Source organism: Ammospiza nelsoni, chromosome 10, assembly GCF_027579445.1.
Source record: "Ammospiza nelsoni isolate bAmmNel1 chromosome 10, bAmmNel1.pri, whole genome shotgun sequence".
In the NCBI taxonomy this organism is placed as follows: Eukaryota; Metazoa; Chordata; class Aves; order Passeriformes; family Passerellidae; genus Ammospiza; species Ammospiza nelsoni.
In genome coordinates this window covers 15490883-16067598 of record NC_080642.1, presented here as the reverse complement: position 1 = coordinate 16067598, position 576716 = coordinate 15490883, and the positions used below count along the sequence as shown (strand labels likewise).

At 40.2% G+C, this 576716-nt stretch overlaps 12 protein-coding genes across 28 annotated transcripts; 7 read left to right on the top strand and 5 right to left on the bottom strand.

Moving 5' to 3' along the window:
• Positions 1–71245: 71245 nt before the first annotated feature.
• IRS1 (insulin receptor substrate 1) lies at positions 71246–119726 on the bottom strand. Its single transcript, XM_059479614.1, has 2 exons — positions 115228–119726; positions 71246–72308 (listed from the first exon to the last, which is right to left on the bottom strand). Exon 1 carries the CDS (start codon positions 118782–118784, stop codon positions 115251–115253), a length of 3534 nt encoding a protein of 1177 aa, XP_059335597.1. The 5' UTR covers positions 118785–119726; the 3' UTR covers positions 71246–72308; positions 115228–115250.
• A 24003-nt stretch (positions 119727–143729) lies between these two features.
• RHBDD1 (rhomboid domain containing 1) lies at positions 143730–169160 on the top strand. 2 transcript variants are annotated; one of them, XM_059479558.1, is made up of 8 exons: positions 143793–143810; positions 148487–148558; positions 149449–149968; positions 151232–151364; positions 154557–154645; positions 156541–156591; positions 161049–161171; positions 166953–169160. In XM_059479558.1, the coding sequence occupies exons 3-8, from the start codon at positions 149536–149538 to the stop codon at positions 167063–167065; spliced, it is 942 nt and encodes a 313-aa protein (XP_059335541.1). In that variant the 5' UTR covers positions 143793–143810; positions 148487–148558; positions 149449–149535; the 3' UTR covers positions 167066–169160. The 2 variants fall into 2 exon arrangements, with proteins under 2 accessions (XP_059335542.1, XP_059335541.1); XM_059479559.1 differs by lacking the exon at positions 148487–148558 and having other exon boundaries at positions 143730–143810.
• A 7091-nt stretch (positions 169161–176251) lies between these two features.
• Positions 176252–242999, bottom strand: COL4A4 (collagen type IV alpha 4 chain). The gene is made up of 47 exons (XM_059479652.1): positions 242904–242999; positions 237786–237974; positions 236895–236934; positions 234978–235055; positions 225354–225488; positions 224437–224481; positions 222688–222804; positions 220248–220316; positions 219989–220024; positions 219194–219256; positions 218729–218764; positions 218520–218561; positions 217528–217608; positions 216103–216156; positions 214905–214964; positions 214247–214291; positions 213173–213226; positions 209148–209217; positions 207578–207682; positions 206845–207009; positions 206185–206277; positions 205688–205851; positions 203498–203570; positions 202089–202195; positions 201554–201737; positions 200915–200983; positions 199805–199909; positions 199185–199403; positions 198450–198611; positions 197634–197804; positions 196326–196469; positions 195832–195939; positions 195406–195584; positions 194275–194338; positions 193690–193764; positions 193452–193559; positions 193032–193139; positions 189083–189154; positions 188171–188299; positions 186268–186375; positions 185612–185767; positions 184886–184984; positions 182993–183124; positions 180866–180982; positions 179964–180152; positions 177899–178185; positions 176252–177298 (listed from the first exon to the last, which is right to left on the bottom strand). Exons 2-47 carry the CDS (start codon positions 237839–237841, stop codon positions 177035–177037), a joined length of 5037 nt encoding a protein of 1678 aa, XP_059335635.1. The 5' UTR covers positions 237842–237974; positions 242904–242999; the 3' UTR covers positions 176252–177034.
• Positions 243000–243819: 820 nt separating this feature from the next.
• On the top strand, positions 243820–297521 carry COL4A3 (collagen type IV alpha 3 chain). The gene is made up of 52 exons (XM_059478874.1): positions 243820–243843; positions 254074–254130; positions 257106–257195; positions 257818–257862; positions 258346–258390; positions 258685–258747; positions 259453–259506; positions 260314–260340; positions 260554–260631; positions 261511–261573; positions 262057–262092; positions 262194–262235; positions 263621–263698; positions 264909–264971; positions 265226–265282; positions 266156–266200; positions 267566–267619; positions 267993–268034; positions 268743–268830; positions 269188–269223; positions 269532–269696; positions 269899–269991; positions 270705–270800; positions 271135–271205; positions 271787–271975; positions 272841–273009; positions 274169–274261; positions 274730–274834; positions 275660–275757; positions 277177–277327; positions 277449–277562; positions 278334–278501; positions 279562–279651; positions 280251–280385; positions 281098–281196; positions 282331–282420; positions 282785–282924; positions 283905–284031; positions 284300–284380; positions 284979–285077; positions 286055–286105; positions 287036–287221; positions 287910–288040; positions 288486–288558; positions 289837–289908; positions 290030–290149; positions 290301–290399; positions 290990–291202; positions 291909–292086; positions 293118–293232; positions 294508–294680; positions 294927–297521. Exons 1-52 carry the CDS (start codon positions 243820–243822, stop codon positions 295009–295011), a joined length of 4956 nt encoding a protein of 1651 aa, XP_059334857.1. The 3' UTR covers positions 295012–297521.
• Positions 297522–299919: 2398 nt separating this feature from the next.
• On the top strand, positions 299920–321892 carry MFF (mitochondrial fission factor). Of its 7 annotated transcripts, XM_059479122.1 has the most exons (9): positions 299920–300054; positions 304386–304603; positions 305512–305684; positions 306660–306748; positions 310131–310205; positions 313322–313480; positions 318595–318657; positions 320605–320689; positions 321050–321892. In XM_059479122.1, the coding sequence occupies exons 2-9, from the start codon at positions 304387–304389 to the stop codon at positions 321179–321181; spliced, it is 993 nt and encodes a 330-aa protein (XP_059335105.1). In that variant the 5' UTR covers positions 299920–300054; position 304386; the 3' UTR covers positions 321182–321892. The 7 variants fall into 7 exon arrangements, with proteins under 7 accessions (XP_059335105.1, XP_059335107.1, XP_059335109.1 ...); XM_059479124.1 differs by lacking the exon at positions 310131–310205; XM_059479126.1 differs by lacking the exon at positions 313322–313480.
• Positions 321893–323342: 1450 nt separating this feature from the next.
• Positions 323343–326858, top strand: MRPL44 (mitochondrial ribosomal protein L44). Its single transcript, XM_059479662.1, has 4 exons — positions 323343–323523; positions 323830–324298; positions 325181–325359; positions 326516–326858. The coding sequence occupies exons 1-4, from the start codon at positions 323360–323362 to the stop codon at positions 326703–326705; spliced, it is 1002 nt and encodes a 333-aa protein (XP_059335645.1). The 5' UTR covers positions 323343–323359; the 3' UTR covers positions 326706–326858.
• Positions 326859–340847: 13989 nt separating this feature from the next.
• AGFG1 (ArfGAP with FG repeats 1) lies at positions 340848–376564 on the top strand. Of its 9 annotated transcripts, none has more exons than XM_059478991.1 (15): positions 340849–341305; positions 350078–350171; positions 360697–360812; positions 361333–361495; positions 362491–362647; positions 368070–368189; positions 368813–368884; positions 369844–370053; positions 370880–371060; positions 371717–371796; positions 372081–372173; positions 373525–373572; positions 374953–375108; positions 375725–375816; positions 376191–376564. In XM_059478991.1, exons 1-15 carry the CDS (start codon positions 341139–341141, stop codon positions 376248–376250), a joined length of 1809 nt encoding a protein of 602 aa, XP_059334974.1. In that variant the 5' UTR covers positions 340849–341138; the 3' UTR covers positions 376251–376564. The 9 variants fall into 9 exon arrangements, with proteins under 9 accessions (XP_059334982.1, XP_059334974.1, XP_059334973.1 ...); XM_059478990.1 differs by having other exon boundaries at positions 374950–375108; XM_059478993.1 differs by lacking the exon at positions 373525–373572 and having other exon boundaries at positions 340851–341305.
• Positions 376565–378506: 1942 nt separating this feature from the next.
• Positions 378507–388727, bottom strand: LOC132077368 (thiamine transporter 2-like). The gene is made up of 6 exons (XM_059479000.1): positions 387902–388727; positions 385939–386095; positions 383225–384041; positions 381034–381226; positions 380390–380531; positions 378507–379625 (listed from the first exon to the last, which is right to left on the bottom strand). Exons 2-6 carry the CDS (start codon positions 386086–386088, stop codon positions 379503–379505), a joined length of 1425 nt encoding a protein of 474 aa, XP_059334983.1. The 5' UTR covers positions 386089–386095; positions 387902–388727; the 3' UTR covers positions 378507–379502.
• An 884-nt stretch (positions 388728–389611) lies between these two features.
• LOC132077533 (thiamine transporter 2-like) lies at positions 389612–399287 on the bottom strand. The gene is made up of 6 exons (XM_059479306.1): positions 399231–399287; positions 396549–396714; positions 395401–396217; positions 393725–393917; positions 392092–392233; positions 389612–391551 (listed from the first exon to the last, which is right to left on the bottom strand). Exons 2-6 carry the CDS (start codon positions 396696–396698, stop codon positions 391372–391374), a joined length of 1482 nt encoding a protein of 493 aa, XP_059335289.1. The 5' UTR covers positions 396699–396714; positions 399231–399287; the 3' UTR covers positions 389612–391371.
• Positions 399288–410681: 11394 nt separating this feature from the next.
• CCL20 (C-C motif chemokine ligand 20) lies at positions 410682–412736 on the top strand. The gene is made up of 4 exons (XM_059479305.1): positions 410682–410909; positions 411138–411252; positions 411971–412048; positions 412222–412736. The coding sequence occupies exons 1-4, from the start codon at positions 410828–410830 to the stop codon at positions 412247–412249; spliced, it is 303 nt and encodes a 100-aa protein (XP_059335288.1). The 5' UTR covers positions 410682–410827; the 3' UTR covers positions 412250–412736.
• A 10826-nt stretch (positions 412737–423562) lies between these two features.
• On the top strand, positions 423563–441861 carry DAW1 (dynein assembly factor with WD repeats 1). Its single transcript, XM_059478873.1, has 13 exons — positions 423563–423572; positions 424459–424531; positions 425742–425886; positions 429088–429146; positions 429814–429936; positions 431503–431602; positions 433339–433446; positions 434141–434247; positions 437144–437246; positions 437626–437740; positions 439658–439734; positions 440459–440621; positions 441170–441861. Exons 1-13 carry the CDS (start codon positions 423563–423565, stop codon positions 441202–441204), a joined length of 1218 nt encoding a protein of 405 aa, XP_059334856.1. The 3' UTR covers positions 441205–441861.
• A 3922-nt stretch (positions 441862–445783) lies between these two features.
• On the bottom strand, positions 445784–509219 carry SPHKAP (SPHK1 interactor, AKAP domain containing). Of its 2 annotated transcripts, none has more exons than XM_059479516.1 (12): positions 509130–509219; positions 491731–491833; positions 485842–485952; positions 466305–466364; positions 463271–463405; positions 460679–460934; positions 456682–460405; positions 453252–453431; positions 451281–451367; positions 450222–450274; positions 449953–450137; positions 445784–447957 (listed from the first exon to the last, which is right to left on the bottom strand). In XM_059479516.1, the coding sequence occupies exons 1-12, from the start codon at positions 509159–509161 to the stop codon at positions 447814–447816; spliced, it is 5070 nt and encodes a 1689-aa protein (XP_059335499.1). In that variant the 5' UTR covers positions 509162–509219; the 3' UTR covers positions 445784–447813. The 2 variants fall into 2 exon arrangements, with proteins under 2 accessions (XP_059335499.1, XP_059335500.1); XM_059479517.1 differs by having other exon boundaries at positions 453252–453428.
• Between the last annotated feature and the right edge of the window lie 67497 nt (positions 509220–576716).

Below are 576716 nucleotides of genomic sequence, written 5' to 3'. Positions count from 1 at the left end.
GAATACTTTATAATGCTACTTGTGCTATAAATCCTTTTAATGCCCCTCATGACATGTGTTACCTCATCTATATTGTTATACCAGCAGAGACACATCCATAGCTTACAATAATCCCTGCACACCTTAGAACTGGATGTGTTCAAGTAAACAGCTCTTCATGGTTTAAATATATACACAGAAAACAATCTCAAAACTCCTTCTTAATTCTGTATTAGTTCTTTCTCTTTAATTCATTCAGACATCCAAGAATAGCATGTGAGATAAAGAGATTCAAATGTATGCAAATGTATTTATACATATTTACACAAATACAGCTGAGGTTGAATAGATGTGATCCAGCAGAATGGATAGGAAACAAAATATAGTTGCCAGCTTCCCCTACAGTAACAGTTCCCCATAGCAAAGGAAAAACATGAACTAGTGCCATCATCTCCTAACTGTGAGCATTGTTTCTGGTGATATGACCCCGAAAACTCTTTTTTCAGTGCCAGGAAAATCACTGCACTGATATCAGTATCAAGCTTTATGTTTTTTAAGGAATTTCTTGTCTTTTAGAAGAAAAATGAAATATTAATTTTTTGAAGTGGTGTGGTTTTACACACACCACTTCAAAATGAGTGTTGCTCATTAAGTTCATTCTTTTTGTTGCCAGGGGGACAAGATACACCAGCTAAGAGCACAAGAATTACCAAGACTTGATCATGGTTTACATGATGTCCTGCTAGCAGAGGAAAGATGCAGTTCAGAAATTGTCTAATACTTAGGGGAAGACACCACTGCTCTCACTCTGTGAAAATCCCACACACATCTGACACAGGCTAATTTGCTGGCACTCCTCACAACACCAACAGCTTTTGGTTTTTTCTTCTGCATCTCATCCCTTTATTGCTGCTTTTCAGATGGGCCATCCAAGGGGATCCCTTTTTTACCACTCTTATGCTTCTAAAGCCATTCTGAAATCAGTCATTCTGGACTCAAAATGATTCAGATACAGTCTTATTTTATTATTATTTCTAAGCTGGTGACCTAAACAGCAGACATAAGCAATTGCCTCTAAGATCCCTTGCTCTTTGGAGTACATCATGCAGTATAGCTCATCCCAGATACTTATGAGAGATCTTCTCACAGGATTGGTCCATGGCTGTTGAGACTCATGTACTAATAAGCAAAATAAAGGAAATGCCAAACTACTTGCTGCTTAGTAATTTTGAAATGAAAAGCCATGATTGAAATGAGGGTAAATATTTGCATCCTTGGTTCTCACCATTCCCCTGCTTACCTTCTCCCAAACCTCAGCAAATTTTTCACAAGCAGAAACAGCAGTGACGCTAATTCTGTGAGCGTGAACACACTGAGTCAGCAAAACGCGGCACAAAACCTCTTTTTTCTCCATGTTGTTTAGAATCAAACAAAGGAGGCACGTGTCCTTTCCAAAGGACACCTTCTGTTAGCAGTAAACAATGCTCTTAATATTAAACAAAGCTACTGAAGAGCAAAAAGAAGTAACTCTTTACATACCTCTCAGCAAAGAGGTAGAACCATGAGGCAAAAAGATGCCATTCCCCCTTTCCCAGAAAGAGATCCTGCTCCTCCTGCCCTTTGCTAGCCAAGTCCACAGGTCTCTGCTGTATGGCAGATGAAAAGAGGTCACTGCATGTGACTTTCCAGGACACTGAAGGACTGCTCTGCCCCAAAGGAGTCTGTCCACAGTGCCAGAACTGACTAATGGGGCTCAGCTTTGCCTGAAGCCCTTGAACAACACAACCCTTTGGCCATCTCAGCCTGCTGCTCACAACCCCACAGACTCTGGGAGCAATGAGGCAATGGTGCCGCTCAGAAGGGCAGCAGCAACACCCTCTCATTTTCTTGGCTTTACAAAGTGTCATTTTGTGTTACAAAAGGGCATTAGAGTGGGTAGACTGCCTGGGCACATGGTGAACTCTAGAACCCATGCTTGCTGTCAGAAAGCACAGGGTCATCAGTTAACACACACAAAATACAGGAAATTTGAGGAAAAGGACATTTCAAGACTGTGTGCTGAAACTGGAAGAGTTGCAAATTCATTCCTTAAACTGCTTTTTCCAAGGAAGCCAACAAAGATCTTTGCTCTGTCCTCAACACAACTTCTAATGGGCCTGCTCATTGGCAAAAAGAGGCTGATTTTAAACACGTGACTCCAGAGCTTTGCTGCCCCGTGAGAAACACTAAATGACTTTCAAACCTGTGAAAGAAAATTGATGCAGGAGTCACCTTCCCCCAGAAGTCCCACCACAAATTCTAGCAAGTGGGAAACTAAATAAAGCACTAAGCAAATTAAATTATATTGAAAAGTTTAAATTTTAAAAAAAATTGAAGTGACCATTAAGTGGTGGAATTCAAGATCCCTGGGGAATTGAGGAGGGCATACAACAAGCTCCCTGTCCTGGACTTCAGGACAGCAGACTTTGCACTCTTCAGGGATCTGAAGAGTGCCATGAAAAAAAGCTCTGAAGGGAAAAGAGGCCCAAGAAAGTTGGTTAATATTCAAGAATCACCTCTTCCAAACCCAGGAGGGAGGTATCCCAACAAAGAGGAAGTCATCCCAACAAAGAAAAAGTCAGGTTAAAATTCTAGGTCAGTGTGGATGAAAAAGGAGCTCCTGGACAAACACAAACACTCAACTCAAAGTCAAACACTCAAACACAAAAAGGAACCCTACAGAGGGTGGAAACAAAGACAGGTGACCTGGTAGGAATACAAAGAAGTTGTCCAAGAAGCCAGGGACTTTTAAAAAATACTCCTCTCAATAAGTACTTCTTGTGAGCTCCAAAGCACCAGAGAGCCATCATCAAGATTCTGCCAGAAATGCAGTTTAGAATCACACGGAAGATTAATATTTATTATGAATCCTGTTTTGACAAAAACATCTTTCCATGTTCTCTAATCCTTTTTACAGTCCCCTAGCACACATCCTGACAACCTCTGGGGCACACTAGAGCACAAGCATTTACCACTGTTACCACTTTACAGCTCCCTGTTTAGACTGCAAATACAATTTTGTTGATGCTGCATGAGCTGCATTTTAAGGCTACAGCTTTCTGGGTACTGGCACATACTTAATCACATGTTTGATCAGACAGTTACATGCTCCCATCTGTGCCACAGAAGATTCTAATCTTTCTTGGATAGGTAACAGTTTTATCTGACAAATATTTTCAGAACACAGCAGCTGAGCTACCATTTATTACCATTTCCCAAGAGGGATTTGACCTCAGGACCTCCTGACATTCTGCAGCAGGTACTATTTCCACACATCCCGCTTCAGTCGTGAACAGTGTTACAGAACTGACTTTTCTAAGAGAAATTTACCTTGTGATGTTTACAAAATCATAGAAATGCTACTGGAAGATATAACTGACAGATTTAAATCAGCGCATTTAAGATGCCAGTTATGGTTATTATAGTACTATGTGTTTTCATTTAGTTCAAAGCCCAAGCATATGCAATAATTTTCAAGGAATAGAAAAGCATCCAAGGAATCAAAAAAGCACATATTAAAGTCAAGTATACTACTGCTGGAGTGAGAGGAGTGGGAATCAAGAACACATCAGCCTTGATTTTTAGTGGGGTTTTTATCACTGCAGCATCAATGACCTTGATGACAGAGAAGAGCAGTTCTGGGGCATTATTACAGACACAAAAATCCCAGGCTAGACTTTTTGTGGGACAGAGGTTACTTACATGGAAAATTCAACATTTAATCTCTCTCCCTCACTTTCCTCAGATGTGAAGTTGGTAAAATAGGTATTTAATTTATTATCTAGCTCCAGAATGTGTTCAGTAATGCTAAAAAAAGGGAAATGTCATGAGTCTTAGCAAAGAAAAATCATTTAATTCCTCTCTCCCTGAAAAACAACTCTACCCAGTTCTGACTCTCACACTTCTGTCTCCTTACTCATTCACCGAAATCCCACCAGATTACATTTTAGAATAGTTTGGATTTCAACTGGACATTATGAACATTTTATTATTGTCACCCAGCGACAATAATCTCTTGTTCTGGAGTTCTAGTGTCTGTGTGACATTTTCTAAAATAATATAAAACTTCTTTTCAGACATAAACTGTTTACCTCCTGCTCTTTTGAGACCAGAACTTGTAGTTTCCTGGGCAGAACTCCCACTGGAAGATTTTGCATTTCCAGTGTACATCAGTTGGTTGATACCAGCTCCCATGTTGGGAATTAATAGTGCACTAAGTCTGCTGGGCCTAAACTCTTCACTAAGCAATCTAAGGCTTGATTGGGTATGACAGCAGGTTCATTCTATATTTCCTATATTTCCTGGGTGCATCTGGGCCACAATGATATCATGAACTATCTCTTTTCTAGTTTGAGTTTGTCTTGGGGGGTTCTTTAACACCTAGAGTTACAGCCTTAGTAAGTACAGGTTAGTGCAGATAATCAAGTCAGTGAAAATATCAATAAAAATATAACTCAAACATTAGTGCTTCTTTTACTTTTTGTAAAAAAAAAAAATCTTCAGCCAGAGATGGGCAGTTAGATCCTTATTAACTAATATCAGCTAGTCCAACCACTTCTTGTTTGTGCTCTATTTGTTTTTGAGGGAGAGACAACAGGGTATTATTTTTACATTTCATATAAGTGTTCCCTGAACAAGGGTGGAAGCTTTCAGTCACTTTTCATTCCTGATAAATTCAAAAGGCAGCACAGCATCTGACTGACTAGCTCAACAAGCCTGTTTTCCAGAGATACAATTAAATGGTGTTGAAAAATCACATCAGTAGGAATTACTGGGTACTTTGGAGTTCTTGAGTTTGATCCAAAGACTGTCCTTGACTTCCATAACATTTACACTGGATTCCTCATGAACAAGGATTCAGGAACCCAAATTTAAACATGTCTGCTCTTTAAAGTCTTGGGCTACATCTTTCCCTTAATCCATTTCTCTTTGCTTACAGAGCTGGTGTGAAAACCTTATGCTATGTCTACACTATACAATGCAGAAATCCCTGCACCAGCTGGTGGGAGTGCCCAGCATAGTACCATGCTGAGCCATTAGCCTGGGTCCTGGGAGCAGTAGAGATATATTAGCATGGCATTACGCCCAGGCTAATGAGCTCAGGCTAGCTCTGCATTATACTGCTTTGATCCAGAACGAGCTCCTCTGCAGCTCAGGCAGCCCCTCACTGCACAGAGCTCGCTTGTCTCTGCACTGCTGAATGTTATCTGTTCCACACATCACAGGCCTGTTCCTGCAGACCCACTGCTGTCTGAGTGCCATGGCTGTCTGAATTCTAAACACTCCAGTATGCAAAAATGTCTGTTCCTAAACTGAAACTTATTTATCTATCCACACATTGCAATCTACAAATAAACAGAGCACCTGCATCTTGCCACATTTCCTATTCAACACTGACTACATCACGTGCTTATATTGTGACTGAAACATGGAGTTTTAAATGAATCCCAGCAATCATCTGTTAGCTCTTTTGCCTTTTGTGGAGGGGGAAGAATTCTGCATTTTAGTCTCATCACCCAGGTCTAAACGTTGCTTCTTAAAGCAAAACTTACATTTTCTCTCTGTTGGCAGAAGCCCGTCTCTTGAATAGAAGAGTGAAGATCATTGAAATAGAAAAAATCATGATTGGTAAGACAGGCTGACTGACAGACATCGCAATTACCTAAAAGATTTCAACTGCAATGTATTTCTGTGTCATGGGCAACAGTAACGATTAGCAGGATGACACATATATGTATGTAACTGTATTTGTTACTTAGCAGTTATACCATGTCGTCACTCTTAAGAGATTTCTTTCTTCCTGCTTACCTATTCCAAACGACCAAACATATGTCTTTGATCTGCCTGAAAGGATAAGTATCTTACCAAGGGTATGAGCACATGAATAGCTAAGTAAAGCTCCTGACACAGCAGAATGCATTTGCACACACCTACGACAAAGGCTAAATGCTGAAATGGAACAATCAGAATAAAAAAAAAACACTGAAAGAAGCAAACTTGTAATTACCAACACAAGCAACATCCTTTCCTCATCAATCCTCAGGCATACTTATATTAAGCCATAAAGGGTCAGACAATTCTGGAGGGATAGCCTTTCAGGGTTTTTTTGTTTAATGCTTGGGAGCTAAATCATGCTTTCCTTTCCCAGAGGTGCACAAGACAAAGAGGAGGCCAGATGGAGCCCTCTTCCCCTCCCCAGCACACCTGGGCAGGGGCCAGCCTCAGCGCAGAGCCCAGGGGAGTGCCTGGAGCTCTGGCAGCCCGGGCAGCCGCTCCAGCCGCGCCAGGGTCCCGTGTTCGCTCTCCCTCGCCCGGGGGATGGCAGCGGGGACAATGGCACCCTACGGCACGGCCCTGCGGCAGGGCACCTCCAGCCACCCTGCAGCGCTTAGCACATGGGCCGCAGTCCATCCCTCGGAAGCACTGCCATCCCTGCACGCTGCAGGCGGCCGGCTCCATCTCCAGAGGCAGTCCCGCCTGCAGGCACAGACAGCGAGCCACGGCAGAGCCAGACGGGCTGTGCCAAGCGAGGACAATGAGCCGGGCTCCCGAAGCAGCAGCGGCTGCTGCCCGCCGTGCCGCCCGGGGATGGACTGCAGGTTCCCAGCAGGACCCTTCAGAGGTGCAGCCAGCAGCTGGAAGCACTTCAGAGGCAAACCCTGCGAGACAGGGACGGCACTTGCAAGGGAAGCACACGAGACGAGCTTCCAGGGCTGCAGAACGGCTCCCTGGAGCCCTCATAAACAAACCAATTTAGGTTTATTCTGCTCCACGGCGCAGCTGCAGAAGCGGCAGCACACTGCAGGGCTGACAGCAGCCAAAGGGGCTCGGCGCCGGGGGACACCCCCCTGTCACCACAGCTTGGCTGCAGCGACAAAGGTGCTCTGCAAAGCTCCCAGACCAGCCCTGCGCTCGTAATCATGATGGAGCACACGTGAGGGATCATGTATGGAAGCAAACGACACGGGTAACAGGGTGAATCCATGTTAATGAGGAGACCACCCTGCAGCACAGCCACAAGGCCTGCCCTTGGCAGGGGCACACAGAACATGGCACTGCCCAGAGCCACTACATCCCCTGGCACTGCAGGGTGACACACCTGCTCCCCAGGCAGAGCAGCCAGTGCCTGCTGCCTCCTGAGGCCCTTCAGGACCACCAGGAGCACTCTGGTCAAAATACAAATGTGATCAGCACTGAAGAGGAGAAAGATAGAAAGATTTCTTACACCAATCAGCTCCAACCTGACTTAGAAAGAAACCAAAATATGGAGAAAAATAAAGGAGAAGGTAGAAAGGGCTACAGTATTTTATGTCATTGATTGTATTTTCTCATTTTATTTTGTTTTCTTGCACATACTACTTTAAGCCTAGAAGAGAATCTTAGAGTCAGTGCTGACAGTACAAGAATAAGGACACCCTGTACCTCTGCCCTCATTTAAACACTGATTTCAATAACCACATTATTCTCAGCACCATAAATTGGCTGAGGCCAAGTTACTTGGTGCAACCAGTCTCTTTTGCAGAAGAGGCTTCAGCTACTTTCCAGATCCTTTCTCTTTCTCATAGGAATACTTCAGGAACATTATATTTTGCATCTAAAGCAGAGCAGGGCTGGCATACACCTTTCCTTGGGAGAAAAAGTCCTGTAGCAGTCACTGCAGTGTGTACCAGCAGAAACCAGCACCTCACACCACAGCTATAAAATGCCCACCAGTTCCTCCTGCACTGCAGCACTGGCAGAGCCTGGAGGGCAGCCACCTCAGGGCTTTCATAAAAACCCTCTTCCACTGTTCATTCCTCTAGAGAGGATGGGAATCTTCCATAGGAAATTTCAAAGACAACTAAGCCTAAAGTACAAAACACATCACAGGAGAGCCTGGGAGGAAGCAATAATCTCCAGCTTGACACAAGTTGGAAAGTTTCCATCTGCATGGCAAATTGCTCAGTCCTCTTCAGTTGTATTCACATATTTTCTTCATACTGCCACAGCAGGAATTTCACCTTTATGGAGCTCATTACAAGTTTTGCATGGGCATACTTAATCTCCCTCTTTCCACTCCAAAAACCTTCCCACCTTTAACAAAAGTTTAGCATCTGCATAGCCTTTATATTCTGTGCAGACATTAATGACAGGTGCCCAGCACACTGCACTGCAGCTCTCAGGGGTGTCACCCACACAACAACCACACTGCCCACATCCCTACATCCCTCCAAGGCTGCAGCCCTGCTGAAGGTGAGCAAATCCCACTGCTGTCAGCCATAGCTTCTCATGCTCAGCCAACCCATCAGCATTTCTAAAGGCTGCCCCCAGCCAGTGGCTGAACCAGGCCCCATGAACAGAGCTGCTGATGCGCAATTTGCAGAGGAGGAAACAATCTCACAAACAGTGTCTTGTGGGACAGACCTTTGCCCCCTCTACCAAATCACATGACACCTTCACATGCACAATACAAGAGCACATTTGACTGTTAAGAGGTTTTTGGGGAAGGAGACTAACATATAAAGACAATAAAATTCTGCCCACCCAGTGTTCACTGAGAAGGGCTTTGCCCATTGCTTAGATTATTTATCAAAATTCGAAATAAATCTGTTTTCTCAGTGGTAACAGCATCATAATCATTTCCTATCCCCCTTCCCAAAAACCCTTAACAGCAAAGGTATTTTACAGGCAAACATTTCTTTTTTAAAAGGCAGAGCTCATCTTATTTTAGAATCCAGCATCTATGCCAAGACTTCACACTGTGCTGAATGCATTACAACATCTACCAAAAGTGCAAAATACATTTTAAAAATGGCCAGGCAATACACTGAATAGTTGTGGTTTCTGAACACTTGCCAGTTTTAGTTAGAGGAGGTTTTTTACCCTGTGTAACTTATGGGCACATTGAGAAAGATATGTGTAAAGCATTCCTGTAATCTACTATATCACAGCAAGGAGATTTGCAAATGCTTTTGTTCATTGAAGCACAACACACCCAGAATTACCCCTGTACTTCCCTTCCCCATCATGTGGTGTTATTCCTCTTCAACATGAAATACTGTATAAAGAAATTACCTTTGGCAGCTACAAACACCAAAGTCTAGAATACATTCTGGTTATTTGTGGGAGTAGGATGCTGTGACAACCAGGGCAAAATTTACTAATTTTTTATGGAGTTTAAAACCAAGATAAGTTAGCCCCTCAAAAATAAAGAGTAGTAGGAATCACAAGGTGCAAAATCTTAGCCTATGATGACTCAGATTAATGAATGTCTTGCTTGCTAGAACTGCTTGTGAGTACAGTACTGCAAGAACCAACCAGACAGAGGATGCAGGATTTAGGACTCATATCCAGATCTCACATGAAAACATGATCTGAACCTTTGCCAAATATCAGCATAATCCTAATTTGAGTTTGCAAATAGGTTGGGATGATTCTTTTCCCATTACATTTTAGTTATGGACACTTCTGGAGGGGGAAAGGGCATAGGGAAAAGCCAGCAAACCAGCAGGCAGTCTTTGTAAAAGAGACTAAAACAGGATCAGGGTTCTCCCTAAGGAGAGGAAAATAGCTGCAGATGAGTGGAGTAAGAGAGAAATGTAGACAAAAGCAGAAGGCAGCTTAAAAGATTTTTAAAAGCCCAGCAGCAAGAACTACTGGAACCCTGACTTCATTAAGCAGGTCAGATCAGAGGGTGTGAAACCAGAGCATGTTGGTCATTTTCTAAGATGTTTTTCAAAAGAAAATGTCAATTACTTGAAACCAAAGCTTTTGGCAGGAATATACACACTAAGTTTGTCTGGAACATTTTCTTGGGTACAAGATGGCACTTCTGATCAGAGAAATCACATCCCTAGAGCAGCCAACAGCCCTGTCACCAGGCCAGTGCCCTGGAATAGCACTGCAATCCCTGCACCAAAGGTGAGGGAATCCCAGGCTGACTGATCCTGGGCAGTGAGGCTGCCTGACCTCACACAGCAGCCTGTGCATGCCCCAGCCCAGAGAGCTTCGTTCTGCACCCAAATTAATGCCCTCACCTGCTCTTCTGATGGAGCTGGATCACTTTCATAAAAAAGACTCTCACCAACCCTGTCTGGTGTCTCTGCACCTTCCAGGAGGAACTACCTTGAGTGTGTCTGTACCCACTGCCATTGTCATGGGTAATCTATAGGTCCAAAAAAATCCACACATCTTAATATCACTAACAGTTTTGTTCACTTCATTTTGAGATGTAACTAAAATGCAAATTATATTCATATATTCCCTTATCCACAAAAATTTCATTAAATTCCACATAAACAAAAATTATAAAGCTGAAGAAAACATTTTCTCATGACTAAAAAGAAAACCAAGATGAGGTTTTACTTCATTTCCTCATTCAACATTTTGTTCAAACCCATATATTCATGTGAATGCTTTGCAGGCACTGATTATACTAATTCTCTGTTCTCCAGTGGAAAGATGCTCCATCTGAGCTGTACAAGTTAAAATGTAGTCTGTGGCCATGCCACAGATATGTTTTTATCTTCTCTGCATATTTTTACTTTCTCTATGTTTTTCAATTTTTATTTTATGTTTCCTTCCTGTTGTCCAGGGAGTTCTACTAACAAACCTTATGAAATTCCTGTGCACAGGAGACAAACACAGTTCATAGGAAAGAGGAGACTGCATGTTAGTTCAGTTCCAAAAATGGCTCCAGGTGCATGCAAACACCTCGGGAAACATTTGGTGTATATATAGAGAACAAACACCTGCAGATTTCTACCTTAGTTACTCAAAAGTACCTGGCTCCCATGATTCTCCAACAGGTCAAATTTGTGAAGATTCCTGTGCCCTGAGCTGATTTCAGGTCTTGGAACAATGACTGCATCAGCCACTTTCTTATGTATGGAAACAAAAAGACCTACTAATTTTGAGAACACTATTACTCACTCCTGAAACTGAGCATGCTAGTTATTTACAGCACAATTTACAGCTTGACCATTAGTCAGCTGTTAAATTATGCCTTGTGATAAAAGAAGGTTTAGATTTGCTTCCTGAGCAAATATGATCAAGCTTGCAAAAAGTGAAAGCAGATGGGAAGTTCTATTGCAAAATTACTGCAGAAACAAAAAAGGAAAAAAGTCAATGGTGAAATATTGATGAAAATAAAATTCAGATGGAATGAGATAATGTGCAAATCACTTGGTGAAAAATACATCTCCAAATATGATTTAAGAGACATTTCAGTTCCATGGTTACACATTTAATTTTCCAAACCATGAAATGTTCCATTATTGTAATAGCTTTGATTGGCTGTGATTCTGCCAGCAAAACTACTACAGTATTGTTATAATGATAAATTTTGCTGCAAGAAAGGGCTATTATATAAGAATGACTCTTTCAGATATTTATAGAAAGAGTTTTTATTTATTTATTTTAAGAGTCTATAATGAGAGAGGCTGGATTGAAAACAAAGAAAGAAAGGAAATCAGGGCCAATCAATACAATGTTCTCAGTCTAAGTTTTTCATATTTTAAATTGTTTCAAGGCCTCAGAAAAACACAGAAGGAATCTACAGCTTTTACTGATTTTTTTAATATGTGTGTTTTCACCTCTCTGTTATGACTATTCACTGATTCCTTCCTTCCTTCCTTTCTGCCTCCTGTCCCCACTTTTCACCCACTTGGAATTGAAAATATATTTTCCTGTTAGCTTTCTTTCTATTTTTTTTCATGACTAGTATTCAGATAGGACAACAATTGTCCAGAAACAAACTATAAATATATTAATATTTAGCTAACTAGCTACCCATCCATATATACAGATAAACATTAAATAAATGTGTAAATCTGAGGCAAAATTAATGACAAAAGTCAAGAAATACCATACAGCTCCACCATAATAAGCGTGAGAAAGAGTATCCAATTATTGTAATAATACATTTGAAGTATAATAAAAATTTAATATAGGGACTCATTTTCATTTAAATTTCACAAGTGTTGTGGGAAACACCTTTCATCACCACTCCTGAAACCTGAGAGCAAAACCACCACTTAGTGCTAGGAAGTTCAAGTGTAAATTTGTAAAATAAATCTTTTGTCCTTTGGGAGTAAACTAGATTAGCAGACAAAAGCAGGAGAAGTAAAAATACAGCTACAAGTACATTCAGCAACAAATAAAGGCAACAAACAGGAAGGTGCTTGTATGTCGCAAGCAAAAGTCTGGTAAAATTACGGTTTTTTTTTTATACTATAAGCAAAAAGTTCAGAATTAAAATGCACTAGGGAATAAGTTAATGGATTTGTGACAATCCCAGAGAACAGGCTTCATTGTGTTAAGCTCTCTACCAATCTGCTTCTGCTGGTATTGTCTCTTCTTGAAGAATGTGCCTACCTTCAATATCCAAAGGGAGATTCTACCTGGCCCAGTGCAGCCCCAATACAGAGACAGAAGTCATGCACTAATCCAGCAACTCTTAGTGCTCTCCCTTAAGAGGCCAGGAAAAGAGAAAGGAAACCCACTCTCACAGCTTTTACTGTTTTCTCCTCATTGCAAGGCATGTCTTGAGACACAGCTGAACATACAAAGCACAGTGTAATTGGTGAAAGTCATAACCTTGCTCTACAGACCTGTATCTAAATAAGTTTCCTTCTGCAACTTCCCTGTTGTGGAGGGGCATGTTAAGGTGGCAGCTGGTAAAAGGCACTGCCAGAGCAGCAATCCAAGAGGTCCTCAGGTCACAGGACTCTGTGCCTCAGTGACAGACTGCCAGACGTACAAACACCCAGCACAGGCCTGCAGGTTAGAGAGTCCTGGGGAAGTCCTACTGCTCCTGCTTTTTCCAAGCTGCTGAACCAGGAAATTGTCACCAAATGGTTGGAGGCACAAGCCTTTGTGTCACAGCTCTGCCACTTTTCACAGGATACTCGCTTCCAGACTATGACAAGCTCCCATTTGTGTCACTGTGGGGATGTCCACACCTCCAGTACCAAACTTGCTGGACTGAGTCCATCTGTTGTTGCCTCCTTCATTTTGTGGCTGTTGGGAGCCTGGACAGACAACTTGCAGTGCCTCTCAAAACACTGTGTGGGCAACACCATGGTCTGCAGGGCCAGGACCAGATTTCTAGCACCATCACCATATGTCTCCTGTCAGAACACATAGCATGGATGTCAAGTCCAAGGAAGAGCTCTCTCGTTAGACATTTTCAGGCTCCTCTTAGGCCATTTGGACATGCTCTTATGGTTCCCACCAAGTATCCTGCAGAGCCAGGCTCTTGGCAACAAAGCCCTTGCATTCACAAGTGAATGAGCATGGAAATTGTTTCATTAAAAGCTCTGCACAGACACACCTCAATACAATACCTCAATAACAATATACTACCAGTTTTTCATCTCACAGAGGGCTTGAATAAATGAATATGCATCCCACCTCTGTATTGTAGTCACAATCTATTTGGCTGAAGAAGTTACCTAAACTCCTCACTGAACATCTTTTACTACAACTGCACACAGAGCTGACTCAACATCACTCTCAATTCCACACTCAGCAGAGGTGCCATGGGACCTTGGAGGATGATGGTGTTCTGCACTGGAGGCTTTGAGAGTAAAATGATTCAGAATGAGCGATTCTAAAAGAGCCTCTAGATTCATTCCCATCTGCCCTACTCCCACACCACACTCAATGTGTTTCTTCCCACTCACTAATAACAGCTCTTGCCTCCTACATGCTATCAACACCTGACTGTCTTTTCTCACTGCAAGAGAGTAAGCGCTTGTAATGCATTCAAAGCACAATTTTGTCTGACACATTTGTTTTAGCTAATTCTCTTAAGGGGTTTTTTTTCCCTGCTAGAGCTGTTTCATTTGTAGGAGCAAATAAGCCTGAATATCTCCTGCCACATCTGCTATCATCTCCTTATTCAATAGGCTGCTAAAGGTTACACTTCACACAACAGGATTGCCTTTTCTCACACACCCTGAACCTGATGAGAAAATCATGACCAGATAGGTCCCTCTCCATTCATCCCTTCTGTACTTATCTGATATGCTGTGGCAAGCAAAAAGCTGGGAGTTGATTCCTATGTGGGCAGTTCTGCCTTTTCCAGCCTTGCAAAGAAAATCCATTGATCTCAGGCAATGCTCCACCTTTAAATACTTCCATGTCTCTCTCTTATGTTTAAGTCTTTATAGATCTTATAGCCACCTTATAATCCAACAGACTGGGTCTAAGTGAAATAAGATTGAGAAAACACAGTTAACACTCTCCCTGACTATGCTTAACAGGACACAGCCCTGCTCCCAGATGTAGAGCATGTTTTCTTTCTCAAGTAAGATCATCCTGGTGATTGGGACTCCTGGCAGGCCACAAGGGAATCTATCTAGCCAGAAGGCTTTAATGTTGGTTTAGCACCATAATGAATCAAAACGTTCTGCCAACATTGAGTTTTTTTACAAAAGACAACAAATAAATCTAGCCAGCAACATTTCTACACTGGCTCCTCTATTTTTAAAGAGGTCACTTTCCCACCTAATGATTAAACTCAGCAAGGAAAAATGAGGGAAAGATAGAGAATCTAAGTTCAAAAACTTTCAGCTTATGGAATAAAAAGTTTCCAAAAGCTCAGGCTGACTAACACCGTCATGCTAGAAAAATTGAGAGAGAAATACAGGCCAGCATGAACTCTAACCTTAATATTACTGCAACTTTATCCACATATTTTACCATGGTTTCCTAAAAAATGAGGCTCACACAGTCACATAAAGCCAGCTTGTCTGTGTCTGATTATAAATTCCCTCTCCTCCAGTAACTTCTGAAGCCATTGGCCAATTTTAACCAACTTTGCCAGAAAAGCAGAGGTCTGAAAAATAACCTCCTATTTCTAACATGGAGACAAGAGACATCCTCTGAAGAGCAGGGCCTTACTTTGCACTTCCACATGTTCTGGAAATGTGGGAGCAGTTTTGTGTTATCTGTTTCACATAATTCTGATGGGTGGACACAATGTTGGCATAAACAGTGGCTGCAATGGGCACTCACATCACAGACAGGGACCTTGGCTATCTCTCCTCATTTACAGGGAGAGCAAAGTGAGGGATAGGAGCAAGAAAGACATCCAGTCTGGCAAGGTCAGCAAAAAACTGCCAATGATTTCATCATGTTGGGCACAATGGGCCCTCAGCAATACAGTGAACAACTCCATCCACTTTCCAACGCATGTCAGAGCTGCAGGGAGACACTCTTGCATCAAGCTTCTCAAAAGCTGCCTTCATTTGGTTCCATGCTGTTCTGCAGCACAAAGTCAGCAAGTGCACTTTCTGAGCAGGACATCTGTGCTTGTAGGAGAGGGAAGACAGCACCTCCATATACACAGGTGTTCATGTTGTAAAGCATGTGTCCAGAAAGCTGAGTGCACAAAAAGAGAAGTGCCCTTTGTGCACGCTTTTGGGAGCTGGGAGCCACATTAACAGCTGCACAATGGGAGGAGAGAAAGCAAGATCAGATAGGTCTGATTGACCTGCACAAGTAAATAGGAAATCTCAGGTATAAATTTCCTATAGAGCCTAGGTTCTGCAGGAGCACAAGAATTCACCAGTCTCACTATTTATTTAGAATTATGCAGGTTTTCCACAACCAAGGTTTTCCAGCTCTCCTATAAGCAGTGTACTGTGCACCCTTATGAGCAGTTGTTTCCTGCTTGGTTAAGTAAGCCCAGTACTTACTGTAAATTCCACATGTTTGCAACTACAATCAGCTGATCTCATCCCTGCAGAGTTTTATCAGGTGTAAGAATGAACAGACTACACTCACACAAGGGAGAGGGAATACCGAGATGAGCACCTTCCATGTCCACCTTCCCACCACATTCCACACACTCACACACCTGTGCCAGACTGCACAGGGCATCCCAGCCTCTTGCATGGCCAGCAGAGCCCTGGCAGGTGGGGGCAGGGCAGAGAGGGCTGGCCAGGGTGCTGACCTGCACCAGCCATGCCAGGGAACCACGGAGGATGGCAACACAAGTATTCCCCAGCATGACTTCATTTTCTCCAGGTTTGTAATTCCCTACTGCCACTGCAGAGTTTCCCAAAGACTCTTTCTATACTTGAGCCTTCTCAGAGGTGGCAGGGGAAGGAAGGGAGTATTTCACCTTCTCCTGCTGCCCAAACAGAGCACATATCAACCACCAACCACAGTTATTCAACAAGCAGCAACTGGTGGTCTTGAAAGTCAGCCTGAATATTAAGCTACGAATCATCATGTTTTTTTTAAACTGATGCAAAGGCTCTTGATGCTAGACATTGTACCAAAACCCAGAATGAGGATGTCCCTGCTTAGGACTCAGGGTTGCCATAATATATTAATGTAGGCCAAGAAGGTTCCTTGAAATCTGTTCAACTCCATAGACAATTTTGGAAATCTTACCCCTCTGCTCCTCAACTTCCTCAGTCTTACTGCCAAAGCAGGTCCTCATTCCCTTGCATAGAATCTGGCTCTGCACAAAGTACTCCACTCAAGACACTTCTGCAAAACCATGACTGTTAGGCAGTTAAAGACAACCACCCAGTTTAGTTGGCTGCCCACAGCACCACAAAATCTTATACCAAGGCTACAAAAAACTAAAAATCTGCCTGCTAAATAAATTGAACTGGATTAATCTTCAAACTCCTGTGGAAAGATTCCACAGGACTCAAGACTCCAGGACTTGAGTAAGATAGCATTTAGGAAGCTCAAATAGTTCCATAGCATTCTGCAGTCACATCTGTAATTTCTCCCTTGCTTGCAAGAAAAAATTTGCAGAACAGGCCAGCAATCAGACCACAAACAGTTGTTAATTCAGAGAAACAAAGCTGAAACATTGAAAATATGTGCTGAAGTCGTAACCAACACAAACCCTTGTGCATGCACCTCTTCCTCATTCTATTGTGATTGCCTTCTCCATCCATTTCTATGCCTCTCCTAAGCCCTCCCACACTTGATACTTCCAGAATCCCTCACTTACCAACTTGCACCTTCCTTAACCCCCACCCCAGCTTCTGTCCCTCCCTGCCCCTCCATCCAGAAGTGTCCCTCCTCCCTGGAACACAGAATTGTTCCTGTTGTATTCCAGGGTACCCAAGCCCTGGTTTCCCTGTCCCTCTAAGAACACCACACAGAGGAATTCCCCTTTCAGACTATGTACCTTTTGACTTTTGCTACCATATGAAGGAAAACATTTCTCCATTCACATTTCTATGTAAAACAGCCCTGTGTTAATCTGGGCACAACTTTGTTCACTTGGGACACTGCCTAACCTCTCACTGGGCTGTCATATGACTGACAAGCTTTCAGCCTCACTTTCCCTGAAAACCAAAGAGGCAGATGGGGTCAGATTTAGGACATTTAGGACACTAGAAAGAGAGCCTTTGCTAACTGTGATTCTGCCCTAATGTCCTCTCAGTCAAGAGGCCTCCTCAGATCATAGTGGCCATTTATAAACAGGATTTTACTTCCATTAAAAATATGCAAATCAGTCAAGTTTTGCAAAAAAAGTCAAAAAAATCACCAACACTTTGGCAGAGTTTCCAGTGAAAAGGCACAATGTTGTTGCAGCTTGAGAACAGTGAGAAAAGCTCCTGATGTCAGCACTACAGAGGTGGGGAAGAGCATCCCCCCAGGCAAAGGCCTCCACACCTCTGGCATACTTCCTCCATGAATTTGTGCTGTAAGCTGCAGTTTCAGAACTGACACATCCCAGCCTTTGTGACCCTTCTCTGTTTTGCTGGCTACCTCACTGCAGTCTCAGAGCAGCTGCGTGCCAGCAAGTGGGGTGGAAAGCACCTCTGGCCACTGAGAACTGCACACCAACAGAGACCTTGGCAAAAGCTGCTGCTGCAAACTGAGGATGGCACCTCCACAGACAATAGCACAGAAGGGCCTCAGGAAGACCAGAGTGCAACTTCTGTTTTGGTAATGAATCACAGAATCATTTTAGGTTGGAAAAGACCCTTAAGAACAAGTTTGATTAGGTGTTTTTTGAAGATATTTGCAGTGTATTCTGCACGTTTTCCTACCCTTTAAGCAAACAGACTCCATGGCCATAGAGGAAAACCCCTGAAAACTGCTAGCCATGATCTCACACCCTAACAAAATAACAACATATCAGAGTATTCCACAGTTTCTATACTTGAATAAATACATAACATAAATAAAGTTGTATAGCTGATTTACAAAATTTCAAATTAAGCTCCATTGGGATTTCTTTGTTTTAAATGACAGCATTTCCTTTGCAAGCAACTCCACAATAATCAGGCTTCCAGGCTTCCAGAGCTTAGAAATCACATTTTTCTGCCAGTTTTTTCACTCTCCAAGACAGTTTCTCTTCATATCATCATGAGCACTGTTGCTCATTCCTGGACAATGTTATCTTTTGGGACACTGACCCATTTTGGGCCTCTGAGTAAGGCTGAATCTTCTATGGGATAAGAAACTATCCAAACCCCTTCTGAATATGTTGCAAGGCAGACAGGTATTTCTCCTTTGACCTTCATTTCTCTATGAGAAAATACAAGGCATTTTGTAACAGTTTCAGTGGGCATAAGGCAGGGATTGCAAACAAAAAATCTGGCCTTGTAGTAAACCTTCTTAGGAAACACTGGCCCTTTTTCCCAGAAGAGCATCATCATAGTTTAGTCTCTAGTTTTCTAAAGTTCTGTTTTCCAAAGCTAAAGCAAGACCATCCATGAGGATCAGGTGCTAAAAAAAAATAGTAAATATTTTAAGAACTGATGTTTGGTTGAAAAAACAACTTTGATAGAAAGTACTTCATCCACTCAGTCACACTCGAAGTCATGCAAAACCAAGGAGAAGTTGAACTAATTACACTCAGTGGAAATGCTCAGTGAGAGTCCCAAATCCTGCAGTGCCTAAAAGTGCTGTACATGCAGTATGAATTAAAACCAGATTTATTTGCTTTTCTAAAGTTGAGGTTACATACACACCTTTCCCATGTGAGAGGATCAGCTGAACTGGAGTAAAGATGCATCCATTCCAGGAAGATGGACTGGACAGTTGAGCCTTGAAAACATGTGAGCCTGAAGCACAGTAATGTGAAAAAAGTGCTCTCCTGTCAGTGATTTTTTTTTTTCTTAAAAATGTTCAATAAAAATGTTGATAGCACCACCTACATCCCCAAAAAGCTCATTCAGAACTGCTGGAATGGCTGTCCATAAAACAGTACAAAATCATCCCCAGCAGAAGCAGATGGAACTTAAATGAAATGGTGGCAAGTGCATCTCACACAGCTCTTACGGCACGTTTTGCCTCTGGGTTTATACATTTGCTTACACAAATCCTACCATAAACATTTGAATGGGTTGTAAAGATCCAAGGTGAACCAGATAATTTCATTTCAATCATGCCAATCTTCCTCTGCTTAATTTTGCCTCCTTTCTCTCCAATTTGTCAAGTTTAGGCATTTTTAATATCTGTAGAATATAAACAGACGTTTTTGGTAAGAAGTATGTTCTTCAAATCCAAATCTCAGAATTTCAAACTATACAATCCTAAGGGCTTGACACTACTAAGGACTCCATGCTATATGCTTCAAGAATTCTACTGATTCTTAAGGAGTCCTTAAAAATGTTTTCACTGTTTAAAATATGTTTCCTCAAATCCCACTTCTTTATCATGCTACTGCTCCCTCTACATTCTGGTAGAAAACTGCTCTCTCTACTCCTCTGCCAATGGTGTGGAACCTGCAGCAATTAGCAGTTTCTGCTTCTCTCTGCTCATTGTTTATCCCCCCTGCCAGTTGCTGCTTATAAAGTAGATACCTGTCCAATGATTAAAACAGTTACTCAAAAACAATTAAGTGCTATTTTTTAATGGGCATTCATTTGAGGGGGAAAAATCATTGCACGCTAACATGTTTCATTTGATGCAAAGCAAGAGCATTTTAATAAATAATTCATATCAACAGAACACAAAATTTGTTGGCCTAATACTTTTAGAACCTCAAATACAATGAAGTAAGTTGTACATACACACACGTACTCAGCTGTATTGTATTTTCAGATTCCCATTATTACAATAGTCCTTATCATCTCTGATACATGAAAGTTCCTGTCTGCACCAGAGTGGAAGACAGATTTCTTGCTAATGCATCTCTCAGTAGATTAGATAAGGAAAGCAAAAGAGAACATAACATTTAGCCCTCACTCTGTAACTTGATCAGTTATGCAAATACAAATAACACCAAAAAGTAAAGACTTTGGAAGAATTATTATCAGCAGGTCTCTTTCTTTTTAATTTAGGCTGAAAAAATCAGGATTAATGAAGACAGATCTGCAGGGGTCAGTCTATATTTGTATATATAAGTCCTGCAAGTTTTCTATATGGCTACAGTTCCCACACACTATCCAAGATAAAATGTTGAAATAGAAGCAGTTCACAAATGTTCCTAGCACAAGCAAGGATCCTTGCAACCCACAAAATGCAGAAGCATGTTGTAGCATTTAGAAATCATAGAGATAAAATGCTTTATTTGTGGAAGCATAAGTTAGTCCATGGGTACCACTTGAATTCTGATGTTGAGCAGTAAGATAAGCAGGGTCCACAGACGAAATAAGCATGCAGAGAAGAGCAACAGTGAACATGGGCCTGGGAACAGGCTCTGCACACTGAGCGTAGTGCTTTGAAATCCTCAAATTCTGCTGAGGCATGAAGAACATGCACTCTACTCCCCACCCCCAAAACAGACCCATTCCTTGTATTCATTTGGCCAATGACCTCAGTGAGAAGAGTGTTAAGTCCCTGTTGAAAATGCAGATTTGCTACAGAAACTCTATAAAAAAAAATCTCTAAAAAGCAAGTGTTTCTTTCATCTGTTCCTGACTTCCTTATTATTTCAGTGTTGGATGTAGAAGAGTAAATAAATCTCATTTTATATCTGTGACACAATTCCCAGCTGTGGTTTCCTCAAGTCCTTCCAAAGCAGCTTTTTGGCAAGTTAAAATGATTTGGCACAATCACAGTCACAGAAAATATATTTTATTCCTAAAAAGATTATTCAAAGTTTAACAGCCTGTAAGAGCATCACATCCACTGAAACACTCAGAAACCAGAGAGAACTGATTCTCTACTGCCTGGTGTACACCCCTCACACCTTATGAAAATTTCCTCCCATATCCTCTCCTTGGAAACTGCCAGCTTTATTTCAAAAACCAAAGATACAGCAATAGGTATTGTGGCAATGTTCATGGCCGGGACACTAGTTCATGGGAACCCCTCTAATATTCTTTTTTTAAGTCTCACTTAGGCTCAACACCCATAATTCAGCTCTGACTTTGGACCCTCCTGTGCTGAACCCAAACCACTCCTATGGGGTGAAATCCATTAAAATCCTCCAACAGCTTTCCCACTGGGACTGTGACACAAAAGTGTTTCCATTTCAGTATATCCTGAATAAGAATAATTTATTTTTACAGCGCGCCTCCAGCATTTCCCACACACTTACCAGCTGAAGAGAAAAATCCTCAACCCCATTCTGAATTTATCATCACAACACCTGCTCTCTGTCAAAGCTCACTGAGGACCCCAAACAAACCATCCTCAATGGGCTTCCAATCACTTTGCAATTTTGTGTTGCTTTTCAGCATGCCAGGCATATCCCAAACAGCCTAACCCACAACCAGATGGTCAATACACAGGGGAAGACACCCACAGACTTTAAAAACAAACAAACAAATAAATCAGAATAACCAGCATTTAGTGTCTGTTTGTGTTGCAGCATTTAGGCCAGGACTTTAAAAAGTGCCTGAGAGCACATTCACAATGTAGGAACCCACTCCCAACCTAGACTTTATTTCTGCCAACAGGTTGAGTGGGGAGCAGAGAGGGGGAATAAATCTAAAAAGCACTTCCTCTCCCCCCTGCTCCACAAATGCATTATTCATAAAAGCCAGGGATTTTTTTTATTACCTGGGGATTTCACTTTTATTATGTTCAAAGGACTGTTTCAGAGAGTACTCACTCCCCTGCAGGCAAATATGCAGGGTTTTTTTACACGGCAGTATAAATTACAGTGAATATCTAAATAATACCGCCAAAACCTCAACAAAATCAAATAGCCAAAAACATTAGGGACAAATTGCCCTTGCACAATTTATTCCATTGTTTGGTGGAACTCCACAGAGAGTCTGAGGCCCCTAGTATACTGGATCTAAATTGATTTATTCTTACTATCACAGGGGAAGTCAATAAACCACTCCTTAGCTTAAGTTATACCGACATTAAAAAAAAAATTCTAAAAGACTACAAAAATGGCTGTTTTTCCTGAAATCCTGAGCTTCTACAAAGAGCTGAGCAACATAAAGATATATGTTGTTATTCTCATAAACCTGATTAGTGAAGACAAGGCATAACCACAGCTTAAAACAGAAAGAGAGAGAAAAGACAATGCTTTTTTTACTCTCAACTGAACATATTTCAGATGCTACCTCTGCCTGTTGTAATCACATTTCCAGTCTGAATCACAAATACTCCAGAAATCTATCTTGCTCTGAAGAGCCAAAATATTTATTTTTATATGACCTCCTAGTAGGTGCATTCATGGGAAAACAAATGGATTCTACTTGGGGCATGTCCATTTGTGCCTGTATCCCAGAAACCTGAAACCAGGCCAGCATTCTTATGATTGAATAAAGCTGAGTTGTCTGGGTTAAATCTGTTGTCAATATGCCTCGCTTATACAGTGAAATAGTTTCTTGTTAAGCAAGACAGAGATTTACTGTAGGCAAGATCCAGACTTCAAATGCAGCAGCATGGAAGGGTGGGATAGGAATGTATTAATTCTTCAAGAAACACCAGATAAATGTACCTTAGTAGGAAGCTCTCTTGGATAATCATGGTCTTGAGTCAACAGACTTTGCCTACTTAAGCTATCTCTTGCATCAGAATCCAATTATAGCAAAGCCTACAGAAAACAGGTTTGGCACACTTTAATATTTTGGTATTGATCTAATTTAGCTCTGGTTTCAATTACAACAGAGAGCATTTTATCAGGAGATAGATTTTGTTTGTGGGACTCTAAATAGCTTTCTCTGATCTTACTATCTGGGTACCTTTTCCATGCTTATTGCTTCAGTTTTAGTGGTTTCACCCATTTTAATATGAACTTTTTTACAGGAAAGAAATGAAATCCAGCTCTTCTAAGTAATAAGGAGTGAACTCAATACATTTAAAAACTGGGCTGGGGTTTCTGTAGCAACCATTCCACAGTGATGCAACTGAATTTGACATCAAAGAACAAATGTATCAAGTCATCCTGACAACTGAAACACTTGCTTTAAGAAGAATGCCTACATATATCTGGAACAAAGAGGGATTATCCTAAGTAAAATGAGTATTTTATTTAGTAATATATGTGTACCGTATCATCCTACTTGAGGCATCTTTTCTCCCATCAATGTGCATAACTGCCACAAAAATTTGCTGAATTCTCCTCCACAGAAACGGAGGAGAATAGACCGTTTTATTTAGTTTTCAGATGTATGGGAGAATTATCTCATTTTCCATTTAATGACATACAGAAGATATATGGAAGTAATTTTCTTTCTTCCTGCTGAATTTGGCTTTAAACTCTGCAGCTTTATTTCTTACATTCATTGAAGGGAATGTCATCTCTACAACCCAAAATACTTACACATATTTATAAACTCCATCTAAGAAATTACCACTGGTTAACCATGTGTACACTTCGGCTACAAAGCCCCAGCCCTGACAACAGGAAAATTTTTCTGCACTATGCTCTCCCAAAATACAAATGGCATATGTTGATAATCTGGAATGTTTGCTGAATTAAAGGATTATGAAATCATATCAGTGATTAGAATCATACTCTGCTGAAGGCAGATAGCTGGAGTGTTGAAATTTCTAAAAAGGAAGCTGTCAAATAGAAGGAAGCAATTTGCAATGATCCATAGCTTTGTGAATGAAATCACAAACCTAGTGCTCTGTTAAGCTCCAAGAAGTGATAAAATTTGAATTCAGAGTTTATAATTCCAAAATGAAGTCCATTTCATGGGCTGCCACAATTTCTAGAAAAATGTAAGACTTCACAGAGATAAAGGGATGTTACAAACTCACTGGAACTGAGACAGTTCCTAGTGTTTCTTCAAGCATGAAAAGGCATGACACTCAGGGTAGACTGCTTTTTAAAACTCCCTGTTGGTATTACTGGATGTGAGGTACAACTGTTCAGCCCTAAAGAGGAACATGCAGTGCATCCCTCTCCAGCTGAACAGCAACAAGAACTGTGCAATGTTTTAGCTCAAGGTAGCTTCTACCTGCAACTCCCTTCTGATGCGGAAGAAGAGTGCAGCTGAAAATTGCAGCTTGTGCTTTTGAGACTATTTTAGAAAGAAACCCATTTAAAAACAATTCAGGTGCTTTGCAAATGTCATTAAAATAAAAAATTGTTTAGGCTGTAATATGTCAAAGGCTTTCACATCTACAGTGGAAAAATGGATGCGCTCCTGTATAACCAGTGCACCTGCCCTTAAGGCTATAGATCTTCCAAAACAGGTATCTGTAGTCAGATGTCAGGGCATCATTACTTGAAAAGAAAAAGCTTATTCTAGTAACAATGGTCATTTGTGTACAGGTTTCTGATGAGACACACCACTTAAAGATTCAACATTAGTTTTAGTATTCCTGCCTCCCGAACAAGGAAACACCTTTAAATTTGACCCCCAAACTTAAGAACTCAAGCTACAGTATTGAAAGTGCCTCATCTGCACATAAAAGGCTTCACCCAACAAGCAGGTCTTTCCAGAGAGCAGCACAGCAGGTACAAGCTGTGGTGTGGGGAAGTAGCAAGAAGCCAGCAAACACTCTGGAGCCGAGTTTCTGACTTTGTTTTTACTATTATACACCAGCTCTGGCAGCTGCTTCTTTCTCAGCTCCCCAGCTTCTCTGGGCTGTAGTGACTCAAGGTGTGCACCTCTCCTCAGTGCCATTAGCGAGGGCTGTGAACTCTGCAGTCTGTCCTGCTCACACGGAATTACCCCGGCATCAGGAACATGTCACTGCCTGTTTGCGCCCGGTTCTGCCCGCAGGCTCTGATCTGCAAGGGAAATCAGGACCCTGCAAGGTTTCAGGCAGTCCCAGAGCTGTGAAGGGGCATTCCCAGCACCTGGTTGGCTCCATTACAATTGCTGGTTGTATCTGTATAAGGAGGGACTTGCCAGGTTTCCTTGTGTTCACGTTTATTGCTGCCGTGCCCCAGGTAATGCAAACGGCAGGTAATTCGAGCATTTCTGTCCTTCTTCGTTTGTGTTCTATAGGATTTCCTAGGCACAGCTGACATACCGAGCAGCCTGCGGCCTGCTTCATGCACAGACTTTATACCCATCGCTTTTATACCAGGGCTTCTTTATCTCAAACTAATCCCCCGAACACCGCCCGTCCCGCAGCCCCAGCGCGGAGGTGCTGGTGGCAGGTCCTGGGGCCGGGCTGCGCTGGCCGGCGCGGCCGGAACGGGAAAGCCCTCATCGCTGCCGATTGTTTTCCTGAATGCCTCTGCGAACAAGGGCGAGAGGAAACATCAGGAGCTGGCCGGCGGCCAGAGGCCCGCTGGCGGCGGCGGCAGAAGCAAACACGCTCCGCCTGCGCCGCCGCAGCCGCGGGGTCCCGGCCCGGGGGGACGCGGCCCTGCTGCGCCGAGCGCGGCCGGCTCCTCACGGCCCTGCGGCCCAGCCCGGGCAGGGCCAGCCGCGGGGAACTCCTCGCCCCTCAGAGCGTTGTTCCGCTTGGAACAAAACCTGCCCGCAGTGTCGGAGTAGAAAAATAAAAGCGCTTTCCTCTCGCACAGGTGTGGTGGGGCCGTGCGGGGAGCACCCCACAACACACCGGGCCACGCCAGGGGAGCCACCATGAGCCCTATTGCCCAGCTCCATCAGGATCAGTTCCTGGCAAAGCCTCCCACAGCAGCCACTGGCTCTGACAGGGTGGGGAGAGGAGGATGAGGGACAGCCAGAGGTGCCGCTGTCACAGCTGCCCTTGCCCACACCCCCTCTGCCATGCACAGGCAGTTAAAGGCTGCAGCGTGCCCCATCCAGCCTCCCAAAGAGCCGTGTCCTGGTCAGCGTCCAGCTGCCCATGGGGCAAAGCCAGGCTAGGATTTCACCTTTTGAGATGGGCACGTTGGGAGCACATGTGAAAGCAGTTAACTGTGCAGTTATTTGGTCACAGGAATTTACATGCTCAGCTGCCGAAGCAGGAGGCTGGATGGTTAACTGGAGATGTTTAATAGATTTGTAGTAATGGGTGGTGGGGCTTTTAGGTCTGGCAATCTCTTCAGCTCCAGACAAAGAAACAGACAGCAAGTTCGTACCTCTAACCCCATTCCCTTCAGAGCAGAGGGGTGAAATCCAACACAGGGCAGAGACAGGACCAGCCATGCTTTACTCTCAAATCCACTCATCTGTGGGATAAGAACAGCACGTGGGACCACAGCTTACGTGCTGCCAGGAGATCACTTCCTCCCACTACCATTTTCCAAAGTTTGGGAATCATCATTTTACAAGCATCAGTAACTTGCAAGAAATTTTCCAAGCATTACCAACAACATGTTTTGAGTTTGCAAGAAGTTCCATTACAGAGAGAGCTCTTTAAAAAGTAAAAATTAGTGAGATCAAGATAATTGAATAAATACTGCTGACCTGACATTCCTTTGCCAGGGTGAAACACAAGGCAAATCGGGCATTTCCTACAGCTCTTTGCAAACATTGCTTCTTTGGAAGTGGGATGGATGGAGCAGTGGTCTAGGGCTCAGGACACCTGGACTTCATTTCCAGCTGTGTCACTTTTCTGCTGAGTGACCTTGGGATATTACTGTAAAATGACACTCAAAGAATCTATGAATGAGAAGTGCTGCACAGGAACTAGGCTCTTCTGCCATCTTCCCACAGCACTGACACACAATCCTATGTCACAGCTGGCATTTCTGTCACAGCTTGCTTACAGTCCTAATCTTACAAAGAGTTCTCTGTGGAAGGGACTTTACTAATAGAACAGTTCTGTTTGCAAGAAATAAGTCCAAAAGAGATGTGTGAAGCCAGAAGGACACTTCTACCTGGATTTTTAATAGAGTTAAGATCCACATTACAAATTAAAATCCACAGGACCAAGAGAGCATTTCAATTTCAGGCATATACTCTGTGACATTGACATTATTGCCTGTATTTTCAAGTCCCATTCACAACTGCAGCAATAGAAAAAAAAAACCAATAATGGTAGGTGATCACTAGGTCTGTTCAGTCACACGAAAGTACCAGTCAGGTCCCATTTCTGTATACTACTGGGATTTTATGCCATTGAGAACAGTATCCATATGGCTGTAACACCAGTTTTCCGTACTCTCTGGTAAAAGCTTCCCAGAAACCAAAATAAGGTGGAGTCTGTTTTAATCCTGCCCTGTTTACACACTCTAGGACACCTGTTTTCGAGTAAATCCTTAGCAGAAGCCAGTGAATCAATGTGCCTTATCCTGTAGGACTGAGGTCTCCATTTTAAAATCTTTAAGGGATACTTAACTGAGCTGTATCATCAGGAGAGGATCCGTTTAACATCTGAGTCTCCCAGGAGCCATATACATGATTTATCTGTCTGAAGGGTTAGAATCCCATCCAGCCTAGGAAACAGAACCTTGGGCAGGCCACCAGACATTTTTTTTACCTTAAGGTTTGCTAAATACCTACTGCCAAGCTCTCTGAATATTGAGCTTCAAAAAGATTAGTCAGAAAAACCTAAGAATCACACTTATCTGATCCAGCAATATCAAATCCTTCATGATGTCTACCAGAGTGAAATAAACAAACTCTTTTGTAATGAAACCTTTTTTTCTCTTCTGAAACAAATTCAAGTTTTTCATAGGTTTAGAAAGTGTGGTTCTGGCCAAGGCAGATAAGCGACCAAAACAGCAATGAGGGGCTAAATATACAAATATATTGCTTTGTAGATAATTTTATCTATTTGCACTCAGTTATTTATTAGCTGAACATCACTGGCATGTACAAATTTGCTCTAACCAAATCATCTAACCTTTTTTTTGTATGTTTGCCATTGTCCACACATTGCAAAATTCTCAGATGCATCATGAAAGACCTTCTAGGCCTACATCTCAAACAGCAAAAAGTCAAAATTATTATGTGCCTTCAGCTGCAATTTCTTCACTGTAAGAGACAATAGGTGCACTCACATTGAGTTGGTAAGTTAAACAAGCCTTTCATTCATTCAAAAGAAAACATTACAACTCATATGGTTCAGAGAACACAAATTCTGAAATTCACTGGTAAAATTCCAGGTCACAATTACTCTTTATATACATGTCTGTCCTGGTGGAATGTGAAGAACCACACACAAAGAAGGTAACACCCTGTAGCCATAGAAACGTGTTCAGTTCCTTATTTAGGACTCTGACAAAGAATATAGTCACACATGAGGCTGAGTATCTGGATTCTGAGATATCTGTCTCCAAAGCTGGAAAGGGCACAAACACAAGGAACCCCTTCCAGAACACATTGCCTGGGTGGGCTGCTCCTCTGTGGAGTTCTCAAAGTCTCCTGAAGCAGGGCAGGCCTATCGGTCAGCCTGAGATCTGAGACTCCAAGAGGCATTGGGATCATGTTCCCAAGGCAGCCATGTGCCAGATGCAAGATTATATTCTCTAGCAAGGCTGCAGCAATTCAGCAAAAATGCATGTAATTCCAAATATTTCAACCTCAACCGATCTATGTTTGCAGACCTTGGCATCACTGGAACGTTTCCAGACAGTTCCACTCCCATCAGCTCCATCTGTCCCGAATCTCTGGATGGTGCTACACCTCTGACACACAGGTACACATGAGATAAAGAGAGCATGTTGGAATGAGGTTACTACCCAAAGCTTCAGGGGCATAAAAAATGGATGTGAATTATTAGATCAGACTTGGATCCACCTATGATGTTCAACAGGTCCTGGCTGAAAGGTTCTGCTGAGAAATGATAATAGACAAAAGCAAAGGGAAGGGAAGGAGCAGAGGTAACTAACAGACTCCTTAGTAAATTCATCCCTGGTGAGGTCATGGAGAAATCACCAAGGCTCTCCCTGTTTGTGGCATATCTAGAGGTAGCTAAAATAACATTATATGGAAAAGGCTAAGATAGAAAGAGTTTATTAGGAGAGGGAGTTATTTATAAAAACAAAATAAACAGGCAAAGGGCCTTGTGGATCTGCCTGTCAAATTAAAAAGGAGCTGTGGGTGTTTCCAGATGAGTTTAAGGAACATCTTTACCTTGAGGCATCAGTGTTTAGCCCCAACAGGGCATTTCAAGTGCCCTTTAATCGCCAGTGTGAAAAGGAAGAGATAATGATGAGAACAGATGGGAGGCTAGTTTCACATCCTATTATGAAGCAAACTATGTAATCCTTACTCAGGTGGGAGCACAGGCTTTAATTCTGTACATCACAGCAGAACGTGCTGCAGTAAAAGAGGACATTTCTGGCATTATTCTGAAATCAGAGTCTGGACCCCATTTGATATAAGAAGAAAAGATTATTAAATAAACAAATTTTAAAAGATTATGAGGTAACTCTACCTCTTGTCTACTAGAAGATTAAAAGGTTGCATGTTACACTGTGAATAGTGCTGCATCTAATAAAAAGCTGGGTTGTTAGCCCACAAATATGGAGAAGCAATTTGTTTTACTTGCCAGAGTAGGTAGCAAGGAACAGAAAGAAGGAGAGCATTCTTAACAACTGTTTGCTTCTGTCATTGCAGGAGAGGAAGAATTGCCCAAGGCAGGGATATTTCCTGGTATGGCACAGGGACTTTGATAGTCAGCTGGTAATACATTTACCAGCTATCTAGTTTTCCCAGAAGTGTCTTGACCTGAGCTGACTCATCTGTGTCCCAGGAGGCTGACTAATCATTCTGATTTATTATCCTGTGGCCTGCTAGCCATTTCAGCTCTGTTTACATTGGTGCCAGTACAAAATTTTATACAGGGCAAACTAGGTTCTATATAGGCATAGTTATTTAAACTAGATTCAAAACCAAGCAGAATTTTTCACCAAGCATCCACAAAATTGAAATAAGTACAAAATGACATTCTGCTGAGCAACATCTGGGAAAAAAGCTGAAAATTTAAAGGGAAGGCAGAGTTACAAGACAAGCTAATAAGCCAATTAAGCCTGAAGTTAATTGGTAAATCTAGGCATCTTCCAATGAAATTACAAAATTCCAAGGACTGCTTGTAGCCTACAAAAAAAACCACATTATCATTTTAACAAGGCAGCAATGGAGTACTGTGTTATGGGAAGCAATCTCAGTCCTATTGAATTAATAGCTCTTGGTGGTGAGCATACACAAACCATGGTGTGGAAACCAGCAAAAAAGCCTCTTGGAAAAGCCAGAGAGTGTGGGCCCATATGCCTTTGTTTGCACCAAAAACTTGTTCTAAATGAAGCTCTACCCCAAAAACATACTTGGGATGGGCATAAGTGTGTCAGCTTTGTGTGATACTGTTATCACCTGCAGACTGCAGTCAAGGAAACTTCCACTCATGAGACCTAAAGTAGACTAAGTAGAAGACTCAACAAAGCATGAAAAAAAAAAAAAAAAAGAGAAGGATAGCACAGCTGACAAAGAGACAAAGAGTATTTTCCAAAAGCAATCTTAAACCCACATGCTCAGATATACAGTAGTACCTCACTAGCTACAGTAGTTTGGCTATTCCCACCAGTATTACATATGAGATTCCACACTGCTTGTATCTTACTGATCTAAAGATAAATTGTCCTCAATTTATTTTATTTTGCTTGCTTTGGAAGCTCAGCTTGGGATCTGAGATTCGCTCTGACAAACTGCTTTCTCCATTTCAACCCACAGGAGCTGTTTGTGGGACAAATAAAGGCTCTGACAGGTTCTCTGCCCAGAATTTTGTAATGGAGAAGTAGTGAACACCCCACTGTTTCTCAAAGCCAGGCTCTGAACACTTCCAATAGAATTAATTAGTAGAAGTGTCACCATCTTGAGTTTCAGCAAATTTACAATAAAAAGATGGAATCCTGGATTATTGAAAAAGGAAGGTGTATGTCCTGTGGAAGCAAGGTCCTATTTTCTTAGCAGATCTCTTTTTTACAAATTAGTGTTTAAAGAGAAAAACAAATCCCTTATTTACAGAAAGTGCCCAAAACTTTTAATCTTACCCTCGTTTCTGAGAGAAGTATATTGCTTACAGTGGCCTTCACTTAAAAAAAAGTACTGATGCCAACAAATCCCTGCCAGCTGTGCATGAGAAACATTCTAAGTTACACTGAACTTTGTAATATTAGTGATGTTTCCAATAGACATCTTTAGCCACTGATAAAAAAAATTTTGTATTTCTTCAACTCACTCACATGAAATGGTTGTTTCAAGTGGATCTGTCATTGTGGTTTCCTGGATTTCTTCAGTCTTGTTGGAAAGCTTGTAAATTCCCATGGCTGATAGCAAGCTAAGGAAGGAAATAAAAAATAGTAAATACCACTTCAGTGGTGTGAGTCCTTTTATGCTCTTTTTTGGCTGAGAGTGCATTTCAGGAGATTATTATCTGCTTTTACACAAACTTCAAAACAGTTCCATCTGGGAATCCATCTGTATGTCCATTTTGCACCCTCAATTGAACTCCCTTCCACCAAATCAGGCTTCACTAAAGATATATACTGGTAGATTAGTGTTTGGCTGAATTAAGTGAGTCTGGGCTGCTAGTTTATTTTACAGGAGCGCTTGACAATATCAATACAATAAATGGATGAAGCAACTGGATGGAAAATTACTCTTTAATATCATATTACTTCCTGCAGCTACAGAGCAAAATATGTGAAAGAAACAGTAATATAAATCAGATTATCTTTTTCCATGTGCAGTGACTGGGTATTTAATATCTGCTGATTTTTAATTATATTTTTGAAAATGAAGATGTTTTAAACTGAAAACAAAATGCATGTAGAATATATTTACTACACAGGGGAATGTCAGCATATCAGCTCTGTGAAGTTATACCTCTTTTTGCACTCAGCTCATGTACTAAAATTGCTTGTGCTGCTTACTGCCTGTATTGCTGCAGATGAGACCAGAATGCAGCCCAGCACAGCTGCAGAGAGCATGAAATGCACAGCAAGGACTATCAGTTACTGACTCCAGTTTACTTTTCAAAAAGCACCTAACTGTCCCATATGCTGTAAACAATCCCATGACTCCTGGAGAACATGAATAATAGTGAAAGAATCACGCCTTCTGAACAGAAGCTTGCAGATTTTGCTGAACTTGTTCCAAGAGAAGAAATAGGAAGAAATTCTGAGTAGCATAATGCTGTTAGAGGAATATTGACACCAAGTTGACCCAGTGACAGCACTCAGAGCTGATGAAGAGATTTAAATGGTGCATTCTGGTGAGGGGTTCAAAAGTCAGAAGTCATAACCTAAAATAATTGTGTATACCGGAAATTCAAACTATTTCACTCAGGGTCAGAATAATGAACTCATGGAATTAGTTGCCAACTAAGAACATGGAAACACTGCAGTCTAAGTGGCTTGGAGACATCTTGGCACTTTTATGGAGAGAGAAGGGATTAAAGGATCTAGTGACAAAACAGAAAAGTGGGGGTTAAGAAAAACTTAAGGGTGGACAAGCCTCTGAGGTCGTGGCATTTTCCTCTCCAAACGTCATTTCCTCTCTTTTATGTCACTCTTCCCAAAGACATCATGTCACAATCACTAAAGCTTAGATGAGGAATGGACTCCTACTGGATTGAAACAGGGATGAAACAGCACTATCTTTTCCTCTGCTCCATAATAGAAGCTGCTAACCAACAAGAACAGACTTCTTTATCTACATACAACGCCATGCATTTGACCCACTCAATCAAATGCAGCACATGAGGTTTCCTCATATCAGCCTCTTTCTGTAACCTTATCTTCCCCAGTCCCATCAGAATACTACAACTGACCAGATAACAGAATTAAACTGAAATAGTGTAATGTCACAACACAACACAAAACAACTGTCAATGTACATTTCATTGGGGACACATTTCTTAATCTGTACCACCCAAAACATTTGCAGTATTAGCATGGGCACACCATTTGCAATTGCAAGAAGTATATGGAGCTACTGGTCAATGTTTTAAGCACTAATTAAGTGACAAAACACTAATAAAGGCACTATTTTAGACATTTATGTCTTTTTAGAAGAAATCCTGTCCTATGAAGAGGTTGCATCAGATATAAAAACATTTCAGTTGGAAAGTACATGCATATAAAAAACATATGTAAAAGAAGGAGCATTTTTAATTTGTCATGTATTAAAGCAAGACTTCATTAGAAGTTCTTACTGTTTGACTCTTCCAGAAATGGTTCCTGCAAGTTAACTTGTATATTGTAGCTGCTTTCCTTTGCCTCTCATGTGAGTTGACAACTACTGCACCAGTTGAGGCATGCAAGGGCTTCTCCAACCAGCTTGGTACTGATCTGTCCCCAGGACAGGTGGGATACTCAGATATTCTGTGCATTGTGCCGTGTCTTACTTTGTTGAGTTAGGCTCCAATCTCTTGGTCTCCAATGTAACCGTAAAAACAAGATCGAAGAAGAAGAGTAGATAGATTATGCCAGGGGTGATGGTCTTTACTGATAAAGAGCATCATCCCTCTGCTCTTTGCTCTGATAAAGCTGTCTTGGAACCTGACTTTTCTCAACATCATAAACCAAATCACGTTTTCCAGAGCCAGGTCCACCTGGATATATATCAGTATAAAATCACCCAGCCGTTTCTTTTCCGAAAGCTGTGAGGGGATCCCTTTGCTGATGTTTTGTGGAACATGCAGTTGTGTCTCAGCAGACTCAGTAATGCTTACCTGGGTTGTGTCCAAATCTTGCTCACTGATGGGCTTCCTCACAGGGAGAGACGTGAACAGATTTTGCACCTTTCTAATCCTGAGGAAAGTCCTTGGCAGCAGCCTGCCAGGCCAGACAGACAGAGATCCTCCAAACACTACAGGAGAGCTTGAGTGGAGCTGACTCAGATCAGCAATGAGCCCAGGCAAGAGAGCATGGGGCAGGCCTGCATTCAGGCAAGAGGATTTGTCCAGAGATAACAAAAAACATTTCAATAGTTTTCTGAATTGCAGGGAGCCTAAATGGAGAAAATGCTGAACTTTTGGAACATTTGCCAGTGGTTCAGTTTACATATGGCAGAAAAAAGCTTGTGTCTTATGCATTTTACATAGAAAACAGCTTTGTCAGCTCACATCCTGGGATGTGGCATTAAAGAACATTCCTCTGATTCTACCCACACAGACAGCTCAATTTCCCCAAATCCCTCAGCTTTCAGTTACCACTAAAAACAGATGTCAAAATCTTTGCAGACTATATTATTAAAACAGGTAAACATTTGTTTGTTTTTTTCACTCTCATCTTCTTAAAAACACTGTAGAATCACACTTTCTTAAAGCATCTCTGAGGTGCCCTAGAATTTCAGCTAACCTACATTTGCTTCTATCCAGTGTCAGTCTGACACTTCTACCTGTCTCTGCAGAATCCCACTGTACTATATAATATGCCTCCAAAACTTATCTAGGTTTCATGTAGTAGAGATATTTTATACTTTGGGACTGATAAAAAGATAATTCAAATTATAATTATAACCATTTGCTCTATGTAACACTTGCTCCTTACAGCATAAAGCCATTTTTTTCAAATGTGAATTTGGTTTTGTCAAACCTAACAAGTTAAACATAAAGACAGTGCAGGAGACAAGTTTCATGTGTGACCTCTCTTCTGCTCTCCAATGACACATCAGTCTCCTTGATCATTCCTACAGATAACAGCAAAACCAACAAATGGCACAAGAGAAAAGGACTTGTCAGGGTAGGTGGTGACCTGAGCCACCAATTTCTCTATTAAAGGGATGGGATTGTTTCTTACTGGCACTTGTTTTCTGCTGGAGACACATCAAGGCTTGAAATTCTTGATCTATTTCTGTTTTCAGTCACTAGATCACTCTTTAAACTTAGATTTCTGTGGGGGGATACAAGATTAAACATAAAATTAATCACTAAAACATTTTTTCCACTTGAAAGAACAAAATTTCCTATTGAATATACAAGATCTTTGATTTACACCTCATGGTCACAAAATGTGTTTTGCACTTGCATCATTTGGATACCTTCAGGCTTTTCCAGGGTCTTTTGTTCCCTGTTCTTTTTTATCCTGTAATTATGCAAGGAGAGCAACTTAACACTGTTGCCATAAAGATGAAAGCCCTAAAAGAGTGGCATGTTTAACACCTTTCAACCAATCAAAAGAGCCTGAGAAGACAAAGAGAGAGAACTCATTATCAATGTTTTTTGTTGGGGAATAAGGAAAGTTACCTAATGACTGTGGACCTTTAGAATTACTTGCTTTGGTTACAGGCTTATGCCACTGCTAAGCCGATGTGGTCTGAATTAAATTCCAGGTAAAACAGTCAGAATCCTTCTGCATCCTTACATGGTCTGACTGTCCCAAAGGGGACAGCCTCTATCTGCTCGCCCAAACACAGATTCCCTGCACTTGGCTCTGTACCCAGAGTCGTAAGAAAGTCATTTTAGGAACAATGTTCTAGATTTCTTAAACACACAATATACATTGGAATAGTTACTGCCAAGGATTAAAATAATGCCTAAGTGATTTTTTCCAGGCACTCCACAATACAGTAATTTTTTCATCCAACAGCCTTTCATGTGACACTTTTATATAAAAATGTTTACAGGAAATAGCAAACTTTCCTTTCGTTCCTCAGGTTACATGTACCCCCATAAAATGCAAATGCTGAGTGAAGTCATTGAACTACCTGACACTTAAAAATGAGCACATCTAAGTATCCTGCTTAAGATCAAATGGTGGCTCCCAGCAGCTAAGCAGATATTTCAAACACTGGATAACTGATTTTTTCCTGGCCTCCAACTGCCACTTTTAATGGGGAGTTACACAGTGAATCTTTATTAGCAAAGACGGTGGGCCTTAGGGGGTCAAGCAAAGGCAGTTTCCATTTGCACTTGCGCAGTGTGATGCTCAAGTCTTTATCATTGTGCAGACTTCTAAAATTTGAAATGAGGACTGGGGACTGTCACAGAGACAAAACATCCAGGAACACACAGTCTCACAGCACACCAGAGTCGATGCACTTTGTAGCAGACCTGTAGGAAAGCTGGCAACAGCTGCTGGGAAATGCCAGCCAAAATTCCAGAATCTGCTTCTGCAAAGACTTTTCCAAAGAAATGGAAATGTTTCAAATCACTAAAAAACTTCCAGGATTCTCTCTCATCAGAATAGTTCAGTAGTAATATTAAAATGTCAGTTGCGTGCAGTTTTCCTTTTCTCCCGTCCTTTCCCCAAAGTTTTAGGAGGGGTGTTATACCACAAAAGTGAAAGCCAAAAAGCCTGAAAACCAATTTGCAATGAATGCCTTTACCAGTAACTGAGCTGCTGGCACAACAAACTTCAAGTTCCCAAAGCTGAACTCAATGGACATGGGCTTGTGACTCCTAAAATTTCTGTGGGAGATGCTTTGGCTATTCCCATGCTGGGCAAAAGACAACACAAGGTCCTCCAACTGAATGGGAGTGACTCATAAGGAAGCAGCAAATCTTTCCTAAGAAGGACCTATCATCACCTTCCTCTTCCATTCTTGCTGGAGAGATGTCAAAACTTTGCTTCTCTTCCCTCTGTCCTTCCTTGCATATTTTTCAATCAAATTATTATGTCAGAGTCTTCTTTCCTCTCAATAAAGAGAAGCATCCAGCCCTTCAGCATTCCAACTGCAATCACCTGCAAAAACAATGAACAAGAGCAGCAGAGCACACTTGCTGCTGCTTGGCCAGCAGGTGGGAAGGGTCCCTTCCCTTGAGCTGCACTGGCTGCCCAAGGTGTGCTGTGAGTGAGACTTTGTGCTTGTGGCTACTCCACAGCAGCTCACCATGCCAGGGACACAGGTGCAGCTGCTTGTGGGGCAGTGTGTCCTGGCTCTGTGACATGCCAGCTCAAAACCCTGTGACAGGAACAATCTGTTGGGGCAGGAATTTCTTACATGTCCTTTCCTAGCTGTAGAAATCAATGACAAAGATACACACTGGGTAAAAAGGAGCTTCAGGCTCTCTTCATGTCTTCTCCCTCACTGCCAGCTTTGGGAAGAGAGCAGTTGCTGCTAAAGAAAAGGAGCTTCATATTTTGCCATGTTCGTTGTCATGGTTTTTTCCCCCTAAGGCCTTATCCCAGTTACTAGAGAAGTAAATTGGCAGACAAGAAATGCTGGCAGTCAGGATCCTATTGCCATAGGGCTGCTTTGTCTCTCAGTGCAAATAGTCAGTGTATTTCTGGTTTATGTTTACCATCAGAGCTGCAGTCAGTCACAGAAGCTGCAGTTCCAGCCTTGCAGCTGCAAGGGGAGATACCACACCCTGCACAGAGGAGACTTTCAGAAGGGGATGCTGAGGTACCTGCTCTTGTGTCTCCATGAGCACACCCAGGGCCAATCTGAGGGGTTTGGGCAACTAGGACAGTCTGGTTCTTCTGCACAACAAATCCAATTGACCAACAGTATAAAGTATTAGGCATTTCAAATAATCAGAATTCATCCAAACAAAATGCTATTCATTTGAAACACCTTGTTCCAAACATTCTGCAAGTCAGAATCTGGATCCAGCCTGGATTACCACTTCAAAGCTGATGATTCTAAAAATTGAAATTCAAAACCAAATTTAAAAATACCATAAATAAAATTATCTACAACTGAGACCCACCTTGGAATGTGTTTCTTTTAATGCAAAAAAGAGAATCTTGGCAAAGATAGCAGAATTTTATCACTTGCTTTTCCCAGAGGATATACTACCTGCATGGGATGAGCATAATGGAACTCATTCTAATGCTCCATCCAGAAGAGAGTCCATGAGAAAATAAGAATATGTCTTTTTAATGAGTGGAACCAACAGAAGGGTGACTGAGACTTGGCCAATTCAACTTTTCTAAAAGCTTATTCCATTGTAGTTATTGTGAACTTCATTTCCTCACACTCAGGACACACACCTGACAATCTGACCACACAACTCCACTGGACTTTGATGTAAGGGTGAGCCTGGCAGGCAGGCAAACAAATTGCTTCAGCTCACATCTCTCTTTCTGGCATTTTTGTCTTTCTTCAAGAATCAACTTGGATAAAAGCAAGTCTCTTGAGAGGAAAAATATGCTTCCATTTAGTGAGGAACCATCCTTTATCCATCCTCAGACTGAGAAAGGAGTATCTTTGGCTCTAGGAAAGAAAAGGAATGCACAAATGCTGAACTAGCTGATGAGCATTTCTATGGGAAGGCAGGAAGAGGAGGGTTTCAAAGAAACATTTGGGTTTCTTTGAAAAGGTGTACACATTTTGGGTGTACAATAGGAAAATTATAACTGCTTTAGAAATGATTTCCAAGAAAACTTACAGCTGTGTACAGGCAAAAGTCTCAGTGAGGGAAGAAGCAGCACCGTGGGCTACAGGAAAGGTTCAGAGAAGGCGGCCAGGCTGCCTGGATTCACAGAGGCACTGTCACATAAAGTCACATATGGACAACTGGCCTCCCAGCCTCCACTCCCAGATAGAAATAGACCTCTGGGGTGTAAGAGGGGAGGGGGCAGACCAAAAAGGCAGAATTACCCTCCCTCTGGCCTGTGCTAGATTTGTCTGCAGGCACAAGCAGTCACGGGGTCTGTGAAGCAATAAGATAACGTGACATGGCAGAGCTTAAAAATAACATTGCTGATTGGAAAACATCAGTGTCCATTACATGGGACAAACTCCTGGGGCTTAATGCAAAAAGGTTTCCAAAGTTCTCTGGGATGGGAGTCCAGATCTTGAAAAGTGGATAACAGCAAATAACTTGTGGGAAAAAGACAACTCCCAGGTTTATTCAGGCATCCATAGGGTACTCTGAAACTGCCTGTTACATCAGGCTCCAAAGCAAGGAAACACTGAGGTCTCTAACATGTGCATTTCTACAGTAATTAGACCTTACTAAAATGCTTCTCTGTATAACAAAGGAGGTCAGGAGAGTCTGGGTGCTTGGAATTGAAAGAGCTTCAGACATGGATATAGCTGAAAGGAAAGCTATAGCTGAAGGAAAATCTGCTTCTACACAATCCAAAATAAGTTGTAATAAAATAGTATAGGATTGCTTTGCATGCACTGAATAACAGGTAATTTCACAACTTCCAATACCCATACTTTAGACAAGATTTTACAAACCAAATTCAATGAGTTCTGTTCAAGGGACTCTTGCAACACTGTGGAGCATGCAATATCCACAGGTATTGCAACATCTAATTGCAAAATAAAGCCTGTTTGCCTCCAAATCTCCTCATGCTCTCCCTCCAGCCAACGGTGACAAGGTTACATGGAGATGATTTTTTTTTGAGTTAGTGAGTTGAATCAACTCAGTAGTCATCTGACAGGCACCCAACACCCAAGTCAAGGAAAGCAGCACAATTGCAAGGCCAGGAGCTAAGTAGGGGAGCAAGACCTCCTCTGTAACACTGGACTATTAGCACAGCTGCTTCTGGCACTGCAGTGCTGCTCACGAGCTGTTCACCTGTGCCCTTGGTTGGAGGCAAGAGTTCTGCAAGTCACTTCTGTGCCCAGGTACTCCAAGGTGGACAGGAAATCAATGCTGCACCCACCCAGGTGTTGTGGCCACTCCTGTAAAGAATCAGGGAGAAGCAAAGTATTTGTGAACATTTATTGGCACAGAAAAAATACCCCAATTATCTTGTGAGTGACAAGCTAACAGGGGGAGTCTTTACACACTCAGATTCAGAAATCAAGCACAGCAGTTCACTACCACTGACCACAGAAAAGTGGGTATCTTGAAACAGCTCAGACAATGTAAGGTTTGCTGGTAGCTCTTTCTTTTCCTTTTTGTTTTTAGCTGAGTCCTATGCTCTGACCAGGTTGCACTTCACACCCCCTGTTTTTTCTCAATATATTCTAGCCAACTTCTGCTTTTCCCTCAAACTTGCAGGCCAGAATTACTGGGAGGGGAGCATCACTGTACCTTCTTATAGAGAGAAAAAACACAGCACTGAACTATTTTATGTGATGAAATGAACACAGCCCCTGGTGATTAAAGGAGAAAACCAGCATCTTCCAGAAAGAGCTCAGAGTGGGACCTAGCTGAAGGTCAGAGGATTCTGGAGGAGCCCTGAGTGCATGGCTCAGTGACACAGCCAGGCTGACCTGCTGGCTGGCAGGTGCAGAGGGAAGACTTCTGTTCTGACATATGTTATTCCTCTGTCCCCTGTCCCCTTACCACTTAATTTTGTTTGTGAAGTCTTACAAATTAAGTAGGTTGAACAAGCCACGGCAGACCACCAGAGCTGCTGTGGGGAAAACAGTGGGGAACAGGAAGGTGGAAGGAGCAGGATTCGTCCCTCTCACCTGAAAAACTGAGAAACATCATCAAACTGTGACTTCTGATGGAGACTATACTGGGTCTCTCTTTGTATCTCTGCATGGTTCTGTCATTGGGCACTCAGGCACTCTCAAGAAAGAGTGAGAGGAAGAGGTTACCTGATCAATCAAGTATTTCCTTCAGCTGCAGCTGTTTTTCCTACAGGAAGTCCTGGCTTGTATAAACCACTCAAGAAGAAAACATCAAAGGGCTCCTCTATCACTTAGTCAGGATAATAGACTGTACTTGAACTCTACTCAGTGAAGTGAAACTTCTTAAACTGAGAGCTGGAGTTTAATTTGTTATTCCTGGCAAACTGCCCAAGAGGAAATGGATCCAGGGCAGAAGTTTGTTTGTTAGATAGCAGTGAGAGATTGACACTTTTATAATAAGCCACAAAAGCAGGGAGAATAGAAAGAAACTACTGATTTTTATAAGATCTGCTCTTAATGCTGCATCAGTTACAAGATCTCTTTTTAGTAATTGTCAAATAATGGAAATAAGAGACCATGAAACATCAGTAAGAAGGATTTTGAGCAGACATTCTGCACATGAGGCTGATTCAAAAGAATAGGAGGAAAAAGCACAAAATCAGCTGCAGCAGGTCCTTTACAGACTGGAATCCTTCCCCAAAGACACAAGGTACTGACTGCCAGTCCTGTCCACACCTTCAGCACATTGCATGTCCATAGCCTGCCCACCAGCATCAAAAATGTAGTGCAAGGAGCTCTTAGTTGTTAGATAAGGTAGGTTACAACCCAGCCAGGATCCCACTCCAGCATGTTGTCCTGTAGCTCTGCTGCCTCTGTGCCTCAAGATATAGAAGCTCACAGACCCTCTGTCCTCCTGTGGCACAGCCTCAGTCACACCAAGCCCCAGAAAGCCAACAGAAAACATGACCTGTGGGGAGTAGAGAGCACAATGTTTTCACTGCACTGAAATTCTTTGCTGTGTTTTTCAAAACAACCAACTGCACCTGACAGACACACCTTAAGCAAAAACATCACATGAACATTACCCAGTGATCTCTCAGGTGAGCTCAATTAAGATATCATCTTCTAAATAAGAAACCCAAAGTTCCTTTTTGACTTCAGGATATATAAGTGGTACCTCTTTATTATTTATTAACAGTAAATGCATTCCACGGTAACACATGCCATTTTGGAATCTCCTTTACTGTCAGTAATTTACAAGCTGCATTAAGACAGACAGTTCAAACTAATGAAAGCTCCTAACAAGAGCAAAGCAGTGCATTTACCATAAATACCAAGAGACTTCATCCCTTCAGGCAATTTTTTAAATATTTTTTTTTACTTCACTATGCCTGGAGCACAGGTTAAAAAGCTGATTAGGTATATACATTTAAGAACAACTACAATTATTAAGAAATGCTACTGGGCACATTTGGTAGTAGCTCTTCTGAAGTTCCTCGCACAGATTTTGCAATGTGGAAGAATTCTAAATATTGTTATACCTCTTTCCTTGATATTTGTTCCTTTGGTAAAGCATTTTATTTGGAAAGGCTTTGTCTAAAGGTTAAACAGTCCCTATGCAATCTCTGAATGAAAGAGAAAAGCATGTTTAGATGTCTGGTCCCACCTGCCAGTGTCCCATGCATGCCAAAACTTCCAGCCTGGCTGGACACTGGCAGCTCCCAGAGTACATTTGCCACCAAGTCCTGTCCTTCCATGTGGACAAGGCAGAAGTGGATCCACCCTCAGACCCTGCAGAGATGCAGCAGGGAGTTTTCAGCTGCTTGGACCATGAATGCTGTTACAGACATTCCTCATCATTCAAAGAATAAATAGCAGCACACATGGAAGCCTCCTGTGGATCAGTCTGAGGCCAGGAGCAGCCGAGCTGACCCACACTGGCTCTGCCATACGCCACAAGAACAGATACCAGGTGAACGTTGTCCAAATCCATTTCCTGTTGTTTCTGCCTGGGTCTTGGTGAGATTGTCTCTTGGGAAGGAAAAATTAATCAATTAACATTCATCCATAATTAAGCAAATAGACTATTGGAAAAATTTAATAGCAAATAGCAAATAATGATTTTCATACCATAAGAAGACAAAAAAGAGAAACAGGAAAGCATGAAATCATAGTCTGGCTTTCTGCACAAGAACCACAGAATAAATCATATGCTGTTGATACATTGCTTTCAGATTCTCACCCAATAGTTATTATGACCAAACCTACAGCACCTCTGTATGTAAAAACAGAGGAATGAGGCTGGTGGAGACTGTTTGGTTCTCAAAGCTAAGATAGCTGTAAACAGGTAACATCTTTACCTTTAAATTAACAGTTTTAGCTAATTGGGCTGTCACTTTTCCATCTGCAAACCACTAAGCATTTGCCTCCTCAGCTCAGGGAAAAGGCCTCCAGAGACTGTGAGTCAGTGAATGAAAACTGTTTTGGGTCCCATGGCAAAGAAAGTACTTTGCTCTCAAAAATAGATACATTTCTTGTGGGAAAAAACAGCCCAGCTCCTTCCTCTCCCATAGATAACAATGTAAAATGTCAGACACCTCCCAGGCTCTGTTCCCAGGAGATCAATAGCATTGCAGTCATTACTTTGGTGGTTTTTTTCCTTAAAGGTTAATTCACATCTAACAAAAAATTGTGACCCAACAGTCCACTGCTTATGGGAGCATGAGGTGTGGAATGTCAGGCTGCCAGTAGTGTCGAACTGCTACAGCTGCAAAAAGCTACAACAGGATTTGGGCACTTGGAGACACAAAACTGGGCTGGGAGGCAGGTAAAGATTGGATGCAGGGAGCAGGCAGGGCCTGTGTTCAGTGCACAACAGTGAGAGGCTCCAAAGCCAGGGGAGGAGGTTGCATGCAGGGAAAACCCACCTGCTTTCTTGTGTTTGCAGCAGAAAGCCCATGGGATGCATTCACTGTGTTGCCAGTATGTCCTGCAGGTTTGGGGCTGCACAGTACAGTAGAGCAACATGGAGTGAAACCCTAAAGATCACATTCAAGGATAAAAGTTGGTCCATGTGCACTCTTTTAATGCAAAGGCTTTCACCCAGAGGGTTTGGTGACTGCAGCACTTGGTACCCTGGCACAGAAAGAGCTCTGCCAGAGCCACCAGGCCAGAGCCCTGTGCAGCTGGCAGCGCAGCAGCCTGGGGGCTGATCTCTGCTGGGAACTGTACAGAGGGTCTGCCAACAGCACTGCCACCCCTCTGTGTCACAGCCCTGCATCTGGCTGCAGCTCCTCAGGAGTCTGCTGACCCTCAGCCCTGCTGGGCCCCTGCACTGCACCTCACACCTGTATTAACTTTGTGCTGAGATTGCAGGCAGCCACCCCTAGAGCAGGGGCAGAAGCAAGGACAGATGTGAGATGCTCCCCAGAGATGATCCTGGTCCATTATTCTCATTTCACAGGATAAATTCAACACCAAATAGCGGGGAAAAAATAAAGAAAAAACAATCCCAGGCAGGCAGTTAAACTGAACCCCAGGCTGTGCAGTACCACAGCAGGCACCACAAAGCTCTTGCAGTCCCAGAGGAGTAAGAAAAGGGGGAGGAAACATCACAAGAGATGACTTTGCTTACTCACATCATTGGTGCAGACACACTTGTTTACATTTGATTGGCCTCATCTAAACTTTGCTGGAGGTTGACCATAATATTTACAAGCTGAAAGAACAATTATGTAGCTGAGAGCAGCTAAATGGAACAAAACAAAACCAGAGACACAGAAATCATGTCATTTGCTAAAGTCAGAAAAACAAACTAAGCCATCAGACCACACATCTGCCTCATGCTATATAAATTTACACTGTGGTACTATTTGTGCAGCTTTACTGCAATATGGATGTTCTTTGAGTTTATAAACACTTACAGTGCTTATGTGCTCCATGTACTTATTTGTACCATAAAAATTTATATGGAGGGATATTTCCTATGCCTCGTCTGTTTGTTTACAGAGTCCACCTTTAAAAGACCAATATTCTTCCCTCTGGGGCCTGTTTACAGCCTGCACCTGTGATGGTTTCTTCAGTTTCAACCTCATGGGCTGTATTTCTTACATAACTGTTTTCCCTCTTTCAGACACCATTAATCATCTTTCTGTCAAGATCTTCTTCCCACACCAGGCTTTACTGTACATTCCTTGCGTTTTTGTACCATGATGTCAGTCCAGAATGGAACAAAGATAAGAATTGCTCAAGATTTTCCTTCAAATGATCCTACTTCTACAAAGCTATATATAAAATAAAACCCTCATATTCACCATGGAATTTGGAAGGGACCAGGCTTGGGGATTTGTGATTTTCTCATATTCTATATCCTTATTTCTTGAGAACTTAATGCAAAATTATTTTGGAAAAATGAGTGCAGAAGTACAGGGACAAAGCAAGCACAACACAGGTTTGTAATCAAGGGTAGAGCAACTAGGCAAGTATGTAAATTACACTGCAAATGTTTTGAAAATAGTTTGTCAACCATGCTTGAAAAATTATTACTTTTTTTCACACTTTTCAATGGAAAAGTGAGATTGTTGCATGCATTTAACACCTTTTTGCCACTGCAAATGATTTAGAATAGCAAGAAGAAGAGAGTGCTGAGATGCTACTTCCATTAATTTGCATGTTTCAGAGATAGGATGGACTCCAAATTTTTAATTATCATTTTCCTTTTATGAAAGAAAGCAAACTCTATTAATCTGTCAAATCCCTAGTCCTGGGCAAGCATTCACCCTACTGTGGTTTTATTGGACTCAAGAGTAGGTAGCTCTAAATAAGTAAAGATCTCTGGCTTATTTTGTTGTAACACTAACACCATAAAGAGTAAAGACTCCACATAATATCACAACAAAGCATCAGAGGAGCAGCATTGTAACATATCTGGCTGTCAAGTATCAGCCTATAAAAATACCCAGGCAGGTCTGTTCTTCTCTTGGAGTGAAGAAGAGAGCTGTTCAGGCAGAACAATATTTGTTTTATTGACAGATTTTACTGTTATCTGTTACCCACCAGTGGGCCCCATTTGCAGTTTTCATCATAGAGTAATTGCTTATTAGAGACATTAGCAGGTTGTTTATTTGAAAACTATTATGCTAATAAGGAACAATCATATTAGCAAGGTGTGCTCTTTACAACTTTATTTGTTTATCCTCAGGGACTAAACTTCTGAAACCTCAAACCTTTTGTTACATACTGAAAGATTTGTAAGTAAAATATCTGAAGTTTTTTTTTCCATGTCTGAGAAATTTGTCCAGTAATAATCAGTAGTTTTATTGCTATCATAAATAGCAGGAGCTGCCTCTGACAGAAAGATGCTCACAGGATTGAAGGCTATTCTGTACAAAACCATTTACTTGCTAAGCAGTCTGGGAAAATTATGTTGCTGCTGTATTTGCATATTTTCTTATTATAAATGTTACCATAGCTATAACATATCAACTTTAGTATATTATTAAGCCCAAAGGGAAGGGAAATACTGATTGTAGCATAACTTCCAAGGCTCTGGGAAAGCACCTGTTTCCCTTATCCTTTGAGCTTTAGGGGTTTTTTAACCTCAGACTCACCAATAAACTCCCTTAACCTAGATGGGATCAGTTATATTTACACATCCCAAGATTTCTAACAAACCAACAAGTACTTACAGCACAATTTCACTCCTGCAAGAAAATGCTTTCACCATTGCCACAGCTGAATTTTTTGCTATGCTGCTGCTGTTCATTATTTTGCTGTGCCAGGGGTATTTGTACTACACACAATCAGGCAAAAATTTAGAAAGCAGTCCTGCAGTGGGTAGTGCCCACAAACAGAGTAGAGTTGCAGATTCCAACCTGACTGCCTAGCAAAGCAACAAGACATTATTATTTCTATTCCAGTAGCACACAGACCCAAATTTGGATCACAGCCCAATGTGATTAGGTGCAATGTAAACACATAAGTAAAGAACATCCCAAACCAAGAGGATCATATATAAAATGATGACCAAAAAACCCCAAAAAAGAAAAAAAAAAAAAAAGCAAAAGGGAAGAGCAAGTAAACCACAAAGCAGGAGAAGTAAAAAAGTAAAAAAGGAAAGAACAACTTGCATGGGGACTGACCAAACAGAGCTCACCTCTTGCCTGTGGCTCACTTTGGCAGCCATGGAGTGGAGGATGTGGCTTTGGATTAAGTAATCAGACAAGTCTGTGTAAAAATGGAAACAGAATAGGCTGGATTTTGTTATGCAAAAATATAGATACTAAGCACTCTAAGTATCCTAGTGTATTTGCCTTCTCCCTGTTTCTGTGTACATACAAACCTGCATGTATGCTCGTGTATGACTCATGCTAAAGTTAATTTAATGCTATTACAGTGTAAGTAAAATGCTGTAAGAGGAGGTAACAATGCAGGGAATCAGACATGTTGTATCAAAATCACATGTGTCTGTGGGCTGGAGTCCAAATTTTGGAAACTTATAACTGTTGAAATTGAGTGAGCACACCCAGATAGTACCTGAACTTACACTTCACTGACTTCATATGAGAAACGAGGGGCAGAAGGAGATGAATTCTTATACCAAAATTAAAACTTCTTGCAGTAGTCTCTACAACTGTGTAGGCAAACTGTAAGAGCAAAGAAAAGAGAAATATATAAAAGGCACAATGTTTTTTTCTGAAGCCTCAGCCACTCTTCTGGAAGGAGACCTATCACTTTACATGATACTTTACAAATCAATGCTTCCTTCAAAACATGGGAGATCTTGCTTCAGTACTGCCTTTGTGCCAGAAAAGTCTCTCTGAGTAAGGGCTGCTTTACTTCATAGTGCAGAGCTCCTAGGGCTGAAAGCTCAGCTCAGTATCTGGGTGCCCTTCCAGCCAAGCCCCTGCTCTGCCTGCACTCAGCCCCCTCAGCAATGCCAGAGGATCCCATCTGTGCCAAAGGACTTCCCTGCATCTGGAGTGGCAGGATAAAAGCCAGCTTTGGACAGCTGAGAGCACATAAGAGCATGTGATGTAGTCCCAAACTTTAAGGGACCATTTCAGCAACTCCTTAAAACAGGCCTGTGCCCAGTAAGGTTTGCCCTTTGAGCCTTCAGTGTAAATTGCAGTGCATTCTACTTGTGTGTGCTTCAGCAGAATGCCAGGCTCACAACACCCAATCCAGCAGAACAGGGGTTGGGCAGTCCCTTCTTATCTTTGCCTGCCCCAGATTTTGCTGGCTGCTTGTTTCACCCTGCCAACACACAAGGTGACAGCTTTCCAACCTCTTCCTCAGCTACTTACATCAGCTGGCAGAAATTCTTCAGAGATGGCAAGAGGGCTGGATATTTACAAGTAGTGTTTATTTTTCCGGAATAGCATATGCAGCCAGCTGCATGTTCTCTTCATCAGAAAGTCTTGTGATCTGAATACCCTTAAGACACTCTCCTGTGTCTCTTGTTCCTCTTGATCAGCTTAAAAAAAAATAAAAAAAGAACACTATGCCACTTCATGGTGTGCTCTTCTTACAAGCACTATGTTGTTAGCACAGAGAGTATGGGATGGCTTTGAGAGTTCTGTTTTCCAGCAGGTTTATATTTGAAGGTGACAGTAATGAATGGGATCAGCCTGTTTCTCACTTGCAGGGGCTGAGCCTCAGGCTGGAACAGGCAGTGCAGAGAGGAGGATTTGTGTCCAGTTGTGCTCCAACACCACCATGGCTTTAGGGCCCTTCTCTCGGACTCACCCTTGCTCCAGGTCACTGGTAGCAGAACTTGCACGTGAGGTTTGTCTTGGTTTCCAGCCTAAATCTACTGGCTGTACTTCTGCTCACAGTCTGAGAGAGGCCTGTGCTGGCTTCACACACAAGTGACTACAAGTGAATAAATATCAGTGATGCCACAGTAGACAGGAACTGATGAGCTGAGGCCTTATCATGCACCCAGAAACACCTGAGGGAAACAAAGCCAGGCTCAGGCAGCTCCAAAGCCCTGCTCTCCACACTTCTGTCACCTCCCCTTGCCACTGCCTGGGCCCTACTGCTTCTGCACAGGGTGTGACAGAGAGGGGACACCCTCCAGCTCACACGGCAGGGTAACAGCACCTCCTCACTCCTCTGCCTCACCCCTGTGCAGTTGCTGGGAATGCAAGGTCCCCAGAGACACTGCCAGTCTGACCAGCAAGTTCCAGGGGTAGAGGGAAATGGGAGCACCACATTTCTGAACAACTACAATGAGCCATCAGGGCTCAAAATTGCCATTTTAATTGTCTCTCAGCAAAGTAAAGCTTGCACAGAATACATTGCTGAAAATAACTTTTTTCCTTCCACTCTTTCCAATATCTTTTTTTCTCTTCCAGTTTTCCTTGGTTTTATTTTTAGCCTGGTTTTAGTGTCCAGCAGGAACACTAGAGGAGCAGAAAAGGTGGGGATTTTTCTTGTTGTTCAATGGGACTGATCAGCTCCAAACCTCTCAGCTCTAGTTTTGCACTACTGCCCTGCCTTCCTCTTGGGGATCAATGCAGCAGCACTGTTTGGGTTATGTGCTGGATATAGACTTAGTTCTCCTCCATTCTGCTGTTCCTGCAACTCCATTAAATTTCCACTGGGTATTTGAAAACAACATTATATATGTATATACACACATACACACAGACACATAAAACAGAGCTCTTAAAAAGAGTTTACATTCTGGGAGGAAGCCAACATTGATTTCTTTAAATTCGGTGTAACTCCTGACTTCTGAAGGAGTTCATGTGTCTGAGAAGCAGCAATGGAAATTTGTCTTTCAGTGTTTCTACTTATCATTCATCAGGGTTCTGGAGTACATTCATATCTTTGTAAGGGCCTGGAGAAGCTTCACTAAAAAGCCTTGTTCCCAACAGCAAACCTGTAAATTTGTCTGAGGGACTGACTGACAGATGTACCACATTCACTGCTCCTTGCTCCCCAGCTCCCCAGCTGCAGCACTCAGCTCCCATACAGCACCACTGCTGCTAAAGCCTCAGCATTTCACCTACCCGTTCACCTGTCACAAGGCAGAATGAGTGTGTGAAGTATTAGTGTAACACAGGAGCTCCCAGGACTAAAGAGGAATCTGGCACAGATGAGACAAGACAGGCTGGGTGATGGCCTGCGTGGGGAGAAGCTCAGGATGCGAACACACTGCAAACCTGCAAATGTGCTGCTCATGTCCAAGGAGAAGAGGCTGCTGCCATAAATCACCTTCTCTGTGAAAATATTCTGAAATGACAGCATCAGCCTCTATATTTGAGAGATAAACTATCCAGTTTCTTTGGCCTCCCTCAAACTTTATCACAGACACAAAGAAAATGAGAGATAACAAAAAGAAATCTATCTGAGAAGCCATTTATTTTTATCAGCCTGGACCTCTAGGACAGAGTTCATGCAATTTCTTTTCTGCACCATTCCCCTTCTTGGAGTCATCACAGTTAGGCAGTAAAATATCTAATTTTAGTCATTGTCAAAAAATTGGCAACTCCTGTGTTTCTGAAAGAGTCGAATAGGGTGTTAGGCTAAGTCACAATCTGGCATCCAGGTCAAGTTGGGGTTTTTTTCAAGGTCAGAATTGCTTAAAGAGAGCCCCTAGAGATGGAGCACAGATACTTGACTTGAACAAACTAATCTGAAAGAAATATATTCAAAATGAATGAGGTTGTTGATAAACTCCCAGGACAAAAATGTCCTTTGCTCTTTGCAATAAGAACAAAAAGGCGTGAACACAACAAGGACATTTATATACAGAGGGTGATGGGACACAAAAACAATTAGAAAGGTTGGATTTACCTTTGCTTGCTTCTACTCCTATAACTGTCAGAGTTTCAGAGGAGGGGAATCCTTGTCCTGTTTTCCCAAATGTCTGGGGCTCACGATTAAGAACTCTGCATGTTGTGCTCGGCAGCAGGGTGGTGTTCCATGCTCCACACTGAAATCTTCCCAGGGCAACCTCTGGCCACCATTTCTGCTTCCACCTGCCAGGAAAGTATTGGCCCTGCAGAAACTTTTGCAAAGAAACCCTCTCAAACAGCAACAGCCACAAGTGAGCATATTATAAAAGGTAAAGGAGCACTGAACAGTTCTTTTCTAACCAGAAAAAGGCTGCTGTCAAGTGATTTAATTTCCCTGCTAAATTGTATAGTAAAAAAGAAATTGCATATAAAGACCATGTGACTGGGAACGAAAAACCTCTCGTTGAAAGCTTTCATTTGCCCTTTATCACACTGTTTTGCTTCATATTCTATAAATAGCTCATGTGCACTGTTTTTCCTTTTGGCCTCATAACTATGAACTGGTTCCTCACTGGCTTTGCAGAGACTGAAGAAAAATCTCTGGAGAATGCTGTAAGCATTTGATAGAAGCTCATAAGTGGATTAATTTCAAAACAGGGCTCAGTTGGCACATTTAAAATATATAATAATAAGAGCTGTTTGTAATAGATTCATCTCCTTCTGTAGCAGAAATCAGGAATCGGAGTAGCTTGGTTTCTGCAATCTGATTTTAGTTACAGTTAGGCTGCAATTTATTTTTAGTAACAAACTGTTTCCCCGAGACAGATTTGGCTGCTCATTAGCATTGGGAGTCTTCTCTACAAAAAAATATATTGTGATATTTCCTTTAAGCTTTGACTAGACCCACCCATTTAAACATAAACTCCACTCTGCAAAGACAGAGAACATTTGATTATCCATCTTGTCATTGACAGATGATAAAGATACTGAAAATCAGTTGTCCCTCTTCCCTAAATGTTTTACTTAGTATCACTACACAGTTTTCCTTTAAAATGGCAGGGGAATCTGTTAATCTGCATTATGAGCTTAATGAAAAGAAACATAATTGAAAAATTGTTGTAATGAAAGAGAGTAAAATACCAGTTGTGTTGGATTTGTGATTTTATACCACTCAACTACTTCATCAAAACATTGGCTGGGGGAATCCTTCACAGTGATTCCTCTAGATGGGTTAATTGGCAGGTTGAGATCCAAATCATTGCCTTCACCAACTGATCTTTCCAAAGAGAGTTTAATCTGTTTTGCTTCCCATTTCATCACTGGTGTCAGCTGCAGTAGCAGCCTGATTTTACTTATAAATCAGTATTTTCCAAACCATTTTTTCTGCTACACCCACCCAGGTAACCTTCAGGCAGGCAGACTCTGATTTCAACATCAGAAGTGCCAGCTTTGGTCAGGCCAAGGGCCCCTCCTGCCTCCCTGCAGCAGGAGGAGAGCTTCTGAGCAGCTGAGGCCGTGGTGTTTCATGGCTTTGAACGCCTGTTCTCCAGATGTGCTTAGCTGGGCTGATTAAGGGTTACCCACAGCAGGCAGATTTACTATGGCTCACCCCTGTGGAGGATGAAAATACCTCCCCTGCAGCACACCACACATCAGGAGATGGTGAACCTGACACAGAACAACCTCTTAGAGCCATGGTCCTGCAAAGGTCAGCTCCCTGCAGCACATCCTGGGGTGAAAGTAAACTTGTTTCTGCAAAATATTTACTTTAGTAAAGATGAACTCTACCAGGTGCTCAAAGGAGCTCATTCCAAAACTGGCAGTGTCAGAGTTCAGATGTGCTATATGGCAGATTTGGAGCACTGTGGGTTTGGGGTTTTTAGTTCTTTAACTCCCTTAGCCACTATTAACAAGGTGTCATGGTTAATTTAAATTATTTTCAAGATAGACAAGCTGTTGGAGTGGACTGCAATCAATGCCTCACTAAAGCTTCAACCACTACGATGTCCTGATGGTTCAAATGTTACACAGAACTGGTAAAATTCAAAGACCACTTCTTTAAACTTCTTTGAATTACCAAAGGATATAGTGCATTTCCATTACAGAAAAAGAAACCTTTTCCCTAAGGACACTGTTTATTTTTGTTATTTCAATTAGTATTTTCATATCTAATAACAAGAAATAAACCCCACTTTAAAAGTATGAATACAATCTTAGCAGTTAATTGTCATGGCATTACAGAAATACCACTGAAATGGATATGAAAATTGCTCAGAGCAATTTGTAGAGCCATTTCATAAACCAGGGAGTGCAACAACTCCTCCAATTCATACATGTTTACACACAGAGCTTTCACATATTTACTTGATTTTGGCAATTATGTCAGCCGGAGAAACATCATTTCCTGATGTAAAGGGCTCAGACTTCATAGATTTTTCCACTGAAATCATTAATATATTTTTCACTGAAATCACAGCAGCTGATTCAAAAATTCTTAACCCCCTTCTTCTAACTAACCTTGACCGTTTGACCCTGAGAGGTTTAACAGCTAATTGCCTCTTTGAGGGAGGGGTCTGAAAATGGATTTCAAAGAAAAACAGAGATCGTTTTATCTCTGCCATTACTGTACAAGCAGGCAGTGGCAACCTCTGCTCTGGGTTTCCCTTGTTTCAGCTGCCTCCATCCCAAGGGCTGTTACTGGAGCAGGAATGCGGGTGCTTAGCTCGCCGGTGATGGTATCTGTGCAGCACCACAAACGGCCCCGCATTCCTGGCATATTTGGTGGCCTGCATCAGCCCCGCTTGGAACAAAAGCTCTTGTTTTCGACACATCACTGCAGACTGTTGCCTGATCCAAACTGTCTGCCTCCTTCTGAACTTCCAACCAGAAATGACCGATCCATTTGTAGATTTTTAACAGATCTAGGCTCAGAAAACCTATCTGACACTGCCTCAATAGGTGCTGCCTTTTGCATCCAGGGTTGTTTTGAACTTACAGCACATTCTCCACCTTAATACCCAAAAGATAAAGATAATTTAGACATAAACTCTAGCTGTGTGAGGATTTTACTTGAAACAAAATTCAAATATGTGCAATGAACACAGGTGTAAGTGCTGTTTGAAGGACCGTAGCAAACACTAATTAGGAAGCTGCATTCAGAACTGCACCCAGCAGCTTCACTGGCATGTTTGACTATTCAGTGTGGCCTCTCTGTGAAGAGCCCTAGCATCTCCTGCAAAGAAGCAGCATCTCTGTGTGCCCATCCCCAGGCTGCAGTGGGGTAAAGGTTAGCTCCCATGGATTCCCTGTCACAGGCAAAAGGGAACAGAAAGGTGAAAACCTCAGGTGCAGGGCTGGCTATTTGCCCTACTTGCTAAGCAGACAGTTTGGGTAGGAATAGAGAGTAGCTATTCTATTTTGAGCAGTAAATGGATAAATTTAATCCCCACCTATCAAGGCAAAGCATTCCTTCTCAGGAGAAAAAAAATCTTTGAAGAAATCAGAGAGGGACATTGAAAGATCTCAAAGTAAGAACAACCATCTCCATGTCCTTTCTCACCTCTGCCCTTTAACATCATCACATGTCATAATCACCCAAGCAATCTTTTCCAGTACTTGCTATCCTTGATTAGGATAGTTGTTGTTTTGGGGGGTTTTTCCCTTTACTTTAATGCTTTCTTTTGATATTTTTTGCTGCAATTTAGTTCACTAATTCCTGTTCCAGCTTCTGCAGGGATTGGACTCTCTCTAAGCATCATACTGCTCTTTACAGCAGCCTTTTCTTTATTTGAAGACTTTTGTAATTTTTCTTCTGGTCTTTGATTCCCTACACAATCCAAGTTGTTTCAGGCTGCCGTCTAGGTTTGTTTCCTGTTTGTTTGATCATTCCCACTTTGGAACCTCTCCAATCAGCCCACATCATTCTCAAATCTACCAATCATCTTGGGATGTCCTCTTGGGACATTATTACCACATATGAAATCACGTTTTCCCAGCCAGGTTTTAAAATGACATCTATTAAGCTGAGGGTTGTGTCTTCAGTGCACAGTTAACTTGAGTTATTTGCACTTGAGTTAATACCTCCCCAGTCAGCCTCACATCAGAGTCCCAGGAACAGGGAACTGAAGGGAATCACAGGAAATCATCTCATCCATATCTCACCTCTGAGGCACCATCAAGTACAAAATATCTACAGTCTTTTTGAAATACTCCAGCAGCAAAGTCATCATGACCTCCCTGGGCCATCTCCACAGGGAAAATTCTAAATCCCAAATACCCATTTACCCACAACTGCCTCAGTCAGTTGTGTGCCCACCTTACCACATAAACCCAGCACAGTTTGCCTTCAAGACTATCATGTGGGATGGTGTCCTAGCTTGTCTTTGCAATAAGGTTCTACCAAATCTACTACACACAAGTACAGAGTGGCATCATGATAATTATTTATCACATTGGTAAGGACAAGAAAGATTTTTAAAGTATCATCTAATGCTTTATGCCATTATCCATTTTTAATACTAAATAAGCATTAAGGTTCTCTGACTTCTCCATGGCTTTCTCCCTCTCAGCTGCCCTTGCATTTTCAAACACACATCATGCATTTGTCTTCTTGACATCATCAGGAGACTCCACATTTCTTACAGAGAAAGAATGGCAGATAAGTAAGCATTTGCAAATTTTTCATATTATAGGATATTGTATCAAGTCCTGCTGACTTGCATAATCATTCTTATCTATCAAATACACCTGACCTGTTCCTTTTTAGTCCTGTTTTTATTAAAATTAACTGATTTAAGCATCTGGTCATAATTCACCTTTTCTGTGGTGGTTGAAAGGAGAAAGACATCAAAGAGATGACCTATTATTTGCTCATTTCCATATTAAGCAATAAACTTCTACTTTCCTCCACTTCTGTTACTTAAATATTTTCTTGCTATTCTTCCTTCAGCAGTTGCAGTTCAGTTTTAGCCCGAGCTTTCCAACTCTCCCGTACACGTCTCTGAAATCTGCCCCAGCAGTCCCCAGAGGAGAAGCACACCTTTGCCATCTTTGCCTGCCCGCTCAGTGCGGTAAAGCCCGCTCGTGTGTCACGCTGTCCCCTCTGTGGCACTGCGAGCCGGGAGCAGCTGTGCCCGGGCACGGCCCCGGGGCTTGTGCTCCTGCCCGGAGCCCGCGCCGGCAGCTGGCAAAGCCGCCCGGGCTGAGCGGGGCCGGCAGCACCAGCCCCGGCTGGAAGGCGGCTGCTTTCCCGACACAACCCACACCCCACGGCTCCTGCAGGGCCGCAGAGCACCGCGAGAGACACACGTGAATGCTTCTCTTCAACCCTGCCAAAATGAAACAAAAGCAACAGGAGACACGGCAGAAACAGAGGCCTCGCTGCCCGCTCGCATTTGAGCTCCACTGAGAACAAAAAGAGTAACAAAGTTTGACTCTTTGAAGATTTGGTTGCTCCTTCCCTGCTTTTACACAAGCTCCTTTGTCACACAGGGTGCACAGGAATGTGCTTTGAGCCCACAGAAAATCTTCAATCCACCTCTTAATGAGACAAAAGGTTTCAGAGAAACCCAGATGAAACACGACAAGGCATAGTAATACAGCCAGAAGGACCCTATTGATCTGCTTTACAAGTGGAAAATACTGAAAAGTTAATGTAAATAGGAACGAGCTGCAAGAAATGTTCAGTAACCTTAAATTAACTACCTAAGAGCATGGCAGGCATCTTGCTGGTAGTTCTGCACTTCACATAGCTCCTACAGTCATACATCCTAGCAGCTTCAGTGGGAAGGAAAATGAAATCCTCCAGTCCTTAGCAAAAGTCACAGTTTATCTCTAGAAAGAATGAAGCTGCAAATCTGAAACGATGCCAAAGTTGACAGTTAACTGTCACATACTACTGAAGTCTTTTTTTGAACCTTCTTCTTAAACTCTTTCTTCCATTCCCAGGCCAGACTCGAGGCTGGAAGTCAGTGAATGAATTCCACAAGTACTACAGTTTGTACTTTCCCCAACAGCTCAAAAGCGGAGGTATCAGGTTTCACAGCCCTGTGAGGAGGCTGGCACGGCTTCAAAGCACTTCTGAAATACCTCTCACTTTATCCTGAGGAGACAATGGCCTCTGTGCAGGGACCTGCAGCAGCCTTCCCTCCCAGAGCCGGCTGTGACACAGCCCCAGCTCCTGCAAAGCACCACCAACATATCGGCAACTTGACGACCTTGTGCCAAGGCAGAACTTACCTGTAAAGTCTCAAATCAGACAGCATTTGCAATCTCAACATTTTAAAGATGCCTTGGACCTGTCATGATTCAAAAGTGGGTTGGATTCAAGTCCCATGTTGGCTTCAGTGTGCTAGTCCTGGTGGAAAGCAAGTACTTTCCACAAGCTCTTTTAGTTACCAAAATAGCTTTGTACTACATTATCGAAACGACACAATCTTTAATTTTTCTCTAGGCTGCAGTTAAATTTTAAAGAGATAAATGGATCAATTCCAGAATTTATAAAGACAGGTCTCATAAAACCTTCCTATTCTGAATTATTTCAGATATAGCCATTTTTGAAAGACATCATTTTCTCTTTTCTCCTTTGATATTAAGAAAACTCAACTTTTCCTAGTTCCCTGCATAGATAGAATATGCAGGATTTTGTATATTTTTGCCAATCCATTTACAGTCAAAAACTTTCACTCCATCTCAGGAATAGTTGCAAACATCACCTCAATAGAGACAAGGGCATGCCAGAGAAATGAATTTTTACTAGGAATAGCAAAATGAAATAAGAAATAGGAACATAAGAAGAAATACAAATAGATACATAAATGGATATAAATATATCAAGATCAGCAAAACTAAGTAAATACTGCACTGAAAATATCCTTCTAAGCTCCAGGTCAATGGAAAATTTTAATTTATAACTGTATCATGTGCAACAGAGCTGCTGCAATTCCAAACATGACAACTGGATGATATATGGCATTTCCCATGTTCTTATATGTCCTAGTATTTCAGTTATTAAATGACAAGCTGAGAAACAGTAACACAGAGACAAGTGACAATAAAGCTGCTGAAAGGATTAGTCGAAATTTGTCAAAGTGGGATGGAAAATATGGGAAGAACAAAACATGAGCTGTATTGGTGCTTGGAAAAAACCAAAACTCCAACCACTTGAGAATTTGAACCAAGGTCAAACTGAAACACTAGACACATTCACAAGGCAAGATGGCACATATTTGGGTGATCCTCGATAGAAAAGTTTTCTAAGGGAAAGGGAAAGGGAAAGGGAAAGGGAAAGGGAAAGGGAAAGGGAAAGGGAAAGGGAAAGGGAAAGGGAAAGGGAAAGGGAAAGTCCAGGTGAAAGCACAGCAGTTGAGTACCCATCATCCCCTCTTCAGAACCTACTGGAGCAAACTCTGTACAGGCAAGAAACAATCTCAGCTTTGCTGCTCAGCCATGGGGCTCCTCGCTAAAGACCAAGGAAAAACAACAGCCAAGTTTCCAAGTTTTCCAGGAAAAAGAATTTACCCTGATTACTTAATCCCCTTTCATCCTGTTAATCTGGTGCTCTGCCCCTGCACTAGTTCAGTCCAGCCCCTGGGTGAGGAACAGTTCACATTTGCTGCTGTACTGACCTCACAGCACTGCCTCACCTGAGTGAGCCATGCACAAAAACCAAGGGAAAAGACTTTCCTACTAAATTTGCAGCTGGCTCCATCAATGTGTGCTGGTTTTTCTCTGTGGGGCTGGCAAGGAATCTATCCTGCTCTGTTGTTCCCAACCACAACTGACGTAACTGTATGACTTCACATAGGTTATGGAATGTTGAAACTGCCTTTCAGAGCCTCGGCCCTGTCAGAGCCATGTCAGAGAAATGAGCCATTCTTAGGTGATGCTACTAAATTTGGGAATCTCCCACCAATTCTGAATGCAAAGCTGGTAAGCCCAACATCCAGTGCATCTCCTTCCACTTCCTTTCCAATAATCTCATCCTGAAACTTTTATGTTTTTCTTCCAATGCTGCAATGATGTTTCAAGCCAAAGCAGCCAAACGCTGTAAAGTCAAGAATCAGCTGTGTGTTCCTTGAGGCAGAACAGTCACAAAATTCAAAAGCAAAATGAAAGAAGAATCTTTGAGGATACAGTTTGCTTTCTCTAATGAGTCCTCAAAAACAGCAATGGGGGAAGCAAGGTTAAAAAAAGGAATTATTTTGAGATAACATTTTAAAAACAAAAAAAGTAGAATTTGAAAACATAGCACATAATACAGATCAGCCACAAGCCATAGTACTGGCTGCAGTTTCAACTTATTTAAACTAAAGTATGCTGTCTCTTTTCCAACACAGGCTCTATGAGCCCATATATTGTTGAGTAAACTTCTTCCCATGAAACCATTCCCACTCCAGTTCAGAGATAGGCATTATGGTCAAGCCATGTTTCTAACAATAATGTTTGGTTTGGCAAGTTGTAGTGTGGTTATCTTGGCAAACAGATGCTTTAGCCTATGCCATTTATTTGATCCCAGCACATTCCAAATTATTTTGATGAAACTTCAAGTGTGATATGAAGGGAAAGTCATAGCTAGTAAATCACCTGGAAAGACCCATAAAAAGGACAGGTCTTGATGGCCTCACCCTGCCAAAGAAACAACACTGGGTTGCTGATCTGCTACAAATTGGAAATGCTTACAGAAAAAGCAGGGGTTCTTTTTATTGCAAGAAGTCAAGGAAATATATACAGCACACAGAATAGTAATATGACCCTCCAGCAATGCTCACCCTAGAACAGAAGGACCATAACTCTGAAGAGCAGTCAGCACTTAGGTTCATGAAGTTACTGAGGCAGTTGTCACAGCATTCCCCCACTCTCTCTGTGTAAATTGTTATTTATGTGCATGCACATGTATGTGCACAGACACCCATTTTTAAATCTGTGGATTATTAACGCAAAGGTGAGAGTTCACATCAAGCAGGAGGAGGAGAGATTTCTTTCTTTATCAGCACTATCTTACTTCAACAGAAAAAACACTGCAAATGGCAATAAAACAAAAAGAAGATATTTAAGTCCTGAAATAATGCATGGTAGTTCATGCAAACAGGCTTTCCTTGTGGATTTCTTGATAGGTTTGCTGCTCCTTAACAGTGCTGTAACAACTGCAATGCTTTTCTTTCAAATACAACTCTTTTTTTCAAATAATTTACAATATTTGCAAATTATATAAATCCCTTTTTATGGACCTGAATACTTTAAGAATGGCTTGGTTCTCAGAAACTTGCCATAACCTCAGAGCCCAATGTAAAAGACAGCATCTGTCAGTGCCTTGCACTTGTGGAAATCAGGGCAAGTCCAAAAGCTGTAAATAAAGTTACTTCCTGTGTCTGTCCCATTAAAGTAATTTCCAATAACTTTATAAAAATCTCACTTGCTTTTAAAACAATAAAGAGAAAAAATTCATAGTGCTTAGCTCTGATTTCTATTCACACAGCTTTTCCCCACAAACGTTCACATTCACCTCTTTAGCTTTAAGCTGTCCTCAATAAGAAACACAGACACTAAATCCCAACTTTCCATATTTCCTCAGCCCAAATGCTGACTGCTCAAGAGTTAAGAATAGCAGCAGCAAGCTGATAGAAAACTGGGAAAAGGAGAGCATTTGAAAATTAATGCTTGGATTCACAGCATTACCAGGACAGGCTGACTGACAGCTAATCTTAGATACATCTACAGGAAATGTCATTATTTAATTTCTTTCACTGCACATGGAACAGGAAGTATTACACAATGACTATAGCTAAATGTAAATACATGGCCTCTAAATTTTATGGATATTCTTCAGATACCATCTAAACAGGTAGGCAGATTTATATGTATTTGTCTTTCCCAGAAGACATCTCTCAAATTAAACAGCAATAGAAAAGGATTATCTAATTTCCTGAGCAGCCTGCTACAGAAGTAAGAATCATGAAGAATCATGCACAGACCTCTCACATGGACAGAGGTCCAGTTGAGCTTTCACCTGCAGGAAATCAACTCCAAAGTTACCTCGGTCCAACAGAAACTGTTGAACTGTAGCCTACCTCACAGGGGTGGGAATTGAGACCTGGGAATATTCAACATCCTCTGAAAACACAAGCAGTTCAACATTTCCTCCAATGGATGAATATCCAGCTTTAAACACATCCCACAGGACATGTGCATCTTAACAGAAATGAAATCATAACTTGAAGTCCACAAAAAACCCATCATGTCATGTAATGCACTAATAAATAAGTACCTAGGAATTACAGATGTTAACACTGTTGTGGGATAAAAATAGAACTGAGTTTTCAAGGGCAACTAGTGACCTTTGGTTAAGCTGCAGTCAGTGCTGTTGGAGCATTTACTGGTTTTACACATATACACATTCTCAGACAGTCAATCTGATGCTTTCCCCATTTCCTTTTTCCTGATCTTCTACAGTTTCACCTAATTCCCTCTTTCCTTCTTTTTCTCTTGAATCCGAACACGTCTATAAAATAGTGTATTTTAAGTCCTTCAAGAAAGAAGAAACAAACACAAATAATTTGCACTACTCTCTGCACAAACACACTGCTATGGACACAGTCTTTTCCTTCCAGCATATCAGTTTCCTTCAACAAGCAAACAACTGGAAAAACACATGTCAAAGACAAATTAATTAGCTTCCTACAAATTAAATTTTTCCTTTCTGTATTCCTAAAGCTTGTATCTACGATTTTCTCTTTTACTCTTAACAATGCAATTGATTAAAGACAAATGACATTTCTGTAGGCATTGATTTGCTAAAGCTTTTGATAGAGCCCATTCCGGATGCATTATCCGATGCGACGGATCCTGCTTGGGAAGCTGCCACGGACTCCAGACAGCGTTTGAAGCGCAGTTATGCAATGGATGCCACAGTGCCCGAGCAGGCAGATGATCGCCTTCCCAAGGAGCCATCCACCCCGCCCCGAGCCGGGCTCTGTGTGCAGGAGCTGCAGCTCCCCGGGCACCCAGCGGCTCAGGGTGTGCTCAGAAGCTGCCGCACAGCGACCACAAAAGTGGTCATTGGGAGTAGTTCAAAACGCTTCACAAGAATGCTTTGATGCTATCCAGAGCCGTGCTACTGGCCGGTAGCTAAACTATAATTATGCTGGCTGGAGCAGAAAGTCAGGGTTGAGTTGCAAGAATTCCCTTCTCGGCCCACCCGTTCCAGACCTTGATCAAGGCCAATGTACTTTTGGGAAAGTTCAGTTCCAGTGAAAATGTGAGCTACAGCTGAAAACCTCGTGGGTTCAGTTTTTGTTTTAAAATATAGGTCAAGCCATTCTCGTAGCAGTGGCAGACTTTCCACGCAGGTGGGGATACTCTGTACACAAGAAGGTACTAACAAAGAAATGTTTACAAAAATCTACTGGTATGTGTTAGGAAAAAACAAATTAGCATCAGTTCATTATAAGCTTTGTCTCTAGCCTGACTTCTACATCTGTGATGGGGATTTTGTTATGCAGTGAAAGAGCAAGACAGAACTTTAAACAATTGCCTCGAGCACACGAGTCCTGTGTTTATTCCTAGGAACATATTCATAAATTATAAAACTGAAGGAGGACCACTTTGACTGTGTGGACTGCAGGAAATTACTTCATCATGACATGTTCTGACTGCTCTGGGACCAGCCCAATTCCCACATTTTTGTTGAGGTCCATGACCACCGTGCACCTGAGCAGTGGCTCTGAACTCGGTGTGTCAGGGATGAGTGATCATCAGCACTGGGATTTCCCACCAGGCTGGGCTGGGTGCAGCCACTGCCAGGGCCGGGCAGGGCTGTGGCATCGCCCTTGTGAACACTCCTGCTCCAGGGGCAGGGCCATGGCAGGGGCAGGACAGCACTGACCCCTGGCTGAGCACTCCTCTGTCTGCTTAGCAGACACCAGGCAAAGCCAGAACCACGTGAGCCAAGTTAAATTCAGTATCCAAGCTCCACCTGGATCATCCCATTTCCCTGGGCAAAGATCACAGTTGTGGACTTTGTTAGGCTTTTCCCAATCCTTGTTGTCTGGTTTTTACCCACTGCATCCCTCCATAAACGCTGTCCAAGCTTGAGCCTAGCACCCAGCTTTCACCTCCTTCAAATTCTGCTTGTGGGAGGAAGGGTGACATCTATTCTCTGCTCTCTAAACTGGATCTAAAACAGGGCATCAACTAAATAATAATTACAACCTCCAATGTGTTTATTTGTGCCTCGGGACATTGGTTTAAGGAAGCCTGTGCACAGCATACCAACCCCATTTTCAGACAAACAACCTGGCAGGGAATCACAAAATTTTTCTCCTCATCCCCAAAGAATCCTTATGATGATGAACTTCCTTTCAGCAGCTTCATTTTAAGTCTCACCATTAAAACAAAACACTGCACAAAACAACGCACTAACATCTTATGGACTGCTTCACATGGTAAAGAATTATCTTGTTAATTCAGCCATCTCTCAGAAATTAATGCTTTTTTTCCTTGTCTTGGGAAGTCAGGGTACCTTATTGTGTTTGTGTATTTCAGTTCACTCTGCCATACATTACCCTGATTAATTCTGGCAGTGACAAAGCTGGAGAAGTAATTTAAACTCATGATCATACAGAGGCATTGCATTTTCCTGCAGCAAAATCAGCACTCCTGTTTAACTCTCCTGACCTTTCATTTTCTGTGAAGGAGCACAGGACGTAAAACCTGTTTCTGCAGGCACTATCTTAGGAGTTCTCAAGTTTGTTTTTGAATTATTTTCCCTCAAATGAATGAAACCTAGAGAGACACAGTACTGCAGTGACACCAAAGAGCTACACTACAGGTGGAATTAGGCTAAAACACCAAGGCTATTCAACCAAGCAAAGTCAATCTAAATTTATATTTGTCAACCTTGAAGAACAGAGAAGAAACCATGGAATGCAAATGTTAGGGATGAGCAATCTGACTCGTTTCCTGGGTAAGGTTTGCTTTGAATAAATATGTGGCAATACTGAAAACAACAAAATATGCAAAGATGACAAAGGGAGAATTTAAGCACATTGGACTTGTAATTTGTTTCCTTCGAGTTTCACTTCTTGTTTCCTTCTAATTATAGCTCCTGAAATATTTTTAGGGAATAATTATAATATAATGACAGTTTTCTATGTCAATTGCAAGTCATAGATGGCTTAACTCCTCTTTTTAAGAATTGGCCTTAACTATTTTCAGACTAAGCACGTACTTCCTGTAACCTCCCAGAACAGCAGTCGGTGATCACTGGAGCTAGAAGAGCTGCTGCCTGCTGCAAAGTGACACTTGCAATGTCTACACAAAGATCAAATATAAATTTATCAGAGAGCACCTATCCAAATGTCTGTTACGACACAATCAATCATTGATTTTTCACTGACAAGCTACTGAAAGTCACTTCTACTCTGCACACGCAAACCTAATAAGCAGTAAAAAAACCTCAAGAAAACAAAGAAAAATACCTCAAAAAGCCATTACATTCTTATAGGTTTGAGCACAACTCTTCTCAAAAAAATCTCACCTATTCAGCATCAATTTATATTACTGTTATATATGCCAAGCATCCTGCTTAAATAAATAGGCTGTTAAGCAAATGGACTGACAAACCCACATCACAGTTATGACATTATTTGCTTGGCAAGTATATGTGATTGTTTTACAGTGATGGAAGTTTCATTAGGAAACACTTCACTGCACTGCCAGACAGCAAGGTGTGCAACACATACTGTGGGAAAGAGACTCCAATCTGCACACCAAGTTCATTTGGGGTCCCATCAAAAAGAAAGTCACATGTGGTCTTCTGGTTTCTTGTTTCTCTTATTCTAAAGCCAGGATAAATTTAATAGGATGCTATCTCATACTGGAAAGTTCTGCCTTTTGAGTAATGCTATTACCTGTGCAACCATGTTCTAAATTGTGTTTATTTAATGATGTTTAAAAAAACCCAAACAAACAGTGAGTTAACTTTTCATTTGAAGTGAAGTTATTCCACATATCTAGTCAGGAACAAAATTACTCAGGCAGGTAAAACCCTCCCAGTATTCCATCAGGCCTTCATTTCTGAAGATACCAGAGAAGACCAAATCTTTTAAAATCAAAATAATTCTGTTATGTGGAAAAACAATATTATTTCCCCCTCCTTTATCCCTCCTCCCCATATTTATGCTGTAAGCCTATTTACTCACAGTAAAACTGAAGAGTCTGTGGTTTCAGGACCCATTGCCTACTATGGCAATTTCAAGTTAAAGATTTCACACTTTTTCCCTGTTCTTGGGTCATTTAAGTCCAAGCCAGTGCTGCTTACAGGATGTCTCCAGAAAGTTCTGCTGGCTGCTGTTTCACTAAGGCAGCACTGTCCCCAGAGTCAGCATATGGCTGTCAAAGAACATTCATGTGCTAAAAGTGCTTCACAGAAAAGAGGAAAGCAAAGGAAAAGTTCAGAAAGGCACCAGGAGCTCACTGGTAAGGTGAAGAGGTGAGGAGCTCAACAATAAGAAGTTCCCTCCTTGAAGCATCCACGGGAAGAGGTATTAGGAGGAAGAAAACTTGCTGACTGTGACCTTAAAAGAGACTTCTGTTTTGACAGTGAGAATCACAGCCATCCTATCTTCAAGGAAGCTTTGAAGATCTGCATTTCATAGAACTCCAGCTCTCACAATAAGACTGCTGGAATAACAAACACAGGCTCCCCAAAGAACTTATGTGCCTGTAGAACCATTCTTAATTTAAGGATACACTTGCTTTAAGCTTCTGTGATTAGTTTACAGGCTTTGTTTAGTAGAAATCACTTTGATGAACCTTTAGTGGGCATTGGTCTTCCTGAATAGCAGCAGCCTCCTGAGTAAGGGAAAAGTGTGACTTCCACAAAGAAACGACAAAAAGGGGGTTGAGAATTGCAGACTGGGCTTGCACTGCTCATCTTCTGGTGAGAGCACCTTGGCTGTGCAACAGTTAAAACAAAACTCAGGAGTGGAAAGGACTAAACACAGAAGGAAACTTTCCAGCAACTGAGTTTTTTGAGTGAGATGGCATTAAACAGAACTGAAGGGGATACTGAAATCTGGAGAGAGAAAAAGGGCTGGACAGTACTACTGTTCTGAAAGGACACAGTTTACATATCTTCCTTACCAGCATTTGTTACCCAACACTGCAGCAGTTATGTACTTCTTACTCCTCACTTCATCCTCCTAACACCTCAATGGAGGTAAAAAAATCAGTTTTGATTTGCATACACAAAATTAGTGCAATAATACCAAAATATTTATTCCCATTCATGTAATGCTTTGAAAGAGACAAAACTAAACAGTTCACTTGTGTCTCATTGTTAGCTCTAATTTTAAAAATAACACAGCAGGCAGAAGTCTCTTGATCTTTCACATCCATGTGTCACGTTCAGGCCCTTGGCCTTATCGTTCACCTCAGATGACAACCCTCAGAACTACCCACATGACTGGAGACTGGTGATGAGCCAACAGATTACCAGGCCACTTCACACAGCCTAACAGGGAAGAAATACAGGCAAATTGCCTCCTGGCAGATTTAGGAAAATGAATTTCAGCTTACCTTTCCGTGCTCCCGCTGAGGCGGCACCGGCGTGTGGCTGAGGGAGACGGACGCTCTCTACCAGCAGGCCGCGTTCCCTTCCACAGCGGCGGCCACGCTGTGAAGAGGCTGAAATGAATGTAAAACATGCCTCTGATAAGGGCAGGCTGTCAGGAGGGGCCACATCACTGCCAGGTGCCTGAGGAAAGCCAGAGCTTGTGGGAAAAGGGCGGCTGCGCAGGGGGTGAGGGCTGAGGAACAGGAGGCCAAGCACCCAGAGGCGGTGCAGGGGCTCTGAGGAACCACGGCGCTGTTTGAAGACACCACTGTCGTGTAAGAACACAACAGTTTTTCTCTGAAGTTAGTCACTTGAAGGACAAAAAATTTTTTTGGCCTTGCATAGGCTCAAATGCATGTTTTGGACTAAGACCACAACCCCACAACCACAAGAACTGGAACTCACCTTATTTTCATCAACCTTTTAAAAACAAAAGCCAACTTGGCCTTGACTTCAAAAGATACAGCCTGAGGAAGAAACAGTGACACGTTTGCCTTGCACCCAGCTCAGCTGACTGCAGAATCAGGATATGCCAGAAATATGGGGTTTGTTTTGCTTTCAGGCTCCTGCCTGATAAAAACCAAATTTTTCCTTAAATCTGCCTTAATCAAATTTCAAACTGGCCAAAGAAAAATGAACGGCTGTTTTAAATTCACAAGCTGAAGGTGAAACAGTAAATTGATAGATAGTTAAAATTATAATTTCTTCTTTCAGTCCATCTTCAAAAAGGTGAGAAAACAAAGCACTACCACTGACTGCAATGAGGAAACTGAGCAGGACAGTAGCCACATCCACAATAACCTGAGGAGAAAGCCCCTGACATTTCAACTTTATTGTACTTTATTGGCAGCAAATAACTCACAACAAAACAGACATTTTATTCAATCTAACTAATCACTGGTTATTACAATAAAAAAAACCAAACACAAGCAAACAAGGGGAGAAAGACTTCTCACTTCTCAGTCTGAGAGATGGACCCTGGGAAAAGCCCCATGAGCAGAGCCATGCACAGCAGGAGGGACTTTCTCCCTGCTGACGTTCCAGGAAGGTTCAGCCATGACATCCAACAGCCAAATGGTGCCAGACTGATTTTGAAGTTAAAAAAGTAAAAAAGAAAGGCACAGATTGTGACAGCCATATACAATGCCACCCACAAGCCTTTGGATGGACAGACAGGAGCAGAGCTCTAAGTCACAACTTTTCCTCTTCAAAAATTACTGGTAAAAGTATCAAAGACATTACCCGGTTGTTTTAATTTTTTATCAATTCTGTAGCAGCATTGCTACTCCAATGTTTTTTTCCTTGCAAGGCTCTATCCTCTACAAACATTGTAGGCAATTTCTCCAGTCAAGGCATTTTTCCTGAAATTAACCAGCACTTCAATTTCTATAGACAGAAGTAGGGTCCAAGAGTGGTTGAAAAAGCAGAACCATTTTACCAAGCCATGACACAGCATAGCTCCACTTCCTGCTGTTCTGATTCAATGCAGTTTATCTGTATACAGACACTGATTTCTCTTAGAGGTACTCAACATCTACAAAAGGCAGACTGGTTTTATTTTATTTTATTGGTGTCCATCTCCAAAAACAATTGTCAAGTGTCTTAATACAACAGAAACAGGAGTTTTGGGGATCCAACCAAGCAGAGCCTTTCCATAGGTTGTGGAGTGTTAGGGAGACTTGCCAGCAGATTCCTTTCCACTCCCCTAACACAAAGTTCCAGTTTCCAAACCATCCACGAGTTCAGATCAGGAATCCAGAATGGCACAGACCCTTTTACCAAAAATGCTGTCCCCAGCAAGCTTCACAAGGCACTGAGTGTTTGAGTTCTCCCTCCGTCCTTCCCTCTTGAGGCCTTGCACCCAGCCCTACTCTGTCTTACAGCAGACGTGCAGAGTCCTTGGGCTGTTTTCTGTGACATCCAAGCCCACTGCAGGCACACATTAACATTCAATTATCCTGTTAATGCTATTCCAAATGTAGAACAAAAGCTTCCAATCTAAAAATATTTAAATACACAAGTCACCACAACACCTGCTTCAAGTAGTCCTTGACTGGCCTCCACCTTCTCCTAGGATGTGTAAATGTTCTTTCGGTAAACATCTGAAAAGCACAGATTCCTCATTTCATCTTTTTTGAGAACAGTGTCACCTTAAAGATGCAAAAACAAAATAAAAGTTTATCTCTAAACTGAAACTCCTGAACTTTTTTCCACTTTCACTTTTTTTTTTTTTTTTTTTTTTTGCAATGGGGATCTGCTAAGTTTACAAACAACTTACTTACAGTATCTTCAAAGTCACATCTCAGTGAAAATACTGATAGGTAGATAAACACAAGGTGAAATGGACAAGGGTGAATACTGTCACTTTACAGTATTTACACTTCCCTGTCACCACTGAACTAGTCTCTAAGTTTGCAGGTTGAAAAAATCAGACAAACAAAAAACCAACCCCAAAAAACTCCCAAAATCATCTGCACCCAAAGATGGCTTGGAGGCCACACAAGAAATGGGAAAAAAATTACCATAACATCTTTATTTTCAGTATTGTTTCTTTAGTCTGAATGAAGTTGCAGAACAAGAGCTGCAGCATGTCCCCAGATGGAGTCCAGGGGCATTGAATGCTGTACTCCAGCTGCTCCCAAGCACCGGGGTCAGCTCAGCCTTGCAGGAGCCCCGTGAGGCTGCTCTGCTCTGCTGTGCTGGTCACACAGCTCCAAGCAGCACAGCTGGGGGCTGATCACACCCTGCTCATCGCCCAGCCCTCAGTGAAACACAGGGCACCAAACAGCTCCAGCTGAAAGTCAGCTGGGAGCAAGATGGACACAGTGCTTGGCTCTTAAATATGCACCAAGTAAGGCTACAGCACCAGAACATGCATATAAACATGGCTTGAGTTCTCTTTTTGCTTTCTGAATTTGTACTTTTACTGAAACAAAACCAAAACAAGACTATGAAGACGTGATATTTTAAATACTAAGTAAAGAGGTTAGTAGCAAATACTAAAAGGACAAAAATTTATTTAGAGTTCCACAACATACACATCAACTCAATCAAACTGAGCTTGAACACAGCAATCTTTGCCAAAACCCAAGTGTGTAAATGCTCCTTGTGCTCCTGGAGACTGCTTCAAATGGTTTTTCCAACCTCTCTCATTTTCAACCAATAGCACTAATAAAATGCATTCAATAGAGAGTTTTTGAACACTGAAGCTGTGCCAGTAACAGAGCCAGAAAGAAATTCAAATAATAACCAGAAACTTCCACTTGAAAAAAATTAAAAACAAAATAAACTTCCAAGCATCTGAGTTTTACCAGCTGATCTAGGACTGATCCCATGTGCTCATTTTCAAACTTAGAGAAATGAAAATCTCTTCTGTGGCAGACAGTGCAAAAGAATTCATAAAAGATAGTATAGCACTGTATTTTTGAGGCATTTATACTTTAATTTAAAAGGGTTTAGTTCATAATCGTCTATTTATTATTCTTTGTAATACATAAGAATAAAAATCTATGCAATAATCAAGAGTTTTAGGTTTGGTTATGAATGCACTTTGTTGCAAAAGTATTTTCAAAACATTTGCTGAACAGGCATCTTGAAATTTACTTAGGAAAAAATAATGATTAACATAAGCCCTATGCACATCAACATCTTTAACAAGCTCCTTCTCTGCCCATGTGCCATCATTAAGATGAATGGAAACCCACCAGATCAGCACCATCCCTCTGCCATCCCTAGTGACCACTGTCAATTCCTACACTTTTGTAGAATTCATTTTGTTTTAGGAACAAAATTTGCTCATGGAGGTATAACTGTGAAGTACTCCTACCAACATTAAATGAACTCACTGGTGCCTTTTAAATCTTAACAGTAGCTTCCAGCACCTCCAAACTTGTGACTTTAGTAATTGCCAGATTCTGCAAATTACCTGGAACAATACAAGCACAATGGACATTACATACTTTTCTATGCAAGGCACTTAAACATCAACACAGGCTAATATTCAGCAACCAAATCAACACAGTGAACATTTAATGTAATTCGCTAAGATGGAGAAGACTGGGCAAAGGAGATGAGGGCAAGTTTTTCTCATGTTTTTACTTCAGAATATATGCAAGCTTTCATTGCAAATAAACCAAATTTTAAAAAAAAAGATAAAAAAAACAAGATAAAATTAAAATGGGTAACTTGCAAATTTCAATACTGGTCCGATGCACGTGGCTTTCTTTTTAAAGCAAGTGCTGCCTTTTTAGTTATTAATGGTTCTTTGGAAAAATCCAGATCACTGCTTATCAAGGCTAAAAGGTGAGCTACTCCAGATCCACTTGCCCCTTTCTACATAAGAAAGCAGCAAAGCCTCTTGTCTGCTACTGCTGGGTATCAGAAGCTTTGGGAGGAGACTGCTCTGTCAGCAAAGGCCAAGATTTCCAACGCAGCACTTGGGCAGGCACAGATCCCTCTCAGGCTGCAGCCTCTCCACACAGCAGCACCCTCACTCTGCCAGCATCACCACTGCTGCAGTTGTTCCCAATCTGGAATGATTTAAGCATTCTTAAACTTCAAGTCCTTTCTTAAGTGAATATTCTGACTTGACAGGGTCAGAGTGGTTTTATATGTGCAGTAATACCAGCAGAGCAAAGGGACTGGTAAGCCTCCTCAAAAGGAGAGGTGAAGAGCAGCTGTGCAATGGCCCCTTCATCTATACTGCAGTCAGAAGAGGACACTGCACTAACCACAGCCTAATCCCAGACATCATAAATATCTCAAGGGGAAGAAATTCCGCTTTGAGGGCTGACAGCCTTCCTACAGGTAGAGCTGCTGCTGTGCCTGCCTGCTTTTTCCTGATAACAAGAATTCTTTTGAATGTGCACTAGCCCATGGAGCTGCTTCATGGAAGCACGAGGGACCAACAGGGACCTGACATGGCTTCAAATTTAATTATCACTTCAACAACATTTTACTTGAAAATCCATTATCTCAGTATTTTTCCAGTCCCCAAAAGAATTAAGACTCTGCACATGCTATGCACAGAAGAATTTTCATCTGCACAGAATCAGTGTAAAGCAAAGGAGAGTCACAGAAGAATTTTTCCTTGTCGTGCCTCTTGCACTGATTTCCAGACAATCATCTGAGTTGTGCTTTTTAAATTTTAGGCTGGAGTTGTGCTATGGCTTCCAAGTGATTTTACATTCTGTGAACCCTTCCCCTTCTGTGGAATGGAGACTGTATCCTGAAAAGTCTCCAGAAAACTGAAACAAGGGCTTCAGTGAGAGAATGCAAGGAAGCATGCTCCTACTCCACCTAATTACACTTCATTTCATTCTTAAGCTACAGTGGTCCACAGCCATTCTCAGTGACAAGCCATGGCAACATCACAGAAACCTGGTGGGACAATTTCAGATATTTGACAGAGCTTACCAAGAAAATAAAAAAGACCCAAAACCCACTACAGCAGATAAAACAGTATCTAGTTTATTACATATAGAAAGAGATTTCCAGAATTTACAAACACCCACATTTTCATTCCAGGGAGTCAATTTAAAAAGTTCACCCTTTTTTTGTTTCCATTTTGCTTTGTGGTTTCCTGTTGGTTGGGGTTTTTTCGTTTGTTTGTTTTTCTTCTTTACAATATATACAATGGAAGACTTTGATTTCTTTTTTCTGATTTGTTGTCAGTTACTGTGCAATTGATGAATTAAAGTTGACGCTTGTAAATACCCATGTACAGTAATGTTTGTCTTCGTTGCAGTTAATACAGACTATTATTTTACAAGGAGTACAAAATTATTTTTCTTTTGGAAAGAATTCAGCTCAACATCAGGGTTATCTTACAACTGATAGTATCAGTAAATATGACTGTACAATCAAGGCCCAGGGGCCAATGACTGGTATTATATTATTTTCTGAATTACAATCTTAAAACAAGAATAGTACCCTACTCTATTCTTAGAAGCCTTGTTTTAAGCAGGTTCCCCACTCTGTTTACAACAGAATATAGTATACCTCAGTTCCACATCAAAAAAGATGTGCTGTAGGAAAAGTTACATTTTAATTAAAAAAGTACATGTATAAATCAAAACCTATGTTAAATATTTAATACTCTTCAACCAACATTATGTCTTGTATGTAATAATTTACAATGATGATTTGTCATACAGGTTTTCAGCAGCAAATGAAGTTGTGTAAATGTGCTAGTAAAATACCCATTCTCACCATGATGTAGTGGTGGGCACATCAGTTCATGTGGCCAGCTAAGTCCTTATGGTAGAGGATGAAGTAAGAGAGACTTGTTGTCCAGGTGTCACAGTGCTTCTGCTTGGCACAACACAGGATGTGCAGCTCAGTCAACAACTCCTGAGGTTTGTGTAAAGTAAACAAACTGAACTGGATGCATCGTACCCATTTACAGAGGAAGAGGAGGAGGAGGTGAGGTCCTAGTTGTGATAGCATGAAACATTTATAGTCCTGATACCCATGAGTTTAAAAGAAGGATTTGTTGAGGTTGTGTAGGTCATCATTCTGAAATTGAAAGAGAAAGAAAATTAACACCACAAGCACTTTAAAACTTTTCTGCAATTATTTCCCCACCCCTCCTTTGTTTTTCTTCTCTTTAAAAGAGTTATCATTCAAACTCAAAGTGTTAGCACCTTGAAAAATTATGGCATACACAGTTGAACTGTACGCAAGCATGTGAATCCCCAAAGCATTTAAAACAGATGTTGGCAATAAAATTCAAAGCAGTCAGAAACACATTTAAAACTTGCAAGAGATTCACCTAAGCAGAAACAATTTAAATGTCCATACTGATTAACTCTGACAAGCTCCTGTAACAAGAGAAAGGAAAGCTCCAAACACCAGCCTGCTGTTGGCATTTTTACCAGCTACAAGAAAGATTCACTGCATGTCAGGCCCTACAAGAGGCCTTCCTGGCCACCTGCAAACACCAGGCTGGCCTGGGAAGGGCGACCAAGAAATGCAGCATTCAGGGTGCAGCATTACCACTCCCTATTTGACATACAAGTCCAAAAAAACATTGTACATAGAAAATCCTGCAAAAGCCCATAAAGTTATCACATTCTGCTTCCCTCTGAGAGAGGGCTGGTGAATAACAAGGTCCTGCCCTGACAATGCACAGCACAGGTTTAGAGGGGAATGAATACCAGAAGCTGCCTCTGACCCTGTCCCCCCGTTCTCCTCATCTGCTGCAGCCCCCCTGACCCAGTGCACAGCGCACCAGTCTGGGTCAGCAAGTCCTCTGGACTCTGTTCTCCCAGGCAGGCTGTCAGCCCCAGCCCTGCTGAGGAGCAAGGCAGTGCCCAGCAGGATGCACTCGGGGCTGATGGCCTCGTGTCCTGCTGGCAGCTGCTCCAGCCCCCATGGGGAGCACGGTCCCTGCTGGGGGACATAGAGCTGAGGTCACACGCTGGGGCACCAGGGCTGCCTCCCACCGCTCCTGAGGCCCTGTGGCACTGGCTGGCCACACACAGAGCCCTGGTGCCCCCACTGCCCAGCACCCCTGGGCCTCCCACACCACAGTCCCAGTTCCTCCCTGCACGCCACTGACACGCAGGCAGACCCACTGGGGACCGAACCACGCAGCACTGAAATGAATACAACTTGTCTTTTAACTGGGGTTAGAGGACTACCAGCATTTACATTTCAATAGTTTTGCTAAAACCTGCTGAAGCAAGACTCATATTTTACATAAAAGTGTGTCTATTTCTTTGTTCAATATTAACTGTGCTCCTGAAAAGACAAGTAAACAGTGCGTTTTCCTCAGTACAAATAAAGGCTTCCCATAGACACATTGAACTGAAAAAACTGAAAAGACCTCCTGTCCTATATTCTTTAATTGCACAAGAAACAAAATTTACTTTGTGTGGTCCTTCAAGTGAAAGGAAAGCCTATCCCTGCAAATGATGTGTGGTATGCTGTGAAAACTCCCTGGAGAATTATCTCACAGATCTCTTATTTACTTTCAACTTTCCTCTGCACTCACATTGCGATCTACTGGAATGTTCCTACCCAAATATCTATACACAGCTTCACATAGCTGTCAGCTTTCAACTACATTTGACCTAAAATTAGCCAGTAATGCCATACTTTATTAATAAAGACAAGCAACAAAAGAGAAATGGCTTGTTGAAATGAAGGGGCAAAGTGTGCATGATGTGCGTGCTGCATATCCAAGGTGGGTGTTCCACATCCAGCTCCCATCCAGCAGGGCCACAGCAACTGCTGGGTGCCCCCAGCAAGGACCAAACCAACAGGGCAAGTGGAAGGACAGCAAGAAACAGCTTTTCTACATGGCCAGACTTGATTCTGCTGAGAGATTTTAAGAACATAAATAATACATGATTTGCAGCATCAGGGCCAAGTTCTACGCCTCTTCACCAGTATTCATCTAAACGAGGTCATCTAAACTCAAATACATCATGTATTGAACAAAACAGCCTGTCCCATCCAACTCCTCACCAATTCCATCAATACAGCCAAGAAGTCATCTCAACCACTACTGGAGGGCATTTATTCCTGGATTCCAAAGTCAGAAGAGCAGAAGAAGAAAGAGGGTAACAAGTCTATGGGAAAAACAAAACAATTCCTGGAAGAATTCACTAAGCAAAGAAAACTGAAGAAACCCACAGGTACAAACACTTGTACGTTATAGTCCTGCACATGTGTAAAAAATGTGAAAAATCACAGAAGCCTGAAATATCCTGGAGACAGGATGAAGAGCCAGAATCATGTAGGACATGACCTGGTACGGGCTGAATTTCATACCAACGTCAGCTGCAGGCATGACAGGACACAGGGGCATGGAGCATTTTCAAGCTTGTACTTACACCTCCAGATCTTCAGCAGCACAACATGAAAATCTGTCACCCTCTCCTAAAGATGCACTGGTAGTTTTTGTTTTCTTCTAATTTTGAGAAGGGAAAAAAAACAAAAAACAACAAAGATCTTTGCTAAGGACCATCTGAAACTATTGATTGCAATTAGTGGCTTTCATACCCAACTCCTCTGACCAATCTCTTTCAACAAACCACAAATTGAGTAACTGAGAATGACAAGCCACACTACTGCTACAGTCCAGTGGTGCTTGTTCTGTCTGAATGCACAAAGATGTGTAGGAAACAGACTATCTGAGAGCAAAGCTGCTCCTCTGAGGTCACTGGAAATACACTCATCCTATAAACCTTGGATCCATTACTTGTGCCTTATGCACAGCCAAAAGCACTATCCTCACTTTTAGGATACAAATGTTCTTTGCTGGACTTCAAAAGACTCCTGAATTTTTGACAAAGCAATCTGAATCTCCTCTCTCCTTAGTGAGCTATTGCAGTGTGCTTTAAGGTGAAAGAACCTTATTTGGAAATGAAGTAATGGGCTGGATACCTCCAGCCATCAGCATTTCCTTAACAACACACAAAACAGTGCAGAAGACAAGTGTTCTAATAGAGAGTGTGAGGACAGCAGCGAGCTGAGGTAAGGATCATTAAAACTACTGACATCACTGCTGGCAACCAGAGAAAAGGGAAAACCTGTGTTTAATCTATTTCCTATTCACCACAAGTTTCAGCTGGAGTCCCCAATAATGCAGTTTGTGGTTGACTTTATGGAAAAAGTTAGCGATGCAAGAAAAATGTACTGAAACAAACAAGCATCTTTAAAAGTTCCTACAAGGTACCTCTGACAAGTAGTCTCTGCTCAACATCTGTTACAACACACATGCAGATAACACTGAGGCACGTTCCAGCTGGCAAAGCTTCCTTCTCAAATCTCTTAGTCCAGGATGGATACAGCACAGCTAGCTGCAGTTCCTATTACAGCTGAAATCCCATTCTTAAATCCAGTAACTAAAAATAAGGTGATATTTCATTTTATTTCCATTATTGGGAAGCTGGAGAAGAAGAGTACCTAAATTTTGAACTAAGAGCAGAGTGTCTAGACAGCTTAATATATCTTTTCTGAAGTTAAACAGAATTTTCATACATAACATAGACGTGTTGCTAAACTACACTTAAAGTGTAATCCTTACTCCTTCCTTACACTCCATTCTCTTTGAAAGTAATCAAGGAGGAAAAAAATAAAACAAAGCAAATATAAGTGAAAACTCAAGCAATGTTCCAGCAAAAGGCTTTCCAGTAGCCAACTTAAACTTCCATTAGGGATTAAGAGCCAATAATGTGTTTTGTCCCTAAAACACCAATAGAATTGCCTTTCCAAAGAGTCATTTAATTTCGAAACAATCCAATACCATGAAGTTGCTGTTGAAGTTCCACCATCATGTCAGCAAATAAATGCAACTACTTTGTCACTGATTAACACAGCAGGGCAAAACACAGCTCCCAAACATCAGGCCTGCTCAGCAACTGTGACCCCTTCCCAGGGTCAGCTGGCATCTGTTTGGGAAACAACTCCACAGGTGACACAGCCAGGTCAATGAAAAGATAGTTCTTGACTGAAGAAAATATCGATTATTTTCTCGATCTACCAAATGAGGATATTTTGAAGCTCTGCCATTAACCTTGTTAATCCAAACACATTTTCCAGAACTGTACCTATCACATCAACACCTCATTTGAAACCATGAGCAAGGACTAGTTGAAGACTCCCTGTCACAGTTACGAGTCATAAACAAAAGGTTTTAGAAGTGCATTTGTTGTTTACTTTAGGATCATACAGATCACCTCATTCTGTGTGTGGCGGCTTCCCACATAATGAACAAATCTAGCTCGTAAAAAATAAAAAGCTCACGAAGAAAAGCTCGGAACAAAAGGAGAGCCATTGAGAACATCCCCGGGAGGACTCACGCAGGATTCCACCAGCCGAGCTCTCCGCGCAGCCCGCCGCACCACTGCCTGGACAGCTATAACGGGGTGTCCTTAGAGATCCCATACACAGTAAACACCTTAAGAAGTCTTGAGGAACTCTTACACAGCTCGTCTTGGTGACACCTGCATGAGCCATCACTAATTCCAAGCACACGCTGCGCACCTACCCCGCACAAACCCAACGCAGCCCCGTGCCGCGCTCCCCACACGGTGAGCACAAGCAGTGCCTGTTTACATTTTCCCCGGCATTACCAACGTGCTCACAGGCACGGGACGCATCTCCTTCGGATAAATTAAAAACATCGACCAAAATTTCAGCTAATTCAAGTAACTCCTTTTCAAAGAGATGCAAATAAGCTGCAGCGCTTCCCCAGTCCCGGACGCCGCAAGAGCCAAGGAATGCGGGCAGGAACAATGGCTGCTCCAGCGCGTTAATTGCAGCCCGGGTCGAACAAAAGCAATTCCAAACAGAACCAAACAAAGTCATTACAACATTGCTATTTAATTTGTCAGGCTGTAATCTACATTTAATAGATAAGCTTTTCTTCCTTGTACCCCAAAATGCCTATTTCAGCTTTCCCGTGCACGTCTTAAATGGGGAATTACTGAAGATTGGGTTTCACCAAGTCCTTTCCTATAAAGCAGAATAAGTGAATTTGGTGCTTCCATCCGGTTTTGTCTTTTATAGAGGTCATTCACTGCTGGAGGAAGGAACCTAAAGACCACTTACAGATGATACTAGCTTTCTGCTATTAGTTCAGACAAAGTTCATGTACAGCCCTGGAAAAAAACCAAAGCCATCCTCACTACAGCAGAAAATATTCTTCTATTCTCCAGAAAGAGAAGGTGGGAAAAAACAACAACAATGAGACTTTAAAAATAAGATGATGAGCCAGAACCAGGTTTTTACATTTCTGAACCCATTTCCTGGGATGTAAGTACAGTGGGAAAGCACAAGCTAAACCACACACATTCTTTGGATGAGCTTCTGCCCGGCAAAGAATTCGTATGTTTGATTTCGGCTTTACAGCATGTCAACCTGATTTAAACTCATTCATGAGAAAACTCAACCCATCACTGAGGTCAGCAAGAAAGGCTGCAGCCACAGACACAAAGCCAAGGCTGCCTGCCCCGAGCACCTGCCACGGGAGAGAGGGAAGCTGCTGCAGGTCACATTTGCCTGGTTCCACCAAAAAGAGGACACCAGCCAGCTCTCTGCACTGGCGTAACACATACTGGAAAAAGGAAATCACAAAGTTTCTATATAGAAAAAATACTGAAGGGATATCCTGCTCTATTACACAAAATCAGTAGCAGTTAGGTGTTTGAACAAGACTGATGACCCAAATACTGAATTTCTGATTAAATATTTCATCTTTTCAATTTTGAAAAAAGAAGTTTCCAAATTTTTGTGGTTTTGGGAGACTAAATAAACAAAATACAATTAAGTTTAGAAAGAAAGAGCTTACTACAACTTTTCTTGTGTTGGCACAGCTAAGCAAGCCATAGAACAAAACAAGTGTCCAGCAGTTGCAAGTAACAAAAATCCAAGATGCAGCCTGTAGGTTAGTGGTTGGTTGATTTCTATGAAATGAAAAACATGGGCAGAGTCTTTCTCATTAAAAGGTGTAGTGCTATAAATGGGATTCTCATGTTTGCGTCTTCAAACTTTGTAAGGACTGAAGGTGTGGATCTTTCCCTTCCTTTACTAATAGTCTGAGTAATCAGCTAAAGGTTGAGTCTGGCTTACAACAGAGAGAAAATCCCTTTGTTTCGGGACTGAAAATAATGATGTTACTACGAAGCCAGGGATCAATACTCCAAGTTCATTCCAAATCTTCTCATAAAACTCCTCTAATACAATTGGCAGCGCCGTTTGTGTTTGATATCCTTCAGCTAAAGCCACTGCTGGCCAAGGTCTCCTCTCCTCCCCAGACTGCAATAATGAAAGCAGTATCAAACCCTAAATGAGCACCACCTCATTAATAGCTTTAGTACTCACAGGACAACACTGCTTGTGTCTTTAAGATTCAAATAGACTTGCAAATTCTACAATTGGGATCATTCCTTATTTTGGAATTCATACTGTTCAGCTCATGAGTCTGCAGAGTCTAACCCTGAAGAATTTGTGGCATTCACACCTCTCATGATGACCCAATAATCCACATCCAGTTCGAGAAAGCTCTGGTGAAGTCACTTTGTATGGCTTTATCCTTCAAGAGAAAACACTGCTCAGTTTCTACCTTTATCAAACATATAACCAAATAGTGACAATATTAATAAGGGGAACCCAGAAACAACATCATTATGCAATTTGTTCTTCAAAGGAGCTTTTTTAGAAACTTTCTTAGGAGTTCAAAATAAATTACTTTAATGGTAGTTTCGAATTCAACAAACTCACCAATGCTGGGAATCATTACAACTGCTCTGACTATAGGGAAGCAGATGACCTGGGTGCCTTTAGATGCACTCACACCCCCTCGGCTTGTCAGCAATTTAAATATACACAAAATAATTTTGATCCAAATTGAGTGCGCTGAAGCTGTGCTCATATTATATCAAGTAAATTACATCAGCAGTAGAGCTTAGCAACACATAACACACAGTGTAGCTACCACATAATCAGAATATATTTCAGCTGCTGAATATCCTTATCTTTCTGTGAATATGTATTTCACATGCCATTCTGGCACTCGGGGCTGGTTCCCCATTCCAGAAGCCAAACCTTACCACCTTCTCTTGTGCTTTTCTGACCCAACTTTAAAATGCTCATTTTCTGATAGATTTACTTTTCTCTGACAACATGTAAAAAACCCTAAATAAATAAGCCTAAAGTGCCTTGAAACTGTTTCCATGATACATGCTAAATTGTGAGAGTTACAATTTAAAGCAAGGAAAGAGTCACACCATTCAACTTTTCTGGAGCCATTTTCCTCCCAATGGACAAATAAAGGGAAAACAGAGAACAAACAGAAGAAAAATAGCATTTAGGAAGGGATACAGAAGCCCCACAGGGGGATAACCTGGCCAGCTGACCTTCAGTTTGAAATTTTGCCAGTGCAAATTAAGCAGCTAGTCTGCAGCACGTCTGGGCAGCAGCGTGGGAAGGAAGTTCTGCAGTGATTTTGGATGAAACACTTCCTCAATTCAAAACAACAGCGCATTAAGTATCAAAAAAGGTTAATAAGGACGTACTGGAAAACACATTGTGAGAAGCATGCCAAGAATACAAAGCAGGGAAGGAACAAGAACAAATGAAATATCATAAAGTTGACAAAACTGTACCAAGAAGTTTGGAAAGCCAAGGTAGAATGAAAGAATCCATTATTTTGAAACTGTCTGCTACTCTGTAGTATAAAAACTACCATACAGCAGAAAGAGCTGGAAAAAAATTAGAGGCTATGCTTTAATAAAGGGAAAGGAGAAGGCCTTTGGTATAAAGCAAAGAGCAACAGCCAAGCTTGTTACATCTTGAAGCTGGACTAGAAAACAATAGTTTAACCACAGATTTAGTTTTTCACTGAGGTACCACTGAGGTATCAGTCTGACATGAAATTAACTACAATTACTGCTTTGACACATTGTTTTCTGCTTTGTAGACCAAGATAAGAAATCCTAGAAAACTACTGACATACAACATCATTTGTTTCTGTATGAATGCATTTTCATGTTTCATCCACATACATTCACAATTTATTTCTAGTAATTTGCACTCATTTGACCTGACCTTTTTACCTTCCTTGTCTGCAATAAACTGCAAAACTTCTCTAAGACTCACATGGCATCTTCTTCTTCCCAGCACTTCAAACCTGGTGCTCAGACTCCTTTGACACTTAGGCTGATAACTGAAATTCAAAGCATCAGCCATACTCAAAAGCTGCCAACAGTGAAGTGCTGTGGTTGGGGCATACAACCTACAGCCAGTTGGAAAAGCACACAGCCACATGCAGAAAGACCTGACATCTAATTCTGCCCTTGGTTTGATTTGCTCTGTAGTTTTACTCAAGTTACTCTGTCTTAGTCTCAAGGAAAAGATAAAACCCCATCTATTTTCTACATGAAATTTTATAGTGAGGAGGAGGAAGTTGTGAAGTCTCAAACATGAACAGTCACTGTAATATCTAGGGCACAGTTTTTCTGCCCTAATCCTCCTGTGTTTCAGCGCCTTGCCTGTGAGCTGAGAACTGCTACCTGCCAGCAGAGTTCAGACTGTGCCAGGGGCACACAGCAGGGTGGTAATGTCTTGACAGTGCCCACATGAAGACAGACGCAGGGCAGCATCTGGACAAGGTGCTATAAATAAACCATTGGGCAGCCACACACTGCTGAGAATAAAAAGAACTGAGAAAATGTCTCATTCCTGGATCACTCCTACAAACTGAAGAATATATTTTTGTGGGAAATGTATGTTTTGTGCTCCATGATCTGAAACTACAACAACCCATATGCACGAGGGTGGGAGGCAAAATTATCAATGCTTACAAAAATAAATAGCATTTGAGTGTGACTACATACAGCCAAGCATTATTCCACATTACAACAGATTTATAAAATTAAGAAAACTCTACATGCAATAGAATTTTTAGCTGGAGAAAAAAACCAAACAAGACAAAAAAATTCCAACATCAGAAAATAATGCTTCATTGGTAAAACAAGAGCTGTACCCTGCTCCTCCTACTGAATTAGCAATCAAAGTACGCTGGACTGCTATGGGATTAACCTCAGTAACAACACTGAGCACTTTAATAAGCTCTGAGATAGTCCATGCTAAACTCTTCATTGCAGTATTTAAACACTGAAAAACTTGTTTGTATATAGATTAGGTTTTCAAAACAACTGTCATCTAATTTATTTCCAGAAACCATAGTAACAAGAAAATAGTAAATATAGGGCACAAAGGAAACACAATCTCATTCAAAACAATGAAGCTATCTCAAGGTTGAAGAGCAGAGGAGGCAGCACCTGGCAGGCACTTGGGCAGGGGGGAGCCCTATTTGGATACAGCTGTGAATTAAATCCAAATGATAAAGACCAATTAGACAAATCAAGTATTTTACTGCTGTTTCTTTTGAGTTTCATTCAGCAAAATCTTAAAAGCCTGAATGACTGCCAATATTATATTCTAAAGTTACTAACAGCCTAAATGGACTAACCTTCACTTGTTCAGTTGCCATGATTTCAAATGGGAAACTAATCAACAGTCACATTAGCTATTTAATTGCAACACCAATCTAGCATTGTGAAACTCTATAATTACACAACAAAAGTCAAGCTAGGTGAAAGTCCTTCTCATCTCAGAATTTTCAGTCAGATATTTTAAACTTAAAAAGAAACCCATGCCACATGAAATCCTTTCCATATAATCAAAGCTGTTCACAAGAGTATCACTAAAATCACACTAGATGATAATAGACACTGTTTTATTGTCACACATAAATCTTCCATGAGTTGTCAAATCCAGCATTAAGGATAACCCTTTAGAAGCTATTAGTATAAGTCAATTGAAAATTAAAAGCATATAGCAGCACAGATTAAAGGCTTAGCATGCACACTAAAGGATCTGCACACAATATCACATATAATTAAGATGTCTTGGTTAATCAGTGACTGAAAACATCCTCTAGAATTAACCTTGACAAAATATATGAAATTCCAGCCTTATCATGCTGTATCACTGCACTTTATAATCTCCTAAAATGGAAAGCTCTCTGTTCTCATAACCTACCATACAAACTTGTACCATTGGCCACCCACTCCTCTCAACCAAGAGAAGAATCTGTACCCAACTTGGCCTGCTGATAGTCTCAGTGATTACAAAAGTACCTGATGATACATTTGAAATTCTCCCCAAAATGAAGAGGAGAGCAGGGTGGTCAGCACCCAGCTCAAGCCGTGCATCCATTCCCTCATCAGCCCAGCACAGTCAGATACTCCAGAGAAGCTGCAGAGGGGAAGGGGCCAGTTAATAAATGAGAAAAACTATAGAAACACAGCTTCATTAGCTCCACTGCTCACACATCAGCTGTTTGTATAAGCAGTTTTGCTTGGAGCAGTGTTTTGTCAGTATTATTACTGTTATGTTATGCAAAGAATGTATTAAATTCTTAAATATTACATGAGATTTAATGGATTGCGTATCACATGTGGGAGGTCAAACAAGGAGGGTAATGTTCCATTCAGCCTTATAGATGTAACTTAAAAAACAGAAGTTTGCATTATACTTCTAGGAGCAAGTACAGATCAAAGATATGCTTGAGATGGATGTAGGCAGCCTGAAACATAGAGGGAAATTATAAAATAAAATTTTAAATATAATTTAAAAAATAATCAGTGGTTGTGACAAGCAGCAGTGCAGTTTTCAAGAAGTTTTACAGCTCAGTCCCTTTTAAAACAATTTCTGTTTTCAGAAGCTATCTATAAATTCTTCCTCAGCTCCCCCCTTATCCAACAGAATATTACATTGGTTTTTTAAGTTTTGTATTCATTTGGAAACTCCCTATACCTCCAGTACTCTGAATGGCCAAGTTATAGTAAAGAGGACATATGAAGAATGACAGAGTATCACAATTTCTACTTTCAATCTGTATCTTCATGCCAGAGCCAAAAATATTCTAATTTAAGCTCCAGTTTTCTTAAATGAAGATTTTAATTAAGATAAAGCTAGTATTTTTGTTATAAAACTTCAATTTTCATCGTCTTTTGCAGTAAAAAAAGTACACAGCACAGCAACTAAAGAGATCTCAGTCAATGTTATTTTGTACATCTGTTTTTCAGCAACAGCAGATTTCTCGTATTATTAAAGCTTTTCTGAAGATATGTTTCATCATTTCAAATCACTTAAGGAACAAAAGAAAACTCTGCAAATATGTTATCATACAAAAATATATATTTTGCAGTTTAGAATTTATCAAGGTATATTGCCCATCACATTGTTCTGTAACATGCATTTTCTACTTCTCACATGTACAAAAGTTTAGAGTGTAACAACACTACCTATGTGTGTATATACAAAAAGGACCTAAAGTAGGCTATAGTAGCATGAAAAAAGTAGTTCAATTGCATTACTGGACAAAAAAGCTCTCCAAAACCACGACAGTTCCCTGCCTCAAAAACAAACACCCTCCCGCCAAATCTCCATATTGTCAGACAAAATGTATGATTCTCAGTTCAAACTCTGAGGACTATCAGAAATAAAGTTATTATAGGAGAAGGGGAAAACTAGCTACAGTTATTTTCTACAGATAAATAGATACTATATTGGTAATCACTGTTTTTCTATTATATGTTCTCCAGTCTCAATAATTAAGTATTCATCTCTCTCCACTTACTAACTATGCATAAGGTTTAATGCAATGTTTAATTTGAATTAAGAATCATGACAACTAGAAGTCAGGAGTTTCTGCAGCATCTGTTGGCATTTTGTTCTACAGAGACAATATGATGAAATACAAACACAGGAACTTTTTCTTTCAGCCAAAGTCCTGGCATTTCAGCAAGAAAAAACTGCCTCTCAAACTTTCATTTTTGTCTGTGATTCCCTCCCAGCTTGCAGTCCTAGTTGCTAAGAGAAAAGTGCCATCAAGGTCTGTGGAAGCTCACACAGTGGGAGCCACAGCTTTTTCAAATAATACCTGAAGGTGTAGCAGGTTTTACTGTAAATGCAACTTGGCATTTCTCAGTTACTCAGAGTATTGACATAACACAGTGTGGCTTTCAGGCAAATACACCCCCTGAAATGGAGCAATTGCTTCCTTCCAAACTTCAAGGTCACTTCAAAATCTGCAAAACACCAGCACTGTCTGAAGCTGTGCTTGGAAGGATGAAAAGGGAATGGTGTTCTCATCTCACTGAAGATGGTTAAATTCTTTCAGCTAAAGCTTTCCAGTGAATTTCAACTGGAGGGAGACTAGTAACAAGCATGGGAAATTTCTACCTTAAGCACTGAAAGTTGTCAAAAATAGGAGCAAATTAGATGTTCTGCTATTTTATCATGAAAAATATAGACAATACAGACATTCATGTGACTTTTTAAGTGAAAAATCTTCTTGTAATATACATTTTCAAAAGAATAAGAAACATAGCTAAAACACCCTGAACTTCTTTATAGGGCAAATGAAACAATTATTTTAAATTTAACTCATCTTAGACCATCAGATTCTTGCATAATTGTAATCACAGATTTTTAATAAAAAGACCCATGAACCTCTCATCTTTTTTTACTTTTTCATTTGTGAGGTTTCTTCTTCTGGGCTTAGGCATGTATCTACTCAGGCTTCCATACTCTTTATTTTCTCTTCTGTGCTCAGATGACTCCTTTACTGCTGCTTGAAGTGTACTGTAAGCTTAGGCATTCAAGGGAGGACTAAATAACCAATTTTTTTTATATTGTTCTTTCAGTCAGAACAATCCTACATCAACACACAGTAATAACACATTCAGATGTGTAAGATTTCAAAGCTGTGGATTTTAAATGCTGAACTGGCCACTACAGTTATGTGATGTATTTGAGATTCAGAAAATAATAACCCAATTCATTCAACAAAGCCACGCTTCATTGAAAATTAATGGAAATGTAAGAAAGGAAAACAGGGCTTTGGAAATATCCCACAGCTGCAATGTGGATGTAGTGATTAAACTGGGGAAGTACACAGACATCTACTGACATTTTGCTTCAAAACACTTAAAGAAGACTTTCTCTTCCACTTAAGGGTTTACAAATCAGATTCAGTTACAGGAAAACAATGCTATAATCTTCATTTACAACAACTCCTAAATTTAGTAAGCAGAAGTCATTAGTAGTACCAAACAGATTTGAGCATAAGGAGAGGCAGTATTTGAGCTATGGGAAAGGCAGTGCAGAAAGCAGAGGCTTTTCATTCCCACCCTTGGATACCAGCTGCTTCTCTGGACTTCCAGGACTGTCTCAGTGCAAGCATTACCATAAGCCACGACTGCTTTTCTTTCTTTTATTTAGGAAACCAATATGCAACTATAAACTATGTTTATAAAATTATAAACTATATTCTGTAATATGTAAACAAGTGCCCATTACTTAGAAGTCACAGATGAGCATAATATTAGATTGTAATAGAAAACAGATGCATTTTCCTTTTCCAGTTGTTTACATTGCCAAAGCATCCAGTCTTTAAGATATTCTCCATACAAATCAAAACATGTTGTGCCTTAATGAAGGACAAAACAGCAGTAGCTTTAAAACACTGCATTCCCTGTAATATTTTGCAAGCTGAAGCCCAAGTAGACAGGGTACTCCAAAGGGTACAGCAGCTCCTGCTGCCAGGTAGCTGGGACAAAAAAGGGACATTTCACTTTACTGCAGACCACCCCTTCCACCAGCCTTGATATTGCAATCATTCAGATGTATTTTCATGTGACCTATTCCACTTTTTGCTTCCATTTGCCACAAATTGGTTTTATCTCCCCTCCCTCCACACACACAGGTACACAGACTGCTACACACAAATATATGCATACATGCACACAGCACATTCAGGCACCCTTAGTTTGTTGATATAGGCAAGCATAAAGCAAGATTTATTTCAGCATTTCCTTCAAATGTCTACAGTATCTGCTATGGTCCAGCTCCAGGTAAAAAATATGTGCAGATTTATCAATTGTTAGAAAACTATGAGCTCAAAACACGACCCAGAAGCTTGCAAAGGTCACATCACTCTTTGTCCTGAAGCTGCCCGCAGGTTCAGCTTTTGACAGGTAACACAGGGACACTGGAGTCACTCAACACTTAAGGGACAGCCTTTGGGTGAGCAACAGCATTTCAGTGCTTTGAGCTGCAAGTATTTAAAGCACCTTTTGCCCTCACCTGCAACAAAGCAGTTCAAATACCTCTGTAACCTGCATTACAGCCATAGCCAAAAGAAGTCAGGCTAGGAAAGGAGCTGAGAGGGGAAAACAGCTTACTGAGAGGCTCAGTGTCTTGTGAGAATATACCTTGACTTTTATTTTCAGTGATTTGAACACTTATCAGAAAAAAGCTTGCAAGAGGCTCTGATATTCACAATACAGAAATCAAACTATTAACAAGCAATATTTAGCTTTGCTATCATTTTAAACCACTCTCTGCACTTGGTGGTGGTTGTTTCAGTGAAGATCAAATAAAGTATTAGCACCCATATATGCCCATATAAAAAAAAATACAAATTAATCTTGTGTCTACACACCTAAATATCCCCCAAAGCTTTAAGCCCCTCCATCTTACAGGCTGTAAAAGCAACAAGAAAGCAGCAGTCATTTATAAATCAGTATATCACTGGTTCTCCAAGAGGGAACTTTTTATTGCTTCGACTTAGAAAATAATTTATCTGTCCTTCAGATTAAGTTACAGCAGCGAGGCCTCCCCCAGCCCCTCTTCACCTGTGGATTTGGCCCCTTTTCAGCTCAGGAAACTAACTGTACTTCTTGCCCCACAACGTGCAGCTCCTTCTGCAGCTGATAGTTCATTTTGAAACCTATCAGCTGGGTGGCAGGAAGGCAAAAGCATAGGAATAGAATATTTAATTTTGAATTATATTATCATTTATGGAAAATACTATCATTTTGAAAAGCCATTACTAAGCACTTTCTATTCACAGTGCAGAGCATCTCTAACAGACCCTGTGTCTCACAGTTTTTTTCTGTCATTTCATACATAACTTTATTTTGGCAAAAGCAGATCCTCAGGTTCAAGCCCCTGGCTACAATACCAAGTTGAAGGGGGTGGGTGTGCCTGGCACAGATTCCAGCAGCTGGGAAACAAACAGACACTCCAACCCCTGCACAGCAGCTGCAGCAGAGTCAATTCCCAAACCCTGCTGCACCTCCTGCATGGTTTGCTAGGCACTAACAAGTATTTCCACACTCCAAATGAACAAGGGAGTGCAGCTAAGCCAGCCAGCTCTTCCAAAGGAAGAATTACATCAATACTAGAAACCCATAGCACTGGGGTTTCTAATACAGTGTATCATGATGAAATGCACGTAGGTTCTTTTAAAAGTGAAGAGATAGTGTTCATTCTGTTTCATGTACAGCAAGATATTCATAGTACTCACATGTAATAAGAACAAGCAAGAGAATCATACATGTCTCTAATATGATCATTATGCTGCAATTTTTCTGGTTACCACAAATATGCAAACATTTGCATGAAGTGCAATCTGAGCTCTGAGTTCCACTAAGAAGAAAATATGTTCACATCACTAAGAAACAAAGCATCAAGTAAGATCCACACCAGGTAAGTACCTGATGCCCAAGTACCTTAACTCTCCTGAGGAGCCCTTCTTCCCAGAATCCTTCTGCATCCATTAATTGTTCCATAATATACCTGCATGTGCCAAAATCCTTGCATAAGTGTGCTTATAACCTGAAAGCAACACTTCAGAGAGAATGCTATAATTACTTCAGATTTCAAAGCATATCTAGCAGCCTGCTGGCTCTTCTGCATGCCCCTGCACATCAGTTGGGAACCATCATTCTAGATAGATTTATTTTTGTAATTTTGGAACAACTCCTACTAACCTTGAAAGAATGCAACTGAACTGCAAATTAATAAAAACCATTTGTTTGGGGGTGAAAAAAAGACAGAAAATTCTGACTTGTATTATATTTTGATTCCACACCATTCACAGAATGTTTTGAAGGAATTCAACTTCACTTTTCTTCCTTTTTCATCCAAGGCATCTAGCAAGGCACTAACAACAACTATCAGTGTAAAACATCACAGCCATACGGACAGATTTTCATTTTACTCAAAAAGTCCAAGGTAAGCAACTATGTCATTACACTGTTTTTTTTCTATAATTAGAAGGTACAATAATGGGGAATAGATGACCCCAAGGCAGGCTGTGGCCACAGCACAGGGATGATGGGTGTGCTCTCCAGCAGAGCTGTGTGGGTCCCTCTCAGCAGAGCTCCCAGGACAGCCACCACCTCCAGGTTTCACTGCTGCCTGGCTGTGTGAAACCAAGAGACAAGCTGAGCACCATCAAGGGTGGGCTGGGGTGTCAAGACAAGTCTGTGGCCAAGTGAGAAGATGCAGAAGAAGCAGCTTCAGATCATTCTCACAGACATAAGGAAATAATGGAAGTAAATTGAAGAGTTATGCCAACAAATCTTACTCTGCAAAGCAGATTCTGAGATGACAAAAAGACAGACACATGTTTTTAAGTAACTTGAAATGCAGGCATGCTTCCTGAGCAGTCAGCTACCCTTCTATAAGCAGCCTCAAAGCCAATTATAGCAGACAATTTGAGCTAAATATAAAACCCCACAAATCTCACAGTTTGAGATAACATCCAAGAAGGTGTTAAAGTTAACTTTGAAACTGTGCAACAAGACTTCAGCCTTCTCATAAGGAACATGGCAACCACGTCCGTCAGAGCACCCCGTGATTTGTGGGAACGGAGAGGCTGAAGAGATTATGTGGATACTTTGCATATTTCTCCAAGAGTAACAGATGGAATTTTTCTGCTCACAGAGCTTCAGAGATGAGAACTTGACTGTGCAAAATATCAATGGCCATACTTTAGTTTGTAGCTACAGTAATCTCCACATGTGATCAGGCTACAGTCACTCCTAACTGCAGCAGCTGGATTAGTGAGGCTGTCATGGGAAAACCAGGGTATTTGACATTCTGCAACAGGGAGAAAACGGATCCAGCCTGTACAAGGACCTGTAGCCTTCAGAACTTCATCTTTTTATTAAAATAATTCCTTCATTCTCACCTCCAATGCACAGGTAGGCTGCCATCCCTGCCCTAGCCAGAACTCAGGACCTGGTTTATTTGACAGCTTATTTGACATGTTTTCTCCCTTCTTCAGGAGGCTGCTCCTCCATTTGATACAACCAAACTGCATCTTTTCTGTTCACAGTAACACAGTGCAGCTGTCCCCTCTTTCCAGCTGATTTGGACCTGAGTGTTTTCCACTGCCTCTCCTCCATCTCTAGCTGTGCAGGAAGCTTCCCCACATGCTGTGATATGGTCAGTTACCTCATCATCAGAGAAGAGTATTTCAGACAGCCTTTGTCAACCTCTAAAAGCTAAATAGCCAAGGAAAGCTTCAAATACAGCTGCCAATAGAAATACATATACATAGGAAGTTGGACTGAATTTCAGCTTCTGCTCTACAAGTATAGTTGTGGGAAAAAAAAAACTTCCATAGAAACAGAGAAACTGAACAAAGCTGTAACAATTTTCTAGGCTGTGGTGCAGCTCTCTTCCTTCAGTAGCCATCAGGCTGTGACATTATCCCTACTCATCCATCTGCAGAACAGCACTATGTATGCTTTAAGGAGCAAGGCCACTTGAATGGACACTGAGAACATCAGATTTCCCACCGCTGGTGTGCAGCTCACAGCTTTACTCAGCCACAGAGGGAACCTCAGCGGCTCACCTCCTGTGCTGCATTTGTTAAATGCTCTCTCAGCAGACTCAGACACACTTATCAAAAGAGATGGAAACATTCATCCCTGGGTTCTTGTACACAAAACAGTGCATCAGGTGGCCCCTGCACACTTCCCTGTGCTAGAGGTGGCTCCACGTGTCCCTCAGAGTTCGGACGGATGGCACCAGAACCCTGTCCCTGCACAGACCACGCTGCAGCAATTTAGTGTTTAAAGCAGTGGAGGACTACCAATGAATCAGCAAAGCAATCTAGGGAGCTTTCTGCACTGTGACTTTTGCATGAAACAACCAAACCAAGGTTTAAGGCAGATATCCTTCCTTCACTCTTAACAGCTCATGATTTACAGGAAGGAAAAGAAATCACCATCCTCCTCCTCCTCCCCTACTATTAGAGCACTGAGATTGTTAGGAAGTGGGAAGATCAATTTCTACAGTGTCCTAGGATGACTATCATCCATGTATCCCAAATAATCTGTTCTGTTCATGGTGGATATTAAGTTTTGCACCTTTAAGACTGGTTCCAAGAGTGAAGGGGAGGAGAAGAATTGCACAGTTTGTTATCAGAACCTGCACTTGCCCCCCCTGTATCCTCACAGACTCTGCTGTCTGCAGCATGGGCAGACAGCAGGAGAAAGCTCTCCTTTGCTTTCAGTTAATTTTTTTAGCTAGCTGAGGCAGAGAAGCTGCCCAGACTGTGGCTTTTATTGTTCTTGGAGCTGACTGGCCCTGTTCTCGAATTAAAACCCAGAAAAACACCAGGAGCACACACCTGTGGCCCATCAGGGCCTGGGCCGTGGCATTTCCAGCACTGATGAGACACTGATAAGAGACTGAGTGAGCGAGGCTACACCCCAATAAAAAGGGCCTTCTGAACTTGCCATCCCTTCAGAACAGCAAGAGGTTCCATTGTTTAATATGATTCATTTTTCCACGTTTGTGAGTACTTTGACTGACATACAGTCACTCAGGCAGGTACAACCTCCAAGGGGACAAAAAGCAAAGGAGGTTTTCTCCATTTGTTTTTCCCTGTTGCACAATGTGACTGGAACCAAACCAAACCAAGTCTCTAATGCTTCTAAGCTCAGGTCTGCAGTGTCAGTGCTCATCATGTAAACAACCACTCTCTCTGTATTCTTATAGTGCTTTTTTTCCACCCACAAAGAATGCCTTTGATACAACCTCACCAAACTCATTTGATGCAAATTAGGAGATTATTTTGATAACTAACTACAATGTTAACATTTAATATTTTCAGTGTATTGAGTAGAAACACTAGGCACTCTGAAAACTGAACAAAAAAGGTACAGAGCTCCTTCAAATAGTAAATATTTAAGACTGTTCATGCAATAGTAAATATTGACACTTTTGATATATTTCATAACAGTGAGAAAGGATTCTCTTGGTCAAAGAAGAAAACGGGAGGTTTTTGGTTGGTTGGTTCTGAGGAAGCTTTACTTTATAAACTTCTTTTCAGTATTTATGAAAAATATACATAAATCCCATTCTTTCCATAAACAGAGACTCCTTCTCTGTATTCTACAAAGTGTATTGCTGAGATTTACAGTCTCTTTCAAGGGAGGACTTCTACAGTTTAGGATTAATTTACACTTTGAGCTATCAAATTTTACTGCAATTGTGGAAAGACAAAGCAGGGCTAAGGAAGAAAGGAGGAAGAAAGCAGGACAAGCTTTCAAAGGGCTCATACTCAGTCTTCTTCCAAGACAGCTGTGCCCCAGCAAGGAAAAGCCAGATGTATATATCCACATGAATAATAACTCCTGCTAGCACAGCCTTCATTGTGAGGGATTCTACAGCAGCCTGACATTAGGCTATGATAAAGCTCAACAGTGTACAGATTTAGACATAACCTAGCCCTTTCCATTAATTAAGTTTTCCTCCAGGATAAAAACAATTGTAGAACCTTACATTAAAAATGGGGCATTTATTTTCCTGTTGTAAGACACTGATGGTAAAAGTAAAACAAAATGTCACCACCTTTGAAAGGAATGCCCTCACTATTTTTCAGCTTTGCAGTCTCTCCTGTCTTAACATTATCCACAAACCTCCAGATTCTCTTTATTAACCTCTTTTATGTTAAGTCTATCCCAATTAAATCTAAAAATATGGATAGTAAGCCTAGGCTCACTGTCTTTCCAGTTACCAATGGTTACCACCCGACAAGGCACTGCTATACTGAAGTTAACTTTGTAAAGGAGGATTAAAAAAAATACTTAAAAATATTGTAATACTCTATCCTACTCTCTAGCAAAAGAATTACTCACATCCTTCAGATTCAATAACTTCTAGCTGTGGGTTTTACTCTTGCTCCTGAGCATTGGTAATTGTCAGAAGAGGCAGAGGCTGAATAACTCCCAATTCTCAGAGTTCACTGGGACATAACCAAATACCAGGGAGTGTGTCCCACTGATGAAGTAATAAAAAGTGTTTGGAGTTTTGTTGCATAAACAACAGTGTAGCTGCTCACCACTACAACTAAAAGCTACATCTAAATAAAATCTTATCACTAGTATCTGAGCACTATCCCAAACCTCTCCTTGGAATCTGAGAGGAAAATTATGACTGTGACCTGGATGAATCACATTCCCAGATGGACTTCCCAGTACTTTTTCCTGGCTACAAAGAAGGAAACTTTTTCCAGCTTATTAAGAAGTAATAGCCATATCATCTTGCAGCACTGATGAATTTCGTAATTATATCCAAGAGTCTCCCTTGGAAGTGCAGCTTACTGAACATACAAAAAAAGAAAAGAGGCTTCCATCTAACCCTGCCACGAACAAGAACATAATTCTAAGTGAATGACAAAAAGATCCCACCAAGCCTGAGAGCTCAGGAATGTAAGCAACACCCAGCTGGGTCAGACTGATGGTTCATCTAGCCCAGAAATCATCTCCAACAAGGCAGAAAAGGAGCTGTTTAGAGAGAACCAATAGCCCATGTCCTGCGGTCCACTCCCCTCTGACCACGAACTCTCCTAACCCTCTTTTGAGCCTGCCTACTCAGCCTGTTTTCAAAACATCCTCTGGCTGCAAGTTGCATAAATTCAGTACCTGATGGGTAAACAAACACTTTCTTCTTTCATCTGTCTTAAACTGATTCCCAACCAGTTTCACCAAGTGTCCTGGTGCTGCAGGGTTTCTGTCAACAAGAGCTGGGAGTTCACCCTTCCACCAGCTCATGATTTTGTAAACCTTGAACCCACTGCCCCTCTCAGTGGCCCACCTTCCAAATCAAACCTTTTAAATTATGCAGCTCCACACAAGGCAGCACTACCACCCCTCTGGACTGAGGGCTGCCCTCCTCTGTATCTTCCCTAAGCTAAAGGCACTAAATCCACCTTCTTTAGATGTGAGCACAAAAGCCAAACCCTGTGCTCAAAATGTGGTGAGCACACCAGTGTTTTAAATACCAACAAAAGGTATTTTCTTGTCCTCAGTACCTTTTCCTGATGATGCAAGAGGCACACACAGCCCAGGTTTTTCTCAGTTTTTTTGGCTGCTGCTACTCCACGTTGCTCACAATAGTCCTGGAAAACTGTCAATGACAACCACAAAGCCTCTTTTCCAAGCTGCAGCCGTCAGTTCTGAGTTCAGCATCGCATGGTTTAGAATAATCTTTTCCTAACTGGAAAAAAAATCTGTTTAAAAACCTATGTTTACCTATGCTGACATTAGTCTGCCACATTCTTGCCCACTGAAGTTATGTGATGGTCTTCTGGAATTCCTCTGCACTTAGACAGCATCTAGCTACCCAAAAGTAACAGTACCACTATTTTTCATCAAAACTGGAATTATTCTGGGGCTGGTGCAAGGTAACAAATCGAGCTGTTGGTCTGAGTGATGTCTAGGAGTCACAGGGAAGGCAAGTGAGATCAATCAAGACCACCAGAGCTAGTTTTATCATTGTGGGAAAATTACCAGATATAGGAGATTTATTAAACAGGACAGAAATTGGGTGCAAAGCAACAAAACTGAAAAAAACCCCAAACCCACACATCACACCTCCACAGCTGATGACAGCAAACAAAACCTGCAATGGATTGTCCATGGAATTGTAGACTATCCATGGATGGAGCTACTTGAACACTACTGTGGAGGAAATTAGATCTTGTAACAGCAACTCTGGTGATACTCCAGCATGACAGACAGACATCAGGCTTCCTAATGTCATTTTGTACCTGTCAGCTATCAGTCTTCACTTTTACCTTACAATGAAAAATGACTGTCAAGAAGAATATTCAAAACTACTTTTTAAAGAGTTAATGTAAAATCCAAGTAAGGTTGGAGGAAAAAAAAATCTAATTAAAAAACATACTAAAGAGTGAAGCAAAATTCTTCTGCTAAAGCATTCTGGTTTTGGGCAAGCTGAATCACCACAGCACCAACAGAAATTTTACAAAAACTTACCCAAATTGGAAGGCTACAGCAGCTTATTGCACAAGAAAATTAACCAGCAACTGTAAACAAATGCCTTAAGAACTTTTCTGATTAATGTAAGTTCTTAAGAAAATAATCATTTTGGCTCTCTGCTGCATCCTGATCAGTGTTAAACCACAATAGAAATCATCATTTATCATGTGCAGAATTGCCAAGGGCTATCCCCTAAAATGTACTGCAGAAACTTCATGTGGTAAAAATATCAGATCTAAAGTTTAAAAAAAACTGATAATTTCCATTTTTGGATATGATTGCAGTTTCCTCTGTGAAAGAAAAGGAAAAAAAGGAAACCCACAATACCTTTATTTAAACTCAACAATTAATTTAAATTAACTATCAAAGCTTCATTCCCTGTTTTGTCAGTCAAAGGAATCAGCATATTCTATTCTGTTTTTGAGCATCAAATAATTTCAGACAAAAAAAAATCCCCAATTTTAAGTATTAGTTTTAGCAGATTCTGTTGTCTAGACAGTAACTTTACAACAGAAAGCTAATTTTTTTAGCCACTAAATCTGGGACTCTGTTGCAGGTTTGTTGACACAGACTGCTTCTTAAAATATGTCACATTCATTTTGTATTTTTCAGCTGCAAAGATGCTTATACGTTGCAAGTAACAATTAGCATATCATTCTTCTTGAAAAAATGCTGTAACTCACTGCCTCCCAAAAAAGAACCCCACTAACTCCCAGATTCCAAAGTGCAAATTAATTCAACATATTTGAGATCTACTTGCACTATCTTCCCCCTTAATGTGTGTCTAGTCAGACTAGTTTCAAATCACAGACCAAACACCAGAATGGAAGGTTTATTTACCCTCAGCTGACCAGTAGTGTTTGTGTTTTCACTTCACACATGCTCTATTCCCTCTGACCAATTATTATTGAGGTTCCCTGGATTGGGACTTTCATCTAATAGATATCCAGTTGAGGAAGATGAAGCACATGATGATGACAGGTTAGTGCATCTTACAATGATTATCTGCTATCTTGCATCCTCCTTGAATTGTTCATGCTTGACTACAAGGTAATGGACACAGTACAGAGGAGTAAACTTAAAAAGAATTTCATTCAAGAATTTTTAGCAAGCCCTAACTCCACCATTCTGTCAATCCTTTTGGAGAGTCTCTTAGGTAATTGATAATGGTTTTACTGGTTGATCAATTCTTTCTGAAATTCTATGCTAATTCTACTCTCTGAACTTCTTCCCCAAGGCAAAGACATGCAGCAAACTTCCACTGGAAAGCTACCCTGTCTCTTCTGCATGGCAGAGCACAGCTGTGGAATAAAAGGGTGTGCTCTCTTTGAAGTCTCATTATTAGCACTTGTATCTGGTAAATATAGCTCTCCCTCCTGCACAGCTCGAGTGATCACTGTGTGTTTCAATGCCTCTTGCTTGTCTGTACTGGTTGTCTGGCTGCTGCTCTCTCATGTGCCCCAAAGAAGGAGCCTCCCAAGCTATCCGGTTTCATCATCCCTGAAGTCACAGAAGATTTAAATTTAGATGACTGTGGTCATAAAATTAAAGAATCAGAAGCTGTTTCTCTCCTCTCCAGAGTGCTCCAGTTCCAAGCTGTTCACAGGGACTGACCCTGTTGGTCTCATCCCTGCTTCACTGCAGCTCACCCCAGGAACACAGAGCCTTCCTCACAAGCTGCCCAACAACTGTGGGCAGGAAAAAAGACAGCTCACCTGTCATTTGTTTTGTAACAAAGTACCACTTGATGCAAAAAAAGGATCCAATTCTTATTAAATCATACAAGATGTGCCTTTTAAGATTGCCATTATTCCTAAAAACCAACCAGCAAGTAGAAACAGCAAGACAGATTACAGAGCAATGAAAGCAATCACACACAAGACTCAACGTTAAAAACAGAGGAAAGGAAGCTGGTGTACACACCAAATTCCTGGTCACAACCTTAATGAGGCAGGCTTGAGAAACATCCTGCTGCACTTCTGGATAAGTTTTGGCATAAACAGCTACCAGGATGGAGGAAGGGGAGAAAGCTCAACAATTGAAGATTTTAGAACAAGGTGAGGACTATTGATTTGGGGTTTATGGAGACTTTGAATGTCATCACACATTCAGCCAGGGCCCAGCCAGTGCTGTAGAGAAGTGCAGGGATAAGGAGTGATAAGGAGTGATAACCAGTGATAATGATCATGGACATTGTTTGCACTGTGACAGCTCAAGGCCTGGCTGCTGCACAAACACAGGAAAATGACAGTGCCTCCCCAGCACACCTACAGGGAAGGAAAAAAGAGACCAGCAGATACATCAGGGCACAAGGAAGTGACATCAGAGTGTTTCTCAGCATGTGAGACTCATGAACAACTCACCAAAGGCCACAGACAGGCCACTTCTCATTAATTAATGAACACATGGCTGCAACTGCACAACTATTCAACATCCTTCCAATGCCCACATCTGAGAACTTCCATCCAAAGACTTCTTACCTTTAGCAGTGCAGGACACTCAACATTAAAAGCGAGAGTGTTTGGAGTTGTGCTTGGATGCTTTCATTCCTGCTGTTCATCTCAAGCTTTAGAAGTACATCCTCACTATTATGACACACTGGATTATCAATTGGATGGTGAGAAGATGAACAGCAGGTTACAGTGCTGTGGCTTCTGTCAATTCCTTCATGGTCAGAGGCCTCAGATTACAAGTTTATTGTTTCCAAACTCAGCCCACTGAGCCCACAGCAAAGGTCACCCATCAGGTATTCCATGCATGAATTTTTAGGTTCCTTCTTTTTAAGTAAAAATTTCATTAATTAATTTTGGTCTTTGGGTTCTGTTTTTAATTTGGCATTTCATGAAAAGATCCAGAAAGTTTTTCTTTGAAGTTCATTATTTTCCCTCTCCCTTATCTTTCTAGTCCTAAAATATGAGGGGAAAAAAATCTTTATTTCTCCTTCTTTGGAAAAATGTCTTAAGCTTTAATCATGTAATCATTGTTGCAAAAAAATTAAGCCTGCATCTGTTCCTAATTTTCAAATACACAGTAAAATGGCAAAGATTTCAAATCAAAATACTCGCCTGCAGATCTGAGGAACAAAACCTAGAATCTACCTCGTGGCACAAAGTGCATCGCCTTCTAGCACCTAACAGCCAGCAAACTACTGATCTCTGCCCTGCACATCCAAATCAAATAGTGGGTAAGGGAAACTATCAGTTCACCTGCTGCTGGTACTCTGACAGGCTACAGCATAAGCCTCAGCCACTGGGCTTTTCTCTGCTACAGAGAGCTCCCAGAGACACATTTCCCAAGGAGCAAGAGCTTGTATGGTTCCATAAGCACAGAGAGCAGACAGACAGCCTTTCAGGAAAGCTATTCAAGAGTAAACAAACCATAACAGCAACAAACCCCTCACCTTACTACACAATTTAGCACAATCACTCCCATTTCTATTAAGAACTGGAAATTTTCTTTTAAAAAACCCATAACACTCTGCATAGCTAAAGGACAGAAAAATTATTGTAGCAATTAACACTCCTAAGAAGCAATTCAGGCTTCTAACCAGAGGTGTTCAGTGCTTTTTGGCATCCCTGACTTAGCAGGTAAGAGACAAGACCATGTAAGGAGATGCAGCCTTCTGGAGCTGGGGCTGAAAGCTAAACAAGAAGCGCAGTAGCTTCTAAAAAACGCATTAGACCAACCATAAAGGATGAGATTTGGCTGCTTAACATCAAACGGGTTTATACAAAAACAAAACAAAAGAACCTTTGTGCATAAGGCTCACTTCCAGCCATTAGAGTTAGAAAGGTTTTATGATCCCAACACAGGAAAAAAACAAGCCCCTTCTGCTTCACACCATCATTACTGCCCTGGCCCAATGAAACAAGCACTTCAGAAGGTGAATGAAAATGTTGCAGGGAGATGATGATCACTGTTTCATGTCTACCTGAAGCCTGTACAAGCCTGTCTTCTTGTTGCTGTAAATGTTCCCACTGCACACAGCATCCCCTCCTTTGCCCTGGCACCAGGGTCTGTAGCAGTGCAATGAAATAAAACTGAATTCTGATTTCTGCCCTCCCTAAGCCAAGGTTACTTTTAGTCTGGATGAGTCCCTGAGGTAGCTGCCTGGCTCAGCTACAGGAATGCAGATATTGAGGCAAAGGAGGTGTCAGCATGGGAACTGGGCTAAGAATCCTTCTCCAAAATGACAGTGTAAAAAGTAGCATTGAGAGCATACCCAAAGCTGCCCTCGTGTACAAGCGCCATTCATGCCCTGAACTGCAGAGCACAAACTCTCCCTTGTCCAGAGGCTGTCCAGAGACAGGGCTGTAACCACACCTGCCCCAGTAACCCCCCCTTCTTCTTCCTGGGAAGGGGAGGCCCAAATCAGACAGCAACTTCAGCTCAGCAGCCTGACAGAACACAGGAATACACTGTCACACACTGTGTGACACCAGGGGCTCAGGGCAAGGGGGAAATCTGCTTTAGTCAATTGGAAGTTGAGCTGATGACTGAACCTTGAATAGCCATGCATACCTGTGGTCCACATGAGCAAACAAAGTCACTGAACTTACCTTGGTTAAAATTACACCTAGCTGTAAAAAAAAAAACCTCAAATAACCCTGATCTGGTATGAAATGTCTCTGTGTCTTCCCCAAAGGGCTAAATGAATCTTTCACTCTGTGCTGTCCCTTTCATTTGCCCAGACAAGCCACTACTATGCATGGTATTGAAACACTTGTATAAAAATGCTATCTTCCTTAATTCACACTTTTTGTTTCTCTGTGTAAGCTTGTGTGTAGGCCAGCCTTTAATATTTTTTTCATGTTTAATCAAAGCCTCGTGTGTGAGGACATTACCACACAGTAACTTGGTACTACTCAGCCAAATCAGAACACCCTATGTTCAGCAAACAGAAGTATATGAAACAGATTTTACAAATCTATGACATACACGTCAGAAGTATTTCACAAGTGATTTTAATTTCAAATTTCTGATTATCCTTTTTCTCTGGAAAACAATGCTCTTGACCAGATTGGCTTCAACAGCCCAGAGCACACAACTCCCTCTAATGCACACATACATTTTGGCAAGCAAAAAGGAATTAGAGCAACTAAGAGTTCAATAGCATTCACTATCAGCTTTTACATACTGATAAAGAACCCTTGAAAAAGAGCATTTTTGCACATACAGCAGCTGCACAGCAGTGCAAACCCTACCTACACCCCCTGTAGTAGTGACTTCACTCCAGTGAAATCAGTGGATGTTTTGTTACCTATTGTTAAATGATAAAATACCTCCAACAGGCACTGTTCTCTTCCATGTTGTTTTTTTTTTAAACACCCAAGATATACCTTTGTATTTGAAAAGAGAGGAAAGAATTAAAGTTCTCTCACTTCCTCACTCAGAAAATACTCACTGCTTGGATTAGCCACTAAATTAACTTCAGCTGTAGAGAAAATGACTCATTAAACAGAACAATCAAAAATTTCACTGGAGAGAAGGGGAGGAGGTAAGGAGAACTTTAACCTTCCTCCTCTCCTGCCAAATAAATGACACAGTAGTTTAAAAAAATAAGCAGAATGCAGTAACACTTGTTAATAAATAAGGCTTAAAACAGAAAGCGCTAGAAAACCAAAGCAAAGGGAAAAACCAAAGCCAGGCTACAGACAACTGTAATAGCTCCTGGAGTACTTTAATGTTCTAACTGTACCCAAATACATCTGGAAACACTGCACAGAGCAGCAGAAAGGCTGAGTCGTCTTTAAGAGGTTACTTCTTAATGTAGATCATAATGTCAGAAGTTCAACAAATAGTTAAAAGAAAGTTTTGTTTGTACAATCACACATGTGCCAGACAACAGACATCCAGTTTTGTAATACACCACTGGGGACAAACATGCAAGAGATTTTTAAATAAAAGAACAAAAGTTTTCTTCCACAGACTTATCTGAATTGCTGTTAGACAATGTTTCCTTCTATCACAGCCAGTTACTTATTGAATACTGGAGTCAGTTTCTGATTGAATCCTCCTACAATCACTAAATATGATGGAGAATTGGGGGCAGAAAGGTGGGAACCCTGCCTGTTTCTCATATGACATCTTGAGTAACTGTACCAGAAGGTCTGTAAGACAGCTGTCTGAAGCCATTACATATATTTTTTCATTTTCACCTGAAAATATTTTCCACATATGACCTTATCTAAACTAGAAAGGCTAATCTGTCAGTGTGGATTTGGGTTTCAGCAGAAAATATTTGGTTGAGAAGATGACTAACACAGACAGCTAAACTAGCATGAATACTAAAGCAGCAAGCACAAGTTTGGCAGTAAAAGATGTCTTCTCTCAGATAGAGACCACCTTAACCAAAACAAGCCATAATTGAGAAGTGGAGTTCTTCTTAACAGCACAAATACACTTACACTGCATTCCTACCTCAAAGCAGCACCTCCAGGGTGAGTGAAGAAGCAAACCCACTTTGATAAACCTTTCAGATTCTCACTCAGCACACCTGCAGAGACTCCCTGGGCTGAGGGACTGGTGCTGCAGCTGGTCAGGATCACAACTCACTAATGGCACAGTTTCACAGCAACCCTGCAGACAACCTCAGACAGCTTCTGCAGAGGCAGAAGCAGCAGCAGTGTATGCCAAGACAAGTGTGGTTTCAAGGGCAGTGTAAGGCACTAATCACATCAGGTATTCTACTGGAAGATTTGCTGCCTGAAAGAATACAGCAGATGGAGTTTCACAGTTGGTTTTAACCAAACTGGGAGCTAGCTGATGTCTAGAGAAATTGTTCTGGATTTTCTCCTAAATACATTCCCAAGTGCTCTCCAGGGGATGCCAAAAAACTCTCCAGAGGAATACATGTTCAAAGGAGATAGAAACAACAGTGTGGCCTTCCACTTCTCTAGGCTGATGGTAAACCTGTGTCCTGCATTCTGCTTCTGAAGTGCAGTGATTGCTTGCACTCACTGCAGCTCTCCCTGACCTTAATTCAGATGTACCTGCATGAACTGAGCCTAAGGAATCAGAACAGAGAAAGTCACAACAATGGTAAAAGCTGCAAGAATCAGGCACAGATATGCAGATAAATCCAGGAAAACAGATTCCAGACAGTGACTTTTATCACTCTTGACTTCATTAAACCAAAGCAAAACCTTTCAAAAAGTTACAGTGAAGAACAATTAGATGCTACTACAAGAGTTCATCAGTTAAAAGCACAAACAGATTGGAAAATCCTACAAATAACAAGAGTCCTGTAAAGGCTACCATTACATGTTCTGTAGTCCTCTTTTCTTCTATGTATAAAGCAATCCTGCTAATAATCTTTAGCTTTTACCTGTTCTTTCAACCCAAATGCAAATGCTGAAATGTGACCCAAATCCATGATTAACATCACAGGAGTTATTTGATAAAGGAATAAAAGCTGACGAGCTACTCTAAGAAACACAGAAGTAAACAGGCTTGAATCAAGACAGATCAAACATCTCACCAATCTTCAGGAGAAGTAGTTTTGGAAAAGATGAAATAACCAAGGTAGAAGATAAACTAGACATTGAATTACAAATGATTGTGTAGCCCTTTAGAGCTAACTCATTACTATAGCTAATTAAAATTAATAGGGACTCAGTATTAATTCGAACAGAACAGTATAGTAACACCTTCCAGAAAAAGAAAGAAAAACTATTAAAGGGACACATTCCAAATTGAGGCATGCTGCCCTAGTCCTCCAACCTCAAGTAAGTATAGCAATTTACATCAATTGGAGATTCCTCTCTTTCCACACCTAGGTGAAAAATAATTCATAGCCCGTTCATGCAGAAGGATCATTCAAACCTTCCTCCAAAATATGCCTACACACAATTTACGAACACATTGTATGTTAGAGGAATTTTCTTCCTCTAACAATTCTTGGCACATCAACACTTTCCACTCCTGCAATCCCACAATGTTATCAGCACAAGGCTTCATTCATACCTATGTTTAAAATTTTATAACAGCCTATCAAACTAAGAGATTATGAATCATTCAAGCCATTAAAGTCCAATTACATCAACTGAAATCTGAGCTTCCCGGCATTATTCCAATTTCTCTTTCTGCTCACTCAGCCCCTGAGCCCCTTCCTACACAACTTTTCCTTCTCTAACCTTGTGAAATTTCTCTTACAGAAGACCCAGGAGCTGGCCAATTTACACAGCATGCCTGTCACTCTTACCCTTCAATACATTTAACCACCACTTTTCTGTACTTGTAGTTTTGCCCTCACCTCTCCCCCACTGAGCTTCCTATCATTTCATGGATTGTCTGCTCCTGCTCCTCTGCATCAGGCAGCACCCTGTATCCAGGTCCTTTCTGTGCCTACCCTTCATTTCTGCATGATTATATCAGTTCAAATACATTTAATGATCATGTACATACTGACACTTAGCTTCACGGTGGATTAATTCAAATTAAAGTAATTAAAATAATCAAATTTAGATTAGCAAATGAGAAAACTTATATTTTATGTCCTTAATGGTCATTCTCAAACACCAATAACCACTAAATCGTGATGATCTGCAATATAACCTTTTAATTTAGCATTTAATATAGTCCCTAGTTAGACAATACTATTAGTGTACATTTATGCAGTCTTGACATGAAATTAATGACCACCACAGGTCACTATTTAGTAGCTGGTTAAATTTTATGACTTTTCAACCTATTTTTGAATGAAAAACAGGATGAAAATGAACAAACTCCCTGAACACCTAATGAAGTTACTTAACAAAATAAATGTTGCATTTAAAGACAAATTTTTTCTTATTTTTAAACCTCATCTCTTGAGTAGGTGAAATTGAGTGAAACTGGCTACTGTGGAATTCAAAATTTCTGATTTTGTAGAGTTCTTTGGGTTCTTTTACTAAAAAACTTGAGAAAATGAAGCTGTTTTCCTGTATTTTCTGTTGATCTCATTCAGTTTTGAATAAACATTAGGTTACTCACACTAAAATGAAAATAAATTTCTCTGGGTATCTACTGAAGCAGCTGCTTTTCTCAGAAGTGAGGCTGTAGCACTTCAAACCCCACTCATGCTCACTACAGCAATGGGTTTATTTCTTCTAAACATTTGATAGTTAAACTGAGTGAAAGTTCTGTCTTAATTGAGGTAGTATTAATATATTGCAGCAAATTTGTCCTGAAGAGAGATTTATTTTTGAGAAAGCATGACAAAAATTACTTCAACCTGAACCACCCTACTTTCTCAACCTCAGCTTGCCTTCTCCAGGGATGTGCTACCACCACCTCAGGGTCAAAACAGAATTTAAAAGAAATGTAAATATTTGCTTTCTTCCTGGGAAAGCACTACATAGGGAAGAGGTGAAAAAGAGGGGATGTGCATATGGGGAATTACATCAGTATAATTAGAGAGTTTTAGCAAGCTGGTAAACCTCTGTGTAGGCAATCCCTTCACTCTAAAGTGTATTTCCTAATTAAAATTTTGCACCCCATTTTTGAGAGCCTTCCTACTGAAGAAACATCTCACCGCTGCCGCCCAATTAGATCAAATTGGGTGGCTGGCTCTTTTTGTTGTGTGCATGATAATACAAAGGCTCTCCAAGTTCCTGCTCAACAAAAGCTTGTGTGAAACAGGCTTTGAAGACACAATAACATTCCTCTTGCGAGTTTCAGGCCCGGAGGCTAAAAACACCAAGTAACTATTCATTCTTCCATCTTGAGACACATTCCTAACCTAGTTCAAAGGCCTGAAAAAACATGCCCTAGCTACATGCCTGCACACCTTCAGCAGGGCTTTCCCCTTCTAGCAGAGCTTGCTAGATAAAGAAGTTTCATACAGAAAAGAATTAATAAATACATTTGAGTTTTGTTTCACTTTTAAGAACTCTTAAATTGTTTAAAGGATTCAAGACTGCCTTGCATATGAATTAATCAGCTGTGTTAATCCATTGAAGAGTAAAGTGCACCATTCACATGTTTAAAGTCCAATGTTCATGCACAGTGCACCGTTCTTTAACTCCTGCTCCCAAGAAGCAGCTGTGGGAGGAGGGAGCGTGCACAGCAGCTGGAAAAGGACAAGAGATGATCTGGAGCTGTTTGGCTTCCATCACTGCTCTTCTATTTAGTTTCATCTGCTTCTGTTTTGATCTCAAACTGGTAAGTTAGATGTAAATCACACATGGCTATCCACCCATATTAAGATATCCAAGGCATTCAAGAACATTATGCATCATGTTCACAAGATGATGATAAAGGCAACAAAATACAAGATTATTTCCAAAGTACTGACACTAGAACAAATATTAACTTTCAACAAGAAAAAAATGTTTACAGTTTTCAACATACAGCCTTCCTAAGCAAACTGAATTCCTCTTTATGCATTTTATTTTGCTCTTTCTCAGAAATCTGAATGCTATTATGTGTAAAATGAGGAAATATAAACAATTACTACAGAACAGGCTAGCCTGACTACAGTTACCATTTCATGGACTGGAACCAGCCCAGGGAAACAGCGGAGCAGGCAGATGGGAGTGAAGGCAGCGCAGGTGAGAGCCTCCTTTGCAGGAAGGCAGGCTGGTTACACCTGCCCAAAGCTCCTGCAGGACCTGGCCCAGGTGTGCCAGCCAGCCTGCTTTTTGGGATTCCTGAACCACACACAGGAGATAGAAAGTTTCCTTTGTTTGCAATAATTTTCAGTACACCTAAACTAAGATTTCCTTACCTGTATTTCATTTTTTATCTGCAATCGAGCAATTAATTATTTAGTACTCCTGAATTTCCCTTTCTTTTAAAGAGAAGCAAATTTTTTTTTCATTTTGTAGTTTAGTTGACAGTGTTAAGAAAAAAAAATCAACTGTGATCTGCAACACAGAAAAGTGGACCAAATGCTAAAAATACTACTTTGTAACATAGCAAAGCATGAAGGGATGGTACAGTGTGCCCATGCTTTGCAAGCGAAGAAGTCAAAAAGAGAAACAGGGTAAACGTAACATGTTAAAGAGAGGCAATTTTTTTCAATTTCAACAATGTTGTTTCCATCTAAAATATATTTTTGTCCTCCTAAAGATTTCAATTAGTCGCTTTCACTTTCCCCAAATGAAAATGGCTCAGTTTGAATTTACCATCACTACAAAAAGCCAAGTGTTGCTCATTTTTCCCTTCATGTAGCCATAGTACAGATCTTCATTCCCATCAAAACAAGGAATACATTACCTTACTGACATCTAAGAGCCATTTTGAATCCTGTGGCATGCTGAGCTGCCCTACCTCTTTCAAGGACTGCACTTTCAAGCTGAGCTACCTACTGCTGGTCATTTCCAGGAAATACAAGTGTACTCTGAAAGGAAAATCTTTGTGGATAAATTCCAAAATAGGGAAAAAAAGTAAGATAACATTGTCTTAGCCTCAACTAAGTAAACAGCTTGTTAGTTTATGTCCTCATTATTATGTAACATTCTGCTCCATAAATGCACCATTTGCTGTTTTGAAGTAACAAGTAATTCAGAAATGGTGATCAAGAATTGCAGGAGAGGAATCACCAATAATGACAGCACAAACTCTTCTGAAGAAAGGAAAATTAATCCCATTTTTCAGAGACCACTCAGCCAACATCACCATCACCTACCCACAGCACCTGTTTGAGTCAGAAATGGAACAGCCACCATCATTTCAGCAAAGTACCCAACCATTATTTCCCTGGGTATCACCACAGAGACCAAGTATCATGAAAAAGCACATTGTACCATGCAGGGAAGGCTGCAGACTTTCCCAGCCCTATGACACAGCAGGTACAGCAAAGGACACTGTTACATCTGTGCCTTCTCCAGGAAAGAGAAGAGCTTCTGTATTTCTCCTATGTTAGTATCTATGTGAAGGCTCGAGCATCACAGCTGCCAGTGACTCCCAAACACCTTGTCAATCACTTGCACAGGAGCCCTCAAACCAGTCTGGAAATTACTGGAACATCACTGTCTCCTTGCTCTAGCAGTTTAAGGTATTTCAGCCAAGTGCCAAAGCATCACTCACTGGGACCCCAGCACTCCCCTGCAGCTCATACAGGAGGCTGCTGGGCTCCCAGTCTGTCTAAAGCCAAAACATCTTCCCTGTCACTCATTTCCTGCTCTCTAGGGGTTAAAATTCTCTTTTCTAACAGAGCAATCTTCTCTTCAAAATGAAGATCAGCTGGCTGAAGATTAATTACCATCCAGTGTTTTAATCTAAAAGATTCCCTCCCTGGCACACATCAGCTGTCACTTGAGGTGTCTTTGCATCTCTCACACAGCACAGGGCACGGGAAGCTCAGGTCAGACCTGAAACAAGTCACAGCTCCAGCCATGGTGCTTTACTGGCTTCCCTTCCATTCCTTTGCAGTCACTTACAAACTGATAAACAGAAGACTACAGCTGAGATGCGCTGTAAGAGGAGAGACAAACTCAATCTTCTACCTCCCATGTACAGTTCTTGAGGTTCTTTTACTCTCTCAGTGAAGACACAGAACTCTCAGCACAGCATTTACATGAATGTTACTGGTGATGTACAGACATGCAGGATCTGGTTAGCAGGATGATGGGAGAGTTTGTTTTGGTTTGGTTTTAATCCCACGGTTCAGTGAAGTAAGGGCAGAAGGAACCCATGTAATCAGACTGGCTTAGTCTCCTCCACTCCAGCTTCAAGCTCTTTATTCCTTCAGGGAACTGTGCCACTGAAAGAAGGCTCCTGTGCACAAACTAGTTAAGTATTTTATTGACTGGCAAATCCAGCTTATGGAGTTCCTACCCTATAGTTATGTCTTAACAAATATTTGTGCACCACACTGAAAGCCAGACTGCTGCAACTACACAGGAAACAAGGCTGCTAGTGAATTCCCATTTTTCCTATTCACACAGATTCTGTATTTCAAAGAAGGCATGTGCAATCCTTAGGTGCCCTAGTGGTTATAAATGTCCAAATCATACACAGGCTGGAGGGGATGGGCTGAGGCAGAAGAAGAAGAAACTCAGTCAATTAAAGCTGTAGATGTTCCCAGACTCTACATTGCTCCCTTACATAACATATCATTAGAGAGTTCAAATGTGCAAGTACACTTCAACAGCTCTGCTAGCTGTAAGGTGCACACCATCCTCCTGAAGCATATCTTATTTGAAAATTTAACAGGTCATTTCTTCCACATTCCCAGCTTCCAAAAAAATAGAATTTTGCAACAGTTGACAAAATGTACACAGGTAAATCTTCTACGATAGCCCATGGAACAGTACATTTCACCTTCCAGCTCAGGTGGCTGAAACCAGGTCTTCCAACTAGACTCCCAAATTATTACAAGCACTTGAACACACACAAACATCCACTGTCTCACCTACCTGACCAAAAATTACTCTGAAGAAAATACACTTCACAATTACCCAAGGTTAAATCTCTAATAATAGTCTTCAGAGAACATGACCTAGATATGTCAAGCATGATCAGAGAGACATATATCAAGACATCCTTTAGTTAGTTAAGAGTGCCAGGCTTATTTAAATCTCCTTTATCTGTTCACACCTTGGCTTTTGTTAAATTTCACATCATTTCTGTAAGCAGAGAGTAAAGCTGTTAAACTTGTGAATCTTTTTTTTTCAAGTTACCAATGTCTCTCCTGTCTCTATTTCATGTAGTCAAAATAATAATCACCACTTATCAAAGCCCCAGAATTATGTAAAAATAGAATAATGCTACTCACTTTTATGAACAGGAACTGTAACACATCAGATCATGTACAGATGACCAAAAGCCAACTTTAACCATTCTGACAAGTTGGGAATTCAGACATATTTGTCAGTATTAATGTATTTGTGTTGCAGCTCTTACCACAAAATGAAAACCGCATCTATTGTAACAAGCCACAACAGCTTTGTCATTTGAAGTTTTCTTTTACAATATATTATTTACATTTTAAAAAGAGAATCTATACTTACTAATTCATAAGACAAAATATTAAACTAATGAACCCAAATCAAATTTATAACTGTCCAAGCAGTAGAGTGTAAAGAAGATAATGCTGCAGTTAAAAAAACCTGTGCAAATATAGTCCTCCTTCTACTGTATATATTTTATAAAATCAAGGAGTTTTAACGTTAAAATTCAGTCATTCTTATTTATCTTGGACTTAGTTCAGATTTGTATCTGTGGTTTACTGTTTTGGTCGTGACAGGGATATTACAAGACAAAGAATTCAGGAAAGGAGAGCTGGAGGTAAATTCTGCTTGCCTTAGTAAGCAAATCATCCTGTTAAGGTCAGCAGAATATCCAAATACTAAAAAAAAAAAATAAAATCCAATAACAAATAAGGACTACATGTGCTTCCTAAGCAGAGTGTTCATCCCTGTAATAAAGAAAAAAAAAAAAAAAAAAAAAAAAACAGAAGGAAAAACACCTTCAGAAAACTGCAGTACCATGCAAAATGAGCACCTCTAAAACAAACTCTTTGTGTATATCCAGGCTCTCCACATTTCTCTATACTCGTCCTCAAACTTTCAAATATCACTTATCCCAGTTCCCCTCAGATCACAAACACCTTGCAATTCTATCTACATCATCCTGCCATAGTTTGTGTGTCTCCCAAGTAATTTCTCTCTCATTTCCACCTCCTTCCCATACCACTTTCTGTAAGTGCCCCCCAGCCTTCACCTCAAGTTCTCCATTATCTCATGCCAGCAGTCTCTCCTGGTCACAGCACAGGCCCCATGAACAGCTTTCCCCTCCTTTTCCTCTTGTCTTTAAGAGTATTTCATAACTTTGTCAATCAAACACAATAATTAGTTTTCATTGAAACTTGGCACAGAAGTTAAACCTAAAGTCAAATTAGTTTTGGAAAATAGTATCTATTTCTCTTCCCTATCACTGGACACCAAAATTATTTTTAAAGCTTATGTGACTTTACTCATGTAATAATCAGTACTGAACAGATTAATTTTCAGAGCTTCAAGAAACTGGAAAAAAAAACCCACTTTCTTTACAAACAAGCTATTATACACTTGTTCAAAAGAATATTCAAGTAAATTTACTTTCAGTACTTGCACTCAAGTATTTAGGAAGTAATGAAAACTGTACAGTCCTAATGAATATAAAATTTTAGCTATCATAAAGTAGTCCTTTAACAATGCACCATACTGAAGACATTGGTCAAATTACATTCCCATTCCACAGCTGCTTGCTGTATTTTATTAACAAGCTGTAATTCTCTATTTACAAGTGTTATCTAGGGAAATTTATGATCTCCCTACAGTTGCTATTAAAAATCAGCATCATCCTCACCCTGCAATGTCCTGTTTAATTTTCAAATTTAAACCACATTCAAAAACCAGCTTAAACATTAACTAACTGTGAAAACCATGTGCTAAAGATGTCCAGGTAATACCTCATAATCATATGAATTTGTTTATAAATAATTCTGTTTCTGTTTTTAAGCCAGGAAAACAAAAGAGAAACACCTAAAGCCATTAATTACAAGCTTGTGGTCTTGTTAAACAGGAGGACTGCAAATATGCAAGTATGTGGAGACACAGGCTCAATTTTGGCAAATAATTAGGTGTGAGGAAAAACTAGTGTGTGTATACAGTAAGAAATGCACTGTTTTGTCTACAGTAATGCCCACAAAGCATGAAAAACTTTCATAACATGCTGGTATTTACCTTGGTGCTAACCCAAAACTTCAGAAACTTCTGTTCTTCAGTTCGGGAAACAACGCGCCCCTAGAAACTTAATTCAAGTGTACAAGTCTTGTTTTGGCACCCTTGTGGGTCTCTTCCAACCCAGGATATCCTATGATTTTATGAACTGCTGTTGCTCCACCTTAAGTTTTAACTTGAGAAAAAGAACACAACTATTGAAAACGATGAAGGAAATAAATTTAAAAAGCAAGCAGTCTCCCAAAAAAAAAAAAAAAACCAAAAGGGCATATAGTACCAGAATGACATGAGCAATTTTCTGTTTACCATCATGTGTATTTTCATGAGAACCACAAAGTTTAGCTCTACCTTTAGAAGTGTTTTGTTTTAACTGGATACAGGCAAAAGGTCTAACAACCCTACAGATGCCCTTGTGCTGAATTTCCATTGTACTGTTTTCCATTTTCTTACATCACCAAAAAACCCCAAACCACCCATGCAGTGGGTGAAACAGTCAGCATCAAAGCTAGAGTGAGCCAAGTTACCACTTGCTTACACTACACATATTCTATTCTGTGTTATTAGCACTTACATTCAGGAGTTCTCAGAGTCATCAACAAAATGGAAATGAAGCTTTGAAGCTTTGGAGATCAAAGCAAGATACCTGAATTCATTCCACTGTCTTGCTACTGCATTTCCTGTTTCTCCAGAGCCAACATCTAATGGTTTCCTTTTTTGGAATATTTTATGACTATATACTCAGAACACAACTTATCAGCAGTTCATCTTCAAAACCCCTGCTCATTTGAGGAGCCTTCTCACAGCAACCCCAGAAGCAGGATCCACAGCATGTCCACAACATCTGCTCACCGCTGTCTTGGGTTTGTGTGCAAGGTTTTGACAGTGGGATCTACAGGGGTGGTTCCTCAGGGAAGCTGCAGGAAGCTGCCCCCATGTGTGACAGAGCCATTGCCAGTCAGCTCCAAGATACACCTGGCCAAGGCCAAGCAGTGCCACTGACAGAGGCACCACCTCCGGGATTGTGTATTTAGGAACAGAAAAAACCGCACAACTGCAGCCAGAGAGAGGAGTGAGGACATCTGAGCCACTGTGGATACAGGAAACTATTCTGCAGAGGAAGTAGCAGCAGGACAACATGCAGTGAACAGGCCAAAATCCCCATTCTCATACCCCTGTGCTGCTGTGGGAAAGAGGTAGAGAAATGGGGAGTGAAGCTCCCTCCAGCTAGGAAGGGAGGGGTGGGGGACAAGTGTTTTAAGATTTAGTTTTTTTATTTCCTATTATCCTACTCTGATTTGATTGGTAAGAAATGAAACCAATTTGCCCAAGTTGAGCCTGTTTTGCCCACGACAGTAATTGATGAACGATCTCTCCCTGCCCTCATCTCAACTCATGAGCCTTTTGTTGTATCTTTTTCTCCCTCATCTAGCTGAGGAGGAGAGTGATAGAGTGGCTCTGGTGGACGCTTGGTGTCTGGCCAGGACCAGCCCACCACATCTGTGCATGCAAAACTCCAAGCAGGAGGAAAACGCCTTCGGGCTACACTGCTCTCTCCCCTCAATTTTTCCATGTCATGGGCTGGTGTTTCCCAGCACAACTTGGCAATTGCAGCAACAGAGCCTTCCAGCTACAGCATAAAAGGCCACTCATCAGAGGATCCAAGAGTCACCAGCCAGGCTAGACACACACAACAGTACCCAGTTCTCTAAAGCAGAGGTAAAGGTTTGGACAGGAGAGCATAGAGAACTGCACTGAAACTACAGCACTTCTAACAGGAAAAAAGAAGAGAGCTAGGGCAGGGCCAGCTGCTGGGAAACAGCCAAGAATATATGACAGGGAAGGCAATGGGATTGGAGAGTGCAGAGGAATTCTGTGGGTGAGAGAGAAATGTTTTTCAATGAAATTCGGGAAACAACATGGTTATTTCAGCCAGGATCCTTAATGTTAGGAGAAAGAGACTAAAAATACTTCAGAATCTCATGTCTGAACAACCTGGAGGCAGCTGGCAGAGAAAGGGAGCAGGGAAAAGGACAGGAGTCAGGTAGTTTGCATCAAAGCAGCAAACAGTCATTTTACTGTTAGGAGATGAACAGCCAACATTTGGGGTCACTGCAGATGTCTTGTAGATGGCAACAACAGAAAATTCCAGAATGGATAAAACAAGCACTATCCAGACAGTTTTGGCCTTTGGGATGGGCTGGAAGATTGTTCTATGGAGGGAAAAAGTAAACCAACATGTACAGTCCCTTTGCCCCTTCTGAAATTAAAAGTGTAAATAATAACCCATGAAAGAGAGGGAGAGTAAAGAGTAAGAGTGCTTAGTGCAGCCTTCCCCAGCCCTTGTTCTGAAGCCTGCAGCTTCACCTTTCCCTTCCCAGCTCCAGATGTTTTCTCCTCTCTACTGTACCTGCGAACACACCAAGCAGCTTTTCCTTCATCTTTCACTTGCTCAGGCACCAACAGGAGAAACCACAACCTCCCCGCTCTCAGCTGCAGCCTGGACAGCCTCAGCTGCCACCAGGAGCACAGGAGAAGCTGGCCAAGGAGGCACAGCCTGCTCTGCTGCTCACTGGGAAAGGCAGGCAAAGCTCTGGGGAACTGTGCAGTTTTCAGGTGAATGGTTTGGCTGAAGGTGTTCAACAACTTTTTCAGGCATGTGCAATCAGTCCCATAAATCATTCAGCTCCAGGCAGGTTTTCTTAGGAATGGCGTAAGGTAAAACTTACACAGAACAAGTCTCCTGCCAAACCAAAGTTTTACCTCCAAAGCAAAAAAGGTACAAGCACATGTCAAAAAATAACTATAAAAATGGTTTAGTATGAACGAAACATTGTTGGGTTTCTTTCCTTAGCACACTCAAGAGATGAGCTGGTCAGGCTGAATTTTACAAGACAAGTTTCAATTGATAGCAAGAAATCTAACCTTGGAAACAAGAGTCCCAACAGTTAAGGTCTGAGAGGGCTACAAGCAACCAACAAAGCTTTACAGTGGGAAGGGAGAAGGAACAGCCATGGCTCAAACTCCCCATATAATTACAACCTGATTCTTCCCTTGCCTCCCAGAAACTGTGCCTCCTCAATCCAATCCAAATTTTGGGAAATAAGAACCAACTTCAAATAACAATTACTCTATTTACACAGTGCTGCCCTTAAAAGCGTCTGCCTAGTATTTTTCCATGAGTTCTTATATCAGGTCTTCCACATCCTAATCTTTCACTGAACAGCATAATCACAGCAGGTATCTACCTAACACCACCATGGAGAGCATTGCCACAGCTTTTATGTTAAAGATGACACATAGTTCAATTAAACAAGTTATCCACAGCAAAAGGAAAGCAGTGCATTTGGAAAAAACTGGGTAAGCAGCTATGACACTACTCCCTGCCAGACCTGCCTTCTCATACCCTTCATATATTCTTTACTTACCCACACACTGACCAAGGATCTTCTCTCACACTAACTCTCCAGCCCCAACACTGCACAGGTGGGAGGGAACAGTGATGCTCCCAGCAAAGTGACTGAACTACAGAACATGTTGCATCCTTTGCCAAAGTCTCCTCCTGAAGAATTCACAACACCAATGCTGTCCTAAGCAGAGCCATCTGCAAAAACAGGGCTCTTGCAAGCACACGCCAGAACTGAGAAAAGGTGTGGCTGTGTAAATTTGTGTACATTTAGTCACAAATAATGTATGGTGACACTCAGCACAGTCCTGTCAGCCACAAAAGTTACCAGTTGCGACTTGAACCAGACTGGCAATATTTGCACTGATCCTAAGTCCCATCTTGAACTTGCAATTAACCTAATATTTGTAGGTCATGTAAGACAAAGACTTAATACTGCTTTGCTCTAATGGGCAACAGCAGCAATGCCAAGCAGCAAATGTGAAGAGACTGTTTTGCCTTTTTTCAGGTTATAAGGATGCAAAACACCTAGATATGAAAAACATATGATCCCAGGCATCACACCGACACCAGCCCTCAGTGTTCCCTTCAGCACAGCCAACAGGTGACACAAATACTGAGATGATGTAAACAGTGGTATGAGTTTCACCCCCTAATGTTCCCCATATATTCATAGTAACTGCTTTAACCATGCTGCTGCTCAGGCATGTAGGAAACTGTTAAAATTGAATGACAAAATTTACTAAATAACTATCTGCCAGTACTCTCCTGCACCAAAACAAAGCACTCTTCACCATTCGTGAAAGGACACAGGCGTGCTGTACTTTATGAGCTCTTAACAAGATACATTGTTCTGTGCTGCATGAAGTTCCCACTCAACAGAAACATCACACTGCTTCCAACAAGGCTCCTGCTCATCTTACATGTCTGTAATCAACGTGCAACGGCCTGGCAGAAGTTCTTCCCGAATTAAAAATTAAAAGCTTCAGGAAGAAGCAGAACACATTAGTCAATGCTAAAACACAGTTCATGGGGCTCACTTCCTGTGCTGTTTGTAACACTGGCAGGTGAGGGACAGCCACACAGACATCAACCGAAACACAAGTGATAGGATACAATGCTCTAAAGGCTTTGAAGTCTGTTTCCAAACTCACAGCTCCTTCCAACAAAACTGAATTAACACTGGTCACAGCCCTGTGAGGTAGATGCCCTTAGCCATGCACGTGTTAGCAGGGTTCACTGCTCTACTCTTGGCCACAATCACTGACCAAACCAGGATTACACTGGGAGTTTCCTGCTTCCAGCCCAATACTAGAAGCGATTCACTTTCACACCCCTCTCCCACACACTTTTGAAGCACTGCTAATTTCGGAAAGTAAAAAAAAGTGGCAACACAATAAGCAGAATATTGTATCCCCGGCTGAACAGGAGCGTCCGAAGCTGCTTTGGAAGCATCCCCGGCCCGTGCAGGTGCGGGCCAGCGGCGGGACACCCGCACGGATGCTGCACTCCGGGATACTTCTGCCACTAAAACACTCTGCAGTGAGGCCAAAAGGCTCAATGAAACCAACCCAACCCGTGGCTGCCCCGGGGGATGATGTCGCCCGCCCCAGCCCGCGGGAAGGCACCGCAACGAGCAGCCCCGACCCCCGCCCCATCTCCGCTGTCGTTTCACTCCCCGAGCAGAGCCGCGCCCCGTCCCGGCTCACCTTCCCCGGCGGGCGTCCGGCTCCTACATCTCCTCCCGTTTCTGGAAGCTGATGCTGGCGTACGCGCTCAGATCCTCGCCACAGTGGCCACTCCCGCGCTGCTGGCCCGGGGGCTTCGGCGGCAGCGGCTGCTTGGCCTCGGCGGGGGCGTGTGGGTGGTGGTGGCGGCGGTGGCCGCAGTCCCTCACCAAGTCCAGGTCGATGTAGTTGAGCCCGTTCTCCAGGGCGGGCACGATCCCCGGGTCCCGGCGGGCGGCGGCCTCCCCCGCGCCGGGACGCAGCCACACGTTCTCGAAGGAGGCCGAGCTGTGCCGCTTCACCTCCTCGGCGCCCCCCGCGCCGCCGCACGGGAAAGGTGCCCCGAGCCCACCCGCCGCTCCGCGGGCCGCGCTCGGCGTGGAGGAGAACGTCTCGGAGCTGTGTCGCCGCCGGCCGCCCTGCGGGTCGGCGCGGATCACCTTGGCGCTCTGGTTGCGGCCGGGGCTGAGGCTGACGCGGGTGAAGGCGCTGCCCGCGCCCAGGCCCCCCAGCAGGGAGGAGGAGCGCGGCGGCGCCGCCGACAGCTCGGCCGGCGGCCGCGGCAGCTCCGGGGACCCAGCGGTGGCGGCCGCCGGCGGGGGCTTTTCGGGGCCGGCGCGGCCCCCCCGCACTTCGGCGTAGCTGATCGGGCGGGCGGGCGAGCCGGGGGACGGGCTGTCCGCGTAGTCCAAACAGGAGCCCCCGCCGGCCGCGGCGCCCCCCCGCTGCATCGCCACGTAGTCCCGGCCGAGCCGGGCCGCCCGCGCGGTGGCGAAGCCGGGCGGGCAGGGGGCCCGCGGCGGGCCCGGCTCCATGTTCATGTACTCCTCGGCCGCCTCGCTGCCCGGCGGCGGCAGGGCCATGCTCAGGGCAGCCGAGGGGAAGGGCGGCTTCTCGCCGGCGATGAACTCGATGTTCACGTACTCGCCGGGGCTCTTGGGCTCCGGGGGCAGCAGCACCGGGGGCTGCTCCCGGGCCCGCGGCAGGGTGCTGGCCTTAGGGCCACCCAGCGACAGCCGCGTGGGTCGCGCCAGGCGGCCCTTGGTCTGCACGGCCGTGTCCACCTTGCGCGGGGGCTGCGCTTGAGGCGGGGGGCCGCCCTCGGGGCCCCCGCCACCGCCCAGGCTGTCGCTGCTGGTGGAGGAGGACGAGTCCTCGGCCGCGTAAAGGAGGCGGCTGGAGCCGAGCGCGATGCGGGGCTGAGGGCTGCCCTCCTCGGCTGTCCCCGCCGGCCTGCTGCCGCCCCGCCGGTGCACGTGCTTGAAGGAGCGCGGCAGCGAGAAGTAGGAGTAGATGGGTTTGTGGTGCGCTACGGTGGCCGCCTCCTCGACCCCCGGCTGCCCCGCAGCCCCGAAGTAGCAGTCGGGCGGAGTGCTGGTGGTGGAGCCGCTGGCTGGGGACATGTTGATATAGTCGCTGCCGCCGCAGGGGAGCTTCCCTTCGTTGCTCTCCACTGAGAGTTTTGGGTGGTGGCCGGCACCATTTGTCCAGATCTTGCCGTAGCCCGCAGAGCTGCTGTCGGGGGAGTAGCTGCCACTGGGGGACATCATCATGTAGCCATTAGAGTCCACTGTGGCTGGAGGGTGGCGGCCACCCCTGCCAGGGTTGATGATCTGTTGCGGGGCCGACACACTCTTGGGACTCATGGGCATATAGTCACCACCCTTGGGGGGCCCCCCACCACTGGGCACAGGGGCTACACCAGGCGACATGGGCATGTAGCCATCATCCGTGTGCGGGGCAGAGTTGGTCCGATGATGGCCACTGTCCATGTGGTGCATATCCAGGCACTCCTCTGGGTAGGAGTGAGTGGGCACAAAGGCTGAGTGGCGGTAGGAGGGCAACCTGCTGCTGCCACAGGGGTAAGAAGGCAGCATCTCCGTGTACTCCTCAATGGAGGCCACTGAAGACTGTGAGGGTGTTTTCTGGTGGGAGATGGTGGGCGAAGTGCCTGCAGAGTGAGTCCGCTTTCTGAATGCCTTCTCCAAGTCGGCAACCTCCTCACTACCACCTCGAGGACAGCAGGGTGTACTAGGATAGCGGGGCTGCTGCTGAGGGTGGCAGGTGCGTGGGATGAAATGGCCATTGGGTGCTGCCAGGCTGCAGCAAGAAGAGGTGGCCTTCCCTCCCATGCAGATGTAGTTGAGGTCTTCATCACCCCGGGCAGGGGGGGTGTGTCCCAACGAATCAGGGGTTACACTGCGAAAAGAGCTGCGAAAGTCACACGGGCTTGAACCATACTCATCAGAGGAAATAAATCCACCATCACTAGGAGAGCCAGAAACTGAAGCACTAGACCTTCGTGGGAACAGGCAGTCTGAGGTGGAGCCGTGGCCACTAGTGCTGCTGGATGACAGGCTGACTGGACTGGTGGCTGAAGGAGAGCAGCGCGAGGAAGGCATTGGGATGGACCGGCTGTGGTTGAGTGGAGGATGGAGCCTGGAGTTGCCACGGTGTCTGTGTGAGTGAGTCCGGTTAGCACTGGGACTAACTGGGCTGCCATCCACAGAGGCAGGTCTTGACATTGTGCCTTCCCCATCACTCGATGCTCGAACCCGGAAAGAGCTGGGTTTGCCGCCTGTACCTCCACCACCGGCAGGAGAAGTGGCCGTGACGCTCTCAGTCCTGGACCGCCGACTGAGCCCCACTTGGCTCGGTGGAGGGTTGTTGACGTGGTGCCTGCGAAGGGGCACAGAGATCGGGTTGGAACAGTTTGAGGAGGACTGGCTCTTGCTACGGGGCCGGAATTCCTCACTCATGGCTCGCATGGCCTCCAGGATAGTTTCATGCATGTTCTGTGCCACCACTGAGTCATCCACTTGCATCCAGAACTCACCAGGTCCAGTGACAGCTGAGCGTCCCACCTCAATGAAGAAGAAGTTCTCAGAGTGACCACAGCGGCGGATGTTGAGCAGCTGCAGCACCACAGCAGCCGCATCTGAATTCAGCTTTACAAAGCTGATGGTCTTGTTAGTCAGGCACAGGCGGTAGATGCCAATCAGGTTCTTTGTCTGGCCTAGGCCCTTAGGCTTCAGAATTACTTGCCAAACTTCCTTAAAAGCTGGACCAGGGGCTACCTCACCATAGCTGTCCTCACCTGCTTCCCCCAGTCCTGTGCTGCTGCCTCCAAAAGTGACATCGCTGTGGTGGTGGTGGTGATGGTGATGGAGGTGATGGTGGCCCTTGGCCCTGTTGTGCAACTGCAGCAGTGCTTGGTACCAGCTCTCCTGCTCAGGTTCACTGTCAGCTGCAATGGCAAAGTGTTCGTCCTTGGTGTAGAGGGCCACCAGGTGCTTGTTCTTGGAGTCAGCCCGTTTGTTGATGTTGAAGCAGCTTTCTAGTGGGATGGAGCGCTTGGGGGCCCCCGACTTGTGTCTCCATTTCTTCTCATTCTCGTAATACTCCAGCCGGGCGGGTCCAGACTCACTGGCTGCCCTCAGCACGAAAAATCGTTTATGCATGCTCTTGGGTTTGCGCAAGTAACCCACCTTTCTGACATCTGAGAAGAAGCCCTCGTTATTATCCGTGGGGCTGGCCATGATGAGAGGTGGTGGAGTTGCTACTGCAGCTCGCAGTCTGCAAGACCCCAAAACAGCCAAGCCAGCCAGGAAAGGCAACCACCTAAAATAAAATTCATGCAACAACAATTAAAAAAAAAAAAAGGGAAATAAAAAAAAAGAAAAAAGGCAAAATAGCTCAAGATCCTCTTTTGAGAACGGGACGGGGGAGGGACAGAAGCAGGGTGAGAGCAGCTGTTCAGTGGCAGAGGCAGCTTCCAGCACCAAATCAGAGTTTGTGTTGCTGTTTATGCCCAAATCGCGCTTAGACGCGTAAGCTCGTCCTTAAAAAGTCCAGTCCCGATCAGTCCAGACGAAAGTCTCGTCCCAAAATGAGCAGCCGGGAATGAAAAACACATCTTCCCTCGCAGGGGTCGGGCTCCGGCGGGGCCGGCAGCGAGGCGCGGGTCCCTTTCCTCCGCTCCCTGCACCCCTTCCCCGGCTCAAGTTTGCCTCCGCGAGCAGCGATCTCTGTTGCAGATTAAATATCCTCTCGGGGGCGGAGATTGTTTTGCAAAGTCCGGGGTTTGCACCCAAAAATACACGCTGCTCTCCCCTCTCTCGCTCTCCTCTCAAAAAAGAGAAAATTAAAAAAAAAAAATACCGCCCACAATACAACCCCCCTTCCCCAAATATCAGCGCCGAGGCTGCTGCTCCCGCTCGTGCGTGCGGAGGAGGCTGGCGACCCCATTCAGTCCCATCTCGTTAGGCAGAGAAAGTGCCATTTCCACACGCGGCGCAGCCCGGCAGCGGCGGGAGGGGAGGCAAGCCCGAGTACCGAAGGAACATCCTCTCTTCCTCCTCCTCTTCATTCCAGGCGGCAGCGCCTCAGCGGCCGGCGGCGCGGCCCCCTCCCGTGCCCCAGCCCGCCGGGGGAGCGGGCACCGCCGCGGCGGCTCCTTCTCCGCCGGCTTCTCCTCGGAGTTTCCCGGCGCCCCGCACCAAAACAGGCGGCGGGGGCCGCGCTCGGCAGTCCAGCCCCCTCCGCCCGCCGCCGCGGCTCAGGCTCACTCCAAGGAGAACAACACGTGACGGCGCCAGTGCGTGGACCATCCCCGGAGCCGCCGCCAGGCTCCCGGCCAGCGCCGCCGCTCCGCCCTCCGCCCTGCCCTCATTCAGCGCGGCCGCGGGGCCGCCGCCGCCGCGCCCCCATTGGTGCCGCCGCCCGTCCGTCACGGCTGCGGCGGCGCCCGGCCGGGCTGGGGCGCGGCGCGTAGTAAAGAGGCGTAGACGCCATTCAGCGCCGTGTTCTTTATACCCGCCGCCGGCGGCCTCTGCAGTGTGGCGGCTCCTGGGCCCGGCCGGGCGGGGAGATGCTCCCGCCTACCCGCAGCCCTTGCCGCCGGCCTCGTGGGGAGGGGAGTGGAGGGGAGCGAAGCGGGGGCGCTGTGCCTGCGGCCGTGGGGCCCCGCCCGCCCCGCCCGGGTCTCGTTCCGCTCCTCGGGCTCAGACGCGGCCCCGGCGCTGCCAGCGCGGCCGGCCCCCAGCAGGGGCCTGGCGGGAGGGAGGGCTCGGCACGGCGCTGCCTCCATGGCGGGCGAGGCCGGGCCCCAGCCGCGCTCCCGCCACCGGCTGTGCAGCGGGTCCCTTGTCTCCCCGCGTCGCTCCGTGCTAGATTAAACCGAGCGTGCAGCGGCCGTGCCGGAGCTGGACGTGCCGCGCCCGCAACTCTGCCCCGGGCCCCGGGAACAAGTGCGGGAGGGAGCGCTGCGGCCGCATCCGCTGCTCAATGCTGCCCTCTGCGGGACAGCGCCCGGCCGGGTGCGGGCTGTGCCGTCGGGGGCGGGCTCGGGGTCTGGGGGGCCTTTGGTGTGCCCTGGTGCCACTTAGGATGGGTCACCCTGGACAGCCTGGCAGGGACGCGGGGCTCTAATCGCCCTGAGCTGGCACTGCCCTGCCCCAGCAGACTGACTGCAGCTGGTCAGAGGTGAAAGCAACACAGCAGTGCTCTCCTCTACTCTTCAGGTTTAAATTAAATAAAAGTATACTCTCGTTTGGATTTGTGTCGGTCCAAATACGGGGTAAATAAGTTGGAGGTTTTTCTAATGCATCTGCACTACAAAGTTTGCTGCTGCGCCGATCGTGGCCATACAATTATTTGAGAGGAGCAGTTGCTTGGTCAAAAGGTGAAAAATTCCCCTGAAAGAGCTGAAACACAAGGAGAACCTAGAAAGGACAGCAGGCAGCAGCACTAACCACCCTTGCATATCATCCTGTAGAAAACACCATAAAGCACAGAATTGTTTAAGGGTGTTTGCCAAACACAAAATGACAATTTCTAATGCACACAAAATGACAATTTCTAATGCAAGAGCAGAGTCTAGCTGGTGAGGAGTGAGAAAAAAAGACAATCCAATCCATGCTGTAACAATAACCTATATCATCACCTCATTCTTTCCTCAATACCATAGCTCATAATGACCAGATATTTGTATTGAAAATAAATCTGTTATACATACCCAGAGATAAAGATTAGCACAAACCAAGTGGATTTCTATCCTCCAACAAGTAGGACAAGAAACTGCTCCTCCAGCCCACACCATGGAGCTGTGGGATAGAATTGCAGCCCCAAGGCAGATTAAGATCAGCTATCGTGGCTGTCATTAATGACAAGGTATGTTTGTGAGAAGAGGGCACCATCCCCATACATCCACAGCTAAAAGGTCCTGTGGCAGGAGGATAGCTCCTAAACCTCCTCTCCCTGTCCCTTCAGAAGCATGGGAATGCATGTTTGTGCACAGAATATATGTGCTACTTTTGTAATTAAACAATTTGCACATAGTAGGTAAGGTTATTAATATTAAATAATAAATTTTATTTGCTCTGCCCCATTCTTTCTCTTGGCAGGTGTTCCACTGATGTGCACACATAAGTGGAATGATCTCTTCCTGGAGAAAAACTACCAGCTGACTTGCATTGTCTCACACCAGGAAAAATGGATTTGAGAGTACAAGTAGGAGACAGTCCTATAATCATAGAATTTCTTGAGTTGGAAGATACTCATACAGATGATCAAGGCCAAGCCCTGCTCCTCACAGGTCTAGCCAAAACTAAAGCATCTGACAAAGGGCATTGTCCAAACTCTCCTTGAACTCTGACAGGCTTGGTGTTCTGACCACTTCCCCGGGGAGCATGTTCCAGCGACTGAGCACCCTGTCAGTGAAGAACCTTTTCCCAATGTCCAATCAACTTCCCCTAACAGTTTCATTTGGTTCATACCATGTTCTAGCCACAGCTTGTGGGCAGACAGTATATTTAAATGTGCTCCATTCATCCTGGGAACATTCTCTTCAATAATAGCTGGTTTTGCAGATAAAATAAAATCTGGTAGTTCTTATCTGGTTATCAAGGGGATTCAGTAAATGTCCCAGAAGCGTTTTCAAACTTTATATATAGATTCATGGCCTTTGCCCAGCAGAAATAACAGGCAATAACATACTTCCAGCACATTCTGAAAACTATTTTTTAAAGTTAGTTTGCACCATGCCAGACCACATGTTGGAATTGTTTTCTTGCTCTTTGAGTTCCAAAACTCTGAAGTACTGTGCTTTTCTGTGAGGTACATAAGTGTCCACACCAGCACACCAAAGAGAAGAATATACCCTTACTGTTTCTATTTAAACACTCCCCCTGCCTTGACCATGAGTACTGAGAACTCAGACTTTGTAACTAGTTGCAAAGGGCTTCAAACCAAGACATTTAATTCTCTTTGTAAATACCTATAGCTATACACCACTGTCTCTCTATACAAGAGATTCAGCTTCAATAAACAAGAACAAAATTGAAGTTACTTTTCTAGCACTCATGTCCAAATCCTAAATTTCATTTCTGCATTCTCCTATTCTGATCATACACCTCAGAATATATATACACACACATATATATTTATACATATATATATATATATATATATCCATATTCATTCTCTTGGAGACAACATGATTATTTGATATAGAGAAGGGAAAAGAGTATAATAGAACAGATAAGGATCAAAATTCCTAACTTTTATCTGCCCTAGTAAGTGGCTGAAAGATTAATTTAGCACAGAGTAATCTCATGAGGCATAAAGTGTTTGAGACAATTAGTTCTCACAGTGTCTCTCCTGAACCTAGCAGAGCAGATCAGTAAGGATTTGGAGAAAATCAAAACTTGTGCTTTGGTAATGCTTTCTTGGTGAAATGTCATCCCAGGAAAGCAACTGCAAGGATCCAAAAGTGACTGAAGAGGTAGTGCTGCCCTAAATTACAGCGAAGACTGGTTTCTCTTGAAGCCACCTTTACCTGTTTACATAAAGATTCTCAGAAAAACCCAGCTCTGTGTCCATCACACCAACACAGGTATGCTCTGGGCCTTGTCCCAGGATTGAGTTGATTGCATTTTATTTTTTTAAATCTCATTTGTAGTATTTACTTTTCATCCAGTAAGGGTGAAATTTGCATAACTCCTCCTTCAAAAATAGTGTGGCCATCTCTAAACTAGTTAAATCATTACTTAAGTAAACAAGATGTTTAATTTCTCTGTTAAAGGAATGGCAGTAATATTATGATTATCGATTTTGTATCACTGATTTCTACCATCATCTCTTTGAAGCAAACCAAGAACATATATGGAATGACAAATTAGAATCTTCAAGTGCCTTCCAAGAATCTAAATTGTTATGCTGCCAGCTGTATCCCACTGCATCACAATAACAAGGACTACAAAAGTTCAAGGCATCTTTTCTATACTTCAGTTATTAGGAATTTTTCTATCATGTCTTCTCCAGTTCATGTGTAAAACACTGTTACTCATAGCAGCATTTAGAGCGCATTATTGATATGAAATATTTATGTTCTAGTGATCAAAATTAATTCATACAGATTATATTTTTTGTACATTAGTACCTCCCTATATAGCTTCATGTGTCTTTGTTTAAAGAAGCCAGAAAAGATAAAACATTATTCCTAGGCTGTCCATTGAGAATACGGATATCCCAACTGAAGTATCACTAAACTAACAGCAAGCTCAGTAAGCTTTTGGATAATTCCCAGGCTACACTGATCAACCTACAGCTCTGCATCTATTATCTTTATATTTCCTTGCTGTAGTAAGTTCAGAAACTGTAGTGATGCTTCACAGATTTTTTTTTGTGCTTTAATTCTGTCTCCTTCACCACAGACAAAATTGCCTGGAGCGTGAATTTCAAAGGGAAAGTTACAGAATCTCTTATCTAATTTATAATAAGTTTTGTCTGTGTATAGCTCAAAGCAATGGTCTCAAGCAGTTTCTGACTGAGCAAGGGAGTTTCATAGGTCCAAAGGGGGTTGGTTTGGGTTTTTTACCACCGTGGCCAAGTCCACAGAGGTATGAAAATCAAAGCCAAATAGAGGGGTTTTTCCTTGGTTACAGCAGCAGTGTCAGTCTTGCTCAGTCAGCTTTATTTCATCTTTGAGGTGTCAGTGTTTAACCCTGAATGCTAGATAAAGCAGAAGGTAATGTGCCTGCTGCTGCCCACAGTGCCATTTAACAGCTACAGAGGGAAAGGAGAAACATGTTCATCCCTGCAGGATCCTACAGGGGAGATCCTTCTGAGGCAATAATCAGCTGCCTTTTCCCTTGCTTTGTTGGAGAGGAGTGAAGGGAGTGGGGCTGTGCCCAGGCCATCGAGGTGGGGTAGCCAGGCTGATCACTGCTGTCACCAGCTGCCTTTGCTGCTGGCCTTGCACTCAGCCTGGCCTCAGGGCTGGTTATTTCTAAGCAGGATGTGCTGCAGTGTTTGGACATGAAAGATTCCTCAGTTGTGTTTGTCAGGAATGGGGAGACTGAAAAATGGGATAACAGAGCAAAAGACTCAGCAATGGTTTCCAGAGAAAAAGGAGATTTACTCTGGTTTTCTTCAAGGCGTTTAGCAGCTGAGCTTATCTAAAGACCTGACTTCTATCCAGTGATAGTGGGCAAAATTTATTGATTTCTATCAACCTGAGAAGACATGGACTCATTTTGCAGGCTCCAGCTGTGATTCAGAACTCCTTGAGCTTTCCCTTGTGTGATATGATCAAGCTTAATCATGACGTGCTGATTGTAAATGGAACATACTTCCTTGGTCTCTGCTCTTTCAAAGAATTACTGAAGGTTCAAAGAGTTACAGAAAAGCCTCCTTGCACTGTGTGATGCTGGGCAATAAACAGTGAGCTTAAACACACGCAGGAAAAAGCCATTCTGACTTTACATATTTAGTGACACGGTCCAAGTTAGTTACAGCTACTTTTGAAGATGGCCTTGGAATTTTAAGAGTTAGCTCTTTAAAAACAGCAGCTCAACACTTTTGCAGTCAAAAAGCAATTAGAAATTATCATGTAAAGGAGAGAAAACAAAATAGAGACTTTTTTTTTACATGCGCAAACTATTGTACATCTTGCCCTTGCCTACTGTGGAAAAATTCTACTTTGTGGACTTGAAAACAATAATGAAGAACTGGGAAAAGATAACAGTACATGATTAAAGATAGTGCAAACTGAGCTAGCAGACTGAGATTTTTCAGACTGGATAAAAAGTGTCTGGAAGAGATGTGACAGATACCTAGAAACATCATTCCTGGCATGGAGAAGGTGGAAAGGATTGATTGTTCCAATACAAAAGATAAAGAACATGGACTAAAACTAGAAGGTTCAAAACAAAGTTACTTCTTTTATGTGAATGAACCTGTGAAATCATTGCCACAGAATGCTGTGACTTGAAAAAGCAGTGGACAGGTATTGGGAAAGTCTGTCCATGCAATAGAAAGACATGAAAGGCAGCTCCAGGACTGCAGGAGATACAGGAGCTGGGAGAATACTTTAAAGGAAGAGCCACTGTTTATGGATCTTACTCCTGTACATGTCTTTGTCACCAAGGAGCACCTAGATGGATGATGCAGCACACATGCTTATGCTTTTAAGTTTAACTTCACTTGGTCCTGTAAGGGTTCTTTGATAGCTGTTCACATTTTCTGTGTTTGAATCCATAACCTGGCTCTTCTATTTAAGAAACACTCAGGGTTTCTTAAATGGTGCTGTTAATTCTGCATTATTTAAACAGGCACCTGCCAAATATCCTATTCAGTTACTGCAGTAAGAATTGCAATGATCTTTTTTAAAAAAGGCTGTTGGACAGAGAATGATTCAATGACTTGCTTAGAATCCCACACCTCTCCTAAACCACAATATCTCAACAGTTTCTGGGACAAGACCCAGAGAACATCATATGCTCATGTGATGCAAGCAGCACTGCGTAGTGATTTCACTATTTATACACTGGTTTTCATTACACCTTTCACACAAAATGCCTTTGCATATTGGCATAAATCTCCCAGAAAAGGTAATTGGGACACCTTCCCTAGCAAAAAGATGGTCTAAACTGGACTCATCTTCAAATCACTTGAACTGGAAATTGTTGTTACCAGTCTTCCTCTGTCATCACTTCCATTTTTCAGATTTCTGCTGAGCATTTTTAACCACTCCCCCCATGAGAAGGTCTTACATCAGGGATGAAGGTGTATGGTAAGTGCTCTGGGGCAGGTTTTAGCCAAAGCCTGTTTTCCCTTGATTTCTACATGCACCTGCAGCTGATTCAAGTGCAGGTCATCACACGGAGGTTTTCAGCAAGCCTCCCTTGAATTTTAAATATAAAAATAGGGCATGAGCACACATATGCATGTCAATTACTGTGCTTTATGTTTAGTGCTCCTCAGTTGCTAGAAGGTTTTATCTGCATTTGGGGAGGATTTGCAGGGTGGATGGCAGGGCAGTATGTATAAAACACTGAAAATATTTATTTTCATATATGCTCACTGATGAGTAAGTATCCCTGCAAGTTCATGCCTTTGGACATGCAAAGGAAGGCACTGAAAGAATTTAAACCCCATTTTCATATTATTCAATTTTCTTCATACTTTCAGGACTCAACATTTTCTTGACTGATGTCAGACAAAAAGCAAATTTAGCAAATCTTAGACAAAATCCTATCAATTGTTTTGAGTTCTGTCTGCATGAAAGAGCAACCCAAACTACATTTCTTTTTTTAACACTATTAAAATTTTTCCTTTTCTAGCCTGTTCTGAATAGTCTAGTCAAAATCCATTAATTTCTCTCAACTTCCACCTCTACTTACTGCAGGTTTGCTATTCAAAATGAAAGGCACCCTATGCATTTAAAATGTTACCACAGTAATTACTACTCAAACAATACATGCCAAATTAGAACAGTCATTTTTAGGGACATTGCTGAAGAAATTGTTTTCAGCCTAATGGAAGTTAATAACTGCTACTTACCTGGAACATCATTACTATTATTGCTTAAATAAGGTGACATTTAATTAGCAAGTCATGAGCAAGAATATTCTTTAAAATGCCTGGTCCTGGCTCCTGCAGATATTCTATAGATTCAGTTGAAGGTGCAAACCAGCAGAAGGAGGGAGGTCCTGCATGGACTGGGGATGCTTCTCACCAGTCCTGTGCAAACCCTTCACCTCAGAGGGCAGCAGCCATCCAGAACTGCTCACCTGCCCCCTAACATTGGAATGTCTTGGTCACTCCAAAGTGCTGGTTAGAAAACTCTGATTTCTCAGATTAGAAATACTAACCTGATTGAAGGAACAGAATAGCTAATTCTGTATTAATGAGGTTTAAGGTTTTGAAGATCAGGAAGGCCAAACAATCTGGATTGTATTTCCATAAACATATGCATCAGTGGGGCTGAAACCAATGGGGATCTGCTCTTTTCAGTGGAGGATTTAGTAATGGTAATAGCAGCTTCAAAGGGCAATAAGGAAGAAAATGCCACATGAAGAAATCTTAAGCTTTTTTTCCCTCTTAAAACATTATTTGTCTATTTTTAATATGTCAGCTTAGAATTGAGCAAGACACTGGTTCCAGAAAGCCAATGGTTTTGCCCTGTAAGAAACAATTTGGTTATGGGGTTTTTAAATTTGTGGGTTTTTTTTTTTCAATTAGTTTCAAATTTTACATAGATTAAATTACTGAAATACTCAGTTTGGTTTATTATATGTCTAACATGTGCCAGGCTCAAAAAAAAAGACTGTGATAAAATAATGGGGTTTGGTTTTCATCTTCTTTCCTCCATCTGATGTGGTTTGAATTAGAAATTACTTTAGGACTGCCATAAAAAGGTCCAATTTTTGTCTTTTAGGAGCAAAGAAAACAACTTGAATGTAAGCAACTAAAAGCTGTTTACCAAACCAGTATGTGTGTTTATCCCTAAATAAATCTGTCACAAGGCTGTTAGATAATTTGTTTCTAGTGAGTACTTTGAAAAATTGCTATTTAACAGATACTGGAACTTCCTTCCAAAAGTTGCCTGTTGAGATTTTTGTGAACTTAGTAGAGAAATATGTATTTGAGAAATGAGGAGATAGGAAACAGTCTGTGATTCCAGTACAATGTTGATCTGGACACAAAACAGTAATTATAAAAAAAAAAAAAACAAACCTAAAATGAGCTGAATATCAGTTAAAACTCTGTTTCATTAGTAAAGTGAGGAGGTCCAAGTTACTGTTACTTCCAGGGCCAAGGTAAACTGTTCCTGTTCACAGTGAAAATATCCACCAGAAAGAAAAGATAATATATAGAAAGAAAAGGAAATGCACATATGTTTCTATAGAAAAGCTGCTTTAGTTGAATTCAGGAAAATCTCATTGAGCAGAATGAGACAAAAGCCACTAACTGAGAATAAACATTACAAATGAAGCATTCACCCAGGAGTTTAATTTTTTTCAATTCTGATAGCTCCTTTAGAAGGCATGGACATGTAATGCCCAATTGACAGGGCCTCTGAAGTTACATAACACAGATCAAGGCTCTGCTCTGTCTGTGGGGGAGTCCTCAGGCTCCTCTGCTCCTCAGCCAGGATCTGTACCCACCCCAAGACCTGCATCTTTATACACCCTACAGCTACAAATTAAAAAAAAAATCCAAATAGCTGTTAGCATTGTCAACTGTAGCCACTTCTCTCTAAAATTAAGCCAAATTATGCAAACTACATGACATCTGGTCTCCTTCATGTGTATGCTAATATTAGAAAAAACTATTTGCTGCTCCAATACTGCACACAGCATGACACAGGTAATAGAAACAAAGCAGGATTTCCACCTCTTTCAGACTGCTCCTATAAATAGAAATTTAAAAAAATGATCTGCCACAATTTCATTGTCTTAAAAGAGCATTTTTTGTCAATTTTGGACATCAAAAGCCTGACTTTAAAAGAACTACAGATACCTAATTCTCTTCAACTTCATAGAGAACAAAGAAAGTTTGTTTCCAGAAAGACTGCCCGTGAAAATGCTAATGTTCATTAATGAAACTATTTTGCTATGTACTTACATGCCAGCACACACAAGTATTAATGATATTCATACTTTTGAATTAAATACAACATATTACTTGAGTTACTGCTATCAAGTGTTTTTCTAGTGCTGACAATTATTTTGTGTCTACTTGGCATGCACAGAGCTACATCAGCTTCAGCCATTTCCCAGTCTCTGCTGACAAACAGGAGGTCTCCACACCTATTATTCACTGCTGCCTTTCCTAACCACTTTAACACATTAATTCTTGAGGATGCTTTAGTTGATTTACATAAATACCTCCTCCCCTCCTACATGCATTAGATTATTTTTTACAAAGCATTACTGGGGATTATTTGCAGCCAGCAGAGTCAGTATGTCCTCACCATACAGTCCAGAAAAAGAGTTGACAACCAGGCTGTTTCCATGGTCTCCCTGACACGCTGGTGTTCACACTCAAAGTACAGCAGGCAGCTGTTCTCACCCAAAACATGAGCCCAGCTGTGCAGAGGAAGGTCTCACAGTGGGTAACATATGCATTTGTTTTTCTAAAATATAAAGGAAGAAAACATTTATCAATTGGTGGATTTAGGTAGACTGAAAAGAGCCAGTAAAGCCCAACTGTAAAATCTGAGAAAATCAGGATGGTTATTAAAGGGGAGAGAGAAAGTGGTAAAATAGATCACTTCTATTTCTTTAAGTTTCAGGGTTTCCCTTCATGTAACCCCAGTGTGATCAGGAGATGTGGTGCTCAGCCCACTGCACACACTGGCAGGGCCACACTCTTCACTTCACTTCCCATCCTGTACTTGCAGAAATCCAGAGCTAAAGGCCCAAAATTCAAGGGCTGAGCCCCAGAACAAAAAGTTTATTTTCACACCCAAGATCTCCCCAGGTTTGCAGCAGTTACATTTATCCAGCTCTCTGAATCACTTCTGTATTTATTGCTTCATGTTACAAGTACAAAACTAGTGTAAATACCATGAAGTAAAAAAATTTACTTTATCTGGTCTGTTTTGCACTCTCTCATTTCCATGTTGTTTCTGTCAGCATACAGGAACTGTTTCCAGACACCCCTTCTGTTCCCATTTGCAATTCCTCAGAGAGCAATCTTTAAGGATCACACAACTTTCCAATTTTAATATTTTCACCAAAAAGAAAATGTGAACATGCTACTAAGCATATTCTGGTTCATACAGATTGCTACAATTGCCTTACTTATCCCCCTTTCATAGGATTAACCTATAAATTGAATGAATGTGAACATAGTTATTAAAATGATTTGTCTGGTTTTTCTGCTATTTCCAAAAATAGCACCCAGGAGATAGGAACAAATGAATTTGGTATTTCATCCAGAGACAGGATACCTCTTGGGCTTTCTAAGCCTTTAAAAATTATTTAGCAGTGATGACAGATGCAAGACTGACATCTCAATACAATGAAAACCTCAATTTATCCATGCTATCAGCAAGGCTCCAGTTATTGAACAATTCTATAGCTATGCAGTTTGTTACTGAATTAAATCCTTCCTATAGGATAGTGATTAATAATCCCTGCTTTTGTTGTTTAAAACAGATGTTTCAGGGCACAGAATGACAAAGATCAACTTAAATACATGAAGAGAGTATAAATGTCTTCCTGAGTCTGCAGAACAACCTGAAAAAATTTGATGGAGAGGTCTGCTTCTCCCTAATCACCTGAAAGGGTTGTCACGTCTGGAATGGAAAGATAAGTTACAGCATTGCCCTCAGTAATTATTTCTAGATGGAGAATTCCAGCAGAAGCATCCAGCTTTTGTTCTTAACCTCCAGTCCAAAGCTGGCCATGCAGTAGGAAAAGTAATAAAAAATAATATCTCAGAGGAATTAATTCTCATTATGAAACAGTTTCATATTTAACTAACTTCAAATGTCTTAACATTAATTAAGCTACTGTAGTTTCTTCTGGTGCATTAGAGTAGCAAATTTGGTTTAAAACACGGGTCCAGTTTGCAAAATGGCATTAACATCCTAAACACACCCTCACTAAGGTCCTGCAGGTGTGTCCTACAGCAGAGCACTGCATCACCAACCAGCACAGTCATGCTCTGGGTTGGGCAGGATTTCCCCTCCCTGCCTTACTTTTAGTGGCACAAGGAAGTTTAAAACCAAGGTGTGAAAAGGTACATCAGGCCCTCCTTCTCAGCTGAGCCTGCTGACTGATCCTGGCATCAGTCACTTCAGAAAGAGAGTAAACCAGCAGTTACTTTTTTGGTGTCTTTTCCATGAGGATTACAGCTGACAGACTGCAATGTCTCCCCCTTCTGTGCAGCTGGAGATTCATGCAGTGCTGCTTGTCCCAGCAGAGCAGTGGCACAACACAGATGCCTTTCCCATGGTTTGTAAATCCTGTATTTTATATCCATGACCTTTGCAAATCAAGCCTCAAAGAGAAAGCATAGCCTATATAAAGTAAGTTTATACTTTGAAGACTTAAGACTTGCAAGTGAAATATATCTGTTTAGAGGCAGAAAGTAGAGGCTTCTCAGGCAACTAGAAGCTCTCTCTGTGAAAGCAGCATTAAAGACCAATTTTCTTTTAATCTGTGATGACAAACTGCCTCAACAGCTGCATTCCTCAGAAATGAAGTGACCAAACTCATGGGTGAAACTCCTGTGAGAAGACAAAATCACCCTACCCTGCTGGCTTAAAACTCCTCATACATTTGAAATAAGGACCACAAATTCAGGTATAAGTGGTAATTGTCTTTTCCCACAGCAACAGTCAATAGGAATAAAGGATAGAATACAAAAATAAGAGTGAAATAGGAGCTAAGAAATTCAGAAAACAACCTAAAAGCAGGCATGGGAAAAGTCTGGCCCATACATGTGCTTCCCCTTGCTTTGTGAACAGGAGACATCAGACCATTGAGTTCTGCAGTTTCAGTATCTGAGAACTGGGATATTATGCTAATAGCTGTGATGATAGCATTTGATGTGGATTTCCAGGTCATTAAGGATGCCATCAGGGTCATCCACTGAAGGAACACACAATTCCCACTGAAGACACCTCACTGGAAGGTCAGATAATTAAATGTAAGCAACAAGCCCTCTCTCCTGCATACTTGCCTGCTTCAGGATGTGAGTTGCACACTGAGGACTACAAAGGTCACAAGCCCACTGGCCAGCTCCTGGCTAAATCCTTTCCCACAGCTGCATGAAAGGTAAGTAGCTTCAGGGGAATCAGCAATGAGTTTACTGGTGCAATATTCAGTAAATGTTGTCTCTAGTGCACAGTGTGAGAGACAGATCTGTAGCCATTGACCTTAATACTACCGATTACCGTGTGGTTTGTTGAGTAAGCACTGTGTAAGTGAGCAAGTCAGAAGCACAGCCTCTGAATAAAGATAACATTACATCAATATTGTGTTATTTTAAGCCTATATTAGCAACCCAAAAGTATTTGTTAAACTAGCAGGAACTGTGCCATGGGAAGCCCCTTTTCACTCCAGTTCTAATGTAGAAATACCCTGCAGAATAATCTCACGAGCTAAGACTTGCAGAACCATATAAAAGCAACAGGGACCAGTTAGGGTTTACATGTACATTTTTAACCTTGTTTTTTCCAGACCTTAATTTTATTTCTTAGTTCTTGACAAATTTCTGACCATGTTTAGTTTTATCCACTAACACCTTTGCAGGAACTACTGTCTCTTAAGAATGCATCCTTTGCAAAGCCAAAAATTTCACACTGGTACAGAAGCAGGGAACTATCACAGGAGTGCTGAATTAAATAGTTTTAAGTAATTTTGCAAGAAATAAAAAAGATGCGGCAGATTACTATTCCCAGTTTTAATTTATATATGCAAAACTAATCATCCAACATGACCTAAATGGGGAGTGCCACTTTCTGTTCAACAAAAATGCAAATGGGTAAGGACCTTGAGAAGTGGTGCTCCTTGCAGAGGTCACCTCACTGGTCTGTTATCAAAGCCTGCATAATGAAGTCGATGACACAGCCATTAACTTGCATATGGGCTTGTATATGTCAAAGCAGACCAGCTTAATCTAAAGGTGAATTCAATAATGTTATGCTGAATTGCAGTACAAAAAAAGCCTGCAAAAGCCTATGATTAAGGGTCAGCACATCTGGCTTCTGATTTGATGTCAGCTGCTAACCCTTCTTTGACCTCATCCCCTGCAGACTGTCTAACTGCCTATTACTAAGGATATTTTACAAAGTCATCTTGCAGACTCTCACTGTGCACTGAGAAATACCATGTATCTTCCCCTTTGCTAAGTTAATTTCCAAACCTCTTCAGTACACACGGAAAACCAACATTTAATTTCCTAAACCTGCAATAAATTGTATCTCACATTGGGAGATAGTGAATGAAAATTGTAGGAAAGCTTATTTTTCCTTCCAAAATAACCATTCTGTCCATTAGCCAGTGTGATCTCTCAAATTTGCATGCTTTTCATAATAGCATTGGTGACAAAAATTTATTCATCCTTAGCGTAGCTGCATGAAACCAAGAGCAGAAAAAACTTGCTTACACTACATGGGAAATCATTCACACCACATGAGATTTCCTACTTTACTGACTCTTATTGTTCTTCCATTTATTCATTTCCCTATATTTGGCAGGTTGGTGTCCCATTTCTGTTGTTGATAGGCTGAGGCTTGTTTATGCTTTTGGGTAGGGCAGTCCAATTCTGCCAAAAATTAAGGACAAAACCTGTTGAGAGGCTGCATCCTTCTGCATAAAAAAGAGAAGAGAAACCTCTCTCAACTCGGCTTTCCATTTGCATCAGAAAACAATCTGTTCATTAGAAACACTTCATAATCTTAAATGTTTTTCTAAGCTCCATACCAACTGATTCTTGTTTCAAAACAAACAAAAATTACAGTTTACAAAAGTGAAAGGTAGATAATTACAGCAGAACACTCAGTTATAAGATCATTTCCAAGTACACAAAAGGAGGGAAATGAACGGTTTGTGAACACCCATATGCAATCGCAGACGTTTCTCAGTGAGAATAAAGGAAAAGTTTTTCAGTACCATGAATGCCCCAAGGCACCACATGAATTTACTTCATAGGTGTAAAAAAAGATACATTAATTTGATACCTAAATATTTTAGGAACACAAATCAGTTAGAACACACCTTGCAATTATTTCAGCTTCATTCTGAGAAGAATGTGCTATAGGCTGACATTAAGGAAAAAAGAATTCCACTATTTCAAATGATACATAAGCATTTTTTCATCTATTCAGGTTTATAAAAGCTTCAAAAAAAGAAGCTATCCAATACTTGAGTTATTACATGCATCAAGACACAACACAAAAGATTTCTTTTAGAATTTTACCAGTGATCAGCATTTCTCACTTATTTTACCCTTTCCACCACATTTAGGGAAAATGAGGCTTAATTATGGAAACCAGCAGCTGTTGTAGCTCCATAATGCATATAAATAAAACACCAAAAGACTGCAGTGCCTTCTTTTGGGGTTACTATTTTAATGAAACAGTATCACAGTTCTAGCTCATTCCACCCTTTCCAGGGTGCATATCAGCAGTAAATCTCATCGACTGCATGCTGCATTGCTGAATTAAAGATAGAACCTACTGGGATGGAGCTGAAACCAATGGGAATTTAGAGCTACACCACACGTAGCAGGGACTGGGCTCGTTGCCCACATCATGGCCTTATCAAAGTATCAAGAAAATAATAAACATAAAATATAAAGTTCAATAACTTTGTTATCAGTATAACTAAACACAGCTTTCATAAACATATCAGGTCTATGCCTGCAAAGCCTTATAGTCACTTTTTCCTTTATTCCTCTCAGCCAAAAAGCAAACCTTCATTATCACTTAGAGTCCACCTGGTTTTCCAAACAGCAATTACACCACCTGCACTGCCATTCCACACTAGAGCAAATTTAGTCCTACTTCACTGCCATTTCTGCTAGGCTCTAGCTGCCACCCAGTCTATCTGCCTCTCATTAGCAAGGCAGACCCTGCTAATAAGCAAAAGGACTCTTCATATGTGCAAAGAGACAGGGAAGACATCTGATGGATGCCATCCTGCCTCTGACTCCTGTGTCCATCTCAGCAATGCAAGCCCTCCATGAGCACCAGTAACTGCGCATGCACTGAATATACATTTCCCCTGCTTCCCGAGCAGGCTGGGGTTGGCACATGCAGCAATCTCATTCTGTTTGTGTGAAAGTTTCATATTTTTCCCCATTATGAGTCCCCACAGCCCAGATTGATAGTAGACCCAGCTGTCCTTTATAATTACATTTTAATGACTTAGGATGGTTGTTTGCATTTTGGCAACTTGTTTAATAGTGATGACATTTAAATTGTCACAACTAGGCTTCAAAGTTATCAATTTATTAGATGATCAGGAAACTTCACACCTACAGTGGTGATGTTTTTTGGCTGCAAAATCAGTAATCCATCGGCACACTGATTTATATAATGAGGGTTATTTCATAGGGATATGCTTTAGTTAATTCAGCCCTGAAAAGGATTCACTTGAACGAATTAAAAAGGTTCTGTTTACTTATTTATTACTTTAGATTGACAGATACTCTAAAAACACACATATTGTGTTTTGCCTTCTGTTGCTTTTTCATTTCAGTACATTGACTTTTTGTGCACATATCCATTTATTTCTTCTCCTTCTTTAAATGAACCTGGGATTTGCAGAATCACATATGATTCCTTCAAAGAAATGCTTCTTTGATACAGCAACAGAAGCACTCAAATATTGCACATTTATATTCTCAGTAGATTTTTTTTTTTGCTAAGTATTTCAGTACCCAAGCCCCAATGGTGCATCCAAACAGTTGTCCAACTCCTTATAGATGTAGAAGTCATGAAGAGCAGAAAAATTAACCCTGATTGCCTGAATGTCAGGTTTAATCATAGTACTGTCAGCTGCCTGGCACATCCCCTACACACTGCTTGTTTACCCCTCAAATTCCCTGCTTCCCACTTTCAGCCCAAGGGTTTCAGTCTCCCTCCCAGCCCTATTTTTGACCTGCTGTTTTGAAAAGAGCCAGTACATGGTAGGGGCAGGTAAAGCCCATCAATTTCCTCACAAACTCACTACACAGGCCCAGCTGAGAATGGGGCACAGCTACAGATGAGCAGTGCTGGCCAGGCCCTTTAGAACAAATTGGCATCCTGCCACGTCTCCAGAACTGGGGCTCAGCCTGGCAAGCACAGCCTGGCCATTGCCATCAGTGGCACAGAGCAGCTGCCCTCCCCAGGCAGGGTGACCACGATGGCAGCTGCAGGAGGTGTGGGGCTGCAGCCCACCAGCAACACATGCTTCTGCCAGAGGAGACTGAAACCGGTCAGGTGATTCTGAAGTTACTGGGAGAGCAGCATGCAGGTAAAATTGTCACATGTTGATTTTTAGGAAATCAACTAAAACTTACTAATACACCTGATTGGTGATTGGTATCAACAGGGATATGCCGGTCATCATGAAGGACAGTAGCTCTGGGAGGGGCAGGAGGGGAATTACTGCTCAGTGCCAAGCCCCTGATGAACAAATGGCACTGCTGACAGGCACCATGCAGATGCAAGCAAACACCCTGTGAGCTCCCACCTACCTCAGGGACTTGGCCCAGCATAGGGTGTGCCATATAATCTGTTTTCCAAGAGAGAACTGGCTGTAATACATAAGTACAAAGAAAAAAAAAATCTAATGAATGTACTTCTCTTGACAATTTTGACTGCGTTTTCCTCCTTATCAGTGGTATTACCTTCATGCAAGCAATCATTAAGTAAACAGATCTCAAAGAAAAGTCATTTCAAGTACAGATTTCTTCCACTAAACTCCCTGGAGTGCCCACTCTGTAGCCCTTGGGCAAAATCCAGCATGAATTTATCTCAATAGGCCAGTGCTCATTAATCAAGCAAAGGCCTGGCTGCAATCCTCGCAGGCGGCTGCGCAGAACGCCAAGTCACCTTGTTGTAACTGATCTAGGTACTCTGCACTGCCAAAAGCCAGAAAGCTGCCAGAGACCATTATATTACAGATGGAAAGCCAGTAAAGAGAACAAGGAAAGTAATTAAAAAATATATTTCTCAAGCTCATTGGACATGGACCAAAATCCAAACACAGAATGTATAATTGAAATAAAAGTGACAGGTAGCAGAAATACACATTAGTGAGCTGCTGAAAGAAAAAGCTTCAAATAGACTCTCACAAGCTTTTAGAAGAGGAGGAAGAGGTCCCCAGGGCAATCCCCATGGGAATTCTTTGACTCTGGGAAGTGGGAGGGTTCATCTAACTAATGGTTGAAAAACTTGCCCTTCTACCTAGAAAGCTGGAAGATCCCCAGAAACCTGAACAAGTCCTAGAAAGTTTGCATGAACACCCCTGCAGATGGCTGAGCACTGTCTTTATGCCCTTGCCGGTGCTCGTTCCTCTCCAATCTAAGCCCTCTGCCCTGACCTCTGCTCGGTTTCCAGGGGTGGCCTTCGAAGTGGGTGATTCCCGCACTGGCGATGGCTCGGGGGACAGGACAGCCCGGGGCTGTGACTTGTTCTAGCGGGGAGCTGTGCTGGCTCCCAGCACATGCAGAGCACGGTGTGAATCCTGCCTGCTCCAGCCACACCCAAGCCCCGGATACAGCCTCAAGCCGATCCCAAGCACCTCGTTGATTTTTTTTTTAAAGAAGATTAGAGAGCAGTATCAGCAGAGGACTGACAGGCAATCATCTTCAGCAGAGTGAAAAATAAACTGGAGCAGTAAGCCAGCAACCTGTTGTAGCTGTTTGCTCAGCGAGCGCACGGCTCAGAGCATTGCTGCGCTGCGTGTCACGACAAGCAGTCACACAAGGACAGCACGGAGCCACCTCCTGCTGCTGCCCCAGGCCTGAAGGAAGGCTCCCACCTGCTTTTATTGGTCTGACAAGAAACAGCACATCTGTCTTTGTCCTTAGGCGATCACTGTGGCCACAGCAGCACTACCACAAAAATGAGGGTGAAAGCTGCTATTTGAAACCAAGGTAAAGACTGAAGCTTATTTTCTCTACATACAAAGCAAAAAGCAGCATCCTCAGCAGGCTCACCAGTTATTTCCCCCAGCTGCTATCAGTAGTCTCCAGTGTGCTAAAGGCAGTCTAAAAAAAATACACATCAATTTTTATTGAGCTTTGAAGACCATAGCTTCTATTTCAGATCTGAATAAAGCATTGTGCTCCTGAAAGCTTGTCTGCTTTTCCCATCTATACTAGCTAACCACATACAGCATATGGCATTTGCCAGAAAATTCTACATTATCAGGTTAGAGTGCAATTTCTCCTGAGCTGAACCTGAGTAACACTCAGGTACTAAATATAAGCTCTCAGGCTTGGTGATAGTCAATAGTTTTATGTGGTTTGATTCTAACTCAAACAATGCTTTCTATGCTAAAAAATATTTAAGTGCTTCAAAACCACAATTTCATCTTCATTTACTTTACTGCTTTCTACAGCAGTCTTGTAATTTCTACTGAATATTGTAAAAACCAATAATGAAAAAGGTGAAAACAATGCTTCAATAGAGCTTACCAGCTTTGAATTGTCACTTTCAGATTCACTGCCTTGAATATTGTACTCACCCCTTCCTTGCTCTGGAACAACCTCTGCGAAGGGGACCCAGCTCCAAGGTACCTGATTAAGGGGCAGGAAAGGTCCAGGGACAGCAGCTGGTTCAGCCAAGAGTCCAAAGCACAAGGTAGCCCATGAGGACAAGGCAGGGCAAAGACAAGGGCAGAAAATCAAAGCAGGCATTGCCCCCGGATGGAGCTGTTTGGAGACAGAACCCTCAAGCAAGGGCCAGGGCAAGGCTGGGGGCAGCTGGAGACCAACCCTGGTCCAGGCCTGCTTAGGGGAGGACTGAGGGTCTCAGGCTGACCTTAAATGGGGCTCTGAGCCCACAAGGAGGGGGTGTGGCTGGGGGACCCAGGTGAGGCTGGCCAGCCACTATTAAGGCCTAATTAAGGCAGACCAATGCACTCTGAGCTGTGACAGATGCCTTCATTAGGCTTGGTTTTGTTAAACAAAAATATGTTAAAGACAGCTTCAGGAAGTTGAAACCAACAAATCAACAAACAAAACCCCCCAAACAAATAATAATGCCCATTTCAATATTATGGATATTATGAATATTATGGCTTACTATGTCTCCTCACACCTTCTGGGATTCAAACTTCCAAGGGAAATAACACTTCCCTCTTTGAATGAAAACAGAAATCAAAGAACCAAATTTTTGAAGTGGTCTTCTGCCGGTATCAGCTCCTCTTCCAAATGCTTCCTCACCCCTGCCCCTGCCTCTCAGTCTCTCTGCAGAGAACAGGAGTCAGGCTAGTGACCATATACAATGTAGGACCAAGGTTAGCATAAAAGACAAAAAAACATGCAGACCATGAATTCTACTCATATATCCAGAGGATAATACAGAGCAAGAAAAGACTTCCAAGAAGAGGTTTAAATGTAATTTCTGGTTAAATTACTGTACTATATTTGACAAATCCTTCTTTACAAGGAGTGCCAGATAAAGCCCTCTGGTATTGCCTTTGGATTAGCCCAACTTTGAGAGCTGGAAACCTGGGAGAACAGCAAATCGACATTTCATCTCCCTTGGGAAGGCAATTGCTTCCACTGTCCTGGCATCCTGCAGGCCAGTGGAGCACAAAAATGTCACCAGAATACTGACACATCCTTGTTATAAAGTAATTCAAATTTCATAAAAAATTGGATCAAAATCCATGTTTCCGTAACAGAAAACATTACATGAATGCTTTATACAAATGGGAAATAATCACAAAAATTTCACAGCTAGAGCATTAAGAAAAATTCCCTGCCAGCAGCAGAATATACTTCAACTTTATGATTTTTATAAACTGTGAATGATGAGATGTAAATTATGCTGCCACTGAAAAAACCCCAAACAACTGTATTCAACAGAATATTTTCTGCCTACAGTATTACTACAAGTAACAACTTCCTGACTATTATTCCTGAGGTCAAGCAAAAGAAAGATAAATGTTTGCATATGCAACTTTTAAAATTGGGTTTAGATGACAGCAGGTTACTCTTTTGTTCCTTATACTCATACCAAATAACTTTTCACATTATAGTTTGTTGTCATCAGTGATGTCACATCCTATTCTATTTGCTTTTGACACCTTTTTTAGAAAGCTCTTCAGTTGCACAGAAGAATTGCCTGGTACCATCTTCTTGGCATAGTTTACACAATTTACTTAACACTACCTGTTGGTCTACTCCCTTCTCTTCTGCTTACGTACAGCAGCTCAGGATTTTGAGCTTTTTCAAAATGCTTTGGCTTAACTGAAGTGTCTCACTGCAGCATGGAAGTATCCAGATAAGCAGGAGATGACTGATCATCTGATCAGGTGCCTTTGGCTGTAAGTGTTGGGAAACCTTTCTGATGTTGGTCCATTTCTTCCAGCCCACATTAATACCAAGACACTCCTTTAGTTTCCAGCTGTTGTTTCATCTATGTCTTCTGGGAGTCTATATGAACAAATCAGGAATCTCCAGCATATATTCTATCTCTGCAAGCTGGAGAGAAAGCATCTCCATTTTTCCCTCCATTTGTCCATATTGTATTATAAAGTTACTGTGTAGTGATGCTGGCAGCTGAACTGGAGAAAGGAACCTGTCAGCAAGGAAGAAGTTAGTAAAGGTGGACTAGGTAGTTAAAGCAGAGTTAATGTCAGATCAAAGACTCTGGAAGAGTAAGCCCTGAATTTATACAAAACATTCACTATCAGATCTTATTTCCATCTGTCTCTCAGAAGGGCTTGTCTCCACAGTTTCCAAGGCATTATGTTGTTTTCAAAACCAGAATAGTAGCAGTGTATATAAACTAATAACATGTTTAAACTGGTCCTTTGATCATCTGTATTTTGTTAATTTTCTGACAGACTCATAATATTCGGTGTATCAAATTCTGGGTTACTGCTTTTCTCTTCTCCTGCTTTTTGTAAACACTGTCACGTACTGACAGTCTGGGAAAGCCACAGTTCCTTTACCATAACTGCACTCCGGCATTCTTCTTACATTTGCAGGCTAGTCCTAACTAGTTCCTTCAAGATTAACATAAACAGTGTTTCAAATGTGCTGCTATCAGATTCCCAGCATTAATTAGAAAAATAACCTTCAGATATGGATTTAATTTGCATCCATGCATTCATAGCAGGATGTTTCTTTGCAATTGTTACATGTTGAAAACCCTCTGTATAACCCTCCAAAAAAGCGAGTATTCTGAGATCTGCTTCACTGCTTCTAAAACATGTTTAAACTTTCTGCTATTAAGCAAAGATCTCAATGTCACTTTTTCATTAGGGGTCAACATATGACTAAGCTGTATGTTTACACTGATAATAGCTGGATGATAAATATTTACATGGATTATATAGTTAGCAGTAAGGCGTAAGCAGTGCTGACCGTATGCGTCACTCCTGTACCAGGAGTATACGCATTAGGAAAATGATGCTTTTGGTTTTTTCTTCTTTATTTTCCTTCCAAGAGTTGAATTCTCTTCCTAATCAGGCCAGACATAACCAGGAAACAGAACCTATACTGTTAATAGTTGTTTAAATGGAAAGGGATATTGTCTTAAATTAATTCAACCAACCTTTTATGTGTAAGCCCTTCAGTTATTCTTACTCAATAACATTATTCATGTTGAGGAAAGCTGAGTTACAGCTTGTATGGCACAAGTATATCAAATGTAGAATTTGTAAAAAAAAAGAAAAGTTGTAAAATGTGAATAGTGTTTCCTATTTCATTCAATTTTATTGGTAAGACAAAATTATCATTCGGCCAAAAATTAAAAGAAATCCATGAGGTGAATAGTGGCGTGAGATTAAAGAAAGAGAGCAGAAGGTGTTTTTTTTTTTCTTCTAACCAGCTATTTATGTAAGTATAAACTAACCCAGAAGATCTGGTGGGATATTAATAAAATTTGTGTGGAACAAGGAAAAAAATGCCAACTTTTAAGATCTTTATGGGTATAAAGTCCCATATGTGGGTAAAGAGTATAAGAACAATGGTGGGGTGTTTTTAAAACCTAGCTACATATGTGGCCCATTAATTATAGCATTAGAACACGTTATTCATTTCCTTAGCCTCCCATTGTTTCTGTGACTTTTGTTATCCCTGCTATATCATTAAGGATCTGAAAAGAGAGAACAGTAATATACAATTGCTCAGATTGACCCACCAAGGGAACTACAATCCTCTAGGTCCCAGAAAGGAACCACAGCCTCAGGACTTGCACATCCAGTAATAAGATCTGGGCCTGTATTGAGGCAAGAAATATGGGATCTTTAAGAATTATGGACTGTAATTATTGTTGCCTGAAAATGAAGTATGCTGTTACAGGAAATGGTGCCAGTTGTAGAAAACTTGGTGTATGATAAAAAAAATCTATCAGTTCAGGCACTTTTAACTCCCACATCCTGTGATTTCTATGAATTATTATGATTAGCATTAATTGAAGTAACAGATCTAAACGTGCCAAAAGTAAGGAGCTTAAGGTAATGTGTCTAAATGGTGGCACACACTGAGCCTTGCCCGCCTCTTTTGGCTTCTGCTTGTTCTTGGAAGCGAGGACTATGCTGAAGTTGCTTGTTTTGGCAAAGCCTGCTCCTTTAACTTGATCTCCACCCTGTTTCTAGGAATTCAGCCCCTTTCATGCCTGCCAGTCTGCTGAGCTGTGTGCTGTTTTTGGAAGGGCAGAATGCAATTTTCTTATAAATTGTATGACATACTTGTATGAGTTGCCAAAATGTTCTATGAAACCTGAGTGCCACATAAATGACAGCAAATCAGGCCGTTTACATGTAGCTTTGGCTATGGGTTTTATATGATTCATTTCTAGTCACATATTTGCACCATCAGCTCACCAACATTTATATGAGAACCTATTATTTCAGACACTTATAATTTGCCCAGTGTATTCCCTACTGAATATTAATAAAAAAGCTCACAGTCTGGATATTTGTGTCAAATCTGGGAAATAATACAGTGACAGCAGTGACTAGTACTCTACAAAAGTGAAACTAATGCAGTCTTTAGCTGCACCAGGGGAGGTTTAGGTTAGACATTAGGATGAAATTCTTCACAGAAAGGGCGATTAGACAGTGGAATGGGCTGCCCAGGTGGAGTCACTGCCTCTGGAAGTGTTCAGGAAAAGACTGGACGTGGCACTGAGTGCCATGGTCTGTTTAACACGGCAGTATTCAGTCGTAGGTTGGATTTAATGATCTCGGAGGTCTTTGCCAAACTTGTTGATTCTGCGATTCTGCAGTGTCTTCATCTAATTGCTTCTAACGCTTGGGGAAAAAAAAAGTCCTCGAACTATTAAACTTACAGAACTAGTTACTGTTTTGCATGTGCAGTAAAACGCTCTCAAAAGGCAAGGCGATTATGTATTTTAATAGTGGGCAGTGCCAGCGGCCAATACCCGCCCCGAGCGGCCGCCTCAGCTCTGCCGCCCCCGCGCTCCGCCCTCAGCCCGCCCGCGCACAGCGCCCCTGGCGGCGGGGCGGTCCCGGCGCATGCGCGGTGCGTTCCCCGGGCGGGGCCGAGGCCGCGCCCCTCGCCGCGGAGTGGCGGCCGCGGGTCACGCGGGGCGGCGCGAGGTTCCGGGTCTGCCGCCGCCGGAGAACGTGAGTGCAGGGGCGGGGGGATGCCGGAGCCGCCGTCGCCGCCTCCTCCTCCTGCCGTGCTCCCTTATTCCGCTCTCCTGCCCTCCTCCTGTCTTGTCTTTGCCGCCGCCTCTCGGCGGAGAGCGGCCCCCCGGCCGTGAGAGGCGCGGCCACACCCGGGGAGCGCCGCCCTGCTGAGGGGGGCCCGGTGCAAGCCCCGACAAGCGGAGCTGGGCTGGGTGCGCTGCCCTCAAGCTGCGCTCTGTAGGAGGTTTCCCTCCGCCGCGCTTCGCTCCTTCCCGCCGCTGCAAGGAGTGGGAATGACGGAGCTGAAGCGGCCTGAGAAGTCGAATCGCCGATATTTCACGGTTTCGCAGCCATTATCTTCATACGCACACCCAGCGTCGTGCCCGTGGACTCGGCTCCCGGGAGCGCTGTGGTGGCGGGAGGAGCCGGGTGTCGGGAGCAGCGGGGCTTATCCGCAGCCGCACATGGTGTGCTCCTCACACCGCCCCAGCGTGGCCTTACTGCTTTCGTTCGCCTCCTTTTCCGCAGTGGTGTTTTTTAAAAATTCTAGAAACAACTTCTTAACAAAATCAATAACTCGCCACAGCTATATCCCTTTCTTTGTTAATACTACAAAACAAAAAAACCTACCTCTACCCCTCAAAACTGCAAATATCTTGGGGCTGTATCGAAGAAGAAGCAAAGGCAAGTGTATCTTGTCTGCATTTGGTAAGCCTCGCAGTTGTTAAACGCCGAGTCTGAGTAATTCAGGTGTCTGTGAAATGTAATTAACAATACCTGAGCTGGTTCGATTTCCTGAAATAGCACAGTGATGTTCTTCCTGGAACTGCTTTTTATTGACATAGATTGGAGGTGTTGACAACAGCAGTATAACACTAATACTAGGAAGCATGTGTTTCTGAATTGTTTATTTCACCAGTATTATTTTAAAGTGGATTTCTTCAGAAAGTTCCTGTTCTTCCTTTCCTTCCTTTCTCTTACACACTGCAGGCAAATTGTCCTTCAAAGCTACCAAGGAATGCCAGAATTGTGAGAGCTGTTGTGCTTCACACTTCTGTAGTGGAGTCAGGCAATCTTTGATGGTTTAATTTTTCATAATATTAAAAAGTTCTTCAGATAAAGGAGGATGCTCTTCTAGTATGATTACTCAGTTTTAACACTGTACACAACTATTGCAATTGAGTGGGGGAAAAAAACCCAACAAACCCCAAATCCCTGGCCCTGAGTTAAATATCTGTGAAGTTAAAACTCAGCTCTGGCCTAATCTGAAGTTCACTGTTGTTTTGATGTATTTTTATTTTAAGCTGTGACATCCTCTTACCTTTATAAGTACAGTGATATTAAATATTGATGGCTATTTCACTTCTCCAACTTCAATTAGTGTAGATGTATCCTGGTGTTTTGAAAGGCAGTTCCTAATTACTGTCTGTTATGAGAGAGATTTGACCTAGTCCCTTGGGTTCTTTCCTGTGAAAGCTGTCTCATTTATTTTGGGATAAGGTGGCTAAAATGATTCTTGGCATGTATTGTTTAACTTGTGTATATTTTATTGTGAACTGTAGTTGTTGCAACCTTCAGAACACAATTTTCAGTTTTAAGGTGAAGTTTTTAGTTAAAAAGCTTATTTTGTTGAGGACTTTCTCCTTTAGTGGTACCTAAGAGGATTAAAAAAGCCATAAAAGATTTTCAATTTTCATGCTGAAGCAGATAGAAGAGGCAGAAGAACTTCTTTATTCTCACAGAAAACTTTGAATGAAATTTAAAATGTTGCACAATAAAAAAAGCTGTGATATAGCCATTTATGAAGTCATTGAAGGCTGATATTTAACATTGAATTGTCTCAGTAAGGGAGTTTAAATTGTTTTAAAACATTTTTATTACAGATGTTTGACTTCTCTTACCAAATTGTGGAGTGCTGTGTCTTTTGAGTTCACCATTCAGTATTCCTTTGTGAAGGAAAGCCCTTTAAAGGCACATCTGATGAATCCAGAAGTTGTTCTTTATGAAGTAATTAATTTTATAATTAAGTCAGGACCTTGTCTATGCTATGAACTGTGTAGGTGACTGGACATTTCAAAGCTGATTGTAGCTGACAGCTTGTGGCTGACCTTCTTGCATACTTATCAGTATAAACAGGATGATTCATTGTGTTTCAATTTTTTAGTTTATTTTTCCTTGCATTGGTTGTTTTTTCTGTTCGGCATTTTCCCCACCTCTCTCCAAATCTGAGGCCACAGTCAGAGTGTTTACAGTTGGCTCCTGCTTCCTTTGCCTCCTCTTTTGCCCTAAAAGCTCTGATTTGATTCTGCTGTACCTGGAGAAGCCTTTGTGTCCTGAGACTGTCTCTTCGCAGACAAGTGCTGTGGGCCTGCTGAGGTTGATCTTCACTGGGGGATGCTTTGTGCTTGGGATCTGACACTCATCCTTCTGTTTCAGGTGGCTTTGACTCTGGTCTAGCTCTAATCTCAACATGTAGGCTGAGTGCACAAGTTTTTTTCCAGAGTGTACTTGGTTTTGCATAAACATAAATCAAAATTTCAGGGTAGTTATGTTTGTTTTAGGAGGATTCTCTTCCTCTAAATTCAAATTACAGCTATAAGAAAATGCGGTAGGACGTTTAATTTTAACTGATATTTACTAAAATATTTACTTTATTTTTTTTTAGTAATGTGAAGTCATAATATTTTATGGTCGCCGAGTGAGGGGGTTTGTCACAGTAAAAATAAGTTTAAATGCTTTTACTTGTTTAGTATGAAACAAACAAATTCCAAGAATATTTAGTTCAGACATTTATCTTGAGTAGGTGACAAAAAATGCAGCCACGTGGCAGCCTGGATGTAAGACAAATGTCTGTTTCAAGTAATTTCTGGAAATTTGTACATTTTGAAGTAGGTGGCATATTTTCAAAAAAAAAAGGAAAAGGAAAAAAGTGCTTCATTGTTTCAAGCCTCATTAGAGTTTTAATGAACAGTAGAGGCTGAGGAGGAATGTTCAAATTTAAGGGAGCTGCATGAAGGAGGCTCTCAGATAACTCCTGTTCTCTTGCTGGGGATCTTTTCCCCTTTGCCTCAAACACAAATGTGTTTTGGCTGACATTTTTGGTTGCTCCCAGTAAGGGGAATGGTTTATGATAACCAGCACTGCTGAAATCATGATGGAGATCATTCCCAGTCCTGTTCCATGATTATTGTCTGGCTATGTGCTCGATGAGGGTTTCTTTTCTTAGGTGCATGGGTGTTGAAAGTACTTAAATTGGGAATTTAAGGGTGTCAGAAGCAGAGATGGGAACTTTGAAACATAAGAATGTTTAACAATTTGAACAATGTGGTGTATGGCAAGATTTTGATGTTTCCTCATAACTTGCATTTAAAGGATGTTCACCTTTAAATTTTAACAGTTTTTGTGTCCACTGTTTTGTGGTGAAAAAGATGTGTGGTACAAGAAAAGCCAGAGGTCTGGGCAGAACATTATTAGAATATTGGGGGGTGTTGGTGTACCTGATGTCAGAGCTAGTGTGGAAAAAGAGAATTACATTGATTAAACTTTGGATTAACTAATTTTTTGGTAATGTTGACTTTAAATCAGAGACTGACCATGTAATTATCTGCAGTGGCCAATTAGCAGTTTAACATTGTTCATTTGAGCTTTGTGGGGGCTACAGCTGTGGTCTCTGCAGTTAAACTGTGATCATTAAACACTGGTTTTAGAAGGCACCAGTGTAGGAGGTTACATGTTCAAGAGGCCTGGTATGTTTCTGTTGTTTTCACTCTGTTTTGGACAAGGTTTAGGCATTATTTACCATTTCCAAAATAATAACGTGGGAAAAATGTAGTCAGTTTCATTGTAACGTAGCAAATACATTTTACATGCATTCTGGTTTACTGCAGTCGTTTTCAGGATAAAAAACCACAGCCAATTTGGTTTTTTCTTCTCTCAAATTGCTATAATAAGCATAAATATGATTGAAACAGAAATACAGAGACAAAAAATACTTAATTATAAGAAGTGGCATTAATTAATTCTGTGTGTGAACTGGCATGGAAGTGTGTGCTTCTCTCACTTCAGGATAAGCAGAGAAGGTGGCCTGGCCCCTAGCAGGCTGTCTTTGATGTTCCACCCTGTGCAGGTCTCCCAGGTCCTTTTGCTGGTACAGGGTAACATCATCCAGAGATGCTTTTCAGTTTCCATCTGCTCACTCACTTTGTGGAATGCAACCCAATCAAATTATTGAGAATACTCTGAATACCTGAATAAACATATGTAGTGAAGTGTTTGCAGGCATGGCAATGGTCTGTAGAAATGTGAAATTAGTAAATCCTAACAGACATAATGGGGAAGGTTAAATTTTGCAACTTGAGCTGTCCTTTATAAATGTGCCATTTTTTCCCCTGTCCTCCAGAAGAATTAGATTATTGCTTGTTTATCTAATGAAAATGTTGAAGAGGAATAATTTTGTATTAATTGGAAAGGCTTTTAAATAAAAAGATTAGTAAATTAACTTCAACTGTGTTTAGTAAAAAAGAAGGTTAATGGGGTGTTGAAATGAGAATTTTGTATATATCTCATTATTTCAGGTGGTTTCATTTGAAAGCTGGTGGCAGAGTTTTGAAGAGGAATTGTGTTTTGCTGGTTCTACATAACTGATACTCACACATGTGTTGTGTCTCCAGTAGCTCTGCAAAGAAGGGACACCCTGGAGGGGAGGAGAGGCTGTGCTGGGGCACCTTGCAGAGTTCTCAGAGGTGAAGCAGGACTGGCCAAGCTGGCTCTGGTTCTGAATCCTGGCTCTCTTCCTGTCTTCCACAGGTGGCTCCATGCTCACAGCCCCTGTTACCCAGTGCAGCTTCCTCCCTCCTCTCTTTCAGTCCCTGTCAGAGTAAATCTGTTTCTAGCCAGATCTGTTTCTGTAGCCCTCTTTAATCTCCTGGTTTTTTTCTGCCATAATTAAGGCAAAGATGAAAATTTTGTTACAACTCTTTAATTTTTTTAATGCTGGGTTTATATATGATTTCCCCCTATAGTTTTCTCCATCACTTACTTCTAAACTAAACTCTTCATTCTCATCCCTAGGAAAGCAGTAACAATTTTCAAATTGCATCTAGGAGTACTTGGCTGTGTCTCTGTTTCTTTTGTCAAAATTGTGACTTTTAATTTTCAAGCTTAGCTTGTTTTGAATATTTGTAAAAGTTAGAAAAATGGTCATTAAAAAAAAATTAAATATGTGGCAAAAATAGGGATCCTGGAAACTGAGACTCTAGAGAAGAATTTTGAACTGCTTTCCTTCCTGTAATCTTAATTATTCTGACTGAATCGGAGTTAATGAAAACATGTCCAGAATACCCAAGCATTTTAATGGATTGAGTACAGCCTGTGGAAGGATGTGAAACAGAGGTTGCAGACTGCTTTTTCTCTCAATGCTTGTCTGGATTGCCTGTATAAATCTCTTTTATTTGTGTTTTGTATCAGTTTACGAATTCTGATTTCTTTTCCTCACTTGAATTTTTGTTCTGATATATCAAAGGTCTCAGCTGATTGCCTTGATGAATTTTTTTATGTTTAAAAACTTACAAAAACAGTGGTGAGCTTCAAAACACTGCAGTATGTGTGTAACAAGTTATCTTTTTTCTTTCAGAATTTCCAAAACTTGTATGGTTTCAAAATTGAACAAAAGACTGGAAATTGAAATAATCTTCACATTTCGTTGAATGAAGAAGTAACCATGGAACGAAGGCAAAGAGGAGTCAGTGCTGGACTGCTTTTGCTGCTTTATCAAATTTCTCAAGTTGGACTCCAGAACATTCCTTCTGTTACCCTTGGGGTACTTGTGCTGAATATTTTTCTCTTTCTGAATCCTTTGAGGCCACTCTCTGAAGTGTGTCTCAGTGTAAATGAAGCTGTCCACAAAAAGAACTGGCAGCGTTTGCTGCTTTCTCCTTTCCACCATGCAGATGATTGGCACTTGTATTATAACATGATTTCCATGCTCTGGAAGGGCATAATGCTGGAAAGAAAGCTGAAGAGTATATGGTTTGCCTACATAATTGCAGTATTTTCAGTACTGATTGGAGTAGTTTACATGGTGCTGGAAGTCCTGCTTGTGATAATTCTGGATGATCCTTCCTATGAAATGAATTGTGGCGTAGGTTTTTCAGGTAAGACACAGAGTTGGTCCAATTTACAAATGTAAAATTAATCTGTATATTTGCTATGTAACAAGAACTGTTAATTGCAGAAAGAGAAGAGGTGTACATCTGTATATATGTATGAGTGTCACATCAGTATCCACATCCAGTTTTTCAATTTAAACATGTACTATGGGCATGAACATAAAGTAATTCAGTTCATGTTCTTGTGACCAGCAGGGACTTTAGATGAGAACATGAAAATATCATCATCCTTGGAGAATTGTGTTTTCTGTTTAATATTGCTGGTTAATTGAAGTCTGAACTCTTAATTTTCAGATGTTGTATAAGCATTTCAAGAATGCTCCTTAGGTGGCTTCTAGAAAAGCCTGTCAGTTTAAAATTACTCATGCCTGTCTTTGGAGAGACTCCCCTAGATCTGCTTCTGCTAGCAGCATCCAGACACCTGATTGTGGTCATCTTCCTTCCAGCAATGGTCTTGTCTCCTGCTTTAGCAGATCATTTTCAAGTCAATAAATTTCTTCTCTTTAAAAAATCTGTAATCAAGTAGAAAAGTAGCCCTGCATTTCTAGATAAGTAGGAGATTTCCTTGCTGTCCTTGGGACCTAACCTTAGAAGGCAAGCCTTCTTTCTCAGCCTTTAAGAAAGTTCCTCAGACCACTGTGAGCTTTCTCTTGAGAGGGACTTTTTCATAAATACTTCCAATAAGTTCTCTGAATTCATTCCATCATATTGACTGGCAGTTGCATGATAAAACAATTGCAGTCAGTTAGAAATTAATACTATTTACTGTGATTAAAGGTGATTTATCTACTTTTTTTTTGCAGAAACAAGTGATTCTGGAGTATGTGTAAGATGATTTTCCATTAATTCAGAATTTGAACCTACTGTTGAGCTTTACACATATTTGTTTGTCTTGTTTTCAGTAGTGGCTTTTCTCAAGTCACAGAACATGTTTTTGAGTTCACTAATTTTGTCAATTATTTCAATAGAACTCCCATTTTAAATGTTTGTATTGTTTTGAATACCTGAATAGCTACAGTGAGCAGGCACATTAAAAACCAGCTTAGATTTGGCTGTTAGACAAATACACAATTTTTCTATCTTTTTTTTAAGTCACTGAAAAGTATCACTGAAAGAACAGAACTGCTCTGGCATGCAGCAATATGCTTCGTGGTGCTTTGAAACTGCATGGTACTTCAAATTGTTTGCATTTCTTTATTATTTGTGCACAAGTATTTCTCTCTTCATGTGATTTCTTCTTGTTTGCAGGAGTCTTGTTTGCTTTGAAAGTTCTGAACAACCATTACAACCCAGGAAGAGTGAGCAGTGTCTTTGGATTGCCCATATCCAGTAAATATGCTTGTTGGGTGGAGCTGCTGGCTATTCATTTCATCTCCCCAGGGTAAGTGTGGCTGATATTTCAAGGAAAGGAGAAGAGATTTGGGCTGTCTGGAGTAGTTTGAGGTGTGAGTAGTGTTAGCTGGTATCCCAGTGCAGTGTTGGGCCTGCAGTATGCTTTTTCCTTAAAGCTCTCTGTTTTGAGTACATCTCAAATTAAAAACCTGAAATACTGTTCCCAGCAGGTGTATTTGAGTATTTGAGGGAAGATAACAAAAGTTGATGGGCAAGGAAAAGGGCTGAGCTTTTTCAACGAGGTACCTAAACTGCTCCACTAGAGTGCCCAGGGCTTCATTAGCTGAGCAGCATTGCACTCTTTGCTTGCCATTGCTGTTCTAGACCCCTCTGGCTTAGTCACTCCTCTGATTTATGATCAGAATATCATCCAGCATTCTGCCAGTTCTGTCACTGTCAGTGTCACTGTCCTGCAGTGCTGCTGGTCATCTCCCTCAGTTTCCCTGGGTGCTCTGTGCCAGCACAGTTCATCTGCCCCTACCTCTGGAAGAACCATGCTTTTCTTTGCAGTTGATTTTTTTAAGTCCTGTTTGCAAGTGAGTAATTTTCCTATGTAGCATTTTGTAACTGTGAATCACATTGCTGAATATATGCAAAGTACAGACACAAAACCTATGAACTATCAAATCATAGTTTATGTACAATTTCCCTTTGTCAGAAAGATTAAAAAAAAAGAGCTCAGCAATACTGAGATAATCCTTGTCAGGTACTATGATACAGCTGATAGAACATTTCCTAGCACAGAAGGAGAATTCAGATATTGCTTAGGTTGAGCACTGGTTTTATGGCTTTATGCCTGGCTGCTCAGTTAACTGCAGTGAGGATTAAAGACAGAAGAGTGCTCTGCCCAAATGCAGATTTGTTTGTGAGCTGCATGGCACGGCTACAAATATAAAAATAAAGCTTTCAGTGCATTAAAAACATTCTTGTGAAATACATAAACCGCTGTTTTAGCTGAACATAGGTTTTATTTGGTGATATGTTTAACAATACTGTTTTTAATTAAAGAATAGTGGAAGGGCATTATGTATGAAGTAAAACCTTATCCTACTGTGTAAGGTAGAGGAAAAACATGATTTCAGACATTGTGTGCTGTTCTTTTTCAGTTGCTTTACTGCAGAAATGTCTTTGGATAGAGAGTGGATAGAAAGTCCAAAGATAATATAAAAAAAAATTCTTAATTTCATGGAAGTTTAGATTGCTGCCTCATCTAAACCTTTACAGTGACCTCTACAGAGGGCAATTTCACAGCACTTAAATGATAATGGGGGCTACAGAAAACAAGTAGTGATCTCCAGAAATTCATGTCCTAGGACATATGTTTGATTAGTAACTGCCCACTGCCTTGCAATGAACAAGAGCAATTGTATCTCTCACAGCATTGCTCTTACATGCTCATCTGTGTGCTCAGGGCACATTATAATATTTGAAGTCTATGTTTAACTGGTTCCTTTTATGAACTAAATTGCATAATTTAATTTTGAATAGATAAGAGGTCAGTAATTGAGGCAGAATTCTGCCCAGTTAGAAAGCTTAGGCAATAAATTTGGACCTGCTTTTGTGTGCTGGGAGAGGGTTTAGAATTTTACTGGCATCTTAATATTTTCTTTCTCATTAATGTTTTTGTTTTGGAAAAAATTTAAAGTGCATTCACTATCCTTCTAATCTTCACCTTCCATAAAGGATATTGAGACGTAGGCTTTTGGGATTATTTGTTTAATGGAAGAAGAGACATGTGAAAAGTTACCTTCTGTTTCATCTGTGCCTCTTCCAGAACTGAGCAGATATCTTAAGTCTTAGGTGAACCAATATAATGTTGGTGATTTCTAATGTTGGTGATGTCTAAGTATTTTTAATTTTCTGAGGTCAGATATTTTCTAGGTCAGGCATGCATTTTTCATAAATTTGGAAAATATGCTCCAGAAAATCTGTTTGGAAAATTAGGTCCTTATAGATACTTTATTTTGGTAACTACGTTTTATCTGTAAGTTTTCACATCAGCATTTATGTGTTACTCTCTGGAGAGTTGTTGGTTTTTAACGAGAGAGAACTGCAGCTCCCCATGGCACTATAGGGTTTGAGGTTGAGTAGGTGGCAAAAGAGTGAATTTAGATGTGATCTTCACCTCCCTCTAGTGACACCTGCATTTTCCTGTCTCCTTTTACCACTGATGCCTGGAAGGTGGCTTGGCTTGAGTGCTTGTGCCATCACCTGTAAAACTCCTGTAGATCACTGACCTGAATGTAAAAATTTATACAAACATTACACTTGGTGCATTAAACAGAGGTTTCATTTCTACTTTATAAAGGAAAAAAAAACCTCATTTTAGCTTGTATAATTTAAATTTTTTGACAATTAGTATAAATGAGTTATTTCTAATTGCACATATGAGGAAATTTTAATGTTTAGTGTATTGGCTCCTGTAACTTGGTAAGAGAGGTGAAAAATTTGCAACTAGTGTTTACACCTGCTTGAATTCAGAAGATTTTCTCTTAATCTATGTCAAAAACTTGAGCAAATCTTGTTTACTGTAAACATGTTCTTCTGGTTTGATTTCTCAAAAGACTCAGAGCCTTTTCCTTCTTTATACAAATGGTAATGATATTTTTAAAAGAAATTGTTGGTATGCATAGAAAAGAATTTGGATCTCAGCAATTTGATTGTTTTAATTTTGAAGAAAGTGTATTACAAAGATTGCAGTGGATCTGCATTCATGCTTCTTTTACACTAATTGTAGGATTGCATGGATAGTGCAGTAGAAAGTATTGTGTTTGTGCTTTCACTCAGAAATGTAGATGGTTTTGGTAAGATCTACCCAGACATTACCATGTAAGTCACTTTTCTAAAGTTTAAAACCAGTTAACTCATTTGGTAAGTCTTTAAATGCTTTTAGGGAATCATATTCTATAGCAGCTAAAATGATCTCTGCAATTAGCTTTCTCAGGATATTTGTTAAATTCTTTTCTGTAACTGTGTAACTCCCAGTTTTAAGGTAGTTACAGAGAAAGAAGACTTGGCATTATAACCTTGCAGGCAAGTGATGTCTCTGTGCTTGGTCTCACTCAGGGACTTTCTCTGGGATGTCTCAGAGACTTTATCTTTACAACCAGTTCTACACTCTCCCTTTTGTATCCCTGCCAAAAAAAGTCTCCACTACTCACAGGATTTTTTTATTTTCTAGGACTTCTTTTGCTGGGCATCTGTCAGGGATTCTTGTTGGATTAATGTATACTATGGGACCTCTGAAAAAGATCATGCGAGCCTGTGCAGGTAAATCATTTTGTTGAATTTACAAAATCTGCATAAGGAACACTTTTATTTTTAAAATTTGGTAAGTCTTGCATAGAAATTCAGCGCATTCCAGCAAGTTTTTAGACAATTCAAGATGTGCTCATTTTATTTAAGTGGGTGCAGAAGAAAAAATCCTTTTTTTTTCTTAAATACGGATAAGAACAATTAAGACTAAATGTGACTTTCAGATATTTTTACTTAGAAGAGTATCTTTTACTCTTCTTTTCAAGTATTTATTTAGAGTATAATCTTTCAATGAAAATGTCACTTCAAGTGTGGTGAAGCCATAAACATATGTCAGAACAAAATGTTTCCATCTTGATTTGTGCTGTCATATTGATTCTAATAGAAGTCTCTGGTTTGATGGTGGTGGGATGCTTAAGAAATGGTTGCTGGATTTCTCAAGCTTTCCAACAATGTTATTACAGCTTTTCATATTGCAATAATAATTATTTTCTAAAAAATATTATAGCTTTAGACATCTTTAGTCTTAAAAATTGTTTTAAATACAGCCCTGCAAACTTTTAAATGAACAGTGCCATAGATGTCAGTGTTTTAATTGGAAGTCTAAGCCCCAACACAGCAGCTGTGCTGGGGTTGGTTGGCAGAATATTTGGCTTTTTTTGTCTGAATGCTTGATAGGTTGAGTACTTTATTCATGAGTGTTCCATCAAATTGAACATGGATATGGTGTTTGTACAATGGGGAATTAATTGTTCAATTGTGTGTGCTCTCACTGGGGCTTTGACCACAGCTTGGGGATATTCTGTAGGTCATGTATGGTCAGCAGCTGGAAGGGAAATGACACCAGAGCATCAGCTTTCCTGCCTTGCTGCAGGAACAGGCATCAGGTGTCCTGTTAGTTAAAGGTTAACCTTGCATGATGCTGTGCCACAGGAACTGCCTGATCACTATGGATCAGGGCAGGGCAGCTTCAGGGGCTCCACCTTGGGCTTGGCAAGATGCAGCCCTGCCTGGGTAACCTCTCTGATCCCCTCACTAACCCTGCTCTGCTTGGAGTTGGACTGGGGCCCTTCTGAGGTCCCTTCCAATCAATTTCTCTGGGATGTTGGGGGGATAGAACATAAGAAAATAAAGATAGTGTAGAAAGTAATCTTACCCCTAAGGAGATGCAGCTGGGCCAATTATCAAAGATTAGGAACAGGCCTGGCTTTAACAGGCCACAGCTGTAACCAATGAGAAGCAGAGTGCTATAAAAGAGTGGGGTGGCCCCTTGAGAAGGGAGCTGGAGTCAGTGGCTGCTTTGTGAAGAAGGAGTCAGTGCTCTGAGGAGCTGCCCAGGAGAAACACCAAGAAGCTATGGAGCTTTTGTGATAAGGAGACAGCAGTATGGAGCCCCTGCAATAAGATGACAACACTGGGATTCAGGGATAACCCCACAGTACTGTCAGTGAACCCTGCCCTGGCTGCTGTGCAGGTTCTGTGTGACTGACAGCTGCAGGAAGCAGTGTTGAGCACACAGGCATTTTTTTTTCTCCTATGTAGCAAAGCAGGAATAATGCAGTGTTGCTCCAGTCCTCAGTTTGCTGTGCATTAAACATTGTTAGTAATGAATACTCTCAGTAAAGAAAGTGTTCATTATGTGTTCTGGGAGAACATAGTAGGTTGCTTTGCTTTTTTTCTAGTCTACATGGATCTGTTGCTTGAACATGGCACTCTACTATAAAATCTGGAACATACAAGATTGCATTAGTATATTCTCTCACTGATGCCAAAACAGATACCCATGACTGATTTCCTGCCTGTATCTTATGAAACAAACTCTTAAAGAAGGGGTACTTTAAATTTGAATTTTGTATTCTATAAAGAAAATATGATTATTCTAACAGTATATGCATTATTCTTTTATTTAGCTGGCATTTCCTTCTTCACTGAGCCTGACAGGCCAAGGGACTACTATTCAGGTAAGTACTCTTGTCCACTTAACCAAAAACTTACTCCAGCTTTAAAAACAGTTTCTGCTAATGATTAGAAAACCTATAGGAGAGCTATGTGAATGGAAACATACAGAGTGTACAAAATATTCTGCACACATATACTTGCTAAACTTATATTACTTCTCTGGACATGTCTCACCTTTCCTCTTCAGGCAAGTGTGTGGATGGATTTTGTACAAGAGGCTTAAGCCTCTAATTAAGGTCATGACTTCCTAAAATGCTCCCTCAGGAAAATATCATCCCTTTTGCACAAGGTGTAGCAGTGGGGAAATTGTGTCTACTGGAAGCAGCCTTTTGGACCTAGGTAAATATGCCCTCATCTGGCAAATTTATATGTTCCATTCTAGGGTGGTTTTTCCCTTCTAACAAGGATCTTCTTCCCTTGAGCCCTCTCTGTAAAAGAAGTAATTTATGTGCAGAAAGCCCCTCCTCAGCAGACTGAATTTAGGCCATCTGCAGTTTCTAGATGGATGGTTGGAATGGTGGCACTGAGTGGAGCTCATTTGATTCACCTCTCCTGCAGAGCACTGAATCATTGCCTGTGGAGTGTACAGGAATAATAGGTGGGGGCCAGGAGAGGCTGGGAGAAGGGCTCTGGGTGTAGGATGTGAGCTAAAGGATGCAAATCCTGGCATCTCTTAGCTCCTGCAGTGATTTATGCTCTTTCCTAGGCATCTGCTGGAAGAGCAGGATAAATGCATAGTGATAACTCTCTCAAATATCTGCCAGTGTGCAGTGGCTTGTGGCTTAAAGATGTTCTCAGCAGAAAGTTTTATGGGAGGATTTTGTCTTTAATAGCCTGTGGTAGATCCTTCTTCCATCAATTTGTCAAAAGCTCTTTGAGTCAACATGAACACTTTTAACACCTACATCATCAGAAAAGACTCACAGTGTGGTTCCTGCTTTAGAATCTGTCACTTTTTAGTTTGGCTTAAACCTGCCAGCTGCTAATTTCATTTTGATGCATGTTAATTCTTCTTTGGGGAGGGAGACTAAACCTTCATTCTTTATGTACTTCTTTCCTTAGTGGTTTTTCAGGCTTCAGTCCTGTACTCACAATGGCTATATCTCCCCTCCTTTCAGAAAGCTGAAGTCTGTCTGGTTGCTTGTAAGGAAACTATTTCACACATTTGATCATTCTTACTGTTCTCTGATGTTTTGTCAGGCAGGGGTTTTTATTTTGTGTAGTCTTTTATAATTGAGATGTGCTTACTTTGAGCCAAGTTTATAGCTACTTTTATTCTCCCTGATGGACTTTGTCTTCCATGATCTATCTCCAGTTTTATTATTACATTAAATAGTTCCCACAAGTAGGATTCTGGGCCCTTAAGTATTTTTGAAACATCTGTTTTGTAATTCCTAAACAAAAGATCTTAGTCTGCTTTCTTCAGCAGCAGCAACAGGGATTGTTCCAACTTTCCAAAGTATATTTACCCAGGGTTTTCATTACTCTCATTTACTGTCAGGTCACAAAACATTTGATCTAAAGGCCAGTAAAGAAATAAAACAATTACTACTGAGAAGTGACATGAGAGGTGAAGGCAGCGTGTGCAGCAAGCACAAGTGACAGCACAAGTGACCTGTTGCCATGGCTGGCAGTCCCAGCCCAGGGGAAGGGGCTCATCCAGGTACAGGAGCTGCTCACAGACACTGAACCTTCCTCCAGTATCCCACAACAGCAGGGTGGGGGGAAACTCAAAAGATTTATATTGGAAAAAACTTTTTAATAGCTAATGAAGATAAGAATTTGTACTTGACATTTAAACTCTGTGATCTGTTACAGCCCCTGTACAAACAGCAGCTGCTGGGAGCTTGGGTGGTTGTATGAGACCACCCTTGTGGAGGAGCAGCAGAGATTCTCAACAGCCCTTTCTGTTTGCTTTTCCAGTTCTTTTCAAGTAGGGAAAATGGAAGAGATTTCATGTAGTAGATCTGCCATGATGGGGAGGGGAAAAAAAAGCTGTGGTATGCTGGCAACAAGGAAGTCTGGGATTTTTTTGTGTGTTTTGAGCAGTCCTCAAATGCTATTACTTTGAGTTCTTTTGGACAAAGGGGAGATGGAGAGAGTTAACCTGAATTATCCTGTCCTCCAAATTTGCCTTTAGATATAACCATTTAATTTTTTTTTTGTACCAAATTCATTTGTCGAAAATGACTTACAACTGCAGTTAAGAAAATATATATTTGTTGTGTTCATTCCCTGTTCACATACTTTGTAATTGTCTTTCATCCTATTTGCAGAAGTCTTAATGGAAGATTTAACCTTTTGCTTGGTGTGTGATATATGGAATAAATTTGGCCATCTGTGAATGAAGAAAACTCTCCCTAGTGTCATAAGCTAATGATGCATATCTTGATTAGTTTTTCACTTTCTGGCATTGCTCATTTATCACTATGTGCCTTTAAATACCAATTTAAGTAGAAAAATAGATGAAGCTATGGTCAGAGTATATTTTATGAAACAGCACAAGGAAACAGCTTTGAAAGAAAAAAGGTTTTAAGTGTAATTTTAGCACATTTAGTATTTAGTAGCTGAATTAGGTTTTCTCTAAGTGCAGTTCATGAATGAAGGATTAGGACATTTATTTTGATTAATAGGAACACCTTGAACATGTCAATGTTAGCAAACTGTGTCTCATCTTAAAATAAAAGATTACAGCTTTCTGAGTACTTACAGCTTGCTGGCAGTGTGAAACATAAACATAGAAAAAACTACAGCACTAGAACAAAGCTAAAATACAGCATCCCCTTGCTTTCATCAGATAATTTAATGCTTTTAGTAGCAGGATTTTTACCCTCTTCATGCATGTAGTTTTGAAGCCTTCAGAAAATAAATTTATAGCTGAGGAAATGTTGATTCAGATTAACATAAAGCAGAGGAGAATGAGGGCAGTGTACAGACATAACAGCTAAATGCTGTCCCTCAGTGAGATTTCACTGCAGGTGTAGGAGAAATCTTCCAATGTCAGTTGTGTTCCAAGACAAGAAAGAATTGGGAAAAGACAGAATGTGTGTGTTTACTGTGTATGTGTACATGTCTGTGCAAAGTCAATGTGGGGATATTTGCAAATACAGACGAATATATATGATTCTATGTACTTTGTGCAGTTACTCTGTTCAGTTTTTCCTGCTTTTTCTGTATAACTTTCAAGACAGAGTATTGCTGGTTTTATTTGACTAAAGATTCTAGAGCTTGGGATATTTTTCTTTAACAAAATAATTTTTAAATATAAATTATTTATCCTCACTTTGTCATCTGTATTTGTTATTAACAGAAACTTCACAAATTTCACCTGGAATTGATAGAACCAATGAAAGATCATAAGACTATCATTGATGCTAATTATCTGAAGAAAAAGGAAATTGCCTGCTGTACTTGTTTAATACAAAAATATTTCCATTTTTCTCATTTTGAAGAACCTTTGTATAGTTTTCTCTCAGCTGGAAGAAACTGGCAACTTTTGTGTACTTTGGTTCTTCAAGATCCCTTGCTCAGCTCTCTGGAAATGAACACATCACAAAAGCTTTGTGTTTTGAAAATACAGAAATGGAATAGAAAAACTGAACTTTCTCCATAGTTTTCCTCAGTTGAAAAGTGTGACTTTTTTCCATAATTTTTCTCAGCTTAGGTTTTCTGTGCTCAGTCAAGATCAGATTGTGTTGTTAGCAGGAAGAGAGTGTTGCTCAATTCTCCAGCCAAGAAATTTTTTCCTTTTGACTCCCATGTGTTTGGGTGGGTGATGGCCTGTGCTTGGTTTTGGCCAGCTGTGCAAAGGCCAGGGAGGTTTGTCAGCAGTGCAGCAGCAGCAGTGAGAGGGACACTGATGGGATCTGTGCTGTGCTGGCTTTTGGCAGGGCAGCTTTAGCTGTGCCAGGGCACAGCAGGAGCTCTGTACAGCACTGCAGGAATTTGCAGGAATCTTTTCGTGTGACTTCTCGGGGTCCAGAGATGACTGGAATTTATGGTGACATTGTTTTATGGGCCCTGGGGGAAAGGGGAAGAGAGGTGGGGAGAAAAAGCCTGAACAGTACCAGGTTTGTGTTCTGGTGATAGCAGTAAGGTCTCCAAATATTGACAACTAAATGTTAAAAAGAGATGAGCAAAACTGTCTTTCAATTTCTGTCTGAAACTTGTTAGTAATAGCAATTCTATGACACTTACTTTAACAGTTATAAGAAATTGAGATGTTTGGTCCATCTTTTTTTCTCTTGTTTTTTTTTTTTTTTTTCTCCTGTTACAATGCTGTGGCTTTGTAAATTAGAAGTTAATTTATGGCATATATTGTATAAGTAATTGAACCCTAATAATTTTTTTCTTTCCCAAATTAAAACAATTTGTGGAAGAAAGATAGCAGGAAGGTAATATCTGATTTCACACTTGCTGAGTAGCAGCAATTGATTTTATTTTTTGATTTGTTTTACAGAGTATTATGGCTATTATCCAGATTATCAATACAGAGCTCCAAGGAGCTACTTTGATTATACAGGTGGGCTCACTGAAGAAGAACAGCTTGAAAGGGCAGTGCTAAACAGTCTTAATGAAAGAGGTAGGAATTTTATTGCATTTTTATCTCTTAAGTTATGATTCATACTGAAAGGGACTTAGGAAATAAGATGTATTCCCCATGACTTATTTTTGGACATGTCATTTTGGGAAGGAATTGATATAAAATGAGCTTTATTGTAAAGGATATTGTCTATTTTACTGTCTTTTTAAGATGATATTTTGCATAAGTTTTAACACTGAGTTTGAGAAAAAAAAATCCTTCCTTTTAATATTAAGCATTTTGAGATGTTACTTGAAAGAATGAGCCGTTTTTGTGGAGTTTTTTGAAACTGTCAAGAAAACTGAATATGAATGAGTGATAAGATTTAAGTAGATAGTATGCACTTTAAAAGCTTACATGTATGACTTTGAAACATCTGCAACTTTCATTTGTAGCCTTAAATAATCTCCAACACTCCAGGTAAGATGTATTTTTTATCCCCTTGTGGTTTTGAACAAAGGTAAGTTTTGTGCTGTCAGAGGGAATGTGTTTTTTTGGGAATGTCCTTTGATGAAACACAAGAATGAATTTCACTAGTACCTCACTAGTAGATTGCTGTGGAACCAAATTTCACTTTAGGCTTCCCTGCCAAAAGCAGCATTTCTTAACACTGCTAGTGCCTGGTTTCAGTGCTGGTTGCAGTTTTTAAGCCTCACAGGCAAGTGAAGCATGAAAAGGTACCATCATATATTGTTTCCAGTGGAATTTGGTGTGATCACATATGTAGGGATCTTGCTTTATTTTGCACTTCTTTCTCCTCCCTGCTGGAACACTTTTTAGTTTGGACAAGCGAGACCTAAGATTTGAGCTCTTAAAATACTTGCTTAAAGAAGCTGTGCAAAGGTTCAGTTTGCCTATAGGCAGATGTCTTGTTTCACAAAGAACATAATCCAGAGCATGTCACTGATCACACCTGTTTCAGGGACACAAAGGAAGAGATGAAATTTACTGCACTAATGGGCAATTAGGATATTCTTCCCTGTCAGTTAGTTTGAAAAATAATTAGCTTCAATGAGCACTATCCTTTGAACATGATGTTTTTCCTAAAGTGTGAACATTCAGGGATTCTTGCAATTACATAGATGATGAAACAGGTACTTAACATGACAAAAAATTACATAAAATAATTTGAAATAGGTTGTATTAGCAGGTACCACAATTAATTTAGGGCTCTCTTATAATATATTTATTTTTCAGAGATTTTTAGGATATTTTAGGGGCTTTTTTTTGCAGGAGTTTTTTAGGAATTCTCTGGGAATGTTTAGGATATCTTTAGGGTTTTTTCAGAGTTTTAAAAGAATTATTTTAGGGTGTTTTAAGGGCTGTCTTACTACTAATTGGAGTTGTTAGGAATGTTTTGGGTATCCTTGGGGCTTTTTTAGGGCTATTTAAAAGTTTTTAGGGCTTTTTGAAGAGTATTGAGGGTCTGTGGAGAACTTTTTAGGACTAGGGTATTTCTAGGGTTTTTGAGGGAATTTTTTAGGCTTTTTTATCAGGGCATTTTAAAGCTTTTTGGGGTATTCTTAAAGGTCTTTTAAGACTATTTAGGGATTTTTAGGGGTGTTAGGGACTTTTTAAAAGAAGGGTATTATTAGTGTATTCTGAGGCTATTTTTAGGTTTTTGTGGGGTGTTTAGGACAATTTGAGAACTAGGGCTTTTTTAGGGAATTGATAGGGTTTTTTTAGGGTCCTTTCAGGGCATGACAGAGGGTGAGGGGCACTGTGGGGGCTTGAGGGTGGCAGAGGCTGGGAGCTGAGGGAGGAGCAGGGAGAGGGGACAGTGGGTGACACACAGAGAAGCTGAGGGTGGCAGGGGCAAATGGAGGGTGACAGCGAGAAGCTGGGGCTGCAAAACTTTTTCCTTGCAAACAGCCTTAGGCCTAGGCAGAATTTAGTGCCTAGGTTAGGGTTAGGGTTACACCTAGGGTTAGGGTATCGAAAATCACAAAGCCCAGAGTTCCAGGCACACTGCAGCTGCTAAAGGCATCCCCAGGGTTTGGGTTAGGTTTAGAGTCAGGATTTAGGGTTAGGGTTCTAAAAATGTTACCAGTGTGCTTTTAACAAATTGTTACTTGAAAAGAGTTTATTTCAAGTATCAATGGATTAAAGATTGTCTTTAGCCATTTCCTCTCCTAACCAAAACAAATTATCAGACTTCTGTAGAGGGAATGGTTTTGTGTATTTCTCAATTTTACCATCTTCTTTTAAAAACAAGAGAGAGACAGACACTGTTCAAGATTGTTCTGGCTTGCTCTTGTAACAATCCAGCTATGTCTGGATTCATTGTATGTTACTTTCCTTCTGAACTCATTACCCTCAGCTACTTCCCTGCTAATCTGATTTTTCATTTGTCAGCTGTTCCAAAGCATAGCACAGAAACAGTAGTTAATTCCATCAGTCTTCTTCACCAGTTTATGTTCAAGTCTGTAGATAAGACATATTGACAGGATGAATGGTGTGCTTCATAGCATGATGAAATTTTCATACATTGACAGAAACTGAAAGGGCTGTGCTAGAAACAATAGCAAAGGCTAATGAATGTGGTCTACTTGAAGCTGAGCAGGAAAAATGAGGCAGTGATAAGTACCAAAAGCCAAAGCTCTCAGACTGTATAGCATGTCTGCATTTTGCAGAGGGAAGGACAGGAAAGAATAAAAGCAGTTTTGCCACTTTATATTTTTTATTCAGTTGTAGTTTCTGTCTGACTTCTAGTGAAACACAAAACAGTGAAAAGGTTGCTATGTTTTGTGTGTCTCAGCTGTTTCTGGAAGCCTCCTAGTCCTGCTAAAGTATGAAAAGAGGAAAAAATGCCTGCCTCTCCTTAAAATTCTCTGTACAACTCAGTAAATTATAAGTGAGTTTGATTAGACCTAAAGACTTGACTATTCATTGGCTGGAAGAGATGAAATGAGTAAAGCAACACTGGGTTTTTGACTCTGGTTTTTTGCTGCCTTCCAGTTTGCTGCTTCTACCTCCAAATGTATCAAAAATACCTTGGAATGAGCTGTGCAGCGAGGTTGTGGAGTCCCTGTCCCTGGAGGTGTTTAAGAAAAGGCTGGATGTGGTGTCAGTGCCAGAGTCTCCCTGACAAAGGGTGTTGGGTCATAGGCTGGACTCCATGAACTCAAAGGTCTTTTCCAACATCATTGCTTCTGTGGAAAAAAAAAAAAAAAAGGATGTTTATAAACTAAGAGACCTCCCATTTTCTTAAATAGAGCACTTTAAACATGGATGTTTTTGCATTAAAAAGCAAGGCAAGTCAGGTGTTCAGTATATTGCACTGTATATCTGTAGCACACCCAAGTGCTGGTTGGTAAGCTTTAATAATATTCTGTGGTTATAACATATTTAGCAGGGCTGTACTATTTATGGAGGAGACAATTTATATAAAACTAGTAAAAATGAAAGCCAAGCAAGTGTTGGAAGTTGTAATGACTTTTGATCAAATATCCAGATCAGAGTTCTCTGTTTTGGTTAACTGTGTGGTCCTTGCTGGGTTCAAAATAAATCACCTCATTATCTTCCAGAGCAAAGCCTCTCCAGAAGTAACAGATTTGTAGAAATGAGAAGTGTCTGTTCTTTGTATGGGTATTTAAGTGTTTGTGTAGTTTGGTTCTTGTATGGATACCACACTCAGTAGTGCCAGGACAGATGGTGATACTGAAAATGGTAAGCTGTTCAACTGAAATATTCTAGATTGTTCTTTAACGCAACTAAAGCTGGCATGACAAAAAATACAGACACACTGCTTTGTGATACCTCTGCTGTTCATTTGCTACACTCCTCTTATCAGACCTAATTGCATATTTCAGTTTGGTAGCTTCATATATTCCTCCTGACTCTTACAGAGACTGTCCTGCAAATCATGTTATCTAGCCTAAAAATAAGGTCATAACTTCAGAGAAGAGGAAAAATCAAGTGAGAATGTTTAATGTAACTCTTCGGTGGGATTGCATTAATACAGGTGTAGTTACATCTGTTGCAATTGCAGCATTTTTCTTCTGCTCCAGAGTGCTTTAATTGTGAACTTAAGTAACAAAAGAAACTCCTACACAGAGTGACAGGGTAGGGATGGAGGTCTCAGTCTTCTGTATTCACAGAACGTGGTTCTAGTTCACAATAGATTTGTAAAATATGCCATGGAAGGGTTAATGTTTTGTTCTAAGTTTGTTGTACTATATCCTTTGGTGTTGTCTATCACCCGGTGTTGTTGCAGTTTTCCATGTCCTTTGAATGCAGGATTCCATTAGTCTTTAATTTGCTTTTGCTGATGTGTTGAAATGCCTGTGTTGGTTTCTTGCACAGATGTCAGGTGGTGTTCAGTAGTAGCAGTGGCCTAATTACCATTTCTGAATACTGTGGCTTATAAATATTTTGATAAGATGAAGGTGTGATTTCATTAATATTTCTGCAGTAATTAAAAGAAAAAAGGTGTCAGGGAACTATTTTAGGTAACAGGATAATTTAAATATCTACATGCAGATACAAATACATTTGTTTAAGACATCCAGACTTTGCTGTTCACCATATTGTTTGATGTAAAAAAAAGATCTTTTCTTCAACCTAAAACTTGTCAAAATGTATTGTGTAGCCTTCTATTTTTGGGTCAATATATAAAATAGCATTTTTCATCTTTTTTATAGCACCTCATTCTATTACTAGTGATTATTAAAGCACATGTATATTTGAAGTGTTGAGCATATTTTATGGGGACTAAGCAAAGAATTGTCTTGACTGTGTGAGTGGTATCTGTTTTCTTAAATAAAAATTAACTCGGGATGCTGTATAGAAAAATAAATGTTTTTATAAGAAACTTTTTTATTTAGTTGACAATTTCACTACTGGAAAGAATTTTTTTAAAAGTGCAAGTAATTTAATTATGATTTAAAAATCAGTTATTAAACTACAGCATTATGATGCAGTTTTAACCCTGTGTGGCCAGGTGAAAGCTCAAGAAATGCTGAGTGTTACAAAGGTTTTATTACCTTTAAAGCAAATGTGCTTGTCCTGGACACTGCCATTGTGCTCAGAAGGCAGGCTGTGGTTGTGTTTCCGGAGCCCCTCAGCTGAGCTGCTGTGTGTAACCAAGCCTTGGTTGTTCCTTGCTGGGTGCCTCCGTGTGAGTTCTGGAGAGCTGCTGGAAGGGCCAGTCCTGGCTCCTCGGGGTGCCAGGCCCAGAGCTGTGGGGCTGGGAGTGCTCCTGCTGCTCAATGATTTTGCTTACACTTGGAAGGGTTGGGCTGCCGCGTGTCCTTCCCTTGTGGAACTGCTGCCAGCTGGGGGTGGGAGCTGTGTGTGCATCTGCTGTGGGGCTGCACATGTTGGACTCAGTACTAAAAGCAAACACAAAAGCTGCTTTTACCAGAAACAACTGCTGAGGACACTGAAATAGTTTAACATTCTGGAGTTTGCTGTGTAAAGGAGGGATCGTGAAAAATGTGAATACTTGTTAATACTTGTTATTATTAACTGGTTAATACTTGTTACATGTTCTTTTTGTTGTGGTTTGTTGTTTGGTTTGGTTTTCTTGTTGGGTTGGGGTGGTTTTTTGGGTGGTGGTAGCTTTATTGATTGGGGGAGTTTTCTGGTTTTGGTTTTTCTTTTAATTTGACTGTTTTTCAGAGCAGTTTCTGGACTTTGTAATTGCCCTGAAACCGTCAGAATTGAAAACATTCAATTCCCTGTCTCCTTTGTGTTGTGACGCTTTGGCTTACAGGATGTATGTGCATTTTTCTCCTATTACAGACCAAAATAACAATTGTTTTTCATTGTGTCTTGTAGATTTTGGTGGAGGAACACACAATCATGAGCAGCGACCTTATGGGTTTTGGTTTCCACCTGAGAACTCAGAAGAGAACATGAGAAGGCGAAGGCTTCGTAGGTTTGACAGATGATGAAGTGGGCAGGTGTTGATGTAAAGTGCTATTCAGGCTTACCAAAATATTTACAGATTTATTTGTAATCTGTAATTTACAGAATAATTTATAATATTTTCCATTATTTTTACTACTTGTTGCAAAACTGCATAGGATTTTGTGAGTTCAGACTCAAAGTTGGAACTTGAATAAAAGCATGTGAGATAGGAATGAATATGTGATCTTTGGCCGTCTCCATCTTAATGCACCTTAAATGGAACAAGACTGATGGTTTTTCCAAACTGTCTTTTTTTCCTTAAATTATTTTGTATAGCTTTAAGAATTCCTCGGCTTCTTGACTGCTGATGTTCTCAGACAACAGGTTTTCTTCATCCATTGCAACGGAAATGTTATGTTTTCTGTGTAACTTTAAAACTATGCAATTTTTCCTCACAAACCTTTCTCAGTTATCTCTGACGACCAGTTCATTTTTTAGGATTACCATCTGAAATGACACTTGAAAAGATTGGTTTGATGACAGTAGCTGGGTTATGTGAATCTAGGCTTAAGCTCTTGAGCAGACAAATAGTTGCAGCTATCCTTCCCCTGCTGTCCTTACCAAGGAATTTTTCAATACAAACTTCAGTGTGGCAGTCTTCCTCACACCATATTATCTAGAACTTGGATGAGATAAAACTGAGTGGTTACTACTTATGTTTTCCTAAAGCCTTTCTTAATATTTATGTTTTAAATCAAAAACTGCTGCTCTTTACAGAGCTGAAATAATTTATTAGGAGTTTTCTGTAAAGGTAGGTGGCTATGCCATACAAAGCATATATTTATTTACTAATATTTTTTAAGTGTCTGTTTCCCTTTCTAAGAAGGCTTGGAAATTTTCTTTTGTATATGCTGTTCATGCAGCTTTAAAAATTCCACTATTTCTCAATATTTATCTTGTTTGAAGACCAATCTCAGAGCTGAGAGTTTGTAGACTTGTGGAGATCACACCTAAACACAGGCTACCTTGAATTCTTCATTTTTGAGAATTTCCTTACCCAGCCAGAGGAGTTGACAGGGGACCTGAGAGCTCAGTGTCCTACTGGGCACACCCTCCACATAAGTCTGTCCTCTCTATGGCACTGCTGCCTCTTAATGTTAACTGATGAACCTTGAGGGCTTTGGTTTCCAGTATCACCATGAAAATCACTCCTTGTCCAGGCATTTTATCCTCAGAATGAAAGAACTTGGGGATGTTCCTGTAAATCTGTTGCAGAGAGGTGTGATTGCAGAAGAATAATTTGGTTATTGGCTTTTCACACAGACCTGTTGGATTTTCCTCATCAGCACTGAAGGAGTGAGGATTAGATAAGCAGTTCAAGGGTTTCACCAACCTGTGTTTTATGAAGTCTACTTTTCTATGAGGTTATTTTTTTAATATAAAAAACAGTGCTGTATATTTCATACAGAAAAATATCCTGAAAGGAATTTTTTTACTGTGTTCTTTAAATAAATAGTACATGCCCTTTCTGTTTGTAGCTAATGTATGTAAGGGAAGCTCTTGTTTGCTGGGAAAAGCACAATATCAGGATGCAGACTTTGGGCTCGAGGTTTTGGGACACAACAGGCACAACTGCAGTGGGAATCCAGGTACAGACAGAATGCTGATTTCTGGTGTGTTCTTGGGCTTGGTTGATTTTGTATATATGCAATAGCCATAGAATAAAACAGCAGACACTTTTATAGAAGGCCAACTTTCTTATGTTCACTGAAAATAAATCTCAAAAACCTGTATACTTTTCTCAGCAGGTAATAATCAGATGTAAATGAGAAGAATGTAGCATTGGTTCCTCAGAAATCCTTTAATGCTCTGGTCAAAAGTTGCAGTGTAACATACTGTGTGTGCTAAACTGATATTTTTCTTTAAAAGCACAGGATGTGCTGCTAGTCAGGTAAAAACAATACTTAAGGAAAATCAAAAACCCGATTAAAATTTATAAGCACTTGGTTTTGTAAAGTGAACTTAGACATACATGCCATTAAATATTCACAAAAAGTTTCAGTACTAATAAATGTTCTGTTGTTTTGACTTTCTTTTGTATACAGAATTGAAATAAATATTTTTTTAACATTTAAAGCTGTTTGGTTTTAATCATAGTAATTAATAAAGTGTATATTTTAAATTACAGAGCTAGTGCTATGTTGTTAGAAATTAAGATTTGTGATACCAAGGGGGTAGATTGATTGTATTGGGACTAACATTGTTTCTTTTTAATTTAGGGAAAGCTTTGGAGTTAGATTACTGAAAAGTTCTGGTATGTACAGTGTTTGGAAGGTTTATTCACACCTGCTCATTGCAGGTGGGTTGGCCTGGATGGCCTTTAAAGGCCCCATCCAACCCAAACTATTGTGTGGGTCCTCAGCAGGATTTTTGCCATGAAAGCCCCCATCAGTCAGTTTCAGAGCAGTGCTGAGGAGAGGTGGCTGATGAATCCCCAGTGTGCTCTGTTGCACTTGGTCTCTTCAGGGACAAAAATTAAGGGCAGTTACCCAGGTAAGTGTTGGACCTTGCTTCTCCTCTGGCCTGGTCACTGCCTGACTGCCTCAAGGGCTCTTGAAGCAAACGTAGCTTTGTGTAAAATATTTCAGCATCTGCAGTTTGATTCCTTTGTTGTAGGAGCTGTGATTTCTTGTGAGTTGTTTGTACTTCCTCTAAACTCTGTGATCAGGTACCATGTAAGAAATTCCGCTCCCTAATTAATCCTAATCAGCAGACTTGTTAATGGGCATATTCTTGAAATTTAATGGTTGAATGACCCAACATATTACTGTTAATGAATAAGGGTTTCTCACAGCCCAGAATTAAGATGTGATGAAAGAGCTGTGTTTATCTTCTAAAATTCTTTTCCCTCTTCCATCTTGTGTTTAAGCACAGGCAAATTCTGTGGTTTTGTGTCAATGTGCTGATTTCCCTGAGAGCACCACTTCTCCTAAAGGGAAAAAATGCCCCTTAAAATACCAGGAAAACAGTATTTGTGTACCCCTGTGTGCCAAGTGTATATATGCTGTTATACAGTAACAGAGAACTGCTTAACCTTTGAAGCTGCTGCTTCTCTCCAGACGTGCAAGGGTGGAGATGGCCCAGCATGGAGGAGGGAGCAGTTTGGATCCAGCTGTCCTCCCTGCTGCTGGGAGGGGCTGGGAGTGGGGATTGCTCTCATTTTCCCCTCTGATTCCATGGCTGGGGAATTGTGCCCCTTTTGGTTCAGCACTGAATGTGAATTGTGCTTCCTCACACAGCTGGTGAGCAGATCCTGGTGTTTGTGCTGTGCCTTCTGAAGTGTGCAGACATGAAGGACAGAGTTATTGCATGGGTTTATTATAAGCTTCCCATTGTTTCCTATATAAAAAAATGCTTATTTCTTACTGGTTACCAGATTTCAGAAGGCAAGAAAATATTAACGTTTCTGAGCTTTCAGTTGTAGGAGCTGCTTCTGAAGGAGTGTCAAGCTTTCTAGAAAGTCTTACAATAAATTCTGATACCCATTTACTCTTTCAGGAGCTGGGAAAACTGGAGAAACTCAGACAGTTTTTCACAAAACTCTAATATGGTTTGGGCGTTTTTGTTTATATGATCTGCTGGGATGAATAAAGCAATTGGGTTAGTGAAAGAGCAGATCAAGGATATGTATGACAGCATTCTTCTGCTACATGAGAACAGCAGTAAGCTCAGCTCTCTTTCTATTTACCAGCAGAAATTGGCCTAATTTGCAGCAAAAGGAGTGCAAGCAAAAGATTTCTAAACATGTAGATGGTGAACTTCCAAATAAGCTAGGGATATTCCAGAATTTCATTCTTCTCTTTGCAGCAGGTTAAACAGGTACTCCTTCAGGGCTGTTGGGCAGGTCAGCAGTAAATGTGCTTGCCTTGGTGCAGAATGTTGGTTTAGGTCTGGTCCTTCACCAAACCATTCTTTCTAGGGATCATTTAAGAGAGATTGGTGTGCAGCTACTGGGTTCTGTGAATCCCTGTTTTCCTTCCTTATGCATGGAACAAGTGAAAGAACAGCCCCTAAATCCATCCAATATTAGTGAGTATGGAATGACCTCTTTGCTGACTTAAAATTATAAAGTACTTACATATGAAGTTCTGCAGCTGAGAAGGCTGTTGTGACATCATCTATGCAGAGATACAACCTGTCTGTAGCCAAAACTTCTGTAACATCTGGTACCATTTATTGCATCTATTTCACTTTCTTACATGCATCTTAAACGTTTAAGCACAATAGAATCACAGCATTCTAAAATAATAATTTGTTTTGTAGTTTTAAAATGCAGATGTGCAGAGTCAAGCAGACTACAGCTACAACTGCCTCAGAGTAGCCATTTTTAATTTTTTTTACTTCCCATCAGAATTTAATTGATTTCTGCCCATGAGAAAGTTTACTCTCCACTTCAATGAAAATACCCCTTTGTAGTGGTGTTTGCCATGTGCATGGAAGACTAAATTCTGGAAAAGTTCTTGTTTTCCTGGGTACTGAAACCTTGTTTTGCTAAGCTGAACCTGATGTCAGTTTGGGATTTGAGTGCTTCATTCCAAATCTTGCTAGAAACCAATCAGGAGTAACACACAGGGACACAGCAGAGACTCTGTAGGGTGGTACCTTACTGTGGGTCTTCCATTAGGACTTGGTTGGGATATTGTCTCACATGTTCTGCATTTCTAATTCAGTGAATCTGTGGAAAACATTTAAATACGTGGAACTTCAAATCCCACAAAGCTCAAGCCTGTCTTTTGTGAAGCAGTGGGGCAGTGTGTGGTCAAGCACAAGGTGAGCTGTGCTGTGAGGTGTGTGAGCTGCCTTACATGGAGGAACTGACTTTGTTGGACAGATTCGCTCCAGAATGATAAATACGGAGTTGTTTTTACTTTGCACTTACAAAATGTCACCTCTAATTGAACTTCCAGTACCTTCTGGAACATCTGGGTGAAGTGACTAGGAAAGGGGAAAGCTGTTAAATATGAATATGGAGCAGCATCTGTTGGAGTGCTGATGGGGATTTTTTCTGCACCTGGCTAGTTTTTCAGATGGTTCAGGTGGGCAGAATTTCAGCAGCTGTTTATGTTGTTTGGTCAGTTTAAAATGCTGATTTCTGAAATCAGATCCAGTCATGAAATAGATCCCCAGTTTGATGCAGCAATTGCTTCACCTGCTGGAAAGTTCTTACCAGAGCTGACTGAATTTTTTTATTGTTTTGAAGACTAATGGGCTCTGTCCTTGCTTGACTGCTGCTTCTCACAGCTGGCTTTGAAGAGATCCTTTTTCTTGCAAACAATTGTTCCCCTTTACAGCTCCTCCCTATGGCCTTGGATGGTTGTTTTCTGTCTTGCTCAGACAGTTCTAATGCAAGTCAAGCCTTAGAACAGAAGTCCTCATCTGTGCAACATCTGTCTGTGGATGGCCACTGAGTGGAGTTACAAGTTACTTAAGGATTGTTTGTAAGGACTGGGAGTCAGTCTGGGACATCAGTGTGAGGTGGCCATGTGGAATAACAGAAACTCCCAGATGGTTGTGGTTTGTGCCCTGAATCTGGATGAAGGTACAGGTTGGAGCATTGCTTGTGGGCTGCTGGTGTGGCCCCACATGCTGTCCTGGAGGGCTGGCACAGTCCCTACAGGCTGGCCCTGTGTGCCCAGAGCAGGTGTGGTGCAGAGCACATTCAGTCTGCTCCAGAGTGTGCTTTAAAGCTTTAGGGGGATCCTTTCCAAACAAGTGAGCTGCCTGGGTTAATGGATAAAAGGTTTGCTTAATTTCCCTTAAATACAGGCAAAAAATGTATGGACTGTATGAATTCTGGGGTTTCACTGTTGTGATACTGCTTTTGTTTTCCTCTGGTGCTCGTGAACAAGCCAAACTCAGAAAAAGGTGAAAGAATCCCTGGATCAGTTTTGCTTAAACTGTTGCACATGATAATGTGATTCTGGGAATGACCTGTGCCAGTGCAGGTACTGCCACAAAAGGGCTGCAGCCTACAGAGGAACAATGTCAGAGCACAGGAGGAGAGTGAGAAGGAAGGTGCAGCACAGAGAAGCCACTTTGTACCTGGAACAACACTTGTCCCAAGAAGCTTCTGGCTGCCCCCTGCCTCACTGAAGGGTCTGATGGCACTTGCTGTGGTAACAAGGGAGCAGAGCAGGGCCTGGACTGAGTTGGCCCTGGGAAACTTGGAGGAAAGGTATATTAGAGTTTGTCAACTTTTCCTCCAAAATAATAAATTGAATTCCCTGAGCTGAGTCTATTTACCCCCCAACAGTGCATGGTAAGTGATTTCCCCATCTATAAACCAATGAGTTTTCTTGCTCTTTCTCCTCCTGGGGGCTGAAGCAGCTGGGCAGGTCTGTGGCTGCCAGCCAGGGCCAGCTGCCCACCCTGACAGCTCTCAGCACATGACAAGCAGGGACCTGGGGCAGCAAGACCTGGCCATGGCCCCTGCACTGCTCCTGTAGGAGGCTCTGTCAGCTCCCAGGCCCCAGCCAAACACCACCTCTGTCTGCAGCTGTCTGCTGTTCTCTCATTCTGTTCTATGCATGTGGATTGTGGACTCTAAAGTTTTGCTTTAGTCTCTCCCTTTTGACATACTCTGTATACACCAAAAGACATTCAAGAGATGTTTTCAGTGTTGGCTTGTGCATCTCCTTCCTTGTAATGAAAAACATCAAATGAAGCAAAAATGGCCACATTTCTTGTGAACAGATCAGGTTTCAGGCCATGCAGTGCTTTCATTCCATTTGTTATCCTCTAGAAATCCTGATGCACAGGGATGTGAGGGACAAGAATCTGCCACCTGCCATGAGGATTTGCCTTGAGTTAGAACCAGAACCTTCCCATGTCCTGGCCATGGTTTGCTAGGGTGATAGGCAAGCAAATTTCATTAGAAATCACTGGATCTGAATTTAATTCCAGGTCAGTTTACCCCAAATGGCTCCAATTTTAGTGACCTCCAAGTGCAGCCAGCATCACTTTCTGTGTTGCTCTTAATATCCTGCCTGCTGCTGAGGATAAAATTCACTTCTTGACTGGGCCTGCACAAGATTCAAGCTCTGAAACGCCACAGTAAGGGTAATTTGGACTTCAAGGACCAGCACAAGGCCATTGCTTTTTGGAGTGTTTTTACTTTTAACAGTTTCAGTTATGCCTTTTCACACTTAATTTCATAAATAGGATCCCTATGAATAATTTACCAATTATTTTTCTGCTTTTAGTCATGGGACAAATGATTGCAGAGTTAAAGCATCTGCTGCTTTATATTTTGATCTGTTTTACTTGCTGTGTAATATTAAGCAATTTATCTGCAATTTAATTTTGAATTAGTACAATATTTCTGATAAATGCCTTATGGAGTTAGCTGAGCACGGAACAGGAATTTGCACACTTATGAAATATCTGACCTATCAGTAGTAGCTTAAAATATATTTCCTAAATATGTTCTTACAGACCATAGTAAAATGGAACTGGCACAGTTGCAAAACCTCTACATAAAAATGATACACAAATGTGGGGGGGTTTGTGTGATATTTTTAAAGCAAACGAAAGAGCAAAATGGTAAAATGCTGTGAAATAGCCTATTTAAATTATTGGTGAGGCTTTTTGCTGATGTCTTAAAGATTTTTTGGTGCCTTTGTTCAAGTTAGGTGAACACAGATGCAATTCTAAAAACCCTTTTTATTCCTTTGTTCTCACCTTGTTCCTATGACCCAGTTTGCAGTAACAAGGTATATAGGATTTTGATTGTTGCTTACTTCAGTGCAGTTTATAGCAAAAGCCCCACTTTGCTTTCCAGGAAAGCCCCAGCCCCTCTCCAGAGTTTGTCACAAGAAAAGAAGCTGCAGGTGAGTGAGAGGAGCACTGCCAGGTGAGGCTCATAAACCGAACCTCAGTGTGGAATCAGCTGAATCCGCTCAGGAAGTGGAGCCATCACCTGAGCCACTGGTGTTTGTTCCTGTGCCTGTGGGCAGCAGCTGCAGCTCCCTGCCCCGTGGGGTTTTACCTGAGGCCTTTTAGGAAGCACAGCTTGCACACCTTGGAGAAGGGGTGGCCTAAGCACTGGTGCTCCTCTCCACTCACTGCTTTCTTCCTGCAGGAAGCTCCTGAGCTGCTCAGCACCTCACAGAGCCACAACTGTGGGGTTTATGTCAGACTGGAGAGCTGCGCTGCCCCGCTTTTGTAGGATGCTGCCTGAATCTGGAAGGGATGGAATTCCTACAGGTCAGCGCCAGGGATTGGCCCCTGCACCAGTGTCAGATCTGCTGGGTGCAGTCGGGATCACCCGGGAGTGACCTGAGGTGTGCCCTGTCCCAGCAGGCACAGGACCAGAGGGAAATGTTCCCTGGCACAGGTGGGAATGGCACATGCCCCAGGAGAGCTCCTGGCCCTTGCCCAGCTGAAAGGGCAGAGTCAGTTGACCACCATGTAAGCACAGCACACGAGAGAGCACATTTGGTTGGTTGTGTCAGGAGGAAGTTGCACAGTCAGATGGATTTACACTCGACTGGACTTATCCTCTGGCTGTTTTGTTTTCCTCTGGCTGAGTTTGGAATGTCTGTCTTTCCTGCTCTTTGAGTTTGTGTACCCAGCTTTTAAATTGGCTGATCAGCCCGTTGTACTCGTGATGGCTTCAGAGGGAGTTTACTTTCAATTAGGACCCTTGGATGAGGATTCAGTTTCCTTGAAAATTCTTTTGCTGGGGGCACCTCAGTGAACACAAATTGAAAAGTGCTGGAAAAAGCATTTCATTCCATTCTATTAAAATGTAGCTTATTTAAGTGGTAAAAGGGGCATTTGTGGCCCTTCTGCACATGATGGATTCTCCACTTGTAATCTGTGTTTTCAGATGTTTCCCCATGATATAGAACCATTGAATAGTTCTGGTTTTACAGATGAATGGAGGAGGTACAAATGTGTTTTCATTTTTTCAAAAGGTGATTAGTGCTTTAGGATATGAATATTTTTACAATCAGTGCTTTAAAAAATAAAAAAAGATCTTCAGAGCTGTCATTCCATAAGGATCTTAATGGTGATGGTTCTTTTTTTCCTGGTGTATTTACAAACAAAGAAGCAAAGAATTAATGCAGTTTATTGTCCTAACACTTCTTATATTCATCACTCAGATAAGTTCACCCATTTTATCCCTATGTCACTGTTTCTTTTCAGTTAATACTAGAAATTGCTTTGTTTCTTCAGAAACTTGGATTAGAGTTTAATAATTTAATGTAACTGCTCTTAGAAATTAATTGTAAATATAAATACAGGTTTTTAAGGATTTGTTATCACAGCTAATTTTATTTTCTTACATAATCTCCTGTTAAATGGATTTGCAGCTTTTTGTTGCTTATGAAAGCCCAATTAACAGTTCTTTCAGTCTGGTTCAGTACTGCAGTGGGAAAAGACTTTGATCTTCATTGTTTTTATTATTAGATTATTTTTTAACAATTACATTTTTCCCTTCCCTCAGAAACAGCAAGTGCAAAGTTTCTTTAGCTTGGGAAATTCAGCTACAGGGCTTTGACATCTATATGTTTGCACATTTCTATTGGCATGGACAAATATTTATAATATGCCACGTAAATGCACATATTCTTCCTGCTGTAAATACCATTTGTGACAGGAAATCCATTCTCTTGCACAACAGGTATGGTGTCCTTGGTCTTCCCAGATTGACTAAATCCTCCAAGCGCACCTTGTTCCCTGTGCTTTACAGCAGTGGACTCCAGTGGGACAGAGTTTTGTCTTTTCTTAATAATTTTACACGAGATTTTACTGCCTGTGGATGTGTGTACATGGGCAGATGAGGCTCAGCACATCCCTCATCTGTGTCTTATTTTTCCATTCCAACAAAGAACAGTGCTCCACACTTTGACACAGATTGAAACATGAGCTGCTGTTTAAACCTTTGCACTTTGCTCATTCTCCCCTAAGCCTCTCTCTGTAGCTGCCTGCTTTTGCTTTGCTTCTTAGCCATGCTTCAGGCATACCTGGCATCTACTGATTTTTTTCCTCTGCTCCTGTCCTTCTTTAAGAGTTCCTGACAGGGGGGCTGATGCAAACTGCAGCTCAGGCATCACGGTGGTGAGCCAGAAACTGTATTCATTAGCGAAGAACTGACAGGTTCCCCGCTGGCCCTGGCACTCGATGAATGGTGCTGATCTGAAGTCTTCCAGGCAGCTTCCAGGGGACATAAGGGACTGTCCACCACCCTGGTCACCAGATCCAGTGTGCTGGAAAGAACAAAGAGACAACTTGGTAACTGTGAATGAAAAATAGGTAAATGACGTTCATCTGTCTTTTTCCCTGCTTGCTTTTAACTGTGTTGGTTTTTTGTAATCTTATATGGGAGTAAGATTCTCTTGCTGGAGGAAATTTTAATTTGGTCTGTAATAAATTAATCTCAAAGTCTAGAGCCAGCTCACTTAACTTTCAGGTATTTATCAAACTGAAGGAAGGAGTAGTCTGGGTTGATTCAGAATGATGCCATTATACAAATGTAACTTGAGGATGGCATTAAAAAGACTGGAGCTCTAATTCTGAAAATTGTGTCTTTGTACATGAAAATCCCACTGTTTATTATTATGCAAGGAGGCAAAACCTTTGTTATTTTAAGAAATGTGTATCTTAAGTCTTTAAGTACAGTATATGTAGCTACAGCCAGGTTCTGCAATTTGGAATGGACCTTTGTCCTGTTTCTTGTGAATTTTCCTCTTTAATGTTTGCTAGACACTGAATAATTTACTTTTCAGAGTTAAAAATCCTTGAACCTTTAGAATACAAAAGCTGGCTGAAAGAACCATATCTATATACTGATGCACCCACTTTCTTACCATCAGAAACGAGTATCCTATCCAAAGGCTCCTCCAGCTGGGTGGGCAGGGGGGAATGGACTGGTCCTGGCTGTGCAGTGCCACGGCCTGTGCAGGGGCCTCGCACACAGCACATCTGCTGATGTAGGGCTGGATCTCCTCCTCGGACAGCGGCGCCGTGGGCAGCGGGGCCGCGCTGGCCAGCCAGTAGGACTTGTCATTGCGGCTGGCATAGTAACACACCTGGTTGATGTTGCAGTAGGCAAAGGGCATGGTACTGAACACAGGCAGGCAGGACCCTGCCAGACCTGGAAATTACAGTGAGGGATGCCAATTATTTCACTTCCTAGGTCAGTTGAAAATTGTATTCTGGCCAATATTGCTACAAAAATATGTATTTTAGCAAGATTTAGGTAATGCACAGATGTTAAACCTCCCAAGCCCTTTACCAAGATGTCTACATGAAAAACAGAGACCTATTACCAGTATGTATCTTCCTTTGACCAGTAATATTTAATTGTGTTGATCTGATATTTAAACATGATGTTGTAGTTTGTCACCATGAGAAACAGTTATGATAACAAATTTCCTAGCTGTGCCAACACTGAAAAATAAATTAGGCAAGAGGTGGTGGCTGGTTTAAAAGGAGATCAGCTATTTACAAACTCATTAGGAGCAGTGAGAAACCAAGTGACAATGCTGATAAATAGAAACATTTTTGTGAAGTATGACAAGCCACTGCTAGCAGTCCATTAAGCTGAAATCCCAGCAACTATCCTACTGCCTTCCAGAAAGGCTTCACAGACTCCCAAAGTGAAATAAAAGGATTGACAGATTTTGCAGGGCAAATCCTGTAAAACTCCCATCAGGCAGATATCAGTGGGAACCAATAAGTGACCAGTGCATACTTCTGTGGTGAACTTCTTCCAGAACTGAATTTAGAAGAGTTTCATGGTAGCCTATTGAGTTAGCAATAATCACTGCACAAAGTTCTGCCTTGAACTTGGTGTGTGAAGTGTTATTTCTGTAATGCCTCCGAACCCAAGCACTTTCATTAAAGGCATGTGACATTTCTGTACAGAAGCCAGTTTTGTTTATCACTGATAATATTACATTCCAGTACTAATGAAGGATCTGGAGCAACCTGAGTAGGAAAAATGCCTGCAAAATCACAGAGGATTTTCTTTGAATCTTATTTTCACTGCTGTTATGAGGCATTCTGTTAGCAAGTGGCTCTCCTGGGAAATGCCAAACACACAATAGTGAAAACATTCTAAAACATCACTGCTATTCTAAAAATAGTTCTTTTTATTGCTCTTTTAAACACTTCTTTTTTGTTCAGCTTATTAGGTCCTTGATCTTTCCTCCTCAGAGAATTCTCTGACTCTTGTATAACAAGTCAACAAGAATTTAGGAAACTTTTCCTGTGCAAATTGCCACCAATCAGTTCCTCAGGCTGCAAGTCAGGCAGCTTATTTATACATCTAATTTTAGTCAGAATTGTATAAGACAGGGAAGAAGTGACCCAAGGCACCAAAAGCAGCTGTCTCTGGAAGGAATTTGACTTTGGCTTTTCCAAAAAATATTAGCTTCTGACTCTGAAAAGCAAAGGATTCTGCTGGGCACATGATGCATAATTTACTTGTAAAGCTTACTTTTACTGCCCAACTGTATTTACCCAACTTAACCAGCTCTTTCCCAAGCTGTGTTTACAGTAAAAAAGGAGCAGATCCTCCAGGGAGTTATTTCAGAGTGGCCAAATAAGATTTCTGACCTAGGAAAATCTCTCCAGTGACTTCAAAGACAGCCTAAAATGAGCTGGGATAAGCGAAATAAACCCCTCATCTCTCCAACTTCAAGTCAAAATTACTTAGAAACACTTTTGCATTCAATTGCAGAGCAGCAGAAAGCCATTTTAAATGGGCGACAATAGGGCAAGATAACCAAATTCATTATAATCAGTATAAATTAGTACAGAAAATAAGTAGCTGACAGTTTTATAGTTTGCTCCATGTGACTTATCTTTCCTTGTGTAGATAACACCGTATTATTCCTTAGCTGGAGAGCAATTATGTACAATACATACCAAGATCTTGATTATGGGCTTTCTCTTGTCCCTCCAGGTACAGCAGACTATAGCCAGTCCATAACTTTGGCATCCCCTGTGGGCAGAGTGGTTCTCTGTCTGACTGACTGTGAAGGACGAGCAAGAATCCACTTGCAGATCTAATCTGGGGGCCTGGTTGTCCTGGGACACCAGTCTGGCCAGGTGGACCTTGGAGAAAGGTAAAAGAAATTTACTTGTATAAAATACAAAGTTGACACCTGCTGTGTGTAAATGTTCAATAAGTTCCCAACTGAATATAATACAACTTCAAGGCTGTCATGGGCAATAAAGATACAAGCAGACTTCTGTAATTCTTTTTCTGGGAGAGAAATTAACTAGATTGCCACTGAATGCTTGGCATTTGGCTTTTCTGTTGTGCCTCTGTCTTGTGTTGTATAGATTAGGAAATGAAGTGGGCAATGATTTCCCAGACTTACTCGCTAGGATGAACAGAAGATTTGGACTGAATTTGAATCTTTGCAGTAACAGTCAATGCCCCTTGCTCACATATGTATTAAACCCTTAATTTATTAGAGAGCAGTCACAGGTAAAATACAACTTTAATTACTGCCAGACAGTTGCCCCATTAGCTCTGGCTCAGAGGTGCATGCCTATTGATATATTCTGTGTGAGCATGGGTGCTTAATTGCCTTTCTGCTTAGCAATGGATGCTGAGATAAATTTTCTTCCAACGGGTCTTGTTATGAAATCATTCACAAGTGTCACTGTCAGTGCTTGAACTGAGAAGGGGCAAGAGGTGTCATGGAATCTCAGGCTAGAGGTGGATGTATCCGTGTGGGAACTGGGGGAGCAGAGAGAAAACTGAGTCCGTGCATCATCTCACCCATCTCCCCCCACACCGAAGTCATGCTCATTCTTACCTTGTGGCCCAGCATATCCTTGCTCTCCTCGGCTCCCTTGGTCACCTGGTGGTCCAGGTGCCCCAGGTAACCCATCTTGACCTGGCAGGCCATATGATCCTTCTTCACCTTTTATGCCTAGATAAACACAAAGTATGTGCTTTTCCTGCATAGGGCTGCATTTAAGGTTCTGCTTGTCCAAACACAAAGGGCCAGTCAGCAAAATGGACACCAGGACAGGGAGGTGCAGAACTGCTTCTGCTGGGAATTCTCTTCACCACTTATTCACCCTGTGACCACAGCAGTAGCTCAGAAGTATGAGTTAGGAACAGCAGCTCCTGATAAGGTTTTCCATCCTCTCCAGAGATCTTGTGTGATTTACAGTAGAAATCAAAGCACTCCCCAACAAACATTATCATACAAGCCTCGTGCAGACCTGCCATGAGGATCTGCACCATGGAATGAGCTGTAACTCCTCCTGAGGCAAGCCAAGCTGTCAGCTTGGAGAACCCCATTCAGCAAAGTCTTAGAACACATAGTAAACTCCCTTTGAAGTAATGGATATATTGGAGTACTTAGAGAACAGAGAGGGACTGCAGAAATGGACATTTTTAGGCTCCTGATGGCCTCTCTTTTTTGTATTTCTCACATGTCCATGCACTTTATACATTGGAGGGAAGGTGTGGTGTGACAGTAAATGATGCATCTCGTGTAGTATGCAGATAATGATGGGCCTGTTCACTGGCTACCCAAAACAATCTGAATTGAACAAAGCAACACCTATTAGGTATTGTTGCCCTTAGAAGTGGTTTTCCCCTTTTGATAAAAAGCAGTTTTCAGATAAGGGTGTTTCTCTAGCACCCACCACAGTTGTTTCTCAGTAATGATGTTTCATTCCTTGCAGACTTTGTTATTTAACCTGCAGCTGAGTAATTCAAGGTTGTCTCAAAGCATTCAAACTTCCCCTTGTTACTTTTTACTAAGAAAGTCTGAACCAATTAAAAAAAAAAAAATTAACAGCTTTTCTAGGTTGGTTGCTGAGTTCTTCTTCCAAAGCTTAAGCCCATTGAGGGATTTTAATAAAATCCATTGCTTTTGCTAGTAAAACTTACAGTTTGCCTTCCAAGCCAGGAAAAAATTGGACTCTCCCATCTTAATGAAGGAAAAAGCATTACTATTTCTTTATTTCTTTCATAAAACCAGTGTAAATATGTGTATCACCGTATCACCTGGTTTTAAAAAACCCTTAATGATGTATATAATGGAAACACAGCTGTGTAACCCCAGAAACTCCTTTTAGCTGACAAATCAACTAAGATACCTAAAACTAGAGAATTAACTGAAAACTGCATTGTTTCCTTTCATGCTGTAGGGAGTCTCCTGGGAGACAATCACAGGGGTTTTTCTCTGGACCCAGAGCAGCCAACACAACAAATTTTGGTTTCCCAAGTAGGAAATACCTAAAACCACACAAGGGATTCCACCATTAAACTGAAGACACTGCAATACAGCCTATGCTGTGTTTCTGTGAAGGTGGCCTCTCTTTTGGGATCACCAGTACCAGCATCACCCTTGTTTTCTTTTCATCTGTCAGAAGAACATTTCAGTCTTTCATCACTTCCTTTTTAAGATCTCTTTGGTCAGTTTCCTTTGGTGGTAACTTTTTCATGTTCTAACAGATAAAGACCTCTATTGTAGCCACTTCTCTGACTTCAGTGTCCTCTTAGGACTTTGGTTAGCAGAGCTTTGGGATTCACTTTTGCTAGATTTTAAAGCAAAAGTACATTTTAAGCATCCTCCAAATAGGTCTAAGACAGAGGGCTGGTTTGAGGTATTGCTTTATAACTTGGTGGGGAAAAAGGAAAAATACTTAAAGAATTTTTTTCTCAACAGTGTCTTATGCTTTTGCCCTGCCTGGCCTAGGAAATGGGAATGTAGTTCAGGCAGGCTCAAACAGCCTGGTTCAGCTACATTTATCCATCATCCTCAGCATTCACCAGCCCATTATGTACTTCTGGAGACTGTCAGTAAGTGTTTAAGGAGAAGAGAGAGGGTAAAACACGGAGAAGTAACTAACATTCTGACCCTTTTCAACTTGTTGTCTAAATGGCTGAGAAGAACATCCAAGCTTTCAAAACATGAGCTTACCTTGGGGTCCAGGGTGGCCTATTGGCCCTGGTAATCCTGGAGAGCCATCCTCTCCTCTTTGCCCTGCTTCCCCAGGAGGCCCTGGGATGGTAGGGCATGAATCATCCACTTTCCCTGGCTCACCAGGGTCACCTGGAATGTGTAATGGGAAAGTGAATTGCCAGACTGGCTAATAGTTCCTGTGCAAAAAGTCAACGTAAATGTTAGCTGATTTGGTTTTTCAAGAGTATGCTTTAAGTATTTTAAAATATTGAATAACTGAGTCCTGCTGTTTTAATTTTGCTCTTAGTCTTTTAGCACAGTATTAACAGTGTGGCAAGCCAGTGTTAGCAAGTGTATGTTAGCTGGTCTGTGATCTTTGCCCAGGTGGGCAAGAAAGTCAGTGGCATTCTGCCCTGTGGCCAACAGGACCAGGCAGTGACTGCTCCCCTGTGCTCAGAACTGGTGAGGCTGCACCTTGAATCTGTATTCAGGTTTTGGCTTCTCACTACAAGAAAAACATTGAGGTGCTGGAGTGTGTTCAGAGAGAGGCAGTGGAGCTGGGAAGGGTCTGGAGCCCAAATCTGGTGAGGAACAGCTGAGGGAACTGGGGGTGTTTAGTCTGGAGGAAGGTCAGGAGAGACCTTACTGCTCTATCACAGTTACTTGAAAGGAGTTTGTAGAGAGTCTCTTCTCCCAAGTAATAGGAGGAAATGGCCTTAAGTTTGATCAAGGGAGACTTATATTGGGTATTAGGAAATATGTCCTCATGGGAAGGGCTGTCAAGCCCTGGAACAGGCTGCCCAGGGAAGTGGTGGTGTCACCAACCCTGGAGGCAATTGAAAAGATGTGTAGATGTGGCACTTGGGGACATGGTGTAGGGGTGGCCTTGGCAATGCTGGGTTAATGGTGGGATTTGATATGTTGAAGGTTTTTTCCAACTTAATTCAATGATTCTACATTTCACATATTTGGTATGAAACTTCTTAATGTGCCCCAAACTGATTTGAGTTAAAGCCTAAAGTCTACCTAACCAGCTTCAGTGCAAACACCTTAGCACATGGAAAATTTTGCAGTATTTTGCCTATTTTGTTTTTGCAAAACTATCAATAGGCAGGCCAAAAAGGCTAGCACATAACAGCCATTTGAAGTGGTTATAATACATAATAATAAAAAAGAATAGTCACATTTTATATATTGAAAGTTACTGGCACCTTTTGCCTGTTTACATTTTGGATCAACATTTAGTCAGATGGAAAGTTCAGTGTTTGTAGTAATCCAGAGTTAGGATTCAAGCTTTTGCTACGATTTTGGTTAGAAAGCATTTTGTGTGAAAACCAAAAGAAAAACCCAAATTAGAACTAGAAACAAATGTTTGACAAGTCTAATTGACATCCTAGCACGAGAGTTCTCAACAGAGCATTCTCATGACGTTGGTGCTGTTTATGTGAAATATGAATTAGAGCTATATTCTGATAGCAGTACCTACTATTCCTAGAAACCACACCAAGGATGCCTTCTAATAAGAGCTGAATGTTTCTATATATAAGGGAGGGAGCTCCCATGAAAAGAACAATAAACAAAAGTCATGAACTTACCTATGAAACCTGAAGGATTTGAAAAATGGAAATCAGATTGTGGCCATTGAGGTGCAGGTGGAAGCAAGTTTCAGGCATGTAAATTAGAGTAAAGAATGGAATGAGAACTGAAATCACTTACGTGAGGTGACATTAGAAACAAATAGTTCAGAAATTTTTAATCAAATGAGAAATCATTTAAGTTGGCAACTGCAGGGGTCTTTTTTTCTGAGATTGTTTAAATTATTTGCATGCAAGTTAACATTAGTATGATTATATATGAATTGAAGGATCACAGTTACAGTTGAATGACACTAAGCAACAGGTTCATAAGTACCTGTGGGACCTCTGGGACCAGGTCTTCCTGGAAAACCTTGGTCTCCTTGTTGTCCTAAAGCACCAGGTGGACCCTGTGGGCCATGGACCCCCATAGGACCTGGAAATAAAACAGACAAAAATATAATGCAGTCTGGATGCTTGGGAATCCTCAACTCTGCTATGGCAAAGAAAAAAAATACATATTTCTTCTTCTTTTTCTGTTCTGGATCTAACTTATGACTTTTCTTTTTGTAGAGATTGGAAGTGATTGGTTTAGATGGGATTTCTCTGCAGGGTGTGAAAGAAGCAGAGTATCTAAGAAGTCATAGTGTAGATTTCTGTTTTCAAACTAAAGAATCTGTTGAAAGCTCCAAGCTATTGCTTTGGGGCAGATGTGAGACTGTTAGTTCAAACTCATCTGCATTTTCCATAGTTTCTCAAGACTGCTGAAGAGGGGATCACGGTTTGCTTTTCTGGCAAACTCAAATGTTTTACTGCCTTATTCTCAGAGTGGCAGAAGTGTCTTCCAACAAGCTGTTGTGAAGCAGTGCATGTGAATTTGTCTCTACTCTCACCTTCTACCCCAACCCCATCGTGTCTGTAGGTAAGCAGGAAGAGCTGTGGAATGTCCAGCCTCCACCCCTTCTGACTGGCTCCATGTCCAGTGGGCACCCCTGGGCACAAGGCTCAGTCACAGGGGCTGGGAATCAGTGCACACACAACTTAAAAACATCTCTGACCATACCCTTTGGGCCTGCTCTTCCTTGGCTCCCTGGAGGGCCTCTGGCTCCCTGCTGTCCTCGTGGCCCAGGATTACCTGGTGCCCCACGAACACCACTGTCACCTGGATCTCCTCGCACAAAGATCGTCTCTCCGGGAGCACCAGGATTCCCAGGATCACCTATGGAAAAGAAATTTATTCTTAATGTATGCACGAAGTACAAACATTTAAAAATAGCCATCTTCTGCTGGTGGGTGTTTTTTTTTTATTTTACTCTAGAGTGTTTTGGTTTTGTTTTTTTTGGAGGGATTTTGTCTAGGATGTAGGACAGCCCTTGCATATTTCTGGAAATACTAGTGTTAGCCTTTGTCCAAGGAAGACAATAACAGGAATAGTTCCCAAAGTTAAATAACTTCCCTGCAAGCAGCAAGTTACTGATACATTCATTGAAACACGGTTTCTCTACATTTATATTTTAAAGCTTTATTACTGTGTTGCTTTATGTGGAGATCTCCATTTTGTCCTTGGTCAGTTACCTACCTAGTGTTCACTGAGGTAGTGATGGGTTTCTTTATTCCCTATGCACTTCTATACATTGTTTCACAGACAGTAACCCTGTTATTCCTAGTATTCACAGGGGGTTTTTACATTATAAAAATTGATATTTTTAGTTTTAGTACCTCTGATGCCATCTAAACCAGGTAATCCTTGATCACCCGGAGGACCAGGGGAGGCACTATCAGGAGATCTTCCCATAGGTCCAGTGGGTCCAACAGGTCCTCTTCTACCTAAGGGATCACATTAAAAAAAAAATAAATCTGATGTTATTCTTTTTAGATTACAGGCAGAAGTTAGTAAGTAAAAGAATGCTGACATGAGAAGTCATGGAGGTAATGTATGGTCACACTTGTATACCAAACATACCGGTCCCCAGGCTAATGAGGCCATCTTGTCAAAGTGAAAATATTAATTATCTTTTTGAATTTTTAATTCTTCCCATAAAATCTGTGTAGCCTGAGGAATACATCATCCCATGTTGGCACATTGCCACAGAGAGCCACATTTTCCTGAACTCCAGCAATGGGAGAAATTATAACAATGTAAGGTGAGTGGGGGCTATGAAATGATTCTGCCTGGGGCAGGAAAAGTATTCACAGATTGTTCCTAGCAAAAGGGAGTTACACTGATTCCTAAAAACCTCAGTGAACAAGATGAATTTACTAGCCTTAAATGCATTCTTTCCCCCAATCTTTAATGTGGATTTTTCCACAATAAAACATTTATGCCCTTACTTGTGACAGGCAGAGTTCTCTGCACAAACTTTTGAACAGTTGCAGCTTGTTAACATGTGGGTTGCATTCTGTTGCCTTCTCTTTTCTACCAAAAAACAAATCTAGTTTCTTCAGTCTTGCTTTTCACCCCATCCTTCCATTTACTTTCTGGTGAGTTTTCTCCTTTTTGTCAAAGCTGGTCACAACTATCGAAGACCTCGCTTATCCCATGTAAGACAGTGTTAATACCTCTCAGAATTAAACCTGCTCTTTTTTCCTCAACAGCACAGTTCTGTTGACTCACCTAGTCCACAAACTAGTAACCAAACTAAGAAAAACGATTGTGTCTTCATTTTAGAATAATTCACCTCACCAGATTTCACCTCCTGCTATTTTTCTTCCATGTGTTATGTGACAAGGTCTGGCAGTGTAAAGCTGATGTCACTTCTAATCACAGAGTTGCTGAGGCTTGAGTGGGTCTCTGGAGACTTCCTAGACCAGCCCTGCCCTCAAAGCAGGATCAGTTAGAGCAGGTTGCCTCAGGTTCTGTCCAGCTGGGGTTTGACTATCTCCAATGACAGACCCTTCATAACTTCTCCAGGCAACTTGCTTCCATGTTCAATTCCCTTCACAGGGAAAATAAAACTTTTCCTTACAGCTGAGTAGGATGTTCTGTATGTTAATTTGTGCCCATTCCCTCTTGTCCTCTCACTGGATATCGCTATGAAGGAACTGTCTCCAGGTCCATCCTTTAGGTATTTACTCACATCAATAAACTCCCCCTGGGCCTTCTGTTCTGGAGACAAAGCAATTCCCCCTCTCCCTCCAGTCTCTTCACTTTCTCAGTGGCCCTTCCTCAAACACTTGCTTTTTCCCATTTCTGTGCAGTTTGTATACCACCAAGCTCTAAAATAACCACTATAATCTTGTGAAGCAGTTCTATCTTGCAATTACATCAGAACAGTTGATAGATTCACTTTAGTTCTGGGACTGCCAGATCTTCTGCACTCCTTTTCTTCAGGAATTTCTTCCCAGGTGGCAACCCTACTAGCAGTTCCCTGAGTATATTCAAGTCCATAATTTTCTATTTTCATTCTTTCCTATAACATAAACCAGAAATTCTCTGGAGACTCTCAGGAGTCTCTGTATCTCTACCAGAAACATCAGCGTGTTACAACAGAAGTGGTTTTAGGGAAAGAATCTTCTGAGTAATGTTCATATTAACCAGAGTAAGTGCCTTTAGAAAAAGAAATTAACTATGAGGTTGATTTCTACACTGCAGAGCAGCACTTTGGAGAAAACCTTTTCTTACCTGGAAATCCTGGGAATCCCCTTTCTCCAGGGGGGCCTGGAATAGAAATACCAGGCCATCCAGGATCACCTCTGTCTCCTTTTGGTCCAATTTCTCCTGAGTATCCTGGGGGCCCTGTCTCACTCTGACCTTTATAAGAAAACAATTATGTACATAAAGCTTACAGCGAGTACAAATACAGATGTGCAGGACAGAAATACCAGTTGCAGATGTTCTTCCTTGCAAGAGTTGCCTAGTGCTGTTTTTCTGGTTCCCTCTTGGAAGCTGGATAGAGTTTTGTTGAATCTGGCCCTAATTCATCACTTTCAAAGAAATTAATCTTTTTGCTTAAATGCTCTTCTTCAGGGGTTATTTTATATGGTGTCATTATGGTAACTTGAAATGTAAATTGATTGCATGGTTCAAAATTTAATTTTCCATCAGCATATATGTGCAATCTTTAGATAGATTATAAGCATTGTTTTTTAACAGTGCTTCAAAAGCACCTTTTGAAAGTTGTGAATACATCAGCATGAGTGAAATCCACATTCCTCTTTAAGTATGAGGCACAACTCCCTTGGACTTTTAATGGAGCTGGGATTTCACAAGTCTCCTTTTCATTTGTTAGTTTTATCTTTTGCATATTTAAGAAAAAGAGACTTGGCTCTCCTTTGAATCATCTGCACTGAGCTTTTTAATTTTATAAACAGCCTTGAAGCATTCCAACAAAACTATGTGAGTAATGGAAGTTTGAAAGTTTTCCCACAAATAACTGCAGGTGTGCCATTAAGCATACTTTAGATTCTGTTTGAAAGTTTGGTCTGAGCCTTAATGATATCTTCTGGGCAAGGCAAACATCAAAATAATATGCATCTTTCCTTGCACATTCAGTCATGTAGAAGATTTTCTGTTCCAGTTATTTCTCATCTTTACCTGGAGCTCCTGCAGAACCTTTTTGACCTTTTAGTCCATCCAAGCCATCCAGTCCAGGCAGTCCAGGAAGACCTGAGAGGTTTTACACAGGTATGACTGACCAAAAATCCATTACAGTCACAATTAAAAATCAAGCCTTTTTTTAATCTGACAACATCAAGGTGGGGTATTTGCTGAATTTGATTGCTGGCAGCTGCAGATGAGATCACATTGCAGTGCAATCTTTTTGGAAAGGCAAATGTGAAAAGTTTAAAAATTGCAGTCAATACAGTTTCACATCAAAGCAATCAGAAAGCACAGCTTTTAATCCTTTAGGTACTTCCATCCTGCAGCTAGCAGATTATGGGCTAATCAATAGAGACCCTTCTGTCTGTGACTGGACTGCCACTGTAACATGTGCTTGCTATTCCAAAGTTCACTGTGCTACCACTTCATGGCCACTGATGGGGTGCAGACACTACCTAAGATAGCTGTAAAGCTGGAACTTCTTTACAGCTTCTGTTCAAAATAGAAGTGCAATTTATCTAGCAGCAAAAAGAGGCTAAATTTCCACCTGGCTTCTTTTCTCTGGTCCTGCAGATTTCACACAGGAAACTATGCTTTTTTGCATCACTCTATTACAAAAGCTCTTTGATCTGAACAGCACAAAATCTTTGAAACAGCAAATCTATAATTGAAACCTCTGGTGTGACACATGGTAGTATATAGAGCAGCTCTGTTACTAGTGATGTTCACTACTAGCACTGGCTGAGTGTTTGTGGTAGTCAGACATAGCTTTTGCTTTATTACTTGTGCTTTTTTGAAAATTGCTAAAAGGTAATAAATGAAACAATAGATGGCACTTTTTAATCCATTTTTAAGAAAGTTGAACTAATCTAAGGTTGTGTTTGTTGTTTGCAGTCAAGGGTATAAAATATCTCCATGGCATCAGTGCTTTTTAGTTCCTTGGTTGTATAGATGAAATGTGAGAACAAACATTTCCTCAGTGCAGACAGCAGTCTGTCACCTGGTGATAGCAACTGGTCTGGCAAAACTGATGGGTCATTTGTGACAGGTTTCAAAGAGGTTTCAGAGACAGGAACAGAATTGGGATGCCTCTTGGTTCAGAGAGGGACGCTGATCATCAAGGAGCTGAATGATACTGTCAGTGCCTGCTCCTGTCCCACTTCTGCTGCTCATCTCTGCCTCCTTTGCTTCCCCATCAATTCCTCTCCCTGCCCTGCAGGATTCCCAGTGCACTTGCAGTGGGTTTCTCCCAGAAGTCTGAATTATCTGTGTGTGTGTGTCTCCTTTCCTCTGGCTCCTTCCTGCCACAGAAGATGTAGGTTCTCTGTTGGGTGCCTGTGCTCATCCCAGCATGTCCTGCAGCTCACCACTCCGCCATGTATCCAGAGCAGGCATCATGGGACAATTTATTGCTCTACTTAAGCACATAAGAATGGATATATTTTTTAAAGTTTGTAAACTGGTCAAATTTGGCAAGGACAAATTGCTGTAGGAACAGCAACACAAATACCTTTCATCAACTGCTTCACCTGCCAAATTTAAGTGTCCCTAGTTCAAAGATGGATTATCTGAGAATGAAAAATAAAAAAGCCCTAGAGTTCTCTAGCAGGCACACCAAAAATTATAATAATATAGCTTTGTTCTCAGAAACTGTAGAATTATTTTAGTTAAAAATTAACAAAGGATGAATTGCAAAAAATAAATCCAGTGTGTAGCAAACACCAGTCTGGAAAAATTTTAAATCCAGAAAAATTTTTGAAAACCTGCAAAACATTGATAATATACTCTCTGTGTAATTCACTTTATAACATGGGATACTAGTAATCTGACCTGTAATATCTTCTATGACCTTAATTAACTGTTCTTTAACTTTTCATGACATTCTAACTTTCATTCCTGCTTTCTGTAGCCTTCCTGTGCTTTGGACATGTTCCCATTTTAAAATTTATGTATGAGTTGCTTTGGGGGAATTTAGCAGGGGTATTTTAAAATTATTAAGAGCTCCTAACTAATTTTGGCCCCCAGGTCACCACTTAAAACTTTTTTTGATCTTTGGCTCATTCTGGCAAGATTGATGGCTTGGTTTTACTTGCTTTCCAGGGAATTTCTGACACATTTGCCAACAATCCATTATAATATCAGCACTTGTACTTCTAGATTTTTGGATTGCTATGGTCCCATATTTCTAGGTATAGCTGAATTGGCTGACCTGAGCATGAACCACTGTTTCTGTGTTGTACAGCCCAATTCAGCTCCTACTCACACAAGTCCTCCTGGTGATGGTCTGAGTATTACTTGCTCCATCAAGGATTACTCACACAAGTAAGGCTTGCCAGGCTTAGCCCTTAACTAGTAAAACAACAGTAATAAAGAAAATGGGGTTATGCTTTAATAGATGATGTTTATTTTTTTTTAAATCTAGAAGTTTTTTAAAATCTGTAAGTTCAGGCACAAGACCTTTAATGAAACTGAGAACCAATGAGACTAACAAGGCCATGTACTTAGCCATGAATTATCCATTTCATTTCTAATGCTTGCACCAGCACTTGTTGAAAACAGCACCAAGATCTATACATCCAGTTGAACTGGAATACAAATACCAGTCAGTTTTCATTACTGGGTGTACTTTCAAAGGTATTAACCTTCTTTTCAGCTATGCTGGCAATACATAGAATCAGCTTAGCAGGCAACTCGCTCTCTAATGAATTGTCATTTGGGACTGAACCTTCCCCTCTGCAGGACATGTGTTAATGTCATGTTCCTGTGCAGGACTTGGGATAACTTCTGCACAATGTAGTAAAAGGTGTCTTATGGCAAGAAGGAAAGAGCCCATCAATTATGAAAAAGTTTGCAGCAGAAGAATGCTTTTTTTTTTCTTTTCTGACCCCTTTCAGACATCCCTGCCACTGCAGATCTCTGCCTTTGTTACAGCAAATATTGCTTGCAACACTGAAATGTTCTCTTGCACATTATGTACCAGCAGGGAATCTGTCATGACAGTTTAAATCAGCACTGCTTATTTACTGCAAACAATCATAAATTGTTTCCATTTTTCATTTGAATTTTCATTAATTTATAAGAAACTTCTCAATTTGGCCTTAAGCTGAATTTGAAAAAGTGGATCTATTGTCCTCTCTAACCATTTTCTGTAGCCCCAAGTGTTACTTTACTGTGGTTTCTGCATATGGGTCACTAATCTTCTTCCTGTTTGGGAACTGGTTACGAGGCACACTATAACAGACACAGGATACAGAGCTGATAACTTTCTTTAGGGAGTATTAATAACTTACAATTACAGTTCTAAGCATAGTAAAAGTTAATAACATTCCCCAACAAAAACAGTTGTATAGATGAACTGACATTCAATCTAAGCACAACAATCATTGCAAGAAGTGTAAATTAGGATTTGGAGGAAACACTTCGATGCTAAATACTCCAAAATCAGACAAGCAACAAGAAAACCAACAATAAAATGCAACTCAAGTTATCACAATTTGTTAAAACAAATTTGAAAAACAAAGCTGTCATAGCAGCCTGCTGGGTTTACAGAGTAACAGTGGCACTCCATGGTGAAAATGTAGAACACAGTATAACTGAAGTGAAAGTGAAACAACTGAATTACTGCAAACACCTTTTTCTTTCCTAAAGTCCTGCTCTTGGTTACAATCAGCTAAGCCAGACTCTGTTTCCACCTTCCCCCTTACTCATTTTAGATTGTAGCCCAATTCTCCAAAGTAGCATTTCTACTTAGTTACTTATCAAAGGTAATGGGAACTGGCCTAAGTCTAAGCAGTTTAAGAGACCGCAGAGTCCAAATCACAGTCACAGTTAGGCCTTTTCCATTTTCACTACTGAAAAAGTATTTATGTCTGGTACTGTCACATTACCAATAGAATGGCACTGTATATTCTTTTTACCTTTTCTTTTATTCTTATATTCTTACCTTTTCTACCTTGGGATCCAGGTAACCCTTGCAATCCTGGAGGTCCCAAAATTCCAGGTTTCCCTTTTTCTCCAGGTTCTCCTGGCAATCCTTGAGGACCTGTAGCTCCTGAGAGTGAAAGAAACCCCTGTGAATATGTAATCCTATTAAACTGTTGATTTTTCCCCCATGCTTTGCAGCACACAGCTGTGTTAACAGCAGTACCTGCACGTGTCTGGGGATGCAGGATGAATTGAAGGGTCTTGCTGTCTGAGAGTGAGCAGACAATTGCTGCTATAGGTACAGAAATAATTTTCAGTGCCCCCTTTTGTATGAGCTCTGATTTCTCCAGCCTCCTCACAGAGATGCCTCAATGCCTTCTTCTGTTCCATATATCTTTTGAGCTATTCCATGGCACTATTTTTTGGACTTTGGCATTACCTGGTAATCCAGGTGGCCCTGGATATCCTGGGTCACCCTTAGATCCTGGTCTTCCAGGCTGCCCTTGGATACCCGGTAAACCCTTTTCCCCTGGAAATCCACGAAGTCCTTAAAGGAAAAAAAAAAAGGCAATTGCTACAGAATGGCTCAAAATGCACAGGGAGCAGAGCTCCCTCTAACACAACTTAGAGAAAATTAATTTTTAAGTCCAATTTTGTCTTCCATCAAACAGAGGTACCTGGCAATCCTGGATCTCCCACAGGCCCTTTCTGACCGTGTGTACCAAGCAGAGGAGTTGGGTCACCTCTCTTGCCTGTTGAGGTACAATGAATTCCATTTTATACAAGCATACTTTCCATCCACAAAACCAAAGCTGGACACTTTTGTAAGATCAGGAAAGTCATTAATAGGTATAAACAGCTACAGAAGGGGCTGAGAGAACACAAAATAAGAATTGCTCTGTCACATGCAAATTATGACAGTTCACTTTGTTTGCATTTTCTCTTATTTGATTTGACAAATTTTCCATATCTGTACGAATGGATTTGTACATGGTTTTGATGGAATTTTAAAGTTCTATGAAATTTGACAGGAATTTATCTTCTAAATTATCAATACCTATTTTAAAGGAACAAGCTGTTGAAGAATATACTGAAATAAACTTTTGCCTTCAGGCAAGTAAGACTTGTTTTTAATTACATCCATATTTTATGGGAAAACAAGACAGAAGTGAAAATAATTTTCTAGTGGGTCTTCCCCATCTATTCCACATATATCCTAACAATATTGCTCCATTCACAGCATGTCTATATAAACTCATTACCTTTACATCCTTTGGAGCCAGTCAGTCCTGGATATCCAGGGTTTCCTGGTAAGCCAACATCACCCTAATTTTTTTTTAAAAACAAAATAAAAATGTTTGACATAGGATATGTGTAGCAGGAATGATCTGCAGGAGCATTTGGTTCTCTTAACAAAACTATATCTTAAGCTCACAAAAAAAAAAATCTCGTCTTTGTTATTTGTCTAACATTGGCCAACAGCAAGGAACTGTAGGTTAGACTTGCTAATAATTTTGAATTTATGCTTTTATAGCTTATTCTCATTCTTGGCTCAAACAGCCTAATTTCCCCACAGATGGCTTGAATAATTTGATTTAAAAGGTACCATAAAATATATATCCAATATTGTTGTATGTTACCCAACATTTACTATAAACATTAACCAGAAATATTGTGATGTCACAATAAAAATGTAAATTTCCCTATTTTTCTTTTTGAATAATGAACTTTATTCAGCAAAGAAATTTAATTAAACAAGCTAAGCAAAAGTATATCTCTTTACCAAGAAAATAACTGTGCCTTTTCCTTTATGTAATTTCACTGTCTACCTACCCAGCATACAAGAAGTGAAGAATTATACCTTCCATGAAATGTTTGTGTGGTTTTGTGTATTTGTTTTTGAGCAACACTGCTTGCCTGGGCTCTGCCTGGGGCAAAGATGACTTGCTTTGTCTTGTCTGTTGCCTTGGTTGCTTCACACAGCAGGATATGAAGAAGCAGCTAGATATTAACTGCATAATGGTGCTGCTGCTATGTTATGATCTCTGTGGTAAGTGGTTTGTCAATCTGTTCTTAAGAATAATGTTAAAAACTTGATTGTGCATCTGTTTTTTGCCCCCCTATTTAGTGTAGTAGAGCCTGGACTTCAACCATGTAGCAAAGCACTACATCAGCCAGGAGAGGTCCTTTCCTAACTCCCACCACAGTTCCTGCTAAAATGTAACCAAAGCACAGAGGTGTTTCATTAGGAATTTACAGCTCCTACTACTCTGGCTGTCTCTTTTCAGAGGAAACATCTAATGGGTGAGTACAGTACAAGCACCCTTCATCATATTTCTTAGAGGCAGGAGATAACTGCAAAGTCCAGGACACTTCACTACCACTCTGTTTACCTGGTCACCTGGTTCTCCTTGAAAACCTGTCATTCCTCGAAGGCCCTTTGGTCCAGGCAAACCCTGTGATCCTGGAAACCCCATCACTCCAGTGTCACCTTGGTCACCTGGTAGTCCTGGAACACCATTCTTTCCTGGAAATCCTCGTGTGCCTCTGAAACCAGTATCGCCTTTTTCACCTGAAGTTGATTGCAGAAAAAGATAATGACCAATCAAGTCAAGCCAGTGTTTGATATTGGTTTTCAATATGGCAATGCTTTCGCTCATGGTGTATTGCCTTAGTGACAACACAAAGAAACTAAACATCCAGTTTAGGAACCTGCAAACATGGCTGGCTGTTACTGCAGCCCTGAGCCCACACTGTGAAAAGCACCAGTGGTTTATGTCAGAGGAATGTGTGTGTATGCAGGGCTTTCATGAACTCACCTGTGTCACCTCTCAGTCCGTGCTCCCCAGGAAACCCTGGGTCCCCCCTCTGGCCCTTCTCCAGGCGGAGGTTAACGCAGCCGCTGTCTCCTGGAGGCCCCCTCTCACCTTGGAAGTAACATTTGCAATGTAAATACATCCCCACAAGTGACATGTCCTGAAAATCACCACCACTGAGTGGTGACTTTCCTAATAGAGAAAGCCTTCAAATACTAATATGGTTCTCGGTTTTCTCAGCAGGCTCACTGCTGACAGAATTTGCAATCCTTCCCTTGATTTTTTGTTTATTCACTCATAACCCAGGTGATATTAAATCAGAAGAATATGGAAAGATTGTGAAATTATGAAAGACAGCAATTTTGAGCTGCCTGTGATTGCATCTTGCAGATGGTTACTCTCTTTCCTATAAAAAATTAAACAGATTTTTAACACAGTAGTAACAAAACTAAACATAGCGACAATATAACTACAGAGTAAAGTGGATTTTTACAAACCTTTCATTCCCATATCTCCACATTCTCCACTAGGCCCAGGTAGACCCATTTTTCCTTCTTCACCTTTTACACCAAAGATTCCCATTGGGCCTTGTATTCCTGGGAGTCCTGGGAATCCCTGGGGTCCTTGAATGCCTTTGCTTCCTGGAAATATGAAATGCTTTATTTACATGTCAAGTCTGCTTATATTGCTACTGTCATATTCTGAGGAATAGTATAAAGCAAAACCAGGATGTTTAGAAGGACTTCTTAGGAAATCAGCAGAACTAGAGAACCATTAGTTGGACCATGTCTTCATGCCAAGGTCAAACTTCTCTTGAAACTCTGATTCTACTGAGGCAAATTGCCTCCTCCTACCTGCAGTCAGCCCCTGAAGATTTAGGCTGACCTTACTCCTAAAGCAGTTATCCCCAACACACCACCAGATCTTGCATGTGGCTGCTGGATTATGGGGGGCTTTGTTCTGCTCCCTGTGGCTGCCCTCCAGTTCTGGAGGCTGGCACCCAGAGAACAGTTGGGCTTGCCATTAAGGACTGAGGCAAAAAAGGCATTAAGTACCTCAGCCTTCTCCTCATCCTTTGTCACTGTTTTGCCCCTCCCATCCATCCAATAAAGGATGGAGATTCTCCTTATTCCTCCTTTTGCTGCTGATGTATTTATAGAAATATTTTTATTGTCTTTTACAGCAATAGCCAGATTGAGTTGTGGTTGCACTTTGGGCCTCTTGATTTTCTCCCCCCATAACCCTGCTACACCCTTATCCTCCTGAGTTGCCTGTCCATTCTTCCAAACTTCAAACATTCTCTTTTTTTCTGAGTTCAGCTAAAGCCTGTTCAGCCCAGCTGCTCATCTTCCTCACTGTCTTGTCTTTCAGCACATGGGATGGCCTGTTCCCATGCCTTAAAAATTTCCTTCTTGAAGAATGTTCAAGCTTCCTGGGCTCATTTGTCCCTCAGGACTGCCACCCAAGGGATTCTGTTAACCCTAAACATATTCCTCTTACTATTGCATATTACAACCTATTACAAATAGTCAGGAAATAATATATAGAAATATGTCAGTGTTGTAAAACAACTGAAGCACCAGGATGCACCAAGATGCATCAAACTATATTCATCCTTTGTTTTTATCATATGAGAAAGAACAAAGGACGTTTCTATGGTTATTGACTCTACCCTGCTGCAGTCTTATCCTTGAAGTTGGAAAGGGAGGTGGGTGCAAAGAACTTGCTAACCTTAACATCATTAAAAAGGGCTCCCTCTACAAGAGAACTTATAGGAGAGGTGGTCTGCAGGATATGTAACATACCTGTTTCTCCTGGGAAGCCAACAGGCCCTCTATTTCCTGGAAGTCCTGGGGTACCTCGTGAGCCAGGAGGACCTGGGAGACCTTGTGAGCCCAGAGAGCCTTTGAGGCCTTTGATTCCATGGGGCCCAGCCAGGCCCCTGTCTCCCCTCTGACCTTTAAAGCCTGGTAAGCCTGAGAAAGAGAACTTTAATCCATGTATGTAAAGGCAGGCAAAAGTTACACAGTTGCATATAAAAAGTAGAAAGTGATAGATTTGGTATAAATTTGAAAATCATCAAACATGGCAAAATAAGTTGAAACCTTTTTTTTACTATGTTGGAGTTCTTGCCCTGCTTATATTTTTCAATTGGAATGTTTGTTTTCTTGTATTTCTTTAGTGACAGTCAATAGAAGAGCACTGTGAAAAATCTCTACTAATATGTAAATACTTTTGATAGATGTCTCTCCTAGCTCTTCATAAATAACACTTCTATTGAAGAATTATGAAGATAAAAGCATCACAGCAGTGACAGGAGCTGAGTTAAGTTACTCAGGACAACAGATATGAGACAACTCTTTGTTTATTACTAATAGTGAACTCGCTGTGATTTGGCCAGTTAAGGAACAGCATGGGAAGGGAAGCTGGGATACACCTGAGATGCACAGTCTACATTCCCTGAGTTTAAAGAGGTGTGCAAAACATAATGTACACCCCCAGTAATGAGCAGCTCCCATGGCAATATTTGTCATGGCAGCCACAAAAATCATGTGATGAAACCTAGCAGAAAATATGTGCAAAGTTTAGGGCTGTGAGGCAGCCTGCTGGCTGTTATGTACCTTGAGGTCCTGGCAGGCCCATGACACCTCTGAGTCCAGGTGGTCCTGGTAAGCCTGGGACACATGGTGAGCCAGGGAAGCCCGGGCAGCCTGGTGCTCCTACATCACCTTCTGGGCCTCTAAAGCCTTTGGCACCTGGAAATCCTGGGGTACCAGGTTGTCCTAGGAAAAAAAAAATTGTTAGTTCCATTACTCACTGTTCCTCAAAATTCCTAGTTTTAATTTTGAAATGTACATGTTAGGTTACTATAGTATCTTATTTATCCTCTAGTTTTTGCACAGTTTGTGAAAAGTGATGCTTTTCTGCAATTTAAAATTGGCTGTTGTGGAGAACTTCTTTCTTTAAGGAACAAATACAAATTCAACCCTCATCTATAGGTATAGAAGAGTGTTTCTGATGTATAGGAGCAGCTCACTGGCCTGCACCAGGCGCACAGCACTGGCTCAGTTCTGTAGGTGCTCCCTGCACTGAAGGATGGGTGTATCTGCTTAGGGCCAGGCAAAAGGAACATCTGTAAAAGGAAACAGCAATATCCTCTATGGGGTGGGAAGGATGTGGTGCTTTGGAGACATCACTGCAGCAAACAGCAAAATGTAAATGTAAAAACAGGGAGTACTGTTAACAGTCACCATTATGGATCTGAGTGAGAGGCAGTTTTCTCTGAACCAGGAGCACCTTTGCTCAGATTTTGTCCTTTGAACATGTAGAAGTGTTTCACAGAAGCTGGCTCATACCTTGAAGTCCAGGAATGCCTGGATTACCCCTTGCTCCCTGTGCACCAGGGTGTCCTGGCAGTCCCCTGGTGCCTGGGATTCCTGGAGGGCCATATGTGGTGTCACCTGGAAGACCTTTCTGACCATCTGGGCCAGGTGGACCTGGAAGGCCATTTCTGCCATCAATTGTAGATCCTCTTTCACCTTCATCACCAGGATCACCAGCTGTGCCTCGAAAGCCTGTCAATAAGATTTTTAAATTCAAATAGAGCTTATATCAAGAGTTGTTCAGGGTTTTTTGTTTTGGTTCCTCACCCCTCCCAAATGTGGAATGTTGTAGTCCAAATTTAGCCAAATTTAAATTGTCACCTTCCAAAGAAAAATAACATTATAAATTAAATTTCATGTTTCTTATTTATAGCTAATGATACACGAGGAATGAAGGAGGTAATTCCTGTGGGAAGTGACAGGGGTTTTCTTTGGGGCAGCATCTGTCTTGAGTACTGTCACTCTTGTGTGGTTCAGTGCTCTCTGGACACTGAACTATTCATTTCAGTTCAATCCTGCTTTACACTACTCTGTCTTTCCTTGCATTAGAACTTGCCCAGCAGCTTTCCCAAATTAGGGAAAGCACAATTCACCTTCTGGCCCAGGGATTCCTGCTCCTGGCCTTCCTCGATTGCCTTTTTGCCCATCAAAGCCATTTGGTCCAGGATGCCCAGGGAGTCCTTTTAAACCTTTTTGTCCTGAAAATCAAAATGAAATACATAAAAAGGCTGTCAGAGCACTAAAATGTGTGATCTAAGGATTTTATCTTTATTCCATGCAAATTCATGTACCTTGAAAACCAGCTGATTTCATCTGCTTCTGCTTCTTTGGACAAGAGCCACTGCCCAAGTCATAAACAAATGCATGGTTGCTGTTTTTCTAAATGAACACGTTCCCTATTCCATTAACAGCAGACTGCAAATCACTAGTGTTAATTAGGAAAAAAATATTTCCTACAAATTTTCATGTGGTCATGAAACAGTATTAACCTAGTGAATAACAGATGTCAGCTCAAGTTCTTCTACTCTTCTGTGCTATGTCCTGCTTCTGGAATGGTGCAGATGAGCTCAGTACACTCATGTCTGTATAAATTTTTGTTCCCACCCACAACACTGATGTCAGGGAGCTGTGTAACACCATATTACACAGCTTGAAAATCCACTCTCTCCATTTCTTCTAATTTGCTTGGATATTTCAAATGTCTCGGAGCCGATCACAAGCAACACCTTGCCAGTTCCTGGGTGAGTTCTTTGAATTTAAATTGAATAAGTTGAAGAAATTATGATAAGTATTGAGATTTTAGGGCTCAATTGCAAGTTGCCATGAGCATTTTTAGAAATTACAGACTTGCAGCATATCTTTGCCTTGCACATCTCTTTCTCCTGGTATGGAGACGTACATACTCTAGGCCTTACCCAACTCCAGCCATATTTTTCAGACTCTCTCATGCATTTTCATTGAGACAGGACAGAGTTTGAAGCTGCCTTGATTTAATTATTTCCATGGAGGCTGCCTGCACTCCTTCTGATGGTGCAAATGGCAGCTGTCTGGCCCTTGATTCTATTAGAGACTACATTCCTGTGTATTTGCAGTTTTACATTTTGAAACACGTATCTTGTTGAAAACCTAGAATAGTGTAGCTCTTTAATTAGCAACTTAAAATTCCATTTCAGTATAAATCAAAAATTATTCAATAAACATACCTTGAACACCTTTAAAACCTGGGGGACCTGGATTTCCAGGATATGGTGATGTAATGCAGACAGTTTCACCTAAAGCAAGAGGGAGAAGAAACTGGCCTATTTGATTTTAGATTAGTTGGAGTCTGAGCACTTACTGCAATATTTCTGGGGAACTACCCAACCACACGTGCAAACGTGCAGTGACTGTTTATGCACATTGTTATTTCCATATTACTGAAGCCTTGATGGGGAATCTTAAAATATATTTTTCTTGATACTTCCTATCAAACATTGGTGATGTTCCAAATTGCTGTAATACAGTTGTATTTTTTAAAGGCAAAGTTTTTTTACATTGTCATGGCAACTTGTTTTACAGTACTCTCTGTTGCAAGAAAGAAATAATATTTTCTTTTAAATTCTATCTACAGCTATCAGTGTAGATTTTTTTTGCTAGGCATTTTTATAACCAAGAAAACCAGGCCAAGATTTAAGTATAAATTGTGTTTTCCTAAACATTAATATTATTATAACATTAATATTATTTTCACTCTAAATTAACAGCACTGTAATATATAATACATATTAAACCATGATGGATGCCACCAAACATTCAAACGCATATTTTGCTATTTCATTCTTAACATAAACATTCAAAATTACCTTTCTGGCCTTTTGGACCAGGTGGCCCAACATTACCCATGTCACCAAAGTCTCCAGGGCTACCTCTGGCTCCTGGAGACCCAGGAAGCCCCAAGCCAGGCAATCCCATCTGGCCTTTTACCCCAGGAGGTCCTGGGAGCCCAGGGAATCCTTTATCACCCGGAATTGCTACTCCAGAATCGCCCTGAAATATAAATTCTCAGTAAGTAATGAGCTAATTTCTCTCCTCTCTTTGATTATGAAAAAGCAGGTTAGAGAATTATCTGCAGAAACACTTTCACAATGGTAAGACTACATGGATGGCATTAGTATTTTTAAATATTCAAAGGCAAAAGGAACAAAAGGGTTTGTGTATTTTTTATTTCCTGACCCTGTAATATTGGCACACAGTATACGCAGAGATTATCATCAGGAATACCAAAATAAACAGTAATACTTACAAGAAATGAATTTTTAAATGCATAAAAACTTTCATAATCTTTCATAAGATAATATGTTAATTGGAATGGAAAAAGTCTGGGGAAGTCAAACATACCTCAGCTCCTTTTTCCCCCGGCAATCCTAGTTCCCCATCTCTGCCATCAAGACCTCTTTGGCCTGGAAATCCTGGAAGCCCAGTAGGTCCTCTTTCACCCTTCAATCCTTAAAATATTTTTTGGGGAAAAAAATATTTGCAGTAATTTTAGGGGGAGGAGGTATTTCTCCTTAAAGAAATGCTTTGTAACTGTTGATCCTATCTCCATGATAATTCCCAGTCCTTGAATTCACATTCCTTAATGAGGCATTTTAGGCTCAGGAAGGCAGTTTGTAGTTGGATACCTGATGGAACAACTTGGTCTCTGTAAAAGAGATGTTCACAGGCACCACAGGAATGTGGCTTTTGTCTGTGCTATACATAGAGTTAAAATATTTCACTATTGAAACATGTCACAGATTTATTCTTGATTTCAGTGAAGTCAGGATATAGCTGTGCCATATGATACAGAATATTTACATCAATATTCCCCAAAGGTTTTTGGTTTTTCCCCCCATGGATTTTCTTGCACCAATACTTATGAGAAAGTAACTTTTGTATCAAGGACAGCAAAACTATTCTAACACAAAGATTCTTTCTGCTGTGTCAAGAAACCTTTAAAATAAAAAAAAAATAAATTTTATTTTGCAAATAAAAGCAAATGTTTTCCCCTATTCCAACATCTGTAAAAAAACCCACAGGCATCCAAAGCTAAGCTAACTTTTTATAAACATTAAAAAGGACAATCTTCTGTGAATAACTATTTTAGCCTTTCTAACTAGGATTTGCCATCAGATTGCCGCAGTTTATTGTTCTCTTTTTCTTTTGCCTTTACAAATCATAACCATAACTGTGGAGAGGTTTTGATCTATTTAATTACAAGAATTCCGGTTGTGCAACTGGTAGCATATTGTTTCTCTTCAATGCCTGGTCAAGAGTAATTTTTAGAAATAAGAGAGAAATCTGAATAGTCATTGAGCCTGAAGTTTTCCCAAGAAAGATGTTGGTGGCCTAATATGAGATAACAGCTATGATATTGGTATATGGCAGTTCAGTAGGTGGCTTCTGTTCAATAATATTTCTTCATTATTTCACAGTATTTGTATTCTGCTTAGTCTTTGCTGTACAGACTTCTGGAAGACCCCAATTATCAAATGAATGACACGAAAAGTCATTTGTTTGCATTCATAACATGCTGTTAAAACTGTTTAATGGCTCAACTATAGAGAAAAACATAAAACACTGTGTTGATCTTGTGTTTAGCAAGAAGAGATGGTACCAAGAGAGCAGTTTGGATATATATGCCCTCTAGGTTTCAGTGACTTACTGAGCTAATGGATTTAGTAAAGAGTAAATTAATGTTTTGCTTACACTATTGCCTAGATATTGTATAGGAAAACAAAAAGGTTAACAGTAAAATGTGTGTTTACCTTTTATTCTAACTCTTCCTGGATCACCCTTCTCTCCTTTTTCCCCAGGCTGTCCAGCAGAACCAGGAGTCCCCTTATTGACAAAGAAAAGAGCTGTCAGTTATCTCCAGCAAGGAATCAAAGTGGGAATTTAAGGGAAAATTAGGTATCTATCTCTTGCATTGTTTCACCAAAAAAGACCAATTAAAGAAACCAAAAGGTTGCACTGGTCTCTTTTGATGGTCAAAAAGAGGAGTGTGAATGGCACATGGTCTTTTCAGGCTGACTCTGCCATGTGCACAAATGCACAACTGTGCTGGTTTTGCATTAATTAATGTTTGGTGAGGAGGGAAGAAGCCACCAACAGAAATGATTTTCTGAGAGGAGCTGCTGAGAGCTTCCTCCATGCCTAATAACACCGATCACTAACTCATTTCGAATATTGACACTTTGCTAAACCACTAGAAAGTTAAACATGCCTCTGTGCACACACATGTTAAAAATGAACAAACCCTGGGAAATCTCAGATTGGCAAACCAAACCCACTACAACAACTGAAAGAAATTGTAATGCCAGAGCACTGGGCCCACAGCTGCACAGATGTGGGACTGCAAATGTAAGAATATCAAGAGACAAATGATTCATTAACTCTTCCCACTGCAGACTTCAACCCACTGAGGAAGGGAATCTCTGGAGGGTGGTGACTGCTGGATGAGGCTGTCCTCCCAGAAGTGAACACAGCAGGAAGTAAGTGATGCTTTTTTTTTGAATGAAAATCCACAAAGCCAACAATAAAAAATTTCATCTAGTTAGGTACATTATATTCTTAGATGAATATATGGCTTGAGAGGTTTAGAGGGCAAAAGAAATACTTTTCTATATTTTTATGCTGATTTTTGTTTTCAGCTGTCCAAGCAGGGTGCACTATTCTTATAATCTTTTTTCAAGGTTTGATCTTGCAACAGTATATGTAGATCAAGACAACCATGTGAAATTTACACAGAAGTAAAAGGCCACTAAGGTACAAAACCGGGGTATTATTTAGGTAGCTTCCTCTGTTACTCAAAATCTTTCCCTTAAAAATAGGTGGTACAAAACCAGTTTACAATGTGATCGACAATTTCAAGTCAGGCAGCAGACTTCTGAAAAATGTGAATCTGAAACTAGAAGTGACTATCTGTTACAATGTCTAGATCTTCAAGTAGGCAGTGATGAGTTATTAGTGTCTGAAAAGAAAAGGAAGGATTTGGGAAGAAAAGAGAGCAGAAAAATGGAGAAAAATGGTCTGTTAGACCAAAGCAGTTCTGTACTGAAGTGAGTTATTTCCTTCCAAAGTGATTACTTTGTCCTTGTTTCTCAATTAAGTAACCTAAGAACAGCAAAATTCAGGACAAGGCTTCAAGCCTTACTTCAGAGCCACAAGGGCTAAAACATACTCTCAAAAGTAACAAAAACAGCAGAATCTCACATATACCACCCAGGTAATAGGGTTTTAAGAAAATAAAGAGGGCAAATGTAAATCTTCTAATGAAATGATTGGAACTTGAATGAGAGCCCTTCCACATCCTTCTCTCACACTCACAGTGGATTTGTTTGCTTTTTTTTCTTTTGAAAGAACATGTTCTGGAAACTTTTAAGCAATTCCTTATGTGAGCAAACAGTTCTGCTATTAAAACAAACCCAAATCTCAAAAAAACAAAACAAAAACCAAGAACAAAAAAATAGGCACAAAACCCCCTCTAAACATGCCCCTCAAAACAGCCCAAAAACCTAACCATAATGGAATGGTTATAAAGCAGGGCATATCTACCTATATTTTCAAAGAAAAGCCTCTCACAAGAAAGTGTATTAAAAGAACCTTCTATTTGACATTATTTTGGCATGCAGCACCCTGGATGTACATTCCATATGTCAGACCAGAAGAAGTAGATCAAAATCCCAGCAAGACCAATAAATTCCCATATACCGTATTCCTAAAGCAGTTAGATTAAGTGGTGTTTTGAATTACTCTCACTCTGGGGACTAAGATAAACTATATGAAGCACATTAAAGAAAGTAAGTCTACTCCAAAATAAAAGCTTGTTTCACTAGACTGTATTAAGCTAAAGTAGATGAAAGTTCCAGGGCACTTCCTCCACCATTCTGCTTAAATGCCTGCTGAGTTGAGAGGTAGCTTGATGTTGTTTAGTGAAGCTCATGAGAAGCACTCACAGGGAGCCCTGGTGATCCCACTGCACCAGATAAGCCTGGGTCGCCCCTTTCTCCGTGTCTTCCAGGGGATCCCATTTGTCCTTTCCTTCCTGGAATACCTGCAGGTCCTTGCACACCACGGGCACCAGGAGGACCAGCACTACATGAGCAGAGGCCTTGACTTCCTGCATGAAAATGTCAAAATTACATTGAAACAGCCGAAAAATTATTACACAAAAAGTAATGCTGTCCTTTTTCTTTTCTGTGTGAGTAGTGCACCACATTTAGACCATTTTATCTCATGTTATCTCGCTAGGAGAGGATTATCAGTCTCCCTTTACAGTGCTGAGTAACTCTGCATTAACAGGACTCTGCTGACTCAGAAGCCCCAATGCCAACAGTAACTCTGTATTTTGATGGGCTAAATCTCCAAGTTACCATGGACTTCTTGCACATTTAGATTTGACACTCCTGGCAAAGGTTTCATGCTCAAATTGTTGTTATCCAGGCCAACTTACCCTTCTCTCCTTTTGCCCCTTTTCTTCCTGGAAGACCAATCTGACCTTTTGGTCCAGGTTCTCCAGGGATCCCTCTGTCAGTACAGATTACACCTTTGAAAAAACAAATTTTCCAGCCACTATAAGTCAGGTTTACTGTTCCTCCAGCTTAGGTTATGTGTCCTCCTCTCCCTTCTCTTGTTACTCTCACATAAAAAGTTAGTGATATTAATTAATGCTTTACAGGTTGTTACTTATAGATTATACTGCAACAGACTGTATGGCTAGAGTTAATGTTGACACATTGCTTCTCATTGGTGCTATTATTTTTTTTCTACTTAAAACTTTACTTTTTTCCAAAGGACACAGATTTGAGTTTCCTCCTCAGTATTAACTTGAACAGTTAAAAAATGGTCTATGAGACCAAAGCATTTTTAAAGTTTAATTTTAATATGTGTGTTACTTTTGTGGGTATAAATCACCCAGAAAACTATGAAAATCTTGAAAATTTCACTGATGAAAAGCTAATAGGAAAAATATGGTTTCAACATCCCATGAAAACTTTGAAATAGCTGTCAAAATGCACTTTTCAATTCTCTGTATTTGTAGCACCAACAAAAGCAGTGGCTATATTAATCTGCAGAATTGTGTTCTTGTTATATGAATTGCTATTGAACCTACTGGGTAGTCCAGGTAAGCCTTGTCTTCCTGGCTGCCCTGGTAGGCCTGGTGGTCCAGGAAATCCCGGTCTTCCTGGGATTAATTCACCTGTTCCAGGCAAACCAGGGTCCCCTTGAAAACCTTGAGGTCCTGGTGCCCCACTTACTCCTGGCAGGCCAGGAAGACCTGAAAAAAAATAAAGGTAAACAGCCCACACAGCATTAATGTGAGATATCAAGGAGGAAACTCCAGACCATTCAGGACTGCCCTGAAGAATAGCTTCTATATAACCAATGTTGAATCCAAATCCTTGGGTTTTTCAGGATCCACAAGAAAAGAGGTTCCTGCTATAGACCTTCAAATGCTTCTATTCCTCCTTCCCTCCATTATCTCTTTTGTAGACATCCCAGTTACTCCAGCTCCTCATACAGAGCAAAGCCATCCTCAGCACATCCCTTTTTATCTTTTTGGGATGGAGAGCAGACATTTTAAGTACAGCACTCCAGACACAGTAATACCATCGATTTACCATGGTAGTATTCTCCTTTGTCTTCTGTTCCTTTTCTAGTCATTCCTAATGTTCTACTTGGATAATTTTGTTTCTTTTTCTGGCTATTAAGTGCTGAGTTAATATTTTTAGTGAACAGTCTTTACAGTTGGTGACTTGCATCAAGCAAGACCAAAGAGCAGTTTTCTTTCAGCAGCTTTCTTTCCTTCTGGTGTTTAGTTCACATTTATCCTCTACTTCTCTTACTTGTTCCATCATATCCTGGTCTTCCTAGAAGGCCTGAAGGACCAATTGGTCCAACTGACCCCATTTCACCAACAGGACCTGGAAATCCAGGATCTCCTCGTGGACCTACAGAGAATTACAGAAACATGTGAGCTGAACACCTTATGGAATTGACAGCTTAAATCTAAATTAAGCTGCAACCAAAATTATAATTTGGAAACTACACAAGAGTAAAATTACTTATGAAACATTTTAAAATGTGTAACAATTTAATTTTAAGGTGGGAGGATTTGGTTACTTTTCTATGGATTCCATCCCATTTCACAAACACATTTTTAACCCTTCATTGCTTTGTAGAAGTATCTTTGTGCTATGTATTACAAAATGCTGAGGGAAATGTTTGGCTAAAATAAACATGTGTAGCATTTAAAATAAATATGGATTTCATGTTAAGTGCTTTGGCAGTACACACAGGGATGTAATTTCAGGATCACCTTAGCTGAAATTATTCAGATTTTTAAAAGTATATTTTCAAAATTGCTACAAATAATAACATTTAAAATTGCAATTACATACTGATAAAGAAAATCTGAATCGGATGTAAACAGCTTCATTAAATTGGAAAAATAAAATATTGACAGTATTTCTGTTCTCTATTGTCCAAAGACCTCTTTCTCTGAAGATTGTATCCACTCACACCATGTACATGACTGAATGTTACTCGAGATATTAAGCATGGGGTTTTTTGTTGTATGGGCTGGAAACCATGGGGGTCTGTGGAAAAAATTTAATTTATTTTAGGATAAGACCCCGATCTAATGGGGAGGTTCTGCTGAACTGGGGTTTTGTTGTAACTTACTTCTGTGATCTGAAGAAATTTCTCGTGTTGTACTAGCAATACAATTTATGATGAGCTCTCTGTTGAAATATTCTCACAAGACAAACTCTTCAAGTATTAGATGCAAAAGTGCAACCTTGCAGGCAGCAGACCTGTCTGTTCCCCACTGCTTCCTGCTATGAAATAAGAATTTCCACACATCTTTTCACCCATTAGATGAGTAAGATGGGGATAAAGGGAGCTGGGACATTAAAACCCAGCCTGTAATAAATTGACAGGTATTCTGTTGGGAATACTAGTCCCAGGATTTTCCCCCTGCAAATAGGAAGCTTGAGTGTAGTCTAAAATCCGTGTGTTGTGGCAATAATGAAAAGAGGAATCCTAAATGACAGTGGGAAGGCAGGTGTTCTTATTTGCTGTCCATTAACCAGGCTTATTTTTCATTGATTTTTTGTAGCTATGCTTACGTCCAAGAACGAGAGTCCTTCAGATCTAGTTGTGACTGTATGCACAAAGATCTTTCACCCAAACAAACATGTAATGTGACACTTGTATGTTTAATGTAGTTCCAGGAAGATCAGCAAGACAAACAAACACAAAATGTGGCTGAACCCACAAACAGGAGTTGGCCTGTGGCCCCTGGGAGTATTTTAGGGTTCTGTCCCCTGCATCCCTAGTACCACTTTCATACACCTTAGCAAAACAGGTCCTGCACTTTATACAGCACAAAGACTAGTCAAAAATAGATATAACCTTTTATAGGAAGCAGTGGAGTTCCAACAGTTCCAGGAGGACCTGGGGGCCCTTTTTCTCCTGGATCCCCCTGTAAGAGTCCAACAATAAATTTTTTTATATACAAACATATGGTGTACTACAATATAACTGAATATTTCAACAGTGGGGAGATAGATAAGGATGTGATACACAGGGCTCAGGAAACTTGATTTTGACACTTTGCAGCATTTAAAACCAAGCAAAAATATTTAAAATAATCATTATCTTTCAGGATACCAGTGGCTGAACAGTAATATAGCCATCACACATCTCTATTTGACTCTTCGGAACATGTGACTGCTGTATTTTATTTCATTCATTTATTGTAAATATGACTCAACTACAGGAAATCAGTATCCATTTAATTGAGAAATTTTGATTTAACAACCAATCTGTAATTAAAAATTACAGAAATGCTATATCAGGATTAGGAAATTACTTCTATGACAAATAAGCATAGAGAAAGTTTCACTGTCTAACAGCTATTATCAATGGTAAGAGGTACTCAAAGCTCTTACAAGAAGTTTAAAACATCTGCATTAGGGAAACATGAAAGTGCTTACTAATGGTGAGGAAAATCACTTCTGCTTGGAGGTTTTCTAAATTAACTTGGATTTTGCTACTTAGAATTGCAAGCAAAGTGGACTTTAGGGAAGTCTTTTATGTGGCAAATTGTATTAGACCTTTTGCTTTGTAGATTAGAAATGAGCTCTCCTTTTTCAGCAAATGGGAACTAAGAAAACAAGAATGTCAATGTGGGAACTGCGGAGTGAAGCTGCATTCCCAGACTGGACTCCAGGGCCTTTCAGGACACAGACGAGGAGAACTGCATACCCATTCTTACACAAGTGAAAACAAGGCCTCTATGCCCTCTATGCCTCTCTCTTGACTTTTTTTTTTAATGATATCTCTGCAGTAGTTAGTTCTGTTACTGACTGCTGCCCTCATGATCTCTGGCCTGTTTCCTTTGACTGTATCTTGCAGAATGAAAAAATATCCTTGTGTCATCTTTGGTTCTTTTAAACAGGAACATAAATTTGTCTTCCCTAATGACACAGAAGAGTCTTCTGTGTGGCAGGAAAGAAAAGGTAAAACTAGTATTTTTCCTCCTCTGATAAATTTAGAAGGGATTTTGAGCTTTAAAATTAATTTAATGACTATTAAATAAAGATTTGTATAATAGATGTATTTGGCCCAAGTCTTATATAATTTTCATGCTGATTTTTAAATTACACAACCAGAACACAAGAAAGAAATGAAGAGTAATGAGCCAATGTCAAACATGTCTGGTTTTGGTATCTCAAGTAATAAATTCCAGTTGTGGTCTCTGAAAATCTGGTTTTAGGCTGTTAGGTCTAATGACCCTCCCTGGCTGGCAGCTGCCTATTTGCTGTGTTTTCACCATTGGTACACTCCCACACAATGGCATAGATCTCTTTAGATTATTTTGTTGACTGATACTGTTTTCTCTTCCCGTGAAAACTTCAGGAAACTCTGCTTGCTGACAGTTTATTTAAAAAAAAATTGTGTTGCCAGCATCCAGGCTTAGGCTTCAAAAGCTATGGCAACAATTCCTCAAAGTCCACTCTTTGCTTTTAGCAACAGTCAGCATTTTTAAAGAAGAAATCTACTTTCAATGCAACTGGGGTTTTTTTCTGAGTTGCATTCACCTTGAACCTGAATGCATCTTAGATTTTCTATGAATATGTTTGTTTCATAAAAATCTATGCAAGGACAGGCTATTCCCAGGAGAAGTTATAATCATATTCTTGTTCCTTCGGTCCATGTGATTTTTAGTGGATCATAAGCAACAGCTGGTCAGGGCAGCTGAACAGTTGATACAGTCTGGATAGGTCTGCTCCTTTCAGGAGTAATCATATTTCTGCAATGGTTTCCCAATCAAAACTACAGCATCTGTGCAATCCCTCAGCATTTTGCCTATCTGTAGTAGTTACTCTTTTTTTATTAAGTTGTGCCTATAATTGATTTGATTTCTTTTGTTCCGGGCACTAGTAATTGTAATTTCATCTTTCTGATTCATTACTACAGGACTTCAACCATTTCCCTGGCATAACCTACCAACAATTAATCATGTTTTTGTTTACTGTTTGTAGTGTTAACTGATGGCTACTCAGGCTGTGGGCTGATCCATGGAGTCTGAGGAATGCAGTATTCTGTCTATAACATAATTTGTCTCAAGCATGTTAATGAGACCCTGAATTAAAACAATACGTACATCAGGGTGAAAACTTTTTAACAACAAAACACTTAAGATTTGATTCTAGATTCTGGGAGTATTGGACTGCAATTAATTTTCTGTTTAAATCTGATATGCAATGTTTCAGTTTAATTAGTATCTAAATTATATCACTGTGTTGTGAAGTTGATAACAACCAAAGGGGATGAAAAGTAACATCTGGGTATGACCACATAATTAAAATCTTGGCTGAAGAAGCTGGTCTAGCATTCTCCTGGCATTCTCCTAACTTTGAAGTAAGTCTGTGAGGAAGCCAAATGTTTTTGTTGTACTTTTACTTATTTACTTTATGTCTTTGTCATTTCTCATTTGTAAACATGCTTTGAAAAGCTGTCTGTTGCTTTATATTTGTGTACTTTCTACTGTGTTTTTAGCTGTATACTACTTATCACAAATTTGCACCAGTCACAGTTCACTTTTTTGTGTCACCACAGATTATGTAGAGCATGTTCCAATCTTAATCTTTAGTTTATAACAGAGGTGATTTTTGTGCAAATCTCTTGAAGAAAATTTACTGGCTTATATGCAGTTTTCAAAAAAAAAATTATTTCAGAGGAAAATAAATACTCCTTGACTTTTGTATTCCAGAATATTTAAGCCAAGTTCATTAGCATCACTCTTTCTGCAGTAATGTTTTTGTCCTCTGTACTGTGATGATAACTTTGATGAGCTTTTTCAACCTTGGTGTCTCTACTGATGATTCTGTCACCCACCTTCTGCATTGCAGCATTTCTCTTCTCCTCTTGCTCATACACTGTTGACCATTTGGACCCTATCCCAGGACTCCTTAGGCCTTCCCCCCTGGCTAGACTCACTGCTGCCTTGCTCCCTCTAGGGTAGCATCCAGAACTCCTTTTTTCTTCTGAGTGTGCTTTGGGAAATATAATAGTTCCTTTCATTCAAGTCTTTGGTGTTGCTCAGAATTACAACATGATCCAGTAATCAGAATTTCCTTTGTTCTGCAGCCTGCAGAAGAAAATTCCATCAAGTTCTGTCCTGAAATGTCACTAGACTGACACGTGAGTCTTCTGAAATTGTTTTAAGCATCTCTTCCACACTTTAAATATTTTCCTGTTTTACTGCTTAGCCCTGGGCTGTGACACCTACACTTCTAATCCCTAGTGGAAAGCAGCAGGTATTGTAAAATAAAAGACAGTTAGTGTCATCTAAGTGAGCCAAAGTAGGAAATGTTTAAACACAGCTGGTGTGAAGGAGTCCACGTCCTTACCATTCTGGTAAACATCTTGGAACAATTGTTTAAGTGAACAGACTGAAAACATGCCAAGAGATTTCGGTAAATCATGCAAACAGGCCTATCTGAATGGAATCCTGCCACCTCATTTGGGGCCAGTTTTCATCCTCATTTATAGGATCATACTATTAATTAAATAAGAGCTTCCTTTACCTCCCATATTTCCCTGGGGAATGCAGCTCAGCTGTGAATACCTTGCAGAGTACTACAATTCATGGATTAGGTAGCTATCCTGGTATACTTACAGGTAACTATTTGGATTAACAATTCCTATGGTATGTAAAATAGAATTTCCACTCTCACCTGTACCAGCTAGGAATGTTTTCTTACATTGCTATTTACTACCATGGTGATGAATAACTACAACTATCATGAGAACAGTAAGCATTTACAGAAATTATGACTGTATAAAGGGAAATGGCCTGATAAGTGGGTACATTTGGGAGGAATACTGGCACAGAGGGGAGTGGGGTGTGAATGTGTCACGTTTTTTACCTGAATGCCTGGATAGCCAGGTTGTCCAGGAAAACCAGCAAATCCTGTTTCACCCTGGAAAGGATCACATAAATACAATTTGATTAATCTGTTAAGACATAATTATTTGAGTAAAACCCAGTAAGGCAGCTGTGCAGTACTGTCATGTTATAATTGTGTCCAGAGAATTCACTGGGTTTGTACAGGAGGTGGTGTTTCACAGACTCTCCTGTGTTGGAAAATTCACAGCCTGTATTGCCAGGTTATTCAGACAGTGCTCAGCAGATTCAGTGAAGCTGGGGCACAGAATTAGCTGGAATACATACCAGCAGTCTCTGATAGACTGTCTGCTTAATACAGTCAGTCTGTATTGAAATTGTTTTACTGCTTGCTGAATGATTCTCTTAAACTACTGCATGGAAAGCAGCTGCACATCAGCTCTCTTCTCGTTTTATGATTTTCTAATATACTCATCCAGGCAGTACTCAAAGTCTTTAGGTAGGTAGGACTAAAAAACAAAGTGAAAAGTATTTTTGCAGATAAAACAGTCACCTGGAACATAACTCTAGAGGCAAATATTTATACATTAATGTGATTTATGAACAGCATGATCACTATCTTAACTAGAGTTGGGCAAGATATAGATCTATATACATACATCTATTGTTCTTTATTCCAGTAAGATGCTGTAAGTTCACAAGTAAAATTTAGCAGACTTAGCATCACTGGAATTTCTGAAGCCAGAAACATGAACAAAACATGCATGCACCACAAAATTACACAATGTCACCATAAAAAACAAAGTTAACATGCTGCATAACTTTTCTATTATGCTGTTTGTGTGTCCCACTGACTTCTCCTCCTCCTTGCAACTTCAGATTCCATTAGCAAATTTCAGCCAAATTTCAGAGTGGCAGAAATTCAAAGACACAGAGTTCATGCAGCCTCTGTGGCAACAGGTAGCAGAACAGAAAAGAAGGAATGCAATCTGCTCTGTGAAGTATGTGGGAATTCCAAATCTGCACAAATCCACAGAAAAAAAAATCTCATTGATCCCACTGTTCAGGGAACTTCTGATACTTTCTGCCTTCATACCTTCATTCCAGGAGAACCTGCAGGTCCATAAGAACCAGGATGACCCTAATAAAAGCAAGTAGACTGTAAGCTAAAATAGTAAAAACTTGTTTAAAATTAAACCTATTCAGAACTGCTGATAGTTAATGTTACATAGCTAAATAATACTTGGGATATCTTCCAAAAAACTTTGAAAAGCTTTTGCAAATAGTTTCTATGAGAAATGGACAAGAATTAGAGCTATAGACCACAGCAAACCAGTCAAGTTTTCACTTAATTTTTTTACCATATTGCATAAAGCACAGTAGTGGAATGCTGCTCCACTTCAGCACTGTTAGGCAAATCCGGCACAAGTAAAGTTGCTGTGAAAAACTGCCATCAACGCGTATGGAGAACATTAAAATTACTGTGTTAGTACTGTGCTGTTCCAGGGCAGATTTGTGCTGCTCTGAATATTTAGAGGATAACCCTACAGATTTACTTTCTTTCCAAGGAAAGTCTGTATGAGCTTATGTTTAAGCTGAGACAGGGTAAATCCCAGGGCAAGTCTCCTAAATATTCTATACAGGAGGCATGACAGATTAGTTCAAAAAATCCTTAAAGTCTTTCCTGAAATTGCAAACTTGAACTGCCTAATTATAGTGAATTTATGATATAATTTATTGTGCAACTTTCTTACCCGCAATCCAGGGAATCCAGGAAGGCCCTTTTCACCTTTTTCTCCTCTCCCAAGTATGCCCTAGAGTAGTCAAAATAGTTTTTTTAACCGAGATGCTCAGTGAAGTGTGCCATGCATTTTAATTTTTGTGCATGTATACATTACATAGATGGATCTTGTTTCACTTGTGAGGCTCAGTCACTGGGGCTGACTTTGCACAGCATCCCCAGCAGTGCCTAAGTAGCTTCAGGTATCTGAGGAACCTGCTCTGGTCTCTTCTCTAAGCTTCATATAATTTCAGCAGTTGAATTTGTATTTGTTTTTCCTAAAGCTTTTGGCATTGTTGAGCTGCTTCAGTTGATTTCTCTGCTCTGCTTATGAATAACAAGTGTACGTATTATCATCTACACAGACAAATAGTACTGGAGTGTGCATATAAAGCCCTTTTTTTTCAATGTAAATATTAAAGAAAAAGATTAGCTTTGTTCTCTTTTCCAGTGCCAAGTAACAGTGGTCTTTTTATGATGGAAAATGAACTTCTGGAAAAGTGCCAAACTTGCACCTCAGAAAGTTGATGTTCATGCTTCTCATTTCTTCTCTTCTACTACAAAGCTAAATAAGTTTTTAACATAAACTAGAGTCATTCTTTTGTCTCCAATTTCCTCTTTATTTTTCTGAGATCTGGCAGCTTCCTGCCTATGGATTTTCCTCTTCTGGCACCTCAATGTTTAAATTGATCGTGTTGACAGAAAGCAAAGAAAATGTAAAACAGACAGTAAAAAGCAACCCTCTCTCCAAACATGTGACTCTGCCTTCTCTACCCTTGGGGTTCTCCACAATGTCAAGTTAAAGTCTTCCCTCAACCTTCTGTGGTAAACATACATCATGCCCCACTAAGAACACATTCAGATCATCTCTGTTTCTCTTCTTGAGGAAATAAAAATAATCTGTACTTGTATTTTCTTCACAGTTCCAATCCATTATGTCAACAGCACAACTGGCAACAACACAGATTTTTTTGCTACCAGGCAACACTGAATAGGTATGTATAAAACAGACTCAGAAAGATTTTCCAAAGGGTTTTAAATATTTTTGCTTTCACACTGATTTAGGCAGTGATTAAATTTCACAGCAAAAAATGCTGTGCTTTAGAAGTTTAACATAATAACCATACAAGGACTTTGCCAGTACCATGGGAAAAAAAAGTCCCATTACTTACTTTGGGTCCACGTGGCCCTCTGTATCCTGTTACCCCAGGTAATCCTTTTTGGCCCTATGTATAAAAGGAAAGGTTTTGTGTATATTAATATGCAGGATATGCCTATGTGCTAACTTTTTTAAAGTCCTATTATGAATTAGAAGTGTTAAATGGTATGTTTTTAAGCACTGGGTGTATTTCTTTATGTGTCCTAGACAAAAGAAAAGGAAGAAAAACATTTATGTACTTATCTTTATTTCTGTTAATGCTGTCAGACCAGCATAATGACTGTGGAGGGAGATGGATATATATTTTAATTTGCTGCTCTTCTTGGTTTGATGCAAGTACTTGATGCAAGTACTCACAAGCATAAATCTTCACTTTTGAGTACAGCCCCAGTCTGAATGGCTGCTTACACAGCCATGATTGTGTTGTGTTGTAGAGCAGCAAATGTCCCACTTCCCAGGAACGTGGGGAGTTTATGGAGGTTCTTTTGGTCCTTTCCCTCTCTTCATACACTTGTATAGCAGCTGTTCGCATGATCAAAGTCAAGGTCTAACATGTGAAATCTACTGGTTCCCTGAGTTGAGGCTGCAAGGAGCTGGCAATGCCAACTTCACCTTTTCATTTGTGTATTTGAGGAAATCTGACTTGAGGATGCAGAGGACTCTGTAACAATATAGGGCTCTGTAACACATTTTTGTTTAAAAAAAACATGGGTTACAAACATTCTAATGTTCCAAGCCACTCAGCTGTGGCTATGGTAGGTGTGATCTTGAAGAAGTACAAGTTGTTCAGGAAAGTTGTGGATGTCCCATTCTTGGAAATGTTCAAGGCCAGTTTGGATGAGGCTTTGAACAACCTGGTCTAGTGGAAGGTGTCCCTGCCCATGGCAGGGGGCTGGGACTAGCTGATCTTTAAGGACTCTTCCAACTCAGATGATTCCATTATTCTGTGATAAAACTTGCAATAAAAATTGACAACAAAATTACACTTAATTTTTATATTAAAAAGGACACCCTAGAAGGGTTAAGGTTGGTTCAAAACTGTAGATTGGAGTACAGTTGCCAGTGATATGCAAAATTTATATTGTATTAAACAAGTAAAGTATTACTGAAGAGCCACAAAGGGATTCAATAGCAAAGTAATCAAATTTGCCAAGATGCCTGAAACATGATTTGCAGTGACAAAAACTGAAGAACACTAAAGCAAGGGCAGTATCTCCTTTCTGCATCAAGACAGTCTTCCCTCCAGAACATGAGCCAAAGTACACATGGGGTGTCCTCTCCTGAAAGCTTGTAGGAAGGGTGCTGAACAGAGGATTCTGCTGCAGTTGGTGGTTTCTTACAGAAAGATAGGTATACCTTATGCCATCCTTGCAAAAATTACATCACAGGATTGTACTTGCTAAGTTGAGCACTGTTAAACGTGATGACAAATTAACACCTTTTGTCCTTTGAACAGCTGAGCTCCAGGAGGTCCAACTAACAGTGGTGACCCAGGGGGCCCAGGCAGTCCAATGTCACCCTGTGGAAGCCAAAACAACAGCAGAGATGTTCCATGCAGCATTTCAGTGACACTCAGCTTGTTTTCCTGTTGTACCATAGCACTACATATTTCTGTACCCACTGAAAATGTACTAATTACCTGCAGATAAAGGTTTGCACTGAGATCTGTAAGCCTCTTTACATCTGCCCAGATGAGTAAAGTTGGCAATCTAATCTCCTCCTGACTCATTAAAAATTATGCTACAGCTAAGGAAATAAATGAGAATGCCTGGCTCCTGCTCCAAATCTGCTGTGGAGATAGCAGATACAGGACTGTCAAATCTCTTATGTGTACATACAGTCTCTCATATTCTAGACCAAAGCCTCTGAGCACAAGACTTTGTGAATGTGAAATGAAATTATTGATTTGTTGTGGAAAGTTGTGTAGGTTAGACACTTGCACAAATTCTAAGAATTGATTGGGCCAATTCATAGAAGAAATTTCAAATATTCCACATTGGTTCTATATATCCTGAATATGCTAATATAGGTGGAGACTGGTAAAGAACTGTTATCATGTGCTTCTTACACCCTTTCCTTGACATCTGTTCTGCACTTAGCAAGAGATGAGATTCAGGGACTGATCTGGTCCAGTCACTAAGTAATCACAAATACTGTTGTGATTACCTAGGCAGTGTCTGTTCAGAATGTATGTAAATGTTAAGTAACACTGATGGTTGTTTTTCAAAATCTTCAGAATGTGCTTGATTCCTGAATGCAGCTCACTGAAGGAATTCCTTCTGCTCAGAATTGATTCAATAACTTCTTCTGTTCTAATGTGATGAGCAGGACACAATGCCACAAATGAACGGGTTCCAGGGAACTCAACAAGACTCTAGTATTCTTCTAACTCTACAGCAATAATAGATTTAATATTATTTGTTTTCTTACCGGCTCCCCCTTTTGTCCATCCACTCCAATTCCTGGATTTCCCTAATTGATAAAGAATGTACACAGTTTCAGCATGATCAGAAAATATTAACATTAGAGTTTAATCAAGAAATTATTTTGAAAAACTTGATAAAAAATAAACAAAAGGAACATTTCAAATACTTGTATAAATTATTATTTTACTAACAGCTTCAGAAGTTATTACCCACCTGTTCACCTGGCAAACCAGGGTAACCTGGAACACCCTTTAAAAGAGAATGAAGACAAATCAATATGTCTGATTTAGAGACAGGTTTTGAAAATTATTTCCTCTTGCTCGTAAGACCTAGAGGCAGAATTTTCTCTTTTACCTATTCCAAAGTGCAATTTACTTCACTTGGTCACTGCTTTGGCTGACCTCTGGTTTCCCCCTTTCCTGTCTCCCACAGGTGGTCTTGGAAAAAGAGAGCACTAGGAGCATTTCTCCATGACCACAGACTGCCAGGATGAAACATGTTCACGCAGACATGGGAAGGAACAGTATATTCCTCAACTTCCAAACTCATAAGGCAAAGCTTATTACCTGCCTCAAAAATTACTTCTAGGCTTTGATTCACATTAAGGCAAGTCTAAAATGGGTAGACAAGAATGAATGCATATCCTAAGGCAAGGCTGTATAACTGTGGGGATCTTACAGGCAAGCCTGGATGGCCTGGGTATCCAGATGGGCCCGTTGTACCTCTTGAGCCCCTAGGTCCCTGGAAAAGATTGAAAAAGGTCTTTTTGTGAACATAGAAAGAACTTGCCCTTTCCTACACAAACCCAGCACCTCTAGACCACCTTGGACTCAGCCTACTGGCCACTGGATTCCACCCACAGCCTAAAGCTGACACCGTGCCTGAAATCTCCCTGTGACGAGAGCAGCCCAGCACCAGCTTCTGGGTAATACTGGACAAGGCACAGTTCTATGTTATTAATGCATGGGGAGTTCTCTTTGTCAGCAATTGTGCTATGGTGTAGGGACTTGATACAATTCATTGGTGACTGCCTTTTTGAAGGGTATAACAAGAGGAACCCAAAGCCACCAAGAATGTGATCCGGCAACAAAATTAAACTCTCTCTTCTTCTTTCATGTTCTTATGGCTGGAATATCATAGAGTGCTACGTATTCTTGGGAGACCCATCAGATACTGTAGGAGAAGATTTCACATCTTGAAGTTCACAGAGAAAATATTCTGTGAATACCAGGGCAACAGCTGCTCCACACACAGCTAATGCAGTGAGGATGGTCTGTTTCTACTCCCTTTCAGCCAACATGAACTAGCCATAGGAACAAACTATACAGACTTGATATTTCTCAGACTTTATTCTAGAATTTCGCTATTTAAGGCAGGCAGAGGGAAACCCCAATATTTCTTACCATACTAAGGAGAAAAAATGGAAGATCTTCAAGACAAAAAGCAGTTCTAGAACCCACTGACTGTACTTACAGGCAGGCCAGGGGGTCCAGGATCACCTCTCTCTCCCTGTAATGACAATCATTTAGCAAATGAATCAGTTCAAGCTTTCTTGTGGGTATTTTCTAACTTTACAGATATTAAGATCATAAACTAGCTGTTAGAGTTGTATATGTGTTTTTAATTTTTTTTTCCCACTAAGTTTTATAGCTAGTGAGGAGTAATGGAACAATTACATTTACCATACATGTTTTCCTAGAAATAGATTTTTTTTTCACAATCAGATACTTACCGGAAGTCCTTTTCCAAAATGTAAAATATACACTGAATTTCCTTTTTCTCCTTTTTGCCCTGGAATTCCCTTTAAAGAAAAAGAGTCTTTTAAAACATGGTCTACTTACTGATATCATACATTTCCATGGAGAATGTATGATAACTTCTCAGACTGTGACTTTCTGGTGCCCCTATATCACAGGGTAATCCACTAGGATCATGAATGATCATTTTATCTAAAAAAGCCTTCTGTACAGTTGAGCAAACCAGGTCCCCACAGCTTCTGGACTCCTGCTCTGTTTAGGTGCTCCTTAGCCTTTGAGTCCTTCAATATTCTACAATCTTCACAAATCTTGCCCTTAGTATCAATATGCTTTCTTTTTCTTTCAGGGAGGCATTGGTTTTAAGTACTAGCCCTCTGCCTTCCATGAAAGTTCATTGTGTGATTCAGAAGAATTCAAAGTGATACTGCATACAGATAAAAAAAAAAAAAAGTATGGACTGTATTAGATGCATGTATTCAATATTTTGAATGTTGAATTGTTATTTCTGAAGTTTTTCCATTTGAAATCCAAGTACAGTGGATATAATTTAACTAAGTTAACCACCTGAATACTGAATTCAATAAAATGGGACACTGTCAACCACTTTAAAACTGTACTGGTACAGTGTTCATGATATCATAAACTGTCTGTCCAAATCCTGCAGTCAGAATGAAACAAGGAAGGTATTTCTCCCTGGAATAGTACAATAAAAGGAAGAATTACAGCTGTCTGCAGGTGGATATAGCTACAGTAGATTGGATACAATTTACAGGTAAACAACAGCTGTTAGGGAGCACAGTAAACAAATCAAAAGTTGTTTTTATCTTTAGTTATTTTACACGTGGTCTCTTTTATAATAAAACATTTTTGTTAGATTAAGTTTATCTTCTATATGACTTAGGTGAGGCCTTACAGATAGAAATTACTTTATTTCCAACAAGGTCAATGAAGTAAAGCCAATTTATTAAAACCATAGGTACATGGTGTTAAATAAAATGGTACAGGACAATGTTATAAATAAGAATTAAATAAAAATGTTGGCTGTAATGTACAGTCAAGTTAGTACCTGGTGCAAGAAATCAATTCAAAAATAGGCAATCTGCATAGAGAGGTTGGAAGAGCATTCTTGCACACAAGCAAATATGGTTACTGTGTGTTGTTTTTCTGGGTAGCCAAATGAATTTGCACTGGAATTTTAGTATGCAATCCAAGGCTACATGCCTATTGTGTCTCCCAGTTCTTGTAGGATGCAAATACTTTTCTAGGCTTTCCAAAGAGCAGACTCCTGAAATTGGTAGGATTTTTGCTGTCCCATGTTCCTTTTTTCCTTTATGCCACTTGTCTAATTACAAAAAAGTAAAACTCTATTTTGAAGACCGTAGTACATAAGAAAATACACGTGAATGTAGAGTTTCAGCAGAAGTAACAAGTTACTTGCAGAGGTATTACAAATGAGGTTATTAGTAAGTTTACAATGTTGTGTCTTTCATAGCACGAAAGTGTATTTTATTCTAATTGTTATAATCTTTGATAACATCATTACACTCTTGCATCCTCTCCACATTTTTCTAATGGCTGAATTCAGCATTTTATTTAGCTCTCACTAACCACATTTGATTTTTCATGTAAAGTGCAGTTGTTTTTATTGTGTTACTTAAAAAATTTCAGGGAAGCTGTTAGATCAACTAATCAGCTGTTATTCATTCAGAACTAAAACTTGTTTTCACAATAAATCAAAGACTGGTGACTAGAACTCTTGAGTAAAATTTCTTTGAAGCTACAGAAATAAACTACTGTAGCTTAATGGCAAGAATCTTTTTATTTTCAGCAGTTGAGTACTGCTAACACAGCTACTTAAACAATTTTAAAGTGCCTTCCATTTTACCAGAAAAAGTAAACAAATATTAAAGTGCTAATTTCAAACTTTTTAACTGTGGAACGATCTCTGCAAATACAGATACACGTCTAAGCAAGACTAGGAGTGCACAGAGCACATATGTGTAAAAAAGTGGTACCAAATCTTAGAGTGAAACAGGATTTAGCCTTGTTGAACCTTCCACTTATTTCTAAGTTACCTCATGTATGTCCCTGCTAGTCATGCTTTTAAGAAATTTCAAGTACTAATGAATGCTAAGGGGGTTTCAAGCTACTCCTTTTCAGCTGGAGTGGCAATTCTGGGGAAACAAGACAATTTAACTCTCAAGGCAGCCACATGTACTTCAAGGATATAGAAGCTTATTTCACTTTCAAGCTTCATCTGTTAGGGCAGCGTTTCACTCCCATTAACGTGAGTAAGAATTCCTGGGAATTCCCTGTGCAGCACTGTAAAGCTGATGCCACAGTCTAAGAGTCCTTTTAAGAGCTGTTAGCTTGGAGGGGAAATGCAGGTGCACAGTGGGAATGCCTCTCACATACATAAGGACCTCTTGGTCCCATATAACCGCTTTCTCCTGGGAATCCTGGGTCTCCCCTCGAGCCATTGCAGCCGTCCAAACCATGCTTGCCTCTGGGTCCTTCCCTTCCTGGGAGGCCCTGAAAGACAGTTCAATCTTGGTGAGAAATGATTAATGGGAAATTACTTTTTAAATTAACAGAACAGTTCAGAAATAAATATATCTCAGATGTGAATGAGATGACCTCTGATGACCTTTATGGTGGTGCTGGTTTCATATTCTTTTGCATTAGAAATGTCTTTGATTCTGAATAGATTTTTTGTAGGGTAGAACAAATGAGGTAAGTCTTTTGTTTATTTTTCTTTTAATTCTGTTCATAAACTTTTCTTTATACCCTTAAAAGTTTTGAGCCTGTTTTGCCCTCCTCCTGATCCATATCTCACAGCAGAAAATGGGTAAAAATTCTACTGGGTGCACTGGCAATTCGGACAGTACTAGACCCACTACAGCTATAAAGCTGAAAAAACCCACAAAAAAAAACCCAAAAAGAAAAAATAATAATTTCAAGAAACTTCATGCTTTTTAATTGTTAGGATAAAACAAGTAAAAAGAGGACATAGCTTGACCCAGGCACACAGAAATTACAGAGATTGTAGTTTTTCTAACCTAGTAATAACTAACCAGTGTCCAAATAAGGATTAGTTCTACTAAAAATTAGGACTTGGGCAATAAAACAATAAGATTTTCTTGGAATTATTATCCTGTTGGAGAAAAAAAAAATGCACAGAATTAAAGATTTTTGTAATGACAAAATATTAATTTTGACACAAAATTTTTTTGGGGGGGAGAAGTGTGAAAAATCATTAAGAGAGTATCCTGGTCATTTACCTGAAACACTTTTGTCAATTCTACCTTCTTCTTGTCTGTAAATTCTTCAGTCTAATTTGTGGACACTGTTTTCAAATGAACATTCTTTGCAAAAAAAATATACATTTCTTGGGAACACTTCCTCTTTTTGTGCCAAATCAAATTTTGGGCTTGTGACCTCTGCACTACTCAGACATTTTGGCAACAGTCCCACTGTCAAATGTGGACAGCTGACAAACAGATGCTACAACACCCACTCAGCTTTTGGTTCTGTTTTTACTTTCAAAACTCAACATTTTAACTCTGTTTGATCCACATGAAACTGGTAGCATCACAAGAATTCAGTTCTAGCACAGTATTTTGAAAAATGCATTATCTAAGATACTATTTCACCAATTTTCACATTGAAAAAGACATTAATAAAAGTACATTATCACATGCTTATAAAGACATATTTAGGACCCAATTTGCTTATTCAGTCCCTATTCAGGTTAAAATTACTGGACTCAGTGGTTGAGTTTCTTCCTGCAACAGGACTACAAGCAAAAATCAGAATGTTTGAACAAAAAACAGTGCATTGTTTGAGATATTCTCAGAGATGTTAAAAATGAACGAAGCAAACTACAAGTAAAGAAGTGTATCATAGAACCTGAGAGAAGAAATACTCTGCTTTTAAGCCTAGTGGCAGTCTCTGCCTTCACTGCCCCACTCCTGCTTGAAAATTCTGTACTTACCTCTTTGGGATTTGGTGGTGCTTGTTATCAATAGGAAACACAGTTGAAGTTAACCTAGTTATTTTACATTTTTTTCAAAACATGTAACTCTCTGAGAGAAATGTTAGAGGACTTGCTATGAATTTATGGGATCTATAATTTTTACAAAGAAATATTTGTTTAATACGTACAGGAACACCATCTAAACCAGGAAATCCTGGGACTCCGGTTGGGCCCTAAAAACAGGTGATATGAAAAAACAAAGTTGATGAGATTATTACTTAAAAAGAATGAAAAAGAAGAATATGTGCTACTATATAGCAAGAAACAAAAAACCAGTCTTGTTTAAAATATGAATCAAAAGCCATAATTTTCAGAAATTAAGTATCTGAAAAAAACTTCTACAGGCCTAGCAGAAGAGTAGTGCCAACAGTTACCCATGTAACAGGTGGTACAAACACCTAATACTCAATAGCTATTCATACTCCAAAGATTATAAATTGACAGAACAGGAAGTTACCTGTAACTTATAAAATATTTCTGTACATAATTTAACAATCCTACACCTGTTTTGATAAAATTTTGGTTACAGCATTTACATTTCAAGTGTGCTAGATACTGACATTAGTGATTTCACTCTGAGATCAGTCAAATTAGACTATTAAAACTAATATGAAGTACCAAGGGCCAGGGATTGTGCAGATATGAAAGACATGAATCTGAACTGCAGATTATACTCTGCAGTTTATACTCTCTAAGTGGTAATAAATCTCTGTTTAGTGCAGCATTTTTACAAGCACTATACTGCTCCCTTCAGCTCCACATTTCTACACATTCTTTGAGATTAAGGAGGATGATGTGGTATGTGACAATCAGAGTCTGTCCACCATCTTTTACATCTTCTGACAATTCTAATTCTGCAATCCACAGCAAAACAAAATCTGAAATATTTTTTCAAGAGTTAATTATCTTTAATTAGCTTCTGTGAGAATTTTGTGTGAGCAATAGTATAGTTTGGCAAATGCTTTTTTCGTCATTCAGTTTCTGTTTCACTTATCAACATTTAACATTGTATAAACCTAAAAGAGCTGTCTGTAGTGTTTCCTACCTTATCACCTTTTTCTCCAGCTGGCCCAGGCTTCCCATTCTCACCTCTCTGTCCTTTCTCCCCTGGCAGACCAGCTGGTCCTGTAGATCCCAAGGACCCAATCGGACCTTGAGCTCCCAGCTCACCAGGCTGACCCTGAAAAGAGTCCAAAGAAGTGAATGAATACTGCTGTAACCCCCACAGCAATTCAGAGATGACCCTGTGCATAAAACAAGGCTAACAATGTATAAATATTCATGATTCAAAACAGTTGCTGGACAGCCTGCAAAACTGTCTCACGGATTAGCTGCTGTAGGACCTTCAAATTTAACAACTTGCTGGAGGTGATAATTTCTTTTCACCTTCATCAGGTCTCCAAGACCACCTCTCTGAGATGCTTGGGATAACCTCCAAGTCTTCCTGGCTCCAGCAATTTAAGTATCACCTTTTGCAAGCCTAGGACTTCAATGAGCATTGTGATTTCCCACCAGAAAAATGAGGAGTCCTTTTAGACAAAGGGACTTTGTACACAATTAGAACAATCTAGCAAGTTCCCTATTTCAAATCATGATATGCCAATTAAGTTTTTCTAGCTCACATTTTTCATAAACACTCTCATATTTTGGTGCCTCATATAAAACTTGTGAAGTTCCTGGAGAAAAAAAAAATAGTTTACATATAGCTATATAATAGTTAACATATTTACAGAAAGTATCAGTTTTAATAGATTGTGTTAGAATGTTTGGCAAGTTGAAGAATGTAATTTATCTATAAATGGCTCTAAATTGAGAATTTGTACCTTCACTACCATACAATCTCCATAGATTTCTATCAACTTTTCCAAGGTACTATACAAAGCAAAATTGCTCACCATGCCAACTGACTTTTCAGTCTATAACACTGGTGTGCAGTTGTTTCAGATGTGTTGCAGTTTTTGTTCTGTGCTGCTCAACAACTGTGCAATCATAGATTCAAAGTGCTGAATGAAGCAAGCTTTCCAATCAGGCTTCACATGTGAACTGTCTACACTTCCACCCTACAAAAATCTATGTATTTGCAGGTCTTTATTTTGCTTACATATCTTTTTCATTTTATATCATTATCCTTGTTTACCTAGTACTTGTTCTGTTTCCAAACTGAAGACTGTTTTGCTTTCAAGATTTCATCCACTAATTATACTAAATTATTAGAACTATAATTAATTCTATTAGTTACACAGTATGTATAATCAATCAATAATTTATTATATTAGAGAATTAATTATTATAATTAATTATAATCCTGTATTTTAAAAGAGAGGAAAAGGGAACCCCACACATTCCTGAGAAAACCATATGGCATTAGGACCACTTGAGGGCAGTAAAAGATATTTCAGTATTCACAGAAGTAACAGGCTATATCTTTACTTTTATGAATGCATTGAAGGAAGAAAAAAAAGAAATGAAAGACGATTGTAAGAAGATATGTAGCTTCAGGAAGCAAAATAACTGAATGCTTTCTTCTCAGTGTAAACATTTCAGCAGGCTGAATCTGTCTGGACAAAATCTTGTGAATTACAGCCAGGGACTTAAGCTTCTTTTCCTTTTTATTTATTTTCTCATTGTCTTTAAAATCAGTGTGATTTGACAGTGAAAAGAAGTGAAAAAATGTATGGTATGCATCATTCAATCAAATCAACAAAACAACAGAGCAGTTGCTTAATACATGTTGGAACAGGAACATATTATAGGTTCCTTCCCCAGTGGAAGTAGGGCTGGATGACCAGTGGCCCTTAAACTATGAACAGGAACTTAGTCCAGAGGCTGGGAAAAGAAGTCCTACACTTAAAAATAAGGACCACCTGAAAAAAAGAATCCTCATATGAGTCATGTTCCATTTATCTTTACTTGCTCCTCTCACTTCAGCATTGATCCTGCTTCCAGAGAAGTCACTGCCAAAAATTCCAGGGCAGACTTAGCATGTTGTCTTTTCTAACAGTTACAATTTTTGAGATACCAGAATTTCAGCAGTGTAAAATATTGTGCAAATTAAGTGCTACTGGTATTGAAAGCTGATGATTCTGCATCCTTGTTAACAGTGAATGGACAGTTGGGATTCTGGGTGCTGACTGTTTGCTTGCATGAGCAGTTGCAGCCTGTCTACTCACAGAGCCTTGCTCATTCTATGTTAGAATTAATTTATTAATTGAAGTACTTCTAAGGTAGCTATTATGCCCTTTAAATATTTGATTGAAAAAGATAATTGGACAAGCATTTTAATTAAAGCATCATTTTGTGTACAAGGAAATGAATCAGACTAATAATAAAATACAACTCTTTGAGCCATTAACTTTACTGGAAGTGGCATGACTTTTTAGTTCTCTAAACTATCTGTTACTTTGCAAAATGCATCATTCATCAACAGGAAAAGAAAAGCATAAGATGTTTTGCACTAATTTTTTAGTGCATTTGTCTTTTTGTGCATTTTGTTGACAACAGGTTTCTGCACCAACTTCAGTATTTTTAATTAATAGTGTATATGCTCTGAATTCAAGAGGTGAAAGAGAAAATTTTCAAACATGTTATATCCTTTGGACAGTTAAGAAACATGATTTTTATTGCACTCAGATAAAAAAAGCTGAGACACTGTAGGCATTCTATGGTAGTTATTCTAATTAAAAAATAAACACTTACAGGACATGTAGTCCTTTAGGTTGGTAAAATGTCTTAATTTGCTGCTACACTGTGAATTTAATTGACTTCATGGTCTTCAGTAGAAGGTAGTGAAGTCATAGAACAGAGTCACTGAATTCAGAATTCACAATGGGTTTGGCAGCTGATACAACTTTAGCATGCCATGTGAAGCTGATGGATTCTCTCTCTTTCTTTCAGCTCAAAGACTGATAATGACTGGAGCTTTGTTAAGACCAAACTGATACCATGCCATAACATCTATTATCACATCTATTATTTGTGCCCATCCAATGTGACTACCACAGCATTACAGTCTCAGGACAGCTGTAAAAATAAAGAGGATGAAGGTAGTCATGCTCATGTGGAAATGACAAATTAGCTCAGATAAAATGAACAGAATATTATGCCCGCTCTGCCATCTGATGCCAATAAATTCCTCTAGGTTTTCAGTGCCTTGTTAATTGTCTAGGTCAGGAGCTACCATGCCAAGACTATAGTCTGTTATTATAGCATATCCTGGGCTTGACCTGCAGTAAGAAATTGACTTTAAGCAAAACAAGGCTATATTTTTTTTTAATTAACTATGCTTCCTAAGACTAAGACTGCAAGTACTTCAGAATCATGCAACAAAACATGTAATGCTGTTTGGAAAAGGCAATGGTCAAGGTTAACTGGAATTTTGTTTTTTTTTTAATGCATGAGACTGAAGAGCATCTGATTTTGAGAATGCCTTGAGCACTTAGCTCTCCCAAGCACAATGTTTTAAAGGAGTCTTAATTGGAAATAAAAAAAAGTCATGCTACTCAAGTGAATTGCCTTGCTTCTCATTATCAAAAAAGTCAAAAGAAGCCCAGTTATCACCTTCAGTGAGGAGAGTACCCTGTGTTACAGGCTATGGAGATGTACCAGTCATTTGTGAAATGCACTTACCTTCTGTTCATTAGAGCAAAAGTGAAAATGCCCAGCAATTCCACACAGATTGTAGGCAAATAGTACAGCAGCCCTTTCCACTGTGCATTGGACTCTGGCTTGTAACCAGTCATTTTCATTTCACAGGAGCAGGACAGAGCAAGAAGGAAAAGAAAGCAGTCTGTGGGCAAGAGAGGAGTGCTCACTAAGGCGTTTGGAGAAATGTTTTATTTTGTAATTTGCTTAGTGAGGTGGGGGCATCTGCTGCTGCTCTAAGCTCCACCCATATCTTCTCCCCTTTTGGAAGAACTGGTCAATTACACCGCAAAGCCACAGCTTCCAGGGTTTGGAGGGGTGTCCATTCTGGGAAGATTCTACTCCTCATTGTGTAAGACTAGAACCAAACTAATTTTCACTGTAAATCAAGGCTCAAAAAAAACCCAGAACAAACCCTCTTCTAAATATAAACCTGATTAAGATGAGATGAATCTGAGAAATCACACAATTTGGAATTAAATCCAGTCTATTGTCCTTAATAGATTCAATTAGATAATTTTTTTCACCGATTTTTAGCCAAGTAAATGCAATAATACTTAGAGCTTGAGAATCATAGAATTTCATAGAATGGTTTGGGATTGAAGGGATCTTAAAGATCAAGTAGTTCCATACCCCCTGTTATGGTTGGGATGACCTTCCACTAGACTAGGTCACTCAAAACCTGGCCTTGAACACTTTCAAGGATAAGGCATCCACAATTTCCCTGGGCAGCCTGTGTCAGGGCCTCACCACCCTCACAGTGAAGAATTTCTTCCTCATATCTAACCTAAATTGTCTTTCACCCTGAAGCTACTACCCCTTGTTCTGTTACTACAGGCCCTTGTAAATACTCTACCTTTCTTGTAAAGAAGATCTTAACCAAGCTCTGAACTATTGGAAAATTTGGCAAATTATATTTGGCAACTTTATTATATTTTTCAATGATATAATATGCTGTAAGAACAAAACCCCTGATGATGCAGTTTAGTATTCACAGTGGTACTTCACAGAAGCATGAGAAATCACAGTGAAGTGCTGAAAACATCATCCACAATGTATACACTAGGTTTGTGTTTTAACCCTGTGGGACTATAAAAAGAAGAACTATCCAATAAGCCAGTGGGTGTCACTATTGTGTTTAACTCAACAAATCATAATTTAGCACTGAAATTCTTAACTACTAATGGCTGAAAGATACAAATAGAGAGCTACAAATAGAGCATAGATAATATAGAAATAGACCACAAATAATTAACATCAGCTTAGCTAAAATTGAGTTTTGCTCTGTAATATTTTATTGAAGTCACTGTTGACAATTTTTGGTTGATTCAAATCTGTAAAAAAGAATAATTTTGTAGAGTTTTATCTTGCTTGATGTAGAAAAGCTTGGCAATCTGCAGCAACTGAGAAAAAATACCATTTTCAGTATGGTAGGACAGGGGAACCAAAAGTATTAAGAAAAAAAAAAAGATGTCCAAGAACAAAAGGAGGTATAATTACTAAGGTCAAAACTTCTGAAAATTTGATAAATGTGTAATATGAAAAATGCTAATTTACAGATGCTGTAGCTGGACATCAATGCATGACAAACAACCTCAAAGAGACCTTGCAGTGATTGGTGTGATTCTCCTTAAAGACTGGGGTGGTTCTGTTCCTATTCCACAATCTGGTAAGCAGGATCCCATTCCCTACCAGTTCAAATCCTAACTTCTGCAGGCAGAGAACTGCCTATTCCTCTGCCCAGTTACAAAAAAAAAAAAAAAAAAAAAAAAAAAAAAAAAAAAAAAAAAAAAGTATGGTCTGCTTCAGATATAGATTTAGGGGTTTCATTTCTTCATTTCTCTGGGTCTGCGTTATAGAAAAACATAATATATTTTCAGTGAATGTAAGTGAAATGTGTAACTGGTCTCAGGAATCTTTTGCTTTAAAACTGCTTTAAAAATCTTTTGCTTTAAAACTGTTTTACAGCTAATGTACTGGGAAAAAATGATCAATGGGAGAAATCTAGATTTCCTCAGATATTAGTGTACATACATCTCTGACAGTGCACTTGAGACCAAGCAGAAGGATTTTACATATTTATTTCCTGAGCATGCAATTTGAAAATTCAAATACAAGTACAGGATATTCCATGTGAATGACAGACTGCCATTGCATGCCAATACCATAGTGTGTTTTAATAAATATCTCTTACTTCCCAAAACAGACAGAATTTGCACCATTTTCTGAGTTAGTGCATTTTAAATATGTTTACACTGTGCTGTAAATTGAACTCCAATAACCCATGGAACCTACTAAGGAAATTTACTCACAAGATCTACTGAGATGTTACAAGAGAAGCAGTGCCAGAATACTGACTTACTCCCAGGTAACTTTGCTCATTCTTACCCCAAGGCAGTGCATTCTTGCCCTGCAGTGACGGATACCAGCTGACTTCCTGACTTACCTGTGACACCCAAGTGACTCAGCACCTCTTGTGAATGCTTACTCCTTACATCTGAAGTGTCAGAAAGTGTAAAACCCTCCTCTTAGATTTCTGTTTGCTGCATTCTCATCTACACTAGGATAAAAAAATCAACCTCTTGCTTCATCTGCAAAAGAACAAGCATTGGTCCTGCTGAGTTCTATCTATTATTCACTTGATCCAGGCATTTCACATGACGCCAGATCAGGTTGGCTCATGAATAGATGCTTGCCTCCCAAATCTACTTAACTAAAAACAAAGCCAAGGGAATTGAATAGGATCAAACTCTGGTTTGATCAGCACAGGGGTCAGCACAGGACAGGTTTACAATCGGTCAGTGCTAACTGCAAACTTTTTTTTAGCTATCTAAATTCTATTACAGCAGCCAGCATTTTTGGAAGCTGGTGATACAACACTGCAGGAGTTTTCCAGGAAACAACTCTCCAATTTAAAAAAAGAGGATGAAATGGTGGAAAGGTTTTACTATGTCTTTAATGAAAATTGAAATCACAGACTTCAGGTGATTCCTTCTACCAAAAAGGAAGAAGGGAAAAAGAATCTAAGAAGTCAGGTAGAACACTTACTGCCATATATATACTTTCACTAATGATGTTTTGCTTCATTTAGCTGTTCTACAGTTCTGAAATGTCCAGGTATAATAGCACACAGTGTGGACAAAGAGACCTAGCAGCACATTTTAATGGATCCTGTGGAAGAGAGACTTGTCCTTTTGAGTTGTGACATAAGATTAAACGATAAACAGTATCATGAGAGACTAACTAATAAGACTGCAGTGCCAAGTGAACAGAAGTAAAAATTTTATTGTGGTGTGAACAATTGTAATGACATACAACTAGCAGTTGTAATTAAAATGTTTTTTAAATTAAAATGTAATTAAAAGCAGTGGTGATTAAAATGGTTTTTTCAGTGATTTCTTGCTAATGAATAGGAGTACAAATCTATTTCTTGCACAAAGTTATGGTTGAGAGAATTAAAAATGACAGGTACACAAGCTCTTCTAAAATCCAATAGAGCAACTGATGCATAGCTATAATGGTTTTATTTAAATGAAAGTTCAGGTATTTGCTTTTACTTTTCTGTCAACTTGCCCACTATCAATACATACAAATATGGCCATGGCAGTTTAATTTTTTTATTCCCATAATCTGCTGTTCTCTAGCTAAACCTTAATTATCATTATCTTGTCCACTTACATAAAGAAGGCTTTTGATATAGGAATTTAAAATATTTTCAAATGTGTGGAGGAATAGAATGCAAGAAAATAGTGGAGAAGGTGGTCTCACACCTGAGGAGTTGCAGCTGTACTAATTACCAAAGATTAGGAACAGGCCTGCCCTTAATAGGCCACAGCTGTGTCCAATAAGAAGATAAGTGCTACAAAAGAGTGGGTGAGCTGGGTGTTGGAGTTTGTTGGTTGTGCTCTGAGCAGAGTTGGAGTTTGTTGGTTGTGCTGTGAAGAAGAAGGAGTTAGTGCTGTGAGGAGCTGCACACGAGAAATCACTTGGAAGGTATGGAACTTTTGAAATAAGTTGGCAACACAAATGGGCAAATAGAAGGCTTGCTAACAAAAGTTCTGAATCTTTAGGCTTGTGTACTGTACAATGCCAGAGGCTTTTAATAACCATTTATTTTTTACAATTTCAAGACAGGATTGAGGAAGATGCAAAACTCTGAGGAACCAGCCCCAGAGTAGGATTCAGACAGAAAAGCAGATAAAGCAGATGTTTTGCATTCTAGAAAGCTAATGATAAGATAAACCAATCTTTTATTTTGTAATGGGTAGTCTCCACAAAAGATTGGAGAGCAAAGTTAGTGTGTCAGAGTGTAAAAGCAGAATACAGCAAAGTTTAAAAACCAGAAGAATTGTAGTATGAAAGAAAATATTAAATAATCCTATAGAAAATTATTAATTACCATACATTAGGATAGAAAATATGTGCAGTAATCTGTGTGAGGCAGTGTTTAGTGAAGCCATGTTTCATGTGGGGTCTGAAGAGTACTTCTGTTTCTAGTATATTGATTAATATAAATGACTGCATGAAATATAGATTAATATTACATTGGAGGTACTTTATCCATTGTCCATCAGGGTACATGTACATGCTTATTTCAGAGTTTTTTCAGAAAATGGTACAATTCTCAGACTTACAGTTGCATAACAACACTGAATTAATTTTGAAATGTTTATTACACTGCTATTTGGCACTTAAGTCTAGTTCCTTGGAATTGTTTAGAAAACTAACTGTAAATGCATTAATTGTAGTACAGTTTACATGTGATGAGGACAGCCTAGGAAAGAGCTAGAACAACTGCAGGAGGTATTTATTATTTATTGACTGATTATGAGCATGTCATTCAGAACTTCCGGGCAACTCTCTTGTTTGAGAGTTAGTTGTTTTTAAATAGCACTTCAGATCAGGTTTTTGGTATCCAAAACAGTCTGTTCAGTAGCACTGAGGGACACTGCAGAGGTACCAGTCAAAATACTTTTCCTGGGATGCCCTTTTGTTAGCACAGTGTTACAGAGATATACGCATCCTAGGCCTCTATTATGAAAATCCTACAGCATGGGGGACTTTCACATAGACATAATCCTGGAGGATTAGGATAGGATCCAAGGACACCGGGGCAGTGATCATGACACAGCAAAGCATGCAGCTAACTGCAGAAGCACAGGAAGAAAAAGGTGTCTTGCTGTTCTGGCAACTCAGGTTGTACACAAAGAAATGGGGCATGTGGCTCTTCCAAAATTGATCCACCATATTCAACCTTCCTAAACTTAAACATAGTACTTTGGTAGAAACAATTTTCATCACTGACAATTTTTTAGTTGACCACTAATCAGTACATATATACACAAAATTTGTACATATGTATGTTTTTTCCTCACACAAAGTTTAAATTATTGGCTATCTCTATATAGAGATGTATTCTGAGAAAGAACTGCCAAGATAAACTAATCATCATGAACGTATTGCAATTAGCAACATGCACAGTTACTAATTCTAGCATGTAATGTGAAAGTGGCTTAGAGCTGTTTTATAATTATTCACAAGACAAAGAAAATTCAAGGTTTTTTTTAAAGTTAGTATCTTAAGTGACTAAGATAAAAAGTCTGCTAATGTTTTTGGAGTCACCCAACCCAAATAAGAAATAACTAAGTTCTTATAAAACTAGAGAATGGCATGGACATTCTCTTTCAACCAGCCTCTTAATCGAAGACAAGTATAGATTTCTATACTTTACTGTTATTAGGAATTACATCTGTCTAATTCCTAGACTGATTTCAAAGAATCCTTAATACAAGAAAGGTACCATGATTAGTACAAACTCAATTAGAAACAGAATTCTTTACAATCTTAGGTGTCTTCAGTGACAGCTGTACTTGACACCAGTGACAGGATTATACAGTTTGTCAGATGTGCTTATGTCTGAATATTGGTTTATTGATTTATCAACCATGTTGATTTTCAGGAACAGCAATGCGCACAAAATGAACAGTATTTGCAACAGTAATTATAATTATCACTAATCACAACTTACCCTTGATCCTTTTTCTGGAAAGCACCGACAAACTGAACAATCCTGTCCCCCACATGGATCAATATATGCATATCCTCCCTAAAAATGGAAAGGTTATGGATTTATCAATGCACAGCAGACAACAATTACATCATCAAGTATTGTCAGCTGGACATATTAGCTAATTAGGTGATTTTCAAGGCAAAAGATCTCTAATCAACATAAACATGCTGGCAAGGTAGAAGCAATAAATTAAAGCTTATTACTTGTTTTAGAAGGTGGAAGACCTTAATTACATGTTATGTTACATAACTAAATATTACAGCCAAATATAACCTAGGAAACCAGCTGCACCTGAAATAGATTTTAACAGAACCAGAATTTAATTGGCAATAATGTACAATTTGTGATCCATCACATTATTTTAGGAGATTGTTCAACTACAATGAAATGATAACAGGCAAAACAAGGTGTAGAAGCAAGACATTCACTCAGAGATAAAACCTTGAATTTAATTCTTGTCTATTAAATGAAACTAAGTATATGCGTGGTGTAATTATGCATTGCCTACTATTAATTTACTGCTTGTATTAAAAATTTGTTATTTTAAGAGCACAGAAATTATTGCTTTTTCATCAAATTGCAATGAGGAAAAAAAAACTATTCAAGGGGAAATGAAAACACAAATTGTAAGTTCAGTAGATCTTGTGTGTTGTAAATGAACATCATATCACTGTGCTTTTCTATTTCTCCAAATGTAATAATAAACATACTTCACATGCACTTATAAACTAAGTTGGAATGTCTACTAAATAGCATTTTTTGAGTAAAATGGTGTAAATTGTCAAAGGTAATTTTAAAAGAATTTTAACAAGGAGGTAAAATATTTAAGTATGATGTAGATAAACAAGTAAATGGTGATAAATATTTCCCCAGTGTGGGTTTTCATTATTATCAAGGTCAAGATTGTTTTGTTACTGGTTTTAATACCTAACAGAACACTATAGGCTCATACTTCAATGTTTCAAGGAGAAAACTCTGACAAATATTAGATAAGGAGGTAAAATTCTGTTCTTTCTATCTATATCATTTTTAGAATATCTGGAATTCCCAAGCCTCAGAACAGGAGGCTATGATGGTCTCTCTCACACACTACTTGTCTTTCACACACTGCATTTCCCATGAAATTACTAATCTACCCTGCACTAGTCTCTCACATAGTTGTTAGAATCTTGCCTCTCCTGGAATGTCAATAGAATACAAGCTCCCAGTAACAGAACTATTATCCTTTCTTCTGATTGAACAGTTATTTTTTAAAAAATATTTCCATCTTCAATAGCTCAAATAAAAAGGGATGAGTTTGGGGACAAAAAAAAAATAAACTTTACAAAAAAAAAACCTTGTAAATATTTGAAAGAATACAATGAGGATGGACTTGAAAGAAGGTAAGGGCATTGCAAACATAAGAGTAATATGAAGGCCAGTACAGACGGAATAATAAAGTAGATATTGAAACTATACTATATGTGAAAATTTGGCTTCAGAGAGATGGGACTGTCCACAGAAGCCAGTTTAAGATCTAGGTTAACATAGAGAGCAGCATGGAAAGCTAGAATTGACATGTGCCATAATGCAGGACCATTAGAGAGACTTTCTGAGGAAGGAGATAGACTCAGTGAACAAGGGAGGGTTTTTTACATCCAACTTTCCAAATGTACCTCAAGAAGCCAGAATTAGAATCTAGGAAAATCCAGAGCATAAAATTGCAAATTATGGAATCTGAGTAGCAGAAAGGAAAGACAGAACCTCAGAAATACAGAAAGGAACATTACAGTTTTCCCACAGAACTATTGGTCATTTTGGTGCATGTGGTGCTACTTGTTCAAACTCTACCATTCTATCCCTCACATGCCTAAAGTAAATATCAATGTCACTTACCCCATCAATTCCTTGAGTTGAAAAAATAATCAGCATCCACCTGATTTAAAAGAAGAAAACTAAATTAAAACTGGCCTCTGACTTCAAACCTTTACAAAAATTTAGCTGGTAGAAAGTGAGAAGTGATCAAATGTACACGTGATTCAATCCTGTTTGGGGTCACTACATAGTGTTCCTATAAGGGGTGCACACCATCAAGAAATGGCCTCCCATGCTGTAAATATTTTGGATTTGTGGGGCTGAGTACAAACAGATAGGCATGAACAAGACTATGTAAAAGTCATAACTCCCTCTTGTAACTTATTTCCAATCCCACAATTACAAAGGGCCAGAGGGGACCCATTCCAGACAGATTTCTCCATGGACACCATGAGGTGAAGACTGAGTAGAGACTGGAATGATCTGCATCCACCTTGAAATCAGTTAGTTGGTGCTGTTTTCTTTTGCTCAGAGGAAGAGGGCAAGAGAGAGTAGAGAGGAAAGCCACATTGAGAATAGCCACATGATTCCAGAGCAGCTGTTAGGGAAGCCCAGCTCCATGCCAACATTTCTAGTGATGGCTTGTAAAGTTTACAAAAAAAAATACTAAAATATAAAGTTAGCCCAAAATTTCTGCAGCAATACAGAAAATAAGCATTCTTTTAAATTATTATTAATGCTAATATTATTTTTACTAAGAACTAAGGTGTCTACTACTTATATGAAAAGATAAATTAGGTACAGCTATAGCATACAGACTTCTGAGTACTATTCTATAGGATACAGTGAAGCCTATTTCAAAATTACTTCAACTTTGTAAATGTCTAGGTATTTCTTATTACTGTTAAATTAATAGCTAAGAATATATCTCAGTGAATCTGCTTAAAAAATGTAGTGATCTGTAAAACTCACCAGGCAGCTGTGATAAGCCACTTAATCCGTTCAAATGAATCCTTTGTTAATGCCATTCCTGCTGATTGAGGATTTGTATATGCAGCACTTCTTTTTTCTTTAAATGGCAGGTCTTCTCTTTCCTTCTGTTTGTGGATGGTCTATAAACACTGTTCCATGCTGGTGTTGTTTTCCCTTCTGAACCTGTTTCTATTAAAATATACATCCAATATACACATGAATAATTACTGGAAAACCAAAAATAAGTCTTAACCATTTGTACATGTTACACTGCACAGCTTTGTGTTGGCACTACATTATATTCTTCCTATTCAGGCCACATTTTATTTTATCAGCAATCCAATTATTTCAAGGGGACTATGATGAAACTGCAGATTCACATAAAAAGGGGTACAAGATTTCAGCCTAGTAAAGATAGTCCTCATTCTGTGTATAAAATAATGAACAAAGAGAATCTTGCATCATTATTTTTTTTAGGTTTTCATAGCCACCATTTCAGTTAAAGTCATTGAGACAAAAGATGAAATACCCATGTACAGTAAAAAAACCTAATGAACTTTAAAAAAAACCTCAAGAAAGTATTTGTTATAGTTTTAAGACCTGACTGAGCAGCAGCATCTTTTGCAAACTGGGCTGGACCAGTCTGTGCTAGCATCTGAGCAAAGGAAGACCACTCTGAATGCAGAATAAAACATATGCATTTGAGCTAAGAGCTCTACCCATATGCATGGATGGATGACAATCACTGGACATCACCTAGAGTTTTTCACTGTATTTTTAGAACATTTTTTCTACAGTTTTTCCAGGATTTAGGAAGCTGGAAACTCTGTGTGCAGGACTGACCAGAGGCCTCCGCAGTCCCACACAGCCAAATTTTGCATGCATAATACGTAATTTACATACATAGTGCATCCCTGACCAATTACTTAGGTCCAACAGTTTTATTTGCTGCTGCAACCTTTTTGGAAACTCGAGCTTCAGAAATCCAGAGATAGGGCCAGGTCATGTGCAAACTCCCTTATGCCCCAAATAAAAAAGAAGCTGCAATCCTTTGTAATAAGGCATGTCTGGCAAATGAGTCACACTGAGGGTTATTTCAAACTGAGGGTTTAAGGGCTGGGCTTCTCCCAGGTTAGCACAGGTTATCACAGGCTTCTGCTTTTCAGCACTCTAGTGATCCAAATGTGGGAAACAATTTTGAGGAAACTGAACACTGACTAGTGTGAATTGACAGGGGTTTGCCTCCTTTGGAGAAGTTTCCTGAGCAGAGAGTAAGGATGTGAAGTGCAGCAAACTGGCTGCTCTCTGATAGCTGTTCAGGCAGCAGCCATGTGTTTGTTAAACACGTGAGGGTAGGGTTCCTGAAACATTACTGTTTTGCTTTCTATTATTTGATAGTGTGGCATCTTTCTAACCAGAACTAATCTCTAAATAATATTGACTCCTGTGTGTGTGCACAGTATATCCAAATCCCACAGTACTAAGGGGAGACACTGGAAGCTGCTGTGCCCTGACTGATGAATAAATAGCCTAAAGGCAGCCAGTCCAAGCTGCAAGATCACTCTTTATATGTATTGTACAGTACTCCATTCATCTGTCAAATTCTTACAGTCTTGCTGTGCCCCAGTTCCCCATCTGTAAGAAAAGAAAAAAATAACATCTCTAATAAAAAAATAATATTCCAACCACATTCCTACCTCACTGATTTTTTACATTAGTAAGATAAACAATATAAGCAAAATTGTGAGGCAATAAAATATTGCAGGGACTGATAGCCTCAAATGGAAAATCCAAGTCATAAAGTGTTGAGACTTTGCAGAAAAGTATTCCTTTTGCCCACTATCCATCTCATTATTTAATTATACAAACAGCTTCTGAAAATTAAGAAGAAAATAAAAAAGAAAATTATATTTGGTACATTTGCTTTGTATTAGCAGCGAAACTTTTATTTTCAAATTAAAATCCATTTTGATCCAACCCATTGACACAGTTTGAAGTAATACTTAATGCATGAGTGGAAGACTTGCAATCCTCTGCTTGTTATTTTGTCATGGCTATCTAAACCCCATCATTTTCCGAACAAGTTGAATTGTTCAGTAGCTAATACAATAACAGAAAGAATACAAGGTTTTGTTTAGATTGATGTGTCAAATTGATCTCATTTTTTATGTTTTTGAAGCAATCACAGCAGTTACCTCAATAAAATATCCTCAGGATAGCACACTCACTGCCACCAAAGGAATAGATTTCACATGACATCACCAAGCCTCACCTCAGAAAAGAGAAGGGGAAAAGCTGGCAGTATAACATAATCTAGATGTTTACTTTCTAGACAGGAATCAAGAAGCATGACAACTTCATTTTCAGTAACTCTGCTAAAGAACAGGGGACATGAGCCATAGTTTGAGGCAGACACACAGCTACAGTTATTGAGGTAAAAAGAATTAGAGCAGTCCTAACTGTATTTTCATTGCATCCAAAGGAAGCAACATCATGTGCAACAATACCATACAAGTTACAAAGTAAGGATTCAGAAGCTGTGAAATAAAAAATGGGGTTGTGTGCTCAGTTTTAATGTGGTTCTTTTATGCATATAATTAGGACAGTCATTTGACGTCTGTGAACATATATGCTGTTTCCCATAGGACTTCTGCCTCATTTGTGATGGACATTTTCAGTACTCTCTCCATCCTTTCCAATAAGTCCTGTTTTTTCATTTACAGTGTTCTATAAAACTTTGCACTTTATACTAAATACAACTTTAATGTTTCCCACAAAAATATTCCCAAAAATAGTATTATCCTTTCTTTACCATAGAGAATCAAAGAAACAAAACCAAAGTTAAAGTAATTAAGTATCAGTTACTGTAGAAAAAGACAAACTTCAATTAGATGCATCTTTCAATTGCTTTCTAGAATTAAGGTTGCTCTCCTGTGTTCATGTACTGGTGCTTTTGTTGGATTTTTGTAAAGTACCTCTACAGGCACCTGCAGGTATATGTTTTGGCACAACTGATAATAAACTGGACAGCTGTTCAGACATACAAGATTGTCTGAGTTTGTAGCTCTTGGATAATTTCATGGATTACAGCAGTATCAGCAACACTGTGCATCAAGGTTCCACAGGCTTTTTGTGGATGGACACTGCCCATGATGGCAGTGCTAAGCAGTGGGAGAACATCAGTGGCTGATCTTACCTGTGCAGCAGCTCAGTGCTCCTTGGAGTCATGGATCTGTCCTAGAGACTCATATAAAGGCCTGTATGCCACTATGTGACAATCTTGGAGTGCAACATTACTTGCTGTTTCTTAACTATAAACAGACAAAACTCCCATTCAGCTGAGCCACTTAGCAGCCAGCTGCTCAAGGTCAGTGAAGGAGGTGGTTCTGCAAGTGAAGAGGATTCTTTTAAAATATTTTGATACAGCCTTATTGATACATCTCCCTTGTTAGCACTTTCACATTTTTGCTTTGAGCTTGCTGACTTCTTTTTTTTTTTTTCATTTCCACACAGGGTTTTCATAATTTGAAAATTGACTTAGTATCTCTTTATTATAGCAGTGTTTCATTCACTCAGTATTCTGCATGAGTTCCTTCCCTGCCCCTAACAGTGGTCTGCCTGCTTTCGTCTGTTTCTTCCAATAACTCACTGGCATAGTATTCAACAGCTCTTCTTTTGAGTACTGTCTTCTTTACAGTGAGATCTGGGGCATTTTGCATTGAAATTGTCATCATTTCAGAGGACTGATCATTCTCTTCCACTGTAGTCTCATTTGTTCTGACTCCATTGTCTCACAGACAGCTTATGCACCTTTTGTTTTCACTTTTGTATAAATAAGTGTCTACTACATTCTCTCTAACTCCAGTACTTCTCATGTTAAATTCCAGCAGTGGATACTATTTCTTCTACATGGTCACCACCAATCTGGCCTGAAACCAGAGGAATTCTTTCCTTTTCTCTCCATACCTTGCTGTCTATACCAGCATGCTCTTACAGATATTGGATATTTTAGAGTCAAGTCGTTTTACCATGTTGCTATGTACAAGATCTTTGGTACTGAAGATGATGCTCACCTCCTCCTGAAGCATGTTCTTACTGGCACTACCAAACTTTTTGGAAAAGTCACTTCTGCTAACCAGCTTTCACAGCAGTTTTCATTAGAGGTTGAGTATGGTCTACTGAGCAGAGATTCAGCTCTACTCTTGCGCCTGTCAGAGAAGCTGTTTTACAAAGCTCTTTGGCTAGCTTTCTGCTCACAAAAGCCTTTACCTTTGTATTTCATTAATACTCCTAAATTAATAGACATCTAATATATAGTTGCTTTTGCTGTATCACTTTTAGTGCAAATAAAAGCTGTAACATGGGATTTCCTGTATTAGCATCCATGAACACTACAGAGAAGATAAGGCTGCTGTGGCTGGCACTGCCAGCATGCTTTCTAAGTTTGCACCTTCTCAAAACAGCACTGTATTTAGTGAAAGGTTACCTTGAGCATGCAGCACTTCTGTCAATAACACAAATGTGACAAACATTACACATTGCCGACACTTTACAAATCACCATTCTGTTCGCAAAATCTTTTTATCATATTAGGTGGAAACCCTGAGGAGAAACATTTCTCGCTGCTTTCCATTTATGAGGTGGGGCAGCATTTTGCTCCCTCTGGGAATTTCCTCTGTCTCATAAAGAAAACACTCGGGGGAGCGGAAAGCGCTGCTGAAGGAGCTCCGGTCCGCGCCCGGGAGCGCCCCGGCAGCGGCGGGATGGCGCTGGGAGCCCCGGCTGCTGCGCTGCTGCCGCTTTCCCGGTACCGCCTCGCTGTCGGCCGCTCTCACCGTGCCCTCCTCCCCGCCGGGACCCAGAGCCGCCCCCGCTCCGGGGAGCGCACCCCGTGCCTCGTTCGGGCAGCGCCCGGGGCTGGCCCCGGCCCCGCTCCCGCCGCCGTTCGGGGCTCCCACCACCTGCGCCCTGACAGCGGCGCGGGCGGGGGACGGAGCCAGCCGGCAACCCGGACACCTCCCGCTGTCCCGGGACGGGCTGCCCCTCAGCGCGCTGCCCAGCCCCGTCCCGAGGAGAGCCAGGTGCCCCCGCCCGGGGCTGCCCGTCCGCGGCGCTCACCTCAGCTCTCAGGCGGGAAAGCCCCCGACACCTCGCTCACTCCATGCCCGCTGAGGACGGACGGACGGACGGGCGGAGGCTGCCAGCGCTGCCCAAGGCACGCGGGGGGAGATGAGGGGGTGGACGAGAGGGGTGGCCGGGGCGGGGCCGCGACCCGGGAGCGCCGAGGCGGTCGCGGAGGAACCCTCAGGCCAAAACCACGGGAGGGCAGGAGGGGGGCAGAGTGGAAGCGCCCCGGGACGCCGCGGAGGCAGCGCCGAGGGGGGATGGCCGGCGGGGGCTGCCCCGGCCGCCTGGCGCCGGTGCTGCTGCTCGCCCTGCTCTGGCCGGGCCGCGCCGCGGCGGAGGTGAGTGAGCGCCGGGACGGGGCGGCGGCGCCGGGGCCCGCGGAGGCTGCGGCGCCCTGGGACACAGCGGGCTCGGCCCCGCGCTCCCCGCTGCCGCCGCGCTGCGTTGGCCGCTGGTGGGGAAGGAAAGGTGAATGCGGGTGTTTCAAGTGATGCACCGCGTGTGCACGGCCGCGCAGGGCGAGGGGAGCCGAGGTGAAGTGAGGTGAGGCGCATGTCGCCAGCTGGGGGGCACCGCTACCGGACCCCTCTCCGGGCGGGGATGAGGGCGGGAGAGAAGGCCGTGTACGGGGCACCGCGTTCCCGCTGGCCTCAGGAGCTCCCCGCCGTTCCAGCTGAGGGGACGGCACGGGGTGGGATGGGGGCTCCGTCCCGTCCCCAGCCCGGGAAGCGGCTCCGGAGGCCCGGCCTGCGGGCACGGGGGATGCCGTGAGGGACTGGACGGCCAGGATGGAGCCCTGAGGGACAGGATGGCCCTGAGCAAACGCCTCCGGATCGGCACTTACTGTCTGGACCACCTGTGCCTCCTTCATGACAAAATCATTTAAGAGACTTGTCTTTCATGCGTAATGACAAGCGTCCATCACCGTTTGGTCAGTAAATTCTCCTAGATCATGTTGTAGTCTTTTCTGTGCCTTTCTCCAGTGTCTGGTTATAACATTTGGATTGCACATTCGCGGCTGGGAGAAGAGCGGGCGGCTGTGAGGGCACACGGCTCGGTGTAGCTCTCAATACTTCTGGCAGTTCCAAACAGAAAACTGCCGGTCTCGGTCAATTTCTAGCAGACATCAAACACATGAAACTGACAGTTTTAAAATTTCTGATAAACCTAAAGCACGTGAAACTGACAGGTTTAGTAAATTTCAAGTTCTTTCTCCCATAATAGTCAACAATCTTAATTTTTCCTTGTAAGTAAAGCTCTAACACCGTACATGAAAATTTTTACTGCCTCTCAAAATATTTTGAAGTTCACCTTTAGAAGGAAAAAATGTGGTCTTGTACTTTGCTGTTGCTAAAGCAGAGCCACATTCTACTACAATTATCTGAAGCAGTCTAATTAGTAAAAATGTTTCTTCTAAACTCCTGCAGCTCTTTCACTCTCCCCTTCTGGGTAGAGTGTCTGGAAACAGCATAAGGTCCTCATCCAATATGTTGGGTTTTTTCATGGCACTGTAACTCCACTGGCAGTCAAGTTCAGTGATTTAACCAAGATTTAATTGTTTTATTTGTAATGGAATTAAAATACCTCTTAGTTCTTATGTAGAACAGAGTTACCAGATCTATTTGCAAAGTATGTGTTTTCTGCAGAGTTCCTTCAGGCTCCATCCAGATCTGGATGTGGAAGATGTGGAAAATTAGCAGTTCACGACCTGTCTCTCTCTTCTGCCCAGTTTGCTGGTTTTTGTTCCTTTCTCCTGTTCCTCTGCTGATACCTGCCATCCATTGCCCTTGTTGCTCTGAAGAGGTGGATATCATCATGTGGGTTTCTGGATGGCTTTTAGCAAGCACAGGCTGTGTTCCAGGAATGCCCCCCCTCTCCCACAACACACACACACACACTTTTTCTAAGCCTCTCTTCTGGCAGTTTTATCTAAACTCCTAATTAAATATTAGTGGCTGCTGTAATTGACATGAGGTAATTGATGAATAAATCATTGCATATTGGCTAAACTGTTCATTGCAAAGAAATAGTATAGTGTTCTAAAATCATGCTACACTTTCGTATGAAAATAAATTGATGTTTGATCAGCAAGGAATACTTCTGCTGTTTACATCAATTTAAAAATGTTTCAACATAAAAAAAAAATTAGGTGTAGTTTATTCCTGAAGACAGGTAATAAAATCAGTCATTTGTGACTGCTGCTGTTTATACAGCAAATTTTAGTCTTTGCAGCTCTTCACAGAGTCCAGACTTCTCTGCCCTTAGGAGGCTGAACTTTCTGGCACCTGCTAGGGAGTATTATTGTCTGCATTCTTGGCCACTGACATGCTCTAATCACATCTTCTGAAAACTCAGCAGAAGTAGCATCTTCCCATGTCAAAGGCCTTTCAGCTTCTTTGATCAGCTTCTTTCTTCTTCCTTGACTTCAAACAGTGGTGTTATAATTATTCTGATTTTTCTGCTGTTCATTTATATATTTTAGAATCATCACTATAATATGTTTTCACAGGACACAAGATTCTTCCTATTCTTCATCTTTTTTTCTTTCAGAACAAAATGGATTTGCTTTTTCATTGCTTCATTTTGTCTAACAGCACCTGGAAGTGATAGTGTCTTGGTGTAAATGTACAACTCAATTAATTCCCTTAAGAGTGTCCTGTCTTTTGATACCATTTATGTACTTCTCTTACATCTTCAAATTAAGTACTAATCTAAAAATATTCCCTGAAATTTTGATGTTTCAAGCGACATGTTTTTCAGTTTTTCCTAATGGGAAAAATACCTTGGTCAAGTTTATTAGTGCTCAATCGATCTTGTGGCATTGATCATTTCTATGATGCCATCATGTTAGTATTTTTCAGAACAAGATAGAGTTTCTACTTCAGCAAGATGACTTGCTTGCAAGTTAGCTGCACCTCATCTTACTACCACTTTTTAATTTGTATTGTAAATACTGTTGCAATGTTTGTTAGCTCACAGGATTAAATTATGTTGTTATGTTTTTGCCTCCATCGTGACATTTGATTTTTCTCATCATGCATTGGAGGCAAAGGAGGGGACATAACAACCTTGGTGACTGTAAGATCTGAGAAATCTGTTTTGCATTCTCTTCCTCACTCATATTGTTTGTGACTAATCCAAGTGTTCATATTTCACAACTAATTTCATTTCTCCCAAATGTTAGAATTTGCATGCAAGTACTTAAAATGAATCTTCTTTGCTTCCTAATAGCAGTATTTTTTCCCCTAATTATATGTAACCTATCCTGCTGTCACAAGTAGATCTTAACACATGGCTCTGGAAGGGAAAAATTATGTTCTACTTCAGCCCATGGCCATCTCCAAGGCTGGTAGGAATGGCATGCAGGCTTTTTTTGACCAGCAATCAGTGTTGGAGGCACCAAGTGTCCTGGTGAGAATGTTCCTTGTCTGACAGCCTTTGGAGGCACCCAGGTTCTTTGTTGCACAAGCAGCTGAGAAGGGAAATGTGCACCTGAATATACAAGAGAGTTCACAGAGCATGTTAGAAAAACAAGTCCTTTGTGAAGTGCCCTCTTTGATTTGGTTAATGTGATCCCAGCTCCAAAGTCAAGGAGGGTGTTACTCTGAGAACTGGGTCCAACTTCTGCTAGACTCTTCTGCTCCTGATTGCCTCTACTTTTTTTGTAATTCAGCCACCACCTCCACAGAGAAACAGCCCAATGTCACAGCACTGCAGAGCAAGGCTTTTTCTACCAGGCCAAGAGAGGCAGCATAGATTGGCAGAGTTACCCAAATGTCTGTGCATCAAAATTGATGGATTTCTGCTCGTTAGCAGCACGTTGCTCTGATGGCCAAGAAATGTGAAGTGTGCCTGTGTGTGTGCTGCATCTTACAACTGAAAGATGAACCTGCTTAGATGCCCTAAGTAAACACCTGTAAAAGTTGAACTGTTGACACTTGCTGCCTTTTCTAGAAAACCTACAAGACAAATACACATTTAAGCAAATGTCTATAATTCAAGTTATTTTGCTGGCTGAATAATACCATTAAAATTCTTAGAGTAGGCAGGTTCTTTCTTCACTGCTTTGCATTACATAGAGATTTCTGTATCTTCTCCATTTTATTTATGATCTGTGCTAGCAGTGTCTCCTGCAATACCTAGAGCTGACTTGACATAACAGATCTTTGAAACAAAATACTTTGCTATTAAGTGTGACCAGTATGGGATGTCCGGTCATCTGTTTTACTGTCACATTCTCACCTTACTGCCTAACAAAGTAACACTAGAAGTATGTTGGCATGGATTACAGGAGCCTAGGAGGAAGGTGAAATCCAAAAAGACTTTTTCCTTAACTATTTGCAGCCTCAGTCTCTCACAGTCACACTGAAAAAGTTCCATTTTGTCACACCTAATATATTTTCAGTTCCATTTTCATTGTCTTACCCATTTTGTGACAGGGTAGGAGTCTCACAGGTTTACAGGTTTTCCATTTTGCCTGGCTTATTGAAGACCTTTTAACTCGGGCTTTGTGCTGCATTTTTCCACAGGCTATTTTGGAGGAAGCTGCAGGAAGAAGTGACCTTTAATTTTTTTAAATCTGTGAAATCACAGAGCCTTTCAAATAAGGAAAAACCAAAGCGTGTGCAATAAGCCTTCTCTGAAAAAGCTACTGTTGCTTTCATTGCTACTTGCATCACTAAACAGAAGATGCACACCAGGAATTTTATGAATATACAAATATACAGGCCTGAGGAGATGAAAATTTTAGTGAATATCATTCCCACACTTAACAGCTGGGAAGAAATACAAAATGTGTGAGTTAATGATAACCATATTGTGGTAGGTAAGCAAAAATTCACTAGTTAAATGGTGTGTATTCTTTGTTATTAGATTGCTCTTTTAAGGTGATTGTTAGGAAGGAAGAACACGGATGAATAAGCTGATTAAACACCCTTAAGAGTTTGCTACACAAAACAAAATTGTGTGGCCTGAATTGCTTAGTCTTTTTTTCCTTGGGGAAAACAAAATATTTATTTCTGTTGTCCCCATGTCCTCTTCAAGGTCAGGAGAAGAAACCAACCCCAGAGATGGAGCTTTTGGCTCCATCTTCATAGATTTTATACATCTGAATATATCAGGAACAGTTTGGTACCATTTCTGATAGTCCTTATCACATCAACTTCAACCCTAGTGTGATGATTTGTAGAGTAAGGTATGGGTCATTATAAACATAAATTTAAATATACTCTATGGTTTAGAAGGACAAGCATCATTCTTTTTGTCTAAGAGAAAGAAATTCTGTATCTTTATAGACCAAAATTTACACACATTATAGACCATAATTTACACACACACATCCTCCCCAAAACAGGAGATTTGAGAGCCTCAACATAGAGCCTTTCAAAACTGCACACAACATACCAGCTCTACTTGTGTAGACACTGACTAATTTTATGCAATGTCTACAATATAGACCTTAGCGGCCATTGCTACAGAGCTCACAAATCATTTGAGTTTGTGAAAACTCAGTGTGTTTGGTTTGTTCTGCATTAAAACATTTTATCTGTTCTATCCTAAGGCAATGATGAAGACATGGGCAAAGTGAAGATTGCTAAGCCCTACTGTTCTCACACTTCCTCACTGATAATGAGCTGGAGAGAAGGGAGAAGCTCAGTAGAATTAATTGTGCTGTATCTGCTTGCAGAAGGGTATGGTTGGCACCATGGCAGTTGCATGTGAAACACACTCCCATTGACACAGTCGTGTGTTTTCCTGGATGAACAATTATGTTACAGTGGTCTCTTGGAACTTTTGTACAAACAGGCTTATTCACAGAACAACAACAAAAAAAAGATAGGCTGTACAGTAAGTACATCAACAAAAAAAGAAGCAAGAGATATTAGAAATTCTCTGAAAATTTTGTTTTCATCTGACTTATGCTATTTAACCTGAGGTTTATGTTAGTGAGTTTTTATTGTGGTAAGTGTGGATACTTATGAGAGGTTCGTCTAACACTACAAAACTCTTGTTATGCAAAGTTCTTAACCAACAGGGTTTTGCTATAAAAAGTAAGAGATTTTTTTCAAAGTTCTTTCCATCTCTGAAGTGAAAAAAGGGGCTCATACACCTGTTCCCCTTGGCATAATGGAAAGTTGTTTAAATGTTCACATACAGAAGCTTCTTCCATTTCTCTCTACGTGTCATTTAGCTTAGTTGGTTTGAAATACCATTATAAATATATCTTTATATTACATGAATGAGCAATCCCTCCTAAAAAGACCTCGTACCAGATTAAAATTAAGGATTTAAAGTAAGGAGATTCTTACCAAGTTCAGATAAAAATGTGTGTTAACATCATGTGACCATGACCGATGTATCTGTAAATTAAACACAAAGTCCTGCTTCTGTGAAGTGTTATATTTTCCTATGACCACAAATGTTTAGGACTTCTCTCCTGCACTTTACACTGAAAGCAGCACATACCCAGTAATACAAGGCCTGTGTCACCAACAAGGCATTTTGATTCAATAGCTATTCCCTGAGCAGGGTTCCCATTACAGGTGCTTATTGGAGCTTATTCAACAGCTGAGCTGCCTGCAGCATAGCAGTTGTCTCCTGCTGTGTCTTTTAGATCCGGGCTCTCTGTGTTGGGTGCTATTAGTTAAGTTACAGGTGTATTTCTTTATAATGGAAAGTCTGATTGAAATAATTTTCATCCTGTGCTGGGTATTCAACTGGTGAGCAAAATGCTGTGAATTGTGATAGCATACATGGCTGTTAACAGGAGTCTTCTAAGGTAGGAATGTCTGGCTGCCTTCCAGTTCACAAGTGACTACACAATGTTTCAGGGTTTGGGAACTGACATATTTTCCTTCATCTCATCATCTCCTATTTCTGCTCTATGTTGTCTATACTTATTGAAGGCTTAATAATTTGGTTTTGTTGTACTGGTCCAGCAATCACTAAAAAAACACAAAGTTCTTCGTGGTCTTTGATAATTTTAATGAATTCATGTTTGATGCTTAGAATGCATGAAAAACTTTTAGTATACAGATTCTAATTGTGAGACTGGTATTCTGTTTTGACAGCAGTGTTTTGGAGTGAGGGGACCTCATTCTCCAGGACCTTGCACGCTCCATGGTGATTTGCAGTTGTGCAACATGAGGAATATGCTGCCAGGGTCATGTATCCACCTTGTCTAGCTAGAATTCCTGACTGTGCTAATCTAGATAAGTGTCTTAATACAGGTGTATCAGAAGAAAAAGATTTTCTTTATACAGCTTTTCTCACAGTGGGAACCTTTTTTCTGTAAAGCTCTGCCCTCAGATCATCTGGTGCAGGTTAGGATAAAAATTCAAAACTGTAATTGTATCCAAGCTAGAAACTCTAGCTACCACCATCATGTTCTACAGAAAGTACAACATTTAACATATGTGCAGCATACCTACCCCAACACAAATCTGCAGTGTGAATAAATGGTAGAGCAAAACTTTCCCCTTCTTGTAATCACAATGTATTACTCCCACCTTTAGTAGATGCAACAGAAAACAGGTAGTAGAGAATGAGTGAAATGGGCCTTTTGAAGATTTAAGCACTGTATTAACATCAACTGTTGGAGCAGGGTTATTCTGTGTGCTCAGTTGTGATTTATAGACACAGCTGGGATGTGTAAAGTGATTGCTCTGCACTGAGACAGCCCAGGAAGAATTCAAAAATCTCCATGTGTCAGCAGCCCTTGAAAATTCACAATCAAGACTTAAAGGAGCTGGCTCACTGATACATAATTTTTAATAAGTATTTAAGAGAAATTACAGAAAACTTGAAATTAGCTGGTAAGTTACTTCCACTTAGGACCACTGTGATGACATGCATGTTTTCAGGCTGCTCAGGATATCATTATTGAGCAGAAAGATGGAAAAGAATTAAAAAGTGGCATCACAGAAAAATAGATATTATCCAGTAAGTCTTGTTCCACATAGTGATAGAGTTCTAATTTAGTGAATCTTTAAGTTAGGAGAAAAAGACCTAATGGCAGAGTAGGTGAAATGCTAATAAGTATCAAGTTTAAATGAAAAATTAGTTTTTTAAAAATAAGTCAGATCAGCAGTTAGAGCAACCAGTGAAGGAAAGCAACAGCTCCATCACCCATTTGAGAGCCACCTGGGCTATTTTTACTGTCCACAGTAATTAATGGATATCACCTGCATTTCTTTTAATTCATTTTAAAATACCTTATGTTGCACAGTCATCTTTCATTTACGTTAACCAGGATTTACTTCGGGCATCAGTGGAGTTCACCCATGAAATTAAACACCAGTCAGGCCAAAAGTGCAAACTTAAGCCCTGCTTCAGCCACTTTACTATATTCCTACACATTAAAATTAATTTCATCTCAAGATCTTTATTACTCATCCTGTGTGCTCTTGGTCTGAAATATACTTAAAGAATATGGTGCTTGTTTCCTGCAGCAACACATTCTGCTGCCTCTCTGTCCTGGATGCAGTATTTTTAATACAAATATGTATTTTGAAATTGTAGCTGAGTTATCCTGATCTTCTCTGGATCTGAAAAAACAAAGACACTGACAGTTCTGTCATTGTACATATCATTCAAAAAAATAGATCAGTGGAGAAATACAAGATCATCCTCACTTTGGCTCTGTTCCTCTGTGCTCCACCTTCCTGCCTTTAAACCATTCCTGGTAGGACTGTGCTGCCCCACCAGTGTGAGTGACAGCACTCAGCCTGTGCTAGGGACAAAGTAGGAAGGCTGCCATTGCTTGCTCCTTACATTAAGACTTTGTCACATCCTTTGGCATATTCATGTTTGATAACATCTCTAAATACACTCTCTGACATTCTGCATGTAACCAGTGCTGCTGGCAAGGTGCTGAGAACTGTGTAAGATTCTCTCCAAATTAAGTTGCCACCACTGCAGTGGCTGGAGTAGCAGTGCCATGCTCAATCTACATTAGCCTTTGCATAGGTGACACTACAATCTGTAGTATGTTATTTCTTTCTTCTTTCTGTGTCACTTCTTAGAGCAATTATGTGAAGGAGAGAACTGGAATACTTTCTAAGCAGTTGGTTAAGTTACTCTCTGAATCAGGAGCAGGAAGAGGTCAGAGCCCCATAGAATCCAGCCCCATAGAGTAGGAAGGGCAATTCAGTGTTACAGATAAGGATGCACCCACTGAACAAAACATTCACCAGTGCAGTAAATGTGCCTCAGCATGTACTACTGGAATCATGTATGTTTATTATAACACTGTAACTATCCCTAAAAACACTTTGGAGAGGAGCTCCTCTGTAAATTACTCCAAGGGCTGTGGGGATTTAATTTTGGTTCATTGGTGAATTGATTTGATTTGGTAATCATATAATGATCTGGCTGTATCCTTTCACCTAGATTTTAGATCAAAAATATTCTTCATCTAAATATTTGAAAGAAATGTAAATTATTACAATGAAAATCACAAAACCAAAAAACATGCAGTAAACCTGTGGCTTTGGTTAATACACTTATTTATATAGATGTTATTGTGAGAATTTTGAATAAACTGTTAATACCTAATATTTAGTTTCCTTATGTTATAACCTGGAAACATCATATTGGGTTTTTATGATCCTTTGATAAAGGAGCTGCAGGCATCTTGGAAGGATGTGAAAGCATCCTGCAGTATAAGTGAGCAATGATTTTTTGGTTCAAAGCTCCTGTGCAGAAGGCGTAATCTTATCTTACATAAAAAATCATATGCCAAAACATTTAGTATTATCCAGCTAACTGACTGTGTAATGTTAAATCATTGGTCTTTTCAGTTTAGTTTAGAGTGATATGTGTACACAAAAAGACTTAAATAGATCTGAAAGCTTACTAATGGCAAATTAAACACACTCTAAGCATTCTGACTTCTTGAAGAGCAAAGGCTCTCTTTCTTTCAATTGTTTATTAACTTAGATTAATTGTATAGTGTCATAATTTTCTACATGTTCATGCATTTCTCTTCACATTGGATCATCTTTGATTATAAGATAAAAGGATTTGTTCTGTATCTGTACACATCAAATCTTCTGCAGATTATACCTGTTATGGGAGAGTAATTTAATTTTTGGATTTCTCTACATGTCCTGAAAACTGTGCTTTGCATACCGATGCTGGAAAGATCTGCTTCTAGTTTGCTTTCACAGGCAGGAATAAGGTACAACTCCATGAAGGTCTGTAGAATTATAATGGTATATATCTGTGTATACATCTTACCTGGAGCAACTGCCCTTTTTGTATTGCTTAGCAGACCTCTACCAATAATCAGTTTTGAAAAGAATGCTTTGGAATGCAAAGTACTGTCATTGAATAAGGAACAAGAAAATCAATTGTCTTATAAACTATCCCAAATTTATTTTGAGATATACATCACTTTATTCTCTTGTATTGATGCTTAAAGGCTTAAAATATCTGTCATATAACTGACTTGATGAATTTAGATTATCCAGTACCAGACAGACTGATCTCACCAAGGGAAAATCAGGGTACTGTTTGTTGTTAATTCTGCGCTAGTTCTTATTCTTGTATCCCTGGTGATATAATCATATTGATTAATATAATAGTAAAGGTAGCATAGTTAGGTGCTTACTGTTTCACATGATACCTTTGTTTTCCAAATTTCTGATGCAGTACCACTTGCATTCTAGCTGTCAGATCACAGTAAGAGTGAGTTTTCTTTAAGTATGACAAAGAATTAACTACTTAATGTTTGCATTTCTTTAGGAATCTAGCTTGAAACATCAAGTAGCTGCCTATTGATCTCTCTATAAATCAGAGGCAGACACAATAATTTCTTGAAGTCCATACAGAGCAGCAGCTACTTGCAGCATCTTTGCTGCATCATAAAAGAAACATAAAAGTTACAAATTTTAAACACTGTGACTGTTGTAATGTGAGAAACTGTAGGGGGGAGTTAATTCTGTCTGCAAGATCTCACTAGTGCTCTTATTTGTCTCAACAGACTGTACAGAGGAATAATGAGCTCCTTGCCACTGTTGTGAATTGCCTCTTCACAAACGTTTTTTATAAGCTGTATTATTTGTGAAATAATTACTAAAACCACTGAGATCTTGCCTCTCTCCAAACAACTCCATGAGAAAAAGAATTGTATTATAATGTTTGTATTTTTGTTTTTCAGAACTGTGTATGCAAAGGTAAAAGTCCCTGCTTTTGTGATAGCCCAAAAGGTAGTAAGGTAAGAACAGATACATTTTCCTTTTTGAATATTAGCTTATATACTTGGAAATTGTTGGTAGATTACTTCATGAGTGAATTTAGTTCATGATGGTATTTGGCCAATAGAGTCTACAGAGAATGATTACCTTACAAAGTTCTGTTAACTTTGGGGAAACTGTTTAACCAAGCCTTTTCAACTGAATTTTTTTTCTACATTATTATGTTTACAGCACTGTGTGATGTTTGGGCAGCAGCAGAACAACTGCCCAAAACCACCAGGTCTCTTTCACTAACCCCTAACAAATACCATTACCTTGGCAGCTGCTCTCCTGTTATAAATTTCATGATGCCATCAGGAATCTCATGCTCAGTGCTTCCCTCTGTCCATCTCTGGACCGTGCCCACCCCCCTTTGCCAGTTCCTGAAGGAAAGTTGCACACACTGGCATCAAACAGATAAACTTCTTGCACATCAAGCAGGGCATGAGTTTCTGGGTCCTAATCACAAACACCTTGCCAGCACTGAAGGAGCAGCAAATCCATCTGCAGTAACAGATCCACAGCTCTGCCTGTTGCCAATAGCAGCTTGGCAGAGGCTCTGAGTGGCTTTTAGAAAAACCTAAATTACACAAATGCCAAAAATTCTTTGGAACTCCTGCTCACAGTTGGAAGAACAACTGATTCACAAATGAAAGGGGCATTATTGAAGAAGTCATGGTTGCAAATTAGGTGAGCCATGAACACAGGAGTTGCCATACTTAACCTTATCAACAGATTTCAGACATCTATAAAGATCTAGGACTATGGTTAGTCCCACTGATTGGTCCCATCTGCTTTTATGAAGTTGGAGAAAATTTATCTGGAAGTAAATATGCTCATTATTAAAATATATATTATAAGTGGGAAAGGAGAATACTAATATTTTTAGTAAAATCTCCCTGTTTATTTTTCATATTACTAGTTGGTCTAACCTGACTTTGTCCTAAACAGTGAAATTGAAACCAGTTGAAAACCTAGAAAAAAATAAGCTGCCCACTAAAAGAGAAATATTAATAAGAATGGACACCCAAAACTTGTCTTTATCACTTCTATGGAAAATAACTGAGAAATTTGTGGCTAAGAGTAAATAATTGTTTAGACTGATGAAGTTTTACATGCAGAAAATCAGGATAATGGCATTAATCAATATGTTTTGGTCATTATTCAGTGTTTAGAATTCTCCAACCTGAAAATCCTCAGATCTTGTTGATCTGCTAAGAAGAAAGTGTAGCTAAAATTGCCTTTTCTGTAGAGAGGGCAGTGAAGCTGTCAGGAGAGCTCTGGATTCCGCAGCTCCGTGTGGCTCTTGGCACGGGCAGGCAGGTGGAGTTTGGTTTTCCTGGGAGCTGGCACCGAACCCCCTCCAGCGGCTCATCCTGGGATAGCAGCCATCCTCCTACCTTGGGATGCTGCTACAGAACAAACAACAGAAATAAACTATTCTTATAAAAAGCTATGCCGATTTATTTTATAGATCTCACACACTCTTTATAATTCAATTCTTATTTTATATGTGTCAAAGTATTATGAGATTACATTCTGTCTTGGGAGATACAAATATATAAAATTACTATTTTAAAAATTTTTATTTCATTCAGAAGCTATTTAAAATCTGGTGAGTTTGTGGAATTTTGAGGAGTGAGAATTGGTGCAGGGAAAAGCCAGAGTATTCTGGCTTCCCAGAGACATCTCTTGGCTCCTGTCTTGTACATCGAATAGAACACTCAACCTTTGTCACAGCAAAATTTCACATGCTTTCTTTGTATAACTTTGTATAAAGCAACAGGAAAATTGGCTCTGAGAGAATTGATAATTCCATTCTGTCTCTCCCATGTCGTGCTGTGATGTTTTGAACCAGCAGCTCTTCACTGATGTAAAAATGAGCATGCTAAATTGCTGCTGTCTGAAGGGCTGAAACACCTTTTCCGTGAGCTTCCAGGCTTGAAACATATAATTTAAACCAAATTAAGACTTGCATCTTCTATATTTAACTAAAAAACTGAAAATGCTCCTTTCACTCTAGCTTGGCCTTCTGTATTCTGTTTCTATACCTTCAATTTTGTTTCCTTTAGTTTATTTATTTGAATTTGGTCTTTAAAAAAAAAAAAAAGTGAAAAAGTAATTTGATTAGATTCAGAAAAATTTAAGATATTTGTCATGTAAAGCAAGGGGGTTTTAGTCTGTCTGAATGGTTTTGTTGCATTTGACTCCCACTGTTTTCTTCCTTGATTTTCATGAAGAGAAATTGAACTGATATGGTTTGAAACTGATCTTGCTGTACAGCAGAAGCTGTAGGCACACAGTTTGTGGTGATTGGGATGGGGCTGGGCTGAGCTGTGAGCAGCACTGACAGCACTGAGCCAGGGAGTGCCCAGGGGCACTGAGCAACCACCAAAGGGAACCGAGGGCACACAGGTGCAGGGCATCAACAGGAGGGGATAAAAGGTTGGGCTAAAGAACAAGAAGGGCTGACTCTTGAAGCCTTCTGAAGTGATGTGGTGTTACTCTGTATGGGTTGAATATTTCTGATATCGTGTGATGATGCTCTGTGTATTGTGGCTGTCTCAACTGCAATGTGTGCTGGCACATGCTGTGACAAGCAGCCATTAAGTCTCTCAATTTTTGTTGCTAAACATAATACAGAAGTATTAATAAGGAATACATATCAGCTGCTTTCTTTCAATTTTCATGCTGTCAGCTAACTTCCATACTCTACAAAATCCTGAGTACTATGTTATGCTCTGATAATTCAGCCATACTTACAGGCATGTGGTGCTGTGAGGCCGAGGCAGCCCAGAGATGGACCACAAAAACAGGTCAGTGTTGGCAAGGGCAGTGGATCTGCCACAGCAGCAGAAAGCCAAGGGGTACTGAAAGTAATGAATGCCTCAGAAATAAGCTATCAAAAGGAGAATTCATGGATATTTGAAGAGTTTAATTATTTTAATGTTTGCAGGGTGAAAAAGGCTTTCCTGGTGTTCCAGGCCCACCTGGTCAAAGAGGCTTTCCTGGTCCAGAAGGGCCTCCAGGGCCACAGGGACCAAAGGTAGGTATGTATGTGAGACAGAGATACACACAGAAACTACGGTGCTTGACAGTCACGTTAGCTACGGCTGTGTAGACTATTCTGTTTTACAAAACCAAACCAAAACCTGTCTCAGAGCTTCCCATTTGGTAGGGATGTTGTTTGGTCATCAGCTGCAAGGGTCATTTTTACTGCATCAGAGTAGAGCTGATATGACCATGGGCTTTGTTGTCAGTTTTCCATTTGCCAGTGCTAAAGCAGCTGGATTAAACTGCCAGAGACAATGAACATAGGTCTAGACAGATTTTTGCAGCATACCTCAGTTTTTGTCTTTGTATCAATTAACATCTTGACATTTGTTGCAGAAAAGAAAGTAAACAAGCTACTAATGAGACAAATACAAATGAGACAAAAAATAGAATTAAGAAAATTTGAAGGGAAACATGTTTTTTAAGGTACATCTTGGCCTGTTTAGGAATTACCTGATTGCTCACAGTATGGAATGGCTTTATTTATTTATACAGCTGACTTTGTGTGCACATATCGGTATTGATATTGAAAATATTGTGTGTATTGTTGACATTTATGTGCTCTTTCCCAATTGAAATGTACTGAAAAACATCACTTTCCATTTTTGATCTAGGGTTCTCCAGGACTTACAGGCTTAGTTGGACCCAAAGGTATCCGAGTAAGTGTTTGTATTTTAAACAAACTTACATGTACTAAATGTCATGCTAATTGCCAACTTGGTTCAATAATTTGTGAAAATAAAAGCAAAACATTATGCCTGATTTCAAAGTATGGTTAAAATTTATGACACAGTGTATGTACTAGTATTATTTATTTTTAGAACTTTTGCCCTTTTTTGCTGCATCTTACATCCAAGGTTGTTGCTGTATGTATTTCATATTTGGCTATGCAGTGAAAAAGTCAAACTAGAATACAACAAAAAGTTGTTTGGGTTTTTCCCCTGTGGGCAAAACCAGTGTGTGTTACCTGTGTGTAACCATTATGCTTGATTCACAGTCAGAAGAGTTAAGGAAGTAATGATTTTTTTTAACAGAATCATACTTGCATTCATAATCTTGATATGATTGTAATCAAAGAAAAATTGCCTAATGAGCTTTTGTTTAATATTCATAATATTATTTCTCTTGTTTAATATCATTAGGGAGTCCCAGGAATACCTGGATTTTCAGGTCCACCAGGCCTTCCAGTAAGTAAAAATGAAACCGATTTAACCATTTCTCTCTTACTTCAGTCTTTAGTGCACAATTATCCTCAGCTCAATGTGCTCACTCTAGTCTCAACATCAGCATTGTCTCTGTCAATTGGCCTAGAGATAAAAATCTTGGCATCAGCAATTCTTACTCATTGTCATGATTTAAGAACCCATTGTAATCTGTCAAGTCTTGTGAAACATTGCTCCAATATAAACTCTTTCAGTGTTTCTGTAAGGCAATATGAATGTACAAAAACAAAGCTTGTGTCAATTTTGTGCTTCTTTTAGGGTGAACCAGGGACTGTTGGTCCTCCTGGGCTCCCAGGTGTTCCAGGATGCAATGGCTCAAAGGTACAAACCAAGCTGAGTCTTCTGGAGATTGCATTTGGCTGTGCATGGGAATGGACAAAAAGTGATCTAAATTTCCCCCAATCTACAACTTTGATTTGTTTTGCTTTGTGACTTTATCAGCTAGAAAAACTTGTGTCATGGGTCCAGAGAAAGGAAAAGTGCTACTTTTTTGTGCAAAATAAATACTTAAATAATACATTCTAATGGCCTTTGCTAAAAGACAAGAATAACATTTGATATTTTGACAGATAATACTTTTTCCATTAAATCCAGGAGACCTAATCAGTTTTGTCCAATGTCTCCTTTTGTTGCAATGGGTTATAAAGAAGATAGTTAATCCATTTTATTTTGACAGTATCTAGCTTGCAGTTGGCAATTCATAAATCCTGAAAGTGAAAAGGCTCAATGTTACGTAACAGATTTACCAGGTTTTCTTTTCTCTATGAGCATTCTGAAAGGAGTCAGAATAATCCCTATTACAGAAAATCATCAATTTCTAGTGAAACTGTGAACTAATCTGAACCGTCTAGGATAGAAGTCAAGCGGCATAAAATGCAAGAAAAATCCTCTTTTAGCAAAATACGGTGGTCATGAACTCACAGTGCACTCAGTGTGATAGCATAGAAAACTTCTGTGATCATTTGACAAAATCAGGCCAAATAATAAACCATAAAATGCATTAACAATCACTGTTACTACTTTCAGGGTGACCAAGGATTTCCAGGTCCTCCAGGTCAAAGAGGTGCTCCAGGCCTTCCAGTAAGTGTGAAATTCATGATTGTGTGCATTCCCACCACACAAAGCCAGTCCCTGAAGGAGAATAAAGCCTCATGTTAGCTCATACTGACAACAGTTGAACTATATAGGTATCCCCATTTTATTGGTATGAAAACCGTGTGATAAAGAGAACAAAGTTAAAAGTAATGCTTTATTGTCTACATGTTGGGCCTCAACTTCTTAGCTAGTGACTGCATGAAATTGACTGGAGTTAGCTCTCATGGGATACTCATGAAAATTTACCCTTAAAAGTGTCCACGATATATTTAATAAATTGCAGTTTCAGTTCATGACTAAGTATCTTTGAGGAAATAATGGCTTAATTAAGTCATTAAGAACCAGGAATTAAACCCAGAACTTCTCACTCTGGGTACACTGCTCTGATCCCAGGATGTGGGATTTTTTCACTGTAGAAATGTGTTTGAAAGAAACTTCTAAAGAAATGGAAAAGGAATGCTGTCTTTTTAAGTTCTAGTGGCTTCAAATCTACTGACTTATAAATATGATCTTTATTTTACCAGCTTTGCTGATTTTGTTTATTCATTTATTAATTTCAGGTTTCAAAGCTGTTCTGCCTTCAATTGCAGAGTTGTACCTGTGAGATAGGGCATATTGTTTAAAAATAGTCATTCTTCTTAAATTGAAGTCTGGCCAGTAAACATGAACCTGGCTATGCACCTTCTTCATGAAAATAAATCACCTGAAGAGCACCAAGCTTAGACACTATTTAGAGTGTGTTATTTCAGCACTTTTATTTTTCTGTTTCAATATAATTGTTCTTCTTCCTAGGGAGTTGCTGGTATCAAAGGAGAGAAGGTCAGTTTTTTGCAAGATATTACATGAAATATTTATTGGTTATCAACAATTTCTGTGTATCTTTTTTAATAGTAGAACTGTCCATAGTAGACAGTTTCCATAATTATGCATTTCTGATATTGCTTATTTCCCTACAAACTGTATTATAAGATTTGTTGCACTACAGAGTTCTGCAGCATAACTTTTCATGTTTCTTTTTATCTATTTGTCCAGGGGTACCCTGCAGAGGGATATAGCCAAGAGTATGGTGCAAAAGGTGATCCTGGATTACCAGGAATGCCTGGTCTCCAGGTAACTCAAAATACTGGGTGCTGAGATAGATATGTATAAAAATACACAGTTATATGTATAAACACTTTCTATATAACATGAGTATATATTAAAATTGTTTGGTATTTTACATTACTTAAGTGTATTATTTACTTAATATAGATACAGCGTTTTCTACAATTGTGTCACTGATTTCTAAACCAAAATCTGTCAGTTGGCAGGCCAGTCAGATTGCAGAAAAACAGTACTTCAGGTAGGGAGAAAAACTGGTCACAGATCTATGAGTTTACCCCTACACATATAGAACAGAATAGTTCAGCTGGAAGGGACCTATAATGGCCATCAAGTCCAACTGCTAAAATTCCCAAAGTTAAGACTGAACTGGATAGACCAGCTCAACTTCTAGAGTACTAACAAAGGAAAGAGTGGTCTATATTTCAAGAATGAACATTTTCAGGGGAAGGCAGGGCTGACATTTCTTCTGACTATTGGAATAAACAAAGATCATTAAATTGAAATAAACATTTTTATTTTCTATTTTCCATTTATTTGAAAAAAACTTTAAAGTATAGGATTTATTGCATAGAATATTTGAAGGATTGAAGGCTTATTAGAGGCATTAAAGCACCATATGGATTATGAGTCCGCATTTCTCGGACTTGCTTGCATCCTCACTTGAGTAGTTTAGTTTTAGAACAGATGTTTCCTCGTGTTTCAAAACATATGCCAAATAATGAAGCAGTGTGGAAGAATTACACTTCTGTGTTTCCCTGAGACAGGAGAAGGAAATTCAGAAGCAGACCTGCTCCTCTGTTTCTCATTCACTTCATTGAATTTGGTGTTGTATTTTACTCATAATCTTGCCAGGAGATTTATTCCTGTTTCTTTTTTAATATGCAGGGTGCCCAGGGTGCTCAAGGATTTCCTGGGGAACTTGGACCACAGGGCCCTCCAGGACCTTTAGTATGAATTTGTTTCACTTGTTACTTTGACCTTTGATTTCCCCTAAACCTGTGGAATTACACAGATACAAATACTTGATTCTCTCAGACTTATTTGAGATCTAGACAGGTGTATGTAAAAAGTGTATTTTTCTGCACACATCTGATTTTTTCAGTTTCTTTTGATTACTTTTATGCATGATAATTCCTATAGTTTCAGAAGTATACCTTGTCCATGTAGGCATAAATTTTCATTTTCAAATAACTGTCTATTAATTCACTTTAAACACTAATATGCATAACATTGAGAGATGCATATGTTTGCAACTATACTGTGTAAACAATCTGTCACCCACTGACAATGGCTTGCAGTTGTAAAGGTGGAGGAAAGTAAAAATGGAATATAAGTTCTGTGGAAGTTGGATACTTCAAAACTCCTATATCAGAGACTTACAAGATTGTAAGTTTTTTAGCTGAGGAATTTTTTTGTGTGTGTGTTTTGTAGGGCATGCCAGGAAAACCAGGACCTCCTGGACCTAAGGTAGTCTCAAATTGGTAAAAAAATGAAAACTTCTGTTATGTGTAACCGATGTTTAAGTGTTTATAAAATTTAAAAAAATAACATTTGGGAATTTTTTTCAGGGTCTTATGGGACTGAAAGTAATAGGAGCCAAAGGAAGGAAGGTAATTTCATAAGAAGCTTAAACATTTTATAAGTTTTGTTTCTGTTTTCTGCATTTTCTGATTTGCTATGGTGAAATGTTTGTGGAAGTAAGTCCTGTAAAATGCAAATTTTCAGTATGCATGTGGGAGTTTTTTGTTGAAAAATGGAAACATGGCCATGTTCTCTAAGGTCAAAATCTTTTCACATAAGAGCCAATGAGATAAACATCTAGACAGAAGATTAGACACTGAAGAGAAGCCAGTAATTAATATTAATTGGCACAGAGCATTAAATAAATATATGTACTTTGTGTAGTGTTCCTAAATGCTTATCTAAGCAGATAAACAGTGGTAAATATGTAGCATTTGTAGTCTCACAACTTCTGTCCAATGTGTTTTCAGTGTCAGCCCTTGTGATACTAGCAAAACCCCCAGGTTTTGAATAAAAATTGGATAACTTGTCTTTCATGTACTTACTTTGTATTCCATGTAATTGACATTAAGCCAGGAATTACTACAAACGCCCACATTGTCTCTCAGCACCCAGCCTGCAGCTGCAGGACTACTGCAGTTAATCTGAATGTTCTTGCAAGAGATTAGGACATCTCACAATTATGCTAACTGACCTGCACAGATTCAGTTTTAACACTGTAATCACCATCAGGAATGTGCTGGGAGATTCCTGGGGAAAAAAAAAAAAGCCTGTAAACCTGGTTATTCATTAGTAGTAGCTGAGGTGGCCATGGAACGTCTTGCTTCATTATGAAGGAGTGACACATTCTTTGCTGTTCTGCTGCAAATTCATGCAAAAGCATTCCTGGCTTAAAATCACTGAAAATTGTGGATGTTGTTTTGATGAGGTCCACAGGAAAGATCACGCTGAGGACTTTCCCAGTTCTCAAAGATTCTTAATTAGAAGGTGCACTTCACTATTTAGGTTTTCAGTGAAGGACACATGAAAGCTTCTTTTGTCTGTTAGCACCATGATTCTGTAATCTCCCTGAAACACCCAGACTGCAGTTTGGGGGATGTCACCAAAGACAGTTCATGTAATTTACTGATTGACATAGAGACAAATATTGTAGTCAAGGAGATATTTTTGCTTGATTCAAAATAGTTTTGTACCAACTGAATAGGATTAAAAATTTAAATTGTTTCCAGAAACTTTAACAGATACCAGCATATTAATTTCTGTATTATGAAAATGTCCTCTAGGGGAAGGTTAAATCTTCCACATGACTTTTTTTATCTGGAATTTAAATGGCAAACAAAGGTAAGTGTTAATTGAATTATTGGCTGAGTGTAATGACAGAAGAATTTTCATTATATCAAAAGTAAGTAGTAGTAATTTGAAATAACAAAAACACACTGCTTGTAATTTGCTCTATTTTTCTTTTTCTTTCAAGGGTGACACTGGGTTAACCGGACCCCCTGGGCCCCCAGGAACTGTTATTGTGACGTTAACTGGACCAGACAACATGACGGTAGTGAATTTGTTAAACATTACATTCAGATAAGCCATCTGACTAGGCTCTACTTTGAGAGGACATTTTCATCTTTGCTGCTCTGATAACATTTCCTTTTACCCATCCTAACATTTTTCAGACTTGTTTAGTTAGATTCTAAGCTCAGAGTGTCTGTGTGGAGCCACATCAGCTGAGCCTGTGTGCTCATGTGCACATCTGCACGTGCCAGTGAAATGCTTCTTGCTTACCAGTACCCCACCTGCTGGGAATCTGAGTACATGAAGAGTAAATCACTTCTGCTTCACCAAATCCACATGGATGTTCTGCATGGCTATCAAAGTCACAGCTGTGTTGATCTCTGGGCCTTGGCACTGAGAATGTCAGGCTCAGAGCTACCAGAGTTTCACAAAAGCTTACAGTGTGTTCATGTACATTTTGTAGTTTTTCTCATTATTTTTACTGCAACCTGACCATGGAAAGTGTTGGAAAGACAATAAATATGGAAGGAAATAGTCTGATTCAGCTTTAAGTATTGCTTTGTGAATTAAAATTTTTGCATTGTAGCCTTATATAGAAATTAAACAACAGTAGCTGACAGAATTGTAGGTATTCACATATTAACAGGACAAGTCTTCTATGTGTTCTTGATTCCATTTTTCTTATGGAATTTGCATCTGATCTATGGAGTCAGCCAAAGTCCCTCTCCATTATATGCTGAAGTAAAAGTGAGTTTTATATTTGGCACATGAGTCTAATGAGGTAATAATTAAACAATGAAATTTGGCTTTACAGTGACTTTAGATGTGGCCCAGTGGTGCTACACTGTAGTATAATCTAATCTTGCACCCACAGAGACAAGGATGCTGTAGGTAGCCACTACAATTGTGTCTGGAAGTAACTCTGGCTCCAGTGAAGCAACCAAGGTTTATTTGGGGTTGTTTCTTGTTGCCATTTGTGGAGATATTTACTGCAGTCCTTTTGCATGCAATCACAGGTAGGTTGTTTTTTCTAGCTCTATTCTGAAATGTGCAGAAACAGTTTCTTTTTCAAATATCACAGACTTAGGAGCACTGATACGAAGTTTCTGCTTATTTTTTGAGTAGAACCATCTCTGCTCAAAGAATCTTGCTGGTGACTAGAAGGATTTCCTATTTGTAGAACCAGACTGAAATGGTAAACATGGAAAAATCCAAGACACCACAGTAAGCTCTTCTTTTCTGTGTAATAGGACTTGAAAGGAGAAAAAGGAGAAAAAGGATCAAGAGGACTCCCAGGACCAATGGGGTTTACAGTAAGTGAACAAAAGTAAATCCCTTAAATCCAGATGTTCAGGCAGCATAACCTAGTAAATGCTACTCTTTACAGCCCAGTATTTACACTAATTATTTCCACCTCTAGTGACAAGAATAGAACTAATGAATAGAATAAAATACCTAATTATAGCGTTACAACTTTTTTTTAAAGATAAAAAATTATGAAACAAATATTTAACTTAGAAAATGTGAATTTCAGAACATGAGTATCCTCAGTGTAGTTTTGTTCCAGGGGCCAGTTGGTGATTCCCAAAGTGAAAAGGGTGACCGAGGAGAACCAGGAGCACAGGTGTGTGCAAACATTGAATACATTTGTGCTAGTCCTTTGTGAAAAACAGTTTTGAACTCCTGTTGCTGTCCAGTTTTTGTCTTGCTGCTACTCAGAGCAAATTTGCTTAGATTCAAAAGCTCTTTCCTGCAGTAAACTAGACAAGAGCTGGAAGTCAAGTGACTGTACTTACATGAGTACTTGGACTGAAGGTCACTTAATTGTGATTATGCTTCTTTTTTTTTTTTTGGTATAAAGGTTCTGCAGTTAAAACTTAGTAAAAGAGTGCTTTGCTAGACATGTAGTGGCTCTGTAATGCAAAGGTTTAAGTAGAAGAGAAAACACCATGTTTACTTAAGGCAGCAGACTTAAACTAGTATGTTCAACCATAAGCTGTGTGGAGATATGAAGGAAGTTGCCCAAGAGTTACTTCATTAACAGCATAGTATATGACAAAACATTTATTTAAAAAATTCATATTAAACACAACTTACCTGATTATGTCTTTTTTTGGAAGATAATTAAAGGAAGGCTATTACCTTAATTCAAATGCGTTTCAAACTTTCAGATAAAATCTGCTCTATTATTTTATCATTTGTCTTGTTTCTGCAAGAACCTGATTTTGCACCAAGCTTTCTGCACTTGCCTGGCACTTTGTACTGCTGGAGTCTGGCACAAGTAATCCTTCACAGGAGAAGCAGTGTCAGTGGAATATCTTACCTGTTTTGTAGAGTTTTATGAACTTTAGTTAAGATCAATGAATACTTTAAAATAACCTTAATGGCTTTTTACAGATTGCACAGTTTACAGTTATGTGCACAGCATTGAGTTGCTATGCACTTTGAATGTAATATCTTCACTTTAAATTGTTTATTTTATATTTTTCCTTTGTAGGGGAAGCCTGGAAAAGAAGGTGCTCCAGGTCCACCTGGCTTACCGGTAATGAAGGAAGTTTTCTAAGTGATGGTCATCTGTTTATGACAATTCTGTCTTCTTGTCACAGCTTTTCTCTCATTGTGGAATGTGTTTCAAAATGTTGATTTGCATACACTGAAACATCTCCTTCATGCAGTTGACCTTGGAGCACACCATGTCCTCACAAATTTATGTGCATGAGAAAGAGGCTCTATTCATAGATGTCATTGCTTCTATGCCAAATAAAAGACCTGTTGCTTGCTGCTGACTGTCTAATGAGTTTGAGACTCCAAGTTAAGCAAAATTCTAATGAGGTTTTTCTGCTTAGTCACATTGAAATTTTTGCAAAAGAGTTATACCTTCCCTTTAACTTAAATTGAGAAGAGAAATGAATAGTTTTTAATCACTAAGATCAAAAACATTGTTTTAAAAAGAAAAGTTATTGTCAGGGTCATGGCTGTCTTGGCCTGGAACAAGATGCCTGATAGCTATTAGACTGTAATTTTGTCAACATATAGTTCTTAAAGTATGCCATTTTAGAAGCAAAATAGTCTAATTTGTGTACTTATTTAAAACTTGGAGTTGTTCAAATGTGTTTGAAATACTGTATTCAATTGGTTAAGTATCAGTTCTTTTTACTTCAGCTCTACTTTCACAACATCATAAGAGTTGCAGTGACCTTAAATATCTTACCAAAATCCTTACTGCCAGAATAGTCCATTGCACATGTATCTTACTATAACATCACCTTTGTCATGCTATAATGACCTTCACAGGCAGTCTAAACACATTCCTGTCTGACAGAGAACACTGGATGACAGACCACAAAGCTCTACTGCCTCAGCTAACAAAAAGTAAATTTTGTCATTGCTCTTTTCCCATTTCAGCTTTACTCACTAGTAGTTCATTCAACTGCATGAGTCTCCAAGGGGTCCCTCTCCCTTGCCTGTATTCATTGCAGAGAGCCTTAGCCTGCACTGTTGTGCCTCCTGGTGCTGCTGATACCTCTTGAGATCAGCACCATCCTGCAGACTGAGTTCTGGGGGAGGGTGTAGAATGGGAGAGTCTTGCATTGTGCTCAGTTTCTCCCCTTCAGAAATAATTTGCACAGGGAGAACAGATCAGAGACTCCTACACTTGTGCCATGCAGAGCACCTCCCTTGAGATTGTTATTAATAAATGCAGGTTTGGATGGGACACTTGCAGCTTTTCCTACAGACATGGAGCTACACCTCAGACTGGGTCTTTCACTGCAGTTTCTTCTCTCGAGCAAGTTGCATCACCATGAAAGATTAAAGCCTTACATTTTAGATCTTACTGTTGTCAGTGCTAAAAGATTATAAAATTATAAGATTATATCCTTATAAAATTGTGTACTATCACCTGCAGGGACAAAAGGGTGAACAGGGCAAGCCAGGACTGGCTGGAAGGCAAGGAGCTAAGGTATTGTCCAATTGTTCTGTTATTGCTTTTGAGGATGAGGTTAAGATATGTTTGGAGATTATTATTTATTGATTATTTATTGCTGTATATATAATATGTCTCACTTGGCCTAAGAGATGACAAATAAGAGTATCATGGAATAGGGAATGGATCAGCTGCAACAAACCATGTGTTTGAACTGGTGTCCATCTATGTCTGCTGATGAGTCCTGTAGGTTTTGGTGTATGCAGCTGAATAGTTTTGTAAGGAACAGACTGGTCAGGAACAGTTGTTTTTCTTGAAAGTTTTGAAAATTGTACTGAAGTAACAGCGGGTAAATGTGATTCCATATATTGTTTTTAATTAAAAAACCTATCTCTGTTCTCTGACAAAGGGGATGAAAGGAAACCCTGGTCCACCTGGAGCTTGTGGTCGAGTAAGTATAAATTACCTTCATATATCATTTTTCTAAACCCTTATAATAAGAAAAATCCAAATTGTTTGCATGAGGCAATAATGGATGTCCTGTGATGCTCTAATCAGGCATGGCCTTCTCAAAGTACTGATATTGCTGTGATTCTCACACAGACGAGATCTTTCCTATGGAGTTGCATACAATGTCTGTGCCTTGTTAGACCTCACCTGAATCCAGCAATTTTGGCAGGAGATTGGACTGTCAAAGAACAGCTACAAAAACTCACAGGAGTTAATATTTAAATCAATTTCTAATCACTTCCAGAACAGGAGGCCTTAATTTTAAAATCCTAAGAACACTTTTTCAAGAAAGCAAGTTGGTATGAGTACTATTTCCTTGTCTAGTCATGCTGTCTCCCTCCTGGCTTTCCTAAAGGCCCCATGTGCACCCAATAGAAACCTTCTGCCTAAATTGTTCAGAAGAAACAGCTTTGTAAAAAGCTTTGTAAAAAGTGTTTGTGATATTGACAGAGTACTAAAAAAACCACTACTGCTAATAACAATTTTGATTTTGTTTCTGGTTGCTTGTAGTTAGTAAGATCTTGTGGTGTCAGAACATCAAAATTACGAATGAGATCAAAACATTGCTTTAATCAAGTGTTCAGTGTGAGATACTGTGCTTCTCTTTAATTCCTGCAACTCTTTCTTTTCTTACCACCTTTCTCCTGAGACGGAGTATTACGATTATGTGGTTGGTGAAAAGGGGGATGAGGGACCCCCTGGACCTCCAGGACCAAAAGGTCAACGTGGCATGCCTGGTGAGTGGGATATCAAAATTACAATCCTCTAGTAAATACAGTCCACTTAAAGAGCTTATTGCAGACTTCATTTTCAGCAACCTTCTGGCTTTACAAGAATATTCCTAGACTCACATGTAATTGCTGAATTGAAATGCATCCTGAGACTGATTTTTAGCATTATTTACCCTTAAAAATAATTGCCAGTATGCAATAGTTGCATGAGTGGTAGATGCCTACTCAGGCAAAACCAGATTCTTATTTTAATTTTTAAGCTTAAAATGTAGAAGATTAAAGTTTGTATTCAATGCTATTGAACAGTGACTTTATAGAGTATAGAGTGGTTTAACTCAAGTTTTTATTACCTTGCTTTTGCAGGGCCACAGGGTCCTCCTGGAGCTGCTGGTAGACCAGGTATTTGCAATAATAAAATACTGTTCTTCCTGTCTGTTACACTGAATCAGCTTTGTCAAATATTAATTTCAGGTGACTTAAAAAATATCTCTAAGTGCTAAAAAATTGTCACTAAAGAGCTTTGGTGGGTCAAGTACTCAGGTAAAGATAATTTTTAAATGTTTGTAGATTCTCACTTTAATATATTTCAAGATAAAAAATATTTGTGAGATGAACTTGGTGTGTTTGTCTGTCATTCTATAGAGTACGTAGCTTTAAAATGCCATTTCTTCTTTAACTCTGCCTTTTTTATTTTTCCCTTTGGTTAGGTGTGTCAAGACCTGGTATGAGAGGTCCCCCAGGATTTCCTGGGCCAAAAGGAACAAAAGGAGAGAGAGGACAAATTGGCTTGTGTATTGTAGGCCCTCCAGGACTGCCTGGTATTACTGGCAGGCCTGGTTCTGTTGGATTGCCAGGTCCTCCAGGAGAACCAGGTACTTCTAGTTGCAGATGGTTTGGATTTTTCCTGGTAGCTCTCTCTTTTAAATGAATTGCTGAATATCTCATGTTGGAAGGGACCCATAGGGATCAGAATACTGTTTCCAGCTCATCCCTGCAACTTTTTTCTCCCTTAACAAGTAGAGAATTGTCTGAATAATCTGTGATGTAATGGTGGAATACTCATTTCATTAACAGGTAGAATAACATTTGGAACTGGCCTGCCAGGACTTCCTGGAGAGCCAGGGTGTACAGGACCTCCAGGACTTCCAGGAGATACTGGCATGAGAGGTCAGTTTCAGATAACTTCACTCAGAAGTAGAAGTAGGTACAATCTAGTGATCCTCATGGATTCTCATTAGATTTTTTAAAATTTAATTTACCTTTTAAAAAATTTGCTGACTTCAGAGTTTTAAGAACATTCATTAGGGTTAGTGAGATGTCTTCCTCCCCTTACATCAACTGAAAGGGCAGTGATGTGCCAGTGCTGCACGGTTGTACAGAACTGTCTTCATTGGAACAAGTAGTTACTACAGACTGGTAGAACTTTGTACTCTGTGATGTTCTTGCTGACATTTCATCTCTGAAAGATGCTGCAGCTTCACCCACTGAGCTGCTGAATCTCTTTGCCCTTTGCTTGTCATGAGAATGACCCTGTGTTGCAGAGCTCTGTTACTTGGAAGCATATGTCCCTTACATACTCTTAGAATCTGGCTTATCAGTAAAGTGACTGTATCCAAATTGTTTGCTAAAACTTGACTTGAAAAAAATCAAGAAATTTAAACCAAATGTTTCTGTCCCTTCAATTAATTGCAGTCAGTTCTGATTGACTTTCCGACCACAGGTAATTTAGTACTATGTTAGAAGTGATCTTCCAACAAAATTAAGGCCATGATTCTACCACTCCTGGCCAAAAAGTGTTAGCTATAACAAAGTAAGTAGCACAGTAGTTAACCTTGAAAATGACTTGCTGTGGAGCAACTAATGATTTATTTTCATTCTAGGTGATGATGCTCGTGTGTGTACTGATTGTAGCTACATTCCGGGAATGCCTGGTCTTCCTGGTTCTGCTGGACCTCGTGGTCAGGATGGCATGCCTGGTAAATTATCTTGTTCCTAACAGGACAGTAGGAGTGCAAATGATTTTGGTTTTAGCATGAGAATCAGGTGTGGGCATGTCTGCAGCCTAGCCCTGAGGTGGTGGTGAGTGTGAGAGCCTGGGGCAGCTCGCTCTGCTGACATCAGCACAAGCCCTGAAAGATTGGAACTCACAGTGCTGATGGGCTTTAGGTGCAGCCTGAAGCTAGCTCAGTCTATGATGAGTAGTCAGTGTAACAACAGGAACATTGAATATTGGGTGCATTTACTGGAGCTTGTCAAAATCCATGTCCTTGTTTTCATTTTTCTTTACAATATATACTGATTCTTTTGCAGGTAGAGAAGGAACAACAGGTCCAAAAGGTTCTCCAGGTTCTCCAGGAACACCAGGGCTTCCAGGGGCTCAAGTAAGACTGGTTGTTCAGATTAACATTCGTTAATATTTGTTGTGGTGGTTGCTGTACAGATGTAGAATGAGTCTGCTAACAGGCTTTGCAGGCTCTTTGAACCCCTCAGAGTTCATGAGCCCAAGATCACTTGAGCCCAGTGTGCTTTCAGCTGGGATAGTGTACCCACTTTGTAACCTGGGGGGTGGAGAAGGAAGAGAGGGAAGTTAACTATGAGCCGGGCCAACTATGGCATTTAGTGTCCCTGGGGAAATATTCCAATGTGGAAGAGAAATCTCTAGTGAGTGCAGCACTAAAGTCCTTCTTTTTGTGCCATGGTTTTACTCATTCAATTATGCTACATTATTCCTGTTTATAGTAGCATAAATGAAATGGTAGTCTTGTCAAAAGAAGTAAAAGCAGGAGAAAAAGAAAAGAAAAAACCCCCCAAAACCCTATTCATTGAAGTATGCTATTACAGAGAATAAAAATTAGAATTGGGAGAACCCCTCTGAGGTATTTAATTCTAAAAAAAAAAAAGAAAACTTGGAAACAAATGTCATACATCTAGCACTGAAATGCTTTTGATAACTCCATCCTAGGGGCCTCCAGGTTTCAGAGGAGATCAAGGCCGTAAAGGATCAAAAGGTGAACCAAGATATGTACATCCAGAAGGGCCAAAAGGTGAGCAAGGAGATCCAGGAGCCAGGGGAGAAAAAGGAAGAAGAGGTTCAAGTGGATTTCTGGGAAGACCTGGCTCTAAAGGATCCAAAGGTTCTAAAGGTGAAGAGGTGGGTATGCACTTTTTGCAATTAATATGGAACTCATGGAAACCTAAGTCTGTATTTTATTTTCTACAACAATCTGTTTAATCCATGCAGATATTCCAGCTGAATATCCCCTACCCGACTGAGGGTACTGTCCTCAACTCTAACAACCAACATGCATGAAAGAATGAGAGGAAATATTCTGATGTAATAGCAGAGAAAGATGAGACCAGTATAAGTACAAATTGCTGAAAAACCTCAGCAGTCTAGTGAGATTTTAGTTTGGATATTGATACTTGAGCATTTTTTTGGATTTCAATGATGGATAAAATCGTTTTAGAAAGCATTTTCCTGACTAATTATAATGCTTAATAATTCAAGTACTTCCTGTTCAGTCTTCATGGATTAATCTTCAGTGAGAACTGACCATAAAACTAGAATTGTTAGGAAAGAGCTCAGCAGAAAAAACCCTAATAATTGTTGTGTTATGTTGGCTGAGAAACTGTTAACATGATTCTGATATAAATGTCTCTAAACATGAATCCACAGAATTCAAGGAGAATCAGAGCTGATGTGGGTTTGGATTTTTGCTAAATGTGTTTTAAAACAGAAGAAAAGTGTACAGTGAAACAACACAGTGATTGGAAAAAAGTCACGCAATTGTATTTATTTGTAGTATTTCACTCTTAATAGCCATCTCTTTGTAACCATTGATATTCAAATTTATATTCATTTAATCACAAGTAAATCAGAGGAAATTTTTTTCTGAAATTATCAGAGTGACACTGTTAGTAAAATAATACAAGATTATAGTCAGAGAAATGGGAATTTTGTTAAGAAAGCTGGTGTGGAGAGCAAGTAATTCTTGGTATACATGTCTAACCATTAGGGATTGGCTGGATCAAAAGGAGATAGAGGACTACCTGGATTGCCTGGTGGAATTGGGCTTCCTGGAGAAATGGGGCTTCCTGGACTGGCAGGTTATGGACCACAAGGAGTTAGAGGTTTTAAAGGCTCTAAAGGAATACCTGGGCCACCTGGATTACCTGGAGAAGCAGGTTAGTAACTTTGCTATTTTACTGCATTTTACCTATGTTAGGGAGTACTAGATTAAAATTGGAGAGATAGATGGATATAAAATAAATAATTTACTAATTTGGGAACACAGCTACAAAAACCCAGAGCTCCAGACACGGCAGCTAAAAAAGACATGCCAAGGGGAGAAAAGACCAGCCACAGCATGGCTCCCTCCCCATTTCAACTCGCCACCAGCCTCACCCCCATATGCCTTTTACTCCCTTTCCTAGGATTATGCCTAGAGTTAGCATTCCCAAAACCACAAAGCCCAGAGCTCCAGGCACACTGCAGCTGTGAAAGGCATCCCAAGGGGAACACAAAACTGCCAAGACATGGCTTGCTCCACAGCTTCTTCCTTGGAAGCAGCCCTCTCTCAAGGCTGCTTTGAATGTGAATTATGGGAAACCACTCCTTGCCATGGGACTTCTAGAACATTGTCCCCACTTCGAGTTCCACCGAAGATCGTAGAAAAGTCTTGGGATGATAAGATAATTTAGGTTTGAAGGACTTTGTGCAGTCTGAACTTCTTCATCTCAGCACAGACACAGCTCTGAGATCAGACCAATTTACTGAAGGAATTATCCAGTTGGTCCTTGAAAACCTCAAAGGGCAGAGACAGCACATTATCTCTAGGCAATGTGTTCTAGGGTTTGGCTGACCTCTCTGTGGAAACAACAACTAATCAAGTACCCAGCCAGTTGTGACCATTAGTGTAATCTAAGTCAGCAGGTTAAATGCAAAGGGCATAATAATTTTTCAGTGCTGCAAACATACCAGTGGAAGAACTCAGCTGAGTGGCTGAGTTTGCTTAAAGATCATGCCCATTGAGCCTTTATGACATGGAATTGAAGATTTAAGTACTTGTCAGTTGTATCATTTTCTTGGTGGCTTTTTGCTTCTTTTTCTGCATCTCCCTTAGACTACAGGAGGGCTGAGTGGAAGACTGCAGGTGTCGATAAAATGATTTTACTTAATGAAGTCAGGATGTGAAGGCTTTTCAAAAATCTGTTGGAGTTTCAGAAATATGGCAACTGTAGATGACTACATTTTTAGCCAAGTAGATGGATCACTCATATTTTTAAATGCTTGGGGCTACCAAACTATATGCATTTGTAATATTTTATAATGTATTTGCTGAAGGTCTGAAAGGAGAGACCAGTAGGGCAACTCCATTACCTGCATTGCCAGGACCTCAGGGACCACATGGTTTACCCGGACCCCCAGGAGTGCCTGGTGAGTGTAGGACAACATCAGTGAAACAGTTAAAATCAGAGATTGGTTAACTGTAAGGCATCTTTGCTTGGGTTTTGTAGAACAATAGTCCTTAAAACTGTCCTGAACAGCACAGGAAGTTTTTTTTACAGTTTTATGGTAGTTTGTTTTTGTACTTGCTTCTGTTTCAAGCTTCACCCCTATAAAGTGTGTTTGGAACCTTTCAAGAAGTGGGAGATTCATGTCTGCATGTAGATGTCTCTAGGAGTCTGGAATTTGGCCAGATTGTGTAAAAACTTACAGACTCATAAATGCTTTGACACTGTGAATGCAATTAGCACTTTAACTGTAAAAACCTGCAGTGTTTAAATTCTAATATAATCTACAGCTGTGTTCCTATTAATAATGGTAAATTATAACACACATAATCTTACAAGTTGATGTTCTGTGGTAAAGATAATTCACAGTTTATTTATTTTCTTTGGGCAGGTAGGGTTGGAGCAAGAGGTCAGCCAGGTGATCCAGGACATTCAGGGCCAACAGGTGACACAGGCTTTCCAGGGCTTGGGTTTCCTGGAAACCCAGGTCCAAAAGGTAAAATACTCTTTTTGATCTTAAAAAAAGGCTAAACAAAAAGTAAAAAATTAAGTACACCTTAAAATAATTAGCAAGTTAAAAAAAGAAAATCAATGAACAAACAGATATGTGTTTTTAGCAGTCTTATGATTTACTGCCTCAAGTCTTAGAAATATTTTGAGGTATTTCAGAGTATGAAGTATCAAAGCTGACAGTAGGGAAATACTTTTAAAGACATTGATGCTTGCTGGAATACTGCCCAAACAGGTGCAGCTATCTTATCTGAGTGCTATACTTAATTCAGATGGATTCTCTTTACCTGGATATGTGTTACAGAGACAGAACTGTATAAGTGTCAAAGTACTTTATTTTTAATAAATTTTCATTATGTACAATGCAATATCTGCCCTAATATGCAGGTAATAGAAAGCATTTTCAGTACTTTAAATTTAGCCATTCCTCATGCAAAGTTATAACTCCCCTTGAACCTGGGGAAATTCTCATAATCCTGTAAGGACATGAGTTAACAAAAAAAGCTCAGATACTGAAACTTGTGCCAAGCTACTTGCTAAAGAGAAAAGCAAGGAACTAACATCAGAATGGCTTTACTTGGAAAAAAAAAATGGTGACATGCTTCAAGTCAGTGAATTAACAAGCAGTGTTTCAGTCAATTTTGAGTGAATATGTAAGGAACAAGATGTCTTGTGTCACATTAGCTCTGAAATCAAGATCCTCCCTTCAGCTCATGTAAGCTGCATTTTTGTCAGAGGCTCATAAATGCACACATGCAAGGATCCTTTTGTAAAATAAAGCATCTGTACTGCCATTTAATTCCTTTTGCAGGAGATAAAGGACTTGCAGGAGGCAGAGGGCCACCAGGTTGTGAAGGAAAGATTGGAGATCCGGGCCGAGCTGGAAACCTAGGACAACCAGGACAAAAGGTTTGGTTAGAAATAAAGAACAAACTTTTCCACAGGCCCCATTCATTCAACTTTTATTTGCTATCAACTATTTTTTAATAGCTATCAACTATTCATTTGCTCATTTACACTGAGCAAATAAATTAGAAATTGTAAGGAATATGGGAATTCCTTCATTTTTTGACTAATCATGCACAAACTATGAAATTAAATTCTTTCTATAAAAAGAGGCTCAAACCAAAATTTTTGATCCAAATACAAGATTTCAGAATTCCAGGTGTTTGGGATGTTTTCCTACTTCAGCTTTCAGACCACAAGGAGGATATTGCATTGCTTAAAGCAAAAAAATTAAGGAGACAGCTGCTGAAAAGAAGCCTGTTCAGAAATCCAATTAAGCATATATTTGATGGAGGTAATTGACAAGCAAGTATGTATCTCATGTAAGCAAGTGCTCTGTTAAATTGAAGCATGGAGAAAGAAGGTTGGAGGTAATACTGCACCCACTCTTGCTGATTAACAGAAGCTAATCTACTGATTCTTGACTAGTCTGTAATCAGGATTCAATTTTTGAACAAAATGTTAACACCTAAATTATTTGAACATATGGCATTTCTTTTTTTGTACCAGTATGTCATTCTTTTGTGTGTTTTTCTGACATGACAAAGGAAGGCAGTTGAGGCTGTGAATTTTTTTTTTATTTTTTAATCTGCACTTGATGCAACAGAAGATCTGGATATGAAGTGACCTCTGTGGTCCAAATATATCATTAGTGATTGGTATAAGCTCAGGTCTACGGATCTGCTTTATGAACATATTGATTTGCTGGTACTCAAAACAACCAGCAGTTCAGTCAGCTAAAAAAACCCTACTAATTCAAAGTTTCCAGTCAGGGAATGCACTTGGGACATTTGGGATAAAAGCAGTCTTCATGGACAACAATGTTAAGAAGAATGATTTGAAAAAACCCCAAAAACGGACTGAGTATCCTGACGCATATCTGGGTGCCGACCTTGATCATTCAAATAAATAATTTGATATATATAATATATAAATTTTATTATATAAAAATAAAGGAAAAGTTATATTTGCACAAACTTCACCCCCACTTTCAGATAGATGTTCAAAGCCATTCACAGCTGCAGAAGGCATCTCAATGCAGTAAAGACTAAATGGAGGGAAGTGTCTTGCATTGCTGAGTAACAACTTTTTAGGGCTAGGAGACAAAGTTTAAAAGCTGTCTAGATTAATTATTCAGCTAGCTAATAAGGAATGTCCAGTGGTTTGCTGAATTGAAGCCGCTAGAAATTATAGTGTGAAAGATCCAAAGGGAATTAAGAGAATTACCCTAATAAAATAAGGTCATTATTACTCCAGTGGAGAAAATATTTTGGCAGATTTGCAAAGCAGAGAGGATTGTTTATATTTCTCTCTGTGTTGCAGGGTGAGCCAGGCATGATTATTCCTGGAGAGCCAGGCAGAATGGGTTCACCAGGAGGTCTCGGCAGTCCTGGCTCAAAAGGTGAAGTTGGACTTCCAGGACTCCCAGGCCTACCAGGGCATCCTGGGCATGATGGTGATGATGGCCTAAGAGGTAATGTTGCCAGAGAAGCTCAGGGAGCACAGCATGTTATTTTAAGAAAAATCAAGTCAAATAAGGTTCACTGAAAGCCTAAAACTTACTTTGGCTGTGAATCCACTCTCGTGTCTTTTAGGAGATCGTGGCTCACCTGGAGCTCCTGGAGACCCAGGTTTTCCAGGGAAACCTGCTGAATGTCTTATTGGCCTGCCAGGTTTGCCAGGTGGCCAGGGAGCTACAGGCCCACCAGGTAGGAATCTCTGATCCAGAAATGCCATTTGACTGGGTGAGTCTGGAGTTTATTTCTGCCTTCCAATGGCCCTAGGGAGCTGAAGTTGTTTCTGGATATTGGTTATGGAATAGTATGCAAGAAAATATGAGTCCATTTAAAAGATGCTCTTTCTGTAGATGGGAGGAAGCACAGGCACTGATGAAGAGGGATTAAGATCCAGATTCCATTGGCCAGTATAAAGAGTAATCACAAACTGACCCAAATTCCCAGGAAAAGGGATAGATATTTCTGACACATCTTCCCTGTGGGACTGAACTAGATCCTTTGGTGCAATGGGATTGATAAAGAAATAAGTGAAAGGAAGAGCTCAGCTAGGTGGGAAAAGAATTTAGGGTGCCAAAAGTACCTGCCTGTACTGCATATGTTTTTCTTTTCAAAAAAACCACACTCAGATATACAACACATCCTTCTCTTATATATGATCTCAAAAGGATTTTTAAAAGTAAAATTTTGTAAGGAATGAATGCAAAATGATGGGGTTTTCATATTTGGGTTTTTCTTTTTCTGGGAAAGAACAGATTTGTCTACTCTCACTTTTTTTTTTCTTCTTTTCAAAAATCCCAACCTACAGCCCTTATGAGATTTTCTGAATGTATTTGTTGCCTTACAGATCTCATGTTTAGCCTCAAACAGATGCTTATGATGTAAAGACAGAGATGAAGGTTTGTTTTTCAGATGAATCTACCGTACTACACTGTCCTTCACTTTTCTGTCCTTCACTTTTCTTAGGAGGAAGAGGTTTACAAGGTTCAAAAGGAAACCTAGGTACTCCTGGTTTGAGTATCCCAGGAACCTATGGAAGGCCTGGGGAGCCTGGATTAATAGGTCTTCAGGGAAAAACAGGATTACCTGGTCCCAAGGGACAACCTGGAAGGCCAGGAATCTCTGGCTTGCCAGGTAAGGTTTCCCCATGTATTTGTTTTGATGTAGAAAGGTGTTTTGCAAAAAGGTCGTGTTTTTCCAAACTGAAGATGCTGAAATATTTCTCCATCAACACCTTTCATTTGTCTTTGAGATTTTTATGAAAAATGAATAAATCATTCTTCCTTAAAAGATGAGCATATCTTGAAGCTCTCTTGACACTGTGGAATCTTCTATAATAGTCTTCTGAGAACAGTGTTTTATCTAGTTTTTGTAAAGGAATGTCCTTGCAGTAGGACATGAAATATTTAATGATAAAAGCAACTCCCCCAGCACAATGGAATTGCAAATTGTTTAGCTCTTACTCAGCATCCTTTTTCAAATAGTTTGTAATGCCAGCTTCTTTTTCTTATAAGCTCAGATCTAGAGTCTCATAGAGTTGAGTCAGATCAAGTTCTGTCACTAACCAGAGCTAACTTTAAGTAAGCTAAGTGGTCCCTGTAGGGTTGGTTTGGTTTGTTCTTTCAGAAATCTGTGGAAATTTGTTTTGAAGAATAAAATATGTCAATCATATAATGTTTCTTATTTCTAACAAAGATTTTCTTTAATATCAAATCATTACACTGTGGGAAGGAGATGGCACATGCCTTTTTATATTAAGAATCTGTAAAGCTTTTGATAAACATGTAGGACTTGACTCAGTTATGCAAACATAGACTTCTGATGGCATTTGAGGGAGTTGTTATTTCCCAGCTAGTCTTTGACTCCTGAGCCTGAAAGGAATGTCATTCCCACACATCTCATGACTGATCTCTCATCCCTGTGTGGATATCTCAGATGCATTATCCTTACTGTTAGTTATTTAATTCATTGATAGGAGCTGTTGCAGCTACTAACTTAGGTAATTTGGGGGTTATAAGTCATGATCCTGTGGTTAAAGATGGGAAAACTGGCTTGGACAGTTACAGAAATGGAGAAAAAATAAAATAAGCAATTAAACACTGAAATGACAGAGGTGTGTGTAGTTTTATGAAGTAATGTTCTATTTAACTGATTTAATGCTAACAAATACGTTCCTATTGCTTCAACTCCACAGGTGCAAGGGGAGATCCAGGTGTAATGGGACTGTTAGGAATTCCTGGACCCCCTGGCATGGTTGGAAGACCAGGCAACCCTGGTATCCAAGGCAAGTGATCACTTTATCTGCTTTCCTTATCACTTGGAATACAGGAATTTCAATGCTCAAGTTACTCTTGTGATCCATTTTTGTGTGTATTAGCACTCCTGAGTACAGATGTTTTACTGGAATTTCTTTGAGTCTTGGTAAATCTATTTTCTGTATATGTGCAGTCTGCAGACTGAATAATATAATATTTTTTATCAGTTTTGACTTGCCACCCTTTCTTTTTTTTTTTTTTTTAAGTGGCTGGTGATTTGCCAGCCACTATAAAGAGCAGAGAGCCTTTTTGCTGGCTTTTTTTTTTCCCCTCCTGTGTGGATACCATTATTATATTTATTTAACAGACACGAGATTTTGTTTTTATTCTCTATAAGAAAAATCTTCCATGTCTTGCTGGAAGGACAAGCATTATTTGCTACAAGTAATCTGTACTTGTAGGTGTTTTATTGATGATTGGAGCAGTTAAGAAGCTAGTTTAGGTTGTTTTGCAATGTATATTTACATAGGTAAATTACAATTGCTCTTGAAGATTGGCATTATCTGCTTTGCTTTATTATATCATCTAGTCAGGTCTCTTCAGAAAATTTCACTCTATTTTCTTGCAGGCTCTCCTGGCTTTCCAGGAATAAAGGGAAGAAAAGGATTTCTTGGAGAAAAAGGTGAACCAGGTGATAAAGGTTTTCCAGGACCATCTGAGACCTTGGTTGGTATTGGGGACAAAGGAGAACGAGGTTTAAAAGGTACACATTCATTGTTCTGTCATTAAAACTAGCCAGGGTTGTCATCTGTTTTGCAGTTCCAGTGGACTCTAAAATATGGAATAAACTGATGCTACTGCTGAGAGTAATCACATTGTTTTGAAATAATTATTGCTAAACACTAGAACTGCCTTCTTTTTTATGGAATAGTTGGATATTACATTGAATATTCAGTTCAATTTTAGTAAGTCCTAAGTCCTTTAAAAAGCTCTCATTTTTATGCTAAATAATATATCAGTAGTACCAGGAGGCTTCTATATATATATACTCTACATTCATGTTTTTACATTTATATTATTCTGTGAGCACAGAAATGGCTGCACTTACCAACCAGAGGCTGGATTGCAAAGACATTAAATCTGCTCAGAAGTACTTGACTGCCAGAAAAACTCCTTTGTTTGCAATATTAATATAGACTCTCTATAAGAGCTGTAGATGGTTAACTAATGCTATCTGGCTTTTTCTATTGGTATTTTCCCATGGAAGCTTTCAGGAACTTCCTATTGCCTCCACATGAAAAATATAGAAGATGTTGGATTTGAGTTTGTGCTTTGCTTACGTGTGTTCACCATGAAAATCCCATGCTCTACTTCTGTTTCATTAGCTTAAAGAGTTATAGAATGTTAAACTTTGTACAAAAGTTATATTCTAGGATGTTGTTTTGTAATATCTTTCAAATGAAATTTCATTTTAGGAGTTCAAGGCCATATGGGTGTGAGGGGAGAAAAAGGAGATGTTGGTGTGCAAGGTCCACCAGGTGTTGATGGGTCTGAAGGAATGCCTGGTGTACCAGGTATGGAATATGTGTATTGGAAATTGCTGTGCCATGTGGGCAGGGAGGTACTGCTGCTCCAGTGCACACCAGCTTGGCTCCAGAAGCAGCACTGCATTCTCTGTTAACTCTCAAGCTTTCCTGAGAATTCTGAAACTGGGCAATTTCAAAAGCTGCAGTTTGAATGTCACAGCAGCTATCACCAAATGATTCTTTCTTTTCTTTCAAGTATAGACCATTGTTTAGGATGACAAATAGAAAAAAAAAATAATATTAAATCCTGAATAACAATAAATCTAAAAGCTGATGAAACCAATGAATAAAAATTAATATTTCTAAAAAGCAAAAAGAAGTTTGAATTTTCAATATTATTTAAAAATTAATTCTAAAGTACTACAGTTTTGCACAAAAATATTTTAGGAATTTTTTTAATTTCAGATGAATTATATTTTCCTTTTCAAAACTTAAATATTTGACTTGTATTTCAAAAGTTAGCAGATTTCCAGTGAAAAGCAGCTTTAGAAATGTCAGGCTTTGGCACACTGGCATTTAGAAAGAATGTTCACGGATCATTCTAGATGTATTTGGATCTTTTAGTGATTAAACTGAGTGCTAATTTAGCTAAATGAATCTCAAGATAAGTGAGTGAGGGGAAAATTGCTTAGGTCACATTCAGCTTTTTACTATATCCTAGTCATGAGAAATCTGTCATAAGTAATAATGTGATTGTTCCATGCATAAAACTAAACTGAACTGGAGTGCAAGTAATGAAAGGAGAGTACAATGCATAAATAAAAATTCATGATCTTGATCAAATTCAGCTAAAATATATTGCAGCGACTGCCACAAAGTGCGTGGTCACAAACCTTAATTTTAATATTGCTACATAAGGTATTTGTTATTTCCTTGGCTTTCTGAAAACAATAATGATAATTTTATCTGTATCTGTATCTATATCTATAGAATTATCTATTATTATAGTAATTATCTATATAATAGGTTATCTATATAATAGTAATATTATATATATATAATCTATATAATAGTAATACACTAAATTATCTATATGATAGTAATACACTAAAAGAAGATGTGTGGTAGAGGATTTTGTATCCATCACAGTTCTAACATGACATTTATTTCTTGATCTTGCAGGAGCCAAGGGATTTATGGGTCTTCCAGGGATTCCTGGAGGACAAGGATTCCCAGGTGCACCTGGAGACCAAGGGGACATGGGAATTCCAGGTCATTTTCTTTGAAGTCATATTACAAATTCATAAAGCTCTCTAGAAGCATTTGCACAGGTCTGAGCTGTTACTGTCAGCACACCACACAATTCTTAGACTGGGATTTACTCTTTAGTATCCATAGACTTATCTTCACCCTAGCATTTGCTTGACTTGCAGAATGCAATTCTCCCTCTCTATCCAAATTCTTTAACTTATATATTTTACATGTAAGAATCTCTTTTTAGAAATCAAATCACAGTTTAAATTACTTTAATGAAGAATTAATATCTCTATATATAAAGCAATAGCTCACAAAACATGGAGTGTGAAAAGCAATTATGATCCTTTTAAGAATGGTATCAGTATTGGTATTTTTCCAGGTCCAAAAGGCCAGAAAGGATCTCCAGGCTTTCCAGGACCATCAGGTGACCCTGGTCCACCAGGCTATGGTGGCTTTCCAGGTGACAAAGGAGATCCTGGGTACCCATCTGCTGGGCCTCCAGGAGAACCTGGCCCAAAGGTATAAAGGCAGTGGAAAAACTTTCCTGTTAGGCAGAGCCTTTGACTATAGAAACAGAACAACACGTAAGCAAGAGCTGCAGAGTTTGCAGAAGTAGTTGATTTATTAGTGGTAAGAAATATGAAAATTCTATTGTGTCATTACTCTGGAGAAGTTTTTTCATTATATTTCACTTCATTTGCGCAAGAATTACTTATTTATAAAGATGAAATATCTTGAAGTAATTTGCTTTCTGTAAAAGTTCTAATTCATTAAGAACAAGAATGTTAAAAAGTTAAAACATCAAAAACTCATCTTAGCAAATGCAAAAGTTTTATAATATAAACTTGCACTGTTTGGTTTTGATAGTCTGGTAATATCCTTGCACAAGATTTTTTTTTTTCATTAGTAATGTGTATTACATCCAGTTTATGCTGTTTGGTCATACATACCTTGCTAAGAAAAAACAGTATTTTTAAGTTAAATCAGTTGGATAGTTTAACTCCACATGTTCTGGTTGTTGAATAACTGGAAGTCTTTTTACCTATGAGATTATCTGAAATGTGTGGCTGAGCCTGTAAATTCCTCTATAAATCCTGTAATTTAAATCATTTGTTTATTTTCAGTATGAGCTGGGTAGCCCCAGTGAGATTACTGTGAAAAACGTCAGTAGGAATTCAAGGAAAAAAATGCAATTCAGTATTTTGAATAGCTGCATATTACCTAAGGAATGAATGTTTGGATCAAAAGAAGAGCGGGTGGAATAAAATTGAAGGGAAATCTGTGCCAGGGAAAAATCTAAAAACTGCTTGGTTTATAAAGGTTAAAAATAGATCTTAACTATTTCTAAAAGATCAGTGGTATTATGAGAAGACTTTGTATTTAGTCTGCTTTGGTTTTTGTCTGAAAATCATAATGAAATGTGATTACATGTAAATTGCATGTGATTTTTCTATTCCACACTGTGATTCTTTACCTGTGTGTGTGCAACTGTTTCTCAGGGAGATCCAGGTCCTCCAGGAGTTTTTGGCAGCAAAGGAGAAAAGGGCTCTGAGGGGCAACCAGGGCTTACAGGAGTACCAGGACCACATGGGATCAGAGGGGAAACTGGAGGTGCAGGAATCCCAGGTATGGGGTGCTTTTGGAGGGCTGGTGAGCTGGTGACACTTGTAGAAGACAATTCCTCAAGTGCACGAGTGCCTGGGGGTGACACAGTGACTTACACTGCCTGCTGCAAACCTCAACAGCTCCTCTGTGGTCACAGCAGCCAGGCCAGCTTGGGTCACCTGGAGAACTTTTGCAGCTGGCCAAAGCAGAAACACCAGCAAAGCTCTAAACTGAGTCTGGATCTAGAGGTGATGCCACTTCCCCTCTGCCACACTCTTTCTTCCCACAGGGCAGTGTGGACCCCCTGGAAATCCTGGTGTTAAAGGATGCCAGGGCCGCCCAGGACAGCAGGGAGTCCCAGGCCCTCCTGGTATGGTATATAGCTTCTCTCCTAAATCACTGCCCTGGATTTGGGATTTCAGTTCAGTCTGGGGCTTTGTTTGCATCCTTTTCACAGCCCATTTTCAATGTTAACTGTTCAGCTGAGGCAAAAAGTTTTAATTTTGCTTCACTACTGGAAAGTGTGAAATTTAAAAATTATGAGTACATATCCAAGGGTCTCAAGATGTGATAGCCACACAATTGTAAGAAAGGCTTAGGTTCTTTAAGTTCTACCTACCTATACTAAGATATAGGTAGATGAAGAGAAGGAAACTAACTGGAGTAACCAAGAGTTGTAGTTGTCTGCTAAAGCAACAGAACTAAACTATACCTCAGGGGCAGTGTGTATATGTAGCAACAGAGAGGCATGCATTGAAGACTTTATTATGTCTGTGAAAATAGAGGGGCTGTTAAATCCACTGAAGTCCAGTGAGCTCTATACAAGCTATATGCTGCTCTAGACCAGCACAGCTACCCCTATCTTTGAAGTAGCTGAGCTAATTAAATTTTAATAAAGGGGAGTCAGATCTTCTCACTGCAAAGTTACAGAAGTAAAAAATGATATTGTGGTCCATTGTAATTCACAGGTGCTGTTGGAGCCCCTGGAAAACCTGGGCTTGTTGGTGAAAGGGGTACTCAAGGTCAGGATGGTATGCCTGGTCCCCCAGGAGTAAAGGGAGAACCAGGTAACAGCAGTGAAGTATTTTCATTCTCTTTGACAATTGGGTTTTTTTCTGTAATTATAGTGACAAGGATGATTTGGGAAGGATTACCAAGGAGCTTCTGTGGAGCCAAAGCTAAGTTTAGAAGTAGAAGGTTATAAGTGGTTTTCTATGTAATTTTTGTACACGCTGTCAACAACCCAAGTGCATTACAAATGCTCTATTCTACACTATTCTACACGTGTTGTAATGTCACCTAAAAATGTTCATGTCTGCAAGAGTCAAAATACTGCTGTTAACAGCTCTTATGGGTTTAATCTCAAAGAGTTTAAACGAACCAAAATCCTTTCAAAGCAATCTTCTGTCTTACATGAATATAAAATAAAAGGAATCACAGTGTTTTCCTGCATAAATAGTGAAAGCTTCCATGACCAACACCTTGGGTTGTGAAAGCTTTCATTTAAAAGTCATTCCTGATGTTAACAGGAATGTTCAGATGGATTTAGTCCTACACTGAATTCTGACAGAATTTTACACTGAAATTTTTTTCTTTGCATCCTAGTATCAAGAAGATACTTAGAAGGCATCCATAGTATTTAGAAAGTATTCTCATGTTGAAGTAATCACTGTTTGAAGTAATCACTGTTAATGTATTTTCTTTTATAGGTTTACATTTGTTTTTCTATTTTTCTTAATAACTAAATTAAGTGTGCAGGGTTTTTTCTTTTTTTTTCTCTGAAAAGAAAGAAATAGCTTCTTCTTGTAGAATGTTCCTCAAATAAGATTGACCAATAAGAGTTCTTCCTATAAATAAAAACATAAAAATTTAATTTGTGGTTTTATATAGAAGAAGTGGATATAATACATTTTACTTTACATACATCTGAACTCTACCTTTTGATTCCATGATCACTGAAAAAATGTCTGAAATATTAGAAAACTGTGATGTTTTCAAAAAATTATTTTGGACTTTGAGTGTAATGTGACCCAATATTTTACAGGACCACCAGGGAGAGGGATCCCTGGTTTTCCAGGTATTCCTGGGCGTAGAGGTGAGTTGCCTTTTTGAAAAGCAGCAGCTTAATTTTTAAATCCCAGAACCATCATCAAGTCCTCTCCTGCTTTCAGGTGCTAGAAATGGCACTAAGTGTCAGAGGAAATCAAGAGTGATTCTGTGCTTTTGATCAATGGTTTGGTCCTATGTAGTAAATGTCAAGAGTTATTGCTTGTAAAGTTTAGATTGTTGTAAAAGGCAAATAAAGGAGCTGACTTCTGTGGTCTTCTGAAGGTGATATACACATTCTAGAGCTTTTGAAATGTTATTGTGATATATAATTGTATTACCAGAGTAGGTTCTTATCAAAACAAGATCTTTCTGAATAATAAGCACATTTTGAGAAAGCTGCACTGGTTGCATTTTAATTTTGTTCGTCTTCCCTTTGATATTAATAAACAGAAGATGGACTCTTCCCATTTTTTAGGTTTTACATTGCTGGTAGGAATCCACTGATTTGCTTTACTTTAAAAAAGTAAAATTAAAAGCACTCTAAGATTGACTTTAAACAATGTCCCTATGGAATAGTGTCTTATTTTGTTGCATTCATATTGATCCAGTTTAAAAGGATTTCTTAGTTCTGAACAAAGAAGCATTTCTTCTACTTATTCATCAATAAATATTCCCTTCTCTGGTCTGTTTATCCTCCTCTCAAGTTTATTCCTTGGGATGAGCAAGCTCTGAAATGGAGTGGGATTTTTTTTATTTGTGGGGTTTTTTAATTTTAAAAAAGTGGTGTGTACCTTGCTGTGAGTCCTGTCTTCTCAGCACTGTTTTGCTTTAGGGTAGCAAACTGGCTTTGGGGACTTCTGTACTAAAGACAAAGGCTGAATTCCACCTTTGCCATATAGGAAATGCATTTTTAGAGTTGTCACATCACCTCACTGTCTTGACAGCCTTCTCCACATGTGATGTCCACACTTTGCAGGAATCAAAGGGGATATGGGACTGCCTGGTTTTCCTGGGCCTCCAGGTGTGAAAGGTCATCAGGGAGATCAAGGACCCATTGGACCTCCTGGCTTAGTGGGGTTACCTGGATTTCAGGGCACCACAGGCGTGGCAATCATTGGCCAGAAAGGGAACAGAGGTGTTCCTGGCACACATGGAAGACCAGGTGTGTTGTTGGAACTCCTTATTTGTCTGAAAGGATATACTGATAATTTAAAGTAGAAGTCAGCCTATCCAGAATTCAAGTTTGAAAGGGGTATTCCCCCAAGAGAGTTTCATAATTAAACAGGTCCTTTAGTAGTTAATGCAACATTACCATTGCAAACAACATGATCTGTGCAGTGACATTTAAATTAAAATAACTAAGCTTTTGAGTTCACCCTATTGCATTATCTTGCTTTCCTCCCATGTGGTTCGTGAGGCAGCTGAGATCCAACTTTAACAAAGTGAGATAGCCTAACACCTAAATCTAAGCCATGTTGTCACTAAACCATGTCCCTAAGTGCCACTCACGATAAGTGACAACATGGCTTAGTGTTAGGTTTTCAATTGGACTTAATGATCTTAAAGGTCTTTTTCAGTGTAAATGATTCTGTGATTCCAGACTTAACTACAACTGGAGGATATGCAAAAGCCTGTAGTGTTAAAGAGTACTGTAAGTTCTGATTTTAGACTAAATTAGCAGGCTAGGAAAATTTTTTTTTTTTTTTAAAGTATGTATATTTCCTTGGAAATCACTGAGGTGATAAACATGAGTTTTGTTATGGAGCCATTGAATGTTGCATTGTGCTGTGTGTAATCTAGGTGAAAAGCTGTTGGCAGCAGTTTTCCCTTACTCTGATATTTCTGTGTAGGTGCTCCTGGTTTTCCAGGCCTTCCTGGTCTTTCCACTCTCAGCGTGAAAGGAAGCAAAGGTGTCCAAGGGGCAGATGGAATTCCAGGGCCAAGGGGCCCAGCTGGTGACATTGGCCCTCCTGGTCCCAAAGTCAGTGAAACGAACAGTGCTTCTTTCTTATTGCATTGATAGTCTGCTCTTACCATGAAAAGATAATAATACCCATTAAAAAACCCTCCAAAATCTCTAAACAAACAACAAACCCAAACAAGTGTCCCCTCCCACCCATTTTCACAAAAATATCTTGTTATGGAGGAAATAAAGTGGATATGAGAAGCCAGTTTTATGGACTTAAGTGGGTCAATAAGAATTGTTTTTCTAATTCCTGGTGTGTAATTTCCTTGGCTGGTCTGCATTACAGGATAATATGAACAATAATATGACAATTTCTAACATGCTTAAAAGTGGAGCAGATAGTTCTAGTTACAGCATATTCTGTGAACATAATGCCTTGAATATTCTGAACAAAAATAGAATGTATTTCATTGTGTGAAGATGCTGCTCCTGTTTATCACTGATGTTCTCTGTTTTGCAGGGAATAGAAGGTCGATCAGGCTATCCTGGTGCAAGAGGGGACCCTGGATTTCTTGGATTCCCAGGTGTAAAAGGTATGAATATATTTATTATGTACACTTCTGTGTGCCAAATACAATCATTTACATGTTGAGTTGTAATTGTATTTGTGTATGACAGGTTCTAGACACACAAAGTTTTGCCACGAAAGCCCGGGTTAAGTCAGGTCTAAATGAAAGCACTGACTGAGAGTTTTCACTGAGGTGCACACTCTGAGTGGGTCCTAACTTAAGCTCAGGTGAGGAAAGGCTGACTAATCCACAACCTCCATTTCAGGCAAATTCAAAACAAGTTTGTCCTGAGTGAGTGATGAGCTCTAAGGACTTTGGCACTGAGTCTGCCAATTGGAAATATCCCACTACTGCTAGAAAATGTGACTTTTTGATAATCTCTTAGCTATGGAACTCAGGAGCATTTAATTATAATTACAGCACTTGGTCTGTTGTTTGCTGTAAGAATAGTTCCAATTAAAAGCTCATTTACAGTTTATCAGCAGATGAACTGTTAAATGTATTAGCTTCATTAATTTCATATTCCTGAGGGTAAGTTGAATCAGTAGTTAGCTAAAAATTCTTTTAATTCAGACAATTTTCTAGTGATTTAAATATGATGTAGGCCTGCATTACTCTAGTATTCTCATTTTTCAATTGCATGACTTACAGTTCCACAGAATTGTCATTACCTGTTTAACCTACCTATTAGTAATCCATGCTAACCATTGTGCATTTTAAATTTATTGTAATTGGCAAAGTACACAGACAGTAATCTTACTTTCTTTAACCAAAAACTCTCATTTCACATTTGTCAAATCTCCCAATGTGGTATTAAAAATACTTTTAATTAATACTTTTGTTTCAAGCAGAACTGTGGAGCGTGGTCTGTAACCTCATGTTGTGCTTAGTGAAAAAAATGACTTATCAAATTTCTCAACAAAAACTCTACACCTCTCTTAAAGCCTTCAGCATAACTGACAGTAGGGTTAAAGGGAGCTGAACTCCACTTGAAGGCTGCAAATCCAGGGACAAAAACATGTAAGATAGAAAGAAAGGATATAGTCTAAAGTTGAGAATTTAAACTAGGTTTATGGAACAACCTTAATATAGATAGGCATCATCTTATAAATTAAATGCACTTGATCTATAAATTATGCAGTTGCAGCAGAGGTGAAGAAACCCACTTTCACATTTCAAACCAGTCTATAGGTTGAATTACCCTTTGCATGGATTATGCAGGACTCTTCAACAAGCCTCTGAAACTTTGATAGTTGTTTTGACATTTTAAACCCGAGAGATATCTTCAGTCTTCTCTTTTAGGAGAAAAGGGTAATCAAGGACCCCCAGGACCACAAGGTGCAGAAGGGCCAAGGGGACCAAAGGGCCAGCAAGGTAATCAACTCTTCTCCTTCCAATACCAGCTGACATAGCTTGGTTTATTTGGTTTGTTTTGTAGTTTGTTTGCTTTCCCTCATTGTAAAGCAATAGATCTTCATTATATTTTTGCTACTAGGCCCACCTGGATTCCCTGGAAAAATATTCTCCATCCCAGGAAGCAAGGGTCCTGCAGGACTGCCAGGAGTCCCAGGAACACCAGGTGATCAAGGAATTCAAGGGATTCCTGGACTACAAGGTGATTTATATTTTTATCTCTATGCATGCGTCTGTGTGTGCTGCTTAGGAGAACATTTTGGTTTGGTGGAAAAAACTTCTGCACAGAAATCTGACCTGTTTTAAATCTTCACCATATGCCTCTGGGGAATTTTTTCTTGATTGCAATTTAGGACCCAAAGGAGTAAAAGGTCTACCAGGCCGTTTTGGTCACCCAGGACATCCAGGATTGCCTGGTCCAAAAGGAGACAGAGGATTTCCAGGACCAAGAGGTACAGGAAAGCAGAAACTCTGTTTGGTACTAACTGAATTTACAGATAAATTGTACTGCTGATTTCTGTCAATCCTTCCTCTTACATGTATTGAGATTCTATCATTTACAGAACATTTACAGTAACTTTAGGGACATATGTAAGTACATTCTTAGCTTTTAACAGATGCTTGTTCACAACTGAAATAATAATTTACAGAAATATGCCTTGACTATGCTCTTCTGTTATTAATTACTTATATTTAGTCACTTGAAACCTGTAGGTACCAGGGTGCCTTTTTATTACATCAAAATAGAACAAAATATTTTTATTTAGGCACCACAAAATGTTTTTACTTTAAGCTTTTTTTGGTTAAAATGGCCATGGTTCTTTAAAATACCTCACTATGCCATAAAGCTATGCAGTGTAAAGCTGCCTGAGCTAAGTCTGAAGGAATTCCTATATCTGGAACATATTCTACGAGTTTTTAAGTTGTATCTTGTTAAGTGGTATTTTTTTTGTTAGTTTTCAAGCAGTTTCACAAATTTAAAAGAAATGAAAATTTAAACAAAATTATAATACTTGCAGACATATTTATTTCTCATCCACAGGACAACCTGGATTGATTGGCTTTCCAGGTCTGCAGGGGTTACCTGGATCACCAGGTACTATCACTGCTGGTCCAACAAGAAAAGGATTTATCTTTACCCGGCATAGTCAGACAACAAAGATTCCTTCGTGCCCACATGGGACATCCCAGATCTATGTTGGCTATTCACTGCTTTTTGTACAAGGAAATGAGCGAGCACATGGACAAGATCTTGGTACTGTATTGGTAAAAAAAATTCAGATTGTTTTCTTAGAGTCCAGTAACGCTAAGTTGTCCTGAAACCAAATTTACAGTAAATGTCTGAGATAAACATTGGTTTCAACCATCTGTCTCCAGAAGGGCCTGGAGTCAATTCAGGAATCATGGTTTAAAAGACACTTTTCTTTCCTGCACTCCTATATTCCCTTGTTGATATCCCTAGAGATTTTTGAGGAAGAATTCAGTTACTTATGGATAGGTGTCTAGTATACATATAACCTCGACATATATAACACATATAACCTATATATAACCTTGACAACATTTGAGCTGACACAGGGCTGACAGTAACATCACAGGATGTGAAGGAGAATCTTGTGGGTTTTGGAGCCTAAGTGGGATACTTTAGGGTGTGAATAATGTCACCAGAAACTGTTGTTTAAGCAGCTGAGTCCCTGCTACTGTGTCAAGGGCTGATACCATTCAAGAAGATTGTATTGTTTTAACAGATTTTGTTCTTAGCCCTGGTTTATTATATAGATATTTTTGTTTAAGCCAGAAGCATTTTGCTTTCAGATAATCTTACTGAACAGATTCTTTTTATAGTTAATAACTGTTTTAGTTCTTCCTATAGTAGATTGGGTGCCATCGTGTGTCTCTTCGGGTCACTGCACTAAATTTAATCTCCTTCTGCCACAAACCTCTCCTCTTTTGTCCTCCAGGAACAGCTGGTAGCTGCTTGCAGAGGTTCAGCACCATGCCATTCTTGTTCTGCAGCCCCAATGATGTTTGTAGCTTTGCTTCTCGCAATGACTACTCCTACTGGCTGTCCACTGCAGTGGTGATGCCACCAGACATGGCACCCATTTCTGGCAGGGCACTCGAGCCCCAGATAAGCAGGTAAAAGGATAAGAATTTTAGCACTTCTGCCCTGGAACTGCAGAGGCATCACAAATTGTTTTAAGTGGCAAATCTTAGGCAAGACCTGTCTGTGTCAGCCAGTACAAGCACTGACTTCATCAGCCTGCTTTTTGATTGCTCACCTAAGTATGTCAAATACTCACTGATACTCTCCAGAAAAGTTGGAATAAAGCTAGGGTCCCACCACAGGGCCTATTGCTGCAGAGCCAGCATAAGAAAGTGGAACACTGTCCTACCGATTGCAGGGATTGTTTTCTTTAGACCCTATCATTATTGATATTAGAGACAGACTAAGATTAAATAAAGACAACTTTGTTATTTAGAATTAAAGCACAAATCAAGTTCTGCTTTCAGTTCTGCATGATGTATTTAGTTAGTGAAGAACATTGTAAACTGAGCTGAAGGTTCTCAGCTATGAAACACTGTTCTGCAAGCACGGCCTTTTCTATTTACTTGGAATAGCTGAGAAGGATGGAGAGCAATGTAAGAGAAAAGTCCTAAAAGCATGAAAGGCCTAGAGCAGCAAAATCCAAGGTGGGAAGGCAGGCTTTGCACTCTTATCTTCTGTCCTGCCCTACCCTGTTGTTGCAATCCAGTAACTCAGCTTCAGTTTCCTCATTTAGGAAATAAAGATTACTTTTTCTAATCTTAGCAAATAAAGGTACAGAAGTACAGAACTTTGAACTAAAACAGAACAATACAAAATAGTGAGCATGTGAAAAAGGTAACATACTGCTTATTACTTTGTTAAAGGCAAAATTAAGAAGCTCAAATGTTCTGGAATTGCTTCCCATCTTAGAACAGTTTTAGTCTGGTGTTACTAGTAGAGATTGCAAAGCAATTGCAAGGTAAGGTATATGGGTTCAATTTACACAAACCTGTGGGAGCAGTAGCATTTATAGTAAAGTGTGCTATGCCATGAGGTAGCTACCATCCTAGAAGGCACAAGTTTGCTCTGCTTTCATGTTTTCCCTCATGTCTGCACTGAATGTATGTGCTTTCCTTCACAGGTGTGTTGTCTGTGAAGGAGCTGCAATGGTAATAGCAGTTCACAGCCAAACAGCTGTAGTTCCTGCATGTCCAGATGGCTGGATGTCTCTCTGGAAGGGTTTTTCTTTTGTTATGGTAAGGATGTAACAACTTGAATTATTAATTTTATGTCCTCTCATTTTCATTGGTGTTTTCAGAGCTCATTTGTTTCTTAATAACTGTTAAATCCTTTTAATTTTTTTTCCTCTGCTGAGAAGTAGAAAATAATTCTATTAATTCTTATTCAATTCCAAAAGCATAGAAACAGCTATTCTGATCTGTTCACAAAAATAGGTGGCAGGAGGAAAAGCAGAAAAGATAAGAGAAGTACTGAATGATTTTAGGCTGGCAAAAATAACTGCATGCATTCACTTTCACATGTTATGCTAAGACCTAGGAAATAGGTTTGGAGAGTAGAGTGGTTAAAATGGTTCTGAACACAAAAACATAGAAATAAGTGACCAAATTCCATGCCAGGAAGTTCTTATAAAAATCAGATTTGGGGTTGAAGTGCACCAAAAGCTAAAATAAAAATAAATGCAGAACCCTGTCTACAACAGACTGCCTCGGCAAGTTTGATGCCATAATTAGATACAAGTGAAGAAAGTTCATAATGGAAATGCACATTGAGAACTGCTTATGGGACTAACAGTATATTTATAATAGGAATGTAGCATTTCATCTGTGTTACCCATGTTTGTGGGATGTCATAGGGATTGAAAAATTAAGGTAGAGGAATTTTAATCCCCTCTTTTTTCCATAGTGTAAAGTCCTTTTAGGTCTAGGATGAGGTTTTTGTTTCTCCTGTGATTTAGCCCCAAGTAGTAATAATAATAAACTTGGGAAAAAAATGAGAGAATCTTTTAGCATTTGGTTAAAACAATTTACTTGTTTCCAATATCAGCAAAGTTAGATGGTATTTTCTAGCCAATTTTACACCATTGTAAATTATTATAGAGCTATTTCTACAAGCATTTACCAACATCAGAGAAGGAAATGCCTTTTCTGCTTTTTGTGTTGGGAGAAGTGATCAGTGCAATAAAAAATATGAAAACACACCCCCACCAATTTGGTTTATTTGTAATGTAGTTACTGTTGTACTCAACTGGACAGAAGCCAGCTTTCTGGCTTTGTGCTGGTTACTGCATTTCATCGACCTGAGAAAGGCCTTTGCAGGGACTTAAGAAATGCCATAGAATTTTCAGAAGGCTTCTGTGCTTCATTTTTATCAAATGAATCTGCATTCATTTTATTTTGTCCAAGATATACCACAGAACATTTGGTATATTTTAGAAAGAGGAGGAATTTTTTGCTGGCAGTTTACGAAAAGCTGATGGACAAGTTCTCATGAAAATGTTTTGGTGGTTGCAGTACACAAGTGCTGGCTCAGAAGCTTCTGGCCAAGCATTGGCATCCCCTGGATCTTGTCTGGAAGAATTTCGGGCCGTCCCATTCATAGAGTGCCATGGCAGGGGGACATGCAACTACTACACAAATTCCTACAGTTTCTGGTTGGCATCATTAAATCCAAGAAGAATGTTCAGGTAAACTGTACTTCCCTGCATCCCAGTGCCCAAGGACACAAATGCCTGCAAAACCTGTGGGAGCTTCCTTTTTAACTCCCTTCAGGTTAGGCACCCCTGTTTGTCAGGTGCAGAGTAATTTTGTAGCACACAGATGTTTGAGCCAAAAATTTCAAGGTTGTTGTCAGTAATTCCATATCCAAAGTCTCATTGTCTCTCCCTATTTTTTAAAGAAAAAAAATTGAATGTTTGGGTTTTTTCTTCTAGGAGACCTGTGCCACAAACTTTGAAAGCAGGACAACTAGAGAATATCATCAGTCGTTGTCAGGTCTGCATGAAGAGACCAATCTAAATGCTGGCCACTCTTCACAGAACATGAAACTGATTTATTACAAAGAATTGCCTGACTCTGAAGAGCTATAATTTATTGAAGTCCTGCTGCATCTGGAAAGAGAATTAAAAATTCCCAGGGCAGCACTGTGGTGAGGTAGGGCAACAGTTTGACTTTTGTCTATGGCAAATGACAAAGCACTTTGTTGGAGGAATCTTATAATGGCATCTGCAGGGACATCTGCTGAACCTTGTCCTTTCTGAGCTGCATCTTCACCATAAAACTACAGCATCACCAGATCCTTAATGAAAGATGTCAATGCTGCCTTGTGTCATGTGCTTTTCAAACAGCAAGACAATCTAAATGCTCCTGTATCAGCTTACATATGTTCAGTGTTTCAGGTGGATATCATTTAAGATGCCAGTCTGGCACTTATGAGAGATAGGGTTCAATAGGAAATATTTTCAGTGCACTTTTAACTATATAATGATTCATTAAGAGTTGTTTTGGTTTGGTTTTCTTGTCTAATAAACAAGTATCTCCCCACGTACCTCACCCTTGCTCTGGCTGGCAAACGGGAATACAAAGGTTTTTGTATCACTGTGATGATGATGGTGCTTGACTGGCCAGAGAGGGAGCGACAGCAGGCACTGGGCAGGCAGGACAGTGGTGACAGCACTGGCTCTGTGCTCCAGAGTGACTGTGGCTAAGGGCTGACTGAAGAAAGTGTTGGGAAGTTTTCTTTAGATTCCATGGCTTTTGACATTGATCATGCAGTCTTTGAGTTCTTCAAATTTGGCAGAAGTTATTATGGTCACATGCTTTTGTCTCTCCTGAAGAAAGAACTATTTACCGTGTAATTTGGGATTTTGTTGGAATTAACAATTACTGTATGGCTCAAGGGCTCCCATGGCATTGTCAGGTTATTACACACCCATCAGGATGTGATTGCTAACAAAATCTATAATACTTCCATTTTACAGTATTTCATATTTAAATATTTATCACGAATTGTAGTCTGTATTTAAATATTTAGCACGCATATATGCAAATGAAACCATTTATTCCATACAGATAAATGTATGCATCCAGAATTTTTAAAAAGACTGATATTTAAATTGTACCATCTAAGCACTGACTTATATACAAGAGAATCCAACTATAAATGAACATAAATACTTGAAAAGCACTTTCATTTTCTCATATAAATTATATTAAATTGTAGCTCTGAGGTTTTTTAATATTTATAACATTGCACTTGCAAGGCTATTTAAAATTGTAATGTTGACATTTAAAATGTTAATATTTTTTAATACTTGCACAATTTATCAGAATTTCAGTATTTAGTGAAGAAGCCTAATTCATCTGAATAGTTCTGTAAATGCACCATTTAAAATGTAGGGTCTAGCAATTCAGTGAAATAACCAGGATTTCTCATTTAGATGTTTTTTTAAGCCAGTGAAATTTTATATTGTTTCTGTTAAAGTACTTGCAACGTGTTTGTCAGACTGTTTGAATTTTCAGTGTTAACCTAACTAAGAAAAGGTTTTGTCTGTGTTCCATGCCTGTTTCTTATGATGGAGCTAAGATGAAGATATCATTTATATGAACTGAATGGATATTTTAAAATTATTGTTTGCTTGAACAGTCATAGTAATTCTGTTTGCAAGGTACAATTGTGAATTTACAGGGTTTAATGAAGAATCTCTTTGCAGATGCACTACTGGTAAGAAGGTATTAATGTCAAGTTAATATTTAGTCTTTCATTTGAATCAAGCCTGGGGCTGAGATTATCTTCCTTAAAACAATCACATACTAGACTTTTCCATAAACTCTGAAGTTTGCTTTAAATACTCAAAGACCACACCTATTGCTTGGTAGGTTGTTGGGGTGCTGGTGGTTTTTTTTTTTTTCATTAATGCTCATTGCAGTCATCCAAACATAGAACTGATGACTCTGGAGACTTCCATAAAACTAGCTGGTAAAATGCAAATGTGAGTACCTGAGGCTGAAGTCTGCTGGAAATGTGTCCAGTAGAGAATAATGTGTAAGGAGAAGGGAATGGATTGTGGCTTTGAAGTACAAAGGTAAGTTACAGAGAATTATGTCTATTAGTATAGCATGTAACTGGAAGTTATGCCTTGTTCCTAGTTTTGGATTCTGCTGCTCACTTTTTTTTGTGGCCTTCAAAAGTTACTGAAGAAAGATGTTGATAAATAGCTCTAGATTTTGAGTGCTCAAAATTACTCTCTCTTTCAAAAGCATGAAATACAACTGCAGGGACACATGTTTGTCAAGCCTGGCATAATACAAGCTAGACACTGGAAATCAAAGAAAAACTTGGGAAAAGTTGATGTTGACTTCTCACTGCAGCTGCAGATCATTTTCCTTCCCTACTGCTAATGGTTGTTGTGAGGATTAGTTACCTGCTGTCTGTAAATGCTTTGGGAGCCTTAACTGGAAAGTGCTGATGAGGTGCAAGCTGTTAATATATTGTACTGAAAGAATGGACACACGAGAAATTGGGAATAACAAGCAAATAATGGGGGCTGTATTCTGCTAAATACAGCCAAATAAAGATATTTTGACTAAATAAAAGATCTATTTCCATGTTGGCTTTTTTTTCCCCCTTTTCTAGTACTAATGCTCTTGTCCACTAACTGGGCATACAAAAAAAAAGGGTTATCTGATTAAAACACATGGGGTGGAGTTTGTCGTAAGAAAGACACTCACTCCCTCTGACCTGGACCACACTCCAAGTTTAGGACTTGAGTGAGAATACTCAAGCTGGGTCTGTGCATACCAGCTTTCTTCCTACATAGGATGCTGTGATGAGCTGGGGTTTTCCTTCTCATCAGCTGGTTCATGGCTGTTTTGGATTCAGTAGCAGAATTTACATTGCTAACTGATAATTTATATTGCCAACACACTGATGGATAGGTTGTTGCTCAGTAGTGTTTACTCTAAGTCAAGGACTTTCAGTGAGGAGAGGCACAGAAATGTGGGAGGAAGCATGGCTGGGACAGGTGTCCTGAACTGGCAATTCCATGCCATAGAACATCATGCCAGTATATGGACTGGGGAAATCACCTGCAAAAGGAGGCTGATGGTGGATCAGGGACCAGCTTGGCATTGGGCACCAATTGTATTGTCATCACTTGTCTTACCTGGGTTTTATCCTCTTCTTTCCTTCTCCTTTTTATTGCATTTAGTAGTAGTATCATTATTATTACTATTTTGTTTCAATTATAAAACCATTGTTACCTCAACGTGAATTCTATTTTATTTTCTTGATTCTCCTCCCATCCCATGGTGGGGTGGGATGTACGGAGTGAGTGGCTGTGTGGTGCTTGGTATGATCAAAGTGTGCAGAAAGAAAAAGGCACAACCTAAAATTAAGAGTTCAGCATGCAAATAAAGAAGACAAACCAGCAGAACTGTGTTGTAAGCAACACGCTTAAGGATGGCCTTTTAAATCACTGATCTGAAAATCAAGAATATCTGCAGCGAACTCTTCAAACTGTCAAAGAAAGTTACTTGTGCAAGCACCTGTACACAATGCAAAAAATGGAAAGAATATCTGAGAGGGGAAGGGATACAGCCTGATCCAATTCTTTTTGAGTTGGGACAGAAGACAAGGGGGCAAGGACAGTCGTGATCCTCTAATGGTAATTTATAATGTGATACTACACTAGAAATCCCCACCAGAGCTTTTCTGGAGGATTTCCTGTCACTCAGAATGACTCAAGTGACTTGTCTGTGACCACTGAATTTATTAACAACAGTCATACATTAGATGGAACAAAAGCAGTCACAAAACTGATCTCAACACACGGGGAATTACAGGAGAGGAGCCATATTTCTAGTGTGCTTGAAGAACAAGTTTTCAGACAATAATTGCTTTGGGGTTTTCTTGTTTGTTTTTATTTTAAAGACTAAATCCTTTTGATAATTTACAAAATGTTAAAGAAGAGGTTAAATTGAGGACTCCACATACAGAATGATGAGGATTGCTGGGTAAGATGTGTTTGGGGCAGCTCATGTTTCAAGGCAGCTAAATATAAGAGTAAATGTAAGATCTTAAGGCAACTACTGTATCATTCTCAATGTTAGACAACATTGGTTTAGTAGGAGATCATATTTCTGACCACTTGCCTATGTAAAACAGTGCTGTTGATATTTGTGAAGAGCTGAATTAGCAAGTTGCAAGCCCTTGATCAATACATGCTTCTGTGGTAGAACTGCTACACTTTCTGACCTCCAAAACATTGTAATCATAAAACCAAGGATAGGGAAAGCTCTGAGCCTGCTTCTTTTTGAAAAGTACCTCAAAGATGCAACAGCATCTTTCATTACATTTTCCTGTGTGGAGTTGGAAAATTGGGTTATGCCATGAAGCAGCAGCTGCTCCCGGGCTCTCTGAGAATCAGGAGGGGCCAGCTAATGGTGCCCTTGGAAGGTTTGAGCTCTGCTGGGCAGAGCTGGCGTGTGCGCTGGGCGTCAGCGGGGCACGAACGGGACGGCTGTCACCCGCCTTTGGTGACAAATGCTCTGTGACAGTAACGGGGCGGTGATGGCTGTGGGCCGGGCAGGGCCGCGGGCGCTCAGAGCCGGCCTCAGGCGGGGCTGCCCCGGAGCAGCGCTCAGGGCCCCGCGCCAGAGCTCAGCGCACACCCGGACACGCACGGGGCACACGGCACCGCTCCGTGTGTGGGCACAGAGCGCGGCTCTCCCGCTGGAACCCAGCCAGGGCAGGGCTGCGCCATCCCCGCCCGCCGGGGCCGCGCCGCGGGTCACCTTGCCGGGCACCCCAACGCGCCCGCGCGGCGCATCCTGCCCTCAGTAAAGATGGCTGCCCCCGCCTCCCTCACACGTGAGGCACCGCCGAGAGCCGCTTCCGCCCGCCTCCAGTCACGTGACGCGCGGCCCTTACGGAGAGCCGATGGGGACACGCAAGCCGCGTTTGGCGGCTGACGCGCGGAGCGCGGTGCGGTGCCGCGGTCCCTGACGCCCTCCCGGCCGGGCCGGGCCGGCAGCGCTACCCGGCCTCCTTCCGCCGTACGGGTGAGTACGGACCGCCGGGGCCTGGCGGCAGCGGCCCCAGTTCCGCTCGGAGGGCTCGGCCTGCCCGCGGGGCCGCAGCCGGCCCTTCGCCGCGCTCGCAGCCCGAGCCCCTTCAGCCCGTGTATTCCCCGCTCCCCGCGGCCGCGCGTCCGCTCAGCCCCGGCCCCCTCAGGGCCCGTCCCGCCCGCCAGCACCGGCTCCGGGCTGCCAGCGCTGCCCCCGGCCCGGCCCGGCCCCTCGGGCTGTGCCCCGCGGCCCGGCCCGGTGCCGGGGTCGCTGCCGGGTCGCCTGGGAGCGTTCGGTAGCCGGACAGGGCACAGCCTGTGCCGGGGCTCCGCCTGCCCGGGACACCGGGGCCGCGAGCTCCCCAATTGCCCCGGACGTTATCGGCTGAGCCGCCCTGACCCCCCATAAAGGGAAGGAAGCACCTGCACCCCCTCTATTTCCGAATGTTTTTAGTGCCGCCACAGCGCAGTGAATAGTTGGGTGTTCCAGAAAAATGGTTGCCAGAGTGATGGTTTTTTTCTAACGTTCTCCGGCATTTTTTTTTTCTCATTAAAAACAAAATTAAAAGTATTTTGTGTTAAAGCATTCTGCTGGAGTAAAACCAACTTGAAAGAACAGAGTCTTTAGAGGTTTGTGATCATATAGCCTTCCCGTGTGTCCCAGGTGCATTTTGTTGATGTCATCCCAGTGCTGAGGAGAGGGGCCCGTGCATTGTTTAAGTTCAGCACCTGTAACTGAGCTCTGCAGAGCGGCTTTCAGCGTTTAGCCTGGCCCTGGTGCTCCTTTCCCTCAGATTGTTCCATTTGTGCTTTTTTAGGTCCCGGTCTCTCTGGTCTGTATTCAGTTACAGCGCCCCAGAATAAGGGCTTTTGGGTCCTTAATTCACATCCTCAACTTTGCTCTGAGTCTTCCTCTTCCCCCTTTTCCTCGTCCAAGGATAACTAGGTGTTTACCAAGGGAACACTTTGTATCTTATGTGCATGTGAACAGAGGATCTGTGAAGTAGCCACATCAGGAACAAACAGTAATGGAGTGGAGAAGCTACAGTCTGGTGTGGGTTGTAAAACCTCTCTGAGCTCCGTGCTGCCAGAGCTATACTGTTACCAGAGCTCATCTTGTATCTGGGGCTCCACACTGTACAGAGCATTCCCAGTTGCAGCACAGATATGGCCAATGCCTGATTATGGCCAGAATGCTGCCAAACAGTCGTCCCTCACATTGGTATGCATTGCTTCAGCCTCATCTCTTCTGTTCTTGTTTAGGAGAAGGAGGTTCTTCTGTGCCTTTCTGAACATGTAGTTCACTATTAATAACCTTTTTTTTTCCTCTCTTGCTTTATCATCCTCTGGATTTCTCCTTGCTTATTTTCTTTCATTAAATGCTGTTGATGCTCATTTGCACATCAGCCATTTTCTATTTATCCTGTATTTGTGATTGGATTTTTATTGTCTTATCATTCTCAGACTTCTATTATCATGCCTTTTTAAGAGGTACTTAGTTCTGTAAATATCAATTTTTAAATCCTCAGTCTCCTGATTTATTATTAATGCTTTCTATAAATGCTTTGTATAACAAGGACATTGCAGAAAACATAACTTTGTTTTGTTCAGCAGCTTTGTTAAGATGTTTTATTTGTTGCTGAGATCTCATTGTTTCTGTTCTGCTGGTCTCCTGTAAAAAGGGGTAAAATTTGAAATCACTTTGACAGCAAATCCAGTTCTCCAGTTCTCTGGCACAAAGTAGATGAGAGTAGGAAGATATTGAGGTTTTGCATCTGTAGGGCCTTGGCAAGCACTGCTAAACCCACACAGTGCTATTTAGTTTATAAATACTTTCTGCTGCTGTCTGGCTTTGTGTAGGTTTTGCCTTGCAGCTGGAAAGCAGTTGTTGTGCAAGCAGACCTGTGTCCAAAAGCCTCACTGAGCTGTGGTGGAAACACTGCTGCAGGGCAGGGATGCTTGATCACTAAACTTGGAGCCAGCCAGGTGTTTCCACATGAGAGTGAAGCAGGGAAACACCTTTGGTCACATGTGAGCAATAAGTGTGCCTAAAGCTGCTGCCAGTTGATACTCTGGGTTCTGTAATTTCTTAAAATTTGGTCTCTCTGTTGACATTATGATTTTTATGAGATTGGGAAATGCTTCACTGATCACAGACAGTGTTTAAAATGAAAAGCACCTTTTGGAATTTAGAAATTTCAGATGGCTGTGTATTTTGTTCATGTCACTAGCTGATCAAGCCAATGTCTTGCAAGAGGTGCAAATCTAGTCTGTAAAATCAAAAGGCAGGGATGAAAAAACTCCATGTGAAAGGGTTAACGTTTTGGAAGTGACAGATGCTTAAGCACCTCTTGAACTGCTATAAAGTGTTTATTCCTAATTAAATGGGTTGTTTCACTTTCTTTCACTTGATAAAAACTGTGATAATTAATACAGGTGGATTAAATGTGCAGGACTTCAAGTATTTCCTTTAAAACCATTTTTTTTAAAGTTTACATAGACCTTTTTTAAGTTTACACAGTGATCTTTAGCCTGCTCCCTGATCACCTGTTCTCCTACTGTGCTACAGTGACACTTGGAGATTATTGAGATGCTTTATTTGATCTGTGATAGGGAGCCTTGCAAGTAAGATGAGACTTGCAAATAATAATGAGACTCGCAGGATGGACTGCCAGGTGATCACAGTGTGTATGCAGTCATGTGTTACACAGTCCAGATCCTTCTCTGTGCTTCTGTCCATGGCCTGGGGGTTCTTCAAGGTTTTACTGGTAAATGTGGAAGAACTGCTGGTGTGGGATGGTGGGGGGGAGGGCTTGGGCTGGCTCACCTGCCTGGGGCTGCTCTGCACTGAGGCCTCTGCCTTCTGCACGTTCAGCTCTGCAGCGCACACACAGCGACAGACGTGGCCTTGAGCCAAAAATAGTAAAGGAATGTAGCTGCAATTTTAGTGGCAAACCCTGCCTTTTTGCCAGGATGGGTTACTTCATTCGGGGACCTACTTAAGCAACACCACTCATAGATTTTGTGCTAGACTTAGCCATGCTTTGCATAGGCAGGTTTGCCAATGTAAGCTATATTTACATGTTGTGTGTGTGTGTGTGTGTGTATATGTCTAGAAACTTTGTTTTCATATTCAAACCCTAAAAAAACATCATTGCAATGTGAGCTGCTGACAAGCTCCCCAGCTGTTGCCTGGATAAAAAGTTTCCCACAATCAGTTCTTGCAGCTCAGTGTTTCCTCTGGGAGCCCCTTTCCAGCCCTCTCCAAATGCAGCTTCAGGGTGTCTGGTAACTAAGCTCACAGCCATTATCTGGGTCTGAGCCATCAGCAAGATGCACTGACCACTGCCCAGGTAATCAGCTCCTCCCAGCTGTCTGAGGTCCCTTTCCAGCCACCCCCAGCTCTAGGATTTCTTTTTCTCTCAACCCTAAATCTAACTTCAGACTCCCAGTTACCTTGGTCTTTGACACAATCCCAGCAATTGCATTGGTAAGTCTCTCGCGGCCCAGTTTCTAGGGAACTCATCCACTGCTTCACTGGAAATTCCACTGCTTTTCTAGGAAAATGTACATACAAAGGATTGGCAAATGCTTTTAAGTTTAAATAAAGTATTGTTCTCTCTCCTCCTCATCTTGTATCAGTTCCACAACAGTAAGATGTTAATTTAGAGAAAAATATAGAAGTGAGAAGTTTAAAGAATTGCTGCACTTGGGAAGGGTTATGAATATTCTCAGTTTTCAAGCTGATTTGGCAGGCTGTTGATAAGGAACTTTGTCCTTGTAAGATCTGGGTGACTGACAGTGAGCAGGAGGCTCCTGCCCAGGCTGAGTCCTTTCTGTCTTCCTTTGCCTCAACAATGCAGTTTTGTGAGACTTCAGCCATTTTCTCAACCACAAGTATGCTGGATTTCTGTAAATGCAAATCAGTAATTTAGATTTCTCACCAATCCTGAATAGATTTCTTACCAATCCTACCGATTCTTTGATGTGTTTGTTTATGTTTCTATTTCTGTCAGCCAGTGCAGGAATAGTACCTTACCTGCAGAATTTCCAGGTTGGTTTGTTTTTGTTTTTTATTGGTCATGGCTCAGTTTGAGAACCCTCAATTTGAGCATTGTCTACAGTATCACTGTGTTCTTCTTTCATTGCCTGCACCTCCCAGCACTTTGTGACTACGCCTCCTATGAATTTCACTGTGCAGTTTGCTCCTTTAAATGAGACTCTTCAGTTATGATCTCCCATTTCCCTGGTGCCCTGAGCACAGCACCTCCTGCCCCCCCTCCTGCTGGGTGCGTGTCCCTGTGTGAGTGCTGGGTTGCCTTGCAGGATGAGCGGGGCGGCGTTCCCGTCGCCGGCTGCCGAGATGGCCGAGATGAACCGGCTGCAGTACGAGATGGAATACACCGAGGGCATCAGCCAGCGCATGAGGGTCCCCGAGAAGCTCAAGGTGGCTCCTCAAAACTCTGACCTGGACAAGAGCAGCCTGGAAGGATTCCCAAATGCCAGTGTAACCATGCAGGTTCCAGAGCGGATTGTAGTGGCAGGTATGTCTGCATCGCACTCAGGTGAAAACTTGAATTAGTTCCCTTGATTTCTGGATGGAAAAAATAAATACTGATATATAAATAATAAATTATATATATATATCATATATATATAAAATATAAATGATATGTCCTTTTTGAAAGAATAACCTGTAAAATGCTTTCTGGTGTTTAAATAGTTAAAGCTCTTTAACTTGGGAAGTTTTTTAAGGTCTGAAAATGTTTCATGAATAGTTTTGGTGTAGCTTATAATGGAGACAGTGATGAATTAATTATGAACAGAAGGTTTAATCGCTGATGTTTCATCTTACTATGCTATTTTTGGAGAAAAAATTACTGTTTATTGATTTACACCCGATTTTTAGTAATTAACTGTAAGCTAAAGTAACTGTAACAAATTTTGGGGATGGACTTTATATTTGTCATGCAAAACATATTTGATTTTAATCAGAGTGCTAATTTTGTTGATAATCTGTCTATTATGAGTGGACTCTATCAATGTTAGCTTAGTATTTGTGGTCATGGGCTTTACAGTGACATATCCAGACCTGATGAAAGTCTAACAAGTTTGCAATATGTGTGACATGCATATATTTTATGCTTTGATGTCCCCAGTCAAAAACACTGATAGGACTGTGTCTTGAGTTCTCTCACTTGCATAACAGTTTATGTGGTTCAGGGTTACTCAAGATCATTGTCCTCAGAGAAGCTGCTCAAATAAGTGTCAATGTGGTCTTTATGAGCACTTCAAGAGTAGTTTTTAACATACAAGAAGGTTAAAGAAGGTTATACTTCATCATTTGGCACAGGTAGGAGAAGTTACTGCTGTGATGTCCTTTTGAACTTTAGGCACAGGCCTTCAGGCCTCAGAACAATTTGCTTTCTGTTGACAATTGATGTTCTTGCAGGTAATAGTGAAGACATTCCATTTTCCAGACCAGCAGACCTTGACATTCTTCAGTCTACTCCATTCAAACCACTGGCATTGAAAACTCCTCCCCGTGTTATTTCTCTTAGTGATCGACCGCTAGATTTTTTGGATCTAGAAAAACCTCCACAGCAGACACCTCAAAGTGAAGAGGCCAGTACTTATTTTGCTTTTTCCTTAGATGAGAAGCATTCTGCTAAAGAAAGTGAAATGACCAATGATTTCTCTACTGTAGTGCAGATCAACCTGCTGCTGACATATGTTGGGAAAATACAAAAATATTTTTATTAGCACTATAGTAGTTCTGTTTAGACTTTGAAGTGGCAGATGGCTGGAATTGCCATGCTCAGCAAGCTTACTCACTACTTACAAAAATAAGATCATAATTAGAACTACTCAAAATAATTCTAACAAAAAAATCCTTATGATGAAGAGAAAGCTGTAAGGTTTTTTTATTTATAAAGTATCAGAAAAATGTAAGATTCTTGTATATAGTTATACATTATAATGTATGTGGTTAATTTCTGGGCTTAGGACTTCATAGCCAGATGATATAACACCACACAGAGTTGCTGAGTTTTAACAAAACTCTAAGAAAACAACTTCAAATAATGGTATAGCATTGGCATCCATGTGAACAATGGGCAACTGACACTTTAAAAACAGAAAATTATTTATGAAGCTGCATATTCTATAGGCTTTTAAAATAGAATAGAAATATATTTATCTCTGGTGGTGGGAAGTAATCCCAGAATGGGTAAGACTGGAAGGGACCACTGGAGTTGATATAGTCCAGCCTCCCTCAGCAGGGTCATCCTAGAGCATGTTACTCAGGATTGTGTCCAGGGGGCTTTGAGTATCTCCAGAGAACATTGGAAATTCTGTTGGTTTGTAACTATGACATCAGGTCACACGGATAGTGCGACCCTGCTGTTACCTAAGTGTGGAGCTTGATTTTACATGTACCAGCATCACATCTGTCATCAGCTGTTTTTCCCCTAATCCCTGTGAAACCCCTGGAAATGTGCCTGTGTGTCTGAGGGCAGATGTGGGTGACAGGCCTGCAGAGCACAGAGCTGTGTCCTGGGACTCTCTGGCTTTGATGTCTCCTTTGCTGCCGTGCTGCAGGTGCGCGCCGTGGGAAGGCTGAAGCGAGAGCGCTCCATGAGCGAGAACGCCGCGCGGCAGAACGGGCAGCTGGCCCGCAACGACTCCATGTGAGTGCAGCCCCTGCAGGGCCTCTGCTGCACCTCTGGGACACCCACCCTCCTTCCTGACCTCCTCCTTACTGCTTCTCCCAACTAATGTTTTCTATGTTGTGGCAAGAACACCATTTTAACTATTAGAACACCAGTCTTTTTCTTTTCCCCCATGGGTTTTGTTTAGGGAGGTGACTTCTTGCAGGGGATGGGTGGAAGTGTTTGTGGCTCACAGTTGGTTTCACCACTTACCAGGAATTGTTATTTCAGGAGATTTTTCAGTTTCTGAGTTGGTACAATATTTTCCCCCCTGAATTTTCAGGAAATGGCATTCTTTGTGCATCAAAATGTTCCCAATTCTCCCACTGTTAATATTATAATGATTTTCATTCATTGGAGAAGAAATATTTTTATTTCCTCATAAATATTAGAATAAGTATTTTTTCTATGGTGTCACTGTACTTCATGTATTGGAATCTGTGAGAATATGCATCTTAATCTTTTCTGACCAAAATGGCAAGGAGCACTTAGAATTGGAAACTTCATCCATTGTTACTATCCAAAGTTTCAGTTCTGAACACATAGATGTCTGTACATTTTTATTAGATATGATAGTCTTGGATTAATCATGCCTTATTCTGAGTGACAGCATCTTTCCACCTGGAAATAACTGGTTTTGCAATATAATACTTAGGAATCTTTTATGTATGAATTTTAATACAGCTGCCATAAGGAATACTTGCCTTAGAAAAGGCTTTAAATTTAAGATTTGAAAGATGGGATTCATCTGTCCCAATGTAGACTGTATAACAATATTGCTAGATCACTATCAAACTTAATTTTCAGTAACTAGAGGGAAATAAGTGCATAGCCTACTTAGGGTCTACCTATTTTTAGTCTGAAGTAGATCAAGTGAAGTATGCCCTAGAAATGCCTCTTCTATTGACATCAGGGGCACTGGGAGGTACTACTGTGTGTACCACATATCTGTCCACCTGTTAATTTGGCTAAAATGAAATGTACTCTGATGCATGTTACACTTCTCCTTCTCTTCCAGATATTTGTGGAAATATTGTTTCATATCTTCCCCTTCTTATTTGATGAGACTTTGGGTTCACACAAGTTTATAGATTGCGTATGTCTAGGTGCTCAGGTCTGCAGAGTCACACACATTTACTGAGCTGGCAAAACTCAGATTCCCATCTTTAAGTGCCTGACCAGCTCAGTCTCTGGGTGTTCTATCATCCTCCTCAGTGTCCAAGCTCCCTGTGGTGTCACTTACCCAGTAATGTCCTACTGGACTGGACACACTATAATGTCACTTCAGAGTGGCTTTCTCTTGCCCATCTGGCAGTTTGGACATGGTACCTGCTGGAGTACCATGGTCTTCATGTGATGGGAGCTTCCTGTGGAAATATTTCTGCCTTTGATGCTGCCAGCTCTGCTTTGCCAGTCTTTGATGTATTGCACTTAAAAGGAAAAAACAGTTGGTAAAGAAATTCTTGCAATCTCTTGAAATTGCTTTACACTTGATCCCTGTGTTAGTTTAGTTTTCCAGAAGTCATGGGCCATGCCAGCCACCTGAGAAAACAGTAAGATCAGCTCTGCCTGTAGTTGCTGTCAGATTTCTCACATATCTGGACTTCTTGAATCTGAAAATCCTAAATCTGTAAAACTTGCTGTCCTGTGCTTTGCTGTCACTCAGTAGTTATATATAGAATTACTGGGTTGACATGGCCTGAATGTTATTTGCTGTCACAGTATTTTAATCTTCTATCAATCCTTCAGAGGCTTAGCCATACAATGAGCACCTGGAATCCTGTAAATTTAAAAAGCCTGTGATGAAGGAACATATGACTGGCAGCTGGCATGACTCAGTTGATCATTTACAAAAGCCAGGAAATTATTACACACCTGGAGATCAGTTTTCCTCTCTTGATACCCACGCTAGTGCTTGGTAAGGTCTGCCATATAAATCATAGCTCCAATGCCAAGCACCTTCTATTGTATCTTTTTGATTGATCCAGGATCTCTTCTCTTGCTTGTAAGATAAATAACAGCTTGATGATATTGAGCCTTCGCATCTGTATTCTCTACTGCCCATGTGGAAGATATCCTTCTTCATTGCAGTATTCTGCACTTCTGACCTGCAGATAATGTATTTTAGTAGGACTTCATTTTTCTCTTGTCCTCCCAGGTGCCTGTTTTCTTATGACAGAAGTTATGTTATGTGTCTAATGCTAGATCATCTGCTTTGAAATCACAGTTTCTTTTTCTGTCACAATTGCTTCTTCTGATTCAATATGATCCAAAGAAAGAAATCACTTTGAACACACTCTGGCATTCTGATTCTGAGTCTGACATTTCTCTCTCATCCAGGTTTTGTCACTCTCCAAGTGGAGAATGTGACTCTGTACCTGGCTACTTCTCAGGAGAATGTTCTAGGAATTCAGATTGTAAAAACACCACAGTCACAGTGGAACCTGTGTGGCTCTCACAAATGCAGGAAGGCCAGGCCTTCTTGCTTGGTGGATTGGTGGAAAGGTAACATCTTGGCTCTTGTTTCCTCACAGTTTAAGCCCTTAGGACATACAGTGTAAACTGCAAAAAAAATTACAAGTTTCACGTACATCTATTCTTTGCACTACAGAAAATGCAGTTGTGCAGCTGCTGCCTCATTTATATCACCTTGGAATTCCTTTACCATCTGAAAATACTAATTTTCCAGTTAATTACAAGAATACAAGAAACTAGCTGCTGCTAAAGTTCTTATATCCAGTGTTGTTGACTGAAAAAAATAGTTTTCTTCTGCACTAACAAATGCTGTGGTGCTCTACCTTGATAAAAATCAGGTCTTTGTTTTTGTGCTTTGGTTTGGTTCACATCTTCAAATAGAAAAGGAAGTCCACGTGGGCTGCTCAGATGCTGTGATGAGGATTGAAGAGGTGCTTGGAGCACTGCCTTTTAAAACCTTTGTTTTCAAAAGATGATTACAGTTCTAGGACACTGTTGTCCTCCTTGGACAAAATATTCAGATGTACTGTGTGAAATTCCAAGGCTTGACTTAGAAAGTGACAAAATCAAACATTCTGGAATAGATGGTGCAAGTGAGAGTTGGCTGGGCTCCCTGTCACAGTGTTCTTGACATACACAAATAGTGGTTTCTCTTCCATTGACTTTCTCTTCTTGTCATCCAGTTGCATGCAGAGACAGTTATGAGGACTTTTTGGCAGCTGGGCTTCATTAAAGTCAGTAATTCTCTAATGCTCTTAGAAATCCTGGGACTAACAAGTACCTGCTGGTACAATAACTGTCTGTGTAGCAATAATGACAACTCTCTAAACTACAATCCCTCTTTTTCTAAGGATGCTTACTTAAGAGATTACAATTGTTATTCAAGGTGGCACAGATCAGATACTGTCCCAAGAAATAAAATGCCACGGTTCCAGTCACCTCTTTCGACTAAGGATTGCACGTAAGCCTGAACCTTCCCTAGTGTATGAAAAGCAAGAGTGTGAATAATTCTGTAGCTCTCTGCAGTACTAATATTCTGACTAAGTACCTCTAGTTTAGAATATAAAATCTGAAACAGCTACACTGAATGTGTTGTTTCTAATTTTGCTTCAGGGTTTCTCAAACTTGGCCAAATTGTTTCCTTCTGTAAAGAGCACAGGGAAAAACACCTGACAGTCAATGAAAGAGAAATAAAATTTCAAATTAACTTGTTTGACACTCTTCTTTGGCTAGTTTTGTATAGCTGGAGAAACAAAGCTTTTTGTTGGTCATTGCCAGCCAATACTGAATGCAAGGATTCCACATCTCTGCTGGAAGTCACGAAACCACCAAGAGTGCATGGAAAACTGGGCAACACTTAATTTTCTTTTTGTTCCAGCCTTTTCCTTTGAATAACACATCTTTCTAGAGAGTTCAATTTCACAGTTTGAGAAATTCTGTTCTTCTTGCAAGTCATGGAAGAAAAGGTGATGGTGTGCACGTCTCTCTATGTGCTTGAATTCAAAGTAACCTTAATTAGTTAAATCTGTTTACCTCTAATTTAATACTACCAGAACTGCAAGTCAGAAAAATACCTGAAATAAAGCCTGAGTACACCACAAATGCTTTGAGGAGGTTTAGGGGAGATTGCTGCTAAGCTAAAACTGCATATAGCAACATGCTACTGTACTCTTTCATAGTAATGTCTGTAATTTCATCCTGTCTGTTTTGGTTCCAAGCTCTGGAATTGACTGGTGTCTGAAACCAGGGAGGTTACAGTGGCTGGAGCTATATATAAGGAATTCTTTTCAGAGATGAGAAACAAAATTATACCTACAACTAGGACCTTTTCACTGAAAATGGAGTGGGGAAGGGGGGATAGCCACAATGTCTAATGATAAGTGCTTACATTACATATTAGAGAATTTCCTTATGGCAGAGATTTTTTTTTCTCTTATGTTATCTGGGCTGATTTGTATCAGGTAATTGCTTCATAATATTTCTTCTCCATGGTCTCTGACATAGTCCAAAGGACTGCCAGATGCTTACAGGACAGCAATTTCAAATCCTGAAAAAGCAAAGTTTTCAGAAGAAATATTTTGCTTCTCTCTCGAACCTCCAGTCATGGCCTTTGTGCCCTTCATAGAACTATTCTTGTTTCTGTTTTTTTCTTTATTATATAACTTTGAATTTAATCAGCACATGTAACTTAATGCTAAAGAATTCTGTACAGTTTTAGTTAAAACTGGGTTTTTTGGGTTTGCTTTTATAATTTATTAGGATCTTTTTAGTATGTACAGCAATCTTTGTATGCAAAAATCATTACTATAGTATTTATACTAATACCATTCTGGACAACAGGAATTCCACAATTTTTTCTGTTTTGCAATATGTTTAAATATTATTTGCTACCTTTTTTTATTAAGTTGTCTTTCACCCTATTCTGCACATCTCTGAAGTGATGTACAGGGAAATTAGTTTTAATGCAAAATATGCTGTGATTTCAAGCCTTAACTCTTCCCTCATTTGCCTGAATCCAGCAAATCCACAAGGAGTAAAAATTCTGATAGATTCATTTTAATGGCAATATTTTGAACTTGCCCCTGCTGCTTGATATTTTTCAGTTGAATATTGGCATTTCTAGTGGAGTTCCATAGTAAAGTGTGTGGGTGTGACCACTACTATTGATTACAAAATAGAAGTCATCATAAATATAGAGAAAGGTGGATTCTACAAGTGTGGGAGAACAATAAAAGCTGTAAGGAAGCAACCAGATATTTACTGCACTGTAGTCTGTGGCAGCCTGAAAAGCTACCTGCCCTTGAGGTAACAATGACCAGTGTCAGCCTAGCCCCAGGTGCTGCAGTCTGTGGGTGTCCCTTGAAGCCCAGGATGGCTGAGCTCTGCTGTGGCAGAGGTGACATTCCTGTAACATTCTTTGATTCAGTCTGTTCAGTGAAGTTTTCTGTCCTGCTCAGTTTTGTGTTCTTGCTGCCATGTGCAGAGCAGCTCTGTTCAAAGTAAGAGTAGCCACAGAATTCTGACCCAGCTTGAGATTAGCCAAATACCAAACCAACTTCCAAGTACTCAGCATTAATGTTTTATTAAAATACCATGGTCAAAAAGATTGACATTTTAAGTCCAAAGCTGTTGTAGCAAAGCACAAGTGGCAAGGAAATGTGTTGAATTATGGGTGCTAATCTCAGAATAAAAACTAACCCAAGATTTAAAGGGTACAGTGACTTGCACTTGGTTTGCCTGTGTGTTAATATTTACATTAAATTAACACTAATTAATTCCTACTAAAAAAGCATTTCACCTCTAATAAAGTTTCCAGATTAAAAAAAAAAATCTTGCTGTGTACAGGAAAAGTGAATAAAGTCACTTTGAATGTAAAGAAACATAAGCAAATCGTAGGCAGCTTATCAAAGCTATTTTCTCTCTGATAGACAAGTTTGATATAATCCAAATGGCCATGTTTGAAGTCCAGTCCTGCATATTTTAAATAATATTTTTTGCATCATAGTCAACATGTTAGATCATGTAATTCATTGTCACTGGGATGTGAATTTTGTACTATTCTTAGAATGTGTTGCATTTTGCCTTTAAACTTGTTCATATGCAAATCAAAATACTGTCTTGATCACGGCTTCCAAAAAAAATTTTTGAAGGGGTTCTGTGTGAGATTGTCCTTATTGAAAAAGGCTTGTGTTTTGAAAAGAGATGATGTGTAGGATTTTCTTAAAATGCCAGTGCTTGTAAAAACACTCCTCTGATTGATGTCAAGTGAGGACGTGAACACTGACTGCAGCATGTACAGATTTAGCTGTACAAGCACTTTCTAGGACTAACTTGTATAACAGATCTAAACTGTGTCCTTATTACTACCTGTGTGTGTTTCTGGTGAACATATGTAAATGCAGCTCATAATCCCCACACTACTGGAATTTGGGAGTGTTACCTTACAGTGGTGGGAGAAGGGTAAACCAAAAGCAAGCAATAAGCATTTTGGAATGGGGTCTATCTGAAAAGCTTTTTTTTTCATTTAAAATCTGACTCTAGTGTTTCTCTCTTCATTTACTATGCTTGTACAAACAGTGTGACCCCATCACTGCAACAGGCCCGTGTCTGTCCTCCCAATATGTTACCTGAAGATGGAATTAATCTTTACTCTGCTCGTGGCATTTTGTCGTTTATCCAGTCTTCCACTCGTAGGGCTTACCAGCAGGTCTTGGATGTGCTGGATGAAAACCGCAGGTGATTGGTTGTCACTGGTTCTGCCAGCTTCTGCTGCTTTGTTTTTCTTTTCTCCTTTTTAGTGGACTTTGGTTTCTGTTTACACAACAATGAGATGAAATTATTTGCTTTTGCTTTCCTTTGCTTTCAATATTCATAAGCAATTTAAATCTCCAAAATTCACATTTCAAAATGCTTCTGTTTCAAATACAGCATCGTTTTGGTTTCCTTCCAAATAAAAATCTTCATGAGGAAGGGTTAGCCTGTGGTTGCAAGGAGTTTTGCTGGTCCAAGATTATCAGTGTATTCTGCAATGAATACTTGACCCTGAGCCTGCAAATTTACAAGCCTTGTCTTCTGCTTCTCTGTTGGTGAGCAGGGGTGCAAATCAATAAGATTGGGTTGATGATGTCATGAAGCATTAAAAAATGTGCAGAAAGAGGGTAGAATATTAAAAGGCATTGTAGACTACTTGGATAATATGTCAGGACTTGAAACTGTTATGGTTTATTTTGGGAATAATTCTCTCTGTTGGCCACATGACTGATGGTGGCCACCCTGGATGCTGAGAGCAGGAAAGGCAGGGGACACGGGGGAGTTGGTTGCTCCTCTGATTTTATGGATTACCTGACACTTGGAGAGTAATGAGCCAGAACAAGCCTCATGGCAATCCCTGTGTAGTTATTTCCATTCTCTTCAGTGGAATTTTGCTCACTTGGTGTATCCTTAGACTGTATGGATTTGGGATTTGGAAGCATTCCAAGAACAGTATGTTTAATACTACAGAAACATTCCTAAAGACTAACAATGGCAATATTCATTTACTAAAAGCAATTTCCAGGCTAGTTGTATGCCAGCACGGAAGTTCAGGTAACAATTGCACACAGCCTCCAGTGCAGGGCTAGCTCAGACCCCCAGGGCTTGCCAGGAGGTTCAATTAGTGGAAATAATTGGGAAGAACACTGGGAGGACCTGCTCATTTCTCCTGCAGCCCTTCAGTGTGGCCTGTGCTAGCAAGTTCTTTGAAATTTGCCATGTGCCTCTGCTATCTTATCTTAGCAGCACACTTACTGTGTGTAGTGTGAAGTTTAAATTATTTGCTCTCTAGTTGTTTTGGTAATGAAATGTGACTATCAAGCCAATCTTACTGTGAATGTCTGTGTGTTTGCAGTCACTTTCCAAACTGGCACCTCCTGTAGCTCACCATGTTTGCTGATCTGACAATATATAAATGCCCATATTAACATTCCTGAACTGTAAAGAACTCCAGTATTTTTGGCCTTTGTATTCTTAAACTGGGACTCAGAAAAACAAGCAAAATCAGCTGCACAGAGTCCCTTGAAATACTGTGGGTTGGGTGCTTAACTAATGAATTATTTAATCCTGTGAAATGCTAGGCTGTTAAAATTTTGATGCCTGTCTATCAACAGTTGGGCATCAGTACTTTTTTCCCCTTATCAATATTAAAATTATACAATTATAAATTTGTTTAGCCAAATTAAAGCTCCCAGATAAGAAGAAATTGTACTGTCTATAAACAGTAGCACTTAAGGATCCTGTGCCAAGAGTCCTTGTTAAAATATAGATTGGAACTGTACCCCTTTTCCCAGACTGCTGTGAAGCTAACAGGTTTTATTCCTGGCTTCTCTTATGCATGCTCTTGCCTGTGTTTTGTAGGATTCTGGAAAACAAATCCATATACATACACTTTCAACTTAGTTCAATTATCAGAAAAATTCTGGGATTCTGAATACTTGAAAAGCTGCAATTAAACTCATCCTGGTTTGAGTTAATTTTCGAGATGTTCTTATTAACCTTCCTAGAAGGAATGGGAAACCTGCTTCTAGTCACCTATAATAAATAGGTGCTAAAATAATGAACTTTGCAATAAGGTGAAAGTGTATTCTTTGTGGCTGGGTGTTTAGACACCCACCATTACAGCTGGCGTGGGAATGTGAAATTTGGATGATCCACTTGCATGGTTGCAAAATATTATTCATTTTAAATTGCTCTAAACCTGCACTCTGTTCTTTTGCTCTGTGTAATGTGTTTTCTTTCTCCAAGCCTTACCTATTTTAACATTTTATGCTTAATACTTGAAGAGATCTTTTAAAGCTAACAAGATCTGGCTGTGTGTTACTCACTGAAAATATTTTTAACTTGTTTTATAGCTTGTCTTGTTTTTTTTCTCCCCCAAACATTTTCCAATCTACTAAAACTGCTAACGGTAGGTGCTGATGGTATTGCTGCAGATAATGAGTTATGCCTAGCTCAGCCAGCACTGCTCACATAAAGGATTATTTAAATGAGCTACAATTTAATGATCACTGTTTACTCTTGCATTTCCTTCAGCTTGGACAAGGACAATAGGTCAGTTTTGGTTTCTAGTTCTAACCATTTTTCTGTTTCAATTTCTGTGGGATGACTGTAGGACCTACCCCTAGTGTCCTTTAAAGGCTGATCTTTTATGCTGTAGGCAGCAGAAGAAAATCTGAAAACAAACCAGCCAAACAAACAAGCCCCCAAAAACCCCTATGCATTTATGCAGGAAAAAGAGACAATTTCATATCTGCATAGACTTGTTTTAAAATCTGTACTTTATCTAAACCGACTCATCTCTTGAGTCAGTACATTTTATTTAGGAGGAAAGAGTATGGCAATTTATTTCTTTTCTTTAGGATAGTCCTTTTTTAAAAAAAACACTATCCTTTTTAAATGCCAAACTTCACCCACATAGTCATATCCTGAGATTTTATAAGATCATTTTCATGTTGAGAAAGTTAAAGATTGTAGAAATAAAATGGTGAGTTATGACCATCAAAGAGGGCTACATTTGACTCTGGCCTGGGGTAATGATGGTTCAGAAGGAGATGAGATTTGTCCCCCCTGGTTGTTTTCCTCCCAGACCATGTGTTTAGGGTTGATTCCTCCTATGGAAGCAGCAGGAGACAGACCAGGTTCAGCTGCTCCTTGCCTTACTGCCTGTTTTCCCACTGGTATTAAATTGTATTCCTGAGCATTCCCTTCAAATTTGAGGTTGCTGCTGTGTTTGCAGGGAGTACACATGACCTTGGTGTTATGGCTTCTTCTGATCATGCACTAATGTTTAGGATGGAATTGACAGAAGTAGCCAGAAAATTCAGAGTTCTAATGTACACTTCTTTTTTAAAGGAGGCCATGCATTTAATGTCTTGCCTGTATTATACTTGTACATTCTGTATTTGCCAAAAAAACTTACTGCTAATTTGGGGGTAAAGTTCTCAGTTATGAGGCCACTGTGATCAATGTAATCAATTCTCTGTTGATATAAAAAAAACAAGCAAGTAGAAGAGATGGGGCAATATTGTGGTATTCCTTTTGGGTCCATCTATAATGAAATAAAAAGTGACCTGTAAAGAAAAGGAAGAAATCACCTGCAGCATCTTAAGAGGCTGGCTGTGTTGGGAAGTAGGATCAAAGACTTCAGTTTGAGTTCCTGCCTTGCACAGGTCTCAGAGTGCTCTGGGTTTGTGCCTTGCTGTAGCCCTCAGCTGTCTCCAAGCCTGTGGCTTTCCTTGGGAAGGGTAGTTGTGAATTAGGATTGATAAATTCTACAACAGCTGTAAAACTTTGTTTGCCAAAAGAGAGCACAGAAGCTGGATTTAGAGAGCACTTGAGACTGTTGTTCTCCTTACACAGAATCCAAATGTCCTGTGTCAGATGGTGTGGGCAGTGCCTGCTGGGTACTGGCTCTGGCATTCACATATCTGCCAGTTAGTTACAGGTGACTGAAGTTCTCAGAGAAATTCTGTGGCCTTCTCCATAGCTGCTGTTTACTCAGTTTCTTACACCATCTCAAAGTATTTAGTTGTGGCATCTGTCAGAGAAGATTTTAGACAACTGAATTATTTCTCTGGTTAGGAATAGGTTTTTTTGGATAACTTTCTGCAAGACCTTGTACATTTAGGTAAGAACATTCATACATTGCATGTATCAGAAATGGGGCTTTCTGTTTTGTAAAACAAATCATGCTGGCCTAAGTGCTAGAAAGGAGAACATTGTGGTGTGCACTTCTGGTGCTAACTAGACTAGGATGTGGTCCCAATAAATAGTTACCAGGTAGCAGAGTTTGCCAAGGCTCCTAGACCCTGATCTTTTGAAGTGAAGCTGGTGGCTGTGATATCTCCCAGCCACTGTGGCACCAAAGCTCTGCCTCCTACAGGGACCTGCTGTAAAGATTTTCATACCTAGATTGTCTTCAGTTTTATAGCCTGCAGGATATGTGGGCTAAATGCATGGTACCAGTATCTCCAGTTGGCATTGGGAAAATGAAGGAGATTGAGATTTCAGGCTCCTGCAGTTGTTGCACACCTGTGATGTGGAACCCTAATGCCTCATTACCAGAGGCACTGGAAACAAGAGTGCCAGCTTGTCAGAGGGTGCTGCTGGTGAGCTGCAATACAGCAACTTCTCCTTGCAAGATTCATGTATATTATTGCAGCAGTTAAAAAAGCTCTACCTTTTCTTCCTCCCTGCCCAGAAAAAAAAAGGGAGAAGAGCAGCACTTGTAAGGATGTTCAGGAGATGTGCTTGAAGGCTGTAGTCACTTCCTGGACAGATCTCCCTCTCTCCAGGTTATACATGGCCCTTAGGCTGCCAGCTCAGGTTTCTGAATTACATCTAGCATAGATGAATGCAGGAAATACAAATCTCCCCTTTCCCTGCAGGGAGCAGAGGGTGATTAGAAGAGCGTTTATAATTATGTCTAGTACTTTTATTGATTTCCTGTTATTGTTGGGTGAGGTGTTAGATTTGGGGGTAATTTATTTTTTTTAACCTGAAGTTCCCCATATTTATTTTTTAAGGCTAAATTTCTATTCCACCTGTTTGTCTTCTGCAAATCAAGCTTCTCCAAATCTGCTTCATCAAAAATTTGCTTATGTGTCTTAGCTGCAAAAACATTCAGTGTTGATTAAATTTGAACGAGAGAAATATGGAAGTGCAATGTACAACAAAATAAAAGAAGTTATATTGAAACATAGAGTATATCTGGAAGTATTTTGATGTTCCTTTGATCCTTGTGTTTTACATCTTATCTCTTGTTTGTCATTTCCTGTTTCTGTCTTGTGCTTTCACTCTACAAAATCCTGCTGTAGGCCAATGTTACGTGGTGGGTCAGCTGCTACCACCTCCTCTAACCCTCATCATGACAACACCAGGTAAAGAGCATTTTTTGTTAGTCACAATCCACTAATTCTAAAATTCAGATTTCTATTTCCCTCTTCTCAGCAATGTTATTTTAAAGCACAGTGCTCATTTTTATGCTGCCTCTCAGCTCTTGAGGTATTTCAGGACTTTATTCCTTCCCCATCCAAGTCACCTGCAAGATCTCAGTTGTCTGGTAGATACAATGTGCTGCAGAACTCTGCCTCAGGTGAATGTCTGAGAGGAGGCTCTTACATTACATGAGCTGTATAGTTCAAGTATTTGCTATTTCATAGAGAGCTTACTAGAAAATTTGGCCTTACCTCACCTAATTTGGAGGTGCTCTCAGCCTGTGATTGTTGGTTGTACCTGGAGGCCTCTTCACTGCCATTGTCTTGGCAGATTGACATAATTTCAGTGGAACTGGGTAAGAGATTGACACATAATCCCATGGTCAGGATGATGGGGAAAAACAGTCCTTTCACATCCATTTTTCCTGTTTGCCTTTCAGACTTCAGTGTTTTCATGGAAGTGGAGGTTAGATTTGGGTGTAAGTAGAAACTGGATTCAAACAGATTCTTCTCTAACTCAGGAATCAGTTTCTGAAATGGTCTAAGAGCGATCTCAAGGGGGTTTTTGCTGGTAACCCTCTTGATTCAATACTTTGGAAGGTCTGGAAATTGTGGAGCAGCTGTCATACACTGTTATGTGAGTTGGGAGGGAGCCTTGTGCATCTCCTTGAAATGCTGACCCTCCCTGCCTTTCCCAGGAGAGAGTGAGGGACAGCTGTGCTTTAGATCTGGTGGAATTTTCTACTTTTTTTACCATGTACTAGTAACAAAAAAAATAGCTACAAAAACACCCTTGTCAGAAATCTCTTTGGTTTTCAGAGGGCATTCTAGAGAAATTTCAGGAAAGTGATGGGAGAACCTGCAAATGCAAAAGCAGTTTCTGCACTTAAGGGCATTCTGCAAACTCCATGAATTCTACTTATATTCTTATTAGTTTGAGATTAACTGTCATTAAATACTTAATGTTCTTTTAGGTGTATTTGTTGTTGGGAATTCAGTAACCTTGACATTATTTTGCTCCATTTAAGCTGTCTGCAGCAGTTGTACACAGGTCCTCATGAGAATGGAAGTCAGGGTGAGCTGATACTGGAAATGGAGGTTTTAAGACACAAAGTGAGAAGCTCAGGAGTAGGTGGAGGATCTGAAACTGCTTTACCTGTTTAGTAGTTGGAAATAAATCTGGCTAAGAGCTAGCACTTGTATGATCAAAATAAAAACCTGTAAAGACTTTCTGCCACTTTTGAACTGATAATAAATGTTCTTTATATATTTAACTTGTCCTGGAGTTGGAATAATGCTCTTTCTGAATTGCTGCATTCAGAAAACTGAGAGTGCTCTGGGAGCAAACTTTCTAATGCACACAAAGTTCAGCAAGCAGTGAGTGACTGCACTGGGCTTTGTTTGCCAGATTCTCTGCCTGAAATACAGAGATTAATGTGACTGAGGTTCTTAATCTCAGTAAGTGTCCTCTTTGGATATTGAAGTAGGTACTGAGCATAAGACACTTTGCAAGTCTGGTTATTTCTACTCTGGCCAGGTCTCTTGCAGCTTTGGCACTTTAGGTCAGGCAATGTTCGTGTTTCATGAATCAGTTAACTGGAAATGGTCTTTTGAGGAACTGTGTGTTAGAAGGAGGTTTGTCTGTGTGGAGAATTTTAAGTGTGGAGAGCAATCAACCTGAATTTAGTCAACCACTAACCCACTTCATATCTCTTTGTGCTTTACTCAGTTAGGATCCTATTGAAATGCAATTCTGTAACAGCTGCAAAAAGAAATTTTAATTCTTGTCTCCATCACCACCAAAATATAAATCTGCTAGAATGTTGATAAAATATGGTACTTGCTGATCTGCATGGCTGACACAGCTGAGCCCTGTCCTTCATTTGCTAGATACACTCTCTCCAGCTTTGAAACGACGCTCGAGGGAACCCCAGATGACATGACAGTCGTAGATGCTGCCTCCCTAAGAAGACAGGTATGTAAAACACAGTAGTGACAACATTAGGACAAAGCTGTAGTGGTAAAATGGGGAAGGTTTTCTCAATGACTACAAAGGTACCCCCAACAGGCAAGGCAAGGGCTCCTCTCTGTGCCCCTGCTGGACTGCCCTCACATACCATGTCCTGTTCTGGGAGTCTGCAGAATCTGATTCTGTTTCTGCTCCTAAATAATAGGGACTGCAGGATCTGATCACTACTGATTGAAGAGAGAAGGTCAAATTATCAACTGTTTAACATCCATCTGTTTGAGATACTAATTTTACATGGTTATTCAAAAGCTTCTAGAAAGTGTGGCAACTTGTAATGAAATAATAAAAGCCTTTATTTGTTTTTAGATAATCAAACTTAATCGCCGTCTCCAGCTCCTGGAAGAAGAGAACAAAGAGCGTGCTAAGAGGGAAATGATCATGTATTCCATTACTGTAGCTTTCTGGCTACTCAATAGCTGGCTTTGGTTTCGGCGCTAGACACAGCTCTCAGAAAGATTTACTAGCTGCAAACACAAACAATTTGCAAAATTCCTTGTTTGTTTCTGATTGTATGCTGTTTTATAATGAATACACTGGAAACTTCCACCACAGATAAAGGCTCTAGAATTGCAGTGTTAAAGGGACACCTTGTTCATTTATAACGTATTTAATAGATTTGCATTGCAAATGCTGCAGTATCCTCCTTTGCATGCTTCTGTGTAACATGGACCAGCCCATGGGGAATCTGCTTCATGCAATGTCAGTGCTCTCCAGGACTAACCACTGGAGGTTGTGTTGAGGAGAGAAGAGAACAAATGGAATGGGTTTGGAAAAAAAAGAACAAAAAGACAAAAGGAATACAAAGTCATTTTTATTGTTCTGTTGTTAGATGCAATTAAACAATTGCACTAGTTTTCCTTTAGTCCAAGTAGTTTGAGGTGTGCCATAATCAAGGAGTGTGTCCTGTTTCATGAGTATGTTCTTTGTTTAAGTATATGTTCAGGTTGAATAATAAAACGAATTCTTTGCTAACATGCAGATTGTCCAGAAGTGTGTAATATGTATTTTTTTTAGGTTTAATTTGGCAGATGTTTTTCTATAAATTACATTTTTAAGCAAGTTAGTTTGTGAGTGATCAAAATATTATGGAGTACAAGATTTTGGTGTAGTATCTTTAATAAAACTCTCTCAAAAATGCCCAACCCCAAACCATTGTTTAATATAATTTGAAGACAATTTATTTGAGAATTTATGTGAACTATTAGTCTTTGATGTAAGTAGTTACCTCCAAAGCAGCAGGCGGGCATGTGACAGCGCAGTGCAGGCTGCCACCGCTGGGGTTGTGGCCTGGTGTCAGGCTGTGTGCGGGGGATGGGGGCCAGCCTGGGGTGCCCTGATCCCGGGGTCAGTTTAACCATCCCCCGCTCGGCCTCGGCCTGGTTTGGTCGATGCTGTCACAGGGGTGACAGCTCCCTGCAGGCTGGCGGCTCCATGGCCCTGGCACGGCTGCAGCAGCCGCAGCTCCTTCCCCGGGGCGTACAGAGCAACTCACCGTGCCCGTGTGCCCGAGACCGGCAGTGACACCTCAGCGCTGCTCCAGAGAGAGCCTTCCTTCCTCAGCACAGTGGGACCCAGAGCCCTGTGCAGGGCCCTTTGGGGGCTGTAGAGGGGCACAGCGGGGTGAAGAGCTGCTGAAGCACGGCGGCTGCAGAGAAGGAGCCGGGCTCTGTTTCAGCGCTGTCCTCGCTCCCCCCGCAGTGCAGAGCCCCAGTCCAGTGCCAGGGCTGCCCGTGCACAGTGGGACCCAGGGCGGTGCGCACGGGCCCGGGGACCGTGCCCGGGTAAGGACAGGGGACCCCGGGAGCAGCAGCATGAGAACGCCTGATGATTTTGATACAAGTACTGCGAGTGCCTGCAGGAATGCTGCTCTCAATCCGTTTCCTGTGCTGTGGAGTCAGACTGGGCTCGGTGTGTGGCTGTTGCACTGCTGAACGGGCTGCTGTTCTGCTTCCTTGGCTTCCACAGGGCTGTGGCGTTTGTTCTTTCTGAGCTTTGTTTACTGTGTTCCGTGACTACATCGGGGCGTGTGCTGTGCATGTTTTCTTACCGTGAATGTTGAAGCGTGTGCCTTTGTCTTTTAGTAAAGACGACAAAAAGGGCCAGGCCTGCTTTGCACATTTTCTGCATTTTCATGAGTTTTATACCATGACCTTTGCATTGAAGGTGTACTGTATGAATTCTGATGGTGCAAATGAGGGCTGAGAGATGTACAAAGAACTGTATAGGCGATAGTCAAAAATAAAGCTTCTTTTAAGTGCACAAAACCGGACTTTGTCTTGCACGTGGGAATGGAACTCAAAAAAAAATTTTTAAATGCCGCCACCTAAGGGACAGCGCGTGGGACACGTTCGGTGAGCGCCACAGCCCCGGGACCCGCTGCGAGCTCCGCAGGGGTCACATCACGGGGCGGCTCCGGAACCGCTGCCAGCTCCGGGCGCCCATCCCGAGGGTCTCTGCAGCTGGCGCTGCAGCTGCCCCGCTCCTGCCCTTGGCCGTGTCCCCGGGTCCAGGCGTGCCCGGCGGGGGCCGCAGAGCCCGGGCCCGGTTCCGCCGCCCCGGCCGGGAGCGCTTCCGCCCGGAAGCCGCGGGGCGGAGCCGCCCCTGCCCGCACCCGCCATGGCCGCGCGGCTGCTCCTGCGGGCGGCGCGGCCGCTCCTGGCCGGGGCCGGGCGGGGCACCGGGCTCGGCACCGCGTTCAGCACCGCGCCGCCCCCCGAAAAGAAGCGCTGGCTCCGGGCGTACCAGGAGCTGCAGCGGCTGCAGGCGCCTCCGCAGCGGCGGTGAGCGGCGGGAGAGGCGGGCGGGACTTGGAGAAGGGGTGCGACGGCCTCAAAAAGGGGAAAATCAGAACGTTTAGGCCCCGTCTGCTCACGCTTTGGAGCAGAATGGGTTGAGCTCCGCAGGTTGGCATAGTCCGGGTTGAACGGGGCAGGCAGACGGGGGTGCGGAACCGACAGTGTCTGACCCCAGGGATTTAAATACTGGGTTTGGTGTTCAAGCTCAATCTCGTTTCTCGTGCCCTTTCGAAAGGCGTGGGGCGGGTAACGCGTTCTGTTCCTGAGCTGGTTCCCTTCCCGCGCCCGCAGGTCCGAGAAGCCCAACTGGGATTACCACGCGGAGATCCAGGCCTTCAGCCACCGGGTGCAGGAAAACTTCGCCCTGGACCTTCTCAAGACTGCGTTTGTTAACCCCTGCTACATCGAGAGCGAGGAGGCGAGGCGCCGGCAGCTGGGGCTGGACAAGGACGCGGTCGCTCTTCAGCTGCAGGACAACACCGGCCTTGCGGAGCGAGGGCTGCGCTTCGCCCGCGCGTACCTGGCGCGATGCTTTGAAGGCGCCTACCCAGAGTTACCTGCAAAGGGCGTAGAAGCACTGGTTAATTTTCTGACCAGTCGCGAACTTGTCTCTTATGTGGCTCAAAACCTGTCCATACAGGACCTGGCGCTCTGCAGGGATTTTCCTGCCCCTCCAGACGTGCTGCAGAGGACGTTCCTCGCTGTGATAGGAGCCCTGCTGGAAAGCAGCGGGCCCGAGAGAACCGGGATCTTTGTCAGGGTAGGTTCAATGACTGCTGGTCTGTACCTGGATGGGGAGAGATCCAGGGAGGTTGGCAGAAGTTTGACAATACCTGTAACAAGACAATTTACCGATGATATCTGGTGTGGTGGTGATCATCTGGGGTTTGGGGGTTGGGAATTTTGTTGGGGGGTTTTTCATTAAGAAGGCTGATCAAGTACATGAAATCATACACTTCTGGATTATGATGGTGATATTAATATTTGCTGAAAGTTGGTAAGGGAAAGCATTATAGTCCATGCACTATATTATCAGATAATGAAATGATTCCATGTGAGATTTCATTTATCTTCAATTTAAAAAAGCTCCATTTTATATAAACACAGATGAATTCATAGATTTTGCATGTAGGAGTGCAAGCCCCTGAAGATATTTTGTACAAAAATGTTTGATTGAAATTCAGTGGGACCAAGTAGTTTTAGCAGGTATTGTTGTTTGTCATCCTTTTCACTTATTATTAGTTTTGCCATGGGGAAGTGTTTGTTAAAATGTTTTTCCTGGTACAAGAGCATTGAGAGGTGTCTGTAAGAACAAGGAGCTCTCACAGACAAGAGAGTGATCCCAACAGGTGAAGGACCCGTGGGTTTGCACATTCCCAGGTATTGCCCCAGCTCCTCTGCTGCCACAGCTTGTCCCTCGGGCTGGAGCTGTCCCTGCTCTGGGTCTGGGGCTGACTTTGCCCCGGGCACAAGTCTGTCGGTGGCTACACCACAATCACGAGCACTGGGATGGGGCACTGAGGCAGCTTTATCATTCATTTCAGCAATTCACTGTCAGTTATTGTCTCTTCACACTGTATTTTCATTAGGAGACACCAGAATCTCAAGCCATTAATTGTAACTTCTAAATTTTCTTGTTTAGGACTTTTTTATTCCGCAGCTGATTGGAAAAGATCTGTTTGAGATCTGGGAAGTTGTAAATCCTATGGGCTTACTGCTGGAAGAACTGACCAAGAGGAATATCTCTGCTCCAGAACCAAGAATTACCAGGCAGCTGGGAGTCAGCACAGTCCTGCCAGTCTACTTTGTTGGGTTGTACTGGTTAGTGCAATATTAATCTAAAGTTAAATGGCTTTAATTGGAGGAGTGAGAAGGAGGGAAGATGGTCTTTTACTTTTCTACTCATGCTTTTTGGTCAGGTTGTTCCAGAAAAGAAATGTGATAGTAAGTTCCATATACAATGAGCCATTTAAGCATTGGCCATAGCTTGCTGTCATGATACATACACAGTCTCTGACTAAGGGCTCCAGAGGCTAAACAGGGTGCACCAAAGGGCCTGGGTGTGTTCTGAGTGATCTGACACAGGAACTTTGGGAACAGCATAACTGCATGGCTTTGGATGGACCACAGCTGTATCCAGGGCTTAGGCAAGCATAAAGAGACATCAGGGGAGTGAGTTGGAGAGAGACTCATTAAGTGCCAGAGAAGCTTTTAAGTTTGAAAATCAGCAGCGCTGTAAACTGGCCCATAGGAGTGTCTGTGTCCAGGCTCTTAGGAAGTGCCAGCTGTCCCTGGTGCATTTGTGTCAGGTGTGGTCAGTGCCCAGCAGTGACAGTGCTCCTGTGGGGCAGGACAGAATCCACATCACTGCTGCTCTCCTAAAGGAGCTGCAGATGAACACATGCCTTGACTTGTTCTGCTTTACCCTGCTTTGGTTTCTGTCCCCTATAAAATGTATCTTATAAAAAAGAAGGGAACTTTGATTGTTTCTCTTCAGGAATCCCTGGTGTCCCTTCATGAACTGTTAAACAGACATGAGCACATAATTCACAACAGAGAGAGCTTCTCAGTCCTTTTGAAGCAGTTTGAAATACTTCCTTACCAGGGGAGGAGAAAAGACAAAAGCACTTCAGTTCCTGTTTAAGCTAACCAGGGTAACGAATTTGCGTATTTTTATCAGGGCTGACAAATTGAATGCTGTAAAGAATCAGTGCTGTGTTAGGAACCTAAATGAACAGTGGTGTTCTCCCAGGAAATGGACACATTTCTGATCTGAGTTTCCATTACTGAATATACAATTTCTTACCTTTGCAGGAAAGACCAACAGAAATGTTTCCATTGTGTGTATATAAAAGTCAGTGTTCACAGACATTGGAGAAAAACCAATCTATTTTATTGACAGTACACAGCAGTGCTCAGGGTTTTATGATGGAAACTTTGGTTTTTCATGGTTGTAACTTTGGTTTTCTTCCCCAAGTGATAAGAAGATGTTAGCTGAAGGCCCTGGTGAAACACTGCTGGCTGCAGAGGAGGAGGCTGCACGAGTGGCACTGCGGAAGCTCTATGGGTACACAGAGAACAGGAGACCTTGGGATTACTCCAAACCCAAACAAGAATTGGCAGCTGAAAAGGAAACAAACAAGGAAAAGGCAATCAGCAGTAACTAGATGCTAAAAGACATTTCTGGTGTATCTTAAAAATCAATGACTTCCATGTTGAATATAGGTGTATTTGGAAAGGCAAAATACAGTTTGTTTTTCTGGTCTTCAGTGCGTGAAACTTCAGAGTCATGTATGGTGTTAAATAAAGTCTTTTCCTTTGCACAATGTTTAAGGTTTGCTCATTTTCCTGGATGTAAAAGAAGTGCCCTTAATCTGAATTTTTGCCTTTTGGCTCAGAAGTTTTGCTGTGCATCACAGGAGACCATCTCTAGTGATGTTTAATAACGTGTGACAAAGTCTCACTGTACAGAAACAGCTTTCATGAATGCTTTCTCAGAGATTGTTTGGAGAGGATTTGTAATCAGCTGAGTTGAATTAACATATGTTACATCAGCCTTTGGATTGGATCTGGATCAATGTGTCCTTCACTTTTTGAAAACATCAGGTGTGATGATGATCCTGACACTGTTGGGGATTCAAACTCTGAGGTCTCACTGCTTTCATCCAAATTTTATTTGCCGTGCACATTGGTTTTTATTGTTGGACCACGCTCTGAAAGATTTTTAAAACTTGTAAAAATGCCTCTGCTGCAAAATGAGAAATAGGTGAAAATTAGGATCATGAAGGCCTGAACCTAAAGAAATTGGAGAACATGATTTCATGATAGGCTATAAGCTTTTTCTTTTTTTCTCTTTTTTTTCTTTTTGGTACCTTTTCTGTTTAGTCCATGTTCTTTCATTTAAACAGTCCCATGATAGAAGTATTGGATTCAGTGAAATCAGTGTTTGTCTTGTTTGCAACATCTGTAGCTGTTTTAGTGTAACTCCAAATGTATGGAAGGACACTTTGGAATAATTTAGGTACCTGCATGATATTTCTGTTAGATGTCAGAAACTCAGCATGTCTGCCAGAGGGCAACAGATGTGTGAGAACTGCAGCTATTTTGGAATAATTTTCTTAAAAAAGGAGTGAGCATCTATTACAAACTTGTCTGAGCCCTGCAAGGAAGAAGCTGGATGTAGGACCAAGAAGCTGGATGTTCAGCAGTGTTTCCTGCTTTGTCCCATTGTGAGCACTGATTGTACAGGAAGACACCAGGTAAATGAAAGTGCCTTCACTAAGGAGGGGGAGAATCAGGCTGATGGCCACTGATCCATGTTTGATAGTGCTGTCCTCACAACACATCCTTTGCCTTTGGCCCACAAGATGGATTTAGGGAAGGACACTTGGCAGCCAAAGGTCCTGTGCTGTGACAGTGAGTGCTGGCTGTACCAACCCAGTGGAAAGAGATTCATTGGTGTGAGCAGGAGGAGTCTGTGTGTGACCCTGGGTGTCTCCAGCACTCAGTGCCCTGCATCTGCCCAGTGTGGAACTCTGGCTGCAGAGCAGTGAGAGCTCCTGCTGCCCCTGGCTGAGGGGGCACACCAGGGAGGGCTGGAGTGCAAAAAGGAGGGCAGAAAGATCAGCCCAGCAGAAAATATGCACAAAATTGCTGCTGTTAAACGAAAAATTCCAGCTAGGCAATCCATTACCACTTACATAAGCAAAGCCAATAAGGTCACTATATTCCAGGGGAATAAGAGCAAAATGTGAAAAGATGGTAAAATTACTCATGCTATTTTTAGTTTCCAGGTGAGGTTATTGCTCTTTACCTATTTTAAAAGGACAATAGTGAAGGAGGATTTTTTACAGCCCAAGTTACCTACTGCTTTTATATACTTATTTATGCATTTTGAGATGGAGAAGCAAATTTCAGTCAGTTTACCTTTAAAAACAAGATCTCCTTCCTGTGGCTTTATAGTTTGGAATGTGAGCATAAGTCCTAGGAGAAGTGGAATACTGTGCTGGTAAAAGATGAGTGATGCAAGATAAATCAGTTTACTGTGTGGCACACAAATGGAATGTATTAAGACCAAATGAAAAGACAATTTGGGGACATGGAAAGAAAGGACTGGGTTCTTATAGAGGTGTTGACTGAAACAGGAGTTTTTGTAAGAAAATGTCCAATTTTCACATTTCTAAAGATCAAAAAAGCATTTTATGTGATATCTGTGCCTTAATTTCTGACACTCAACATGTATTTCAGGATCTACAGCTGTGCTAGTGGGATCATTTGCATACTTCAGGTTACCAAAGTTTTTCCTTGTTTTTTGAATCAGTAGCCATAAACCATAGCATAGTTAAAAGATTTGTCAGACCTACATAAATAATTAGCTATAAAGTGTGGTGAAAATGGCAGCTCACAAATATTGTTCATGAAATTCCATGGCAGTTTTGTCTGACAAGTGCTTTGTGAGCTGCTTGCATTGGTGCTGAGTACAAGTGCATTTATGTCCCCCTGTAGTTGTTCCTTTCTCAGTCACATTTTATTTATCTTTCAAAAGACAACAGATTGAGCAGACTGTCCATAATGACTGACAGAAAGGAAACATGACATTTTATTCTTGCAACCCATTGAAGAACTAGATTATTGTTACAAAAATTACATTTGTAAACTCACTAAACAGTAGGAAACACTAGTAACCTAGACTTGCTTTTTCTCTAAATGTTAGGTAAATCCAGTATGTGAATGGTCTTGGATTACTCTGTTTCTGTCATCTACATCCTGTCTTTTTTTTCAAGTGTTGTAGAAGTAATTTTATTTTGAGGAAGGTGAGAGAAGTTGTATTCTATTGGTAGCAGCTAAGTAATTGGAGAAAATGTTTCACAATATGCTTTCATGCACTGTTAAGTTGCTTCTGATCTCAGGAACAGAAGCTGCTCCATTGCTTCTCTGTGCCTTTGCTCCTGTGTCTCAGCAGTTCAGTGATGTGACTGAACACCCAGCTCTGTCTTCTTGCTTTCAGATGCAGCTTCTGGTTACAATAACCAGATGTTTGGCTTCAGTTTTCTCTTAACAACAACAAAATAAAGTCCAGGAATAATTCTTGTGTGAATTGTTGCTGTGACTTAAAGGCAGAAGATGAACACACAATCATTTCACAGTTATCTCGGTGTTAATTCAGAGTTTGAAGTTGCTGGTGAAAAGTTAAAGCTTTTACTGGTTTATGACAATTATTTTTTTACTTCTTATAACAATCTCTTGGATTATATGATAAATCAAAAATTTAAATGAGGTGCTCTGGTGTTATGCTGCTATACAAAGCCATGAAGAATTCACAACATCAAAAGATGCGTTGTCATTGTGTTTTGCAGGGCAGAGGGAGGGGATGATGCAGTACACAAACATAAGAAAAGCCCTACTTTCCCTTGTCCTTAACTTTACTGAGTGCTGTGGTAACTTTAAAGAGGCTCTGAACTATTTGGGTTCTGTTACATCAGAGCTTTGAAGTTTAATATTGAGAGATGCATTTAGTGTTGAGAAGCAAACACTTCTCAACAAGGACAGATTGGTTTTTTTCTTTCTAAATCAATTCCCCAGATGTAATGGCACTAGTTTTGCATTTTTGCCTTTTCAGCTTGCCTAAGAAACTAAAGATCCAGGGCTCACCAGTTGGTCAGTAAATAGCCCCTGCTGTAGTTTGAGGCTGCAGAGTGGGAACAGCTGCTCTGTGTGACAGAATCAGAGCATTATTGAAGGCACTTGGTGATTCCTAAATCACAGGCACACTGCAATGCAGCTCTTCGTGGTGCACATAAAAACTGGGCTGCTCTTCTTTGGGAAAAGGTTACCTCTAGGGAGAAGGTAAACATCATCCCTGTCTATTTCTGTGTAATAAGTGTAATGTTTCTGCCAGTCTGTGGCAGCTGTGCTGGGGACTGTGCTCTTGAACTTACAGGTTTATAATCAAACATGTTAATTTTGGACACAGTAAATCTGTTGCTCCTGTTGCTACAGCTGGAAACAATTACAGAACCTCACTTTTCTGATATGGAAATTAAAATTTATTCTTTACCTCTGGAACTGTTCATTGCCAGTTGTGCTCACTTATTCTTATACCAATGTTCTTTATCAGAAGAAATCTTGATTTTATTGATGTTGGAGGAATTTTACATTTAATTGCAATGAGATTAAAATTTCTTTGAGTGTTGAACATGCTTCAGGGCTCCCCTTTAAGGGATATCTCAATAGTTCTGCAGTCCTGTGTTTTCCTTTAGTCTGGAATGCTTATATAAATCAGAGCAACATTTGTATTTCTAACTTGAGTAACATTTTTAGGTAAGTTGTTACCTGACTCTTTTAGTTTAATACTCTTTTTCCTGAAGGCACCATTTTGGTTTAAAGCACCTGATTTTGTTACTTTATATAGGAAACCAAAATAAATTTCATCAGTAAGTAACTATTTCTATTAAAAATGTTTTTTATAGTAGTAATTTAAATTACCTGGCCAATGTTTATGTAGCATTTCCGAATACTAAAAATATGCAACTTGCAAAAAAAAAAAAAAGTTCTGACACAATATTTTAATATCTGCCTTCAAAAAACTTAACACTTTTTAATGCAAGTTGTTTCAGTAGACAATGGTGAGCTGTAATCCTTTGCTCCTGACAAGAGGTTCTGTAGTTTTATGATTCCCACATATTTAGCCAGGTACTGAATCAAATCTTCAGCTTGTCAATGCCAGTGTGTGTGTTTGGCTTTTTGTAGGCTGTACTTGGGTGGGGAGGAAAAGTGCCCCTGGCAAATTTTCAACCTTAGAGAAGGGAGAAATGAAATACTCGTGACTGGTGCAGGATATCAGTTTCTGAAGTCACAAAGTTTGGAAGTTTTAAAATGTTCTGCTCTCACTTATTTGACCATTTCTAGAGAATGGTGCCACACAGCAGGTAGTGAGTGAGGGGAAACCCACTGCCATGCTGAGACAGCAGATTTGGGGGATGTATCCAGATTTGGGATGAATATCTCTGAGGTAATGCAGGGGATATTGCCAGGTCAAACAATGAAGCCAAGTGGAATGAAAAATCAGTGTGGCTGCAGGAAACACACAGGTGGAGCTCCACTGCCTACACTAGACCTAAACCTATGAGAGAAAATTCAGAGTAATTGGAGTTCAAAGATAGCATTCTGAAACCTGTTCTTGTGGAGTATTTCCTCCACAGAGGCAGTTCTGCAAAATTAAGAAAATACTGTTGAAACTAAGGAAGTGTCACAGAATTAGTCATGTTAGAGGAGGATTAACCAGGGGAAGCATTCCCACCATCAGAGGGCAAGGATTTGTCTACAAGTTCTGGTGGTTAAATAAAGAACTCCAGTTACTTTAGTGGTTATTTCAGTAGCACTAGGAGGCACAGCTTTATTCTCCAAGTTACTGGCAAAAAGGTGTTTAGGATGACAACAGAACAAAACAATTTGTGAAAATCAGTCCAGCATCAGAGAATGTTTAAGAAGGAAAAGAGTCCAGACAGAAAATGGCTTCAGTAGTTGAGCTAGTTGAAAGTTAATGGAATTTATTCTCTTTAATTTCAAGTGATGGAAAGTGGAAATGTTTATAGTAGTCCATCAGGAAAAACACAGTAGCCTAATCTAAAAGTGTGTCAGAAGGTTTCCTATTCTATTACACATACCTTCTGATTGAGCAACAACTATGGCAATGAGCTTGGGAGAGCTACTTTATAATTTGATTAGGTTTTCATTACTAGGGAGGTGATGGGTTTAGATTTGAATTGTTTCCCTGTCATTTTCTGTTTATAATATCAGAGCACAGTTCAGTTTTCTTTCATGTTTCTTTTGCAGTAAAGATATATGTTAAATATTTAATTCCTACCTCAAATATCATGTGATGCTATTTCAGCATGTTTTCAGTCAGGCAGTTTCCAACAACCTGTGGCCATCAGGCAATGAGACAACAATTGGAGAAGAAAAAAGATGACATTCATATTGACACTTAGCAGATCCCCCCATGGCAATTCATTATTGCTTCTACTGCTGCTCTGATTACTTTAGAAGGAACTTAGATGCCCACACCCACCCAGTTTCACTTCAGCCCCACAGCATTGCACATTTTTTTTCCCAGCTGCTGGGAATCTGCTCTGACAGTGTCCTGTGACTGCAGGCACGATGGCCAAGTGAGCTTTGCGAGGGTTTCTTTGATTCAGGCTCTGTGCTGCATGACCAGCAGGCAGCCTGCTGAAGTTCATGGAAATCTAGACCATGAACAGAAGCACAGAAGCAAACTGATGATTATTCCCAGGTTTCAGAATTAGGTCATTTATTTCATAGTTTATTTCTTTGAAAGTTTCCTTTCAAACCAATTAGTTCCTAATTGGTTATTTCAACTGCACCCTGCAAGCTCAGCTGTAAGATCAAGTGTTTAAGAGATGATCATGGATCAGGTTGAATTTGGTTGATCTCATATATAAAAGCAGACTATTTAAAAAGAAGTTTGAACATTTTTTTTCCCTTGATTGGAGTACTATACTCATCATTTCCTAGTAGCCAAAAGCATCAGGGATTAAATGATAACAACAAAAATAATAAAGTTTGATAAAATCTGGAATAAGTTTTGAAATTTTCCTTTAGAGAAAACTCCCCCTGCTGCAGAAAGAATTTGTTGTTAGTGACAGTATACACTGCTGAGCTATCTGACTCTTACTAGCTAATTTTTGAAGCCTGCAAGGAATAATTTTATGCTTCAAGATAATTTCCAGTTTTGGAGCATAACAGTACATCATTTAACATGAAGATGTTATTCCAAGGAGCTGTGACAAATGGTTATTTGGATTTCATTATATAAGGGGACGATACTGGTTGTCTGGAGCACCGAGGGCAATTGTGGGCATTGCCTGGCAATGCTGGGGGGCTGCAGCAAAGAAACAAAACACAAGTGCTCTGAACATTCACTGACTGTTTCTAATGAGAAAATATAGGAAGTGCTAAGCCTTTTGGCAGGTGGGTTTGAACAGTGATCTCTGTCCAGGAGTGTAAAAGGAGTTTACCCTGGCAAATGCCTAGGTCAGTATGAATGAAAACTTTTCAATAATTACTGTGAAACCTTTCTCTGTCAATTGTTGCTTTGCTTAAATTAGTTCTGTTTTGAGTGTGTACACTCCTAATCAGCAAAGCTGTAGTGCAGCAATGCACAAAGCTGCTCCATCCCCTCTATCTCCTGCCTGCACGTGTCCCCATGGCAGCTGGGCAGATATCTGTGCCACAGAGGAACGTGCAGGGGGGGACAAGGACCTGAAGGTTTCAGAGCAGTATTTATAAGCTGGCTATGAACACATCAAACTGTAACAATTGCAGAGCTGGACCTTTATTAGTAAAGTCCTGGGCTCTGAAACAACCACTTGCAAAAAGGAGCAGGATGTAAAACCTCTATGTATTCATAAAGTGGACCTTGATAGTTTAGGAAAGTCAGGGTAAACTCAGAAGAGAGATCTGAAAAGTTATACTAACAGGGTAACAAACTCTACAATTACAAGAGACTTGATTATAAGTCTTACTTTGTAAGAAATACTATGGTTTCCTAACAGCTTCTGTAATATTTTTGTTTCCATATTTGTTATGATTTGTTAACTGTCAGGTTCCTTCTCCCCACCAATTTTCCTTATCCAAGGTAGCCCAGAGGACCTTGCTGGTAGGGTTTTTTTCCATTTATATAACATCTCTTGGACATCAGGGGTGTATGTCTCAAATGTCTCTGTTTATGTCAGTAAAACACTGCTATTTCTCCTGCTGTTATCCCAACTTTTTCATTCACTGTGCTGCTTCAGAGTATTTATTAATTCTCTTGCTGCCCACAATCCACACCAAGGTTTTGTTTTGTTCAGGCTGTGATAAAGTTCTGAACACTTACTCTTTCCCCATTTCCAAAACCCAGTACATGGAATGTTACTGTGCACAACACGCCATTGACTATTCATTTGTTTCTGGTGGTTGTTTCATTGTTGGGTTTTTGTTCTGTTGTTTTTCAAATTTTTAAAAATTTATTTAAACATGTAGCTAGTAAATATTAAATATTCCTGTCACGTAATGAAAAATGCTTCTTTTTCATGTCAAGACATTTTGGTTAAGTCACATGAAGATAAGCATTTTTCTTTTTTATCTCCTGGTTAAAAGAGAGTTTTTCTAATTGACAAATGCTTTCAAAACCAACCTTCTCAGTTGAAATTCCCACACATTGTTTCCAAGAGACGTGTCTGTCATTGCCACTTCAGCAGAGAATGCATTCTTGAAAGAAATCTTAATTTTTTCACAGCTGTTTGTAACTACAAGTATGGCTTGCAGTGTTAAACACAGTTCAAGGCAAGACACTGCAGGTGCTCTTGCTGTACAGAGAAGGTACAGGAGGCCTGAGTGTCAGGGGATTAATTTTTCTTGTTAAACCAGTTATTCTAAACAACAATTTGAAGGTTTGTTTTGTACTTCTGAAGAAAATGACATGGAGAGAAAGTGCTAAGCCATTATTAGGTTTGGTATTGTTTTTCCTATGTATGGATTGAGATTAGGCTTCTCCTGCAGAAAACCTCCCCTAAGAGGGTATTTGCAGCTACCAGGGATTATCCATATCCACTCAGTGCAGCTGCAGGAGCCTGTGCTACATTCTCTGGGGATCTTTTTGTCTGTTGTGCATCTTGTTAGTGCTTTTACTTTTATCTGTTATTGCTACCAGTCATAAAGCCTTTCTCTCTTCAGTTTGAATGAGACAAATTCTCAAAGATTAATGGAAAAAATCTTGGTGACAGCGTCTCAGATTTTAAAATTACAGTAGTGAGAAACATTACATTAAAGTTAATATAATTGGTTTTCTTTTTGTAGTTGTCCTTTAAAATATTTCCTTTCAGAAATGGACCGACTGCAAAACTTAATTTTCCCATATTTACATGACAGAGATTATGTTCTGTATTCTTCTAGTTGAGTGTCTGACATCAAAAAGCTGTTTCCTGTATTTCCCTCTTTTGTTATGTCCATTTTTTAACTCCATTTTTTAACTCGAAGATATTGTTCTTTTTCATCCCATTTCAGGTCCAAATGGGTGTTTCAATGATGTTTAGCTATTCTGACACTTGTTATATTCATTGCTTTGTGCAGTGGAGTGTACAAAACTTTGTTTATCAGGCAAGACTCGAAAATTGCTCCATTGGAGTCACTGATTTACAATCCCAGTGTTTCAGATCATGCAGTGCATGACAGGTATTTTGTGACTTGTCTTGGGAACTGTGACTCTGCACCTTTTTTCTTTCTTTTTGTCCTTTTTCATTCTTTATATAATCAGGTTGCTTAGAGAATTGGAAAGTTATGGATCTGTTTTCTAGATTCCAGTTTTAGACTGGTTCAGGGTTACCATGAGCACTGAAAGATGTCTGCTCAGAACAGTTAATTCTACTCTAGTGTTTCCCAAATCAGCCCTCAAGTAATGTTTATTAAAATAAATAAAATTCTAAGGAAGTATGAAGGAGAATATGTTAGTTTTGTCAAGTGTGGGCAAATAAAAGAACACTGGCTGAATATGCTGTTTCTCCTATCTATTTTAATAGTCTTTCCCTCACTGAAGATCTGTGTGAAATTATTTCTTTTTGCCCAATCTAAGGCACTTCTAAGACAGCACTAACCAATAGCAGCTTCCACAAATTAGACTGACTAATCAATAATTTAGATTCATTAGTGCAAAGCAACAAAGGCCTCTCTTCACTCCCATGGGAGTTTTACAGAAAACAGGCAGGAAATGCTCATCATCAAGTGGAAATGGTACTGAAGAACTGAACTTCAAAATACATTGGGCTTTAAATACAAATCTCATTTATAGGTCAAGAAATAACTTAAGTCTTTAAAGTTTAATGTGAAAATTAAGTTGTTCCTGTTCAGAGAGCTGGGAGAGCATTTCCTGGTTCAGTACTTCATGTAGCCAAATACTGCAGAAGCTGTGGGGGTTTAGATGTCTGTTTAAATTCTGTCTCCCTCTTCTAATTTAGAACTAAAGGAGTTGAAGAGTTGAACTGTCTTACCGCCATTGAGTTCTGTCTTTCACATTTGTGTCCTAAATATGGGGTTTTTCAATCCTTGTTGTTTTGTTCATATCAGTTCCACAACTTTTCTTCTACCCATAGACTCTGGGCTGCCTTGTGCATTGCCAACATTCCTGTGGGATGTTCCAGCAAATATAAAATATTATATGACTTACCCTTGTATTTCTATTGCTGTAACAGGATCAAGTATGAATGTACTCTGTGGTTTGAAGGGTTCCACTCTCCCCTTTGAAAGAATGCATGAAACAATCATTTTACCAAAACTTCTGTGACAGCTTACAAAGCATCATTCAACTACAGGGTTTTATAGACTAATGATAAACCAGTATAAAACAAAAAACAGTAATAGAAACATTGGCACATTCTCTAAAAATGTACTGTAAAGATGATCATAAAAATTAAATACATTTGCCTTGCATACAAGATATGCATTCCTATGACAGATATTTTGCCTTCACTGCAACTGTATAAAGGCATGTTCTTTCCACTGCCTAGTCTGTGATTACAAACTGGAATATGATCTTGTGCACTCAAGGCACGATGGAATTCAAGAACTGTGTCAAATAAAGGGTCAAGGCTGAAATATTGATAACCTTTCAACATCACTGGCCAATCTAGAAAGCAGGAAGAGAATCATATGGTGACTGAAAACCATCTCCTACCCCATATTGCTCCAAATGAATTAGGTGTATTTCACACAAATAAAAGATGAGATGAAAACAATACAGACCACTAACTTGTTCATTACAAAAATTACAAAAATCCCAAGCTGATGAGACTGTCTCTTTATGTGAGGTCAGTTTCTTATTCACAGCTGTTAAGGGTAAAGGCAGGGCTTTCCATCATTTACCTTTTCTTACTACATTAATGCCATAGCAGTGGGTAGGAAATGTCCAAGGGAAATGGCATTGCAAGTAAAGATAATGTTGTAATTCAATCATATTTGTCTGACCATTTTCTTGCACTGAATTGTCCAGATTTAAATAACTGTCAACAGGCAGTATGATTTATATAACCATTACTATGACTTTCTCTTGTTCTGATCTCTTACCAAAACGTATCTATTCATTAACAAAAAGCTACTGCTTGAATAAGGCCAGGCACAGACACATTAATTTCTGCTCAGTGGACTGAACCTTGAGTGGAGCACATCAGTGAATGTTGTGGCTGTGTTCTTTGCTAGCATTTTCAGGAAACCCTTCACATACAAATATGAAGTGAGGTAGCAGTTTATCCCATCCGATATACCTAATCCCAGGATTAATTCTGTGTGCCCATCAGTGGTGAAGCAAGATGGATTTAATAGCCCATTAGCCTTTCAGCATGATAATTTTCACGTCACTTATCCTGCTGGGTTAATTGCTTTAAAGTGGATATTATTGACCTCAATCCTAGTGGCAAACAGAGAATGTCTTATTCATCTCCCAAATGTACATTCTTAGAGTCTTGTTTCTTTTGGTCCTGACAATAAATCCACTAGATTATGTGTTTGTATATTATAATTTATACCCTATTGGCCCATATTTAAGATCTTACCGAAGCAATGTCTTTCAGATATTATTACCCACGACTGGAATATTAAATTCTGGTTCTTATGTAAAGAGAAATGTTGCAAGCATAAAAAAATAAATGTTTTACCTCTTGTTAAGAAATTAATTTTAATGCTAAAAGCTGTAGCAGGTGCAGCAGGGATTAAGCACTTTTGGAACAAACAGCTGGACAGTATATTTCCAACTGCAGAAGTCTGGTCATTAGAAGGAGAGAATGAAGAACAAATTTGGACAGAGAAGCTGCAGGAATGGAAATTCAGATTCTAGCATAGTGAAACAGAAAAATATGTAATGAAAAACCAAATGTAATGACAAGAAGCAGTTTTATTCATGTGCATTATTTGTGGATATTTTCCTTTAGTGATTTAGAGAAAACACAGACCAGCTGCTTTGAGGGAATTAATGCTAGCTGTGAGCAGTAAAAAATAGAAAAAGCAGGAATGGAAGAGGAGCACAAGTTATGTTATTGCTTGTGGGGAGGTGAAACAGAGCTGGAAGTTACCACAGCCAGTTTTTAGCTCTGTATGTCAACAGTGTTACACACAGTTCTACTTAGGGCCTTGCATTCCTTAGGTTCCTCCGGGAAACAGGAGGGGAAGATTTAGATACTTGATTGTAGGAACCCCAGGTGTGCCCACAGACTCTGGAAGAACCCAAATCCCACAGATCTCATTTGTAACACTGTGTATCCTCACACACCCCTGAGGTCCCATTCTGTAGTTTCCTGGGGTAAATTTGCTCTGTAAGATACAGGATGGAGAAGCTTTTTATTTACAAATAGTAGTTTCTAAACCATGTTAATGTTAACATAGGTAATTCATCACTAGTGTAAGCCTATCTTGGCTCAATAGGCTTATCAAACAGCAGAATAATGGCAGGACTGTTTCTTCACAAAGCAAACTGGAGCCACAGATTCCTACTGAACTTTCTGATCGACTTACACAGTGCTAGGATTTTTCCTGGGAGCTCAGTTCCACATTTTACTGACAATGACAATGTCAATGTCAGTGATGTAGTTTTGATTAGCAGCTGTTCCTGTGTGACATTGACATGAGTTCAGTCGTGACACGAGCAGTGGAAGCTGCTTGCTCCTGCTTCAGTTACAAACCACCTTTGACTCTGGTTGAAACTAAACCTGCCTGCATGGAGCAACTCTCTGCTGCAGCAGGTGCGTGGCCAGTCACTGCTCTCTGAAGGATTTTCCAGGAAAAAACAACAACTTGTTTTTTAACCTTCAATTTTTTTTTTTTCTAAATTTAGGTCATCTACTTTAGGTCATTTAGGTCGTTGGAAAAGGTACAATGTTAGCATGTTTCGTAAAAGGCAAAATAAATGAAAGCTTCTGAATTACAAGAATATCAGCAGTGAGAAGCAGTGAGAATTTGGTCCTTATAAGACTGGAAATATTTCCTGTTTACTCTTAAGAATGCTATTTAAGCATTGGTGATTATTTAGTGATGTTTATTTTTCACTTTGAACAGCTCCTGCCATCCATACTAGGAAAAAATTAGAGCATTGCCTTCTGTGTTTAAAACTTAGAACTGGTTGATCAGCTCAGGTAAATTAGCACATAGCACATCCAGAGGAATCAGAAGAGGAAGGACAGATTACTGATGCTGAACACTTAGTCATAGATTTTTTTAACTTAAACTATGAGGAAAATACAGTGGATCAGATCTTGTTCCCATGTGTACTGACGTCAGGGGCACAAAACTTGACCCTAAATACATTGTATTGGGTCATTAAACATTAAAAGATTTTAATACATAGCGTTGCTAGGGTGAAATCACTGAAATATAAAGTGCATTTACTTTTTTCTCTAACATTGATTTCGCACACTGTTAGGCACCTTTGTGCGGAACAAACACGTATTTTGTGGATCAGGGGCTGACTGGGGTTTCCTCTCGGGTACCAGAAGTACAGGACTGCTGCCTCTGCTCTCTCCCCTGCTGGGGGAACGGCCAGCCGAGCACCGAATTCCCAAAGGAGAACTGTGCATTTCTCACCTCCGTCCCAAGAAAGCCAGACCCCGTGGGGGTGCTCTCCCCACAAATCCGCTGCAATCCGCCCTGAGGATCTTCACGGAACCAGGGCCACCAGCCCGCCCCCCGGGCCATCCCCGCCGCCAGGACCGGCGGGCACCTGAGCTGGGACCTGGAGCGCCTCCGCTCTCGCCACGCTCCGAGACTGAATTTCCAGACTTTTGGGACGCAGAGGGACACCGGCAGCGCTGGGCTGGGGACGAGGCACGTGGTCCTTCTTTCACGGAGCACCTCCCGCTGTCCCCAGCCGCCTGAGCCCACTGCCCACGAGGGGCTGACGGGCGGCGGGGACTGCCAGGCGCTCACCCCGCGGTGTGAGGGGAACAGCCCGCCCCGAGCACCCCGCTGAGCGGGAAGGCGATCTCCTCCTCTCCGAGAAAAGTCTAACACTTTTTATTGATATTTTTCCATTGGGATTCTCCACAGGACTGATCCCTGGCCCTCCCCACCGGGTCACGCGGGGTGACTCGGCCCCGCCAGAGGCGCCGCCCCGGGCCGGGGTCGCGGCGCGAGGGGACGGAGGGGGTGTAGTGCGCCCTCCCACACGGCAGGGAGCGCTGCAGCCGGCGGGCGCGCGGGGCTCCGCCGCCGCCGCCATCTCCTCGCTGAGCTCATAAAGGTGTCGCGCAGGTTCCGCCCGGGCTCGTCATTCCGCCGCCCCGGGCCCGGTGCTGCTGCCGCCGCCGCCGCTTCCCCTGAGCCGCGGCCCCCGCCCGCTCCCTCCCTCGTGGGGCTGCCGGTCCGCATCAGCGGCCACCCCCTTCCCGTACCGGCCCGCCGGCAGGCGCCGGTTGTGCCCTCCCCGCCCCTTCCTCCCCTGTCTTCCCCTCAACCCCCGCCCGCCCGGCCCCTCTCCCGCCGGCCGAGCCCCGGAGCGCCGCCGCCGCCGGGGTCTGAGCGGGGCCCGGCGCCGTGCCGGGCCGTCCCTCGCCGGCGGGGCCATGGCCGCGAGCGCCAAGCGGAAGCAGGAGGAGAAGCACCTGAAGCTGCTGCGGGAGATGAGCAGCCTCCCGCCCAACCGCAAGTGCTTCGACTGCGACCAGCGGGGCCCCACCTACACCGACATGACCGTGGGCAGCTTCGTGTGCACCTCCTGCTCCGGCATCCTGTGAGTGAGTGCGGGAGGGGACCGCCGGCTCCATCCCCCCGGCAGCGGTGACCTCCACCCCCGGCCGCCGGGGCACGCGTCCGCAGGGCGGCGGCGGCCGGGCGGTGCAGCCCCGCCGCGGCTCTCGCAGCGCCGCCGCTCCCCCCGCGCTCGCCCTTCCTGTTGCCGCTCGGCCACGTCGGAGGGCAGCGGGCAGGGGGCTCTCCCGGGGAAGGGAGGGAGGCCGTCGGGAGGCTTTCCCGGGCGCGTTCGCTGGAAATCCCCGTCGGAGCCCCCGGTGTGGAGGTGGCCGCCGCTGGCAGGGTGTGCGGCGCTGGGGCGCACGGCAGCCCCGCGGCCCCGAGGTGGTCCTGGGGAGGCTCCTCCGGCACGTACGGGGAGCGCGCACGGGCAGCCCGAGCACCGCCGCCCCGCGGAAGTGTCGGAGGGTGGTTAATGAAGCAAGTGTGCGACAATACTTGTGGAAAGGGAAGGGGCACGTGGCTTAGCAGTTCACTGTCATGATAGCCTTGAAGATGCGGGGATACTAACCCTGTCGTGAATGCGTTTACAGATATTACCTAAAGGTTAAGTTAAATCACCAGCATGGTTTTATGTGCATCGAGTTCTGCTTGGTGATAGTTTGTAAGACAACCGTTTAAGCTCTGTCTCAGTCGAACTCTAGGCCCAATGGTTTAAGAGGTTTGATCAGAAAAGTGGAAGCTGGCTGGGGTTTTTTGACTTTACATCGACTATTTCCTACAAACTATATATATAAACCTGGGAAAGGGATTGGCTCTGATAAAGTGATTGCATTTTTCCTGTTCCTCATTCCTGTATGGGCCTTTCTACTACTCCTCCCTTTTCCACCCATCCTTCCCAGAGATAGTGTGTATGAAACTAAGAGTTGAGGTCAGTCAGTTGTGAATTTCATCACATATCCATAATTTGGGAGTCTTCAGTGCTGCTTTTTCCTTAGCTATATCCGTTTGCTTTTATATGATTCAGTTGCATTGTGGCAATGGAATGGAGCAGAATCAGAGTAACCAAAGAAGTAATAAATAGTATGTCAGAGGATACAGACTGGTGTTTCTAAAAAGCATTCAGGAGCCTGAACTAATTTCTGTCTCCTTACTACCCCAAACATCCCTTCCAAGTAAGGTCTTGTGTTTTAGAACAAAGTTGGTAATTATGTTGAAATGCAAAGCAAATATATTAGTTCTTTGCTGAATTTACATGGAACAAACTGCCTTTTATACTAATAGACAGCTAATTAGACTTGGAGTTCTTCTACTTTATGTAGGCTTCTGATCAGACTTGATGCAAATACAGAAAATACATTTAGGTTGTGAAATTGAAAAGAGACTCTAGGTTTTCACACGAACATGCCACCCAGTCAGCCAGCTCTGGCTATTGTTTGCTCTCTTAGCAAACTGTTATTTGTGCTGGCATGTGAAACTATTTTAAGCTACTGCACTGAGCTTATTGAATGGTTGCACATGTTCTTACTGGGTTAGACTGAAAGTGTGGTAAAGCTGCACCATGAGAGTGTTTGTCTTTATTTTTCGGGCTTCTTAACCTTAATAGGCAAGTATATTGTGAATGCTGCTGAGATGCTTAGCGTGGGTTCAGAAGAGTCTGTTCCTTTTATCTGTTGGCTGGGAGGTAGGGACTACTGACATAGTCCAATTTACAGCAACCAAAAGGATGTACAGGCAGTGAAACAGCTCGTAAGCAGGGGACAGCTGCACTTGGTGTTGGCCATCACTTGGATGTCACCATGCTTAAAGGAGGAAGACTCTCTGCAAAAACATGGTTAATGTATTGGTATTCCAATGAAACACAAATGGTTTTTTCATTCTAAATATGCAGTGTTTTTGTCTTGCTGCAAAAAAGCAACTACAAACTATATGGTTCTTACAGCTAGTAACACCTACACTTATAGCTGGAGTAAATGACTATTAAGAGGACTTAGTTTCCCTCTAAAATAAATTTGGACTCATTCTTTCATGTCAACTTGGAAAAACTTCCATAAGTTGTGTGTGCAGGATCATATATATTGGTTAACACCTCATGGCCTAGCCAGTGGCGTTTATTTGTTAGTGATGAGACTTGGTGTAGGTCATGTCTGTTTCATAACTGGAAACTTATTTTTAACACTTCCATGAGAACAGTTCTTCAAACAACTTGTTTATTTCCAAACACTTTTCACTGTAGAACTTCAAGGTGTAGGGAAACGACTTGGGAACAAACAACATAATGGCAAATATAAAAGTATTGCTGCTTTTGGAGTTCTTAATGGCTGTTTGTGTTCTGCCTCATAGTACTTGCTTTACTGTAAGGTTTTAATAATCTTAGTACTTTATCTTGTTTGTATGCTATGTGAATGACTTGCATTGCTTCTTGTTTTAATTATTTTTTTCTAATCGGGTACAGGAAGTATTCTTGAAGTCAGGTAGACCAGTTTTTTCAAGTATGAAGTGCTCAATGCAAGATTTAAATACTAGATTAAAAAGTCTCCTTCAGAAAGGTTTCTCAATTAACTAAAAGTGATTGCTAACATCAGTATCATCTTAAATAAGCATGTTATTCTAGCTACAGTTAACTCTAAGCTCTTTAAAACTGTAGTATAACTTTTTTACTAGTTTTCTGAAGTGTTTGTTCATTGTCCTGGCAAGGACTGTCTAGTCGCATCCAAAATCTTAATTCTGGATCCATCCTGAATTTCCTTAAAGTATTTCATGTCTATCAAAAGAGTGATGCTATGTATTACTAGATTTAGCTTTAAAAACCTACTATTCCCTCTACTGTTTCCCAAAACAGTGTGTCTAGCTTTTTCATACACTGCTAAAAACAGTGACAGAGCCTAGTGGCTTTGCTAAAAAGATCTGTTTCTGACTTAATGTTGAAGGTGAGTCTTGTCAAGTCAGAAGTGTGGGTGACAGGAGGTTTTTTCCATAGTACCTGGGGTTTAAGTGACTGGGTCAGACCAGGCTTAGAAGAGCAGAAGTTTTGCTGTGTAAAATGGTGCATGCAGGAGAAAGTTCATGCACAGTGGTGTGAATTTTCTTCCTCTTAAAATAGTTCCACTTGTCCCTTGTGTTTAAATTCTTCATGTGGGCAAAAAAAGTGTGCTAGCATCACACAAGGTAACTCAAGTCTTTGGTGTTGTACAAGAATCTAAGATATCTGGAATTCTACACAATTTCTGCCCTGAGATTGGGAGGAGGTGCTCTGGAGGAGCAGTTGCTCAGGTCAAGATTACAGTCATACACCACAGGAAAATTTCTCTTTATTACAGCAAACCTGCATCTTGGGAGATGTTGGCAGGGAGATTATTTTGGTTTGACAGAAGTCCTTTGATTCCAAGGATTGTGTTGGTAGCTATGACTGTTGTTTTCCTGGATGCTCCCATGTGGCCTGCTGACAGTGACATCCTTCCCTTTGTCTTATCAAATGCCTCCCTGCCTTGTATCTCAGCTGTCTGTGCATCTCTGCTTTCAAGTACTTCTGTAGCGCTCGCAGCCAGCCCGCTCCCAACTTTGATAAAAAGAACATGTTTTTCAGTTCACCAACAGAAAATATCCCTGTGTAACAGTCTGCTTGCACATGTTTTGAATTATATAATTTTTTTATTTTAATCTTGACTCATTTTTGTATCTGCTGATGTGATAATTAAGGTACTCCTATCCTTTCTCTCTTAACTCCCTCCCAACTTATTTAGGAAGTCTCTTGTTCAGCAACAAGGAATGTTTAGAGCATAGTAGGTACTTTGAGAAATGCTAAAGCCTTTTTATGCTAGTTTTTTACAACTGTTGGCCTTCTTCTGGCTACTTGTAATGCTCCTAGTCGAAATTTTAAATTTAAAATTTTCATGGGTAGGGGACTTCTGTATTAGCCAGATAGAAGTATTTGATGGCTGATGGAATAGTAACAAATGATAACATCTCTGTGCAGTGGTGATAAGTTATTGTTCTTTACCTAGAATAAGCTTAGCAGAAATTTTAAGAGTCTAAATAAACAGTGCTAGAGTGAAAGTGATTGAGTTAGCATGACTTTGCAGTCCTTTTTTCCCTTTGGAGCCTGTTTGGAAAATGACTCCATGTGTCCTGGGCCTCTGTGTATGTGTAAATATATTTTTTTAAGGATATTTTTTGTGTTTTCAGTTGCAAGGCAGGAGAGCAAAGGAAATGTGTTTATACCACATTGAACACTGTGCAGTTCAAAAAGAATGTTTGGTTATTTTTTAAGAAAAAACCTAAAATAATATTAACTCTGCTTCAAAATGTGTGTATGAGTCGTCTGCTATTAAAAATAAATGAGCTTGTGAGATGGCGGAGGGTCTCCAGGGAGGTCTACAAGTATCAGGAATGGCCAGTGCTGCTTATATTCCTTTTTGCTAATTACAGTAGCACAGAAATAATAATGAATGCTGTCACACTGGGTTTTCTGCTGCTTGTTTTCTGGACATCTGGGTGTGTGGGGTGCTCTGTGATGGCTCGGTATTTGACTTGCCTCTTTAACTTCCTGCATTTTAGGGGATTACATTTTGCTGGCTTAGGTTCGAGATGGTGTTAGAATGTGATCCAGGGGCCATGAGCAGCGTTGAGCAGCCGTCTGCCCACCATTCCTCCCTCGAAAGGGACCCTCTGTTCTGCCAGAGCTCACTCTTCACACTTTTCTCCCCTCCCAGCCCTAGCCTTTGCAGTCGGCCGCTCTGCCAACAATCACAAGTTCAACTATAATTTGCCGCTAAATTATGTTAGAAACAAATATCCACTGCTTGTTGACTGTGTTTTGAATGTTTAATGTTTCAACTGCCAGACTGCAGAATCCTGTGTCAGTGGCCTTAAAGCTTCCTTTGTTTGTGAGAGCAGCAGTTTAACAATGCCCTCTGGAGAACAGAGGTCTCATGTTCTCCGAAGCTGCCCCTGCGCTGAGCTGTGACTCAGTGAGGGTCAGTGGAGGAGACTCTCGGGGCTGCAGTCTCTGGTCACAGTGCTCTTCCACAGAAATAATCGTTGCTGAGCGTGAAGAAGTTGGCAGTGATGAGTGGGATCTCTGTGTGGGATGTTCTAGCTCTGGTGTGCTGGATAAGTGCAGATGGCAGAATTGTCTTACTCTGTCATCCTTCCCCGGGGCCTCTTGGGAGGAGAGAGCTGCAGTCTGGTGTAAGTGCTGAGGTGGCGTTTGGTTGCTGCCTTCCCCAGGAGCTCTGTTGTAGGGAAGGGAGTAACTGCTACTGCTGCACAGGGGCAGGTTGCAAATACTTGTTCAGGGTCAATTTAAATTTAGGCATGGATTATTTGCACTAAGGGGCTGTAATCCATTCTGTCCCCTGTTAAATACGGAGTACTGTAAAGCATTGGAACTGTGTGAAACACTTGTCAAATACAAGGAAAGAAACATTTTTCCTATGAAAAAGGAGATTTGGTAATTCCTCATAAGGGATAATTGTACTTGGCTGTCTACCAATAAGCTTCCCCCATATGTAGATGAGGTGTTTGTGAATCATTTGGGTCATTAAATAGTCTCTGTAAGGTAAGGAAGGGTTGGTCCTTGAATCTTGTTTCAAAAATTGCACAACTGCTCTGTTTTAGGGAAATTCCAGGCCATTCATGGATATTAGTTAGAAATCATAAAAAAATAGTTTGCTGTTCTAACGGTAGAATCAAAGTAATTTTTCTAAGGAAGATAATGCTTGGGCTGTGTTTGCGTGCAGCTTCTTGTCTTGAATTCCTTGTTTTGGGCTGACTTCTTAGGCTGCTTTAGCTTAAGAGGAAGCTTTACATAGGTTCCCTGCATCCTTTGCCATATTCAATGGACATAAATACTTGAATGTACAGTATTGCAGCTTTATAGTTTACTTTAGATTATGGCTGTTAAAGTTTTGTTCAGAATTTCCAATACCCCTGGACCACTGGACGTGGCGCCGTGCTCTCTTTCATCCTGCCAGACATCTGACACCTCTGTGTGGTGATCTGATCTTTAGGGGGGATGTCTTCCTTCTTTTAGCAGGATGGTGTAAGAGAAATGTGAATTCCTCTTATCCCATGTGGATATAGTGTGTATAGCAGGAAACCTTATATGTCTGAACTCTTCACTGGAGAGAGAGGCATGGAGGAAGTCTCTGGTGAGATTTAACAAAATCTTACGTAGGTCTCAACCACACTTAATATTGCTGCTTAATAGAGCTGAAGATACTGAAGATGTCAGTGTTTGCTGCTGTAAATGCTCTAAAGAGCCCTGGTAGATCAGTGTAGAGTAGGTAAGTCTTAGAGAACTTGTGCAGTGCCTTGAAATTGCAAACACAGGTACAACAGAGCACTTAAACTGTACTAACTGCAAAAAGGCATTTCCAGCAGGAGCTAGTGGGAAAGTTGAGATACACTGCCTGTGCTGAGAAACATGTGAATGTGTTAGTGAATAGCTCTGGCTTTTAAATAGCCATTAAATAGTTTACAACTACCTAACTGTGCTGCTATTGTAATTACTAGGAGGAGAGTAAATTGAACAGACTAAGGCAGACAGAACTGCTTTTATACTTGCTGTAAAAGCAGGGGACAGTAATTGTCATATAACATTTGATGGAGCAGATAGATCTGTGTGAAGTGCCAAGTGGATGCCAACTTTGTTTCTGTGCTGTCACTCAATATGTGATGCTACAAGTGCCATTTAGTGAAGTGTAATTACTTGCATGCACAGACTGAGAAGGTGTTTCTTATAAAAGCCAAAAATAAGCAAAACCTAATCCTAGCACCGGCTCTGAAACAATGAATTTTAACTGCACAGAACTCCTACAGGTTTCTTTTAAATTACATCATCTTAAAATCAGTACTTAGTTTAAAAAAACCTCAGATAATATTATAGTATTTTAATAAATGTAGTTTATTTGTGGTGTAGATGATACAGCTAGATGAAAGATGTTAAATTAGTAGCTTTAATTTACCAAGAAATTTAAATATTTTGAGAGAAGATAGTTTAATCAACTATCATAAAACCTCTCTCACCAATTTCAGTGAAACTTCTACCTTGTCAAGGTGCTTAACTGTGGAGTCGAATGTCAGCTGCTCTGATTTCAAAAGTTTGCTGAAGCAAATGGTATTCTGTGAAACAAATTTTCATATGCCTCTAGGTTTGGAAATGACTTCTGCTTTTAAGGTATTCAAAATGACTGCATTTCTTAGCAAAATACAATTAATTGTTTATCCAAGTGTTTCAAACAGTGATTATCTCAAATTTGTTTGCTCATGAAACTTAGGCTAAAATGTTACTGCTTAGTGTTCTAAGTCATATTCAACTTCTGATTAAAAATGTGGAATTCTTTAAAACAGGATCAGAATTGTCTTACAGGTACACTTAAATTTAGGTGTGGATGTGAATTTCCAAGCTAAATGCACAACAGTATTTTTCCCATTAGACTTACTTGGAAAACTTGAAGTGCTAAAATTTTTCTGCCAAAGTTGAATTTAAAATTAATATTTGGAATATCAGATTTTTGTCATAGGCTGTTCTGATGGATAACAATTTAATTTATAGCTAAAGTTCTTGAGATAATCATGGAGTTTTAAGAAATCTACTGGCTGTCCTAAATTAGATGTCAGTGTTTTTTTGTTGTGTTTTTTCTTTTTTCTTAAAAGCAGTCTGTACCAAATTTAGAATTAAAAGTGTAGGGACAAATAGAACCAATACAGTTGATTTTCTTAGTGATTTGTTAGACCTGCATTGCATCCCTGGAAAGCTTTTTGTGTGCTTTGATATCTCATGGTTAGTGTATATGAATTGTTTTTTAAGATGGTATTTCAGAAATCCAGGCCTGATTAACCTGAGTGTTAAACTGGTACTGCCTGGGTGAGTGTCTGCAGTGCTTGGCACCTGTGGGATGGGATGTTCTTGCATCCACTGGGCAAAGCACAGCTTGGCTCTGATTGGAAGCAGTTGTGGGCAAAAGCAGCAGTAGCTAGCATGTGTTTAAAGGAGGAGTTGGAAAAGAAAGCAAGCTTTGCTTACCCTGGTGCTGTTGCTCAGCATGTTTTCTCTGTGTGCTCGCAGGCTGTGGCTGAGCTGCGTTTGACAGTGTCAGGCTGTGGCAGCACAAATGCCTGGTGTGCTGCTGGCCCTGCTGTGGCAGCCTGGCATGGATGTGACAGTGCTGCCAGTCTGGGCTTCAGGCAGGGCTGCTCACGTTTGAGCTGTGGCATTAGCAGTGGGATCTCTCATGTGACAGCACACTAAAGCCTGTGTCATTTTGCTTTTGTTCTGGCTACTTCAGTAGTGTTCAGGAGGAGGAGTAAGCCCCTGTGAGTTCTCAGGGGCAAAAAGTAAACTATAAAAATATGCTGTGAGGAAACAGGAAATGTAGGTTAAAGCAAGAGAAAAATACTGAGCTGGGCAGTTTAGCTTGAAGAAATCTAGTTACTGTGTAGAAGTTGTAATAAGAGATCAAAGTGTGGAAAGAGTTGGAGGAAAAGGAAACTACAACCAAGAAACCCAAGAGTGAGAGACAAAAGGTAGAGGCAAGGGTGAAGCAGATTAGGATTTTTTAAAAAAGTCTAATTTTGTTTTCTTAAATTTGCATAGAAAGTGCCTGAGTTATTTTGCATGAGCTGTTGTGAATATTGGTCTCCCCTGAAGTTCTGTTACTCAGCTTTGTATACTGAATGTTACTTGAGAAGAGTGTGCTTTACAGAGATGGCTCCTGATTTTAAAACTGTCTGACTTCTAGCTGTAGTGTTAAACGTGATTGTATGGTGACAAATTTCCCAAGTGCTGAATACCTCTTTCTTCTTTCAGGCGGGGCTTGAATCCACCCCACAGAGTGAAGTCAATTTCAATGACTACGTTCACACAACAGGAAATAGAATTTCTGCAGAAACATGGAAATGAAGTAAGTGTAATTTGGAGAATAAAGTGGGTTTGGCATTTTAGTATTAAGGTTGAAAACACTACTTAAATAAAACTTAGGATTTTTTGTCTGGGTTTTCTTTTGGCAAAAGCTAGACAGAAGTCTTTTGAAGCCAACATAATTTGAAATGAGACTTCTGAAGAGCTTATTTCATTGGGTAGCTGATCATCATAATGCTATTGCCCAACCCAGACAATCCAGATTCACATGATCAGTATTTCTGAATTGGGTTTCCTTTTGAGTTTGCATAAGGCAATATGACTTTTTTTTTCCCCTGTAAGCTCAGAACTTGAAACTGACTGCAGCAGTATTTCCTGAAAGAGTGTACTGTGCCAAAAATAAATAAAAAAGTGCAGCTTGTAGCTGTATTTCTTCACACTTGGTATCAGAAAGTCTTCTAGTAGTTTTAGTACTTAATAAAATAATAATAAAGAATTAATTTATAATTAATAATAATTTAAATACTTAATAAAAGTATATACATATAATTGTGTATGTGTGTTAAAGTCTATCCATATTGAATGTTCTTGGACAGAGGGAGGAAAGAGAGAAATTGTTATCTAGTGAGTAGTTTGTGGCAGCTTTGAAGGTGACAAGTTCTAGCATACTGACTTTTTGTTCCTTTGAATAGGAGGAAAAATCTGAGGTAGATGTTGGATTGACTCTGTGGGAATACATGGAGGTGTTGATCCCTGGATGTGGCTGTTGCTGACTTCAGTTTGAGGGTGTAGTTTGTTTTAATAACATGCTGGAGCCTTGAGGATTTTAGAGGCAGATTTTGCCCGTGTTCAAACTAGATAAGGTTCTGCTTCACATTGATTGCATCTGTACCCTGTTTAGTAGAACTATTGATTGTAGGCTAGAGTGTGTTTTATTAGTGTGCTTTTGTGAAGCTTTGTGAGGATAAATCCCATCATTCAGTAAAATGCTGATACTTAACTTTCTTAAAGTTGGTCCATTCATAACTGTCAGGTTGAAGAATGAAAACAGAAGTAGTAATTTCTTTTTCTGCCCTGGTAAACATGTGTTATTTGTTGAAATGACTGTTAGTGGCTGATTCCTTTAGACAGAGCTAGAACAAGGCCTGAACTGTCCCAGATCTTATAAAATACTCTTGATGGCTTAGGTTGGTTGGGCTTTTTAAAACTGTAGAACATTGCATATGTGTGTGTATATGTATAGAGCATATATTAGTCAGTATTACTGACTTTTTGCATAAGGAAATTTAATAAACAATCATCTGTGGATTCACATAGAGTGTGTTGGAGGCTCTTTCCATAAGATTAGATTGTAAACTTCAGTTTTGCTTTAAGCTTCACAAAGTGTAAAGGAAAACGTGTTTGTAGCTCCCTCCCTATATTTGTTTTAATTTAATTTCTTACTAAACTTGCTGTGTCTAGAGATGGCTTTGAGTTTGTTTTCACTGATCTGGAACCTTCTCAACTGATCAGTGTGGCTGTCCTTCACATAGCCATGACTAGTCTGCTAATCTTAATGATTTAGTTGATACATAGTTTATTATTGACATTAAAACAGCCACAGACCTCTGCAGTGCTACTCTGTTTCTAAAGCAGAGGTCTTTGTGCTTGTAGTACGCTAATTAAAGAATTGTAATGATTTAAATGAGCTGCCTCCTGAATGAAAATGTCCTTCTGAGTTTAGTTTTAGGTTGTTGATTATTGCTTTAATTCTTAAATAGAACTGAATAGACGCACTGTAAGTGCTGATGGTACATTTTTAGGAGTGCTCAAATATTGAACAGAAATTATTATTGTTTTAAACACTGTTAGAAGTTTAAAACCTAGTTAAACATGTTGTTGTACTTTATGTTGCAGTAGTTAAATAGGCATTTTGCTTTCTCTTGTTAGTATTGGACTTTGGAATACTTATCTGTAGATAAGATAATGTATTGGACAGAGGAAATTCATCTGACAAAAACCCCCCATTTTTCTGCTTAGCTTACTGTTCAGCATAGGAGGCTTTTGGAAGAAAGGAAATTGCCTGAAATTAGACTTTTCAAACATGGAGTTGTCCAATGTTGTAATATCAACAGTTATAATAATTTTACAGCGATACATTTAAAAAGAAGCTCAACTTTTTTGGCAATCTGTCATGTTTAATTTCCATTTTTCTGTAACTTCTAAAATACTTTCATTCCAACTTTCTTGTTCTAGTCTTTCTCCAGCATGGCCCAGGCCTCTGTGATAACCTTTCTTGCTTCCAGATGAGTAGGTCATGCTGGTACAATAGGGATCTTGTTCTGAATACAAAGTAAAATAGCAAGAAAACTTCCATGAGATAAAATAGTTAAGGTGCTGAGTTGTTCTTAAAGAAAGTAATTTTCCACTCTCATTTAAAGGGTATTTGTAAGGTCAGTGTGTTGTTTGAGGTTGAAGTCCTCTAAAACAACCCAACCACCCAAACTAAACAAAGAAGAAACCCCAAAATGCTTCATAATATTTTAAATACCAGCTTTTCCCCGGTTGTTGTAAATGTCCCTCTTTGTGGCACACATGGGTGAAACATTCAGTTACTGAAAGGCTTCTGCAAAGCAGCTGCTTCAGGGAGAGATTATGCAGAGCAGCTCTTCCTTAGGTGAGGCACCATCCTCTTCTCCACATGTGCACATTCTAAAAAATTTCTGGCACAGGTAGCTTGAAAATTATTAAATTATTTTTAATGAGCTTTTACTGCTTCAAACAAAGTTTTGAATCCTTATACTGTATTAGAAGACACCTATATTTTGGTGTTGCTGACTCATCTGGAGGTATAAACAGCTGAGCAGTCTCCAGCTGTGCTTATGTTGGGATTAGGTCACTGTAGCAAGAAATGGAGGCATCTTCCAGCTGACATTCCTCAAGTGCCTTCTGAAATCCTTTTGAAGGATAAAGGCAGTTCTGAATCACTGGGTAGGGTTTTTTGTCTCCTTGCTGTCTTCATGAAGAGCAGTGTGAGGTATTTTCACATTTTCTCCTTAGGAATAATGAGGAGAGAGTGAAATGGAGATGTGTCTGTTTGAATACTCATCCTCAAATGATGCTGGTGCTGATTTGGCCTCTGATTCAGTTGTGCAGTGGTAGTAGGAAGTGAACTTGCTGTTTGAAGAAAGTGGAGGTGGTGCTAATCTTCTGTTGCCATTATAGCTGTGACTATTTATTCAGAAACTTTTCTTCTAAGATGAAGAATAGTATTATGAGGCGAACCAGTTACAGAGTTAATTTTTCTCCTACCCTTTTGAAAGATGACAGATATTTTATAACCTTTCCAAATAACCCATTCTAATTTGCATGTGGTTGAAGAACAAAATTTTGATGGTCTTGGATTTAGACAATTTCTGCTACACTGGGGCAAAGACCATGTTTACCTGAGCAGAATACATGAAGGTATGCTCAGCTGCTTGGAGTTATTTTAATAGTGCTGAATTTTGGTGCCAATTTTCCTGACTCTCAGTAGCACCTGTACAAGTGCTTGTTTCCTGCACTCTTGCAGAACTGGCAGCAGTCTGAGCCTGGTTCAGAGCTGGTGTTAGGTCAGACCAGAACGCTTCCCTAGAATCTCCTTTAGTGTGGAATGTGGCCTGGACACCCTGGAGAGAAAGGAGCAGTCCTGAGCTGGAGCTGATGAGTGCTGACAGCAGGAGCTGTGCACTCAGGTGTCCTTGGAGTACATTGCTGGTTCTGCTAATACCATACATGGATCCATGAGCTGATTGTGTGTAGAATAATGTCTTTGTTAGCTGGATTTACTGCCTTCACTCTACTTATGAAACCACTATCACTTCTGGACCCAAACTGCCTTTGAAATTAGTACTCTGGCTGTATAAAATTCTTTTAACCTACAGATATTAATGAATAATATTGACATGAGAAGTGCAGGATTACTAAACAAAGCTATAACTTGCTTACATAAAGAAACTGTTTCCAAATCTTTCTTCCTGTAGGGTGTTACGTTTTGAAACATAGTTTTGTTGTGTGGTAATGTGCAGCTCTTTGCACTGCCAGCATTATATTTGGTGCATAACTGAGGATATTTTATTGGCAGGGATGGGGAGAAGAAGAAATCTAATTTGGCATTTACCAGCCTCCTGAAAGGTATTATCTTGTTAGAGCTTTTTAAACTAGACTGACACATGTAATCTTCCTATGCAGTGGTATGTCTGGGTCTGCAGAAGTGTTGCAAGTCAAGTAGTGTGCTTTTTCCTAGGTTGAAGTGCAGCTCCTATCAACACAAGCATGTGTCCTGTGAGAGCTTTTCCTTGCCTTGCTGCCTTCATCACATACAGGAGCAGGAGGCTTAATGAGCAAGAACTTAACTTTGCTGGCCTGACTGAATTTTTATTCTTCCTGACTAGCACATCTGTGCTAAGAGGAGTTTCTGAAGTGTGGTGGCTCAGTGTGTTGTGTAAGCAGAAGGCCTTTGTCTCTCCCATATCCGCCTTTCCCCACACACTGGAGATCTCTATCAGTGAAATAGTTATAACATGGCAAAGCTTTGTTTGGTAGTTGAAATACAAAGCACTGGAATAGAAATAACTGAAGTCTCAGATTCTCAGTGTTTCTGCAAAATTTAGTGGATAGTGCTTATTCTTAATTAACAGTTTTTTAGTAGGCCTGTTCTTTCCTCCTTGCCCAACTCTAAAAGCACACAGGAAAAAACCCCAAAACATGTGAATAAAGGTAAAGCAAAAAAAAAGCTAAACTTCTGTGGAAAACAGGTACATGTACTTTCCTTTTAGTATTAGAGCTCTTCTTGGAACTCCTGAAAGCATGAAATGTTACTGGAGGCTGGGTTTTAAACCAGAAACCTTTCTGATTAACTTTGTGGTGTGCCAGATGTGCACTGAATGGGATGTGCTCTTTGTTGCTTTCTGTCAAAGCTGAAAACAAAGGTAATTTCTCAAAGTGCAGGGCTATAAATGTAAATACGGTATGGAAAACCCAATGTATGGCTAATATAATTACTCTGGGGAAAACAGTCTCAGATGGAATAGCTGTGGAGTGCATATTCAGGGAAACCAATGCAATGAAGAGAAATATAGGTAAAGGCTTTATTATAACATACAATATGCACTTGGCCCAATTTCTCCTTTCAATGATATATTTAAGTTACAGAAACTCACAGTTTCTGCCTTGCTACCTCCTGGGTTTTTATCTAGGTCAGGGTGAGTAGGTTGATGCTGGTTGTGATTCTCTTTCCCTCTTTACTTCATGCTGTACTTGCTGATCTAATTCTGAATGTCCCAGTATCTGGTTGCCAAGTGTCTAATGACATCCCTTGCAGGACTGGAGCTTGTTGGCAGAGGACAGGTACTATCCTTCCCAAAGCAGTTGTAAAGGGATTCTCATGAATTCTTAAATTCCATGAAGACAACTGCTGAATCTTGGTATCTACTTATTGTTATGTGACAAGGTAAAACTTTGCTTTGTCTTGATTTTTGCAGCCCCCAGAGTGTAGTAGGGGCAAAACTTCAAAGTATTGCTTCTGTCAAGCCTTCAACAAAAGTAGACTTTCAAATGCTGCATACGCTTAGTCATTCTGACTTCAATGCTCTCCTTTTTTTTTCCCCTGCTCTGTTGGTGAACCAGTGGGACATGGACTAATTATACTTTTCAGGGACAGTGGACAATGATTATGGATTGTTGGATATATTCCACTGTTTCTAGGGGCTTCCACATAACTTGAATGTTTACTCTTGGCTCCAGCTTGTCAGACTCTTCTCTAAGCAGAGCATTTTATTTGATAGAGCTGTGATTATCAAAAGGAGGAGTATTGCAAAGCTTTCAGCAAATAAACAGAGCTTTTGAGCACAGACTTATTTGTGCTGCTGTTGCAGAAAGAACAATATTAATATTAAATGGCTGAACCAGAGTATTCCCAATGAGATGGTGCAATGTAGAAGGATTTCAGAAAGTCATAGAATTTTTAGGCCCACTACCTTAATAGTAGTGTTGTGTAATTGTGTGGTGAGTTGGGATGATGGTTCATATATTACCTGTAAAAGCAAAGGAATGAGTAATTCTGTTAAAATGGGACTGAAGATGTGTCATACAACTTGAGCAGTAGCATTTTCTGAATGAGCTCTGCAAGTGTGATTTATATATGGAGCTGTTAGAGGGGTGGTTTGAAATACATGCTCCTTGGGATATCAAATTCAAATTTCTTAAAACATATGTTTTCAAAATTACCTAAAATTGAGAACAATTACTTCCTTGGATTTTTTTTTTCAGATAGTGAATTTGTTTTAAATAAGAGGAAAACTGTGTTTAGTAGAGTAACTGCATGCTTAAGGCCTGGGTTTGTGCAGGTTTACATTTGCTTTGATGCCTTTTTGCAGTTTCTCCCTGCTCCCATGTCCTGCAAGTAATGCCCTGCAAGAGTGAGCACATGCTGTGGATGGCTGTGCTGAGTAACTGTGGGAGTAACTCTGCTCTTCAGGTGTCCTGCCTAGGCAGCTCTTGGGCCAGACAGAACATAGCACTGAAGCTTGTGGTGAGGTGTTGGCAACTAAAGTTGCCAGTCTGATCTTTCTATAGTTGTGCTGGCTTTTTATTGCTGTTGTAATGAATCTTTTGGTATCTGTCCAGTTCAGATGATGAATTAGTAGGGAGTAATCAGGGTACCAAAGGTATAAATGCTGAGTAATCTTCCCCCACCATAAACAGCAAGTTGTATGGCATAAGTTTCCCTGATATTTGTCACAAGAGTAACTTTTGAATAGCTTTGAAACAAAAAAAATGTGATGACCTGATCAATAAAATTAAAGCAAAAATAAAAATTTCTCAAAGCAAACTCCTTTCTTTGCACAAGATTCAGGACTGTTGGTGACTTACTTTAAAATGACTTTGGACAGATAACTACTTCAAGAAAACACAATTACATGATGTGAGTTCTGTCTTTGTCAACAGTATTTTTTAAATTTTACTTTTCAATTTTCATTTCATCCTGTGGTATTGCACAGCTCTCTGTCATTTGTGGTTTTTTTAGATGGCTGAAAAGTGTTTTGTGGTTCACTTGAAGCATAATCAATGCAGTGTTGTGGATCCCTGTCAAGTCAGATGATGGTAGCAGAAGTATAACTAGACAGAGCACACAGGTCACCAGCAAACAAGGGAAGACAACGAGCCTTTTATTGGGCTCTGAATGCCTGCTTGCAATGGCTGCCGATGTTCATAGCATTGTGTGCTGCTTCAGACAGAAATATGTGCCTTTCCATGCTTTCTGGTGTGGGTCTAAAACTTCATAAGATACAGCTTTCCAAAGGACTTAAGTCACAATTGTGTAGGTTGGAAAAAACCTTTAAGATCATCAAGCCCAACTGTAGTAGGAAGACACAACAGCCTTTTTTTGGCATAAGCATGGTCTGAAATGCCCTTATGAGGATGTGATTTACCCTTCGTATTCCAGTCATGTTGTACACCCACGTACAATCTTAGGGTTTCTTTCCATCCTTCCCACTAATCCAGACTACTCTTTTCTATTGTGGGTGTCTGGTTTTGGTTTGACTGGTCCATTTTAAGAACATTTAAGAAATTGTACTTCCTCTGATAACTCTTTAGGTTAAGAAACCTAGGTGGAATTTAATTTGCATTTGGTGTGGTGAATGTTTTACACTGCTTTTGTACGGCTCCTGCAGTCAGACTGGTACAATAAGAATGTCTTGCTGAAGTGTGTGTGACTAAGTAGGCTCTTTGGCTTAGTGGTTGTCCATTAATAAAACTGGTAGTAAAATTGGTTGCCCATTAGTAAAATTGTTCTCTGTGCTACCAGCAGCAGAAGAGCACAGAGTGCCTGGCAGTTTGTTTAAATTAATTACAGCAGTGACTTGAGGCATATTTCACTTGTTACTTCCTTTTGTGGTTAGGTATTTAGAAGGAATTAGTTGCTCCAGGAAACACTTTTGGAAGCCTGAAAGGTTTTCTGAAGGTTTGCAGAAATTGCAGTGCAATGGCAAGAGCTGATGCCTTTAAGAAGCTTGCATCATTTTAAATGAACAGGTGTTTGTTCAGCACAGTCCTCCTCCGTTCCTCTTTGCATATTCATAGAACTGGATCTACTATGGCTCTGTAGCTGCTAACGATCTGGAGTCACACAGCACCTTGTTTTCTGAGTCCTCACAGAAACTGCCTGTAGTGGTCATGATGGCCTGAGACATTGACACGGAGCTGTGGTGGTATTTTTTGTTTGGATTGTTTGTTGTTGGGGGGTTTTTTTGGTTGTTGTGAGGGTTTTTTGTTTGGTTTTCTTCCCCCCCCTTACTCCAAATGCTTAGGCACTTCATGGGGAAGAGTAAGCAGAAAACTGGGAGGGAGAAACGTGAAAAACTGGGTTGTGGTTTGTTGCTGTGAGTTGATCTCCAGGTCTCAATGGTAGCAGTGACATGGTAATTGTGATGAGTTTCTTTGATCTGACTTGTTTTGGATGGCAGGAGAAGCAGAAGGAATTGGATGGGCTGGTATGGGTGGGGAGGAGGCCTCCTCTGTCATGGGCCAGCACATCTCAGGCTGGATGCAAACTGATTATCATGGTAGAGCCCCAAGTGTTACAGGGCTGGGTGCAGAATCAAGTGGGGGCTGTTGTAACATTTGTCTTTCTGCTTGTCTGAAATTGAGCCAAATTTTTCTTTTCTTCAGTGTTTCCTGATGTTCTTTCCAATATTGAAGTTGGGGCTGGGGAGGGACTGTAGATTTGAGCACCACCAACTCCTGCTGCTAGAGATTCTGTAAATAGCCACAAGCAGGACTTCTCTTCCTCCTAGCAATCATATGACTGCTGCTTGGATAGTTATACTCACAAATCTAAGTATGGAAATACTACTGCTGGCTCACTTCAGGCTATTCACTGCAAGTTTAAAGCTACACACATAAATATTCTGATTTTATATATTTTGTCACCAAAAAGTAGTGAAAGATTGATACTGTTAAAACAGTGATTCTTGATATTAGCTTTTACTTTAGAACAGACTTGTGACTTTTTTGACTAAATTTGTCTTCTAATTTCGTATGAAGATGTATTAAACAAATAATTAAGCTTCATTTTATCTATTACTATACTGTTAATGACTGTTTAATTTTGAGAACTCAAATCAGTGCGTTGAACTTGATCCTGCTGTGGAGTACAATTGCAGAATGAATGCAGAGTTGCTGAGTTTGAGGTAGTAACTACTGATCTTAGCTCTAAATTAGCTATATAAATACTCATTTAAAAATATCTTTTGATCATTAGATCTGTTTCCTGTTGTTGTCTCTATCCAGTAGGATGATGATAATGTTGGTAATAAGGACTGTTAGGTGTTGAATATGCAATTGGATTATTTAGAGCTGAAACATCAAAAATGAAATACATAGTTAGGATGTCTGCCTGATCTCTCTAATGCTGAGCAATTTTGGAAGTGACCTATAAGATTTATCATGTTTGCCAAGTAGTTTGGGGAAGATGCTGAGGTGGGAGTATCACAGCTTCTACCTTGATTTGCCAACTTTCAGAGCAATCAGTTTTGCAGCTCTTGGTTGTTAGAGCCTGAAGGTCACTGGGGACAATGTTGAAAACCTGACACTTGCAGGGATAGAGGGCATGTTTGTAGTAGGCAGGTAGGAGGCATGGTCAGGGCTATTTCAGAAAGGGTGTGGGAAGAAAAGCTATGCATCATAAAAACAAAGCTTTTTTGACTCTGCTTCTCTGGAAGAAACCTGTTTTAAAAGGGCACTGTGATTTTTGAGGGCAGCTAATGTTTGGTGTTGTTGTTTGGGTGCATATTCAGGTTACTTGCAGAATAGTCTGAAGAGCTTAAAACATTTCATGTTAAAACTCCTACATCTGCTTTAGTTTGAGAACACCTTTCCTCTTGTTTTGCTCAGGAATTAAAACTTGAACATACTGAGAATTTTGCAAGTGGTTAAACTTCTGCTCACTCACAACTACAATTAGAAAACAAAATTGGAGCAAGAGTATTTTTACCCCTTATCTCATACCATCACTCAAATGTATATGGTATTGTAGAAACTGCATCATGGTAACAAAGGCTGTTGAAAAAACAGTTCTTGTACTCAAATAGTAATTAAAAGTATAAATACTGAACCTTGGTTTCTTTAAAATCTACCATTTGAGGCTTAAGGCATATGGAATCTGTTGAAACAGTTTAAGTCCTGAAGTATAGTAAGGGAATGTGTAGAATTAGGTGAAGGAGAAGAATTTTAAAGATTGCAAGTAGAAATCAGGTGCTTTGCATTTCATGAGCACATTCTACAAATACTTTGCAAAAGGAGTGTTGAATGATGAAATTGGATGCTGGGATCTGCTTGCCCTGCTGTGACAGGCAGCTTTAGGTATTTAGACCAGTACATGATGCACCAGTCAGTTGTTAGAGCAGCTCAGTCTGGAATATAAATTATGCAGCCACACACTTTAATGGTTTAATGTATTAACAATAGTAAACTTATTTAAGTTTTGAATTAAGGAATTTTCTCTGATTAATCTGTGTTGTTGTGGTTTTTTTTTTTTTTTAATTAAGGTGTGCAAACAGATTTGGCTTGGCCTATTTGATGATAGATCATCAGCAATTCCAGACTTCAGGGATCCACAGAAAGTAAAGGAATTTCTACAGGAAAAATATGAAAAGAAAAGATGGTAAGATACCTTTACTATTATAAAGGTTGCCCCTATGATGAGGAGTGAAGATGGACTTTTTGCTCTCATTTTGAATGTTATTTCCTTCTTTGAATCTGCTTACATACTCTAAAGTGAAATGATTTCTGAACTTTATGTAGAGCTCCTATAGGAAGCAGAGAAGGCAAACTAAACAAGCTTCTCAGTGTTCATATTGATGGAACAGAAATGGCATAAGAGGGTGTCAACAACAGTGTAAAGTAACAATTTTGCAAACTGTTATTTCCCATCCGGTTTATTAGTATGGGAAAGACATGTTTTGTATTGAATAAGTGCTAAAAACATTGATGACTTTAAATTCTAGTCCATTAATAAAAACCAACTCTGTCATATTTAAAGAATAGGTACTTTGCAAACTACTGATACGGTCTATTGCAGGATCAGGGTTTCAGTAGCAAAGCTGAAATCTGCCAGTTCTCAACTTCAGACTCAAGAACTTCCATGTGAAACTTGTGAAAACCATTGCTCTTCTTGCATGTAGGTATGTTCCTCCAGAGCAAGCAAAGGTGGTGGCATCAGTCCATGCATCCATCTCGGGCTCTTCTGCCAGTAGTACAAGCAGCACGCCTGAGGTGAAGCCACTCAAATCTCTCTTGGGAGAAGCTGCACCCGCACTGCACTTAAACAAGGGCACACCTAGCCAAGTGAGTAATGATTGCTGAGGGGCACAGGACTGTTTGCAGTCCTTGTAACTCTTTCAGTGGCACAAAAATTCTTGCAGTAACAGCTGCTGTGATCTGTAGGAACTGATATGATCACTGTATATTGTATATTTTTCTGAAGTATATACATGTTTGCAGATCAGGTACTAAATGAAGTTTGTTTCTATTGACCAAACTGATTTTTAATGGTTATTTTCAGTAAATAGAGTTGTCCATTGTGATAGGGTTAATTAATTGTCTTTTGCATAAATACCTCTAAAGTTTAGACCTAATGTGCTATATTTTAATTTTTGCATTTTCTCTCTAAAAATAAGTAAACGACTGATGTTGTTAACTGTGAGATTAGTAGTGACTATGTGGATGAAAGCATGTCATATTGAAGTCAATATGACTTCCTATGCATTCTGAAACTGTCTTATGCTGTAATGTAAAGTCAGACAACACTGTGTACTTAGATTTTTGGAGGGAAGACAGTTTGTTTGAAAACTGCCGTCAGGATACAGGCAACTCTTAAATGGACCTCTTTTAACTCAAACAGTAGCAAATTGCAACTTCAAGCCTTGCTATTAAATTCTTCAATTTTTCTCTCTTATACTGAATTCTAATTTTTTTTTCAGAATGTAGTGAATAAATATTTTCTGTCTTGTAAAATTAAGTTTTATTGCTTGTATTTGTACAGTATTTACAGTTTCAAATGCAAAATCTGAAGTTGCTAATAATATCTTGCTACTTTAGTTTTCTGGGTGCATTTAAACCATGTAAATCTGCAAGAGTTCCTTTAAGAGCCAGAGTAATAGCATATAAATAGTCTTCCTTATACTGTGGGAGGAGGGTGTGTACTACATACAGCATCTTAAACTTCAGGAATAAATGTGTTGTTAAAGAAATAAGCTTAGTCTAGCCTTCTAATATTTTGTAAATGTCAGTGTGGTAAAACACCACCTTTTTGTACTCGCTAATTGAAATCTTGTTTGTAGTCTCCTGTTGTAGTTCGATCTCAAGGACAGCAGCAACAAGAAAAGAAACAATTTGACCTCCTCAGTGACCTTGGCTCAGATATCTTTGCTGCTGCCCCTCCTCAGTCAACTGCTACAGCGAATTTTGCTAATTTTGCACACTTCAACAGTCATACAGGTAGGTATTTGTACCACTGTACCCTTTTTAATTGTATAAAATGTAGTTTTAATTTTGATGGCTTTTGACTAAACTTCATGAGATGTATGTAATCTCTGTGCCTTAGGAATGTGGTATTGTTGAAAGTTTCTTTCAGGTCTTTATAAAGAAAGGTTGAAGACAGAAAGACTGACAATTCTGCTTTGGGAAGTGGGGGTTGCTATAGCTGTTCTCTAGGATATATATGATTACACTGTTTCTGCCTACTACTAAACTTTAGGTTCTTTGGGGGAAAGAGTGAGAGGATGAGTAATAAATTGTTGAGAGAAGCTGATATCAGACCTTCAATTTTCTTTCTGAAAATTATTAGGAAGAGCATTCATGAAAAGCAAGCAGATACAGAGACTTTAAAGCAGTTCAAATGTATTGATAATAACTACCAGTTTGTCAAAGGAGAAACCAAGGCTTGCCCAGTTTAAAGAGTGATCTCATCTTTTGTGTGTGTGTCTGTTTGAAAGCTGAGTACTGCCCATGTGAGCAGTATTCTGTAGTTTCAGGAAGGATAAACAAGCCTTGAGCATATGTATTGACTGAGGAAAGAGGATAGGCCTTGCATTCTTAGAGGATGACTTCAGTAAAATATATTGAACCCTCAGGGTTTTTTTTTCCCAGCCAAAGACCAAGAGCCATAGAAATGTATCCTGAAGACAAAGTCAATTCTGTGGTCAGTGAAGTTTCTTGTTGCTAGCTTGTCTTGTAGTTGTGGGAAAGTACCTTTGCCTGCCTGGTCTGAATAGGCTTTTCATCTAGTTGTTCTGAGAGAAACTGTGATGCTGCTAAGCTACTCGGAGAGATTTCTTGCAAATCAGTCCTGAAACTGTTAACAGACAAGATAAACTATCATAGGCTGGACTTCAGGTTCACACCTGAGGTGCTGAGCAAAATACTAAGATCTATCCAAATTGATGTGAAATAAATGTCTGAATTCAGTAACACTGCAACAGCAATTGTTATTCTATGTGTTTTGTAAAATCCTTAAAATTAGATTTCATGTTAATCAAAATTTTGGAGGTGTTTTAACTGGGAGAACTTCTGCTGGCCAGTGCTGCATAGTGTTACTGAAAAGGCTGCAGATGGTTAATTTTTTCTAGTAATTTCTTTCCAAACTTGTTGCTGAATGATTCTTTATTTATATACCCTTTATTATTCTTAGTGCTTTTTAGGAGATGAAAATTCCATTAAAGCAGTATTTCAATACTGTGTTCCAAATCTAGGTAAAATTCCACTGCGTCTCTGCTGGGTAATTTTTAGAAGGATAGAAAGCTGTAGGAACACTCCAGAATAAATAAAATCTGAGGAGAGAGTCTGTTAATTTCTGGTCACAAACTAACCACTGTGGTCATTCCCATGACTTCTTACCATAAGTTTTAGAGCCCCAAGCAGTATCAGTGCTAGTAAATCAGTTTCTAAAAGGCAGAAACCTGATGCTGAGTGTGTGATAGCTGAACATGTATTGCAGACTTGCTACCTGAGGGTGTTTTCTAACTTGCTGTAGTAAAATGCTTGTAAGGCATGTCTTGTGTGCTGTAAGTACAGGGTAGTGTTTGTGAAATGAATAACAAAATGTTACAGACTCTTCCTTTGGAACACAAGGAGGGTTGATCAGTCTGCCAGCTTTGGCAGAAATGAATTTGAAATGCTCATTAAGGAGCTGTCTAAACGTGTAATTTTTGTTAGCAATTACACACTGCTAAGGAGGATGGGAGAATTTGCACTTAGTCCAGTGCTCCTTTCTCGAAGTTTACAGTCTGATCTTCTTGTTTTAGGGCTTGGTTTTAGCTGTGAGTGGACTTTTTTCCCTTCCTGTTCACAATACCAACTAAATCACTGAAGAAACCAGCAAATTAAGATCCTTCAATACAAGTTACTGAGTGTGGCAGCTGATAGGAAAATATAACAAACTTGTCCTGTAATCTGGGAAGTGTAGGTGTAAATCTTGAAAATGATGCAGGAACTGCAATTTGTGATATGTTTCTGCTTTCCAAGTTCTTTAATGTATTAAGCCGGTTCAGGATATTGTTGCTTGTTGAAGGAGAAACATACTGACCTTATGTTTGCTGTCAGTATTTAATTTACAAAGTTCTGTAATTTCTGCAAAATTGAGATTTTGATTTGTCTGTAGTTTATAGATTGGTAATTGCAACAAGGATCAAAATTTTTGGCACGTAAGTTTCTTAAAAACTGATGGAATAGATGACCTGCACAAAAGATATGACAAAAGTGTAGTGACACAGCACAACTGTATTACAGATAACATGGAAGAAGAGACTTTATCTAGAAAAAACAAAATAGTATAAGAATTATTTTGTAGAGTTGTGGTTTTTTTTTTTTTTTTTTTTTACTTTAGGTATACGTAGATTTTATTTTAGTTTTTTTTTTCTATTTTTTAGTGTTTCATTCCTTTATTACATAGGAGGTAGTACAAACCTCACAGAAGAAACTGCAGAGATTGTAGGAGCAGCTGGCATTGCCATGACTGCTGTTGTCATCCCTGGCTGTAGCCAACTGGCTTTTGTACTGCCTTGTTGGTCTGCAGTGTCAAGGGCAGCTGTAAATCCATGGCAATCTGCAACCCCCTGCAGTTCCTGAGCTTACTTAGGATTGTTTTTGGGTTTTTGTGTGGAGAACTGAATTTTGGAATTGGCAATTTATGTATTGTCCAGGTGAAGGAGAGTACAAGTCTTGCCCGGTCTTTACTTTTGTGTCACATTTACAAAGGTTGACATTTTACTGCATAAAATAAAACGAGATTAATATCAGAATACTCTGCTGAAAAGGTTTTGCAGCAGTACTATTTGAACACGGGCTCACTTGAAGGTCATCCTTTCTGTGTCAGCTGATAGAGTAAAATGAAGTGTTTTGTAATGTAATACACTCCAGTTTTTAATTTGGGCCCAAAAGATATTTCATTTAAGATTCTTGACATAGTTTTCTGTTTGTGTGAGTGATTAAAATGAATAATCTTGCCCTTATTCTAGAAGTGACATTTAAGTGCTTAATCCTCTTTGGTCAACTAAACATCAGTCTCTTGCCTGTCCAATTGATGCATTAGGATGAAAGTATCACTTTCATTTTTAAAGTAAATTCTTAATCTCTTCCTATTAAAAAACTATTGGTTTAAACACCAAAACAGCTCAAACTTGGGGATTTGGAGTCTGTAAAATGCTGTTTGAACCAATACACAGGATATCATAGAAGTAATTTTTTGTCTGTTTGTGCCAACTTTTTGCTCACTTCAATAACTTTCCCATGATCTTGCTTTCACTTTGATATTCTTTTTTTCTCCTTGCTGACTCCCATGCTGTGGTGGGTTCCAGGTGCCCAGGGGGCTGTGTGTTCACTCTCCCATCAGCAAGGTTGGGGAAGACAAGAAAAAGCTGCTGAGTCAAGAGAAAGTAACTGGGCAAACCAGACTTGACTTATTTATTGACAATAATAGAGTAGGATAGTAAAAGAATAAAATGAAATCCGCCTTCATCCCTTCTTGTGAGGTGTAGGTGTGTGACGTGTCCTGACCATTTTAGTTCCTCCCCATGAGGGAGCTGAGGAATGGGCATTGCAGTTAAATCATGACATTTTGTCTCTGTTGCTACTTCTTCCTCATGCTGTTCCCCTGCTCCAGTGTGGGTCCTTTCCATGGGGTGCTGTCCTTCAGGCAGGGTCACAGCTCCTGCCAGAAACCTGCTCCAGGAGCAGCTTTCCATGAGCTCCAGGCTCCTCATGCCCTCCTACCTGCTCTGGCATGGCTCCTCCAAGGCTGCAGGGTGAATGTGTTACACCATGGTCCTTCATGGGCTGCAGTGGGACAGCCTTCCTTACCATGGTCTTCTCCATGGGCCTGGAGCATGTCCTTCCCTCCCTCTTGGCTGACCTTGGTATCTGCAGTGTTTTCTCTTGCATTTTCCTCATTCCTCTCTGCCACAGCTGCTGCACACTGGTTTTTAACCTTTTTAACCACAGTGCCCCAGCCAGCACTGCTGGTAGCCTTGGCTTTGCGCAGTGGTGGGGCAGTCTTGGAGCTGCAGCAGCTGTGCAGCAATGGGGGCAGCTTCTGTTCACTCCTCACAGGGACCACCCTGGCTGCTCCCTGCTGCCAAAACCATGCTCTGTAACCTAATGCTTATGCACATGGTTTATTAAATGTGGTATTGAGTCCAGCCAAACCTCACTCTCTCCCAGGGTACTCGGGGAAGGAAAGTGCAGGCACTTTCCTGCTAATTTATATTAGCAGCATTGTGGAGTGCAGTAGTTCGTATTAAAATGTCTTTTCAGTTTTTAAGTTTATAGTACAGATATTTTTGAATAGAAATTAATTTAAATAATACAACTTTTAATTAGCACTATCAGATTATTAAGTTACAGTACTTCAGCAATCAGCATAATTTATTCTCTTTGTATATACTTAATCTGCAAAATCTCTCCAGAATAAACAAATTCTAACCAAAAAATATAATGTATTGCCATCTGTTATTCCAGAAGGTGTTGTGTGAGCTTTCTTTAGATTGTAATTCAAGTTATCTTTATAAAAAGGTTTGGTTTGCATTTGATTAAAAACATTTTTTCCTTTGTTGCTTATAATAGAGTTGAAGGGCTTCTGTGGAGCTTACCAGTTAGGTGTGCAATTTCTGTTGAGTCTATAGATGCTTGAATGTCCAGCTGGTCAAAATTAGATTAGTGTTAACTTCTGTTTTCTCCTATAGTATGGCACAAAAGGAAGGCAAAAAATGAAGTTTTACTTGAAATTTCCTTGCATTTAATTTTGTGGATACACCATGAATGCTATCTTCTTGTCACTGGCATTGATTTTCCATATTTCTGTACTCTGATTTAGTTTTTTTTAAAGACTGAATTTTCCAGTTAAATGAATTTATAAACCTAGCCAAAACTATTCAGGCTGTGCCAACCAAAATTCACCTGAGGAAGAAGCACTTGGTGTATGAGGAATTTGAATTGCCAATGTGTTACAAGAATACCTTCTATTTTTGTGCACAAAGAAATGTTCAGTTAGCTCACAAGTTCTAGTTTTGGAAACCAGGTATTCTGTACTTTGTGGCTGTTTTTTCCTGGGCAGCCAGCGCCGCAAGCACTGAGGGTTAAGCTGGAGTGGATCCCATTGGGTCATAGAGTTGTGAGCAGCAGCTTGTGTGGGAAAGACAGGAGTGGCATTAACTGATACAGCAGTGTGAAGGTGATTTGTGAGAGCTTGTTCAAAGACAACTTTCAATTGTAGAATAACATGTAATTTTCTTCATGTCAAAAGCAGCACATGTATGGTAGGCCATAACCCTTGAAGGCTGTCATGACCATGAATTCAGTTAATACATCTGTTTTTGTGTTTATTTCCCATATCCATTAACATGTTTTGTTCCTTTGCGATTTACAGCGCAGAACTCTGCCAATGCAGGTTTTGCAAACTTTGATGCATTTGGACAGTCTAGTGGCTCGAGTAATTTTGGAGGTTTCCCCACAGCAAGTCAGTCTCCTTTTCAGCCCCAAAATACAGGTAGAAGTCCTAGCACTTTTGATTAATCCTTAATTGAAATAATCCTTACCTTTATGTTGAAAGGTACCGAAGTTGAGTTTTCTTGCATCTGCCTGCTTTAATGTGATCAAGCCATCTGAAGCTCTGGGGAAACTCAAAATGAATTCCTTGTGTTTGGTGTTGATTTTTTTTTTTCCCCTAACGCTACTCAGAAGTCTGATTTATGGCACTGTGTTTGTTAGCTCTACACCTGAAATAACTATGAAAAGAATAAACTCTACTGGTTTTAATAAGTATTGAATTGACTCTGTCTTCTAAGAGAAGCACTTCAGTAGATCCAAAAGGATGTCACAGTACCAAACAAGTGTGTGTCTGCATATGTATGGCATGTGCACACACTTCAGTGTGTTTGACTTCATGTGTAGAGCCTATTGCTAAGATTTATTTTGCTTTCCTTTAATTTGATCATGCTTTAGAACTTCTGCTTGAGTTTACACTTGCTGTTTGTCTAGATCTTTGGCTGACTGACTTTCTTTTCCTTTTTTTTTTCTTTTGAGTGTGGTGTTGTTTTAAACTTTTTTTTCAAATTTTCTTTCTCCCTTCTTATGTTAACTTTAACCCACACACAATTTCTGGCTGTCCAGCGTTCAGAACGCTTTCATCTAGCTGCAGTTTTGGTGAATTTACTTCAGCTTTTCCTCTCCAGGCTGTACACAGTAAGTTCCACGCAGTGGAAAACTCAGCTTGCTTCATTTTATGCCATTGTAGTATAGCACTTCCATTCCTACTGTTGCATATGTTTCAACTTGTTGCTTATGCTTTTAGAAAGTTGTGTTTCTGTTTTAGAAAGTTCTGTAGTATGAGTGGAATCATCAACCAACTGTTATAAAATGTGGTGCACTTAATGGAACAACTCATTTAAATTTGTGACCTGCCTAGATTAAATTGTCTGGACAATGAAGAGATGGAAGCTCATGGTGTCATACTTGATCTGAAGTTCAGTTGTATGGACTCATATAAAATTTATAAAATTGATTTATGTATCTCTGACTTCAGTGGAGATTTGTTATAAAAGAGCTGTGTTGTGTCTTCCCCTAACCTCTTTCCTGATTGGATGCAATCTAAAATTCTTGAGAACAGAGAACAAAACTCTTTAAACCTGGGCATGAAATCATATAACTTTTGGACTTCCAGGCACTTTTTTTTTTGTTTAGGATTATAGCTGACATCTGAAATGACTAAACATTGAACCACTAAGCAAATGTAAATAGTAGTTATTTGTTAGCCACATATGGTAGGGAAATGAAGCTTCTGTATTTTGAGTATTGAAGATTAAGACAAATTAATCTTTTTCCAGGAAACTTTTATTGTTGAAATTACTTTTAACAGCTAAAAATAGCATGTAGTTTTCAGGATAAAATTATGACTGTGATTTAAAGTGTTGAAGTTTGGGGTGTTTATCCCTGATATGCAGTCAAAACACTATTTTATGATTTTTTTCTGATGGCCCACTGAACTTTGAAGGAAATGGGAAAGAGCCTTAAATGGGTAGGATGGGGCAGGCAAACACATTGCCTCACATAGCCACAAAGGGAGGGTTATTGTGCCATCAGTTACATTTGGAGAAACTTCCTAACTTTGGAGCATTGATCATGTTTAACTTAATTTGTTACAGGTGGAAGTGCTGGATCAGTGAATGCTAATTTTGCTCACTTTGATAACTTCCCCAAATCCTCCAGTGCTGATTTTGGATCCTTCAATGCTTCTCAGAGCAACGCCACAGCAACTGCAGCCAGTAAAGCTGCAGTGAATAAACTGAATCTTCAGTCAGCTGACAAATATGCAGCTCTTGCTAATTTAGATAATATCTTCAGTGCAGGGCAAGGTATTAAACTTTATTGTTTGCCATGGTTATTCTATATGTGTATAGTTACCACAAGGATGGCTGTCCTTGTCCAAGTACTGTTACAGTATTTCAAAATTTCTCTAAGTGATCAGCAGAATTTTGTTTCGATGTACCCTTAAATATGCAAGATATGAGTTTTAAGACATCATTTCAAAAGGATATCATTAGAAGACTGCTGTTTGGGAACCTATTTCCCATTGAGATGAGTAATTCAAAATTAAAATATCTAAATAATCATTACTTCAATAATGAAAACATGCAAAAATACCAATACATATTTTATATTTGTACTACAACCTAGAGTGGATGCTCTGGAATGGAGAGCTGCAGTTGTTGCAAAGAGCTACCAGAGCAGTTTTCTTCCTCTCTGCCACAAAAACAATTGGCTTTTGTTTTTCATAAAATAGTAGCAATGCTATTTGGATTTAGTTGATCATAAATTGAGGAGAAAAAGCTACTTATTCTGTTCTTCTCAAATGGTGTGTTAAAACTTATGTTCATTTGTACTCTAGAGGTTTTTTCTGAAACGGATTATTCGAGGTTAGGTGTTTTGTTCATTTTCTAGTTGAAGATGAATGGATTCTTTTTCTAGGAAAACAAAAGCTCTTTGGGGCTGCAGAGTACCTATAGAGGCAGGACATTTTGCTGACAGCTAATGGCTTGTTAAATACTTTTCCCTCTATGCCCTAGTGCATATTTAATTTTTGTCTGCAACTGTCTGTGAACTTTCATGTAGTTCTCAGTGTCAGCAGGGCAGAAAGTGAAACTATCTCCAGTATGCTTCACCTGCTTGCTTTCCTTCTAGGTGGGAGTGAGCAGGGAAGTGGCTTCAGCACAGCAGTGTCCTCAGCAGGCCCTGCCCTGTCAGCCCCCAACCAGTCAAGTGCGTCTTCGGACAAGTACGCGGCGCTGGCGGAGCTGGACAGCGTCTTCAGCTCCACGGCCACCTCCAGCAACGCCTACACCGCCACCAGTAACGTCAGCAGGTACGCTGCTCGCTGCCCACCCTGCCTGCAGCAGCACCCAGCAGCTGCAAGGCGTTTCTCAGACCTGTTCTTTTCCAAACTGGGAAGCATTGAATGAGTTTAGAGGCAGTGCTGAAACTGCATCTCTTGTTTTCAATAATGGCAGGACTGAGGGATGGCTGACTCTAGGAATACTGTCAGCGGAATGTTCTCTACTTCTTTCTAATCATGACGTGCTAAACCTGTTAGATGGTAGCAATTTGCTCTGCAGAGCACCTGCATGCTTACTCCAAGTCAGAGGATCATCCCTGAAAAAAGAATTCACATATTTTTAATGTAAATGGTGCCACCCATTTCTGGATCATTGAAGTAACAAATACCAAATGCCTGTTAGGGGCTTGGCATTGCAAGTGCCCCTAAGGCTTTTGCTTTGCAACCTTTATGCTGCTGGCCTTAGTTCTATATTCCTCCTCCTACTGTTGGTGGAGATGACTTTCCATTGCTCAGCACCAGTGAGAGTGTCTCACCCTGGCATCAGGGAGGTACACTGCAGTCTGCAAACTGCACATGAATGTTCATCCCCTTTCTTTTACATGCCAGCAGTAACTGTAAATTGTATTTAATTATTAAACAAGCAATTCTGACTTCACTGAATGGATTGTATAAATTATTTCCAGCAATGCTTTTGGAACAGTACCTGTAGCTGCTACAGCACAGACACAGCCTGCATCTTCAAGCGTGCCTGCTCCATTTGGAGGTATGGAAGTGTTACTAACACCCTTGGGGACTATAAGTAAGCAGTCTACTAATTTTTACTTGATAATGCTCTGCTTTGACACCACTAGTACTGCTAATAAAGGTGCTGTTAACAAAAAAGTACTTCTGTCAAAATAACTATATTTTTAATGTATCTTATATATTCCTGATTTTTGGCCTAATTTTAGGTATTTGTGTCTTCGTATAAAGGTTGTGTAGACTTCATGTGAGTGAAATTTGCTGTTAGAGAAATGCTTACTTAGTAAAATGTCTTTAATCTTTCAGCAACACCTTCCACAAATCCATTTGTAGCTGCCCCTGTTGCCCCAGTGGCACCTTCAACAAATCCATTCCAGACCAATAGCCGAGGAGCAACAGGTTAGGAAAAAATACACTGAGTGTTTGAGAAACTTTCTTTAAAGAATTGCATTGATTCTTTTTTCCTGTATCTGTGTAATATGTTTCTTAAAGATTTTCTGTATTATCTGTCCCTAGTCTGACATGTTTTGTGTTTGCTCAATGTTGAAGTGCAATTCTAGGATTTCAAATGGTGGTGATGAACAATGTCGAAATGATCTGTTTGAGCTCTACCTGTCTGTGGTATATGTATCACCAGCTGGCTTCCTTCCAAAACTATAACCTTGGCTTTAGAGCATGCTTTATAGAAGGTAGCCCTGAAATGAGGGATCTTGAAAGCTCTTCTGTTTAATTTCTTTCTTTATTTCTAAGTGTTGAAAGCTCTCAAAACCAAAGAGCTGGAGCCAGAACCATCCCAAGGCTCTTGGGATGCTAGCTCCTCACCAGTCCACTTAATTAGTACATTAGTGTCTCTTTTTTAAAGTATATGATTAATCTTTACGCTCATTTTTATATTAATTTTCTGTGGGGTGATTCTGTAGAATCATAATTCTATGGGCAAAATGTAATCACTTTTTAAGAAAGCAAACTTCTACTTTAAAATTATGAACTTGGATTAGATGGCTGCTAGGTTATGCTGATTTTCCTCTACAGAGCAAGTGCTAAATTTTGACATTTTTATCTATTAGCTGGACCTCAACAGATTAAAATCTACTGATGTGTGCATTTTGACATTTGAAATGTGGTTTGCTCAGTGATTTAGGTAGGCTGAGTTAAAAACTGATTTGATAAATTTTTGTCCTCTATTAAAATTATTTCTGTTTTCAGTCCTTTTTGAGATATTATGCAGCTAAATTTGTTCAGATATTTAATGCCCAAAATACCTTTTTTCTTTATTTTAATCCCATTCCTAAATGGGCTAGTTTGGATCATCGTTAAGAATTTGTAGCCTCTTTAGATAAATTTCTTGAGTATGGCACCTCTATCCTTCCACCTTCTATGCAGCTGTCCCTGGCTTGCTGAGGTTCCAAGCCTTTGGCAGCATCCTGATGTTCCACACTGGGTGACAGAGATAATGTCTATAAGTAAAGATAATGTTCATCCCCTTTTAGTGTAAGGTGTAAACTTACAGCTTGTCCTTTTATGTGTTCTTCCTGCATGAACGTTGCTGTTAAATACATGGGAGATCTATTTTGTAGAGCTTATTTCTCATGGTTTTCTAATACTAATCTATGGCTGGTCGTGCTATTGATGAACTGTTTGGTACATATATGTGTATCTATTTCTCTCTATATATAAAAAATTAAGAAATGACTGTTCAAGAGTGTATAAATGATTTGACATTGTCTGGTCTCTTTGTGGCTTCCATAAGGCCTCTCGGGAGCAATGCACTCTCACATATTTCCTCAGGCTCATTTTGGTAGGTGGCCACATTTGGTATCAAGTTTCTTGTGGCTAATTGTTCTTGCTTGTAAAAGCTTATTGACAGCTATCTGGTTCTCTGCACAAAGCATTGTGGAAGGCTTCTTAAAAATGGAGTGGGTGTGGATATTTGGCAAGTGGGCAGAGGGAGAGAAGAGCATACATAGACATCCTGTTGAGCAACCAAAACAAAACCATTATTGGTATCATCTATGGTCACCATATAGTGCCTATGAATGACTGTTGAAGTTTCTGCCAACAGTAGTTTGATGCCTTTTGGGATATCCCAAGTCCCCTGCTGATTTTGTTGTGCTTCTTTTTGCCGTTTTAGCCAAGTTTGCTGTGGAGTAGCTGCTCTGCTCACTGTAACTTGAGAACAGTGTTGGTACATTAGTTTTGCGTGCACGTGTCTACACTTTGTCTGTACAATGTCTTGCCCTTGAACACTTTTGGGGTAAATACTTCAACTGATAATTAAGCTATATTCATTAAATTTATTTTATTAGCTTTATTAAACAGTTGAGCTTGCATAAAATGTAGCTTGTAACATTTCAAAAGAGAAGTCCTGTTTAACTAGCATAGAATACCTGGTGTCTGTATTTGTACCAAAAATCTTCCTATGCACTTCTCTTTTCAAGAACAACTCCCAAAAGACTGAATAATGGTTTTGTTACTATACTTGTGCACCTCATGTGCTCCTGTTTATTTGCTGAAGGCATGGGGAAATGCTTATGAGCTTGTGTGTTCTTTATTTGAAATATTCAGCAGAGAATCAGATGAAAAGTTTTGGGCTCTTTTTGTTTTAAGTTCTACCTCAACAGTAAGAGAGTTTGCAGCAGAAACTTTGTGTGCAAATAATGTGCATGGTGAGAATCTCCTTAAAGACATTAAAGATGGGATTCTAAAAGGGGATGCATGTATCCCTTTGTTTTTTTTTATTTATAACCTCCTGTAGTGCAGCTTGAAGTAGGAAAGTTCTTTCATGCTTTTCTAAGGAGAAAAACAGAGGGGCTTAGGCTGCCTGAACCTGCTTGCTTCTTATGTGTACAGACTTCTACCAGAAAAACTGTGGGGGAAATATATGATAACACTCGGAAGAAAAAATAATTTCCTCTTCACAAAGTGTATCTGAATGTGCTGGATCTATAAATTTTAAATAACACCATTCATTTTCAAAGTGTAAAGGCAAATTATGCACCCAGTTGGGGGTGATGGAAGGGAACAAATCAGTTCAGTGAGTGGCTGTGGAAGTTGAACCAAACTTTTGTCCAGTCACATAGGGCATTAGAAGACTTTTAACATGGCCTTATAGTAATTTGTTTCGTGAAAAAAATGATTTCTTACAAATAATTGCATGTTATTTTTTGCCTACCAGCAGCAACGTTTGGTACTGCATCCATGAGCATGCCGGCAGGATTTGGAACTCCTGCCTCCTACAGTCTTCCTACTAGTTATAGTGGCAACTTCCAGCAGCCCACGTTCCCAACCCAGGCAGCTTTCCCTCAACAGACTGCTTTTGCTCAGCAGCCAAATGGTAGGTGTGCATGTTTTAGATAACCTTGTCTAAATCAGAAACATGGAGAAAATGCTCTGTCTATAAGTTGGCAATAACAGGTGGATATTTATTTCTACATGAACTTGATAGTAATGTTGATGAAGGGTTCCCACACTGTTCTGGCTCTGTAGATGAGCCTTCTGACTTGGCTGTGTGCAATTGCCTAATTACCAAACTGAAATTTTACCAGAATCCCATTCTAAAATGGTAAGTATTCCCAGGCTTAAAGGGGTTTTAGGCAAGAAGGGCTGTTTGGAAATGTTTGCAACATACTATTACACCTCCTCTAACTTCATAGAACACAGGCAAGAGAAAATCGGAAAGCATTTTATCCCTGAATTTATATGATATAACATTGAAAAAGGTGCATATGTAGAAATTGGAGATTGGTGAGTTGTGAACAGTTGATAACAAACAAAAAACCAAAAAGCTCAGCCACAGTGTTTGACACTTGCATTCCTGATCATGTTTAAGTAGGATCAGTCCTGCTGATTCTGCAGTTCAAACTTACACTTAATTTTGGCTGGGAGCTGCAGCAAAGAACTCTTTGAACATTGTTTACTAGTATTAATATTATTTTGCTTTTCTTTCCAAGGAGCAGGTTTTGCTACATTTGGGCAAGCAAAGCCTGTAGTAACTCCTTTTGGACAAGTTGCAGCTGTTGGAGTATCTAGTAACCCTTTTATGGTGAGTTGTTGCATGTCAGTGACTTCTGTATGTCCAAAGAAGAATAGTCTGTAACACTTAATTTAGAGATAGACAAATATTAGGAAGTTTTATTGCTTTTTATAATGGAGGGAAGCATGTGACTTTCCTAACTGCAGCTCACTATTTGAATTTATGCCATTTGTAAGGATGTTCAGACAAAGCAGAAGTACTTTCATACATGTTCCCAGAGTAGTGTTATTCCAGAGAAGCAGCAGAAAGCAGATTGCAATATAAAACAGAAGTACTCCCCAGCAGATTATTTTTTTAAAATATATTCTGCATTTATTATTTACAGTATGGAAAAAATAATCTTAAAATTCTTGCCTTATTTTTCTTTGTTCCTTTTCCCCCAGGCTGGTGCACCAACAGGACAATTTCCAACAGGAAGCTCATCAACCAATCCTTTCTTATAGCCTTATAGACACTTTACCCAAAAGAACTCTTATGTGGTCACATAACATCTCTGCGCCTCTTGCACTGTTGTCTTGTTTCACTGATATTAGCTTTAAACACAAAAGAAGTCTTTAAGAAGTAAAAATAAAAGCCTGCATTGTGTACCTTTAAAAAGTTTCAAAAAGGAAAAAAAAAAAAACACCACCCGACACAAAAAGCAAGAAAAGCAACCCCCCACGAGGTAATAAGGTGCAAAACAGAGGGCTGTGGTAACATCCTTGAACCTGTGAAGTGGCAGGTACAAAGTAGCGGTATCATGTGTATTACAATTGGCTAATAAGTTATTGCAGATACCACACTCATTATGCTGCAGTACTGTACATATTTTTCTTAGAAAATAGCTATTTGTGCATATCAGTATTTGTAACTTTAACACATTGTTATGTGAAAATGTTACTGGGGAATAGATCAGCCACTTTAAGGTGCTGTTGTATCTCTTGGAATGAATGAGCTGCATCATTTTAACCATTGGTATTGGAAGTCACGAAGTTAAATTGAAGGTTTGTTCATTTCTCAAAATGTTTTCCTTTCCTAAGAGCTCTTCTATTTATACATGCCTAAATCTCTAATGTTAGAGGGATACCTGTCTGCATAATAAAGCTGATCATGTTTTGCTACAGTTTGCAGGTGAAAAAATAAATATTAGAAAAAAACCCCTGTGTAGCATTATTTCTGTGCAGTAACATGTACTGGATGAAAATGTGCACACTGTGTCTTGTATACAGATGAAGTGTCCAAAGCAGTGTGTTTAAAGGTGAGCTAAGCCTAAAATTTTCACATCCTCACTTGGATGTTTCTTTTTGCCCTTGTGATGAAGCTCACTGTTCTAGCTCAAGTGAAGTGACCTGTCACACAGGAGAGTGTTAGGTGAGGTTTGGATTGTTTGCATAGAGTGTGTCATGAAGGACACTGGAAGCACTGGGAAGGGTAGTTATTGGAGAGGAGGTTTGCAGCAAAGGACACCTTATTATGGGTAACTAATGACAGGCCTTAGTTGTGCTCTGAACAGAGTGTGTAACAGCAGGCCAAGGGACCACAGATGTAACAGCCCTCTCTTTATTAAAAACTGATACCTATCAGTAAGAGCTCCTGTGGAATATTAAATTTATTTTTTTAATTTACAGAAATATTTTGTGCCATTCTACAGTGAAACTTGTAGGGGGAAAATGTCTGGCTTTGTCTTCCTCTGTAACAGTGATAAGATTCAAGGAAAATATAACTGCATCAAAGTAGTTGGTGTTTTAAACAGACGTAAATTTGGCTACAGTTCAAGTGTAATACTGGAACTAAGCAAATAATGTAAGTATATTGTGAATACATAAACTGCAAGCTTAAAGGTTTCTGACCAGCTGGAGAATAAAATTCTAACAGATTTTAGGATAATAGGAATAAATAAGGTGAGATTGACTTTTTTTAAAAAGAACATGCGAGTCCATTTGAGATAAACATGAAAATTCTTCAAGGTAACACATTTCACTTGTAACTGACTGCCTGAATGTTGGCTAGGTTTTTCTAGGGCATCTGAAAGGTTTGACCTCTGCTTGTAAAAACATTTGTGCTGATGTTTTTGACTTTTGTTGCCTGCCTGTGGGGATTGTAATTTCTTTTTGGTTTTGTTTTTTAAACTTTGGAGATACCAAGCTGGAGACAGGCAACTCATAAAGCATACTGCAAGTTTTCTGAACTTAAATGTCTGGTTTTGTCCTGTTGGTATATTTAAAACAGGCTTGAAGGCTCTCTTTTGTTTCTGATGGAGACTGCTTAACAGTGTGGTGTTCAGTTCCCAACATCCTCTGAGGAATTCACTGAAGAAATCCCCAGCAACTGGAGGTTTGCAGGGTATTAGTAACACCCTTACTCTCACCACTGTATTTTAGCACAGTGTAAATAGTTGTAGCTCTCCCTGTTCCCCAGCCTTGGCTGTTTTGGATAGTATGAGGTAAATGCAGTAGAGAGTGGAGAACTGCAAGGGTTCAGCTGGGCTTGTGGAGTACTTAAAAATGCCTAGTGCAGAGAACTGGACCGAATCAAAGACATGTCTTGTCAATGAGATGAAAAGTGTTATGAAAGAGCAACAATTCTGTGCCTTCTTCACTTACAGTGGTGTGAATTAGGCTTTGGGCAAGGGCTAATGATATCAGCATCTATAGAGATTATTCTAATCCAAATATTACTGCTGAGATACTGAAACTGATTGAAGTATGCAAGGCATGTAGTTTAGAATATGCTGTAGAAGTCTTTATTTTTCATAACTGACTTATGACAGATAAAAGGTTTGCAACTTTGACTACACACAAGCACACATCTTTAGTCTGTGTTCACAGATTTTAGATTTGTCCAATTCCAGATAAGCTGAAGATCTTGTATTGTTTTGAATCTTCTGTATATTGAGCATTAACTGGCACCACTGGTGTTTAGTTGTTTAGGTTTTAAAATAGCTTTATTTACAAAATTAATTTTTCACCCCTGATTTTAAATGTTTTTTATCATGGAGATCTCTGCAGTTATTCCCTTAATTGTTCATGCAAATAGCATAGTTGCCTAAAAGCTGTATTTTTGTGTTTTAGCATCAAAGCACTTCACTTGATAACTCTAGGCCCCTTATACAGAAGTTAATATGGAGACCTCTTAATTAGACTTCAGTCCTAAACATCAGCTGTTACAAGTGTAAGAAGATGCTACACTTGCAGGACCATCCTGAGCTCTGTAAGGCAAATGTGATGTCCAGTTGAAAAAGCCTTGAAGTTTTCCAAAGGCTTCTGTGACAAATTATCTGACAAGTCATTGTATGGTTCAACTGCTTTAGATTGCCTGGGCATGTTTGATGGTCTTCTGTCAGTGAATAAATTGCTTTAAATTGAAATACTCAGTAGAAGGCAAAGTCCAGGAATTCTGTGAGTTCCTCTGGTGTGAGGTTCAGGTATTTGTATGTCCTTGTGCTCACTGAGCCTTAATAGAAATTTGTATGTCAGATCACTAAACTTGAATTAGAAGACTGTTTGAGGAATGTTTGTATTAAACTTTTGGTGAAGAAAATGGAGCAAATGCATCATTCTGCATTTGACAAAGCTCTCTGTGCAGTAGGCTCATGAACAGCTTGCTTCAACCTGGACCAGTTTTCCTTGATTGAATGTTACATTCCTCTTGATTTCTTGTCCAGATGACGGAGCTTTCTGCATTGTTGCTTGTAACCATTGCTTTTGTCTTGGTTGTTAAGGGGCAGTGCTTTCAGCAGCCACACTTGTATTTCTGCATTTGATGGAAATTATGGTGTACACGCTTCTGATCAGGAAAATTCCAGTTATGACTGCGAAGTAGCTGCCATAAATGAGAAACTGGGAAATGGAGGGTGGGGAGGGAGAAGAGTAGTTATCTAACAGGAAAAACAGTTTTTGACTCTAAGGGGTGTCTCTCTATTGCTGCCTTCCCTTCCCTGTCACATGTGCCCAGAATGACCCCATCTTGAGAGGATTCAAGAAGTCTGGACTGCTTGACTTTACACTATAGAAATTCTGTGGTTGTAAAAGGGGGAGACAAGGTTCTGATATGTCCTTCCCCACCTCAGTAAGGGAGGACAGCTGTCTTGCACTTTGTCTTTTTTCTGGAAACGTGAAACCTAGAGTCTTAGACTCATTTTGTGTCTCTGTTTAAACTAATTTTAGAAATTTAATGGGGAACTGCAATGAGTTAATTTCCAGAATTACAGTAACTTTAAAGGTGTGTCCACTGGAACTATGTAACTTAGAATTACCCTAATAATAGACCTATAGGTTGTCTTTCAACTGGCTTCCTGCTTCTGGTTAGGGTATTTTGACTATAAACTTGTGAATAGTAAGCCTTGAATTGGAAGAATACCCAAAGTAATAGGTGGTCACCTTTGCCCTCTGTTTTGTGAACACAGAATATTTTCCAGTCATCCCAGTATTGGGAGGCCTAGAGGACAAGCAGGTTGTAGTAGTTCAAGCCAGTTCACTTTAAATGAGCCATTTTCCAGGTGAGTAACTGTCCTGAGCTTGCACATTACCACAGGCTAATCTTGGAGTAGAACCTGCTTTTGAAGGAGAGTAGGGGAACTAAGCAGTGGGACTCAGTGGCTTACCTGAGTGCTGATATCCAGTCCCAGACCTCCTGAATCTACTACAACAACAGTTAAAATTGTCTGAATCACAAGTGCAACAAAGTTGTTGAAGCCAAACATCAAAGCATAACGCTCCATGCTGAGGTTGATAGCAATCTGAAACCTGACAATGAATGCATATGTTCACAAAACTGTGGAGAACAAGGACGGGTGGATGCACTTATGGGAACAGTTTAATGGGCACAGTGCACTCTTCAAAGTACAAGATCACTTTAATCTTGGCTATTAAGCTTTATCAGCTTCATTTTGACAGAAATATTTTTGGTTTTTCTGGCTTTGTGACTTTTGTGCATCTTATTTACCCTTGAGTGAATATTTTTGCTAAATACCTGTGTATATTCACTGGATCATTTTGAGAACACTCATGCATTGGTTAGTGAATGGCCAAGTGCAGAAGCTACCTTGTTCTCACTTGGAGTGTACTATTGTAATGGTTAGGTCATATAATTTAACCCAGTTTTATACAGGCTAGTAACAGTATATGCTGCTGTCATAACCTGTTTGTATTTATACCTAGGGAAACGTCCAGTAAAATTTTGATAAATATAAAAATTTGACAGTGATTTAAATCCAATTTAGTTAGAAGAGTTGTGTGTTGTACTTACGTGGCTATTGTTATAAGAAGCATATAGCAAGCTTTAAATGCAAGGTAACCAGCATAACATGCCCAGATGTTGTCAGTGAAGTGCATAAGAAGCAGAGAACCACTATCCAGTGCAGAGAAAATTCCCAAAGCCAGTTCTCCAGAGAGATCCCAGTTTACTTTGACATATCCAACTGCCATGGATGTTGCTGAACCTAAAAATTGAAAAGTAGTAATTAAAACTTGGAAACATTATCATTGAGAGCCGTTGCATAACTGTCATTGGATCATGCCAGGAGCTCTTCAGTCTTGCTCACAGTGGACTTTGGTAATGGTATGGATCATATTTCTTGTTAGGGATGTGGGAGTCTTCTGTTATTTGGATGTTTTCTTCCTTGTTTAGACCTTTCACTGCCTGAAGTGCTCTGGGAAAGTGCCTCATGCCTAAGGCTGGAGGCAGCAGTGCACTATCTATTGTGGCTCTGTTTTTAGACAACTATGAGCAAAGAGAAGAACAATCCCACCAAGCATTTTCTGTCAAAATATGTATAATGAGTTTAGTTACTTCATGTGAAGTTCTTTATGGAAAGAAAATCTTAGCACTTTATGCCTTTTTTGTTTTACTGGAAGTGTATTTACAGGTTCGGATGAAAAGCCTTATGAAACTGCATTTGTCAATGTCCTATTGGCCATCACATGTTAAAACCCTTACTCGAGTCAATTACAGTGTAGCAAACCCCATGTTCTCAGGTGGGCTAGCAGAAAAACTGGACTTTTTTTGCTGGTTATATGTATTCTTCATCAGAATTCCAGAAACTGGAGCAAACCAATCCCTTTGGTCCATCCCTGCCGTGAGCAGTGGTTCCCAGTGGTTAGTGTGTTCTGTAACCATGAGCACTGGTTCCCAGTGCTGTGAGTGTCTTCTGTACTCTGAAGGTGTGTCAAATGCCAAGTAAGGGCAAGAAAGACTTTGGGAACTCTGTTCAAAGCAGTAGTCAGAAGTTCTGGAGTAGCTTCAGTAAAATGGAATTTCAGGCTGATTGCAGGGAGGAAAAGTAACCTGACAATTGCCTGTAGCAGTGTGGGATACAGCTCCTGGAATATAGGGAGAGACAGCTGTGTAAATGGGAGCTCCATAAGGAGGCTGTATTGGTGCTGTACAGCCATGTAAATGAAGTTTCACTTTACCCATACCCTTCTGTGGCTAAAGAGAAATGGAATTTGGGTGGACCAGGTAAATAATGAGAAGCAGAATGGCTGAGGTTGGAAGATACGGAGGTCACATGGCCCTGTTAAAAGCTGCCAGCTAAAGGAAGCTGCTCAGGATTGTGCCTAGGTTTTGACTCTAGGATGGAGAGTCCACATCTCTGGCCAACCTGTTCCTGTTTAAAATCACCCTTGGAATAAAAATGTTTCTCTGTGTTTAAGTGGAACTTTGCTTGATTTTGTGACCCTTGATTCTTGTCCTGGCACTGGCCACCACTGGGAAAAGCATGGTTCCAGCCTCTTGGCTCCTCCCCTTTAAGTCTCTATGCACATTAATAAGATTACTTGGTTTTCAAGGGTAAACAATTACAGTGCTCTCAGCCTTGTCACATCACAGAAATGGTTTCACAAAATATTCTAACTTGGAAGGGACCCACAAGGACCATCAAGTCAAACACTGAAGAGAATGGCCCATACAGGCGTTGAGTACAACCCCTTAGTTGTGGCAAACATGCCAGTCAGGACACAGATGTATTCAGGATATTTGTTGAGGAGCACTAAGACTGGAATGATTTTTAATCCAGTGTCTAAATAGACATTTTCACAGTATGCTCTGAGTAATACTTAGAGGAGTGTATCTGTTAACATGTTCTTTTAATTCTTAAACCAGCCAGCTTAAGGTGTATTTGAAGGAGGAATATGGAAGATATCATTGCACAGTTTTAATGTGCTTACTTAAGGTTAAAGACGTGGTCTAAACAGAGCAGTAATCTTAAAACATTTTGGCAGAATGAGTCTCCTCTAAGAAGGAAAAGCTTATTTATATATGTTTTTAAGACTAATTTTGAAGAGCCCACTGTAAAAGTTTATAGTAAAATCATGCTTTGCACACTATTTATCTCTGTCTGTTTACTTAGCTCTCATAGGAGGTGGAAAGGTACCAAACACATTTCTGAAGAGTCCGTCAGCACAGGATGGGTTACAAGTACCTGCTAATGATTGCTTACCCAAAAAGGTTGCTATGGCTTCCACAGCTCCGTTGTACACTGCGGAGGTGTGCGAGGGGGCTCGCAAGTCCCACAGCACCTGGACATAATTCACCACCTGGTTGAAGCCGGCCGTGGCCAGAGCCCACCACAGGGACCAGCAGAGGAGCTTGCGGGAGCCGTAGCAGTGCCTCAGGTCCCTGCCCAGCTGCAGCAGCACGCCCAGCAGGTGCCTGTGGGGCCCGGCACTGCCGGCCTGGGGCTGGGGGCTCGGGGCCCCGGCAGCAGCAGCAGGGCTCCTTTCCTCTTGGCAGCTCTGGGGCCTGGGGGCAGTGCCCACGGCCAGCCCTTTGCCAGGCTCTGGCACAGGCTCAGGGGCATCTTTCCTGTGGAAGAACATGCTCCTCTGGGGCATGGGCAGGAAGAGCGCGCACACGAACGCCAAGGACACGGAAGCCAAGCTGATGGCGTTGAGGTGGAAGTAGGAGACGCCTGCTAAGGACACCAGCAGCTGTCCCAGCACGGCGGCCACGGTGGCTGCCACCAGAGTGACGCTCCTGCAGTAGCTGGTGACCCTCTGGTAGTGTTGGCTGCTGACCACGCTGTAGATGTAGGCGTAATAGGCCACCTCGGTGGCTGTGACCATGCCATAGAAGAATTCCACCAGCTGCATGGCCACCACTCCATGTGCAAAGAGCAGCAGCAGCCACGTGACGATGAGGCTGAGGCCCTGCAGGAGGAGGACGGGCTTGTAGCGCACGTAATCTGTGAGCAGGAACACTGGGAAAAGGAGAGCCAGGTAGGAGTATGTCCAGACTGGAAAAATCTGGTTGGTAACCTAGAACACAATGAAAGAGGAGATGTTAAACAAACAAAACAGCCCCAACCCCCCATGTGTTTGAAATACCCTCTTGGATGGTTTTTGATGGTGTTACTGCTGAAATGACATAGTTTTGATGATATGAAACATTGGAATGTGTGAACAGTGCAGGCTTAAACTGCTTTTAGTTACCTCACTGTGACTTCACTATGTAAGGACTAAAGACAGTGACGTTATGCTCCACTAAAGAAACAGATTGGCTTAAAAAGTAATTCCAGTAAAGGCCTATGAAGAAGGCACCTTTTGATGTTCAACTGTTTAAAGCAATTACGACTTTGTGTCTGATGTCTCTCTGGTTTCAAATCCTATTCCCTCCAGTATCTGAAAATGAAGGCTTGTTTTAACGTGTATACCTTTGGTCACGTCTTTCCCTTGTTAGGTAGAGATAAAAAAAAGTATGTGCTTCTTACAAAGGGGAATTGGAACAGCACAGAATGTGTAACTGCTACTAGCGTACAGCACCTTTTATGTTTTTTTCTGATTTAAAGTAAATTTGAAGAAGTCTTCCAGTAAGTTTCAGATGGAGTTCAATACATAGATGCCCTGTGAAGAAATTCTTTCTCTTTTTTTCTAAAACTTCTGATTTTGAGTTGGAAGGTGCTGTTTGTGGTTGCCACTAAAGCTCAGTGCTTGCCCAGGCAGTTTGGGCACACCTGGGGCAGGTATCATTATAGATGCACATCGCAAAGCACCCTTCTTCTGTGACTCTTAAGTTGCCTGTTTTGGACAGGTCTTGCCCAGTAATTGTGGGGCCTGCTAAGGTATCCATTCCTATCTCTTTTTCTCTGCTTAAGCAATTAGACTAGAAAGGAACTGTATCAAATGCTGGAGGAATGTTTTTTACTTCTGAGCAAGTACTGGAATGATTTTGCATAGTGAGCAGCAGGTTCACTGTATCTTTCTGTGTGACTTCTTTTGTTTCTCTGAACTTAGAATTACCTCATTGAATTAACTCACTGGAGGTGAGTTTGGCTGAAAGAGACAATATCTGTACTCTGCTTGATTTTGAGTTAAGGATTCTTGCTGAAATCAGAATTAAGGCACTCTATGATGCTATCTGTGTGATTTATATAAGAAATAATGCTTTCCCTTGTGGTTACAAAACAATATTAAAAGGGGGGAGAAAAAGACTCCCTGACAACCTAAACCACAAATACCTTTTTTCAGCAGAAACCTTGGGTTCACAGTGTGCTGGTGGATTCTGCCTTAACATTTGCTACTGCACATCAGGAATGACTGTTCCTCATATTAGCTGTATGTGGGTGTAGCAAGCCTGTGTTTTCTAATTATACCGTTAGCTCCATGACTCAGCCACGTGTTAACCATGTCCCCTTTTGCTGGGAGGTGTACTCCTGAAGCAGCCAGTGCTGAACACAGCACATAGCAAGGAAGCTTGGAGTGCATGTTTTTTGTCAAAAACCCCCAATTTTTCTGAATGTGGCTTAACCTCCAAAGGTTAATGAATGCATGAAATATAGGAAATAAGCTTACAACTCATAAGGGGAAGGCTGCTTAGCTGGGAAGGCTGCTTAGCTTTCTTATGTTTTGAAATCAATTCTGTCAGTGTAATCAATTCCATGGTAAGTATAAATAAATGTCTCCTCTGGGGTGGAGAGAGGAACTAGCTGACCTGATTTTGCCAAAAATATCAACCATCAAAGGGGTTTCAAAGTTCTGAGAATGTAGGGACTTTAAAATTTGGACCTCCTGCCAAAGAGGTGACTCCCTACTCTTTTCCAAAATCATCTTAAATATGGATCTTTAGATAAAATGCACTTCATCTTCCCTTCAGTTACTGCTGTAAGACCTAATGCTTTAAGCATTTTAGTTACTGCTTAAGTGAATAGTTACATACCTCTTCAGCTGTTAGGTTTTTGTCTGGTCCTGTTAGATAGGGGGTGAGAAAAGATTCTGATGGCCTCATTGTGGTGAAAAATCCATTTGCACAGATGATCACTGTGGGATAAATCCAGCTGTGGTTTACGGCTCCCTTCCAACAATCCATAATCTACCTAAACAAACAAACGAAAAAAAAAAGGTATCAAAGGAAGAATAGGTGCTCTTCACAGTTGGTAAAAATTAATTTTCAAGTTTACATTTTAACTAAACCTACAGTCACTCCCCTGCAGCCATAACCACCAGTGAGGGCTGTGGTGGTGGCATCCAGTGTAACTGGACTTAGGGGGACAGGTGGCAGTGTGACAACCAAGGGCTGCCTGCAGAGGTGGCTCAGATGTCTGGCTGGTGTGCAGATGTTACCAAACCATTGATCTCAAGCTCTCCTGCACTGAGCTGCACTCCTGGATCTCCTCTTGGGCAGGGACACCTCTGGCACGCTCCTGAGGCTGAGATTCTTTGCTGCAACACATTCTTGGTAAGTGATTAACAGCATGCTCAGCCTTGAAACCTTGGCTACATCATATAAAGAACTTATTGCATTTATTGCATAACCCTTTAGATGGAAGCAGTTGACCAAATCTGGGACTAGGAGTGGGTCTAAACTGCAGCCAGGCTCCTCTCTGAGAGGAGTTTAGAGCCCAGTGACTTAGGAGGAGGGTCTCTCTGAAAGTTTTACCTGATCTTGCCATCTCTGCACTAAATCAAGCACACTTTCCTGTTGAGTCTTGTTAAACCACTGTCACATTTACCACTGAACTTTGTTATATTGATAAAGGGCATTGTCACTTCTGTCTCACGAGTGAAGTGCGTGGCTCCACCTGTGCCACATGCCTAAGCCAATGTTCCCTCACTGAACCTGCCTGGCTCCACAGCTGCAGTTTGGAAATGAGCAACTGGATCAAGGTGCACCAGCCCTGGTAAACTCAAAGGCTGTTCATAGTGACGTGCTTAGGGCTCAGTGGCTGTGCTGTAGCAGAAGAATAAAGTTCCATTATAGCCTCATTTCTGAGTGAATGGGTGGGCAAAGTGTGAGATCAAAGCTCATTCTGTATGCTCAAGGAGGTTTTTGTCTGTTGATTTGCAAATCTGTTTGATTTTTTTGTTGACTGATTTTACACAGTGACCATGCAAATGTTCTTGATGGCAATAAAAGTTATCAGGGAGCTCAACCCATTTTGATCCTAGCTTCTTAAAAATGCCTTAACACTCACCATGTTTCTTGCACTCCAGTCATTGGAGAGGGTAAAGAAAGACCCAGAAACTATCTGCTCATGGTACCTGCTCAGACTTAGAATAGAGAACTATTGACTTCACTTTTGAAAGTGATGACCAAAAGGAAAAAGAGGCTTGTTTCTTCAGTGTAGCTGGCAGCAAAAAGAAGTCAAGAAAGATTTGGTTTTTTAAGTTTATTTTACTGCTTTTGTGCTAAAAAGTCAATTTCACTGATCCTGAAATAAGTGAAACAGTGTTTTCAATCATAAGCAAGTTAAAGCAAAGCACTAGCTGATGTCTAATCATGCTGCTACAAGCTGTGTATCTTAAATTGCTGAATTCCACTCTATAGCAGGCACTTTTGAAAAAGTGCTTCTGCTTGCACTGAGATGATATCCATTAAAACTTAGTATAAATCATATGTTATAAAGACAATATTTGTGTGACCTCAGAGGAATGTTAGAAAAAGCAGCCCTAACCTTGTAACTTGCTTTTTAAAAATTGTCTCTGTCATCTTTCTCCTACAAATAATTGTAACTACAATTTAGTCTCTAGTATCTTTAACTCAAGCCCTTATTTGAAATGTGATAAAAATATAAAAAATTAAGCCCTGGACTGATCAGCAACATCTCCATAAATCTTGCATCACCTCCAAATGCACTGAGCAAGTGAGTAGCCAGCACACTCCCAAATAAATGATGAATTACCTGTCAAGGCTCTGGCTGTGGAGAATTTCCTGTGGATTCAGGTGCAGTTCTTCCTAGGATGACTTTGTCTTGTAGAGAAGTGAGAAACCACCCTTTCGAGCTGGTGGTAGTCAGATATTTCTGTAACTTTTTCCAAGAAGTTATTTCTAAACTTGAAAATGTTATCAGAATTTAAATAATAATAATAACAGCAACTTGTCATAGTTGTTCTTTCTTGCAGAACTTGTCCATGAAGATTGTAGGGAAAGTGTTCTTTATGCGTTTTGTCAGCAAACTGAGTTCTGTTTTTAAGATAAAACTATAAGATTTAGTGTAGCTAATGATTAATAAGACCTGTTGTGACAAGAAAGCAATGATTGCATTCTTTCTGTTAATAAATACCATTAAAAGCTCTGGTCTCTGATTTATGGAAAGACAGATAGCCAGTTTTAAAATTTGGACTAACTGCCCCTGTCCCGTGCACAGCACAGAGGCCTCTGGGCTCATAGGGCATCTCTGACTGTCCTGGCTCTGCTGGGGCTATGGAAGGTGGGACAGCAAATGCTTCCTACTATTAGTTAGCCTGGAATTACTTCTCTATAGGACAAAGGGATTAAATTCAACTGCTAAATCTAGGTTCTTAGCTAAAAAATTACCAGGCTTGTTTCAGAGAAATGCTGCTGCTTTGCTTTCCTTTACCCATTTTTTTTTTAGACTGTACTGCCTGCATCTTCCAAGGTTCATCAGAGGCTGGAGTTCACCCTGAAACCTGTTGGTAGGATGTGTGTTGACGCTGGGAGCAGAAGCTGAGGCCCTGGCAGGAGAGGCCCTTTGGGAGCTTGACAGAGCCTGGTCTGGTCCTGCAGGTATGGGAGGTTCCCTCAGGGCTGAAATTGGTGCAAGCAGGCAGGAAATGCTCAGGAGAGCTGGACCTGCCTCTGCCCTTCATCTTCCTCCCTGGGCAAGGGCTTTGAGGCAGGGAAAGGACCTTGGGAAGGGAAGGGGCTGAAAGGGCTGCTGGCTCCTGTTCCTCTGGTAGCCCACACAGTGCTTGGGCAGTACCTGCATGTTTTGAACACAAACACACATTTGTTCCTTGTTTGCTCAAACTGGCCTTACCAGCTTGTTGGGCTGTATCTTCACGGAAGATTTGTGCCCAAAGCCACTAAAGTTTCAAAGGTAATTAGTGGTGTATTTATAGGGGGTTGCAGCTATGGGGAGGAATGTCACCAGCTCTGGAGTTCCATGTTTGCCTGGAAACATTTAACATGCTGGACGAAAGACAAGCAGTACTAAAAGTTGCTAGGAGAGGTGGATGTTGAGAATTTCCTTTTTCCACAGAACTAGACAGCCTGGGGTTCCAGCCTTCCTTGTAACCTGCCAAGTCTCAGCTATCTCCTCTCCATAGTGTGTGTGCGTGTAGGTACACAAACACACAGGTGCAAGTGTACATCTTACTCTTTTAGAAACCTCTGACTGCTGGGTGAGTTCTGATCTGCAGCTGAAAACCCAGGAAAACATAAGGCCTTGTCTTTCTCCTCCTAACACTCCTAAGAGCTGCCTTCTTCCTCCCTTATTTCCCCCATAATGCTTCCTGCCAGCTTCCAACCTCAGAATCATTATTTTGGAGATTAGAGAGAATAGGAATAGATTTTTTCTTTGAAGTCTTATCTGTTTTCTGAAGATGGTTTTCTCTAAAGCTGCAAGCGAAATACACTGTGTCTGCTCGGTCCTTTGCTCCTCAGTGGCATCCTACAGACACAGAGAGCAGTTAGCTCTAGCCAGAACATAAGAATGGAACTGAAAATATGAAGTTCCTCTTTTTGATTTAAACACAAGCTCTTGTTAACTTCTAGTCCGGGACTGACATCTAGTTCTAAACTGAATGCCTCAAAAGAAGATTGCTACTCACAAGGGAGAAGAGAAAAATAGTCCTTACTCTCCTGGATTCTGTCCCTGTTTCTTCAGGCAGGAGCATCATGCCCTCAGTTCTGCAGTAAGAAATGAACTGCCACTGGAGACTAAGTGCATCTCCTATTTTTATGACTGTAATGATTAAACTGTTCTGCTTAGAGCCAGTTTAAAACAGACAATGTCCCCACAATGCACAGTAGTAAACAAAAGGCCTAAAAAATTAGCCAGGTTCATTTTGTCAGATCCTACTGATTCTTCTTGTGACTTGAAACAAATTGCTTCGGTCCTGTCCTTGCCTCTGGGCACTTTGTCTGTGTTGCAGTGTGTCACAGTGGTATGAAAAGCTGGTATCTGTACAAATGATGGCTTGTGTCTCTACAGGAAAAATATTCTGTAAATGCTAAGTGGTTTTTATTAGTTAGATGTAGATATTGGAAGCTAGAAGCAAACAGCAGTACAGAAATAACTTCAGCATATGGATATGGTTCATATTAAATTAGACATTCACTATGCAAACTCATTTCTAGTGTCTTTTTTCTTCTTCTGGACTGTCCTTTGGACAAAATTAGCTGTAGGACTTGGAGCTTCTTGACATGAGTTTGGCTGATCCTGCCAAATTCTTGGCCAAGATCAGTGGACCTCCCTCACTTGGCACTCAAAAACACACATGATGCTCACTGTTTGTTTCAGTTATAAATCTTGGATATTCCTGTTAATCTGGAATTTTCCTCTGTGGAATCAGCTAAATTTCTCCACAATGTCCTTCTCTGGTTTTAATCTGTGCTACTTAAGCCCTTTCATATTATTTTTTTCCTGCTGAAAGAGGAAGATAGCCAGTCCTGAGTTTAATTTTACTGGAAGTACAAAGGTGCTCTTGCCTTTTGCTTGGTCTCTGGAATTATTCTCTTCTCAGCAGAGGTTGCTGTGAAGTCAGCACAGTGTTTGTAGCTCTCAAATGTGGGCCAAGCAATAACTGTGATGTTGCAGTGCTGCAGTGAAGCTCCCAGGACAGGTTGTGCAAGCCCAGCTTTCTGCAGCCTGTGTGCAGAGCTGTGGATGAGACAGGAGGAGCCTGTCCCCCATCTGCCTGTAGTGGGTATGAAAGAATAGAATGATGCAAACACGATCTTTTCTTCCTTGGTTCAGAACAAGGTCTGTGCAAAGGGGAGACACACCCTCAACCACTGCATCAGCAAATGTGACAGAAGCAGCTTTGCCAGCACCACATTCAGGAGCTACAATGAGCAAGGCAGGGTGAACTCTGCTCTCTGCCATCATGCATGGGGGGAGGCAAAGGTGGTTGCTCTGATTCTGTGTATAACTTACTGCCCTTAAGCTATTTATATACATGTAAATAAGAATCTAAAGAAACTTATCTTTTATTCTTGGCACAGTGCCATTCTGGTGAGCTCTCTGCTGGCATATGTTGTGCTGAAGATCTGGAATGATTCAGCGTAGCTTTTCTTTTCAGGGCTCAGTTGAACGTTCTTCTTGCACTGCTGTTCCCTGCATGCTGCTCTTCTTTCCTGCTGGGAGCCCTTCTCCCAGGAGAAGCCCTTCTCCAGCCTGCCTGCCTCCTACAGCCATGTCATGTGGCTTGTGACAATCTGCTCTCTTGACTCGTGCTCAGCCTGGTTCAGCTGCTCTGTGCAAGATCTCACTATTTTCCTTTGGCATTTGCATGAAACCAGTACACAAATGCTTCTGATCATGAAAATCCCATGTATGACTGCGAAGTAGCTGCCATAAATTAAAAACTGGGAGAGGAGGAGAAAAAGGCAGAACAGTTAATGAAAAACACATTAGAGAAATGCTGCTTCTTCTGAAGATGAGAGTCACTCTGATTTTCTTGTGTTCTGGCAGTTTCTCTACACTTGAGTTTTTGCTTTGTGATTAAGCAAAATCTCAGCTTTTGCTGAGATACAGCAGATAACTGTGAAATGAAGAACTGCCCTTCCATTCCTTGCGCCTCTTGACAAATGTCCAACAGGGAGAGGGATAAGAACAGTCCTGAACTCCCATTCTGCATCCGGCCAAACCAGTCTGAGCTTTTGGGAAGAGAGGATGGTGTCCTATTAACTATTAAAACTGGTTGGATAGCAGGGCCTGGTTAGTTATGTTCTCCCTTTGAAAAGTAACAGTCCAGCATCAGTAATCCTAAATGCATTAAAAGGCAAAAGGGAAGAATGATGTCTGGATTTCTATAGAGGAAAGATAATTAAGTTGTCCTTTAGCATAGGAATTTTGAAGATGACTTGGCTGAGCAGTAAGTAGGAAAGTAAGGTAACTGCACTTACTTGAGTCACTATGTCCAGTCCCAGGCCTCTTGAATCTACAACAACTATTGTGAGAATGGTCTGGATGAGCAGGGCAATGAAGTTGTTGAATCCAAACATCAGGGCATAGCGCTCCATGCTCAGATTGACGGCGATCTGGAACCTAACAGGAAACTGGCAGGTTAGTCACTGCCCCTGGGAAAGCTATTGCTGTCTAGCAGTTGATGAAGAGAAAGTGATTCATGCAGATGGTCCATCAAGGACAGAGGAAATGGTGCTTCTTTGTTTGTTTGCTTCATTGCTTTCTCTAAAACAAAAAAAGTCTTGGGTATCATAGTGTATTTTAATGGGTTTTTTTGACCTGCATGGGCTGCTTTTCTAACCCCTGCTTTCAGATGATCAGGTAGAATGTCAGCTCTCTGTACCCTTCCCCTTTCCTCCTTCTCTGCCTGCACAGACTATGCCAGACAGGCTGTAGAGAGTCCATGGCTGGAAGCTTTCAGAGACCAAGCTATCCATGGTAATAAGTCACATTTTGCTTTGTGATTTGACAGTGGAGGTAACTTGCTATTTATTTCTGTCAAGAGCCCATAGATTTTTACTTGCAATATCTTTTTTGACAATAATCAAAACATCTTTCTTCACAATATACACCTGCAAAGTTTCTATACAAACAAAAGGGTGTTACTACTTCAGGATTCATTTTCAATAATTTTAGCTTGGGAGTTTTTTGCAAGATTTTACTTTGTTGGGATTTTTTTTAGAATATATTGAAATAGTCCAGGTGTAATTAACTATAATGTAATAACAATCTACAAAAATGACAATTAAGAGCTCACTTGGCTTCCTTCAAGATAGGCATAACCTTGCCATGCATTATAATGTCAGCAATTTTTTAAAGTGGTATCTGATTAATTTTGGAGTTTCACACAAAATGCATCCAGTATTTTTGTTAATGAAATAGTGTGGTATGTCTCAAGACATTCCAAACAAGAAAATTACTGGAGCAATAACATTTTATATTTATTACACAGGACGAAATATTTGTTGTTAATATTATTTATGCATTTCTATTTCTGACAACAGAATAGCTTGGTCTCCTATGAGATCTCATCTGAGTTTATATGTCCTATCCTCCTTTTTATTCCTTCTTTACATCTTAATATCATTATGATCAATTGTATAAAATTATGTTAGGGTACACTTTATGTGGAGTCTTTTCCTGCATTCAAGCAGTTCATGACATGCTAAAAGGGTCATCAGTAGGGGGTCTAGGCAGTTGGTGATCCTAAAGGATGGCTGTCAAGGTATGCTTGTCCCTGTTGCTCATTTTTCATCTTTCATGCCAGGAAGGAGGAAAATGGCTTCTACATTTTGCAGTTACCATTGCCTTTAGTAACAAAATTACCTTGTGCTTTGTTTAATTTCTGCTTAGGTAAATGTTCAATGTCCTTTTGACAATTTTTCTCTCCTGGTTGTTTGGAAGAATGAAAACAACATAACCAGACATTTAAGTGTTCTTGTCCTTACCTAAACAGTTATGTCAAGCATTAGGTCAGCTACCTCTGAGGAAAAGGATGCCCAAAGCAAACTCAGAGTAGGGTCAGTATTCTGTGCATGATGAGGATGATGCATTGTGATGTTTTGTACTTACGTTGCTATTGTCAGGAGGAGCACATAGCATGCCTTGAAAATGAGATATCCAGCATAACATGCCCAGATGCTGGTAGAGAAATGCATGAGAAACAGACAACCTGCATCTATTGCAGAGAAGATCCCTAAAGCCAGTTCTCCAAAATGGTCCCAGTTAATCTGCATATATTGTACCAGGAAAGATGTTACTGAGCCTAGAAAAAGAGAAAAAAATATGTGTAAATATTGTATCTGCTCTACAGCCTGTATGACCAAGTCCTGCCACACTCACATATCAAAAGGCAATGCTGAATAATGAAGCAGAGTAGTCTGAAGTTTGAAAGCATTTCTGATGGCTTCTGCAGCTGTGCAGATGACTGGACATTTTAAGACAACAGCATATATCAAGTCTATGCCATTCCATTCTTAGTGCTTTATTCCACTTCACAGGATAAATTTACTGTAATGTAGGAGGATTCATTATTTAGGTGTCTGTACACAGCATGGCTCTCTGGGGAGAGAATTAGGAACATGGTTTGGAGTTCAAGAAGGAAATTCTTCCACCTTCTCCTAGTTAGGCTAGTAAACCTTCTATTGAACAGTTTAGCTCTGTGCACCTCATAGAGAGGTAAACTGTCAAAAAAGTGAGTTTTGAGGCATCAAGGAAGTATATCCAAGGAACAAGAAAGGATAGGTTTGCTTTTTGTGGACCTCCTAGAAGATGCATCTGTTGCAAAGTAGAGCCACCTGGCTGCCCATCTTAGGGGTCCCAGACCCTTTTAAAAACTTCTATAAATTATATTTAAAAACTTCTATACTTATACACTGAGAACTAGGCAAGTCCATGAGAGAGAAATTCATCAAGGAGTAGATACTACAGGAGGTCTTCAAATTCATGATTCATGTGGTCTGTTTAGTTGCCTGCTGCAAGAGTGGTATCTGTTTCTCCTTAAAGACTGTAAGGGTGACCTGAATGATTAGGTGTGGTGCAGATGTGTTTATTTTTCCTGATAAAACACACCCCCACATCTTGTGCAAGTTCTTTACAATAGCACAATGTGAACCAAGGCAGGGTGGTATCCTCTGATGTTACCTTTTGATAACCTCACTTTGCATGTGTGATGTGAGCAATGCTCCTGGTACAAAAATGGAATGGTTCAGATCAGTATCGTAAGGATTCATAGGGTCTTTTTTCCCCTGAAAATTTTTGTATCATGCAACGACTAAAATTTTTCTTTTTGTCTGGTTGCACAAGGGTGTTTCACTAGGAAAAAAAAAAAAAAGAGAGGATTATGTTCATTTTGTGTAAAATTTTCACAGAAAATTTCTCTTAACTGTGTAAGCTGATAGCACTGTTATAGAAACAATGCAATATTTTCTTTGGGGGAAAAAATACCAACACACAGTAGCCTCATCCAAAGAAACAGGGGTGCTTCTGAATGGATTTACCAGCTAGATGCAATGTCTGTGTGACTTGCACACTTTCTGCATACTGGTAAAATACAGTTATTTGTCGGCTATAAAAGAAAAACTAACATAACTCACATTTGAACTGTTGTACATCAAAGACCTAGGTCTGGAATGCACAGGGTGTGCACTGGCTCCCTGGAGCGCCTGTAATGGAATGGCACTTAGAAAGTTTACTAAAGTGAAACTTCAGAGGCTGTCATTGTGGTCAATGTTTAAACACTGACTTACTCAGAAACGTTGCTATGGCTTCCACAGCTCCGTTGTACACTGCGGAGGTGTGCGAGGGGGCTCGCAAGTCCCACAGCACCTGGACATAATTCACCACCTGGTTGAAGCCGGCCGTAGCCAGAGCCCACCACAGGGACCAGCAGAGGAGCTTGCGGGAGCCGTAGCAGTGCCTCAGGTCCCTGCCCAGCTGCAGCAGCACGCCCAGCAGGTGCCTGTGGGGCCCGGCACTGCCGGCCTGGGGCTGGGGGCTCGGGGCCCCGGCAGCAGCAGCAGGGCTCCTTTCCTCTTGGCAGCTCTGGGGCCTGGGGGCAGTGCCCACGGCCAGCCCTTTGCCAGGCTCTGGCACAGGCTCAGGGGCATCTTTCCTGTGGAAGAACATGCTCCTCTGGGGCATGGGCAGGAAGAGCGCGCACACGAACGCCAAGGACACGGAAGCCAAGCTGATGGCGTTGAGGTGGAAGTAAGAGACGCCTGCTAAGGACACCAGCAGCTGTCCCAGCACGGCGGCCACGGTGGCTGCCACCAGAGTGACGCTCCTGCAGTAGCTGGTGACCCTCTGGTAGTGTTGGCTGCTGACCACGCTGTAGATGTAGGCGTAATAGGCCACCTCGGTGGCTGTGACCATGCCATAGAAGAATTCCACCAGCTGCATGGCCACCACTCCATGTGCAAAGAGCAGCAGCAGCCACGTGACGATGAGGCTGAGGCCCTGCAGGAGGAGGACGGGCTTGTAGCGCACGTAATCTGTGAGCAGGAACACTGGGAAAAGGAGAGCCAGGTAGGAGTATGTCCAGACTGGAAAAATCTGGTTGGTAACCTAGAACGGAAGAGGAGATGTCAGTGTTCTTATTGTTGAGGAAAGGAAGTTCATGTATTTTAAATGGTGTTGTAGAGGGGAGTTTTTTCTCTGAAGGAATTCATAAAATATACAACCACATTGAATCAGCATGGGACTGTTGGGCAGGCAAATGGATCTTGGATCCGTTAAATGGATATTTTATTTATGCAGTCTGCTGCAAATTGCAACCTGTCAGAGCTAGTTAAATTTGTGCTTTTTTTTTTCTTTTCATCCTTTTAAAAAAAATTAAACAGTGTTTTCCATTTCTCTTTTCAATACAGTTAAAATAAATCATAGAATAAAGCCATACCTCATCTGTGGTCAGGTTTTTATCTGGTCCTGTTAGATAGGGTGTTAGGAAAGGTTCTGATGGTTTCGTCATGTAGAAGAATCCATAGAGGCAGAGGATCAGGGTGGGAAAAAACCAGGTGCTGGTTTTCTCTTGCTTCCAGCAGCCCATGGCCTCTACAGCAAAGCTGAAGATAAAGTTTGTTAGAATAATGACACTGCCCATGCAAGTGCAAAGAGATCTTGTAACTGATTTTTATTTTGTGGTTTCTAATGCTAAGGAGTACTCTTTAGAGGATGATGGTTCAAAAGAATTTTTATTTATCATGTTAAAGTGAATAGCTGTTCCTTACATTTGTCTGCTGCTCTCTTTGTAGAAAGGGCATAAAAAATGAATTGGAAGATCCTTAACTGGAAGACAAACTACCCTGTCATTCTATCTGCACTGAGCAAGATAAACACAGGAAAAGCCTTTCTAGATTGAAGTGGCTGAAGACAGTTGAGTACTGAGATTTCCCTTGACTCCGTGACTGATCACAGCCAAGCACCTTTTATATGACAAAGATAACTCTGGAGCCTTGCAGATGGAGCTGCTAAGAAATACAGAAATTATATCAAGCCAGACTCTCATCTGGGATTATCTGCATGAGAAGTCCATTTTGGATACAGACATCATATTTTCCATTTATAAACGTGGTCACAGAAGGTTAACAGTTCATGCTGAAATGAAATGAAGCAGGTATTTTTGTTCTTGTCACTAGGTGAGGTGGTTGAATAAATTAAAATTTGCAACTCTGCTGGACAGAGCCCAAACAAAAGTAAAAATGGGTGTAAAGGGGACATGCAAAGGAAGTTAACATCCATATTCATGTTAGTATAGGCAATGTCAAGAACCTTAATGCATGCAGTTTATCTTTTGGAGCCCTTTGGACTTTGTATATTAGCAGGTTGGATTTCTATCACTCCAGTTTTGACCTTTATCTACTTCCCTACTGATAACTCTTTCTTTTTTTGACAGAAAATGAATCTTATAAAAATCTTTAAAATGAAGGAGTGTTTTTTCACAAAATTTTTTTGTAAAAGCTGAAGGAAGGTCTATTCAGGCCAAAGCAGTCATGTCCTGATGAGTATATCACTTCAGATAAGATGGGCAGAGGACCCTTTTTATAGGATGTGATATGTACAAGGCAGTAGGCATTATGCATCTTCTTTTCTAACTTCATGCTATGACAGCACGTTTTACTGACAGCCTGACACTCTAAGAAATGAGTGCAGATCCAAGGGAATTTGAAGTTCTTCCTTTGGTGCATAAAGGCCAAAAGCATGGGCATTACAGGATTGCAGCACGAAGGAACCCAGCTCTGTGTCAGCTCTGCAGTGTGAACCACTAGATGGCAAGGTGGCCCAAGCTGGGGAGGACTGACACACTGAGTGCTGCTCCAGGAAAGAAGCGTTTCTGCCCCTCCTTCCTCCCGGCTGTTGGAACACCAGCCTGCTGCAAACGTGGCTCTGGCAGGACCAGTCTGAGCCCTGCCCAGGATCGTGCTCACTGAGTCACCATAACATCCCCTGCTCTCCTCCCACCTGGTAATTATTAAAGCCATACAGCACCTAGTGCCATGGGCATGCTTTGTGTGATTCTGAGATAATCACACCAGAGAGCGGGGTGGAGACCATCTCTAACACAGTAATGAGAAACATTTGTACAAGTCAGCTTTGGGACGTAGCCAGGGCATATTTTTCCTTTTCCAGCCTAGATTCTCTGCCCCGTTTCAGGTCTTGCCCTGTTTGCTCACCCCCAGCAGGCTGTGTGAAACAAGGGCAGCAAGTCTTATGTAGCTTGTCAAAATGTCACACACACCTTGGGAGGTGAGTGGGCAGCTGCTGCCTCTGCAGGGCTTGCAGGGCACTTGTGCTGCCCCTGGGATGCTGCCCATGGGTGGCAGGGCTTTGCCATCCTGTGCAGGAATTCATGGTTTCTGCTGTACACAGAAGAACTTGAGGTGTGTCCTGGTCACTGCATCCCTACAGTGCCAGCTGTGCACTGTTCAGGGTTTGGGGCTACACCTGTACCTCTCCAATCTGCACTTCTGCTCTTTGAGCTGCCAGGGTTAGGCTGGTAGGTGAGGTGAGAATTTTCCCACTTGATACAAGGAGCTGTGCAGAGAAACCTGTCACTGGTGCTGGGCTGGGAGGGGCAGGGGGCTGAGGGCTCTCAGGGCAGCCCACTCTGCCCTTGGGGAGTGGAAGGGGGTGTCACCTCACCTGCCCTGGGCTTTGTGTTCCACTCACACCCCAGCCCTTGGGGAAGCCCCTCCAGCTCTGCAGCTGCTGTACAAGCCCTCCTTTCTGCATTCCTAACCACAAACCTCTGACAACCACAGCTCTGCCTTGCTGCTTGAGGGGGAAGGATCCAATTTGTTCCTTGTTCAGTCATCCCATGTGGTCAATTTTTCTTTTATAAATCTAGGTTTTGTTCACTTTTGAAGAGATTTTAGGATGCCTTGGTGGTGTTTTGCAACAACAACAAAAAAATCCTCTGTTTCTTTTTTCCTTCAGCAATTCTTGGTGCCAGAGCTGTCAGCTCTTCTACACACAGCCTAACACAGACCCCCAGCTCCCCGCTGAATTGCTCTCTTCTTTCCTCCCACTTTCCTTTGTCATTGCAGGATTTCATATTTCTAAAGTTCATATATAATCATACCTTCTGTGCTGGAGCTCTTCCTTTCTTACTTCCAAGGGAAAAGCCTCCTTTTGGTATTCCCAGTCTTACTTCTGGTTGTCCTGTGTGTATTGCAGCTGCTGGACTCTGTTTGGGTTTTGTGCTTCTCCTGTTCTTCTAGTGTTACAGCTTGCTCTGACACCTCCTTTGGAAAGGCCTCCAGCTGGCTTTCTTTCAGCACCCTTAAAGGAACAGCCAAATAATCCTGGCCTGACTTTGCCCCAAGGCAGCAGTGAATCAAGACCCAAACTACAGTCTAGTGCCTGACTGGCACAAAATCAATAGAGGAAGTTCTGTTCCCAAAGAATGTGGGGTCTATTTGACAGGATATGTGTCTTGGGAGCCATCTGTGCCTCAAACTGACCTATATTAAAGAGGGAGCAGTAGCTGTGCGTGGGTAGTTACAGAGGTGAGGGTGAGCAAATACCACTGCCGTAAGGTTGGAAGGTATCCACACCACTTACATGGGGTTTAAAACTATTCTAAAAATTTAAAAGGTAAAAAGTAAAACACCCTGCTCTGCTTCCTCTTGACTTATTTGCTGGCAAATTTGTCAGATTTTTTGCTTTGACAGGTTCTTACAGTGCTGCTGAAGATGGGGATAGCTGCCCTATAGCCAGCTTCAGAAGTTTCTGTGGGACTCACAACAGCAGAGTACATTCTGTGAAATGTACAGACTTTCACCAAAAATATTTACACAAATTTAGATCCACTCCCACCCTGGTCTCACAGCATGTAGGTCTGGAATGAGTGATGTAATAATTATTTAGGAATATGACTGATACAGTAGGAAAATGTGTAAATATTTGTAAATAACAGTGAATTATCCAACCAGAGGAAGGCAGCACCTTGGTTCACACACAGTAAAATGGAACAGTAATTTTATGGACACATACATGAATATGAAAAAGGTATGACATTCCTTGCTGGGTCAGACAAGTATCTCAGCTCAGCCACCTTTGCCTGCACTCTTGGCCAGGTTTTGCAACCTTTGCCTTCTATCCCTCAACAATCCAATATTACAGGATTAGTGATGTTAGAGGGGCCATCCCTGCCTCTTGCCTTTATAGCTTTTTTGTTGGCCTTTGTCCATGAAACCATCTCCTCCTGCCTGGGGCAGTGCTGTGCACTTCTGGAGTCATGAGACACCTAGAGCTGGGAGGGAGCCATGGGGATCATCATGTTCCACTCCTGCTCCTCACAGGACTCTCTCCAGCTGAACCTTGTGACGCATGGTGCATCATCTGACACTCCTCACATGCTGGCAGCCTCTCTAATGCGTGTGAAACTAACTCCTGGAAGGAATGTAATAATTCCTTAGGGCTCTTTCCCAGCCATCAGTCACTGCTGATACTGATCCCAGAGTTGTCTTGGTTCTCCTGTTCCATTGACCCTGCAGCTATAGGAGGTGACGGCCCCTCTGAGAGAACAGTGAGAATACCTGCATTTGGTTTTATTCTCACAAACGCTTGCTAAAATGCAGAGAACTCTTGAGGGGAACAGTATTACTTGGTGTTTGCATTGACTTACTGAAGAATCCAACTCAAATTTATTGACACTGAGAAAAACTGCAAAATTCTGTTTTTCCTGTAGTGCAATAATTAGAAAGAATGATTTAAGTAAGTTCCAAGCATTGATGATTGGTTTCTCTGCTTTCCGATCCTCTTTTATCCTTTATTTCTTCTTTCCCATAGTCTTCAATCCATCTTGTTTGTAGTTAAAATTTCATGCTTTTTCACTGATTCACTTCTGAATGCCAAATAGAAGACTGTAAGCTTATGCAAGTTTTTGGTCAACTTGAGCCCTATGCTATAAGGAGCCTGCAGCAGAGCTTAGCTGCTGGGTTTGAAGGGAACTACACTCTTTTCACCAAGTGTAGTCAGATGCAGAAATGTTGTTCTGCTTGGAGGGTGGGCTGGGCAATCTGTTTCTAGCTGGCATCACAATTCTGTTCACTTGGGAAAGGGAAGATTCTGTAAGAGTGGAGGAAAGGTGAGTTTTATGCTAGTGGTGTGTCCTGAAAAATTAATCTAATATAGTCTCTAACGAATCAAGGAGATAGGAAAATTCTGAGAGGGGAAGAAAGGCAGTAAAAGAACAAGACTGAAAATCTTTGTCATCTTGATACTCCCTTCTGCCTCTGCTGCCCTTTGGACTCAATCCTGATATTATCTCTGGTGCTTCACAGGATGGCACCAAGGCTGAAAGGCTCATGGTGGCAGCATGAGGTGTCTCTCTGTCTGGTTGGGCACTGAACATCAGCTTACAAATCAAATCTGCTTCTTGATACCTGCCCAACTCAGACAAAGAGGCTTCTTCAATCAAACTGATAGCTTATTCTATTTGAAGAATGTGTACTTTGTTCTCTAAAGGAAGTAATAGCAAAGAAAATTTTCTATGGCTATCACTTCCTTTAGAAAAATAGTTTCCTTCCAGAAAAATACTGAAGATTTTTCTCCATTTGTGGTCAAATACAGCCTATGCACAGAAAGGTTTCGATGGCAGTTAGAATAAAGTGTATTTCTGTCAGATTTCTCAGACCCAAGAGTACTCACAGGACAAGTTCATGTTCTGACATACAGATCAACTGATCTTTATCTTTTCTCATGTACTGCATGCTCACTTTGGGAACAAGTTTCTCTCTGCAGGCTGGCCCTGAATTCCACAGTGTGTGGGTGAGTGTTTCCATGACTTGTGTCTCAGCTGAATCTTGCCCCAGGTTCCTGACGTAGCAAGACATTCACATCCTGGGCTCAGGTGATTTTCATCTGAGACACAAAAATGAATATGCAAAGTTTGATTTGGAGTATTTAGATAGAAGGTACTAAGGGCATTACTCCAAGGGGTAGGTTAGGAAATACATTCAAACTAATGTCACAGGTACTTGGTTTAAATGTACACTTACAGCTGCTTCCTTATTAAAAAGTAATTCTATAAGGCTATTTTTTACTATGCTGTACCTTACCTAAGGATAATGCCTACCCTTTTTACCTATTCACTCTTCTTAACTCTTGTCACTGGAGTGCCCATTGCCACTGGCACCATGCCACAGTAGTGGCTGCTGGTAGCAGGGCAGGAGCTGGAACAAACAGCTGTGCCATTAATCATCACCCTGAGACATTTTGAGGGGGTTTAATTCTTTTTTCTTACAGGCAGCATTTTTGTGTTGGCACACTTGGGCACCAACAAGACCTGGACCTCTTGTTATAATGTGCTACCAACATGGTATGGAGCACACAGAAGTCCTGTGATGAGTTTATAAAGACTGGTTGAACCTACTTTGGCCATGCTTTATGTACCTTTTGTAAACAAAGAAGTCTGAGCAAATGCTGGTTTTAAGGCATTTACCCTCTTAATCTCCTCTTACTGGCCAGGGAAAGTTAGGTTGCATTACCTTTCTGCAATATAGGTCTGACAAACTGGCTGCTTTGTCTCCTTTTGGTTACAGGTTAGATGCTGAATTCACTCTAGGTGAGAGATCACTGATGTAGTTGTGAGAGACTGAGCAAGGAGCACCTGATTGCAGTGGGTGTCCCTTTGGAAGCATTGCCAAGGCTTTACAGGCATCCTTATTTGCATGGCAGTGCCCTGCATTACAGCTCTCTGATTTGCTCTGTGCCTCTTACAAAAATCTCTCCCAGATCTTGGGAGGTTTCCAGATAAAGGTGTTTCCCACTCTCTGAGGACTGGGTTTGGTTATCTGAGGACTGGGTTGATTGAACAAGCTTTTACTTTCTCCCTCTTACTGGCACAAAGCACACTCTGCTCTCCCAACTGAGGCATGCAAAGCAGTCAGGTGTTGGAAGGTGGAGAAAACTTTTGTGTTTCATTCAATGTCAGCAGAACAGAAAGATCTACAGAAGAACAGGTTATACCTTAACTAGGTCATTTAGTTTTCCTTATATTTTTCTTCTGGATCATCAGTGGAGTACAGGGACCACTCTTTTGTCAGTGGAACTCTCTAAGGACTTTCCTTTCTAATTAAATATTACGAGGTCACTGCTGTAAGTTTGCGGCTGACTTTTGTGCTAGTGCTGACTGTGGCTGAGTGCACTGGGCTCTGGTATCCCTCAGTCCCCTACACTGTCTGTCAGCTCTTCTAATGGCATAGAAGCCATCAGGGTTTAAAGGAAGAACAGTAGTTTTTTGTTTCTCAATGAACTGGGGAAAGATGATTCTGGTGAGAAAAAAGTGACACATGGTAACAAAAAATGAGCAAAAAAGCATTGCTTTTAAGAGATGAGGAAGAATATGAAAGACTCTATTAAGCTTCATGTTTAGAATTTCTAACCACAGCTGGAAATAGATGTATGTAGGATGCTTATCCCAGCACCAAAAAAATCTCCCCTATCTCCAAGTTTGCTCCTTGATGATTTGGCCTGGTGACTTTAACATCTTATTTGTAGTTTTTGTAACAATGCCATACAATCCAATTCAATACCTGTGCTTTAGTCTTTTTTGGATTGCATACCTTTAAAATCTCCAGTTAATTAACAAAAGGGAAGTGATATATACGTCAGAGAAATCTCATTTGAAATGGTTAATACTTGTAGTGACTAATGCTAATGCTCACTCACTGTGGTTTGTCAAAGAGAAATGAGAGGAAAAACCTGGAGGGATTTCTAAGGCACTTTCCATGTTGAAATAGCACTTTCCAGGGTGTGTTCCCCTGTAGACTTATTCCACTAGTGGCAGATATTGTCCTGCTGTCACAGACGCATATCTCGTTTCAGAGATGCAAATTTATGTTTGCACAACCTCTGTGTGTAGGAAGTTTCATTCAGCTCAGCATATCCTCTCTATATTTCTTTAACCTCAAGGTTCATCTCATTACAGACACCACGGGAGACTCTAAATCATTGCAACAGCCCAGGTAGTGTAAAGTCCTGCTGGAAGAGCATTTGTCACATTTTCATAAGTGGTCATAACAAGCTGGCTGCTTCATTTAATGCTAAACCTCTATTGACAACTGAAACAGACTTAAAATAGGTCCATTATGCTGCTAGTGTTTGCTTAAATGTAAGAATTCTTTCACTTAAAATGTCCTGAGTTCTTCTAATACCCTGATTTCTTGCCAGCTCCAAAGAATTTTGATCATAGAGTTATTAAAGTCTTTAGGGGTTTTGGTTTTGTTTGGCTTTTTTCACTAACAGTGTGTTAGGTTTTATCCCTCTCATGAAGAATATCTTTTTTTAATGGGGTCCAAGTTTTTCTCCATGTTCCTTCACCTTCCTGTGAGTTCTTTCAAAGGCAAAGCAGTTACAGTGTATGTTATACCCGGGAGCTCTGGCCCTGGTTGCCATATGCCTCGATGGCCCAGGTCAGGTACAAACACAAATAGAAAAAGGACCAGTCTGTGATCTGAGGAAGGCTGAGCCTACTTACTTGAGGAGATGTTCTTGAAAAACACAGGTCACTTTGGAATAGCAGATTTCTGTCAAGCCCAGACTGCTTGACTTAAAATCTCTTCTGGCTTAAAACAGTTTTTCTGTCTCTGGGTCTTGCCTTGTTTACAGGAGCCCTGATGACTGTGAGCAGGCTTGAGTGGACTGCACCACCCGCAAAGCCCTAGCCAAGAGCCAACCAACAGGGCACTTCTGGGGCTGGCTGCAGTTGTCTGGACTGGCAGTAAGCAAGAAAGACTCTGAAAATGGGGACAAGCAAGAGAGTGCTTGAAGCAGCCAAGAGAACCCTGCAGAAAAAGAGGAAAAATTACCCGGGCAGATGGCTTCCTTCACAGGAGCTAGGGCAAAGCTGCTCTTTCTAGGACCTCCAAATGCCTCTTGCAGAAATCAGGGGGTGATAACCAAGGTCCAGAAAAGGGCTATAGGAGGGTGAGAGAGTCAGTGATCTCAGTTGTGTTATGCAAATAACCTGTAAGAGTCAGGATGGAAGGGATGTGGTGGTGTGGTTTCCTTGGGAAAAGAGCAGGCCTCTTGGAAAGAGGGAAGTCCAAGGCAGTGGGTTTGGGCAACTGTGGTTTAAAGCTCCTCACAGGAAAGTCCCTATAACGCAACCCTGTAGTGGTGAAAAGCTGCAGTGATTGCAGCTCTTGTCTTGAGAGGGCCTGTGTCCACAGCTGCTCTGCCAGCTCTCATGACACAGCCACTCCACTGTTAACTAACAGCTATTCAAAACAGTCTTGATTGGTTTTTGTGTGGCAATCCCAAATAAGCAGGTATTGCTGGGTATTTTTAAGCTGGTCTTCCAGTAAGACATGACAAAACGCTGGCTGTGTTCACAATGTACTGAGTAGTCCAAGTAATCACATATTCTGTATGTCAAGTAGGACTTAGTAAAACCTTCATGATTTCTCTTGGTTGACTTAAAACATTACTACTTCATGTTGTTTAGTTCTTTATTCTCTTTTCTTTATAAGGCTTGGATTATTTGTCTTAGGTCTTCCTGAGGAAGCAAACAGAACACAAAAAAAGCAGCTTCCTATTTTCTTAATAGTTCTCTTCTAATTTTATACAAAACCATGTTTCAATTGAATTAATGAACAGTTTCAGCCAACCTAAAACTGCATTTTAAAGAAAAATTTAAGTCACAGATTTTCTTCCTCCCTACTTCCGTTCTTGTATTTTACTCTCAAAATTCAGAAAATGTCACATATTTCTCTTCGATAATTGCCAAGGCACAGTATCTTTTTCTCCTCTTTCTGAATTAAACATTTTTAAAGTGCAAGCCCTCATTTTATCGGTATCAGAAGGCATTTTCGCATTCAGGCTGTGGATTTTGGCTCCACCTGGCGTGGTCCTGCCCCTCCTTCTGCACTGCACTTGGGGTCTGCAGAGTGGTTTCATACATCTATCCCCCACATACTCATTCTTTTCTCTGGCTGCAGTTGCACAGGGTTTTTTCCCCTTCCTAAATACATTATCCCACAGATGATACCACTGTCAGTGATGGACTCAGCCTTGTCCACTGAGTCCTTCCTTGGAGCCAGCTGGCATTGGCTCTGCCAGACATGGGAGAAGATTCTAGCAGAGAATCCACCACCAGTGCCTACCCAAAACCCTGACACACAAATCCAATGAAGACTTTTTTTCATTCTTCTTTCCAGTTATAGGCTTTGCCATCACATTTGAGAGGTCCCTTTCTGTGAAAAGGTGGTCGGCTACCCCAAGGGACTGTAGACAGAGGAGAGTTAACTTTGCAGGGAGAAATCTTCCTTCAGAACATTAGATATTTAGCTTCTGCATGTAGGTAGCAGGAGGCAATCAGCAATGCTGGGATGCTGCCAGGATGCTCATGTCAGGTGCACCAGGTCTACTCATAACCTGCACTTTCGATAGATGGGAAGCTAATTTCTCCCAACAGGCACAGATCTTGTCCATAATTGCATCAAAGCAATGTCATTCAATGGTATTTCTAGATCTGTAACATATGAAGTGCAACCTCTAATTAGTGAAAATTGGCTTCTTCCTCAGATAACAACTTTTGTCAGTCATGCAGGTACTGAATTGCCTGAAATCACTGGATTGCATCACAGCCTCTACATCACAGCTCCAGAGATATTGAGCAAGTTACCCCTGGAACTTTTGTGCTCGGTGCTTATTATGCATTTACTCATCAGAGATTATGCAATTATTAAATCCCCGTATTTGGCCACGTTCCTTCCGGCTACTGCCTTCTCATGCACTTTGCTTTATCAAAGGAGCCCTAAACCTCTGGAAATTACAGAAGGGAATTTCCCCCATCTGGTTCTGTGTTTCCTGGATGATCAGCAGTATTGCTGTACAGTTTTATTCACATCAGTCCAGAAAAGGCACTAATAAGCAATAAAACAATATCTCTTTGTGAGGATGGAAAACATGGAAACTTGTTATCTGCTAGCTCATTAACAACTGGCAGTATGTTTCTCATCTTATTGTAGGGCACAGGTAAAGATACTAACAGTGGCTGACATTCAAGTTCTTTACTTTAGTCTTTCATCTTTAATGTTAGACCTAAGCACATAAAGTGACAATAATCAAATGGTTAATGATTATAAAATTCCTTCTCTTTCTCTTCAAAAGTCCATGAAGTATTTTAACCCTTGCATGGAAACCAGGCAGACTGCTCCTGTGCTTTTCTGTGATGGGGAGAATGATGTGGTAAGCCCATCCCCTCCCCACCAAATTTTTTGCCCTGTATGGAGGTGTTTATCAAGGTTGAACTATTAAGCCCTCTTCAGCACTTCAGACTTTCAGCAAATATTTCTGTGAGTAAAAGTTCTTTGGGATATGAAAGAGGAAGTATATTATCAGGATGCAGCAGCTTGGTGACCAGAGAAAGTTGCCTGTGGCTGTAGCTTTGCAGATGGTGTCTGAGAGCAGTTTGATGCCCCAGCTCTCCTCTTTAACATCCCCAAGCTGCTCAGAACTGTCAGTTCCCCAGTATTACTTGGGAAAAGGCTCAGTTTTCCCTAATGCATTTCTTCCACAGGACTGACTGTAGCAGTGGCACCTAGGCTATCTTTGCTGTTAGACACACAGGAGGGGTTTGAGCCTGCTTTCTCTGGCCCCTGGAACAACAGGAGAGGAAGCTTAGGAGAGGATGAACACTTTGTCAGTCCGTGTTTTGCTGCTCTGCCTTACTGTGTGTGCAGTTATTGTGAGGGGATCTGAGGAGGGACAACAGGAGGAAGGGAAGCTGAGAAACTTACAGCAAAGTCAAGTCAGGAAGACAAGTCAGGGAACTAAAATAAGAAACAAACAGCTAAATGTGAAAAAACCCAGAAAAATAATTTAGGGTTGATTGTGGCTTGGGAAGGAACCCAAGTTTAAGATCATGTTCAGGGAAAGACCACATCCAGCTTGAGTATCTGCAGGGCTATTCAAACAAGGCTTTCCCATCCTGGGCAACCTGTCCCAGTGCCTCATTCCCTTGCTGTGGTTTCTCTATGTCTGATAGGAGTTTCTCTTTTCACAGCTTGTGGCTGATACCTGTCATGCTTTGGCTGTACCCTCTGAGGAGACCTCCCTACACAGGCCCCAGGGCAGGGAAATGATGGCTTCCCTTGACCTGGTGGCCCCCTCAAGGTGTACCTTTTGAACTGCAGTAGCGTTAAGACACTGAACACATTTAAATGGCACCTGCAACTGAGCCAGGAACAGGTTTGGAGGTGCCATTGCCACCATGGGGCCTGGCTGCCTCATCTCTTGGCTGTGTGGCAGTCCCTGGCCAGCCCACGTGGCCTCACTTGGTCACACCGGTGCCAAAGGAAACCAGGTTGAAAGTTTGGTTGGGTCAGGGTGGACAACAGTAACTGTCCCCTCACTCCCAGGGAATAAAGAAAAACAAATATAAGCGCCTCCTTGTTTTTATGTATCTTTTGCCTTCTGTTTCCATTAGGGGTTTGTGAAGGTAAAGAATGATAAGATACAGTTATGTGTCATATCACAACCAGTAGAACTTTCTTCAGCTGTTTGCATTAAATCTTTTTGGATTGTTTTAACTACTTTGTGCAAATTGTAGGTACTTTGTATACACCAAGTACAAACAAAATGACAGCGCTCCTGAAGTTGGGGCCCTCCTTGTGGCTGTTGTTCCAAATCTAAATCTTAACCTAATTTCCTAAATCAAACAAAAAAATGAGATAAAAGGAACACCTTTTAAAATGAGCACATGTCCAGCTGTGACAAGGCACATGGCCAGCCACGGTCAGTTGTGGGAACCACTGGTGTGATGGAACTGCCTGAGGGCAGGACTATGGGGTGAGCGCTGTCTGAGGAGTGTCATTGCCCTGGTATCCAAACTGCTGGGGCTTAGGTAGAAGTGTCAAAGCTCAGATGAGAAGATTCTGTCCAAGAAACACTCTGGAGAAGATACAGAGCTGTAGAGTCACAAGGAAGGTATGAGGTGCAAGGGCACCTCCATATGGATAACAGCATGGCCTAGGGAATGGTATATGAAACGCCAAAGCTGGGTGTAGGTATAATAGATTTGGGATCCATGAAACCCAAATGTAAAAGAAAATGTATGTAAAAGAAAAAAACTACCATTCTAGTCAGCTAGTTTCAGGTATTGCCTAATGCTGACAGTCTTTAAAGCAGCGCAGAGATAGCTGCATACTGAGAGCATTGATCTTTTTAAACTTTTGTGGCATTGCACTATGATCCATAAGACAGTTACAAAAAGCTGCATTCATTAGGGCATGGGTTCTTTGTTGCCTCCTCCCCATCCTTTGGCCAGTTTCTGTGGCTCTGCAGAGCAGCATGTCCAGTGTATGTGATGCCATGCACACTGCAAGGTTGCTCATGTATATGAAATTTCATATGAAATTCCCTCAATTCTCACTACTACATAGAGAAATTAATTTCTCTGAGTAACAGTCTGTTCTAGAGTTCAAGCTGTTTCTACTTATACAAATCACCCTTTGAGAGAGGTACTGGCACCCTGTGAAGCATAGAAGGCATGTAATTATGCACTGCCCATGACTGTCCATTGACTCCACCTTGAGAGAGAGCTTAAACACTTAAGCTCAGGTTACTCTATAAGCACCTGGAGCTGGCAGCAGCTCCTGTGAGCACTGGCTGGCAGGACATGGCCTGCAGCCATCACAGTAGTTTCACAAAGATCCCTAAACAGCATGGGAAAGTTCCATCCTTGAGCAGTGGCTCCAACAATGTACTTGGAGTGGTGACAGAGCCTCTCCCTGGTGGTTTCTCTAGAGCTGTGCGAGGCAATTGTAAGATTGAGTGTATTTTTGTTGAATGTTAGGAGTTACAATACTCTGGTACAGTTTGGGAAAGCAACAAACTACAGCTATTTTTTATGAAGCACATTAATGCATTCTAGAAAACACAGATTTGGAGAATATAGGCCCCATTTCAAATTTCTTTTAAGCTCACTCTGTTGCAGATGAAATAGTTCAGACATGTAACAAGCTGGCAGGAAGTCATGGCAAGGAATATATGGTTAAGGAAACGAAAAAACCCCATTTCCATGAATACTCAATGCTGCTCGTGTGTCCCTGCCAATACTACAGTCCAGAGCTCAGAAACAGTAATCTGGAAAGTCCGATGTTACGGTGTGGGCCAACCAGGAAATATTAATGTAGCACTTTGGTGTTGGTGCAGCCTGTGACCCAGCTCCTTGGCACACTGAAATGAATCTGGCTGGCTCAGCTCACCTGCCCCTGCTCCCAGGCTGGGTTCATTAAACTAGAGCACAGCAGACACACAGTTTCTGTAGGTAATATTTTAAGTTACCTACATTGACTTTCCTCATTTCACAACCCACACTCCTACCCCTAAAACTAAAACATGCTTCACCCACAGAACCATTACCTCACAGCCTTTTATTTCCTTTTCTTTCAGACCGAATCTTTTAAGTGACTTGGTTAAAAAAAAAAACCATTAGAATGTTCCCCAGCACACTGTTATCTCCGTTTGTAGCACCCGGAAGGAGAGCCGGGGCCAAATCAGGCAAGATGGAATTCGCCGTGGGGAAACCCGCTGATGACAGTGGAACCCGCCCGTGGGTGAATTCCCGGGCTCCTGCTTTATAAGCAGGTGGAGGTGCGGCAGGGCTGGCAGGAGCAGCAGGCACAGCCAGGCACTCGCTGGAGCACAGCTGTGTGTGCAGAGGGAATGAGTGGCTGCAGCAGCAAGAGCATGGTCCTGGTCTCCCTGCTGGGGCTCCTGGCGCTGCTCCTGTGCGGCACCTCGGAAGGTGAGTGACCTCGGGAGCTCTGCTCTGGGAAGGGCTCCTGCTGCTGCTCACAGCTGGCAGCAGTGAGGGGCTGAGCTGGAAGGGAATGGTTTCAGCAAAATGTGCTGTCTCCTGTCTCATCCCCCTCTTCTGTCATGGGTGAGCTGCATGGTTGGGGTTGAGCAGAGAGTGACCTAAACAGCAGGGCCAAATGGAGTTTATTTACCTTATTGTTGTTCTTCATTCCAGCACAAAGCAACCAGGATTGCTGCCTGTCCTACACCAAAGTGCGTCTGCCTAAGTGGGTCCTGAAGGGTTACACTGAACAGCTCTCCAGTGAGGTCTGCGACATCCCTGCCATCATGTAAGTTACTTTCTCAATCTCTGCAGTATTTTCTGACATGTATTAATCTTGGGATATCTGTTTGGGCTAAACCAAGGATTTGAATGTTATAAGAGAGATTTTTCCTGTCTTTTCAAAAAGTTAAATTAACTGAAGAAATTGTATATCACACCTGTAAACAAAACCCACAACCTCTAGCTGATACGGACTGCTAACCCAAGGGATAGTCATACAATGTAAATAATAAATCTGACTCTTTAGAAATCAGCTGTGCAAACAAGGACAGGTTTTGTCTCCAGCTAAGGGCTATTCTGGCCAACACAGAGTGCTCCCTTGCCAAAACCTGTAAACAGACACATAAGTGACAAGATTTCTTCTAATTCACAGGAATTGGATGTTTTACTTACAAGGTTTTGGCCTAGATGTTGATCTGTCACCTTAGCTTGACAGCACCTATTCTCAATTTTACCAGTTGTTTCTAGCATCCAGCAAAGGTCTTTGCCTAAACAGACCAAATAAATTGAACACATTTTATGGTGCGAAATTGATCCCTGAGACTGAAGTAGCTATTACATTTAACTTTCTTTTTCTTCATATAATATTGGAGGGATTTGGAGCATCCGTGTCTAGCTGGTGTTTACAAAAGCAGTTTCTATTGGTCATTATATAGAGTAACTGTACTCCACACAGCACTTATTGGCAGGGATTTCTGATTTCTTTATCATTATTTCTTTTCCAGTTTCCACACTGCCAGTGGGCTGAATGCCTGTGTAAATCCTAAGGAAGGCTGGGTGAAGAAACATCTCCTTTTCCTGAGGTAGGAATCCATCTCTTTCCATCTCCTGTCAGATGCAGCTACTCCTTTCTGGAGTCCTCTCAGAGACAGTCATGATACATGCCCCTTCTTCCACCTGAGCTGTTCTCTCAGGGGAGAAGAGAAAACTGTAATTGAGGTAATTATTTATGTGTGTTCTTGCTTCCTTTTAACAGCCACAGGCTCAGGAGGATGTCAGCCTGATGCAGTTTCCAGCAAGGAGCTAAACACAGACATGGCTGAAGAAGCATTGGGTTGAGGCTCTTGGCTGAGGTGGTTTGTACACTGCTGTGTGCTCACCCACTGCCAACTCTGGCTTCTTTGGAACCATGAACTTCTTGAGTTGATTCATATTGCATCCCTGTTTTGCTTGAGTTAAGCATTTTGTTGAAGTTTCTATTTTTACTAATATGTGTATGTTACTGATAGGACATGAGTACTGTTTAGTAAGGTCTACTTTGAGCTGTTGTACAGAGTGTGAATTTTATTAAGTTTATTGCATGTTGGTTTTGTTTTCTTCAGCATATGTAAAGCAGGTTATTTATTATGTTTATTTTGTTATTGTCTTGTGACAAAATGTTTCCTTTAAGCTGTAGTTAGCATTATAATACCTCTTGAATTATTGTTAAACAAAGTCTGTTTGTAGAAAAAAATGGTAACTGAAGATTAAAAAAATTAAATGTTAAAATCAGCACTCTCTGTGATATGTTTATTTCTTTTTAACTGAAAACATGACTTGCCCTTGAAATTAATTGCTTTGTTAAGAGACTTCAGCTGAAAAAATTGCACAGGTGTGTTGACACCTGTTACAACCACTTTCCACCTTACTCACTTTGCTTGCCCTAGGGGTAGCCATGACCTCCACAGGAGGTAATTCCTTCCTCAGCCCCAGCCAGCTGCTACATATCAAGTTTTGTTTACCATGAAGACTTAGCTTCATCTTAATCAGACTTGAGAGAACTCCTTTTGCCAGTTTCTCTATTTATTCAGGAGGAGCCTTACACGTTGTTACTGGGCAAGCCTCTCTAGCTTATCCACCAGGAGGATTCATTGTGGTAACACTCTGCTCTCAACATAAAGGGCTTTCTCTAGAGGAGAAACTTGCACTGCTTTCCTCTGCTTTTTATGTCTGCCTATGGTATCCTATGGCTTCTGGCATAATGAGGTTTTCCTGATGCAGGAGCTCTTGATGGAGGTCAGGGATGCCTGATAAAATAATGAGACCTCATGGAAGAGATGGGTGCAGGTGGGCTGGGGAAGACTGCTCAGCTTTTTATCCTCCATTACACAGCCCATGTGGACTTCAGGGATGTGACCTGGTAGGGTGTGCAAGTGAAGTCCTCCTACTGTCAGCACGAGAGTCTTATGGATAAATTTACATCTTGCCATAGAAATGCAAGCACTAATTTAAATTTAATTTTTAATCTTAAAGGCAAAGAATTTTTGGTGCCCTTGAGAGAGGAGCTGAGAGATACTGGGTTTTTAAAATGGTGTTCATGAGTGTAAGGCTGTTATTTTCTGGTTTCAACACTGCTAGAACTTAAAAAATCTGCTTGTGGCTCTACAAATCTGGGACTTGTCAGTTCCCTGTGGGTGAATCTCTTAAGGAGAAAGAAATCTAAAGGAAAAAAATTAATTAGCTTTAATTTCCTTCAGGTGGATTCCCGATATTGAGAACATAAGGTATTCTCTAGGGAGGAGTAATTACCCAGCCTTTTCCCTGGGCATTCCCCTAACTTCTGGGCAGAATTGTGGAGCTCTGTCTCATACCTGCTTGTACTGGTACGGGCTGTTTGGGCTCAGAGAGCTCATAGGCTCAATCAGGTACCAAAAAGTGGTGCAGACATGATGAATGGGTTTGTGTTAAAAGTGTTGGAAGGTGAAGCTCCCCAAGCCTACCCTGGGAATTGGTGTTAGGAACCAGAGCTGTAAAGAACTTGGTGCAGAAAAGCCTGGAGTGCAAGGGTTGAATTTAAAGCAGGGGAGCAAAATAAAGAAGTGAAGACCAGTGTGTGGAATTCTGTGGGTGGCTCTTAATTCCCAGTTCAGGCCTCTTTAAAGTTTTGTAGTGCTTCTGTAACTCACACTTCCTCTGCTCATCCATGCTACCATTGCTACAAAACCCCACATGCTCCATCCACAGAGCTACGATTTGAGGGATTTCTTTTTAGTTCCTCTCATTCTGGGTGAATTTTTTTATAACCAACCTCTTGGGAAGAGGAAAGATACTGAAAATATTGGTTTCCATGCTCAATATCAGAAATTGCTAAGGTTGTTATGTTACTGGTAGAAAAGTCTGTGTAGAAATAGCATGTCCCTCCATGCCTTCCTGAGGATACAAACAGGTTTTATAACTGAGTGCTAGGACTCCAAAATCATCAGATCAGAAGCACATTTTTCTATGTAACCTTAAGTGGTCAGTTAGAAATTCTGACAGCTCTGTAAATCATGACCCTTTCTAGGAAAACCTGAATCCTGATCACTTTGGTGGGACTGTTCTGCATGTGAGTAGGTGAGTTTCTGCCTCCTCTGTATCTTTGGCCTTCAGCTCCTAATTCAGCCTGTGCAATTTTTTGGAGTAATTTGAGATGCAGAATTAAATAATAGTCATTTGGAAACTTTTTCTCTGCCATTTGCATAATGTTTCAAAAAACAAAATGCTTTTTTCTTGCAAAATGCTTTTTATTATAGCTTGGATATTTGGGAAGCAGATGTGGGAACCTTCCCTTCAAACGCTGAGCACTTTACACCTCAGTTTCAAAGTGTCCGGCTTTCTTTTATATTGAAACCAGTGCCCAGTGATTCTTGTGCTAGTTGCAGTATGGCTATTGAATCCTACTTGTGTCTATTCTTTCTGTTTTTTTTTTATATTTTTTTTGCTTCTTTTAAAATTCCTTTTTGTTTACCATAAAGCAATCTCGCACCTTTCCAAATCAGGAATTGCAGCCTTTTGTTGTGTTAGGATCTTTGACCTGTTCACATATGGAATCATAATTAGATTTACTAATTTCTAAATTTTTTAATCACACTCCAGCATAAAGAAACAAAATAACTAGCATTGCATGGTCAGGGATTTTTGTAGGGAATAGCAAATCTGATGATTTGATTTTGCTGTTAAAATATAAAACCTGCCACATTTCTTCTGCTGGAGAAGTACTAACAAGTTATTTATTGCATTTCTCTTCAGTTGTTGGCAGCTTCCATAAGTTGAAGACTGTTTCATTCCTTCCTTGTCTCCTGATTTTTCCTCTAAAAGAAGAAAAACACAAAGAGGGGTTGTAAAGCTCCTGCAAATCCAAGAGACAAATGGGTGAACAGCCTTGTCCTGCAGTGCTCAGCTTTCAGGTATATCTGAAAGCCCAGCTCACTGGGTGTGCTTAGTGACAGTGACACTTTCAGCCCCCCGCAGGGATGTGGATAATTGGTCAGTTATTTTCAATTACCAACCAGCCCACGTGCAGCCTAACTTCACTCCTGATGAACTGGAGTGCACTTCTCAGCTGCAATTTGTTGAGAATTGAATTGGAGAATGCCAGAACTGCAAAGGGCTTTAACTTATGACACTGTCACTTGATTCTAATGGCATCCACCCAGCTGGAAAAACATCAAAACAATAGAAATGGAGCAATTGTAACAGACCTTCTGTACACTGAGTTGAGCTGTGCTACACCCTGGCAGTCTTCCTCCAAATATCAGGCTACAGGCAATATCCTTTGCCAAAAAATGAATCATAAAAGAAGCTTTTAGTCTTCAGAACAAGCCCACTGCATTGTGCATGCTAAGTATACTAAGCAATTACAGCTGTATGACTGTACATCAATGAAGACTATGATTTATGTTCCCATGATCTTGTGGTTGCTCTCTTCTGGGAGGTGTCAGCCTTAATTGAGCACTGTTGCAATCCTAAGTCTGTATAGGCTTCTGAATTGCTGTGTTTATTTTTTCTGTGCTGTCAGGTGCAGACAGCCTCCAGCCAAAGCCCTCCTAGAGCTGCTGGTGTTAGAACATTTAAATGTGATGTACAATAGCTGCAGTCCTGTGGCTGCTATTGTACATTAGCCATAGGGTATTGCTCATAGACGTACCACTGCAAATAAACCCAGGCACTCATTTAAAAGTGTTTTAGCTTTCTTGAATTTCTAGCATTAGTCAAAGATTCTGCAATACAAAATACATATTAAATGAAAAAGCAGCAGATGAAATTTAGAATACTGCATGGGTAAAAAGCAAATATGCTACAGGAAAAATAGAGACTAAAATAATCTGTTCTAGGGATAAAAAGTCATATCACAGGTTCTGTTAAATTTAGTTTCTTCCCAACTCTTCCCAATATTCATGAGATACAATAAATCAGGTCCATTAAATATAAAATTAATTACCATACATATAGATTTTAAAACCCCAGCCCCTTGATTAAATTTTTCTGTATCCAACACATTTCAGCGTACCAGGTTCTCCTGAAGTATCTACCTAAAAATCCAAGCCTCATAATGTTTATTTTTTCTAGCCCTAAAAATTAACCCAGACAAAACTCTGGAAAACAAATTATGAAGAACGTCTCAACAGCTTTTTGCACCCAAGCTAGTTGCATGATATTTCAACACCCAACTCATGTTTTTGTGCAGCAGCTATAGTAATGAAATTTAACAGGAAGGTCATTGCCATGTTTCTTTCAATGAACACTACTTTCAGTTATCAGAAATTATGATCTTGAGCCCCTTTTTCAGTGAAAACAATGGCTGTTCTAGCTGAGGCTGAAGATGTCTATGTTCTTTCTATCTGTTTGTTTTATAGGGTTTTTTTCTCCTTGACATCTTTACTGCTGGACAGGGATGGAATGGCCTTTAGAGACAATTCAGCACACCCAGGCTATCATTAGCTGTGTCTGTGTCACAGTGCAGGAGAGGACACACACAGGTAGCTGTAATATCAGATAAGCTTTCTGTTAGATGACACTTGGTTAAGAGATGTGCCCATGGAGAGAGAGAGAAACAAACAAACAAACAAACAAACCAGCTTGTGGAAATGGGAGCAGGGTGGCCCATCTGGGTCCACTTGGGCTTCCTGGTGAGAAAACCTGAATGATAGGATCCATTTAATAGACAGCAACTCAGGAAACATGAAACATGGAAATAGAGCAGATGGGAATCCATGGTTAGTGTAGGCATGTACCAATGTGTTTAAAACGGAGCACAAAATATTTTTAATTTCTTAGCCAAACTTCAGGTACAGTGATTATCCTATGTCTTTTGGATAATAAAATTTCATCAAAGCATACATTATTTTTGAATGAGCTTGACTTGCAAGGGGATAAACTCTGTACCAAGAATTGATTTACACAATATGGAGGTGCCAGCAGATAGAATCATTAGGTGCCAAGGGCAGAGAAACATTGCAAATCTTTTGGGAGCTACAGCCTCAGACCTATGGGGGAGCAGACATCTCCCCACATGCACTGACTGATCAAGCCATCTGATCAGAGTGTGCCACTGGAAATGGGTTCAGGTAAGTGGTCCAATTGGCAGTGAAATTGTCAATTGCAGTGTCAAGATTAAACCAGTAGTTCAATATCCTTGCTGCGTCACTGGTCAGGCACAAAGACAGTGATAACTCTATAAACATTCAAAGTAGGCAAATGGGAAATTGAGAATGACAAATTTAATGTGGCAGGTAAATCAGAGATGTAGAGTGGTCAGTGTATAGAGTGACTTCAGTTGTTCACTCACGTATGGATTGTATCTTGTGTATGAATAAAAATTGTTATATAGCTGTGTTTGGGGAATGTAAATCAAAATGCTCACATAAAAGTTTGTCATGCATATCTAAAAATTAATAATGTTTTGGTTATATATCCTACTACACTAATTTCTTTATTTTCAAATGTACATTTAATAGAGCTGTTTCAAAGAGATGGTTGTGTGTTCCTGTGAGCATCTGAATGTTTCATGTTGTTATGACTAGGAATAAATGGTCAAAATGTCTTTCAGGGATGATGCAAATCTCAGATATCTGAGGTATCTGCAAATCTCAAAGACTTGCTCACTCTATAGCATTCCCCAAATTGGTACAAGAGTAGGCAAAAATGTTTCATGACTATGAAAGTGGGTAGTGCTGTATTACTGATAATTACAATTAATGGTTGATATACATGCACCTTGTTTTGCACATCCATACGAAGAACATCAAAATGATGGTAAAGAAGAGAAGACAATGTAGTAGGACTACCACACTTAAAGAGGGAATATAGAATCATAGAATGGTTAGAAGGGACCTTAAAGATCATCCAATTTCAATCCCCCTGACATGGGCAGGGACACCTTCGACTAGACCAGGTTGCTTAAGGGCTCATCCAACTCCAACCAACCTGGCCTTGAAACAGATATGGAAAAAAGAACTGCTTAAGTGAAATGCTTAATAGATTTCAGAATTATAGATAATAAATATGAAATCACAAGTTAGTTATTTTGACTATTTAAAAAAAATTATTACAAACAATGGTGAGATGAACATATTTCTACTTCAGCAAAGTCGTGTTTTCTAAAACAAAGCAGCTTTAACTACTTATATTTTCCAGTTCTATTGTAGACTTACTAGAAATCTTGTTATTTGTCAGGAGCTTTTGCTGCCTCCTGACTCATGGTTTGACCCAATTGTGCATTATGTACCTGTAGAAGAGCTCCTGTCTTTTCCTGACGGGGTGCATCTGAGAAGTCACCGACCGCAGAACACTTGCGTTATTACCCAGCACCGTCAGCTTCGCCGTCTCGATGGGACAATGCAGAGCTCAGCCTAAAGGTCTTCAGCTCCCATGGGCCACGGAAAGAAAGATTAAAGCATCTCTGAGTTCTTCTCAGAAGCGGTAAGATAAATATATCTCATTGGGGTTTTTGTACTGAGGATTTTTTTTGTTGTTGGGTCAACTCATAAACTTGGCAGGGTTAAGAGGAAAGTCATAAAAAGTGGACAGGAAGGAAAAAATTGTTTCAGCTAAGTGAAAATTTGACTGAAGCAAGTAAGGATGTATGGAATGCCCTGACTGCATGGGATATGCCAGCAGTTTGTCAGAGATGGAAAATGGAAGAGTAAGGAAGACAACTACTGCTCCTTTCTGCTACTTGTTATTATCTCACTGTACGTGAACATCACAAGCAACTATTCATGTGAAGAGAAATTTGTGGGTGACACGCTTTCTTAGCAAATTGCAACCAGTAATTTTATTTCATTTTTAATTTTAGATTTTTAAATTAATGGAAACAGCTATGCAAAGAGGGAAAACAATCCTTGGGAAAGAGAACACTGTTCTACAATGCACTGTCACTTCTTTCTCCTAGAACAACTCTTACCTAGCAAAGGGCAAACTCCCAGAACATAAAGCCCCTTACATAAGTAATAGTTTTAACATTTTTCATGGCTGTGGTGTCATGATTAGCATTGAAAATAACAGAGTAGAAGTGAGAAGGAGCTTTAGCAATGCACTGAGTCTTTTTGGGTAAGAGGAAGCAGAATAGGCCAGAACAAAACAACCCTGGGAAAAAAAAAGTAAATCTGTTTAATTCACCAAGCAGAAACAAGGAACTATCAGACAACTGTTCTTCTGCATTCTGCAGACCTGAAAATTATGAGAAAGGACAGCACACAAAAACTCCCCTTAGTAAAAATTCACTTCACCCACTACTGGCATAACAAAAATAGGAAGTGGCTTTCTACATCTTTCCCTCTACTCAGACTACTCTTGGGCTGGCCTTTCTGACAGAGTTCAGCATACCACAGGCTGACCTACTTCAGAACAAGTGGGTCATGATGCAGCTTTAAACCAGGAAGCCTAAGCCCCACTCTTCTCTGCAAACAAGCATGTTTGAGTCAGAAACACTTCTTTTATCTTATCCTTAGGATGGTACATTGGCTCAAGAGAGGATTTTTCAGAACCTGTGTTGGCAGAAAAAACCCAAGGTTCTCCAAAGGAAGTTCTTCATTGTAACTGCACTGATTTTGCTTCACATTGTCTGACAGCGTTCCCTTCAGCACTGTAAATAAATCTACACCAAAAGTGTTAAAAGCCTCTTGAATACAACCAATGAGTTTTATACTATCTGAACTTTCTGCCTCCCCTGGAAGCTGCTAACATAACCAAAAATGCACAGGGAGCAACTGCTATATAAATTATCCTTCCAGGCTGATATCATCAATAATTTTGATCTTGTATATGAAAAATGTATGTCTCAGCATTTAATTTTTATTTCCAGTGTAGGTATTTTTGAACTCCCTACATGGTGCATTCTTTGAAGTCAGCCTTTCATGACTCAGAGGTTGTGTGCACTCTTTAGACACTGAAAAAATAACCGGGCAACAACTTTGTCCCAGCAGTCTGAAGATACCTTCTAAAAGTATGCAGTAGTTGCCTCTTTCCATGAACTTGAAGAAAAGTTGCATTTCTCTTTAACAGTCAATGGTATGGACAGGAGCTCAGTCTGCTGTATCATCAGAATCCCTCTTATCTAGTCTCCAAGTAAAAATGAAATAGCAAGTCCTTCCATTCACTCCCTCCCCACAGTTTTCCCCTTTTCCCCTAAAGCCTCCTCAGGTAATCCTACTGGTGCTACAGCTCTGTTCTCTCTTGTCAGAAGGACACTCTGTGGTCATTGTACATGTATTTTGCACCCAGGCCTCTCCTGGGTAGCACTGTGGGAAAGGCTTTGTGTCAGCACAGAGTGAGCTCCTTGTCCCCTCTCAGGTGGTCAGCAGTGCTTTCTAGTGACTGTACAGGTGTGGAGCAAACAAGGCCATCCCATCAGTGCCTCTCTGGGTCAGCCTGGAGAGCAGGCACAGGGCTCAGAGGGATTGACTTCTGCCGTGACTCCACTGCAGAAGCAAGGAAAGAGGTGACAGCTGAGGCCTGATTTATCATCTTGTGTCATTATTGCATCCTAATTACAGGTAAGGACAAACTGTGAAGTGTCTATGAAGATTTGGAGCAAGAAAGTGAGGGGAAAACGTACTGATCAACAGGTACTGACGTCATGGAGCTTTGCAGTCCTTCCACTTCCCTCCCCTGTTCTGACTGTTTTGTTTAAATATGACTAAAACAATTAAATGTAGTACTTCCAGTTGGTGTTAAGTAATACTGAAGGTACCAGAAAGGCTACATGAATCTGTGTTTATGATGAACTAATAATGTTTTAAGGTAAGAAGCAGTGTCCTTGCCACAGTTGTTTGTTCACATCATTTAAGTTAAACGAAGAGAAAAATATTTTTATCCTGAATTTATAATCTGGGTGAATAAATTTTATGCTAAATACAAAAAGTTGTTAAGAAATTGGAGACCACCAAGATTTGGGGTTGCTCAAAAAGTTATTTTTGAATAGGGTTGGTCCAAGTAAGTCGGAAAGCTGTTAAGATTCTTTTCAATAAAAATATTTCTTATCTGCCTCAAGAATTTCCATATACAAACAAGATAAAAGACTTAAAACAAACAAATGGGAATGAAAAACTCAGAGACCATTTTGTCCCCCAGGCGTGTCCTGAAGTCTGGAATTGGCCATTGTATTTTATTTCCTGGCTTTCAAAAAACCAAAGGACTGTCTTCAAAGTGAAGCTGTAGGGAGCCATATGGGTGGTTTTGGAAAAGTCATGTGTTGTTAAACACTGAGCGGGACTGTCTTGTATTGATCTATTGTCAACAACGTGGGCTATGAGATTGGCCAAATGAGAATCTGTTTACTGCTTCCCCCTATTGATGCTCTACAGCCATTTCAGCATAAGCTTGACTCAAATTTTTCATGCTATTAATGCATTATCTTCTCGTGCTTCCATATTGGTTTTCTCTTTTCAATGACATTTTTTCTTCTCTTTTTGATGAAATGCACATGCAAAGAAAGGCAGTGGAACTGATGCAGGGTGTGGGGCACGGCCTGGGGGGAGCAGCTGAGGGAGCAGGGGGTGTTTAGATGGGGAGGAGACTGGGGTGACACAATCACTTCCCAGCTCCCTGAAGGGAGGCTGTAGTGACCGCGGTGGGCCTCTTCTCCCGGGGAACAAGTGACAGGATGAGAGGAATGGCCTCAAGTTGTGCCAGGGTGTGGTTTAGACTGGATATTGAGAACTGCTCAGGGAATTGGTGGAATCACCATTCCTGGCAGTGTTCTACAGGCGTGTGGCCCTTGGGGACATGGTTCAGTGGTGAACATGGCAGTGCAGGGTTAATGGCTGGTCTCTATTGCAAGGCCTTCTGCAGCCTTAATGATTCTGTGATTCTAAACTGTATTTTCATAGTTGACCTTCAGTATCTCTTTTAAAAAATCAAACTGATTAGGTTTTTCTTTATTTATTTAAAAAAAAAAATTAATTAATCTTCGCTCTCTTTCCTTTGTAAGTAACTAGTCGCTTTCCGAAAAGCTTTCACACGTTGGCTACACGGTCACTATAGTAGCTCTTCGGCACTCCGAATTTTATGTGTGTATTTTAGCGCACTCCTTCCTAGATCCGCTCCTTTCCTCCCAGTGGCGCAGCCCCGAAGCCCTCTCAGCCCCGTACGGATGATGCAGTGCCCAGTGCCAGCACCGGGGCGTCAGCACTGACCGGGCTGCACGGCTACAGCAGCGCTACCGCCATGGCGGGCCCGGCCCCTCAGCCCCGCGCATGCGCCCCGGGCCGTTGCCATGGCTGCGGGCGGACGCGCGGGCCGGGCCGGCGGTGGCGGCGATGGCGCTGAGGCGGCTCCTGCTGCGCTACTTCCCGCCGGGTGCGGAGCGAGCGGGGCTGGGGGGCTCCGGGCGCTGCCGGCGGCTGTGCCGGGGCCGGAGGGCGGGAGCCTGCGGGTGTGGGGCGTGCGGCGGGGTGTGCGGGCTGCCTGTCATAGCGGGGCCCCTCAGCCCCTCAGCGGTGCACCCGCAGCCGGCCCGAGCGGAGCGGGGGTGCCCCGCTTGTCCCGGTGCCTGCCTGGGAGGCTGCAGCGGGGAGCGGCGCATCGCCCGTCGGGGCTGTAATCAGTGACTTACTGCGAAGTCAAAGCAGTCTCACTCGCATCACAGTAAGGAGTCTAAAAAGTCAACGGTGACTGTAGATGGCACGGGAAGAAAAAAGTACTTGTGTTTTTAAATGGCTGTTTAGCAAAAAAAGTTGCCGCTCTCTACAGCTACCTGAAAGGAGGTTGGAGCCAGGTGAGGGCCGGTCTTTTCTGCCAGGCAGCCAGTGAGAGGATGAGAGGATTGTTTTTAGCTGTGCCAAGGGAGGTTTAAATTGGATATTAGGAAGAAATTCTTCACAGAAACAGTGATCAGACCGGTGAGAGGGCTGCCCAGGGAGGTGGTGGAGTCATCATCACTGAGGTGTTTAAGGACTGGCACTCAGTGCCAGGGTTTGGTTGACAAGGTGGTGTTTGGTCCTGGGTTGGTTTTAATGATCTCAGAGGCCTTTTCCAACCTAGCTGATACTAATTCCTATTTTTATTCCTTCATTTTTAAATTTTCTGAGTGGAGCCATGCTTTGAAAAGCAGTGCTGCCAGACTGGCATGGTGTACCATGTACTCAGGTGACTCAGTGAAATTTCAGCCGTGAAACAAGCTGGAGACAGCCAGCTCGGGAAGTATATTAGAAAAAGGATCTTCTTTTCAAATTCAAAAACTCGCCCACTATCTGCCAATGGTTTGTGGCACAGGCTTTGTCTCAAGCTCGACAGAAATATCCACAAGCAATAATCATACATTACATGGATGGGTTACTTATTGCAGTGCCAACACATAAAGAAATGGAAGAAGCTCGTGGCAGTGTAGTCACAGAAGTGTGACTTTTCCTATGAACTTTGTGAAATGCAGAATGACACAGAAGTTAATCTAAGTTGTCTTTTCCCACAGAAAGTCAAGGAGCAGCTGAGCCCTTTATTAGCTATTTCAAAACAGGAAGCCATGTGGTTAAACATTTTAATACTCCAGTTCAGTGGATGTTGCAGAGGTGCCAGAGCAAACCTGGGAATGTAAAGTGTTTTAATGATTTTTGATACACTACTGCACTCAAGCCTTTGCAAATACTAGAATAAATATAAATAATAAGTTTTGTAAAATGTTTCCCAGACTTCTTGGGACACCAAACTACAGCAAGTATCTTGAAGACAGCTTCTTTAAAATTAATGCTGATGAAATGATACAAAAAGCTGTTGGAAAAAAGATCTTGTTCATTTCTAGAATAGAAGATAGCTCAGAAATAATATTATTTAATATTTTTTTCATATAAGCATATCAGATTTGTTCATCACCATGCTTACTGTCAGCAATAACAGCTAACCTCCTTCCAGCTCCAAGAACTGGAACTGGGTCTCCTGCAGTCAGTAGAGCTGTGAAAGTGGAAGTGCTGCTGTCTACAGCGCATGTTATAAAACTCCAGAAGTCTAATTATGACCTGTTTATCACTTGTTTTTAAAGGAATTATTTTGGAATATGTAGAAGGTGGTGAGTCAAAGACCAGATCAATAGATCTGCTGGATCTTAGACCTGAGTAAGTATGTTGTTTCTTCAGATAACAGCATTCTTTATCTTTTTATAGCATGTTCATGTACAACTCTATTTGACTGTGTTACACATAACTGAGATCAGCTATTAGGAGGAGCCTATGTGCCACGGTAGGAAGGGCTTCAGTAACAAAGTGCCACCATTAAATAAAGTTACCCAAATCCATGGAGTTTATTAGGCAGAAAGACATAAAGTAATGATTGTCTTAATACCAGCATTGACATGGAAGAGGCCTTGCATGTAAGCCTGTCAGTAGATAGTGTAAGCTGGATATGCAGGATGAAAAATCCCAATTTAAAAATTACTGAGTTTTGTCTACTTAGGACTGTCCAGTATAGTGCTGGGGGTAAAACCTACCAAGTCTCTTTGTAAAAGAAATAAGTTGTCTGGTGTTACTGAACAGGAGTATAAACACTGAGAGGATACTCTTTTATGATGTACTGGCTCCCATTTAGAAGTCTGATGCAGAAAATCCCGTTAGACTTGAATAATTCCCATACTAACAGAAATGCTTGGCTTTCTTGCTAAGCTGATTTAAGAGTGTATTGTGATTTGACTGCTGGGTATTGTCAACCCTTAGTTTCTCACAGAAAGCCAGAAATCAGTGGTTGTCTGATGGAATGGAAGGAGGATCCAGTTCCACAGGGCAGCTGTGGCCCCCTCACTGGGGGCTCCAGGGACATCAGTACACTGCAGCATGTGTAGTTACTGTCAAAACTAAGAGCTGTAAAAACAGCCATAGATTTCTAAAGCCACAGACAGAGATGAATTTAAGACTTTGCATACGTAATTTATTTTGTTACTACTTCATGGGCAATTTGTTTGGAATTTATGAAATTCCTGTATAATTCAGATATTTAAACTGACAGTTTGGGACACACATCTCCCATGCCTGATCCTCCATGGAAATCATTTGAAAAGATAAATTTCTTGCCAAGCTACAATTTTTAAAAGTTGAATTTTACTGTACAACTTCAGTAAGAGAGGGAAGGAAATATAAAAACCAAGAAAGATTTATTCTTATTTCTTTAGGCCTTTACAGAATGAGATAAATACATAACATTTAATTGCTTACTTCAATTTCTTGGCAAGTAAATAATATTCTTTGGTTTAAATTCATAATTGTTTCCAGAGGATGGAATGTGGTGGGTTTGAGGTATTTATTGAGTTTGTTTTTGTTCTTTTCTCATAATTAGCACAGATGTTACAGCCTTAGTAGAAGAAATCCAAAAAAGAGAACCTCTCATCACAGCTTCCTGCTTGGAACATATCATACATCTAGTGCAAAGATTGCAGGAGAAGCTAGGGGAAAAACAGAATCACAAATTCTCTCTTTTTAAGGTCAGAGGCATCTTTAAAATAATTTTGGGCATTTGTGGGGGTTTAAGTTGTGATACTGTGAGTATGTTTTACTGCTGTGTATTGTGCTGTATGACTGATTCCCTGGCACTTTTCAATCCTCTCTACACTTTTAGAGCAGCTGAGTCTGGCCTGTTTTTTCTGCCAGGAATTCCCCTAATAAAGCTGAGAGGTATAACTGTTCATAGATCTTGTTTAGCCAGGCTTAATAACTAGGGTGTGTTTTAGATGGAGAAAAATCAATCTTTTATTTGTTGAGTAAGAGTTTGTGGGCCAGCAACACCCATAGTTACATTTAAACAAAACCTGTAAATCGACCCCACGTAAATTAGCTGTTGGGAAAGCACCAAAATATATTCATACATGTGTCTACTTGTTCTTCATTTTGTGAAGATTGTGGGATTTATGCTATTATTTTATGGGGTTTTATGCTACATGCAGTTGTCATTACAAATCCTGGTTTTCATTGCTTTCTGTCATTACTGTTATCTTTAAATATTGATAAATTGATTTTCAGCTTACAGACCAGACTTGAAATATTTTTTTCAAACAAATAGGAATTTTAAGAACAATTATTACAGAGACCTTTCAGAGCTTCAAATCCAGGACTGAGTATGTCAGAAGAGAATAGGTTTAACTGTATTTAATTGTGGAAATGAAACTTTCTTTGAGATATTTCATGCTACAATCTGACATAGTTAAACGTTGTATCTTTATTGTGTCAGCAGATGGCAATGTGTAGCTATTAAAGTGTTGGTCAGTGCTGTGGCGTTTATTGTTACCTTAAATTAGAAGAGGAAAAGAAGTTTTGTGTTGGTTTGTTCAGCTATGAAACCCCTTACATGCTCCAAGGTATAACTTTGGTTCTTTTGACCAACAATACTCATCTGGGTGAATTCTGCAAAGAAAGATGTATTTAACCTTGGAAACAGAGCTATGTAGCAAGGCATCTTGAATTAAAAAAAGTTTCTCTTCCAAGTTATCCTCTCAACTGAGATAATGCCGTGCTTTTCAAAAGCTTTAGAAATTGTTTGTTCATCACAGAGACTGACAAATCTTCAAATGCTTGTTCAAACTTGAGTGTAAATAATGTATTTGTTCATTGTTGGGTGTAGTGCTGTGTCTGAGCTTCTGTATTTGGAAATAATAGAAGCAGGCAAATCCAATCAGTGCTAGATTATTTCCTTCACTCAAGAGTGGTTAGAAGTGTGTGAAAAAAACTTTTTTGTTGTTCAGTTTCATTTAAGGCTTCTAAATGAAATATGAGTACCAGGTCCTTCTGAGATACTAATAAAATAGAAGAGATGGGTGGGAGTGAGATTTTTCTTTTCCCTGAAAAAATGTTCCATGTGTGCATTGTTTGGAAAGGAATGGTTTTTATTCCTGTTGCACTGGAGTATAATCTGAAACAAGTGTATAAGTGTCATCTTTTTGTTATTTCCAGTGATTGTGGTGATGGTGGTGTGTTAGGTACCCTGCAGAGAAATTAAGTTTTATAGCAATTTCTCAGGTTTTAAACTATTCCATGGCATGGGATGATATAGTAATTTGCAGATTTTTATCTTAGGTACAGCTGTAGCAGATTTTGCAGAACTGAGGTATATTTTTTGTAATATTGCCTTAGGGTTTGATTATTGTATCATTTGCACAGGTAATTCTTGCTGGCTCAGAGTTCTGTGGATGAAGCAACAGCAGCACTGGGCATTGGAAGAACAGAATTACTCTCATAATCTGCAATTACATAAAAAACCATCTTGTTTTCCTCCCTTTTTTCATAATTTCAAAATAACTTTGTTGTTCAGAGCTGCTTGCATGTAGTCCCAAAACGTTATGGGTGAGATTTCCATAATAATATGCAGAAAGATATTGTGGCTTTTTTTTAAAAAACATAGTATTATTGTCATTTCCATATCTTGATTGCCCATTCCCGCTTGTGTAGCTGAAAGTACAACTTGTGTTGCTTTCTCTAGAGAGCAGAAATTGCTGTTTCTGTACCATAAAATGCATTTTCTGTTTCTCTCTCCCTCTCAGTCCTTCACTTATCAACTGTTATTTCCATTTTGATGAATCCCTACTCTTCTGAGTAGAAGATCTATGAGCCTTTCTCATTTTACTTTTGGAGACAGGCAGCTTGGAAAACTTGAGATAAGCAAAAAAAGTTGAAGCTCTGGTAATATGTCAGTGATTAAATCTCACTGTTCATAAACAGTTTCTTCTTCATTCTTACACTACAGAAAAGACCTAGTGAACCACTGGGGTATTTCAGTGTCCCTTTACTTCACTGTCAGCAATTGTGGTGATTTCCCAGTTTATGATTTTATTATGGTTTAGACTTGAGGAGAGGGCAGCTTCTAATAGGTGAAAATTATTCAAGTGCAAACTATGATTTACATAAGCCAGTTTATTCAAACACCAACCAGATTATGGTTTTTTTTGGTTCTTTTTAAAGTATCATGGCATGGTGACTTCCATTGCAGTATCTGAAACTATTTTCACCTCTGCTTAATAAACCATGTGTTACTATGGCTATGGGCTTGTTCACATGAATGATCCTGTGTGTCTGATTAAAGCATTGTTAGAAAACAACCTCCACAACTTACACAATCCATGCAGACATTAAAGTTGAAATTCTGTTTTGGAATTTTGTCTTGCTGAGTATCCTTGTTATGGTTTTGCACACCTTGTCATGACCTCATAAGACAGTGCTGTAACTTATATTGTTATAAGCTGTAGCTTATATTTCTTTTTTCTTCCTGTTTTGTACAACAAAGTCAAGTGCCAGCTGGAAGCATCTCACACCCTAAAAGTCTCAAATTTAACTGGATTTCTTGGTTCACTGGCTAAGGCTTAATATTAGTTGAGATTTCTTTAATCAGTGATCATATAGTCTTCATGGTCTCCTCTTTTGTTTTGCCCATTCAGCTCTGGTCTAGGGTTGTTTTGCTGGTCTTGGAGAAGGTGAAGAAAATGCAAACATTGGAAAAAACCAGTTCATTGAAATTAAGTATAAATTGAAATCAGTACTATATAACATCTTCAGTGGTAACCTGATGATTAATGTGGGATTTATTCTCCTCTAACAGGAGGAGGAGAAAAAATTAATCTATTGAATATTTTGAGCAATTTTGTTTATTTTTTTAGCTTCAAATGTTTTTCCTCTCACTGCCTCCACTTCTATTTCAGGTGCTTAGAACACACATATTGCCTCTGACTAATGTTGCATTTAACAAATCTGGTTCCCGGTAAGTTGTTTTTCAAAGTCAAAGTACCCAATCATTAATTGAAGTTTTGTACTTGTAAATTAAATGGTAAGGAAACTTCAGTGCTCTTATCTTGCTGCAGAAAGGATTCAGCTCTGCTGCTTATAAGCAGCTTTGGGCATAATTGGGGATTATATTTCAGGCCTCTGTGGAAAACCCATGGGAGATGCAAAAAAGTAGCAGGTGAGATTCAATTTATGTAATTTTTTTCTTCCAGAGTAATAGTCAGTTCACAATTACCATATTCCAGAAAGAAGCACCTTTATGGCCATTAACTAAATATTGCTAAAGCTGAATGAGTCTTTGACATAAACTCCTTTGGGAGTTTCACTGTAGTGAAAGTGTAACTTTCATGTTAATTGATTTCACTGTGGACATATGTCTTATCAGTTTTTCCTTCATGCCTTAAGAACAGCAGCATGCTTTCTAGCTAAAATACATTAAAGATTAGAGAAAATGTGGTTTTATGACTTAAATGTTAAAAAGAAAGAAGAAAAGGAACCTCTATGGTCATAAATCTGTATTTTTGAATACAGATTTGGGGTCTGAGACAATGCTAACTAAAATCTGTGGAAATAAATAATTTGGCAGTGCGTTGGGACCAGTAAGATATTTGCTGTATTCAGAAATGACTTTGTCTTTGCTTTAGCTTTATCACTGGAAGCTATGATAGAACCTGCAAACTGTGGGATACAGCATCAGGAGAAGAGCTGCATTCGCTGGAGGGACACAGAAACGTTGTCTATGCAATAGCTTTCAATAATCCTTATGGGTAAATAAATTTCCTCTGAGATTCTTCATAATTGCTAGTACTGTTATTTTATAAATACTCTAACTGAGAATAGACTCTTTTAAATTGAAAGAGTTCAACTTCTGAGTTTGTAGAGTTCAGCTGTCGCTAATCACTGTGGGATGACACTGTCATTATTTGTACAAGAGATCCATTCAAACATGCTTTCTGCTATCATTTTTTAAAATTAAATTTAGAAATTCTAACCAAAAATTTAATTAGGTATTCAATCTTGAAAAAAAATATAAATGAGTTAGTTGAATGTATCAAAACACAGTTTATTTCAGTAATATCTACATGACCAGATTGTGTTCTGAATGTCAATCATTCTCTTCTGCCTCCATGTAATTGTATGTGATGTGACAATCTGTGTTGCTTCAGTTAAGGAAAAAGAAGTGGATTTCTCCATTTGCCGTTACAAATTCAATATTATTTAGGACATTATTTAGAAATGTCACAGCTTTTGAGTAATTTTTGTAAAATCCACAAGGTGCTGCTGTGTGAACATCAGATATTAATTTTTGCACCTTTTGTTTTCTTCAGTAATTTTTTGCCCTAGGTTGGAATTGCTGCCTGTTAGGTGAAGGGAATTACATGTTAGCTACTGAAGTTTCATTGTCATTTGCTTCCTGAGGAAGCTGTCATGTGGGAAAAAACCATTTTTTCTGTAAAGTAAGATAAATTAATTCCTATTTTTCTGTTGAATCACATTATTGTCAGATGTCCTATTTACCAGTTGAACAATACACAATTACCATGTTAAAATATTTGTTCTTACACTATTTGCAACTTCATCTCTTTCTTCTATATGAAAAGGAAAACTTAGACCCTTTTGTGTCAGTGTCTTATATTCTGATCTAATTATTTGCTTTATAAAACCATTTAATGAAGTTCATTTTTCTGGCGTGGCGCAACTAATGACAAAAATCTGTGCAAAGATCAGTAACTAGACTGCAACATAACAGTGGAGAAGGAACATACAGTGAGACAAAACCTTAAGAGAACTTTGAACTGCTTTGGTATTAAAAATTTGATAAAACCCCTTTTTTTTTTCCTGCTAATCTTTAGGTTTTGGTACAGTGCCCTTTGGTACATTTTCTGGAGACTTCACTTTAGTCTTGCTCTAACTGCAGATAGTCACAACACTTCCACTGACTTCAGTGGGAGTAGAGTTCAACTTCTGAAATCTGGGTGAACTGCATATATAATTGTTGGTAAACAGGTGTTATCTGATTAAATAACTTCTTAATAAATCTGTACGTACAGCACAGCATCATTCCCTAAAGTAGGTCAGTCATCAGTTATGAACACTCCTGTGCTAATAGATAGGCACAGTAGCTCTCTTAGAAACTCCCTGTGTCTGCTCATTTTTTGCCTTGCTGTAACTTGTGTTTGTGAATTCCTGCTGCAGGATCTTGTAGTGTGGCAGCAAGCATCAAAGTGCATGGGAGCTTCCAAGGCTGGGTGTTGTTTCTCTGGATTCTGCTGTCTCTGGAGTCAGAGGGTTTTTCTACATAAAAATTATAGGATTTTTTTTTTCCTATCTAGTGACAAGATTGCCACTGGATCTTTTGATAAAACCTGCAAAGTGTGGAGTACAGAAACAGGAAAATGTTATCATACCTTCAGAGGACATAGTGCAGAAATAGTGAGTAGTGATGGGTATTTATTATTCCTTTGTGTTTCCTCACACTATCATTGATGACTGTGAGTTCTGACTCCCTGTGAGCCCCATGGAAGGCACAGTTTTTGTGGCACATCTATTCATACATCCAGGTCCTGTTAACATTTCTGCACTGCAAGGGAGGATAGTCTGACAGTTCTTGATATAGAATAAACCCCCATACACAGTTTGAAATGATATTGTTATTTTTACTTTGTTCTGATTTCCCTTGTTTGCTAAATGTTTAAACATGGAAAAATACCATAGCAACTGGAATTTTCACTTTATTTTACATACTTTTTGTTTGATCACATATCACAGGTTTTCCTAGCTATCTTGCATTGCCTCTCACATTTGCAGAACTAAATATACAAGAACATCATTGCTTGTGTTGTTGTCTTTCACACAGAGATCTGTACTTCATGTACAGAACCAATTGGAGCTGTAGGGGAACGAGTTTCTGAAATTTAAAATGTGTTAGCTGGGAATATGTGGGATGTTGAAATGTCAAAGATCTATGAAATTAAAACAGTTTAAGCTTAAAAATGCTTGGTTTCCTCTCCCATGCACTAGGACCCCAATCAGCAGCACCAAGTGCCTTGATGCACAACTTTCAGTTTGAAAGATCAGGGCAAAGCCACTAAAACTCTGAATTTCCATGATGAATGGGTTTTTTGTTTGTTTTTTTTTTTAACAGCTATACAATCACTATTCAATGAAATACTGCTCAAAATGATTTCTGAAAAAAACAATTTGAATTTAATTGTAGATTGAGAGGCTTTAACTAGAAAGAGATGAGAAAATAGTGGTTTACTATATTGGAATTTGGGGTTTGTTTCAGTGTGTTTTTGATTCTCTGGATGCTCTGAGTTACCCCTTACAATGGAGAGCATGTTTGCTTAGTGAGAAAGGCTGCAGTGGTATTACTTCCACAAATCAGTCAGGTAAATGTTTAAAGGTCTCTCCATTTTTTCTGACTTCTTTGGGGTTAGATTAGACCTGAACTGTTATGAGTTGTGCTGACAAGTAATTAGAAGGAGATAATTGCCAGCAGGAAATGATGTGTTTCTCTGAATCAGACCTGTTTCTGAAAAGCCATTATTGCATCTGATACATTGCTGCCAAGGGCATGCCCATAGTTACTCAGGATGAAAAAACTGAGCTGCTGCTTTCCTTTTTTCATGGCACCTGCTATTCTTTATTTGCAGAGCAATCACACTGAATAATTACAGAAAATGGGAGGGTGAATACACGGTTTTTTAATGTGAGAAATTAATTAAAGTAGTTATTGAGCTTTTATTCTTGCTTTTTCTTAACTATAATGTTGTGGCAAAGCCCTTGGCAAATGACATTGATAATGATACCTGGTAGGGTAGGAGTGTACAGAGTGTGTTTGTGGGTACACAGAACTGTTTGCATGATCTTTGCCCCAGTCTCATCAAGGAACAGACTGGACAGTAATTGGAGGATTTCAAAGAGAATTTTGAAATAAGGAAAACAAAGCATGTGCTTGCATGGAGTCCACTTGGTTTGAGTACTTATCCAGAATTATGTGGTAAGGATTTGTTGGAAGAATTCTGCAAGTTTTCTGTATGTCATAAAATATTATCAGACCTTTGTCTTATTTAAAAATATTAATCCTGACCCTTGTTTAGTTTATTTAGAAAATATATATGAATGGATTCCTTTAAACTTTTTCTATCCAATGTTTCTCGCTGCAGGTATGTTTGTCATTTAATCCTCAGAGCACACTGTTGGCAACTGGAAGCATGGACACCACTGCCAAATTATGGGATCTAGAGAAAGGAGAAGAAGTAGCCTCTTTAAATGTATGTTTGCATTTCTTATGTTTTCAGAGGTGTTCCTTACTTAGTTTTCCAGCTGAGATAAATAACAGTGTAACCATTCCAGCTGTTTCAAACCTTGCAGTTCTTTTACCAGATAGTCCCTTAGTAACTGCAGTTCCAAAACAGAATAAGAACACTGGAAGGGAATGAGAAAGCTGTGATGTTTTATGAGTCCTATTTATCAAAAGACAAATTTTCTCATTGCAGTGACATTACTGCTATAGATTAGAATCCCTTCCATTACTTGTTAAAACCTGCTGATCTACAGTCAGTTGTGTGCTCCTCTGTATGGAGAGGTAAACATGGGCAGAGGACAGCCATCCAGGTACCTCTAGATTGTCATCTCTCTTTGCTCTGCATGGCTTGCTGGCATTCCCCAGGGTCAGATTGGCCTCTGCTACTTCAGTGCATTTCTCTCACATAAATCCTAAGCCATATAGTGAATAAGCTTCCTGTTTAAGTGGTGTGCCTGAGTTTTTGCAGTTGCTGGGATATTGACTATTCCACAGTCAGGTAGATCTTTCTGTCAAAATTGTGGTATACTGGACAAGACAGTAAACAAAATAGTGATGAGTTATGGAAGGATTATGCTGCTGGTAAAAGACTACATATTAAACTATATTAATGGAAAAGTAATAATTTGTATTCTCATACTCCTTTTAAAAAATTCTCTTAGGGGCACTCAGCAGAAATTATTGCTCTGTCTTTCAATACCACTGGAGACAGGATCATCACTGGCTCCTTTGACCATACAGTGGCAGTATGGGATGTTGGCACTGGCAGGTACTACAGCAGTAATAAATATAATTTTACTTTGCATGATTTCAGGACAAACTAAATAGAAAATGTTGAGCTACATCTTACAGAGCTTGTATTTAATTTAGAGTATATGTTCTTTGGTCTTGTAATTTGTTACTACTGTTCTCTTTGTTCTTTTGAAAAGGAATGCTGCTTATGAAATGCTTTTATATGTATTCTTTGTTTCAAATTTCTGTCTATCTTATGAGTACTAAAGAGGTGGAAAGACTGGACTGACCCTGACCCTAGAGGGTGTATTTTTTCCTTCTCACCATCCTTTGTCAATATAAATTTACAATGTGTTCTCTTTTGACTGTAGAGAACAAAATCTCTTGATTGAGATGCCAACAAATAATAATGCAGCAGGTAAATATTAACTTGCATAATACTGACAAATTCACTTGTTTTTTCAGTGGGAAACTCAGTGTAAGTAAATTAATAAAATGATCAGCCTGATTATTGACAAAGTAATTTATGAAGATAACCATTCTATTTTGTTTACAGAGGTTGTGCTTTTTCTTTTTTTGAGAGAAAGGGGAATATCTCTGAAATTTATATATAAAAGGAAGGTGTGTATATAGTGATATCTTGGGATAACAGACAATATATATAAAAGTGAGACTAAGTGTGTGATTTATAAGTAGTGTACACACAGTGTATCATTAAAGTCTTGATCCTATAATCTTTGAGCTGATTCAACACCAACACTCATTCAGCAAATTGACCTTTGAATTCAACTTCCTTCAGCCTGATGTTCTTGCAAGTATTTTTGTGTGAAAACAACTTTTTCCAGCTTATTGTCTGAGCCTGCTGTGAAATCAAAGTCTGGGGACTTTCATGTTGCTTTTTTCTATGAAATCAATATGGACTTCACATCAGGACCATTACCAGCAATGTAAAGGAGCAGATTCTCACTGGCAGCTCTGGTGATTAGCTAGTGGGCAATAGAACTGTTCCCAGGCCAGCAGTCAGCCTTTCAGATGGCACCTGGGCATGAATACATTTAGGAATAATGGAAAGTTGCAGTCAGAAAGACTGCCAGCAAATCATAATTTGCTGTTGACAGATTCAGGTAGATTTGCAAAAATCTTGTAGGTGAGATTTTGTGTGCTTGTTTTTCACCATGTGAGTCACATGAGGTGTACAGCTTTCCAAATTTGAGTTTCTTCTGATTTTGCTGGCTGATGCTGCTGAGCACGTGTGTTCCTGAGTTTTATTCTGGGTAGGGGCCCTGAACTGCCCTGAGGGAAATTGATGTAGGCACAGGAAATCTGAACAAAGTTTGAGATTCTCTTCATAAAATACTATGATTTAGAAGAAAAAAAGGGTGAAGGGGGGAAACATACTTTTGTAATCCAGGTCTGTATTTCCATGGCAGATACAGCCCATTGTAGTTCAGGTGAAGGTGTCTGCAGAGCTTCATTTGGCAAATCAACAGCCTGGTCCTGTATCTTTTGGGTCAGGGTGCTGGATACCAGCATGTGAGAGAGAAGCAGTTTCTCATTTGCAATTGTAGTCAAATACTAGAGCATCCATAGATCAAATTTCACTTGGAAACTGAAGGCTAAGGAAATGCTGTCTTGACTAAAGTTGATTGCTTTTAATAAAGAACTTAAATGGAATTTTTTATGGCACTTCATAAGTCTTTCTTCTGTGTTCTTTCTATCTGATAATGGCTTCTCTGAGATCTTCTCCACATTGCTATTTATTCTGTTTATTGATCAGATTTTTATGTCAAAACTTGAAGGCCTCACTACCTTCTTGAAAATTAGAAGTTTAAGTTTTCAGCTTTTAAATTAATACTTTTTTTTATGTATTACTAGGTATTTGGGCATTAGGTATTACAGTAACAGCAGTCTTGATGACCAAATGATATGTTTACAAAATTAAGTTTTCTTCTGTTATCAGCTTCTCGATTTTTTGTTTTACTTTAAAAAAATCAACACAATTACAACAGTGTAGACCTCACAGTGTTAGAAACTAAAAGGAGTAATTCTGTAAAATGCTAAGAAGGTAATCAAGTTTTTGTTGTTATAAAAAATAGCAAATTCAAATGCTCAGGAAATTTTCTTTACTGTTCATTAAGCACATATATTAATTTAGCTACTCTTATATATCTTGTGCAATGAATAAAAACATTTTAATCACTTAAACTAATTTAGTTGTTTTTCTAGTCATTATTTTATCTGTTATTTACAGTCTGCTTCTATTAATGATGCAGTGATACTAGCATTGTGATAATAACCCAATTTGCTAATCCTTTAATAGATGTATATCTCAATTAATCTTTTTTAGGCTTTGTTGCCTTACAGGCCATTAAATAGGAAGCAGTATTGGCTAATTGTAACCTCTCTACTCAGATAAAGCTGAATAATTTAATGGGACTTATATTGCTAGTCTTGTGCAGCAAGAAGATGAGGATTAATGAGGATTAGAAATCATATTTCAGTTGGGCTGTCATTTGCCTGTTATTTGGGAACATGCTCGCATTAAGTACCTGATTAACTTCCATTTGATCTTCAGTGGATTTTATAAAAGGTTTAGATTATATGGAGTTTTAAAGATGTACTGTTTTTACAGTTCATAGAAGTAGGATAATGGGAGAGTAATGTGGAAAAACTTGCTGTACTTGCTTAGCGTGTAGATGAATACAAGGAATCTGTTGCTGGTACTGAAAATCATCACATTTCACTGGAAATACATTCACTAAAATATTTTTGAAAGAGAAGGGAGGAAATTTCCATTTTATTTTTTACTGCCTCTACGAATGGTGAAGACTTGACACCTTAACTATACCATTCTCTAAACTTATAATTTATATGTGTATATAAAAATATACTCTATAAATGTAAATGATAATTTAAAGTATTTTTTTTGGTAGGTTGCTACATACTTTAATAGGTCACCGAGGAGAGATTAGCAGTGCCCAGTTCAACTGGGACTGTTCTCTCATTGTCACTGGATCAATGGACAAAACATGCATGGTAAGCTGGTTGAGTAGGTAGTGAATACAGTTACTTGACATATAAAATGTATCTTTTTTAAAATTAGGAACATCATTTTAAAGTAGTACATATAATGAATTAGAGAATTTACAACTAAATGTAAAACCTATAATCTTACTAATTTCAGTGAAGTCTAGTTAAGTCTTGTTTAATCAATGCACTGAACTAAAAAATGTACAGAACTTCATTATGGTAACTAAAGAATGACTCATTATTGATTTGTATTCAGCTTTCGTGTTATTGCATGTCAAACATCAGAAAGGGCCTCTACAAATTGCTTTATCAATCAGCTAGATATCTATAAAGTAAATTAGTAAATTCCAAAGCAGCAATGCAGTGTCCCTGTTTGTGTGTGCAGCTGTGGGATGCAGTGACAGGGACACACATAGCGACGCTGGCAGGGCACAGCAAGGAGGTGCTGGACGTGTGCTTTGACTATGCCGGGCAGCGCATTGCAACGGCCTCTGCTGATGGTGAGTGAGGGGAACTGCTGGGACCTGCAGCACCAAACACCTCTGTCCTACATCAATGAGGGGAACTGCAGCACCAAACACCTCTGTCCTTCATCAGGGAGGGGAACTGCTGGGAACTGCAACACCAAACACCTCTGTCCTTCATCAGGGAGGGGCCTGCCTCTGCTGGGGAACTGCAACACCAAACACCTCTGTCCTTCATCAGGGAGGGGCCTGCCTCTGCTGGGCAGCACCGAGCACCTCTGTCCTTTCCCTTTGGCTCTGCTTTGAATGTAGTGATTTATTAAAAATATGGATATTGATCTAGTACCAATATCCAACTGTGATGGACCAAGACTCTCTAACAGTTTAAAGTTAGAAAGTGTGTGTTTATTGTGGGATAGCTCCCAAATACACACTGCAATTTACAGGTGATTACAGAGTGCTTTTATCCATACAAGTATTGAATACCCCTACTGCAAATGCATATTCATAACTTTAGTACATCCCATTCCCCACTTCGTATGGTAATTAGTTCAAAAGCTGTTATGCATGCGTAGTTTGTTCCTTGAAATGGGTTGGTGGTCCCTTTCATGGGGAGGGGTCCCAAAATGAGGAAGTAAATGAAGTCTTCCTCGTTCTGACCTTTCTACCTTTTCAATGCAAATACGACAAATGAACCCTTGGTAGAACTCCCATTCCTGTCTTCAACTGGTTTCAGAACAGAGGAGGCCTCAATTGTCTTATGTTCCTGAAAGCTATTTATCAGTTTCTATATTCTTCATAATAAACCCAGCTAACCAAACATTATGTTGACAAGCAATCAATTATTAGTTAACTACTAACTCTTAACTTCATCAAGGCCTACCCATTTATTTTGATTTTCTCCAATAAAGCTAATCTCTAACTAAAACCTCAGCTCCACTAAAATCCCTAAATTCTTTAAAGTTTGTCTCATTAGCTTGATGAAGAGGAGGGCGTGATTCAAAACTGTCGATTGAGCAATGTTTGTTGCATTACAGAAATTGGGCATTCAACTTTAAAAGTTTTCTCCAGTGACAAAATTCTTATTTTCATACTTCAATCAACTCAACTTTTGTCTTTACCCTTTAACTTCAAACTTGGAAGGAAATATTTCATTGTGGCTGGAAATACATTTTAAATGCGTACATAAATACCTTTTGAGGGGGTTGATATGGTGGCTCAGATTTAGGCTTAAATGTAAAATATAGTTGGAATTTTACTGGTGGTTTTACTAGCAGGCTTTTCTAATGCACAGCAAAGGAATACACAATAAAGTGGTAGTGAAAGAAGCAATTTTATTTTTGTTATTGGCATGCAGAAGTTTTGCATGTTTATTATTTGTCTAGGAATCATAATAAATAGTTTTCTGTATTCACCTGCTCAGTTATTTATATTATACTGCATAATGACAATACTGTATTAGTTTTAGATACACAATTCCAGAAACAGGCTACCGTACTGGATGGGGAGGACTATTTGGATCTATTTTCCTGTTCTTGCTAGATTAAGAGAAAAGCCAATGTAAAAAAGATTCCTGATATTTAATAAATATCTTATTAAATATAATTAATAGATTATTAAATAATGAGCTATAATAAAAGCTTTATAAATATATTGTACAGGCATTCTGAAATAATGGGCTTCGGTAAGCTGTGTTCTATGTGGACCTTTGTATTTGTATGTTAGGAATTTTCCAGGAGAATGCATTTCTGGTCAGGAAAGGAAGTCAGTCTTTCCCACCCAGATTACAGATTCTTTTCAACATACTTTACCCCTGGAGGAAACTCTGTGAAGTTTGCCTTCTATTTCTTCCAAAATTAAAACTGAGGATGAGTTCCTTCTGACCTTATTCAAATGTTCTTACTGAAATGGGTGCTTAAGCATAACAATCACATATGGCTCCTACTGCAACAGGGTCAGCAAGAGTCTACAATGCAGGAACAAAACAGTGCATTGCAAAGCTAGAAGGGCATGAAGATGAAATTTCAAAGGTAAGTTGTGTGTGGTTTGCACCTTTTTTTCTTTGACTATGTGTGACATCCAATCCAGCAATTATTCCATGATGCAGGAATACTGTTAATCATTATACCACCACATTCTTTAAGATTGATAGGTCTGGCTATGAAGTTATCTTTTCTGAAAGAACATTTCTTTTAGCTAAAAGCTATCAGACAATGATTGTTTACCAATTTCCCACTTCTGAGCTAAGACAATACTGGGTGTGCTGCTCCTTAAGCAATTTTGAATTGTATGATAAACTAGTATTGTCTGCTTAGTGCTCAAAAATGTACCTGATTATCTGGAAATCCATGCAGTTACGGCAGTGAATGTTTAACAAATATGGAGACTTACTATAAAATTAATTTTTTCCAGTGCAGATTCTGATGCTGCAGAGATGTATGTTATTTAACGTAGAACTCTATAAAATATGTATAAATTTTACATTGGAATAATGATAACATCTAAATAAAGTTGCTATTTGGAAGTTGTGTTCCTCTAGTAAGGTCATGGTATATAAGGCCTTTGTAAATAGACAAAGTTTTCAGCCACAGAAGTTTGCCAACATGACTCTAGTGGAATACTAGCCTTGACTTTAGCTAAAAAACTGAATGCAAGATTGCTGCTTTCTGTTTTCATCCCTCAATCACTTTGATATGCTTCTTTCTCTCGCATACTGACTGCTGAATAACATAACTCATTTCTGTATTTTTAAAGGTGTGTTTCAATCCTAAAGGCAATTGCATACTAACAGCCAGCTCTGATAAAACAGCTCGGCTCTGGGATGCTGCTACTGGGCACTGCCTTCAGGTATTAGAGGGTCATGCTGATGAGATCTTCTCCTGTGCCTTTAACTACAAAGGTGATACAATCATTACAGGTAACTAATATATTCTATTTTTCTTTCCTTTTTTTTAAAAGACATCTGAAATCTTTTTATGGCAAAACAAAAATAGTCTGAAATTTTTCCTGGGGCCAAATGCAGGTACCAGCAGTGACTTACAATATAGTCAAGAAAATCTAGAACTTCACTTTAGAACTGAGATTTGAGAATGTGGCCATGAACAAATTTGTGCAAAGGCATGGGCATGCCCTCCCATCTCTCCAGTGGGCACATACCAGCACCAGAGCAGTGGCTAAGCCATTTTCTCACAATGCATTGCTATGAGGGAGGTGGAGTTGAACAAAAGGCAAAGGAAGCATGCCTTTGGTGTATTTGGTACTGAACTCTGATCAGGTGTCCTTCATTTCAGTCATGGGATGCAGGATGATCTCAGCTGAAAGTATTGCCCTAGATTCTGCTGCCTGTTGCTAGTTGTAGAGAAAAAATATTTATGTGTCTCCTGGGTACATTGTTGATGTAGGTATTAACATGAATAGATAGACTGTGCACCTAAATGATCCTTCACAATGTGTGTTCATTACTAGGGAGCAAGGATAACTCCTGTAGAATCTGGCACTGACAGAAGAAAAGGATCCAGTTTGATGTGTGCCTGCCTACTGTGTGAGTTTCAGAGTCAATAAACTCAGCCTTTCAGATCCGTTTTATTTTATTCTCTTTGTTCACCTTCTGTTGAAGTAGAAGAGTTATCTAGATTTGATAGGTTTGGCTTAGATATGGCATCACAGAACTGCAGAGGTTGGAGGGGGACCACTGGAGGTGATCCAGCACAACAGCCTGCCCTGCTCAGAGCCCTGGCATCCAACCAGGCTGCCCAGGACTGGCGTGGGTTTGAGTATCTCCAAGGATGAAGACTCCACAGTTTCACTACACAACCTGCTTAGTATTTGATTACTTGCATAATAAAGAAGAAAAGTAGTGTTTTTTCCCCTCTTGTGTTTTCCTTATTTTTCAATTAGTGCATGTTGCCTCTTCACTGAGTAGCACTGAGAAGAATCTGGTCTGTTATTTCAGTCACCAGAGAGAAATCACGATCAGTGAGAATGAATGCATGGGATAGCTCAGTTTCTTTGTGTATGATTTTTAACTTGGAATCTTTTTAATAAAAAAGCCCAGAGCATTATAGTAATTTCAGTTGTGGAAGGAGTGTTGGTACATGCTTGTTTTGAGGACTTTTGTATTACTTTTTTTGTGTGTGTAATAAAATACTGAATTAAAATGCCAGTTTGCTTTTTGTAATGCAATGCCTCATTCATATTCCTGGCAAAAGCCAGCAGCCATTTATGAACTGCCTTGCTGTTAACTATTGCATGTCTGCTGCAGTTAAACTCCCCTCTCATACTTGCCCACATCTTTCCAGTCAATCTAGTCCTTTATGCTCAGTCCTCATTCTCCTATTTTGAGCAGAGGTAAAAAAAAAAATAAATTTATATTAGTGGTGATTTAAACTTGGAATCCTGGCCCGGTGTTTAAGTCCAGCAAGAAGAAACTCTGCTTGCCAAAGATTGGAATCCAAGGAAACAGACATAAACGGAGAAGTGGATGAGAAACACCTGCAAGTCATTTACTAGCCTGCAATGAGCTTTTCGCCAGGCTTTCCTCTCCCAGAAATTGCCAATAGGTTTCAACTGTGCAGAGCTTGCTCCACTTCTTGAGAGCACCTGGAAGGGCAGTTGCTCCTTGCAGGCATAAGTGAAGGAGTAGAACTGGCTGGTGTCCTCCAGCCGACTCAAAAGAAGGATGAAGAGGCCAAGAGGGAGAAAGAAAGTGTACAGCAGAGAATGAACTTGGAGGTACTTTCTTTATATTCTGTATCTCTGGCTGATTGACTTCTAAATGCTGTTAAACTTAGTAGGAAGTTACTAAAGCTGATGTGTTGGGACTACCTCTGAGTGCTTGCCAGCACCTTTGTGTCTAAATGAAGACACAAAAATCCCTGTCATCACTTGGCAGATTTCCTGGTTATTTCAAGTGATGCTGTGCTGTGGGAGAAGTGAGCAGAGAGCTGCAGATCATTTAAAATGTAACTTTCACCAGTAGGTAAAGTGGCTGACACAAATGTCTCTGTAATACCTGTGGTGCTTCCTAGGTGTTTGTGCAAAATTTTTGAATGACAAAAATGTATCTCAGAAGGTTGGAATTGAAAGGGCCAGGAAGGGCAGTGCTGTTCTGTGTTGGTTTGGAATTGCTCAATGTCCCTAGATTGATGGGCACCTGTGTCCTGGGAGATTTCCAGCTGACAAAATTGGAGGAAAATTACTATGGTGAGGTGTATGCAATTACTGCTATGTAGTTAAAAACTGAAATTTGACTTGCTGTGAACTATCACGAAGTAGAAAATATTATTTGGACTGTGATTAGAAACTAAACTCTCCTCCCACCCCCTCTTAATCTTTTAGTTTGGTTTTCTTCCTGTTGTGTCTTCCTTCATGATTTTTTCCTTATACTATGCTAGTGAATCACACATCTGTAATAGCTTTGGCTTCTAGCCCTTGTTCTATTTTTGCAAGAAATTAGAGTTGAGGTTTAATACAGTATGCATTAGACTGGCAGGCTATCTGGGTTCTATTTCTTATTCTTCCTTGATTCTTGAGTGAGTAGAACTGCTTTTCAGGCTGAATTATCTAAGTTTCCTGCTCATATGTGAAATATTTTCCCACCTGGTGTGATTCACAGCACTGCTGGAAAGAGTGCTGGCTTGGTACCTTGTAGGAGCTTCAGTCGTACTCTGGATATTCTCTGTGAATGCTTTGATGTTAGGTTCTCTGCACCTTGGTTTACCCACATGTGGATTTTGTAAATTATAGATATAGGCATTAGGAATGTATTGCATAAATGTAACTTACTGGAACCAATCTGTGGGTCTGGCAGCAGCTTTATCGCTTTCTCTGATTCCACTTTAGTCCCTCAACGAAAATGGTGAATGTGTATGGTCAAGCCCTTTTACCTGGCACTTTTTTAATCTGCATGCCTTATACTATCCAAGTGCGAATTTAATCACTGTGTGGTTGGAGATGTAGCTTTCAACATTACCCTGAAATGCTGACAAACTTGGCTCCCTGTGACCTTATTGAAAAGGATTACCTCAGGAGAGCCCTGAAGTGGTTAGGTTTGTCACTGTAGAAATCATATTTGCTGCATTCTTTCTGTCCTTTAGACCTTTGAAATCTTTTCAGGATGAACCTCTGTGAATATGCAATTCTGTTTTTCTGGGAAAGAAGTTTGTGTCACGTAACTGCTCTAGGACAGAACATACCCTTCACAAGGACGGGGATTTCCATGTAAGCACATGATGTGTTCTTGGACTTGTGACGTCTGAGATTCCAATTCTTTCTGAATAGGTGATGAAAGTAATGCTCACACCCACTCATGTTTTCAAAGTGGCATTTTGTGTGAATTTCTTTTTTTTTTTTCGTCCCCTTCAGTGGGATCACTCACATTTCCTGGGTAGTTAGTAAAAGGATGTGGAAATATCTCCTGCTTCTATTTGCCAGTTTGCTGCACTTTCCTGTCTAATTCTTAGCTGAAGCTGGGAGGGGGATGCAGTACTCATCACCCAGCCCTTTCTTCTGCAAATTGTTTCAATTAGTTTGATAGTCCAGCTGTCTAATAGTGCTGTCTGTCCTGCTAAATACTGCACAGCTGCAAGTTGCCTTCTGAGGGCCTGTTCCTTGTGATGACTGGATTCAGAGTGGGTTGGCAAAACTGAAATACTGGTGTTCTAGGCTTGCTTATACATGGCAAAGGCTTAGGAATGGCTCTGACTCAGGTTCTTAAATTGGCTAGTATGGATGTGCTTTCCTTCTGAGCTGCAGTTTGTTTTATTTAAGTAGCTCATGTGGGTTCTTTATCAATGGACTGGTGGGCTTTTTCCCTCTGTCATTTTGAAATGTAGACTTCAGGATTCACAGTGGCATTCCTGTGCTTGTCATGCAGCTCTGCATGAAACAGAGCAAGAGCAAGTGTCAAACTGGCCTCTTCAGAAAAGTTATCTACCGAATTTAGCAGGTGGCTATTTTTATCACAGGCCATAAATGGTTCATTTACTTGAAGACAATAAAAATTTTCAGAGATATGAACAAAATTGAGGTAGATTTTAGTTTTTCAGCTTCTAGTAACCTTAACATTAAAAGAAGCCTAAACACAAAAACATAAAAAATAAATCTTTTAAATATCTAATTCAAATACAGTAGAATTGCTTTTGAAGAGTAGTAGATCTACAGGCCAAAGGTTGCTCTTCATTATGTGGGTGGTAGAATCAAGCCTGGGGTGGCAATGCACCTTCCCCTGAAGCCACCTCCAGGAAGGGGAGCACTGCAGCCCTGGCTGCTGCTTCCATGAGGCCTCTGATGGCCAGGGCATCCCTGAGACAGCTCTGCAAGAACTGCTGCAGCTCCCACTCAAACCTGTGTACAGTTCCTTACACCCTCTCATTTGATAGCTTCTCATCTCTTTTTGTTTTCTTTGAATCCGGCTCATATGATTTTAATTTGTTGTATCCTAGTTTTTATCAAGAAAGATAGTGAGCAGCCACTCCTGATGTTAAAAACCTGTATCATGCTCATGCAGAGGGAGATTTTTACCTAAGGCTGTATGTTGTTCTCATTTGGGTGTATTCAATACCCATTTTTAAAAAAATGGAAAAAAAAAGAAGAATGGACAAGTGCTTTTCTGATTTATTCAGTGAAGTAATGGTTTCCTTTTATGTGTAGCAGTAGAAATACCTGAGGTATCCAAACAATATTGCAGTAAATGCCCCTGTGAACTTACATAAGGAGAGGGAAATGTCCAGAACTTCTCTCCCCACCCTCCTGCTCACTTGTGCAGGTACTGAAAGCAGCCAGAGTGAGCACTGATAGAGGCTTGTACATTGGGGATTATGCTGGGCCCTCAGGGTATCATTTATCTTTATTGTGATACTAAGAATGTTATGTTTAGCCTTTTATCTCTTGAATGACTTGTGGAACCCAAGTAGCTCTGTCACTGAGATAAGACCTGGACCTTGCTCTGCCTTGTTTTGGTCAGAGCCATGGATCAGATTTGTCATTGAGAAGCTCCAGGGATGGCAGGCAAGTATTTAATAGGTCAAAAAAATCCATAGCTCATTTGTGAACATTTTAGGAAGGCAAAGAGGACACACATTATAACATAAATTTATTTCTGAATTAATTGCAACATTAAGAACTACTGTACAGAGAAACTGCATCACACTGTTACAACTCTGTCATGATATTTGTGCTTTGTAAACATTTATTCTATCACAACAAAAAATTGTATACTGACAACTAACTGTATTTGGTTTAAAACTAAATACACTTTCCCATTCATTAACTCAAACAAAGCACTTTATTATTCTTGGTGCTTTTCATTAGCTCTCAGCCTCAGAAATGCTGAGCATTCAGAGTTGCCACTCATGTTAGTGGGAGTTACAGATGCTCAGTAGTTCTCAGGGGCTGGCCCAGTGACTCCAGTTATGTTCAGTGTTTGCAATGAATTCACTTTTCTTTTGACTGTAAAGCGACCTCTCCTGTTCTGTTTATACTGCAGAGTAGATTGAGAATTACTCATGTTATTTAATGTTCCTCATTAGATTTTGATTCACTAACAATTTGTATTTTGTAACAAATGAGTGATGCAATCATGCAAGTTTTGTAATGGTTTTAAAGATAAAACTGAGAATATGGCTCTTTTTCATAAATTATTTAAAACTACTTCAAAATTTTCAAAAATATTTAGTGCAAAAGGATAGGTTTTTTTTTTTTCAAGGAATATTACAGAAGCATATACTGTTATATGGAAAATAAAACTTCTCTTAAATAGTTTTTTGGGAAAAGCAGGCAGGTATTCTATTCCACTATTTGAGTAAGAGAGATGAAAAGTATTTTCAAAAAACAAATTGCAAAAGAGCTGTGATGTTGTAAGTCATGTTTACATTTAAATTCACACCCAGTCTCTTTGGCAGAGTTGAGAGAATGTATTACTAAGTACATGATATCAACAGATCATCTCAACAGGACAATAGCAGAATATATCTTATCAAACAATTATAGAAATGTTATAGGAATGTGAACTCTCACACATAGTCCAAACAGTTATCTTCAAAATGAACACATATGTCTGCTGAAATTTTAACAAACATTTTGCTTTTTTCTAAGTTACAAAAATTAACCTTGAGAATTTTAGGACAAGATGGTGCTCTTTTAAGATCTGCATTTCTTCACCTCATTAACAATTTATTCAATTACACTAAATTAAAATAGTTCTTTTTTTCACTGCTTTGAATTGATATGTAAAATGTTACATAGTGCTTTCAACAGCAGCACTTTAGGTAACAGCTGTACTATCATGATTCCCTTTTGCCAGGCAGGGACACTGAGGCACAGAGGTGAAATGACTCGCCCGAGGTCGCAGGGCTGGGGCAGGACAGGGCTGCTGCCCTGGCTCACAGAGCTGTGTGCAGGATCTACCATGTGTAGCTGTACTGAACTGCACTGCTTCCCAGGGAATCAGTCTTTTAAGGATAGGAACTAGGAGACTGGATTTTATTTCTTTGGGAAGGTTGCAGGAGTCAGGAATAGCTATGGAAGAGAAATAAACACATGGGAAGAAACTAAAATGTGTTTTCAGCAGCTTTTTATTGTGTTGTCTCACTGCAAAGGTGCTAAGTGTTCAAAAGCTTTTTTACCCCTTAGCAGATTATGGGGATTTCAGAAACCCATAAATATTATCTAGGGACAAGGGTGCCTCCAGGCATTCTGAAACACACTCTGCTTCTAACAGGTAAACTGTACAAATATCAGTGTTGTTTTAAAACTGAATGGTAGGCTACTATCCCATTTTACCTGACTGATTTAATTAAATTGATGAAAATTGAATATATTAGATAATTAAGTCTTTACTGTGTAGTTGATTAATTCAGGAGGCTAAAAATCCATCCCCTCATAGTACAGTGCATCCTACAGCACAACATCTCAAGAGTCCCTCATGACACAGACACAATAAATTCAGATCCACTTCGCTCCTGGGTCAGTTGTGGCACGGACTTGTGCTGTTCATGTAGAGTTTGTACATTTTGCACATTTTATTCAGTGATGTTCAGAAATCAGAGCATTACACAAACCACTGCTTATTTAAACTGGAATAAAACAGGAGAGCTGAACCAGGAGCTTTGTTAGCCCAGCTCAAGCAGCCAGTCAAACAGGCTGGGTGTGCTCTCTCTGCCCTCCTCGCTGAGCTTGCAGTACTGCACCACGGCTTGGAAGATATCCCCCACCTTCCAGGACTTCCTCTGCACCAACTGCACCACATCTAGAAACTAAATAAAAACAACACCATGAAATACACTTGAGATTTGGTGAACATTTTCTAAGGTTTGATGGAATGCATAGACACAAACTCTTGTCAGCCTACCCTTTGTAAATGTACAGCTGTTTGAGGGAGTGGGCACCATTCAGTGCACAGCAACATCAACGTTCTTGCTATTGATAAAAACTTAATTTCTCTAGTTCCATAGCTCCCCAAAGACTGATGGGCTCTCATGACATTTTATAAATTGACTGCTTCTGTCAATTATTTATTTATTGCAATGAAAGTAAAACCAGACAAAGTCAGTCTGATCAAGGATCACTATTTGCCATGTTATCGACAACTCATTGTCAAAATAATGGAAGTGAGATTATCCATCTTTAAAAAATATTTTTACATTACCAATAGCTATATTTTACTTTATGTTTAATTTTCTGTACTTCCATATATATATGCCACAGTATTTTAAATATTCAAATAGTACTGGTGAGAGGGAACTCTGTGTGAAATTTTGTCACATGAAGACATTTATCACAGGTGTGTTTTAAACATAGGCAGTATCTGTATTTGGGGGTTTTTTTAATTTCTTGAGAAACCAGAGGTTAAATATATGTTCTTAAGCAGCTGTAAAAAAAATCCTGAGTTTTGTCCACTTGGTACACAGGGTCATCCATCTGGTCCCTTTTTCTTCTGAAGCACATAAATGAAAATCAAAACTTTTCAATTTTTTGAATTTCACAGTAATTAGTTTGCACCTTCTGTTTTTAGTTTTAGAGCACAAAAGAAAAGATTGTTTCTCTTGTTAGTGTAGCTATTTGCTATTAACATACTGCAGCCTAAACTTTTAATATATATTTTAATGATATTTAATAGGCACGTGATTTCCAAGAATGCTGTTGTAGGCAGGATGTGCTTCATTATTCTCTAGTGTATTTTTGCAATTGAATTAACTGTTTGCCAAAGCACATGGGTAAAGCTGACAGCTGTTTCTTTAATTAGATGCAATTTGGACTGTTGCTGTTGAATGCATTTTAAATTATGTTTATGATTCCCAAATGCATGTACTCAAGAAAATCAAACAATATCTCTGCTACTCCAAATGATCTTCCCATAAGAGACCAAAATACTGATTTGTAATACTTTTTTCATTAATTGACTTAAACACTAACATGTTTTTAAGTCTTAAAGCTTAAGCTCTCTTGCTGATCTTGGAAATGGGTCTCTTTTCAGGTCTTTCCTGAGTTGCTGTGGTTGGTATTTGGTGGGGTCTACAAAGGAGCCCCAGCTGATCATTCAGAAATAGAGTTTGCACTTCTTGTGGCTATTTTGGACTTCAGTGTTGCTCCTGGCTCTGGCTTGGGCTAACACCTCAGGAGGTTTCTCAGTCATCTGTCTCTCCACTCTCTCTGGAAAGAGACTTCTGCTCTCAAAAGCTGCACCCTCAGCTGGAGCAGTTTATGAACAGCCAGGCACAAGTCCAGACCAACCTCAGGCTGCTGTAGTGGGTGTTACAGGCAACGCAGAACCAGCATAAGGACTGAAAATCTGAAGTCCAAACCATGTCTCACATTATAATGACCAAGTAGGTGAACATTATACAAGTGATGTCTACACAAAAATGTTTTTTATTTTTATTTTTTCAAACCTTTGCACTTAAACTCCATCTAAGCCACGTGCAGCCTTTCAAATGCAGCCACATAAAGGACTCTGTTAATGCTGCCTTGGGCATTAGTGTTTAATGTATCATTGATATGATAAGGTGAACAGATTCATCAAAGTATCATGGTGACATTTTCTTATGCCATAGACAATCTGCTACATATTTCACATCCTTTAAGTTCTGACACACCTGTCCTCTCATTCCTTTCTCTCATAAACAGTAGTGTTGCCATCTTGCTGTAATGAAGATGTTTTTGCATCTGCTTTTAAGCTCAATAACTTCAATAAATCATAACTGTTACAGTTATGTAGACATTAATAGTATGCCCAATTCTGTAAACGTTACCTTTTCAATTCTGTTTTCCTGAGATTTCTTAAAATAGATAGTTGGAATTCCAAGTTCAGAAGCAGCAATCCACTGCAGGGTGGCTCGCAGCTCCACGTCAGGGCACTCTGGCTCCAGATCAAAGTTTATCACCAGGAGGTCCTTTTGGCAGTTGGCTGTTCCCACTGAAAGCTCAGAAGTACTTTCTGGAAAAACAATCCCACTAGTTACTGTGCAATTGCTTGTGTTATCTTCAAACTGTATGTTTTAATTTATATAGTTCAACTTACCCTCAGTGTTTTCTGTCTGTTCTTTAAGGAAAACCTTTTCTTCTACTAATTCACTTAGAAACAAACAACAACAAAGCTTATTAGTCATACTTAGGAACAGTCTACAACATTGCTTCATGATGAATAAACTTCTCCCTCAATGCAAGACCTAGAAAACTGCAAGAAAAAGGTTACATAGGATGAAACAATAAAATGCTGAATATATTTCATTATTTAATCTGTGAATCAGGAAAAACTGAACTGCAGCATTTTTCTGTAGCAGGATGAAGTACTTGTATTAGTTATGTCATGTGTTACATTTCACCAGGATCTGTGCATCTTTAGAGTTCACAAAATGACAAGCAAATGACATTATGGTAAGACACAGCAAGTCTCATAACCTGGGTGGAAATGCTGAATTTCCAATGTCTGTATTTTACTGTGACAAATTTCTGATGTCACTGACTTCAGAAGTTGCCACGTTCAGTATGTGATGTCCTTTGTGTAGGTTTGTGCAGTGGGTGTGCCCTGGCTGCATAATGACATTCACCAGCTGGCAGGTTGTACCAGGATCTTTAGTCAGGATGCACTCACACATCTCTTGACAACTGAACTGCATGTTCAGTAGAAACACTCCCAGAAACAACAGGTAAAATTACTGTGGGCCAAATTATTATTGTTATTATTATTGGAAAGAATGCTATTGGGTTTTTTAAAAATTGTTTTTAATTGATCCTTATTTGCTTGACTTTCCTTGGTATTACACTAGAGTTTTGATAATATCTGAAGTATTCAGAGAAGAAGGTTCAAGAACAGAAAAGTGATAGCACAGAGAACTGTGTTTTAGACAGGGTGGTTGATGGATCTGTGTTCTCAAGAGATCCACCTGACTGGGTTTTCCTGTTATTTTTCACTGTCTGGTGCCCTCACTCTGCACAGACACCTGCATGTGCTTTTTTCTGAAGCCATGGGCAGGCACAGCAGCAGGTGCAAAGCAGGGCTTGGCACGGTTTCGGTGGTGTAAATGATTTGCAGTTAAAATTGGACTAAACATCAAGTCTCACTTCAGTGACTACTTACTTAATCATAGGAGAAGATGGCACGTTCTCCTGATAAATTTCCAGGTCCATAATGCCAAGACTGCTAGTTGTACTGCTGTTGCCATTGCTGACAAAGCAAAAGTTTAAGTATTAGTGCCAAGCTGTGCTGAACATGTCTCCATACATCTTCTAAAAAATTATTTCTGTACAAAGCAAAGTGGGGAGGAGCTCTGTTCTATAAAATCAATTGTGCTCAGCAAGTGGTTCCCTGAATAAAACACACTAGTCTGCTTAAAGTAATGAGGCTTTTATTAAAATAGTTGTAGATCAAGCATGTATCAGGTGCATCAAGTGATGCTGTAAATTGCAGGGAAAAAAAGTGGACTGTCTTCTTGTGAATGGCTTATGCAATGAACACTTGGCCTCAAACAAAAATGGAGTCTGAGTCCTTGAAAAGAAGGATTAGCAGGTACAGAGATGTCCTGCAAGAAACCTGCAAAGATCCAGCTCCCTGTGAACATGGGGAGTTCAGGAGCAAGGCACTGGCTGCCCATCACACACTTACCTGAAGGGTGAGTCCACACAGGTAACCAGCAGCAGTTTCAGTGTGTTGCATCATACCCCAAATACTGTTTGGGGTCTGATGGAACCCACAGGTATAGGGATGGCCCCTCATTTTTCTGACTACTCTGAAAGACTGAGATTTTAATTAAAGCCAATTGTTCATTGGGACCACAAATACAAAGAAGTATTCTCTTTGGCTTCTTCACAAGGATGAAGTAGCACACTTGAGGATATTTGGAAAAAATATTACCAGTTCACTTTATAACATAAATGTGACAGTGAATGTTTATGCAGATACTGTGATAGTCTCATGGACAGGTTGTGAATTTGCTGGCTGCAAGTCAATTACCATGAACAAATTCTGTGTGGCAAGTCACAGTGAACCACTTAATTTTTACTGAAAAACCAACTAACAGTATTTTCCCCTACATTAGAGGGATTGATTAGACAGTTCCTTTCCTAATCAGTGTGTTGAGACAATCTGAGACATTGTCAGCATGCTGTGCATTCAGACTTGCTGTAGCAATTTCTGTTCCAGTGCAGAGCTGAAAGGCACAATACTTCAGCTCCTTCAGACCAAGGACTTGTTAAAGGTTGACACTGTAATAACAGGATGAATGTTCAGCTGCACTGACAGCCATGTTTTGTGCAGTCATTTCAGCCAGCCAACAGTGCTCTCTGACAGAGACTCTTTCTTTTCCCTGCTTCATTACCATAATGTCTTCCCTCCTTGTCATCTTAATACTTAAGAGAAAGATGTAATTACTTGATAATATTTTGAAACATAGTCTAAGAGCATGTGAAGGAAAAACCTTACTCAATTTGATGCTATGAAAGGGCTGAAGTCAAACTACCACCACTCTATATAAACTCCAAGGACTAAATAACATTTTCAAACTTTTGTCATGAGTTGAATTGGAACAAAATTAGGTCATAGTAGTAGGAGTTCTTGAATTTGTCTACTCAGGGAAAAGGTGGTCATTTTCTATTAATTTGCACCCCTGTGCCAGTCTAATCAGATCAGGGCTCAATCTTTGTTCTCAGTGCATGGATTTCTGCTGGGAATGGCAGTTTTGTCAATCTTGGCTAAGGAGGTGCCAAGATAAACATTAGGCAAACAACAGCAAATAAATTAAAAGAGAGACTATAGAAATTAACTTGTACAATGGCCTTTTTGCAGTAGGACTGAGACACTTTAGTGATGCCAGAAGGTTTTTTTCTTTGTCTGAATCGAGCTACTCACCAATAGCAAAAAGACCTGGCTGAGAGAATCAGAACATGGGTAATTTTTTTCCCTTACTAAAAAATAAAGAGATAAAGTCTGCCATTAGACATTCTTTACAGTATTCTGAGTAAACCTCGAGCTGTTGCCTCTCACTGCTGATGCAGGGTAGGCTTGGTGGGCAGAGCACAGGGTGCAGGGGAAGAGACAACGTGGGCTGGGTACCTCAGGGAGCGCTCGCTGAGCTGCAGGTAGCTGCTGGTGTCATCAGGGTTGTCCTCATCGTTGGCCAGCTGGGACCAGCTGCCAGTGCTCTCTTCACTGCTGCTGAGATGGGCTGGAAATTCTTCAGCTGTTTTGGTCTCTCCGATGATTTCAGCATCCGATCTGCTCTGAGGGCTGCTGCTGGCAGGGCGATAGGGAAGGCACATTGATATTGTAATACAGGCAAACAAACTGGTGCCACCAATCTTCAGGCAATGCTGCTCATTAATGTCAACCAAGCTGCAGAATTATACACATGCAGAAGATTGGACAAGCTTATAATTTATACATAGAGTCCAGCAGAACATCTGGCCTGAGATGCTCTTAAAAAAGGACTTTCTTATGACTGCTATAAATAAACACAAACCCTAGATTTAAGTATGCATAGCTTGCACAGAAAGATTTAGCATGTATAAAAAACCTGATCACTGTAAAGGTTTATTGCTTAATGCACTTCAGTCAATCAGTGATTGAAATATGTGGTATATGTTACTGCAGAATGACAGAATTTCTTGGAGATATATATTGCTGCTAAATCCCTGTCGTGCAATGGGTGAATAAAGTTCTTGACAGGGTTTTCTACTTTATTAAAATTGTAGATCTGAGAGAAGTGAAAGTAGGAAAGTATTGTGAGTTGTGAATCAGTAATGACTCTGAGTCTGCCATGTCCTTAGGATCTTCACTGCTTAGGCTGAGGAAGGACAAAATATTGCAACAGTCAGAAACCAGATTGAAGATGTAGCCCAGACTGAGTTTAGAAAGTACAGGGTTAAGGGAAAAATGCTTTAATTCTGCACACTTGACATATCACACATGTGTCTATGCAATATATATGTACACATGCTCCCAACAAACACAGAAACAAAAAAAGAAACTGTATTTTTCCTCAGTTTTTACAGCTAAGCTGGGCTTTTGATTCAAAGAAAAACAATCAGTCCCTCCAATAATTATATCACTGTAGTGCCAGAATAACAAGTAAAGCAAAACTGTAGTTTTGTTATATTCACTGGATAGTCTGCATTTGCAATTTAGGGATTAAAGCAATGTTATGTTATGTTCAACACTGATAACCCTCTGCAGGATCTCTCTAGAGAAGTTCTTGCCTTCAGACCTTTATCTGAAGCTGTGGTTAAGGCATCTGCTTTCAGGTAAAGCAGAAGGTCACACCAGAAATCTACTGCTCCTGAGTAATCACCTTGATTAGGCATATACTGAGACAGTATCATTGTGGGTATCCCTTTTTGCCAAGCTCTCACTCTCAGAGGTTGCTGCACTAATGCTGGATGACAGAGAAGCAGCCTGAGCAGGGAGAATGGGAATTGCCTGCCTGGGGCTCTGCTCCCCTGGCAGTCAGCTCTGTCAAACCCCCGAGCCTGCCACCCCCAGCCTTGTGCCCAGGGCTCTGCCCCTGCCCTCTCTGAGCAGCCAGGCCACAGGGCAGGGGTGTCACTCAGCTTTGTAGCACAGGACAGGCAGCTCCTGATACCTGGTCCAGAACACAAGAGATTTGTGTGGGTGATGTTTCTTGGCATTTTGGGTTTTGTTTGATTCATTATGCAATTACATCTCACACCAGTGATGCTTTGAACTGACAGTTCCCCACTTGTGAACAGTCACTTGGAACAGTTTCTGTGTAACTGTGGCTCTATTGCACTGCCTACATGCAAGAAACAGCTTTTTTTCATTGCTGAAGGTCTTCATGGCTTTTTTTTTTCCCTAATTGACTCTTTCTGCTTGACATTTTGCCTGGAGTCCTATGTGCCTGTATCTGAACTAGCAAGTAATTTCATGCAGTAGGAGTGGATCAGAGCAATTTCTACTAATGCCTTTATAGCTACATTATATATATTTTTAGGTTTTCACTTCAGCCTAGACTAAGTCCAGACAGCCATGCCACAAATAGTTCAGATCTGTGTGAAGAATCACTGGAGGCTTTGCCTTCCCAGCAAGGATAGGAGCACATCTGGAGAGCACTTGGGCAGCTTCTATTTGAGATTGCTTTGGAAGAACTCTGCATTTCATGCTGCAAATGAGGCCAATGGACAGAAATGGAGGCAAGTTGAACCAGAACTGCACAGATTGCTGAGCCAAGATGCTCAGGCAGATGTAGCCTCTGCTTAGCAATTCTGCCCTACCAATCCTATTGCTTTAACCATGTCATAGCCATGTTGAGAACTCTGCTTCAGAGGCAGAGGAAAAGATGAAAGGGCTCATAAAGTGTAAAAATAACTTCATTTTCAAGCAGTCAAGATTCCAAATAGGTGGATTTCTAAATTTATCTTACTAAAAGCACGTTGCATTTTAAGGAGGAGGAAGGTTAGTGCAGGAGTCAGTATGAAAGACCAGTGACACCACGGTAATTATCCACCCAATTGCTGCCGTACACAGGGAAGTGCTTACAATCTATCTGCTTTCTCATTTCAAGCAGAGCTTTGTCAAATGCTGAAATACAGCCCCGCCTAGAATAAAATGAGCTACAAAATGGTTTCTAACACCAGCACCTGCACTTTTTCTGCCACTCTGAGATAATGAGGTGCTGCAGTGCTCCAAGACTGGCAGTTTAGAGACCGCTAAAGGAACAGATGCAATGAAGTACTGTGATAAAGAGACAACACCTTGAGAGAGAGCATTCCCTTCACCTCAGAGCACCCACAGCAATACTCTGCATTTGCACTGCACTCTCATGATGGCTCACACTTTACCTCAACAAAAGCACGCTGCAGATTTCCTTACAAAAGGAGTACAGCTGTAAGGAGAGGGTGGTAAGCTGTGATGTAAACTCCATGAAAGGACATTAAAATAAAATGCTCTTTTCCCTATCTAAATTCTACCAGAGAAGTCTTGAACTAAGAGGTGAGGGCTACTTTTATTCTTATTTTTCCTTCACTAAAGAATTTTTACTACTTGTAACTCCAGGCTGTAAACACAAAGTTAAATCTCAAGCTCTCAAGAAGTCTGCTCTTGTTTCCAAGTACACAAAATGTTACTTGCAAGAAGCATAGCAGAGAACTGTCTGTTATACACTAGCACTGATTTTTATTTATCTGTTTTTTAGTTCAGATACCAGTCTGCGCTAAATAAAAGTTTAAACTTGGTCCGTCTTTCCTGCCTTATAGGAGACATAAATGTCTGTAGAGAGAGAACTTGTCTGTGCAGTATTAGATTTAAATCTTAATACCATAATGTCATAGTCAATATAAGTTTTCTCCAGAAAGTGTCACTGTGACACATGATTGGGTGATTTTATGCCAAAAGAAACTTGTAGTCAAAACTTATCCTGCTTATTTCTTTACAAGTACCACTCTTATCTTTTTCCTTTATCAAAATAACTTTTACTGGAAAATAAACCAAAGACCAAAGCAATGTGCTGATTTGCTGTTTTGTCACTTACCTACTTACTGGGGAACTGGAAACCATGTGTTTCCCATCTAAAGCTTCTGGAGGCTTTTCTTTGCTCTGATGCCTCTTTCCAGATGGGCCACATGAAGTTAAGGACTCTGAGTCTTTATCTGGCTCATCTCGTTGATCAGTTTCTATCTGAATTAAAGGCACTTCCCTGAGCTGTCCTGCAGGGAGGCTTCCAAGGCTCTTCACATGCTCTTTTTTCTCATCCAAATTTACCTCCTCCGTTTTGGGTTTGGGCTGTATCTGGGTTGTGCTTTGGGGATGTTTGCTTTCCACGTGTTCTCGGCTCGTATAATCAAAGGAATCCTGCTGGACAACAATCAAACTTTTACCACTTTCAACAATATTTGCAGCCAGTCTTTTTGCATACTGTTCCACATGTGGTGGAGAATCACTGTAAAACTGGTCTGCTTCTGTAGCCTCTGCCTCATCTGCGATGATTTTGTTCTTGCGCATCAGGGACTCGATGGAGCTGGCCCAGGTCTCGTGGATCAGCATGTCTGTGATCTGGTCAGTCTTGCCTCTCTGGTACAGGCACGAGTCAGACTTGCAGAGCCCTGCAGAAGCCACGGTACTGACGGGCTGGACACTTAGGGAATCTTGGCGGTGGTGGGCGAACCCATCCAAGGAATTTGCTTTAATTGGGACATTCACTGTGAGCCTGGAGCCTGAGGATCGACTGTCGGGCATTGATGACTGCCTGAAGCAGAAAGGTGACCGCAGAGAGGGCGCCAGCAAACTGCCACACCAGTCCTTTGAATTCCGAGAGCATGATGCATTGTCTTTATTTTCCTTTTCGATTTCTCTTAGCATATACCTATAAAACTCTTCTGTTATACTTTCTGTGCTGGACTGTTTGGATGGGCAACTTGGTCTTACGTTAAGATGGCCATTTTTCTTGGCTACCTGTTGCAAGGCAGAAGTTAAGATATTGTTTGCATTTTTTCCTGCATAATAATCCAGTAATAAGTCAAAACCTCTTCCTTCGTTTTCCATCTGGTTCACCATAAATCTTGAAAATTCATCTGTAATGCTTTCACAACTAGACTGCTTTGAGACAGAACTTGTCTGGCTCAGAGAGTGACCAAAGCTGTTCATGAGGCCTAGGGTGTTGAAAGAGGCTTTGGAATCGGAGTCCTCCTCTGGTATGCTCTCACAGCTTGAGGCCTTGGCTCGGCTCCACCTTTCACAGTGCAGTCTGTTCCTGGGGTGGTTTGGACCTTGCCAGATGCTATCAACCATGGAGAGTTCAGTGAGGTTCATGATCTTGGCAGCCACTTCATTTGCAAAGAGATTGACTGAATCTGGTGTATCCTCAAGGTTTATAGATTCATCTACTACCCGATTCATCAATTTTTCCTTTAGCTCAGGATGCTCATCTGTTTTTCTTTTGATCTCACTGAGCCGAGGTGCCCTGTGCTTCCGAACCACAGAACCGTTGGTATGGGTTTCCTTCTTCCTTTTCATGGTTCTGCATGATAAACTCTGGGTCACCAGATATTCATTGCCTCTCTTCCACGCACAGAACCAGGGTTGCTTGCCATTTGAATTTTCTAGACAAATGGCAGCTATTTCTGTTGCCATAGAGACAACTGTTTCTGCCAATTCTTCCGCAAAGTCTGTTATACAATATTTGTCCCTTGAATTTTTCACCTGTAGCACAGGCTGAGAAGGAAGCAACACATGGTTTCCTAACAAAGACAAGCTAAGCTGAACATCATTATTTAGCACAGAATCACACTTAATCTTGGCTTGGTTTTCTGTATTTATGGTGGCACTGGAAGACAGCTGTTCTTGAACACCGTGCCTGCATTCACTGCTTGCAAGAGTATTTTCTCTGTCTGAAAATGATCTGTAGTCTTTCTTCTGATGCTGATTGTTACTCTGATTTGGGGATTTGTAACATTCACGTGCAGTTCTTTTCAGGTATCTCTTCTTGGGAGATGTTTTTGCACCAAGTATGTTGTGCCCTGTATCTCCACTTGGTTCTGAATTCAGTGCGGAAACTTCATTGCTATTTACGTCTTTGATATCACTCTTGCAAGTGCTTGTGACCTTTTCAAGATCTTTGCTAGTACTGGTGCTGTAGGATGTACCAAATGGCTGAGCAGCAGAGTGATCAAGGGGGCTGTGTGAAGTTTCACAGGCTGTTACCAGTGTTGGCCATCCTTCTGCTCTTGTTACTTTCTCTGCTTTTGAGCCTTCGGAAAAGAGAGGAGAACACTCTTCAAGTTGCCTTATGTCATTCATCTTCTTGCAAGTGAAATATATTATATTAAAAAGTAACTCGTTTGCAGTCTCTGTGAAAATGTCTTGTGTACTTGAGCCATCCTCTAAATGGGCTTGTAGCTGTTTCTGCTTCCTAACCTCTTCCATAGCATGTCGTAGAATAATATTGGATAAGTTTTGTGCAAGTTCATCCCTGATTACTCCATCAGCACGTGGAATACGTGGTCTTGCTGCTGTTTCAATAATTTTCCTGTTCATGGATTCCATAAAATGCCCTACATTTTTGTATGTGTTGGGTTTTGTCAGAATTACGGATGCCTCTTTGAGAAGCGCTTCGGCAATGCTCTCATTCAGCTTCTCCATGCTGCTTCCTACAGCTAAGCTGCAATGCAGGGTGATGGCTGCAGAGGCCTGAGCAGCAGACAGAAGTCCACTGGAAGTTGCAGGGTACTTGTCCTCCTTTGTGTCCCCCAGGCCACAGATGGCTACAGCACTTGCCACTTGAGTCATGCCACAGAGTGCAGACGGGAATGAATATTCCGTGCCAGTGCAGTCGAGGAGCTGTGAGGGTGCTGCGTGCACCTCCTCATCAGCAGCCACTCCACTTCTCGAGTCTGCAGCTTCCTGCTCCCGGCGGAACTTTTCTGCAGCCTGGGGACTGGAAATGGTTCCAATGACAGTGGCTGCACAAGCCAGAGCCACTTCCAGTGCACTTTGGTCATGTCCATTTGAGTGTTCTTCCTCAAAGTAATCTGAAACTTCAGCAGAGCTTTCTGCCTCAGCCCAGTGGCTCAGGCTGGGGAAGGCAGACCCTGGCCAGTCAGGTACATTCTCAGAGCTGTCTGGACTTTGCACTATGACAATCTTTGGGAGTTCATTCCACGATCGGGAAGCAGATGCATCTTTTGACTTACAGGAGCTTCCCACAGAGATGCTGACTGCAGCCTCCTCACTGAAACTGGGTCGAGACTGTGACAGTCTAATGAATGCATCCTGCAGAACAGATTCTGCTAAATTTGTGGCGTACTGCCCTGTGGTCGCCTGCTCATTCTGGGAGGGAGGATCAGTTTTCCTGATCCCTGCACAATCTTCCCCATCTGCCTTGCTGCTGTGTTTTGCTGTGGGGTCACCCCGAGGCTCCTCTTTGGCCATTTTGGTTACAGATACATCTTCTAACACAACTGCTGAGTCTTCACTGCCGCTAGTCAAATTAGTAGTACTAAATGGTGAAGTACCTTTTTCAGCTAATTCCTTCTGCCACAGTATTTCCTGGTCTGACTTAGCTTGAGGTTGTGAGATGCCATCTTCAGCCACAACATTCACAGTTTCAGAGACCTGAGCAGCTGCATTATCTTTATTAATGCAGTTCCCTTCAAGAATGAATGGCAACCTGGCTTTTCTATAGTGAATGTTTTCAAATCCCTTTCCTTTACTTTTTTTGACATCTGAAGATGCTTCTGAAACATTTAATTTTTCATGACCTGTTGAGAAAAATTAAAAATTAGTTTTTGGAGACTAACTTGTGACTTCTAAAAGAAATGAGCTGTACAACTTTGTAGTCCATTACTGCTCTGTAAAAGTACTGCACAGGCATGTACCTTGTCTTTGAACAAAGCTTAAAAAACATGAATGGCTGTCCATTTTCTAAATTACATATGCATGAATTAACATCAAGTGCAATTTCTGTGAGCATTGCTATAGCTGTTTTGCAGTATGAGCAACAGCACAATTATGCTCAGTCCCCCTGCTTTTACCAGCTTTATATTCATCAGCCTCGTTGTCATCCTCGAGGTGCTCAGAGGCTGTGAGGAAATCTTCTTCTATTGAGGACACAGAGCAGTTTGTGTCATCCTCAGGCTTTAGGACACGAGTTTCAGTCTGCAGCTGCCTCTCCTGAACGAGCTCAAGTCCAATCAGAAACTTGTTTATTTCAAAAATGATGCAGCTTGCGCTGTTCCTCCTGTCCCCCCTCGCACACTGAACCAAGCAGACATCTGCCAGCCAAGGACACTAGAGGGGAAAAGAATCTCAGTTATTCAATTAAAAATAACACTTATTTTAAGCTTCCCTCTCTATAAATATCTCGGGAATGTTCTGTTGCACAGATGCCATACGATTTGTGATTTTGATGTTAGTAACAGTGTGCAGTTACACGTATGCCAAAATAAGATTCCTTGGACTGACAGCTTTTGCTATACAAGTGTTTTAGTAGAGAACCCAGCTGTATCACAGGGGATTGTTTGTTTTCAATCAACTTGTTGTTTTAATGACAGATAATTATTTGATGTTAGTCATCTGACATGCTGTTATTAATGACCTCACACTACCTGTATTACCTCTCTGGAGGGAATTGTTTGTGGGCATGAAATCCTTTTCAAGGTCACTTCTGTTGCAGTGCTTGTTTGAAGACAGCCCTGTAAATACTGACCTGATAATTCTGTGAAGAGCAGGTCACCTTTAGATGTTCCAACAGACCATTTTTAAATAGTGTTTTATTTTGTTTCTTTGCTGCTCTCCCTCTTTATCCAAAGCCCCATTATTTCAGGCCAATACAACCTCCCACTGGAAATGGGGATCCAGTGCACAATGTGTTCAGCCTTTATATAAAACTGCCTTCTCTAGAGAAGCTGTACAATTAAGTTGAATGCTGGACAGAAACTGAGAGGAAGGAACTCTTGTTGTCCTCATTTTACTGATATGAAAACAGTTGGACATTTATACAACAGAGCTGAGTCAATGCCTCTGCATGGGACCATGCTTGTTGTATGGATGGATCCTGAACCAAAGCCAAGCTTCTACAGCTTGTCATGCTTTGAACTCAGGCTCCCAGGAAAGAGCCAGCTTGGGTGGCACCAACTTTGGACTGGATTGAGGCAGAAGTTTTAGGCTGTGCAAAAGATGCCCTGGACCCTGTGGGCATTTGCACAGTAGCTAACATAGGAAGGTGACCCCATCCTGGACCTTTTGACTGTGAATGCAAACCAATCATCTACTAATAAAGAGAGTGGGATGAGTGTTACGCTAGATTAACATGCTCATTAGCTTGCTCTTCCTTTCCACCTAAAAAATGTGTCTGAAAAGAAAACCAGATAACTTAGTGTGTTAAAACAGAAAAGATAAATTAGATAGCTGCTATGAAATTGAATCAGGCTTGAGCATGCACGGTATTGTGAAAAATGCTATGAAAAAGAGATGCAGCTTTAGATCAGACATTCCCTTGCTTTTTCCCCAGTCCACATTTTGTGGGGTTGTACTTGTGAAAACGGCTTGAGGGGGAGTAGCATAAAAATCCTTTTACAAAACTCTGCCAGTCACCTTACAAATGAATTTCTCTGAAAGCCAAGCAATAGGATGACTGTGGCATATTTGGCCAATAAATCTCATCCAGTCTCAATGCAAAGCTTTACTCGACAGACATTTATTTAGTTCCTCTTTGCCTCTTGACTCCACTCTCTGTGAGAGGGCTGCCTGTCTCAGTGTCTCTAGGCTTGTGGAGACAGGGGTAACTTGGGTATTTCAGTTACCTTGTTTGGGCCTCAGACCACCCCTGTGTGGATTGCAACATCTTGGGATGTGGGGTTTGGAGCTCCATTGCTCCCACCACAGCCTTGTGCCTGTATTTGTTAAACATTTCTAAACTCAGCCATTAGTCATGAGTGGCAAGAAAGCTCAATAACCAGGTAACTGCTCTCTTTAATGATCAGCTTATTGGTAAACTATAAAATTCAGTGCTCTTTGAAATACAGCTGTCACAGGGTCTGCTTCAGGAAGGCTTTTGTACACAAGGTAATTTCAGTGAAACAAAGTTCCCTTATTTTCTTTTCTGCGGCAGACAAACCTGGCAATACCTGTTCACATTTATTTTGATTGAGAGTTTTGTACTCCAGGGTAACTCTGCAGTTTTAATGAAGCTGAGAGGTGAAGATGGATTGGGAATGAAAGTGGGAAGTGGCAAGGCCACTGGAAAGGCTGGTGCCCTGGCCCAGCTCTATGCACAGAAGTATCACCTCTTTCCCTCTCTGCTGCCCTTGAAATCTGGCCTTACAAATCAGTCATCTCTGCCAGCAGTGCCTGCCTCCCCTGAAGGATCAAGTGCTAACGTGGCTTAAAGCATTAGCAGCTGCAACCCAGATCTGCAGGATCTCTCAGCTATCTTTGTGTACTTGGTGTGTCCCCCTGCCGTGCACCACACTTAAATCTGTCTGACAGAGGCTGTTTGTATGTTCACAAACTTCCACTCATCTCACACTGATCTCAGGTCTTTGCTTTCAAGTTCCTTTTTCCCATTTTCTAAATTCCACCCTTCACAGGCGTGATGTGATCTTAAAGCTGAGTTTGGCTCCTACCTGGGGAACCTCATAATTGGCCTGGAGGTTTCCTGCTGTCAATCCACTGAGCAGGACAATTTCATTTTCCTTTGGTGGCTGTACGTTCATCGAACTGATCAGCTTGGGGAGGCTGGGTGAGACACTGATCAGCTTCTGTAGAAGGAAACAGAGTTTGTTCTCAGGTAATGAGGTCTGAGTTGCACAGTTAAAAATATTAAAATAAAATATCACTTAGAGGAATCCTTTTAGAAAGCTCACTTGGTGAGCTTCAAGTAGATGAAGAATAGAACTGGCAGCATTAAAATGGGCATTCTTCTTTTGAGACACCAGACAAGACAAGGATGATTGTATAAACTTTTCCTCAAGTGTCCAGCATGACAATCTGCCATCCCTCACATTGTCACATGGTAAACAGCTCGATTGGTTTGGTGCATCTTAATAGTTCCTGTTACACGTGAGTTCCTTAGACTGTGAAAAGTGTCTCTCTCATGGTCTGAAACACAAAAGCTTCAGTAGGCATGGTAATGAGAACAGGGCAAATCTTGTTTTCCTCCACACATATGACTAGCAATAAACCAGAGGAAGTTACCTGGAAATTGCCAACCAAACTGATGCAATGATAAACGTGGAACAGCAAAAATATTTGAGATAGATGAAATGCGCCTTTCTTTGCTGTTACACTGCATACCTTCATGACCTTCCATTTGTAATGATACAGTCACTCCCTATGTGTTATGTATTAGAGGCAAAAGCAGGAACAGTCACAGCATCAGTGATGCTATACAGGAGATCTGAATTGCCCCCAGCACGTGCAGGGGACATTTGTGCTCCTCTGTGCATGAAGGCCAGGCCAAAAAGGCAACACCTGCTCTGAGGGTGCAGTTCTCTCTGCCAAGGACCTTGGTGTCCTTGTTCTGTGAGCAGAGAACCAAGGCTGACCCCTCAGAGCAGGAGCAGAGTAAACACCACCTCCATTTGCTGCACCACCATGGCCCACGTGTCAGTGCAGAATGTGTGGCAAAGCCCTTCAGGGAGTGCAGATTTGGGCACCCAGCCATCTGCTTTAGTTACTAACCAAGGCAACAATACTTCATTTTTTTTTCCCTTTTCATCCTGAAAATATTAAGCCTGCAGTACTGTTAGTTCTCCTTGGATTGAATTAGATATAATAAACCATTCTGGCTTAGAAAAGCAAAATCAATAGTGGGAAACAGTTCACTTTTCAGGGGAATGATCTTCAGATGAGACTAAGTATTTTTATGTGACATAACTGAATTCAGTGCTTCAATTCAGTTTGATGTTTCACTGTAGCATAAAAAAGTTCTCATCATTTATTTTTTTCTTTAAAATTATAACCTTTCTGTTATCACAGACACTTCCTGAAGTATCTCTCTTTTTCTGCCTAAATAGCCCCATTTTATCAGATTTCTAAGGTAGGAAATGATGGCATTTTATATATCTTTTACTTCACTTCTTTACCTTTTCTTCAGAAAAAAAGAAAAGAAGTCTGAAAGGACAATTATTTTACACAAAACCCTCCAATTTAACCCATTCCAAAAGTTCCATCAGTGATACAAAATCCTAACAGTATCTATTAGTAAATCAAGTACCTGCTAGTAAATACTTATTTCATATGCACAACAGCTGTGCTAACATCTTCAGAAGTCTTCTCAGAAATGCTTTCACCACACCAGTGTATTGCATAAAATTCATGCCACTCAATGCTAATTTACAAAACCTGCTTATTACACTAAGAAATGGGGATGAGGGAGTTTCCTCTTGGAAAAGAATGCATAGTACCTGTGCTAGCAGGGGATTTTTATTACCTACACTGAAAACTGAGAACAGATGTCTAATTCTAAGACTGAGGGAGAAACTTTTTTTATTTCCTCTCATAGCTTTTGTTCCTCAACAAACACTGTAAACAGCAATAAAACCACCACATTTTAGAAAACAACCAGTGCTTCTGTGGCTTCAGTAAAGTAAAACCTCTCAAGCTGTTCTGCACAGTTAACTCGCTGATTCAATAGAAAAATCATTTTGCTGCAAGATGCCATATTTATTTTTGACAACTGAATTTTCACAGATCCAGGATGCAGAACACAGCACAGAAAAACTGTTCCTGCTAACAAATGACTTGCAGGAGGCATCAAGGCTCCAGCACTGGTTGTTCTATGAGTTAGAAGTGTTTCCAGCAAATGAACTGTAAAGGTTTAACCAAGGAACTCCCTGGGTACTGCCAGGAGATCCCACCTGAGTTCACTCACTACATATTGCTTCTCTATTGGTGTGCACTGGATGATAAAAAGAACCGATAAAGGAAGATGTAAGCACAAAAGTGACACCAGGCCCTTTCTTTAAAATGTGACATCTGCAGATTTATTGGTTTTTATTCTGGAATGGTATGTGTTTTAAATATCATATCATATCATATCATGATGTAGTTTGTCTCAGTGCTTATAAAAGAACCAGAGTTTTTTACTGCTTTTAAAAAATTTATATTTTCCTACTCTTGTAAATTTCAGTTAAACAGATCACACACACATTTAGTTCTGTTCTATCTAGACCCTCTCCTCAAGAGTACATAATCTACCTCTGTGGAGTCTGACTGAGTAAGACAGCTCAGCTGAACAAGACCTAGATGAGTGGAAGATTTTCAGGGGCTTTTTGGCTGTAGGACAGAGAAAGAAATCGCAAACTGGTGCCAGAGCTGGACACCAGAAACTCTTTTCATGTAGTATTATGCCAAATTAAAAGAAAATGGATGCATGTGAACATTCTCTCATAAAGGCAAGAAATCTACTCATATAAGTACTGTGAATTCAGACTGCAATGATTCATTACAAATTTCTGGGATGGGAATAAGAAATGATATGTAACATAGTCCAGTGCTGAGACAATTTCAGATTCCTTATGCATTGCTCTCTGTAGCACTTAAAAATCTAGGGTTGGCTTTGATTTGCTCATAGAATTTTAATCTTTATTTTTACTAGAGAGCCCTGGTAGGCCTGAATAGATCCATTGTGCCTGTTTTTAAGACATAAACAGTTACCTGTTTCACTTGCTCATCGCTGCAATCATCTCTGTTGGCATCTAAATTCACAAAACAAACCTGTAATGAGAAAAAAAGAAAAAGCACTTTATAAAGTTGTATTAGAGTGGCAGCAACCCTTTTAAAGTCACTATATTTTCATTTTCTAGCCCTGTAGCTGAAGCCTTTCACTGTGAAGCTTTTTCCTAGTACAAGAAAGGTAGGAAGGTTTGTAAAGAAACAGTGGAATAGATGTTAAGAAAGGAGGAAAAAAGGAGTAAAAGTCATGACTTTATCTGTGCTGACAATTGGCTTGTCTGATGAATGAGCAAATGTTGCAAATAAACTGTAATACAGAGAATGTCAGTAAAGGTAGAGAAAATGGTAAAAATACATTTGATCACATATTTGATAAATTCTTCATGTCTTGTTTTTCCAATGACTTCTTCTTTCAGTCACTTGTTGCTAAATGTTTTTAAGTAAGTGCAATTGTGAGCTGCTTTTAGAGTTTTCTGCACATCACATAAATAATCCAGTACCTTTCCTAACTTTCCAAAATGTCTATGAGAAGTTTAACACTTTATAAAAGCAATTCTAAAAACTTGGTTCATGGGGCAATATTCCACAGGAAATTTCTGCTAACTGGCACCACAGGTGCAGAAAAGCTGAACTGCCTGGTGAGCAAGTTCTTCACCAGAAAGTTCTACTTTTGATGACAAGGGCTTTTGCCACTTTGATTATTGTAAGTTTCAGTGAATATTTAATGGTAGTGAGATTGACTTAAACACAAACTTCAGATCTAAAGACCATTTAATTTGTGAGGATTTCTATTTTATTATATGCTTACTGGAAGGCCATTTTCTAAAAAGAAAATCCCCCTCCAGCTCTGAGTTAGAAGCAGGGACTCCAAAACCAGGCTGACTGTGAGGTTTATGAGAGTTTGGTGTTGTCCTCATTTAACCCAAAGCCTAACACAAATTCAAGGCACAGCTGAAGCCAACACCTGACTCCAAATAAATTGCAGGCCCAAATTTTAACATAAAAGAGCTGAGTGATTTTTTTTTTAACTTCTTTTCCAGTGAAGAGGAAATACTTTCCCTAATTCCATGTAAATATCCCATAGAAAATGAAATTGCTCTAAATTATCTCCTTCACCAACACTGTTGTGTTTGGCACCCAAGCTCCTGTTGTGTGCCTGCTTTTACACCAAGACAACCCTGATTTCATTTTATATATGCACATGCCATATGTACAGATTATGACCATCTGCAGGAACAGCCAGCACAGCAGATGGAAAGGTCCAGCCAGTGCTCCCATTATAAACCACAAAAAAACCCAGTGAAGAAGAAAGCTTTTTGCCCTTTTAAATAGTTTAATGTCATCTTTATATGAACTTACAAACATATTTTCCAGCATTTTTTAGCAAAAATATTTCTGTGTCTGATAATGACAACAATCAGGATATGCCACTGTCATCTGCTGAACTCTTAAGAAATAGTTATAAAAATGTCTAAGCTACAAAATAGTAAAAATATCCTCTAGCAACATAGTGTGGTGGTTATGTAATGTCCTAAACATGCTGCAGTTGATTAGACAAACACTTCTCTTACTTTCTACTGGGTTTTCACATGTAGGCATTTCTCATACCAACAATAGGTAGTTACCAAATAGTGTCATTAGAAAATGACACCCATGAACTTGTCCATGACAGTGCAAGATATGAATTTATCATGAGTGAGTCTGCAGGTGCATGGAGGTGTTTTTGCTTAGGGAACCACCAGTTTGGCCAGGGAAGGAGAGGGGGAAGGTGTGGGGCCAGTCTGAGTCCTCCCCAGCAGGGTCGCCCCGTGTTGAAGGTTGGGCTGTTACTGAGGAGAGCTGTGAAAAAGCTGCACAGAGCAGTTGTGTCTTCAGCCAGACACCAGATTCTCTGATAAACCCTGGTTTGCCCTTTGCTGCCTCCGTGGGGTGATGGCTCATGACTTTGCTGTGATGAGCAGTGGCACTGACTGCCACCCCAAAGCCAGGCCCTCTCCAAGCAGCCAAAACAATCATCACCTCTGTTCAGGTGTGCCTGGCACATAACTCACTCATGCCTCAGCACATGAAACCTCAGTACAAACAGGAATATCTGGTGTTTTAAGTCAAATTGTCTTTCTTTTTTTATTTTTAACTGATTTTCAGAACCTAATGAACTTGCACTAGAAAACCTGTGGCAGAACTGAATCAATCCAGCTTCCAGATACACTTGTCAAGTTCAATTGACAGTGATTTGTTACACTGCCAAAGCAGTCTTTTAGCATTTCCAGTTCTGTGGATTTTGCAGTTTTAATTACAGGCAACTTTGAAAAAAAGCCAGTTTCACAGTGGTGAAATACACTGATGAGCTCATTTACTTTTTCCATTTGCTGGGAGCAGCAGGCAGGACTAGATGGGGAGGTACTGCAACCATAAATCACCTCTAGAATCCCATCCTGGCCTGCTCTGCACTACTGCTTCCTTCTAGGAAGTTCACTATGAGGATCTTTTTGTTGGAGATACTTCACCAGTGGTGCTCAAAGAGAAAATTATCTATTATGAAAAATCTCTCCCTGTTTTCTGCTTACATAATACAAGTTTTAAGCTCTCATTAGCTTGCCTTGCTTGATTAACTTCTAGTAATTATCAGGGACGCCTCCATTGAAACAAGGCAAAACAACATGAGAGAACAATTAATAATCTTTAGGATGGAAACACTGCATAAATTATGAAGGAAGAGCCAAGGTCAGGTCAGGATTTGCTAACCTCAATTTAATTCTGATTCTTTTTCTTTGTATCAGATGCAGCTTAGTTTAGCTGCAAGCCAACCTTCTCCTCATCATGGTATTTTTAAATGTCAGTCCTTTCCCAGCCACTCCTTTCCTTCTTCATACCCTTGACTTCCCACAAACACCTTTTCAGTTCCAAAGTGTGTCTGCTTTCCACTTACACTGATTTTCTCTCTGGAAACCACACAGAAATGTCAAGATATCGCCCTTTTTTCTGTCTTAGGAAATACTTATTTTGCAGGGAGAAAACAACAAAATTTAAATGGTGTTGCATAATACAAAAAGGAAACAACTCCTCACCCAAATTCAGGCTTTACACAGTGAGAGAGTCACCCACAACTTCCCGGGTAGGTGCCAGTGTCTGCTTTTGGTTCAGTCGTTTTTCCAAGTGTAGAAATCCCATTTGCTCAAGAGAGAAAAGAGCTGTTCTTGTGGGGAACAGATACCACTGCACTGAAATGTAGCACAAAGCAGGATGCTGCATGTCCCTAAACCACCTAATGCACTGGCACACTGTGAATAGAACTCTTGCACTCTGCAGAGTCTTGTACATCAGTAGCACAGATTTGGGTCTGACCCCCAACCTTCCTCTCATCAAACGTTTCTACTGGGATACTTCCAGCCAGGTTATCATCACTAACTTGCTGAGCTCTTGAAGAAGTCTGTACTTTCCACAATCATATAAAAATCAAATAGAGAAACTAGTGGGTTTTTTTTGGGTTTTTTTTTTTTTTTTTTTTTCAGATTTTGCATGGTAATTTCTATGACTGGTAAGACATGCACAGGGTAAATTCTATGGATCAGTGGAGTCCTGAAATCTGCTCTTGAGTTGGTGCAGAAATTATGTAAACACCTCACTTCTTAAAAGAACTATACATTAAGCAATTATTTTTTATAAAATATTTAAGGATGTAATGTAAACACAGTATCTTTTCCTCACTGCCAAATGGCTCCAGGATATAGTTAACCTGCTAAGCAAAGCGAGCCAAGTCCTGTGTTCTGTGCTGTGAAGGACTGTGGTCAACACTTGCTTGAAGGGCTGCAGGAGGCAGGCTTTTTTCCCCCCATAAAATCAAAGACATCTATATTATACCACCCTCCCAAAAATTTCAATATCTATTTTAAAAGAAAGGAAGAGACAAGACTTGAAAATGAGAACTCTCTACAGATGGCTTGTGCAACCTGAATTTTACCTCATATGCCCACATTTATGCAATGCAGTGTTGCTGCCTGACTCAGTGAACAGCAAGCCTGCAGAAAGGGGGAAATTATGTAGAATCAGAGCACTGTGTTTCTGCCATTTTCTGACATTTGAGCCTATGACTCTGTAACCTAAAGGACACTCCTAAGCAGAGTTTCTTAGTTTCTAATCCATTAGTAGCTGGATTAGGACAACACAGTTAACTAGACTATTAAAGTGGTAGCAGGAGTGTATGCAGGTGACACAAAGTGTTTCATCCCTGTCTCTCCACCACTGCCCCATCCACCTGATCCCCAGCTTTGGCCTCGGTGTCCCCAGCAGGCTGGGTTTGGTGCCACACCCCTCACCACAGGCTAAATGTCTGTGCAGATGGTTGGATTTGCACCAGAACTGTGTAGAACTCTCCATGTTCTGTGCTGTCCTGGTTGGTATTTCAGGGTGTAAATGCTGTCTTGAAAATGAGTTTATAGAGTTTTAATCTCTATGAACTGTGCTGTTCTGCCTTTCCCATCCTCTTCCTGACACATCACTGAGTCAGGATGAGGCATGGGAGTCAGTCAACTCATGCCAGGTGCCAATTCAGACACCCCTCCAGACACTTAGAGAGAACAACTGGTTTGGGATTGCTCTGCTATCTGCCCATAAAACTCATGTCTAATTTCCTACAAAGAAGTAAAAAATGTAATTAGCCCCAAGAGAGATCTCAGGAGAAAGTGGTTCTGAGCAGGCAGTTCCTGGGTGCCAAGTTAGAGCAGTGTAAATGCCCAAACCTGAGGATGTGCAGGACAAACTGTGGCATATGAGAAGGTGAGCACCTGCTGAGCCCAGGGCTGAAGGCAGTTTTATGCAAAAAGCCAGTTCAAGTGCTGGTGGGAATGCAGCCCTCGTGGCAGAGAGCTGCAGCAGCAAGTGCAGCTCCAGAGCAGGGAAGGCAGGATCAGACTGTGCTGCCCCTCCCAGTCGGAGCTTCCCCCATGGTTTTGTTCCCTTTAAAAGTCCCCATCTGCTGCTGAGCAGAGTGCAGTGGCAGGAGCAAAGGGCAGCTGTATGTCAGGACAGCCAGCTGGGTCCTCTCTGTCCTGGTTTGGGACAGGTATGCAGCTCCCCAATGTCACTTTTAAATTACCCTGCTGTGCTTCTTGCATCTTGCCTCGCTGCTTGGGAGGGACATGCAACCCACACCAGTGCAGTGATTTCTAATTATTATTTAGCATTATCCTTTGAAATACTAAAGGCTTGGCATTTTATTTCCATGCGGTTTCTCCTCCATATTTTTGGGCAGGGATTGTTTATTCTCAGGGTGTGTGCTGTTCCTTATACACTATTATTCTAAACACTTTATCCCTTTTTAAATGTAGGACTGTGAAGGTGCAGTTTGTGAAGAGGGTGATTGAATTTTACATCAACTGTGATTGCTGTGACAGTTGTTTTAAGGATTTAATGCAATCTTTGACCACAATAATTTTTGCTCTTAGCAATAACTCTGTGATAGGATGGCAGATTTGAAATTCTGAACCTATTCTCATCCTAATTTCATCTCTGTAAAGTAGAAAAAAAATACAGTTGCTCTAAACTTCTATTAGACTTAAGTCTGAGTCTCCTGGCTTTAGAAAGATTAGATCACTGTAATTTCCCCACAGCACAATATCAGAATAGAGCTGCTCACTGGAATGGTGACTATTTCAGAGAACCTACAGCTGCACGATGGGCTCCCTCAGGAGCTGAAGTCAGTGAAAGCCCGAGGAAAAAATATTGTTTTACTTTGTACTTGTGAGCCAAAGTAAACTGTAACCCACAGAAAATATCAAAGGAGTGGCAACATGCCAGATTTTGTCTAGAAACTTGCTGTGAGCTTTGTCTCTGAAAATGACCAGAATCACTCATATATTTCTGACTTATATTAGGATAGCACAAAATGCCCTTTCCAGCAGATTGTACCCATACAGGCAGTTTGTGTGACAGGAGCATTTGTTTTGATGCTGATCTGCAAAGCTCCCAAATAGAACTTTGCATTTATTTTCACTTGTCTTATTTATGCTAATGGGATGGCTAAATAAAACCTCCTGGACTTCTTGTGCTATATAGATATAAATGTGTGTGTAGATATTTATGTGTACTGTCTGTAAGGTCCCCTAATCACTGACCTCTCTGTTCTTTAAAACTGCCATTTCTTAAATCTTGTGATCCCAATAGAGTTGCAAGTACCATTTTTTTAGAAACATAAAAAGCCAAATAGCTGTGAAATGATGGTTTCTAAAGAAATATTCTAAAATGTCACATAAGATCATCCATTGGCTAACAAGGAAACAGAAAAATAGTTTTCAAGACACTATTAATTTTTAACCATCTAGGTGTGGTAGGACTTGTGTGAAAGGAGGATGATTGCAAACTCTTTTTGGAAGCTTGTGGCTTTGGTCACTTCACCACAATTATTTACTACAAGAAAACTTTCATAACTGATACCTGAGGTCTCTGGCTCCAACTCTCAGTATAAATGCTACAATAAAGTTCTGATTCATGTGCTGAAAAGCTGCTGTCAGGTTTTCCCTCTGACTCAGGCTTCAGAGAGTAGAAGTCTCCCTGCATTGCATCTCCAGACATCCCAAATGTCTGAAGATTCATTGCCCAAATGAATGTGGGCAAAGATTCATTTGCTCAGTGAATCTTGGGCAAATTCACTGCATATGATGGGAATGTTGTTACCAACCGCTCTGTGACTGCCCCAGTGAATATGCACAAGTTGGGTGTAAAACTTCCTTCACAGAAATGACTTTGCACCCATCAAGGCCAGGAGCAATAGCCAGCCTGATATTTCTACCCTTTTTTCTCTCTCATTACCTTTACAAAGTTAGTTGTTTTTCTGTCATCACTTTTATTTATAGAGTGGCATCAAAAGGAGTATTTACTGCAGAATGAATAGAAAGTATTATTGCTTGTGCAAGATTGAAGAGGTAATGTACATTTCTGTAAAACCTTCTAGGCCTGCATTAATCTTCTTCATTTTTTGATAGGTCTTATTATGCTTATTTATTTTCTTTCTTTCTGTACCCATTTAAATGTTAAATAGAATCTCAGAGGACTAGATAGTATAACTGTGACAGTTAACAGATCTGATTTGAAAGCCAGTCCAAATAAAAAATTATAAATACAAACCAACAAACCATAATTGATACCATCATTTAGCTTTGCTCAAGTTAATCTTGACTTTTTTCCATTTCCTGCATTTGAAAATTGTTGGTATGGAAAAATTATGGTTCCATCAGACTGTTGCAGGAGGTGGTATTTTAAAGGAGAATTTGTTCATGAGCAGAAAAATAACCTGAAATCAGTTTGGGGTTGCTCAGGAGCCAGTCCTGCACCTTTATCCTTCTCCTGCCTCCTCTGAGCTCCTGCTCAGCAGGGTGGGCCTGACACTGAAATACAGCAATGCATCAGTGATCAGGCTGCTCCAGAAGGAAAAAGACAAAAGTTCATAAAATAGCATTTTTGAATTTTAGACACTTCCAGGGAAAAGATTTCATAGAAACTAAAGTTAAAACTTTATTGCGTCTTTGCATTTTGGCAATTTAAACTGTTGTGGTTAATTATAGGCCAGACTCTGCTAAATAACTCATCAGAAAGAGAGGTCAGGCCCAAAAGGTTTTGTTTAAAATGACTGAAACCATCACTAAGAACACTGTCCCAGATGCACCAAAGAGTATAAAATATTTAATGATTTCTAAAACCAAGCTATTTAACAATGAAACCAAGGTGAAAGACTGATTCCCTCGAGCCCCAAACTCTGATTGTCTTGGCAGTCTCTGCCCAGGCTGGTTTTGGTAAGCCAAGAAATACAACTGACTGCAGTCTCCAAAGCCAAAGAGATGAATTCTTTAATCCTATAAACAACTGAAGCAAGGAAATTATGATGATGTTTGATTTTTAGAAAGGAGAACATTGATGGTACATTACTAAATGAATGCTCAGATTTCTGGGACAGTTAAGTATTTGCTTAATGTTTTCTTTAACACACCTAGATACTTTTATTTGGTATAGCATTGCTCTAAACTACTATAAAAATCAATTATTTTTCTCAAAGACATTTGTATGACACTTAGAAGCACAAAACGAGATTAAAGCATTATAAGTACTTAAATCCATTCTGCTTATCTGTGCACAGCAATCCATTCTGTGGTGCTCTACAGGATTTTTCAGTCCTTGAGAAAGATGAGGAAGGCAATGTGGCTAAGCCTAATTAAAAAATGCAAATGGTTTTGCTAAACAAAGATGTCATGTGAAAATACTCCATAGTAGTGACTGTGAGATTGATTGGACTCAAATTCCACCTGCCCTGCGTCTCTGGGGGGTCAGGATGAGCAGGTATTACCAAGGTGTGAGTGGAGCTATCAGCAGAAAGTCAATTTTGTATTATACAGCTGATACAGGCTGTCAGATCAGCAGCTAAAACACCCATGACTGGAACAGCCTATTTGGGTTTGAGTTTTTAAACTGAGCTAGTTCTTCTTTCTGGCCTCCACTACTCTAATTATACTTATTATTAGAGTACATTATTAGAGTAACATTATAATACATAATATGGTCCCCTCCATTTTTTTAAGTAAAATGTTAGTATGCATCATAGTTCAGACCACGTATGCCATTTTTGCCCTGTTTTTCACACACTGGGGCAGGGCTGCTGTGTTTATTTTGCAGTCTCCCAGGCTTAGGTGCCTTTTGGTCTGGACTACACTGGGGGAAGAAGGACTGGGGAGGTGGCATTTTGCAGGGCAGCAGGGAAAACCAGCAGCTCCGTGGTTGCCACACCTTATGAAACTCTTCCTGATAGATCTCTACTCAAAGCTTTCTGTGAAGGGATTTCAGGACTGTACCCAGTAGATGAGAAACTGCTGTCTCTAGATGCAAAACAGGCTCTGTGTCTTCTCTGATTAAAAAATTCTTTACTGAAAGCAGATCATTCTGTAAGTTCTCTGCTTTTCAGAGGATGGGCTGAGAAGGAAGGAAGCACACAGGTCTGATGATAGCTTTTGATTGAGCTCAGTTGTTTGTTAAATATGCACTATAAGAAATTAGGACTGTAAAATCTAACTGCTCTGGATAATTTCCTCAGCTCTTCCTTTTCTTCACCGGGCCCATCCTGGCCTCACTCCTTCTTCTTGCTTCCTGCCTCATAAAATTACATTTTTAAACCAAGACCTCATGTTCTCTCCCCTTAAAAAGGATTGTTTCATCCTTCCATTAAGAGAATTTACATTCAGCATACATTCACCTACAGCTGACCACTGTTACAAGCAACAGAAATTACAGCTTTGTGATGGATACAGTTTGGTGACAGTGATGGTTTCTGTCATTTTTAACCAAACCTTTTGGGACTGACCCCTGTTTCTGCTGCAGTAGGTGTGCACATCATCTGTCTGCTCATGCATGCTCTACAAATTGCAGGGCAGCTCTGCCCCAGCTGTTGGACAGGTTATTAATAGGTAGAGCTCTGAGGCAGCAAGATTACTTGAAAAAGAAGGAATGGTACAGGTTCTTGCGCTTATGAATCAGTCTGGAAAACAGCTGGCTGTCAGACTGCTGAGATTGGAAAAGTCTGCTTATCTGTGTATTAGCATCTTAAGGTTAACTTTTCAGCATGTTGACATGTAAGCTCTGCCACTTTCCTCTCAGAAAACTTTATTAAAGTGCAGCTCTGTCTGGTTTCTCTGTGGTATAAAGAAGGTTTAAGTTCACACCCTTACAATTTCTCAGTTTCATCTGTATTCATGAAAGCTGTAGGAACTCTGGCTCTGGAACCTCTGGCCTATTGTCAAATTAGACAGATAGCATCCAGGGAGCTCAAAAGTGACTATTTCCCTTGAGCCTGAAATTATTTCTGTTGGTAAACAGGCAACCAGAAACTCTAATCATGCATTTTTACAGAGGCTGTAATCCTAGGTGTTCTCTTGATTCTTTAAAAAAAACTTAATCAAATTAAGTTAAATATAATTCAACTAGTTTGTCAAATTATTTTTATTCACACAAACCCAAAGCTGCTTTGGGAGAATGTTTTGCCTAATCACATTATTTTTGAACAGATTTAGAGAGATCAGTTGAGATCTGTTTTACTGGGTTTCAGAATCCAGTATGAAATAGCAAAGCTAAATAATTTCCTCTCACAGAGTTCTTCAAGCTTTGAGGGAACTAAAAACCAAAAAGGGTGCAGGGTAGATGTGTAGCTTTGGAAGGACATTGCTTACTCAAATACACTGTTCAAGAAGCAAATGGGGAGGTTCTTTGCACTCTCACAGTAAATAAAGTGATTTTAACTGGGAAAATTAATTTTGGTGGATTTGATTCTAACTCTTCCCAGATACCTAGAAAAATTACTTTAAAAATATGACTACCCACATTTTCATACTGTCAGTTTAAAAGAGCATGGAATATCTCAATTGAACATCTGCTGCAATCTGGAGGAAGCGTCCATAACGTCAGAATTATTGAATCAATCCCCAATCCCTGTGTGTCAGACAGAAGTACCTGTACTTCTGCACACTCATTCATTCTCACATGCCCTGCATTCCCAGAGCCAGATCATGGAGCTGCTGTAATCACAGATGTTTTTGTACTAAATTACATAGCAGCTGACAGAAATAAAGATCTGTCCATGAGTCAGCTGGATTATTAACTTTATCATTACCATTTTAAGCTCTGAAATAAAAAAGAAAAAAAAAGTTGTTTGTTCTCTATACTTAGTTGCATACACAGATGGACGAAAAAATACCTGAATAACACTTCTGAGGGGTTTAGAGCAAACCCCTGAAGTACAACAAGAATCTTCTAGCTTTCAATTTCTGGCATCTGAAATAGTAAAGCTGGGAATAAGAAAGGTGTTCTGGTCTGAACTTCTTCCCTAGACAAGCTTCTACCAGGAAAACATCTGCCTTCTTCATGGTCATCTTAAATCTGCAGGTCTAGACTCATCCTACAGAAAGGAGAACTCCTACAGTGATGATTAAAGTCTGGGTTTCTGTAGCTCCCAGTCTCTTTGCAGAAGACCAAGATGAGAAGTCTTGGCATCTACTTGAGGATTGAATTGGATCTTTTTGGAAAAGGAGCTGGAAATCTCAGCCTGTGCTAGATTCCTGCAGTACTGTAAGGAGTGGTGTTTGTGGTCATTTCAGTGACACTGAAATGTGTGGTGATTTCTGTTTGTTCTTGAACTTAGAGCTGTTGTATGGACAGCTGCAGAGCATCTTTCAGGGCACATGGACACATCCTTTGTACAAGGTCCTGGCAGAAGCTCTTTGGAGATCACCTTTGGCAAACACTCAGCTGCAGTTAGGTGCAACCCACAGTGCAAGCCAAGGTTCATGCTGAGAGCACAAAACTGTGCAGAAGAACATCCACCCTGGTATGCTCTTCAAGTTCTCACCCTGCCATGGGGCCCCTGTGTTTATCTGTGTGATAAACAAGGGCTCTGCTGCCACAGCCAGAGCAGCCCCAGCTGCAGCAGAGCCCTCAGACACCCTGCCTGGGGCACACAGCTCCTGCACCCACTCAGGAACACTCACACATTCCTCAGCTATGTAAATACATCACTGTGCAGTCACACACAGGCACTAACGACGAGGAAATGAGGATTAGCTGAAGCAGGGATGCGCACGTGACTTTCTTTTGCATATGGTTTCATAATGCCCAAAGTGTCATCTTCATTCATCTTCCTTCTGCTTTTATAGGAGGCTTTAAAATGCCTTCATGCAGAGCAGTGAGGCGTGTGACACTGCCATTAAAAAGCATGTAATGGAAAAGACACTTTCCTATAATTTCTGGGAAAGAGAGATCTCAACCATTAACAAACTACCAGCTGAAATGTGTGGGTTTCAGGTAATATTCTTCAGAATGTTCCTTCAGTGTTCTCCCACTTTTTTTAATCATTACTATTATTTTGCCTCCTATTACTCCACCTCAGAGTAGTTTTGGGAAGCAGGAAAGATTTTGTTTCATTTCTTGCTATTAAATTGGTGTGCTGTCTTGGGTAACTCCTAAAAAGTGTCTCCTTTTCCTGAGCATACAGACATGTATCTACTGAAGAAGTTTATATAAAATGTATATAGTATATAGTGCTTTAAGGACTTATATAATTTTGTGAATATCTACAATGTTATCAGAAATAAGGAAACTAAAAATTGCCAGTTGTTGCTTTTCTGTTGTGGGTATTCGTTTTTAGATTACAATTTCCTTTCCTCCACTGAACAAATTCTGGTGACTTGTTTTCACTGCCATTGGCTCTCATCACTTCTTTTTGGGGTCATTAGCAGTTATCACTAATATGCAGAATGCACAGTTACAGTAGATAGGAGACTGGGAATGGTATAAGAGATGTAGCTCTCTCCTCCATGCACAGTAAAATTTGACCTTTTATATTTGAATGGTTAAAGAAGATCTTGAGCTGGAATATGTCTTATATGAGGTGTTTGAAATAGCCTGATAGTGACTCAGAATTTAAAAAAAAAGTTTCTGGAAGACAGAGCTAATCATCCATTAGCATTTGGATGCAATGCTTGTCTCACATTAATTTCCATGCTTGCCAAAATGATTCTGGCAGAGGAACCAGCTGTGAAATGTAGAAATTAAAATATTAGTTTGGAAGTACTAGATATGCCCTGTAGCTACTTGCAAAAGGATTTGCATGAATGAAAATGTGAGGTAGCAGTATCATACAGGTGGGAGAATTTCTGTGCCCCCTTTTCTCCTTGTGCCCCCTGCTTTCTGTGCTGAGCAGGATGTCACATCTATGGGACATCTTGGGCCAGCTGGGGTCTGCTGTCCCAGCCTGCTGTGCACCCCAGTGAACTCACTGCTGGGGGCAGCACACAAGCCCTGCTCAGGAATAGCAAAAACATTTCTCTGTTCATTCCCTGTGTTCAGCAGAAATACAGAATATAGCTCCACACCAGCCACTGTGAAGAAAATTACCTCCAGCCCGGCACACAGTTATAACCTCAGAGTATGAAGCAGCTCAGGCCCATCTTCTGTACTACAAATAACTCCAAAGGCTTCATGGCAGGTATCCCTCAGTGGGATACAGCAGTACCTTCCTTATCTCACCAAAGTCAGATCAGGCTGCCATCAAAAAAATCCATTTGTGTCAAAGTAGGACCATGGTGCTCTCCTGGCAGTTTCTCTGCCCAAAATTACAACAGGATTCAAGGCAGGTTGGGGAAACATCAACTTGAAGCTCTGAGCCTTCCTTCTGTTGTATGGTCCTTTGCATGATTAGAGAGGCAATTTCCATCTTTAGCTGTGAATAGAGGAAGTCTTTCTCCCATTCTTGCCCTATATTTTCATTGGGATGGTGACAAAAGCCACATTACTCCCTTCAGTTTCCATGTAAAAACCTCTCCTGTGAGCTGCACAACTGCTATGTAACATGACATGAGGGTTCCAACCATTCTCCTTGCAGGCCCTAATAGAATGTTTCCAAAAGCAGGCAGCTAGTGCATCTCCTGTGAGTCACCCAAATTCACCTAAATAAGGCCCTGACATGACTCTCCCTTGTCTCCCCAGCCCAGCCACAATTCTCTTTCTGGTACACCTTGTATGTTGTCAGAAGGATGTGTTATACTGCTCTCCTTCTAACATTTTTAGCGGTAATGAATTTGAAATTTAGTCCAAATTATTCTTCAGAAGGTGCTTATCTCAAATGACTTGGTGGATTTTTGGTTCTTGATATTTTAGAGCCTATCCCTACTTTAATGGCTGGACTGCATTAATGAATCTTCCTGAGTTATCTCTTCATAAGCCACTGCTTCAAAAACAGCTGTGAATATTTTCTTCCCATTAAAGCTTATTCCTTTGGGTTTGATGTAATTAATTGCCACTTAAGACTTAGTGAAAATATTCCAATAAATATTTATGCCACATGCACCATCTCCTCTCTCCAGTGCCCTGTATACTTAATGTTTAACAAATTTCTGCAAACCTTAGCCTGCAATTTATGTTAGAGAGAGACTGTGGTTGTAACAGCAGCACAATCACAGATGTCCACTCTGGAGGTAGCACAAGAATCTCATTTCTTGATAAAGCAGGTCGTGGAAAATATGCCAGAGTGGAATGCTGGAGAGGATACAGCTGCAATACCATGCCTGATCCTCCCAGTGCTTATTTACAGCTTTGTCAGAGTAGGGTTAAGCATCTGCTTAAGGACAGACAGAAAACCACTGCAGTGTGAGACTGTCACAGAAGGACAGGAAAGAAGATGGCATATCTAGACAGATGATTAAAGAGTGTCCCAAGTCTAAAGTTACAGGAAAGAGAAGAAAATCTATTGTCAACCTTTCACACTCTGAAATTCATGAGGCTGTGAATTTGACTGCTGTATGATACATGTGTGGTACTGAAAATGTGGAAATGCAACCCTTTAAGAGCATATTTGAATTCTGTCTTAACATTAGCTCATATGTGAAGATATATTTTTCAGAGCCAAGTACATACAAGAGCAGAAAGTGAAACATATTTTACAGATTATACAAGTAATCTTTTCAGTGGTCTTTGAAGCGAGTGCTCAGTCTGCCTGCACTGTGCTCCATAAGGCAGAGAGCAATTGGTGGAGAGGAGGGGTTTTGTTTCCCTGTGCAAGCCAGGGGGGGCTCTCTGGAAGGTTCAGTTCCTTACCACAGCAGCATGAACACCCACACATGCCTGAGACAGGACTACAACTCACTGCCAGGATTTAGCCTGCTGCTGTTGGTTCCTGCACCTTGGCAGGATGTAATTAAGGTGTCATCAAGCTGAATAGGAAGATGAGACTTAAGCCTAAAAATATCCCCAGTAATTATGGTTTAGATCTGGAAAGCAATGGATGGATTTTGATTTCTGAAAGAGACAATGCTGTTCCTGAAGATGTTTGAGTAATTATGGAGTAAAAGGTAAAATAAACAGCCTTGTAATTCCCTGTCTGTAACAGTGCTGAGGTGTGCAAGCAATCTCATGAGGGAGGAAAAAGGTCTTAGTACATAGGTCTGGTGGTTTTAGGGCTTTGCTATGTTTGCTAGCAAATGTAAAACAGGGCTTTGCTATGTTTCCTAGCAAATGTAAAACTTCATTCAAACACAATAAAACAAAGCACCTGTTTCAGCTGTGCATGGTCACTATTCAGGAACACACAGAGCTTTGTTTTAAAACAAGCCAACAAACAAAAAACTCCTCCTTTGAGATTCAAGACTAAACTTCTGTATTTGCCTGTGTAAAAAGCCTTGCTGACTAGTACTAGCCTGGGGAATAATCCTTCTTTCTGAGCCCCTGTAAGATTACACCATCACTCTTCAGTGAGACCATGCTCTCATTCCCTGGACACTCTGAAGAACATATTGGATAAATGGACCCTGACTAAGGGATAGAAAACGTCCCTGACACAGTGTCTGCACTATTGTTAGCAAGTTACCTGAAAGTAATCTAGTATCAAAGACTGATGAAAAAAAAAATAAAATCTGTGTATTTCTACCTAAAATCCAAAGATATGTAGTGCCATATCTTTAAAAACACTTGGGTGAAGAAAAGAATGAAACCACTCATAATATACTTTATTTCAAGTGAAAACTGCTGTCCTTTATTTCATCAAAATGCACCTTGCCAAAGATTTTTCCTTCCTGCATATGTTATCATTCAGTTTGGAATAACTTGTGGTAGCTGTTTCCTGGATGTTTTTGTTCCATTCCTTGGTGAGCAATGGCATTTATCTGACAATATGGTTCAATCTGACAAGATGATTCAAGGAAGACTTGGCTAGAAAGACTAATTTCTTAATTTCATAGTTACTTTTCTCTCTGAATTGATTTACTGCACATTTGTACAAGTGCCAGGGCAGTAAATGAGATGAAGCAGGAGCTGGAGGAGGAGGTGATACCACAGAAGCCCTGATTTGACCAGCTCAAATTAGTGCATAGGGGCATCCTTAACCTCCTCCTGAAGTTGTTTGAAAGCTTGATGGCCAAACTGCAATGAAGGTGAAAATGCTGAAATACCTGGTTAGGAGAGCAAAGCCATGTGGTTGCAAGGCAAGCTCTGAAAATCCAGCCACTCTGATAGCAAAAGGACATTCTTCACTATGTCAGCTAATAGAGACACCACAGGCCATGTGGTCCATCATCACATCACCTGCTTGGTTTGGTAACAATCTGGTTTTTCTCTCCCTTGTCACTCACTAAAGTAAGCATTGCTTCCCCTCTTTGCAAAGCTCAAGTTTGTCTCCTAGGCTGGATATGTTCTCCTGCACTAAACCAACCAATTTAACTAACCCTAAACTGTAATTCTTCCTCCTTCTGTGCTGCAGATGGATTAGGGTTTTTCCATGTGGCATTAGCCCACGCCGTGGCTGTGCTGCCTCCACTGTCCCACTCCCCCAGTCATGCTGCCCTCCACTCTCCCTTGTGCTTCCACCATCACCATCAGACCACTTCCCAGGAAGTGCCAGGGGCACAGGAGAGCAGCCAACAATTAGAAAGGAGTGTGTTTAACCAGGACTTAATTTGACTGAAGTTTGGGCTGCTGGCCTTGTCCTTTCCCTCTGCCTGCATTACTTACATCCCTGTGTGGAGCATTCTGGAGTGAGCATTTTTGTAGTTACAGAGTAGGAGCACTTGCAAATGGAAAAGCTGCTGGACTATTTCAAGAATGTTTCAAAACCTTTAACACTTTATTGAAACTGTTCTCTCATCCATCTGCCGGCAAATCCAGTTTTTTTCTGAGCTTTAAGGAGATATAAAACAATTTAAAATGAGCCCTTGTCACATCCTGACTCTTCAAAAAGTTTTATCTTCTTATGCTAAAGTAAGAAATGAGCACTGTTTCTAAGTGCTTTGTTTTAATTGAAAGGCAGGTATTTTCCACCTTCCATATTGCCATTTAGGGGTGTAGCTTCTGCTTCTCCAAGATATTTGCCAGGAAGTTTGCAGGATTTCTGCCAGTCTGGAAATCCACTGCCCCTCTCACAAAGGCACACTGCTTGGGAAGGAAAGGTTCTGCCTGCCTGCATCAGTGGTTCTCAAGGACAGTTCTCTGTTAGGCTCTGTGCAGTGGGAATGTCTTTCTCCCTGTCTGTGTTGGGACAGGATGGGCATGCAAAGAGCAGTGGGGTGTGATGATTTTGTGGGGAGATCATTGGAGCCTGGGTCCATTTTGAGAGAAGTTTTTTTTTTTTTTCAGTGTAAATATAATTTCTAATGGCTTTTTGCTGGCCTGGAGCATGAAAGGTCAGAGAATATCTTGAAAATTCACTTATAAGCATCTTGAACCAAATGAGTGTCAAATATCTTATAGGACCATTTTTTTTTTCTTAATTTAGTTTTGTATCCTGCTCTTTTCCTAAATAATACTTTAATGACTACGTGTTAAATCTTACCAACTGCTAAGATAAAGTCATCATTGACATTTCTGTGTGCAAGATGAAGAGACTGTGCTTTAGGATGGTCCAATGCTAGAAGAGAACTATAAGTCATCTAATTAAGCAAGAATTTAGATTTCTTAACTTGTACTAACATAAGCCAACCACAAATATTCAGCACTGATAATTAATCTAGATATTTGGGGAGAAATTAGGGACAAAGTATCTATTAGTTTTCTCTTTTCCAATAAGGTCTTCATCAAAGCATGTCCAAAGCAGGAAACATTTGTTATCGATCCAGAGAAAGAAAGCTGGCAATACTGGAGTAAGAAAAAGTATCTATTTTTATGTGAAACTACTTTTATGAGATCACTCCGCGAGGGTAAGAAGAATGTGACATTACAGAAATTTTAATTGCATTTATACATCACCATGTGGATCTTATGCATTTTTATTCTATTTGGTGGATTTTGATTAAGTTCTCATTCAGTAGAAACAATCAAAACAAGACATCTATAATTAAACTACTTTCAAAATACTACCTGATTATATTAACAGGAAACTAGGTATCCTAATCTCAGTGGTAAACTGCTGCTAAACAGTACCACTGTTAACTGAAGTAAGTTTAATGAAATGTTTACCAATTAGACAAATATTCTCCAAAGAGGAAAAAAGCACTTATAATATTAGTGTAGAGGAAAAAGCTCCTTAAGGTACTTTAACCTTTTAAATCAGACAGCATGGCAAAATCAGAAAAGGTTGCCTGAAATAAGGACGCTAGCACGGCATAATCTTTCTACAACAACTTATCATTGCTTGGTATGCCCAATCTATCAGAGATAAATATAATTTCCTCTAAGATTCTACAGAAAATTAAGCAAAAAGTCAAAAGCTCAACAGGTAAAAAAGCAAGCCAGAATTAATTCTTACATTATTATTTGAGGTAGTAATTTCCTCTGAGAAAATAAGCCTAATTTTTAGGATATTAAGTACTAAATAGTAAAATTAGGTGACTATAGTCAGTATGTTTTACATTAAAAGTAATCCCTTCCTGTATAAAAAACGAGGATACCACTGGTTATCTGCCTGAGGAACCTGCTCTGGTTGAGGAAGTGTTCAGGTTCTCAAATTGCAAGGTTGTTCACTTGCACACTGGGACTAGGTGTTGTATTTTGCTCACTCTGTCTTGTGATAGAGCAGCGCCGGGTATGACTGAGTTAAGCCCAGTAACCTCTGGCCATATTCCTAAATCCCAGGGCTGCAGTGACACTGCTGTGTCCCTCCCGCTGCCCTCAGGCACTCTGTGTCACCCCGGGCAGGACACGAATGGTCCATGGATGGAGATTCAGTGTCCTGGCAGCTGCAGTCCGGACTCATCAGCTGGAGCTCAAATCCCTGGCCTTGAGGGAATCCCAGCAGGCTCCAGGAGAACCATCAGCTGGTATTTAGGTTGTGTGAAGCACAAGCAGTGCTGGGAACCTTTTACCTGAGATAAAGCTAATCTTTCCTAAAGCCCTACTTTGCTCACTGAGACCAGGGAATAGTATTCCAATAGGATTCTGGGGAAACATTGGCTCTTCTGACCCCTCCATCAAGTAAAAAACCATTAAAAACATAGCCATGTATTTCCATCCAGTTTCATGTAGATAGTTTATAAAGCAACATAATTCCTATTTCTTCATGCACATTGTTAAACAAAAACTGATCTTTATGGCATTATAACCCACAATAATGAGATTGAAATTTAATTTCAAGTGCAAAATAAATCTGTATGAGTTCTTCAGCAGCTTCCTTTCATCTAACATGGAAAGAGCTTTTTCTCTTTAATTGTGTCTCTCTGCCTTCAGGAACATTGAGCAGCCTTTTAAACATCTGCTCTTTCCAACCTGCCACTTAACAAATTATGGTTCGGAATAATTTTCTCTTTGGCTTATTTTTCTCTCTTGTGAGTTGCAGATTATGAACATAAAAAACACAGAGAGCCACCAAAGTCTGAAAGCCAAATATGGGGAAACCTCTGCAGCAGTCTTTATTAATGTGCTTTATACAGAAATCTGTATTTTTAGTTTGTATATCTGCTTTTAAAAGAAAGATGGAAATTACAGACTTTTTTTGGTTTAACATGCACTGTTGTCAGCTCCACAGCCTATCCAAAGAGCTCTCAAGGAGGAGATGGCAGTGAGTACTTACTGAGGCACAGCTGCTTTCTGACTTGTCTTCTAGAAAGCCAATTTGGCATGGTGTCCTCTGATTCTGCAGCCAGTAGTCTGTTGATTCTAGCAGACTGTTACTGCAGAGAATCTGTTAAAACAGTTAAAAATAGTTAAAATAATAACCCTATTGTGCTTTGGGGGCTGGAACCCTATCTTTGTAACTAAATGGAAATTTTGTTGACAAAACTGGGGGAAGTGGATTGGCGGGGGAAGATGGACAAGACAGACCTGTTTGGTTTGGACCCATCCAGTTACTGCACCTTTAGTCAAATAACTTATATATCCCCTGAAGTGTGAACCTATCTTCTTCCAGAACTTGGAGACAGACACTTGAAGAAATTGCCCAAACCCAGTATTTTTATTGAAAAATATTGCTATTAGTTTTGTTCTGCATAAAAGTGATAAACAGACATATTAGGGAAACAAATTATTCAATTACACCAGAGCACACCAACTTGCAGCCTCTATGACTGACTGTATCTCTCTCCACAGTAGATCAGTACTGCTCATTCTGCCAGCAGCCTCATTTCTGGCACTTCTAGGCTCCAAACTCCTTCTTAAACAAGTTTTTCTGCTTTCTGAGAAGCTGAAGTATTTTGGACCTTCTGTAATGAGTCCTGAGGTCAGTCAGCACCCTGAGACCAAAACTTTGTGTTGAATCTCTGTGTTGACTCAGCCCTACAGCTTGTGCCACAGCTCCACTCAAACAAAACCAAAATGGGGCTACAGAGATCTGTAGACTTTAAAGAGGCAAAGAGAGTTTGCAAATCTAATCCTTAAATTAAACTGAATTCTTTACTTTCTGCCTCTGTACTAATATTCTACCACGAAAAAGAGGGACCATTAGTATCTTTAAAACAGCTAGGGAAAATATTGGTGCACCGTTGGTGCTACTTACAGAGCATTTCCTATGGCTTATCATCTTCACTAGGCAGCAATGTTAAGAGGTATATTTGTGAAATAGATGAATATTTTATTTTTACTTCTTGCAATTCTTGTACTACCTGAAAATAGTCTGTATTCTAATTTTTGAACTTTTAAAAATTATATTTAAAAATAGAAATTTGTTGCTATATCTAGGGAAAGAAAAATCTATCTACAGTACTTTCCTTTACCTGACTGCCTGTTTTGTATTGACACATATTTGTCCTACTTCAAGAACACTTGATCTCTAAGCCTAGATCCCTTCCTTAGGAAAAGAAATGAGAATAACTTGTGAGTCCTTCTCATTTCTCAAGGAAGATGAATGACTGTGGAAAGCTCATCTGGCCAGTTGACACAGTTTCTAATCCTTGGGGGCATCCAGGAGTAAGCTTATTACCACCCACAGATTAACTCCCACTCTAATTTTTATCTTTATGGTAGAAAGTCAGTTGCACAGTTAATATTTCACACCCTGTATTATACTTTTATTGATTTCTGAATAAAAGTCAGCAGGAGAGGGATGAGGAGGTAATGGGGAACACCACAGGTCCTGAGCTTGGCCTGCTTCATTCCCCTTTTTTGGTGCCCTCCATGGAGACTTCCCACCTTTGTGGTTGTTTCTCAGTACACCAGCCCTGCTATGGGTTTTCTTCCAAAGATCTTTAAAATACAAATTTAAGGTTCAAAAAATATTCATGGGAAGTAAAGTACCCAAAGACTTTCTTCTGAGAGTGCCAAAGGCTTATGAATGCTTCACCAGCCTCCTCTTGGGGGCTGCTAGCTAATTGTGTTTACCAGTGCAACAACTCTGCACTCAGTAAATTTTATAACCTCCCATCTCAGTGCAAAAAGATTCCTGCCATCATAACTCCAAGACTAGACAGGAAAAATAATACTCTCCATATCCCAAAGAAACAATTTCCTGTTAGTGTAATCAACTGTTGTATGGGTTTGTTGCTTTTTTTTTGAGGAAATCTTGAAGCATTATGAACTGGTTGGTAAAATTTGGAATTAAGCATTGTTTTCCTCTTTCTGAAAAATTACCATTCTCTGAGGCTTTGTGAAGACAACATAGAACTGAACATATACAAAAACACACATAAGCATATATATATATATATATATATATATATATATGTAATTTCAGCTTTAATTAGACTCTAGACATTCTCATCCTCAAGGGCTGAAGTTCTAATAACCTGTTAAAACATAATTTTGTATACACAGGAAACTTTAAGCTCAAACAGCTTTTGCTGCAATAAGCAATCTTGTTTAATTCCCTTAAAGATCATGGTGAATTTTTCTTCAACCTTAATGACTTTAGATCTTTCTTTCCCAAAACTCGGTTTCTGAGAAACTGTGAAAGGCAGAAATTTATTGTGTCAAAACAAGCTGCAGATATCCTTGGTGCTGCTCATCTCTGTCTCAGAAGGACATGGTGTGCATTTCAGAACAACTCAATCATAGCAGATGTATATCGTACATGAAAAACCCATGAAATGAGCTGGGCAGTCCACACTTCACCTACTTTGTCTCCTGTGGGATGTTAAATGACCCTTGGTAGCTTTAATTTTCTTTCAGAGATTTTTTATCATGAAGCAAATACTGATAAAGATAAATGTTTTGGTCTGGTCAGGTCATAGTTGCCAAGCTTGAGTCACTCCAGGGTGGTTTATGAGTTCCAAGGCTTTATATTGCATTTAATTTTTGTGTGCAGCTTTTCATAACAGACTGTGAAGTCAAGGGTAGAAATTACTACATGGAAGTTTGGGACAGCATGTGATTTCTAAGTAACCCCAAGTACATAAGTTGGCAGAGGTCAGCTGGTCAGATCTAAGGAACAGAGGTTGGCTCAAAGTAATTTGGAAAGGCTCCAGAAACGGTTCCAAAAAGACAGTGCTGTGGGGATGGGGGAATGCAGGAACGTGTGCCAGAGGTGTCCTTGCACATGGTCTGGTTTTACACAGGTCTGAGTGGAGATGGAGATGACATTTGAGCCAGTGGTAGCAGGAGCGAAGGGTAAATCTTGGATCAGTTTAAACTCCATCTTATGAAACACAAACTCTTGCATTAGGACCATATAGACATGATATAGCTCAGAGCTTTCCCCTTGGTACTTCTGTGGAGGAAGGATAATTTGGGCTACCCTGCAATGCTGGTTACAGGCAGGGTTACACACACCTGCTGTGCAAAAATGTATCTCTAGACGCCATGTGAACTTTTGGCCATACTTCTTTGGTAACAGACAGTATTGTTGTGAGCAAAGACACACATGTGGTAAGAATAAATGGAATATTTCTTACAGCCCCTTGCTATTGTAAGGCACCTCTCCCTGTTAAATACGTTCATGCGTTTAGACAAAGTGGGAGTTTGCACATGCATGAAAACTTGATTGGATATTCATGCATTTAAAAGAACATACAAAGTCCTTATAGTAAAATAATATATGACTGCAGTGATCAAAAGTGTATAAGCTTGAAGAAGTTGATCTAAATTAACAGAGCAAGTTAAGTAATCAAAAGCAATGTGAGAACAGGGACTCTTTGTATCTCTACCAGCATATTACCACTGCCATTCTTGCATTTAAGCATTTTTTTTCAAAATATACTGAGGTGATCTGTACCAAAGGACAAGAAAACGAACCCTCTTCTCCTTCAGCTGTCAGTCTGCAGTCCTGCTCTTTATGGCAAACACTATCACTTGCCAAAATTTCATCCTCCTGTCTTGTACTTATCTTCGTTCTTATTTAATTAAGACAAGTGCAGGGCCAATCCCACTGACACATTGTTAGAATTTTTGCTATCAGCTGAAAACTGAAAGTAGAATTTGATGTATTGACCATACTCATGTGACAGCTGCACACACTATACTGCTGTATATATGGTTTGGAGCAGGATCATCACACTCAGAAAATAATTCAGGATGAATCTGCATCATGCACTAAATGTGAAATCAGCAGTAATTCATGGTTCTAAAAAAAAGTTTTCCACTCTCATCTAGAGACTCAGCCGTCAGCATTACTCAGTGTGTTGTGAATCAATGAACTAAATCAGCCTCTAGCAGAGTGTGGATTAGAAAAGTCACTCTTTCCCAGAGGAAAATACTGCATAAGAGTTTAGTGTAACAGCTTCCTGCTCCCTGATTTAGATCAGAAGACATTAAAATACAGTAAATATCTAAAACCGAGACAGCATTAAAAAGGCTCTGCTCCACAAATGAAACATCTGCGTCTTCGTGACTGAACATCTTAATTGCTTTGGTTAATTACTACTCATCAAAAAAGATAGGAAAGTGGGATATACAGAATAAAATGAGATATCAAGGGGCACATCTCCTGCATTCATTTAGGTTGGTCTGTGTAGTAACAGGCTACATCTCATATGGTTCCTGACAGGAGCCAGTCACGCCAAATATAACTACTCAAACCTGCAAGTCAACTGTTTAAACTGTTCCCTTGCAGCAGGAGCCCACAGCATTTCACTCCACCACCAATTACACATCTAACTGCAAAACCACCTAACACAGGCTGAAAGAGAACTCTTCATCCTTTTCCACACACACACACACAAAAAGTAAACTTTCTCTGACAATAGTGTAAAGAAGCCAAAAACATCCTGCTGTTTGTCAGAAGTATTGTCAGAAGTTAATAACTTTTCTTTTAGTGTGCTGACAGTCATAAAATTGACTAGTTTTACAATGAACAGCTCATGTGATACAGGCTACCCTTTAAAAGAGAGTGATACTTGTGAATGTGACCAAGAAGGAGCCCTTTTTGTAAAGGCAGTGGTGGCACTTAGTGTTGTGCCACTCTCCTTCACTCTTATGTAAACTAAACAACTCTGAGATTAAATGAAAATTTAAGATGTTTCCCCACACAGTAGATTTTCTGTCTATATGAGTCAGCAGTATTTTTAAAAACTGTTATTTTGCAAATGAACCCTTTGATAAAATGAAAGAAATATTGACATTTTAGCTTTTAGCCACATTGAGGTGAGGAAGAAAAGCCCAGTCCCATCATACACATCTGTCTTATCGAGTTCTCTTTTTATATCAATGATATTATATCTAACAAATTTTCTGTGCAAGGTTTTCAGCATAAGGAAAAATCTTTAGCATCTACATGTTTTATCCTTCACTCTTCTTACAGAAAACAAACAAAAACCTCCAAGCCCAAAATGAAAGCATTATTAAAGACAGAATTATGAGAAGACTGAATGAACTGTGAAAGTTTAAAATGAATGCTATCTTTTCAGCTCTAGAATTATGCCTGTGGGAGACAGTAGAGCTCTGAGGTTTATTGAAGAGTGAGAGGTGAAAGCCTGTCCTCCTCAATAGTGTCTGGTAGTGCCCCCTTCCCTCAGACTGTGCTGCCATAACAAGCTTCTACGAAGGAGGAATAAAAGGTCTTCACCTTTTATTATCAGTTGTACTGAAATTAACTACATGCATAAAATGACATTTGACCCCTCCTAATGACATACATACACACACAGGTGTCACTCCCCCCTCCCCCCCCCAATGCTCTAAATTAAATTAATAATAACAACATATAAACCTGGTTTTAGGAAACAATAATAGCAGTCTATACCACCTCTTGTTGTAGAAACCATTCCAATCAAAGTTTTTTTCATGAAGGACCCTCCATTGCATTAACCTGAGGAAGCAAACTTGTCTGGGCCCCAGAAACTTGTCATTTACTGAGAAGCAGTCCTGAAGGTTTTCATGCTATGCATGGCTTTTATTTCATATAATGAAATGTCAGATAATGAGGTAAATTAGAAAATTTCAATGGGAGTTTACCTCCCATATATGTATAATGTATTTTGGGACCAGACCTTTTCTAAGTATAACTTAAATTTTGTATTCCTCACTAAAGCTGAAAGCTAAAAAGCAAAGCTGTATATATACTGGACTTTGAATAGAACATAAACTTAAAAGTTACCTTCTTACATGCTGTGACAGAGCTTCCCAAACTGCTTGCAGAACTGTCTGTGCTGCTGCCTTGGTGCTCTGGGACTTCATGCATCAGTGGAGATTCCAAGTTGCTGAAGAACAAAAAAGAAACAAGCCCCCAAAAACCTTTCCAGTGACTCAGCCACATAAATAACTCAAGTAATCCCAAAACGCAGGTCAGTAAAGAGATGTAACTTAGAATAATAGATGCTGTCTGTATTCTGCTAGCTGATGTTACTTACTAGTCTATTTATTGCTAATTTTCCCGTTTAGGAAGACTATCTTGAGCTTTTGGATATAAAATAGCAAACTGATGTGTTTTGAACACTAGAGGAAAGCATAAACTGCCTACAACCAGACCTGTCTGTCTTGAATGCCACTGTAAAAAGTGGCACTAGCTTGTTTTCATAAGCAGGCAGCTTGGAGCAGCAAATGAAATGCTTGGTAAACAACAGGAATATTTGCTGCATTTTTACCTGCCAGGAAGGAAGAAAAGGGGTAGTGATTGCAAAGTAAAAAACACAACAGCAGAGGCAGTATTCTGTAATCCAGATGGAACAGCTCAGTACACTGTAGGTTTGGGGCTAAGTCATGCACATATTCTGTTTTGTGATTCAGTGGTACACAACAAACATGTTTACTTTGGAACTGTGCAGATGTGAAGTATAAAACCATAAAACCAAGTTCCCCCAGCCAAATTATTTGCATACACAGCAAGAACCAACCCTCATACTTTTCTTCTGGAATAGTTCAGGCCAGTCTTCAAAGATCTTCCATCGTTAAATAATCACATTGTTCCAAGATTAATGAAGCTTCTCCCTCTGGTCATGACACAATCCCAGTTAAAGGCCATATGTGCTAAAAGACTATTTATGCAGGAACATACTAAGAGAAAACTATCCTACACGGTCATGTTCTGCTTCTCAGATCGGGTCTTTGGAGTGCTTAGGACTAGCCATGAATATATGCATTCCCACTGGTAAGAAACTGTGTCAATGAGAATTCTGCTGACATGTGTGGTGCTATTCCACAACAATTTAAAAACAGTATCTAGATGCACTGGAATTAGAAGAGTGAATTAAAAAATATAAAACTAATTTAGGAATTTTTAATTTCTAGCTGGGGGGAAGTTTCATGAAATACATGGGAGGACTGAATATAGATGCACAAAAGAGACCAGAGGATTAATTGACTTGGAAAGTATGTTACCACTCAATACTCTGGAAGATACCAGCATCATTTGTATTTAGAAAGAAGACTTTTGCCTGTTTACAAAACTCTGCTTCTTTATTCAGATGACATAGATACACAGTAATATTTCTGGGCAGTAATTTCTCTGGCATTTGACACAGCAGAATAGCATTTTATAGCTCTTATACTGAGTTCTTTAACAAAATGAGGGAAATTAAACACATGAAATCAATTCTGGCTTTCTATCTCCATCTAAAGTAGCAATCTCATATTCAGAGGGTCAAATCTTATATAAGTTAAGTATCCTCCTTGATAAGTCCACATTAAGATGCAGCCTTTGGATGAGGTAAAACTCACCACTCCTAGCAGAAGCTGTGCACTGCCTCTTTTTATATGATGCATCACCTCTGCAATCTGACGGAAAATTACAGATCAAGGCTGACCTCCAGGCTGAACTACAAGGCCTGTTGTACTCTTTTCTCCTGCTCTTCACCGAGAGGAAGGCTGAGGGCCCTGCCACAGGGAGCTGATGGGCTCCTAATGACTATTTGCTCTCAGTTCCACAGTGTGCAGGGAATTGAACTTCAGTGCCTGAAGTGTTGTTGAGTCTAACAGCAGCAAAGATAACAATTTGACAACTACCTGAAGGCCTTCTTTAGAACTTAATTAAACAGTACAAATAGAATATCACATTAAAGCATAGCTGGAAAACGTAGTTGAAGAGTTACATTCTGGAGTATAAACAAATCTGCGCTATCTCTAGACAGTATTTCAGCAAGGGGTAGCACATGACATGGCCCATACAAAGTAAAGCTCTCCTCCAAGTCATGTGGAAAGTGAAATGATCTGTAAAAGCTTCTTAATCCTTTAAAATCTGTGTTCTTTTCAAAATAAGCCCACTTTTCATTTGTAGAAAACCCTGTTAAAAGCACATGATAATTGAAATAAATGTAAAATGCCATTAAATATTTTAAATGAGACTAGGCACTCACTCATACTAAAGTTCAGACAGGAAACTCAACTGCCTTCGGTATTCCCAAAATTTGGTAAACCTAAATCCTCTTGTCACCTATCCCAGTCCTCAAGAGTTGTATTTCACATCCAGCTGATAACTTGGAGCACAGGAAAAATCAGCAACTGTGTTTCACAGGACAAGGGACACTGCATTTACAAGTATCTCTAACACTTTCAGAAGCACTTTCAGAGCTTTTTTTAGGTTCACGTCTCTTGTTCTGTAACTGCTGAGCAGAATCCCTGTTCTCAGGCTGCACTGCAGTTCAGCTCCTGAATTGTGCCAGATACAGGAGCTCTGGGCTCCCACCACTTGCAGACAGCTTAAACCAGTCAGGGTTCAGTCGCTGAAATGGAGAAAATTTTAACAAAGAAGTGTCAAAATAGGAGACCTACATTCAGTTTTAGACTCCACCGCCTTTTCCTTATTGAGTTTATGGCTACATGATTTCTAGAAGAAGCACAGGGATACCCCCCTGGCCACTCTTGCTAGTCACTCAGGTCCATGACTAGGTGTGACACAAAGGAGATGTGCAGCAATGCATGCCAGCTGAGGGGAAAATGAGCACCCAGCTGTGCTGCTGCAGGCTGGGAATTCAGTACCATAAAAATGAGTCTTCTGTAACTCAGGAAGTGCAGTGTATGAGGTCCTGCACAGATACTTTCAGGGGCAAAGGTCTTTCTTCCAACACTGAACATGGATTTGGCTTCTCAACATCTCTTTTTCAATTATCTCAACTCTCAGTTAGGGCAAAGTTTCCTTTTCTCTTTATCCCACGGGTACCCTTCCTAAGCTTTCATTTTCAGCAGGTGTTTTCTCAAGAGACCCTCCTCAGGCCACACAGCTCTGCCACCCTCGCTCTGTAGCAAAGGCAGTAATATAAACCTATTTTTCACTAACTCTCCAGGGAAAAGATATTCTGGCTTTTAGAAGCTTCTGCTCTCATTAGTTCCTCGACAGCAGGAAGCAGAATGAAACTCTTGCAGAGATGCAGCCAGCTCATCATCTAGTGATAGCTCTGCATTCACATACTATGCTCGTTACTTCACATTAAGAGCTTACACCAAGTGCTGGACTTTCAAGACATCTGGCACAGATTGGAGCCTTTTCACTAGAAGATAAAGAAAGCTGTTAGAGTTTTTAGGTCTCAGTTCTCAAGTTTTCTTGGCTCCCTTGTTTAGTATGTGATGGAGAAGTCTGATCTGTGTTAGATGTGCTCATCTGACTTGCAGGTATCACAAAAAGCCACAGGCAGAGCAATCAATCTCTGCTAAGGAATGGCTCACTTTGAGAGTTTTCTTTTGGTGTGAAAGATCCTAACCTATAATTCAGCTTTTGAAACTGAAATTGGGAACCTGGATATAAGACTTGGATTAAGTGCATAATTTTCACTTTGGTATTTACATTAATAGAGAAGTCTCCACACGTATTAACCATCGGGTGCTGATTCATGAATTGTAACTGATAACTTTTTTCTTACAAGCTGTATGCACTCACAAAGAATACAAACAAATTTCCTGGAAATTAGAGGTCTGTGGTAAATGACTGTAAGGTTTATATCACTGACTGTAATAATAACACATGGTGTATTACTGTCCAAAATGCAAACGAATTGCTTCATCTTTCCTATGTTAAATAATTCAAAAATACTGACCTCGATGACTCAAGACTTAATCAAAAAACCCACAGCTGCTCCTAAAAATAATTATCTCCTTTGCAGATGTGGCAGATGGTGCTACATCAACTAAGATGAGGTAATTTAAAGAATTCCCCAGGTTATCACTAAAGAAAATGAATCTTGTGAAACAGTATCAGAAACTTCAATTTCCTACCATCTTGAACAAGCATAAACAGCTTCCCAAAACTTGCTGTTCAATAATCATTCCTAAGCAGCAATCTCAATAAATAGTAAGTGACCATTACATATATATTTTTTGAATCAATCATATTACAGCCTGCTGCTTTTTCACTTTTCATTATGACTCCTAATCTTGGCATTTTGAACATAGAAAACATACTGAACCATGAAAAAAATAATCTTGAAGGAAGTAAACTGAATGAACACAGGGAGATTTCTCAGTGCAATTAATGCCAAGCTGTAGTGAGCTCCATTTCTGTTGTTCTGCTAATATCTGTAGTGAACATCATGAACAACAAAAAAGGGATGAACCTCATTTTGAAATAGAAATATGAGAGAAGTGAAAGCAGAGCAAAATACCTTAGCATCTTCTTACTTCTACCCTCCCAAATAAACCTGAAAGCTCCTAAGCAACTGAGGGAGGCAGCCAGCTTAATCCAGACACTAAGCAAGAAGCAGTTTTGAAAGGCATGCAGTGTTCAAACAGCATCTCTTAACTTCAAAGCCTTTTGAAGTGAACAGACTGGTCATACTTTTTCCTCATTCTACCTTTCAAATTTTACAGTTTTAAATTTTACCTTTGCAAGTAAACAGGTCAGCAAAGTCACTAGGAGCAAAATCTTTAGATGTAACAGTGTCAAAGTTACTATTCTAATCCATATAAATGGTTTTTATTCAGTCTGGACAATGTGTATACTTCAATCAGAGCACAGATGGTTAGTCAAACAGATGCTCTATAAATATCTCTAACAAATGTCTTTCTGATTTTATTATGGATTTGGAACTCAAGAACAGAATATAATCACTGGCAATATCAGGATTGCATCTTGTAAGGTATTAATAGACTTTTTTCAGTCTCCCATGGCTGCTATTGGCTTCATGGGAAACAAAAATACTGAACATTTCCCTTCACTGTCTGTGCACTCTGACAGGTACAGGATTGGGTTTTACAGATGAGCACACTAAAAAGACTAGACGTTTAAATGCTTTATATTCAGATTTCTCATTTCATAGTGTCTACTGGGTACTCTTGATTTACATTTCATTTTATCAGTGATACAGCTGCCAAAAGACCAAGTCTTTAGCTACATGCTGATGAAAAACAGATGCAGAGAAAAGATAATCCATGCTGGGGTACACTTCACAATACCCAAAGAGCCCTGAATGACCTCCAAAATAAACCAGTAAATAAATCTATAAGTCTCTGTAAGCAGTAGCAATCATCAGCCTTCTTTCAAATCATATTTTTAAAATATTATCAAAGAACAGACAACAGTTTTACTGAAGAACAAATGTAAAAAAAGCTAACTACATTTTTTATGATCTACTTAGAAATATTCCTTCCTTCTTGAGTTTACTGATTGAATTACTAAGGCTAAAATAACTTTATGTACAAGTCTGACAAACTCCTCCACATTCAATAGCTATGGCAGGATATATTCAGTTCAGAGAGCTGACAACCAAATCAAAGAGTTGGCACTCAGGAGCTGAACAACAGATGATTGGGCTGGTGGCTTTTGATGGTCAGTAATTTACTGACAGAGAGTCAGCCCAATGTAAAACTGGCTTTTCACACAGCTGACAGGCATCCTGCCTTTTCCCCACCTACCCCTGAACTTGAGATGCTGCAAGCCAATTCTAGACAGAACTTTGTTAAGCTGGTAGAATGGCTACTTAATAAAGAAAACTTCCAGAAAGAAGTTCTGGAACTTTTCCTTATTATTTCCTTATTTCCAGCCTTGTACCTTAGTCAGAGGAAACTACAGGAAAGGACAGAAGGAACTGTGAGATCTCTTCGTGTGGGAAATGCCCACAACAATTCACAGGTAACAGGAACAGCTGCTGAGTTCCTGAGGTGCAGGGTGTTTTAGAAGGTACAAAAGGATGACCTGGATCAACAGCTAGGGACCAGCAAGGTCTGCTGAAGAAGAAGGACTGACTTGCAGAAGATTAAGGACAGACCCTTAAATGCAGGGAAGGCTAAAGGACTTTACCTTATGGAGATGGACTGAAAGACAACTCAGACTGCTTTTCTTGCTTTTCTGCCCCAAAAGCAAGGAGTGTGTACTCAGGTCTGGAGTGCCAGCCAGTGGGAAACTAAGGCTCTGCTGAGGGTTTGACTGCAGGAAAGATAAGAAATCTTGTTAAAGGAAGGATTCCTTGAGCAATTAGTCTGTACACACATAACTTAAGTGAGCAAGCAGTGCTGACCAGGAAGATGATTTTAGAGAGATACAGGCATAGGTATCACAGAAACATCAGAACAAGGCGGTTTCATTTCCTCTACAGCAAAGCAATAGAATTGCTACTATTTCAGCCTACTAAGTCAGCAAAAACCAATATAAAATCTGAAAAATTCTTAAAAAGATGTCCCACAAAAAATCCCTTATTCACCTACCGTATGTAGGTGTACTGTACAACACCACTGGTCCTTGTGTTGTGAAAAGGAGAACAAAAGAGGAAATAACTGTTTTTCCATTCTAGCAAAAAAATGTTCATGACTGTGTATTTATTAAGAAATTTATATTTCTGCATTTTTGATGGCAATGCCTATTCTTAATATAGGATGTGTTGTTAGTGCAGCACAATGTAATAGTTCAAATGTATGATGTTACCTGATCCTCCTTTAAAAAGACTGAAAAAAACATTGTGACACAGCTGGAAACTGGTGAAATTTCATCCAATTTAAATACATAACAAATGTGCAAGCAGCTCCCACAGATTTCAACTAGAAATAGAATTCACAGCACTTTTCAGGATGAAATCAAAGACATTGAAAATTAGGCTGTCATGCCATAAACCACTGGGTAATTTTTCACAGCCTGTTTTATATGTTTCTTGTATCTAACAAACAACTTGTGTTCCCTGGCTGCTCCTCTCATCCTTTTGCTGTGCACAAACTGTCAGCTGGGAGTCCCAGGACAAGCAGTGCAACACCACACAGGAACACATAGGTGTTTTTATGTGGAGGATGTAAATCTCACCTTAACTCATTCATTAAGTATTTTTGGCATCCTATTTATATTATATAGCCAAACATCACAGACAAGCTTCTCAAACAGCTTTTGTCATCAACAAATGTGATTCTCATTTGGAGCATCAGAGCAACAACAGTAAGATAGTGACAAAAACAAGCCTCAAAGCACAGCACATGCAAACAAGTATTTCACTATCTGACAATTTTTTTAAGGCCATCCTCTAAAGATCTCAAATTTAATTTATAAAAGTTTTTCAGTGATTATATTCAAGACAGATATTGAATATTTCTGAAGGTAAGAGTAATGTGACAAAGATGTTCATAACTTAGAAGTAAATGCATATGTCACGATTTTATTTGAATAGAAAATGTGTAGCTAATCAAACCTTGCTAGCTGTTCGTGTGTTTTCCTTTTTAGATTGATTACAAATCAAATAGACTGTACAAGCATAATTAAAATGTGGCAGGTAGTCAGGATTATGTGCATGATCAGAAAGTGAACATCACTTTCATCTTTTGAATGGCATTTTCCTAATATTCAGCAGACATACTGAAATTCTTTGTACCACCTCTCCACAGAAATAAGAAATCTGGCTTTGGAATTATGAGATTAAGGAAGGGGTCCTGTCTGTACCTAAATACAGATATTTAAGATAGGAGCTTGGGAATTTCCCACTGTTGCAGCATCACTTTCAGCTACTTTTAAAAACATAAAAAGCAAAACTCATAGTGAAAATGGACTGCTGATACTGGAAAACCAGATTTTCATAACAGAATTTGAATTATGGAACAGCCTGGGGCCTTGGAAACAAAAAAGTAAGCATATGACAAGCCAAGTGGTTATAGTATCATGATGTACAGTGTTCTTTATTAAAAAGCATGAAAACTGACTTCAGTGTAGTGAAGATGCACCTGTCCATATCACAGAAGTTAATATCTCTGAATACCATAGGAAATTATAACAAAATATTTATTACAAATGCCTGAAGACTCCTCAGCCACCAGTAAGCCACAGAACGGGTCAGTAAAGCATGACAACTTCTTTTTTCTTTTCCTTTTTTCCCTTGTTTTTTGGGGGGAGGTGGGGGAGAGAAGCATTTCTGTGATCTAAGTCAATCAGAGCAGAGGGAGAAAAATATGATGAGGTGATCAGGATTTCCTATTATCAGGAATCTGTAAGGCATGCACTAGGTGAACCAGTGTCACACACAGGGACAGTGACACTGCAGAGTGATCCTTCCCACCAGCAAATAAATATCCAGGTCAGCCTGTGTGGATGCTCTCAGGTGGGAAGGAGGGAGTGCTTCAGGTGAAACAGGCAGATGAGCCTCACTCTCAACACAATGGTGGCTTGCAGGTATTTTGGGAGCCACCAAAGACATTCTGGTCTCCTGTTTGGCAGAACAGATTTTAGCAGGTGCTTTGAACCCAAATGCTTGAATGCATCCCTTCTACTCAACAAGAGAACCCAGACTTTGCTGCTGTAAGCAAGGCCAGGAGATTTGGTTGATACTCTTCTAAGGAGAGTCTGCTCTTCTTCCTCTGTTCTCAGGAATCACACTGCCCAATTGTAACATCATTTCTGCAGCTGTAAAATGAAGGCGATTTGTAGCCTATTGTAATTAGTTCCTTTGGCACCTATACCAACATATCTATGGATTAGAACTGGTCAAAATGACACTATATAGTTGGGATATTGGTCCCTACTAAACTCAATTTGATTATTGGAAATATTTTACCTTAACAGTATCTAAAGTACTTTCAAAAGTACCTATCCAGGAAATGTATTATTTCTAGTGAATGCATATATTTCTTCAACTTCATTATTTTTCCAAGCCCTTTCAATTTGCAAGAAAGCCAAGTTGGTTTAGATTCCTGCTAAACCTTCCAAAACATTGTCTAGGATTATAATAGAGTTCAGAAAGCAATATGTTTTTACCTTGACTAATGATACTAGAAAAGTAAAACAATGGTCTAAAAATAAGTGTTTTTATCTGAAATATTCACAGAAATTTCCTATTCTCTTTAATCCACCTGCAGTGGATTATGACCACCTGCAGTTACACTTATAAACTAGTTAAAATGTCAGGGTACATTCTGCTTATTTTAATGCCAAAGAATACATTTTGTCATGGTTTATTCACAACAGATCTTATTTTAACATATTTTACATGCCTGAAATATTCTTGAACAATTCTGATTTGCTACTAATATCCCAAAGAAACAAAAATCTTACCAGTTTTGATGCTGTGTGAATATGTCAATAAGTACAGTCTGTGATTAGAGAGAAAAAAAATCTCAAAACTCATTACCTTAAAAGTATGTTTTTTAAAAAAAGAATGGTAACATTGTAAGAGATGTGAACTAAATGAAGCTGCCTCTAATCAACTTGGCTTTTAATATGAAAAAACATGTTTTTGTGCCACTCTGTCAAGATATTGCAAACGTTATATTTGGTTTAACTTGCTTCAATTTGTGAATTTCTTTTTTCCATGGACTGTAATGTGATAAACAGGATTGAGTGGTAGGTGAAAGCAACATTCACAACTTTCTCCTCACTTATACCAGCTTAAAAAAGCATGATATTTCAGTCCAAGAAACTTGAGCTTTTTTTGGCAATATGAGTGTTTATTTCTACTCTCTAAAATCTACAGCATTTCATACTCCGTAATGATCATGGGACATTATCTCTGGGAGTCTAACAGTGAATCAGGTCAATGTGTTACTAATTTAATTAATTCCTTAGTAGCATGATGTAGATAAACTGCCACTGCTTTGCAATGAACTTCAGATTAATTATGAAATGTTGTGATACCTGGGTTTGACATGGTTAACTTGTTCCCACTGGGATGCACAAGGTGCAGCAGGACCATCTGCCCCACGGCCTGAGCTCAGGTGAAGCTCTCAGACAACTTTATCACTGCCTGCAGCGTGATTCTGTGAGTACTTGCCAAATGAGTATTCCTACACTTACAACTGATGAAAAAAAACATAAACCAGCTCTTCCTATTAACTTCATTAAGATCATAGGTTGCCACTTATTTCATGCCTTTGGCTGTGCTTAAATTTTACTCTGAACATTAAGCTCTCAATTCAGAGGAACGAAAATAGAAGTATGTACTTAAATCCAGGTTTAACCATATTCTTTCCTATTGTTTCATTTGTGAGGGTCACTGTAACAATTGCAGCTACAGAAAGACACAGGTAACACAGAGGTCTGGTTCTGTGTATGCAAAAGCAATTCATGCAAAGTAAATCCAGTCCTACAGCCTCTTTGTTTGTTTCATTATTGGACTTGGACTAGTATTTGTATTTATATTACTTGTTTATGGTCTGTCGCTATTTTTTCAGTAGTCAATTATTTTTCTTATATGTGATGTCTTAAAAGCCTTGCCTTCTGAATCAGAAAATCACCTGTTGCACACAAATACATACTTAACTATGAAATAATTTATCTAGTATGAAATAAAAATCTGCAACTGTTGCTAGTACCAAAAGCCACCTCTCTCTTATAGTCATATACACTGTTCCATAATGCACAGATTCCCAAAATCTCGGAAGTATGGGTATATTTGTAAAAACTCTGTGTTTGGTAGCTCTACTAACCTTAAATTACATCATGTAAACACTGATACAGGTCATATATGCTACCTTTGGGAAAGTGGATAAAGTGACCATTGGATTTCACTGAATTTATGGCATGTATTAAGTTTAGGATTGAAGGTCTTAGCAGATACAATGTGATCTATAACTAAGCTCCCTAAGACCTGGGCTATTACTTCTGTATTTTTAAATGTTCAAGAAGCATTTTGATTTATTCCAGTTGAGGGGAAGGCCTTATTCCAGAGTTTATGTGAGGATAACAGGTTTTCATTTCAACACCACAGCACGCATATCTTTTCCTTTTAAAAATAAATGACCTGTTCATTTTTATTAGATGTCTACAATGATAATACACATTTTTCACTTAGAAGGAGGACATTGCCCTGACAACATAGAAGAGAAACAATCTATAAGTATGTTGTGGAAACATTACCCTGCTGATTTGATTTCTTCTCTTTTCAAATTGAAATAGCACAGACGGTTATAAATGCATCTTAGGGGAAACGGATTGGGACCTGATTTAAACACAGTTCTGGAAACTAAGAGTCGTTTCTTTCTCCCTTTAATATTCTGAGGAGCCACGGCATGTAATGAACAGCTCCACGGCTGATGGAATGCCTGTACATGAAATTTTGATAACTATGCAATCTCACAGAGACTACATGAGGACCACAGATATTTTTCACTGCTAAAAGAAAATACAAGTGAGTCCTACAAAATTCTGTGCATTTTTCTGTTTAGAAAGTTTTAACTACACCACAACAATGTACTTGTTCAATGAATTTCAATTTCCTAGCAATTCATGTAATAGATCAAAACTTTTCCAGAAAATAAAAAAACTCCCATAATACTTGGAAGATAGTTATTGCAAGTGCATGGAGCCAGCTCAGGACAGTGCATAAAGGCTAAGTTTCAGTCTTAAAAGTCACTGCCTAGGATTATACAGGACTTGCTGACCAGTTCTGAATTTCACTAGCAGTGAAATATGCACTCTACCATCAAGTTCTGTGTTAGCAGCTTTAGAAAATAACTTTTTCTTTCAGTGATAAATTAAATTTAATTAAGACTTACAAATGACACTTTCTTACATAGCAGTCAAGAATAATTAGATGTAAAAGAAATTGTGACGCCACAACCAAGAGGAAACCTAACTTTGATAACTACTCATTGTGTGTTGTGGCCACTTGCAGTAGCCAGATATTTAATAATAACCAGGCAAGTCTTGCAGTGAAGAAAATTACTGAGGGAAACTCCAGAGATTAATGACAACAATCCAAAGGCTGACAAGACTGAAAAAAGAAGTTTTAAAATTCATTCTGGGCAGCAAATTAATCCCAGATATTGTAGTATTAATCTGCACATGCTAACTTTGTAGTTCGGGTTAAAAGACACCCAGAAATATGCAGTATATTTTCTTTCTCTCTTTCAGTGAAGCAGGAGGAAGGGAAGCTGTACTGCACATGCTGTCTGAAGTGCTTCTGAATCCACTGATAAGCAAAGAGGTGGTAAAAAATTGGGAAACAAGCCCCACCAATTTCTGGCACTGAGATCCTGAGAGATGTGAAGTTTTACAAAGTGCCTCATCCCTGTGAGTGCCAGGCAGGCTTCCCCTTTCTGCTTCTCCCCAGAGAGCACACATCAGGAGAAGAGGAGCTGCTGCTGCATTTTATCCAGTGAGTTGGTAATTAAAACTATTGTTTTGATGTAGAAGTTTAATTAGTTTTCCTTCTTCTGAGTTACTGCTCAAAACTACGCGGCTATTAGTGCTTGCAGCAAGGAGGAGAAGGGTTGGTGTGCATAGGCAGGGTGTGAGCAGAGTGACTGACACTACTGCAGCCACAAAGGGGAGAAGGGATGCACCGGATTAGAGCTGGAGCTGAACGAGGAGATTAATGGATATTTTCAGGAAAATAGCGAGAAATTCTTGTGGGAGGCTAGGGTAGGCAGGATTAGAGAATTCAAACCAGATGCGATTGATTAAATAAGGAAGAAATGGAGATGCCAAGCCTGGACATAAGCTGTAGTGTACAAGTGGGTTAGTGAAACAAAGCATGGAAATTCCATACTTAACTTCTTTACTACTTCTACGAGTCTCCCTCCTCCCTTCACCCACAGTCCCATCCCTCAAGGGATCAGATCCCTCGTGCACAGACTTATTACCTTTGACAATTTAGGTTCCTGTTGGTTTTAGCTGATTTTTTTTTTCTCCCCTGATCTCACTGAAGGAAAGCATCTCTGAGAATTTTGTCTATGTTTAACAAAACAGGTTAGCCAGGTTAGTGAACTGCTTAAAGAAATTGTCCATGAAAACAGGGCACAGCACGTCATTTCAAGAATTCCCAGCACTGAGACTGAAACTAACATTGGAAGAAGTTAGTGAATATTGAAACTTATCAGATAATTTTTCTGGCTGCTACACTCATAATATCTGGTACATTCGTCAGCTAATTTGCAAATAAAAAGCATACCCAGCAAGTATTAAACCGATTCCTCTGGTTGGGCTGCAGTACTGGTTCTGCATCAGTGCAGAAAAATAAATTTCATCCTCATATGTGACGCCAGCTGCTGCTCTAATGCACATAGTTTCCTGATAATGGGAGTTCTGACATTACTCACTTGTTCAGGAGACTTATTTGCTCTCTCTAATTTAAATAAGATTTGTAATACATTTGATTTTCCTTTACTCACAGAGGTGGAAAAATATGGAGAACAGGCCTGTAAATTGTGCTCTGCGTGGTCAGTCCCACCAAACACTACCCATTGCTCCTCTTCACTTGTACCATCTCACTCATCACTGGTAATTTTTCAGAATAAATGTTTAGTATTTATTTCTGTTTATGTGTTGCTTTTCTGATTATTTTATTTTTGTTGGCATTCTCTTTTCTTTAATGATTTATTCCAATGATTTGTTATCTGTAGCTTATTCCCATGGATGTTGTGGAGTCTTTGCCTGCAATCTTGTCTCCTTAAAGGATCAAAGTTTTATTTCACTCATTCCTAAAAGCATCTTAGTTCAAAGTCACCAAATCTGTTTTCTCTGTTATACAAGATGCAGGCTGCCTTGCTGGAGCACAAGAGCAGCTGTCAGCTCTGTCTGTGACAGTGTTACAGTGAAAATTCCAGAGGCACTCAGTGAGTGCCACATGCCTGCTGCCTGTAAGGAAGCTCTGACACAGCCACAGCTTTTAGATCTCTTCTCAGCTTCAAATATCTTACCTTACCTCCTTACATCTGTTATCAGCCCTAGCATGTTCATCAAATGTAAACAGTGCTTGGTTTCCCCCAGGATCCTGTAAAACCAGAAAGGCTTTTCCCAACCATTCTTTGGGCACTCTGTGCTACACCAGGTATTTCTGAGATGTAGCAAAGATCATTTTGTGTTGGTGATTCAACACTTTTTTTGTTACATGCAGAGCAAGTTCTCAGAAATAGAAAGAACTTGTCTATTCTCGGACTTGTCTTTTCACTTTTTAAAACATAAAACCTGCTACTTCTCATCTCTGTTGAATGTACAGGCATTTTAATTTTTCCAAATTACTATTCAGTCTAATGTTGCTTCTAAGCTCCACTGCTGTTTCCAATTCTGAATTGAAGCACACTTTTAATTCCTCCCTTTCTTTCCAGTATTTACACAAAAGGTGTGTTGAAAGCAGGTTCCAGTCCAAAAGACGTGTTGAAAGACTTTTATTTGGCAGCCAATGTTTCTTTCGGATACAGAAAACTGCATATGTTTATAGGTTTGGTTTCATAAGCTTGAGCAGAAAAACTGCAGTTTTACAGAAGGGGGTGGTTGTATGTCCTTAAGCAGCAGCATCCCAGATAGTCACTAACACAGTGGCCAGAAACAAGGAAGTTCCTGCCTCATATGTAAAAAGTCCATGCCTTTTTCTTCCTGTCTCTCACCTGATGAGGCAAAGTGCAAGCTGGTATATTTTTTTAATGTGGGGATGTTTTTCCTCCTCCATAAAGAAACCCCAACAAACCAAAACCAGCCACCACAAACAAACAAAAAACCCCAAAAATAAGTCCTTATAGATCACATTTCCAGCTCCCCAACTGCAACATGCATCAAAAATGCTGGTTGAAGGGAGAGTGGCAGCTACCAGCTCTGTGCAGTTCTCTGCAGCTGCTCATCTGACCCCCAGGCTAAGTGTTCACTGCAAGAAGCTGCTGCTGGAAATGCTCAATTATCAGAAGCCTGAAGGCCACTTGCCTGCACTGCTCTTTAGTGACTGCTGGCATCCCAGCCCAGGGTTTATGGTTTTGCCTCCAGCTGTGGAAGCCAAAGGAAGGGAAGGCACTGAGCAGGAGCTGATGTGCAGCTGAGTTTTTGAGCTCTGGGAGTGACGGTTGATGTGTGACAGTCAGCAAGTGGGCAGAGCTGTGGCCTCCACTGAGGAAGGGATGTGTAGGTGACTGAGATAAGGTGGAAACAGGCACAGAAACAGGTTAATAAAGCCTGAAGTGATTCTGTAAGGAAAATGAAAAATACCCTTGATTTCTAACAGTTTGACAGTGAAAACTTTCTTTGGTGAGGTCAGTAAAGCTAACTCCCAAATGCTGACATTCAAAGTTTGCATTTCTCAACAGCTGTTGTGACTGCATCTCAACTAAAAGTTGTCTAAATATTGTATGGTGGGCATAATGAGCTGCAGGTGAATGATGACAAGTTATCTGTCCCATGGCTGACCAGATGAGCTTTTTTATTTTTTAATTTAGGGTTTCCTGATGAAGACAGGCATGACCTGAATAAACTACTTGCTGTTTTGGTCACCCTTCCTGGAGTCCTGGGATCCTTATTCCCAGACAGAAAGCTTACAATTAAAGCTTCAGCAAGGAAAGGGTTACCTTGATTAACAAATAACAAGCAGCTGTCAAAAGAGCCTCAGGAGATAAATGAGAGAATGGTAGCTCTTGGTGTAGGGAGTCTGACCTGCTTAAGCTCTGGGAAGAGAATCACTCTTCAGGAAGATGAAAGAGGTACCTTGCTCACATGAATAGGATTAGCCTTGGCCTTGCTACAGAAATAGGCAATTCTATCTGGGTTAATAGGCCTATTGCAGAGGTGAAGAGATGACCAGATGGCAGAGCTCTGGAATGAACTAGGACTGGCTTCCTCAGTTTCTAAACACAGTGATGAAAAGCTTAGCAACGATTGTGGAGTTGGAAAATGACTGTAGGCTTGTGAGGAGGTAAATTTGTAACAACGAGAACAAGACCATAGGCAAGAAAAGCAGCAGCTTGTCCAATTCTTGATACCTTCAAGACTGTCTTGCTGGAATATCTGTTTATCTTGGGGTCAAGACTGCATTCTACCCTATTTTTGTAGAGTGTGAAATACAAGAAGTCATGTCAGATAACCTAAAAGCCTCTCTTGCCTTAAAGTCTGCATCCTTCTTTCAGATAGTGACTTCGCATAAAATACTAAAGTTACTATAATCTCTTTGCTATTCATAGTGTAAAAATGCATTAAAATTACGTGCTATGATCAATAACAAAAATTAAAAAGCTAAGTAATCTTCTCTTCACCCTGAAATGTCGGGGGAAAAATTGGCAAGGCCTATATCTAGACCAGGCAATTCAGATGGAAGTGCAAAAGCATTATTAAGGTTTGGTCAGTAAATGTTATTGATATGAAACACTATTCAATCAGTCTCTCTAAGGGATTGCTTTAAAGCTTTTTGTTTCTTTCAAGTAAATAGAAGCAATTTCTCCTCAAAGTAATTATCGCCCACTCAGGTGTCCTTGTCCCTCCCTCCCCCAAGTAGTTCCTCTTGTGTGTTTAGGTAGTTACACATCGTTTCACAATCTTCCTTTTTAGGTTGTGCATTCTCCAAACTTTATTTCTATCCGTTTTTTACGACTCCTTTAGACATTGCACTGGGAACAACTAAACCAAAACGAATAGTAATAATTGACAACATATGCTTTTTATCTATGATAGTTTTAAATGGTACAATTTCTATAATACTTCTGTCTGCCTGCTACTATCAAAATGCAATTTACTTGTGATTGTTGAAAATTATGCTTAACCACATCTTGCATCTCCGGTAGGCTCCTGCTATCCGTACATCCATTTCCGTCTCGCAGGAAGTTTTGCGCTAATCGGTTCTTCATGACCGCTATAAATGCGCGTTCGGTGGAGCCAGGGTAACACAACTACAGTGATTTTTAGCTTTTTCTTTCATCGTGAAGCAATCTGATTAACTAGGTAGCGGACACGCGTCGAAGTGGTTTAAGCACAACATCCTAAAGGTATCATTAAGCACTAATTAACTTACCGACTCTCTCGAGATGCTACGGCATGAGAACCAGCTGTTAGAGCGAATTTAGACGACAATGGCTATTTTTGCTTTCTATTGTAAGAAAAGCCCTCTAGTTGCTGCTTTAGCCGTAGGGGCAAAACCGCGGCGGTGAGCGAGCACCTCCCGGCAGGTGCGGCGCGTCGCCCGCCCCTCCGCGGCCGCACGCCAATTCCCGGAGCCCCTCCGCGCCCGGCAGCGGCTCCGCTCCGCCGCGGGCACGGCGGAACCCAAGCGCGGCTCCTCGGGCCGGGGAGCCCGTCCGCCCCGCGGGTTGCTGTGCCGCGGAGAGCGCGGTGGGGGTGCCCGGCAGCGCGCGGTGCCCGGCGCCGATACTCACCCGGCGGCACCGGCGGCTCCGCGGCCGCCCTCGCGCGGCGCGGCCCCGAGCGGCGCGGCCGGGAGCGCGCAGGCGGCGGCGCGCGGGGAGGGGCGCGGGCCCTACCTGGGGGCGGCGTGCGGGGGGCGCCCGGCCATGGCGGCGGCGAAGGCGGCGGGACCGGACCCTCCGCTCCGGCCGTGTCGGGGCAGCGACGGCGCGTCCACGGCGCTGCGGCGCCTCCCGGCCCTGCCCTCCGCCTCACTCCTCCCCCGCCCGCCCCGCCGCCTCCCCCGGCCCTCCCTCGCGGCCGGGCCCCGCGGGGCCCTGCGCTCCCGGGGGTGCGGGCTGCGGCGGGGCCGAGCGCGGCACCTCAGGGACCGCAGGGAGCCCCGGGAGGCACCGTCCCCGTTAGGGCAGCGCCGTGCCCCGCTCTCCTCGCACCTGCGGACCGCTGCCTGGCAGCCGGAGCCCGGCCGGGACATGCGGGAGGCGCAGCCGGTCGGAGCTGTTCGCTGGAGCGGTGGCGGCTGCGGGAGTTCAGGACGGCCGCAGAAGTTGCTGGCGTTGTGCTCCGGCTGCAGTGTGGGAACGGGGATGTGACAGCGAGGTGCGCGTTGGCTCCAGAGAGATACGGGCGATCCTTGCCGAGTCCTCGTTACGAATGTCATGATGTTCCTGGAGCCCCAGCCCCGTAAACCATGTGATTTAAATGACGGGGATTGCTTTCTGGCTGTCTCAGATGTGACACACAAGCATTTAGAGAAGGAGCCTAGAGTTAACTACAACTTACGTCTTGTTTTGAGCTCATTCAGACTACTTTATTTGGTTACTTTCAGCAAACTTTTCCTGGTTTGTTTGTTTTTTCTTTTCAGGAAAATACCGAGTGCCTTGAGGCTTGGCTCTATCATGTTTGCATAACCATGTCAGAAAATCTGTGCAATACAAATGATTAGAACCGGTCTCCAGTCATGAAAGGAGAGATTAAAAGCACTTGACACAAGAGGTGGATGCACGGTGCAAACATTGTTTTGAACCCTAGGTTCAGCACGAGTCCTTTTGCCTCAGGTTTGGAGGGCTGGAGACAACTGATACTGCCTTGTAGTTCCTGGCAAGATTCCACTTCTGCTGAGATTTGTTTTCAATAAGTTTAGTCCTAAGGTCAGAGCCCAAGATATGCCCTGTCCAGTTAGTTGATGAGTATTATCCTTCTGTTAGTTACATAGCAAACACTCAGCAGGAATCCAGCTGTAAAACCATGGCAAGAGCTTACACAAATCTACAAATGCTGCTGAAAGCTTGACTCCTGTATGGTGAGCCCTGTTCTTTAGTCACTGCTCTGTTCAGAGATTTGTTGAGTGAATTCAAAGACAAAGGGGAAAGGCAGCGGGCAAGGGCAGTAAATCCATGTTTAGACAACCTTTTTTTTCTGCAATAAAGATTCAGTGTTTCTCTTCTTTCACTACATCATTCCTTTGCCTTTTCTACACCTTGCTATTCTCTTTAGCTGGCACATCATTATGAAATCATGAAGTTTAATGAGTTTTGGAAGGGCCTGGGACGTTTGGAGAGAATTATTTTGTATATTAAATCAGATTTTGTTCTCTGTTCCAATTTACAGTGCAGAAATTTCTTAACCAACTTTGGCTAGAGGCACAGTGTCCTTTAACTACTGAAGAAACACTTTTTGTTGTTAAGAAAGGCTACCTGAAACTTGACGGGTTTGTTATTGGTGACTTGCACAGAACCAAGAGGAAGAAGTTTCATCTTAATTTTTAAATATCTCAGGATTTTATGCTAAGGATATGGATTACACCTTCTATCAGCATGTGAAGCGACATTAGAGACAGAAAGGCTAACAGCTACGTCATGGTCGCTGAAGTTAAAAGTCAATCAAAGCAAAGAGGATTGGGTTTTAAATGTAAAGTGGAGAAGCTGAGGAAATAGAGACACAGCAGCCTAGTGGGGGGGTTGGACTAGATATGGTGTCCAGAGGTCTCTTCCCTGGTTTCTGTGATGCTCCCTAGGTGTCTCTTAGGCTGCATTTAGGCTACTGACTAAAGCTGGTCAAAGCTTTTTTGCTTTACAGATGTGGTTTTCACATTTGCATGCCTGGGTTTGCTGAACAGCTTCTTCAGTATTGTTAAAATCTTTTGCCTCTGTTGTGAAGGGGAAGGCCAAGCAGACCTTCAGTTAGGGACTGAGAAAGGAAATTACCATTTTCTCTCAGTGATGTTGTCACTCCAGAAGTTCATAAGAGGTTTTCTGCTCTCTAATTTCAGATTTTTTGCTCTTGTGATTTAACAAAAAGAAAAAGCTCGGAGACAGAAAAACATAGGAGAGGTTTTTCCCTCATTAGGGGTGGGACTATATGTTGCTCAGTCTCATCTTTATGTTTGATTTTTGTTCCCTGATGTGATAAGGCTCTGAACCCTGGTTTTTCTACCATAAACACTGCTATTCATCAGTCCCTCACTCCAGCAGATAGCACTGACATTACCAGCATGCTGGTTTTGTTTGATTTTTATCATATCCTTGTAGATGATATGAAGCCCCCTGATTCTCCCTCTGTAATTTTATTTCTTCTCTTTTTTTTTTCTTTGCATTATTAAATCTTTCTTTTCTGTTTCTGTCATCCTGCAAAAATTCCACAAACCTGTTGCGCAGACACGTCCTCTTATCTTCTCACTGTGTCAGAGCCCTTCTTTGAGCCAGCCATTACAGCTTGACTTCTCTGCAATCTACCAGAATTATCCTTTCCTCAGGTAGCCAGCACCCCTTTTCACTGAAAGCCCATAGTTTTTATTTCTGAGGGGTTTAGCCAAGTACTACTTTGTGCCTTTGTTCTTATTCCTTGACAATGTTGGCACAGAGCCTAAAAAGAACTATTCTTTTTCTGGAATCCAACTTGACAGAAGAGAACTGATTACTGTCACACATTGACTTGTTTCAAAGCTGTCACCAGGAGTGTATTTTTCTCTCAGCTTTTAGATATGAATTGGCACCAGGAAGAGAATACTGTGGCATTTTAGTTAGCTGTCTTTTATGTGTCAGCCCAGGACTCTGTTCCCATACTGGATGACAGAAGGTTATGGCCAGAGAATACAATATTCTTATGTTTTAAGGGTACAGACTATTCCAGTTGTTAAGATTTTGCTGATTTCAGCTTTTATAAAAAATGAGTGCTTAAAAATAATTAGTCAGCCCTTCTGTTGGGAAAAGAAGCAGAAGAAACTGCTGCAGAGCTGTTAGTTTGAACCAACAGAAACTGAAACAATAGCAGCAAACCAAGCTGACAATTTCCTAAGAAAATATGTCAGTCATTCCTGAAAATCAGAGGGAGCCAAACTTGCACTAGGACTTTGATTAGACTTCATCCATTCTTTGAGATATTTCATACCCCATCTGGATATGGTCCTGCACAACCTGCTGTAGCTGACCCTGCTGGGCTGTGGGATTGGACTAGGTTCTCTCAGATCTCTTTCAAACCAGAAGATTCTGTGCTTTGTATGATTATGTGCTTCATTAGATTTCAAGTTTTGTTCACTTGCAATGAAAAACTCTCCCCAAAAACTGCTTATGCATGACTTGGTTTGTCTCAGGAACTCTACAACTCAGTACTGACCCTGTAGCTGGATGGTATTTTCAAGTATAGATGAATGTTGTAGGGGACTGGAGGAAACAGGATTTTTCTTTCCACTTCTCTTTGCTTGTCCTTTAGTTGCCTTGTACAAAATTCTCCTAATTAAAAGTAGAGAGGTGGAAAGCTTAGAATGTTGCAAAAGCAGGATCAAAAAAATGTCAGCATTTTGGCATTTTTTGGACATAAGCATGCTATTTCCAGAATAAATACAATATTGTCAAATCCTAAGTACAGTGACCATCTCTCTTACATACTAAAAAAAAATTGATGCAGTTAGGACAAACAGCACCTGATCCTAATAGGGGCCTTTGGACACAAGTGCTAATCAACAAGTACTTTAGGATGAACCTCTCTTATCCTCCTCACCCATATTTGCTGTGCCATTGGTGTGCACACAACTGTTTTGATGGATATTTAGTTAGTCCTTCACAACTAACTTTATCCCTTTTCCAATGAATATTAAAGGGGTTCTACATGGTTGTCCTGTAGTTACTGGAAAGTTTTTTTAATACAAGCCATCTAGCAGGATTTATATTTGTCTACTAGATGTTTGTTTACCAAGATGGATATTACAGCTGGCTGTATTACCATGTGTTTGATTATTGTGCATAAGCAATGACCTTGTGCAGGCAGGTTATTGATGAGGTTGCATAATTCTCTTTGTGTTGTTATTCAGTAGATTGATTGAGTACTGACACAGTAGAGGGACACCTCTTTTACCCAAAATACCAGGTGTATTTTACTTGTAGAGTTACATTGGTTAAATTGTTTGCATTGAAGATTAGGTTGTTACCATTTGTATGTTAATATGTTTCGGACAAAGTTTTTTGTCCGGTAGCATGTTTGTTTGTTTTGTTTGTTGCTTTGATTTGATTTAGGTTTGGAGTTTTTTACAGTGACAAAGTTTTGTTCTGCCTATCAAAGTTCTGTTCCCTTTGAGGTGGGTACTTGGGCTGTGACTGAAGCACCCTCAGTCAACAAACCAGAACTGAAGAGGCGTCATAATATTGCAACAAGTAAGTAGCATGACTTAGTTTAATCTATATCAGAACAGATCTGAGTGACAAGATTCTTACTGACAATGGCCAGGAGCTTTAGAGAAAGTTGGTCTGGCCAAGATAGTTGTTGAATGTAGTCTAAAGAGAATGAACAGTTGTTTGTTGCTTCACTCCAGACTGGTGACACGGCTCCCTGTCTAATAAATGCAGCTCATTTGCCACGGGGCATGGGTGTGAGATGATTTATTTTTCTTCTATGTACATATCTGCAACTACAAAGAGAATTTTTTCTAACATAACCTCATTTTTTTCTGAGTTAATAGGCAAGTGGCAAGTTTAAATATTAAACCTACTCAGTCTGTCTGCTTTTCTCTCTCTGGCTCCCAAACCTTCACTCTATTTTCAGCCTACCTGCATCCCTGGATAAGACAAGGGAAGAGAAAGGGCAAAGAGATTGCATTTAAATTCTGAAAGATAAATCAAGAATAATAAGCTGGTCCCAGATTTTTTAAATTCTGAATAGTTTGTTGTCACTCTCATTCCAGTAAACTAGAGAGCTCCTATGACTGAGGGTTCCAGCTGATCTCAACTCTATTATTTCACAGGGAAAGGAGCTGGTATTTACAATAAGCTCAAACTGAGCCATGCAGTTTGTCTTAGGTCAAAAGTAATGCACTCATTTTATTCAGAACTGGGCTAGAAGCTGATGATAATAACCAGCTGGTAGGCAATGAGCCATCATGTGTAGCATTAAGTGAAATCTTTTAGGCATCTGAAGGTGATGATGCATGTAGAGCAGACAGAAGGTGACACATTCCCAAACAAGCTCTTTGAGTTCATCTTTGCTGCCCTGGGTTTTTTGATAAAGATGAAAAAAATGCTTTTGGCTTCCCCTGTTCTCTGAATATCCAAACCTAATGTCCCATAAGCTGTGAGAATGTAGTCTACAACTGCTGTGTGCTTGCTCTTGCCCTTTCCTGCAACTCCAGAGGTTGTCCAGAATGCTGCTGCTTACTTAAAAGGCTGTGGTGATAAGGGTCAGCTCTGTTTTCAGAATGCATGTAGAATTTTTAGATTATTCTAAAGAACTAATGAAAATAAGAGCTGGAATTCTGAGTCTTCCTGATCATCACCAGCATTTTTCATTGCTAAATTATTTTTGGAAATTTTATCTAAATTCTAGCTGCCATCCTCCAGTGTAGTGTTTCCCTCAGGCTTCATATTTTTGGCTGTTCTCCTGGGTGAAATTTTCAAGTGCTGGGAGCAGTTAGATTTTAAATAGGTAGTATATGTCCCTAGAAAAAGAGGTTGAGTCAAGAGACTTACTAAATATGTTTCATAGTAGCTATCAATAACAACTATCCATTTTTACTTCCTGTCAATTGGCAGGTAGAAAACAAGAAAATATGAGAGAGGTTAAAAAAGAGGCTGAAAAGAAAATTCAAATACCAATGTAACCGATAATGCAGAATGTTTGATTTGATAAGGTTGTCTGTAGCTATAGTGTTCTGTGCCTTGTAAGATTGCTATTGAAGCATAAAAATTGCATAGGTGGTATGAATATACAATTAAAATGTGAAGAAGAAAAAGAAAAACTTTACTTTTTTGGTACATTTTTCATCTAAGAGTATACCAACTGCTGTGTGCTAATTTTCTGTGCGGATTATATATTCATGAGATGCAATGTGAGAAATTGCTCATGCAATATATTTGAATAAATGACAGGATATGCTGGCAATAAAATGCAGGTGTATGAAAAGAACAGGACATTTACTACCAGTTAAAAAAAAAAAATACCTTCAGCCCTTCAATCTCATTTAAACATCTCTGGCTGAACTTGCAAGAGAATAACAAAAAGTTAGCAAGCTTTTTACAAACAAGAAGGACTTAAATAAGTGTGAAAACCTGACCTTTCATGTTTTTCGTACTTTAGGCTGCTAAATTACCACGTACAGTTGTTTAAATAGCTGCAGGAGGGGAGACTGTAAACAGATGCCTACAGTCACATACAAAATCCTTTGGAGTTAAAAGTTTCAAAATTACCGTGAAATCAATTTTCATCACCATAGTAGCTAATGGTGTTTCTAGAATCATAAATACCAGTTGTTAAACTGAAATGTGCATTTCCACTGTAACAGGTACAGAGGCAAGAAAGCCCCTCTGCACAGCCCTTTTATCATAGTTCAGACCTACTCTGTGTCCCGAGGAAATTTAAATAACACGACCCTTGCACCTGTAATCCTCCATATTTTCTCTGTAAGCTTGTTACAGGATACATTTTTGAGAGATCCATGCAAGGATTGCATCAGAGCCTAAATTTGTAAGGGCTGAAACACTTTTGAATGAAATTTTGTTTGTAGGGAAACACAGAGATAAGGCAGATAGATAACAAGCAATAAGGCATACTGTGGAAAGGTTTCAAGCAGGCAAAGGCAATTTCATTTATAGTTCTGAATAGAAGAGCTTATCTAGATTTAGGGAGAAGATGGGAGTGTTTAGAGCTTGATGACATCCTGAAATAATTTTCTGATTTATGAGAAAAAAATTAAAATTAAGATCCTGCATATGAAGACAGGCATTTCATTCCACAAATCTCTGTTTATCACTGTATGCTTTTTTGACTTCTGTCAGTGAATTTGCACTTCAGTGTTTAAGTTATTTACAGTTTGATATAAAAACAGTAATAAAAATAAAGCAAGCTACATGTACTTCTGCTATGTGTCTGAGCTCTAATTCCTAAAAGCACAATTAGCTGGAGTCAGAGAGATGCCTCATTTAAAAAGATAATTGAAGATTCATCTAGGGAATGGTATATTTGAGAAATAAGTGAGTATTCCATGTGGATGTGCAATGCAACTTCACTTGAATTGGATGAATTGCTCATCATTAGAAGAGGAATGGGTAAAATAAAAACATTTTCCTTTTAGTGAAAAATTTTGAAATGTATGATTCCCACCCCCCCTGCTTTTTGAAGGGCTTTTAGAAGAAAAGTTGAAATAGTTTGAGAGACATTTTGGTCATGGTGTATGTTGGGAATTTGTGGAGGACCAAATTCCGAATATTTCTGGCATGGTGAAGCATACCCAGAATGGAAAAATGTGCAGTAAATATTTAAAGAGTCCTAGTTCGGTGGGGTTTTCTAGGTCTAATTTAATGTTTTCGTATTTTTATTTCTGGTTACATTTAAAGCATTATGAGGGTCTGCTGTCCTGGCAGACCACTTAGGGGTTCTCAGAGTCTTAAGAAATATGGTTTAGACAGCACCTGGAGAGTTACAGACAGTCACTGAAAATGACTGTGGGATCACGGGATGCTCTTGGGAGTGGCTGGGAAGCCATCAGTAAGGATTGAGTTTAGCTACCCTGAATGAGTGTGTTAGTTTCACTGACACTACAATAGGGACTTGCTGACTTCTTTAGGTTCTTGCCAGAATCAGTTTCTGTATGAAACATGAAAAAAACGGGAATTAATTTTGTTTGTTTGAAGAAAAATATGAACAAATCCAAAGCAAACAAAACCCAACTATATTAGCAGAATAACAGATCACGCTTCAGTGAGCTCTCCCATGAGATTATCTTCTCATGCTGCTATAAAATAAGAGTTTGGTTCTGACAATGTACAGTAAACTAATGTGAAGGAAGGATTGGGCCCTTACTGTGTAGGTGTTATGTTAAAAATTGGTCCAGGTGAGTAACGCTATTAAATTTTAATTCTGGCAAAAGGATCTCTTCTACTAAACTATTAAATTATGCAAATATATTTCTTACACTATTTTGATTATGATATTCTGATGTGAAAATCAGGAGATGGAAATAAATGTGGCTTTTTCTATTGTAAACTAAAGTTCATATTTTGTGGTGTAGTAAAATTTTATCTGCAAGTTATATGGTTTCATACAGAAAACTGCTCTGCAAAACTCTAATATTTACAGGTTGTTTTACATTTGGAGTATGTTTGTGTGCATATTTTGTGTAGTGCTCAATTTAAATCTTGATGAACAAAATTTAATTGAAAATTCATTACTTAGCCTGACAGATTTATAACTGTAGGCTCAAAGATACAATATATAAATAGAAACATTCTTTGAATAAAATGCATAATTAGCCTGGGAGGATGGAGTGCAGTAGTGCTAATACCCTCCCTGATGCAAATGTTAGAACTTGGTGAGTCTGCATTGGCAGATCCTGGTTAGTGTTTTCTGTTGCTGTAGAAGGGGCTCTGTCATGGTTTTGGAGAGACTAGTTTGCTCTAGTATGGACAGATAGGATAAGGCACAACTGGAGAAAACCCTTCTAAATGTTGTGGTGTTTTACTGCACTTTGACATTTCTGTAGTGCAATAGGAATAGCTTGTGCGAGAAAGGATGAAGAAATGGAACTCTGAAACATGAAGCTCTTGAAAGCCCTCTTCAGAAACTCTGGCTAGAGATCTATAATTCTTAAGTAATTGTTTGTTTGGGCATTTTTTAAGCTCTGTGGGGCAGCCTGAGCAACATGTGAGTAACATCACAGGTTCAGGCTGTACTTGCTGCACTGTGTGTCATTAGAGAAGGCAGTGTTGATCTGAAACTGGACAGCTACTGCTTTTATGTACTTTTAGCACTTCTGGTCTCTTTGAAGCAAATAGATCTGTCAGCTCATGGTAGTCTCTAGAGACTCATCAGCAGAGTAGCCATGTCATTAAATTTTAATCAGGCCACAGTAATTCAGTGACAATAAAGATGTGTATAAGGATAACCTTTCAGTCTAAACAAATGGAGACTGCCTCTGTTTAAGGACCTAGAGATAATGTGAAAATCATTATTATGAATTTTCTTATTGCATATTGATATTCTTACAATGAAAGTACATAATATGACAAAGAGTGTGACAAAATGGATTTTTTTATGCTGATAGGGATTTCTTGTAAAGCTTAGATTTCATGGTGCTACTAACCTTTCAATTTTCCAAAGTTGAGCCATATTTACTTACAAATAGATAAGTAATGGCTAGTTATTTATTTTATTTTGGAACAGATTAGGAAGGATTAGAGTTTAGATTGTTTAAAAAAAAATCCCAAAGCATTAATTACTAGGTATTTGTTCTTGGAATGAAAGAATGTTGCAGAATTAACAGAAGTCAAGACCAGAAATGATAGGATGAATTTGTAAAAAATATCTGTCATGGACATCTCATTTTAAGTCTCTTGTTTCAGGGGAGAGGTTTTGCTAATCTTTGGTTGGAATGTAGAACCTTGCAGTGTTGCTACTTACTGAATTTTGTAGCAAGTTAGGGCCTAACTAATTTGAAAGTTATGACAAAATTTAAAAACCACTGCAAAGTCCAGTTTGTTCAGTTTAATGTCTCAGAAGAGTTGTGTGAAGATCCTGTGCAGACCCATAGAATTCTCCCATACTCACATTTTGCACTGAGCAGTTATTACTTGCACCTTTGGCTTTTACTGACATGCCTAATGACACTTCCTACACTTCGTGCATTACATTTTCAACTGGCAGTATTTTTCAAAACCAGTCAGTGTTATCCACACTATCCATACTGAATGTCATGCTGCACCAGTGGGATTTTTAGGAGCCCCACTGTCAGTCAGTAATTGATAATTCAGTAAACTTAAGGACTGCTTCATCTTTCTTCATAGATTTTTCTTTGCCATTCTGTCATATTTCCTCTCCTGATCACCTAAAAGCAAGAAAAATGTTGTGCCAGCTCCACTACTTTTTGCAGAGTGAAGCTGGTCTTTAATTATAACCTTCAGGATTGGAATTGCCAACTAGTTTGGAATCTGGAAAATGTTATATTCTGTGCAAGACTTTTCATAGGCACAGCAGACCTAATTTTGGTTCTCCACAGGATTAACATTTTTCTTCTTCTAAATTGTACCTGTTCTCTCTTCTGACTGAATCTCCAGCACCGTGAGTTCTCTGTGTATGTGTATGTGCTCTGAATCTCTACAAGAGCACAGTGCATGCATGAGAAATGTAACTTTTTCCAAATTTTGAATTTATTCTATATGTGTTCTGCTACACTCATGCCAGCAAATCCTTTTGCACTCTGCATTTCCCCAGGAAAGATGAGTTTGGGAATTTTGGGTTTTTTTTAAAGGAGACATATATAACCAATGTAACAAATGCAGTCTACATCTTCCCTGAGTGCTCTTGAGATGTGCTTAGGAAAGAGGACTGATAAAAAACAGTCTCCTTTCTCATTGACTTCTCATTGCACTTGAAACCCATCCTCATAACAGCCTCAGTCTGGGTTTGTATGCATAGTACATAGTACAATTAGTACATAGATGTGCTAATACTGATTTAGGGCTTTTTGTTCTTAGTGACCACATCATCTGCTGGGGATATTTTGGCCAAAGTACAAATTCCTTGAATAGCTCTTGACATTAATTATCTTGTATGATTTTTGAGATTTCAATTGTGATGGTATTGCAGAAAATTTTGCTCTAACACCACAGTCCTCTGAGGCATCTGCAGTCATTCTAAAGGCATCTGTTGCTGGGGGTGGCTGAGCAGGGACAGTGCACTGATACAGGGCCTGTTCCTTTCTTCTGATCTTCACTGCCATTCACAACTCCTGGAAACAGCTGCCATATACAGTAGGACTGACTTTCTAGTTGACTTTTGCACTTTTTCAGCTTGCTAAAATGTTTGTACTACACAAATGAATGGCCTATTTCACTGTGCCTTTACAGGAACCCAAATTTCAATTCACTGGTTGGAGAGGCAAATGCAGGAAGCCTGCACAGGATTGTAAGAAATGCAGTGTGAGTAGTGGTCTGATTTCAGGCCGGGCACCTCTACTGATCCCTGATCTCTCAGGTTGCATGTCCTCTTCTCACTGAAATCAGTGGCAGTTTCTTCTGTTCCTGTTCAAGTTGCAGTGTACCATCTTTCAGATTCCTAAAAGTCATACCCAATGTTAAGCTTTAAATTTACTGCCAAACACACCAGAGATTCCACTCATGCAACTCTGACATCTGCCATGTCAGCACTTCAGCATATTCCTGGATGCAATTCAGACAATCTGAGCACCCACCAAGCAGCTCAGACCTCTAGTAAGCAGCAGTGGAACTCAAGTGAGAGTAGGCTCAAACTGGGCTTCAAGTTTCTGATTTAGGGCTCTTTTGTTTCCTTTTTAATGTTTAAGCATCTATTTAATCAGCCTTCCTCTAGATATTATACTGCATGTACTGACCTCTTTAAGGGCAGTCCATTCTAGCAACAGAAGTATATTTAAATAATTTTCTGAATGTAAGCCTTGCATTTCAATTTTGGTTTTGGTAATAATAGTTAAAATGGAATAACAGTAGAGCCATACTAAAGCAGCTTTGTCAAACTGAGTTTGTAGTTCAGTAATTTAAGTAAAGCCTGACAAAATTAGACCTACTTTGATGGGGAATTCTCACAGCTCCCAATTACAGGTTCTTAAACCTTAGGGAGAAGCAAAGCTGATGGTAATGGTATTGTGACTTGCTTCTCTGAATGCCTTACTTTATTTTATGCCATACTGAATTGGTATAACTTTGGTTGAGCTTTATGTATGCATAAAATGAACTATTTGGAGTGGACTCAGGAGTATGCAATCACTCACTTCTCCATGGTACATGCTCACATTTCTTCACTGACAGTCTTCCAAGCTGAAATCCCTACAACCATTCCCCTACTCTTATATAAATCTGAATGCTGCATAATGCTACCAGGCCCTGCACTTTTTAGGATTATTTTTCTGTTGTTAAATTCACTTTAATATCCAGTCTTGCTCTCCACAGCAATGATGGCAGAACTCCCTTGCATTTCCCTAGCACAGTTTGAGTTTTATAAGTAAATAATACCTGCTTGGATATGTGGGACTGCTTTATGAAGTGTTTGGGACAGCTGAGCTATTCATACTCCATAGGCTGAATTTAAACACGTGCTGGGTGAGGAGGGAGTGGACAAGTAGGGTAATGGGTGTCATTCCCCTTCCTTCAAACACCATTAAGATTGCACATTATTATGCAGTACTTAAAATGAACGTCACACATTAGTATGTGTGTAAGATTCTGGATAAAATGTAAATATTTGAAAGTAAACTAGTATATACACTATCTGATATCTTGTGTAGTTATCTTCAAATTCAGTATTTATGCAAGGACCTTATCATCCTTCTTGGAACCAATATTTCAGCTTGGTTGCAGTTTATTGATCTTGTTTCTCAGTGGAACATCAAAATGTCTTGTGTGTTTCCTAAACCCTTTTAAGTTTTAAAACCCTTGTGTTGAGGGGCTCTCGCTAAATATTTTTGCGGACAAGGGCTTGATCTTCACCTTTGATATGATGTTAAAGGGTGAGATATTGCTCACAGCATATTTGCTTGGGTTTTGGTTTTTATTTTCCCATCTAAAGGATAATGGGGAGAAAATAAAGGTCCTCCTCATATTCTAGGTGTATGCCAATGGTTTTACTCAATGTTGCATCAGAAATTGTCTGATATATATACATATATAGGTTTTTAATTATCTTATTTAGGGGAGGGTGAGAATTTTTTTGTTTGTTTTTAATTTATTTTGGTTTGGTTTATTTCTATTTTTATTTAAGAAATCTAAATGCAAGCTCATTCTTATTTCTGGTTGATTTACAGGAAAACATCAGGAAATAAACATAAGACTAAAGTTAAGTTTTATACTGTGTGGACTTAGTTGATTTGTTATTGGAATACAAAGACTACTTATGCCATGGGATTTAGAGGGAACTCCTCCTCTCCTCCTTGGCTTGTATGAACAAAGTCAGGTTATATGAACCTCTTAAATTTGACAGAGTTCTGTTTTGTATGAAGCATGGGCTTTTGCATGGTTTTCATAACTCAGTTCTCAGCATCTACAAATTGTTCTTAAAAAAAGGAATAAGAAACCAGAAATAATAATAATAAGGAGGAAAAAAAATATGGCTTTGGAATATCAGCTATGTAGTCCTTAAGTTTAAGGGGGAAAAATAGACTAACTTTACAGCTTTAATGGTGTTTTGGACATAGCTTGTTTTTATCTATCACCAAAATCTTCAAATATTCTTGTTCTTATGGAGCCATGAAGATGTTTTCTTGTCAGAAAACACTTGCTAAGAAGCAAATTCTAGAGAAATAAAAGTATTGTGTGGGTTTATAACACACTATAAATACATGTAAATTGCACCATGGATCAAAAGCTCATTTATACTAGCTGGTAATGATGATAATTATACTGAAGATTGAACTCAAGAACTTTGAATTTTTTTCTAAGGTGATAATGTCTTGGGAATTGTTTTTTTATTTCGATGTTGAGATCTTAGGGCTGACTCAATGTATTACATACTTCTAATCCATTGTATATAGGGAAAAGTGTTCACTGCCTCACAAAGTTAGTTACATAAAAGTTTATTGTTGTAGCAGCCAAGTTGTTACTTCTATTGCAAATTAAAATCTGAACAAGTTCTTATTTCATTGTTGTGTACATTCATCTGTAATTACAGTTCAGTCAGATATGAGGATCTTTCAGAATGGTAAAACACTTTGGACAAATTCTAAACATGTAGAAGTGTCCACCAAAGTCTTCAAAATGTGATACTTTCCAGAGGGAAAGAGAACAGCTGAGAGAAATAGAAGGGGAGTACCAACAGATCAGAATATATGTGCACACACCAGGATTAAGGGTAAGAAATGTGCAGTACAAGAACCATGGTTATATGTAGGCATTTATGTCACCAACCTCGTGTATGGATTTCCATATTTGGTGCTTTGACCTCTAAAATCACAGTGGGGCACAGAGGAGAACAGTGGCTCCATGGCAGTCTACACAGCTACCCAGGGAATTGGGAGAAGCTGGGCTGGAAGGAACTTCAGAAGGCCACCCAGTCATGCCACATTCCAAGAAATGTGAACTGCTACCTTTTTACAAATTTGTAATGTGATTTTAATGCTGGTATGCCAAGGAACTCTACAAAATAGGTCTGGGAAAACCCGTGAAATATAATCCCCTTTTCTGAAAGTAATGTCAACTATACTTAAGCAACTGTCAGAAACAGTTAGTCCAACATGTCCTTAAAAATTCCCTCTGTTAGACATTTCCATAAGCACTGTAGGTAATCTATTCCTGTGCCTCAGCATTACTGCAGTGTCAGTTGGCCCTGTACTACAGGTCACAAGCACAGAGCACTCACTGAGTTAAAACAGCAGGAGACAAATAGGCTCAACTTCATTTACCTAACTATCAGATTGGAGATACTGTCTCACTTTTGGGCTCCCAAACAGATAAATTCTGCTACATTTATGCTGTGCTTTAACTGTCAGTTGGCATGGTAGTCACAAGAATATTTATCTTGGGATGTTTCAGCTGGAAGCACTTCAACTGAGCCTAATTGAGAGAGACTGAAAAAAAACTGTAATAAGAGGACTGATCTGAAAACAATTAAGAATATACTTGGATAATTATGAGCCTACATCAATTCAAGGATTTTAGAAGAGGAATTGAGTGGAATTGTCTGGAGGATTTGCTGGGTTGTGATACAAATGCTGTTATGCTTGCGAAAGTTAGGTAACCATTAGTTGAAGTAGTTTGTACAGCTGTGAAAAAAAGCTAAGCTATGCAATTTATATTTGATCAGAAGAACACCAGACAAAGGCTGCTGAATGATACAAAAACTTGGAGAATGTCTGCATGGAGGCTTGGATTTTGGGACTAGAGTTGCAGAATTTAGACCATTAACCCCTGTGTAAATGAGCCCCTCCAGGCTTTCCAGAGTAGTTAAGCTAACACCAGCATTTTGCTGAAGGAAGGTCGCTCTATTATGCTGAAAAATGCCAACTGATTTCTCCAGAGCAGCAGTGTAGTGATGTCAGTAATGCTGCAAAAGCCTCCATGTGAAGGTCTCATCTTTAGTCCTTGTTGCTGCTAGAGGTTATCACGACTTGCTACTTTCATGATGTTCTAGGAAAAAATAAGCACTACTAGATTATCAGTTATCACTGTCACAGCCCAGCCCTCTCTGCTGCTAACATAAAACGGAATTATAAGCATCAAAGGGAAATGAAAAATCAAATCCAATTGCCTACCGAGTGACTCAATTGCATTTTCTGTTTATTAGATGTGATGACAAGATAAAATACCACAATTCCTGGGCAGTTCAAAAGCAATCACTGGCAATTTATTTGATAGTTATCTCTTTAGGCTCTGCCTTTACTTCCAATCTGCACAAGAAGAAGTATTTATCTGCCTAAATTTAGCCATTTTCCTTGGATGACTGCGTTTGCTGCCTTGTCTTCTAGTCTGCCTAGGAGAGATGGAAACAACTTCAGAGGATTTTTGAGTAGGTGTAGAACTCTGAATCACTGTCTGGGAGAGCCCACTGAAGCCTCTTTTTCCCTATTTTCTTGGGCAAGTTGCCTCCTTTATATAACAGTTGCAAGTTGGCAGTGACTAATGTGACCCCTCTGGGTGTCAGCTGAGATAAACTCCCTGCTGTTCCCCCCTTCTTCCTTGTGCTTGGGACTAGGGTGGGTATTCAAGGAGAAAAGTAAGCTGGCCTTTGGGAAGAATGAAACATGATACAAAAAGGAACCCCATTAGATGTGCTCTAGGATCTGTCTACTTGAGGTCTTTTTAAAATCTCTGGGACTTCACAAACAGACACATTACTTGTTTTTTGTGCCTTACAGTTACTTGAGAGATAACAGCGTGGAAATAGCTGGTTTTAAGATTTAATTTTTTTAATAAAAACCCTATATCCCAAGGCCCTGCCTCCAACAAAAATCAAAAGCAAATATCTAGGATTGAGAATGAGAACAGGACAAACATAAATATATATGTACACCATCCTCTAATCCTTTCCATAGCCCCAAGTATTTTTACTACAGAAACATGTTCAAATAATATTATGTAAAGAGTAACTGCCAGCATATATCTCTTCCACAAATTTGTCTGGTTTCTCTTTAATTTAAAAGAAAAGAAAAAGTATAAAATTTCACGGTTATATCCACAGCTTTTAATGAAAAAAACCAACCCTTTTTGTTTGTTTTGAGTTTGGTTTTTAGTGGCCTCATTTGAGGCCACTTGCTTCTTCATTTGTATGGAAAGAGATGGTGAATGGACTTCTAATCTTACAATCTCTAGGACATTCACAGTTTTGAAGATCTGTTTGCTTTTCTAGATTTCAAATCTTAGACATTAAGGAGAAGCATTCTCCTGGCTTTGAGACATTGTTTCCTCTCTGAGTTCTGTCTGACCCTACTTTTTGAGAGGAGACCAGAACTTTCCAGAAGATTTCCCACTGCTCCCTCACACTTTTACCTTGTCTGACATGTCCAAGGTTTCATTTTTTCAAAGTTGCAGTATTTGTTCAGATTTGGAACAGCACAGAACATATGCACAAACATGCTATTCTAAATTTTAAGCTCCTGTTTTATTTTAATAGTTTTATTTTAATAACTATTAAACATGTTTCATCTTAGGAAAAAGCTTGAGAATGGTTGAAACAGAAAATGGAAAATTTCAGCCATGTGCAGATTTAACAAATTTCTGTGTAGCTGAATGGAGGTTGTGCACCGAAGTGTGCAACCAGAGGCTTTGCTCAGTGCTCTGACAGGGAGCTGTGTGTAGAGATGAGTTGCCAAATGCAGTCTCTTTGTCCAACTTCTTGACTGCTGTCTTTTTTTTTGTTCAGTGGGTCAGGAAGTTGGTGAGGCAGTTTCCATGCTCTCCCTCTTTCATGTTCCTGCAATGCAATTTGAATTTGCTGCAACACGTGTGCTTTTTAGAGGAACAATAATCATGTTGACCTCATGCAAATCAGTGTTGAAGCTGGCTAGTCTTCATGCTTTTGCACATGTATTTGAAGTGTACTGCAGTGAAATGATACACCACCTCATTTTCCTTCAGTAAAAGCCCTCTGGGCTGAATTTACAGGGCTCCTATGCAAGCTGCAGCAGAAGAGTAAATCCTATTATGGGATTTCTGAAGACAAACTGAAGAGCTGACCAAAAGATGGGTCAGTCCAACTAATCAGCTTTGTAAATGCATTAACATTTCGTTCAGCAGAGATGACCTAGAATGGTCAGCTGCCTGCAGTGCCCATAGGACTGAGAGGACCAAGCTGCAGAGCCTGTCTTTGAGGGGTGTGGTGTGCAGACAAGCTGCCTGTTCATATCTCTGGGTGAGGGACATGAGAAACAAGCACAGGGACTTCACCATTCAGTTGCACTCACATATCTTACTTTATGCCGTGATTAATCTGAACAAGCATCTCCCAAAGGATTTTACCCAGTGATCATCCTGCAGAGGGTCTATGTGAAAAATATCTAATACTTGACAGATGTGTAGCTGATGTTGCTAATTGTAACACAGCTGCAGCACAAAGCAGGCAGCAGCTATTGTATTCACAGGACAAATTTTAGCATAAGATGGCTACAAGCACTCTAATGGCTCTGTTGATCAGACCTTTGCTGGTGAGGTAGCAGAGGCCCTGATCAGGCAAATTTTGGTGGTAATTACCTGTGTCAAAACCAGCTTCATTGAAGTCAGAACAATCACTGTTTGGAATGAATGTGTTTATGCAGAGCTGGGAATCAAGCGATTAAATAACTACAGGTTTCTCTCTATTGTACTTCACTGTCTTTCCAGGCTACTGTCTATGCATTTGAACAGTCATTTATTAGGCTGTAGTGGCTATACAAGCTGCAAAAATGCTTGCAAAAGAGTCCTGATCCTGTGATTTAGAAAATGGGAGTGCCAAGGGTTAATGAAAGTGGATTGCTTTCTAGAAGCAGTAGGTGATATGCAAGAGGCAAGTCCTGAGCAGCAATTCCCAGGTGTGTAAAATTGTTCTGGTGCCTGCAGTGATGATGTGGCTCAGAGGAAGCAGGGGCTACTGCTGCTAGTGTAAATAGAGACCATTTGCTGGATTATTGTCTGTGTAACAGCAAGAAGGTGCTGGAATTCCACAGCCATGTCATTGTCATTTTATTTAGACTAATACAAAGTCAAAGGGAAGTATGAATTATGTGAACATTAAGTAATCCTGGTAAAGAATGTCTGTGAGTTTGGTCTTTTTGGTTTCTTTTTTTCTTTTTTTTTTTTATGGGGGGGGGGGGAAGGGGTGAGAGGATTAAGTATCAAGTGTTACATAGCCAGACAGTTATATAATTACATTGAATCACTGTTTTTGATGCACTGAGTGCTCTTTCCAAATGCATGGAGAGGATCAAGGTGTATTACGTGTCAGATAGAAGTTACAGTGAATGAGGTGTAGTGAAGAGTGGCTCTGTAGAGTTCACTGGTCTTGGGAGAAATAAGAAGCTGTGGCAAAGCACAGATAGCTTCAAAGCTGTTCCTATGAGCAGAAAGAAGAACTGGTGTATATTTTAGGCTGAGTCTAGTTATAGCTCATATTAAAAATCTGCTGCTTCTACATCATAAATGTTATTATCAGTCTTGTTAGTTAGATACCTGGGGTGCATGTGCATTTCCAATGGGTTGTTGATGCCAAGATCTAAAAGGGATTTCAGTGCAGAAGTAATATTTTATTCTTGATTCATCATATGCCCATGTACTATCCCAATAATAGGAGGCCATTTCACATCTGCTAACACTACAGCTGTACCACAGAAGATGGTTGCAACTAGAAAGAAGTTATATTAGGGATACTTGAACTAGCATTGTTTTTATGTTGTTACTTCATAATGAAAAGTTCTCTTGAGCAAGGACATGAAACATGATTTTTTTTCAAACTGAGAATGCTGCACATTCCTACATGCGTGGAGTTTTGTACATGTTCACAGTAGCAGATGAAGACATGATTATGCAAATACTTGTCTTGTCTGTTAAGTCAAACAATGCACTGATAAATAGAGGCCAAGAAAAGAAATCTAGTAAAACATTTGACCTCATAAAACAAAAGCTGTGTAGGGGCACAGCAAGGTTATAAACTTAGCAGTCAAAGACAACAGAAACAAACCCCAAATGTTTACTTTGTGCTTTTGGTCTTCTACATGCAGCTTTCTTGTTTCTGGCTGTGCTTTTTTCCAATCTCATCCTGGCTCTTGTCCCACCTGCCAGGCTGTTTTCCTTGCTAAATCACCTGGGAGAGAGGAGCAGAAGCATTGAAACCCAGGAGTGAGAGTGTTTCTGCTTGGGTTTCTCTGCCTTTTGCCTCAACAGCCTGGGCTCCTGCTGGTGCCAGGAGATTGAGCATTTGTGAACTGCATGGGAGCAGCTAAGTAGTATCTTTCATAGAAATGGTGAAGAGTACCTTGCTGGTAACAACATATATAGCAAGATGTTTCAAGATGTTTTAAAAAAAAGTTGTGACTATTGTTAATGGGAGAAAAAAAGAAGTTTCTACTAATGAGAAGTTTTACAAATAACTGAAGTGCTTCTGAGACAATGTCCAAAAAACCCCACAACCTAGTAAACCTGGTATGGAACAGAAAATGTGTGAAATCTTCAGTTCCATTTCTAGGAATATGAGAAAATTCTAAAACTGGCTAATATTTCCTTTATAACAGTTATACATTATAATGGTAGACACTGTAATGGTATCTGTAGGCAGCATTGCTTCCTTGGATTATTTTCATTTACATGTCTCTTATGATTTAGCTCATGGGCTCTCCCAAAATTTTTCAATTGCATGAATAGGCTCTGTCTCACTTGGCTATTCCCAGGCTGCCCTGTTATTTCCTTTTGAATTGTCTCTACTAGGGAAAATTTCTGTGATGCTGCAGTTTGTCGCATCAGTCTGACCATTGCTTGAGCACATCATGTGTTACAGTATTACAAGTAAGATCTTAGAATAAATTAAATAGGTTCTTATTAGGAATTATTTTAATGCTATTTACTGACTTGTTTATAATTTTGGTATTGGAAAATGAATATGATTATGGTTATGTCTCTTTTGGAGAGTTTAAGAACATTGATTACTCTGTATGTGTAACTGTCTCAATCTATTTGTTGAAACAAAACAAGGTTTATTTGCTAACATTTTCATGACCAACAAGACAAAAATAGCCATTATGTTATTGGTGTAGAGTCTTGTTTTGTTTGTTTTTGGTGGCAAGCTGTTGTTTTTGGCAGTTTAAAATACTCTATAAACCTTCATTTGGGTAACTGTTAGAGAATTCTGTATTTGTAACATAAAGAGCAGTGCAAAATAACAAAGCTCTTGAATTTCTGTGATAGGGTTGTCTGCACTGACCAGTGGATTGATTGGTATTCATATTAGTTCTTCTGCAATAAAATTGCCTAGTAAAAAATTCAGTATTAGTTACTCCAAGGATTAAAAACCCCCACATAAGTAAACAATGGCAGGTTAAGAAAAAACAAGATTTTTCTTGTTAGATTTACTTCTAGGTTTTCTTTGTCTTTGACATTTACTTTTTTGTCTCAGTCATGAATATTACAATGGTTTTTGTTTTTAATGGGAAATAAGCTTCTCAATTAATGCCTCATGTCAGAACATGACCCTTTCAGAAATAAACTAAATAGCACGAAACCTGAAGCAGAATAGAGAATAAACAATGCTGTCTTGACATTGCACAGAAATGTTTATTAAACAACTCCATCAATATCAAGCTTCCAGGCTTGCTCTACACTCCAGAGTTACTGGCATTGTTTGACCTGGAGTTTTGAGCAGTTCAGCTGTATTTATGTTTACTTTGCATAGAAATAGAACAATCTTGCTTGTATTAAATGACTGCAGTATGAGTTAAGGATTGCAACAACAGATGTAAAGGAAAAAAGATATTTTAGCAAAGGTTGTTTTCCCTGTGTTGCCTCCAACTGAGGCTTATCTCTCTAACTGCAGAATTCTATTCTAAAAAATGACAATTAAAATTCAAAGTTTTATGTTTAGATAACTGGCTACCTCCACAGAATACTCTCATACACAGGATTTAGTTTGCTATTTAGGTTGGTTTTACAGACATCCAAATCCTGTCAGGCTGAGCTCCAGTCTCCTCCAGCTTTATGGAACATTTCCAGAGGAAGCATTGAAATGGATAGATTTCATGTCTCTGTTGCTTCCACCATTACCTGGTCTCAGTGCTTGGTCATAAATTGTCTTGGCACTTTTACAAATTTAGATAATTCTTCTCTGATCCTATTCTGAATTCTTGATCTAGTATTTTCATGGTCTTTTTGGGTATGTAAACTTACAGAATCAGAACTAGCATCTGCTACAGCCAACAGTAAGTTCCTCACAAACAGCCAGAAAAATAGCTGCATATCTCTTTGAAGCAAAGTAATACAGTGAAAAATGTGACTTTAAAACTAAGATGATGAATCTGGGAGCTGAGTGAGTCTCATCTGTAGTAAAATGGGCCACCCAACCAACAGGGCAGTAGAGGCAGTAGGATTGAAATTGTAGATAGGTTTTGTTTGCTGAGGACTCCTGAAGCTACTTGACTCTGACAGTGCTAGCACACAGGTTTTAATTTTTTTAATGTTACCATGGCATCTGAGTTAACAAACATTTAAAAATTACTCCAGAAGTGTTCAGCTTTTAACTATCATTATTGTGTGGTGCTTTTCAGAGTGATCAAGATCCCAGCATCCATCTAGGGTTATGTAACCTAGAGTCAGGATTTCTGCTGCTGTGCTAAACTCCCCTCACTACATTCCTGGCTGGCTTAGAGCTGGGATGTGGCAAATGAAAGTATTCCACAGAAACCTCTCTCAGCCCCTTAACCCCCAACATTAATATATGTGAAACATACACATGCTCCTCACTCCCACAGCAGTCTGATGGCTGCCCTACTATGAAGCATTTCCCTGACATGGATGAACTAAAAAACTTGGGTTGGAAAGGGCTTTATTAAACTATTTGTTTCAGAACCTCCTGCTGGCTGGAGGTGCTAAAGGTGAACTACACTGAAAAAGCTTTTGGGTGTAATGGAAAACACCTTAGGGTTTGCTGTGGAGGAATAGAATGTAAGAGAATAGTGCAGAAAGTAATGTCACACCTGAGGAGTTGCAGCTGTACCAATCACCAAAGATTGGGAACAGGCCTGCCCTTAATAGGCCACAGGTGTGTCCAATGAGATGATGAGTGCTACAAAAGAGTGGGTGAGCTGGGTGAGGAGAGAATTGGAGTTTGTTGGTTGTGCTGTGAAGAAGAAGGAGTCAGTGCTGTGAGGAACTGCCCATGAGAAATCACCCAGAAGGTATGGAAGATTTACAATAAGATAACAACAGTTTGCAGTCTGTGATAGATTTGGTGTGTGTTAATGTTAAATATGGTATAAAATAAATAAATTTCAGGTACAGTGTTCTTGCTAACAGGAGAAGTCTAACTGACCTATTTAGAATGTTTGAAAGTGCATATGTCAATTTATTTTCTCAGCAAGTTCTAGCAGGAGTGACTATTTAAAATGTCTCTCAATCCAGTTTTCATTTAAGCTTTGATGGTAAGGTTATTTTATTGTTTATTTTTTTAATATCTTATTTTTGCATGAGCTGGGCCATAAAACTTAATTATTTGCAGGGCCTTCCCCTCCTTGCCCACCACCCTCGTGCTAAAGGCCGTGCCCTCATAGAGCCTCATGGTGCCGCCATGGTGTGAGTGCAGGCCAGCATGGTGCCAGAGCCCTCAGCCCTTCCTGCCCCAGGCTGGGAGCGGCACCTTCTATACTCCCAACTCCCTGGGATGGAGGGCAAAGACTGACCATGCTGGAAAGGGCACCTTCCTCAGAAACCATCACAGAGGTTGTTTATAATTCATGATCAAAGTTAAGGTACTAAAGTGGGGCCCCTCAGTTCCTCCCTAGGGCCGTGTGAGGCCTGAGCTCTGTCCCTTGCTGTGGGCCCGGAGGTTGTGCCTCATACCTCCCAGTTTATACATTTATTTCTGGAATATTAATCTTTCTCTTCCCCAGAAATGAGTCCCTGATTGCTTTCTTTGAAACAAAATGATGTTTCTTTTAAAAATCCAAGTTAGAACTGCCTACCCAGTTTCATGGAAACCTGTGAGGAAGCCTGCTTTCCCTGAACCACCAAGTTCAGTGTGTGGGTGAAAGGCATTATTTAGGCTCTTGTAAAACAACAGGAGAAAAACCGTGTAATGTAACATTATCAGAAAAGGCTTAAAATCTGTGGGGTTTTATTGCAACTAAAGGAAACACGGCTGAATGTAATGACAAAAAAGCCATTAAAATGCCTTTCATTAAGGAGCTATTTCTTCTTTGCCTTTCCCCTTTGTTGTATAAAGCCTGCAAATATCAGGCAGTTGTGTCCTGGTGAGGGAGCAGCTGCCTCTGGGAAGAGGCTGTGGCTGCAGAGCCAGCAGGAAAACATCATGGCACACAGCTGAGGGATGGGATCCAGGCTGCAGAGCACCTGCCAAGGACTGCAGCTTGTACAAAACTTCTCTCAGGTGATTTCAAGGGGTGGAAAGGCAGATGACTAATACTGCAATGAGGTAAAAATTCTGCTTTTCCACTTCAGAAGACCCCAGGGATTTGGCGATCTCCTGGCAGGTGTCAATACTAAGCTGATGACTTAAAGTTAACTTTAACCCAAAAATATTATAGACTCCATTCCCTTAAAACTTAAGGAAGATTTTTCTCTCTCATATTGGTCTCCTCATCAGTAAGTATATTTACTGGAAGTCTTTCATTTGGAGGCAGAGGTTACCTGATACAGGTCATATGCTGAGATATCCCTCAGGCCCAGAGCCACCAGCCTTGGTGCCTGTGGCAAGTGTTGCTGTAGAATGTTGACTTTTGTTTTAAGTTCTATAAAACACTTTCTGTTAAATGTGTTGCAGTCTCATCAGAGGAAATAGTCTTAAAGACAAAATAGTTGTTGTTTTCTTTGTTTGTTTTACACAAGGTAGGTTTTGGCTCAAAGTTACACAATTTTGCAGCTTCAAAAGAGCTCAGTAGGCAGACTTCAATTTTTTTTAATGCAATTTTGTTGCTGTTTCTGCAATAGGCGAATCTGTTGTGTTCCACACATAGAGCAATACTGCACGTATCCAAAGTATGGCCTCAAGCTAGCAACTGAATCAATGTCAGTTTGGGATTTCAAACCTGACTTCTTGTTCAGTGTCTGGAATTACTTTATGAAAAAATAACTTACCCATACATTCGACATTCACCTGTGAGACCACTCAGTCCTTTATTCCTCATTATGCAGAAAACCACTCTTTAATAGAGACATTTATGACTTTTTATTACTGTAAATGATAGGCCCGTCTCTATGTTCAGAATATATTTCAGCTGAAATTATCCCAGCCAGCTGCTCTAAGAATACTTACCCTTTAAACTGTCTAGATAAAAACCCAATTTCTTTATTTTGTTGCAGCCCACACTTTTCATGAAGTAAACATGCTTTTTTGGTACTACCTAAAAACAGCAGCCAGACAAAGTTAAGGGAATAAAAAGGAGGTCCTTTTTACTGAAGGGCCTTCAGTTACACCTAGGGCAGACAAAGCCCCCCCAGGGGCTACACCCAAAAAATGAATGATGGTTTTTCACACTTTTATAAGTTTGCTCCTTTTGCATATTGGGGGTTAATTTTCCAATTACAGCTTTGGATAATGAAGTAATTTATCCCAAGTTTGCTCCCCCCAACTCACTTTTGTTTACATCCCTCAGGGCCTGAGAGACAAAGGACAGTAAGGTGTCCTTCATTCCCAGGCCTAGAGAGAAATTGTTTTGCCTCATCAAAATGTTAAAGCAGCAGCTAACACTGTATATGGAGTTTAGAGTTATACACTAAAATGCAGGATTACAAAGATAAGAAAAATATAAAACCTAGCATCCTATGGCATTAACTATATTCCATAATTACAGAAATGTTTTTATACCAGTTTGTTGCTTATTTTGGGGCAGCATCTCTGGCAATATTTGTCATACTTGCATATTTAGTTCTCATCAGGCACTTACTGGATATGGAGGATGATCTTCAACAGGCAAGTGAAGGAGGTCAGACAAAATGAAGATTATTCATCCTCTTTAACAAGAAGCTGCTTTAGCAGAACCCCTAATAATGAAACAAAATGTGGGAATATATAATGAATACAGGGTTTGTCCAGAAAAACCCAACATTTTTCTTCAGAGGTTGGACACTGATGGATTAGGAAATAGTGACAGTGATGGGGATGTGTGATTTCTAACATAAAGGAAGGAATAACCTCAATATAAAGCTCTCTAGCTTTATGCAATGCATACCAATGAGATCAAAAGACATCTTATTGCTTTATCATATAAGAATTGGATTTTGGCATGCACTAAAGAAATTAGTTTAGCTGCATCAGAAAACCTTGTAGTTTTATGGGTCTAAAAAGAGTTTCATGATTTCAAAGGGAAGTACTATTAGAAGAGCAGAAAAAAGCTGGGGAAAAAATCTCTTATCAACTGGCTGAAGCCATGGTCTTGGGCCATCTAGGCAGGATGGGAAGGAATCTCGGTGTAGAATTCTTTATGGCAGTCAGGCATCCCATATTTTTTACTTTGTTGCTCAGTTGTGGTCAATTTGGTCCTTTGTCAGCAAGGCCCCCAAGTGCCTTAAGAGCACTCTGACACCAAATGGAGAAAGTGCTTGAAAGGATCTCACAAGCAGGCTTGGAGATTATTCCATAATGCACCTCTCTTTTTTTGGAGTGGTTGGCTGGTGAGATTAGGAGAATATCATTAGTGCTTCTCCTGCAGAAGCCGGTGTAAGTTCCTGAAATGGCTGGTGTGACTCCAGGAGGAGGACTTGTGTTTTAGGATACTTCTCTCCCTTTTTCCATTCCAGCCTTTAAGAATGCAGTGCAGAGGGGAGTGACCTGCTAAACATGCCCCAGCTCCCTATGCCATCCTGCTGGGGGTTGTTTTAAGAACTGCATCAAAAGCAAAGTGATATGTTTAGCCCATAACTGCTGTGGAGTCATCTTTAAGTATCAATTGCTTCTCCATATTGAAAGTTCTATTTTTGCTAATTTAGTTAATTTACACATTTTCTACTTGGTTTAACTGCACTTACAGGTGCATTTCAGTATCTCTCTGTGCCTAATGACTGCAGGAGAATTTATATGGTTCTTGTTATAGCTTCAAAGAAGCTGGATAATGCAAGTTGATTTAAATGAAAATATTAATGCACTAGAGAGTTGTCTGTGCAGAATTTGCAGTGACTTCTGTAATCCCTGTATTTATTTTTTCATACACCCACTTGCACATCATTTATCAGCATGTTCAATATAATCCCCAAGGGCTATAGTACTTGGATTTTTGGTTGTGAGCATGACTTGTGTTTCTGCTACTACTTGGAAATCAGTCTGTACATAATTTCTTTAAATTTCTTTCTGTCAGAATCAAATGTATCATTTTAAAGGAACAAGCCCACAGGGCTTCCATATTTGGTCAATGTGCAGCAAGAAATTTCATGAGAAATGTTTTTAATATCAAATCTCTGCACTGGTATTTTAATAGCCTCAAATTTAACTGTATGACACAATAATGTTTCTGACAAGAGTGATTACATCTTTGGCATTAGGACAGAAAGGGACAGGTTATATTTTCTGCACTGTTTATCTGTTATTCCCAGCTCAAGAAGGACTTTAACCTGCTCTGTAAGACCACTTAGGAATTTATTCATTTACTTATGATTTTTAATTTATAAGAATGTTAAAAAAGTGCATCTCTTCCATAAAGACATCTGACTTCTGCTGGGAATTTCTGCAGCTAATACTGCAGATACTCCTTCTGAATCTTCTTCTACAGCAGATCCAAAGGGATCCCATCTGTCATAGCTTGCATGATAAAGATTTGATTTTTACTTTGACTATTCCAAAAGAGAGGTTGCAAAAAAAAAATAATTAAGACTAAGTGGTTGAAACATGCATGCTTGCACCTAAACGCACTCTAATTTAGACTGTGGGTCTTTTGGTTTTATTTTTAGAAAGTATACAGTCCCCTGTGGATGTCTTTGGAAGAAAGGACTCAACAGCTTTTAGGTCCTGAACTCCCTTTCTTTTTGAGTTGTTAACCAGATGCTACTTGTTATAATACTGATTCTAGACATTTACCTACCATTTTTCCAGCATCCGGTTTGCAAAATATATTTCAATTCATGCAGAAAACTACTTGTTCAGCCAGCTAGAAACTTAGGGCTTCCTTGAGTGATGCCTTAACACCCTTGAGACAAAGAAAACTGCTGCTCTGCTCCACTTGCAAAATGTTATATTGAGGATTAAGACCTTATATGAGCAGAGGAAGGTAGCAAATTTGCAAGAGTCACCAGCATGCAGGAATCTAAGCCAACTGTGGGATAGTCTTGTCAACAAAATGCTGTTTGAATTAATCACTATCGCAGGAGAACTCGAGTAGAAATGCTGACAAGACCATGTGTATCTGAAGTACTTAAATGCTTCAAACTCTCCTATAATGACTTTGCACATACAAGATAAACCTAATAAATGTGTTTAATAATTGAGACCAAGCTCACCATTTGGCATTTGAAATTTTAGTAGAGAAGACTGTCTTTTATATATTGACCATGTCATAGAAAATTCCTATAAAAGATTTTTTCCTTTTCCTCCAATATTTGAGGAACTCAGTGTAGGGCAGATGGCATGAAGGAAGTTGCAGTGTTATTTTTCTATGAAAAAAGTAGAAATGTGTTCAGTATGCAGCACAACAAGCTGCTTCCCCACTAGATCATGTGCCTCCAGCCACATGAACCTGGTGTTTCCTCTACTAATATTCCAATCAAGTGCCCATTCTAGCCCTTGAGGACAGAGCAGGTCATGTATAATTGTAATGCTTCCCTGAATCACAAAACACTGAGCACAAACCTTTTTTTTTTTTAAATTTGCATTTGTCTTTGTCAGTCTGTTGACTCCCTCATGAATTTTGTTGGCATTTTGCCTCTCTTCCATGTTGCAGGTAGGAGTGTTATGAAAGTTGCACAAAGCTGGGTGCCGTGTTAACTTTGATGGCTAGCTCTGTCACAACCTTCTTGTCTTCTTAACAAAAGGAAAGCAATTGCCTTGAGTAATGCAAGAAAATTGGCAGAAGTTACAGATGGCACTGTCAAATAGCAAAAGAAAAAATAATGTCCCATCTACTGTGATTTGTCTGGCAGAATTGAGGGTGTTCTGTCATTTCCCTGACATGATGCTATACTTATCTGTGGCACACGGACAAGACTTGTCATTTAGATAAGAGCTGAAGTGAACAGAGAAAGCAGAGCCACAGTAGATTTATTAGTTTGGATTGAATTCAGAAGAAAAACTGCTGTTGAGAATTTTGATATTCATTTCATGTGATTCTGCACTTGCTGTAAACTATAGCAGCTTGACCCAGTAAAGATGTTCCTGTTTTTTAAACATACCATTGTCTGAAGTTGAAGTGCAGTATCTCTCTCTGCATACCTTGTAAATGGCTCATCTATGCTGGTGATAAAACTTATGCAAAACTGTGGTATCAACCTTGTGTTATTTTTGTTTTTTAAAGCCATCCAAATAAATAGAGCAATCCTAGCAACCTGTATTGTTACATGCATGGAGTCAGTCCCCCAGTTTCTACCCTTTTAATGTTCTTCTCTGTTCTGTACAGCAGCCATATGTCATTTGAAACAGTGTGTTGCCTTTTCAGGTGTAATTTGGTTTACAACATGTTTATTCTCAGCAGGCTTTTCTCTGGTCTGTGTGTGACTCTGAAAACACTTCAAGATGACTTGCACAGTGTGATAAACTTCAATAGTAATAATAAAAACAAGTAAAAAACCTAAGCAAAACAAAAGACCAAAAAACCAAGAAACCAAACCTAAATAAAACAGAAAAAAATCCCCCACCCACCTAACTGAGAGTAAAGTACAAGTTTGCCTTATTTACATTGGAACAGATCCAGAGTGTGTCAGTGGAGGGAAGTATTGAAAGAAGTTGTGAAAAAGAAGGTTTAGTTTTGGTGAAGGAAATGGGAACAGGAAATCCCAGAGACAGGCTGTTACCACAGGTCTGAGGATCCACTCCTCTGGATTCTGTGCAGTCCAAGCAACCTTAAGGGAACTCAGTTGTTCTCTGTGCCATTTGCTGCCTGCCCTGTGTGCTCTCTGTACACCCAGGCTGGCTGTTCAGATGTCCCCACGGTGAGAGGTCCTGGTGGCGCTGCTGCTCTGCCTGCAGCGGGGTGGGAGGAGCTGTGCATGTCCTGCGGGGCTCTGCTGCTGCAAAGCTCTTCCTCAGTACCTGTCTGACAGGAAAGGAAAGGGTGTGGCAGTGCCCAGAAAATGGGTTGGTTTGGTGTAAAACCAGGCAGCGAGTCTTTAACATTGGTCACATGTTTGTGACCAGTCTGTTAGGATATACCTTCATGTTCTGCACCCAAGGTATTGGCAGGTGTGTTGATTTAGAGGATAAGTTCATGAGAACTGTGTCTTCACAGGCATACTTCAGAAAATTGAATAAGTCATAAAGCCTTGATTTCTCAGCCTTAAATGGCTGTAAAAAAATATTTTGGGGAGGAAAGGGTTTGGTTAGTAGTGGAACATACTAAATTATTGCATGGTATTTCTTCCTTTCCTTTTTTAAAAGTTTTCTTGGTCCTGACCCAATGACAATGTCTCCCCTAGGAGGAAATGGTTAGACACAATAACCTTGGTTGCCATCTTGTAAGAACCATGCATTTGAAAGGAATAAGTCACTTTGAAAGAGTTCTGAAGGCTCCCCTGGGTGTAGGCTGTTTATGCTGTCCTGGAGTAGTGATGGGGGGGAACTTCCTGAGCATGAGAGGGTCCTGGGCTGGTGCAGTGTCAGGGTGGCATCTCTTCCATATCTGTAACCCTCCATAAGGAGGAGGCAGTCACTGATGGCTTTCAACAACATCTTAGGAACTTTTTGATGTGTGTGGGAGGATAAGGGCACTGGTGTTCTTTACCTGTGTAAAGAAGCGATTGATACCTTCTGTGCTTCCCTATTGTGTATGAATGCAGCTGTAACTGGTGTTTTCTGATTTTCCAAAGAACTTGCAGACTGTCTGAATGTCTTCCTTACTTCTTAATTTGTTTTTAAGTTTGTAAAATATTAACTTTCCTAGAGCTAAAAACTATTATGTATTGGTAGGTTTGGTCATAACAAAGATGGGACCTTGGAGAAATTGTGTAGTGGGGGAGGAATTCAGTCACTTATAGTTCAATATTGCAAACAATAAAGGGAGTAAATATGTAATGGGAAATAGCTTGAGAGCACACTATTATTAGGAACAAATGTAAAATGATGAGGATGGAAATCCAAAAACTCTGAGAAAGCAGAAAGGAAGCATAAATCAAGCAACTATTTTTTTTCTACTGCGCTCTAAAGCACGATGAACACAATAAGCAGTTGATATGGGGCTGTATCTTTCTTTAGAGTGTTCTCTCTGGAGTCAGTGAGAAGTAAAATGTAAAGGCAGAATTTGAGATAGAATTCTTAAACCTTGATTTAGGTTCATTAAAACATATCACGGCAACTAGAATAAGTGACTCAAATCAATGACCAGACTTTTGGAATAACCCCAGCTTATCTACATTTATCCCATATAAAATCCAGTATTTCCATACAAATATCAGGATTCTAATTAGGCCTGATGGGAAAGGACTCACTACCAAATGGAAGCATGGGAACATTGTTTCAGCCACATGCTTGGTAGTAACAATGACATAACTGCAATTCTCTATTGCTCTTCAGAGCTGAAGAATTAGCTAAACAAAGGGGTGGCATCAGCTCTCACTGATGTAGTCTAAGTTTTGAGTCCCATCTCGTGGGCAAATTTGCCAGTTCTCCTTTGTGTGTTGGAGCATCCAACAGACTGATCCTAAAAGTGGATGGTGCATGACCTAAACTGTTGTGTTGCCTAGTAAAATCCACTGCCTGTAAGGCTCCACTGCCAGCAAGAAACACTTCCCTCACTGGAAAACATCAATACTTTTATTTTCCTTCTCTTCCTTGGAAGGCATAATTTTGTTTACCGGAACGTTATAGTACCTCAAGAAAACAAAAACCCCCAAAACAAAAACCAGGAACAATTTTACCATGTCAGACCAAAATTCTGTTTAACCATTTTTAGTTTTCAGCTGTGGCAGTAATGAACAGATGTCAAAGCAGGATGAGTGTAGAGTGATCCACTTCCACGGGCTGTGGAAATCTGCAGTCAGAGCACTACCCAAGTGCAAGACTGCATGAATTGTATTAGTGTCCATCAATGGATCTGTTGGCCACAAATTGTTTGGTTCCTTTTTGAACTTTCTTGTTTTCCTCATCTCCCCAGTCTTCTGTGGCAAAATAATCAATGAAGTATGTAAAAATATTTATTCTACTATGCTTTTAACAGTAGCACTAAATAGCATGACATGGGTAATTGTGGTGTTCTGAGAAACAGTCGATAATCACTTCCTATTCATCTTCTCCACATTGACAGAGATGCATGAAATAAGCATACTCCGTCTTTATTGTCAGGTTTCCACTCTGAAGAGTCCTTTTCTATTCAGTTTCTATTTTTAGAACATAATTTTGTCTCTAATCATCCTTTGTTGCCCCTCTCTGCTATGTGTGTTATGAGGTTACTAAAATTGCGCTCATGATTCAATCCTGTGGGCACCCAAAGGATTTATATAAAAACATAATGATGTTTTGTTCTCTGTTTCCCTAACAATTTCTTACTTACATTTAGACTATTGGCACTGAGATTATATTTTTATCAAAGTAGCTGTTATTTTTGATCAATATCAGAGATACTACATTATTTTTGAGTAGGAAAAGATAATGTCAAGCATGTAATTTTGTACTTTTGTTTTCCCGATGGACATTTCTTCATTTATTGATGATGAATTTCATCTGCCTTTTAATGACTCATTTAGCATTGTTAGGTCTTTCTGGAATTCATCTGTGTTTGTTATGGTCTCTATTACCATGACTAAATTATCATCAACAAGAGAATTGTTTATTCTTGTAATTTGCCTTCTGTCTTCTAGCAAATTATCAGTCTGCCAGGGGATGTTCCTTCTTACCCAATGACATTTTATTTTTCTTAAAGATCATTTAGAGACTTTTCTAAATTAATTTTTTGAAGAAGATCTAGGATCCTCTATGGCTGGACTATGCGATCTTGTTTTTGCAAGTTCAGAAACTTAATAAATTTGAAATATTATTTTTATTGAAAAAGGAGAAAAGTTGATTTGCTTTCCATTCTGTTATGTTGTTGAAAGTACCCAGCAAATTTATTATTTATTTTGCTTTCAATCTCTCTACGCAAGCTAAAAGCTTTTGTCAAGGTTTGTAGTTGCTTGGATCAACCTTGCCAACATTCATTTCTCTCCTATGGAAGTCAGTTTCAGTGATAGGGCTTTATAGAGTAGCAGGTAGTAAACAGACATTTCATTAAGAAATTCTTTTAAACTCTTGGCTGAATATGATCAGGCATGTTGTTCAGGTGGTGATTTGGCTTGATTAATTTGATTTCAATGATTAAGCCTTCTACAGGCACTGCAGATTTTAATGGAGTCTTAGATGTGACCTGGTGATTCTTAGGAATGCTCTGGGGTGAGAAGGTCCCCACAGCTCTTTCTGTCCTGTGAACATTAGCACAGAAAAATCATTAAGCTTTTTCCTATGGTTTCAGCTTCTCTGAATGCTTTGCTTGCCCTTCAAGCACTATCCAGAATGCATCCTGCCTTTTATGTCTTTAGCAAGTATTTTCTTTGAAATCTCTGCCTGGCCTTGATACTTTCACATTAAACTCTAGGATGCTTTGTTCTGTTTTGGTTTTCGTTCCAATTTGTTGTGTCTTCTATTTTGTTAAGAATTTCAACTCTTTGCTCAGTGAAGAATCACCACTTTAAACTGACAGGGTATGTTTAGATTAGATAGTAGGAAGAAATTCCTTACTGTGAGGGGGGTGAGGCCCTCAACAGGTTGCTGAGAATCGTGGGTGCCCCATCCCTGGGAGCATTCAGGCAAGGCCAGGTGTGTCAGTCTGGTCCAGTGGAAAGTGTCCCTGCCCATGGCAGCTGGTTGGAACTGGATGATCTTTAAAGTCCCTTCCTACCCAAACCCTTCTGTGATTCTGGGCTACCCTGCTGCCCCATGAGGACTGAGAGCTTTCATCAGCTGAGCATGGAAGAAGTTCCAATGGAAAAGGGGGCATTGGCAGAGCTCTTTTATCGCCACACCTTATTAGATTACCTTTCAGGGAAAAAATACTCTTTGTCTTTTCCAGCAAGAGCCTTTTTTCATGTAGCCTGTGATGAAGATTCATAGTTCAGTTAGTCACCAAAATACAACTAGGGTTAAAAAAAAAAATTACATATCACTTCAATAAACTGTTCATTTCTAACAGATTCAGTGTGGTTAGATTTCTCATAAGAGAAGCCCCTGAAGACAAAAATTAGGCAAATTACCTGGGCCAGTTCTGAGTGATTGAGAACTGGGAACTTTTAATTAAGTTGATATAAAACATTTATATGTTAAATGTTCTTTACTTAATATTGGCTGCATAAATAATTCAGCTGAGAAAAAAGATGAAAATTCCTAGACTAGTAGATTTGACAAGCTTGATTGTGCTCATGAAAGTGTAGACAGAGCTTAAAATTATATGCTCAGAACAGGGATCCTAATGTCACCATTATCACAAGTTACTGAAATGGAAGAAGAGCAGCCTATTAGCTTTTATTTGCTAATAAAATTTGGCTAGTAATAGCAGCAGCAACAAAACCAGCAGGTGCTCTGTGCCCATTAGTCAAATTTATTATATAACAACAGTATTTGATTACCAGACTGATGACTTGTGAAGTGTTTCTGTGTGCACAATCCAGAGCCTGACTGCAAATACCTGATTGCCAGACAAATCATGTTGGGTTCTTTGGGTTTCGTTCCTAGTTGGATGAAGCACTTGTGCAAATAGCTGATTGCAGTGAAAGTCCATTGGAGAGTCTCCCTGTTGGAACCAGAAAATATGTTTGGTAGCCTTTTCACAGGGGCCAGACATAAACCATCTGAAATCACAGAAAACTCATGTTTATCAACAGTTCTTAGAAAGAAACCTTTATTTTTTTTTCCCATTTATTGCATTTTTTAATGTTTAAACTGTTAATTGTACTACTGGAGTTTGTGAGAAAGGTTCATCCACTCAGAAATCTGGGGCCACAGAGTTTTGCCTTCTGCAAAATTGTCTCAACTATGTGCTAAAAATGTATCTGTGTAGTTTGGGTTCTAAAACAAGGATTAAAATAATGATTTCTGCATTTTTCTATCTGGCATATGCATGTTTTGGCTTCATACACATATGGTTAATTTCCATTTGACTTTAGTGAGTGTGTGGAGGGGCTTCACCTGCTAGGCACAGCTTCAAGAGGGAGCAGCCAGATGTTGGTACTGCTGCACAGAGTTAAAGGTGGGCAAGAGGGAAGTGGGAGATGCATCCTGCAAGTCACAGCTCCTATGCTTTTCTCCTGCCCATGGAGGCAGGAGGGCTGCTGTGGCAAACATGAAGCTAAGCACTGCATAGTAATTTCAGACAGTTGTTCTAAAAAAGCAGAACATTTTGATTTACTTGGGTTGGGTTTGATATAGGTGTCGAGGGAACTATTTGGGTTTCCCCAGTATAAGGAAAGGAAAATACAATTTTTATAATTTTTTCACTGATGTTTGGCTGCAGTCTGGCTCCCTTTATTGTACTGGAGTAGCTGTGGCTATTAGTATTTTATTCCTTCCCTCTCCCCATCAGAACTCCACAGCCCATCTGGAACAGGCAGGAACAAAGAGCAGGGAGACAGACTTTTAGCCCCAGGTCTGTCAGAGAGGACTCGGACAGTTGAGCAGAAGCTGTTAAAGTAACACCAACATGCTGAACCTGTATGTGTCCTCACCTAACCTCTCTGGCTGCACTTTGTTTTGCAGCCACCTGTGTCCTCTCTTTCCTGGGGTCTTAATTACACATTTGTGGCCAGGGCAGGGCTGGCACATGAGCTGCCTTGGGGCTCACATCCTCTCACAACACGTGTGGGGACATGTGTGTGCAGCAGGAGGAGGACAGGAGGCCTGACCTCCTGCCTGTGGGTGACTAACTGGATCTTCCTCTCAATTACTTCAAAATGTTAGAGAAAATTTGTTGTTCAGCTTTTCAGAGCAATTACCTGAGATGAAGGCAGCACAGAAATCATGGAAACTTTCTCTATTAGTAAAAATACAGTTTAGTATTTTTATTGCTCTCATACACAACAACATACTGGAAATTGTTTCACTGCAAAGTGAAATAATAGGTAAAACATTAGAAACACTCATTACAGCCTAAAGTGTTAAGAAGTGAAGTGTTGAATAACACAAACAACTGAAAAGAGATTTAAGCATTTGTATTTAAATCTCTAAGATCTCCTCAAAGGGAATAACACACGATGGAGAATCCTCCTACATTGTCTTAAAGCATCAGAGTTTTTCAGAGTTCTTGAGTATACGTGTGTGAAGTTACAGTGCAAGTGAAGGAGCAAAGAATAGATAAGATCAATTTAATTATCTATTCATTTATCTGAGTATTAATATAATAATGTATTTGTTAATTATTTGATTTCCTTCTCACAAGCTATTTCCACAGTGCCTATTTTGCTCACAGACTGGGCTGGAAGGGACAATGTGGTACTGCTGAGACTTCACTCTGGTGAGGACCAGCTTCTGTGCAGCACAGTGTGCTGTTTGCAGACAGTTCAGCTTTTAAACAAAACTAAATATGGTGGTTGAGAAATTGTGCTTTGAATGTGAAATGCACTAAAATAGCATTAAAAGTTTTATTATTCTGAAAAGGGAACTCCTTTTGTGCCCTGAGTGCTGCAGGTTGAGTCTGTGTGGGCAGAGTTTGAGGTGCAGAAAACACTGCATTCCTTGTTGGGAATCCTACTGAGCCCACATTGCTCATATGCACCAGGTGTCCTGGCAGGGCAGGTGTGCCTCTGTGTTACTTTGATACACATGACTGTCTGCAGTTTAAAAACAAATAATTCTTTTTGTTTGTTTGTTTTTGTCCACATGTTTTTTATTTGGATGATTATATTTTGAAGCGTGGACTCATTCTTCAAGCCTTGTCTTTTACTTCTCCTGTAGCTGTCTGTGAGAAGAATAATTCAGTTGTAAATGGACAGAATGTGATATAAAATTCAAGAGGCAATAAACATAAACTTGATAATATAATTAAATGTGCTTCTGCAATAGACATTTTCTGGCTGTGAGTGCAGTTCAACTCTGAACCTTTATGCAGTGGCCTCATTAGTGGTGCTGGTAGAGACTGCAGTAGGACTAGCAACAAGTCCTCAAACAGGGCAAATTAAAACAAATTCCACATCCAAGTAGTTGAAGCCTCTGCAAGCTGAGAATTCTAGAAAATTGCTTCTGAGTTTCATCCTTTCAAAAGCTTGAATTTTTTTTCCCTCTTCTGGTGATTGTTTTCCATTTGGAAAATTTAGAATATTTTCTTCCTTAGGCTTTTAATGGAAGTTGAAGTTGCAGGATATTTTTTGTTTTTAAACAAAATGAGCTTTTGCTTTATCTGTGGCTAATCATGAATTATTGGGAAATAAGTATAGAGTTTTTTGTGCATGGGTTATTTCTTAGCTGTTGTTTTGTATGTCATTTTGATAAGGGAGTTCATGGCAATTCTGCAGATTTCTTGTTAAAAATGTTTGTGATAAAGAATTAACTGTTTCATAAACTGTTGGTTTATGAAAAAATATTAGCAAGAATCTTTCTAAATTTACATAAAATCATTGTAATTATTTTAAAAGGCTCCCAAACCAAAACATATCTTATAACAGTGCCGATTGGCTACAAAATAAAAATTGGATAACAGTGAACATGTTTCTAAGCATGTTGCATATATTAAGAAACATGACTAAACTCTTATTTTATAAAATCATAAGTAACTCCACACAGATCTCCATGAGGCAAGAGGTTATCTGTCATGTATAGGAAGTGAAGGCAGAGCAAAACCAGAGATTTTGTGTTAGGAGATAGATGAAGGATGGAATGCATGAGGGGGAAAAAGTGAAAATTGTTTGTAAATCATTGGTTGATTTTTTTCTGTCATCTTGTGGGGGGATAGAATGTAAGAGAATAGAGATAGTGCAGAAGGCAGTCTCACTGCTGAGGAGTTTCAGCTGCACTAATCACCAAAGATTAGGAACAGGCCTGCCATTAACAGGCCACAGCTGTGTCCAATAAGCATGAGGGCTGTAAAAGACTGGGTTGAGTGGTTGAGGAGGGAGTTGGAGTTTGTTGGCGGTGCTGTGAGGAGATGTCCATGAGAAATCACTGAAAAGGTATGGAAGTTTTACAGTAAGTTGAAAATATCATCTTTTTTTCTTTGGTAATTCTTCTGCAGAGAGAGTTCTCCAATACTAGAGACAAGTCCCACATGGGAGGAAAGGCTTTGAAGAGAGTCTCTGCCAAATTGTGGTGTCTTTCTGCCCAGTACCTCTCTCCATTAGTTCAGTTTGTGAATGAACAGTCATGTTGGGCTATTGATCAAAATGTGTGGTGACATAGACCAAAATGAGAGGTATGGCTTGGCTACTATTAATTTAGGAATTTAAGTTGTGTCTGTACTCCAGTATCTCTGAGATTCATATTGTCTATAAAATCCCATGTAAACAAATCTTTGAAACTTAGAGGGCCCTGTTCCTTCTGGTGGGTAGTGCCCCAGCCTTCGGGTCAGGTGCCTGGAGAACTCAAGGATGCCAATGAAGAAATTCTGACCTTGTTCTCTGCCAGCATTGTGTTATTTGCTTTAAGGTATTTGGGTCCTGTTGTTCAACAGTGATACACAGGCTTTGTGATGTGGCTGAGGGGAAAAAAAGTCAGTATCACAAACTGCTCTAAAATAATTTAGCCAAAGAGGAAATGAAGCAATTCCAGCTCTGGGATGAATATACTGACACTTGCATTAAAATGATAAATAGCAAAATGAAGATTTTGCTATTCTTGCATTAAAAATGATAAATAGCAAAATGAAGATTTTCAGCACCTTGATGTTCTACAGGATTTGAAACATGCTTATCTGTTTGTTGATTAAAGTTTGTAAAGCAGTTGGGACCTGTGTTTTAGCTGAAGAAAACATTTAGATCCCTTTTTCATGTCCAAAAGGGGAGTAGTTTAGCTGAGGTGTGTCTTTAAACCTGCACATGCAGAAATATCATGCTGACATCTTTAGTCTTCCTCTGTTTCTTCCAAGTTCATTGGGACTTAGGCCAGGAGATGGGATTAATTCAGTGGCAGAGGCTGTGGTCAAGTGCCTTGGGACAAGCCAAGCTGCAGAGCCAGTGGTTTTCTGCAAGTTGCTCTGCACATCACAGCAGTGCTGCAAGCAGGCTCAGGCCACAAAGGTGTTTTGGGTCAAATACAGCACAGAGGAATGAGAGGCTGGGGGGTTCTCCATGTGAGATCATGACTGCTTTACCTTGACTGAGTTGAGCTGGGTTTGAGGGCACTTGGAAATGGTGAAGTGCCCTCAAACATGAATCATATTTGTCAAGGTAATGCAGTCATGATCTCACATGCAGCGATCATGACTATGGCTGTGGCTTGTGGTAGAAGAACAAACAGTAAGAGGTGGAGGGAAGGAGTTTGGAAGTAGCTGATTGCTCTGCATTCTTACCTACCTGCAAGCTTTTCCTACCAATCGTTTTTCAGTTTTTTCCTGGACATCTTGTGAAATGTGAAGGGAAATGTACACAACAAATTAACCCTGGGAATGAATCTGTGGTCCTGGCATAATTAATTTTCTTATGTTAGATTACCTGAGCTGTAAACATCAGCACAAGCAGCTGTAAATGATCCAATTTCTCTTGCACATAAGAAAGGTGGAGTCAGCAATTTTCCTGGGTTTTTTGTTCCTCCTTCTTCCCTGTACTTAGGTCGTGTTAAAGGGTTTCTACAGGCTAGGTATGGCTCTGGATTTTTCACACTTCCCCCCAAGTAATACAAGTTCATAGAAACAAATCTTTCAGTGTCAATGGGTCTGTTTGGCAAAGTTTTTGTCAAAAGGATCTTTTGAATTCTAGCATATAACTCCTACCCATTCACCCCTCTTCACCATCCCTGAATAGTCTCTGTATTGCTCTATATTTATAGTTTTACCTGGTACTTGGAATTCAAGAGCATTTTCTGTACTGCATCCGAGTGCTAAAGTTTGAGTCCTGTGGAGGAGCGTTTTGTTTTGGTGGAAATGGAAAACAAATGCCAAAAGTTTGCCAAACAGAGGTCTGGTTTTGCAGGAAGTTTTAGTAAGGACAACTGCAGGAGAAACTTTCTTCCTAATTTGAGACTCTCACTCATCCTTTCATCTTATTACATTGTCAGAATCTGTAGGTGGAAGGGCTAGATACCTTGTAAGATGTGGCACACCTGAGCTGTTAGGAGAAATCTGCTGTAATTGGGCATATCAATGGCAAGGTTAGTACTGGTTGTAAGATAATATTTCTGTTGTAATTGTGTTTTCTTCTGCCTTTCCCTCTCCCTGAAATGAAGCCTTAGTACCTTTGACTTCTAGCTGTATACACGTATTTGTGGATAGAGCTTATTTGTGGAAAAACATGCCTACAGTTGTAAAACATCACCATTACCCACTTCTCTTCCCTTACAATTCTGTGAAGCAGAACTGCCCTCCTACAGTGTTCTGTCACATTCAGTTACAATGCCTCACTACAAACCACAAAATGGAATGGCAAATTCACATCTACATTTGTAAAAGAGCCTCCCTGCACCATTTCTAATTCCAGCTCTTTGATCCTGCTCTCCTGGTGCCCTGAATTGGGAGGGATGGTTGGAAGATCTGTACTGCGCAGTCCTTGATGTAAGAGTCTGTGCCAGCAGGCTGACAAGGAAAAAGCTAGGGCATCTGAGATTTCATGGTCTAACTGAATTCAAAGCCTATTAATGATTTGTTACAGATAATTGCAATCTCCATCTTTTAGTTGTATTTGTATAGTGTCAGACTCTCATTTTATTCGTCCTCTGTAATGTATTTTTATCTATGAAAAATTCTGTTAACTAATAAATATGAAGACTTTGTGTTCTTTGGAATTTTTTTAATATGGTATTAAAAGGTATGTACATTTGGTTATGCCATGTTTCTTACACTGCTAGTGTGGTTTGAGCTTGGAAAATGTTTTAGGATATTATTAGTCTTGCAGCAGCATACAGGATGGTCATGGAGAAGTGTTTAACCTCCCATGGGGCTCTGTGTTGTTTGAAAAGTCATGGAGAGAAGATATTCAGAAGAAGGCATAAACAGGCATTTATAGGCAGTATTGCAATTTCACTGTGATTTTTAGATTAGATTTTAATATACAGACAAGTAAACTATGTTCAAGGCCATATCCTGTGAATTGTGAAAGATCTGGAAAATGAAGTAAAATCTTGCATCTTCACCTGTGACATTTTCTGAAGATCACCTCAGTTAATCAGTTCTAAAATTGTTTTTCTTACTCTTACAAGTTGCAGTGGAAATGAATGGGCATCTTCTTTGCATTTCAGTATTCTCAGTCTTACATTAGAGCTGTGCTAAATGCTCTCTTTTCACAGGTTCAGTTTCACAATTTTTTTTCTTTTTGGTTCCTTTCCTGACCTGTGTCACAGAATATTATTCTTGCCCATGAAGATAGCATTGAAAAATCATAAAATACCTAGCCAGTTACAGTAGCAAAGTAAAAAAAAAAAAAACCCAATTCCAACAAAAATAATGCCTTGCTAGTGCTCACTCAAAATATGTTAATTTGTTACTATATTTGGATATTCTGTGTGAAAGTAAATACCAAAGGACATAAAGGAAATAAATGTATAGGTTTTATTTATAAAGCTGTTACATTTAATGACATAAACTTAAAATGGAGATGCTACAGGAGATGGAACCCTATAGGGAAAAGTTACTGTACAAATACTTGTGTCAGTCCCACCAGCTGTCAATATGATTTTGGATCTATTTATGGAGTAACTTGTTCCCTTTGGTTAAGAATAAATAAATCATTAAGCAGACTAAGAATCTCACTAAAAAAACCCCAAAACCAAGCCAAAACAACCCACAATAAAATAAACCAACTCCCCAAAAACTGAACTAAAAAAATCAACAAAATCTAACTTAATCAAGTTGAAGCAAGTTCTGTGGCCATCTTAAATATCGGTTATGCTTTTTTCTTTTTACACTTTGTCTTTTGTTATATCCTTCCAATACTATAATCAAATTCATGCCACTTTGCTTTATGAGAGTAGAGCTAATATCTTCAGTCTGGGGCTCCTCTGGAATTTGGAAGTAAAATTGAAGAGATGCCCAATCAGGGGTGTCTCTCACTTCCTTGGTGGCAAATCCAAATACAGGGGGATTGAAAGCAAATCTGTGAGAAGTTCTTGATGCTGGTGCTTTCCCTCAGTCTCTTTCCATGCTGGTTTCCAGTCCGAGAGCTAAAGGAGATGAACCCTATCAGGAGTTATTCCTTGGTCCCTTTGACAAGGTACAGCACAATACCTGAAGCAGGAAAATCCCTGCTGTCCCAGGCTGCCTCTCCTTTCAGCCTGTTCTAAACAATGATGCATTGATTTTTTTTTCACCCCCCTTCCTTATCTGGGGCTAAAAAGAGGTGATATGTCATCAGTATAGATACTAAAACTACCAGAATTCACATCATACAATGAGCTAGAGTTCATTAACAAACTCACATCACAAAGTTTTAAGAGGGCTGCCTGAGGAGCTGTGCAGGCTATTGACTATTGATCTGTTTAGTTCATTTCAGAACACTGCAAGAATTGCCTGAAAGTGAAGGAAGCTAAATCTGTTTTTGTGATGGCTGAAGGTAGAGAGGAACAATCAGTCATTGATTCCTCGTATATTTTTGAGTAGTTGTTATAGGATTCAATAACAAAGTATTAAAAGAAGAAATAAGCATATTGCTAAACAACCAGAAGATCATTACTTTGAAAGGATCTGTCTCTTCTCTCTGGGTTACAGGTTTAACTGATGCCAGGCAATACTGCTGATATAACTATTTTTGCAGAAAATGTGAGCTGCTGATGGTCAGAATTTTGCCTATGAAAGGTGAATGATAAAAAGCTCACCATTACATAGGGAAGGGATTAAAACTCAGATAATTGTCAAGTAGTGATCACTGTCAGGGAGCTGCTTTTTTTTTTTTGGTTTGTGCAGACTGTGGCATTTGACATTGTTGTTTTCAAATTAGTTATTAAAACTGCTTAAAATAATGATTAAAACTTGCATATGATACACTAATGAGCAATCAAACAATGTGAGAGGACAATGGGGAGTTCTGTGTCTAGATCTGAAGCCCTTAGTGGGCTACAGTGAAGGAGTAGTTTGTTTTGGTGCAAATGGAAAACAAATTCCAAATCCTTGGTTGTGGGAACGAAGGGCCTGTCCAGTAGGAAGAGAGGGAATCCTTCACGATTAGAAATTGTTTCTGTTTCTGGAGCACCGTATCAAACCTTGGGGTGGGGGTTCCAGGAGGATATCAGTAGGGAATGTTCATCTCATTGGGGCACGGGGCTAGTGTGATTTCACAAAATCAACTGTTGTAGTTTAGCAAATCACTCCTAAATGTTTTCCTTAACAATTTCTAGTCCCCTACCCACCCACCATGTTGGGGGGTGTATTTATTTTCCTTTTGTTTTCCTCTTTAACAGAGAAAAGATATTGTATCACTGTGACAGTGTCTGGGTTGAGGTTGATTTCCATTGCTAGCAATTTGGAAACAGGTATCCTTCTCCCTTTTCTGATTTTTTTTGTTTTGTTTTTCTGAAGATGAATGTTAAATTCCATTTGAAAATTAGTCTTAATGTCTTCAAACTGTGTTTCTGTGTTATTTGGGAGACCAATAATATTTGTTAACAGTGGTACCCTATACCTTTTATACCAGTGTGAGCCTTCCCGACCTCAAAAGCAACAACGCATTTCTTCTGAACAAAATAAGGATCAGAAATATGCCTAAAGGTGAAATGCCATAAATAATAAACTACTGGCTTCTGTCCTTTTGTCAACAAAATATATAAAGATGCCCTTTATTTTGATTTTATGAAGTCAAGTTATTACAATTCTGTTTGTGCTCTCGTTTCCATGGAAACAGTCAGTCTAATTTTAGGGAGTGCTCTTCACTCCTGCCATTCAGTTAAGTGTGACAGAAATTTATGTAGTACCTCTGGTGTCTCTTGCACTGTCATCAAGAAAACTCAAAATGCAGCTGGAGACAATGTACACATAAGATAAGCAGAATACAAGTGAAAGTTTCCCAAATGAAGAAAAAAACCCCAAAACCAAACAAATGCAAGCTAACAAAAACTGGAAAAAAAACCCAAAACCCCCAGAAATCTAGACTGTTTCAGCTTTGTGTGGTACCTCTGTGTTAGATTAAACATACTGTCACTGGATTTGTCTGAAATAATATTAAGTGAGGAAAGAGTCTAGCAAGAAGTGGGCTATATTTAGCTCAGATATATGTAGCAGACCTCTTCCGTCTGAATACTTAAATTTTGAAATAATTAAATAATGCACTGTGATATGCACATGTAAAAATGAGCAGAAAAGCAAATTAGAAAAGAGGTGGAGAGACAGTGCTGTTTGATTTCTAATGAATGGATAACTTAATCTGTGTTTATTATAAAGATGGAGCTACCTAATAATATGAAAGATGAAATAAAGGCCAGGGTGCCTGTACTAAATCAATAGTACCAGTGTGTTGCCTACAACACACTAAGGAGCAAAAATGAGGTGAAATCTCATATTTCAGCCGTCAGAGTATCAACAGATGGAACAGAACCATCTAAGCCATGGTCACACCCAGGAGCAAGAGCTTTGCTTCTGCTCACACTCAAATGGGGACTGTCAGAGCATCAGGAGCTCTCAGGAAAATTGTGCTTCAAAGATTAGGGGGACATGAGAGAGGTTTAGGAATTCCAGCTTTAAGAATGGCTGTGTCTTATGATTTAAACCAAATAAGGGTTCTAGAAATATCTGTGATTTAGAACAACCAATGATATCCAGGACATTGCACTAGGAAGTGCATAGAATATGTCTAAAGTTCTTAGCATTGAGATGTATTGAGAGCAAAATAATCTATATTGATGAATGTAAAAGAAACAGATGTCATTTGCACAAAATTTTCTTCAAGGAGGTTTATTGCCATAAAGAGACTATTATTGACTCTGGTAATTGTAGGGGGCCTGAATAAATTAGTGTGTGCATGGTGCTTGTTGGTTTTGGTTCATGGCTGAGCCCTAAAATGCTCCTGGAGCCCTGAGGGTGACTTACCTCAGGCAGTGAACAAATGTTCATCTATAGCACTGCATACCTGTGTGCAGTCATATGAACCAGGCTCTGTCATTACTTCTCTAACAACAATAAACTACTGTAGAAATAAAATCACAGACAATGGATTGTTAGTTGTCATGTCCTTAACCTAATAACATTATTGTGGAGCTTGCAATGTTTGTCTTCCCTCTTGTTCTCTTATTTTTAATTCTATTATGACCTAAGAGGAATTTTAATGAATCGAATGTTTGTGTTTTCTTTTATACTGCATCTATAAATATGAATGAGAAACCTATTATATAAAAAGTAGCATCATAGAACATGCAGATGGAAAAGGATCTTCACAGAAAAAGTAATGCTGCTTTATTTAAATTTGCTAATAAGGAATCTGGGATATCTTTCACAATATGCTTTGGAGAGTTAACATGGATCCCAAAACACATGTAACAAATTATTCTTTTCCTTGAACTGATGTGAACTAAGTAGCTCATTTAGATTTACATTCAATAACTGGGTAGCTTTAAGGTATTTTAGCTAGAGATTAATTTTCTGTTAATATTAAAGATATTAAACTTCCCAGTTGTAGAAGTAACTTAAGAATGAGTAGTTCCCATTTAACAGGAGTCTGGTGTGTTTTAAATATTTCACCATGTTTTTATAAAATATGGTAAAATATTTTGAGAGCAATGTGACTCAAAGTAATTAGGCATAGTGACTCCTCTGGTTTGCAGAGGCATGAAGTAGCAGGTGTGCCATGACCATTGGGCTGTCTTCACTTCTGTATGAAGGTCATCTCTTTGACATTTCTTCTAGAACTCTCACATAACTGGATTTTAAAATCAATTTTTAGCAGTACTTCTGTTTGTAGTCATATGTCTGGTGGCAATGAATTTCTTCCTCCTTTGTGCTCGTGCTCCAGCAAGCACAATTTTTCTGTTCATGTCAGGAGACCTGTTGCAGTGCTTTAATTTGTGATTTGTGAAATACATCTTGTTGGAATCAGAAAAGGCTACCCCCAGAAGAGTACAGTTGGTGACAGTGCAAGCAAGACAAAGAAATTGGCAGCAAAACAACACACTGCTGGGAAAGCATCTGTGCTGTGCTTTCAAAAGTGGTGTGGGGAGGGAAGCAAGAACAGTGTGAGAGGTAGAAGCTGTAGCTCCTGGCTTATACCTCATACAGGCTCAATAAAAAAAAAAAAATTAAAACACTGCTAATAGTTTCAATTAATTTATTCAGTTTTATTATTTTCCTATTTTGGCAGGGTTAGGAGGAACTGATTCTTTCCAAGGGCTGTCACAGATGTACTCAGGCTCAGGTGCTCATTGAAGTCTTTAGACCACCTGCTAACAAGCCATGCTTGTGTCCTGACCCACCCTGTGTTGCCTTCTGTTGCTCTTCTGACCAGCCATACCCCTCTCTGAAGTGTATATATAACTCTCAGCAAGACATAGCTGGATGTTTGATCTATTCTGGTGCCTTCATTCCTTTTGATGCTTCCTGACAACAGTAATGGAAGCTGCTTCCCCTAAATTGATGTGTTAGCTGCAAGGGGCAGGGCTGTTTGCCTTTTGTCTAAAACCTCTGTGTGTGGTGGGTTACACTGGAAGAGGGCTGATGTGGCTTTGAAAACTCCTGGCTTCCCAAAGAGCACTGTGTCAGCTCAGAGAGAGCCTTGGTCTCTGTCATGGCACAGCACACTCAAAGAAATGCTCCTTTAGTATCCCAAATACTTATGACAAGTTCAGCAAGGAGTGGCCCCATTTTTGCTGTCAGCTTTACATGTGAAAGGCAGGAGTGCAGACCCTAATGGAAACCAGAAAACAGCCCTGTGGCTTTTGGCTGTCATACAGAGGCATCCTATGGAAGGACTATTTTGCAGCCTCCACCCACCTTCCTCAGCCTGCTACTTTGGCTTCTGGAAAAGATGGCAAAAAAACCCCAACCTAACCATTCCCCTAGTCCCCGCAAATTTAGGTGAAACCAAGCTGTAAATATTTTTCAGAGAAGAAAAATTGGTGAATCCTGGTGGTAATTTAAATTGGTGGGCTTTTCTTGGCTTAATTTAACATAAAATGATGTATGGTCAGAGCTTAATCTGGAAGATTTTCCTCATAAAAAATAGAAAATAGCCATTTAATTTAAAACACCCAAATTTCTTTTCTTCTCTAAGTTGACAATGGAAAAACCCAGATTTGCTGCATGTTCTTATAGCTAACAATAACAAATTGAGAGCAAAATTAAAAGCTCAATAATACATCATAAAGACAATATTTTGTATTTGTTTAACAAGTGCATGGTTAAATCCAAGGTTACCTTTCATTTATGTATAAAATGCTAGACCATTTACTATATTTTTTTCTCAGTAAGTTGCACTGCAGTTTTTGACATATTTTAATGTTTCCAGTGGAATAATACAATCAATTTTACAAAAAGAAACCTTGTGCATCAAGCTCAAAAAGCATGAAATGGAATAGTAGTAGACTAGACAAGAATGCCTGGCATCAAGTGCTGTTATCATTCTCCTCAGGGCATAGCTCATGGTCACCCTTGCCTGGTTTACAGACCTAAAAGTATTTCTGTGTTAAGCTGGAGAAATTTCTTAGCAAATTCTGTTAAGGATCAGAGAAAATGTTTGAAGAAGAAGGATCTTACTGTGTTTGCAGTATCACCCTGGTAAACTTTTTGTTGCCATCAAATAAAAAGCCAGCAGTTCCTGTGGAGCTGTCACTGTCACTAAGCACTCGGGGTGTTCAGGGAGCTCATGGGCTGATGCTGAGATGGTGCAAACCCTCAGCTCCTCCACAAGGCTCTGAGCCTTGGTGCCAGAGAGGATGTAAATATCTCCAGCTGTGACATTTTATACTGAAGGAATGCAGCTCAGCAGACATCAGTCTGATTCTGCTGGAGGGGTTAAGATGTGTGTTTCTGGTAGATATTTATGGTGATTTTGTTATACCTGTACATGGGCTGGTATTTGGAAACATTGTGTTGCTGTCTGTGCTGACCTTGCCCTGTGCATACTAAGATAAATAATACATGCAAGATGTCATCATGATTTGAAAGGCTCTGCTTTGAATACCAAGTGCTGTTGGATGCTTTCTTCCAAGCTATCAAACATCTACAAAAACAAAAAGGTTTTAAAATGTGAATTTCTTGTTTTTGCAAGTAAGCAAACACATACTTTTAAATTATGCTTCAGAAGTGTTATGATTGTATAACAAATTAATATTGTGGCATGTGATAAACAAAGACAATCATGGTAACTGTGGTGTTCCTTACAGCTAATTTCCCAACAAGATTTGTTTTTAGCTGGAAGGTTGGCATTCAGCTTTCATCACAGTTGTCCTATTGCTACAGGATGTTTTATATGAGAGCTGACATGTAGGGAAGCCAGCTTCTACTTTGCCTTTCAGCAATCTTCTTAATCTCTAGGGGAAACAGATGCAGTTTTAATCCTTTTTGTCTATTCATTGCAAAGTGACAGTGCATATTATGTAGGTAAAAGGGAGAACAAAGTACTAATGTATTTATTTAGCTTTTTTGCATGTGGTTGTTTTGTTTTGTTTGGTTTGTTTTTTTAATAACTCCAAAAAGACTACTGAAAAAGACTACAGGTTTCAGGGTTTGTGCATGTATGTGTTTCAGAGACAAACATTAATGGGTTTTAAATATGTATTTATATTTCTCTTTGGTTATAATTGAAAATCAGGGTAACACTAGCCTAGGATTCTATATATGTCTTTAAACTAGTGTTAAGCTGCTTTTTGCAAATCATGGCATTTATTAATTTCTATTTGTATAGCTACAAACAACTAAAATAAGCAAAAAGTATTTTTTCTGTTCATGTATTCCTTTCAATTCAAAATAATATACAGGCATGGTTACATAGCTAAAAAACCCAAAACACCCCAACACATTTCCTTGCCATAACAGTAGTATAATTTTGTCTGGTGCAAGAGGAATCTCACAATTTTCTGCTGCCAGAATGTTAAGACATGGAAATCCCAACCTGCAGATTTTGTATTTGTATTACATAAGAAAACTTCACGTTCTCTATGGCAGACATGAGATAGGAAAGCTTTCATAATTTTAGAATACTATGGTGTAAGTAACTTTTCTCCAAAGGGTCAAGTCCACAAAAAGAGGAAGAAAGCTGCATTCCTATCTCTTTGATGGATGTGGGAAAAATGATGGAGCACTGACTCAACAAATTTATAGAGGATCAAAGCCAGAAAGATGCTTTAATATGATTTCTGAAAGCTTGAGAAAAGCCAAATGGAATTTTTGACTATTTTTTGTTAAGTCAGAAGTCCTAAGCTATCCCAGTTGACCTAGAAAGAGAAATGTGAGTTTGTCACTGGTTGGTAATAAATAAAGAAAAAATGGGAGAAGAATCTTTACTTGTGTGTGTGGGTGAAGTGAATCCTGCTGCTCATCTTCTCAACAGGCCATAGGATAGATACCCTTAGCATCCTTCTCATCAGCCAGTGGATTTTGTAGGTGAAGAACAGTTTTTTTCTTTTCTCTCAAAAACATGGTTGAACAAAAAACTAAAATGCTCACAAGAATCTTATTGTGGTTTGGTAATGCAAACAAAGAAGAAAAGGAGAGGGGCAAGCCAGAACTGAAGATAAGAGTCAGCATTTTAAATTAAATTATTCTCCCTCTGCTTCACTCCCCCAGTGTTCTGGCACCACAGCTGACAATAAGCATTTTCTAGTTAGATTATCAAAACTCTCGATATCTGCAACAGCACTGTTGGTGCTGGAATGCATCTGTGCAGTGAGGATTATGCAAAACAATTCATTTCAGCCCTGTGGAGCCACAAGCAGCAGCCAGCTCCAGTGTGGATCTGTTCAGGTGCTCCAGGAGATCTCCAGCATGGGGGCCCTGCTGTTCTGAAATGGGAGGTACAAAGAGAAAATGTGCTCAAAGACTCCCTGAGCTATCCCAAAGCCAGGTGCTTTGGGTTTCCTCACCAGTGAGTGGCAGAGGATAGCTTGGGGCTCTGGGGTGCTAGATGAGGCTGGCAGTGCTTTTCTGCAATTTAGGCTGCAACATCCTTGTATGGGTTTACCTGAGTTGGAAAAAGCATATTGTGTGTCAGTTGTACCTCTGTTGCACTGTGTGCTTTGTTTGTTGTTCAAAATAATTGTGCAATGTGTTGTGCTTCAAATACAGACCTAAAATCAGAGCTGTGAAATGCATTTGTTCCATGGGAGAAGCAGTAGACCTTGTCTCAATGATTGTCTTCTTTATATACAAGTGATAAAATGAATTTTAAAAGGCATGTGTGTTAATTTGAAAACTACATGTGATAGTTGATGAAAGGAAGCCCAGAGGGTTTCTTCACATAGTAACCTTTTATGAAAGTCAACACAGATTTATGTGGAAAAAAGTGAATAGGAAAGAGTTTGACCAAAACAGTGCTATTAATAATGTTATTACTGCTAATCTTATTAATCCTAGAAAGCTTTTATTAAGGCAGTATCTAAGTGTATGTCCAGTTACTAGTTTTGAATTTCTATTGAGCATTTCCCATGCTTGGTAATAATTTTCCACATGTGGGAGAGCTACTTGCAGTCATTTGTCTTAAATTGAACTGATTAGGTAAGTGGAGTTCATGCAAGAGAGAGACATGGTCTCAAAAGAGAGTAGTGGTGTGTTTTGTTTTCTCCCTTACTCATTCTGGTGAAACAGAGGAAGTCTGTGTTCTGTCACAGAAATATATCTTTTTTTCATAAGTGCTATATAGGCACAAGGAGGACATGAGAATTGTCTCAATTACTCATAATTTGTGTCTTAGAAGAATTTAATATATTGCTTGCAAACATCAGCATTTGGGAAAAACAGCAAGCCTTTGCTTTCCTTTCCCCCTTCCCCCCCCCCCCTTTTTTTTTTTTTCCTTTATCTATTTCAAACATTCATCCTTCATCTCATTCATTAAAGCTCTTTGGGAAATGCCCTGTATTTGCTCCCTGGCAGAAAAATCATCACAGTGTGTTCATGTTATGTGAAGATTAGAATTTTGCAGCTGACTGAACATGAGAGCAAATTCACTATTCATATTAACTAGTTATAATTTTCCTAAAATAATTTCACAGAAATTGATCCTAAACCTACACAATAATGTGCAGCTCTCCATGGAGTTATACTGATAAATATTTTAGAAGGAAAATCCTAAAAGGTGTTAAACATCAACATTAACAGCTTTCTTGCATGCATGATTAAAAAACAATACATTCCAAGGTATGCCTGTGAGTTAGGTTGAAGAGATTAGTTGCACAGATTTTAGGAGAAAAAGAATTCTAAGCTCTGAATTATCCACTATTCTCTTAATTGGGCTCCAGCTGAAGTCAGTGAATCTAAGTGAGCTGCCAGTGTAATTAAGGGGAGTTGAATTGAACCTGTCTGCTGCCAGTTCTAGCTGGAAAGGGAAATGTGCATAAGCAGAGTAAGAAGTCAAAGTCCTTTCTTTGATAGTCTTTTCAGAGTCTGTGATCTGCTGCTTCAATAGAGGGGAGAAGGGTGGCAGAGTATATCAGTAAATGGGCAAAACCTGTAATTGCACACACCATCAAAGCCAGCGGATAATGCAGCTGAAGCACCCAGTACCTGCTGATGTGGACAGTGAGAAATGGAGAGTTTCAGGATAAGAGCAAGGCTAGCAGGCTGTGTAAAGACTGTTATTTTTGTGCTGGCTGGTGTATTTGCCATGGGGAAACCTGACTGTCTGGGCTTAGTGTTGGAATCTGTTTGCCTGTTGCAGTGAGGGGGCACATTCAGTCTGACCTTGGACAATAGAGTTAATGTGTCATTGTACTCATTTTATCAATGCCCATCTTTCTTGAGGCTTTTTCTGAGACTTGATTTCTTCTTGCTGTTTTCCCTTGCTATTTAATGCTCTCATTAATATTGGCTACCAGTCTAAGAGAAGCAATACCCAAATGAGCTGTGCTGGGGAAGGGCTTGGCTGTTTCTCTGCTTTCATTTCCAAGACCTTTTTGTTGCATGTGTCTTTATCTCAGATTATTGAAAGTTATCAGAAACATGTTTACAATTCTCTCTTTCACTATCATTAATGGATTCCTTCAGCTTTAGAGAGAAATATATTTTAAAAATCCCCAACCAAACAAAACAATGCAGGTGTTTATGGCTGGTTTCTCTTGATTGTTACATTAAAGAACATTCAAAGCAACAGCAAAAAATGATGAAGCATTACAATTATCTCCCAGTTTTTTGTACTTGTAGTCCTATAACAGTCTCTGTATCTCTGTAAATCAGCCAATTGCTGAAAGCCCCGGAGAGAGTGATAGAGCTTCAGAGCAATTGCATGTTAGATCATCAGTGTATTCCTAATTAGTTTTCTAAATCACAAAAGACTAGGCATTTTAGATAGTCAAAGAATACATGCCATTGATTCCCTTGGTTTTATTTTTGCTTTCCCCCATATTTTTGTCTTGCCTTTCTGCTGCTACTAAGTCAATTACAGGAGCTGAAATGCAGTTTTCCTGAATACTACTCTTCTTTCCAGTGGAGAGGCTATCTCTTATTTCAAACAGAAGGCTTGTGCTCCCACATTACTGTGGCAGAATCCTAGTGCATGGCTTTTTCTTTTTTTTTTTTTTTTGCCATTATCTTTGTCACATTCTGACTCATAAATCAGCCATGGGGTAGAGAAGAAAGGGACAGGTTGTAAGTTGTCCTTACATAGTGCACTGTGAGTCTGGATTCTGATACTGGGGAAAAAAAAGATTTCCTGGGAATTGTTCTGTTCTTTTAGTAGGATCTGGTCATCTCCAGTTATAAAGACATCATTTCTGTGCTTTGGACCTGGTGTGTTCTGGTGGCCTGAATCATGTTCCTCTGCTGATGCTCATTGTTATGGCTGAGGGAATGAGCAGTGCTGTCATCCCGGTTAGCTGGGGAAGAAGCTTAGGTCTGATATTCAGCTTCTGACACCTGATCAGATAAATCAGTTCAGAACAACTGAGATGCTGCCTGCTGGGCCAGGGCTGCAGAGGCTGCTGCTATTTTAAGAAGACACACGGTACATTTAGCATACTGATGGCAGCACTGCAACTGGCAGGAAGTCAAGTGATCTCTTCTAGGAAAAGAAGTTTCAGGTACTAAAACCAGCACATCTATATTCTTTGTAGCCTTTATTGTGAATAAAATGATATTGAAAACTTTCACTGAAGTCCTTAATTTGAGACAGGTCACAGGGATCCATGGTGTGTGTGTGTGGGGGTGTGTGTGAGCCGAACACTAATCCCTTAATGGTATTAATTAGACCTGAGCAGGTGTGATGTTCAGGCTGTGTTGGCATTTAGTACCACACCTGCTGTAAAAGACTACAAAGTGGTGTTAATTGGTACCACTTTTTCAGACTCAGTTTGCTTCTCTGCAATGTTAGCAGAGTTTGTTAGGCAAATACATTCATCCTTTTAGCTAAGACAGTGTTTGCTGATTTGGGAAAATACAAAAAAATAATCTGCATGGGTGGATTTTCTTGGATTTTGCTTTAACTTCTTTTTTTCTTGGTGGAGAACAAGAATGTTGTGGGTCTTACAGCATGCTACCTAACAAACAGGCTGAGACTGTTAACGAACATTGATAGAACCAATTGATTATTCTACTGTTAATTAGACTTCCACTTTCTCACATGATCACTGCAGAGTCAAATCAGGTAATTTAGCTGCCTGAATCTCTCATTTACAGCAAATTTGCAGGATTTTGGATAACCTATGTTTAATTAGCTAAATGACAGCACCTGTAGTTGCAGATAGCCTTAGCAGAAAAAGGTAACCATTATATAGAAATAATGAGCATGCACAGTAAACCCTCTTATAACCAACATTCAGAGTAGCCCCCAAGGTGAAGGGGAGGATGTGCTTTGCAACTTGCATCCACTTTTTAATTTCTTGAAAAAAACCAAATGTCCAAACAGCAACCAATTATGGTAGAATAGGAGAAAGGCAGATAAAAGCCTGGCAGTGTTGCAGGGAATAATTATGGCTGTTTTACCTTCATACAAGAGTAACTACAGAAAAGCTATTTGTTCTGATCTTCTTTTTGAAGGCCGAGCCATTCTGTGTGAAAGAAAAAGTTGCACAACTTTTAGAAATCTTTCTGTCTTGAGGTGCTTTGAGAGAGAGGCCATTATAATTTTTTTTTAATCTGCTTTGGAAGCAAAATTTATAAATTCATCTGTAGGTAGGAAACAATTGTTCCATTCATGTCTTGGCACATGCCCTCCGAGTGTGTAGTACTTGTCTGTTTGGAGATCTCTGCTGCTAAAAATATGTTAAAGACAAGCTCCAGGTAGAATCAGAACTATTTTTGAGTGTAGTAGTTGCAGGGGTATTTATGCAATTTAGGCAGCATTGTGTTTGCTGCTTGTCTGCTGATCTGTGAACAGGAAAGGGGTGGCAGTATCTTAGAGCCTTTGCCTTGAATCTAATAGAGTGGTGCAAGAAGAGCAGATGTGGTATCTGGTACAAACCTCTCTGCTTCTAGACCCTAATCTGTTCTCTAATTCATACAATTAGGAAGACAGAGGCATAGGAGAAAGGGCATATGTGAGGAAGCACAGAAGATGGGAGGGATAGAAATAGGATAAATTCTTTGTGGGAACCAGACCTTGGACATAGCAGTAGATGTTTTATTCATTCAAAAGAGGACCAAAAGTTATGGCAGGAGAGAGGTCAGCCGTGGGAAGGGAAAGGGAGAAAGCAAGAGATGCTTTCTATCCCTTCTCCTCTCTCCTATATCCCAGAAGCATTATTTGCTCATCTTCCCAAGCCTCCCTCTGCTCCCCATGACATCTTGTTCTGCAGAGCATTCTTGAGGCAGGAGAAACCAGTTCTGCTGCCAAGTAAAGAACTTCTGAGTGGGCTCAAAGAAACCCTGCTCGTGTCCAGAGAGACCTATTTGTTTCCCAGTCTTGCTGCTTCTAGCAAAATGCTGCATGTACTCATGTCTGAGAGTAAGAAAGGTTGTTCAATATGACTCTTGTGGTAAAACCAGAATTTTGTGCCATATATGTTATGTATGTAACTTTGAACTCCTGCAAAATGTAATAATCAAATTATAATTTAGCAAATATTTTTCAAATTCAAGGACCATCTTAATTCTCTGCTTGCTGAATCTGTTAAATGGGTGTTGCAGATACGCTTGAAGCTCCATGTGCTGTGTTTTAGTCAAGGCAGATCAGAAGTGAAACTTAGGCCTAAATAAGGTAAATCATCACTGTTTAAGTTTTATGCAGCATTGTAGGTCTGCTTTAATGTTAAACTATATGCTTACAAACCACTTCTCAAATACCCAAGGATGCAAGTAATTATGCATTTGTTTTCAGATTAGTGTTTTAGGCAAACTGATGTTTTTTATGTGCTTAAAATGGGATGTCAGCAAATAAAAGTAGAAGAAAAATGGTTGTTAACTATTCTAATAGTAAACAACTTGTAAAAATTATCTTTCGTCATTTACCAGGCAGAAACTGAGGTAAAAATACAAAGCTAAGGTCTTGCTACTAAGAATTTCTATATACACATATGATTCAACTGTGGTTATTGTGCTGTTGAAGTGAATTAAAACTATTTGTCCCTAGAGTGAATTAATAAGTGTCCCTAGAGTAATTTAATATGTATAAGTAGTTGCTGTCACATTAGTGTTTCTATTCAGTGATTTTTGTGGAATTTCTTGACAATATGATGGGTTTTGTTGAAAGTGAAGTGAATCTACCAAAATGATATATACTAAAATAATATTGTAAATGTAAGTAGTTCAGACTAATTATGAATTAGTAAAGTTTATTAATTGATAATATTTAATTTGGTTATATCACCTTTTAATAAATTTATAACTCTTAATTATTTCACTGTAAGGATGAATATTGATAGAAATACATATAAATCCAGAAGAGTATCAGCAGGAAGATGTTGAAACCAGCACTAATCTCAAAAGTTTAGACAATTTATCTGGGGGATTGTTATAGTCTGAGGCACTGCAGGATGCAGTTGTGCTTGCTTCAGTGCTCTCGAAGATTAGTGAAGGAAATCCCACTGCTCTAGAATTCTTGCTGTTTTCCTCTTCCTATGATGGTACTTACTTGAGAGCATGTAATGGGAAATAGGTTTGAATCACAGATCTGAACTTCAAAAATCTTTATCTGGCTCAAAATTTAGTTCTACTTCTGCTGCACAAAAGAACAGTGGAAGTTATAGTGGCTTTCAGCTTTGTCATAAAGGTGAAAAAGCTGAATTTAATGGAGGAGATTTCTTTTGAATGTGCCTGGAGTAATTTTTATTAACTTAAGACTATTTTTCTTATTTAATTTAAGGTTTTTAAGGTAAAGGAAAAATTACTTTTTACATTACATTACTTTTCTCATCAAAGTATAATTCTCATTTTTGAAGAACCTTGTCCTTGTTTAATTTTTTTTAAAATTAATCCTTTTTTTGGAATTTATGCAGTCCTTACTGAATCACAGCAAGGAGCTGTACAGGATGTGTCCCACGCTGCTTTGCTAGGCTGCCATGATGCCCTTGTGGCTGTGTTGATATTTTGGTCTTGTCTGTACCAGCTCACACCTGATGCTGTGCCATTCCAGCATGGCAGCTTATGTGTTTTGTTATCCTTTACTGTTTAGGTAAATTTAGAAGTTTTTAGGATGTCCACAGGGTTTCATAGCTGCTTATTATTATGAGGTAATCCTGCAGAACATTCCTGCTTTCTTGTGGCAGTTTTTCTCTGAAGAGAATAAAATTCATCAGATCAAATGAGGTGTTGCAAGAGTGTGTGTTGTCAAAATGCCTGCTGGGATTAAGGGCTTAACTTGGATGTACAAAGTCTCTGTACTCAAATGCTGGTACAAATGAATCCTAAACTCCTTATTCTACTGCTTTTTTCAAAGCTGAAGGAGCTTGCTCCCATGGGCATCGGTTTTATTTGAGCTACTTTGGAACAGAAACTTAAATACAAATAAACACACATACAAATTTTAAAAAATATGTCATAGAAATATATCTGTTGCAAAGAAAGAGTCCTACAATTCATGGAACAACAGGATGTTTGATTGCTGTATCTTCTTTTAATTGTACACTCATGAGTGTGTTAAAATTACAGTAAAGGTGCAAGAGCTTTTCACTCCTAAGTATTTATGTTTATGTAAACCAAATGACAGTTAAATCATATTTATTATTTCATTTTTTATCTATGAACAAATTAAATGCCATTTGGAGATCATTGATGTTTTCTCACCTTAGTCAGCAAATAGTTGTTAGTGTATAAAGAAGATATTTGACAGTGAGGAAAATATTTCTTGGTACTCTTGATTTTCTTTTCAATATTTGAGGATAACTCAGATCAGGGATTTTGAATAAAACATGTGTGTTTCACATGCATTACTCTGTAGGTTAGCAGTGTGAAAAATTGATTGAATGCTGTTCAGTATTCTATATCACAAGAGTAAAAGTATATCCTGAGCAGTATTTTCTATAAAACCTGGATGAAATGTCCATAGATTACTTACCACATTGTGAAGTGTGTTTGAAACTTCTGTTCCTTGATGATTGCCTCCATAATGGGGTCAAACAACTCCAGCTTTGCAGAGCAGCTGTCTCCTTGGTGAGCAGTGATTCTTCTAAGTAACACATTCTCTACTGATAAGTAGCTGCTTACAGGAGCTGTAGTTTTTTGCAGAGGAAACCATGTAACCTTAGGAGTGGTGGAGGCTGAAACACTGGTGATGTCTGAGAGGATATGGCACTGTAGAAATTTGACACTTTACAGGCTGTGGATTAAAAAACCCAGCAGCAGCAGAACAGGTTGAAATTTGAGAAGGAACAAAAATTTTATGAGTTTCAAAATTAAAATCTTCATATGATTTTTTTTTTTTTTTTTTGCATGTGGTACACCACAGATCAAACTTTTACAATTTTTATTCTGTAGTTGAGCAAATTTGGTCTCTGTTTGGGGACCAGAGCTCTCTCTATAGGCTATACAACTCTCTACTTCTTTCATCCTGTGCAAATACTGATCAGATTAAGTATTTTTGGAAGAACATCCTCTCTCATTCAAAAAGCAAGTATAAAGGAGTAGTTACATCTTCATCATGCCCAAGTGGAGGAATGTAGAATGAAAGCGCATGTCATGGGCAAACTAAAGATCTTTCATGTGTTTGAGAAGCCTTAATGTGGTATTTACAAGTAGGGTTTCAAGGATATTTCCAGGAACAGCTATTTGGATAAAGGCAGAGTCACAGTAAGTGTTCACAGTTGTTGAAAATGCTCGTATAAGGCCATAGTTCTTGTATTTTTTCTTAAACATTTTTTTCCATCCAGTGGCAGGATTTAATTATACTGGCATTTAGGCAGTTGAACTGGAGAATAGGAGAAAAATAACTGTTCTATTTAATGACACAAATATTGAAAAACAGAGAAAATTTGAGATAGATCTTTGCTTCTAATAAAAAATTATAAAATCAAATAAATTTGCTGCATTAACAGTAAGGAGGAGGAGCAAAAGAAGAAACCTAAAGTGAAAATAAGTTGATTGCAATGGTCATCTTCTATTTTCCCATGCTGTGAGAGTTATTAGTCCTTGCAAATGTTCAGCCCAATGAGCAGTGTACATCTCAGCCCATTTTTGGAGCTGCAATCTGTACTGATTTTAAAAGTGAGAAGCAAGAAACCCAAACACTAGACTGGGGAGCAGCTGCTGTTGTAAAGGGAAAGATGGCGGAAGTCGGAAGAGAGGAAATAAATAATGAAGTGGAAAACAATTATACGCATGTATTAAAATGTTTTAGTCATGGCCTTCTCAGGAACTGAGTGTTTTCTGAGCAGAAAGAAAAGGGTGGATTAGATGACAAATCCTACCTAGGTCTAGGAGTCACCGCCATGTGAACGGAGCTGTTACCCCTGGCTGGGGACATTCCTGTTCTGTTGTGATTGTACAGAGAAGCAATGTTGCTGACCTAGAATGAATTATTTTCCCCTTTTTTCTTTTGGCCAATGGGCTGACAAGACACTTATTTCCACAGCTTTAACTACAATCCACAGAATGTATATTTTTCGGAGTGAAGTTATTGCCTCAGCCTCCAATTCACTTTCAGGCTTAACCTTTCAAAGCAAAATTGCCACTTGTTTGTTCTGTCACAGCTTTTAAGTTGTTCAACAAAGTATGAAATTACTGCAAAGTCGTAATGAATAAGTGATCCTTTTGGCTTTTACTCAATCTACTAGCATAAAGAAATTTTGGTTCCTGTGTAATTGCTGTACTTAATTAAAAATATGAGGGTTTACTGCTTTGTTCAGTTTCTCTGCTTTAGAGCTTGTTTCCTTGATGTGGCTGTACTGTGGACTGGATGCTTTGCTTGATGGGGCTGGGATGCTGCTGGGATTGTTGGGATAACTTGTTTTCTGAAGTAGACAGTAAATCTAATTCTCTAATGTCTGTGTTGTGAGATCAGCCAATCCTTGGTGCAAGTCAGCCCAAACTTAGTTTTCCTTGCAGTCAGTAAAGCTGTCAGTAGAACAAAGGGGCATTTTGTGTTTGTTTCCTGGGCTGAGCACTGAGGAGGAGCAGGAATAGAGACCAGTGTGGTGACTTTGCCTTGCAAAGGCATTTGGGGCTGAAAAAGTCCTTGTGGGGCCAGAGAGGCAGCTGTGGCAGGTATAGCATTTCAGCACACTACAGCTTGTTTCCTTTAAGAGCTCTATTCGTCCTGTATTAATTATTCTAGAACACTGTCAGAAGTAATTAGTATTAAAAGGTCAGTAGCAGTTTCCACTTAATTAGTTCTGTAAACATTTTGTTAAGAGAGAGTCCCACAGGGCTGTTTTTCCACACACGAATAGGAATAAGAAGTGGCTCCAGTGTAGAGTGAAGTTCCCTTGCTGAGCACTGGATGCAAGGCAGGGCTGGCCGTGCCCACTGCTGGGGCTGAGCACCAGGCACTAACTCTGGGCACTGCTCCAGCCTCACCATGCCCACCCAGAGCCCCCCAGTCACTGCACAGCTGCTGGAGCCCCTGTGGCTCCCGGAGCTCCCAGATCAGTTACAGCACAGCTCTGTGCCTCAGGTAGCACACTCAAAAGTTGTCGTGTGTGTAAGGACTGAGCTCAGGCTCAGTATTTAACAAAGTCAAACATCAGCAGGTTTAAACCATATTGGGGGAAGAGTAGGAATTGATTCTGCCCACAACATAGCTGACTTTACATGTGACAATGAGCTAACACTGAATTCATATTTTCAACAAGATGTATCCACATAAATTCCTTAAGAAATATATTTTAAAAGAAATTTGAGGATTTCACTGCATCACCTGCAGCCTTCTTCCTATTGTGTTTTTGTGGTGTATCTGCTTAATCAAAGAGCATTTGATTAGAGAACATTCCTATTAATATGTTTTTACTTTTCTTCTGCCATGTGTTTGAGATATTGTGATATAGCTAGCTACATAACAATAATTATTTTAAATGAGTCTAAATCTTCTCTGTTCTTTTCTTATACTTTGATGTAGAGAAGTATTACAATAACCTGTTATTGTATTACAATCTGTTATTGTGAACACCTTGATCATACCCTCAGAATCAGACTTGGCACTTCTTTAAAAAAGTCCTTAATTGCATTGTAAATTACAATAAACTTTCTGCTGAATACTGCAAAGTAAACTGTGTGTTCTCAGTTATTTCAAGTTGGCCTAGCTAGGAGGGAGTGACTTTAAAATGGAGCAAAGAAATTCAGCAAAATTAATGCAAAATTATTAAGAAAATAATTATCATTGTATATACACAGGTAAATGCTGATGCAATTTTTTTTTCTGTAAAACTTCTATAAATATTATTTGGCTGTTGTTTTGGTTTCCTGCTATAGTGTTTTGATTAGCTTTACTGAGTAATGTATTGAGGCTGTAGTTAATTAAAGCATTCCTGCTGATATAGTGTGTTTGCGTTTATCCAGGCTTTCAATTTGGCTACCTCAGACAATCTCATGGGCATTAATAAATTAACATCCATAACCCTGAAACTAGTAAGAGGGATTAGTACTCCTGTTTTATAATTGTAGGCTGAAATTAGAGTAAAGAGAGAAATGTGTGTTGCAGGTCAAAATCAAGCATTGTGGTTTTGGAAGGTATTTTCAGACTTTGATATTAATGTATATCTATAGACACACAAATATATATATACACACACATATATACATACCACAGAGTGCTGAATTGTAGTTGTTTAATAATGACCAAGGATTAAGATGGTGATAGTGTCAGGGTTAGAGTTCAGAATTCTGTCTCTCAGGTGAGCACTGGAAAGAGCAGAGTGCTGTTTTTCATTGGTTTGGGGTGTTATTCTGACTAGTAGCTCAGGAGGTGAGTGTTTGAAATGGAGAAATCTTTTTCATCCCTTTGAGTAAAATCCACTAGGGAGGATGGTTGGAGAGGCTTGTAGAAAGTTCTTTTAATGCTGAATTTTTTTCAATGCATATGAGGAAAAAAAGGCAACTGAAACTTTGAATGGGTAGAGAAATGGTTTGGATCCCTAAGTGGAATGGATATGTTTTACCTTAATTTCTGTGGCACTGTGTCTGTCAATGCTATTAATACCCCTCTGTATAGACTGGCATTTTTGTAACATTTTGGTGCAAATTTTTCTTGCATGTAATTTGGATGAGGCATATTGAAACCAGACATTTATGGATAAGTAAATGGGCTGTTTTTTCTGATAACAGATGCTGACTAGTGCCAAGTTATTAGCACTGACGTGCCTTCCACCGTGGAAATCCTCAACTCTATTTAAACATGGGGCTACTGAAGTGCAACTCCCTTATCTGAGTAGTGCAGATTTAGCCACAAGAACAGGGATATGCTTCTTGGTCAAGCAGGCCTTTTCCTTTTTTCTTTTCCTTTAAAAAGATCTTTCTTTTTGAAATTTGGGAGGTTTATTTTGTTAACATTGCTAACCAGAGAAGGTTTGCTCCATCAGTTACATGCAGACATGGGATGGGTTGCTGTACTTTCATGGAACAGCTCTTTGCAATCCATGGTTCTGCACTCATTGCAAAATCTAGGACTCAGATGTAGAGAGACAGTAGGCGTGTTGACAGCTTAAATACCATAGTTCAGCTGAATCCAAGTCCTGAATTCTGTGATTCAGTTGCTCCTGTCTGATGTGCTGTCTTTACTGCCTTCCTGTATCTCCCTTGGGAACTGCCACCCCTCCCAGTGTGTCCCATGAATGGCCAGGCAGCTATTTTCAGCAAGTTGGTGCCTGTACTCCTGCACAGATCCTACCTGAATTCCCTGCCTGTCTTCAGTGTGTGCTCTATTCTCCAAGCCAAACCATGGAGTTGGTTTACTGATGAGGACATGCAGTACCATAGCAGTTTTTCACCCAGAGAGTGGTTGGGCACTGGAACAGGCTCCCCAGGGTGCTCACAGCACCAAGGCTGACAGAGTTTAGGAAGTGTTTAGACAGTGCTCTCAGGCCCATGGTGTGACTTTTAGGTTGCCCTGCTTAGGGCCAGGAGTTGGACTTGATGGCCCTAGGTGTGTGCCTTCCAACTCAGCATATTCTATGATTGTGTGATGTGATTTGCAACCTGTGTGCTGGTGCTCATCTCCTCTGTGCCATGGTGGTGAGGAGCTTGGCTCAGAGCTCTTACAGAAAGCAAAGGGAGCACAGAGAGCTAAATGCCATTTCTACTGCCAGCCCTAAATAGCTTGGCTTGATATGGAGAAGGATTTCAGAGCTGAGAGTTAGGGAACCTGTTCTAAATGGAGTGGAGCTCATCTTTTGCACTCACTGTGGCAGTAACAGCTCCTTCTGTGTGCTCTGCTGCATCTGAACATTCCTAGGAAAGGGAGCAGTTCTGCATGCCTTACTCCTCACCTGCTCTTTCTCCTGTCTGCTACACCACAGGTGCACCCATATGTGCAGAGCTCCTGTGTGCCTGGAAAATGCCAGTCACACAGAACCTCTGAATATTCCATCTATTTTACCAGCAGAGCCACACTCTGCCTGCAATCTGGAAAACGTCAGAAGAGTTCAGGACTATCACAGAATATTATTTCCTCAGTAATAAATGGGTACTTTGGATCATCCAGGCAGAAAAAGCTCAGCAACAGAGGCTTCTTACAGTCATATAAAAGAAAAATGCGGAACCATTTACATTAAAAAATTAAAAAAAAAAAAACAAAAACCAATGGACACTTAAATACATATCTGCTAAATACAGCAGTAGTCCTATAATTTAAATGGTTAAAAGGTATCTGAACTGCTTAGATGGTTTAGCAGCCTTTAGATACCTCTCAATTTTTGCATGTCAGGCCCTCAGTCACCCACCTCATTGCCCATTCCATTTCTAGTTTCTTAGAAACAGATATAATAGCCTTTCTGTGCCTACAGAGAAGCTGTAAGAAAAAATACATCAAAATCTTGTGCTGTTATTCTTCAGTAACTTCACAAGCATTTTACTCTCTGCATATTTTTTGGAGCCTAACAATTATTAGTTGTACTGTGGTGCTCTTTGTTGGCCTTATTGAAAGCTAAGAGTTCCTAATAATATGCCTTGAACAGAAGCTATTACAACGTTTTTGACACAAACAGCACACCATCCCACCCCATTGCCAGATCTAGCATCAAGCTGTTGCTGTTCATATTTATTGTTGTGCTGACAAAGGACGTACTGTACTTTGAAGGCATTCTTGTTTTCAGTTTTTCATGGTAGGATGCACTTCTGTGTAAAAAGTATGGTATTTATACTGTTATCCTCCATTGCTTATGTGTGATGGATGATAAAGCTCTGCAGATGCAGTGCTGCTTGTTTTGGTTTTGATATGAAACTGCAATTTGTTTGCAAAAATTGCTCCTATTTCTGGTGTTTTTAATTACATCTGTGATGTCAAAAGAGAATCCTGTCAAATGTCTTTCAACCTGCTTTTCAGACCAAAAGCTAGTGGAAAACTGTTTATGTACTTGAAAAATAAGATGTAAAATATACTTGAAAGGTGATAAATTCTTGGGTTGCCTAAACAGACATTCCTGAGCTTTTGCCATTTGATCCTTCGACATAACAAACTGTTGTAATTCTTTCTTCAAAAATATTTTTCAAAGATTTCCAAGAGTGGGTCTGTTCAAAGAAGTAACATGTAAAGTTCATTTTAGGTGTTGGATATTAACAAAAACCAAACAAGGAAGTAAACAAACAAATTTTCCATCACCCAAATCCCCAAGTTAATTTTCACTTTTCTTAATATTCAAACAAAACAGCTGGCTGGTAGTTTTCTGTCTATTTCACCTGGCACTCTCTGATAACCATGAAGAGGAAATATTTTTTTATCAGTGGAACAGTCAACCCTCCAGAAGATATAATCAATTGAGTAGGAAACAATTACCTGTAAATTTAATAACATTATAAATTATGCAATAATTCTGCAAGACAGAGTGATACGTAGATCTTGCTAAAGAAATTATTTCCTTAGATATGCAAAAATCTGGTTGTTTCAGAAGCTCACCTTCAACTCTGAGAATTACAATATTCTTCATATCAAATTTATCTGGAAAGTAGTGCTTGGGACCAAAGATTTTCTTCCTGAAAAAAATGAAAATAATTATCTCTAGTCTGTGTAAAGCATTAAGTAAATGCAGAATCATAGGGAGTTAGGAAAATTTTAAGTTCCTGTTTTTCTGGATTTATTGGCTTAGATCAAATGTACAGCAGAACTGTTGAGAACATAATCAAATACACTTGTACACAGCACTAAGGAATACGCATTTGTTTAATTACTGCAGCTATCAGCATTGCAAATTACGGTCTGATTTTGCCAGGTTCTGCAGAATGCTCTGTGTTGCCTCTGTTGGTAGCTGTTCACTTCCGTAGTTCCACCCATAATGATATGTCAAGGCTTCTAATGAAATAAATTAATGTATAATGCCAGGTGAGTAATGAAGAAGACTTTCAGAAAAAGTTCAATTTGTGAAATGGAGTGTTTATGTTTGTTCTGTTTTTTAATTAGTTTTTCAGTGTATGAGTGGGTTTCAGTCCTCTAGTCTTGGAAACAGAGGCTTCACAGGACCTGACTACAAAAATGCTCTGTCTTTTGAGGCTAAATAGGCACTGTCAAGTCATGATGTAAATTAATAGAAGGGGCACAAAGGTCAAGTCTACGCACTTGAATGATCTGTAATCTGTCTGCATCAAGTGGTCGAAGAAACTGCTGGAGTTTTCCCATTGAAGAAAGCTCTGAGGAAGCATCTGTGGGTTTTATGTTTGTTGCTGTGTAACTGATGAAAACGTTATTCCATTTTACTTTTTACTCATGCAGCCATTGCCAGCTGTAATGAGTAATAAACAAATGACAAATGCTACTGACTTACGTACAAATATTTGTGGCTTTAAGATAAAGTACAAGCCAGAGTAATTATAAAATCAAGGCTGCTTCATAGAAATATATATATTTATTTATACACACACACAAAAATCACAAATACCCCGAAACCAAAACTGAGATTTCCCTAGTAGTCTGAACTACTTACAGGCTGATCAAATATCCTGGGAACAGTCTTGAAAACAGTCAAGGATTCTGTTTACTGCTTATGTAAATCACATTGCCTATCTAGGAGGGGAAAAAAAAACCAATGTGCCTCTTGAGATTTTTGTTTTATTGCTAAAATTGTCCTGACTGGTGTTCTGAAAAATGAAAATTGCTATGCAGGGAAGACTTCACCCACATCAGCATTAGCCTCTTGGTAAAACTTTTAAGCATTAGTAACTCTTACTTACATATCATTCTTCTACAACTTACTTGAAACCTCTCTGCACTGGTATTGAAATGTGTTCTGTCCTGTTGAACTGAGCCTAATCTGTTTGCCTTTCTATACCATTTGCCCAGATATGAAGAAACTGGTGAACTGCACAGCATGAAGCCAATGACATCAATGAGACAAAATTTCCATTTTTCATCAGAAGAAGGATTAATGCATAAGTTTGTCTAGCCCCTCCCTCTTGTGCAAAGATGCAGTAAAAAAAATGTCCCAATAGTTGTAGTTTGTAGGGCAGAAAATTAGAAGCTGCTGAAATGTGCAGGTGTAAGTGTGTGTAGGGAATGCAAGGGCAGCCAGTCCTTTTGTGTCTCTACTGGGCTCTGCTCCTCTCCAAGTTGGAGGAGGTCAGTGTTGTGAAAAAACCCTGCGTTTAGTAATTTTTAATCCCTGCTATGCTTCTGGGAATATTTTATTGCACTAGCTTGAAATACCTCTTCTGACAGTAGTGTTTACATTGTACAAGGGATTTGGTTTTGTTCACTGCAAGATAGGCAGTGAAACATTTCTGGGGTCTTTTTAATGCTGTTTAATGGTGAGGATCATATAAACCACTGGTGCTGATATTCTCTTGATAGAGTCAATACAGAGAGGTTCCTTTGTGCCTGCTGACAGCCTTCTAAACTTTGGTAAGCTGTTCTCTCTAAAGCTGAAATGGAGCTGCCAGAAACATAGAAATACATAAGAGGCAGTTACAGGTTTGCACAATGTGCTGAGACTCATTAGGAGACTTGTTGGCTGCTCTTTGTTTATAATGTGTTTTTGAGTCTGTTTTTATTCTGTTGAATAAAATACATATCTTCATTATATCTACACTGAACTTATTGTTTAAGTATGATAATTAGATGTCAGATCTCTTGGAGAATTTCTGAATCAAAAGAGTTGAGTGAATAAAAAGATGTTAAATGTTTTCCCAGTTGCCAACTTATACTGATATCAAGGCCAGAAAACCCTCAAAAATCAAGTTTTTCTGCCAGATGTGATATGAATTACAATTTCACCTATTTGTATGTATATAACATGTCCTCTAGCTGCTGGCAGAAAAATTTAAATGTAAATTTAAATGTAAATGTGTGATGAAGAAATACACGAAATTGGAAATTGTGTACATAGTTTTCAGAGTAATTGCCCTCCCACCAGCAATGAATTGGATGCTGAGCTCCTTAATTATTCAAAAAAAGCACTGGCTGTACTGAGTTGTTAAATTAGTGTTCCCCACATTGATCCTTTCACTGATGTAAAGAATGTATTATGAAAAAAGCCTGAGGGATTTAATCACACATATTTTAAAGTCAATGGCAGTGTGACTGTATCGACCTCAACATGGGGACATGTTGCCATGAGTTTCAGGACAGAGGGAACATAGCAAACATGCAGAGATAGCACTTGGTTTAAAGTCAAAGTTCTAGAACTGAAATATATTAGCTTCCACAAAAAATATAGAGCTTGGCCTTGCTTCAGAGGAAATAGCCTTTCTGCAGTGCAATATTCTTGTGGCATGTCAGAATGAGTGTCATGTTGAGACATCCTGGATCATAATCCACTGATTTACTACACTTCTACATATTTATGCATGTCGTGGTTACCATCTGCAGCATATTCATTAGTTCTTTGCCTAGATTACACTGAATGACAAGGTCCTTCATTTTAAGGTTTTAGCTATTGGTTATTGGAATATCTGCAGCAATCCACATGGTGAAGGAGAAAGAAATGCATTGTTTTTGGTAGGTTATGTGGCAGCCTTCCTTCTCTTTGAACTTAACAGATGTGAAAAAAGGGCCTTGAATGTGAACTCTAGGACATGGCTTTATGTTGGTTTCTTGAAAGCAGGGGGTGTTTATTTAGGAGTTGATTTTTTAAAATTTTTTTATCTAAAGATAAATGAGACAGTGTGACAGTTATTGCCATCAGGAGGGTGAGTTTAAAATTTGCTTACTTGCCAGGATCAGCAGTTTTGCTTGTTTTGAGTAAGTAGCTAATTTAATAATAGGTAG

What these genes read in the sequence shown, in the direction of transcription:
- CCL20 (XM_059479305.1), top strand. Translation starts at nt 410,828, where the DNA reads ATGAGTGGCTGCAGCAGCAAGAGCATGGTCCTGGTCTCCCTGCTGGGG. An exon ending in TGCGACATCCCTGCCATCAT is followed by an intron (nt 411,253 to 411,970) that starts GTAAGTTACTTT and finishes TTTCTTTTCCAG; the next exon opens with TTTCCACACTGCCAGTGGGC. An exon ending in AAACATCTCCTTTTCCTGAG is followed by an intron (nt 412,049 to 412,221) that starts GTAGGAATCCAT and finishes TCCTTTTAACAG; the next exon opens with CCACAGGCTCAGGAGGATGT.
- DAW1 (XM_059478873.1), top strand. An exon ending in ACAAATTCTCTCTTTTTAAG is followed by an intron (nt 425,887 to 429,087) that starts GTCAGAGGCATC and finishes CTTCTATTTCAG; the next exon opens with GTGCTTAGAACACACATATT. An exon ending in GCTTTCAATAATCCTTATGG is followed by an intron (nt 429,937 to 431,502) that starts GTAAATAAATTT and finishes TTTCCTATCTAG; the next exon opens with TGACAAGATTGCCACTGGAT.
- IRS1 (XM_059479614.1), bottom strand. Translation starts at nt 118,784, where the DNA reads ATGGCCAGCCCCACGGATAATAACGAGGGCTTCTTCTCAGATGTCAGA.
- MFF (XM_059479122.1), top strand. Translation starts at nt 304,387, where the DNA reads ATGAGCGGGGCGGCGTTCCCGTCGCCGGCTGCCGAGATGGCCGAGATG. An exon ending in AGAGCGGATTGTAGTGGCAG is followed by an intron (nt 304,604 to 305,511) that starts GTATGTCTGCAT and finishes ATGTTCTTGCAG; the next exon opens with GTAATAGTGAAGACATTCCA. An exon ending in CTTTCGACTAAGGATTGCAC is followed by an intron (nt 310,206 to 313,321) that starts GTAAGCCTGAAC and finishes TTGTACAAACAG; the next exon opens with TGTGACCCCATCACTGCAAC.
- AGFG1 (XM_059478990.1), top strand. Translation starts at nt 341,139, where the DNA reads ATGGCCGCGAGCGCCAAGCGGAAGCAGGAGGAGAAGCACCTGAAGCTG. An exon ending in CAATAGCCGAGGAGCAACAG is followed by an intron (nt 372,174 to 373,524) that starts GTTAGGAAAAAA and finishes GGCTTCCATAAG; the next exon opens with GCCTCTCGGGAGCAATGCAC. An exon ending in ATTTCCTCAGGCTCATTTTG is followed by an intron (nt 373,573 to 374,949) that starts GTAGGTGGCCAC and finishes TTTGCCTACCAG; the next exon opens with CAGCAACGTTTGGTACTGCA.
- COL4A3 (XM_059478874.1), top strand. Translation starts at nt 243,820, where the DNA reads ATGACAAGCGTCCATCACCGTTTG. An exon ending in TGGTCAGGATGGCATGCCTG is followed by an intron (nt 270,801 to 271,134) that starts GTAAATTATCTT and finishes ATTCTTTTGCAG; the next exon opens with GTAGAGAAGGAACAACAGGT. An exon ending in CGGACCCCCAGGAGTGCCTG is followed by an intron (nt 274,262 to 274,729) that starts GTGAGTGTAGGA and finishes TTCTTTGGGCAG; the next exon opens with GTAGGGTTGGAGCAAGAGGT.
- LOC132077368 (XM_059479000.1), bottom strand. Translation starts at nt 386,088, where the DNA reads ATGGATTGTTGGAAGGGAGCCGTAAACCACAGCTGGATTTATCCCACA. An exon ending in AGCCATAGCAACCTTTTTGG is followed by an intron (nt 381,227 to 383,224) that starts GTAAGCAATCAT and finishes TTCAATTTTTAG; the next exon opens with GTTCAGCAACATCCATGGCA. An exon ending in CTTCTTATAACAATAGCCAC is followed by an intron (nt 380,532 to 381,033) that starts GTAAGTACAACA and finishes ATTCATTGTCAG; the next exon opens with GTTTCAGATTGCTATCAACC.
- RHBDD1 (XM_059479559.1), top strand. Translation starts at nt 149,536, where the DNA reads ATGGAACGAAGGCAAAGAGGAGTCAGTGCTGGACTGCTTTTGCTGCTT. An exon ending in GATCATGCGAGCCTGTGCAG is followed by an intron (nt 154,646 to 156,540) that starts GTAAATCATTTT and finishes TCTTTTATTTAG; the next exon opens with CTGGCATTTCCTTCTTCACT. An exon ending in AAACAGTCTTAATGAAAGAG is followed by an intron (nt 161,172 to 166,952) that starts GTAGGAATTTTA and finishes TGTGTCTTGTAG; the next exon opens with ATTTTGGTGGAGGAACACAC.
- SPHKAP (XM_059479516.1), bottom strand. Translation starts at nt 509,161, where the DNA reads ATGGCCGGGCGCCCCCCGCACGCCGCCCCCAG. An exon ending in GCGATGAGCAAGTGAAACAG is followed by an intron (nt 463,406 to 466,304) that starts GTAACTGTTTAT and finishes TTCCTTCTACAG; the next exon opens with AAGCTGATCAGTGTCTCACC. An exon ending in ACAGACAGAAAACACTGAGG is followed by an intron (nt 450,138 to 450,221) that starts GTAAGTTGAACT and finishes TTGTTTTTCCAG; the next exon opens with AAAGTACTTCTGAGCTTTCA.
- LOC132077533 (XM_059479306.1), bottom strand. Translation starts at nt 396,698, where the DNA reads ATGGGCTGCTGGAAGCAAGAGAAAACCAGCACCTGGTTTTTTCCCACC. An exon ending in CTCCTCCTGACAATAGCAAC is followed by an intron (nt 392,234 to 393,724) that starts GTAAGTACAAAA and finishes GTTTCCTGTTAG; the next exon opens with GTTCCAGATCGCCGTCAATC. An exon ending in GACTGGACATAGTGACTCAA is followed by an intron (nt 391,552 to 392,091) that starts GTAAGTGCAGTT and finishes CTCCTCTCCCAG; the next exon opens with TTTTTAATTTATGGCAGCTA.
- MRPL44 (XM_059479662.1), top strand. Translation starts at nt 323,360, where the DNA reads ATGGCCGCGCGGCTGCTCCTGCGGGCGGCGCGGCCGCTCCTGGCCGGG. An exon ending in GAACCGGGATCTTTGTCAGG is followed by an intron (nt 324,299 to 325,180) that starts GTAGGTTCAATG and finishes TTTCTTGTTTAG; the next exon opens with GACTTTTTTATTCCGCAGCT. An exon ending in TACTTTGTTGGGTTGTACTG is followed by an intron (nt 325,360 to 326,515) that starts GTTAGTGCAATA and finishes TTCTTCCCCAAG; the next exon opens with TGATAAGAAGATGTTAGCTG.
- COL4A4 (XM_059479652.1), bottom strand. Translation starts at nt 237,841, where the DNA reads ATGGCATTAACAAAGGATTCATTTGAACGGATTAAGTGGCTTATCACA. An exon ending in AAGGAGAACCAGGTGACCAG is followed by an intron (nt 194,339 to 195,405) that starts GTAAACAGAGTG and finishes AAAAAAAATTAG; the next exon opens with GGTGATGTTGGCTTACCAGG. An exon ending in AGGAAGAGCAGGCCCAAAGG is followed by an intron (nt 184,985 to 185,611) that starts GTATGGTCAGAG and finishes TTTTATTTCCAG; the next exon opens with GTCCTATGGGGGTCCATGGC.